General features: G+C 34.9%; 2 protein-coding genes across 2 annotated transcripts; both read right to left on the bottom strand.

The window, feature by feature from the left end:
• Positions 1-1,384: 1,384 nt before the first annotated feature.
• On the bottom strand, positions 1,385-390,212 carry LOC150101461 (hypoxia-inducible factor 1-alpha-like). Its single transcript, XM_090400802.1, has 16 exons — positions 390,060-390,212; positions 321,152-321,345; positions 308,488-308,627; positions 292,174-292,362; positions 278,182-278,387; positions 255,778-255,884; positions 112,174-112,321; positions 102,669-102,859; positions 94,732-94,821; positions 83,172-83,395; positions 77,045-77,194; positions 64,478-64,614; positions 38,871-39,493; positions 18,056-18,159; positions 4,930-5,064; positions 1,385-4,804 (listed from the first exon to the last, which is right to left on the bottom strand). The coding sequence occupies exons 1-16, from the start codon at positions 390,107-390,109 to the stop codon at positions 4,571-4,573; spliced, it is 2,922 nt and encodes a 973-aa protein (XP_090256928.1). The 5' UTR covers positions 390,110-390,212; the 3' UTR covers positions 1,385-4,570.
• A 117,336-nt stretch (positions 390,213-507,548) lies between these two features.
• Positions 507,549-530,642, bottom strand: LOC150101462 (cytochrome P450 2J4-like). The gene is made up of 8 exons (XM_090400227.1): positions 530,272-530,642; positions 529,077-529,204; positions 524,310-524,416; positions 522,625-522,926; positions 521,436-521,554; positions 516,772-517,027; positions 508,722-508,909; positions 507,549-507,903 (listed from the first exon to the last, which is right to left on the bottom strand). The coding sequence occupies exons 1-8, from the start codon at positions 530,475-530,477 to the stop codon at positions 507,722-507,724; spliced, it is 1,488 nt and encodes a 495-aa protein (XP_090256353.1). The 5' UTR covers positions 530,478-530,642; the 3' UTR covers positions 507,549-507,721.
• Between the last annotated feature and the right edge of the window lie 46,074 nt (positions 530,643-576,716).

The following is a 576,716-nucleotide window of genomic DNA, read 5'->3' on the forward strand; positions in this document are numbered from 1 at the left end:
GGGAGTAATACTTTTTTTTTTAAAAAAATTCAGAATTATATATTAATTAGTGGAGTTTGCAGTTCTAAAAAAACTGGAACTTTCTAATCAAGTCTGTCTGTTCTGACCCAAACTATTAATTTTACAAAACCACTGTGCAATGCCAATAATTTATTACCAGTTTATTAAGAAATACTTCTTGACACTGAAAATAAAGACAATGTGTATAATCTAAGTTAACTTTATGCAGTTTGGTTCACATATTTGAAACTACACTTATCTATAGTTCATTTGTATTCATTAAAGACACACTTATCTAAGAAAATATTATTTCAGTAAATATTACTGAAATATTATTTCAGTCGGGACCCAGTGGGAGGCCTACACTAGCAACATATCTATCATACCGAACCCTGAAATAATTTATACTCCTCAGATTCATTATGCATTCTGGCAATGTTTCACTCACCATCCACTCTTCATTTATCATACAACTATGCATAAACATTTTTTTTTCGCATTAATAAAAAAAAGGCAGTTTTGAAATTATTATAGCTAAAATAAAGACTAACCTACTATTATTACCACCACTTGACACCTCCAAAGACTCACCATGGGAGGGCACTATACTCTACATAACCTACTGCCAATACTACTTAACCCTCTATCACACTAGGCCACAATCCATCAATTAGATACAATGGCATCTACTAACAACTAATAGTGTTTTTTTTTTCTTAAATTGCATATGTGCTAGGGAAGATTTGCTTCTGTGCAAGATAAAAATACTTGAGATTACAGGAGAAAACCCTGCTACCTCCATATGAGAGATTGTCTAACTCACCTTCAATTGAAAAAGCCAATATATAGATTCCTCTCATCATGATGAGAATCAAAAACAGGTCTTTTGCAACTGAAGGGAGGGCACAATGTTTGGTTGTTCCACCAATTGTGTTATGGAGGCTAAAACATATCTTATTTATTTATTGTTATTTATTGATATCATACCTACCGAAATCAACAATCTGTCAAAATCAGAAGGCTAATCTTGTAATTTTTCTTTATTATAACTTTTTTTGGTGATAGTAGTTGTCATATCTTGTGATTATTGTCACCGTTTTCTGATTACTATTATTATGAATGCAATTGTTTGAATGACAACCTGCAAAAGCTATGCAACATGAACTAAACTTGGAATGCCTTCATAATATTAAAATATAATTATTAACAATTAATTCAATGATTACAGAACATTTTTTAAAACCAATGAAATTTATTTTTAAAATTTATTTTATTTATTTAAGTTTCTGTGAGATAATAAATTATCTCACAGAAACTTAACTGAGAAATGATAGCTCATAATATTTAAAATAATTCAAACTGAATTGAAGTGAGAATTGATTAGTCAGATGGCATGAGAATATCTTTATTTCTTACTAAAATAAGCTACTACATAATTACGATGCCATATGTAATGCTTCACTAACATGATAGTTCGGTAACTAAAATGAAAAATATGTAGAAGTAACTAAGCAGCTCTTGCTATGAAAATATAAATTTATTCTGCCTTTCGTTGCTAGATTTTTTTTTCCCCCTCTCCCAACTTATGCTTGCTGTGAATACTCTGTTTATACTGACCTTTGAATGTGTATCTGGAAACTCTGGTAAGATGAAGATTTCTAATAATCATTGCTCTGTTCACACTTAAAACCCAAATTATTTATAATTTTGGTTTGAAATTTTAATGATTTTGTTCATACTATTAATAACAAAAACAACAGTAACTTTGCTTCTATTATTGTAATTTCATAAAGAAATTTCCAAATAGTTGCATTAAATTCAAATGAAATAATAAAGAATAAATAGTATATTATTTTTTATAATGAACATAAAATTACTGCAATCACTATTCAAGTCACCAAAGTTTCTTAACAATATTTGTTCATAAATAGGCTTGGCAGAACATTTGCATAAAAAATGTATTTCATATTTTACAACAGACAATATATATCGAACAAGAGCTTTACATGAATATTCATTTAAAATAAATTTACAAAGGCTATAGTAGTAGTATTGGTAGTTAGCAAAATGTATTAAATGCTGAACGAATATGTGTGTACGTCTGTATGAACATAAAAACAGTATCAATATTTCTTTATAAAGCATACAAGATCATTAAAAGAAAATATAGTTTCATGTTATAAAAATTAACTTTGGCAAACATTTCACATGTTTATTAAAAATATAAAATTACTGAAAAATGCAAAAAATTTACAGCAAGGAATACATATGTATGCTGCCAGAATTATGCTGTAATTCTGTTTTTAAATATCTGCAATTTTTGAGAGGATCATCATTCATGTTTTTGCATTAATATACTGTACTCAAAATAGTACAAAAATGAGGTTAATTTCTAACTGAAGATGTTTCTGAGATATCTGTACAGATAAATGAGCAAAGGATTTATCTTTTTTTCATCCAATATTACGCTTAATCCATAAAATAAGTCTTGGTTGAAACAGTTTTATATGTTAAATGAGTTATGTAAAATAAATTAATCATTTGTTCATTCAGAGCATGTGGAGATATTCTAGAAACTTTTACTATGACGATGAAGCAGGGCCACAGAACATGCTGAATATTTTATAGACAGACTAAATGAAAGGCATTAGAATGTTTTAGCAGTGTTATATAAACACGATATTAGGATTTTTTTGTGTGTAAAGACTGGTATAGCATTCCTGTGATTAGCATTAGAATTTTAACTAATCAAGCAGGGAATATTGAAATTTCAGGATGAATTTCGAAATAAATGTGTTCGTATAAAACCGCAAATGAATTGACATGATTATGGAAAAGATTTCTGTAACATTATTGTTCATAATTGTTTCATATGGCTTGGGTAATGATAACAATAAAAGTACCTTTCATTTATAGCAAATACATAGCATTTATTCTAAAAAAATAACTTTACACATGTAATTCATAAAATAAAATGATTTCACATACCACAGTTAATTTTTTTAAACACTAATGATATAGTAATGTACAAAGTTTCAGAAATGGTAAAATATTCACAAGTACATTTATCTTTCGGTTAACTATAATAAATTGTGGAACATTTTCCAAGGCAGCAAAAATTAAACTTATCACACTAGCTTATACTTTAAGATAACAATGGATGATGAGTTCATGATGTCTTAAAAAATATAATAAAAATATAGGCAGTACACCACCTGAACAACACGATAGGTACTTTTGAGAAGACATTTTGTAGAGAAAGTTCTGAAATGCATTTAAACATCAACCAAGTTGAAAAGTTTTCTTCTGATATTACTATGAGATGCCAACTGCTACCACACAGAAATATATATATATATACATATTATATATATATAGTATGTGTGTGAAGCTTATATATTATGTACATTGACAAATATACACATTCACACCCCCCCCCACACACTCACCGAACAACAATGTTTAAAATCATTTCTATTTATCATTATTAGTTATTTTTATTTTTCCAGCACAAAAATAACTAGTTAAAGCTCTAAATATGTCTTAAAATACCGTTGACAAGGCATTATAAATGTAAATACTGATTGGCATAAATCAACTTAAGGATTTATGCTAACAGTTATCTTTGTATGATAAATAACATTTGTATATATATAAATTTAATAATATCTGTTTACATATATAAAGAACAAAACTTAGACTTCAATGTTATTCACAAGGCAGGCACTTCATCAGTTCAAAGTTTACCTGAAAGGACTGAGAAAACTGTCAACATAATAATTAAAATTTAAATTAAAATTTTTGGTAAAAATATGATAAAAAAGAAGTTATTTCCAAGCAAAATGCAAATTTCTGCATGCCACCACTTAAAATTTAATATCACTTTATGAATAAGTGAGCACCAATGGAAGAGGGCAGGTTCATATAGTTTCTGGTAATGTTAAAAATAATAGTGTAAGAGATAAGATAGAAATTTGGTTATTTAGTGAAATACATTAATCAAGACAGTTATCAAATGAATTATTCTTAATGAGGGTGTAGCATTCACTTCTGTAATTTATATCTGTATATGTATGTATGCATAAGTGTGTAAAAAGTTTTATTATTTTTTTTTAACCATCCTTTCTAGAATATTATACTACTGTATACTAATGAATACAATTACTATACATTGAAGCTGTGATCAACTTCCAAACAACAATCCTTTCTTAACCACTAGTCAGATCCCTATTTAACTATCTAAAATAACAAATGAATTGAATGTATTTCTAATTTTTCTTGAAAGCTAAGTGAGAAACAGAACAAAAATAATGTTAATGCTGAAAAAAATGTACAAGTCATGGTCTGCCAGGAACCTTAAGAATCTGCTGCCAAATCCTTTGTTTCTTAATAAAAGTAAACAAAATATTTTAAAAAAAATGCTCAAGTTCTATATCTTTAGATGAATGTTCATGAGATGGATTTTCAAATAGGCAGTAACCAGCACACACATATAGTTCTATTTTTCTGTACAAGTATTGGCATTGTATGCTGACGTGCATTTGTGCACAAAACTTTGTGACCTTGCATTTTAAACAATAGTTGGCACATCTCTTACTGTCTGGTCCAGAACTGTAAGTAGGTCCTCTCCTTGTAACAAGTGAGATGGCTGAATGGGAACATTGACTTCTGTATCATGCTGCGTGATGTCAGGTAAAGAAGGGATCATGTCACAGTTAGGATCAAGCAATGCTACTAGCTGGGAAGTTATTTCACCAGTAACTTCTTTGAGATTAACTGTAACACCACTAGATGACACACTATTCTGCAAAAATGAAATTACAGGTAATGCAATGGAAAGTCATATTATAATATATTAATCTTATTCAATTAGCAAGATCTGAATAGATGTTGAATATGATAAAAGAATAAAATTTTGTAAAGAAATTATGAATTATGCTGCGTGATGTCAGGTAAAGAAGGGATCATGTCACAGTTAGGATCAAGCAATGCTACTAGCTGGGAAGTTATTTCACCAGTAACTTCTTTGAGATTAACTGTAACACCACTAGATGACACACTATTCTGCAAAAATGAAATTACAGGTAATGCAATGGAAAGTCATATTATAATATATTAATCTTATTCAATTAGCAAGATCTGAATAGATGTTGAATATGATAAAAGAATAAAATTTTGTAAAGAAATTATGAAAGAAGCTAATTTTATGTTTGTTTATTGCTAAAACAATAAATAAACAAATCTGGTGGGATGTTGACATAAGATTAGAAAAGTGAACAATGGTGACAAGAAAATGTTTAGACAAACTAGTTAAGCAAATAATAAGAATAATTATTATGAGTGATTTTGTCTCCTCTTTGTTGCACTTGAAGACTGGAATGGCCGAGTTAGCAGATGACCAAAATTTAATTTGACAATAGTAATGAAGGCATGACAGCAAACTATGTGACATGGTCCAGGCACACTCCGAGAAAAAACAGAGATGTGGCCAGTCACCATGGAAGAGACAGGAACCTAACCAAGTAATCTTCCGTAGTAAACCATGAAACAGAGAACTATGTCGGATTTAAGCAATAGAGACAAGGTTGGACCCTCTGCAACTTTTGTCTCTAGGAAAAATTACAGGGAAGAAGAGAAAGAAACTTGGGAACATGATGGACACAATGAAAATAGCATATGAAAAATATACTTTAAACCCTCCAGGGAGGGTATCTCCTGATCCTTCATGTCTGAAAAAAAAGAATCTTCTCTTAAGGCTTGCAACTTGGAATGTAAGGACCTTATACGAAGCTGGGAAGTTAGATAACTTATACAAGAACTTGAAGCAATGAAAATTGACATTGCTGGTATCAGTGAAGTCAAATGGACTAATAGTGGAAAAATAAACAGAAAGAGCCATTCAATTATATACTCATGTGGAGACAGTCATAGGAATGGAGTAGCATTTGTACTCAAAAATAAGATTGCCCAATCCTTACTTGGATTTTGGCCCATAAGTGACAGGATAATTGCATTAAAAATTGCAGCTCAACTTTTTAATATTTTTATTGTCTAAATATATGCACCTACTTCTGATTACCCCAGATGAATATGTAGAATATTTCTATGAAGACATTCAAAATGCACTAAACAATGCTAAATCAGATGACTATCCTCTTCATACATGGGAAACCAGGGCCTGGGACATAGAAATCCAAGAGGAGAAAGATTAATACAATTCTGTGAAGAAGACAATATGGTAATAGCAAATAGTTTATTTAGCCACCCTCCCAGAGACAGCTGTAGGAACCAGATTGACTATATAATGATTAAAAAAAGATTCCAGAATAACATCTTACAAACCAAAACATACCGAGGGCTGATATTGGATCAGACCACAACTCTGTGGTCATTAAAGCAGCAATAAAATTAAAGAAAACAATGAAACCTATAAACTCAGAAAATATGATCTTGGCTCCCTTAAAAATCAAGAAATACAAGATAAATTTTTGAAGGAACTGGCACAATCCACTCCTGTTAATGTTTCTGATTCCACCAAATATCCTTATCCTAAAGATGAGATTGAGGATAGATGGCAGAAATTTAAAGAGGGCATAAAAAAGGCAGTAAAACAAACAATTCCCAAATTTGAGAAGATGAGTAAACCCTGGAGGAAAGAAAGAAACACAAAAATCGTCCTGAATACAAGAACTTGAACAAGGAGATCAGGAAAGAATATAGGATTGCAAAAGAACTATGGCTCAACAACAAATGCAAGGAAATTGAACTTCTGTACAAAAAGCACAAAACCAGAGAACCTCTTGAAAAAGGTAGAGAGCTAACTAGCAAATCTTGCAAAAGAGTAGGCTCTCATTGCATTGAAGATACCAGTGGAAATATCCTAATGGAGAAAGACAAAATAAGGGATAGATGGCTAGAGTATTCAAAGGAACTCTACAATCATGATAGAACAGATAAGCCAATGCAAGATTTGGAGGGACCCTACTATTCTTACTTTGGAAGTAACAAATGCCATTAGGAAACTGAAACCAGGAAAATCTCCAGGAATGGATGGAATTATGGCAGAATATCTAGACTTTAGATGATAAGGCTATAAGATCACTGACTGACATATGTAACAAAATATACAAAACTGGACACCTGCCAAAATATTTTAAGCACTCGACATTCCTACCAATACCTAAAAAATCGAAGACAATCAAATGTAAAGAGTACAGAACAAATCAGTCAGACAGCAAACGTTATGTTATATATCATCCTAGAAAGAAATAAACATAAAATCAAAATGGAAATTAATGAAACACAACCTGGATTTCAGGAAAATAAAGGAACTAGAGGACTCTTCAACATTAGAACTATTATAGAAAGATATCTGAAGAAGCAGAAAGAAGTCTACTTATGTTTTATTGACCACACAAAGGCCTTTGACAATATACAACATGAACAACTAATCAAATGCATCAGAAATTTAGGAGTAAATGGTAAATATACCAGATTACTAATAAATCTATATTGGGAGCTAACTACCTCAATAAAAATATCAAGAGAAATCTTGGAGGAATTCCCAGTAAAGAAGGGTGTCAGACAAAGCTGTGTTCTTTCTCCTATATTGTTTAACCTCTATACTGAAAATATCTTCCAGCAATTAGAAGAATTTAAAGGAGTCGGCATATGAGGAAGGAATATAAACAACTTAAGATATACAGATGATACAGTACTGCTAGCTGAAAATAAAAAAAAAAGATCTTCAAAACCTACTAGAAGAGACGCTGAAGCTAAGTGAAAAAATGGACTTAATTTCAACTTCAAAAAAACCAAAACCATGCTGGAACAAGAGAAAAAGGGAAAATACCCAATATAAATATCAAGATCAGAGGAAATACTTTAGATCAAGTAGAGAGTTATATATATTTGGGTCAACTAATTACAGAGAATGGAAAGTGTGATAAGGAAATATTAAGAAGAATAGCAATTGCTAAATCAACCTTCATTAGCATGAAAAACATTCTGACCTCAAGGGAAATTCACACAAAAACAAGAATTAGGCTGTCCAAATGCTATGTATGGTCAACATTGCTATATGGAGCAGAAAACTGGACAATATCAAAATATTGTGAAAATAAACTAAAAACCTTTGAGATGTTGATCCTCGGAAGAATTCTTAGAGTCCCATGCACTGTCAAAAAAACTAATTTAGAAATATTACAGATGATTGGAGAAGATAGGAATCTGTTGAAAACCATTAAAAAAAAGGAAAACCACCTACCTTGGTCACATACTAAGGCATGAATCCCTACAAAAAACACTTCTAGAAGGAATGATACAAGAAAAATGAAAAAGAGGAAGACAAAGAACAGATTGGATGGGAAATATTAAGGAATGGAGCTTTTTGTGCTATGAAGAATGCAAAAGAGAAGCACAAACCATACATAGTGGAAGCTCATGGTAGTCAACCTCCGAAGGAGATGACATCTGACAAGACAAGATTCTGTAGTAGACTGGAATGAAGAGATAGCATCTTAAAACAAGGGCAATGAATTTATGTTGCTGAAGGAACAACTACCTTTGGCAGTATGTAACTGAGAACAGAAAAGGATTGGGACACCAATTTGATCAATAATCAAACTGATTATTATCAGATTGATTATAGCTATTTTGATGGTACATGAATGCCAGAAGTATTAGAAATAAAGGAGAGGAGTTTTTAGAACTGATCAGTTCAACTTGCCAAATGAATTCAATAATCTTTTGGCCATTAGGAGCCTGGAAAAATTACTTATTGGTATGAAACCTAATGCAGAGAGTCAGGGAAACTAGATCATCAAGGGAGGAATGGGAAAAATGTGTGTGAAAGTTCAGCTATAGTATGCAAACATGATAAAGATATGAATGGCTTTGAACATGGTTATGTATCTGGTGAATGGGTGGAAAAATATGCTTTGGATCTTTTGAGTATGTCTGGGAAGGGAAATGAGAAAGTTCTACAACAAGGTCAAATAGATTGCATATCTAATGATAAGAATAGGCTAGGTGGCAATTTGTTATGCCTATACACAAATGCCAAAAGCATCAGAAACAAAGAGATTGAGTTTGTTGCTTTATTGAAACTTGGCTATCAAAATCAGATATGTTGATTGGGATCGAGTGTAATGGGTATACTATTTTTAGGAATGACAGAAGAGATAAGAGAGGGAGGAGTACTATAATGATATCAGATGACTTAAGTCCGGTTGGTAAAAACACAAGAAAACAATGTACCATGCAATGATGAGTTTCAGACTATCTGGTGTGAAATAGAGGCTAACAAAATGAAATATATGGTAGGGTGTTGCTACAGATCTAGCAACTCAGTTGCGTGGAATGAAGAAATGCATCACCAATTTAGCCTTATGGATTACTTTGATTTTTGATACACTGATTGGGTAGAAGAGACATTTCATGATAAGAATGAAGAGGAATTTATTGAATTGTTATGAGGCTTAGCATGATAATTATTATGATTATAATTTCTAAATCACTTAGGGAATTGAACAACGTAGATTCGAATATAAATTAAAATTATACTTTAATAAATATTTCCGATATTTCGGCAACGTCACGTTGCCATTTTCAAAAGGAACTTACAAAAAGGCAAGTGCATGCTAGAGGGCACCATCAGGACTTCTAGGAGAATGATAGCTTCATTCTCAGTTACTGTGTTGTAGTGCCTGCGTGCACGTGCCTTTTTGTAAGTTCCTTTTGAAAATTTCCGAAATATCGGAAATATTTATTAAAGTATAATTTTAATTTATATTCGAATCTACACTGTTCAATTCCCTAGGTGATTTAGAAATGCATAACCAACGTATAAGCCTGTCTACGAGAATATGATTATAATTATATATATATTATAATTATATTATATAATTAGCATGTTCCCATTAAAACAGGTTACATGCTGAACTACAAAGCTGGAAATTATGGTTAACTTAGAAGAATACTATCTTTGGTTCCCATGGTATCAGTTATTGAATTGGATAAATGTCAGCAATGGGAATCTTTGAAAAAATGTTTAAATGAGGTGGTATCTGAATGTATCGTTAGGGTTTGAAGAATAAATAAGTTGGGAAAGAAATAGATGTGCAACCTTAATAAGCAACAGATCCACAAGAAGAAGATGATGTGAAAAGAATATCATGAGAATAAGAGTGAGAGGAATTATGAAATATATAAAGTTCGGGCCAGAAGAGTACTAAGTATCATGCAGAAGCTAAATCGTAGTATGAAAAGAAATTGGCTATGCAAGCTAAAAGGCAATCCAAAACAATTTTATCATTATGCTGCAAGCAAAAGAAAGAATGAATGTTGAAGAATAACTTTATTGAATGTAGATGATACTGTGTTGTCAGAAGTTAATGAGATTATTCTCATTAACTTCTGACAACACAGTATGTAACATGGTGCCCAGTGCTACTGCTACATTGGGTGAAGAGTTAAAAGCACATGAAAATGAGTTTGAAGAGCTGTTACATAACCTGGATGAGAATTTGTCAATAGGGACAGATGGAATATCAGCACATTTGTTAGAGGAATGTTCAGCTGAATTGGCTAGGCCATTCACATATTTCTATAACTTGAGTCTCAGCTGAAGAATGATACCACAGGAATGCATGACAGTTCCACTGTAAAAGGGTGGTGCAAAAACTGATGTGTCTAACTACTGACCTATCAGTATTTTTGGTGTGGTAGTGAAGATTTTAGAAGCTGATAAGAATTCGCATACAGAAATGGGTAGACAAACAAGCTATACTCTGCAAGGAGCAGCATGATTTACTAAAGGAAGGTCATGTTTTAGCAGTTAGATCATGGGAATGGATATGCTATGATAATGTTGGATTTTGCTAAGGCATTTGATAGGATACCACACAAAAGACTGTTACACAAACTAGAGAACATAGGATTGGAATATAAACTCTTGACTTAGATCAGTGGATGACTGACAGACAGATATCAAAAAGTGATATATGGTAGGTGTGAATCTGCCAGATTTAAGGTGCTCAGGGGTGTACTTCAATGTTCAGTTTTAGGGCCATTCTTGTTCAATCTATACAATAATGACATTGGGAAGGGTTTAAGAGGATATGTGCAATTGTTTGCTGAAGATGCAAAGATAGGCAGTGCAATCAAGGATGCTACTGATATCCAGCACTCATAAATTGTTTTGAAAGGGCTGGAAATTTGGGCAATGAAAATGGCTGTCTTTATGCTTACTATTAGTAAGCATAAAGTTATGCACTTTGGCATGATGAGATTTCCAGTGGCATATTATATTAGAGGCATTATGCTACAAGAAACTGATGAGGCTAGGGAACTTGGTGTAATGGTGAATAGGAATATGAAGTTCAAAGGGTCACATAGCAAAAGTTGCAAATACAACTCAGAGGATGATTGCAATGCTGAAGTGAACCTTGACATGTAAGGATAAGGAAGTCATTTGTCTCTTTATAAGATTCTGATAAGACCACACCTGGATTACTGTGCATGGATTTGGTTGCATGGGTTCCAAGGAGATAAAGAAGCTGTGGAAATGGTGCAAAATACAGTTACAAAGATTATGTCCGGATTATGGGATTTAGATTATGAGGACAGAATGTGAGTGTGTGGATTACAGACTCTGGTTAACAGTTGAAAGAGGGGGTGATATGATAGAGGTCTATAAACTTTGGAATGGGTATTATAGGATAGTGTCTGATGAAATTTTTTGTTATATGAAGGTGGAGAGAGAACATGGGGGATCCACAGAAGTTAAGTTTGTTCACTGTCAAGAAAGGGGTAAGAGCTAGGTTTTTCACTCCTAGAGCAGTGAGTGAATGGAATAGTTCGCCTTTAGGGGTAGTGATTGCATCTAGTGTGAATGAATTTAAGAGAAGGTATGACAGATGGTTTGGATGATTTATAGCCTCCATTGATGAGTACTTGACTCTATGGAGGTCTCCGATGATGATGACGATAATAACAATTATGAGCATTAGAGAGACCTGGTTGACAGAAAAAAAATTATTCAGCTACATTGATAGACTGGAAGGGGCATTATATTTTCAAGGAGGATAAGAGGAATAGAACAGGACATGAGGAAGGGTCTTGCTGATGATAGGTGAAGAACTTCAACCAATGAAAATAGAAATTAAATATGATTTTAGGTCTGAGAGAGATAGCGTCAAATGAACTATCTGGTACAAGATAAAGACCAACAGGACAAAATATATTGTTCACTGCTGCTATAAAGAGTAAAGGGACCACGAGATACTATGAGAAAAATATATAAGTTGAGTTACTGCCCACCTGTGCTTTACATAATCACAAGACAGTCCAGACAGAATGCACGGAATAAAAACTTAGCAGAAATAATCAATTCTGTTTCAAGAGCAATGATTCATTCAAACACTGCTATTAACGAAGATTTAGCTGCAGCAATGTCTGAATATTCAGCAGATTAGGAGATAAAATAGGATTGGTTTAAAATGAATAAATGTCAAGAATTGAATTAAATCTGTTGGAATCACGAGTCAAGCTACTAGGATCATGAGGTCCATGTTTATGTTTGTTAACTGCATATGCTAATTGCTAGCCTACATTTTTTTATGGAAGCCAAAAATCCCTACTGCCACCTCTGCATGAGACCAGGTAAATGAGAAGACTGGCTTATGTGTTGGCAGTACATGTTAGTTTATTTCAATGGTATTGATTCACAACACAGAATGATAAGAAAATAATTAATATTTATTAACTTATTAGCTGATATTTTTCTTATTATATCCAGAGCTTATGTGTTGGCAGTACATGTTAGTTTATTTTAACAGTATTAATTCATAACACATTTCACTGGTATCATATACAGCGAACTGGATATAATACCAGTGAAATATCAGCTAACAAGTTAATAAATATTAATTATTTTCTTATCATTCCGTGTTGTGAATCAATGCTGTTAAAATAAACTAACATGAACCAGGTAATTCACCTTATGATGAAAGCTCTGGTAAATGTTTTTCACATGCTAAAAAGGATTCAAACCTGGATCTTTCTAGTTAATGCAAAAATGCAATCACATCCTCACAACAAAATGGTGAGATGTTCTTATTTATGTGGTCATGGAAGAAAGATCACAGAAGGATGATATGGGTTGTTAGAAATGTTATAGGCAGCCAATGCAGAGGATAAAGTACAGTGGGTGTCTTTATGTGAAAAATGCCTAATGTGAAACCACTTATCATGGCATCCATCATATTACATTTTACTTTTGGAACACAGTTGAAAAAAATTGCAGTCAAACCTGCTTGACCACGATTGAAGAGCTTTTCCTAGGTTATTCACCATATTCAATTTCAACAAAGTGATCTGGGAAATGAAATTAAGTCTTAACTCCAAGTTTTTTTATTTATTTTATGTACATATTCTTTTAGAATCTTCATCCTGTATCATTACAATAGCAGCATTTGGATAAATTTATTGGGGGGGGGGAGTCCCCATTACTCGCTGATCTCTGAATTCTCTTACTGCATTCTCTTACCTCTTTTCTTTTCTTTTGATCCTAATCAATTAATTATAGTAGATGAACCCTATTTAATAAACAATACTTACAGTATTTCATGCTGGTGAGTAATTTTATTCAAAGCCTGAGTGTGCATGGAATAGTGGAGGAGACTAAAGTAAGTGAGAAGAAGGTATGTGAGGAATTAAGTAAATGTGATGTAAAAAATTCCAGTTAAAATTAAGTGATTTGAAACAAATTAAATCTAATTGCTAATGAATGAACAACAGCACTGTGTTAAATTAATAAAAAAATTAATTAATTAAAAACAGGGGTAGGCACACTATTGTTGCAATTTATAAGGATGAGACTTTCCCGAATCTTGGTAATAAAGAGGCAATCATTCTAATTTAACTTTGGGCAATGTAAAAGTGCTTCAACACTATCCTTAAATAACTGTGCAAACTTAAACTCGCACCAATGTAAAAAGAAAGTATTGGATCATAGAATATCATGGTCGGTGTCCACTCCATGTTGAGCAAGGCTAGATTTTTCAGATTTATTGTTGATATAACATAAATGTTCTTGTAGTCTTTTTCAACAGAACATCCTGTTTGTCCAAAGTACAAGCAGAGGCACTCAGAATGAATTTGGTAAATGCCAGAGAGGGAGGGAAGGGCTGTTTATCTTTCATGGATTGTAACCAAGAGGAGATTCTGTTGATAGAGAAAAATGTAGAAACTAAATTATATCTTTTCAGGATCTTAGCAATCATCTCAGAAATGCCTGCAATGTATGGGATGGGGACTCGAAGTACAGGCTCGGGGTTCTTGGTGACAGACATGAAGTGAAGCCATTTTGTAGTAAGATACATTGGATGGTGCTAATTTTTGTTGGAGAGCTTGAGAATTGAAGCAGATAATGCACTCTGTTGAGCAAAGATTTGAAGATGCTCTATTTTGTTGAGATAGATGATGTGTGGAATCTTGTTGAATGTAGTGGCATGTGAAGGTAGGTTTACAGTGAACAGCAGTAGCAAGTATTCCAGAAGGGGTATGGGAAAGGAGGATGTCCAGGATGGCTAATTTTCCATCTTTTTCTTTTTTCATAGTGAAGTTGATGCATGGGTTAAAGCTGTTGATTTTGGTAAGTAGAGATTCTTCTGAATCTGGCCAGATGGCAAGGTTGGGACTGTATTGAAGAGAATAGGGATTCCTCAAGATGCTATAAGTAGAAATTGGCAAGTACAAGTGACTTCCCAGAGCAGTTCCTTCAATATGTTTGTAGAACTGGTTTCTGCAGATGAAATAGTCTGACATAGACAAAGTTGAACAGTTCAACTATGTCTGGAAGGAACTCCTCAGATAAAGAGTGTCAGTCAAAGGTGCAAACTATTTCCAAATTTCAGAAATCATATGCCTTGCCATCTCACATATATATGGTGCAGTACTAACTTATAAGTTTTGTATGAGATATTATAACCTGCCACCTATTTAGCCAGCCTGGTTGGCCAAGTGGTTAGCGTATCCACTCTCCAACCAAAAGGCTGAGGGTTCGAATCCCATTGTGGATGTTTGCGACTGTCTATGGAAATACAAGTGGTGGTATGGGCGGCAGATGGCACTGGTGTAGTTGCGGTTAGTTGTAGCGCAGGTGCCCTACCTTGATGAGTCTTTAGACTTGTTGGAGGTTCTATGTAATAATAATAATGTTTTAAGCAAGAACACTAGCAATAGAAATTCGAACTCCTAATTGTGACTCATTTTATTAATTATCAGGCAGCAAGACTCCACCCCCCAGTCTATGTGCTTTTAAGTCATTTTTTTTGGAACATAATTACAAAGAGGAAGGTATTTTGGTGAAAGCTGAGAAAGAGGTAATATACATGTGTACATCCTCACATTATTATACATTCCCTCCCTCACTTCAAATCGATACACTATTATAGTGCTTTAAAATCATTGTTTTTATATTTACTATATATCCCTTTGGTAATATACTGTATTGCCACTTCTATTTGCAAGTTTTACAGAACTTCCAGAAACAACCTGGAAGTTCTGTAAAACCTTGATTCTCCTTGATATCCTGACTAATCTCCTCGGCACATTTATCTGATAGGCTCCTGAAGTCTCAAACATATCCCCCCCCCCTTAGAGGTCTATAAATCAATTCACATGCTCTACAGTTCTATGAAAGTAGCACATAAAAATCCAATGATGAAGAACTGTATATCACCTTGGAAAATACACTGACAGTCTCAAAACATGTCTTATCACTCTTGAGAAGACTTTTGCTAGTGAAAATAATTTGACAGAAAGAACGCTCAAAGTGATTTGAAACAAGCACCTAGATAATGACAGACCTACAAATGAAAACACTAATACATTTTGTAACCTTACTGCAACTACAATTCACAACTCAACAGGAGCAGAAAACAAAAAAATATAATGCCATTATCATATTAACTTTCCAGAAGTGGATGTGACACTAGGGAAAACGTCAGGAAGCTCAAAAAATTATGCAACTTTAACTGTAGAAAAATTATCAGGTGCCACCATTCTCGACTCCTATGTGCACACACAGAGACAGAATAAACTTCTTGCATGGGTAAGAGACTTGTGATATGCAGTGAACAGATCCAAATTAATAATGGCTACAAATAGTAAATTCAAAGGTGCTCCATCCTCATCATGTATATAAGCCTGTCTCACTTTCACCCAGTGGGAACAAGGTTGATGATTACATTGATAACTAGAGGAAAAATGTCAAAACAGTGATAAAGCATGGATTATGGACTAGAAAAAAAGGAATGCCAGTGTAAAAATCAGTTGATACCAATAGCCACTGTGAAAATCAAAACTCAAACACTGCACAGGAAATGTGCTCAGTCCATGTGGTCAACAGCAAACCTCAAAGAGCCTTTGAAATCACTTCACAAATATATGCTGTCTCAGCTCCAACCTCAATAATACATAATGTTCATTTATATCTCTAGTCTGAAAAACTTCACCTGCTTTTCCTAACAAACTCAAACTGAAACTTCCTCAAGCACTACTCATCTCAACTTTCTTAATTACACTGATTCATTTTGACTCAAAGGTGGAATCTGTATATGTTCACTATGATATACCATGCCAAAGAGTATCCAACTTAGATTTTCTAATTCTGATCTCCTCTGGCTGAAAATCTCTCTACCCATTCTTTCAAGTTCATCCAGTTTCTATAATGCCACCTACCATTCCAAACCTTTTGATTTCCAAAATTTCATTAAATGTTGATATTCCTTACTCTAATTTTCCTAATAGCAAGGTCATTTTCCTCATGGATTTTAATATTCACAACACTAACTGGCTTTCCTTTTCCAGCTGCATGGATCAGGAAGGCAGAGATGCCAAGACATTTTCTATCACTAATGAACTTACAAAAATTGTTCATATACCTAATCAAATACCAGATAACCAACCACTCTCCAAATACCCTGGACCTCTTCCTTACTAGTGACCCTTTTAAGTACACTGTGAATGCTTTTTTGTCCTCCAGGTAATTCAGACCCATAACATAGTGCTGATTTCTTCGAACATAGAGTAACATGCATAACACACCCACATGTAGTTATGGTATTATAAAAATGCCAAGTGGGACAATCTTCACAAATTCCACACCTCATTCCCTTGGATGGGATACTATTTCTTCCAACCTGAACAAAGCTGTCGTAGCGCAATTGGAAGAACAATGGAACATTGCGCCCTTTGATTGGAAAAGACCTGGGGGTTTGATTCTTGTTGTGACGAGGGGAATCTTTATATGGGCTTTTTCAGTTGAAGGTGAGTTAGCTGATCTCATACAGTGGTAGCAGGTTTTTTTTCTCCTGGAAACTCAGGTTTTTCATTCCGCGTACAGACAAATCGGTCTTCAGAACACATGTAATTTACATGTGTTCTGAAGACAAAAAATACTATTGTTGGTGGTGATGATGGGTGATAGATGGCACTGATGGGTAGTAGTATTGTAGGTGGAGAATTAAGTAGTAGTGGAGAGGATGAGATTTATCTAGCGAAGTAGAGTAGTGTGCCCTCCCACGATGAGTCCTTGGACTCCCTGGAGGTGTCACGTAGTAATAATAGTAATATGTACTGAACACGTAACTGCAATAATCCTCACTGGTGTAGAGATATTTATTCCCTGTTCCACTCTAAACCCCCCCCACAACTAAACCTTGGTTCTCCAAAAGATGTGTCTGTATGGTCTGGAGAATCCCTAAAAGTTTAGGCAGAACCCTAGGATTCCATGAAACACATTTTAAGAAACACTGGTGTATGAGAGGAAGTAACTTGTGATACAGGGTATAAAATAGTATTCTGTAATTTAGGGATAGTCACTGAATAATTTTCAGTACAAATCAAGTTTTTTCAATTCATACAGGTTTAGACTAACTGGTATAGAATAGATACTATTTCTCCTACAAAATTCAATTGAATGTATTTAATGAAGTCTGGTAACTTAAAAAAAAAAGTTATGCATATACATATATATACATAAACTTACTTTTGTATCATATTTATTGCTTAAGCAGTGGTATCCATTGCTTGCATCTTCTCCATTGATTAGTAAATTTAGCAGAACACTGTCTTTCAAAGGAGCCTGGGCACCTAACAAAAACATCAAAATTTAGTATTGTGAGTGACATTTAAGTGTTTTCAGTGTATAGGGTCAATAATTAAATTATATGGAAGTGTTATCTTATGATTTCTTTTAAAGTAATACTTCCATTTACAATTAACTATAGTAAACTCTTGATTACCAGTTTGCTACTTATCTGACTTGCAGATTAACTGTATACTGTAACTCATAGTCCTTCCTCAGTCCCAAACTAATACTTCATCCATGTAATCACCTATAGTACAGTAGTAACCACTACAGTACAGTAGTAACATTTTTGCAACAGTGGTCAAGTATAAATGATTTTGAGTAGCATAACTCTACTAATCACTTAGTAAGAAGAGTCACGGGAACAGAAAAGTTATTAAAGTTAATCTGAACAGTAAATAGGATGACAAGTTTCTAAAAAAAAATGAATAGTGCATTGATTATGATTTGTAGAAATAGGAGTTACTTGATCAAAACAGAAATCCATTTTAGGACAAATCAAACATTCTTTACCAAAAATTTAAGTTTTTTCAGATTAGCAAATTCACTATTTTTAACCACTGTTTTCTACCTACATAGCTGTTTTTGGAATAGAGAACTATCTGAAGAAAATGGATATTTTTAGATTATCTGTGATTTTGGATTATTTGCAGCATTCTTATCATCATCAATATGGATAACTAAGAATCTAATGTACTATATTTTTTAAAATATGAAAACTGTTTTCAATTACCTTCATCTGTTGGGTGTGCAAAAGAGAAAGGAAAAGATTATAAAAGCCTCAAATCTTGGTTAGTATGCATCTCAAAAAGATAGGCAGGAAGAGACCCCTATTTTATTTTTTCAGGTTGAGGTCTATAAACGTAATTTTTTGTTATTGATAAACTTTTTTTTTATATATATATATAGGTATACAACTCAGATTATGGTTTGTAGTGTGCACAGCTGATTTGGTTCAATTTGCTGACTCACTGTAAAATACCTTCTCAATACTGGAAGCTGTCTACAGAACTGTTAAACTACAGAAACTCATGTATTCAAAAGAGACAACTATCCAAAAAAAGTCTTAATGGGGAAAAAATCTTTTTCCCATGCCATTTGAGTCTGCTGATGGCATTCAGGCTCTTCTAGTCCATATGATGAACTGTTTAAAAGGTAGCAAGAATCCGATGTAACTTTTATTGTCGCACCTGATCAATGCCTGTCTGGTGTGCAGAACATATATAGCCTGTTTAGCCAAGGTTTAGAAATTTAAAAGAACAGGAAATTGTAAAAATCTCTGTATATTCAAATTAAGAGAGCCTTGGCTAAACTTGAGCAGATAAGCATTTTTTTTGTGAGGGATGTGCATTGATATGCAGATTGTATTACATTAAAATTTTACTGTTATATGACCCATGGATTATGGTTATTGCTCCTAATAAAGTGTTTACTGTCATGTTTATTGTTAAGTTAGATATTGGATTTAATGCAGTTCTAATTTCTTTGTAATGTTAATTTCCTTGCAGCATTTTTTTTTTTTTAAATGCTTCTGTAGCTTCGAATTTTTGAGGATCACTACTCAGAGTAGATAGTGTCTTGGTGAGAGTGGGAATTGATGGTGTCACAAATATGTATTGCTGTTTCAGTAGACAAAATTAGGTGACCAACTAGGAGATGGTTTATGGTTTATTAAACTATTCAGGAAGGAAGGGTTTCTTTCATCTTTTCTGTGGGGGAGGGGGGGAGGGGCACACATGTTGGTGTTTATAGTGAGTTAACTATGAAATGTGATCATACTCGAGGCTGTGGGACCCAATCACAATAATGTCATCACTATATCAATGCAAAACCTTTGGTTCAAATGCAAGAAATTAGCATTCTGTTCAGAGATTGCAATGTTGATGGGTAGAGAAGGCAATAATAGAAAATCTTCATGTTGGAGGTTTAATGGAATATTTACAGCACTAGGAAGGGATTAAAACTGATTTTAATGCTTCCAATATTTCGTCTCAGTCACTGTGACATATTCAGTGATTACAAATAACTTGTAACATATACTCAAATACAACACAATACTAAGTTAAACACGTGGGTGACTCTAAAGTCTTATCTAGGTGGTGCACCCTCTATGGGCATTTATAGGTGGTCTAGGATGTAAAGTGGGATCTCTGATAATTAATATTTCCCAAATTTTGGGAACTTTTATGCAACCATATTTATTTAAATTCAGTTGATTTCTGAGTGCTGCCACATATTCTAAAAACAGTCTTTCTTTTTTGAATTTACTATGGAGTATAGTGGTATTTTTCCAGGAGATCCTATAGGTTGTATCCAAAACATGGTCTGCAAGGCCAAATTGACCACAGTCATGATAACAGATATATGATTTGTCTTCTTCTAAACGGATAATTGTTGATCTACCTATCTGTCCGAAATAAGACAGCTTGCAGGAACAGGGTACTTAATACATCCTCTGTCCAAAAAGAAACCGAACTTTTGATAGAAAATAAAACACAGGCCAATTATATTCAAATCATTTATTTCAATCAATATACTCTCCCTCAGCTTCGATACAGTGTTAGGCAGGTAGTTAATTCATTAAATGAGTTTTATATATTAGTTTTTGGGATACTGTTGAGGATCGTGGTCACTGCCACTTGAACGTTTTCAATAGTGTCGTATCACTTTCCTTTCATCGGCAAATGAAGTCAAGGAGAAAGAAGTCACAGGGTGCTAAATCAGGTGAATATGGTAAGTGATCCAACACACAAACTTGGTTTTTGCTCAAAAACTGTCTCACAATATTCGAACGATGAAATGGTGCATTATCGTGCAAAAGTGACCAGCTGCCTGCATCACAATATTCATGCCGTACATGATGAATTCTTGCTATCAATCACTTCAAAACTTTGAGATTAAACTCACCATTGACCGTTTGGCCAGGCAGAACGAATTCTTTGTGGATAATACTCTTGGAATCTTAGAAACAAATCAGCATTGTCTTTACTTTTGACTTCTCCAAGCGACTTTTTTTCGGATACCCCTCTTCTGGTGGTCTCCACTCAGCACTCTGGCACTTTGTTTCGGGCTCATACTCAAAACACCACATTTTGTAACGATCGTTTCAAGGAAGTTTGAGTCCTTACAAGCGGTTTTAATGGGGTCCTTGCAGTGTTCAATTCGATACTATTTTGGTCGTCGGTGAACTTGTGGGGAACAAATTGCAAATTCAATTTATGAAGGTCAAAATGTTGTGCACAGTTGATTTTGGAATCCCCAATTCATCTTCATCAATCTCACGGACGATTTCCAGTTTTCTTTGATGAAATCATACACTTTTTTGATGTTAACTTTGCTCAGTCCAGTTTTTGGACGACCCGGCTTTTTTGTCGTCCTCAAGTGTCTCACAACCACTTTGAAATCGCTTAAACCACTTGTAAACTTAAAGTATGGGATAAGCATTCATCACTGTATGCTTTTTGAAGCATTTGATGCATTCCGATAAAACTTTTACCAAGTTTAACACAAAAGTCAATCACAGCTCTGTTTGAAACTCATTTTCCGACCGTTTGTCAAAACACACTGTCACTCTTGGTACTATAACTCGGCTTCTAATGAAACAAATGTCATAAACAGTTGACACAACACTAATGATGGTTGTTGCTGCTTTCGACAACAAAAAGATACAAGTGGCACCACTAGTTTCTTCTATTTTTGAAAAGTTCGGTTTCTTTTTGGACAGAGAGTGTATACTCCAGGCACTGAGAGAGGAGGAAAGATTAAAAGTACAGAGTGTGAGCAATATCACTTTCTAGAGATGAACAAATGGTGATTTTTACATATTATCGTTGGTAGCACCCTATAGTCATGTTCAGTAAGTTTGGTGAATCATCCACTGCAGGTAGCACTTGCAGTTGACTCCCTGCACATCCATCTCAGTATGATATCACTGATTATTGACTTGGTATGGCCAATTTGCTGAACAGATAGACCTGTAACATGACATCCTATCACAACGTCTCTTTAAAACTCCATCAGTTCCCTTCTCGCAGCCATTTCACCCAGATGCAGTTGCATTGATCTGGGAGCACCACACTCCTCCAATTTATACTGGCTACAAACACGTGACTCATCACATGGTATGATGCATTTTGCCCATAAGCAGTGTATATGTATCCCCCCCACACACACATATACTCACTCACTCTCCATTTATGGTTATTTCTCCTGTAATAAAGCATTTACTGTCATGTTTATTGTTAAGTTAGATATTGGATTTAACATGGTTCTAATTTCTTTGTTATATACATCACTTCTGAAAGTTAATTTTGAAGAGCAAACAAAATGAGAGCTGTGCTATATGCTGTATCTACTCCAAAAATCAGAAAAATATGCTCAGTTTGGGTATGTTTAATTATTTGGTTTATATTAAACTGAGGTTTCACTATAACATGGTAGTTGTTTCTGTAATTTTTTTAAAAATGAATTCTGATCACCATAATCATGAAGGATATTATTATTATGGTGTCTCCATGGAGTCAGAAGCCTCATCATGGGAGACTCTAAATTGACACATTATTCACACAATACCAATCATACTTCTTAAACACATTCATAGATGAAGCACTCACAACCACCTTTGGCAATGCATTCCACACATTTACACCCTCCATGCAAAAAATCTAGTCCCAACACTCTTGTTAACCACACTCTTACACAATTTCCAGGAATGACCCGTCGTTCTCTCTCTCTTCGTGGGCTGTAACAGAAAAAAGTCATCAGTATCAATCCTATATTTTTATAGGATTGATACTGATGACTTTTATATATGTTACATTTAATAACATATGCTTCTATCATATCTCTTCTCTTATGCCTATTAGCTAGTTTTTGGAGCCCACAGACCTTCAATCTCTCCTATCTAAGATGCATGGAAAACATTTACTCTATTCAACTTATGTCATAACAAAGTAGAACAGAATATTTCAAGTGAAATTCATAACAACAGAACTCATGCATTATGTGATGTTAAAGGTGAGAAGCTAGGTTTGCAATACCATTAGAGACCAACAGGAATTAAACAGAGAATGACAGTTAAACAGTAACTTTGAGTATTATTATTATTATTATTAAGAGAGACCTCCAGTGAATCAGGAACTCACAGAGAGAGGCGATACTATTTACACCAGCTATCATACCTGTTCTTAAATTCATTCACGCTACTTGCACATACAAAATCCAACAGCAATCCATTCCAATCATGCACTACTCTATGAAAGAAAATTCTAGCCATAACCACCTTCTTGACAGCATTCATTTTAAACTTCCATGGATGCTCTCACATCCTTTCCCCACCCTCCATAAAATGAAAAATTCCATCTACTGAAATTCTGTATAGCACTTTCAGAAGTTTGTAAGTCTCAATCATATCACCCCTCTTTCTCTTGTTTGCTAGTGTCTGCAGTTTACAAATTCTCAATCTGTCTTCATAATTTGTATTCCACAATTCTGATATCATTTTTGACACTCTCCTTTGCACACTTTCTCTCCACTGTATCAAAGTCTCCATGGAAACCAGGAGACCAGACTTGCACACAATAGTCCAAGTGAGGTCTCATCAAGGCCTTGTAAAGAGGCAAAATGACATCCTTATCTTTACATGTGAACGTTTGTTTCAGCATTGCAATTATTTTTTGAGTTGTATTTGCAATCTTTGCTACAAGGCCTCCTCCTTGTCTGTGAGGAGTGAAATTTTTTTTTAGTTAAGTAAAAAAATCAAAGAGGAGTTTTGGTTTAATTGTCAGTTTTATGTATATGTAAGGTCAATTCTATTTCATGTTTTATACCGGTTTTTTGAATGATTACTTATAATATCTATTGGGGAATGCAGGTAATAAAAAATGCCTTACTTCTCATCATTCATGTTCTTTATCACTGATTTTGTCTTAATGGAATATGACCAATGAAAGGTAAGATACACACACACATCATTTAATCTTCAGAGAGTTTTTCACTAATACCATGAAGTAACTAGATAATCACTACAGGCAACCTAAAATAGATATGCAGCAGACAGCAGTAATTAGCTTATTTCTAACTCACTATGTAATATGTAAAATCTGACCATTAATAATGTATATTAAAACTTGGAAAGAAGTATTAATTTTCTCAAAATATTTTCAGAGCCAATCAAAATTCAGAAATGCACTAATGTAGTTATGTGTGCATGCTTAAGGATTTTATTTCATTAAAACTTTTTTATGATACTGAATGTTTTCCAATGTTTGCTTGTAATGGCAGAGAAGAAATCATTTGCTTTTTTTTTTTCCATAACAGCAATTCAAGACATTTTATACGTTAGAAGCAAAACATAGTGAAAAATGGTATTATTAATTAAAAATCTAATAATAAATGGCCTTGTATCATGCATGAATTGCTTCTTTACAGAATGATATACAAATACCCTAATACATAAGTAGTTAGCACATTTGCTTCAACACTGGTAGTTATACAAGGTTAAAATTAACCATAACATTAACAAAAGCTTATAAATTGGCCATACCCAGGAATAAACACGTTATTGTGATATATCATATTAGGCAACTGTGGTAGAGCACACCTAGCCTATCTTCTGATAAGTGAGATAGTTGCCTGATGTGAGCCAGCACAAAATTTTTCCAGCCCTGGCTACTGAGTATGTCACACCAGTTATTAGACTTATAGTACACTGAGGTATCAGTCTTCCGAGATATGCACATGCAATTTTTATATGTAATAATAATATTATATACAATGTTGATTTAAATGATCTGTTATTATTAGCATATAACTGGTCTACTAAATAAGGTAAATACTAGTCTGTTATTTATCAACATTTGGTTGAAAATAATATAAAAAAGAGCTGTTCAAACATCATTGAATATATTGTATTGTAGCTTTATTTATTAAATTGTTTAAATACACGTATTTGTTTTGTTTTATAGTGTGTTTTATTATCCCTAAATTTTTATTGCATATCATCTATACATAAAAATAAAGGGTTAAATTTATTTTAATACAGCAATCCCTCGATTAATGTGCCCCCGATTAGTGCATCATTTTTTTTCTATGTCCAAATTCGATTAGTGTGCCTATATACATCTTAAAATAAATGTTACAGATTTAAAAAATTTTTCTCTCTGTAAATTTTCATGGCTAACTATTTTAAAAAACCACTCACTGGGATGAAATAATTTAGTTACCAATTTAAAACATTTCACAAAGTGAATTTTAATGGCATACTACACTATTTCCATGTACGCTGTGTTCCAAATTTACCAACAAAATGTAATTCATCTGCTAATTACAGAGCCTTTTGATGATCATATCTCATCCCTCCTTTGCAACTGTTTTCCTTAATGTTTTCATGATGAAAGGCTAGGAAAAAGTAGCCTTTCATCATGAGTAAAAGAATCAGTGAGCAAAAAAAGTGAAAGTGTGAAAATGATTCGAAAAGTCATCTCATTGGAAGAAAAAGTTGGAATAATAAAGAAAAATGAACAAGGCGAGTTCAGAGCAAAGATAGAACAAGAACACAAAAATGGGTGAATCAACTATAAAGAGCAATTTTAAGCAAAGCTGCTGAATACAAAGAGAAAGGTATTTCTCTTTGTATTCAGGTTCATCATGCATGCAGACCACTCGAAATCAAAGTATTATAAGATTGAATTAGAGAAACTTCTTTCTACACAGATTGAAGATTGTAACCAAAAATGGATCCCGCTAAACACAGACTTTATTGAATCAAAAGCATTGAGTCCTTTTTGCAACCTTGAAAGAAAGAGCTATCAATGATGGAAAAGAAGAAGAATTCCACACTAGTGCTGGGTGGTTTGAGCATTTCAAAAAAGAGAAATGGCCTACATAATGTTTGAATCACAGGCGAAGCTGCAAGTGCAGATAACGAGGAGGTGGCCACAAATTATCCAGAGATTTTGAAGAAAATGGAAGAAGGGAAGGGGGGGGGGACTATTGTGATTAACAAATATTTAATGTCAATGAAACCAGCCTTTTAGTACATGATGCTCATTTACACATTACTTTCAGAGAACCAACCTACCATGTAAATCAAGAATTAAGTGTATGTTATTCATTAGCTTAAAACTGAATTTTTGGATGTCTCATGGTCATAATCATTACATGTTATAAATCTCTGTATCCTGTTTACAATTATGATGACCATAAAAATTAACAAAATTCTGCATACAATCAAACTTTTGTAAGAGCAAATAGTCTAGATATATTAGTGGGGTTATGCTACAAGAAACTGAAGACGCAAGAGATCTTGGCGTATTGGTGGATAAGAATTTAAAGTTCAAAGGTCACATAGCAAAAGTTGCAAATACAACTCAGAGGGGATAATTGCTATGTTGAAGCGAACCAAGATAAGGATAAGGAAGTAATTTTGCCTCTTTATAAGGCTTTGATAAGACCACACCTAGATTACTGTGTGCAAATTTGATCTACCAGGTTCCATGTATGGATATATAAACAGACTGAATAAGAGTTCTAATTCTGCTATGAGCATGGCTGTTTGTGAATATCTTGAGGTCACTAAATGAATTTCAACCATTGAGTGTGAGACCACCCTGTTCAAAAATTTCTGTGAGTTCATGGTATAAAGAAGCTGTGGAAAGGGTGGAAAGAAAAGTTACAAAGATTATATCCGAATTATGGGATTTAGATTATGAGGACAGATTGCAAGTATGTGGATTGCAGAGTCTGTTAACAGGAGAAAGAGGGATGATATGATAGAGGACTATAAACTTTTGAATGGGTGTTACAGCATTTCAAATGATAAAATGTTTCATTATATGGAAGGCAGGGAGAGAACACGGGGGGGGGGGGGGGGGGCATCCATGGAAGTTAAGGTTGTTCTCAGTGAAGAAAGGGGTAAGAGCTAGGTTTTTCTCTCCAGGAGAGCAGTGAGTGAGTGGAATAATCTGCCCTTAGGTAGTAGTGAGTGCATCTAGTGTAAATGAATTTAAGGGAAGGTATGATAACTGAGTGTTGGGTAATTTACAGTCTCTCTCTCTCGATGAGGCCTTGACTCCCTGGAGGTCTCAGATGATGATGATAATAATAATAATAAAATACTAGGTGAAATGGATAACATATCTGTTATCCAACAGACTGAATAAGAGTTCTAATTCTGCTATGAGCATGGCTGTTTGTGAATATCTTGAGGTCACTAAATGAATTTCAACCATTGAGTGTGAGATCACCCTGTTCAAAAATTTCTGTGATTTCAAAATCATAGAAACTGGATTACCTAACACTTCATCAACCCATAGTATGGTATGATGCAAAAAAAAAAAAAAAAAAACAGTACTGAACTTCAACTCCCATTTACTCCATAATATATATTGTAGTTATTCAGCACTTTTCTTTTCTTTTTTTTTTTTTTTGGTGACATACTGTATTATCTGTGATAGATTTACAGCAATTTGGGGGTGACATATTAAAAAAAAAAAAAAGAAGAAAAGAAAAGGCTTAGGTTATGAAAAATCCTATCCTTAAGCAACAACAATCATGTAAGCAATATTACATGACTGTTGTAGATATGACAGTTTGAAAAAATTATCACCAAGAAGAAAATAAAAAACTATGCAAAATGAAAGATAGTGTTACATGTCCTACCTTAAAAAATCCAGTCACAATAATCATTACCTCAAAATAAATTTAGCAAAGAAAACAAAAATTAAGCTTTGACAAACAAAGAGCTAAGTTTTATAGTAGGAGCATCCCCCATTTACCAACCTGGCTTAAGATTAATGGATTTATTAAGAAAACAATTAACTGAATTAGAGTAACAAATCAGACATACCTGGATAATCTAAAGATGATGTTTAGTGCAGAATTTAAAATTAAACTGAAAAATAATGTGACAACAGAAAACAATCGAAGGTGAAACCAAATACATGAGCAAAGATATTAAAAAAGATAAAAGAAAAAAATAAAAGAAATTAAGGCAATGAATTCAGAAATTTTGAATTTAAAAAAAAAAATGATCTAAAAAAACTAAAACCTGTAGTAGCCAGCAGCATAAAGTTTTGCCATCAAATAAAGACAGAAAAAACTACTTAAAGAAGATGAAAAGATATTAGTTGGCTGGAGTAAGGCTGGTTCAAGAGTAACAGGAGAGGATGGGGAGGAATCTTTTCATGAGGGCAAGATTAGGAAGGGACTATGCATGTTTAGAGCACGCTGATTGGTTCTCATTGCTAGAGATTCTGAGCAGCATTTTCATTTTCTTGCAAATCAATAATTGAGGACCTTCGGCTCAAAGGGTTTGCTTTAATCATATGACAGGTAATCTTATTTCTGATGGAATTTTTGTTGATAAGAGCTTTCTGCTTTTGTTTGTGTTTTCTTCATGATAAGATGTAAATAGTCTGGTAAAGGTATATTGCAATCTCAGAAAAGTTCAATTAAATGTAATTTTTAAAAAAAATGGTGGATCTAACGTAAAGGTATGGCATCCAGACTGAATTAAATTTGTAAACAATGCTATGCTAATAGTAACAGATTGCTTGATTTTTTGTGGTCTTATGTTTTAGTAACTTCTGGACACATACCAGCCACTGAATTAGAAAAAACCTTTATGCAGATGTAAATAAACATCACTTACACAGCGTATATGCAAAATACTTGGTCGTGAGCCACCACATGTTCAGGCAACTATTTAAGAATGCTGTTGATCAGTAATCATCAACAGTGTTGATCACAATGGGAAAAACAAAGGATCTTTCAGAGTTCGATAAAGAGCTTATTGTGAGTGCCTGTCTGGCTGGAGTCACAATTTTGAAAACAGCAGAGCTGACTGGTTTCTCCAAAGGTGAGATATCCTGGGTATGATATCCTTTTCAGTGGAAAAATAATCTACATTGACTGTCTGTAACTGTGGTCCTAAGACAGTCTGTCAGGAATGAGATTGCCATCATCCTGTGTGCAGCAATTGACCAAAGCATTTAATAAAGGCTGTTCCCGATAGATATCTCACTGAACTACGTGCAAGGAATTGATGAGGATCAGTGTTGGAAGTCGCATGCCTTTACGAAAACCATTGATTTCTGCAAAGAAAGGAGAGTTCGTCTACAGTGGTGTCTGGAACACCGTGGATGAACACTGGTCCGACAAATCGTGGTATACCTTATTCTGTACTGATGGTAGGCAGAAAGTTTGGTGGGAGTCCCCATGAAGCAGCAAACCCAGCTTGCTTTGTAAACATCTAGAGGTGCCATCATGTTCTGTTGGTATAGAACACGTCCATGATACTGCTGGAAAATAAGGTGTCCTCCAAGGAACATATCAACAATGTTGGCAATCAGGTCCATCTTGCAGCATTGACTTTTTATCCAGCAGGGGACAATTGTTTCATGGACAACAATGCTACTGTCACACAAGAATTATTCAGCAGTAGTTCAGCAAGCATGACAGCAACTTCCACTCTCTTCCTCGACCACCACAAAACCTGGATCTGAACCCATCGAGATTGTATGATTACTAACTATTATAATAATGGAATTAACTCACGTAAATTATTCTTTATTCGTAGAATTTTCACCTGACTATCACAGGCATCATCAGTACAGGTACAAGGCTAATTAAAACAATAACTGTTATATTCACAAAGCGCCACCTAAGTAGCTAAGGTTAAATTTCCTAAATTTATTTAATTATTATTATTATTTTTTTTTAAATTATTTAAATTTAATTATTTAGTTATTTAATTATTAAGCTGACAAAAGGAAGGCTGTAGTCATCCAAGACAGAAAAGAATACGAGAGAAAAATATCGCTGTTACTCCGCAACTATTCGACTTATAGGCCTCTCACTTCAGATCCTACCGGTAGTCAAATAAAAAAGCTTAATGCCCTTATAGAAAAAAATATTGATATGGGATGAAGATAAAAAGAAAACACTAAAGACCTCCTTCGGGCGCCCACCGAGATTATATGGTCTTCCAAAAGTACACAAGCCAGGAATTCCATTAAGACTGGTTGTAGACTGTATAGGTTGTCCCACTTACAAAATATCTGTCAAATTTACTCAATTCTTCAACTAGAAGAACTGCTACATATATAAAATATTCTGCGGACTTCAGAAATAAAATTTCCAATCTGCATCTAGACGATTCGGAGATTATGATTAGTCTAGATGTTGTTTTGCTATTTACAAATGTTCCATTGGTGGACAGCATAGAATTACCACACCAAGAATTTCCTCCAGACATTGTCAAATTATTTGAATTTGTAATAAAGTCTGGTTATTTTTCCTTCAAAAACTAGTTATACCAACAAATCGAAGGGACAGCAATTGGTAATCCAATATCTCCTGCTATTGCCAACTACTTTATGGAGCATTTCGAACAGCGTATCTTTGACAACATTACACCCAGACCTAACATTTGGTTCAGATATGTGGACAACATTTTTGCCATATGGAAGGGCACCTCAGAAGAACTACAAGTTTCTTCAAAAATTAATGCACTTCATCCAAGGATCCAGTTCACCCTAGAAGTAGAAGTAAATAAGCAGTTAGCCTTTCTAGACCTCTTGATTCTTCACCAACCAGATGGTTATCTACAATTATAATTCACACTCTATAGGAAAGAGACTCATACAGGCCAGTACATCCCAGCCAAAAGGCATGTACTATAAAAACACTAGTTCATAGAGCCAACTCCTTTTATTCTTCAGAAGAACTTTTACAAAATGAATTACAGTATATTAATTCCTCCTTCATATTAAATGGCTATAAGAAGTCCTTCATAAAAAGAGCTTTAAGTAGTTGTGCTCTAGCATCTCTTCAAGTACAGAAGAACCTACACGTATACCTATCCCCTATGTACACGGGGTTAGTGAATGCATAGCTAAGGTGCTAAAACCACTAAATATCTGTGTGGCTTTTCGACCCATCAGAAAAATCTCCACATTCCTAATGTCTCCAAAGGACAAGCTCCCACATCTCAGCTATCCAGGTGTCTACCAGATTCCCTGCTCATGTGGATTATCATATTTCGGACAAACAGGAAGATCTGCTCAGGTCTGATTAGAAGAACACCAGTCGTACATCCAGTACCTTGAACCCAAACAGTCTGGAATTGCAGAACATGCCATCAACACCAGACATAGAGTTAAGTGGAACAAGACAAAAGTCGGTTCCTAATGGAACGGCTATACAAAGAAACATGTGAAACATTACTTCACTCCCCTAACCTAAACAGATCCGATGGTCTACGTCTTTCCCCCTTGTGGGAGATAGTACTTTATAAAGCAGCAAATCTTTCCTAACATATAATTGTATACACATATATATATATTTATAAAAATTAAAAAAAAATAATAAATACTTCAATTATTATAATTAATTATTATTTAATAATTAAATAACTAAATAATTAAATTTAAATAATTAAAAAAAATAAAAAATAAATAATAATAATAATAATTAAATAAATTTAGGAAATTTAACCTTAGCTACTTAGGTGGCGCTTTGTGAATATAACAGTTATTGCTTAATTAGCCTTGTACCTGTACTGATGATGCCTGTGATACTCAGGTGAAAATTCTATGAATAAAGAATAATTTACGTGAGTCAATTCCATTATTATAATAGTTAGTAATATGTCTACTCACGGTATTTCCTTACTGAAATCGAGATTGTATGGGACATGTCAGAGAAACAGATCCAGAAGCAAAATCCTCTTCTGTCAAATCTGAGTCAGTTAAAGGACTGTGTGGTGAAACTCCTGATATACTGTAGACATAGATACAATCCAACATGATATGGAATCTATGCAAAATTGCATATGTGCTGTAATTCAGGCTAAAGGAGGTATTAAATAAAAGTTTCTAGTTCAGTAGCAAGTATGTGTAGTTTATTATTGGTAGAATTTTTTAACTTGAATATTCAAAGATGTTATGAATATATGGGTATAAGTTTTTGACTTTCTATTTTGGGATGAGGGCACACAATTTTGTACCAAATGAATAGAACAGCACATTCTATTAGTTCTTGGAAGATATTGCTAAAAACATACCTTTCAGATCCTTTTATATAATAAGGATAACAAGAAGAAAATACAAGTAACTTCTGTTTGTGGCATGCATATTAATATGATCACCTGATCCAGTTAGGGACAAATGTAAATGCTAAGCCATGTGAGCTACAAAAAATTGTGGAAATCTGGGAATGGGTGATAGTGAAATGAATTGAAATTTGAGGAAAGGATGGTTATGGAACTACAATATTTGGTATACTACAATACTGCTTATTTTCTTCATATTTGACTGAGAATTGTAATCTATGGCTAAAGGTATTCAATGAATGAAATAGTTTTTGGATGATATTCTTCTTACCAATACATGAAATATTAGACATATCTTACTATAGTAAGAGATACCAATGAGGAAGGGATATAGAAATTGTGATGCCATGTCAGGAAAAAGTTTTGCGAGTTGATATATGTCATTAAGTCCTACTGCCTAAATGTCTACACGGTTAGTGGCTGTGCGCTCCACAACCATATGACTGGGGAAGGAGTGTCCCAGGTTCGATTCTCGTCAAAGATGTGAGGAATTTGAGGATCTTCCTCAGCCATAGCCAAGTTAGCCGGTCTTCGGCGCAGGCAGTAGGGTTTTTTCCGCCAGTTTATCTGGCATTTTTCATCCTGCAAGCAGGCAAACCGGCCCTACAGTCATAAATACTTACCACAAGTAAGTATTTATGACTACATAAATCTACAGTCATAAATACTTACCCCCCATGATGGGGGGGGGGGGCTCAACTCGTCCCAATAGGGACGGGGGAGATAAAGAGAGGAAAACTCCATACCAATAAATAAATAAACTGCCTAATTATTTATTTCCTCAACCTTCTATTCACTTACCACAAGTCCCTCCTTCACCTCTGCACTCAAACGCTGCATGATGTTATACTAAATTTATGAGGATGAAATACTTTAATGAACTGTTCATTAAATACCTCAACTAACCCTCCACAGAGTTAGCAGCCAACCCTACCATTTTCATTAATCAATATCTTCCCATAATTCACTATTTCTTCTACTGGCCATATATTGAAAGAACCCTCTGAGATTTTTCTTAGCCTGATTAGCTAGCTAACTTCTGCTTATAGTATACTTTTCATTCTCATCAAGTCACTTTCTTAGACTATTCTTAAGCAGTAAGTAATCATTGCTTCTCACTTTACACTGCCTCTATAATGTTGTCTTCTTCCAGATTATATGTTTGATCACTCGATTCATCCATACTGGACTAACCATACTTAACTGCCAGACATTTGCCACATTCAAGCATTGCTGTTGTTAAATCTTGACCAGTGCCCAAGCAGCACCTTAATCTCCTTTTCCCACCTCATTTCTCAGTTCCACACTACTGTTCCAAGTAGTCTCCTAATCTTTCTTTCCATAATTACCAAGTATTGTAGTTCCATAACTATCCTTTTCTCAAATTTCAATTCATTTCACTATCACCCATTCCCAGATTTCCACAATTTTTTGTAGCTCACATGGCTTAGCACATTGACAGCAGATGTTATAACTAAGAAACTGGGTTTATTTGGCCATCAAAAACAATAAACATACAATCACTATAGGGAACTTGTGACATCTTCAGGGTAAATAAACATTAGAATGATGAATGTAAAAAAAAAAAAAAAAAAAAAAAAGCTGAAAGAAACTGTTGTAGTATAAACAATCAAACCACACAAGGAGACAGTGACATGAGGCACACCTTGTGTTTAGTACTGTTTGAAGATGATTAGTTGAAAATTTCATGTCAGGTATTCAAAGCAATCTAATTAATGATTTCTAGGATTCATCACTCAGGATGAGTCCTTGGTTTTTATTAAGTGGACCATATAAATAACTGATGGTGTTGGATTCTTTAACCCAATGATAAAAAAAGTCATTGTCCAGATATGTATTATGTCAGTATTATGATATTTAATAGAAAAATGGTAGCCAAACCTGATGTCTCTTCTTTCTTATTTCAGAATTTCTGCAACTCTGACCACAGTAAGAACTTGCAGAAGTTTTAAAATAAGCAAGGAATATCACTTGAGATGTTTCTTAAGACCATTGCTTAGGGACCATCTTAAGCAATGCTCCTTTCTTATGTAGCTTATGAAAGAGAAGAAAAATTAGGTCTGGCTTACTAGTCTTTTATCTCATGATATGTGTTAAAAGACTGGTAAGCCAGACCTAATTTTTCTTCTCTTGACCGAAACAAAGGTTCTACGTCATATCTGGAAGATAAATTTTCTTCCTCATTGGATTAAAGAACCCAGCACCATCATTTATTCACATGACTGACTCAATGAAAACAAAGGACTCATCCTAAGTGATATCTGGAAATCATTAATTAGACTGCTTCAATTTTTTAGCTAATCATCTCAAACAATGCTGGAAAACAGATGATATGTGCCATACTTCACAGTCTTTTGTTGCATTTCAATTGCTCATACTACAATGTTTCTTTCAGCTTTTTATGTTAATTTTAATTTTTCACTTGTCAATATTATATTTATTTACCTTGAACCCATCAGTTTTTTTTTTTTTTAATGACCAAATAGACTCAATTTCATATACTAATGTGACTTAGCGAAAATGTACAATTGCACTTGCCAACACTAAATTAGCATCTCTCTTTTTTTTTTTTTTTCCTGGTAAACAGTGATAGTTTCTAATTCATAAAAAAGTCAGCTTGTGCTATTAGAGAATACAGAGACAAATGTAAGAAAGCTAAACACTATAAAATTAGCTAAACAAAAGTCATGGGAAGACTTTGGTAAGAACATAGAAAATAAATATCAGGAAGGTGACAAAATATTCTGGAGGCTGTTGAAAAAGTTCAGAAAGGGAAGAAAGAGTGCTGTAAAAGGAATTAAGAGATGATAAAGGTGACATGAAAACAGGATAAAAAGATATCCTTGATATGTGGAGTAATTACTTCAAAAATTGCTAAATGAAACACATAGCAATTCCTGATTGCATGCCTGTTGAGTAAAAAACACTCAACAGGCATGCAATCAGGAATACATATCCATACTTGAAGTAGAAAAGACATCAAATGCCTGAAATGTGGAAAGGCAGCAAGAGTAGATGATATTCAACCAGAAATGCTCATGTATGGAGGTACAAAAGTCTTGCAATGGCTGCACTGCATAATTCAAAAGGCCTGGACAGAGAGATTAATTCCAAATGATTGGAGTAGAGCTCTCATAGTACCCATATACAAAAAGGGAAATAAAACTGAATTACACAGGTATTTCCCTACTGAGTGTTCCTGGTAAGATTTATGCAAATATACTTGAGAAATGGTTGAGAAGGATTGTGGAAGGGGAGCTTGGTGAAGAACAAGCTGGATTCAGGCCAAATAGAGGCTGTCAGGATTAAATTTTCATTTTATGCCAAATAGTTTAGAAATCATGGAAATATAACAAAAATCTGTATTTAAGTTTTGTAGACCTGCAAAAGGCATATGACAAGGTGCCAAGAGGAAAGCTATTCAAAACTAAGTAATATGGTGTCAATGGGGCATATACTCAGTCTTTATTTGAGTTATGTCAGCAGTTAGAATTGAAGGAAGTACAGGAAGATGATTTGATATTCAATCTGGTGTCAAACATTATCCCCTCTGTTATTCATTATCTATATAGATCACATTATGAAGGAAAGCAGTATTAAATCTGATATCAAAATTGGAGATGTTAATCACTCTTTACTTTATGCAGATGATGTTATACTTTTAAATAAATCCTGTACATCTGCAAGATTCCCTGCCTAAATTGAATAACTGTTGCAATAGATATGGTATGAAGGTCAGCAATAACAAGACAAAGGCAATGAAAATAGGCAGAAGCATTGAAAATATCAACTGCATCGTAAATGGAGAACCTACAGAACAAGTAAAACATTTCAGCTACTTAGGCACAATTTTTAGTGAAGATGGTAAATTAAATATGAAGACAGACAACAGAATCAAAAAAAGGGTAGGAAGTCAACTGAATAAATTTATATAGAATCAGAGAGAAAGTAGTCAAAACACTAAATCAGCTGTATACAAGATGGTGTTCAAACCAATTTTAACATGGATCTGAGAGATGGATTAGAAATAAGACACTTGACCAAAGACCACAGATATGACAATTCTGAGAAAGATTAGGGGCATGAACAGATAGCATCAATGGCAATATCATATTAAAAATGAGGATATTAGGAAAGAACTTAACACTGTTAGTGCCAGGAATGTGTTAGCAGAGCTAATCTCAGGTGGTTCGGTCACTTAAATAGAATGGAAGAGCAAAGATTAGCAAAACAAGTGTTCTCTGCCTGGTTTGCAGGAAAAGACCCAGAGGAAGACTGAGACATAGGTGGATTGATACAGTAAAAAGTGCCTTAGAAGACAGAAAATATAAGATCTGATAATGTTGGAGTCTTGACAAGTAACAGATTAATTTGGAGGAAAATTGTTGATAAGTTAGTTAGTAACGATGTAAGTTCTTCATGTTTCACTATCATAATATCCTGTACACCCCTTGAGGGTACATGTCAGGAATTTGATGATGATTATGATGATGAAAAAAAAAAAAAAAAAAAAAAAGAAGGAAATAAAGGTGACTGTGATAACTATAGGGGAATTAGTATGCTAAATGCAGGGTACAAAAGAGAAGTTAAACACTATTGAAGAGGACAAACTACTAGAACAAAATGGATTCCAAAAAAAGCCAATCTTGAATATTCTACAAGGGTGGTCTGAAAAGTTTTTGGCCTAACAATGAAAAAACGAATTTAAAATTTCAAAACTGTTTTCATTTTTCAACATAATCTCCCTTAAGACTAATACATTTATTCCAGCGATGCTAAAGCACCATTATCCCGTCCATGTAGTGGTTCTCAGTAAGATCTGCAAAATACCCCTCTACAGCTGCAATTACCCCTTGATTCGAAGAAATAGGTGACCAGCGAGGAAGACTTTTAGTTTTGGGAAGAATAGAAGTCAGAGGGAGCCAAATCTAGGGAATAAAGTGGATGTTTCAACATTTCACAGTGCAGATCCCTTAATTTTCCCATTGCCAAAACTTTTTTTGTGGGCATGTGCATTGTCCTGATGAAAGATGATTTTCTTCTGCAAACCGGGTGAATTTTTTCATCTAGTCAAATATCTATTTTTTTTTTAAAAAAATATATATATATATGTTAAAAATACCAAGCTACTGGTTAATATAATGATGTAAGTTTTGGTGTAAGCATCTCAAAACACCGATGCCATGACCTTTCCTGCTGATGGAACAGATACCTTATTGCGTACTTTGTCTTCTTTGGTGCTGAACAACCAGCTTCTGTTCACTGCTTTGACTACTGTTTGGATTCTGGTGCGTAATGGTGAATCCAAGTCTCATTCATAGTAATAAATCAATGCACAAAATCAGTTTCATTCTTGTTAAAATGCTCCAAGCACTGTTCAGAAATTTTCATGTGAGTGTGTTTTTGATATGCTGTGAGCAAAGCGGATCACATCTTGTGCAAAGCTCTTTCATTTGCAATTCTTCATGCAAAATATATCCTACACATTCTTTTGAAATGCCTAGAGTCTCAGCAATTTCACGCACTTTGACTCACCGGTCATCCAATACCATATTGTGCACTTGATCAATGATTTCTGGTGTTGTTACACTTTTTGGACGTCCTTCACGTGGATCATCTTAAAGGCTGGTACGGCTTCGTTTAAACTCAGCAGCCCAATTTTTAATAGTTAAAAATGAAGGAAAAGAGTGCCCATAAACTTTTATGAACTTCGAATGAATTTCTTTTGCCATTAACCTTCTTTTACAAAGAATTTTATAACCACATGATACTCAATTTTATCCATTTTAAGGGATACAGACAACACTTTGGCTTGCGACAGCTGTATAAAACAAACTGCTTGATAGAATGACTTGCAATTTCACATGGATGCTTATGACAGATGTACCAACTTAGAAAGAAAAAAATCTTGCAGACAGTATTGCCATCTGTGAGTTGAGGCCGAGAACTTTTCAGACCACCCTAGTAAATTTATTAATTGAAGAGAAGAGAATTTCAAAAACAAACACAGATGGCCCTTAATTATGAAAAAAGCCTCTGATAAAATTAATAGAGAAAAAAATCGTTTAAAACATTAACCAATTTAAATATACCAAACCAGCTCCTATAGTCTATTAAAGAAATACATGCAGGAAATAAAATAGCAATCAAATCAATTCAGAACTAAAGTGCAGACTCCAATTTGAACTTAACTGTAGTTTTTTTTGATAGCTCTGTTGTTGTTAGTGTGTAATGTTTCTGTCGGTCTTTTTTGTATATATCTTTGTACACCTGATGAAGTTGGCTTACCAACGAAACTAGTTGTGTCTGTATTAAACTTTTATTCTTAATTATCTTGGTGGTTTAAGTCATTAAAATTACTGAACATATATATATATATATATATATATATATATATATATAACAATTCTTCCCTAAAAATAACAACTAACACTACTAATGATTATCTGAAATTTTTTCTGAAGTTAACTCTTTATATGCAGATATAAATGAAGCACTGCTTAATGCATTTTATTTTAATTAGTCACATACCTTCATTAGTAAAAATTAATGAAAATAAAAGCAATTTTAGATACTTACTTAAACAAACCAACCCATTATCAACTTTCAATCGTTTTGGGCTGTCTGTGTGCCCAGGATGACCTGAACTACTACGCTTTGGAGGTGGCTCTGGTGGTGATGGAAATGGCTGCTTCTGTTCAATGGATGTTTTTGGGAGTTCTAATACAGGCAACTCTATTTCCAATAGAGTTTCAGTTTTTGATGTCCCTGAATGATGATTAAATTGTTGCACATGAGGAGGAGGAGGATCTGAAGCAACTGATATAGTTGGCAACGGTATACCTCTCCTCCCATTGCTCATCGGTTTATTACAGGAAGGAGAAAGTTTAGTAGATGAATTTTTACATGGTTTACCATCCATAATAATAAAATGACCACCACTATCCAGTCCTTGTCTCACAGAAAATGTTTTTACTCTTTCACTTCTACTACCTCCTCCACCACCACCCCCTCCACTGCCACCCCCTCCATCAATTGGTATAAGAGAGTCTTGCCACTTCTTTTGTTTTGTATGATCTGGTTCCCTAGTAATTTTATCTGTCTTTCCTGTATGATTCTTCTTAACACCAGACTGGAGAAGCGCAGCTAGGCTGGACTTAACAGGAGAAGACTTCCGACAAGATTTCTGTTCTGTTGATGAACTATAAAAGAATAATAAGAAATTTGAAATCATTACAGTTTTCAATTAATTACAAGCAATTCATTATACTAAATGAGAATAAATAAAAAGAGAATTAAAGTGAAATTAAAAAAATACCTAAAAAGGAGACAAGTCTGACATTAAGCAGTATGAAAGCCTTTCTAAATAATTCTTTATCAAGAAATAAGAATTACCCAAAGACAAAAATGTTTTTTTGATATGCCTCTATGACAGCAATACAGTTAACATTAAAAATTCATTCATCATTGCAGGCCACCTGTGAGAAAGCTGAAGTAAGCAAAACAGCTGTTTTACTGACTCCAACTTTTCTGCATGAATGCCTTTATAATATCCCTATTACACTAACTAAAATTTGTTCAGAAGCAGCAGGTAGACAAAGGACATGCTACTATAATATAAGACAAAAACACTTGAGGAAACTCAGCCTTTTATATGAAATCATTTCCAGAGTCCTTACACAATCTTAAACTAACTGAACAAATATTCAAATGAAGTCCAAACCTGGAATGAAGAAGCAACAAAAATTCACATTCATTATGCTAGAATTTCTGGACTACATGGGCTTTTATAAATAATCCTATATCCAAGCTGTCAAACATCTATCTAATAGCACTTCTTGCCCTTTACAGGTTACTATTCCTCTTGCATAAAACTTTCACAGATTTCAAAAAAAATCTCTGGTACTGTTTTACTACTGATTCTACTGACATATATAAGAATTATTAGAGGAAAATTTCACTCCTGATATTGTAAAACTATTTGATTTTGCTTATAAAGCCAGTTTTTTTTTTTCTGGCATAAAAAAAATAACTTTTAATAGTAATAATAATAGTAATACAGGTTCTCCTCTCTCCTATGCTAGCTAACAATCATGTGAAGAAATCAGAGCAACACTATGTTACGTTGATGACATTTCTGAGGTCTGGAACTCCTCGTCAGTGTTTTCCTTCAAAGAATTAACTATCCGCCCAAGAATCAAACTAACTCAAAAGTGGAAGCCTACAATAACCTTTTCTTACATATCCTTATCCTAAGATAGCTAGATGGTAGCTTCTAATATTTTGTCCACTTCCTATTATCATCTTTCTCAAAAGTCCAGCACTATAAAACCTATAATTCATCAGTTTTCTTTCAAGTGATTGAACAAAGTGGAACGTACTTTAAATAGAGAGTTGCATGCAACTCTGAATACAATTCTGAGTTGTATGCTGAACAACCAACTACTGGCAGTCTAGTTTAGTAAGTCTAATGTTAGATCCCATTCTGAAAATTGTTTAATGAAGAATGTAATATCAATGTGATACTAAAAAATTATAAACAAACTTGTTTATAATACTAAAGGTGATAGTGTTTAATAACGATGCAAGACTAAGCTGTTGTAATCTAGTCATTTTCAGTCTTCCATGAGTAAGTGTGGTTAACAATAATCTATGGTGATCTCTCAATTATCTGATCTTTAAATGGGTTTAGTGTGTCAAATGACTTCCAGTAAGAGCACCATGTAATTCAGTTATCCATACTTATAGTTATCTGACTTGCAAACTGCTCCCCCATTGTGGTTGTATAATTGAGAGATGACTGTATTATTATAATTTTTATATTTTACTTTATTTAGTTTATTTACTTAACTTTATATTTAGTTGGTGCTAAGAGATACTTATCATGTAAATATAACTGGAGATCAATCCACAGAACAGACATCTGCAGCATGCATGTCAAAAAAATTGGTATGCACAGACAGTAAGTAATGAGAATATGAAGCGCCTGTGGCAAGTGTCTAACTTGCGCCTCCCTAATCCCAAAATGACAAAAATTTAGAAAAATTTAAACGTAACAAGTTAAATTTTACTAAATGCAATATGTTAATCAAAATGAGTTGTAGTATGTTGCAGAATTTGTGTGTTTAAAGCGATGTATTGCCAAAATTTAAAAATACAATATAAAATAGTGGATTTTTATATCTATTTATTTATTTTTATTTTTTACATTTTGCATCCAAACCTAGTTGCGCCTGTGGCGGGCGCCTCTTTTGGCATGCCCTCGTTACGGCACCGTGCACAGATGGAATGGCCACATGATTTAAACATGCGGCAACAAGGAATAAGTCTGGAATTGAAGATCAGAATCACAACAATTGGCTAGCTAGCTAGTTGATTTTTTCATACATAATAAAAAAAATTGGTCCCTAAGGTTTTGTTCTTTATAATAGTAGATAAACAGTTTTAAGTGATAATTCTTTAGAGAAATGCAGCTGTGGAAGGCAGAAGTTAGCCATCAACTTCATAAATGTTTATTATATTGACTACTTTACTAATTATTTAAACAATGCTCATAAATATCAGAGTAAGTGACCACAGTCAATAATAATTCTACCAGACCTACAAACCAAATGTGTCACAAAAAGAATACTGAGATCTTTGAAAGGAGTCAGTTTGTCTTTCCCTCATCCTCCCATCTTGGTTATATGTAATCTGGGTCAACAGATATTAGTATAAGAATTATCACTAACAGATGACAATTACATTGAAACAATGTTTTAGTATATTTAACATCTATATTTATCACCATCGATTTCCTGATATATATATATACACTCAAGGGATGTACAGGGTATCATGAGAGAGTACTACCTGATTAAGTTTAATTTATTACTAATCTCCTGTCAACATTATTTCTCCAAATTAGTCAGTCAGTCACTTGTCAGCGACCAATATAGTCAGTCAATTCTTAGAACTTGCATTTTTCTGGGAAAAAAAAAACTTTACCTCTGGTTGGAGATACGGGGTAGCTCCATTATCTACTAATCTCTGCTAAATTTGTATTGTCAAATCTTATATTTCTGTCTTCCATGAGACTTCTGAGTGAATCAATCCACCTAGATCTTGGTCTTCCTCTGGGTCCTTTCCCTGAAATCTTGGTATTATACACCAGTTTGGCTAGCCTTTCCTTTCTCAATCTGATTAAGCGATTCTACTAAGGAGGGGGGGGGGTCTGTAAAGTTCTGGTAAACACCTAGAACAAAAATGATATTAAGCAGATGATATAACTATCAGTTGGAAGGTTGTTATTATTATTATTATTATCCCAAGACCTCATGGAGTCACGGGGTAGGTCCTTTTATCACACACATCTCATCATACTGTGTCTTAAACACACTCAAACTCCTTGCAGACACCATGCTCTCAGGCAAGGCATTCCAATCATTCACAACTCTGCACAAAAAAAAAAAAACTTACCTCTCACTCCCCTACTCACACCCTCTTTATACAGTTACCAGGGATGACCTCTGGTTCTCCCCTGATTTCCCACTATTCTCTGTAGAACATCTCCACCATTGATCTTATAACAACCCCCTTACCAACTTGTAGGTCTCTATCATATCTCCCCTCTTCCTCCTCTCCATCAGACTCTGCAAATTGCATCTTCTCAATCTTTCCTCATACTCAACATTCCAGAGGTCAGAAACTACCTTAGTCAGTCACCTTTGGACCCTTTCCAACACCTCTTCATCCTTCTGAAAACCCGGTGACCAAATCTGGGCACAATAGTCCATGTGTAGCCTAATCAAAGCCTTATACAACAGAACAAGAATCTCCCTACTTCTACATGTCAGTGTCCTCCGCATCATTCCCAGAAACCTTTGTGTTGTCTTCACAATTTTGGCGATGTGTCTCCTAAATTTTAGATTCTTATCCACTATCACCCCCAGATCTCTTATTTCCTCTACCTCCAACAATAGATTCTCACCAAGCATAAATTTTGCATCCCATCTTTGTTTTCCAAATTTTAAAACCTTACATTTTGCAACATTGAACTCACATCCCCATATCCGTGCCCAATCACTCAATTTATTCAAGTCTTCTTGAAAGGCCACAACATCTTCACTACTCTTTATGGTTCGTTGCATCATCATGATGTTTACTTTTGCATCATCTGCAAATAACTGAATATCTCCATCCAAATCTTCGCCAATATCATCAATATACAAGTTAAATAGTAATGGTCCTAAAACAGACCCCCAAGGCACTCCACTAGTGACTTTCCTTTTCCTGGATATAGCACCTCCATACACAACTTGTTGATACCTATCAGATAGCCAGTCTCCAATCCAATGCACTAATCTAATATTCATCCCTATCTGTTCTAGTTTGACTATCAACTTATCATGAGGTACTCTATCAAAAGCTTTTGCGAAAACCACGTATATTACTGTGTATCCTTCTCCTCTGTCCAAGGAAGCAGTCGCTTTATTGTAATAAGTAAGTAGATTACTAAAGTATGACCTCCCTTTAGAAAATCCATGCTGTCCATCAAAGATTATACCATTGTTGTCAACCCAACTCTGGATCCTAGTTCTCACAAGCTTCTCCAACAACTTAACCACAACACCTGACACACAGATAGGCCTATAGTTTGATGCTTGAGTTCGATCACCTCCTTTATGAAGTGGCACAATCTTGCCCTCCTTCCACTCTGCAGGAACTTGACCAAGTGCAAGACTCGTATCAAAAAAAATATGTCAAGGCAGGTGTCAACTCTCTGGCACATTCCTTCAGAATACGTGGTAATATATTATCAAGTCCCACAGCCTTATTTACATCTAGTTTACTCAACTCCCCAAACATCTCTTGCTCACTTACAGTCAGTCTCTCCTCCCCATCATCAACTGCTCTCAATCTCTCCATGAAGTCACATTCACAAGATTGAAAGATCTTTATGAACTGTTCATTAAGTATCTCCACCACACATTCTGCAACAGCTGTCTTTATACCATTTTCTCCAATCAATGTCATCCTTCCATAATCATTCTTTGCTGGCTACATATCGAAAGAACTCCTTAAAATTCTTTTTGGCTTCATTAGCTAATTGCTATTCATACCTCTCTTTAGCTACCCTCACCAACCAAGTCACCCGCCTTGCCTGGTCTTTGTAATCCTCATGGAATTGGTTATTTCCATTTCTCTTATGCTGCCTCCACAATGCTCTTTTTCTCTGTATCACATGCTTAATCTCTTTATTCATCCATCTCACACCTACCTTATTTAACCTTCTCCCCCTTGGAATACATTTAGACATTGCATCTACTAGATAGTTTTTGAAAATCCCCTAAGCTGCATTGATCTCCTTTCCAGCTAATTCCTCATTCCATGCTACACCCGCAAGCTCTTCATAATCACTCTCCTTGTAGTTCCAGATATACCCTTTTCTCACAGGGGTCCTTGCACTGCTGGCAACCACCCAGGTAATCACCTCATGGTCACTCTAACCAATTAGTGGATGATATGACACCTCATTTATAATTACATCCTCTGATGAGATGACCAAATCCAAGACCCTTAATCCTCGTGTGCCCACTGTTACATACTGTCTGAGGTAGTTATCCCTCAAAAAACTCAAGAAACTCATTATTTAAATTAAGGGGATATTAAATTAAGGGGATATTTAAATGTTTTTGTTGCCGAAATGAAGCTTATTAGCTCTTTATATTTAAGAAAGTCAAGAAACTCATTTTCTTTACTTCCAGTTGCTATCTCATCATTCCAGTCTATATTGCCATAATTAAAATCACCCATAACGATCACCCTTTTCTATTTGCTTGGCTAATTTGACTATACATTTCACTATCACCACCATCCACATTACCAGGTCTATAACAATATCCCACCAAGTATATGATTCTATTCACCTCTATCTCACACCATACTGCCTCAAAACCACTGGCCCTATTTCTCTCTTGCAACTCTACTTTGTATGGACATAACTCTTTCTGTATCATCGATAGCACTCCCCCTCCCTTTTTATCCCTTCTATCCTCATGAAACACATCGTACCCTTCCATCTCTATTCCTGTCAGGATGTCATCCTCATCTAACCATGTCTCATTTATTCCGACAATCTTTGGGTGAACAGACGCAATTAGTGCAACCATTTTATCTGCCTTGTTTCTTATACTTCTAACATTGGTATAAAAACACAACAGCTCATTTCTGGATCTACAGCTAGTTCCACTGATACCATTCACTCGATGTGATCTCTCCATGCTCGACTGGGGCCATTTCCCTTTCTGCTTCTTCATTTTAAAACCCTTTTCAATTCCAATTGTTTCTTCTTGATCCCTGGTCATCCCATTCCTTTCCTGCCTACACATGCTCTCCCCTCCTCTTGGAGCATCCACCTTTCTCACGCTGTGTACCCCTGTCCACCCTGAGCCTCCCCGTTTCCCCGTTTGCACACCCATTCTCTCATTTTCTATACTCATACCACTCACTTCTCCATTCATATCCACTTCTTCAGTCTCTCCTGTCTTACTCTTCTGCTCTTCCACATCACTCCCCTATCAATCTAATTCATTCCCTCTATTCACTTCTCTACCTTCCAGCAGCAGTAGTCTCTCCAAGCAACTCACACCACAACCACTCAAATGCAGTGCATCACTCCCATACAGCTCACCGCGTCCCTCAAACTCATTCCACACATTAACAAACTGTACTCCCATCTCCTCACACATTTCAGCCAGCATATCATTCATAATCCTTGCTCTCCGCCTCATTTCACCACAGTCATGCCTAGGCAACACACTGACTACCCTTCCTGTCACACTATTCTCTTTTATCCTTCCAAGCAGCCTCATGATATACATTCTGACATGCTCTTTGTTCTCTCTCAAATCATTTGTATCAATTAATACTATTAACTCTTTTGCTCGCTCCCGACTCATATCCAATGCCTCAATCACTCTACTCATTTTACTGCCTATAAAACATACCTTGTGCATTCTATCCTCTAGCACACCTTTAATAATGGAGTCGCCATACAACGCCACTCGCTCATCTTTCGTTAACTCTTTCATGCCATTATGATTTATTTTAATAGTTTTGACCTGAATTCTCTTCATTTCATTCCGCATCCATTTCATTTCTTGCCTCATCCAATCCAATTCAACTTCCGAATCTCGCGACACATTCTCTCTATTATTAATCTTTCTAACTTTCTAACTCTCAACCCCCTCTTGTCACTTTCACTCTCATTCATCCTTTGTTTCCATACTTTCGGTCCAATATACGTCCAACTTTCGCTATCATTCTTCTCACTTTCTCTCTCATTTATCTTTCTTTGTTTCCGTACTACTTTCGGTCTAACGTGTGTCCAACTTTCGCTATCATTCATTCTTTCGATATTTTTCACTTTCGATTTCTGCGTCACGCCATTTCTAGTTTCATTCGTTCTCTCAATTTTGTTTCCTTCCACCACTCTTGCCTCACTTTCGTCTCTTTTAACATCTGTTATGGTTTTCAAATTTCTCTTTTTATCTTTTACTGATTTTTTAACATTTTTTCACCTCTCTTTCTCATCATCCTTCTCTTTCAAACGTCACTCGTGTTCCCCACGACATTCTCGTTACTAATACTTTCTGTCATCAATTTCATATTTGCATTCAGTTCCTCGTTCAGGTCACACTTCGCACACACCCTTCTTCCATCTGCGCTAAACATCCACAAATCATTTATGTAATCGAAGGAATACATATAACAGACCTCACACTTAATGAAACGACTGAAATCTAAATTAAAATCATGGAATGACAATGCCGCCGCCATTTTTTTCCCTGCAGGTTACTAGGTCTAATCATAACGATTTCATAATTAAGTTTACGAATAATACCGGTAGCACACAACGTTTACAGCCACTCTTACTCAATCAGGAGCTCTTCTTGGACACTTCCACAGCACTTGGCTCACTAACGCCACTTCATCTGATTATATCAGATGACGCATGGGCTTAAAAAGTTTTAAGATATGTTCTTTCTTGTGGTTATATCAGTTACATCATTTTTGTTCTAGGTGTTTACCATAAATTAAAGATGCCAAGAAATTATATTCTTGGTTTCATCCTTTATCCAAGTGTAAGCAAACAAAGTTTGTGCATGAAGTCACTTCATGACAGGGCAACTCATATACGGAGGCTAATGACTTCACATCACTTGCCTTAGTATTCCATAATGCAACACATATCCTTATGGACATACATAATACTATGATTAATGGGAAGGGTCACTATCCAGACCTGTTTCAACCTTTACTGAGGTATGTTTTAGTACAGGAATACCTCTCCAAAAAACTCGTGCGATCCCTCAGATTACCCAACAATGAGTAACCCAAAGGACCATTTAACTCAGTGACAGGCCCACCCTGCCACCAAGAAGAACCCTCAAGTGGTGGCTCTGCTCTATGGCAGGCCAACTCCCCCACTCAGCAGAGCTGCTCATATATCAGTGAAAGCAACCACTTCAGCACAAAAGCACATCAGTGGGAACCAGATCCAGAAGTGAAACCGAGTTGAAGTAATGCGAAAGCGATATTTCCATATACAAGTAGCCAAAAGGTTTCGCACCTTATTACTAAAATAATCTGGATTAGAGAAGATGTTGAAAGTTTTTCCACTTGGTTATACTATAAATTAAAGATGCCAAGAAATATCAAAACTTACCAGTTCCCCCCCCCCCTCCCCTTGTACCTCAGATTAGCTATGCTCATAGATTCTTGAATGCTAACAATATTCAAGTTCGTTTCTAATATTTTCAATTTTAATATGATTCGATTCTGCCATTGATAACATCTGTTCATTCTCCTAAATTTTTTTCAACTATTATATTTGTGGTCTCCAATCTTTGATCAAGTGTTTTATTTCTAACCCAGCTCTCAGATTCACAAGTTAAAACTGGTTTGAACACTTGTACATACTTTAGTATTTTGACTGTATCTTTAACATATAATAAACCCAAGGTAAAAAACTTGCTGCATCTTTCCCTTATCCAGAGATTTTTATTAATAAGATCAAGCACCTTTTGTCTACTTGTATATGATATATATATATATATATATATATATATATATATATATATATATATATATATATATATACATGACTTCTGAATTACTTCAATCTTGGTATCTCTCCCGGGTCTGGCTCCCACTAATGAGACCTCAATAAAGGTCGAAACCGGTCTGGGTAGTGGTCCCTTCCCATTATGCATTGCATTATACACGTCTGAAAGGGGGGGGGGGGTTGCATTATGGAATGCATACTAAGGCAAGTGATATGAAGTCATTAGCTTATATATACAAGTAGCTCAGACGTGAATATATTTCACCTGCAAAACATTGTTTTGCTTCCTTGGGAAAAGGATTAAAACCAAGTATAAAATTTCCTGGTATCTTTAATGTATAAATTTATTCCGTTGACTACCTACAATACCAACTTTGCTAATTTTGTTTTCTATTTCCATGCCATCTTTACTAAAAATTGTGTCTAAATAGTCAATTGTTTTAGTTGTTCCATACGTTCTTTATTCAAGATGCAGCTAAAGTTTTCAATGTTTATGTTTATTTTCATAGTCCTTGTCTTGTTATTGCTAATTTTCATGCCAAATTAGTTACACCAGTTATCACAGATAAATAAGGAATGTTACAGACTTGTACTGGAATCATTTAAGAGTATTTGCATAAAGCAGAACTGAGATTAACATCTTCAGTTTAGACATCAGGTGTAGTACTACTTTCCTTCATAATACAATCCATATAGTTGAACAAACAGAGTGTGCACCCTTGTCTCACAACTGATTTTACATCAAGCCATTTATTCTGTACCCTCCTTCACTTCAGCTGCTGACTTACAACTTAAATATAGACAGACTACATATTGCTCTCTACAATGTCCCATTTATACCATATAACTAACATTTTGAACAGTTTTTTTCTTGGCAACTTGCCATATGCCTTCTCAAGATCCACAAACATAGATCCTTATTATACACCCATGATTTCTATAAGTTTTGTCTTAAAGTGGAAATTCAGTCCAACAATCTCTATTTAATCTGAACCAAGCTTGTTCTTCTTCAAATTTCTCTTCCAAACTTTTTCCTAGCTTCTTCTATTCAAGCATGTTTGCATATATCTCACCTGGAACACTCAGTAATGAACTTCTTGTAATTCTTATGTTTCTGTATTTCCCATTTTATAGATGAGTACTATGAAGACTCTACTTTAATCACCTTTTGGACTAGGCCTTCTGAGTTATGTAGTGCAGCCAATGTAAAACTTTTTTATTCCCTTCATATTTGAGAACTTTTATCTACTATAACCTCCACATTTCAGGGTATTTGATGTGTTTTTTTCAACCGGAAGTATAGCTATGTACTCCTGCTGCATTTCTATCAGATATTTTCTACCACCATTTTCTCATATCCTGTTCATTAAAGTTTTTCAAAGAAATTATTCCAGGCATCTAGAATATCTTCAGTTTTCATGTCACCTTTGTCATCTCTAATTCCTTTTACAGTACTCCTTCCTCCATTTCTAACCTTTTTCAATAACCTAAGAATATTTTGTCACTTTTCTGAAATTTATCTTCTTATTCTTACCAATTTTTTGCAAGACTTTTGTTTAGCTATTGTTAAGCACTGCATTGCTTTCTTGCATTTTTCTCTGTATTCCTTTACTGCACAAGCTGACTTAATTGCTAGGAACTTTTGATACACTTTATTCTTTTCAATAACTACCTCCAACTTCACCACAGTAGTCCAATTCTTCTATCCCTGTGGACAATTCGCTACATGCCTCCCTGGCTGAATCAATGTTTTCTTCAGAGTCTGCCACTGACTCTCTAGGATTTGATTCTTGTTTACACACTGTTTCAGTTTTATCTTGGGTAATATTTGTATGTTTGCATCCACAATTCATCTCTTAAGGCCAATTCTTTTAAAAACTTTCATATATATTTCTCTCTTTAATAAGAAATTCAATTTGACCATGCTCAAAGCATAATGGCTGCTGATCAGAGATAGCTGCAAAAAGTTTTTCCATTATAGAAAGTTTCTTCACTTGGTTACAAAATAAATTATATTTGACAAGAAAATATATTACCCAGTGTAAGAAAAACAAAGCCTACTTACATTGAATAAAAGGATTAAACAAGAATATAATTACCTGTCAAATATAATTTACTTTGTAACCAAGTGAAGAAACTCTCTATAACTATCTCTGATTCAAAGTATTTTAATAACACCTTTTTACTACTTGTACATGGAAAAAATATTATTCCTGCATTAATTCAACATTGTATCATAATCTTCCTGGAAGTAGAAACATTCTGCTCAGTGATAGGATCTTGCTTCTCAAAAACTGGAGCTGCCACAGAGTGTCCTATTCTGTGCAATTCAGGTCGGGAGCGATGAGTTAAATATCATTTCCGGTTACTGAGTTAGATTTAAAGATCTTTTAGATCACTCAGTTTTTAGAGAAGAATGCCTGCACTTGAACAGTTTTTCAATAAAAATTTGAAACTGGTCTGGGTAGTAGCCCTTCTTATACTGTTTTTGTATTACAGGATACTGAAGCAATTGACATAAAGTCAACAGCCTCTATATACAAGTAGTCTTGTCATGAAGATACTTCCCATGTAAATTTCGTTTGCTTACATTAGTAAAAGGATTAAACAAGAATATAATTTGTATTCAAATATAATTTACTTTGTAGCCAAGTAAAAACACTTCCTACAGATATCGCTGATCCAGAGTATTTTAATAAGGTGATACACCTTTTTACTACTTATATATTGAAAATATATGACTTCTGCATTAATTCAATACTGGTATGTTTCTGGCTCCTACTGATGATGTTTATTAATGCTCATCACTAGGTTTGCTTGCCTCCTGGGAAGTAGAGAGGCTCTACTCGATGGCTTGTTTTTGCCTGGTGGAGGAAACTCAGCAGTGGTGGAACCACTGCTGAGTTTCCTGTCCTGGAGTGATTCAGGTCTGGATTAATGAGTTTAGTAGTGATCCTTTTTCAGGGTCACTCAACGAGATTTATAGTGATCTTGTATTCACTAGTGATTCAGTGTTTTTGGAGAGGTATCCCAGCACTTAAACATAACTCAATAAAGGTCTAGGGATAGAACTTTACCACGTGCCCTGGGATTTTATTCTTCCCAATCTAGTAATACTGTTTAATTCTTTTCTCTCTAAAGGCCACATGCTAAGTGAATTTGTAGCAAGCCATATGCTCATTACAGAACCTAATACAGATAATACCATAATCAACAGCTGAAGGCCTCTTTCTCTATCTAATATTATCAATAACAAGCTCAAAGTAGGAATGAGATACATAATTAGAAGTACACATGTATATGGAGGTCCAGGCCAACGAGTTGAATTTAATCTGTTTCTGCTAAGCAATCAACTCCACCTACTTAATATGAAAAAGCAGCCAATGGCAGTGCTATTCAATGCTTGACAGATGATCTCAGTCAAGCATTGAATATTGTCCAACATCCCTTTCTGTTCCCCATCCTCCAGCAAACTAGTTGGCAAAAGACTGCTATCTGTTATTAAAAGAGCCTATGCCAATTCAATTATCCACCTCCTAGTTAATGGGTTCCTATCAGATCCAGTCAAAATTCAAAAAGGAGTCAAGCAAAGTTTCCCTTTTAGAATTGCTCTTTGCATTGGGTCTTCAACTTGTCTTGCAAGAGGTCAACAATATGCATCCTGTGTGAGGGATAACAGTTCCCTCAACTACGAAGTAAAATAAGATATTTCATATGCCAATGTAGGAGGTACTATGAACGATAATATTTTCATATACATCTTTTTTGATATTTTGGAAAAATTCAGTAAAATCAGTGGATTAACTGCTAATGCTGACAAGACAAAATTAAAAGTTTTTGGAAAGTGGGATCTCAGAAGTATTCCCTCTGGAGTAACCCCTAAAAGAGAACCTCTCACTATACTTCTAATTCCAGTCTACACTTACTAATATTACCAGTTCAAGAACTTTTTACTACTTATATATTTTCAATATATGGCTTCTGCATTAATTCAACTTTGGTATCTACAAACTACAAAAATTTACAAAAACACTGAAATCTTAGAGGAATGAAAAATCGGACCACTTTCCTTTTCTTCAAAAATCATAGTACTTAAAAACTATACTCTTCCCTGCTCAGTTGTATATAATACATATTACAGACTTTACAGAAGTTGAAGAAAAGTAATCATATAGTAAACCTGTGCAACCTGGATAAGAATTGATTAATAGGGACAGATGGAATATCAGCCCATCTGCTAAAGGAATGTTCAGCTGAATTGGCCAGGCCTTTTGCATGTTTATATAATTTGAGTCTCAGCTCAGGAATGATACCACAGTAATGGAAGGAACGTATGATAGTTCCATTGTATAAGGATGGTACAAAAACTGATGCGTCTAACTGTTGGCCTATCAGTATCTCTGGTGTGGTACTGAAGATTATAGAGAAGCTGGTAAGAACTTGCATACAGAAATGGGCAGACAAACAAGTTATACTCTGCAAGCAGCAGCATGGTTTACTAAAGGAAAGTCAGCTTTAGATTTTTTTTGCTCATATTTTGTAACAATGTTACGGCCAAGTTGGAAATGAAGGGAATGGATACACTATGATAATGTTGGATTTTTCTAAGGCATTTCATAGGCTATATATATATATCACACGAAAGGCTGTTGCATAAACTGGAGAATATGAGATTGGAATATAAACTCTTGATTTGGATGATGGGATGGTTGACAAACAGGTATCAAAAAGTGGTATACAGTGGGTGTGAATCTGCCAGATTTAAGGTGATCAGGGATTGAACCCTGATGAATCTCAGGGTTCAGTCCTTGGGCCATTATTGTTCAATCTATACATTAATGACATCAGGCAGGATCTAACATCAGTTATGCAATTGTTTGCAGATGATGTGAAGATAGACAGAGCAATAAGGGATGCTACTGATATCCAGCACTTACAAATTGTTTTCAATGGGCTGGAAATTTGGGCAACGAAAATGGCTATCAGTTTAATGTTAGTAAGTGTAAAGTTATGCACTTTGGCATGATGAGATTTCCAGGCATATTATATTAGAGACATTATGCTACAAGAAAGTGATGAGGCTAGAGATCTTGGCATAATGATGGATAAGAATTTGAAGTTCAAAGGTCACATAGCAAAAGTTGCAAATACAACTCAGAGGATAAGTGCAATGTTGAAGTGAACCTTAACATGTAAGGATAAGGGGGTCTTCTTGCCTCTTTATAAGGCTTTGATAAAACCACACCTGAATTATTGTGTGCAGATTTGGTTTCCTGGATTCCAAGGGGTTAAAGAAGCTGTGGAAAGGGTGCAAAGAATAGTTACAAAGATTATATTTGGATTATGGGATTTAGTCAAGGTCTTGGACATGGACAGCAGATACAGAAAAACGCCAGTTTATCTGGGGTTTTTCATCCCGCAAGCAGGCAAACCGGACCCATGAACACACAGGCTACGGTCATAAAAAATACGGCAAGGAAGGCAACGGGAAACCATCACTATCTCCGTAGTAATCAGCTGCAACCCTCTCAAAGAGAGGAAGCCACAGGATCAGATCAGATGGGATTTAGATTATGAGGACAGATTGCAAGTATGTATTGGTTAACAAGAGAAAGAGGGGTGATATAATACAGGTTTACAAATGTTTGAATGAGTGTTATAGGATATCATCTGATGAAATTTTTCATTATATGGAAGGTGGGGAGAGAGCACAGGAGCATCCATGGAAATCAAGTTTGTTCACAGTCAAGAAAGGGGTAAGAGCTAGGTTTTTCTCTCACAGAGCAGTGAGTGAGTAGAATAGTTTGCATTTAGTGGTAGTGAGTGCATTTAGTCTGAATGAATTTAAGGAAAGGTATGACAGCTAATTTGGGTGATTTATAGCCTCTCTTGATAAGTTCTTGACTCCCTGAAGGTCTCAGATAATAATAACAGTAATATTTTTTTTGCTCCAGCCGATACGAAGAAGTTAAAAAAGAATTTCTTCAATTATCAAAGAAGCATGGAGGCTTTGGGCTTCTAGTGTCAAAATTCTGCTATTTAAGCAATACAGCTTCAAAAAATCCATAAAATGTTGCAGACTAATCACACACATGCAGACTTTCTCTGTTACTACCTGGGTTTTTATCTCCCACTATTTGGAGTAAATGATTATAAAGGTCCAAAAGTTGAGACTGTTCCTGAATATTGACAGCATTGTGTTTAACTCTAAAATTGCTGAATGCCAATGCCATTCAGTGAACATTATGGCATTGCATTCTTTCCATTAATAAAAGCAAAACTTGATACAAAGAAATCTTTAACTTATTTTGCCACAAACTTCCACAATTCGGTACTGACAATAATACTTTGTTTCATAACTTACTGAAGTTCCAAGGATATCCTAACAGGAGGGATCTTGTTGGGAGAATTGCATATGGTCACCTTCCAGTAAATGCCATCAAATGGAGGTGCTTTAACATCAGAGATCCAATCTGTGCCATCTGTTACTGACTGGAAAAAATAGAACATGCATTTTGCATGTTCTGTTGTTTCCTTATCAAAAGATGCATTCATATTAGTGTTCATGTACTCACAGAGGATCTTGATGCACAAGATGCTCAAGTACTGCAAAATTTGTCAGTTAAATAGTGCTATAATCAACAAGCTGCGAGAAGTGGTTTTTATATGTGAGAAAGAAAGCAGGTGAAATCATGCATGTGTTCCTTAAGGCTGTTGACAGGAAAATCTGGAGAGAGAGAGAGACCGACCACCACAACACACAGTGAACAAAGAAAACTGGCAATCCAATTAAAACGGCGGAAATCAGACCATAAGATAGCAATTTGTTGAGAATCCTGCAATATCAAATACCCTCAAATGCACTAAAAATGTCAAGTGCAATTGCATAAGTTTCTCCAAATCATTCCACAGCATGTATCCAAAAGTGGGCGAAGTAGGAGAGATCTGATTGATGCAGACTGGCAAAATCCATACTGGTGGTTAGTGGTTGATTGACAGCTTTCCAGGTTGTGAAAAAACTGACTATTGATGATCTTCTCCATTACTTTTGTCCAAACACTGAGGTTAGAGAAATAGGCATACTCTTGGGGGGGGGGGGGTTATATGTGGGTTTACTGCTGTGCTGAAGAGTAGATGCCAGCTGTGTATAATGTGTACAGATGATAAAGAACAGGTGTTAGTTCAGGAGCACACTCTTATGCACACTTAGTGGGGTACCATCATGACAAGAAGCCACTTTGGTATCTCGGTTTATCAGATTCTTCTGATGACTTTTTTGGCAGAATGCCACAGGAAGCATGTAATGTTCTGAGTACAGTTGGAGGATTTACCTTGGTCATCCATGTAAGTTGGATGAGAAAAATAATGCCAGAAAGCTTTATCATTCTGTGATGTTGAAGTAATATTCTGGTTGAGAGACAGGAGTAAAAATGGAAGAAACTGCATCCAGCTACTTTTGGAAGGATTAGAAGGCACAATTACCATCAGACAGAGAGTTTTCTATATTTAACTTTTTCAGACTTAGCGCTGTAAATGGCTTTTTTTTTCCTTTTTCCTTTTTTTTTTTTTTTTTTTGACTGTTGTGTATGAAGCTGTAGTTTTTGTTTCCAGCCATTTATGATATACTGCTGTTTTTCTGGACCACCCTGGTACACTTCTCAGAAAAATTACGGCAGAATACTGAGTGAAAATTCTGTACAGCTGACTGGGAATAAAGACCTTATTCAAACACAGATAATTCCTGTCACAGTCACACAAGTATTAGGATCAGGAGAATGAAAACAATAACCTGACCATCGGAAAGCAAGTATAAATCTTCAAGATTTTCTTGCTCAGTGTTGTAGTGCAAAAAGGATATGAGGGTGTGAATAGCTGAAAGGAGGATATTCTACTAGAGATGAAACTTGTATGAGATTTTGTTCTGGATTACCAAAAAGAGCAGTCACTAAAGAGCATATATAGTGTTAGGTGAGTGGAGTGGAGTGTTCAGTATTCTGGTTGGTAGATGTGCAATTCACTTTAGGTTGCTTACAGCAAATATAACTCAGCATCTTTTACAGCATGGTTAATGGAACTGGAAAGGGGAAGCTAAATGGAGTTGTGAATGTTAAAAAGTCACTAATTTAGATGACTTTACTATTATAGTAGTTGGATTACAAGCAATCAAGCTTCAGTGATAAGAATTATCACTATTTCCAAAGCATCTCCACAAGAACTCAGTGTGCAAGAGAGCCTGCAAGAAGGGAACTAACGAAGTTTGAAAAAAAGGCGATGTGATATGATGCTATGTTGCAGGCCTATCTACTCGAGAATTTGTTGGCAAATTGGGCCACCCTAGGTCAATAATCAATGATACCATACTGAGATGGAAGTGCAAGGAGTCAACTGCAAGTGCTACCCGTAGAGGATGACTCACCCCGCTCACTGAACGTGACTGCAGGGCACTATGAAGGATAATATGTAAAAAACTATTCGTCAGCTAACATGTTGAATGCAGTGTTCCACGCATCGAACTGGAACATGAATCTGACCAAAAACATTCAGAACCGAGGCTCACACCATGGGTTTCCATGGTAAGACTGCAATATGCAAATGCCACATTACCTGAACTAACATGCAGTGTCATCTTCAGTGGTGCAAAGGGAAGTGGAAGCTTGGAAAGCAGTGTTATGGATGACAAATCATGCTACACCCTTTACCAAGCAGATGGATAAGTTTGAGTGTGGTGGATGCCTGGTGAATGCTTTTTTTACCAGAGTGTGATGGCATGGTCCTGTTTTTCTGGTTTGGCCTGGGACCTTTGTGGTGCCATGAACATTGAACTCTGAGAGGTATCTGAATATTCTGAACAATGCAATGCTTCCCACTTTGTGATATTTCTACAAAACTAACCATTGTCTCTTCAGCAAGACAATGCACCATGTCATAAGGCTGTAATTGCGTGGTACGTGAACATGAACGTCACCACATTTGACTTGCCTCCATAGAGCTCTGATCTCAACCCTACTGAACATCTGTGGGATGAACTAGAGCATCGAGCGAGGTCAAGAGACATCTGCCCCACAATAGTCTAGGACGTCATTACGTGGGTACAAGAAGAATGGTCCAACATTCCCATTGATCACTGTCGTACACTTGTGGAGAGTGTGCCCTATAGGATAGCTGCAGTCAAAAGGAGGTCCTACATCTCATTAAGGGAATGTTTCAAGATGACAGCTTCACTTGGCCTACCTGTTTAACAAGAGATTTGCAATAGCACAAGTGCAAAAGAAGTGGAAGGAAGGTAAAATTGTTCCACTTTTCAAAGGTGGTGATAAAGCTAAGGCTGCAAATTATAGACCAATATATATATATATATATATATATATATATATATATATATATATATATATATATATATATATCTGAAATTGTAGTTCAGGTACCAGAGAGATAGGATACAAAAATGGATTGATAACAGTAGTATTTTTTTGTTATGGCAATCTATCAAAAGATTTTGATAGATTGCCATAACACAAGGTAGTAACTAAACTGAAGCAGTTAGTTTTGGATGAGAGATTAGCGAGTTGGAAAGGCAACTGGAGGTGAAGATGTATTCCAGAAGAGGAAAGTCACTAGTGGTGTGCCACGGGGGGGGGGGGGGGGATCTCTTTTGGGACCATTGTTATTTACAATATTTTTTGCCTTATAAGATGCACTCTTGTATAGGATGCATCACATTTTTCATGTTGAATTTTTGGAAAAAAAAATCTTCGTAGTATAAGATTTGCAAATATTAATTTTTTTTATTTTACATTTTAATATAGTATCTGTTTATTAGATAAAAACAATCCTTAAAAAATCAAGTCAAATAAAAAAAAATCAATTAAAAAATCTAACATATAATATATATATATAATATAAAAATTACTTTTATAAATTTCATTAATCTTTTCAAATCTCTATTTATCTTCACTCTCAAAATTTTCTAAACTTGATTCTTCATTAGAAACAGTGATAACTGTTTCTAATGAAGTCAAGAGAATTACTAATGCTAGACTTTTGAAAAAATTTTATAATTACGGGTTTCACTTCATTCCATGAACTCTTTACCCATTTGCACACCTGCAAAATTATTGCCTTTTTTCCTCCTACCTGTAGATGTTTCCTCAGAATTTGGAGATTGCATTCAAATGATCCGTTTTTCCCCTCATAATTTAAATGGTTTCTTGACATATCTAAGGTTGAAGCAATGGAGGTTAGTCCTGCTGGGATTACAGCTATTTTTGTGTTCATTTTGCGAAGTTCATTCTTAACAGGCTCATTTTTATGGGATCTAAACTGATCCCATACTGCCAGAATGTCCGGACCATACCTTTATCCATAACTTCATCCCTTCCTCATCCAACCATCCTTTTGGATGAATATGAATGTAAAACTTTCCAAAGGAGTTTTCTTTGGGCATTCTTTTTCTTTTAAAAATTAAAAAGATGGCAATTTTGTTCCATCTGCACATCATGACAAAACAGCAGTCTAGTGGGTTTTTTATGCCAGAAGTATTAAACAATAAATTTTTACTTTTGCAGTCAACAGTCTTGTTTGAGGGCACATCAAAAGTCAGATGCACTTCATCCATATTAGCTATCTGTGAAAGTTCAAAATTGTCTTGTTTCTAGTATTTATGATGAATATGTGAAACTCATTTTTATTTTCAAATTCATCTGGAATTTTTTGATATTTTCGTTTTTGCAAGCATGCATAAATCATTTCTCTTCATAAATTTTAACCACCATGATGGCGATCCTGTAAAATTGATGATATTTCTTTCTGTTGCGAATAACTTTTCTCGTTGAATAATCATTTTTGTAGATACGCAGCAACCTGATCTTTTTTGATCCATTATCTTCTTCTTCTTCTTCCTAACATGGAATTTAGGCCATGTGGCCTGTTCCGGTCTCATGCCATCTCTTTCTTGGTCTTCCGATTCTTCTTTTTCCACTTATTTTGTATCTGTATAATATTTTTGGTAGTCTGCTGTTGTCCATTCGATTTAAATGTTCTAGCCATTTTTGTTTATACTATCTTATGTAGTAATTAATTGGTTTTATTTTCAGGGATTGTAAGATTTCTTCATTTATTTTGTGGTCCCACTTGGTATATCCAGCTGTTTTTCTGAGGAACTTCATTTCTGCTGTTTGAATTCGTTTTTCATCTTTCCTTTTCATGGTCCATGTTTCGCTTCCGTATAGTAGAGTTGGTTTTGACAAGACATTACATAGTCTGATTCTAGTGTGTTTTTGTACCAGGGATAGCTTAAATATATTATTTATTATGCCATTTACTTTGACAAAGTTTGATATTTTAGTGTCTATGTCTTTTTCTTCTTCGTATGATAGATCACATCCCAAGTATCTGAAAGTGTTTACTTGTTCTAGTATTTTATTATCTATCACTATTTTACTTCTTATTGGGTTTTCTCCTTTGAATGCCATTATTTTTGTTTTTTCTTTGGATATTGTCATATTATATTGCTCTGAGATATCATTTAATGATTTTAATGATCTTTGTAGGTCATCTTCTGATGTAGCTAATACTATTTGATCATCTACAAATAGTAGTGTATCTATCTTCATTTGCAGGGTCATTTGTATACCAAATGGGTTATGCTGTTTCCAGATATTTCTTAATATTTCATTTATACATATATTGAAAAGCAGAGGTGAGAGGGTACATCCTTATCATACTCCTCTTGATATATCTTTCCATTCTGAGGTGTGTTCTAATTTAACTGCTATTTTATTTCCTGTATATATTTCTTGAATAGATTGCAAAAGTTGGTTTGGTATGTTTAAATTGGTTAATATTTTAAACAATTTTTGTCTACTAATTTTGTCAAAGGCTTTTTCATAATCTATAAAGGCCATGTGTGTTTCTTTTTGAAATTCTCTTCTCTTTTCTATTAATAATTTTAAAGTAAAAACTGGATCTATGCAGGATCGGCCTTTTCAGAAACCATTTTGTTCTTCTAGTAATTTGTCTTCTACAATGCTGCTTAGTTTCTCTTTTAATATTCCTGCATATATTTTATATCCTGTATTCAGCAGGCTAATTCCCCTATAATTATTGCAATTGTCTTTATTTCCATTTTTTATAGATTGGGATAACCAGTGCTTTTTTCCAAGAGTTAGGGGTTTTTCCAGACATCCAAACCATATTAAAAAATTTCATAAATCTTTCATTAAATTTTTCACCTGCATTTTTGTATAGTTCTATATTTATATTGTCTTCTTCTGGCGTTTTCCTATTTTTCATCTTCTTTATTATATTTTTCAGTTCTAACATTGTGATATTTTGTATTAGGTCATTCTTTGTCTTATAAAATTTTAATTCATTGTTCTCATCTGTCCAGAGATTTTGGAAATAGGTCACCCATTTTTCTAAATCTATTGTTTGTATTTTTATCTTTTCTTTTATTTCTTTATTCGTATATTTTATTACTTTATAGGTTTTGGGTTGTGGCTTAAATAAATCCTTTTCTAGTTCTGTTACGAAATTGTTCCATATTTCCATGTTACGAAATTGTTCCATGTTTTTTCCTTACTTCTCGTTTTGCAATTGCACTATTTCTTTTATACTCTATTTCTGCTTCTATTGTTTTGGAATTTAGCCATTTCTGGTAACTGTCCTTTTTGGTTTTTATTATATTTTCTATTTCTTTGTTCCAGTCTTGTAGTCCTCTTTTTCTAATCCATTTGTGCTTTATTCCTAAGATTTCTGTTGCTGCTTTTGTGAGAATTTGTTTCAAATTTTCCCATTCATCTTCTATGTCACTTGATTCATGTGTGGTTTCTGTTTTTAAGTTTGTGCATTTTTGATATTGTAGTCTAACTTGAGGATCCTGTAATGAAGAAATTTTGTAGCTTGGCTGGTAAGAATTGTCAATTCTATGTGTTTTTAGCCATTTTGGTTAAAAATGATCCATTAACCAAGTTTTTAATTCATTTTCAATTTCTGGCCATTTTGTTTTCTGCAGAGATCGCGTTTTTTAGAATTTGCTTCTATTAATTGCTGCTCTTGTTTCATCCAAGTTCGTAGGCAGAGGCCCAAAGTGCCACCCTGGTGCCCTATTACCATTCTTTTTTGTGTACTCAACCATACTGCAATCATAGAGAATTCATGGATTATAAAAAAAAATTAAATATAATAATGTATTGATTGCTACTTTAAATGCATGACCATTAATAATTGTGCAACTATTCAAACTGATCAACTCAACAAGTAATGATGCATCATAACTGTGCATACATAAAAAACATATCAGTGTGCAAGACGCACCAGTTTATAAGACTTGTTCAGCTTATAGGATGCATCCTAATTTTCAGATAAATTGCAGGTACAAAAAAAATTCATCTTATAAGACAAAAAATACATTAATTTGTATATTAATGATATCAGGATAGGTTTAACCAGTGATATACAACTGTTTGCAGATGATGCAAAACTGAGGAGGGTGATGAGGAATCAAGCAGATGTTGTGGCCTTACATGATTTGAATAAATTATATGAGTGGGCAATAGTACAGAGTACTTTGCAACGTTGCAAAGTGTAAGGTTGTGAAATTTGGTAGTCAACAATGGGATGCAAAGTATACACTTGATGGAGAAATTCTGGAGAAGGTTGAAGAGTTTACCACTACCACCTTCCAGTGATGGTGGTGGTAAACAAGGATGTGAAGTTCAAAGGTCACACTGCATAAGTTGTGCAGTCTTCACATCAGATAATGGCAATGATGTGGAGGATCTTAATGTGCAGGAATAAAGAAGTTCTGGTTCCACTGTATAAGGCTTTGAGCAGGCCTTGTATGAGTTATTCCCACAGATTTGGTCACTTGGTTTTCATGGTGATGAAGATATATCGGAAAGGGTCCAGAGAAGACTAAGTTGGTAACTGATCTTTGGGATATAGGATATGAAGACAGACCGAGAGAATGGAGTTTGCAAAGAATTGAGGAGGGGGTAGAAAAAAGGCTATTCCTTCCTAGAAGTTGTATAAGGAAGATATGAGCAGGGGTGGGCTCTTTGCATGTAATGTGGTTATGTGTGGAATGAGAATGTGTTTAAATTATGGTTTGATGGGCTGTGTATCTGTCTTCTGTGATGAGTCTTTAGACTCCATGGAGGTCTGATGTCAATAATAATAATAAGCTATAGATGGAGACCCGCTAGTTTTTTCTGTTTTTTTTTCTCTCACAAAATCATCTCCACTGAACTAACTTCATCACCTGATCTCAGTTAAATTCTGCTGAACAAAATGCAGTTGACTCTCACTATAATAAACATAAAGGGACTACAGGAATAATTTGTTATGATGGACAGTTTGCTACAAAAAAATTTTTTAGCAGAGCACTATGGGGAGTTTGGTTAGGCCTTTTTAATAGTTTGTTTATGGGGTGAGTTTGCTATAGTGAGAGTGCAGTTGACTGTAAATAATAATAAAACTTCCAAAATATATGAAGAAAAAAGATATCTAAATGTATCTGTTAATATATTACATAAAATAGTTATCAAAAATCAAGCGTTTTAAAGGAACATGGACTAGACATAGTTCTAAACATTTACATGGCTAACACACATAAGAAAAATATAGAATTTATAAAAATTCTCCAATATATTTCATTTGCCATAACACGGACATCAAGAAGCAGAGAAGATTGCCCACTATATTCAAAACATGAATCATAAGATATGAATCACAGCATGTGCTTACTAACTCCATGTGTCAGTCACAGTTGAGTTGATAAAATGCACTATTAGAATTCAATGGACCACAACTACAATTCAATAACATAATCAGCATTGTTACAAAACACACACACACACACACATATATATATATATATATAATGAACAGTTATGAACCTTAAAGGAACATCTGAATAAATAGCAAGGATTCTTCACAAGTACAATCTATACACTCTTTTCAACCCAACTAAGCTGTCTTCTTTTCTACCATCTACTAAAGGCAGATTATCTCCTCTCACCTTCGTCTATTAAGTGTCCAGTTTATGTCATCTTTGTTACTTTGGATAGATAGACCTCTGCTAATCCAAGAACATTAGGACAGCACTATATTTTTAGAATCCAACAAGTCTGGCCATGCATCCAATGCTGATACCAGAAAGAGTTTTTTGGGACTAGACCAAGATTTTTTCATTCTAACAGATTCAAATTTTATTGTCTTTTTTCTTAAAACTTGTGAAAAACCACAAAATTGTCCAAACCTTAACTGCTTTGATTGCATGCCTATTTCAAAGTTTTAGGAAGTAACTGCTATTAACTGCCAAATATATATATATATATATAGATTAGTTATACAGGTCTGATGTCATCTGTAAGATGAGAGATTGGTATTAGCTGCTAGCTTGGTTGCATCATGTGTCTGTCATGACCTACAAATTGAATGGCATCTCTCAGATGATGCATGCATATTTCTCTGTAACATGTAGACCACTGAGAGATGATGATGTTTCTTTTAAGGTGACACTAACAAAGTCAGGCAATTTTTAAATTAAATATTTCTATTTCTGGTTTATTGGTGAATTATTCAAGAGAGAATGATTTTACATCTGATATAAAAGAAAATGTTAAAAAACGTATACAAAGACGTTTTTACTTCTGTGATGGTGAAACAGTGGCTGAGCTGATGGGAATACAAAGTGCATAGCAACCTGAACTAAACCACCATTCTCCATTGTCATTCCAGAGATTGCAATCCAGCGGTAGGACATGACATGCCATTGGTCATAGACATGCAATCTAAGATTGTTTTAGGATATCATCCCTACAATGCCAAATGAGCACAAAGGATTAGGTAGTTGCAGAAGCTATTCCATTGGTTCCTTTTAATTCTGATAGTGCAATCCTGTCAACTCAGCTGTGACTGAGACATGAGTTATGCATCACATGGCAAATGCTTACTAATCATACAATTCATGTTTTGAGTATAGTTACTGATCTTTTTCCCCTGATGATATTCATGTTACACTGGATGAAATATATTGGGTATTTTTAACCAATTTTTAAGAGAGAGAAAAACTTACCTGCTGTTAAACAGTCGCAATGATTTGCTCTGTGACTGCTGAGGTCCCCACATAACATTATTTGGTGGACTAAGAAGAGGGAAATCATCAGCATTTGACATTGAAATATATGGAGCTTTCATCTCAAAATCTTCATCCTTACCACAACATTAAGAAAGATCAAATGTTAAGAAAGATATCGCAATATTAAGAAAGATTAAACAATAATCAAAATGCTGTTAAGAAAACATCCTTTTAAGGAGCTATCAGGAGATATTCTTTAGTTCAAATTTGTTTACATAATATTATGCACTTTTTTTTCAAATGAGAAAGGGAGTTTAATGGATGACAATATAAAGTAATGCCAAAATAAAGAAGTCATTCTTTATTTCTCATGAGGCTTTGATAACATCACATCTGGAGACTACTGGACTGAGATATGGTTACCTGAATTCTGTGATATGACAATGAAAAGGTTCACAGACGAGTAACCAGAATATCTAGCCTGTGTGTCATGATAGGTAGGAAGTGTCCATCTGGAAGCTGAGTACACTCTAGGTACAGTGTATAGCAAGCAAGTGGAATAAGTTATGTGAGTTACAAGAGGTTCATCAATGAATGTGTGCAAGAAAATATGATGGGAAGATTTCCTTGAGAAGTTCTTTGACTTGCTAGAGGTGCTTGTATACTAATGGATGAGTGAAGATCAGAGGAATAAGAATCAAATGGTGGTAACAATACAAAGAATGAAAAAAATACTGAAATTTTCTTTAGAGACAAAATTCACATTAAAGAAATAGTTATACTATAATATAGAATTCAGCCAATACAGAAATCACCAAGTATCTACCTTTCTAAAAAGTTGGTTGGGGTGTTCAAAACTAAACAATCCGCAAAATGCATTTTCGTGGATTGCTTGTATATTTAACATGTTCTGAAGATTAATTCTGTCTGCTGAATGGGAAAACAACCATGATTTTGCATTAAAATATCTGAAATGCTTGGATCCAAATGAAAATATCCAAAAAAAAAAAAAAAAAGGATCCTTTTCCCAAGGAAGCAAAACAAAGTTTTGCATGTAAAATATATTCATGCCTGAGCTACTTATATATATCCCATAATGCAAAGCATTATGGGACACATACTAAGGCAATTGATATGAGGTCATTAGCCTCTATACACAAGTAGCTCAGAGGTGAATATATTTCATGTGCAAAACTTTTTGTTTTGCTTCCTTGGGAAAAGGATTAAAACCAAGTATAAAATTTCTTGCTATCTTTGACTGTTTATGTTATCAGTAAGGCTTCTGGTCAACAGCAGGCTATTAGTAGTTATTCAGAGAGTCGAAAGTTATATGCAGATTTTTTTGACTGCATTGGGAGGGGGGGGGGTCAGTGCCCCTAACCCCCTGTGTTCAAGGGTCAACTATATAGGAAAAATGAAACAGCTATAAATACAGGTTATAATCAGACCTTTATAACAAAAGAAGAATAGGAACTTTATTATAACATATGTTGATAGCGGCCACCTCCTGCATGAATGAAAACACACTCTTTTTACCTGTTTTGATGCCACCTTGTGAAGCACCTGCACACTCATGTTTTCACTCACTGTTGAAATGTAGATTTTTAGTTCATCCAGGGAGCCTGCTGCAGCACTGCTGTGGGGTCCCAGCTGCAAATATCCAATTTCCTGAAAACGCTGCAGTAATCTCATTATTGTCAACTTCTGAGGGACTGATATACCTGGATATTTCTTGCAAAATTCCTCGGCTACACATACATAAGAATGATTAATTAAATAATTTTCCAAAATGAAAACTCACTGCGGCTGGGAATGATATTTCACTTCCACAATGAACAAAGTTACACTGAGAACAACCTGTATGTGTCACAGTGAACTTGGCATCTCTGATAGCTTGTAATAATATGATGGTGACATCTAGTAGCATAAGGAATGATTGTAACGATTTGGAAACAATGGTACAAATTCAGACTTTTGGTTGCATGACTTTATGATCACCCTATAGATGATATACATTATTATTATTATTTTGTGACTCCTCCAAGGAGTCCAAAGACTCATTGAGGGAGGCACCTACTCTTCAACTCTGTTTCCCCTACATAATCCACCAACTACACTGAACCACCACTATCATTATCTACATCAACGGCATCTACCATCCACCACCATAGCATTTTTTGTCTGTAAACTGCATGTGTTCTGAAGGCCAATTTGTTTGCATGCAGGATGAAAAACCCGAGTTTCCAGGAGAATAAATCCTACTACAAAAGTTGAAAAAAAAAAAAAAAAAAAAAAGAAGAATCATCACAATGAACAGAATTTTACAACTTTTACATATGAAATTGACTGATGAATGTGATGTTGATGTATGAGGGATAATAAAAAAACCAAAACTTACAAAGTTTTGGTTATTAAAATCTAGCATGACTCCTGCTGAGATATTGCATACCATATTTACAGGATACATTGCTGGATGCTTCTGTAGCTCTCAGGATATGCTTTACTTTCTCAATATCAGTTGCCAGTGAAGAACAAAGCTTCTCAAAACTAAAATTTATTAAAAAGTTAAATAGTTTTTATTATTAAAAACTATTTAAGGTCTGCAAATGTCAAGAAAGACTATCAAATCTAATAAGCACATCTATACAAAATAGATATTTGGAGATAGAGTGATTGAGTTCCTAATTATTGCAATTAAAAAGTCAAATTTTCATTATTTTATATTCAATAATTTGCATAATATATACAGAATGACTATATCTGTTAATTTTTATTACTGAGAAATATAATAACTTAAAAGTTTACTTGAGAAAGGTATGTTTTTTCTAATTTAAACAAATGTGCCATATGGGCTAGCAGTGGTCCTAGGTACATCAATATAAATGGTGGTGCCACCTGCCAGCCACTAGATGATATGTAGTCCAGCTAAGTATTATGCTAGTATAATGCATGGAGTTGAACATGTCAGTAAGGAGTCAGGAGACTTCCCAGTCACTTGGCATAATGCTGCTGTCATATACTCTGCAAGGTTGTGCCTGGAGGAGAGGGGATTTCCAAAAAAGTGGTATGTGGGAGCACTGTTGAAGCCACATTATGGCAAGGAGACTAGTCACTCTCCATATGAATGTTATATCCAAGAGTCTCTCATAGCACTGCATGTCCCTCCTTCACCCTTCTGCCCCTAGCTCTAAATCAAAAATAAAATAAACTGTGATAGGACACTGCAGTTGAAATAAATTTCCCTCAAAAATTAATCTCAACAAAATGACAAAACCAAGCACAATATACAAACCAAGTCAAAATTCCTTCAAAAATACACTTTCACTTCCACTGTCCCAATAGCATAAATGCCAACATAAATGATGTATGTTATCACTTACAGATATCCAGGACTAAACCTCCTATTCTTGACAGAAATCCAACTACAGCTATAACAACTATAATCTACCATTAATGTCCAAATTACACACTTCATGTTTGCAATTTAGATACTGAAGGTGGACTGTAGTTGTTGCCACCCTTATGGCAAAAGAAATCATTACTTCATGATTCCTTCTACCATAAAGGTGGCACCTTTGTGGCAAAAGAAGAGCTCTGACAAAACATGCCAAAGACTGCCTAATTTAGAATCCTCTGCTTTTGACCTCTTCTAGTTTAAACTTTCCTTGTCCCATTCAGTAACATTTACCTCCCCCTTTATACATACATACATATATATATATATATATATATATATTTTTTTTTTTTTTTAAATAAATATTTAATGACTTTAAACCGAAATAAAATATTAAGTTTTAATGAAAATGATACAACTAGTTTCAGCTTTTTACAGCCTTCATCGCGTATCCACTAAAGGTAGAATACAATAATAAAAATTGAAGTTACAAAAAACTAAGAATTACAGGCAAAAAATTCAATACATAATTGACACAGAAAACGTTGTATTTTTCAAGTTGTTCTATCTAAAGCGCTATTGTTTGTTGCATGTGTGCTTGCAAGTTCTCGTGAAAGCCAGTATTGAACAACTGCAGCATGGCTATCAGGAATGTTGTAACTCAAATTGCTGTAAAAATGTTCAGGATTAAGGAGGATTTCCCTTTCAAACTCATCACTGCAGCGAAAAATGTTTTCGGATTTATCCCAGCAAACTGAGTGACTCTGAAGATCAACATGAGGATTGTTTGAGAAAAGAACATGACTGGATAGCACAGATGCATGTGATCTTTTATAGGAGATGTCTCTCTTATGTGCCTCTATACGTAGTTCAATAGATATGTTAGTCTGTCCAAAATAAGGAATATTACAATTCCACCATAACTTGTATACACCTGGATATTTCAGGTTGTGATGAATAGGCTTCGGATGGCTTACAAGAGAACAGACTTTAGGGAGTATAGTGAAAAACGTCCTGATGTTGTATTTTTTAAGGACTTTACCCAATTTATTGGAGACTGAACAATTGTAAGGGATTGAGATGCTACCTTTAAAATTAGTAGTTTCCGTAGTACACTGCCTAGGAGGATCCAGAAGAACTTAATCATTTTTTCAGAATATCCATTTTGTTTAAAGATAAGAGAACGGTGATTAATTTCTTTTTGCAGCTCATCTGGTTCCTTTAAAAGAGAGCATGCTCTGTGTCCTAAGGTAGAAATAGTTCTGAGCTTTTGTGGTGGAAAGTGATGAGATTGACAGTGCAGATGTCTGTTAGTATGAGTGGGTTTTCTGTATATAGAGATTTTAAATCTATCAGAGCATCGTGTAAGAATTACATCCTGGAATGGAAGGCAGTTATTTCGTTCTAGTTTGGCAGTGAATTTTATATTAGAATGCTGGTTGTTAAGATGATGAAGAAAATCCATGAGAGATGTGTGTCCGTGACTCCATATAATGAAAATGTCATCAACATAACATCTCCAAAGTTTCAGCTTAAGTGAGAAGGACGATATGGCTTTCGTTTCAAAATCTTCCGGGAAAATGTTTGCTAGAACCGAGGATAAAGGGTTGCCCATTGCTAGGCCTGGTTTTGTTTGTAAATGGAGTCCCTATATCTGAAGTAGCCAGATTGAATACAATGCTTTAATAAAGCAAATATCTTTTTAGACAATTTGTCCTTTAGTAATGTTAATACCTCCTCAGTAGGGACATTAGTAAATAATGAGATAATGTCAAAACTTGCTATGATATCATTTTCGCTGATTGAAATATTTTTGATATGAGAAACGAAGTCTGTGGTGTTTTTGATGAACGATGAAGATTTATTGGAGAAACACTTGAGGTATTCTGCAAGATGTTTCGAAAGCTTATAAGTAAGACCATCGATTCCTTCCACAATTGGGCAAAGAGGAGTGTTTTCCTTGTGGATCTTCAGAACTCCATAAATACGTGGTATAAGAGGGTGTAGAGAGTGTAAAGAAAGACGAATATTGTGAGGAAGTTCAATTTAGTCTTTAACAGACTGTTTGTGCAGTTTTGTAGTTCCCTTGTTGGATCATCCTGAAGAATTGAATATGTAATGTTGTCTTCAAGCAATTGAAGCATTTTATTGTGGTAATCTTCCAAGTTGAGGACAACTGTGGCATTGCCTTTATCTGCAGGTAAAATAATGATGTTTTTGTTCTTTTTAAGATTCTTTATGGCCTGTCTTTTGGCAGGAGAAAGATTATCTCTTGGAGGTTTAGCATCATTAATAATGAAGATGGATTCAATACGGAGAAGTTTTGCCAAATGATTAGGAATAAGTGAACTGGCTTTTTCTATTTTAGTAAGTAGAGATTCTTTTGGAATAAACTTAGGTGAGGGAATGAAATTTAGACCATTGCTTAGAATATCTTTTTCTACAACTGTTAAAACATGTTCAAATGTTCAGGATTAAATCCTTAATCCTGAACATTTGAACAGCAATTTGAATTGCACCATCCCTGATAGCCATGTTGCAGTTGTTCAATACTGACGTTTCACGAGAACTTGCAAGCACGCATGCAACAAACAATAGCGCATTAGATAGAACAACTTGAAAAATACAACGTTTTCTGTGTCAATTATGTATTGCATTTTTTGCCTGTAATTCTCAGTTTTTTTGTAACTTCAATTTTTATTATTGTGTTCTACCCTCAGCGGATACCTGATGAAGGCTGTAAAAGGCTGAAACTACTTGTATCATTTTCATTAAAACTTAATATTATATCTTGGTTTAAAGTCATTAAATATTTATTTTTTAAAATGTACCATAACAATCGAGTAGAAGTTCAGGAATATATATATATATATTCCTGAAAAAAATGCTGGCTAATATAGGAGAGAGGGGGCTTCCCATAGCTAATCCTTTGACCTGTTTATATAGTTTACCTTCGAATTCAAAATAGCCAGAGTTTGCACAGTGAGATAGTAGAGAGAACATTTTATTTGAAATTTTGTTCTTTAAAATATGGAGAACTTCTTGTGTCAGAATGTTGGTAAAGAGTGCTACCACGTCAAAACTCACCAAGATGTCAGAAGATTTGAGTTTAAAGTCCTTGATTTTAGAGACAAAATCTGTTGAGTTTTTAATATAAGAAGAAGATTTTCCTGCATAAGCTTTTAACGATGACATGAGATATTTAGATAATCTGTAGGTGGGTGAGTCTATGCTGTCTACTATAGGTCTCAGTGGATAGTTTTCTTTATGTACTTTAGGGAGACCATAAAGCCTTGGAATCAGTGGGCGTAAAGAATGGATGGAAAGCCGTATATTTCGTGGAATTTCTGTGGTCTTTTGTAGGATATTATTGGTTCTATTATGTATTTCTCTTGTTGGATTCCTTTCAATTTCCGAATAACTATCTGACTCTAACAATGTTAAGATTTTTTCTCGGTAGTCTGTTTTATCTAGAACTACAGTTGCATTCCCCTTATCAGCTTTTAAGATGACGATATCCTTGTTAATCCGTAGATTTTTAATTGCAAGTCTCTCATCAGGAGATATATTATCAGAAGGAGGTTTTGTGTTGTTGATTGCAAGAATTGCTTCTATGCGAAGTAAACTCACGTCTGCGGTAGGAAGTAGCGAAGCTGCTTTCTCCATCTTAGTTAAAAGTAGTGCTTTAGGAATGCATTTTGGTGCCAACACAAAATTTAGACCTTTTTCGAGAATTTTCTCCTCATCGGGACTTAGCACGTAAGACGATTTGTTAATCACCAAATTTTTAAGTCTATTATGACAATTATTTAGAGTAGACCTTTCTTGTCTTGACTTCAGTAAGTTGAACTTTCTGATTAGCTTGTGTTTATTTAAGTTTTGATATCGTAATGTGTGGTGTGTACTTAATTCTTTAATGTAATTCCAAGAATCAAGGTCTAAGTAGGCTGCTAATTGGTTTTCTAATGATGTTTTTTCTGTGAAAAGCAAAGATATATTGCGTTTTGTATCGCAAATCCTCTCCGTTAAAAGATCTACTTTAGCTTTAATGTAAATTCGGTGCGCTCTTTCTGTAGTAATGATTTCTTTAAATTGTAGGAACTTTGGAATAATTGAGGAAAACTTACATCTCTTCAAGAAGATAAGTCTGTTGATATTAATTCCGATGCTGCTGAGTGTCTTCTGATATGCTTTCGTAAGTGCACAATTACCCTCGTCAGAAGGGAAATGATGACTATTATTATTAACTCGGGGTTGGGATATGTTCATTTTTAATATAAACTGACTATAAACCCGAGAATTATAACAAATTGAGATTTATTTGCAAACACAACATGTTTCGTCGAGATTGACTTCATCAGGCATTAAGAACATAGAAAGATATTAAAAGACACTGAAACAAACATTGAGACACTCTAAAGCTATACAATTATAAAGTTATGATATTCGACTGTAAATTACAGTTATTATGAACTTGTGCTATAGTCCATGTTAAAGTTCTATTGTTGTACATGTGCATGTGTGGAACCATGCAATCTCCAGTATCTGATAGTAGAGCTGAAAGAGTCAGGCAAATTATAGCTGAGATTATTGTTCATATCAAGCGGGTCCGAGGTAATTTCTTTTGACTCTACAATGCGGCGTTCTACCTCATCGTGGCAAATGTGTAGGTTTGAAGTAGTTGTCCAATTTACTTCATGTTGGTGGCTTTCGTTGTTCGTGTTTATTGAAAACAGGACATGGCCTGATAAGCAGTAGCTCTGGTTCTCTTGTAAGCAATGTCTCTCTGGTGTTCCTCGAGACGTAGGAGGATAGATTTCTCCATTTGGCTATAGTAAGGTTTTCCACACTCACATGCGACTTTGTATACAACTGGAAATTGTAGAAGGTTGTGAGATTGTTTATAATTGCTGAAACTTGATCTTATTTTTGGAAGAGTCGAGAAGCACTCAGGTCAACGTAGCAACGTAGAGTTGTCTCTACGTTGCTACGTTGACGGTGGGATAATTGTTTGTTGATACTTTTTAAAGAGTAGCCATTGCTTTTAAAGGTCCATTTAAGATGTTGTAGTTCTTTTTTTTTTAGTTCTTTAATTCATTTAAGATGTTGTAGTTCTTCTTCATCTGACAGTACAGATCTTGCAGATTCGCAAGAGTTGATATAATATCAGCACACTATCCAGAAAACTGAGTAGAATCTTAAAGAAATTCAACATACAAATGTGCTTCTCGACTCTTCCAAAAATAAGATCAAGTTTCAGCAATTATAAACAATCTCACAACCTTCTACAATTTCCAGGTGTATACAAAGTGACATGTGAGTGCAGAAAACCTTACTATGGCCAAACGGAGAAATCTATCCTCCTACGTCTCGAGGAACACCAGAGAGACATTGCTTACAAGAGAACCAGGGCTACTGCCCTATCAGGCCATGTCCTGTTTTCAATAAACACGAACAACAAAAGCCACCAACATGAAGTAAATTGGACAACAACTTCAAACCTACACATTTGCCATGATGAGGTAGAACGCCGCATTGTAGAGTCAAAAGAAATCACCTTGGACCTGCTTCATATGAACAATAATCTCAGCTATAATTTGCTTGACTCTTTCAGCTCTACTATCAGATACTGGAGATCGCATGGTTCCACACACGCACAAGTGTACAACAATAGAACTTTAACACGGACTATAGCACAAGTTCATAATAACTGTAATTTACAGTCGAATATCATAACTTTATAATTGTATAGCTTTAGAGTGTCTCAATGTTTGTTTCAGTGTCTTTTAATATCTTTCTATGTTCTTAACGCCTGATGAAGTCAATCTTGACGAAACATGTTGCGTTTGCAAATAAATCTCAATTTGTTATAATTCTCGGGTTTATAGTCAGTTTATATTAAAAATGAATATATATATATATATATATATATATATTGTATATTTGATTAAAGCTTATAAAGCAGAACAGCGGAATAAGTCTGTTCATAGTAAGATGACCAGCAATTGCATCATAGCTGATAAACAAACACCCAGATATTGAAGTGGGCTATGTTGTGGTTTCGTGAATCTCAGTAGTGATCTCATCTTGATACTACTTTGATTTTATATTCCTTAAGTATTTTTTCTAGTTTTATGGATGCAGAGCTAATATATGGGAGCATTATGAATCCTCTATTTTCTTCTTCATTAGAAATTTCTCTGGTCCCATGTTGATTGAGTATATTATTGTTATTATTATTATGTGACACCTTCAGGGAGTCCAAAGACTCATTGAGGGAGAGCGTGCCAACAGCATCGAACGATTGATCCTCTTCCAGCTACTAGCCGCGCCCAAACTTACTTAACTTTTTGCGTGAGCCATTAGTAGCAGAGGCTCTACCAATCGACCAACCTTTGCTGGCTTGAGTAGTCTGGAGATGGTGTGCCATTTTGAAGGAAAGTATTTCTTAAACATTGAAGTTCCTTGGCTAGTTCATCTTGTCAGTGATGAGTTGGTGGGCTTTTGCTCCTAGTGTGGAAATGATACCCAATTTTTGAGGTCCATAATGATGGGATCAGGCATGTAGATATCTGTCAGTACGTGTAGGCTTTCAAAATATAGACAATTTTAATTTACCTGATTCCTTAGTTAGTAGAAAGCCCAGAAATGAGAGTGAACCATTAGATTCTAATTCATAGGTGAATTTTATGTTAGGGTGCTGATGATTCAGGTACTCGTGAAAAAGCAGAAGTGAAGGTAGTCAGTCCATGGTAGACCAGAGTCCTGTTTGTATGTTTGTATAAAAATACAGTTGTTGTATTTTTATATTTGAAGTATCCAGATGAAATACAGTGTTTGAGGAGTGCCCATAGTCTAGCTATGGGCAGTCTTCTTTTGCCAGTTTTAGCAAATCTTTATATGGAAACATTTGAAAACAAGGCCTTAGAAGAATACCATCATAAACCAAAATTATGGAAAAGGTACATCGATGATATATTCTTAGTCTGGAATCATTGACTGAGATAGAAGTTTATCAATGTTTTAACAACTGCAAGTTGTAATTGCTTGGGAATACTTCATGAGGAAAGCTGTTCTAGAGGACAGAAGCAGAGAGAATAAAAGAGGAGAAGCAGGTTTGGTGTTTGCAGTTGCACAGTAAAAGGATGCTAGGCAGTTGCTACTTCTCTTGTATTAACAGGTGCAAATGAAAGCGAAGAAATGATATTTGGCAATTCACTGGAGCAGTAACCATGGAAGTGCCTGTAGAATAGACACAGTATTGAAACACTGTCTATGAAATAGAGGTAGTGGTGAATATGTGAGAGGGGTCATCAATCGGCCTAACTGCTCATCTCTGGACAGCATCAAGGATTTTGAGGGAAGTTTTAAGTGCACCACCCCAAACATGCAAGCAGTATTCTAAGCATGGACACCCTTCCCCCGATGGTGTCTTTACCTTGTTATGGAGTTGGGGGGGGGGGGGTTTCCAATGATCTTGTGAGCTATACAGTTGTAGCATTGCTACAGCAGGGCCTCACAAGTCAGTGAGGCCACATGATGGATCAGACAAAGAGAGTCACCCTGGTCCTCCAGGTTGGGCGTTGAGCATGTGATCGACAACTCCATCTCATAAAAAATCAACTAGTCACAAAACATGTACCAAGTAATCTTCACTGGATGGACTTAAATGGATATTGACCCAGACCTTAGAATAAGGTTTACGAATAGGTTCATGGAATGTTAGGAGCTTGTTGGAGCATTTCAAGAAATCATACATGAATTAAATTGATATGAAATGGATATAGTAGCAATACAAGAGACATGACAGGGGAAGGAAATTGGAAGAAAGAGAACTTTGTACTACAACTCTGATAAACATGAATCTGAAACAGGTTTCATCATTAGGAAAAAATTGTGACCATCTCTGATCGAATTTGAAGCCTTTAATGAAAGAATAAGCAAGCTAAGAGTACAAGCAAAATGGTTCAAGATAACCTTTATTAGCACATACACACCTACAGAAGAGTCAATAAAAGATAAATTCTATGAAAAACTGAAATTAATCCTTGATAAAATTTACTGGCAGGATATAATAAATTTATTAGCTAATTTCAATGCAAAAATTGGGAAAGAAGAAATTTATAAAAAAAAATTATTGGAAACTAAAGCCTTCATGAAGAGACAAATATTGATGGATCAATTAATTTGGCCATATCCAGAAATTTAATAATATGCAGCATTATGTTTATGATGAAGAATATACACAAACAAACAAACATGGAAATCTCCTGATGGTCATACATTTAATCAAATGACTGTATCATAAGTAAAAGACATAGAAATAGATTAATGCTCCACATTTATTCCTCATATATCTGAGGGGAAATTATTCTAATAAAGCTGTGAGTATTATTAGCAGAAATATGAATCCACTGGATGAATCCCAAAAATTATATTTTTATATCTTCATTTAATTATCATAGCATAACAACTGCACGAAAAAAAAAAAAAAAATAAAGAAAAAAAAGCAGCACACTTCATATGGTTCCATCAAAAAATCTTTTGTTTCTGTTAATTCAAATCTCAAACCTCTGCCATTTGAATTAGAGTATCAGAGTTTTCTTAAAATGTTTAATTAATCACACACAAAAAGTTGCAAAATCTACAGCACATCAAGTAACAAAACCATCTTTAATTACAAGTTATATTTTATATAATTTTTCACTGATCCAGCATGGATCAATGACATCCACTCCCAGATTCAGATCTTGCCTTTACTAGCTACCTCTTAGTTATTATATTGAAACTTACTTAGTTTCAATATAATAAAACAAAACAGAAGTGTTTGTCACATAAAAGAACAGAAGTTTTTCTTGCATAATCCCCTTTACTGCTGCTGCTGCTGCTGATAATATCCAGACAAGATATGATATTTCTTCTAACATGAAGTTTTACATTCAGTCATTCCCAGCAAAAACACATTCCTAGCTATCCACAGCATCCATCTTCTGCTCTTGGCCTCCTAAGCAACTACACTAAGTGCATAGCTAATAAATTTTTAAGTAAAAAGAATTAAGACAACTTTTAGGATTTACTCTCACAACTGAGAAGTTTTAGAAACAGAAGACAAAAATGAGAAAATAAAAAAATTTTTAAAAAATAAATTAAAAAAATAAAATAAACTTTACCTCTAGATCTAAGTCTGTATGTTCACTTGATAATGATGTATTAAGTTTCAAATCTAAACTTGCAAACTGATCAATGGGACTCTCTAAACTTGGTAGTTCTGGACTACTTGATTTGACACTATGAATATCTGGTGTACTTCGATTCGTGCTCTAGAGGATGAAAAATTAATTTTATGTGCTAGAAAATCTAAAAGTTATATATTTTCTTAAATTTAATTAAACTATTATTTCCTGCTTATATTTTAAAATAAAGACAAGTAGAAGAGAAAAAAGAAAAAAAAAACTTCTTTATTTCAACAGAGCTTTTCATAGTCAACTCTCCCTTACAGCAAATATATGAGTATCAAAGAAAGTTTTTTATATATTTTTTTTAAATGATGGAGGAAAGTTTGCTACAGAGTGAGTCATTCAGCTGTAACATTCTTTACATTATGCACAACATCCAAAACAAATTCCAACTACATTTTGAAAATTCCCTATCAATCTCTAAAATAATAGCTTTATAGCATGGTTTGGTTGCTTTTAGATGTTGTGCATTATGATACTTAACAGGTTATGTTTCATTAACACAAACTTCACATCATTTTAATTAACAAGCAATTTATTCATTTTAAGTCAACGTCATGAACTTTCTTTTTATTCTGCTCTATCAGATTTAGTGACATTCCCAGAACAATGACATTATAGAGCAATATCTCTTAAGAACACTAAAATAATATATAGGAATGAAAAAAAAAAAAAATTGGTATATAAATATATGAAATTGCTTCAGTATTTGTAAACAGTTTTTAGAAAAGTGACCCCTTTAGAAGAGAACAATATGTCCTTCCAAATTTGTGGATATGGCTTTTAGAAGTGCTAAAATTGGTGCCACCAATCACCAATTTACATAATCAACTAAACAGGCTCAGATGTTGAATGGCATTCATCCATCATCATAAAACAGTTTTCAATGTTTCTCCTACAAATATGAAGATCATATTGGCTGTTCTGTTTGCAGAAATATAAAGAAAGCCTAACCAAAAAAAGTAACTGATAAGCTAATTTGGTATTATGGTTAATTTCTCTCATTCTGTATAAATTTACTTCTGCCATCCCTCATACCAGCTTTATTTTATTTTCTATTCTTATATTTGATTTACCATATTCAATAAAAATTTTGCCTAAATAACTGACATATTTTACTTGTACTATAGGTTCTCCACAGAAGATGCAAATAATGTCTTCCATGTGCTTCCTTATTTTCAGATTTTCTCTTTTTATTGCTCATTTTCATACCAAATTTGTGAAAAAAGTCTTTCAATTTAGAGTCCTATAGACTTGTACTAGCTTTAGGAGTATAACACCTGGATATAGTAAAAAGATAAGTTGAATAACCCTTTCTTTTGTAATATTGAGCAACAAAGATGATGAATAAAGAAAATGTACACCATATATATATATATATATGAAAGGTGCTAAATAGTTGTGATAATCACCATGAAAGAATTGAGGTAGAATCATACATATTCCCCACAAAGTGTTATACACTTGTTACAATGCTGCTGCATCATCTGCAATCCTCTGAGAAAAAAGTCTTTCCGTTGTTGCACAAGCCAGTCCTTCAGATATGACTTCATCTGTGGTAAATTTTGTTCCTTTCAAGTATTTCTTTAAATGGGTGAATAGGAAATAGTCAGATGGTGCCAGGTCTGGCAAAAAGGTTGGTGTGGCAAACATTTAAAGTCAAAGTTGTGTATTGTCTATTGGATTTCATGAGCAGGTGGGATGTCCTGCAAAAGCAACATGCCTCTGGTGAGTTCCCACGACGTTTTTCCTTCAGTACCTTCTTCAATTCCTTCAGAGCTGTTGAATAAACTGCTGCTGCAACAGTTTCACCTTTTTTGAGGCACTTGGTAAGAACCATCCACATCCCAAAAGACAATGGCAAGAACCTTCCTGCTGACTTTTGGGTTTGGAACTTCTTTGGCTGTGGAGAACCTTTGTCTCCACTCCACTGACTACTGTTTGGTCTCTGGGTCACAGTGATGAAGGGATGTTTCACAATCACAAACAGTCACAATATGAGCCAAAAAATTTGCACCTGATTTTTCAAAATGACCCAAAATCCCCTGAGATGACAGCACACGTTCTCTCTTTTGGTCAGCATTCAAACATTTGGGGACCCACTTCGCTGAGAGCTTCTGCATGTTCTGATGTTGGTGGATAATGACCCTAACACATTCCCTGGATATCACCAGAGTCTTTGCAATGTTTTTTGTGGCTGGTATTCATCTAACATCAAGGATCAAGGTATGCACTGCATCAATGTTTTCAGTTGTGATCTCTGTAGGTATTCCTGACTCAGGGGCATCTGTTGTCTCAGGATGTCCAGTTTTAAACTTGGCCACCCAAGTTTAAAACTGGCATATCTCGCAATTGCTGGATATGCTGGGGCACAGTCACCTAAAGTCTCAGTTGCAAACTTTTCTTGCAACATGAAAAACTTGATGACAGCCCCAGACCTCTGTCTTCAAAACCTCTGAGATCTTATATATCCAAAAAGAAAATACTTACACACTCTGTCAAAATAAAAAAAACTGAACTTTTCGAAAATAGAGGAAACTAGTGGCACCACCTGTTGTATCTTTTTGTTGTCGAAAGCAGTAACCTTCATTAGTGTTGTGTCAACTGTTTATGACATTCGTTTCATTAGAAGCCGAGTTATAGTGGCAAGAGTGACAGTGTGTTTTGACGAACGGTCAGAAAATGAGTTTCAAACAGAGAGCTGTGATTGACTTTTGTGTTAAACTTGGTATAAGTTTTTCCGAAATGCATCAAATGCTTCAAAAAGCATACGGTGATGAATGCTTATCCCATACTCAAGTTTACAAGTGGTTTAAGCAATTTCAAAGTGGTCGTGACACGCTTGAGGATGATAAAAAGCCGGGCCGTCCAAAAACTGAACTGAGAAGTTAACATCCAAAAAGTGCATGATTTCATCAAAGAAAAACCTGAAATCATCCGTGAGATTGATTGAAGATGAATTGGGGATTCCAAAATCAACTGTGCACAACATTTTGACTGAAAGTTTGGGCCTTCATAAATTCAATTCGTGATTTGTTCCCCACAAGTTGACCGACAACCAAAAAAAGTATCCAATTGACTACTACAAGGACCTCATTAAAACCGTCATAAGGACTCAAACTTCCTTGAAACGATCGTTACTGGTGACAAAACGTGGGTGTTTTGAGTATGAGCCTGAAACAAAGCGCCAGAGTGCTGAGTGGAGACCACCAGAAGAGGGGCATCCTAAAAAAAAGTCTCTTGGAGAAGTCAAAAGTAAAGGCAATGCTGATTTGTTTCTACGATTCCAAGAGCATTATCCACAAAGAATTCGTTCTGCCTGGCCAAACGGTCAATGGTGAGTTTTACCTCGAAGTTTTGAAGCAACTGATAGCAAGAATTCATAGCGTATGGCATGAATATTGTGATGCAGGCAGCTGGTCACTTTTGCACGATAACGTACCATCTCATCATTCGAACATTGTGAGACAGTTTTTGAGCAAAAACCAAATTTGTGTGTTGGATCGCTTGCCATATTCACCTGATTTAGCACCCTGTGACTTCTTTCTCTTCCCCTAACTTCATTTGCTGATGAAAGGAAAGTGATACGACACCATTGAAAATGTTCAAGTGGCAGTAACCATGACCCGCAACAGTATCCCAAAAACTGTTATAAAAAACTTATTTAACGAATTAACTGACCATGCCATCGAAGCTGAGGGAGAGTATATTGATTGAAATAAATTATTTGAATAATTATAATTGGCCTGTGTTTTATTTTCTATTGAAAGTTCGGTTTCTTTTTAGACAGAGGGTGTATAACCCTCTGTCCAGGCTTGCCAGCCTGGCTGGCCAAGTGGTTAGCGTGTCCGCTCTCCAGTCAAGAGGCTGCAGGTTCGAATCCCACCGTGGGCATGGATGTTTGTGATTGTCTGTGGAAAAAATAGTGGTGGCGGTCGACAGTAGATGGCGTTGGTGTAGTTGCAGTCAATTGGTGGATTGTGTGTGGTGGAAGCAGAGTTGTAGATTAGATGCCCTCCCTCAACGAGTCTTTGGAGTCACTGGAGGTGACAAATAATAATAATAATAATAACAGGGTTCCATTCCAATAATTCCTGTCATAAGTCGAACAGCTCATAAATTTGAAATCACTACATGAACCACAATGGTATGTTAGCACAATTAACAAGCCTGAATCCTAAAACATGTAGGTCTTATTTTGTTATATGCTTTAACCAATTTTACTTTTATAATGAAATAATACAATGTACAAATTATAACAAAATTACTCTATAATATACTGAAATAAATAAAGAAACAGTGTACTCTTCTGTGTGTCAGATCTAAGCTCATTTTCAGGGCTGAGGTGACAGCAGGAGTGGACCTCTTTAAGAATATGTACATTACACTCACCCCAGTTTGCACAGTTTCCCTTTTCTTTTTTGCACAAGTTTCTCTGCAGCTTGCATCATTCTGCCTGCTTTGCTAAATCCCTCCATGTTGGGGATCCATTTCCTCAAACAACCAAATTGCCTTATTAACATGGGCAATGTCTCTGCACATTTTTTGATAATAAACTTTTTTAGGAGTCTCAGCTTCTTCTTGTTCTCTTCTCCCCCCCCCCCATTCTAGTACAACTTCATATGTTTCTAACTCTATATGATCTTCAATTGAGAGCAAAATACTTCTTAAATAATATGGGTCACATGAGTGAGGTAACAGTGAACATATTAATGGGATGGCCATTGTAAGCCATCCCATTAATATGTTCGAGAGTAGTTGTAAATCACATACATCATAAGTCAAAGACTGACAGTATAGAGTATATTTAAGTTGGAAGTCAAAAGTTAGATCTGAAGGATGTACATCAGTCCATTTTATTGTAAATCCTTCAAATCAAACTGCTGACTTACAACTTAGATATAGTCTATATACTGTGCTCTATAATGTCCGAATTTATCATTTATTAAGGCAGATAAATGATAAGAGAAATCTGTTCTAAAATTCTGCTATATTACTAATTTTTTATTATTATTCAATGGATTGTAGTTTTAAAATTTTATATGATATATGAGGATACAAAGAAACTTAGCATAAGGATCTGTCTGTATTACACACACACACACACACACACACACACACACACACACACACACACACACACACACACACACACACACACACAAAGTATGTTGTTATGAACAATAAAGCAACAATAATATTTTATATGTTTTACTGAATCATTTCTTCTTCATGCAAGAAATGTTGATTCAAGTATGTTTTTCATGGTAGATTTCATACACTACAATGCCTGTCAGCTATTTTATTGTAGAACTGTTGTTTAATTTTGCCGGGGTACTTTGTTGGTCAATGCATTCCAGGAGAGGTACAAGTACAATCACGTGGATAATGTAGATCTCTCAAAATGAATCTTCAGATCACAGTGTTCCTGCATCAATCACAATTTTTATCCCCCCCCCAATGGCTTTAATGTTTGATTTGAGTAATTTTTAACCTTCCTTTCTCCATCAGTGTCAATAAGATTTGCTATCCTTTTAAATAGACAACTTCAGTGCATCCCACTGTCGCATGAGTGTTTGTTAGTCTTCAGGTTTTAGACATCCAAGAAATACATGGCTGATCATCAGGTAAGTATATATAAAACATTTGGATCCACTTCTCTTGTATTATTCAGACATATCAGAAACCAAATGACATATAAACTTAAAAAAAAAACAATAAAGGAATAATTGTCAGTGAAAATGTCACCAACTCAAAACAGCAATAATAATTGAGCCATATTTTCAGATGTAATCTTATATGATTGCAAAAAATGTGGCACTTGGCACATCAAAGCAACAAGATAAAATTGTTATAACTGCAAAAATATTCCCTTAATTACACTACATGATTATGAATTTAAAACACTCATCCAAAATGAGTACTATCTATTCATAATAGACAGTACTCATTCGAGACATTTACTGTAATTATATATTATGGCTTATAATGGCTAGAGAAAAAATGTTTGAACATTTATGAACTCAGTATTATTATGCATATTTTGACTTATTTAACTCACTGAAATACATACTGCTGGCTGAGAGGAATCAGGTGTTCCACAGTGGCTTGGGGATGACAATGAGTCATCCCTATAACTTAGAAACGGATCATTATTAAGAGGACTGCTTACACCACTACTGGAACTATCTCCTGCACAGCATGGATCATCATTTAAGAATTCATAATTTGGTGTAAGTTTAGTAGATGAAAATGCTTCCTCAAACAACAAATCATCAAACATATCTAAAGAAGGAAGGTGAAAATTTTAACTTGACTACAACAGAAACAGCAATTAATCTTGAAAGGTTCAACAAAACTTATAATACAAACAAATAATCAAATATTATTATATAAATACATTCAAAATAAATAGGTGGCAGTACATGTATAAAAAATACCCATCAATTAAGCTGAATACAGAGTAATTTCATTAGTTCTCATTTAGTTAGTATCCAAAACTGTTAAAGTATAAAAAATTATACATATATATATTTTTTTCATTAAATTTCATTTCATCATTCAAAATCAATATAGATACTATGTTGTCATCATGAATTTTAGAACTTCATTACTATACCTGGCATTATTAAAAAAAAACGAAGTAGCACATATTAGTTCTTAAAAACTTCTCTTCCCATGTCAGAATATGTCCTAATAAATCATCTGATTTTTAATTTCTGATAATGAATGAAAATGAACTATTTATTTATAAATTAAGACCACTTCAGTAATTCCCCCCCACACAAAAAAAAAGCATCTGCAAAAATCATTTTTGATTCATATGCATCTAACACTGTTGATCACATATAATTGGTGGACTTCACTTTGCATGCAGATTATTATCATTAACATATCTCCATTACAGAGGAATTTCTCTACTAAGTGTTCCAAGTAAGATTTATGCAAACATACTAGAGAAAAATTGTCGAAGAGAAACTGGGAGAAGAACAAGATGAAATCAGGCCAAAATAGAGATGTTCAAGATCAGATTTTCACCATACAAATAATTCAGAAATTATGAAGATATAACAAGGATCTGTACTTAAGTTTTCTATATCTGCAAAAGGCATGCAACAATGTCCAGAGAATGGCTTTTCAAACATTACAATTATATGCAGTGAATGGAACATTATACACAGCAATATACCATTATATATTTAAATTGTAAGTCGGCAGTCAGAACTGAAGGAAATACATGAAGATGGTTTGATGTAAAATCAAGAGTAAGACAAGAATGCACATTATCTTCACTCTTATTCATCATTTATATAGATTACATTATAAAAGAAAGTGGCATTAGGTCTGATATTAGAATTGGAGATGTCAAACAGCTCTTTGTTTATGCAGATGATGTTGTACTCCTAAACATATTGAGTGCAAATCTTCAGGATTCTCTAATTAAATTGCATAACAGCTGTAAAAAATTTGGCATGATAATCAGCAATAAAAAGACCAAAACTATGCAAATATGCAGAAACAAATCAACTGCATTCTGAATGGAGAGCCTAGAGAACAAGTAAAATTTTTTTTTGTGGATTAGTATTGTGAATTTCTCTAAGAAAGAAATATTAAAATATGAAAGGGGCTGGACGTGTAGTGATATATAGTTTTGTATATATGTATCTTGGTAATTATTTAAATATGAAAAAAATGACAAAGAAATATGATTGTTATGGAAAATAATTATATAGATTTTATATATATATTCCGTTGTTGAATTAATAACATATGCAATAAAGACATTGCATTTGGAACTTGTTTACATGACCAGTCAATATGATTCGTTGGGAGACATCCTCCTTGAAGTTCTCTACCTCCGCCATTTCTAAGTGGTGTTGTGTGGATACAAAGGTCATTGATTAGAACATTGATTAGATAAAGTATTAAAGTTGCATCTTGTAAAATCTTGCATAGAAGGATTTTGTACAACAATTCCTTATACGCCGATTTTACTAGAAAACGAAAATCCATACAAAATACTTGTGGTTAATTAGCAATTTTTTTTATGTTTATGTAGTATGGAAATAAGTTAGAGTAAACTGTTAAATATTGTGACCACCAAATTTCTGTAAAGAACAATGAAAGTTAAGTGTAAAATTAATTGTGATAAAGGAAAGTTCCAGACAAAGAAATATCCCAGGCGGATTAAGATATGACCTAAATCAATCACTATCACGAAAGTCAAGTATGCACGGGGTTTCCCCACCTTAAAGCAACAGCGAAAAAAGGTGGCAGGTGCAGATCCACGAAGTACCCAAGGGAATTAAATCATAGCAGGACCCAAGGTCAAATGAGCAAGATAAGAGGGGGATACAAAGTCGTCACAGGGGTTGGACAGAGAGTGTTTTGGCATTTGTCATCAGAGGTGGTTCGTAGTCATCAGCCGTGGTAGAAGTGAGTCATCTTCAGGCAGAAGCCCATGTAGAAGGGGAGGCCGTATCGATGTTCATGGCAAAATAAGTTCGTCTTCGTTCTGTTCTGGCTCCAGGTTCGGGAAAGTTATGCCAATTCAAGGTCGGATTGGTGTCACAATCTCAGAAATAAGAAGTGACTGCATCAATCACAGAAAAAGGTACCTGTGTGCATAGCCAAGATTGGAAAATAACAGAGGAAAGTGATTTCAAGGATCCATTAATGTGGACTAGATGACTAGATACAAAGTAAGGTTTAATATATTGTTTTTACCAGAGACAGAATTTGTGAAGGTGATTTCTCTAAAGTTTTAATATGTTAATGATACTTGAGGACTGAAGGCATTTAGCTAATCATTGAATTTACTTGTTCAGATGTGTGAGATAGAATAGCATAAATTAAAGGTGAAATTTAATATGCTTAGCATTGTTTATTAGTTAAGCCTGCTCTTTATTTAGCATGCGAAAAATTGCTCTGTGTGCAACTAAGTGATAGCTAAAGTAGTACCATAGTCACGTCGTGTAAGAAAGAGTTGTTAATTCAAGAGAATTGTTTATAATTCATAACATAATTGCTGAAGAAGTATAGAGCCTGAAATAATTGTGTGTTTAATTTTAATCCTTTTGTATATTCAATTAGCATGAATAAATTGTTTTGTTTGTCCAATAATTTGCCTGATTCCTGCATACCAATGCACTGCTCATAAAAATCGAATCTGTGCGACTTTGAGTACTGAGTAGCCATGACTGAAAATTAGTAATTTCGTGTTGCTAGATTTAGTAATAAGTAAGAGAGGAAAATTCCCTGCTTTGCTGAGTGTTTTTCTTTGGAAGGATATTCAATACTCCTATCTACGAATTTTGATGGGGCAGTCAAAAAAAATAAATAAATTTTCAGAATTCAAGTTAGAAAAACGCTAGTAGTTCAGGCAAAGAGATTGGCTCCAGTCAGAGGCAATTTCTTAGTTCTGAAGTTTTGTGCATGTGAAGAATCATAATTATGGCCTTGAGACAAAGGGGGGGGGGGGAGTTAAAAATAAGAGACTAATTTAAGCAACGTATTTAGAGCGCGGCGTTACGACAAGAATTTAATAAGCATAATTGAACAAGAAATGGATAAATATTGAATAGACATTTAGAATCAAGAATAAATAAAAACTGAGTAAAACAACCATAAAAATCATAATTTTTACAATCTGAACAGAAATTGCATCTTTAGAAGCAATTATATTCGATGCTTGCAATTTATATAAAGCTGGACATAGGAGTGGATTATTCTGTAAGAGACAATTACCAGTGTGTTATATATTTAAGCACAGTGAATAGGCAGCTGAATTCATGATTTGCATATTGTTTAAAGACAAATCTTTAAGTGTTGTTCATGCCAAGAAGAGATGTATATGCAACTGTGATGTTACTCTAATTGAAAGTATAGACATTCTTTCTTTGGTTATTTAATAGTGTGATAGTACATCTGAATCTAGGAGAATATTCTTTTGTCATATTAGACAAACAAGAATAAGGTGATATGTTTGTGTTCATGGTTCTTAAGGAAATTTTATCATTGACTTCAGATGTTTTGGAAGGTTTTGAATGTTTTGAAATAAATAACAGAATAAGTAAAGCTGATATTGTGAAGAGCCAGTTGAAGAACTCCATATGGAGTATGAGAAATTAACCAAAATATTGAATTAGCAGTATACAATATGGTGCCCAAACCAATTTTATTGTAAGATCCAGGAGCTGTCCATGCCTGGATCTATAGTGTTAGCTGTTAGCCTAGTGGCTGTGGGCTTTGCAACCATATGCCTGGGGAAGGAGTGTCCTAGGTTCGATTCCCGTCGGTGACGCGAGGAGCTCAAGGAGCTTCCTCGGTCATAACCAAGTTAGCTGGTCTTGGGCATGGACAGTAGGGTTTTTCTCCCCAGTTTATCTGGAGTTTTTCGTCCCGCAAAGCAGGCAAACTGGCCTTGAGAACTCAACACCACTACGGACATAGGATACATCAGGGCATACAGCTGACCAACTTATCCTGTGAACGGTTCAGGCCCGATGATTAATAAACCTTTGACATCACAAGGTAAAAGGAAGATGAGATGAGATCCAGGAGCTGTATTTTTTAATGTGACTCCTGAGCACAAAAAAGCAGTAATGTTTATGATAATGTTTCTAATTAGGATGAGGAAACCAAGAAGAAACTCATGTGTTACTATAGGCATCCTTCTTGTTTATGTGGACTGCTAAAAGTCCACAAAACAAATATTCCATTATGTCTTGTGGTAGACTGCATTGGTTCTCCATGTTACAAAATTGCAAAAAAACACTTTTCCAAATTGCTTTTGGTATTCAGAGGAAAGTCCTGTTCATTTATCAAAAATAGTTCTCTTTCAAAGAAAAGATATCAGAGCTTTGTCTTGGCCCAAGCAATATCCTTTTAATCCTAAATATTGTGTCCTTATTCACAAATGTCCATTTAGATGACACACCTAACTTCCTCAAGCAAGATTTTCTGATAGATATTGTCAGCCTATTTGACTATCATTCATCCTAGCTACTTCACATGCCAAAATAAACTTTACCGACAAATTGAGAGCACATCAATGGATAGTCCCCTTTCTCCCACACTAGCTAACTACTTCATGGAAGGATCTGAATGTATACTGAATAGCATCCTTCTTAAGCAATCCTTATTGTACTGATGTGTTGATGTTTTCAAGGTTTAGCACAGGTCATCCTGTAAAGACCTACTAGAGTTCATCAACAAGATAAACACCTTTCACTATCATATCCAATTCACTCCTGAGTTAGAAGAGAACAAATTATATTGCCTTTTTAGATCTCCTATTACTTTGTCAACAAGTTTAGCCTTCACTTCTCAGTATTCCAAAAGAAAACACATACTGGACTTTACATTCATGCTCTTTCACACCATCATAATTATCAAAAATCTGGCACCATTAAGACTTTAGTACATCAAGCACACTCTCTTTGCTCCACTGAATTGCTGCTTTCCAAAGAAATAAATCACATCAAGTCCACATTAACTAATGGCTTTACAGAATCAAATGTTAACAAGATAATTAATAATTATAGTTTCCAAATCATCTGCCTCTCCTCAAAATAGAAATAAAGAGGCAGTCTGTCAGGTCACCATTCCCTATGCTAAAGGCATAGCCAAGCTGTATAGATCTGTTGGCCTACAAATGTCCCTCCATCCTATCAACCAGATATCTACTTTTCTATGCTCAGCTAAAGATAAACTTCTGCCTTTCACCCATCCTTGTGTATCGAATTCCTTGCCAGTGTGGATTATTGTATTTTGGCCAAACAGGAAGATCTGCAGCCATGCATTGTGATGAATTGGCATAGACTAAGTTCAATGAGCCAGAGTAATCAGGACTTGTGGAGCATGCTATGCTATAATCACCAGACACAGAGTTCTTTGGAAGAAAATTAAAGTTCTCTATAAGAGTAGTAATCGCTTAGAACATTTATACAAAGAGAGTTGTGAGACCTTGCTACATTGACCGAATCTAAATAGAAATGGACCATTTTATGAAAAACAGTTCTTCACAAATTCCAGAATTAACTTAAATTTAATTATTTTTATTTATTATTAAGTAATATATATTATATTTTAATATAATATATATTACGAGAGTTGTAGAGCATCATGGTCTAAATATAATTAGAAGACCATGATGCTCTACATCAGTGATGGCGAACCTATGACACGCGTCTCAGCACTGACACACTTGAGGGTTTCAGGTGACACATCTTGGATGTTGAAAGATATTGGTATTCTGATGAAAAACTGCGATAAATCGTGTAAGATCGCTCTCAGCTAAGACAAAGGTAGGTTTTAGTTCATTGAAAGAATTATATTTTATAGTTAGCCTATTTCTATTTTATTTTGTGGTTAGCTTATTTCTATTTTATTTTGTAACTAGCCTATAAACAATGAGCATTTTAAGTTTATGTTTTCTTTCTTAATCATTATAATTTCTGCATAGTCATATGATATTATAAAAACATATAAAAATTATTATCAATATTATACAATACAAACTTATAAATAGGTGCTTTATATATTATAAACTTAAAGTTTTCATTTGACTTCCGTGTGAAATTTGTTCATGCATGCATTCCAAGTCTCTCAACTGAGTAATACAAGTTCTAAACATATTTAAAACCACTTTAACAGAAAATATAATTTGCATTAAATATTGAATTTATCTGAGTAAATAATGAAAACATTTTTATAGTTGCAATAAATTCAGTAAATTTTGTTAAATAATGCAAATAGTAACACCTTACGATGACATCACAACAAAACCAACTAAATAGCTGCTATTTAGTAGCATGATAGAGAGTAAAACGTAACAAGATTGCTACGAACGTACTGGTAATAAATCTGACAACCCTACTGAAAGAAGAAGTAGTGGTAGTCTTGCATGGTCTGCCACTTAAGTAATTTGAGTTGCTGGTGTATAATTCATTTCCAGTAATTGTTAGTTCTTATTAATTATTACTGCTTAATTACTGCTGTATATAATTGTGCTATTTTTTAATTTGTGAACCCTTTTACAATAGCAGCTAGCACTAATAAAAAACTAAAATTATCACAGAAAGGAAGTGAAGGAAAAGAAGAAAGCATATCAAAAGATCCGGAAATAAGTCAGCTTGTGCTTTTAGAGAATACAGAGAAAAATGTAAGAAAGCTAAACACTGTGTAAAACTGGCTAAACACAAAAGTCATGGGTGGACTTTGGCAAGAACACAGAAAATAAATATCAAGAAAGTGGTAAGATATTCTGGAGGTTGATGAAGAAGCTTAGAACTGGAGGAAAGAGTACTGTAAAAGGATTTAGAGATGATAAAGGTGAAATGAAAATGGGAGAAAAAGATATCCTTGAAGTATGGAGTAATTACTTCGAAAAATTGCTAAACGAAACAAGCAGTGATAGCACAGTGGTAAAAAGCATACAAAAGCATACAGTCAGGAATACATATCGATACTTGAAGTAGAAAAAGCCATTAAAGGCTTGAAATGTGGAAAGGCAGCAGGAGTAGATGATATTCGACTAGAAATGCTGAAGTATGGTGGGATAAAAGTCTTACAGCGGCTGCACTGCATAGTTCAGAAGGCCTGGACAGAGGGGCGAATTCCTGATGATTGGAGTAGGGCTCTAATAGTACCCATATATATATATATAAAAAGAGAAATAAAACTGAATGTGAAAATTACAGAGGTATTTCCCTACTGAGTGTTCCTGGAAAGATTTATGCCAGTATACTTGAGAAACGGTTGAGAAGAATTGTGGAAGAAAAGTTGGTGAAGAACAAGCTGAATTGGGGCCAAATAGAGGCTGTCAGGATCAGATTTTCACTTTACGACAAATAGTTGAGAAAGCATGGTAATATAACAAAGATCTGTCTTTAAATTTTGTCAATCTGGAAAAGGCATATGACAAGGTGCCAAGAGAGAAGCTATTCAGTACGCTACAGTTATATGGTGTCAGTGGGGCATTATATCACACAATACTTAATTTTTTTTTTGAGTTGTAAGTCAGCAGTTAGAAGTGAAGGAAGTACAGGAAGATGGTTTAATGTTAAATGTGGTGTGAGACAAGGATGTACATTATCTCCTCTGTTATTCAAAGGTGGAGCAAGCTTACATCACTCCTATCTCAGTATCCACCTTTGCAAGGAGTTGCCTGGTGTTGTACCACCTTACCCCAGTCCTGAAGATACTTTCAGGTGCAAACTTTGTTTGCTCACACTTGTATAAAAGATTAAAATAAATTTATTATAGTCTAACCAAGTGAAAAATAAACTTTCAACATCTTTCTCTAAATCCAGAGTAATTTAATAAAAAAAAGGTGGCACAACTTTTGGCAACTTCTATAGGTAGAGATGACCTTGCTATTGCTTCTGCCTGGTATCTCCACATATGGGCCTGGCTCCCACTGAAGAGACCACAATAAAGGTCGAAACTAGTCTGGATAGTGGCCCTTCCCTTAATGCATAACGTCATACATATCCGCAAGGAGATGTGTTTTGCATTATGGGAGATACTGAGATAGGAGTGATGTAAGCTTGCTCCACCTTTGCCAGGAGTTGCCTGGTGTTGTACCACCTTACCCCCAGTCCTGAAGATACTTTCAGGTGCAAACTTTGTTTGCTCACACTTGGATAAAGGATTAAACTAAATTTATTATAGTCTAACCAAGTGAAAAATAAACTTTTAACAAATACTGTTTTCTCATCTGTGGTTATATCCTCCCTCCCCTAAATATCTAGAGTACTTTTCCTACAGAAGAGAACAATTAGATCAATCAATGATTCAAGAAATTCATTCTGCCCTCTACAAAGATTCAGTTCTTGCCGCATGCAATTGCTACAGTTACTTTAATCACTGTGGAATATGTATGAGTAATTTTTATCTTCCTATCTTCTCTTCAGAAGATAGGAAGATATAAACTTCAGATTCAGACTTGCAGAAGAAATCTTCAATATTATCTGTTCATTAAGTTTTCCTTCATCTCTCCCCAAAAGGATCTTTTAGGGAACAGATACCAAAATTATTTACCCTTATCTGCTCACCAGAATATCCTCTCCATCTCATAGAGCATCCTGAGATATACAGCATTCCTTGCACCTGCAAAAACTATCTCACTTTCGACAAACAGGAAGACAGTCAAAATCCATCTGGAGGAACATAGAAACTATCTCCATTAACTGCACTACAACCGTTCTCAACTAGCAGACCATTCCACGAGATGAATCGCCAGAACAAACATCCCTTTCACGCATAAGCAGATATAAATCCAATTCTAGAATCAGCATTACTACATTTGCCAAATTAACAAAATCACATACTCATGGAAAGGCTTATGTGTTCGCCATACATGCTAATTTATTTTTAACAGTACTGATGAGAACTCGGGCTGATAAGAAAATAATTACTATTTATGAACGTACTTGCTGATATTTTGCTGGTATTATATTCAGCATCTTCAGAGCACAAAAACAGTTTGTCAAAGTATGCAAAACAACAAAGACTAAAGTCTTAATTAAGCACCATTTTTGTTGATTAAAAAAAAAAAAAGAGAGAGAAAGAGAAAGCAGGTATTAATTTGGTCTTAAGGTGACTGTCTCCCAAATTTTTGGTAAATTTATACAGCCATACTTGTTGAGGTTTGGAGTATGTTTCAAGGCTTCTGTTGATTCCAAAAACAATCCCTCTGACTTAAATGACTTCTGTGTTGCACTTTTGTTGGTTTTTTTTTCAATTGATCCTGTGTGCAGGGATATCTAAGGAATGGTCTGCTAGACCTAACTTGCCCTAACAACAGTGCCGGATGTATTTTTTATGTCACTGAGGCAGATGTCCATAGTAGCCAATTTCCACAAAGAACACTTGGAAACATCAGCTATCAATACAGCCACTCTCAAATCGGTACTTTGGATACACTATGTTGATGAAGTGTTTGCTATTTGGCCACATGGTCTAGACACACTGGATACATTCTTAGTGCATTGAAATAGCCAACATCCCAAAATCTACTTTACATTGGAAGTGGAAGCTAATGACTGTCTGCCCGTCTAGGATACACTAATTACACATTTTCCAGATGATTCCTTATTTTTTTTTTTAGTTTATAGAAAACCCATGCATACAGGAAGATATCTGCACAAACAGTCACACCATCACCCATCTCAACAGTATGGTATCCTAAAAGCACCAATCCACAAAGCTAGAGATATTTGTTCCAATGGCTATAATCCCCATAGGATAGAAAAAATACTAAATGCTCCCCAGAAATCCCCTCAACTGTCTACCACAGAAGAATACAGCAAAACTGCCACCATCCCATACATTCAAGGCACATCTGAAAAGATATCTAGAATGCTTAATAAGCATCAGCTAGGCACTGTATTTAAACCTTATATCAAATTAGCAACTCTCACCTGTTCACCCAAGGACAGAATCTTTATCACATCCAGGAGACTATGAAGCGTCCTTGTTCATGCGATCGAGCTTACTATGAACAGACAGGACTGTGGACATCTGCCTCAGTGACATAAAAAATACATCCGGCACTGTTGTTAGGACAAGTTGGGTCTAGCAGACTATTCCTTAGATACCCCTGCACGCAGGATCAATTGGAAAAAAAACAAAAGTGATACACAGAAGTCATTATATCAGAGGGTTTTTTTAAGGCTTCTGTTATTTTTGGAATCAACAGAAGCCTTGAAACATACTTCAAACCTCAATAAGTATGGCTGTATAAATTTACCAAAAATTTGGGAGACAGTCATCTTAAGACCAAATTAATACGTGCTTTCTCTCTGTTTTTTTCAACATAGATAGCGCTTAATTAGGACTTTAGTCTTTGTGTTGTCCGTTGCAAATGTTTAAACTAGTCCCATTGTTATACCAGATTGTTGTTGTTTCACATACTGTGACAAATTGATTTTGTGCTCTGAAGATGCTGGATATAATAAAACGCAATATCAGCAAATATGTTAATAAATAATAATTATTTCTTATCAGTCTGTGTTCTCATCAATATCATTTAAAATAAATTAACAAAATCACACACTATCACTTTACAAAAATCTGGGATCCCATCATCTTGAGACTCCATCACTGCACCTAAAGAAGGCACCAATTAGGACTGTAGGAACTAGTCTTTCACACTCAGTCTGTGTTTGCCTTCTTGCTAGTGTACCTGAAAGCTTAGTGCATTGATTTGTGCCCATGAAGATGAGTTTGGATATCAAAGTGAAATAATGACATAATAATTTATTATCTAAAGAAATTTAGGTAGTAATTATTATTGCTAGATGTGTTTTCTCCACTAAACCTTAACATGAAAGATAAACATCTAAGCATCCATGCCAAAATAATAAAAAATAATATTTTTAGAATTACCACATTTCAAAAAAGAAAAAATTAATAAATAAATACTGCCCTGCTCAAACTTCTGAATAAGCCTTCACTAATCAAAAATAATATCACATAAATGTAAGAAAGCTCACTGGAGAATGCACAGCTATGACATGAAACATCCAAACAAATTTGTGCTAAGTTTGTTTTATGAAATTTGTTATTGTAAAAATCACATTATCATCTTCAAAAAGAAAGAAAACACTTCTAACCTGGAGATAATGTAGAGACATCTAAAGGTATACAAACATCTCCAGCTTGTGGTGCCAGATGGGTTAAGTCTTCTGGTTCATCTTTAAGAACTGCAAAAGCACAAAAGGCAAATTGAGAAAGACATTTTTAAAAAGGCATAAATAATTACATAGGCGCTTCAATGATTATTAATGATAGTCCTATAATTTTGTACTGGGAGTGGGGGGGTAACTTCCCAGTGGTACAATCTTGTTCAATATAGTACAATGCATAACAATCTTGTTTTAAACCTCAGTTAACATTTAAAGAACTGACCAAAGTGACATACATGTATGATTAAAACTTATTTCATACATTAAAAACTTTTAATTTTACACAAATAAATCTGATAATAGGACATTAAAGAAATTAACATAATGGTAGATGCTAAGCTCACAACTGGATCTGGCAATACATTTCACTCATTCATAGCTCCACAAACAAAAAGTTTAGTGCTAAGTACACTCTTGCATAATTTTCGGAGGTGGCCTCTTGTTGTCTACCTTTCTGTCATGTATAGTGAAAAATTTCATCTGCATCAATCCTAATAAAACCTCTTTAATAACTTCTATATTTCACAGCTTCAATCTATCCTCATAGGGAGTATTCCATAAACTTAGCAGTCATTGCACTTGTTTCTGGATCTTCTCCATTTCCTCATTGCCAAGAAATCTAGCTGTAATCTGTGCACAGTAATCAAACTGTGGTCACATCGAAGCCTTATTAAAAGGGATAGTAACCTCCCTATTTCTATTTGTCAATGTGTTCAACACATCTTTTCAGCTGTTTTCCCCACTTTTGCAACATGCCTTCTTAACATCAACTACCTATCCACAATCACTCCAGAAACCTCTAGCTTCATTAATTTTCAAGTCCAGTTGGGTCAATATATGTATCTTATCTTTTCATCTTACACCGCATAACCTTACCATTTGCCACATGAAATGGGTGACCATTATCCTGTGTTGACACTGTCAACTATTTGCATTATCTTGCAAGATCTCTATATTTCTATTAACTACTAATCCCACTCAGTTTTGCATCATCGGCAAACAACTGGATATTTCTGCTATCATACCCTGTATCATTCATGTGCAAATTAAATAGCAACAACCACAATAGAGTCCTGTAGAATACTGCTGGTCGCCTGCATTCTCCTAGATTCAATGTCTCTGCAGGTAGTCTAACTTTAAAGATAGGTTGCATTCCAGAGAAAACCTACTCATGTATTTACTCAAATATAACTTGCCCTCACATATATCTCGAACCCCTGATTTAATTTATGAAAAAAAGAAATTAAAAAATTTCGCGTATACCTCGAATATTTCTTAAAACTTTAAGAAATAGATAGTGAATGTTGTTATGGCAGTTGCAGATATTTTGGAATTCGGTTGAAGAGAATCGGCATATCAACTCAACAATTGTAGGCTTGCGTTTGTCATCGAGTCGCAAGATCTTTTGTTAATACCGCACCAATTACGTGAACGTCTTCACAGCTATGCTATCTCTACGGCCTCCCACTACTGTCCACTTCATGCTCAGCTTTCACTTCTTATTAGTCGTTTGCTAATTTGAATGTTTGGTGACAATGCTAATTATCACTAAAGATTCGAATATCGCATGAAGGTGAGCAGCCAAATGCATAAACAACATTGATAATTAAAATTTAAATACATTCATTTTATAAATAATGTGCCCAATTATAAATTATAATGAATATTGAGGATTTTATTATAAATGTCAATTTAGTTTTTCCTGAAAAACTTTAGTTTCTGAAAATCCTCGCATATATCTTGCACCATGATTTTTTTTAACTTTAATTTTTTGGGAAAAAAAGTGCAAATTATATTATAGTAAATGCGGTAAGTTGGACCAGCTTCTCTGAAATTGATAGTATTTGAATTTGACAGAAGTTTAATACATAAGTTAAAAATCTTTATAATGTACTGTTAAGCGCTTAAAAAAAAAAAAAAAGGAAATTTAAAATAAATTGTACATGTCATAAATAAACTGTCATAAATAAATTAAGAAAATTATACATTTAAAACAATTTTAAAACATTTATAATAATGGATTTCAATGATTCAGATTGTTTAAAATGTTCTGTAATGTAATCTCATCCTTAATGATTGTATTCACAATGCAATGTAACCAGTTTAAAGTTATGTAAAAGGCTTGATCCTCTTCATAATTCTTAATGCTATTCAATTTCATCTTGAGATCAATCTTATTACATTTACGAGTGGACACACCACTCATATCACTTGGTCTTTTCTTCTTCAATCCATTCATCCATCCTTTATAACAGGTAGAATCCCCAGATTATGGGACATAATGAATTAATACTATTAATGTTAAACAGAATGAGGGAGAAAAGATTAGCAAAACAAGTGTTCTCTGCCAGGTTGGCAGGAAAAAGATCCAGAGGAAGTCCACTAATATCTTGGTCTTTAATACAGTAAAAAGTGCCTTAAAAGATTGAAATATAAGATCTGACAATGTTGGAGTCTTGAGAGGTAATAGATATATGGATTGATTAACTTTCTCTCTACAATTCAGAAAATTGTAGAGAGAAAGTTAATAATGATGTAAATTTTTCATGTAGTACTATCATATCATGTACATCCCTTGAGGATAAATGTCAGGAATTTGATGATAATGAATTAATGCAGCCAGTACATCACTCTTCTGCTACATACTGTAAAGGAAAGTTTTTTGGCTGTAGAACTGCATGTTTGTGAGACTGGCTTACTCACCATTCCATTGAAAAGAACTGATACAGGTGTCTCTCATCATAGACAAAATTCAAACCAGGATCTTTCTAATCAAAGGGCTCATCTACCTTAACTGAACTATGGAAGCTCACTTGGTCTTTTATGTCAATATTTAACTCTGTAAATCACAGTATAACAGAAAATATATAAGGATACCATAGCTATCTGTTCAGCGGAGAACCAGCTGGTTAAACAACACATTGCCAACATGTTACCTCTATAACATGCATTTTCAATGAAGTTTTGCTTAGATTGTCTATAAGCCTTGACAACTGTGAAGATTTACTAGAAGCTTTCCTGATGTCATCTCTAACTCTCCATCAGCGTAAGTTGGATCTACAGAAGTTGAGAGTCGCAATGTTACATACTATCCTCTTTGATGTCTCTCCTGCGCACTGCTTCATATTCATCCTTACTTGTTTCATACAAAGTACATAATGTTTCCTCAGTACAACTCATCCGTCGCTTTATTATAAAAAGTGAATAAATTATTAAGGTTAAGGTATTTGCCAATACCTTAATCACTGCTTCTGAGATACCAATTCAGTTCATAATTTGCTGTTCTGGAGCATTCTCTAAGTAATGGTACTATTGTAGTGGCATGAAAACACTATCCCTGCTTAATTTTTTTTTTTTTTTTAATTTGTAACATGTTTCTTTTATCTATATTTGCTTGAACATATTATACTGCTTTATATGTTAAAATTATACATATAAGATGCTATTTGGAATGTAATTTTTTTTAATGAATGCGTTTCATTGATTACCATGCAAACATTAAATGGGTTATCAGCTTGCATTTTAAGAGAATGTACAGGGGAACTGGCAATGCCTTTGACTCGGCTGTTTAAGTATAAGCTCTGGCAAAGTCCCAAGAGAGTGGAAGGAGGACAAAATAATTCCTTTGCATAAAGGAGAATTTATGGTAACAAATTATAGTCTAATCAGTATCTCAGGAGTGGTGGTGAAAGTACCAGAAAACTTGGTCAAAAAGAGAATCAGGAATGGGTGGATAAGAATATGATACTCTAAGAAGGGTGGCATAGCTTTGTGAAGGTTGGTCATGCCTTAGTAATTTACTAATTTTTATAATAAAGTGACAGCTATACAATGACAATGCTGGATTTTGCAAAGGCATTTGACAGGATACCACATGGAACTCTGTTACACAGTCTAGAACAATGAGAATGAATATGAAAATTGTGATATAAATATAAAGTTGGCTGATGGACAGATAAAAAAAGTAATATATGGAGGAGCAGAATCCAACAGAAAGCACATGACTAGTGGTATGGCATAAGGCTCTGTGCTTGGACCACTCCTGTTTAATTTGTACATAAATGATATAGGAAATAATTTGAAGGGAGATATTCAGTTGTTTGTTGATGATGTGATGCTGAAAGTTTTTCCACTTAGTTATACTATAAATTAAAGATGCCAAGAAATTATATTCTTGATTGAATCCTTTATCCAAGGGTAAGCAAAACAAAGTTTGCACATGAAGTGACTTCATGTCACTTACCTTAGTATCCCATAATGCAAAGCACATATCCTTACGGACATGTATAATGCTATGCATTATACATGCATCGAAACTATTATTGCTATGCAACCTTTGTTTGCTTACACTTGGATAAATGATTAAACCAAGAATATAATTTCTTGGCATCTTTAACTTATAATATAACCAAGTGGGAAAAACTTTCAACATTTATGTCTAATGTAGAGTATTTACAAAGTGTGACACCTTTTGGCTACTTGTATATGGCTTTTTGCATTACTTCAACCTTGGTATCACTTCTCGGTCTGGCTCCCACTGATGAGACCTCAATAAAGGTTGAAACTGGCCTGGGTAGTGACCCTCACCATAATGCATAGCATTATACATGTCTGCAAGGATATGTATTTTGCATTATGGGATACTAAAGCAAGTGATGTCAAGTCATTAGCTTCTATGTATGAAGTTGTCCAGTTGTGAAGTTATTTCATGTGCAAACTTTGTTTGCTTACACTTGGATAAACTAAGAATATAATTTCTTGACATCATTAATTTATTTGATGATGCAAAGTTGGAAAGGTTAATAGTCAAAGTGACATAGAGAGCTAGCAGATGATTTAAATAGGCTGACAGTATGAGCAAACCATAAAGGATGTCAATTCAATTCAAAAAAGTGTAAAGTTATGCATTTTGGGATAAAAAGATCAAGCTGTGTACCACACTGAGGGAACTGTACTCCAGTAAAGTGATGAAGCCAGAGATGTGGAGGCAATTATAAATACAGGTGTCCCTTGCTTAACGCGGTTTTGCTTAACACGGGATTTGATTAACGCAGCAAAAATAATTGCGGCAATCCCTTGATATACGCGGCAAGAGTTTTGATTAACATGCCTTTAATCCTGCGGAGCTCGCAGCTGATCTGCCAGATCAGCTGCGAGCTGATCAGCTGCCAGATCAGCTCGCAGCTGATCTGGCAGATACATGCAAAATGTTTAAAATAAAGTATGTATATTATTTCTGGGAAAACTCCCATGGAACTTTCCCAATGTGTTCAGATGACGACCACGAATAGTCGAAACGGTCCACGCCCCGTCAACCACCTTTCCCCTCCCCCTCCCTATTTTAAAAAAATTAACCCTTTCACTTTTTCCCCACCCTATATAAAAGTATATGTTTCTATTTGTTACGAAAAAACCCCGGGTTTTTCTAACTTATTCTACCAAACAGCCTACCCCCCCCCCACACACACACTCTGCAGTTTTCGACATCGCAGACTGAGGAAAAGCCACAACACCCAGAAAAAGGTATGTGCAATTTTCTATTCCTTAGGCTACATATACTTTTTAGTACATCTACACTCATAATGCCCTAAGAATCCATGAGTAAATAGCCAATGACATTTAAACAGGGGTACTCCTAAACTGAAGCAGGCAAAATAGGCTGTAATCATAATAGTTTAAAATAAATATTCTTACACAATTCAGTGTATAGCTTGGAGGTCATGAGTAGCTGTTCACAGTGATATTCTGCACTGTTTTTTGCTGTCAGTTTGGTTTAGCACATTTTATGTAAAGGTTTGTGATATTTGACAGTAAATTGTATCTGAGAGATACCGCGACCTCCGATGTCAGCATAGTATGTTTTTTTCTTTTTTTTTTTTTATTCTTTGTTCAATAATTTCTAGATTGTAACTGAAAATAAATAAACCATCATGTATTACTGAAATAGAGAACCAAAGCCTTATTTATCATACATGTCCTCTAGGAGGATGTGCTTTACATTATGGAAAATACTAAGGAAAGTGATCTGGAGCTTACTCCACCTTTACTATGAGTTGCCCATAAGGTTGTTTATGCTTGCATCTGCCGAAACTTTTACTTTCTATATATTCGACACGTAACTCTTGTAGTTTCTATATTCGGCTATGAAATAATGTTGGATTCAATATCCACTTAATTTGTACCTTCATGTATTATATTTGAAGTGTTTTTTCTACATGTTTTATTGCTTGTTTGCCGAGGTCTGGAGAGTCATTTTGCTTGTTATTGTAGAATTTATGCTGATAAAAAAAAACTAAAACTGTTAAAACGACTCTTGATAACTTCTTTTGATAAAAAATTGCAGTAAATAATGTAGGTACAAGTATTTATTAAACATTTACTTTGCATTCATTTTTTATCTTTCCTAAAAGAGTACCATATAAAACGAATTATTAATACAGTAATCGATCAGGGACAAATTGTAATTTTTACCATTGATTATTAGATTTGATCAACACAATAACATCGAGGGATTAATTAACTGCGTTAATCGAGGGATACCTATAGTAGAGTTGATGGTTAGAGGACCTACTGCTAAAAAGTGACCAGGGTAGTACTTGATTATTGAAGAACACATAAACAAGCAGACATAAGAGGATTATCATTCCTCTTTATAAAGCCATGATATGACCACATCTGGATTACTCTGCTCAGTTGTGGTCACCTGGGTTTCTTGAGGATGAGGAAGTGGTGGAGAGGATCCAGAGGCAAGTGACCAAGATGGTGAGTCATCTATAGAATATTCCATGTGAGGACAAACCGAGGTTTTGTCAGTTGCAGAAGTTGTTTGATAAGTGAAAAAGAAAGGATATGATGGAAACATTTAAGTTACTTAAAGGATTTTATAAGATTAAGATTAATACAGAGTAAATGTTTCAGAACTTGACTAGAGAGGACAGGACAAGAGCTCATCCTTGGAAATTGGATGCATTTAGCAAGGGTGCAAGGTTTAGATTTTTTTTTTTGCCTGAAGAATGAATAGAATGGGTTGGCAGTCAATTGTGAGTGCTCTGTCTGTTAATAGGTTCAAGGAGGGGTACAACAGACATTGTGTGGATAGTTTGAGTCTCCCACAATAAGTCTTAGGACTCCATGGAGGGAGGTAATAATAATAATAAAATATAAAAAATGTGATATTCCATACACCAGAAATATAGGCTACAATTTCTGGCATAACTTGAAAGAAAGTTATAATTAATTAATGAAGAAAAAAAACAATCAAAAAGGCTTTAGCTTTTCAGAAAACCATATTAAAAGGTAGAATAAATATCCATTATTATTTTACTGTTTGCCACTGAAACTATAAAGTTCTCAAAGTGACTGAGAATTTCTGAAAACCCCAATTATTGGCATGAAATCTGCTTAGTTACCTTTTATTAATAGTTTAAGGATTTCCATTCAATAACCTACTAGAAACAGACAAACTATCTTTTCCTTAGGAACAGCCAAGGAAATAAAGTGCTAATTGATGGTAAGGTTATGAATAATAGCATGCAGGGATGTTAATTTATAACTTGCACTAATAAGTTCATATTGTATGATTACTAACTCTGTTATTAGATAAATGAATTCTTTCCTTTTTAGAAAAAATTAATTATGTATTCATTTATTAAAATGTTTTGTTATGATCAAGTGTTTCAGAGTTTTGATTCTTAAAGAATTTAAGACAGTGCTCCACGCTATAATATATGTTGCTTTTTCATTTAAAAATGTGATTACAGTTTCAATATAATTATATATCTGATCAGTGAACATAGAGACTGGACAAAATATCAAAAATAATCACAAGATTTATTTTCATTCTAATGCATGATGAATAAAGTTACCTGTAGTCATTAGCCCACTGTCATCATCAGCAAACATGAGGAAGCCCTTACTCATGTCTGAAGTGCGAGGTGCAAATATCTTGTTAGTACTTGGCAAAGGTTGTGGAGGCTGGTATGATACAGTCGATGGCACTGATACTTCTTTTTTTACCTGGTCTTCAGAAATAATCTCATTTTCATTTTCAGTATCACTAGAATATAAAATACCGTACTAAAATTAACTAGAATACAACGCATAATTTCTGTTGCCACATTTCAGTAAAATGATGCCTACATATTTGTGTTTGTTTACTTGAACACCAAGATTATCTAAATGGCAGGTTAGAGAATAGAGATAATTTAAAAAACTAAAGCATTACCATAAAGCAATGAAATTATAACATTAGAAATAATAAGTTAATTAAATGAAAAAGGGGGGAAAATTAAACAATTGTTTGGTAAACTTTATGTGAATACAACAAAGACAATAACAACATTGAATTATTTCAATCTTGATAATCTCTTTCTGGCAGTTTAATTCCAAAATTTCAGGGATATGCTAATCAATCTACTTCGTTTTTCCTTGGCATATTCCCCTGCATTTTTTTTTTTTTTTTTTTTCAAATTCCATTTTGTCTTCTCCTTTGCATATCGTTACTTTTGGTTGACATTTCTAACCCCTCCCTCTACTTTTTCTGTGCAGCTTCAATGATTGGAGCATCCATCAAAATTCAGTTATAAGTGAAGATCATTATATTCATGTAGGTTAATAACTCATGATGATATAATCATTTTAGAATTATTTTTAAGCATTTTTGAAACAGACCATTATCATGGCTTATTGTTTTTATCTTTTTATATATTTTTTAAATCTTTTAATTTTTATATTGTTATTGTCTTCTGATTTAAACAACTGCAGTGAACACATGACAAAAACTTTGTATGACAGAAATATCCATTCCACATTATCTCAATCTAAGTCTTGGTTCCAAAAAAGTATACCACATCCAGCTATTCAAAAGAAGAAACAAGCAAATCACAAATAGCTTTCAAAATCTCCTTTCTTCTTTTCTTATTGTTGCTGAAGTGCAGAATGGGCAAAAGCAAATTATCAATACATCCAAACCTGATTTGGAAAAATACAAATTAAGTACACAGGTTTCTGGTTCTTTGCCATAATTATTTGGTGCAATTTTTATCCAAACCTACTTTCATCTTTCTCATGTCAGAGATGATTCTATTACATTGCAACCTGACAAATGAAAGAAATAAAAAAACATAGCTTCTTACTTTTCCTTGACTTACTGCATTAATAAATGTCCTACAATTCTGAATAAAACACCAAATGTCCACGTTCTTGATTTTCTCAATCAAATGAATTCTTTACCTGTACTCTAAAGGATACTATGACAGCACTACATAATTAAATTTTTACTAATTTCATGCCAATAATTTTATTCCAAATTAGTCTTATCTGCCACTAATACTGTCATATCACACACATACATTTGTCTTCTAAGAAATTTCGAACTGGATCATTCCAAAAAAAAAAAAAATTCTTTGTCTTCCTCTGGGCCTTTTTCCTGCCATCAAACAAACATATCTGGCTAACCTACACTCACTCTCTCCTATTCTGTTTGACAATACCACCATAGAGTAGCTCTGCTTACACATTCCTGAATGCAAACAATATCAAGTTCCTACTTAATATATTCATTTTTATTATGACACTGCCATTTATCTGTTCACTCCCCTAATCTTTCTCAGAAATTTCATATCTGTGATCTCTATTCTTTGATTAACTCTTTTATTGCTAACTCACCTCTCAGATCCAGGGTTCAAAGTGGTGTGAACACTGCCATGTATATGGCTAGTTTATACAATAATTTTTCCCATGGTATTCTGCAAAATGTTTCCAAAAAGTCTAGCAATATCATAATTGATTGAATATATATTGACCAGCTAGCTGGTCAACATATATACATCCTCTTATTTCATTCCATCTATGTCTATTCTTTGGAACAGCCTTCCTCACACTGTTTTATACAAGGAATATTACCTTTGAACGTTCAAAATACACATAAACAGATTTTTTTTTTTTCTCCTTAACCACTCATTCATATGCAGCACAGTTATCTGTGTTGCGGGTAGGATGATTTATATTGTATTTACTCGAATATAACTCTCACTTTTTTTCCCACAAAATTGAAGTTAACCTTCCTACCGGCTAGGACGTCTATAGACGTCCAACTAAATCTGGATAAGATTCAGCCCACCTGTTCAAAGAACCTGGATAAGAAGTGCAATTTGACTGTCATGTCCATTAGAAGGTGTGATAAACCCTCACGCTGAAGAGAAAGGTTAATCGGATTATCTCCCGTTCGTAGCTGCCTCTCAGTTGCCTATAACAAGAAACGGACTTTCTTGTTCCATGCTGGTGAACTGGATTTTAGTTATATATGATAGATTAAAAATAGAGAAATTATTTATATTTTTGTTTTCTCTTTTTATTCTACAATACAATTTTAATTTCTGGACAAAATAAAGGTCTTGCATAATTTCTTCACTTAACCAATTTAATTTTTTATTTTTTTTGCGCTAATTTTTTTCTAATCGCTACTAGACAAAAGATTTTTCTTTGTTCTCGAAGAAATTAATTCACGATAATTATTTGGAATATTCTTTTAAAAAAAGAAAAGAAAACCGGCTGCCGACGTTCCAAGTTATATTAATATTTATTTTTGTACAAAACCATCGAAATCGAATAATACTTAACAGATTTCCTTTAGGACACGCTTGAGCAACTTTGCTTTATAGAGAATAACATGAAATTCTTTAATCATATTAATAAATTCCCCCCCCCCCCCCCACCCCCCCCCCCCCCCACCCCCCCCCCCCCCCACCCCCCCCCCCCCCCACCCCCCCCCCCCCCCACCCCCCCCCCCCCCCACCCCCCCCCCCCCCCACCCCCCCCCCCCCCCACCCCCCCCCCCCCCCACCCCCCCCCCCCCCCACCCCCCCCCCCCCCCACCCCCCCCCCCCCCCACCCCCCCCCCCCCCCACCCCCCCCCCCCCCCACCCCCCCCCCCCCCCACCCCCCCCCCCCCCCACCCCCCCCCCCCCCCACCCCCCCCCCCCCCCACCCCCCCCCCCCCCCACCCCCCCCCCCCCCCACCCCCCCCCCCCCCCACCCCCCCCCCCCCCCACCCCCCCCCCCCCCCACCCCCCCCCCCCCCCACCCCCCCCCCCCCCCACCCCCCCCCCCCCCCACCCCCCCCCCCCCCCACCCCCCCCCCCCCCCACCCCCCCCCCCCCCCACCCCCCCCCCCCCCCACCCCCCCCCCCCCCCACCCATGCAAGACCTCCTAGATTTTATGGCCTTCCAAAAATCCATAAGATTGACTATCCTCTTCGTCCAATAGTAGATTGCATTGATTCTCCTACTTACCGTATAGCCAAATATCTAGCTAAATTACTGAAATCTTACATTGGCAACTCTAGTTCTTTTTTAAAAAACTCCTCAGATTTCTTAGAAAAATTAAAAGATGTCTCATTACAACCTACAGATCTTATGGTTAGTTTTGATATAGAATCTTTATACACCAATGTACCTCTTAGGGAAACTTTAAAACTACTTGCTGACATCTTTCCTCAAGATATTATAAAACTATTCGATTTCGTTATACATTCTGGTTATTTCATATGTCAAAACAAATTTTATAGCCAAGTAGAAGGAACAGCCATGGGAAGTCCTCTTTCTCCAGCTTTAGCCAACTTTTATTTGGAACATTTAGAAAAAGTCCTCTTCACATCTAGTTTCCCTCTACCATCTTTTTGGGTAAGATATATAGATGACATATTTGCTATTTGGCCTCACAGTAAAAACACTTTATCTTCCTTTTTAAACAGTATTAATTCCTTACATCATCGCATAAAGTTTACTATGGAATTAGAAGAAAACAACCAGTTATCTTTTTTAGACGTTCTCCTCATCCGATCATCTTCAAATATTCTTACAACTACAGTATACAGGAAACCAACATTCACAGGTCGTTATATTCTGAAAGAATCAGCCCATCATCCATGTCATAAAACAGGAATTATAAAATGTCTCATCAAAAGAGCCAAAACTAATTGTTCTACTTTTGATTATCTACAGAAAGAACTTTCTACTATCCAGCAACACATGAAACTCAATGGCTTTTCTGAAAAAAGTATTCAACGTCTTCTTACATCTTATAATCCTCCACAAAACAACAAAGATTCAATACGTCGAGTACCTATTCCTTATATCTCCGGTATTTCAGAACCTATCGCAAGAATTTTGAAGAAATATGATTTAACAGCTACGTATTCTCCTATTAACAAATTGTCTTCTCATTTTCCTTCTCCTAAAGACAAACGCTCAACTTTATCTCTTCCTGGAGTTTATCAAATTCCTTGCAACTGTGATCTCTCTTACTTTGGACAGACTGGACGTTCTCTTGAAAAAAGAATCCAAGAACATCAATCATCCATTCTTCACAATAAACCTGAAAAGTCTGGTTTGGCTCAACACGGGATTGAAACTGACCACAGCATCCTTTGGTCCAAAACGCGCCTCTTACATAGATCCCGTTATAGGTTCGAACGTTTGTTCAAGGAAAGCGTGGAGGCCTTGCTCCATCATCCCAACCTGAATCGTAATGACTGCATATCTAGATCAAAAATCTGGGAAAGCCTAATCAAGATTACTCATTAATTTTTTTTTTTTTTAATAGCAAATTCAATCATGTTTCTACTTCAAAATATTTCGTTTCATATTTAGTGATATAACATCACGCGGCATGTTCTAATTTCAACGATCTATTGTTAGTATTCTAGCTTGTATATTTTTTAAACTGTTCTTGTAATACCACCGACGATGGTCTGCTATTTCCAGACCGAAATATTTGGTTAAATAAATATCTTTCTTGTGATTACGTGATTATATCATTCAGGAACAGTTTTTACAAATAGAATACAAACAATGATAACGTAAAACGAGCTGCGTGATGTTACATTGCTAAGCATTAAAGAGAGGTATTCATCAGTGATGAATAAATTATAGGTATTAATTGTTATATGAAATTGTGAATTTATAACTATAATTTATTCATCACTCTGATGAATATCTCTCTTTAATGCTTAGCAATGTAACATCACACGGCTCGTTCTACTTTATTCCACCTTGTAAAAACTGTTCCTATCAAGCCATTGAGGATAGTCTGTTAGTTTCAGACTGAAATATTTGGCAAACATTAAAATATTCTTGTGTTAATGTGTTTATAATTCTTAGTACCTAGTATATTGCAAAATCTCTATGCAGATATGCCATGGGATATCAGTTCACATATTATGAGAACATAAAAAAAATTGGCATTGACTCTGACTAGGCTGTTTAAAGTTTATTTTTCACTTGGTTAGAGTATAATAAATTTAGTTTAATCCTTTATCCAAGTGTGAGCAAACAAAGTTTGCGCCTGAAGTATCTTTGCCACTGAAGAGACCTCAATAAAGGTCGAAACTAGTCTGGGTAGTGGCCCTTCCCTTAATGCATAACATTAGACATATCCGCAAGGAGATGTGTTTTGCATTATAGGAGATACCGAGACAGGAGTGTTGGTAGCTTTCTCCACCTTTGCAACGAGTTGCCCTGGTGCTGTATCACCTTACCCCAGTCCTGAAGATACTTCAGGCGCAAACTTTGTTTGCTCACACTTGGATAAAGGATTAAACTAAATTTATTATAGGCTGTTTAACTAAGTCCTGGCTATGGTGAAGTCCCAAGAAAATGGAAAGAGAGCATTTGTCTTGAAGCCTCTTTTAGGCAACAGAACTGAGGAAGCAAATTACAAACCTATCAGTACCTTGGGGTTGCTAGTAAAGGTATTGGAGAAGATAGTCAAAGACAAAATTCAGGAATGGGCAATAAGAATATGATATTATATAGGAGACAGCATGACTGTTCTGTGAAGGGTGGCTGCTGCTTTACTAATCTGCTCACTTTTCATAACAGAGTGACAGTGGAATTGGATAAAAGGAATGGCTGCATGATGATATCACTGAATTTTTCAAAGGTATTCAACAAAATACCACAAGGAAATCAGTTACATGAAGTTGAGCAAATGGGCATCTATATGAATCTGGTGATATGAATAAGAGAGTAGCTAATGAATGATACCAAAATGTAGCCTATAAGGAGCAGAATGCAGAGGACACATGACTAGTGTTGTGCTGCAGGGCACTGTGCTTGAACTACTGCTATTAATTTCTACATCAATGTTATAGGAAATGATTTGAATGGAAATATATAGTGTTGTTTGATGATGATGATTTAAAACTGGATAGTGTAACAGTTAAGGCAATGCATAGTCTGCAAAATAATTTAAATAGGCTGACACTATGGACTAAAGATAACAGGTAGCTGTTTAATGCGAAAAATTAAGGTTATGCATTTTGGAATGAAAAAATTACTACATTGACAGAACTGTACTCCAGAAAATTGATGAATCTAAGATGTGGAAATGTTGATGAATAGAGAATTGAAGTTCAGAAGGCATACTGCAAAAAGCAGTCCAAGGCAGTTCATTAGATTACACTGTTATGGAAGAACACCTTAACATACAGAGATGAGAAAGTTATCATCACCCTTTTAAAACTTTGATATGGCCATATCTGGAATTCTGTGCCCAAGTCTCTGGTTATCTGGTTTCTTGGGGAACAGAGGAAGTGGCAGAGAAGATCCAGAGGCAAGTAGTTAACCTGCCAGACTGATTGACAGAGTGATTAGCATATCCACTCTTCAACCAACAGGTAGTGGAAGATGTTGAAAATATATATATATTTTTTATTACAACAGGTAAGGGGTTTGAATACAGTCATGGGCATGGATGTTTGTGATTATAGTAGACAAATTTCATCATTCTAATGTGAGGCCACAATCTGCTTACTGAAGCCTGAAATGGCTTGAAAAAGTTTCATGTTTGGTCTCTAGGTCAGGGTTTTCATATTATGCAAAAAATAACAATACAAAATATATACAAAATGATTTAAAAAAACAAAGAACATCCCTAGCACACCTACGTTACTGATGTACTATAGTTTTACAACCTTTCATGGGCAGGAGTGGTTTGCAGAATATTTTGTCCATCCTGATAGGACAGACAGAATATGTGGGTTGCAGAGATTGGGTGATAGACAGAAATGAGAGGAGAGAAATGTTTAAGTTACTAAAAAGGGTTTATGTGGATTGATACAGAGGAAATTTTTTAGCATTTGCCTGGGGGATGGGGAGAACAAAAGGTCCTTCCTTGAAATTGAATAGGAGTGTGGTTAGTAAAGGCCTAGATTTGTGGTAAGTAGCCAGATTTTTCACCTAGAGAATGGAATGGATTTCCAGAGAGTGCTATGAGCGCTTTGTCTATGCAGTTATGTATTTGAAAAAAAATCAAAAGGGGAAAAATGCTCATTTAATAGACAGATTCGATATTGCTAAATTACAAAATGTTGAAAGTCTGTAAGGAATTTAAAATAAAATTAAAAGAAAATATAGATAGTAGTAATTTTGATGGAGAAGATGATATTAGGAATGATACAAAGGCTAGGTGGGAAAAAAAAAAGTCCTGAATGATAAACAGCAGATATGTTTTTGGATATGTTGAAAGAAATCACAATGGTTATCAATAGAAACTTGGAGACTAACTGATGAAAAAAAAAAAAAGCTAAAATTATGTGCAGGAAATTCCCTCCAAGAAGAAAAATAAACTTAAAAATATATTTTAAATAAAAAAAGTTAAAAGTGCCAGGAAAGATAAATAGCAATGGTTTGAAAAACTGGCTTCAAGGGCATAACAAAAAAGAATATCCCAGTGAATAATATAAATGAAAAAATTCCGATGTCAACAGAAGAACAACTAGAAAGGTAAAGACAACACTTCAGTCAAATCTTCAATAAACACCAATGATAGAATTCAAAACAAAATTTTAAAAAATGAATTAAAAATTGATGCCAATTTGCTGACAAAATCAATGTGTTCAAGGAGAACATGATAAGCATTGTGGATATAGTGTGGAATTCTCACAATGAATCCATGAATTGCATGGAGGTTCCATAATAATAATAAAATCCTTTTCTCAATATCGTGAAATTCCATGTTTAATAAAAGTTGTATTTTCCATAGATGAACTCTTGATAAGTGCATAGCACATAAATTGTACAAGAAAAGATCCTAAAAAGGTTGTCTTTGGCATCAGTAAAACTATGGGGAAAAAAAAAAATACAAACATCCAAATATTGTTTTATAGTCAAGCAGCAAAACAACATCTGCCTTTGAAACTCTTTGAAGTTTTAGAGCAACAGAGCTTATGAAAATACAACCTCTGGACAGCCCTGGTACTGTTTCTCTCTTCTTCCTCTCATGACTAAGCCAGGTGACCTGTTTCAATCTTGGCGCAGCATTTCATCAGTCTGCCGGTCGATCATATGTCATTCATTCTAAATGCTCTTTCCACTTGGTTCTGAATTTTTCTATTGTTTCCATTACTGTGTTTGGTTACGTTATTTCAGTATGTCTTCATCTTCTTTTTATCTTGTGTAACTTGCTGTTTTTCTTGTTATTTTATTTCTATTTCAGTGATTTTTTTTCTTATCTCTTCCCTCATTGTCCATGCTTCACCACCATATAATAATGCTGGGTTTGATAAAATATTATACATTCATGGTCTGCTTTTTTTGTGACTACTACTACTATTCTATTTATTATTCCATGTACTTTTGGAGAATTTGTTAATTTTGTTAGAAATGTCTAAATTTTGATAACTTAATAAACCCAAATAATTAAAATTGCTGTGCTGACTTAATTATTTTATTGTTTATTATTATTTTAGTTTGGTAGGCATTTTCCTGTCGAATGCCATAGTTTCATTTTTTTTTCCTTGAGAGATTGACATACTATATTTTTTTTATTATTAACCTGGTATTGCACAACTTGAAAAATGACAAACCTGAGAGCCCATTAAATATAAACATTATTTTACTACATGGTTATAACACAATATGGGATATTTATTATTCTTTAATAATTCTGTGAGTCCCAATCAGATTCCAGGCCATTAAAATTTTAATAAAAAGACTAATAAAAAGTAAACATACATGGTAAGCACATAGGTTATCTTTTAAAATAGTGTAATACCAAAGCAAATCAAATTGCACACCAAAACGTGTCTTTTTATAGGTTCTTGATAACTTTCAAAACCAAGAAGCAAAACAATAATGGATATTTATTATTCCTTCTTTTAACAGTTTTGTGATGCCAAAGAAGCTAAGTCCGGTTTTTTCTATTCTTACGTATAATACCTACTTTTTTGGCAACATTATACTTGCCACAATTTACTTTAATGTTATATGGCTGATTGCATTTGTTCTGGCCTACTTCTTATATGATCAACTAATACTGAAGATAATAAAATGAAAAAAGTTAGCCATTCCAAATAAAAGGTAACTCACCTTAATACATAATTGACACAAACCACATGTTGTGGCTTTGATGAATTATTATCAAATATTAAAGTGGCCTGAGTTAGTACCCACACATATCCTCCATGTTTGGCTAAGAAGCGATAATATCCTGTTTCACACTGACCTTTTGAAAACACTAGAAAAATAAAATATATTAAAAGAAAAATTTAATACTTTTTAAAAAAATTCATGTATCAAAATTCATATACAGGTAACATTCCAGTGGGATATTAAAACTATATAAAAACTAAAACTATATAGTTCAGCAACGATCCAACAATAGTTCTGAAAGCTTGCCCCCCACACACACCAGGTGTATGATCAGTGTTTTTTTTTTTTTTAAATATTTCATTTCAACTGTATTTTCCAATGACTTATCTTTCACACATTTTTACTTGGCTTGTAGTGGTGTTATTATAAGACAAGCAAATTACTAAGCCCAGTAAGAGATAAATTTGCAGTTTATAAATAAGAGCGTTTTTGTGAAATGATACTTTTTCCATCTCAAATTATGCAACTGCCTAAGTGATCTCAAAAATAATTTTAGTTCTGGCAACATGCATTCTAATAGTATGCACACATGCATACTATTAGAATGCATGTGTGCTTAACATATGCACACATGCATTCTAATAGTAGAACTTCATGTGCTGATCTAAAGTAACAACTAAACACAACTTGGAGGATTTTTATTAGTTAATGTCTAAACTATATTTCTGAAAAATCTGTCAAATTTAAATCCAGTAGCTGACTACATCACTGGATGTCAAAAAATCACAAAATTTGTCTCTCATCATGAGTCATTACTACAGTATACTAAATTACCTTTCAGAGTGGGAAGGGGGGGTTAGATACTTGCAGATTACTGTGTGAATATTAGATACTTACAGATATATTAGATGATCTAATATATCTGTCCTTTTTTCCAGAGATATATCCAAGTGTACTTTTTTCCAGAAGGTTCCCTGGCTGTTCATGAACAATATAGTTCAAAAAGTATATTAACATTACAGTTATTTTCATATCTGGTGGCTATGGGAATCAAGCAAGGACTTTTGTTAATAGACCTTAACTGTTTAAACATGCCTAATGGATCGTGATAAACTTGGATATTGTACTATTGTAGAAAGTTTATTGCTATATAGCAATAGAAAGTTTATTTCTTGCTATATAGCAATAGAAAGTTTATTGCTATATAGCAAGTAAAAAGAAGTTTAATTAGATGTGGAAGAATAAGTTTAATGAATGTAGATGTTAAGATAGAGCAACCAAAGAAAGAGTTGAACTATTATTATTATTATTATGTGACACCTCCAGGGAGTCCAAAGACTCATTGAGGGAGAGTTGCCAACAGCATCGAACGACTGATCCCTTCCAACTACTAACCATGCTCAAACTTGCTTAACTTTTTGCTAAGCCATTAGTAGTAGAGGCTCTACAAATCGACCAACTATTGAGTGATCATTATGAGCAAATCTGACACTGAAAGTAATAATGCCAGAAGCACATGTGAGCAAGAGGTAATATTTCCAAATTTTGAGGCTAACACAACAGTAGGATTTGATGAGATTTCAGTGCATGTGTCAAGATAATGTTAGAGAAAATTTGGCAGCTAATTTGACTTGGTTGTTTAACAAATCTGCACAGGGTCCCAAATAAGTAGAAAGTATTGTGCCAAGACAGATGCAATATTATAGTCCAATAATATAGCTATGGTAGATTAAGGGCTTTGAAAAATGATAAGGATCTGAATGCACAAATGGATAGATAGGAAACATACTTCACACACAGACCGGAAGGCTTTAAGTGATTTTAACAATCTTTACAAGTAAGCAATCACAATCTAAAGCATCTTGACAGAATAACACATGAAGGACTATTGTATGAACTGAAGCAGTTCAGCTGGAAATGGAAAATAAGCTAAAAGACAGAGAAACAACAGCTATCAGAAATGTATAAAGGGATAGAATCTAAAAGATTGATTGACCAGTGGGATGCCAATCTTCCTATAATCAAGTGAGAAGTGACATTCTGAAGATAGCAGATCCAAGAGTGCACATTTATACAAAAGAATACCCTGTTATCTTACTTTATAGCAAAGTGTTGTTTAAAAAATGGTGGGGATAAAAAATGGAGCATATTTTCCTGCATCACAATAAGCTACCCCCCCCCTCCCCAAATCAACTTTTCTTTTACATATGACTTCTCAACATGTATGAAGCAGTTCTTTTATGGGATAGGAAATCACTTTTTCCGCTTCCTGTTTCTGGGAAACCTTTGTATTTAATATCTCATTTTTATCTTCATACTTTACCATGTTATTTATTTACTTATTGACTATCAGCTGTCTAAGTTAATATATACATGTTTATTTAACATTATCTGTGAGTTGAAGTCTGAGAGCTATGCACTGGGAAATGGCACTAATTCCCATATAAATTAAGATTTGATAGAATTAGCTAATCAGTGATGAAATTTTGATTTCTTAAAGTCAAACAAGAAGTGAGGGGAAAAAAAGATTGCATAATTCACAAACTTATTTTTAAAGCTTTTCAACTAACTTCTGAATTTCAGTACAATAATTTATTATATATTAGTATCAAATGACAAAATGATAGGTTTAAACTAGAATTAATCGATGACCAGCTATCAGTTATGATCTTAAAATATTTTTACTCTGGCATTTCATATTATTATACTATGCTTAGGGTTACCATATTCTAAAATGCCAAAATGCTGACACCCCATCGCCTGACCAACTCGTTCTGGACACAAACATCTAACACAAAAATAAATACACATGTTTGAAATCTTTACCTTTGTAAGAATTTCATTAATTAGATGTGATGAGTATGTTTATTAGAACACACAAAAATATGAGATTTTAAGTGTCATCATAAGTCTTATGAAACAAGAGGAAGCTTACATGAAAAAGAATTAGACTTATCACACTACATACATTACTTTGAAGTCCATGCATATTTTTCACTAGACCTAATTTTCTTTAGCAGTTCTTTGTTTCAACACAAATAGTCGAACATATTTTTACATGTAAAATGTCTGTAATTAAATTTAACTATAGCAAGTCCTTTCACAGATTCTATGGTAAGTCTATTTCTTTCCTTGGTACACTGAGCTTGTATTAATGAAAAGAGCCTTTCAACACTGGCATTGTGACCTGGAATTGCAAACAGAAACTGAGTCATCTTTACAATTTCATTGTACTGTTCTTCACTCTTGCAGAATTCAATGTAGTCACACCATTTTTTTCTGACTTGACACTTGTTTTCCATCATATGAAGCAACAAATCTCTTCAAGTTGGAAAACTGGTCAAAACATTTGCCATCATCAACTTGCACACCTCGCTCCATCAAGAAGTGTATACATTCTTCTACACTTTCCCAGCAGAGTTCTTTAAGACCTAGCCACTTAAAACAGGAAAATTCATTAAACTGATGCATCCACATGTTCAAAATAGTCTAAACACCCTACATAGTGTTTCCACATTACACCAAAACTTTTTTACCCCAGATTTGATATTTTCAGACAGATATTTTCACTATCAAAATGCAGACATGTCCGCATAAATGCTAGAAATGTCCACACATATGCTAGAAATTCAAATCAAAGTAAATATAGGAAGACTTGATCATAATTTCCTACTTTTATATTTCTACGTTCGCAAGCATGGTAATTAAGAGGATGAGATAAACATCAGCCTTATTTCGCTACAGAGCAGTCAGCAATTATTAATCTCTTTAAGGAAAGGATTCAAGTGGGATAGCAGCAACTAGTAAAATAAAACTTTAAAACAGCATCTGCTGCTAACAAACTTTGTAGACAGTATTTTATGGATACCTTATTATTTATACAAAATGAATATTTAAAAAATTTATCACAAATTTCAGTACTCTCCTCAATGGTATCTCCACCTTGTTTTGGTAAGGAGTCTGCATGTAATTATCAGTAGTCACTCTAACCAAACAGATAAAAAGTTGAGTAAGAGGTGACCCTCTTCTTGTAAAAATAAAGTATCAGAAGCATCCGAAGGAAAATACAGGAAAGACCAGAAATAACATTAAGGTTTAATAACTTGAAATTGCAGATATACTAAATGTTGCTGCTCAAAACATTAGGGATGACAAAAACATAATACCACACAAAAACACAGATTTGCAACGAGGAGATCTTGCCTTAATAATTTTGATATTCTCAGATTCTAAAATGGATGGACAGGAATATGATAGTCTGGTGGTGGTGGTGTGTGTGTGTGGGGGGGGGGGGGTTACCAACTTTATAAAGGGTAAGATTTTTTTCTTAAGTAATTTGATCAAAACTGACTTCCATGGAGTCACAACACTCATCATGAGAGGTCAACACTAGCCTATCATACCACCTCCTTAAAATCATCCACAGTTTGCATGTTCGCCAGCATCTCGGGTAAAGAATTCCATGCTCCTACCACTCTCCATGCAAAAAACTTTCTTACCCTTTTAGTCAAAATCTCTTTTTGCAACTTCCATGAATAGCCCCTTGTCCTTGATCCTTTCCCTCATTCTGCCATATGAAAAATCTCCTCAGTGTTAATACAATAATAATCCTTCAACAGATTAAATGCCCAGATCTTTCCCTCCCTTTGCCTTCTATTCACCAAACTCTGCAGCACACTTTTATCTCTTGTGGTCAATGTCATGCTCAACATTGACCCAATTCTCTGAAATGTCTTCACCACCTTTGCAACATGCCTCGGAACTTCAAATCTCTATCCACAATCATCCCAAGATCCCTTGCTTCCTCCACTTCTTCCAGCATAACTACACCAAGTGAGTATGAAGCATCCCATCTGTGGATCCCAAATTTTAAAACCTTACATTTAGTTGCATTAAACTGATATCCCTTTCATTTTCCCACCCTTTCAGCTTATTCAAATCCTCTTGAAGAGCCAAAACATTATAGAGCAAAGTTTCCAAATTAACTTTTACCCCTTCCACAATACCAATAATAATGTAGCACAGGTTTGCAAACCTTTTGTGGGTAGGATTCATATAAAAAATAAAAAAAATATGTTACTAAGAGATTTATTTTTATGGAATAGATCATCATCATCATCAAATTCCTGGCATATGCCCTCAGGGGGTATTATTATTATTATTATTATTATTCCTGATACCTCCAAGGAGTCCGAAGACTCATCGTGGGAGGACATCTACAACTGTCTCTGCACCTAACCTCTACTACGAATCATCTCTATCAACGCCATCTGCCGCCCACCTCCAACACCACCACAACTAGTAATTTTTTTTGTCTGTAAATTGCGATTGTCTGTATATAGGATATTATGATAGTACTACATGAAAAGTTACATTGTTACAAACTTTCTATCAACAATTTTCCTCCAAATAAGCCTGTTATCTAACAACATTACAATATTATAAGATCTTATATTTCTGTCTCCTAAGGCACTTTTTTACTGTATCAATCCACCTACATCTTGGTCTTCCTCTGGATCTTTTTCCTGCCATCTTGACAAAGAATACTTGTTTAGATAATCTTTCCTCTCCTTTCTGTTAATTGGCCATATAACATGTGAGATTAGCTCTACTAACACATTCCTGAATGCTGACATTATCAAGATCTTTCCTAATAGCCTCATTTTTTAATATGATACTGCCACTGATGCCATCTGTTCAGTCAGCTAATCTTTCTCAGGAATCTCATATCTGTCGTCTCCAGTCTTTGATTAAGAGTTTCATTTCTAATCCAGTTTTCAGATCCATAAGTTAAAATTTGAACACTGTCTTGTATACAGTTAGTTTAGTGTTTAGATTAATCTCTCTCTTATTCCATATAAATTTATTCAGTTGACTTCCTACCATACCAGCTTTGCTAATTCTGTTGTCTATTTCCAAATTTAATTTGCCATCTTTACTAAAAATTGTGCCTAAATAGCTGAAATGTTTCATTTTTTCTATAGGTTTTCCATTCAGGATGCAGTTGATGTTTTCAATGTTTCTGCCTCTTTTCAGTCTTTATCAGTTTAATGCATAATGTGATGGATATATGGATCACATGATGAAGATGATAAATAACAGTGGAGATCATGTACACTCTTGTTGCACACTTGACTTAACATCAAACCATCTTCCTGACCTCCTTCAATTATAACTGCTTATTACAACTCAAATGGAGACTCCATATTGCTTGATATAATGTCCCATTTATATCAATATATATATATATATATATATAAAACTGGAGTGTTTTGACAGCTTTCCTCTTGGCACCTTATATGCCTTTTCCAGATCTGCAGAACTTAAAAAATAGATCCTTGTTATATTCCCATGATTTCTCAACTATTTGTCTTAAAGTGAAAATCTGATCCTGACAACTTCTGTATGGCCTGAACCCACTTTGTTCTTCTCCAAGCCTCTCGCCTCTCTTCCACAATTTTTCTTAGTTGTTTCTCAAGAATACTTGCATAAATCTTACCAGGAACATTCAGTAGGAAAACTCCCCTGTAATTCTCACATTCAGCTTTATTCGCTTTTTTATAGATGCTATGAGCACTCTACTCCAGTCATCTGGAATTTGACCCTCTGATCTCTGGCCTTCAGAATTATGCAGTGTAGCCACTGTAAAACTTTTATACCTCCATATTTTAGCATTTCTGCTCAAATATCATCTACTCCAGCTGCCTTTCCACATTTTTGGTTTGTGATAGTTTTTTTTCTACTTCAAGTGCAGATATACATTCCAGATGGTATTCCTATTGAATGTCTTCTACTACCATGCTGTCACTGCTGGTTTCATTTAGCAATCTTTCAAAGTAATTACTCCATACAACAAGAATATCTTTATCTTCAATTTTCATGTCCTCTTTATCATCTCTAATTCATTTTACAAGCACTCATTCCTTCATTTCTGAGCTTTTTTGAATAGCTCAGAAATATTTTACCACCTTTCTGATATTTATTTTCTGTGTTCTTACCAAAGTCTGCCCATGACTTTTGTTTACCTAATTTTACATAATGCTTTACTCATGAGTCAACACTGTATTATTAAACTACATGAATGTGTTTCTTTTGTGAATCAATACTGTTTAATTATATTATTGTACATATACAATATACAATTATTGTATAATTTAATTAATATAAATGGTAATATGAAAGTGTTCATTTTGACATATTCTCCAACCTGTTGTAAATTTCATTATAATAGGCTTCACTGTATTATGTCGGTTTCATCAAATTGCTGCCTCGGCCTGTTTGGCCAAATGATACCAACTTGCAGATGAAAGAAATTAGATACCCCAAGTACTCAAGTGGTGGAATCACATCCTTAGTTGCAGTAAAAATACTGGCTATTTTGTGTGAATGGATGGGTCATTTGAATTTTTTAAGCCCTTTGTTAGTTTTCCTGATGCAACTTTGGTAAATGGTATTTTAGTTTCTTTTCAATGGTCATTAGGAAGAATGGTATTAGGACATCTGAGACACAATGGAAGCTTTTTGTCCCCTTTCTTACTTCTATAGTGAAATAGATACAGAAAACTTTTATAGTGAATGGCATTAATCACCATATCCAAAGAGATGGATTTTTGATTTTAAAGGGAAGGATTTAGGGAACGAATGGTTAAAACATTCCAGTGCACTCACTGAACTCTTGTACTGCAGAATAGCATTATCAACACGTAATACGATAAATAAAAATTTTGTTCTGATGATGGAATTTCTTTGGAAGGGAGATTAGTAAACTGGCGATGGACTTAACATGAAATATGTGCTATGCATGATGTTTCAAATCTGATTCATGAAGTCCAACATACCTTTAATATACACTGCTTGGAAAGAAGTCAACCAACACCATAGTGTGAGGAACAAAAAGCCATGCCACCCACCTTAATAAGATGTAGGACCTCCTTCTGTCACAATGACTGCAGCAATCCTACAGGGAATACTTTCAACAAGCATATATGATAGTGATCAATGGGAATTTTGGACTATTCTTTCTTCCTGTAGGCATATAATGAAGTCCTGGACTGTTGTGGGGGGTGGACATCTCTTGACCTCACCTGATGCTCCAGCTCATCCCACAGATGTTCCACAGGGTTGAAATCAGGGCTCTGTAGAGGCCAGTCAAGTGTGGTGAACACGTAGTTACAGCAGCAGTCTTATGACACAATGTATTGTCTTGCTGAAAGAGACAATGGTAAGTTCCATAGAAACACAGCAAAATAAGAAGCATTGCATTGCATGCATTTTCTAGAATGTTCAGATACCTCTCAGAGTTCAATGTTCATGGCACCACAGAGGTCTGAGGCCAAACCAATAAAAACAGAGCCATACCATCACAATGCCGCCTCCGAATTTCATAGTTGGGGTTACACATTCAGGTAAGATATGTTCACCAGACATCCACCACCCACACCCATCCATCTGCTCAGTAGAGGGTGTAGTGTGATTCATCACTCCATAACACAGATTTCCAAGCTTTCACTGCACACACACTCTTTGCACCATTGAAGACACACTGCATGTTGGTTTGGGTGATTTTCAGCTTGCATATTGCAGCCCTACCATGGGTTTCCATGAATGAATGTTGTGAGCCTTGGTTCTGAATCTTTTTGCATGGATTCGTGTTCCAGTCAATGCCAGGAACTCCAGATTCAATGTGTCGGCTGACAAATGGTGGGTTTTACATATTATCCTTCATAGCATCCTATGGTGACATTCGGTGTGTGTGTGCGTGCGGTTCACCACCCACATGTATATTCATGGAAATTTCTGCTGATACTCCAGCCATGGGAATCAAACATTTGATATAAACCAAAAAGTTAGCACTATCCAATTGCTCTTCAGAAACAACTCTGAGAAGATGAAAGATGGATGAATCATCTGGTCTGGGAATAATACAAAACATGAAGCAGTGGTTGGATTTCTTCTCAGTAAAAGTGGAGAAGAAGCAATATTAGGATACAAACTAATAAATGAAAATTGATAATGACAACATTTGCAGTAAGACCATTTAACATTAGTGACCCAGGTCTATTCACATGTTCAGAATGCAATAATGAAGAAATAGTTATTATATAGCAACTTTGGTATTGATTCCAAACAATCTTGGAATTGCTTGGAATCAATACAACATGTATCTAATGTCTCTTGTGTCTCACAAGGGATATTCAAGATAATTCAAGAAAAAAGAGCATTCAGAGCATCTTCCAAAGGAGAGATTTCTATAAAAATGCAAAACAATATAGAGCAAAATGCAGCAAAGTGTAGAACACAGTTAAAAGAAGTTAGAGGAACAGCATGAGGATATCAATAAATAATGAGTATAGAAAAAGAGAAGCATACAAGAATAAGATGATCAGAAACATCAAGAAATGGAGCCAAAACAGAGAATCCAAAAGATAAAATAGTGAAAGCTTGATAAACATAGAAGAAATAAGAGAGCAATTGGACAAGATCTGAGCAGTATCTTGTCCAATTGTGACAAGATCTGAGCAGTACCGAGGTCCAAAAAGTGGTTAACTGATGAACTGAAAGAAATATCACCACAAAACACAAAGGGAGAGACGTGCATTGAGGGACACAGTTATAAGGAGTAAACCATCTGAAGAAAAATAAAAGCCCTGATATCACTGAAGAGATGCTAAACCATGATGTCAAAGTTGGTGATACACTAGTTATATAACATTGCTTGGGATGGAGGGAAAAGACGAAAGGAACAGACAAGAAAATTCTAATAGCCATTCACAAAACAAGAAACAGAAGGACTGCAAAAACTACAGAACAATCGCCCAATGAATCATGTGGGAAAGTACTTATGATGATATTAACAGAAAGAATGCAGAAACTAATGAAAGAAAATCTAGAAGAGATTAATGGGGAAAGCTCTAAATGAAAATATAAATATTCAGACTTTCAGAAGGCATACATACATCATAGATTAGAAAGTGGCAAGGGCTATTATTCAAATTTTATGGAGTGGAGAGGAAGTTGATATAACTATTGACCTTTAGGATAGGTAGTCCCCTAACGAGGGGGTTCACGATGAATTTTTTTAATGTAGCTGGTTCATCACTTCTTGCTGAATCCCCTAAGGGCAATATTCATGGCTGTAATCCATGTGCATTCTCTGGGTTGGTTTGCCTGTTCTGGGGGATGAAAAACTCGAGTTTCCAGGTAAAAAATCCCCTACCTCCGTATGAGACTGGCTAACTCATCTTTCATCGAAAGAGACCAGATAAAGGTTCCCCATGTCACTGACAGGAATTGAACCCAAGTCTTTCTGAACAAAGGGCTTCCATATCAACTGAGTTACGGAGGCTCAAGATATATCTGTTACAGAATATCAGTGATAATGCAAAAAATGTTGTGAAGAAATTGTGGAGAAACAGAAAGATGGTTCTGGACAAAGAGAAGCATGAAACAAGAATCTAGAGCATCTTTATCATGTTTTTGAAAAGAACAATGGAAGTCATAATGGAAAACATCAGGAAAATTTCAGTTCAAGGAACCAGAATTGATAATTTAAGATTTGCAGACCATTCCAAACCCATATTTTTCAGTTTATGCAACAGCCTTTCATGTGGTATCCTATCAAAATGCCTTATCAAAATACACTATATCATAGTGTATCCATTCCCTTCATCCAAATCAGTAACATTATTATAATATATCTGCTTCATTTTATAATTGTAACACTATAATTGCATATATATGAGTCCTTGGACTCCTCAGAGGTGTCACGTAATAATAATAATTGAATAATAGCCTGATAAATTTTAGCCGAGGTCTATATTCAGATGATGGAGTCCAGTATAATTTCTGTGGGTTCTAATATCTTTCTTTCAATCTCATAACAATGGTGAAAATCTCTAATATATCCCACTTCAGTGTTTTGTAGACTGGTTATCATTTGGATTCACAGAAAAAAAAAAAAAAAAAGACTAGATATTGGCTCTTCCAAATGCAATGTCTCTGGCATGTTGTATATGCTGTTTCATGAATTTTTCTATCTATCTGAAGTGTGGGACATTGCAATCATACCAAAAGCAGTAAACACTCAAGCACTTGAGGCTGCTGTGTTTTGTGGTTTCATTGGATGAATCAGAATTATACATTAAAAGTGTAAATGTAGTTCTTTAAAATCATGCAGCTGAGAACTTTAGCCAACTTAGTTATAATGGAGCCAATGTACAGGAGAGAGAGAGAGAGAGAGAGAGAGAGTACATCAAACCACAAAGCAGGTTTGAAGTATTTTTATGTCGCCAAAAATGCAGACATTATTTACTACTTAGTGACCATGGCGAAAGGAACTTCTATAAAACATTTAGAATTAGTTTAAGTTAGAAAGCATTTTTCTAACTTAAACTAATTTTTTTAGTTTAAGTTAGAAAAATTTTCTAACTTAAACTAAAAAAAGTTTTAGTTTAAATTAGAAAATTTCAGTCGTCTTTCATTCGCATTGACTATTGTCAGTTTCATACGTTGTTTGTGGATAGAATAAATCTGAAATGATTCTGTTATCATAGACTATCATTCTTCTGGAAAGTGGCAGCAAGAAAATTGAATACTTTGGTTAATTCTTCATCACTGAGATGATATAGCTCAGACTCCCAATGTTGATATGATTCCAAACTGTTGAGGTCTACAATGATGAGATTAGACAAATATTTGTTGGTGTAGGCTGTTACTTTTAACCTGTCTGAAGACTGAGAGTATCTGACATCAAGAAAGGAGTGCAAACCATTCATCTCTGATCTGCTGTAAACGTGATACACACCAATCCACTATAAATCTCATGTTTCACTTAACATGTTATATGCTGAGATTACCTACATTTTTATGTGAATCATTCATGAAAAGTTATAAACCTATCTTATGTTAGTACCATGGGCAAGGTAAGGGATAGATAAACCGGTAGATCTGTTGTAGAGATCAAATATGGAAGCTGTTTTTTTTCAAGCCAATAAGCAGGTTAATGGTTTCACATGGGGAGGGGGGGGATGAAATTCATCTTAAACCTAAACATATTCACTAATGTCTATGGCTGAAGTGGGAAAAAAATCAATGGTCTAGTGATTGGGAAGTTTAAGTACTATCCAAGCCAGCAAGACCAGATACTGCACTTTTCAGCCAAAAAGCTCTTATAAGAGCTTTTCAGCTGAAAAATAAGTTGTTCACATCGTGGATAGGATTCACTCCTAGTTTTTCAAACCAAAGAGCATTTTCAACACAGAGTGAGCTATATATATACAGGGTGTTCGGGATAAATTTGACAGTTTCGTAAGGAAAAAGAAAATCTTCTTTGTATCTATTAAATTTAATGAATTGACAAAAAACATTACAGGCAGAGTTAATTACAATACTATCAACAAGATTTACTCAAAATAACCACCATTAGCATCGATCACAGCTTCAATTCTGCTTCGGAACCTCGAACAAGCTGATGCTACAGTCTCCCTGGGAAGGGCCGCAAAAACTGTTTTAATTTTATCCATTAACTGGGCTTTTGTATTACTGGAAGTGCGATTAGTGTCTTTTTCAACTGCGCCCCTTACAAAATAATCCATGGGGTTAAGGTCTGGGGAGTTTGGAGGCCAAACATTTGGACTGGTGAAGTCGTAGAAATTTTCAGACAACCATTTTTGACTTTTCCCAGAGGTGTGGCAAGGGGCCGAATCCTGCTGCCATACATACGGCCTACCATTGGCTACCCTTGTTATCCAGGGCTTGACTACAGTTAGCAACTCCACGAACAAAGCCCGAATTCCAATGCCAGGGTTCTTCAACACCTGTTCCTGCAGATTTGCGAGGAATTCTGCTGTACGAACGCAATCAGATCGTCTGCTAGGGATCTTTCTTCTTGCTACATCCTCGTAGTCACCATTGCAAGTCTCTAGTTCATGCCTGATTGTTTTTACTGTATTCAGGGAGCATTGGGCAGCAGTCGTAATATCCTTATTTTGATGGCGGGCACGAATCATCATGATACAAGTTATTCTCTTCCATGATTCAGGTGGGTTCCAGCTATCCATCCTTTCTGACATCTTGTATATGAATGAAGAAGGGTCCAAACTTTTAAATGAAGAGAAGTGTGTGTTAATACATGTAACTTACGGAAAAATATAATTAATTATAAATATGTCAAATTTATCCCGAACACCCTGTATATATATATATATATATATATATATGCATATTTTAACTATAACACTTATTATAACGGTATTCTTTTTGAATATAGAATAAGATGGGCAGCTATTTGATTATACTGCATTTTATTGCAGTCCAAAATAGTCATTTTGGGCTGCAATAAAATGGCAGGAGACAACAAGGAAGGTAGAATTGCTAAGGTACTGCAGTACTTTTGGGCTTTCCCTCACTTTTCCTTCATTTAGAATTATATTACTATATTCAAAAACAAAAACAAAAAAAATCAGTTGATATTTACCTCTGAAAAAATTATTAAGTGACTGTCTAGTGAGTGTAATGAACTGTAGAATCAAAAAATTCATTTGTAGATCAGACACTTTCAGCAATGAACTGTTTCATGCATTCAACAGTTCATATAGTTTACTTTATACAGAAGATTGTTTCTATAAAGTTCCAAACAAAAATTCTTTCCCAACACTAATTGCTGATTACAGTTTAAAAATGACCAGTCATACTTTCAGATTTTTATTACTAAAATACATAATTAGTACAAATATTTTATTAATAAAAATATGAAAGTGTGGTTGACATCTTTAAACTATAGTCAGCAATAAATGTTGGAAAAGAATTACGTACAGTTTATTGTTAAGATTTTGTCTTTTAATCTGCTTTTCTTATAAAAAGCATACAATTGTACTGATCTATGTTTATGACAAATAAAACATGGTACCAGCATTGAAGCCTTTGGTAAAACTCAGGAACTGCGGCATTAACCTCTTGATGCCCTGCACTCAAGACCAATTACAAAAAACATCAAACCACAAAGCAGGTTTGAAGTATTTTTATGTCGCCCAAAAAACGGACATTATTTACTACTCAGTGACCTTGGGGAAAGGAGCATCTATAAAACATTTAGAATTAGTTTAAGTTAGAAAGCATGAAATTAGCTTCCGTACTATTTTCCAGTCCCATTTTTCTCCTAAATACCTCTCCATAATTCATGTCTTATTTTTAACGGCATTAACAACACCAAACAAACTATTTTATAAAAAGATCATAAAAACATCTTGGTGTTGTTAATACCGTTAAAAATAAGTTATGAATAAACGTCGACACCTAAGCTTATCTGTTAGATTGGTGCCTCTCCGTATTCCACTAAAAAATACGGAAACTAATTTCATGCTTTCTAATTGTATTTTTTTTTTTTTTAAAATATTCCCACGTTAGATAAAATCTTGCAGAGGCTCATTTCCCGGGATTAGCGTGTAGTTCTCAAAGGACTGTTTACCTGCTCACAGAATTTGATTCTTCAATGATTATTACTTATATGAATCACAGCTGCATAGGTACAATTTTATCTGATTTTTATTTTGTATTAAAGTTTATTTAAGAGGCATTAATGCCTTTTATAAAGCTGTTAATGTGAAACTATAAACGTTTAATTGGACTTTAATACAGATTACACTATTATGACATAAGGGAACTATTTGATACAATGTGATTATATATATATAAAATCACACACATACAAGGAATTATTTTAATAGCATGCACCCGGTCATTTAATTTTTATTTTATTTATTTACTTTTTTTTTTTTTTTTTGAATGACGATCTTACCGGAAATTCCAGATGGTGAAAAACAATCCGTGTAGGTCACTTCCGTTTATTCCATTGATCTAGTTACGCGAAAACACTGCACATGTCTTCCACAACGAAGTCACTGACTTGATCAACTTTACACGACTGTTTGAATACGGAAACAGAAATTTAAAAAAATAAAAAAATGAAAAAAACGGTTAGCCGGGAATTCCTTCCCCCTTTGGTTGCGGTGGAGGAAAGGCAAAGTGCGAACGGAATGGTCTTTTCGACTGTCGTTATCCGAGATAGGTCAAGGATAGCAAGGGAGCCTGAGATAAGGAAGAAGTTAAAGGTCTAAGGCAAAACGCCAAGCGCATCGCGACAGCAGCGCGACTGTTATTACATCATTCGAGAGAGCTCCAATAAGACCATGGTTTCTTATTCTTGCAGTGCCACACAACCATTTGCGATAAGTTTCTTTACATGTGCACATATACAGCGCATAAAAGTAATTAGAATAAGGTGGGTAGAAACAGTACGGTATCCTAGTGGTGCTGAATAAACGTGCCAATTCAAGTCCACATACCGAAAGGAGCAGCTGGTACGGAGCAGCAACACGACACATGAGACAGAATTAGATTCTTCTTCAGTGCATACTATTTCTATACGGGTCAAAGCCCGAAGTGTGACACGTGCTGTAGATCAGTTGAAGCTTCATTCACTACTGATGCATTTGAAATAGCAAAATTGGAAAGACCGACAGATTTGGAAATGCCACTTAAGACGTATCAGACCAATCCATTCTTCAAAGAACTAAATGCATTTTTCGTGCATTTCATTATTCTTAGGCGCACACAATTACAATATCCTGTCAGAAAGTTGCTTACCAATTAGCAGAATAAGATGCAGGCACAAAGCCATTTTCACTGTATTTACAACGGAGATTGTATATAAGGTAACAGAAGTAACTTTAAATAGCGCACACATACTGGCCGAATGAGCTTGGTTTATTTTCAGATTTGTATTGCTAAAGGGATATATTAACTGTTAAGTAATTGATTACAGAAATACGACTGGCCATCAACTCATAATAAACCGTCCTCCTTTCTGGGAGGAGGAACTAACGCTGTCTTTAATTCCGACTCATTAATCCATGTCTTGTCAGCTACACTTAAAGGGAAACGGAAAACATGCTAGATAAAAGTGGAACATATAGCACAATGAAAAGTTATGCGACAGGGTAATTCAAAAAAAAAAAAAAAAGAGTATTTTCTGTTCGGGGCCTCACACGACAAATTATCTTCTCATCCAAACAGTTTGCTTGAGGTATCCTCACAACTAGACTTATTTGTATATGGAAACAAACAAGCAAACTTTGCACACGTTCGAATAAAGAATTAAAACTAGATTACTCCTTGTCTATTATAATGTACTTTGTAACAAAGTAAAAAAAAAAAAATTATTAAACTTATTCTCAGATTATTAAATTTAATAAGTTATCATTCACTCCCTACACTTCCCGATGTAAGCAGAAAGAAAACGTAGTTAGTGAAAGGGAAGTAGGCATTCTTAACGTGTTTTTGTGCATTATAAGCTTTTCAAATGAGAACTTATGGAAAAGTCGAAATATAATAAGTCATCCACTATGCATGACAACTAATATGCAATGTAACAGAAGAGGAGGGGGAGTGAAAATAGGCTACGCAATCAAAATAGCCTTGTAATTGCTAGTCTGATTTCACAAAAGGCTTTCTACGTAATTATAGGAAGAGTTTTCTTCAATGATGGCCCTGTGCCTAAGCCCTGCATAACCAAATATCTTGGAAATGCCAAGTACAAGAGCTTAAGTTTCTCTGAAATTATGCGCGCTTGTTAGGAGACAAGTGACAAACACAAACGTCTCCTAGTGGATCACGAATGAGACAGAGATGAAAATAATTATAGGTGGCCGTTGATAAAATGATGGTAGATTTCAATGTTTTTTCAAGAGGCCGTAATAGCAACAGGTCAATACGACGGTAAATAAGTATCTTTATCTAAAGATGTTCACTACTTTCTTAAGCACGGATTTTGAGTACAAACCCCTGAAAGAAGATTTTGAGATGGATTAAGAACCAGAGGCTTCACATATGTTAATACTCATTTTGTATGATGAGAGTATTAACGCAAATACTCTCAAGCAGCAATATTAAAAATTTTTTTTTATGTTTGCTTTATTATTTTAACGCATGGAAACATGTTGAAATAGTAAAATAAAGAAAGTAAACCACAAAATATCGAATGCAGATGGCAGGACTCAATTACTTGATTTGATTATATATCAAAAAGTAACCAATGATCCTTCCTATGAGCAGGGATATCTCGTACTGCGTACGAGACTATTTCCACTGTTTCATCATCACAGTCTTTTGTGAAAATTGCCTATGACGAATTCAAGAAAGAAGGGGGGGGGGGCTGACGACAACCAAAGTTTGATTATCATTATTATTATTATTTTAACACAGTTTCAATTTCTAAAATAAACTGCGAATAATGTACCATTGAGAAGTACGTCTACATTTTCATCTTTATGCCAGGTGTCAGTGTTAAGACGTTGGATTTGATTGGCCACTGAAAGCAAAAACCACATCAGCATTTAAACACGATCTGCATGCAAAGGAAGGGGAAAAACACGTCATTTCGTTCTGAGATCAATTCTTTTCAATGGTTGGAGGAACTTTATCTGAAAATAGAGACTTTTTCAATTGAGGGTGAGTTAGACGGTCTCATACCACGGATGAGGGGTAGTGTTCTTTTCAAGAACACTGTACAAGTGACCTGATCTTTGTAATGGTAGCTTAAGAAGGCAATCTGAATTTAAGTTGATAATAAAAATGATGGCCGGATTTAGAGGACACCCAAGACAACCTGAATTTGGAGCTGCGTGAGGACGATACATGAACTGGATATCCCCCCCCCCTTCCCAGTAAATTTCCTATCAATCAGTCCACCTCTGAATTCTCATTAGGTTCTAGCATATTATGTTTACCACGTTATTCCACAAGACATCATCCGATACAATGTTTCAATATATGGAAATTCCAATAGTTGACATCTTCATAAGAGAAGAATGGAATCAGAGAATACGAAAAAGGAAATTGATTTCATTGGTATTATGAGAGCAACAAAGGCTATAAGACCAGTAAACGTATTGTCTGTCAATTCTTTCCACAAGAGGTTGGCAACCTCTAGCCAGTTAGCATGTTTTACGGAAGGAAAAGTTACAATTGACAGAGCAAATAAAGCTTACCACCTCCAATTCCGCGAGCCCTTAATAAAGGTTCCTTATTCCAGAAGGAATTCGAAATCGTATCTTTTCTGGAGAGGAGTGCTGTTCGTATATCAGACAATAATACGATGGTTTCATGTCTCCTACAAAATGAAGAAATCCATACATTTACTAGGTTAAAGGAATTATGCATGCTGTGATTTAATTTCAAGTCAGTTTCCGGATTTCGCTATGTGACAATTGTTCAGATAAGAAACGCAATTCCTCTGGGACAGCGGAGTTTGTCATCTTTCGACAACTTGGAATTTTTGCATCCACAAACATGAAAACTAAGTACATTATCGACAGTACAAATTTCTACATACGTTAAAAGGGAGATACCTGTTTCGTATAGCGGAGTAGTGCAACTATATTGAACAAAATAAGAATAATAATAAACTATTTGGTGTCATCAAATGGTTTCAGTTTCTCTTATCTGGTGACATTAAGATCATCAACTATAGTTTTATTCTTTACAATAAATAAATAAATATGTCTATCATCTATAATATATGTTAACTACTATTAGCAACTATTTATTTATTTATTCCGTGCGCTTTAAATTGTAAAGACTGGGAATTCTAAACTGGAGCATATGAGTGTGTGGTAAATTTTTCTGAAACCAATTATGCGTTGTCTCGCTAAATAATACGCACGATTCCTGAAAATCCATACGAGGGAGAGCATTAAAGAGCTAGGCTGCCTCTCTCTACAATTAAATTTATGACTTATATGCAGCACACATTTCCAATGTAGGATTACTTACAACTGTTATGCCAGCAAAGCAGCCAAATGTTTGAACCGTTCTGCTTTAATTGGAATAACCTTGAGAAGTCCTCGATATTTTACAAGCGAAGTATCAAGGACTTCGTCCAACCGGACTGACGGGACACTTCTGAAGAGAAGAGTTTCGCGAGAGAAAGGGACATAAAAATGTGCGACAAGTATATAGAAATAGTCGATATTAAAGATCCATCATTATGTTTTATAATGATCATGCATGGCATGTTTTAGTATACTACCTACACAGTAGGCTTCAGGAAGTCCTACTACATAAAAAATTATCGTTCATATTTTAATAACGGCCTTTTTCAAATACGATAATGACAATGAATTTTGCGTTAGTTGCCTAACCATATCGAAAGTCGAAACCGTCTTTCGAGCTCATAATTTTTATCGCTGATATTTATTGTAAACATAGTTGATTAAAAAAATAATAAAGACGCTTTTCTTTTCTTCTGCATATTTGTAAGTGCATGATAAAATGACGAAAAATGTAATAGAAATATTCCCTTTTCCTAAAAAACTGGAAGAAAAGTATGGGTGGAGGATTCTATTTTCATTAAAGATTCTGAAACTAACAACTACACTAATGATTTGCATTGAAGTCTAATATTCTGAAGGCTATAGAGAAAAATACTATTTTATCAACAACTACCAAGGACAAGTGATGAGTGAGAGTGACTGCTTCATGCTTGAAATACTCTTGTGCTTTATGGGTACATTGATGAAACGTCCATTTTTTTATATTTTTTTATAATATTTACATTAAGCGATAAAGCGCTACATTTTCTGGATGCTTTCCAAATGCGACGACGTTTAGAGAAGTTTCCCCCTACAACTTACAGCTGCTGGCATTATAAATTACTGAAGAAATGCTTCAAAGAGGATGGATATTTTTACTTAAGTAACAGGTTGTTCGTGAATCTTAATTCGTTTTAAGAAAAGAAAGAAAAAAAAAAGCTAAGCAAAAACTGCACGCTTGCCCACTTGTATCTCATGAATGTTTGTTTTCCTTATTTTTAAATCATTCTCGCAATGAACAAAACTTTCTCCAGACACCTAACTCCAAATCACTCAAATACACCGATCAAGAATGTACAAGCTATTTTGTCTACCCAATTAACTCCAGATATCCAAGATAATATTATTTCTCCTACACAACCTTGGCAGGATAAAGTTTGATATTTACAAACTTTACTCTCTTACACTTCTTTTTTTTTTTTTGGCTTCTTCCACTAACTTCTTAATATCCTTTCACAATCAGCCATTAATCAATAATCAGAATGATTAATCAATTAATTTCTCATTATTATAATTAGGTAATCATAATTGGAATAATTACTCATCATAATAATTAAATTCCTGATATGTAACATCAAGTAGTGTACAGGATATTATGATAACACTACACGAAAAAGTAACATAATTACTGACTTCCTATAGACAATTTTGTTCCGAATTAATCTGTTATCCGTCAAGACTCCAACATTATCAGATCTTATATTTCTCTCTTCTAAGGTACTTTTTACTGTATCAATCCAGCTATTACTCTCCCATTCTGTTTTAGTGGCCATGCCATCTGAGATTAGCTCTGCTAACACATTCTTGAATGCTAACAATGGCAAGTTCTTTCCTAATACTGTATTCTCATTTTTAAAACGATATTGCCATTGAACCCATCTGTTCACTCCATTAATTTTTCTCAGAACTTTCATATCTGTGGTCTCCAGTCTTTGATCAGGTGTTTTATTTCTAACCCAGCTCTCAGATCTATAAGCTAAAACTGGTTTGAACACTGTGTTGTATACAACTAATTTAGTGTTTTGACTAATTTATTTCTTATTCCATATCAATTTATTCAGCTGACTTCCTACTACACCAGCTTCACTAATTCTATTATCTATTTCCATATTTAATTTACTATCTTCACTAAAACTTGCAGCTAAATAGCTGAAATGTTTTACTTGTTCTACGGGTTCCCCATTCAGGATACATGTTTTCAACGTTTTTGCCTATTTCATTGTCTGTCTTTTTATTGCTGATTTTCATACCAAATTAAATACAACAGTTATTTAATTTCGTCAGGGAGTCTTGCAGACTTGTACTGTATTTATTCAGACATATAAATTCATCTGCATAAAGTAAACAGCTAAGATTAACATCGGCAATTTTGATATCAGATTCAATACAGAGGGGATAATGTACATCCCAGATTAGATATCAAACCATCTCCCTGTACCTCCTTCAATTCTAACTGCTGACTCACAGCTTAAATAGAAATTATGTATGTTGGAAGTTTATTTTCCACTTGGTTAGAGTATAATAAATTTAGTTTAATCCTTTATCCAAGTGTAGGCAAACAAAGTTTGCGCCTGAAGTATCTTCAGGATTGAGGAAACTCGTAGTAAAGGTGGACCAAGCTCTCATCACTCCTTGTCTCAGTAGCTCCTATAATGCAAAGCACATCTCCTTGCGGTGTATAATGCTATGCATTAAGGGAAGGGCCACTACCCAGACCGGTTTGGCCTTTTATTGAGATCTCGTCAGTGGGAGCCAGACCCAGAAGTGGTGATACTAAGGCAGAAGCAACGGAGAGGCCATATTTACCTATACGTGTTGCCAAAAGGTGTACCACCTTATTAAATTACTCTGGATTCAGAAAGGTTGCCCAAAGCCAAAATACTGCATTATAATCAAATACATTTACTCTTCAAATGAAGGTCAGTTTAGCCAGTCCCCCCTTTTTTCTCCATTTCAATCGTTTTTCATCCAGCAAAATAGGCAGAGCAGCCCCTGGAATTACATCCACTAAATTCAAATCCACCCGCCTTTAAGAATGGCTAGCGCCGGCTGTATTAAAATACCTGTAAACTTGGTTGAGGAGGGGCGACAGAATACTGTTATTCATTATTTAATTATACACTGCGCTTTATAACTGAAGTCGTTACAAATAAGTGGTAACTATTTCTAAAAAAGGAGTTAAAGAAAAATTAAATATCGATGTAAATCGTCGCTGATTTTGTTAAACTCGATAAACTTTTACTAGCGTTCTCTTTTCCTTTCAACGTGCACACTCACCTTCAATATATCGTTTATATGTATTATAATATAACTTTCGTATAGTGTTAGTTCTGAACAGTTTCCTAACCTATCTAGAAATGCAGTTGTCATAATCAATCCTAGAATACTGGCATCAACTGTAAAGCTAGAGCTAAAATTCATATAAGTGCATGGAGTACTTTACACACGCATATGAATGTAGTGCCTACGCATTAAGTATAAGTCCTTCACAAGTCATTTAGTATTTTTTTTCCCTATCTTTAAACACTGTACTTAGAATATCACATAATTCTTTTGCTAATTTTTTCTGCTCCATCTTGTATCTTATTACAGTTGATTTTCAATTTAAGTCCCTTAAGGTTTGGTCAATATCTTTTTTTGTTATTTACAGTTACTGTACATTATCTTCTTCATAAGCATCATTATCTTTGGTAATATTATATTTATTCTTTTTTATATACATTTTAAAAATAGCATTTCCATTCATACAATCCAATATTTACTAAATGAAAAAAGAAAAAAAAAAAAAACAAATGAGAAGAGAACGAGCTCTTCTCATTTAATAAATTTATTACGCACAAGTATTCATATTTATTAGATAAATTTAAATTGTATAAAATCAGAAAAAAACTACTGCTTTACTATTTTATGTTATACACAAAGTAACAGTTGCGGCTATTTCCAGAGAAATGCGCAAAAAGAGATTGCAATATTTAATTAAAATTATTAAAGAAACTAAGATCATAATTTCTGAGGTTGGATATCCCTGGCTAATTTATGTAGATTAACTAAATGTAAAAATATGTAAAGAGCATTTGTGGTCTGCAAGCAGGAAGCATTCACGTTTTCTGATACGCAACCAAAATGCTTCATTTGGTTGATTTGGTTTAATTTCGTTCAGTTGTCTAAGCAACTAAGGTTATGCGTACTAGTATACTGTCTATTAACTGCGTGTGTTCGTTAGTCGGTTCAGCTAGTCCGTGAGATGGAAAACCCTTCCATTTCCGTGTGTGTGTGTGTGATATCAGTTTACTCGTCTTCAGTTAAAAGGCGAGTATAAATCTTCTTTATGTTCAGACAGGGTTCGAATTCAGGTCTTTCCTAACAAAGGGCTAATCTTGCGGAGCCCTTACAAGTATGCTATGGAGCTAAGAACGCGTGATCTAAGAAGAGTTCCCAAATATCTAGATCGTTTCCTCCACAGTAAGTGTTTCAGGATATCAACACCCTGTCTAGTGTAACGTGCTACACTAGAAAGTTTTTTTTTCCTTCATAGTCAGAAGTTTAAACTGAAACAATAAGATGATACCTATCATTCTTACTAACAACATATATTTTGTTGCATTTCTAAGAAGTATTGCGAGTTATCAATTTTTCTAGGAATCTGGTTATTTCATCATGGGATTCCTACACATGCGACTGCCAATACCGATCCTCTTCAATTCCATGCATAGTTCAGTGAGAAATGGATCGGGAAAGGCCTTCATTAAATGCTTCGATCAATTGCTGTACATTCTATTCTATTTTTCTGTACAGGCCTTCTCAGACAACGGCAATCGCGTTCCTGACAGACTGGCTTAGCAGCATAGTTCGCCTCTTAGACAAGCATTGTGTTTTATTTTTCCCCTGATTAAACACCCGGAATATCTCACCTTTTGAGAAACTAGTCAGTTGTGCTGTTTTCAAAATCGTGGCTCCAGCCGGACGGGCACCCACAATAAGCCCTTTATCGAACTCCGAAAGATGCTTTGTTTTCCCATTGTGATCAACATGACTGACGATTACCGGCCAACAGCATTCTTAAATATTTGCTTAGAACAGCGCTTCCCAAACTGTGGCCGCTGCCCCCTTGGGGGCCTTGAAATAATGAAAACAAATTTAAAATGTTTTAAGAGTAAGTGTGTCATGTCAAATGTGTATGTAAGATGCTAAAAATGTAATATTTGCATTTGATTTTTGCGATATTCGCTGTGTATGTTTTGTATTGAAAATAAATATAATAGATGCCTGTATTACGATTTTTTTTTCGATGGGGAGCGTGAAATATTTTAATTTTTCCAAGGGGGGGGGGGGCTTTACATCTAAGTTTGGGAAGCACTGGCCTAGAACACGTGGCGATGCACGTAATTATTTTGCACATACGCTGCGTAAGTGACGTTTACGCACACCTGCATAAAGGTTTCTAATTCAATGGCCGGTATGTGTACGGCTTCATTCACGCATTTTTCTTCAGTGTTTATAACCTTACCTTATTTAAAAGGGTTATTTTTTTTTAGTCAAGAGTAAAGTTCACTTCTAATTTCACAGTTGGTTAGAAATAAGTTTTCCATTTTGCGGCTAAACTCCTGCGTTTTTAAGTCCTGAATCAAGGCAAAGTTGCGATTTGTTGCACTATCGCAAAACACTAGGGTTTTCGAAACCCTATTCTAACATTTTAGGGTTGTGTAAAGTTGTCGCTCGATGAATAACTTCATCCATATATTTATTTGTTCTAATAATAAAATCTCATATTTTAGATGCATAACTAAATATCGAAGAATATTGTGTTACAGGCTCATTTCCACTTCTTAAAATTATTAACAATGTGACATGTTTATCTTCTTTCCACTTTCTAAATTTCACTGGTATAAATATTCTCTAAGTTGGTACTGCTGGAAACAAGTTAGCTTTTATATAAATCAGTTTAAAAAACTAGATGAGCTAAGATTTTTTTCAAAGTATTAAGTAAATCTTCTTCTAATACATATACAGTGTTTTACTGATATCTTTAGATAGTCTATTATCAAATGCAACTTTTCTTTATGCAAAGCAAAATGAATTAAATGTTTTCAATCTCTGCATAGTTTTACGGTACTAAACTATGTGAAATACCATGAGGTACATGAAAATTAACTATCTAAAGTTTCAGCATTACTCTGGCATCATAAGAGAGTCTAAGTTTGCACATTAAACTAGTATGGTTGAGGTTTATTTATGAAGCACTACAAAAATATACAGCAGCCATTGTGGGGATATGGGCACAGCTCTATTTTTGCTTCACACCATCATCCAACAGTGCAGTCTGAGCGAATTTTCACCGCCAAAATCATGCACTAATACAATATGAAATGAGTAGAACTAGCAGGATACAAAACGAAAACAGGTTATAAAATGCAAAACGACTCTCATAAAAAATAATAAAAAGAAAACTGTGAGGAACGCTTCTTAATAGCTATAACTAACCTAATACTACTTTAAGCTATAAACAAACAACGGGGGGGGGAATCATAAATCCTTAAATGTTGTCAATAATTAACAACGGATCTTCCAATATTCCATTACAAAGGCAATAAACATTCTGTAATACGATGGAGAAAAAAATAATTCTTGCATAGCTTATACTATGTGTATAGTATTTCATCATTACTGGAGTTTTTTTTTTTTTAAATAATGCTAGCCAATAAATTAATATTTTCTAACATATTAGATGAATCTAATAATGCACTTCAAGGTATTGATCCAATCCAAAGAATTCAATGACGTAAGCTTTTTTTATATAACAGATAATGTTCATGCTTTTGATAGGTTTAAAATATATTATCATGAATTAGCCAGTAATAATATTAAAATTTTAAACTATTGTCATATTTAATTGACCTTTTTGTAGCTGCTGTGATTTTCAAGGTATGTAGCGGTAGATTGAAGTGAATCAAGCTATGGTTTACACGTGCCTTAAACTCTTACCTAAGAATAATGCAACACAAACTCAGTATAGCTAGTTGAATAAAGCTGAATTCCAGAAAAGCCACGAAGCAAATGAAAGATGTTGTTTGCCAAGTGCACGCATTTAACAATGAGACCTGCCAATTCAATTCAAGAAAGACCTTATTGTCGGTACCTAACAAGAGTAATGAAGAAAAAAAAAACATTGGAAAGTAAAAACTACTACAGCAAGAATGCAAAAAACTATAAGATGAGACACCCGCACCTAAGCGTAACTGTGGCAGAACAAGACATTACGTAAAAGAGAGCACAGGAAATTTAAGACAACTCAGAGGTATCGGCTTTGTCCTCTATAAGTAGTATCATTTTTTCTTATCTACCCTATATATATAAAATGATAAGTCTTTTTATGTCACGTTTTGAAACTCAGGGGGCTATCCTGAATGTCGAGTTTTCAAAATTCGAGTCATCAGAATTCAAGGAGAACCGGTCTACCAGTCCGGAACTCGGGGGGGGGGGGAGAGTGCCGGGGGGATACGCCCCCCCAAGTATATATAAAGATATAGACAGATAGATCCATACACAAAAGGTCACAAGACCTGCAGCACATTAGTGCTGTGTGATGAGAAGAATAAAGGAGGAATCTGTTCACATTTTGTTTGAACAGCTGAAGGTTATTCTTTGAGAAAGGCAGAGTTGGGGGGGGGGGGCTGTTCCAAAGAACAGAACAGGTGGAATGAAAGAGGAGCCAGCAGCCAGTGAGTTTCAAGATGGACTGTAAAAGAGTGTTGGTTAGCAGTGGTTCTTGTTTTAATGATTTTGGAGGTAAGTTGAAGAATGATAGCCAATTCAGCAGAGCACTGTCCATTAAAGTATCTGTAAAAAAGGCACAAGGCAGAAACTGAATGTCTGTAAGAGAGAGATTGAAGTAGATATGTGAGAGATGGATCATTAATTAGCCGGGTCACCATCTTCTGGATAGAATCGAGCAATCGTAGTGAGGATTTTGGTGCACTACTTCAAATATGGGAGCAATATTCAATGGATGGGCAGATTTGGGATTTGTACAGAGTTAACACCTATGAAGTAGTGTATTGTGCGAAAAGATACACCAAGTGTTTTCGCGACTGAAGAAGCTATAGTTGAAATGTGTTTGTGCCAGAAAGATCGGAGTTGTAGATCAATCCAAGAAGGGAAATCTAATTGTGTTTGGATATCTCAGTATTATTGACGGTAAGGAGGATCAAGCTCTTTCTTGCAAGAGATCAGACAGGATTGAGTTTTGGTGGCACTGACTAAGCTTTCGACTCAGGCTGATATCAACCTATACTCATTAGAACCGAGAGCAGGCGAATACGAATCCCCTAATTCAGTCAACATTGAAGACCTTGAGAAAGGTCGGAAACACATGAATGAAATGAAACGTAAAATGTTACGACTCTATGACCGTTTCCGAAAGGAGGAAAAAAAAATCCTCGAAGTCGACATTTTTCTAGGAACCGCAACTACTATAAGTTAGACGAATTCAGTAGAGAGAAGGGATTTATTGGGGAGACAACCACATGACGAAACGGACACTTCGTGTCTCACCTCCGCTGTGCAAGAAGTGGAATAACGGTGAGAATAGTTCGTTCCAAGACATGATTCCGTATTTTAACATTCAGTATATTACGTGTATTTTAACATTTCGAATTACGTAAATCCACCAATATTATATTCTTGGATATACGTAAAGGCGATGACTACTATCAAGACAACATTCATCAGTTATTTGAAGAACAAGAGGAAAAATTACCGAACCTAACTGATGTTTAAACATTTTGCTAAATGCACTTAATAAAATTATCGGCAGTATGTTAATTACTTATATTAGCCATTCTCAGTCCCTACATTTTGCTAACAATACAAATATTATTAAAATACATCGGCTTACATACTAATCATCTATACATCAATATATATGTTATTTCCATATCTCTTGCCCATAATACTCAGATAAATTTTAAAAATGAATTAATTTATGTGCATTCACAACTTTCTGTTGAAGGCTTTTCCATATATATTCCCCAATCTTAACCGTAAAAAACTTCGTGGTATCAGTTGTTGAAAGGATATCAGCGGGAAGGATATCAGCAGTGCATGGAAAGCTTTGAAAAGATGCTTAAATGGTGCGATATCAAAATATGTCCCTAGAGTTCAAAAAAAAAAAAAGAATGAGAGTGAAATAGATGTGCAGTTTCATTAAACAAGGAATCCACAACAAGAAGAAGATAATATGTAAGGAATATCTTGAGAATAAGATGAGTAGTTATGAAATATATATATATATATATATATAGTTCTGGCCAGAAATGTTACAAGTATTGTACGGCACTAAGTTGGAGTATGAAAAGAAATTGGCTGCACACGTTAAAGGCAATTCAACAGAATTTTATCGTTGTTATGTTGCTAGTAAAAGAAAGAACGAATATGGAAGAATAACTTCATTGAATGCAGATGGTACTCTTGTGTCAGAAGCTGACGAGATTGTTCAATTAATGAATACTCCCTTTCAGCAATCGGGACTGGTGGGGTATCAGCACGAGTGTTAAAAGATTGTTCAGCTGAACTAGCTAGGCCCATGACATGTTTATATAATTTGAGTCTTAGCTCGGGAATAGAAAGAATGTATGATAATCCCATTGCACAAGGGTGGTACAATGAATTTGGACTGATGTATCAAACTATCAGTATCTCTGGAATAACTGTAAAGATTTTAGTGAACTTGGTAAAAACCCGAATACAGACAAGCAAGATATACTTTGCAAGGCACACAGCATGGGTTTACCAAAGGTAGGTCATGTCTGACCAATCTGCTTATATTTTATAATAACGTTAGGGCTGAGTTGGCAAAGGGATGCAATATCATAATGCATCCATTTCCTTTAATGGATGCATTATGATATATTGCATTCATTTGTTGGACTTTGCTATGGCATTTGATAGGATGCCACATGAAAAGCTGTTACATAAACTAGAGAATATGGGATTGGAATATAAACGATTAGATGAAAGTGAAATGGATGTGCAATTTCATTAAAAAAGGAATCCCACAAGAAGAAGATAATGTGTAAGGAATATCGTGAGAATAAGATGAGTAGTTATGAAATATATATAAGGTTAAATGGGTAACTGACAGACAGGTATCAGAAAGTGGTATATGGGAGATATAAATCTGCCAAATTTAAGGTTTACAAGGATCAATCCATGGACCATTGTTGTTTAATCTATACATTAATGATGGAAATGGGCTGAAAGGAAATCTTCAGTTGTTTTCTGGTGATGCATAGATAGAGCAATCAGATATGCTACTTAATATACAACATTTGCAGGGTGATTTAAATAGACTGGAAGTGTGGGTAAACGACAATGGCTATAAATCGATGTTAGTAAGTGTAAAGCTACGAACCTGAATAATTGCGGGATAATTGCGATGTTGAAACGAATTGACGTGTCATGAGAAGGAAGTCATTTTGTCTCTTTACAAAACCTTGATACGACCACACCTGGATTATTGCGCGCAGATTTGGTCTCCTGGGTTACAAAGGGATAAAGAAGCTGTGGAAAGGCTGCAAAGAATACTTACAATGTCGGGATTATGGAATGTAGATTACGAGAACAGATAGAGAGTATATAGCCTGCAGGGTAGACAGAAGAAAGAAGGGGGGGGGATATGATAGAAGTCTATAAACTTTGGAGAGTACGTTATAGGATATCGGTTGTTAAAATTTTTCATTATATGGAAGGCGGAGAGAGAGGCCAAAGGTGTATCCCTGGGAGTTAAGGTTGTGTGCAGATTTTTCTCTCATAGAACCATTTACTGAGGGCTCTATGAGAGAAAAATCTGGCTCATGAGAGCTGGTGATGTATGGTCTCCCTCGATGAGTTCTTGTTTCTCTGGAGGTCTAATAACAATTCAGTTAAACTAGCCAATTTCTTAGCTATTTTTAGTGAATTTTTGCGGAATATTTTCGATTCCCTTGACATCCATTAAAAACATGGATGTCGAAAGCTGAGCGCAATCCTATACCAGTCTGACTATCATTTCTTTTCTTTTTTTTTTTAAATGCGACACCCACCCATAAAAGGTTGTAATCATAAAGTGCCTCAGTATAGTGGGGGAAGAGGCCTAAGGGTTTTTTCTATTCTTATTATTTTACTTTTTGCATAATATCCGGAAACCGTGCTTTAAACACTAAACATGGAACTTTTTCAAGCCACTTCAGGCCTGCAAAATAAGCGGAATGGTAATCTCACATAAGGGCGATGAAATTCATCTCCTACCCTAAAACTAACATCCGTGCCCAAAGTGGAATTCGAACTCGATTCCTGTTGGTCGGAAAGAGTTAACTACTTGGTAACCCAGCAGGCAAACTTATATACACTATCATAACATTTTTTTCCATTTCACATATGAAACTTCTTTTAATTAAGCAAAATTATTCCAACCATGCTACTACTCGCGTCTGGCAAATATCAATTCAACTTAAATACAGCGTCAACTCAACATACTCAATTTCCTCTATTCAGTAAAGTCTTTCCTATGTTTTTTCATTCAATTAGTGTCTACATAAAACCACCTTATTATCAAATTGTATATATTTACGTTTCTCCACATTAAATTTTAATCCCCGCTTCCTGTTATAAATAAACATGACTTACATATTTCTAAGAACGATGTTCTTATATAACTTCTGAGCAAAATTAAATCATATGTCGATTTTTAACGACTAGTAAAATAGGAAGCATTTCCGCTGTCTTCAACAGTTGGAAAAGAAAAGCAGGGTAAGCAAATCTAAATTTGTCTCAGCCTAATTCATACTAGGCCAATAAACACACATTTCTAGTTTTCTCTTTCCGCACAAACGATGTTCATTTAGCCCAAACAGGTGAAAAAAGAAAACAGATGATGTAAACGTTCTTAATTTTGAATCAGATAATTCATACTCCGTGCCAACAGATATCGTACTGGTGTTTCTAGAGAACTCTGCGTTTTTCACGCATTTCTTACGTAATACAAGAGCTTTCCGCGGTTCTGAGGGTACACGGAAGAAGCAGGCTATTGGCTTCAAAGGTCACTGCACGCCAGTGCAACTTCCGCAACATAAAGAGTGAGTAAAAAGATAATAGAATTTGATTCTCTCAATGTAATTCTCGGTATAACTCATACACTTTTGGATATATGAGTTATACCGAGAGAGTCACTTGGTATATGGGCAGAATTCTGTGGTCTTCGTAACTTTACAAAGCCATCAGAATGGAAGATCCTTGGTTCACCTTGGTAAAGATGTTTTTTTTTTTTTAAATAACTAAAATAACTAATGTTTAAACACCTTTAATTCACAATAAAAAAAATTAAATTGAACAATTGTGGAAACAGAAAAAAAAATCGAACTTCTGGAATGTCAAATGAGGAAATCAGAAACACGAGACAAATCTCCTTGTACATTAACGAACGTGATTTAAAACTTGTTTAAATATTATCATTATCAATTGCACATGCTGTTAATCCAAAATCACTGCCAATATGAAGCTGCATACACTTAGGAATTAAGCTGTGAATATCAATCCAACACTGAAAATCGTGATGTTCAATCCATGCCAATTCTTTCGAAGTGTGGTTATCCTCTCCATCCTAAAACCTGCCTACTGCTCAAACTACAGTCGACACCTGATTCCTCGCCAATACTGCTGATCAACTTCTATCCTTTCACGCTGTCAATATTCTCATATCCAGATCGCACCATGTCACCCAGTGATCAGGCAGACTTCCCGGCATGAAGTCCTGTACAGATGACAAATTCAAATCGCCGCTCACAGTACCAACAGCAGCTCATTCTTCAAATAACATTAGAAAAAAAAAATCTTCAATATGTGGAAGCACAAAAGCCAGCGATCGCTAATATGGCCCCGCACTACTGATCTCCGCGGAAACCTTACTCACCTTTAGACACGAGTCATGCAAAGGTATAGAGAAATTTGTTGTTCTCTGGGCACGTGTAGGGCATCTGACTGGGTCTTCTGACAAGGCACCTTGCTTACATGTCATCACAAGGTCTGCTACTGGAAACTGTTTACAAATGGATCGCTACTTTCCTCTCTGGTCGTTCATTAGGTGACACGGATACTCTCTTCTGATTTTCTCAAAAATGGAAAAACCTGAAGCTGCTTCTGTACTTTCATCCACGCTCTTCCTTTTTACAGCAATTACCTTCCGTCACTCTTCTCAGCGGGTTTCGACGAAGCTCTTTAGTTGAAAAGAGCTAGTGTTTAAATCCCGTCTAGGAAGCGAACTTGTTAGAACTATATAGTAAGTTAGCCGGCGCATACTGAGATGGAAAGGGTTTTTCTTCCATCCTGGAAAATATAATTTTTTCATCCTGCAACCAGGCAAACCGGCCAGGAGAACACATGCAACTTACACAATATTTACGCCTTATACATCAGGTATAAATAAGGCCTTATCCTAAAATTAAGTACCAAAGCCAATCTGGGCAGGTCGTGGGCATTATGGGCCACAAATACCGCGGATTATTATTATATTTACCTTCTCTGACAAACCTCAAATCTTATTTACTGAAGCCCTTATCCTGATAAGGACAATACACTTCATTCCTCTTTTTTATTTGACAAACTTTGCAGTAGCCAGATTACTCACTCTTTGATCTACTTACTATTCTTTAGTGGAGAGAGAACACCCTTGTGAACATCAACGTTACCAAACATAGTCCAGTCATATTTCTAGTAAGAAAGATCTCGCTCCCTCAAGCCTCACAAAAACTCACATGTACAGTCTTCTCAGCTTCCAAAAACTTTTGGTATTCTTTATTGATTCAAGACACTACTTCTCACATCCTAACACTATATAAATCCCAAATTTCAGAACAATTCTCACAAATTGGGGGTGGAGCATCAAAAATCTTAGCTCCACTAAAATGCTTGATGCTATCTACAAGAGTAAATCTGCTTAACAGATGACATTCTCTCTCTCATACACACATTCCAATCAACTTCTCAAAGAAGTTTTGTTTCTGCTTTATGTTTTTTCTACAAGTTTTTTCATGAGCACTGCGTCACTGAATTAGCCACTAATGAAAATTAGGAGCAGCTTTTGGTCGATATCCATACATAGTAGAATTTCGGACTTATCCCACGAACTTTACATGCTCTTTCAGATTCTACTTGTCACTGTTCTTTGGTACAATCTTCCTTCACAGTTTCTCCACCCAGGGATTACAATACTCAGCATATCAAGAACCTATGACATATCAGTGCCGTATGTGTAAGGAAAGTTAAGAGGAAAATACGAATTGGTTGATGTGTTGCTTGAACAGCTGAAGCTTTTAGTCCTTGGGGTGGGCAGAAACAATGTAAAGGAGGCTGTTTTAAAGAACATGACCGATGAATGAAAGAGGAGCAAAAGAAGTTAGTTCTGGAGGTTTGAAAAGGACAGTAAATGGATGTCGACTACTAGTTGCTGGTGATTTTCTTAGAAGAAAGTGAAGGGGTGATAACTAGCTTAGTAGAACAATACCCTGAATGCAAGACACATGAGAAACTTCAAGAGAGGGGGGGGGATGTGTGTGTGTGCGCGCGCAGATGAGAGATCAGAAGCTAGATTATTCTCTTCTGGATAGCACCTAGTATATAAAAGCATTATAGCAATTATAACGTATTTTGACTTCATGAAGGTAGCAAGCAATGATTAATAAAGAACTCGGTAAAGTTGATGTCGATAATAATATGGTAGTGGGGAGCGATAAGTAGCGACTGATACGATACGCGGTAGCAAAGTATTGTTATTGAGGATCCAAAGATCTTAAAGGCTCAACTTCTACATTGTTTAATATCTGCGACAATCAAAGAGGAGATGTTTGCATACGCCCCGAAAGAGATTCTTTACTGATTATTCCATCGTGTGTTTTTATTTGTCGTAAAATAACAGGAAATTACCCTTTTCTTTTTTTTTATTAAGTACGGTATATATTTTCTCGCTCACGTATTCCACATTTGTTAAGAAATCTTCCACTTTCAATTAATAATCTGATAAGACACTGACATTAAATGTTTACACGCATGTATGACCAGACAGGCAAGTGTGGCAAGATAACGGTGAGAATTTGTTTTGAGAAGCAACATGTTTACACACTTATGCAAGAATGAGACATGTACTCATAAGTGAAAAAGATAGCAGTTTGTCTATGAATTGAATTTTGATGCGAAGTTTAGATTAAAACTTGAAACTAACATGAGACGATTTCTCTCTCTGGAAATGTCCCTTAATCACACTCACAACCAACGACATTCAATCAATTACATATATTTCATAAACATGTGTAATTCGCTTTTCATTTGTTTATCGTGGTCTACCCAATCAGATAGTCTATTTGCCCGCTGTTGTTATGATTGACTATACGAGAGAAACATAAATATCTTTTGATCGTATAGCTATAGGCTATGAAATTCCCGTTCACATCTGTTCAGGTAACCGCTAGGCATATCACACATATAACTACTTATGTGTTCGTTAAAATGGCAAATTATCTTTCTGAGTAGCGTTCTCTTTCATCCACCGAGTGTGCAAACATACAAAATATAACATACTTCGGCCTTTTCTTGGATTCTCGGCTAGAAAAATGAATCCTTCTTTAGGAATATAAAATATGATGATGAAACCATAGCAAGTGTAAATGTTCTAGAGAGCATGCAAGGTGGTTTTAAAAAAGCAATTCTTGAGAAAATAATGTATTTTCTCGTTTCATTCCATCTCCTAAGTGGAGTAATACTATTTAAACTGTACAGATGTTCGTCCCAAATGAAATGTATACGGTTTATTCGTTTCAGATGTTAAGTATTTTAATAAGAAACGCTTCCATGCAACCATGTGAAAAAGTGGTTATTTTCGTATAGAATTTTAATTTATGCAAAACACATCGCTCGATCTTAATTCTTTGTCATACGGCGTTGGACACAGATTCACTTCTCGACAGCCAGCACTCCAGAATCTCTCTCTCTCATCAGAAAAAAAAAGAAGAAAAAATCTAATGGTGCACTTTTTCTCAGTTAACAGAAAATCTACTCACACAGGTATATAGGGTCATAAACTTTCTTATCACTCCCTCAACAATATGGTAATACCGAGAAAATTAAGATTACGTTTTCCTGCATCTCATCTTCCTCTCAGATACAGATTGCAGTAAAGCCATTGGTATTCCCTAATATTCCGAGCACTTCAGAAAAAAATTGCTAGAACTTCAAAGAAAAATAATCTCTTTACTACTTTCAAGTCCTATTTGAAGCTAGCTGCCAATTTATCCACTTCTCTAAAAGATCCATTCCCTACCCTCTCAGTTTATACAAGGTTCCCTGTTCTGACAACCTGTCCTATTATGCTCAACTTGGAAAACTGAGAACATCCTTCTTGAAGAACATAAGACTATTTGTAGATGCAATTATGGTCAGTCTGGTCTAGCTAAGCATGTCTTGGAAACTGTACAAAAGCAAATGGAAAAGACTAATATGCTTCATTGTAGAATGGAAACACGACTTTTTTTTTTTTTTTGAATTAGCAGCAGATTAAAAAAAAAAAAAAAAAAAAAAACGAAACCAAATCTAAATAAATGTTGTTCTAAAACTTCATAAGATTTGGGAAGCACTAATTCTTAGAAGACCTCCACCCACAGCCAAGATTGCCTACTAGAGCCCGCAGAGGTGTGGGATGAGGAGAATGCTCTTAAGAAATCAGGTTTCCAGTCTAACATGTTCCACTTATTTTTTGTGTTGTTTGTGCTGTTCGTTACTGTTCTCATATTGTATCCCCGATGATGTATCTGTGATAGAGACAAAATAAAGAATTAAACACGGGTTTAATTCTTTGTTTCACTCCATTAAATGGCAACATGCGATTCACAGGTAGAGCGCAAGTGTTTAGTATAATTTATTTTAGACAAAGCTTGTGTGCGCGCGCGGGCAAATTTCTCTTGAGCAGGTAATAGGGCTGCGAGGCCACTAGTCTGCGCCAAAGTCCAACTTTTTTGTTTTCATTCTTATGCAAATGATGATTCGCATTAATGTTCAATAAAGAGTGAGCTTCAGCTAATGTGACCATTTGCGGAATGCTTAATTCATTTACTGAGCAATATAACACAGACACTCTCTCTCTTCCTCGAATCTCTATCGTAATCGCTATATTTAACGAATAATGGATGCGTGGTCTGCTGCATATAATTTTGCTAGTCTGCAATGTAGTTTAGTCTGAGAAACACTGCTTTACAACAGGATGTTTGATATATTACCTTCTGTTTTACATCGCAGTACACCGTTCGCAAAGTTGATTTTTATCACGTGACTCGCCTTGCTCAAGATTGTCTAATCATGTGTGTGTGATACGTACCACTGATTTATCCATCTACAGTCATTAATATGTTTATCTGCTGAGAACGAGATGTTCCAATACATTTAAAAAGTTAATGTACGTTAGTTCAAGTTTCTGTCATTCCCAGGATCACAGACTAGTTGATAGCAAGCGAAATGGACTTACAAAGAAAATGCTCGTTATTTTTGTTCGGGTTACATTTTAAACAAGAGGATACTTCTAAATAAGACTCCAGTGGTGACTTTTCTAAATGTGTAATAATAATATTCCATTTGTATGAATAAATACCAGCTTCAAATTGGATAAAATTTGACAATGTGCAACACAAATTTTGATCGTAAGTAATCTGGTATGAGCAGAATTGCATTTATTGCTATTCTATGTTACGTGACATCTCATCAGTCATTTCATGGCACTAAAATTGAAAAGTGATTTTCTAAATGTGTCCCGGAAGTGATGCATTTGAAGAAACTGTTTTTCTGAATATTGTACTAAAGTGCGCCCGAAGCACTTGGGCTTTTGTAATAATGTGTGTCCTTGGACTACTTTAAAGGAGTGAGAGATAGTTTCAAGAAGTTTTATCTGGAGATTTTAACAAAAGTTATCTTCAACTGTGCGTAGTATTGAAATCGATACGAAGCTTTATTGAGAAATGATACGTAAAGCAAAACAGTGATCTGCTGTGACGATATTTAACCATGCACGTGGAATACAGCTACACAAAAGGGTAGTCGCTAAATAAATAAAAATGTGTATGTGAGTACGTGTTATTGTGAATCACCAGCATAAATGCATGTAGGCAGAAGTTACAGAACACATCATATCAAAGATATAGGATTTGTAAGCCATTTTACAGAGATGCCACACTAATTTTACAGTAAAAAAAAAAAAAAAAAACACGAGGGGAAAGGCTATACATACATACCAAAAATTAGCACATAAAATGCGTTGCAATATATATATACATATCAGCCATTTTGCGAAAGAGTACATTTTATTTTTCAAATAACAATCCTACCTTCAAAAGCTACTGACCTTTACATCACAAAACCGGAGGAATTTACGAATTTTGCTCTGGAGACCAAACATTTTTAAGCCATTTCACGCCTCTCTAATAAGCAGACTGGTGGTCTCGCACTGGGCGATGAAATCGTCCAATATCCAAAAGCATTTGGAAACATCCATGCCACAATGGAATTTCCAAATGCTTTTGGATATTGGACGATTTGTAAACCTTTCGTGGGCGGGATCACATTAAAAAGGTTTACAAACAATAGCAGTATTACTGGTTTAATGGGATGGGACATACCTTCCAATATGGGCATCAAAACTATTGTAATCATACGTTAAATAACATAACCTCATGAAATAACTGCACCTATGCTACATATCGAAAGGGTGATACATGGAAGGAATTGTGTGTGTGTGTGGGGGGGGGGGAGATACTGGTACCAGACGGCCAAATTTTTGTGAAGAGATTGTGCAATTAATATGGAAGTTGAAATCAAATTTGTAAGCACTGCAGACTAAGCCCGAATGTGTTTGGATTTATTTATTATGTAGTACTTCCAAATATATGATTGGAAGCACTATAGGTCAAATCCAAATATTTACCATACTGAATTTTATTGTTTTTCTCCTTACAAAAAAGACCACGGTAACGACTTCCGTAGCGCAGTCAGAAGGGCTATTACATGCGTTGTTTAGTTGGGGAAAAGACCCGGGTTCCTCTCATCAGGACATGGGAAGTAATAATTGATAACAAAAATTATGATGTATTATCATTATGCTCGACCATGAGAAGAAGCGAAGTAATCGACGATGCTCACCGTAATTTCGATGTACTACTCAAAGAATTCAATACAAACCTTCAATGTGATTGATATTTTAAATTTCAATTTTCCAAAAGATAAGAAATTACCAAAATTTTGCAGAAGGATCCAGAAAAATCCAAAACAAAAGAAATTTTCCAAACAAATATTGCTTATTCTGAATCACAATCACTAATAATTTCCAGCCTGGTCATGCCACAGGGTCCTGGAATGAAATTTTTGCACGAGTCAACTGTTTAAGATAAAACTTTCATATATGTTCCAAATAAAAGGTTGATTTACGTATACTAAAATCTTTCATTAATTGAGTGATTTACCGGAGGAGAGGCTAGGTCATCAACAACTTCAAATTCAGGAATTGCAACAAAGCGTTCTGAGGATGGTTCATTCGATGCATAACATGTGGAAAGACGAGGCTCATCTTCAGAAGATGAAAGAGAAGGATAACAGAAAGAGTAAGCTTCTTTAAAAATTCATATATTACGTTCAAACAGTCTACATAGTTTCCCCCTTTCTTTTCTACATAAATTTCTCTGAAACAAGCATCTGCAGCTTGCATCATTCTGTCTACTTCATCAAATCTTTCTGTGTTGGGATTCATTCCTTCAAACAACTGAACTGTCTTATTAACATAGGCAAATATGTCTCTGGCAATTTTTCAATAAACTTTGATGACTCTGCTCCCTATTCTTGTTCTGTTTTTTTCCTTCCCTCCCTTCTGAAACTTTCTGTGATAAGGTCTTCACTTGAGTTTCTATGCCAAACCCTGACTCTTCAGCTAGCAGCACAGTCTTATCGCCAATCTCTGTAAGGTTCTGTTTTCGAATCCTGATTATATGAACATATATTCAGCAGTTCCTTCCAAACATTATTCACACATTCTGTAATCACCTCATTCCATGCTGCATCTACGTTGTACAACGCATATATTATATATATTATATTCATATTATATTATATGAATATATAATATAATATGAATATTATATTATACAACATATTATATTCCTTCTGAAAGACTCTGAGGGTTTCATATCCTCGACAGCAGCAATAGCCTGAGCAAAAAAAATATTTTTTAAATAATATGCCCTGAAGACAGTAATAACACCGTGGTACATTGGTTGTAGCAGTGAGGTGGTATTTGAAAAATTACGAGTGGTCGTAAGCCGAGGAGTGACTGTATATAAAGATATAGATTTTCATAATGTTGCAATAGCATTATAAAAAATAATTAAGAAAATATCATGTCATTTAGTGAGGCTATCGTTGTGATCGGACGTATTCCTTTAGACTCTGCCTAGTTGAATTTTACATAAGGGTTTTCGGGAAGCTCACATTGCACTGGAACTAACACAGTTCGAGACTCACCATCTCCCCTCTGTGTGAAATATGCAGCGGTCTGATGGCCGGCAGGCCCCACCCGCAATGAGGACCAGTGGTGGATGAATGGTATTTTAGGGAGGTAGGTCTCTGCACTGTGTCCAAGTAAGTTCCCAAAACTCCTTTTCTCCTTGTTTAGGATAGTCACCTATAATAAACTAACTTTTTGCTGGTAGACTTACTCTAAGCTGTCTACGGGATTAGCTAGTGGACTCTCAAAGTCTACAGGATCACTTACAAACTACGCGGCAAACCCGAGCAACCACTGTTTTCTCTTTGGCCAAGTTATGGACTCTCTATATGATGAGCTCGACTTCAAGCAGCTATTGGCAATCTGAAGATTGCCAATAGCTCTAGGAAGCCTGCTGCAAAGGAAATGACCAAGAAAGGTAGCAATCCACCAAATAGAAGAGGTTGAAACAGAGGACTGTCAATCCCCTGACCCTCTCCCCAGCACTTCTCAAGATAACACCACAGAGATTATGTCGCCGGTTAACGACCAGCCCCTAGTGGACTCAGATAACTCTACAGACTATCAGGTTTTCAGCAGAAAAAAGCGCAAGAAGGGGTCGCCAGCTGCAGATCCTGAAATAATACCTCAACCCTTGGAAAGAACAACTCCAATGGACTTAACAGCACAATCTGATGAAAGAATAGAGACCGATTCCAGGGCACAACCCAAAGAGAGGATTCCACCAGTAATTCTAAGAACAAAAGAAAAATGGTCTTTAATTACAGAGACGATGAAGAACGCAAACATCAAATTTACATGAGCCAAGAGTACAGATGAAGGAATCCGGATTCAACCAGAAGGAACTTCGGACTACCGCCAGCTCACCAGACTTATGGATGAACTGAAAGTCCCATATCACACATTTCAGCTTAAAAGTGAAAAAAAAAATCTAAAGGTGGTCATCAGAGGTCTGGCTGAGACCATACCAGCTGAAGAAATAGCTACTGACCTCAGATCACAAGGCCTGGAGCCGATTAAGATATCGCGCATGTACCGAGCAGACAAGCGCCCCATGCCTCTGGTCTTGGTCGAGATCAGTAAAGACCACAGAGAAATTTACGACCTTAAAATAGTCTTCAGCTTAGTCATCAAGACCGAACCTCTCAGAAGAAAAGGCTTCAGCTGGTCAATGCCATCGCTGCCAAAAGTATTGGCATGCACAAAAACTGTGTAAAGCGGATTACAAGTGCGATGACAACCATCCCTCGCATACTTGCGTCAAACCACGAATCACGCTCGCTAAATGTGCGAAGTGTGGCGGCCCACACCCAGCCAAATACAAGGGATGTTCACTCCACGCATCCAACCTGCAGAAGGCTAGAGAGGCACTACCCCTACCCAATCAGAAGCGAACTACACCAGAAATCAGAACGCGGGATGTTACTCCCGAGAAATCATACGCATCTGCGGTCTCTACTAGTAACAAACTGGCATCTTGCAACAAAACCTCCGCAGCAATCCTAGCTACTACTCTAGGAGAGATGTTAACGGCCTTTAGCAAAAACAAATCCCAATTAGGCCGACACCAATAAATTCCTCAAAAACACACGTCATCTTCTCCATGATTAATGGATAACACGGTCACCATAGCTAACTCAATACATATTGCTTATTGGAATGCTAACGGGCTAAACAACAACCTCCTAGAACTAAAAGAATTTGCTGAAAGATATAAGATAGGCATCCTTTTAGTCAACGAGATGCATATTTGGCCTTGCGACAACCCCAAAATAAGGTACTACACACTACTTAGGACAGAATAAACTCAATGCCAGAGGGGACGGAACGGCGATATTTGTTAAAAAGAAAGCATAAAATACAATGAGATCAAGAAAAGAACAACTACAAACCTGGAAGAAACTGGAATTGAAATGCATACCAACAACACAGGTAGTCTAAAACTATATTCAGTCTACAACCCTCCAGGCAAACCACTCCTAGCCTCAGACCTCTCCCAGCTCCTTGACAAAAACGAAGCAACAATAGTGGCGGGAGGACTAAACGCAAAACATCCTGCATGGAACAGTAGAAATACCAATAATAATGGGAAGAGCCTACACAAATTCGCTATGACAAGAAACATCACCATAGCAGGTCCCGTTGAACCAACACACTACGAACCGCTGGGCAAACCTGATGTGCTGGATATAGCCATTTTCAGGAACACCCCACACCAATTCCAGTTACAGACTATTAATGATCTTAGCTCCGACCACAATCCAGTTCTGCTTAGCCTAGGTGGAGAAGCAGAAACCATCTCCAGACAATCCTACACAAATCTCAAGAAGCTCAACGCAACTCTCTGCAACATCACAGGCCATGTCCCAACCATCTCCTCACCCAAAGAAGTAGACAGCGATCAGTAAACCGGAAAGCACAATCCAAACTGGACTAGCAACAGCCTCCACCGTTACCGCTCCAGCTCAAACTAACCTGCTCCCAGAAGAGATTCTAAAGCTTATCCGCAATAAAAACGGGATTAGACGTCGATACCATGCAACACTATCACCCCCAGGATAAACAAGAGCTTAACAGGGCAACAAACCTAGTCCGATATGCAATCAAAGACCATAAGAATCAACTAGGGGAGAGGAAACTAAGCTCCTTAAACACTGTAGATAACTCATTATGGAAAATGACTAAAGCCCTTCGCAGCGATCACCCCAACATACAACCAATCCATGGAGAAAGCGATATAGTCTACCGAGATGATGAAAAAGCAGAAGCTTTTGCAGATACCCTGGAGATGCAATTTCAACCAAACTACACTCATGCGGAATTGCGCTTCATTGAAAAAATACACAGGCAAGTACGCTATGCACTTCATCATACCACCAGCCGTGACAACACAAGCTATACAACACCAAATCATCAAGAACCTCAATAACAGAAAAGCACCAGGTCCTGATCAGATTCAAACAAAATTATAAAAGCACTCCCTCACAAAACAATAATGCATCTAGTGGCTATCATCAATGCGATGCTAAGACTCAACTACTTCCCCACTCGCTGGAAGCAAGCAGATATAATCCTCATTCACAAACCGGGGAAAGCACCTCAGTTCCCCCAGAATTACAGACCTATCAGCCTCTTGTCGAGCCTTGGGAAAATAGCTGAAAAAGAAATACTAAAACGCCTACAAAACGAAACGGACAATCTAGACCTAATCCCAAAAGAACAATTTAGTTTTCGAACTGGTCACTGCACAACTCAACAAATCCACAGACTTATAGAATACATAACATCGGATTAAATTGGAAACAACATACATGTGCAATCTTCCTGGATGTGGCGAAAGCCTTCGATAAAGTGTGGCACAAAGGCCTCATCCGCAAACTAATAACTGCAAAATACTAACTAAACCTCATCCAAATCATAGACTCTTACCTGAAAATTTCAAGTCAAACTCCGTGGGCTCAGATCCACTACAAGAAATATCACAGCAGGTGTCCCGCAAGGCTCCCTATTATCGCCGCTACTCTTCAACATTTTTATCTCAGACGTCCCAAGCACAGCATCAACCACCATGGCTTTCTATGCAGATGACATGGCGATACTGACCAGATCGCTCAGACCATACCTAGCCACACGACTACAAAACGCAGCAACGAATCTTGAAAAATGGTTTCGGAAATGGCGAGTTGATGTCAATGCAGAAAAAAACACGGCCATACTATTTACAAGGAAGAAAGCAGACCATCATGGAGCAGTCACGATGTCCAGTACTAATATCCCCATGGCAAAAAGAAGTAAAATACCTGGGAATCAAACTAGATAACCATCTCAGCTTCAACTCCCACATCTCTCATGCCTGCAACAAAGCAAACTCAGCAATAGCTCAACTCTATCCTCTACTCAACCGTAGAAGCAAAGTCAGTCCAGAAAACAAATTACGAATATACAAAGCAATCATCAGACCTTACTAACTTATGGTTCGCCAGCGTGGAGCCACACCTTCCCTAGCAACATCAAAAGATTAAAAATAATCCAAACCAAATGCCCCCGAATGATCTTCGATGCCCCGTGGTTTATAAGGAACACTATTCTCCACCAAGACGGAAACCTGCCAGACATACCTACGTTTCTCCTCCAGATAGTAACCAAGTACTTTGTTCAGGCATCACTCCATCCCAACCTACTCATTCGTGAGTTATCAGATTACGATGAAAAAGGCAGATGGAAACAAACGCCCAAGGGCGGCCCTGATCACAGATTGAAATATTTCTACACAGCCCTAATTAGCGCGAGCCAGGTGCTCAAAACTTTCTTTCTTTAAACAATTAAAAAAATACCGATTACGGGATAAAAATCCAAGAGGTTGAAATCCGTCCAGCCATAGAAGTTAGAAATGTTGCAATAGCCTGTTATATTCCTAAAATAAAGAACATGATTTGCCACTTTTATAAATTTAAAAGTCAGAGGAGTAAAAACGAAGAACGTAATAGCAAAAATAATATGCTAATGTTAATACTGTGAAAAGAGGTATCCGTTTATTTGTATGATGAACCATAGAGGAATTCGAATTGCAAACATTCCTTATTACACATACAATTTGTAGTCTGACATCTTTGCTTACATACACATTTCACAAAATCCTGACCTGTATCAGTTAACTGCGCTGTGGATAGCAAAGAGACTTTCTGGCGGCACTTCTTCAATGAAAATAAGTTTTTCGTCACAAACACCAAATTGTGACCTAGTGTATAATCTCTCATCATTTCATTATTAGTGCCCAGTTTATAAAAAGCATTCTCAGGTTTTTCAAGTATAATAGCTAACACTGAATGAGCCACCTTTTCCACGGTCTTCTTCGGGAACTTTAACACAGTACAGCAGAACCGATACGAATGTTTGAATAATCTAGCGTCGGAAGTCATTTTGTTTGTTTTCCTCTTGTAAACTTAACCGCTCTTTGGTCTATTCTCGTTTTTAAATAGGTTTTCCTTTTACTCCAAGAAACACACAACCTCTGTGAGGCAAATCCATTGGGCTCATTATTTACATGTGAACCATAGGCAATTTGCACTCAATACAAATATATGCGAGTGTGCAATCGTTAATACATCTATAAATTTCATTTGGTTGTAACTTTTATTAGTCTCCCCTACATTTTAATGTACATTTATATCTGCCGTAGCATTTTAAAGTTTTCTTCTTGGTATTCTTTATCGAAAATATATTATTAGTAAATGCTTTCCAAAAATTTTGTTTAAATCTTCGCCTTTTGTACTCCTAAATATATCTTTAGGTAACACTGAAGTAGACAAACCCACATTTAGTGCACAGCCAAATATTGCTTCATAGGGAATCCTTTTAGTATAAACGAGTAGTTGGTGTGATCTTTTTTTCATAAACTGGACGAATGATAGTGCCTTATTCTATTTACTTGTTATTATCCTACATCCATGTTGTCAATACATTTTATATCCTGAGTTGGTGTCGCATTAAACTGATTTTGCACTGAGCCTTGGTTCCTCATGCATAGTTTTTAAACACGGCCACATATCCTGAAAAATTTCTATCATTTAATTCTCAAATTCAATCAGAGTTATGTGTATGTAAGCAAAGATTATCGAGACTACAAAATGTTTGTGTGAAAGGAAACGTTTTCAAATCGAGTTTCATTATACTTCATGTGCAGATAAATAAACAAACAAATGCCTCTTTTCACAATACAGATAACCCTCGTATAACGCGGTACTTATACAACGCGGTCTACAATTTCTAGTAACCCTTTATTTTTTTATTTTCATATTTTTCACCGCGGGACTTAAAAATCAAATTTTATCTTCGTTAAATTTGTGTCTGCTCGTATCGCGTAGTTATAAGTATCGAATTTAGTTTTATTGTATCACTGAATAAGGTACTGTACAGAGGGCTTTTGCAGTCTGTGTCATTCTCAACAAATAGTGCAATTAGAGACAGATGGAATAAAAACGGCGCTAACTAATAAATCGCATGTCCCCCCCCCCCCTTCTCACAGAAACTACTAAAAACTACTGTCCAATTTTTCAATTATGAAATAAGTGTTTTTTTATTGCATTTGAAATTCTCGCTGTCATTATGACAGATCACAAAGGCTAACTTAAAATAAAAGCCTACCAAGAATTGAAACATGCCATATAATGAATATGTGAGTTCGCCTGCCACCTCAAACGCAAACAAGAAGCCATAAAATTCAACCAAGGGTTGAAACGTTTGTGTGAGTTGAGCCAGTCAGTAATGAGAAGTTCCATCGGAACGATAAATGACACCTTGTTGTGAATGTGTTAAAACTAATAGTGAATGTTGTTATGACAGTTTCAGATGTTATGGAATTCGATTGAAGAGAATTAGCATTTCAACTCAACACTTGTCGGTTGCTTTTGTCTTTGGGTCGCGCGATCTTTTGTTAATACCGCACCAAAACGTCTTTATAGCTGCTGTCTTGTGAAAAACAAAATTCGGCCTGTACGTATTGTAACAATTAAAAAAAAAAAAAACTTGAATAATTTATAAGCGTATAAAAGGATATCATCTGTAAATCGTTGACATGCCACCTCTGGCACGAGTGCCATAGGTTCGCCCAGTAGCGCACTCAGGATTTAATCTTGGAGGGGGCCGAGCACTCATGATTTAATCCGGGGGGGGGGGGGCGAGTTGAGTATACGATTTGAGAATGCACACTACATTGTATACGACCTATGACTGAGCATCTGCAGTGATTGCCAATACATGATACCCGTGATCTCCTCTGGCCCGACTCGGGTAAACTAGCGCTCCGTCCGCAAGAGCACTGCTTCGTTTGCCTTGCGTTCAGAGTGGCCTGGATTCCCGTGAGCTATAGAGTATTCCCACTTTATGTGACCGCTAATTCATAAGTAGTATAGAAATATAAGACACAACATAAATAAAAAAAAAAAAAACGAATTTTAATTAGGAAAAGATTTTTGGAAAAATTTGTAGTGTTTTTTTCCTTTTTCTTTTTTTTCGGGGGGAGGTCCCCTTGGCCCCCTCCCTGGGTGCACCACTGGGTTCGCCATCTAGGGTTTACTGTATAAAGTGTTTATTGTTGAAAATTGTCTTCCTTTTCTGCCAGGAAAACGCATTTAAAATCATGTGTTATTCTCAAGCAGAGCAGTTTATTTTCTGGTGAGTTACTGCTTTTTTTTTTTTTTTTTTAATGTAAACGTTTATTTTTTTATTGTAATGGCCACTAAAACTGCAACGAAAGGGAAAAAACCAACATTGAAGAGGAAAGTTATTTCTCTCGAAGAAAAAATTAAAATCTTGGATCGGTTGAAAATTGAAGAAAAACTAGGAGTTGTTACAAGGACTCTGAATTTAAATGAATCAACAATCAAACAAAATGAACATAAAATCAGAGAAAGTGTTATTGCTGGGTCAACAGTAAGTGTAAAGTGCGTTGCTCGTGTTCGCGATATTCTAATAGAAAAAAATGGAGAAATTTCTAATGATTTGGATAAGAAGATTGCACTCAAAAGAAAATTCCTTTGGATGGACACCTTATTAAGCAAAAAAGCTCTCAAAGTTTATAAACATTTAAAAGAACTTGATCAAGATTCTTCAGAAGAAATCTCTCAGCATGGATTTTCTGCCAGTAAGGGTTGGTTTGAAAACTTTAAAAAGCGGTTTTCTTTGTATAATCTTAAAATCCAGGGAGAATCGACATCAGCAGACGTTGAAGCTGCCCGGAAATATCCAGCAGAACTTTTAAAAATCATTAAAGAAGGTGGTTACGGTGCAGACCAGGTGTTGGTGTTCAATGCGAATGAATCTGGGTTATATTGGAAAAAAATGCCGAAACGCACCAATATTTCGAAAAATGAAAGATCAGCTCCTGGATTCAAAGTTTCCAAAGATAGAATTACTCTGTTTTGTAGTAATGCATCAGGTGATTACATGACAGAACCAATGTTTATTAATCGATCCGCAAATCCTCGTGCGATGAAAGGGCTCGACAAGTCAACCCTACCTGTTTATTGGCGGGCCAACAAAAAGGCATGGGTTACAGCTAGCATGTTTGAAAATTGGTTTTTCAAGTGTTTTGTACCCAATGTAGAAAGTTACACAAAGAAAAAGAATATGGGCTTCAAAATTCTACTAATTTTAGATAACGCACCAGGCCACCCAACAAATTTAAACCATCCGAATATTAAAATAACTTTTTTTGCAGCCTAATACTACTTCACTTATTCAACCAATCGACCAAGGAATAATATCAACATTTCAGTCATATTATATTCGGCGAACATTTCAATTAATGTTGGAAAAAATGGAATCTAATCCAAACATGACACTGCCTCAAGCGTGGAAAAAGTTTTCAATATAGAATTGTGTAAAATTTATTTCTCTGTCCATTAGGGAATTACAACCGTCTACGCTGAATGCTTGCTGGAAAAAAATATGGCCTGAAGCCGTAATGGAACAAAATTTCGTACCTCCAGTGAATGCCGAGCTACGTCGTATAATAAACGTCGCACACATTTTTGGTGGAGAGGGCTTTTTGCGATATGGTTGAAAATGAAATTAGTGAATTAATTGATGGAGAAACAGATTTAAATGAGGAACTGGTACAATTAATAGATGGCGTCGAACCCAATGGCACTGCCGAAGATTCTGATTGTGATGAATCCGTTAAAGAATTCAGTTTAAAGAAATTAGCAGAAGGATTGGACTTGGCAAGAAAGTCAGGAAGTTATTTTACGGATAATGATCCCTCATGGAGCGCTCAGGAAAATCACGAGACAATTGGATATTTGTTTAGCGCCATATTATGAACTTAATAAAAAATTGCAACATAGTGGAAAGCAAAGTCTTATTACTGACTTCTTGATGACTAAACCAGCCGAAGTATGCAATGAGAATTATACAAATGGTGTCCAAGAGATTTCAAGTGGTGACGATCTCCGGCCACTTAAAGAACATCTACGAAATGTTATTTCTGAAGACAATGATGACGATTAAAATATGCGCTTTATTTTATTGTGTCTAAAACATTTTTGCATTATGTGCAATGAAATTTATGTACAATTTGTAATTTTTATAATTTTATACTACGTATTTGTTTGTCATAGTTTATGTTTTCTTAACTTACATGAATTACCTGAATTAAATAAAAATATTGTTTTTGTTGGATATGTCATTGTTGTTTATATAATTAAAAGAAAAAAAAACGATTTCGGAACCTAACCCTACTTTTTCTGTGATCTATGTCTCGTATAACGCGATTTATATAGCACGGCATTTCTATGGAACCTAACATCCGCGTTATACGAGGATTACCTGTTATCATTTTATCATTACGATCTTTTTGTATTCAATTTATGAAAGTGAAAAAAAAATCACGTTCTATATGTAGAAACATAACGGAATATTGCAACATTGTTGATAATCAACTTTTATATATATAAGTACTTTAACTACAACTATTTAGTTATTCTATAGAATACCTAGGTATTTCAAAAATTGCCTATGTAAGGTATGAAATACCATTCTTATTTTATATGTTAACTAAAATGACCAGTTATTCTAGAGAATTTAATTATATACTTTCACGGTAACACACGAACACAAACTTCTAAAATTCACTATCAGAAGAAGCTGTACCTTTAGTCCAGTGTGTGTGTGTGTGTGTGTGTGTGTGTGTGTGTGTATATATATATAAATGAAACTCAAGTAATAAAAATAAAAAAAGTAACATTTTAACTGGGTCCGATTAGACAGAACAACAGGATGTAGTGTGTTTCGATACTGAAAAAAAACATGTCAACAGCTTTTGCCGAATTGATGCTCTGCTACAAGTAAGTGAATTTACAAAATGTCCACAGGAATATGGGGAAGAACAAAAAAAATTCTTAAAAAAACGAAACGTAAAATGAATTTTTTATATATTTCCCTACCCCTTGTTATACACGGCCACCTCTTTCAGCAGGAGAAAGGAGTTCTGTAGCTCACTCGGTAACGACTCCCTTTGGCTGAAAGACCTTGGTTCGAATACCGTCAAGGGAATGAACCTTTATATAAGGACTTTCCAAGTGAAGATAAGTTAGCTGATCTAATACGGAGGTGAAAGAGTTCTTCCTTGAAATCTGATTTTTAATGTGCAAAAGGCGAACCAATCAGATGAACGCGCGATTAATAGATAATACCCTGGCTTCACCCTAAGTTATTTCTGCTACCAACTACCTAACAAATATTTGGTAGACAGAAATAATACAATCATTCGCATTGTCCATTTCCACAACAGAGGTACAAGCCATGAAGTCCAGAACTCGTTAGTACAAACAATCCAACTTATGGGGCTGATAATGATTAAACAGAAGTATTGTCCAGCTATCTCGTGATATCTCCCCGAGTTGCAGCAGAATTAGTTGGCCATATTTTTGTATCCGATTTCGTGTTCATGGATTAAGCCAACAATCCTATGGGGAGTTCGACTTATCTTATTTTTACTTTTCCCTCCTCTCTATTCAAAGCCGCTATTAACGTATCATTAGCATCACAATTATGTCTAAAGAACTGCTTTCTTTATAAAAGTTTCAAGTACATCAGATATTCCTGCAAAACGTACAACTATTCTTTACATTTTTTTCTTTCTTTTTTTTTTTTTTTTTTCAAATTCCAAGTAAGACACAGCTACGCGTTAAAATTCATGACGATAGTCAATATTCATAGTTTATCCAGTACTCTTGATATTATCAATATTTCATTTGAAATATTATCAATATTTCATTTGAAAACGCTTTCAAGACAGCAATGTCGTTATTTCAAGTAGATGAGTATTTTCTATGTTTAGTTTTTTTTTTCTCCCCTCTTTTTATTAACTGAAAAATCCTCTCTATAATTAGAAAATTAAATATTTCAATATTACACCATGATATTTAGCTGGTTTATGACTCATTTAATTTTTTTAAAGTATGCTATGTATTTTAAATTGGCATTAGTTAAGAATTCCACCTGATGACCCAAATTAATTCTCCTTTCCTAGAGCATAAATGATATCTAGAACTACAATCATCACCAGCAGATGTATCCGGTTCTTATGAATATAAGCATGTTAGAAAGAGAAACTTCCCGTTCATGGTGAACTGTGATTGGTAAACCTGAAGACTGCAAGCCTCCAAAGCACGGCGTAAATTCCTTTTAACCAGTAAATTTATGCAATCAACCTCAAATGAATAACCAACATTTTTAAAGAAGTCGGTGGTTTGGACAATTCAAAGAACGTTTATCACTATCCGAGTGATCTACAAGCGTAGTTAAAGAGTTAAACTACTGAGACTGTTTTAATGCTATAGTAAATTCCAGTTAAGTACAATACCTCAATTTTAGGGCAGATTCATTTAATTAGTTCAACAGTATTTTCGAGGAATATCTGCAAATCAACAAACATGCAATAGTAACTGATACATTCAGTAAGGCCAGTGTTCGAGCTCTTATACAATCCATTTATTAAACAATAAATCAGCTCAGTACAAAACAACGGGAGGAGGAACACTGCAAAAAATCGTTTATACGAGATCCTGTAAATATAATAACATGAACTGTTATAGAAGGAGATTGGATATAACTGGTAACTTGTGGGGTGACTGCTCAACCGTCATCGCTATCAAGGTCTGGATTGGATGTTGACTGCGACAATACACATGACCTGGCTAACTGCCAAATATTTTGTGCAGAGCCAGGAGACAAGCATCCTTACAAGAGTAATGTAATTTTCTTTCGGAAAATGATACGACGTGTTGGCAACAGATGAGTATTCCAGTTTTTATAAGACCGACTTTTATTTTTCAAAACTAATAAAAACTAATACAGAATCAAAATAACAATGACCAAAGCAACGATAGCATTACACGATCATCGTTCATGAACATCATTAAGTCTGCACTCTTTAAAATGAACATTAAGAAATTTCTTATAGCATTTTATAAAACAGTACGCTATACAAACTGGAATATTTAAATACTATTACGATATACTATTTCAAAGTTACACAGTAACGATGAATTAAACTATACATGTCGAATTAAAAAAAAGCATTTAGGGATATTTTATAAGGTAACTGGACATGAAAATTTAATTAACAACTGTAGTCTATGTAGTCAATGCAAAGGATGAATTCTATTTAAAGAAATGAAACCTCGAATGCCTCTCCCCTTTCCAAAAATGTATGACAGAAAATGAAAAACTAGAACGAAGAAGATAGGTAAAAAAACGTGTGCATAGATACAAGGATACAACAAAATGTAACTCCTTCGCAATATCTAAAGCACTTAAAATAATAAACATACAACAAATAGAAAATCATACATGATCAAGTATTCATTTCTACAATCAGTATGTCTGACTAACACTTCAATTATGAAAAAGGGTAACTGGGATTTCTAAATTTGAGCAGCTGCAAGGGCCTGGAAAAAATACCTACATATCCAGAGCTGCGTTTAGTAAATAGGTCAACTTAGCTCTTAGAATGTCTACAGAATATGGACATTCCGAAAACAGTTGTTTTACTGAAGCGTAACAGTATCTTGTAGCATTTTTTTTACCTGGAGAATGAATGGTATTACTGTCATGTACTACATGCCCTATGAAAATAGATTTATCTAATAAAAGAATACATAATTCAATTTACACAGCATTCCAAGTTTTAAGTTCAACATATTAAGGTGCTACTTGGTAAAATTCTCATTCAAATATATTTTGGTCCCATTTTCTAGATATGCTCCTTGGATTCATAAAATATTGTAGAACCGTGAGGACATAGACAGCACTGGAGTTTAGAAGATATGGACTACTGAAGATGCCATTGAACTGCCAGAGATTGTAGTCCTTAGATAGCACTATATGATGAAGGCTGTTCCAGATATAATTATATAAACGCAAACATTATATAATGATATCATATATATAAAAAACGAGAAAATTTTATAGTAGATTAATAAATGAGTAAATCGCTACCAGGACAGATAGCTAGCAAATATTTTATCATTCTGCAAGATTCCGTTTTCTGACAAATTATGTATTTCTCAGGAATTTTACTTTATGTAAGAATTCTAACTTATTTGAGAGTAATGTGAATAACTATTCAGAGGAATTTCTAGATAAAATATTTGAGTTTAAGTTTAAACCCACAGCAAATGTAGCAGTTTGTGGTGTGGATAAAATGTACAATTTAAAATCTTATATGCGTTCAAGGATCGGTTTGTGGTCAAATATTATATTACAATCTCTCTCTTTCTGGTGCTTTCACTAAAATATGAAGCGACAAGTCGCCAAATTTCGACATATAGTTTCTGCCTTCATGTGGTCAGTAAGAAATTTTATAATAACTAAATTTAAAACATGTAAATTCTAAGTTTTCTAGAGGATGAATTTATTATTATTATTACGGGCAACTCCAAGGAGTCCTCAGACTCATTGAGGAAGGCCCTAAACATCATATCAAGAACTATTCAGCATTTGTGCAGTATCTATCATACTTTGCTTTGAACTCATTCAGTCATGGCACTCACAATAGAATCTGGCAGCTTATTCCACTCATTCACCACTCTCCAAGTAAAAAACCTAGTTCTAAACCCTTGCTAACTACACTCTTGGTCAGTTTTCATGGATGGCCCTTAGTTCTCCCACCACTAGGCCTGTTGGTGGTGGGAGAATTTCCTCTGAATTAATCTTGTAAAAACCCCTCAATAATTTGAAGTCTCAATTATATCACCCTTTTCCGCCTATCAACCAATTTCTGTAATCCACAGAGATCTTCAACCTGTTCTCGTAAGGTTCATTCCATAGACCAGCTACCATCTTGGTCACTCATCACTGGATCCTCTCTACCTCCTCCCTATCAAGAAGAAACCCTGGTGACCAGATCTAGGTACAGTAGTCAAAATGTGGTCTTATCAAGGCTCGATAAAAAGGAACAATAACCTGCTTGTCTCTTCTCGTCAAAGTATTCTTCAGTAACCAAGTGATCTGATGAGCTGATTTAGCCTCTTTTGCTATGTGTCCCCTAAACTTCAACTACTTATCCACCAACACTCCCAAATCTCTGGCTTCGTCAATTTCCTGGAGTATAGTTCCACCAATGTGCATACTGCTGATAATCTTTTCACCCCAAAATGCATAACCTTAGACTTTGCCACATTAAACTGACATCCATTCTCCTTAGCACAATCAGCCAATCTATCCAAATCCTCCTGCAAAATTTTCACATCATTTGAATTCAACTATTGCTCTACCCAACTTTACATCATAGGCAAATAAATTAACAGTTCCTCTCAGATCCTTTCCTATATCATTAATGAACAAATTAAATAGCAGTAGTCCAAGACCAGAAACCTGCGGCACACCACTAGTCACAGGCCTTCTTTTGGACTCTACTCCTGAATAAACTACTCTCTGATATCTCTCCATCAACCACCCTCCTATCCATCTCACCAACCCTATATCCATCCCCATATGCTGCAGTTTACTGATTAAAACAAGGAATTTTCTACCCCCCCCCATCAGATTTCTTTATTATAGTTATACCAAAATATAGGCTTGATTATAAAAGTGTTATAAATGAACATAAACAGCCAAAATTAAGTACTTGGTATTATATTTATTAAGAATATCAAAAAAAAGTTAAAAATACAAATTTAAAAACTGATTATAAGAATTTCGTTTCTATTGGTAAGGATCCTCTCTCTAACTCTGCTGAATTTCTTTTTCAAGACACTAACAACAATCCTTCCATCGCACTAAAATTCCATTTTCCTTGGTAACGCGGCTCAATTACTATCTTGGTGATGGAACCGTTCAATATTATTTTCCTTACATTCCCAACAAATACTACAAATCACCTTAAATATCCAATGGCACTCTCTGTATTTTATTACTTTCATCAATTTAAACATATTTTCACAGGTCTCCTTCATATTTATCTCATAGCAGATTTTTATTTATTTATTTTTATTTTTTTTACGATCATGCAACAAAACTTTCTAGCTTATTTTGAAAGAGTCTCCACAAATAAGCACCAATTTTTCGGCTAAACAAACGCAAGTGATGTTGGCTGCTTAAACACTTGTAAATGAACCAAACACACGGAAGAAAACTAGTTTTTACATGTGTTCACATTTCTGTTTACCGCCATCAACGGCAGTAACAAATTCCACTGTTTGTTTCAAAATACATATGCTTAGGATTTTGTTTCTATTTTTAAAAACAAGTTTTCGTTCCTGGAGCTAACAGCTTCGATGGCTGAAGATAATATCTAAGAATTCAAGACTGTTGCTTGGATAAATTTAAATCTCGAATAAGATCATTTACGTCTGTTACTTCGGATGTGGTTTTCCAACTACATAAAATGCTTTCATCTGATATTATTTCCTATTCACATTAGAGAATGATGATTCGTTACTGCGCATCTTGAAGCAGTGCTAGCAGACTGGATACGAAAGATTTTTAACAGACTATTCGGAATGTATTAATTAAATAGAAATTATATCTATCTATATATATACACACGTTATTATCATTAACATTACAATTAGAGATGTGCAATACCAATAGTTGATTCATGTTGGTCCGCAATTCAACCCAAAGTAATGAAAATGTGCAAGCCCTACGCAAGTGATGTTGGCTGCTTAAACACTTGTAAATGAACCAAACACACGCGTGAAAACTGACGCTTGTTATGACCTTTTTTCTTGACTACTAGTATTAATAAATTAAAGACTTAATTCTGTATGTTAGTCAAGGCCTAATCTTACCAGATATATGGAAAACTCTAATCAGATCATTTAACCAAAAAGAAATGAACTTTCATGAAAATTACATTAAATATCTCAACAAATAAAACGTTGCGCTTGCGACACGCGTATTATATCATTGTATCACGCACAGTGATAATTTTATATAATTTTCAGAATTGTCGATTAGTTTCCTAGTTTTTGTTACTTTCTATTGCTTACCGGTGCATTCCTTTGAAAATGCTGACAGATATCAGTCAGTGAAACGTTGGATACTAAACTAATATTTACTTGACTAACATACAGAATTAAATCTTTAATTTATTGACACTTGTTAGTTTTTACTTGTGTTCACACTTCTGTTTCAAGTGAGTTACAGTATTCCTTGATATAAGACAGAGTCAGATGTATTCAGATTATGCCTAAAAATTGATTTTCAAACTATTGCTACATGTCTTGATTACAAGAGGATAACTAAGTGAAAATGTACAATTTTATTACTAATTCACGATAACATATTTTAATGACTGATGTAAAATTTCAGATAACAGACTTGAAATCAGCACCACTAAGTATATTTATAATCACCTAAATTATTTGACTAGCGAAACGGAGCCTACCTTTATTCATACCGGGGGGGGGGGATATCAAGATGACAAATTGAAGATTTTGAATTCTATTAAGAGTTTCAACAAAACATTGGCTTCATAGAGAACGGCTCATCGTGTTAGCAGCCAAGGCCAAAGAAATATTGAGCAGAGAAGAAATCTCCGGTCAATATTTTCTTTGAAGACTGGTGTGTGTGTGTGTGTGTGTGCGGAGGGGGAATGAGAGATGTTTAGTTTAATATCCAAAAGATATAAATATTAGAGAGGGAATATCTTTTCTTTTAGCATGTCTAAAACTACGACACTGCAGAATGTATGTACAAAATTTAATAACTTACAGACTTGTAAATGTTTAAACAAATCCAAAAACTAAAGATTTGTTTTTCTTAGCCAGATATGCGATGCCGAGCTTCTTCAGTACCCGTAACACAAGGATAAGACTTAAATGTCATGATGTCATGAAGCAAATGCTGCGCTGGTATCATTTTGTACTCATGTGTCTGCATGAATCCCAATAATCGATTGATAATGTACCGATACAGCGAACTGTGCCTGTTTATAAAACCATCAGATTTTTTAAATGCTTATATGCCTAAGAGTTTCATAAAAATAATGCTAATATATCAGAGCTGTAATTGTGGTGGTTTACAATATAGTTACGAAATAATAAAATAAAATAAAACAATTATCAAACATGTATTCAAAAATATTTAGCTATGCGTTACGTTTGAAACTGTGTGTGTGTGATCTCATCCACGAAAGGTTGTAAAAAATGTTACACGGTGAGCAGCATTTATTTCAGTATAATTATTGAGACTATAACCGTGGTAGGAATAATTACTTTAATTTCTCGACGTTTCGACCTTCATATGAAGGTCATCATCTGAAATATGCGTCCTGTTTCACCTATATAGGGCAAATTAAATTTAAGAAGGTCTGTGAAATTCCTATCAACACATCTTAACAATAATGGTGGTCTAAAAATCCCAAGAATATGGATGCCACATAATCTTTTGGTCTAAGATTTAATTATAATTAGGACTGTAAATAGATATACACACACTATATAAGACAAGCTATATTGCATTTCAAACAGTATGCTAAAGTGACAATGATTTGATCAACCATTATTCTGCTGGCCTCTGATCTCTAGTGAAAGAAAAAATACATCAAAGAATTACAACATCCTCAGAGAACATATTCATATAGGTAGTTTTAATACAGCAAAAATGGTGGTCTCATTCATAATTAACGAGTGTTGTTATATTAGAGTTAAGATCTTATATTAATTAAAAGAAACACACGTATTAACTACAGTGAAAATTATTTAATTGTAAATATTTCATCCTAAGTATCTTAGGACATCATCAGTACAGTAGTTTAAAACAATAATAGGAATAACATACAGTTAGGGCGCATGATTACAATAGAATCTCATTAAACGTGTTACAGAAAAAAAAAATTAATTATTTAACGCAATTTTGTATAACAATTTCCCATACTTTAGGAATAGTAAGAACGTCGTTGCGGTTTAAGTTTGGTCTGTATAGTAGGGCTTCAGAACTTTCTTTGTATAAACGTTCATGTTTATATAAAGATCAATGTAAAAGTTTAGACTTTTCCCAATGGATCCTATGGTTTGGATTTTCAATTCCGTGTTGAGAGAGGCCAGATTTCTGCAGTTTAAAAAGACGAATGTGGTCTTGATGTTCCGAGATGCGTTTCTGAACAGACCTACCTGTCTGTCCAAAGTAAGACAATTTGCATGAGCATGGAATTTCATAAACGCCAGGCAACATCAAAGGTGGGAATTTGTCCTTTGTAAGTAGTGGCAAAATTGTATTTCTTCATAATTTTAGAAAGACGTTCGGATATGCCTTTGACGTAAGGTATGGGAATCCTATGGATTTCTTCCTGTCTGGTTTGATGTGTGGAGAAGTGACTGATGATTTTTTTGAGTTGTTTTCGGGTTATATTCCATTTAGGATGGCTGTATTTTTGATTACTTCTAATTCCTGATTTAAAGATCCTTCAGAGGAGCAGAATTTGTGTGCTCTGGAAACTAGTGATTTAATAATGCCAGATTTCTAAGATGGATGATGAGCAGAAGAATTGTGAATGTAGCGACCTGAGAATGTAGGCTTGCCAAAGACAGACGTGGCGATGGAACCGTCTTCTTTTCTTTGGATGTGTAAATCCAAAAAGGAGATACCCTGTGGAGATTCTTTTTCTAACGTAAAGTTCATGCGATGATGAAGAAGGTTAATTTTATCGAGAAACAGTTGTAATTCATGTTCGGGATGATTCCAGACTGCAAATACGTCGTCGACATATCTTAACCATATAACATATCTTAACATCCAAAGAATAGAATTTTGCCACTACTTACAAACCTATCAACCAAATTTACAACTTGTTACCTTCTCCTAAGGACAAACGCTCACCTTTAATGTTGCCTGGCGTTTATGAAATTCCATGCTCATGCAAATTGTCTTACTTTGGACAGACAGGTAGGTCTGTTCAGAAACGCATCTCGGAACAATCACATTTGTCTTTTTAAACCGCAGAAATCTGGCCTCTCTCAACACGGAATTGAAAATCCAAACCATAGGATCCATTGGGAAAAGTCTAAACTTTTACATTGATCTTTATATAAACATGAACGTTTATACAAAGTTCTGAAGCCCTACTACACAGACCAAACTTAAACCGCAACGACGTTCTTACTATTCCTAAAGTATGGGAAATTGTCATACAAAATTGTGTTAAATAATTAATTTTTTTTTTTTTTTACTTCTCTAACAAAACACGTTACGCACGTTTAATGAGATTCTATTGTAATCATGCGCCCTAACTGTATGTTATTCCTATTACTGTTTTAAACTACTGTACTGATGATGTCCTAAGATACTTAGGATGAAATATTTACAATTAATTAATTTTCACTGTGGTTAATACGTGTTTCTTTTAATTATGATCGCACCACAGGTTTCGTTATTTAAAAAAGATCCTATATTATTTACAGTCCTAATTATAATTAACTCTTAGACCAAAAGATTATGTGGCATCCATATTCTTGGGATTTTTAGACCTCCATTATTGTTAAGATTAGGGTGTTTGATAGGCATTTCACAGGCCTTCTTAAATTTACTCATAGTCTAAGAGATAACACCAAGTTAAGAGTTTACATCACACCACGTTTGGGTGTGATGTAAACAACAGGTGCCTTTCCAGTCAATTCTGTGTAGAATATTCAAGGCATGATCAGAAAGGCCGGCTTCACCATAGTTGTTAAATTTAATGTGCCGTTTATGTTCCTTTTTTTTTTTTTTTCTAATAGGAATTGTGCGTCCTGTTTCACCTATATAGAGCAAATTACAGGTGCAATGAATATGACATACTCCAGGGTGGTCAGCGGAGGAAGTGGATCCTTAGATGAGTTGAATAAGTTCTTTAATTTTTACAGGAGGTTTAAAGGTGACATTAAGGTTGTATTTCTTTAGTTTTCTGTTTATTTTGTCTGATATCCTTTAATGTATGGAATGGCTAGTTTTATTGTAATTTAGTTTATTTTTAAGTGGAGTCTTGTGAAGAATTTTGTTGATAGTAGTTTCGCTGTAGCCATTTTTCAAAAGGTATTGCTGAAAACATTTAATTCATGTTTAAGTGCTTGTGTATTGGAGCAAATCTTCAAAGTCCTGTTTTTTAGTATCAATAACACCTAGTTTTTGTGTTGGCAAGAGTTTATATGCATATATTGGCCAGTATGTGTAGGCTTACGGTCAACAGTGAAGTCTGCCGGAAGGAAGACTTGTGACAAGTTTATCTAGAAAAGGAAGTGTATTCTGACTTTCAATTTCAATTTCAAGTGTATGAAATTCTTATCAACCACCCTAATCTTAATACTAATCGTTGTCTATAAATCCCAAGAATATGGATGGCATATATTCTTCCCACATAACCTTTTCGTCTAAAAGTTAATTATAAATAGGACTGTAAGTAATCTACGATCTTAACTCTAATATAACAACACTCATATTAAATTATGGATTAGGCAACCATTTTTGCTGTATTAAAACTACCTATATGAATTTGTTCTCAGATGTTATAAATGCAATACAGCTTTGATGTATTTTTTTTTTTCACTAGAGATCAAACAAGTAGAATAATGGTTGATCAAATCATTGTCACTTTAGCATACTGCTTGAAATGTAATATAGCTTGTCTTTGTATGAAGATTAATATGAAGGTCGAAACGTCGGGAAATTAAAGTAATTATTCCTAGCACGGTTGTGGGCTCCATCATTTTGCTGAAATGAATTAGTAGTGTCGATGCGCCAAAAGGTTAGGTTATCAGAAAACCGGCCTCCAATAAAGCAGGTTAGTGGTCTAATACATGGTGATGAAATTCATCTACCATCTAAATGCATTCGCAAACATCCATATCTACAATAGGATTCGACCCACAACCTGCTGGTTATAGAGTGGATCTGCTATTAAAATCAGACAGCTGTGTCAGCATTATTAGATCATAAATGACACACTAAGATGGTGCTACTTGCGATTCTTGCTTAGCTTGCCTTGTTTTAGCGTAAATTTATTCTAATCAGAAATAAGAAATAGCAGTGATTTTTGGAATTCAATGTACAATATGGCTTCACAATTCACTGTTATTAATCAGCTATACAACAAATATCAATAAATTTTACCTTGAAAGAGGAAGAATGTCTAAACTCAATACCATTTATATGCTGCAACAGTTTAGATAACCATAATAGTTAATGACTGCATCATTTTCAAACAAGATGTTACTAAATTCCACCAGCATTCGCCATACAATGAATGCAACCTTAGTGAAAGAATTTTAATTACTGGTTTGGACCAATTAGAATAAATCAAACAAATTAGTGCATGATTACAGACCATTAGCCACAACTTCTGAACTTACTCTTTCAATTTCGTAGGGGAAAACACAGATATTTCCTCCCTCCCTCCCCTCATTATCCAGAATAACAAGCTGATGTTTTTACATTTACTAACGGGAAATATTTGTCAGTAATTAATCATCTTCGTTCAATACTATGACGACTTTATAAAGTTTATAACGTCATCATAGCATCGACAAGAAAACATACATCTGTTTCTCATTATTAATCAATGTGAAGTTTAAGGACTAGCTAGCGTCTTGTAATCATCTGGCCAAGTAGATCTGGATGTTCGAAGAGAACAGACGCGCAGCAACCATTGAAACCCTCTAGCCATCACGTGACTTCTTGGTGAAGTGTCTTTTCAATGTTTTCATCGAAGTCATGTTAATCGACCAATTAGTATCTCAGGAGTGGTGACGGTGAAACTTTTGAAAAAGTTGGTTAGGCTTCGCATTCAGAAATCGGTTGACATAGAATCTCTATGTTGCAATGAACAACATGGGTTTACTAAGGGAAGGTCATGTTTTAACAACTTGTTCACATTCTATAATGTTACAATTAAGTTAGAAAAGTGGAATGGATACATTTTGAATTTTGCTAAGGCTTTTGACAGAATACAGCATGGAAGACTGTTGCATAAATTGAAGAATATGGGTTTGGATTATAAAATATTAGCGTGGATAAGAGGATGTCAGACTGACAGATATCAAAAAGTGGTATATGGGGGATGTGAGTCTGCATGATTTAAGGTAACCAGTGTTGTACCACAAGGATCAGTGCTTGGTGCAATAGTATTCAATCTGTACATTAATGATACTGAGAAGGATTTGATAGGCGACATACAGCTATTTCCTGATGATGCAGAGATCGGCAGGATAATCAGGAATGCGACTGATATGCAGCACTTGCAGAATGATTTGGATAAGCTGGAATTGTGGGCATGGGAAAATGGATGTCAGTTCAACGTCAGTAAATGTAGTCATGCAGTTTGGCGTGATTGGATATCCAATGCCGTATTATATTGGTGGGATTATGCTAGAAGAAACTGCTCGGACTAGGGATTTTGGAGTGTTCGTAGATAGGAAGTTGGAAGTTCTGGGAGCTTGTAGCAAACATTACAAATACAACTCTAAAGATAATCGCAATGCTGAAACGAACTTTCACATGTAAAGATAACGATGTCATTTTGCTTCTTTACAAGGTCTTGATAAGACCTCACTTAGATTATTGTGAGTAGGTCTGGTATCCGTTGTGATTCTGATACAGTGAAGAAAGTGTACAAAGCAGAGTGTTAAAAATGATATCTGGATTGTGGAATACTAATTACGAAGGCAGGATTGAGAATTTGTAGACTACAGACACTAGCAAACAGGAGAAAGAGGGGTGATATGATTGAGACTTTCAATTTCTGAAACGGCATATAGGATTTCAGTTGATGGAATTTTTCATTTTATGGAGGGTGGGAAAAGGACAAGAGAGCATCCTTGGAAGTTAAGAATGAATGCCTCCGAGAAGGGGTGATATCTAATTTTTTCTCTTAGAGTGGTGCGTGATTGGAATGGAATGCCATTGGATGTTGTGTATGAAAGCAGCTTGAATGAATTCAAGAACAAATATGATAGCTGGTGCGTGTAGTATGTGGCCTCCTTCGATGAGTGCCTGACTCCATGAAGGTCTCTTTATATAGTAATAATTTGTTTAGTACAATTTACTTTGTAAGCAAGGAAGAAAACTTCCTTCAGCTTTCTCTAATCCAGAATATTTTAATAATATAGTTATGCATATCTTGCTAAGTTGCATATGGAAAATACGACTTCTGCATTGATTTATCCCTCAGTAACTGCAGGTCTAGCTCCCGCTGGTGAGACCTTAATAAATGTCGAAATCAGTCCAGATTTTTCCATGGCATTAACAGAAACATAAATGTCGTACACCACCACTTGCAGCGACATCTAGTGTCCACCTCCAATGTCCAAACTGCAGACTTCACGATTCTTTTCGCCACATGGGTGGCATCTTTCTTTGTGGAATCTGACATCGCCTGTGAGAGAGAATGAGTTATTTAGAATCCCCAACTTCAGATCTTCTCTGGCTCAAGGTTTCCTTTCCCCATTTAGTAACATCCATTTGGTGCATTAATCGGTCTCAAAACACTAATAACCAGTAAGACTTCTTCGCATTCCTTTCCATGAAACTCACCCTTTCTGCAATCCAGCTATCTGAATAGGGAGATGATCTTCCTGGGCCTCCTCAACGTCCACAATTCTAACAACACTGACCAAGCTGTACGAGAAGCAGAAGTCTTTGCTATAAGTAATGACCTAACACAAATAGTAAATTCCTAACACTCATATTCTTGAAAACCCGCTTCACTTTTCCAAACACTTTGGATCTCTTTTTGACTAATTTTCCTTCGAAATACACCGTACAGATCACAATCTTGTACAAGTCTTCTCACAACAGGCCCTTCCCACAATCTTCGGACCTCGCAAACTCTGGCATTACAAAGGAGCAAATTGGGATGACCTCTGGATTTTCTACTCCTCCTTTCCTGACTTGTGTCTGCTCATCTGACCCTAACACCTGCTGCAAACGAATCATTATTCTCACAGGCATGAAAACTTCGTTCCCCATTCAATGCATAATCCTCATCTGCTCTTCAAATCCGAGTTCAACTGAAAGTGTATCAAAGCAGTTAAATGAAAAAATTTAACTTAGCGCATGTGGCTCGAATCAAGAACTCCAGCTTCATACCCTATACCAAAGCACACAACATATGCAAATCAGTCATCAGCGGATCCAAATCTGATTTCATAAAGGCCAACAAAAAATTGCTACCTATCCAAATGGAAGATGTGCTTTTTAGTCCTTTGAACGCAACTTCTGCTCTACTACATATCTACTTCTCTCATCTCGTCACCACTGTTACTTCATTCATGAATAAAGCTGACCTCCAGGAATAACTCTGTTCCTCGAACTCCTGCATAAACGATCAAGGGACATCATCTCTTATAATACAGGAATCGAAGCACCGTATGCCTCTTGAAGTTTTGTTCTCAAACATTGTGCTCCAAAATTAATACCTGTCCTGTATTATTTCTACAATCTATTACATATATCTGGTATTTATTCCAATTCATGGAAGCAATCGCATATCAATCTTGTTCCAAATAAGAGCGACAGAAGTTTACCGTCAAGCTACCAACCAATTGCGATCACCTCAAGTCTTCTCCAAAATAATGAAGAAAATCATCAACAGCCAACTCCTCCACCATTTAATCAGCAACCCTAGTACGGATTCCACCATTCAAGATCCACAGCTGACCTCGTAGCTTATATCACCCACCAATGGACACGTGCTCACAGGTACGGAAAAATGTGCTGTTGCTCTCGACATTTCCAAAATTTTTGACCGTGCGTGGCATCGTGGCCTGCTTCAAGTTGCCATTTGTTGGTTTCCCTGCCATCTGCTATAATTGGATAACAAGCTTTCTCTCTGGTCGTTCACTGTTTGTCATGGTAGATGGCCTCTTCGAACTTCAACCATCAATGCTCTGTCCTATCACCTATTTTCTTTCTCATGTTCATAAATTACCCACTCACAATCACCACCAATTCTATCCACAGCTTTGCAAACGATAGTACTCTCCCCTACAATGCCCGAGCTGCAAGATCATCTACAACCAGTGCTTTAAACATTGATCTACATGTTATCCTTCGATTATCCTGCCTTTTCTCTCGCAAAAGAGGTCTCAGCTCATATACCCTTACCCTCAGTAATACATATAAATCACAGACAATATCAGATCTCTCTGCTTGGACTAACATTTACCTCTAGTTCCCCCTTGACAAACACATCACATCAATAGCCTCCTCAGAATCAAAAATATAGGCATTCTCTTTCGTTCAATAAGCTACTACATACAACCATCTCTCAACTATATACAAATCTCAAATATGTGTGTGGGATGCAGATAAGGACTAAGAAAGACGAAATCTATTGACATTTTTCTTAGGATACTGTGGTTGAAAACGAATTGAGGAGGGCTATTCCAGAGGACAGAGGAGAAGCGGGTCTACAGTCGTACTGAGAAAGGACTTTGCTGCTCTTGTCAAAACAACAGAAAACGAAGGAATGACACCTCTGTTCACTGGAGCAGTGAAATAACCTACAGAGACACAGTTGAAATAGAACGTCTGTGAGGAAAGGGTCATCTATGAGTTGAACTGCCCTCCTCTGTACAAGCACCAGAATTCTTAAGGATCTTTTAGATGCACCAGCCCAAATATGTGAACAAAACGAGTTACATCAAGACTAAACATATTTTCTTTTCGAGAGCGCAGTTTTAAAACAATAATTCTGCAGACCTATCAATAGACATATTATATAAAACCTAACAGTAGCGCTTTAGGAGACTTCCGGCTAGAAAGCGATTAACCGTACTGCCACGATTCTTCCTCGAGAGAGTTCGAGTAGTGATGTGATGGTGAAATGCTGAGGGCGATTATGATTTGCAAAAATGATGGGTGAAATTAACGTATATCGTGGCAACTGCCCATAACTTTTACTCAAGCCTGCCTCCCCCCCACTAGGATGATTCTATTACATTGATATCCACAGAAAAAGCCAATCTTCTGGCTTCTTACTTCTCTTCAATTCTTCCGATGATGTTATATACAATATTTCCCCTACCATTCAAAATTCATAACAGTCAATAGTCAATGCACGTTAATATTTGTCGCCGAAGAAATTCGTTCTTGTCCATTCTAGATACCAAAATTTATCATGTTTCTATTGTAAATGTTTGTGTTCCATAGGATACTGGAGGATAAATTAAACCACCAAACAAGCCTTCGATTATTATCATTTCAATTCTTTCTCAGGCAGAAATTCGTAAATGTCAACTCTTACACTACCCGGTAATCTCGGAATTAATAAACACTCGTTTGGATGGATCCCACTACTTGAACCACTGACCTTTGAACAAATGCGATGGATATGTCTGAACAAATTGAAGTGGATGCTCTTGATATATCTAAGGTATTTGATCAGATTTGGCAGCCTACTGAGTAAGCATATTAATCACTTTCTCTCTGGTCACACATTCTTTGTCTCGGATGAATTTTTATCAAACTTCGCAAACTAATGCTGAAGTATTACAGGGCTCTATTCCTTCAGTATATCGACAACCTTCTGTACCTGACATCAAATTCAATCCACACTTTGATGAGAGTAACACTGCACTCCTTCTTATCTGATAACCCTTACATCACACAAATCAACAAATCCATGATATATATATATATATCTACGAATCCTGAGTTTTGATATTCAAACCATTCTTTAGTGGAGGTTGAATACGAATATCTTCTTAACTTCGATGTTTACAAAACTATTTTTGTCTTGTCTATTGGGAAAAAAAAAACATTTTCTTCCGCTGTTACTTTAGACAATGCCCAAATCTCTAAATGATTCTTGGGATGACTATTACGCCAATCTGTAAACATATCACAAGTATCTCCGCATCAAGAAATTAGGTTCGCCCTATCGCTCCAGTGTTTCTTGGCTCCAGAACTATTATTCAATAAAAATTATACACTACCAACTATTTATTACTGGTCTTAACATTGTGGAGATGCTTCCCCTCCCCAAAAAAAAAGCTTCCTAAAATCCTTGATTTGATCAACAATTCACACGGAAGAATTCCGTTTGATGCTTATCTCCAGACATTTCCATGGTAACTGTTCATTATAATCCCATCAATAATTTCGTGCAGGCTCTTCAAAATCCGTTAAAACACGACTATTCAATGATTTTACACAGTTTAACTGCAAACTAACAGAACAATTTATTTTCGCTCTCTCTAAAGAGTAAAATGTGCATATCTTCAAGTGCAATATTAACAAAGGATCTTTCTCAACTTTATTTTCGGCTAATCCAAGTTGCTAATACTTTAGCATCTTGGATTAGCTGAACAATTTGCCGGCCTGGTTGGCGGAGTGGATGGTACACCCGCTCTTCAACCAACAGGTCGTGGGAATGAGTGTTTGTAAAAGCCTATTCTGGATAAAGTTGTAAAGCTCCTTGAGTTTATAAAGGCTTACCTGTCTTATTAATAATATATATATATATATATATATATATATATATATATATATATATATATATATATATATATATCACGTATGGGATTACCAAAAAGTAAGAAATTAAAAAAAAATCAAAACAACTATATTCGCTGCTTGCATTTGTTATTTCCATTAACCCATTCTCCTACATAGATCTTAACTACATGAGGTCAAGTATCTAAAAAGTAATCCGATAGGTTCTAATTAAATAGCATAAGATGCATATGATGGATAAGATGCATTTTGACCATGCTACTTTGTAAACGAAAACGCATAAATAACTGATAATGGATAGTTTCTTTTTAGAAACTGCGACATTATATATAAACTTTATATAAAATGGTAGATGGATATATGGATCAAAATCTCGAGTTCCTCTTTTAGTCTATATTCTCTAGACCAAAGTTCATCAATCATTTAAGAGAACTGGACTGTTTGAAATTATGGTCGTAGCCAAGACAGGTCAGTGATTCTTAGGTCAGTGTATCATGTCTGTTAACTGTGTTCGTCTGTTCAGTTTTCCAATTCTGCAAAAAGAAAATTTTGAGTTTCCAGGAGGAAAAGCTTTCCAACTGCGTATGAGACTGGCAAACTCATATAAAGGTTCTTCGTATCCTAGACGAGATTTAAAGTCGGCTGTTTCCTACCAAAGGACACCATTGTTACCGACAGGACAGTTGAAGAAGCAAACCCTTTAATGGATCGAAAGGGAATACTACGAACCGACAATAGCTATGCAGTGCTCTTTATTAGCATATTCTATAAAAAAAATAAATAAAAAAAGCAATGAGTTGATCCTAATATGCGCAATTTTTGCATGCCATCGATTTATAATTTTCACTTTCAGACTACTGCATTTAACATATCCTGGCATATCTACCGTGTTGACTTGATCCGTTTCTAATTATTTGAACCCGGTTTATCGAAAAATATAAATGAAACATAACAGCGGTCATGAACGCCAGTCTTCAAGCTACATTACATTAAAAAAATACAAGCAGCTCTTTTTACCTTAGGTCATAACTTATAACTGGATTCTGAACATTATCGCTTGCGATCGTTATAGTTAATTAGTTCATTTGATTTGCAGAAGGGAGAAATAGAATGTTCTATTCATGGAAAACAATCTATTTGGTTATGCTTAGCATGCATCATATATACTTAAGTAGAAAGAAAGAGCAGGTGCTTCTGGCATCCAAAAGAAAATACATTAGCGGAAATTAACTCTTTTTTTTTTTAAACAGATTTTTTTCAGAATCAATATAATATCTGAATTATTAGTGTCCCTGACAATGCACATATCTCCAAACCAGAAAACCGTTCTTTCTGTGTGTGTTAAACGAGAAGAGGCCAGAGTAACATAATATGGAAGGAAAACAAATGCAATAAGTAGTTGCATTTGTTTTCCTTGCTTTCTCTTTCGGTGCTTGTATACCTGTACATATATGCAACGTGAGTGAGTGATTTTCATTGCCCACTGACTGCCATTCGGCTTATGAGCGCCTGAAATGACTGGAAAAGCGGAAATGTTTGGTCTACCCAACCTAATTCACGGGATTCAACTGCTATCGGTTTCCAGTCTTTCATGGGTAAAATTATCATAAAGAAACATAACGGACTTCATTTTTCAGAAGTAAACATAACAAGTAAGGTCGGCAGAATATATATATATATATTTTTAATATATTTTGAATTTTTTGAAAAATATGTTAATATATTTTTAAAAATTTTAATATATATAGATTCATAATTGAATATAAAGATTTAATGCTATTATTTATGCATTACATTAAAGTTTTATGAACTGTAAACATTGTTTTTATTTTATTCATTGCTTCTGGATAGTCATTTTTATTTTTAAAATAAAATGCATTTTCTTCCATGTTTATTAACGCGCAAAATTATCACTTCCTTACCGCGCACACAACAAATAAATGATTATTATTACATAACCAGATAGCAAGCTTAATTTACGAAGCACCGAAGTAAGCAGTCGGCACTGTTCAAGCAGACCCTCTTGATCTATCATTTTCTCTCACCATAAGCAATTTAATGGATTTTCACCAGGACTTCTGTATGATCAACTAATTCAATTCTGAAATAACTATTTCATGAGAGCAGATATTTATGGTGTTCTTTTCATTAGGAAGGCGCACCATCGCACTACAATATGACGGATCCAGTTTCACAGTCGGATTTTTGTTATGCGTCTTGTTGAACAAAGACACTATGTTCAGTTAACACAGAGAAAGCTGTGAACCATATAGTTAGTGTTGCATGGAAGATCTCTCTCTCAATTTCTTGGCCCACTAGATAATTCTAATACTGGATCACTTTCGTCTTAGCATAAAATCCGTTCCTATTAACTTCGGAGGATTGGTTTATCGACACGCAAACGACAATTTGCTTATGAGTCTTACAGTAAAACTGAAAACTTCTCGATACCGCTTCATAAATTAGAATTATTAAACAAGACATGATCCGAATTAATTCGAAACAAAAGAGGAACGGAAGATTGACAGTTGTTTTGGATACCTGAGATCAAAAACTGTCCCAAAAAAAAAAAAAAAAAAATCCATCTTCTGGGCGAAAATATTAAGAATTGTAAAACAATTCATAAATCTGGCTATTGGGCATGCTTCCACTAAATAAAACTTAAGAACAGATTTTATTTTAAAAAAAATAAAATCTTGTTTATGTTTTGAAGAAAGAAGATTTGTAATTGCATTCAAACAGGAACTATACAATTCTAATGAATCAAATAGTATACATGTATGCAAAGTGTTAAGTGAAATTCTAAAGAAATAGAAATGTTAATGTCTGATTCAATATATCAGTCGGTGTTAGTATGAGGTTTCGTTTTATTTTTAAAATGAAAATCGATGGATCCAGCCGATTGCAATCAACTTAATTCATAAAATGAATGACCTAGCTGCTTGGCCATTTTGAGATATTAGAATCTCTCCTTCTTACTCCTCGTCCGCAATTGGATATTTGGGTATGTGCTTCATACTCGTTTTCTCGTGCCTGGGGCAGGCACTAAACGCAATAGTCTTCGGCAGTAGAAGCACGAACTATTATTATTATTATTATTTTACAATCCAGAAACAATACTCAAGAGACCAAACCTTCCTTCTTCCCCCCACAGCAGTTTATACCTTCACATAAGCTGGATGATAGTCTCAACATCGGGCGATGAAATTCATCTGTCACCTAAAAACATTCAAAAACACCTTTGCCTGAAGAAGAATGCGAACTCACCGCCTATTGATTGGGGATCGGAAGCGCTATCCATTCAACCAATCATGAGCGGCAAAGAAATCGCTGGTCAACAGCACCCAGTATTCCCAGGTTGTCCCTCAACGAAATACTGACCGGGCCCAGGGTTGCATAACTTCAGTGATCAGGCGGAATCAGAATGTGTTAACCCTGCAAGATTTCTCCTGATATCATTTACATACGGTCACAAATTTGTATTTGTAACGAAGAGTGAGCATGATTTAACAGACAAATGTTCAGATCCTAATGATGTAAGTCAGGCTTTTGTAATGATAAGCAGTGCAAAAATGTAAATCCACAGTTACACTATCAGGATCGCCTAAGAAAAACCGTAATTAATATCAGTAAGAATTTTTATCAAGATCTAGGTTCATTTACAAATGATACAATTGTTCGTTTTTGCTAGAATTTAAAAAATTAATTCGAGGTGTCAGATGAAAGTTTATTCAATTACATTACCTTCGGAGACCGGTCTGTCTGCTTTTCAGGAAGAGAGGGGAAAAAAAAACGGGAGTCTTTCTCTGCGAAATTCGCTGACTAAGCTTAAATAGCTTGAAAACATTTCTTGTATCTTTGACAGGTTTCGTAACCAAGTCTTTCTTCCGAGTATGCCATGGAAGAAAGTTCCTCCCAATTAAAAAAAGAAAAAGAAAAAAAAAAGATATATATATATATATATATATATATGAATGCTAACATAAGTTATTTTTTAAATGAGGAGATGGAAATCATTTCCCCCCACTAATTGTTTATTTAATGGACTGTCTCTACAGAAATGGGCTGTAAACGTCTAGTCTGTTCAAAGATATCTCAATGCAAAGAAAACTGATCATACACAGCTCGAATGAACAAAACAATGACAAAAAATTACAATATGCTAGTATTATACCAACTATTACAGTAGGGGAAATTAAAGAAAAGAACCCTATACAATAACAGATACCACATATTCAAATATCTATAAATATTCTGCAAGAGTGAAAAGGATATCATCATATACATGTATTGTTTCAGAGATTTTGCACACAGAAACTCAACTACGGCCATTAATCCGATTGACGTACTCATTGTTAAAGATATGCGATAGAATGCTGCATTTAATGGCAAGATGGTTTGTAAAAAACAACAAAAACTGGAAAAAAAACATTAAAAATGAATGTCCCATGAAGGGATAAAATTGCATTCAACCTAACACAACAGGATGTGGCACCAAAAAATTCACAACACCCAGGCAGTAGTCCTTCAGGGGCAACAAGCAATTTTATCTAATTAGATACGGCAACTGGCAGTTAAATCAACTTATTTAGTTCTAAGTGCGATCCTAAGGGAGAAGAAAGGCTGAATAGTCAACGAAAGGCAATGATAGCTACACTTGATGAATACTGTGTGGATAAAATACCCTTAACATTTTCTGCGGTCAATTCATATCTGTGATTTTCAGAATATTTTGGGGAAGGGTCAATACTACATGCTAATTTATGAAACATTATAGAATTTTAAAGAAGTAAAGTAGCATCTCAAGTCCTTTAAATCAGCATTACTATTGTGTTATGCGAGAAATGAGCGTAATCATAACTGAATCAGTAATTCTGGTTATTACGCATATCCTAATACAATCGTATTATGCACATAATTTTAATGGAAAACACTAAAGAAATACGCAAGAGAAGCCGAGCCGATTACCGGTTGTTATCGTTAAGTATATCCACAGCGGCCTTTCGGCTATCTGTACTCCGCATAGCTGTTTGGTGGCTTAGTATTGCTCACTACTCTCATCCTCACTGGGATTTCCGTAATTAATAATATATTACGGATCCAATTATAACACTCAGTTTAACTGTTAAAATTAAAGGGAAAAGTTCCTTAAATGCGTACCAAGGACTCACCGTTGTGTAGGTGGGAGTCTGCAACAGCTCTAAGTGAACGTCGATGCGGCACTTCTCCATGGTGCCTTTAGGCACATTACCCAAGAATGACGTGGGCGCGATCGATATGTAGTGGTCTCACGGCCCGCTTGTCGTCCGTTACATTACGAGAATAATCAGTAGCCCAACAAGTCAAATGCGTCAAAGTACGAGAAAGCATGTAAACTTACTATGACACAAACTATTGTTTCTCACTATTTTTTTCCCCATTCTCGGCATAGAACTTAAATTTTATTCTCAGTATTTTTGGCATCATCAAAAGCATACAACAGATAAGGCTGTCTCGCTGCGTTCCTGTACTGCAGGCCTGTACCGCTTATCGACTTAGTAACATGTAGCTCAACGGGGAAGTTGAGAAGTAGAGATAATCCCAAGTTCCAGAGGTTCAAACTGAGAAGATAACTTCATTTATAGGCACTGTGACAACACACCCAGGAAGCAGTTACCGTTGCCTCTTCTTATTTTGCTACTTCAGCATTATTCGGATCAACAGTTTGTGAATTATATTATTACTTTCTGCAATAAATTAGTGGTCCCAAAAAGACAGGAAATACACGCAAGAAATGAAAAGTTCCAGAAAATTGAAAATGTGATGTTAAAAAAGGTGGTTACTCGTAATATTTATAACCTGTGCATAAAATTATCAAAAATAATCAAGTTTTTAAACCTGTTTATACTTTATGGTGAATGCAATCTTAATTCTCATTCAAAACAAACAAAACTACAGTTATACATTATTTAAAGTGCAATTCTCTCTCTCTCTCTCTCTCTCTCTTCAGAAGCCGAGTACCACACATGGATGGATTTGAAAATCCCATTTTAATAATTTTTAACTCACAAACAGAGAGGCTTAAACGAAAGATCAATGTGATCTCACATAATAAAACAGCCTAATCGACGTAAACTTGATTCATTAGTATCGAGTCCATATTCTTCACTATCAATGTGGAATTTTGTTTTATGCAGTCGGCAGAAACTTGACTATATTCAAAACAGTTGAACTGAAGAGATATGTAGTGAAGGATACCATCTGTTTGGTTTGGGCTTGACTTAATGAGTAAATTTAATTACACTCAATAAGTAGTGAAGTGCAATACAGGAATGCAAGCAAAAACACTGCTAGGTTAGTATTGAAAAATATGAATCAACTCTTAAAAGGAGAGAAAGTACCAATGTGTAATATGCAATTTTTAAATAGCAATTTGCACTTAAATATTTACAGTCCAGTTATGTTAGCTGCTGCAATAAAAGACCCAACCCAATTACATTTCAGAGCATAAAATAATAACTGAAATAAAGCCTCTGCTGTTACATAAATAGCCGGCCTGGTTGGGTGAGTGGTTAGCGTATCAACTCTCCAGCCAAAAGGCTGCAGGTTCGAATCCCGCTGTGGGCATGGATGGTTGTGATTGTCTGAGAAAATACTAGTGGTGGTGAGCGGTAGATGGCGTTGGTGTAGATGATGGTCGTTGTAGTTGGTGGAGACAGAGAGCTGTAGAGTAGGTACCCTCCCTCGATGAGTCTTTGGACTCCCTAGAGGTGTTACATAATAAATACAATAGTTTTTCGAAATTTAAAGATAATTGCTACTGCAGCAGAGGTGCACTACCGATAAACTTAACTGTTCTACAGTACACATGATGCCTTCCATAAGAAGGGTAGAATATGTGCTTTTGTCACATCTGATATTCCATGCCAAAGATTATCAAGACCTGGAATATCCTTTATGCGATCGGCTTTGGCTCAAGATTTCCTTGCCACATTTTGTTTTTTATTCACTGACTTAACCTTCTCCTAATTCTAATTACTATACTGGTCTTTTTAATTATCTACTTCTGAAAACTGATTGTGACCTTCTTTCGAAGCTGCCATATTATGGTCTCCCTCCTACCCTTTGTGAATAGATTGCCAGCTTCTTCTATTCTGGTCGATCCTTCATTCCAACTTCCTCTGTTCTTTGAAACAATCCTCCCCACAACTCTTCAAGAAGAACATTCTTTTTTCTCTCTCTCATCCCTTGCCCACATATGGCATTCATGTTTTAAGTCCTCAGACCTCTCGCGTGTATGGATGATATTAAAAAATCTCTACAATCACACAATATTAAAAAATGTTTAACACGTCAGAAATGCGAACAAAACATGCCAATGGAAAAAAAAAAAAAAAAAACTTGTGATTCGTTCATTTTGAGCGAACCGAGTACGATCGGCCTCGAAGTAATAGCTGATGAGGATGAAGCTGTTTCATGCCTTCATTTTATAATATTGTAAGTGTAACTTTTTAGAGAAGTCTCCTCCTCTACCTTGAATATTAAGAACTTTAATAAATTTAGTTTAAAGGATTAAATTACATTTATCATAGTCTAACCAAGTGGGGGAAAAAAAAACTTCCAATATTAAGAACTTTGTTGCTCGCTATCACAGCAACTTACACATTAACTGTACATAACTGATTCAAATTTAAACGAAATGCTCGTGAACAGTTTATAATACTGTTCACGAGCTACTAATACCCCCGCCCACACATATGCTTTCAAACACTATCGTTCACAGTCTGCTTAATTTAATATTTAAACATATGTGATACAAAATGATATTGATATACACTAAAAAATGATGTTCTGAATATCAAATATTATTTTAAAATAACACTTAATTTTTTAACGAAAAATTTGAGAGCATAACAGTCCCTGCTATAGCATGTCGCAGTGAAGTCAAGAGAACAAATCGACATTTGCCCTTGGGACCTTAAAAAGTGGGATTGAATCCTATCTAAATTGAAAAGCATACTGGGGAGAGAGAATAGCCATATAATACAATTAACAGACATAATATATCTTAGTTTCTTCGGTTATAATTCTAACCAATATTTTCCCCTCTAGCCTAACAAAAATTTCAGTAGGACTACGTCGGGAAAAAAAAGGGGGTAAAAGTACATTGCAAACCTTTCACTTCCAGATATGAATTTGTGAGATTAACATTCTTATGATGCTTACTGCTCGTACAGATGCCAATAACAACTTACCGTATAATCCGGCGTCCAAGTCGATATTGGAATTTTTTGAGTTTTTATAGTATACTCGTCGTATAAGTCGACTCGAAAAATTTCTTTAAAAATAAAAATTATGACAGCTTATGATAAATTATGATAAAAAATAATACCAATATGGCAGTGATTCCAAGTGGGTTAACTTCACTAGTGCAATCGTTGGATGTTTGTATAAACAAGCCATTTAAAGACAGTTTACGAAAAAAGTGAAATGCGTGGATGCAAGGAGAAAAAAGTTACACAAAAGGAGGACAAATGCGACATGCGTCTTTGGTAACTATGTGTGAATGGGTAGCGAAAGCATGGGATGAAATAAAACCAGATACAGTAATGAAATATTTTAAAAAATGTGCTATATCTAACAAATTAGATGGCTCTGAAGATGATTTTGTTTACAATGATGACGAAATTGATGCTAAATCTGATGGAGAAAACGAATACAATTTATATGAGGATATATCGGAAGAAATTACAGAACCAGAGTACAATGAAGTTTTCATACATTCAGACAGTGAAAATTAAATTTTAATTATGTAGTTACCTACCTATTTTCTTTTGTAAATAAATAATTATATAACATGTAAATAATTTTTTCTGTAAATAAATTTGATATAAGTTGAAATATTTTTACTTATTTACCCTTTTTGTATATTGCTAATAAATTTAACAGAGTATGATACGTACTAGTTTTTTCTTGGAAAGCAATAAATTTTTGACCCGGAGTATAAGTCGATCTAAAAAATTTAGTACTTTTTTTTTCAATGCTAAAAAGTCGACTTATACGCCGGAATATACGGTATTTCTGGGCCTCGGTAGCTCAGTTGGTAACGACGACGCCCTTTGGAAAGACTGGGTTCGAATCCCAACTAGAAAGAAAACTTTCATAAGGACTTTTCAAACTGAAGGTAAAGTGACCAGTCTCATAAAAAGGTAGTACAGTTTCTACTCCTGATGACATACAAACCAGAGAAACCAAATTACTTGGCAGCGGCAGGACAATGAGCCTAATGTATTAAGGGGAAGATGAAAAATGTTAAAGGAATACATACTATACGCCTTTCGGCAAAATTGTTCAGATATTTTTCTTTTAAGATTGGAAATATCAATACGATAGCAAATTTTGTGAAATATTTAATGAAAAGTTACCGTATTTGAAGTAACAAATATGAGGCTGCCAACTCGATTTCGGGCATGAAGGTACTTTTTCCTAAAAAATTATTTCATTCATTCATCCCCCCCCTCCCCGCTGCATAAACTAGTGCAAAGTCCAACAAAACTAACTATGTATTAGAATTTCGTTTTGCACTTTAGATAATTATTCTAATTTTAAACTATTGAGCAAAGTAGCGGTCTAATTAAATTCAGAAAGTCTTCATCATAAATTATGTGTAGTGTATAAAATGGAAAATAAAGGCTTGTGGTAACATAATAACTAGAGACACTTTATAACTGCATAAATACTGATTGAACGCTTCTCCCGTATAAAAATAGTAACTAAAATGAATAACAACGCAATAAATTGCGTGACAGACACGAACAAGCTTGTGCGGAAGCAACAAAAGATCAGCATCTCTCAGTGACGAACAAACTTCTGATCCGGAACTAATGGATTCTGAAAGGGAAGATAACACGAAGTCCTCATCTACTCGTCTCGGTTTTGTAAAAATAAAAAAATAAAGTAATGCGATTATTAACAATATAAGCAATCACAAAGTAAAATCTTCCACTTTTAGCAGAATGAAACCCAAAGACCGCTGGCAGAGTAAAATGTCTTCGCTTATTAAGTAGTAAATGCAAATTTAAATAGCTTACTTATATGTCATTCGTTGAAATTTTGATATAGTTCAATGAAGTTAAACGGAATTACGAATAAAAACGTTAATTTTTTTTTTAATCGTAAGATACTGATAACATGGTCTGCATTTGGCCTAAAATTATAACGATGATTCTGAAACATTTTAAGACTAAATAACAACTGTAAACAATAAATTTGAGGCGATTCTCCTTGAAGTCACCACTGCAACAATTAACTAACGTGCATCGACTTCGCTGCCATCGGACATATCAACTAGTCCCAGAAAAGGTGTTTCATAGAATGACATATAAAGACTATCAGAGAACGGCTTAACTAACTTGTAAACTTCGTGTTCCTCAAAACCAGACTACTGAAATATGGGTTCATGAGATGAAGCAAAAATATGTGGTGAAGCATACATCATCTAGCATTATACAACATCGGACATGATGTTAAGGCCATTAAAAGGGGGTATATTTTGTGAAAATCGGCTGGTCTGTTTCCTGCTTGGGAAGATTTCCAAGGAGAAAAGAATCATGAGAAGATACTCCTACAACATGGCATATTTAAGATGGGAGTGATACATTGTGGCAGAATTATAAGCATTACCTAAATCGAACAACCAAACTAGCTATGGGTGTGATTCCAAAGGTCTTTTCGACTGTTCGAAAATGCAAATATGGTTATTCATGAAATATATTATTGGTCGTTCACATAAATTTCGCGTTGAAGATTTTGGTTCAAGAGATGCACCATTTAAATACTTTCGTGAACTAAAGCACGCGCGTACACGCACATACACACACTGCTGGACTCATTGGAGGGGGGGGGGGGGTCGGTATAAAGACAAAACTATTACTTCTGCACTTCTCTACTCGTGTCGTATACCTTTTCGTAAGCTTCTTCGGGGGAGTTTGCTAGATATCAGTACAACGACAAGACACCTTTATTATATCAATGGTACAACGGAATCCACGGTTGAAAAGGAATTATCAAACGTGAATGAGGTACTGCTAAAGAACACCGCACAAAAGGTAATCTTTCATTATATCGAACATGTAACAGAAAAAAATTCTAGAATACTTTGGAACAGGGCATAAAAGTAGCTTTCATTTCATTATTGCAAAATCACAATTTTTACATCCTCCTAAACCTCCATTCGTCCCTTAAAAAATTCAAGGATGTTTATAAAATCAGCTATTCATGCTAAATATAACATATGGGGGGGAGGACAATTTTTTGATACCCATTTTAGGCCCCCTTCGCCTTGGGCCCTGTGCACCCGCCTAGTTATGGCACTGCTCACACCATTATGCATTTTACATCTGATAGCCAAAGCACATAATGAATATGGTAATAATTGTACTCAAATTTTTTTACAACTGCTTCATGACACTATTTATCACACATAACATAGGTAAATGATTTAGATACGTAAGTTCATTCTTAATGTTTAATAATTTAAAATAATATGTCAAATAATGTAATACATAATAAATCTAATTCTTAATTAATCATAACTAAGCGTAATGAAGTTCGAATTAAATTTACCTTTTGCTTGCTTACCTGCTGAAGGTTTTTGCAAGGAAGCGTAATTGATTGAGAAATTAAGCATGGTCCATAAAACTTAATGTCATGTCATATGCAAATATATCATGGGCTTTGAGCTTTTAAAAAAAAAATAAAACACTACTGAATTATTCTTATTCCACTGAGTTTAACGTAACTCATTTATTAAGAGAAATTACAGCATATCTGCAGCACTTTCTACCATCTGGTTCGATTTCATTCCCTCGTCTTACTAAAACTATAAGATCTTCCAAGAAAGATGTCATGAGTTCGATTCTAGTCGCCAACTAGAGGAACTTGTCTAGACCTTTTTTTCAGCCAGCTTCCGAGTTAATTGATTATGGCACAAGCAAGCAGTGCCACCCTCCTCTTCACGAAAACTCGAGGCTTTATCCCTGCAACTCAAATCTACCCAAGAGGTCTATATTTTAGACAATAATAATGTAATGTTTTCATGGAACAACGAAATTGCAGCAGTTTATTCCCTGTTCTTCTCCCTGGATACCTATGAATTCGATGATAGCCTTGGGTCACCTATCAGACTGCTAAGGGTGGAAGTTAGCTGTACATGATCTTCAAAACGTTATGGGTGAACGGTCGCACTCAACTCTTTGGGGGATAAAATATATTAAGAGGATTTGCTGTTTTTTAATTTAGGATGTTAACCTAATACAAGGTTTCTATTTTGTAACTTGTAATGACCATTTGTCACATGCATTACGAATACCTCCATAATTAGATGATTAATACATCAATGACAGTGACCTTTTCAAAGTAATGTCTATGTGACTTCAAACATTACTTTACCCTTTAAGGTAAAAAGTAATAAGTCCAATTCCATTTGTCACTTCTGGCTTACTGGACTGAAAATGGCTGTGCACAGGAAGAAATTCTATTTAATTCCATAACTGATAACATATTAATGCGTTCTTTTAAGCAAATTTGATATTAATTTAGTCAGGCTCCATAATATATTATGCTACGCAAATACAACAGCTTATTTTCTGCATGAAAGAAACTTTGCAGTTTTTAAATTGTGATGCAGGTGGATGTTGAAATCCTCTGGGATACTCACTGCATAAAAATTTTCTATTACTATAACAAAGTTAGGTTCCAAAGGGAAGGTAAGAAAACACGCCAAAGATGACTAATCAATCAATACTGAGTTTGCCAAAACTTAATCGGATATACTTTTTTTTTTTTAACAGGAAGAATGCAACACTTGCGGTTTCAAATAATTTTCGTTACTATTTTTACATACCTGTTTCATTCTTGTAAAAAGAGAAAACTGTTGATATGTTAGAAAGAAAAATTAGATTCCTCCATATTTGGAAAATATGATGAGAAAATAGTAAATATCGGCAACCTCTTTCTTAACTAACAAATAATTATCCCGCCGAGTGCAATATTCTAGCAGAATTTATTATCTGAGCGGAGAGGTGATCATCTGCCAACTTCCCGTTCCATGCTGTGAACTCTGCTCCTATACTTTAGTAATGAACCTACCGTGTTCTTATGCCACACCCTTGTGTGGCACACTAGGAGTCAAGTCACGCACCATCACACACTGTGATGGAGTAACTATACTTGTTGCGTAAAAGACCCACTGACTAGTATTCTTTTACGCAGCACTTTTGTTGATAGTACAAATGACATAAAATAATCGAATAAGGGAGTCGAAAAGGTAATGTAAGAGAACAGCAGCAACAACAAAAGTGCACACACATACACACCTTCTTGCATTAACTCTCAAGATAACCATTACATGCACAGTACGAATTTAAAAAAAATCAAACTATATACTAGAATAAAAGATATATTAGTTTTGTTTAGATTGGAAAAGAGAATACACAATGCAATCCGGAATTAAACGATTCTCGCATGTTATGGAAGTGAAATAATTAACTATTTTATTTTTCTGAATAAATAAAACTGCCGAATCTAAATTAACAAACTTATATAATTATACTGGAGTAGAACATCTGTTTGTAGAAAATGTCCGCGAAGGGAAACTGTTACAAAAAATGAAATGTTATGCGTTTGTACGCGTGAGCTTTCAAAATGTAAACAGGAATGTAGAAGAGCAACATTTTTGTTGCATTCCATGCTTTAATTTTATTCAACTTCTGGTAATAAATTCATTTGTAGAAATGAACATTTTAATGACATTTGGCTTCATTAAATTTCGTTATGAAGTCGTTTCGTTAATTTCAAAAATAACTAGTTATTACATCTCTCCTGCTTAACGAAAGAGATGCGAAAGTTAATTATTAATGAAATTCTCCTTTACTTCGGTCCTTTCCAAAGTAAAGGAGAATTTCATTAATAATTGAAATTCTCCTTTAGTTGGAATTGAAATATGGAATTAAGCGAAATTTAATAACACAGGACAGTATTAAGAAAGAGAAGAGAATGGGTACAGAAAAGGATATCCCCAGAATAAATGAGCACCACGTTATACAGGAAGAAGAGTTACAGTATGTACTCTACAATTACTGTATTTGAATAGTTATAGGAAATGCTGAAGCATATGTAGGCACTAATTTTCAAGGATTAAAATCAAAATCACCAGAGAAAAGACATCACTCGGTTTCAATAATAAGGTTTATAACGGTATATATAGATGTGCAGGGTAACGTTCAGATAGTGGGTACTGGAGATCCCTGGGGCTTAGATTTACAGGAGCAGAAGATGAATATGTAGGCAACGTGACAATCTCTTATCGTTAACATAACCTTGTAAGACAAAATATTCGATCTCAGACTGATTACATGACTTTAACTCTTTGTCGTTAACTGTGAAAATCCTAAAAACGAGAGATATAAGATGGGAAGAGTTTGTTGGGACATGTAATGCGAGGAGTGTACGTCAATACAGATAAAAAAAAATTTTTTATTTTTATTTATCTGAATTCCTTTCATGTTCAAATGATTTAATAAAGCAGCTAAAAAGAACCCATCACCAAATTACCAAATTAACTTGCCTGACAAGTCTGACTTCTACCACATATGGGAAAATCTGATGTGGCCAACGGGGAAAGGGGGATATCAAAATCCTGTGCTTGAAACATGTGCATATTATTTTATTACACCTCCATGAATCAGCAGGAACCATTGCGGACAGTCACATCATTTGCGATCTACTTACATCCAGTGGTGAGTTATAAGGGGCTCGCGGGAGCCCTTTGTTAAATTTTTCTCAAATTTGAGAGTCCCTTGTTCTATTTGTTTAATAATCTTGTAGAACTAGAAAATACCACCGCAGAATGTATACATGCTACTATAATTGCTACTTTAAATTCATATGAATTTTCTGATAACTATTAAAAATCATCTCATTGCATTTTGTTCTGATGGAGTGTAATGTTAGGAAACAAATCAGGTGTTGCAATCAAACTTCTACAAAAATTTCCCAACATTGTGATTTAGCATTGTGTAGCTCATCGTTCACACTTAGCATTAGACGATTCGATAAAAAAAATTAAAGAAATAAATCATTTAGAAATATTTTTTAATTTAGGATGTTAACCTAATACAAGGTTTCTATTTTGTAACTTGTAATGACTATTTATGGATAAATTATATGCGTTTTATCATCAATCACCAAAAAAATCAACGAGAATTAAATACGATTGCAAAAGACCTTGGCATCGAAATTTTAAAGATCGGCCGTGTGTTTGGACCACGATGGGCAGTTTGCAGTTTAAAAACGGCCCTTGCTGTGTGGAGAAATTACCCAGCTTTATGCAAACATTTTGCATCGAACGATAAATATAAAGGCTTTTTAAACCGACTTCTCAATTTGGAATTTTTAAAAGATCTAGAATTAATGCTTGATATCCTAAAGGAATTATCATATCCGTGAGAAGCTCTACAAAGTCGAAATATAAGTATTTATAAGGGCTGAGTTAGCCCCTCTTTTTTTTTTTTTTTTGCTCGACAATGCGAGCCCTTTGTAAAAATTTCCATAGCTCACCACTGCTTACATCTATCCCTTCATCGCCTTCCCAAACGTTTTGGGTGTATTCTCCAATTTCGGGGAAGAAAAATCCTACGACGGGGGTGGGGGGGGGGGGGGGGCTTGTAAAGATTTTGCCCGTTACGACTTTCAACCCTGATTGTTTTCTAACCAAAGAAAACAACGTCCTTCTGATTGCACTATTGAGACAAATGCAGAGAGAAAAACTTTCAGTACTTTAATGACTTCTTTTGGAAATTATGGAAAACCAAATTTAAATGTAAAGTGATGATTGGGCATGTTGTCCCTTTTTAAAGTTTTAATATTTTTCTCACCTCACTCGTTTACGTATTCAGAGAGTCTACTTATATCATCATTCTACAGATCATGCAATTTTCAGAGAATGTTAATTTGATGCGCATTTATCTCTTAATTCAAATCGAATCTAAATATGATAAAGTAACACACATCAGTAATCAAATACACAATCAGTTGTCAGTATATGATTTTACCAAAATTTGGGAAAAATTAATAATAATGGGAAAGTGACGTTCGCAGTCGTGCCTCATCGGTTCCTTCAGAAGAGTTTAGTGTCGTAAATCCTAGAATGAAAAAGTGAGCTTCACTAATGCCTGCATTCTCAACTTTGCTGTATATTGGTAACTTCGCCGGAAGTACGAAAAGTAACCACACACAACGAAATAGTACAACTAGAATTAGCTAAAATGACTGCGATCATACGAGGAAAGAGAAGACTTAATATGTACTAAGAATTCATAAGCCGCAAGTGGTATTTCTGGCTCTTACCCGATCGATAAAATCATTAGGTCTAAATTAACCTTTTCGGAAGCGAAAGGAAACGCGAAATAGATGAGTGTGTGTATTCTCTCCAAGGTCTGTTTAAACTCAATTCACTTAATAGCAGGCTACTTCAGTATGGAACTTAACAAGAAATCAGTCACAATATTTTAACAGATATTTGGGTATTAAAAAATAACCAACCTATAATAAGAAATTCAATATGAGTAACCGTATATGGAGTGACATCCATATACCGTGCAACTCCAAACTCCTGCCGAACTAACTTCTCATCTGTCTTTATTCCATATATCTGTCTTTTGAGATAGTGTTCCCCATAATGTTTTCCCCAACAAATCAAGAAGCACATTAATATATTCCTTTCCTCTGATCATTTGTCTCCACACACACACACAGAGCACTGTTAGACATCTCGCATATGGGGTTGATAAAAAAAGCTGATTTGCCCTCAAGACGATATAACTTGCGAGATAAAGGCTTCGATTAATCCCTGACACCTGATTTAGGAAATTAAAAACTTATATTGTACATCTTCATTTTATTTTTTTTAAATAAATTAATATTTAAATGTATCGAAAAAACTACATTACTCCACTTGAGAGTCAATAGTTATCACGTTAACTAGCAAAAAGTCAATGACACAGCCACTCTCCGGCTGTCGTGTAGGTCCAAATCGAGTGTGTTCCGCTTTAGTATGTTAAAGTCAACTATACCTCTACTGAAAATAAAGTGGTGTAACAGTGGCTTTTTAATCAAGTCAAAAACTAGGCATGCTTTAATAAAACAAATGATTTTTATTCGGCGCATTCACGAAATTATTCCAGCATATACTGAATGCTAGAAGGGTATCATGGATCCAAAAATATCCCAAATCTTGAACAACGTTATAAAAAATCGAATCTATGAAACAGTAACACAAAAGAGGACGAGGTCGGAAAAAAAAAAAAGAAAAACAGTGCCGATGATGTGTCAAAAGCAACAGACCCCTTGCTAGTACTACGTAAATAGTTAAACTTCTATTTCACCTTAAGAAGAAAGAAACATTCTATCAGATCAAATATAAGGTATGTTAATATTCATAAATAATGTTGTTGTTGTTTTTAACTAAAACGCTCTATTAAAAACAACTAAGGTTAAAATGGATCATTTTGTATTATACTAAAATTCAGCAAAGTTGCCTGGTTAAATGACAGCTCAAAAGGTTCGCGGAGAACACCATTTAAAATAACCTCCTTTATTATTGGAATACACAATTCGAATAAAAGATTACTAAAATTTAAGAAATTAAATTTCAATAAATTAACAACGGCTTCAATGAAATCCGATTCTTGGATACTTTGGTTTCGCAAATAATTGCGAAGGAAAGACGGACACCAACGTTTTCGTTTAAGAAATTCTGTAATCAAACGCAAAGCTTGTTTTAAAATAATAATGATACACACAAATGACTAAGTACAATATGGATTATTATTGGAATTACAGGGAAGCAAGTGAATGTCAAGAAAACTCGGTCGGCTAATTTTTATTGTGGAACGGTACATAGCAATCGTTTCACTTAGCCGAAAGTTTCTAGGGGATTTGGCTTCAAGATTATAGAAAATTCATGTTAATCAAGTGCTAACGGCATCTCTAAAAGCACATGTTGCTGGATACCAATGTTGTCAGATCGACTGGCTGTAAATCTGTCATTTTTTTTTTTTTAATTTAAAAAAGGAAAATAATATTCATAATTAAAATTATGAATATTATTTTCCTCAATATTAAAGTGAATGCAAATGCATGAGAGCTTACTTTATAATTAACTGATTTTGATGCTACTGAAAGTGGAGTGAGTGCGCCGAAGTGTTTTGGTGTTTCGAACACTCCCCCCCCCTCCCCCCCAGAAAAACAGTATCATTTGATAAAGTATCAAAACCATATGCTCCTAAAGTACTAGATGATTCTAGAAAGTTTTTTTTTCACTTGGTGAAGATACGTCACGCGCAAAATTTGTTTTATCTTAGAATATCTGATGACACAACTGAAATTAAATTAAAATTAATTAAAGAATATTCTTAAGCAAAAACTGCCAAGAGAAAATACAAACTTGAAAATTCTGTATATATGTAATACGTTTACTTTTCAGCAATTTACAATATTATTTAAGTATTTTATATTTGGGAGCTAATGTTGATACTGAAGATGGAACTGACAGGGACATAATGCAAAGATTGCTTTCAGAAAGTTAATATATGGAAATCATCAAAATATTATAACAAAACCAAGATAAAGATCTTCAGTAGCAGTGCTTAAGGCCGTATGGATCAGAGACATGGAAATTGACACACAATGAATTAAATAGCTTTCAAACAAAATATTGGCATAAAATATAAAAAAATATTTTGGCACCAAAGTATAACAAAAGATGAATTACTGAATGAGCGAAAAAATATCATGGAAATGAAAAAATAAAATAAAATAATAAAAGAACACGGCATTTAACAAATACCACCACGTAATGAAGTGACAAACCACTTTTCAAGTGTATATTCCACAGAATGTAAAGATGACATTTCTCTGTTCGCACTCACTAAGGATGGATAAATTCGAATTTTATGGCACAGTAACAAAGCCACGAAAGAGCAGTCGAAGTCAGCAGTGCGGAACTCTCAAAATACGAAAGATATTTTTCATTGCAGGAAACTTCTATTCAGCTTGTCTAAGAACACTACGCTAAGACGCTTTTGTGATCTGTAATCGATACACAAGAAATGTCATGCTGACATTTTTTTTTTTTTGAGAGAGGGTGAGCTTTAATGATATTTATTACAATATAGAGAAATGCTGAAGTCAATCTGCTAATAAAATACAATGAAAAAAAAATAGAACTAGTAAGGATTTAAAAAAATATATATTTTACAAATGTTTTGCAATCTAGCCGAACACCGACATAAAAATGCGATGTTTTCAGCTATTTAAATACAATTAAAAACTAGTCAAAATTCGTTTTATTAAGAAAAGTGCTTCTACTTTTAATTTATTCGGATAATAAACAGTAAGAAGAAAGATACCGTGAAGTCGAAATGCTATTTTGTACTCAAAGTTCATACCAAGACAAGTGGTCAGTTGCTTTGAGCTCAATTCTATCTTACCGATTAATAATTTTGTAACGTTTTTACAAAAATAAATAAATAAATAAATAAAGTCAAATTAATAATACTTCAAAGAAAAAAAAAGATTATTTCAGGAAACTGTGACTAAACGATACTCAACAGCAAACACTAATATTTTCAAATTTGCTGATATTTATATAACTTTTCATTTAAGGACTTACACCAACAAAGCCTCGTTCTCTAGACAACTCACAATAAAAGTAGTTGTATCCCGAATTCTCAGAAAAAAAAAACTAATTTTATTATAATTAAAATATTATCGACCTTCCACCAGAGGAAGACATAATTCGCACCGTTTGCCACTCACATCACAAATTCCTTCTTGTTCTACCTATCCATCGATCGAGGATTATCAAGTCCCCTGAATCGGGATCACGATGAATTAATGCAGCCGGAACGTCACTCCTATGCTGCATCTAGTAAGAGTAAGTATTTTTTGGCTGTAGACTTGTTTTTTTCAGAGGATCGGTTTGCCTGTTCTGAGAGACGAAAAACCAGAGTTTCCGAAGAGGGGAAAAAAAAAAACCTCTTTCTCTCTCCGTATGAGACTTACTAACTCACTATTGGAAAAAACCTGATAATAGTTCCTCACGTCACAGACGAGAATCGAACACTGGTCTTCTCACAACCACAGGAATCGTTTATACCAAATGAGCTACGGAGGTTCCAACAATAAATTCCTACTATGGCGTAATACGCGTAGCACTAATACCGAATGTGATAATCGGAGCAGCCCGAGACAAAGTGCTGAAAACTAGCCAAACCAATTTTCACGTAACACGAAATTCCACCTCATACAGGTCAGTTTAGATATATTCAAAGCATGGCTTACTTTCTCCCAGCTTTGTATTTTTTTTATATACCGTATGCAGTATTAACTCTCCGGTTCTTAAAAGTAAATACATTTTCCGATAAATGAAATATGCTCCCGACAAGTTGCTTAAGACCATTCCACATATTTTCCACTGATTCGGGTCTAGCCAGGTACAATTTTCGGATTTAAATATTTTACAATAGGTATTTGGAGGCTGTTACTTGAACACTAGAAGGAGTAGCCAACAGAGTGTGGATGCAGAGTTGAAGTTCTGAGAAGGGCGAACAAAGATTAACATAACCTCAAAATGATCAAAAATATTTTTTCAGTAGATATTTCGTTAAATTATGAGAGGACTTACAGTTTTTGAATATAGCTGGAAAATTGCACTAGAAACATTTCATTTTGTCCTTTACGAGAATACTAAAGTTTCATAACTAACTTTAGAAATCAATGGGAAAAATATGTACTACCGGAACTAATAAAATGCATTCAGTTTTATTAAATACAATATAAACATTACTCCTACTTTTACAGCAAATCTCAGGTTAAGACACACACAATAGCGGCAGTTCTTAACAATGGCGGAAAAATAAAATTACGCCACCTAAGCCACTTCATGAGTTTGACTTCTTGTGATTTAAAAGGAAGAAAAGAAAAAAAAAACAGTTTGTGAAATTAAAATATTTCAATTTCCTTTGTAGAATTTTAATTTAAATTTACCGAAAAATGTTATCTTAAAAATTAACTAAAATTTGAAAGCCGAATTCAAAAATTTGTAAATATTACAAATCAAATCTTCTGTAATCAAACTCATTTATTATAACACTCGGTGGTATATTATTATTATTGCATGACACTCACTTCATGTTGTCCCACATATTCAAATAATGAGAGCTAACTGAGCAACTGGAAAATTTTGATATACACTGCTTGAAAAGAAGTCAACGTATTCCCCTCCCTGGGTAATGTGCATCGTGCAATGTAATGAGTCACGTGTTTGTAGCGGGTATAAATTGGAAGAATACAATGGTCTCATCAGTGCAACTGTGTCTGTGAAATCGCTGCGAGAAGGGCACTGACAGAGTTTGAAAGAGGCGTTGTGATAGGATGCCATGGTGCAGGTCTACCTGTACGGCAAAATTTTGATAAATTTAGGCCATCCCAGGTCAACAATCAGTAATAACATGCTGAGAAAGCATAGAGAGTAAACTGCAAGTGTTAATTGCAGTGGATGACCCACCACAAGTGACCACAGGGTGCTACAAAGGATAATATATAAAAACCGGCATTCGTCGACCGAAACATTGATGTTGAGTTCCGGGCATCGACTGGAACACGAATCTACAAAAAACATTCAGAACCGAGGCTTCGTCTTCAGTGGTCAAAGAGCGTGTACAGTGAGACGTGGAAGCTTGGAAAGCTGGGTTATGGAGCGACGAATCACGCTATATTCTCTACCGAGCAGATGGACGGATGTAGGTGTGGCGGATGCCCAGTGAAGATACGCAATTATTTATGATAATGGAAATAAGTTTCATCCGTATTTTATCCTCAAGTAAGAAGCTAACTATAAAGTGAAGTATCTTCAAAACTAGCTATTTCATAATGAAAATGTCTGACTTCACACTTGGTATCCAATAATGCGGATCACATCCTTGGATATTCATGCTACTCTATATGTTGTGATGCGAGTCACACCGGTGGAAAGTTAGGCATGGGGAAATAGTTAACTCGATGATGTCAGGCGCCATGTTTCTTATTATACAAGTAGCAAAATTTATATATATTTATTATGCTGGATATTTCGGGTTGATGGCAACAAGTTTGCTCTATAAGACTCGTTTTCTTTATATCATGTACATGTAGTTCACGTTTTCATTATTAAATCTTGTTTTCTGTTCTAGTTGTTTAATTTGAAACCCATACTAAAGATGTCCTTGACATTAAGGCGAAAATTATATGTTAATAAAATATTACGTAAGTAAAAAATCGATATTAAGTTTAATTGATTATGCATGAGCATAATACACCAGCCTCAGACTGAATTGCTTCGGCCGTAAATACAAAACGACCAAACAATACTTTATCATGACTTCTCCCATCCATTAACTCTAGCATCTCAATCTTCTTGGGCTTCCCACTGCCCAATAAATTTCGAATCGTTCAGGATATGCATTAAAAACATTATTTCCAAAAGCGCGTATCACTGTACATGAGATGATTTTGGTAGCGTGTAAACATATTTTATTTTGATAGATATTTTAATGTGTATTATTAACGGGTGGATAATTAACGATGTCGTATACGAATGATACAGAAAGCTAATACGGATTCTAATACATATTCCAAATTTCCACTAAGAATGGTTGCGTTGTGGCTTGATGTTGCTTAGTTTAAGCGATATCGAGCCACATCCGTTTATTATTCCATTCATCTCAATGAGGCAATTACTTTCAGGTATGCATTTTTGGAATTTGATCATATTTATTATTTATTTTATATATTTTCTTAATTTCCTAACATCATTTCATTTCATTATTCATGTTTCAGTTTAAAAGAAAAATATTAAATAGTTGATACAACTGGACTATTAAATAATGGCACAACAGGTGGTACGTGAATATAGCAGAAAATCGTGAAGGTGGTACTCAAATAAATGAAGTCTGGGAAACACTGTATTAATGTATGCATATTGTGTGTGATCGATGCGTACACAATGGACGGATTTACACGTTCCGAGAGATTTGTCGAAATGTGTAAAACAGCCAGCAGGTAATCGAATTTTTTACCCATGAAAATGTGACTGCTACGGAAATTAACCACCAATTACAAAGTTTTTATGGTGAAACAACTGTAGATGGGGGGGGGGGGGGGGCTTGTGTGGTTAGGAAAGAAGCTGCAGCAGCAGCAATGGCATATTCGACAATTAATGACTGATGATGAAAGTAGGCAGTCACAAACAACGCGGTGATTTCCTTAAGCAGAAAGCCAAAGAGTTAATCAGAGAAGTAGGCGAATGAGTCAAATCACCAGATCAGATTGGGCAAGAATAAAAGTGTGCGCACGCTGAGACTAGCGAAATGAACCGGATAAGAATGGAAATATGTTGCCAAGTGCCTCAATGAAAAGAAAGGGAAGGCAATACTTTCAGAAAAATAGCGAATGGGAACAAAAAGTTAGGTACATTATGATTCCGAAGTGAAAACTTATTCTATGGACTATCGCCACTCTACCTCAACAATGGCCAAAAAGGTTCAAAACTCTATTTTCTGCTGGAAACTATATGTCCACTGGCTTTTGGGACGGCAAAGGCATCAGTTGAAACGTCAAATTAATCGTGTTCGTCAAGTTGCAAAATCCTACGAGTGCGTTCACTTCAACGGCTACCGAATAGATAGGATTTCAGGACGGAGAAGATCCTCTCCTTCAAGAACTTGGCTCAGTGGGACTACTGGTTATTTCCTAAACTGAAGACATATCTGAAGGGTGTCATTTTTTTTTTTTTAATGACAAACAGATCAAAACAAAGGAGTCAGAAAATTATTCCAAAAAACAACTCGTTTTATTATGATGGCTTTTAAAAAAGTGTTATCCGATAGAGAAAAAGCATTGAACGAGATGAAGACTACAGTTGAAAAATAGCGTATGAAATAAAATTGAAACTGCAGACTGTTTTTAAAAATTTCACTAACTTTTTTTTGAGTAGATAGCTATCATACAACAGGCGTTACTTAAATGTTCTCTCGTACTACAGCCAAGTGGAATAACTTCCTACATGTACATTCGACTTTTCAAACTTCAATCGAAAATGTTTCGGACATTTTTGAGCGAAAAAAGAAAATGCTTTACTCTGCCACTGAACTTGAGGCAAGTGTTTTTGAGTTGAAAAATTCTTTACTATATTTTATATTTCGTGAAAGATGGAGTGTACATTTATCTTGCATGTAATATACGCGTTTTCAGCATCTAAATTTAAACTTTTTTTTTTTTTTCAAGCCAAACTGACTAATAATAAGTTGTAACACAAAATAATCACTTCAGGAACAAATGACCGTAACTAAGCTCAGAACTTGCGTGCTTTATCATGAAGATCTTTTCACGAACCAAAATAATCAGGAGTTATGTTACATAATCAGAGAAGCATAAAAGTGCAGCAAGAGAGGGCTCCATTGCTTTTTGATGATACTTGCCTTGGAAAGGTCTATAAAAGCTGCATTGCGACAATTCAAAACAATTAAGTTTCTCAGCACTGCATGCAATGGAGAAAGAATTCCGCAATACAGTGATAATAAGCCATCTATGATGGCAGCCAAAACTACCCACAGTTGCTAAATCATAGAAAAAGAACAATCGGTCAAATGATAACAGAAAATCATGACATTCATGAAAGATATAACGCTAAGAGTCTTCAAAACTACGGCTCGAGAGGAAGGGAAAGAAATAATTCCAAATATGACCAAGTGTGCTTAAAAAATTTAAAAAAATAATAATAAATAAAAAATCTGTATTTTCAACATAAATTTAAGAGAATCGAGATTCAGACACTGATCTACTTAGATTGTGCAGTTTATTACATTACGTTTTTTTACAAATGTAGGAATGGTTCTACCCTTAATTTACTGGGATGACCAAATGGATAACATCTGCGATTCAATTGATAGGTTGTAGCTTTTAATTTCACTCTGGCATGGATATTCCGAATATCTTTAGCCGGGACGATTTTCATTATCCAGTATGACACTGTCTCTGCATACTGGAAGCTTGAAATGTACTTTATCAGGAGTGAGATTATCATTATAAAATAAATAAATACAGGTACTCAACTCGATCTCTGAGAATTCCGAAAACTGTCCGTCCAGCAGAAATATCATGTTTCCTAGAGAAGAAACGCCTCGAGAACAGGTTTGCAGGTAATATACAAAGCAATAGTTTTAATCATAAGATTAGTTAGAGTTTGGGACATCCGTATTTGGTTTCCAGTAATCTTTATATTCAACGGCACATCACATTAAGATTATGCAACAATTTCCATTAGTCTCAATATGTTTCATCTGAGATATATGAATACATCCAAGCTTTCAACACACACAAAGCATAATGCACTATTTAAAATTAAATTTTAAATAGAGTGCTATTTAAAAGAACATTGCCAGCTAAAGCCTATTTAACTGCCTTTTATGAGTATTAATATACATTCTTCGATTCTACAGTCACATGATATTTCAAACTTCCCTTTTTTTTTCTTTTCTTTTTTTTTACCGAGAGGGGTTGTCGGGTTGGGTTATTCCGAAGCAACTAAGGCTCAAAGAGGCTAGTATTTTATCTGTTAATCGTGTATGTTCTGGCCGATTTGCCTATTCTGAAGGATGAAAATTTTGGATTTCTGGAGGAAGAACCGTATACATTCGTATCTGATTGGCTAACTTATCTTCAAATGAAAATCAGTGTCGGTGGTAGGAACTTGTGATATTTGCAGCAATGTAGGCTGACGATTATAAAAAGACATTAGCAGAAGGGGGGGGGGGGGTATCATTCATTTCTAACTCAAGATCAATGCTGCAAATATTAAGTATTCCTATCTACCATTATTCCAAATTGTATTGGAACCTAAAAATATTCCAAATAAGGGTCGTAATGAATATATGGATTTTTCTGGTTAAATGTTCCTTAAGTAAATAGATATATCGAAACAATTTGCATTACAGTGGGTTCATTTTTAAATTACCCTATGTGCTTAATGTTAAACTTAAGCTGAATAAGACTTCCCTAATATGAATACAATTTCTCTCTTTACGCTTAAATATTAAAGAAATAACTATTCTATAAATAAAAGTAATTCTTCATTTTGGTTATGTTGAGAGGTTCATATATAACCTCCCCAGTTATTACTGGCTCACAGGCTATTCTTCCCTCTCTAATCAAGCTTGCCTCCACTTACCCCCCTCTCCTAGGACCCACCATATTCTGAAATCCCATGGTAGCGATATGCAATTTAATTCATTCACGATTCAGAAATCCCGATTCCAACAGCAAATCATTATTAACTGCAACGAACCCAGTGCATCAATGCAGTTATTAGTCGTTCCGCTTTCATTATACTTTTACTCAATAATTCTAATGTGTAATCTTTATCAGAAATTGAGAATTAGAAGTGGTTATCAAGAATTGAGTTCCATGATGCAGCCACTCTATCGTTTCTAGGGTTTATGGGCCACAATTATTTATTCAATGTAAAATTATAGACTAAGCAGGCTTCACTTCCTCAGGATCATAGTAACATAGGCTGAGTATTTTATTGAAGCTCATTGCTTTCATTATACTAACGCTGCAATGAGCTAGTCATGTGATGACTAGAGGCAAAATACGCGTGTCCAGTTTTTTAGTTCTTCAAAAACAGAACCAATCACCTACACAGAGTGAGTTTTTAATATCAAGTTTTTTCATAATAATGTATGGTCATTTTCGATAGAATACGCGTTTGTTTCATATGTAAAAAACTGCTATACTGTGATATGGGAAAATTATCATAGATAACAAATTAAGCTTCGTCCAGTTCAATGGTCAAGACTGATATTTGACAACGAGAGCAGTAATACTATCTTTTTCGTGCGGGAATATTGTTGCCCTCCATGTACTATTCCAGCAAGTCATGGGTGATGCGAGGTATAACAAAACTGTCATTACTGATAGAAATTAATAATGTTATCCCATCTTTAGCCATAAAACCTGTTTCAACACATCCTTAAAAACTGATTAATTTTTGAAGGAAACTCAGTATTATCGTGTTCCGCTTCTCATTCAAACCATTAACAAGTACCATTAACGAAGAGTAACCATCTTGCAGGTGTCCTATTATTCGTTCATTTTATAAATGTTTCTATCAGCCAGTCTAGACTGCTTGCAGCAATGTTATTCCCTTCAAATCACTTGTTTACTGCTTTGGATCATGCGCCGTTATGCGGACAAAAAGCATTCCGCGGGCACATCCTCCATCAAACTGGAAGAGCATGCAGCACGACTCGTCCCTCCCCAAAGCTGGTTTCAATAACTCCCCAGTCCGTGTGCCTTGCTTCAACCCATGTACCAATCGAAGATTTGTATTTGTTGTTAATGGCTTCCATGGACTGCAGCTGTTCGAAGAAAAGAGGTGCCCTTGCACCTCTCTACATACAGTGAAATCACATGGAAAAGATTGTGGCTGTTTCATCTTGCTGTCAAGATGAAACAGCCACAACCTGCTGTTTCATCTTGACAGCAAGACGAAACAGCAGGCCTTCAAGGAGTGGCGGTACTTGTTAGTCAGCATTTTAGGAGTATTTGGTCTCGGTATCTCTTGTGGGCTTTCACTTCGCCAACTGACTTGGGAATGGTTCGTTGATGAGCAATAGCAAGTACAGGCATTTCTATCTAATTGACTTACGACTATCATACCGCCCCCCCCCCATTCCGTACATCTCTGAAATGATTACTTCCCCCTGTACTCACTGTTTGGCACACAAGATCATGACTTTCATATGAAGGGTTCATTTCTTTCATTTTTCCTGGCACACACTCTCCATCGATGAGTCTTGGGACTCCCTGGAGATGTCACATAATAATAATAAAGTGTGTACAGTGTAGTCGCATTCATTCTCCGCTGAATCCATGAAATTATTCCTCCAAGGCTTCAGTATACGTCTAATATTATCTCTCAATCATCTGTGCATAATATGTGTGAAATACTGTGCATTTTTAGATCAACAACAATTGACTATAAATGCAAAGGGGAATCCCTCGTGGTTCCATGATGTGAAAATAACATCTCGAGACAGAAGTAAACAGTGATTCGTCCTGAATATACTCAAGTTGTATTCAGGACATGTAAGGTGTTCATTTTAAATGCAGCGTCCTCATCTCAAAGGTGGTCTCCATATGAACATGTGAGAAAAAATATGACATCACATTAAATGACGGCATTCCGGTAATTGACGAGCAGGCAATTAAGCATAGCAATTGTTTTTACTTTGTACGTCGGAGAACGGTTCAGTGCAAGGTTATAACCAAACCAAATTGGATATTACTATGAAGAAAGAATTTCGTTTCGTTATTTTCGAGAAGAGCTTCCAAACGAGATAAACAGCATACGAGACTTGACCTGTAGCCTTCCACAAAAGAACATGGATTATCGATCAATTGATTCGGGGAAAAACTAGTACTGTGAAACGTTATCAGTACGACTTAATGCAGTTAGGTCTACTTAATCGTGATGAGGATTTCTAGTTTCAACAGAACGAGGAACAGTCTCATACGGGTGACAGGAGTTTTCCCATACTGAAATTTGGCTTGTTAATCCCGCAAAACAGACTAAAGAAACACGCGGATTTTACAGACATAACACACAGTCTCACAGCCTTAGCTGCTACCGTAAATAATCCGAAACCAACCGACCAAATAAAACGTTGCCACAATCCAGCGAATCGCGAGAATGAATTTCTTCTAGGCTGAATAAATGATTTGAGATCTTTTCCTTCATTTCACCATTTCTAAGCTATATTTGACAAAATAGTCTAGCACCTATTCGATTCGTTTTTTCCGTCCAAGTCTTCCGTGACTCTAGATGGCTTTTATTGAAATCTGGTATTTGGGAATAAAACCAACTCATTCATCTTTTTGTTTCAAGTGCAGAGGCACAAACTATTAAAATTATATAATCATAACAAGTCCGTTATATGCGTGGATGAAATTTAATAAAAATTATATCCGGGCCATTTGTACTTTAATGGTCACCAATTATTTGATCTTTGTTAACAAATCTTATTCTCCGTTTCTCTAAGGAATAGTACGCTAAGTGTACCAACCGATATAGTGGCAGAGTGGATAACATTTAGGCTCTAAAACCAACAGGCTGCGTTCGAAACCCAGCGTGGATTCTGTTTAGCCCATACCACGCCCTATTCGTTGAAAGCCTAAAGTGGCTTTAAAAGTTCAGTGTTATCGCTTGGAACTTTATTCTAGAGATCAACTGCTAACTCTTAGTCCACACAGAACTAAATGTGATATAGGTTTACAACCTTTCGTAACTGGGATTGGAAAAAAATCCTGGTTTCATCTACAACCACCTAACTTAGACATCTTCAAGAATATCTACAAAACATGGACATTAGCATTTGATCTAGATAACTTCAAATAACAAAAAGAAAACAACATAGTTTGTCTTATTTCAAAACATTCATCTCTCAAATTTCACCTTCTTCAATATCTAGCTGTTCATTAGCTTTTCCTGGTATAAACATGTCTAAGGTTACCTCTAAGGTTACCTCTATTTTCCTTTCTAGGAAAATGAACGGAAACAAAGGCTAAGTGGGCAATTATTATATTATGTCTGTAAATTGTCGTTTGTCTGTTTTGAAAGATGAAAAATCCCGATATCTCTGTATGAGACCCAGCTAACTCATCTTCAGCAGAAAATACCTTATAAACGGTTCCTCACGTTCTAAACTGAATTTCGAATCTGTTTCCAACCTAGGAGCAATGTAGTGTTGTTCTCGCAACTGTGAGCGCCGATCAATTTAGCTAGTTATTTTCTTCCCCAGTTTTACTAACTCAATTATTCACAAACAGAGTAACTTTCTGCTGTATTGTACGCATTCCCAAAAACACCGATCAACAAAACCAACGTATCCATAGTCCCTCCATACCTATTAAAACAGGATCGGCACACCCAGCTTCTCCTCAGTACCTCTGTAAGCATACTTGAAAATAAGTATGCTTACAGAGGTACTGAGGTTGTAAGCTGCTATTCAAACTAGAGTACTAAAGAATGAGCCACTGACTACAAAAATATGATGCCTATTTTTCTTATAAACGAGAAGTGCTAAAAATAGACCGAATTTCCAGAGAGTTACCACATAACGGTTTCAAAAACAAAAATATAACAGCGTCCTGATATTTCTATTTTGAAGAACTGGCATACCTTGTTATAATTAATGATTAACAAGAGTATCAAACATTTCAAAAATCCAATCGGTTTGAAATAATATAGAGCAAAGTATCATTATATTTAAAAGAAATAATGTGCCAAGATGTCGAATACTAAAGCATACATATGACGCAAAATGCTTCCGCAGCTCGCGAAATAACTGCTTCGAACTCGGTCTTGAGGGCAATTACTCAGGGTGTAATACATACAACAAATCCCAGTTACACAAAAAACACAATAAGCAAGCCAACAGTCACTGAAACAAACTGAGCATTTCCGTTGTATCGTTATACTATTAAAATAAGTAGTGTTCTCTGGGTTGTAAAAAATTCATGTTATTCTCATTACTGGAATGATAATTATGAAAGTGATTATAGTGTAATAATTGGTTATGTTTATATTAATTATTTGCATACTTTTATATCGACAATCATATTTAAAGGCCAATAATTTATTATTTAAACGGAAAAAAGTGTTAGAGACCACTCCAAGATACAGAAATTATCAATTAAATGTCTCTGACACTAGAATGATGGTAACTTGAGGAGATCTTTATTGGATCGAGCACCACACTGTTACAACAGGAAACGTACACCAATTTTAAGGGTTTAGGCCTAGAGAGCATACTAATTACAGTAATAATTGCGGGGTTTAAACTGGGCTGTGAAGAGAGAGAGTAACAAAGATCCATTCCGAGGGCATGATCTCTGGCGGGAACCACGCTGACTAAGTTATTTGACACTAAAAGGAGGTACCTGTGAGGCGAAAAAAAAAAAAAAAAAAAAAAATACATACCGAGCTATGCATGCAGACCTAACCCCCGCAGCAAGCCAATTCTAAATATATCTTAACAATAGTTCCATTACTGCGCATGACAATTTTCTATGTGTGCTAAGTAGAATGACAAGCTAAAAACGAGAGCTCAGAGATTCACAGGAATGAAAAGACGGAAGACAACGGAACTTTAGGAAGATACTGACAAATTTTCAATTGGCTGCGAACAAAAAATTAGCACTGCATGCAACCGCTATTTCTAGCTGTAGGAGTGATTCCAAGAAAGATGGGGTTGGCAGAATGCAGGTGTTAAATGTGGCCTAGTCCTATTTTACCTCTTCTGCCACTGTGCACAGGTGATATGTATGGATGCTGACTGTCACTAGTTAAGGAAATGTGTGCGGAATTAATGGAAAAAAAGACCTCAGCGTCGAGGAGTTATTGTTAGCATCATTAGTGGCAATGCACTTAAACAGAAACGAGTAGAGTAGCATTATAAGTAGGGTACGAAGTAATTTTGAATTCTCTCGCGAGAAAAACAAGTATTCACGACAGAACTAGAATCATAATGATCCAATATGAAAAGGGAGGTGGGTGGGGGGGGATGATTTAGATTATGTTAAATATAACAGGGCGTTATGGCGGGGAACAGGAAAAGAGAAAACGAAGTTGTTGGCAAATGATAAAATTGATTAACATTTTATGGAATTGTGCAATAATTAGAACGCTTTGTCCGCCAAAAAAAAAGTGAACTCAAATACTTTGGAATTCTGGGGGGGGGGGGGACTTCAGAAGTATGAAATCAAGGCTACATACGAGAAATGATTTAAAAAAAAATAATAAATAAATACGGTAATTCAAATATCAATAGTTTTGCAGTCCACGAGTACTCTTTAGTCATAACAGATAATATTTTTTCTGGAATTAGAACGTTAAGTTATTTACGTTAAAAAAATCAATAATAGTAACAAAGTATTTTTCAAATAGTCTTTCCTTGTAATTATCTGTGAAAATTACAAGACCGTGCCTGGTCTCTAGCTAACGACTCCCTGATTGGGTTTACTATTGAATAAGATTACCAATAAATCAAAATCAGATTTCAGAAACGATATGAAATAAACATTTAGGTATCCCCGGAGTATACGTTAGCCTGTAACATATTCGCTTTCCTAAATTCAGGATAAATTGAGCATCACACTTCTTGCTGAACATTTTGCATCAATGACCACAGAATATCTTCCATGAAATCAGGAAGTCGTGAACAAGTCAGGAAATGATCAGAGACTATCACAAAAAGGTGCATTCCGTAATGTCCTTCTTGTGTAATCATCACAACAATGCAGGATAAATGCACCGAAAAACAGAGCGGTTTTCGGTGCATTTCACAAAAAGGGCAAGCATATAGTATCCTCAGATTCTGTCAGCGCGTGCATATTATTCCTCGGCTAAACTTGAACGGATTTTATTGAAATTCCCTAACTGGAATCCTTAAAAAGATTTGTGAGTATCGCAATTTTCATTTCAATCTATCCACTCGAAAGGGTAAAATACGGCAAATAAAGTTTCAGACAATGACTACCAAAGTCAATTTTGATTTATTGGCAATTTTTAGTAGTTTACAATAACAATTCCACATTAATTCAATGTCATTTAATCAAATTTGTTATCAATCAATAATAGATAACGGAATACTTATGTTGGACTTTTTTTTTTTTTTCATTCATAAAATTTTCGCCTTCCCTAATAACGAGGCGTCTCCAGTATGCAAGTGAAACAAAGGATTAAGCATACATGACAGAAGCATTAATTAATGCTTCATGAAATTTAGTAGAGCAGCACAGTCTAATTATAACTGAAGTTCTAATTATATGTACTAAAAATTCCTTCTTAAAAAATTAACTTAGAAGTTAAGTATTACCATAATAGGACTATGTGGTAATGCTCCATAGCTTTTCTTCCTATAAGGAAACAGCTCTGTGAAGAATTCATTGGACTTCTTTCAGATATCCCTATGCTTGTTGGAGATAGCATGTTATAATATAGTCAGCTCACGACACTTTTATGCCAATAGCGAAACATTCACAGAATTTACTGAATGAAATTATCGCTAAAACCATTAAATAGAGTAGCTGTTACATGTTTATTTCTTGTGGTAACGTATCCATACAAAGAAGGTAAGCCAGATGAATGAAAGTTCTTATCGTGCCTAATTGTTGCGCGGATGACAAGATTGAATCCTGAATATTCTTGAAAAAAACTGGCAAATCAAAAATATAACTGGCAGAAAGAAAAAAAAAAATAATAATAAATAAATAAAAAATGCAGAGGTTTAAGAAGGAGATACATTAGTTACTATTTCGAACGTGAATTGAATCCCTGGATGAAAAGCATTAAATTACGGTAATAAATTCTTGGAGCTCAGTTATAGCACCTTTACATTTTATGTGAAGAACACATTAACAAGTAGAAATAAGGAAGTTGTAATTCCTCTTCATAAGGCTTTGATACGCCCACATCTGGATTACTGTGCTGGTCCCCTGGGTTTCTTGGGAATGAGGAAGCGGTGGAGAGGATTCGAAGGTGAGTGACCAAGATGGTGAGTGGCCTTTGGAATGTTCCCTATGAGGATAGATTGAAGGTGTGTGGATTGCAGAAGTTGGTTGATAGGAGAAAAAGAGGGATATGATAGAAACATTTAAGTTGCTTAACATGTTCATTGCCAATCACGCGATGCGAGTTCTCACCAAACGGCCGATCACGCGTTATCGCGTTGACGTCGCTAACTAAATAAAAAAATAAAAAAAATTTGGCCACCACACGAAATTCCAATTTTCAGCTTGGCAATTAACGATACGCGTGATGCGAGTTCTCACCAAACGGCCGATCACGCGTTATCGCGTGGACGTCGCTAACTAAATAAAAAAATTAAAAAAATTTTGGCCACCACACGAAATTCCAATTTTCAGCTTGGCAATGAAAGTGTTAAAGGATTTTATAGGATAGATGCAAGGGAAATATTTAGTACTTAGCTAGAGAAACCAGAACAAGGGGTAATCCCTGGAAGCTGAATAAAAGGTGTGGTCAGTAGGAGTGTGAGGACTAGATTTTTTGCTTGGAGAGTGGTGAATGAGTGGAATGGGTTGCCAGAGTCAGTTGTGAGTACTTTGTTAATGGATTCGAGACAGATTGGGTCTCCCGCGATGAGTTTTCGGAGCCCATGGAGGTTCCGGTATAATAATAATATGTAAGTTTATTATTTTGTTTTTTTTTATAATGTATCATTAGTGATTGTCATGACAAATTGTGTCTTGGTTAAGAAACCAAACACATTTGATATTTCGAATCAACACTGAAATTTGCCCAGCTCCCTCAAAACGTAATTTTGTTATTAAATATGGTCTAGTCAACTAGACCATGTTTAATAACAAAATTACGTAAAACAATTATATGCCTGGACGTTTAGTTCGGAAAAAGATGCGTTTGGCAATGGCATTCTTAAAGTAACATCATACAGTAATAAATACTGCAGACAAATTTCTATCATAAAAATTTGCCATTAAAATTATACTATTATAGTGAAAAAAAGAAAACTATCATTTTAAATCATCATGATAATTAAAAATGAATATCCAAAGCACCACACCGACGTTAGGATTAACACCCTCTATTTATGTACAAAAGGGCATTATATGAGTTCGGTTGTCGATATTTCAATTCTTTTTTCACGACAATCATCACAAAATCTATGGCAAATTTACGCTATTCAAGAATCCTATCAAGCGATGATACTTCCGTAAAAATTCGACGGTGGACATGTATTCAAGGCATAATTTTGTTTTAAAAGACAATAAATGGTCCAACTGAAACGATTCGACACATGCTAATAAAGATCCTAAATACCATTCATTGAATTCCATCTAGCCAAAACCAAATATAATGCTAAATTTATAACATTCAGTTATAGATCACTATTCTCCCCACAATCCCATTAAGAATTATGGAGAAATTCATTAAGTCCAAAAGATTTTCGAAAGTAGTGCAAGCATTGCTTTTGACATCTCTCAATCATTTGATGAGGTCATGCACAAAGGCCGTTCTGGGCAACTAGTCTTTTCCCTTCATTTTGATAAATGCAAAGATTGGAGAAAGGGAGATCATATAGGATAAAGTAATTCTAAAAATCCTGAATCCTCTACGGATTTGCAACATGATGCGCTCATTTCAGAAAAATTCAATATTCAACCAAAAACAAAAACTCAAAAATTACCTATCATTTCCAAAATTCAAAAATTATAAACTCATAATAGGCCTGTGTAGCTCAGTGGAAATAACGTTTGCATCCTCTGCGTTAGGCCGTTCGAATATAAACTTAAGTTCAAATCTAGTCACCGACTGGTGGAACTACTTTATTTAAGCCTTTCTTCGAACGGTTTCCTAGTTAGTCGATCTCTCACAAGGGCAAGCGCGTTTTTTTATCCCGAAAACTCGGGTTTTTCTTCCCGTAAATTCAAGACAATAGATCGTAGAAACTACATTATTTCAATAATATATCCTGTTAGGATATGTTATTTCAAGTAACATATCCTGTTAGGGTTAGGTACCAAGAGATGGCAGCAGTTATTTTCCTGCCTCTCCATCAGTTACCGCTTATAATTAGTGATAGTAATGGGCCAGCTATCTCTGATTAGCTACCAGTGAAAACTGAACTGCCTACTGACGCTCCAAAACCCATGTAGGATTAAAAGGTATTGCCTACTCCCTGAAAGAGAATAAAAGGCATTAGCTGATTTTTGATAAACCTCCCTAATAAACTTAAAACTCATTTCTCACAAAACAAACTTTCCCACCCAATAGCCACCCATTTCTAATATTATTAGATCACCAAACAAGATATTTCTCTTTTCGGGACAGCAATTTGGACACCTCCCAACACAAACATACTACCTGGACTTTTTTAATCTAAAACCATAGCTTATACTAAACACTTGAGAATATCAAATAAATAATTATAGACAGAATGCAATTTTTCATTTCTTTGGACTTTATATGATCCAAAATCTATATTTTGTTTCCACATTTTTTGTTATTCCACTGGCCAAATTTGTATGGTGCAAAATTCAATTCACAGTGGATTCCAGTTGCATCATTCTGCATTGATGTTCCAAAACAACATGCCTAATTCAAATTCTGAGGAACTGCTCTCCATCAGAATGTTGATTGTCAGTGATTAAGCATTTGGACTCCCTCCCTAGCAAAAAGCTTATATTGCTGTCATCCCCCCCCCCCCACACACACCTGATCACTGTTGGATCTACCATGTTTTCTCCACAATGTGAGGCTTTATTATTATTATTATAACGGGCAACTCCGGGGAGTCATTAGACTCATCGTGGTAGGCCCTAAATCATATTCATCACAGCTATTCTACATTCATACAGTATCTATCATACCTTGCCTTAAACTCGTTCACTGTCACAGCATCCACCACAGACTCTGGGAGCGCATTCCACTCATTCACCACTCTACAAGTAAAGAACTCAGCTCTAACACCTTTACTAACCACACTTTTGCCCAGTTTCCATGGATGTCCCCTGGTCCTCCCACAACCAGCCCTGTTCTCAAAAATATCTTCTGAATTAATTTTATAGAAACCCTTCAGCAATTTGAATGTCTCAATCATGTCTCCCCTCCTCCGCCTATAAACCAATTTTTGCAACCCACAAATCCTCAACCTGTTCTCATAAGGTTCATTCCACATCTTGGTCACTCGTTTCTGGATCCTCTCCACCTCCTCCCCATCAAGAAGAAACCTAGGTGACCAAATCTGGGCACAGTAGTCGAGATGAGGTCTTATCAAGGCTCGATACAGAGGAACAATAACCTGCTTGTCTCTGCTTGTCAACGTATTCTTCAGCAACCAAGTGATTTGATGAGCAGATTTGGCCACTTTTGCAATGTGCCCCCTAAACTTCAACTCCTTATCCACCTAAATCTCGTGCCTCATCAATTTCCTGGAGTACAGTGCCACCAATGTAGTAATCTGCTGCTAATCTTTTCACCCTTGCATTTTGCCACATTAAATTGACATCCATTCACCTTAGCCCAGACCTCCAATCTATCCAAATCATCTTGCAAAATTTTGACGTCATCTGCATTCACTATTGCCCTACCCAACTTTGCATCATCCGCAAACAAATGAACTGTTCCTCTCAGATCCTTTCCTATATCATTAATGAACAAATTAAACAGCAATGGTCCAAGAACAGATCCTTGTGGCACACCACTAGTCACAGGTCGTCTTGTGGATTCTACTCTTGAATAAACCACTCTCTGATATCTCTCTGTCAACCACCCTCCTATCCATCTCATCAACCCTATATCCATCCCCATATGCTGCAATTTACTGATTAGAATTGCATGTGGTATCCTGTCAAAGGCCTTAGCAAGGTCCAGTAGAATCACTGTAAACCCATTACCCTTATCCAGTTCAGCCGTCTGTGTTATAATACGTGAGCAAGTTACTGAGGCATGACCTACCCTTCACAAAACCAAGCTGTCCCCGATACAGTATCCCATTTTCTTCTATCCAATCCTGTATTTTCCTCTTGACTATTTTCTCCAAGACCTGATAATGATTCCTGTTATGCTGATTGGCCGGTAATTTTCAGCAGCAGCCTCGGAACCACCTTTATGCAGCGGAACTATTTTCCCCTCTTTCCACCCCCTTGGGACTGACCCCGACCCGAGGCTCAAATTAAACAAAATGGTCAAGGGCACTGACAATTCTTTAGCCACATCACGTACGACATGAGCTGGTATACCATCCAATCCCACAGATGTATTAACATTGAGGTTCTGTAATAGACTAGTTACCTCTACTTCTTTCATCACAATTCCAGTATAAGCTGTTGGTTCTTCCATTCCTGCAATGTCACCACCTGGATGATATACTCTAGCAAAGTGCTCGCTCAGTAATTCCACTATATCGACTGATTCGGTTACCTCCCTACCCTCAGAATTTTTTAAGATCATTCTACCATGAACATTTTTCCTTTTACTTGCAACATATTGAAAAAACTGTTTGGGATTCTCTTCAGCCTGCATGGCCAATTTTCTTTCGTAATCCACTTTTGCTTTTCTTACCACCCTTGTTACCATCCTGGTCTGAGCTTTATACTGTTCCTGCGCCTGCTGGTCACCTTTCTCCTTAAATTCCCTCCACAATTGTTTCTTTTTTTGCAGCTCAAGCTTAATAGTGTTATTCATCCATTTAACCCCTACTTGATTTATTATTTGGACTCTTGGTATACAGTCAACCATTGCCTCCTGCAAACACTTCTTAACCACCTCCCATGCACTATCAACATCCAGCCCTTGCAGTTTTACATGCCATGGCACTGAACCAAGCACACACCTAAGCTTGTCATACTTACCAGCCTTGTAATTCCACATGTATCCTGTCTTAATTGTAAATTCTACTCCTTTAGGCACCTCCCAAGTCATGACCTTATGGTCACTCTCACCAATTGGTGGCAACATGGTCATGTTCGTTACAGCCACATTCTCCGTTGCAATTACTAGGTCAAGCACTCCCTGCCCCCTGGTATTTTCCACTACATGCTGCCGATGATACTGCCATATAGCAGGGTCACACATCATATCTAACTGCATTCAGATGGTACATTATGATTTTAATCAACTATAAAGCATGCTGTAAGTGGCATTTCTTGCTGTTAATGCTAAAATAATCCAAGTTTTTGTTTCTGATTAGAGGGATAGCTGTTATTGTTACTAGTTCTGCTACTGTAACTGCAGCAGAACTAGTAACAATGAAGGAAAAGGCATAGCAAATGTTTTGATACATAGAAGCAATGTCCTTTTCAAGTTAAAGGAATTTCAGCCCCACATTTCACAACTGTTTTCATGTTCAGATATTATTATTATTATTATTACTATTATTCGTGACACCTCCAAGGAGTCCGAAGACTCGCAGGAGGACACCTACTGTACAACTCTCCATCTCCACTACTACACAGAACCTCTACTACCAATCACCTACATTAACGCCATCTACTGCCCACAACCACCACCACAGCTAGTATTTTTTGTCTGTAAATTGTGTGTTCTGAAGGGCCGATTTGTCTGTATGCGGGATGAAAAACCAGAGTTTCCGGGAGAAAAAATCCTGCTACCTTCATATGAGATCGGCTAACTCACCTTCAATTGAAAAAGTCCATATAAAGATTCCTCCCATCACGACAAGAATCGAACTTAGGCCTTTTCTAATCGAAGGGCGCAATGTACTGTCAGATATGCTGCACTGATCAGCTTAGGATGAGTGATGCAAACACTGAATACCCACCTTATGCAAGAGGCATTTCCACATTCACCAACAAAATCAATCAGGGAGGCAGTAGTAAGTATTACACATGAATATAATCTATGTCCCTGTATAAACTTCTGTTTGTTCACAGAAGAATAGGAGACTCAACAGTTAACAGTTGTTGTCAACATGTTGAATCACATTGTGACAGTTCACTGGAGAAGATTGCATTTACAGAGACTCTGCCTGGCATATTTTCTGAAAACATTAACAAGCAGAATGTTTGCCCATATACAAGGGGGTAGGAGGTCTTTCCTCTTTATACAAAGAAATTAAACCATAATTAAACTGTCAATGAAACCACCATAAATCTCTTTAGAAATATATTGAAACTAAGAAATTTTTGCAAAAAGGAAAATGCTGAGCAAAGACTATTACATATAATAAAAACAGAGAATCATCAGTACATTAAGCTATTTAACATGATTACTTTCCTTTCCATGTGTATTTATTATTTTTTTTTTAATATTTTCCTCAGCATTATCCATTTCAAAGTGTTCCTTAGTTCTTGGCAAAATGATTAATTATTGTTCTTTCTTTTCACAAGACCAACAATCAGAAGGAGAAGCTATGACATGCTGAAATTGTTTCTCATATTACACACTCAGCAGATGATCAGCCTACAGTCATCTGAAAAAGGAATGAACTGGTGAATGAGCAGAAAATGACTTCTTTCTTTATCCCCATGACTATGTGAAATCTCAGCCCCACTGAAGTTTTTCTTGAGATTATGTTAAAACCTTAGTGTACTACAACCTGTCCAAAATTCAATAATTTGAAGGCAATGATTACAGAAGTTACATCCCATCTTGATGCTATTATCCTATACAAGACAAGTAAAAAGGGATTACCATTTAAATGTAATACTTGCACCTCTGGTTGCATGTAACGAGTATGACTAATGCATTCATAAGAAGACTGAGTTCTGCTGTTATGTGTCAATATAATCAAAGCAATGAAGAAGCCAACAAACAGTCTGCAAACAGTGCTACAAAAGAAGTTATCGAAGAAGTACAAGACAGTTTCCAGTGAATGAATGCATGAAGAATATAAATTGCTGGCCAGAAAAGTGATAAGCATGATTAAAAAAAGAAAAAATACAATATGAGAGCAGATTGGCCAGTCAGGTCAAAGCTAAGCTAATCCAAGGGAATTTTTTTCTGCTCTGCAGTAAGCAAGAGAAAAAATAATTATGGCAGGCTGATACTAGTGGATAGTTATGGTAACAGAGTAACCAAAGCCAATGATATAGTGGAATTATTTAATGAACACTTCATCAGTGTATATCATAGTGGTGTGAAGGATGCCATGCAACATGCAAAAGGGAGGCAGGCAAGGATTAGGAGAATTAAAGGCAAAAGAATCATCAAGTGTTGTTGTTTGGGTTAGATGTTAATAAGGCTGTGAGAATGGATAACATATCACCATCTAGTTTTAAAGAATGTGCAAAAGAGTTAGCCATGCCCTTGACCTGGTTATTTAATGAAAGTCTTGCAGTGGAGAAAGTTCCTAAGCAGTGGAAAGAATGCACAATAATGCCTCTCCACAAGGACGGTTTGAGAAAAGAATTTCCAATTATAGACCAGTTTGTATATCTGCAGTTGTGACAAAAGTGTTGGAAAAATTGGTTAGAAATAAAATATAGGATTGGGCTGATAGACATAAGATTCTCTATGAAGGGCAGGTCTTGTTTTAGCAATCTGCTTACATTTTATGTATCACAATGAATGTGATGGATAAGGGAGATTCACATACAGTGATTTTTTTGGAGGGGGAGGGCTCTGCAAAGACATTTGATTAGCACATGACAGACTGGTGTATAAAAGCTGCAGAAGATGGTATCAGATAGCAGATTAGTTAGATGGATTTAAAGATTGGCTTTCTGAAAGATACCAGCAAGTTGTGTATGATGGAGCAGTGTCTCAGAAAATGAAAGTGACCAGTGTGCCTCAGGGTTCTGTTCTTGAGCCCCTAGGGTTTAACTTAATTTGTTAATGATATTTCATGTGAACTGACTAGGAGATCAAATGTTTGCCAATGATGCAAAGTTAGGTAGAATTATCAGGAGTAGTATTGATATTAATTCTCTACAGGAAGATTCGAATAGACTTTTAGTTTGGAGAAATGAGTGAAATTGCAGTTTTAATATTAATAAATGCAAGGCTTTACACTTTGGGATACAGAAATATAAGGCAACAGAGCTGTAATTCAGGAAGTGGATGAGATTTAGGACCTTGGAGTGATGGTAGACCGTAGAGGCTGAAGTTCCAAGAGTACATCATACTGCTACTATGATAAAAAAGTACACTGACATGTAGGGATAACGTGCTGCTCAGATCTGGTCACCTAGTTTTCATTGTGACGTGGGGGAAAAAAAAAAAAAAAAAAAACACAAAATGAATAACCAAAATGATATCAGGATTCGGAGTGTTGGTTATAAAGAACATTTGAGGGAATGTGGATTATAGAGGTTAGTAGATAGGAGGAAAAGAGGAGATATGATTTAGACCTTCCAGTTAGTTAAGGCATTCTATTGAATTAATACAGAAGGAATTATAAAAAGAGTAGATGTTAAGATGGGAAATAATGTTGGAGGTTTAATGGATTTTTTGCAACACTCAGAAAGGATTAAAAAGAATTTAATACTTCCTATATTTCGTCCTAGTCACTAGGACATCTACAGGGATTACAAAAATAACTAATGTAACATAACACAAATATCATACAATACTAAGCCCAACCACGTGGGTGACACTAAAGTCCTATCTAGGTGGAACGCCCTCTAAGGGCGGTTGTAGGTGGCCTGGAATATAAAGTAGGACATCTGGTGATGAGCGTTTCCCAAATTTTCGGAAGCTTAATGCAACCGTATTTATTAAGATTTGGTTGATTTCTAAGAGATGCTGCTGCTTCTAAGAATAGTCTCTCTTTCTTGAATTTGCTGTGATGGAGCATGGTGGTTTTCTTCCATGATACTCTGTGGGTAGTGTCCAAGACATGGTCAGCCAAGCCTGAATGACCATAGTTGTGTTTACAGATGTAAGACTTGTGTTCCTCTAAGCGGATGGATGCTGATCTGCCTGTCTGTCCAAAGTACGCTAGCTTACAGGAACAGGGTACTTTGTAAACTCCAGGCAGAGAGAGGGGAGGGAGCTGATCTTTTGTAGAACGGATAAGGGTGGAAAATTTGCGGTGAGATTTATATACTGTGTGTAGGTTGTACTTTTTTAGAATCTTGGCTATTTTTTCGGATGTGCCACGGATGTAGGGTATGGTGATAGCATTTTTAAATTCTTGTTGACGAGAAGGACCGGGAATGGGAGAAGAACTAATTATTTTTTTGATACTGTGATCGCTGTAGCCATTGGAGAGGAAAGTGTTGTGTGTGTAGTTAAGCTCAGTAGTGAGGGCGGTTCCACTGGAACAAAGTGTCACCCATGGTTGGGCTTAGTATTGTATGATATTTGTGTTATGTTACATTAGTTATTTTTGTAATCCCCGTAGATGTCCTAGTGACTAGGACGAAATATAGGAAGTATTAAATTCTTTTTAATCCTTTCTGAGTGTTGTAAAAAATCCATTAAACCTCCAACATTATGTCTTCACAGCACTTAAGCCTCTATACACGAGTTAAGATGGGAAGAACGAGAGGCCATACCTGGAAGTTGTATAAAGATGTGGTGATGAATGTGAAGAGTAGATTTTTTATGTGGAGAGTTGTTAGTGAGTGGAATTCACAATACACTCCAGCATTGCTGGAGTGTATTGTGAATGCAGACAGTGTAGATAACTTCAAAGCCCATTATGATAGACATGTTGCTGGTTGAGTGGGCCTCCTACAATGAGCCTGTTCACTCCATAGAGGTTACCAAAATAATAAATGACTTTTGTAGTACTATATGTAATTGTCACTTTCTTCAATTTTTTTTTTTTTAACAGCAAATGTCATTCACTAACTAGGGTCTAAGATGAAGCAGTGATGCTAATTCTGTTAGCATTACTGCTGATGTAATAGAATAGGACATTAAACTAATGTCACCAAGGAGTCTATAAGGAAACAGATATACCCTGTGATCTGTGAAAAATGCAAACAAGAACAGCACAACAGATCAAAATCAACAGACAGTTAATTTCTTCCTTTTCACATTATAAAGCAAAGCCAAAACATTTGCGGAAACGGTCAGGCAATATTTCTCTATTAAAAAAAAATAAATGAATGCATAAATATAACAATAAGAAAGCTGCTATATTTGCTACACACAAGAACTCCATAACTAGTATAAGTTACTACTGTAGGTGTATATGTATGTATATTATTGAAATATAACTAGTGTATATAACTCTAATTATACTGAAATATAATGAATATTGTATATAAAATTATTAAAATTACAGATCACAAGGATATCAGATGCATATGCAGAAGACAGACATGGATATTCTCTATAGACACAAAATGCTTCTGAATTAGTGTACATCTCTATTAGTGTCAGCAAATATGTAAAAATCAATAACATACTTGACAGCAACTAAAAGTCCCATGATGTCCACTGGGTGTCTCAGTGAAATTAGTGATGGACAATCCTAGAGAAAAGAGTTAAGGACAGGTCTTAAACGATAGAAAACCGGGGTAATGACAGTTAGTGAAACAGGATATAAATTGGACAGTGTAAATTCAAAGTGGCAGATTAAGGGGTATAACTGTAACCTTAACAGAATTTAATGCTAGAAGTCTCATCTTCCCATACTTAGAGTAACTAATTTCAAGGTTTTACTTATTCCAAAATACAAGCACATGAATTCATCTTGTAAAATAATAATAATTCCTCCGGTACATTTGTACCATCTCTTCCTATCATAATATGTGTAAGCCTTTTTTCTCTATCTACTGTTAATACTAACATAGCTTTTTTTTTAATGCCTACAAGTGAAGGATCCCATAAAAATTTAAGTTGTGCTAAAAAATAAAGTTGGTTTTCTCAAAATAGAGAAACTATGTTCCATATTCATCCTGCTTTCTCACCGTATCTATACTATGTCTCTGATATGTTTGCCACTAAGGGGAAAACTGATATTCACTATTAACTTGCAAATGATACCACAGTGAGTTTATAACAAATAAAATAATATATTTAAGTTTAACAATATTATCAGATGACATCTAATGTTTCTGTAGTTTAGCAAATGTTCACTGAACTTCCAGTATAGAGATCACAAGTCATCAGACTTACATCATTAGGGACATGTTTTTTTGTAATTAAAAAAAAACAAAAAAACTAGAAGGAATAAGTCACATGAAAGATTTTTTGCTAACTAGTACATATAACAGAGTGAAAAAAAATTGAATTCAACAATATGAGTGCAATAGGAAAAACTAGTTATTACTGCCCATGTTCTGCAGCATAATGCATATCATACCCCAGATCTGTGGCTGTTAAATTTTTTAATAAATACAGACCAAACCTAGTGTAGAATTAAGCCTAGTTTTGGTATCCTGTGTAGTGGTAACAGCATTTCTGAGGTTTCTTAAAATGTTCTTATATAAGTTATGATAAACATACAGCATTTCCGTTGCCAAAATGCTTAGTGGCCTATGTTTGTTGTGTGAAAGGCTAATTTGATCTATGTTTCCTTTTCTTTTCAACATCCTTTACATGTACCAACATGCAGATCTCTCCAAATCCCATCTGACCTCAATAACAAATACTGCAAGAGCAATGAATTTTAGATACTCCGAGTTTCTTTATAGATTGGACAAGGAAATTTCAGTGGGCACAAGAACCTAGAAATCTTGCAGACAGAAGCCACTTTAGTGTCATAATTATGTAATTATGACACTAAAGTGGCTTACCCTCAAGAATTGACCATGCAATCACCTTACCCTCAAGAATTGACAAAATCACTCTGATTTTGTCAATTCTTGAGGGTAAGGTGATTGCATACTTGAAATCTTACGTGTTACAAGGAACTGTCTAAGCATGTCTAAAATTGTGTTAATCATCTTCAGTTTGTACCCAATGAGAGAGAGAGAACATTTAAGGGAACAAATTCTTCATTTCTTTTTTTTGTTGTTGTACTAGAGATGTTTTTATCATGCCTATCTTTTGTAATGGATGGTGGTGCTGAGCAGCATGTAGGAATCTTCCATCTGTAGAAGAAACAAGACTGCAAGGACTACCCACTGCTATGCCCTCACACAAGATTTTCCGGCAGATATTGTCAACCTATTTGACTTTGTCATTTATTCTGGCTACTTCACATGTCAAAACATACTTTACCAACAAACTGAGAGTACAGCAATGAGTTTGCCATGAAGAAGTTTGGTTTGTTCTCACACTAGCAAACCAGACGACTTCATGGAAAGATTTGAAAGTATACTGAATAGCATCCTTTCTGAGCCATCCTTATAGTGAAGGTATGTTAATGATGACTTTGCAGTTTGCCATGGGTCTCATGCAGACCTACAAGAGCTTGTCAGTAAGATTAACAACATTCACCATCATATTCAGTTCACTCTTGAGTTAGAAGAGAACAATCTGATTGCCTTTTTAGATCACCTATTATGTCATCAACCACATAGTAGCCTTCACTTCATTTCTCTTTTCACTTTTTAACCCATAAAATCATTATATATATTAAGTTATACAGTACTTATAAAAAATACAAATAAAAGAATTCCTTTCATATTATGAATGATTTCTGCCTAGTATGTTAATATAAATGCTGCTCTTTTGTGCCAACTTTGTAGGTATAGCATTTAGCAGCAGTTAGTCATGCTGTGTGGGTTGAAGCTTTAAGTCTACACTTAAAGCTTCAACCCACACAGAATGCAAACAAAAAAAAACTTTAAATCAAAATATCCATATTGTTATGTATTTCATGCCCTAAAGCAGCGCTTCCCAAACTGGGGGCCGTAGGTTTTGTTGAGGGGGACCGTGAAATAATGAAAACAAATTTAAAATGTTTTAAGACTAAGTAGATTTTTTTTTATTTTAAAAGAAACGTATTTAACTTTTATTATTTATTATTTCTTTTTTGTTATTTTTTATATTTTAATGCAAAAATTCACACATTGGTGTTGGTTCACAAACTTTGCTTCCTGTGTATTTCGGCGCTTAATGAATATTAGTAAATATTGTTTATTCATACGTTTCATTTCAAAGCAGTGGTTAATTGTATTTACTTCGAATGCTCTCCAGGGAAGCTCCAAATCTGCCTGTCCCTTTCATCATGCGTTCGTAATCAGGGTCTGTTGATGTTGACTTTATATACATATCAAACCTCGTTTTATATTATCACTGTCATCCAAGCTAGTTTTCTGTTACCAATAAAAGTTTCGCATATACTTCACACATGAAAAAAAGCTTAAACAAGTTCATGTGGGGAGATAGTAACTCCCTTGCAGTGGTAAACAACACGCCCTCCCTAATAGTCACTATGCTGCAGAGGCAATAAAAACAAGTACTTTTATTATGCCAGTGAATAAGGTATGAGGAGCTGTGTAATATATTTCTCAACAAATAGTGCAATTAGAGACAACTGGGATAAAAACACACTAATTAATGAATCACATGTTCCCTCATACAGAAACTATGCTGTATAGACTGAAACAAAACCATATGTTGCATGGGCAAACACGGTATATAACTAAAAACTATTGTTATTAATTAGATGTGTGTGAGTTCGATTTCCCAAGGCAGCAATAAAATTCAACCGAATGTGTTAAAATTCGTAAAAGTGTTAAAACTAAGTAATATATATATATAATGAATGTTATGGCAGTTTCACATATGGAATTCGGTTGAAGAGGGTTAGCATTTCAACTCAATTGTCAGCTATGCTTTTATCTTTCGGTTGCGCGATCTTTTGTTAATACCGCACCAATCATATGCACGTTTTAATAACCTGCCTTTGCTGTCTGTTTCGAGTTAGGCTTAATTACCTTAAAGGGAGAAAAGTCACAAAAGAGAAAAATGTTCCTGGTCTGGGGGATTCCCTTATTCAGGTAATATTCACTAATTTCATATTATCAGTCCGTGGTGTGCCAGTATCGGTAAGTGGTGATATTATTTGATCTATTCTACGTTAAAAAATGTAACCCTGAGATGGATAAGTGGCTGATAAAAAATATAAAAAAATCCTGCGAACAATCAGAAGAAGCAGAAACAGACTCAAAAAAAAAAAAAAAAGGACAGTATTTCATATTTTACCAGAACAGCTCGCATCGTCTTCAGAACCAAACGGTAAGAGGCAAAAAATGTAATATATGCATTTGATTTTTGCAATATTCGCTGTGTATGTTTTGTATTGAATATAAATACAATAAATATTATAATAATATATGTCTCTATTACGATTTTTTTTCGAGGGGGGCTGTGAAATATTTTAATTTTTGCAAAGGGGGCCCTGACATCCAGAACTTTGGGAAGCACTGCCCTAAAGAATTCACAGTAACTCTACACTTGTTTCCTCATAAACTGACCAACAGTTCCTTCGGAGCAAGTTTACAGTATCTCATGACAAACTTCAAATATTGTTCTCCACAAATTGCATTCATTCATTTCATAACAAGATATTATAATCAACAGACCTCCATGGAGTCAAGAGACTCGCTGTAGAAGGTCCCACTCTCACATGCTGAGCTCATCATACTTGACTTAAATGCATTCACTGTCTTTGCACTCATCACATTCAGGCAACATGAGGAAACAAGTGTAGAGTTACTGTTATCCATCATGCAAAAAATCCACTCCTCATCCCCTTGCTCACACCTGCCTTATATAACTTTCAGAGATGGCTTCTAGTTCTCTCCATGTCTCCAGATATTCTATGAAACATCTAATCCATATTAATCTGGTTATTACCCCTTACCAACTTTACATCAAATCATCCTTCTACACTGACACATCCATAATCAGTTGTGTTGTCCTCGCAATTTTAGCAAAATGTCCACAAAATTTCAATTCCCTATCCACCATTATCCCCCTCCACCCCAGATCTTTCATCTCCTCCAAAATATCCCCAACAATCCTATACTCTGTATCCCATCTTGCTTCCCAAATTTTAAACTCTGCTACATTAAACTGACATCCCAACACACACACACACACACACACACACACACACACACACACAGCCATTCAAGACAGTCTAATTAGTTCCTCTTGCAGAGCTACATCTGCTCTACTTCTCAAAGTTGAGGGGATAATTCTTCCCAACTTTGCATCATCTGCAAACAGCTGAATGCCACCATTTATCCCTTTCCAATGTCATTCCTAGTCTTGCCATAAATACCGTTACAACTTCAGCATACACTAGTGATGCCTGCAGAATTGCACAAGCCTAGTTCCATTTGCATGTTTATCAGTAAAGAGAGAGAGAGAGTTATCTAGCTTTATGGGTTAACATGCAGTGGGGAGATTATGAGCCACAATAGCACCTCACAAGGTTGGAATGCAGCCACCTATTATTTTCAGCATGCTAAGAACACTCAAGATCAGTAGGACGTTTGTGAATTGGACTAATAACCATTATAAGAATACTGAAGATGTATCTGGCTGCCAAAGAACAGGTTAACAATGCTATGTTAGGGCACAACAGCTTGTGAGAGCTGTGAAGGCACACGTCTACCATAATCCTGTGAGAATGCAGAAAGTGATGTTGTAAGAGATGAATATTTTGCAGAGAATGATGGCACATGTACTAACTGATGACCTGGGGATGAGAGCCTATTGAGTTCTACTGGATACTTCCTAACACAACAACTTATGTGGCAGAGAGTGATAAAATCAAAGGCACATCTCCGTCAATAGGCAAACAACAGACACAGAGATATCCTTTTCCAGATGAGAAGATTTTCAGCATTGAAGAGTTGTTTAACCACCAAAATGATTGGGTAGTAGGATCACATAGCATATCCAGATGGTCACGTAGCATGTGCCATAGCACCCAAGATTCAGAGCGATCATTATCCTGTATCAGTGATGGTTTGGAGGGGAGTATCCAAATTGGATTTCAGGAAAGGGGTCAAAACCTCTACTAAAGTGTATCAAGACACACGTGCTGGGGCCTGTGGTGTGGCCCCTGAACAACATCTTGTTTCATGGTAAGCAGTTGACCTTCTAACAAGACTCAGCCTCTGGACACATGGCAATGACTACAAACAGCAGTTGGAGATGTTCCTGACCAGATATCACCATTGGCCATCTGGAAGCTGAATCCATTGGACTTAAAATTGTTGTCAGAGCTTGAGAGAGAACTCTGCAAGAAATGACACCCAACATCGCCAGTCTGAAGGTGGATTTGGAGTGAACAGTGGTGGAATTTCCATTGGATGCTGTGCATGCTATCATCAATATGTGACATCACAGATTTTGGGCATGAATGAAGACAAAGGGGGGGGGGGGAGGAACATTCGAATATTGAGTGCTGCTATATACATGTTATACAAGTGGTTTGTATGTGATGAAAGATGTAAATGATTTACTGATAGATTAAAGGTTTATGAGCTGTTCAAGTTGTAACAGTATTTATGGCTAGACTATGCACATACAAATTAAACAACAATGGCCACAAAACAGACTGCCAGGGCACACCACTACTGACTTTCCTCTTCTGGAATATCACTCCCACATGCACAACCTGCTGATACTTATGACACAACCACTCTTCAATCGAATGCACTAATCTACTATCAAACTCTATCTGTTCCAATTAAACTACTAGTTTGTCGTGTGTCATATTAATAGTACTAGTATCATAATTATGCTTGTGTTTAGTTTTAATCAGGAATGTCTTCTATTTCAGTATGTCTGAAATGGATTCAGAAACAAAAGTCATTCAGATAAACTAAATAAAGTGATTAACAATAAAAACAAGTACTATATAAATCCCAAATCTGCCTAACCTTAGAATACTATTCTCACATTTGAGAGGGATGCATTAAAATCTTCCTGTCCCCCCCCCCCCATCTCTCTCTCTCTCTGAGACTCCTTCCAATCACTTTCTCATATATGTTCAATTTCAGCATAATCTTTTCTGCAGATATTTTTCATGAGTGCTACTCCAAACTGCTTGCCACCATTCTCTCACTTTCCTCTAAACAAGTAAAAATACAAGCTGCTGCCTATCAACATCCATACACAGTTTAGCTTCAAACACATCAAACCTACTTTTCCTTCCTCCTCTTTTTATTTCATCTATCTATTCTTGGTGAAAATAATAGGGAAAGGCTGTTCAAATGTAACAAGACTTCCAGCTGTTCAAGATGACACTATTGTGTTATAGGTCTGCAACTGTTCATGCATAGGGTTGATATAAAAATGATAAAATATAAAATAATTCATGAATGTCGGTAACAAATATGCAGGCATTTATAAAATTATGGTACAATGTATGTCAAAGAATAACATTTTCTCATCTGTTAATTAGTTTATAAAATTATGCATATCAGGATAATTGGAATAATAATTAATATGTAAAAGAATTAATACTCAAAAAAGAATATTTTAGGCTAGTTTACTGGACAAATTTGGGTGTGTGGGGGGGGGGAAGCTTCACACAATGCTGTATTTCCAAGTATAATAACTGTCCCTAATAATTAAATTTCGCTCATTTCATAAGGAGAAGAGACGGAGACTTGCATCAATTGTTAAATTCCTGATATATATATATATCCACAAGGTATGTATAGGATACAATGATAGTACACCATGAAAAGTGTACATTACTAACTCCCTATTGACAATTTTCTGTCAAATCAGTCTCTTATCTACCAGAACACCAACATTGTCAGATCTTATATATTTTGGTCTTCAAAGGCACTTTAACTGCACCCGATCTTGGTCTTGATCAATCTACCAATCTTGGTCTTTTTCTGAAGTTTTTTTTTTTTTTTTTGCTAAAATCAAAAAATTGGTCTGCTGGCCTTCTCTCTCTCATTCTGTTTATGTACCCCCATATCATCCAAGATTAGCTTTGCTTACATTTTCTTGCACACCAATGTCAAACTCCTTCCTACTGTCTTCATTTTTTTAACACGATTCTTCCACTGATGTCATTTGTCCATCCTGTTTTTGCTTAGAATTTTTGTATCTGTGGTTTCCAGTCTTTGATCAACTCTGATTTCTAAACCTGTTTACAGAAATGCATAAGTTAAAATTGGCTTAAACACTATCTTGTATACAGCTACTTTAGTATTTTGACTAATTTCTCTCTTATTCCATATAAAGTGATTACGTTTACTCTCTACCATACCAAACTTTCCTTACTCTGTTGTCTATTTCTGTACTTAATTTGTCATCTTCACTAAAAATTCTGCATAAAATTACAAAAGTATGTCACTTGTTCTATGGGATTTGCATGCCTCAGGAAATTAGTCAAGAGGATTTGGGTGTTTTTGTAAGACCTTTCAATAGAAAAAAAATCACAGTGAGCAATGTCACAAGAAGTGAACATCACCGAATCTTATTCCGAATGTGCTTTTCAAATTAAAATTTGAAAGAATAGGGGTGCTTAAGGGTCAAAGCTGTATAACTGAGAGGAGACCTCCACATATCCTTTAAAGGAATGCAGAGAACTGACCAGGGCTTCTGACCTAATGTCCAATCCTCACCTTCTCGTGGTGCACCCTCTTGGGTACCTACTTGAATACTGAACGAACAAGGATGGGCTGGAAATTTGGGATTTAGCCAACCAAATTGTATTCTTAATGGTTAAACCAATATAAAAAATGATGGTACAACATGACAAAATTTCATGCCGGCTGGGGCGTCGCCCGGTTAAACAAGGCCCCCATTGTTTTCGCCAGGGAACCAGGGCGAACAGTGAAAAGTCAGCTACTGGAACAAATCTGAAAACAAACCCCAACTCAACATCACCAGAGTTAAAGATCGGTGCTATCAACATAAGAAGCCTGAATGGCAAAGAAATGGAGCTAACTGAGGAACTAGATAAGTACCAGATCGACATAATAGGGGTGAGCGAAACAAAAAAGACAAAAACTTGTGAGGTCTTTCTGAGCAATAAATACAAAATGCTATATTCAGGCAATGACAATTAAGGAAAAGAAGGAGTAGCCAGAGTATTCAACACAAAATACGAGGCTAATCTTCTTGAATGGCATTCAGTCTCAAGTAGAGTAAGGGTGGGCAAATATGAGAATGGGAAATTGGACAATGAGACTTATTTGTGCCTATGGTCCCACACAAGGTTCTACTAAGGTAGAAGTGGAGGAATTTTTTGGAGGCTTTAGAAAAAGCAACTGACACAATGAAAAAGGAAAAGTTGGTCCTTGTTGGAGATCTAAATAGCAGAGTAGGAAATGATTGTCAGACATACAAAAATATTTTGGGAAAATTTGGAGAAAAGAGCAAAGCTAATAATAATGGCAAATATCTGTTGGATTTCTGCTCAGGACATGGACTGGTTATTACTAACACCATGTTCCAACATAAAAATGTGCACATATTCACATGGAGAGAAGAGGCAAGGAATAAGAAAAGTCTCATTGACTATGTTATTGTTGATAGTGATGTTTTCTCCCTGGTGCAGGACACCAGAGTGTACAGAGGATTTGAAATTGGAAGTGATCACTATTTAGTCTTGAGCAGGATAAAATTGAATTTCATAGTGAAAAGAATAACATGTAAGAAAGTTTTAAAGCGAATAAAAGTTGAGCAGCTCTCAGATGTGAACTGCAGACTAAAATACACAAAGATTATTGAAGAAAAAATGAAAGAGTTTGAGGACAGGAATCACACCTTGGAGAATCAGTGGCAAACTCTGAAGAAAACATTGATTGATTCTTCCAGAGAGGCATGTGGTGAGGTTGTCTGCAAGGATAAAAAAAATCAGAACTCTCTGGTGGACACAGGAAGTTAAAGAGGCAGTGAAGGAAAAGAAGAAAGCATATCAAAAGTTCCTGTCAAATAAGTCGGCTTGTGCTCTTAGAGAATACAGAGACAAATGCAAGAATGCTAAATGCTGTGTAAAACTAGCTAAACAAAAGTCATGGGAGGACTTTGGCAAGAACATAGAAAATAAATATCAAGAAGGTGGTAAGATCTTAGGAATGGAGGAAAGAGTGCTGTAAAAGGAGTTATCTTAGGAATGGAGGAAAGAGTGCTTTAAAAGGAGTTAGAGATGATAAAGGTGAAATGAAATTGGGAGAAAAAGATATCCTTGAAGTATGGAGTAATTACTTTGAAAGGCTGTTAAATGAAACAAGTAGTGATGACAGCACAGTGGTAAAAAACACTGACCAGGCATGCAGTCAGGATATACATATCCATATTTGAAGTAGAAAAAGCCATCAAAGGCTTGAAATATGGAAAGGTAGCAGGAGTAGATGATATTCAACCAGAAATGCTGAAGTATGGTGGTATAAGAGTTTTACAGTGGCTGCACTGCATAGTTCATAAAACCTGGACAGAGGGACGAATTCCCGATGATTGGAGAACAGCTCTCATAGTACCCATATATAAAAAGGGAAATAAAACTGAATGTGAGAATTACAGAGGTATTTCCCTACTGAGTGTTCCTGGCAAAATCTATGCAAATATACTTAAGAAATGGTTGAGAAGAATTGTGGAAGAAAAGCTTGGTGAAGAACAAGCTGAATTCAGGCCAAATAGAGGCTGTCAGGATCAGATCTTCACTTTACGACAAATAGTCGAGAAAGCATGGGAATATAACAAAGATCTATTTAAGTTTTGTCGATTTGGAAAAGGCATATGACAAGGTGCCAAGAGAGAAGCTATTCAATACTCTACAGTTATATGGTGTCAATGGGGAATTATATCAAGCAATACTTAGTCTTTATTTGAGTTGTAAGTCAGCAGTTAGAATTGAAGGAAGTACAGGAAGATGGTTTCATGTTAAATCTGGTGTGAGACAAGGATGTACATTATCCCCTCTGTTATTCATTATCTATATGGATCACATTATGAAGGAAAGTCGTATTAAACATGATATCAAAATTGGAGATGTTAATGCCAGCTCTTTGCTTTATGCAGATGATGTTATTCTTCTAAATAAATCCACTACAAGTCTGCAAGATTCTCTGACTAAATTGAATAGCTGTTGTAATAGATATGGTATGAAAGTCAGAAATAAAAAGACAAAGACAATGAAAATAGGCAGAATCATTGAAAATGTCAACTGTGTTGTGAATGGAGAACCTGTGGAACAAGTAAAATATTTCGGCTACTTAGGCATGATTTTTAGTGAAGATGGTAAATTAAATATGGAAATAGACAACAGAATCAGCAAAGCTGGTATGGTGAGAAGTCAATTGAATAAATTCATATGGAATAAGAGAGAAATTAGTCGGAACACTAAATTAGCTGTATACAAGACAGTGTTCAAACCAGTTGTAACTTACGGATCTGAGAGCTGTGTCAGAAGTAAAACACTTGACCGAAGACTAGAGACCACAGATATTAGAGTCCTGAGAAAGATTATAATTGTGAACAGATGGCATGAATGGCAATATCATATTAAAAACGAGGATATTAGGAAAGAACTTGATATTGTCAGCATCCAGGAATGCGTCAGCAGAGCTAATCTCAAGTGGTATGGTCACTTAAACAGAATGGGTGAAGAAAGATTAGCAAAACAAGTGTTCTCTGCCAGGTTGGCAGCAAAACGACCCAGAGGAAGACTAAGATATAGGTGGATTGATACGGTACAAAGTGCCTTAGACAATTGAAATATAAGATCTGATAATGTTGGAGTCTTGACAAGTAACAGACTGATTTGGAGGAAAATTGTAGATAGGAAGTTAGTAATGATGTAATTTTATTCATGTAGTACTATCATATGCTGTACACTCCTTGAGGGTACATGGCAAGAATTTGATGATGATGAAGAATAGTGAAATTCACAGAAGTTATCTTTTATCACTGTTTTACCACTCAGCTTGAAAATTGCCTATGAGTGATACAAAATTATATTTTCAAGGGTGGGTGGAGAAAAAAAATAAAAACTGATAATGAATTATGAGTGTGTACAGGGTAAATGAAAACTCATTTCTTCTCAAGTTTATTACAGGTTTGTGAAATGACAGATTTCACTTCATTCTCCCTATGATGTGAAAACAATACTGTTTGCTGCTAGCATGAAGAGAAAAAAAAAACCTGAGTTACCATTAATTCATTTAGTGTAAAAAAATTTTTTTTAAAAATTCAGAATCAACATATGATTTACTTTTTCTCTTCCTTGCAAACTACGTTCACTGAGTTGTAAATGAAAACAAACATGAAGCAGAAAGACAACACTAGGAACTAGCTATTAACTAAAATTTCTTATTTGTTATTGAAACAAATGACATAAGATTTATGTGATTAAGCAAATACAACAGCATTTGTTGTATTTATGATTATCAGATTAGATGCAAATATGACAGCAAATTATGCAGTTTTTAAAGTTAAAAAAATTCCCAAAAAATGTTTTGAGCTGATCATGAAGCTGCTTAAAGGTCAAGGCCAAATGTACGAAGACCTCCACATCTCCTTTAAGGAATATGAAAATTATCAAAATATGTTATGAGCTGATCATGGAGCTGCTTAAGAGTCAAAGCCAAATGTAAGAAGACCTCCAACATCTCCTTTAAGGAATATAAAAAACTGACTGGGGTTTCTAACCTTATGTCCAATCCTCACCTTCACATGGAACTACTGGATATTGAACAAAAAAAGGACGTACTGTTGTTTGGAACTTAGCTGACCAAATTGTACTCTCTTATTGGCTTAAACCAGAAATATGTGTGATGGTAAAACATAAGATTTCAGCTGATCACACAGAGTTAACTTAGATATAAAAACATTTGTTTTATATGACTATAATAGCAAAACATCACATTTAATATAAAAAAATGTAAATGAGTTATGTAACTTGGAATATTTTACATAAAATTGGATTAGCAATATGATTAATGCAAAGCATTTTTTTTAAAATATAAATATTATCTTTCTGAAATAAAATTAAACCACATCAAGTTGAAAAGTGAAGAGATGTAATCATCACTTTTAAATAGCCACAACAAATAAAAACATAAATGAATAAATAAACTACAAAAAAGTAGTTTATTTCACCTCTAGTGAGAAACAGAGTTAAGTGCATTTGATCAGATGATACTGGTATCTAGATGACTGCACTTTCCCCAATATCTGATGTTGGTATTTTATGGATTACTGTACCTGCTTTGGAAAATTGACATTTCTTACTAAGGATCACCAAAATAGTATTTTCTCTTTTAAAAGAATACTGAAAAATTATACATATATTTTAGCTCCTACCACTTATTTCTGAAGGAGCTATATTTTCTTCTGCAAATTAATATTACAAAAAAGCAATCCTGAATTTAATGTTTTTGAATAAACTTCAAATAACTGAATTCTAAATATTTTCCTGAAAATATTTACAATCTTATATGTCAATTTACACTACATTTCAATTATTATGAACAGCGTTACCTAAATTGTATGGATGTTTCCACCATTCTGATTACTTTGTTCTCTATTTTGCTGTTTATTTACAAAACTGAAAAATAAATATATTCAATATCCCACCATCTTGCTGAGATTCAAGAGACAGCAACTAATTAAGTATTACATATGTTTCTTATGTCTGCACCAAATAAATTTGATATACAGAATTGGATATTAAATAAATTCACAAAAGATCACAGGCTCTTCTAGGAATACTTGAATGGTTCAATTCAGATAGTCAGGTATGTTATATTTAATTAGAATGAAATTGAGAAAGGGCAAGAGCATGACATTACATGAAGGGATAGAATAAAACATTGAATCAAGCAAATAAATGACCCAGTTTAAGAGAGAGAGCTCTGGACTTCACTTACATTTATCAGTACTGCATAGTCACAGTTAAATTACATCCTGTCATCGAGGAGCAAGCATGATATGTTTTAAAAAGGTCATGTAGCAGATTGTACATTTATGTTGATGACTTGCCATTATGGTTATCCAATGACTAAGCAACTTGCAACAAACTGAAGATTAATTCTGGTGTGAATATAAAAGTAATACAACACTGCTGTACACACCTTTCTTCAACAATACAAATTTATGATATCTGCATAGTGTTCTCAATAACAGTTAAATTATGCTGTGCAACTTAAGTATTAATTTTAATAATTTTTAAGGGTTTAAGGATTTTAATAATTTTCTTTATGCTTGAAGTACAAAAATTTTCCCAACACTATCTCTTCCAGAAATATATTGTTAGCCATACAATGTAAAAATTATGTAGATTGCCATCTTTTATCTAGCTTCCTATTAACCAAACTGTTTCTCAGTTCTCTGATTATTGAGCTTGGTTCTGTGTTAATCACCAGAGGTAAGCAATTATTGTGATATTTTGTTCAGTATTTGTAACTATTCAAAAAAATTATAATTGCATGTATGTTTATTAACATTATCCATTCAAATTTTCTTACAGGAGGACTACCCATATATTCAAAATTAAAATCCTATAATGTTAAAACTGATGGCATAAATGAGGATTAACAATGCCAAAAAGGTATCCACCATATTCTGACAATTGAAATAGAAACAAAATAATTATCATATCAGTGCTGCCTTTTGCTCAGTGCTTATAACAACTTGTTGCAGATGAGTAATATTTTAAACTGTTAAAATAAAACTTGTTAACCATTCATTTTAAATAAACTACATGCAGGACTTTCATTTCACAATATTTCAAAATAAACATTTCCGGATAATAAATGCAACATTTTTCTATTTAAAAAAAATAATAATAATAAAATAAAATAAATAAATAATACTTTACCACTGCATTGTCAGTGAACCTACAAAACATGTAACAATTAGCTATTTAGGTACAATATTTAGTGAAGATAGCAAACTAGATATGGAAATGGACTAAATAAGAAACTAAGTAAGACTTGTATGGTGGAGAACTAGTTGAATCAATCTGTTTGAAACAAGAAAGAAAGAAATTAGCCAAAATACTAAGTTAGCAGTATACAAGAGTGTTCGAACTAATCTTAACATAAAGATCTTGGAATTGAATTAGAAATAAAACATCTTAACAAAGACTGGAGACTACAGATATGTGAATTCCAAAGAAAATCAGGAAAGTAAAACAAATTTTGGCTGGCCTGGTAGGCTAACTGGTTAAAATGTCAAATTCAAGAGTGTCGATTTGAATCCTGCTATAGTTTTGGATGTTTACATGTGACTTTAGGTGTGAGGTGAATTTCACTTCCCAGTGCAAGGCCATCACTCCACTTATTTATATTGTCCAAAAACTCTGCCAGAAGCAGAGTTTTTGGACAATATAAAAAAGAAATCAAATTAAATAATAATAATAATAAAAATCCTTGCCCTACTGATAGTACTACTATTGTACTGTAGGTTAACACCCCATCTTAGGTCAGAGTCCCATAAAAGAAAAGCAGCAATAAAGAACCAGATTATTAAAATGAGGATATTAAAAAACAACTTGGCAGTAGTAATCTAAAACTGCATGGTCACTTCAACAGAATGGAGGGTGAAAGATTAAAACAAAACAAAACTGGAGCAAAATGGCATGAAAAGATACCCAGAAGGTGAATACAAATGGATTGATGCAGCTGGAAGTGATTTAGAAGTTCATGAGAGTTGATCAAATCAGATATCTGACAAAACACTGAAAAATAAATTAAAACAATTTTCTGAGTACATGAAAGTAATTTACATGATTCTAAGATTCTAATGCATTATGAGGTGCTGAATCCAACCTATAAACTTTGAATCAAAAATTCCACCACAAAAGAATGCTTTTTTAAAGATATGGATGCTTTTCACAAATTTATAGAATATTTTTATCATGAATTAGTAATATACTAGTATTAAAGTTTTAGATTTTATTTATAAATGCCATTCTATTGTGGCTCAAGGCATGTAGCAGTGGTTGGAAAATTAAAGGAAGTATAGCATGGCATGTTTGAATACATCTTACATCAAGATGTGTTGTAACAAACAAACTCCGTCCACATTTTCATTTACACTCTGAATATCTCTAATTTATATCACATTTAAAAGTTGTCTAAAATAAATGTAGATCATTTTTCTTATATCTCCGTTTCATTTACAATTGCTAAACAGTCCAAACACCACTTATGCTTACCATATGAGCAATATAAAATCATTTTAAGATGCTATTAAAAAGTTTCTGGGAAACAACAAAATTGGAAATGAAAACTATAAAGAATTATTTGATCAACTTATAAGTAAAATACCACTTATGAAGGCAATGATGTTACTTAAAATTCATTTCCTTAATTCTCATCCAGACTTTTTTCATGAAAACTTGAGTGCAGTGAGTGATAAACAAGATTAATAGTTCCACCAAGACATGGACATTGAATGATATAAGAGAAATGAAATAATAATATAAGAGATCTACTGTTGGTATCCTATTATATTAGTACTTATATGCACTTTTAAATTAGCATATTTAATCTTTTTTTTTATTTTCTTACTTATTGTAATATAATGAAATGTGAAATTTAATATTAATTTTTTTATTTTTCTAAGTAAAAATATAATCAGTAACAGTCATCACTGAATATTTAGCCAAACTATTTTTTGGTACACTTCTAATAAAGAACTCTAATGTGCTGGGTAAACAACTTCCAAATTCAATGCCTGTTTTAGATTAGTTACAACCAGTGTAATAGTAGCCCAAGACATAACAAATAAGTCAAATTTGTAAACAAATTGCTAAATAAGAAGGCAGTAACAAAATATGTTAGAGTTTCATAATATTGGGGACACACTTTGAGGGCATATACCAGAAAATGATAATGTTATCACTTGACATATACATTCTGATAACTTTTTTAATGGTGCAATAACACTAAATTAAAGAGTTGTCAAAACATATTAAGAATTGCTGGCAGACCAAGTTTAGTTCTAGATACATGTGGAGCAATATTATTTCCAACTCAGCAGCTATCTGCAATTTGAACTTCTCTTTTAATACCAGCATAGTTACTGCACATCACAATGTTAAACACACATTCAAACAATTAAAAATAACACCAAACTTTCACATGAAAGAAAGGATGTCTTCAATATAATCAAAACTGTTTCACACTGTGAACACATTGCCACAGTCACCATTAATGACAGTCCAAAAGTTTAACAAACACCCTAAAATAATTATTAAAATCTTGTTAATTTCTATTTGTTTTAAAAAAATGTATTTTATTTTTAGTCTTAAATGTTTATACAAAATATAAACATAAGGAAGATATTTAACTAAAAAACTTATCTTGTTTTTCATTCAGGAAAAAAACAGATTACTGGAAATCCCAATTCACATTAGAATATTGCACTACCTTAAACTGATTGTTTCTGCATTTGCCCCACATGCAATTGCACTTCACACATTCACCACTCTCCAAGCACAAAAAACTTCCAGGGATGGCCTCTTATCCTGCTCCATTCTACAAATAACCCACACGGTATCAATCTGATTCAATTCATCTACAATTTACATATTTATCATATCTTTTTTCCTCCTCTTCACAAGTCTATATATGGTATTCTCATGATCTTCTCATAACCAACATTCTAGAGACCCAATATTATCTTAGATACTCTTTTCTGGACTGTTTCCAAAATTTGATTTCCTTGAAAACTAGGTGGGTGAATCTGTGCATAGCAATCAAAATACACCTGATTAAGGTTCTGTATAGAGTAATAAGTTCATCATCTCTATGTTCCACTTATCATTTCCATAATCCATTGTGTATTTGTAATTCTTGCACTGCAACTTAAGTTCTAATCTCTTAGACATCTTTTGATATATTGCACCTCCATAGGACACCCTTCAATTGGAAAAGATCTTTGAGTGATTACTGTTGTGACAAGAAGAAAACATGGGAGTGTTCAACTGAAGGTAAATTAGCTAATTTTACATAGAAGTAGTAGGGCTTTTCTCCCCAAAACTGGAATTTTTCATTCTTCATTGAGTCAAACTGACCAGAGAACATATGTAATTTACAGACAAAAAAATACTATTAATGGATGGTAAGTGGCACTGTGTGTAAATGGGTGATTAAATAGTGCAGACACTGAATTGGTGGAGTGGAGTGCACCCCTGCAATGAGTCTTTGGAATTGTCACATAATAAACTTCCATCCTTGCCATCCAAACTACAAAACTTTATTGCAGGGGTGCACTCCACTCCACACAATAGTATTAATACTCGGAGAGCGAGCCACCTCAGCTTGCCTCCTCATAGCTTTCTCTAACTATTCATCATCTGTAAACTGTAAATCTCCAACTGAACCTTTCCCAATGTCATCAACACATTATTTAAACAGCATCCTAAAACATAACTTTATGGTGTTTATAGTAGATGAGTAGTGTAATACTTTATACTACTCACCTTTCTCTTCCAAAACACTAAAAGAGAAACACTGATAGATGCCAGCAGATTGTATCCATACATAACTTTCTAGTAACTATCAGGTAGCCAAGCCAATGTTTCCTGTCCAACTTGCTAATTTCTTATCCAAACTTCAATTTAAATACTTGCCTGTCACATAGCATGTCAAAAGACACTGTGTATGCATCCTCCTCATCTATCCAACATCATCACAGCAAGATGTTACTAAAGCATGACCACTTTTGACAATGCTACAATGACCCCTATAGGGAATCACATTTCTGTCACACCAATCCTGAAACTTATCAAATGCTTTAACCACTATTCCCGATACACAAACAAGCTCATAATTTGAATCTTCAATTATAGCTCCCCCCCCCCTTGTGCAATGGTACTATTTTACACTCTTTCTACTGATTTGGGATTTCCCTGTCATACATTTTTCATTAAATAAACAAGTCAAGAGTACTATTAATCTTTTGGAACACTCACTAAATGTAATTAAGTAAATGTAATTATTCTCAATAAATAACATGACTATCCTCTGTACTGATTACCTGGCTACCTTTTCTGCTAGTCAATATCATCCACCTAAAATCAGTCTTTCTTCTGAAACAACTCCTAATCTCCATTCATCCACTTTATATCCACATTATTAATCCTTCTAGCCCTTAGTATACATTTAGACATTGCCAATAAATATTTCTTGACTAATGCCAAACATAATACTGATTTTTCCCCTTAATTACCCATTCCATATTACTGTCCCAAGCTATCTTCTGAGCTTTTCATAATCACCTATCCTTTAAGCATTGCATCCATCCTTTTTCTCACTGAAGCTCTCAGTGAGAAAAACTTTTCACTAACAAGAGACAAAACTTTTACCTCATTTACAATAAAATTATCTGATATAATTAAATCCAAAACTTGAATTCTGAGCCACTGTCTAAGATAGCTATCCCTCAGAAGTTCAGATTCATATCCTTTGACTCCAGATGCTATCTCCTCTTTCTGATCTATATTTCTTTAAATAAAAATCACCCAATAATAACATTTCACTGTTATCATCCTCCACATTCCAGGCATATAACAATATTCTACTAAATAACTCATCTTGTTTCACACAGATTATATAGCCTCAAAACTACTGCTCACATTCGACTATATCCTATTATATATAATCATAGCTATCATACAGTATATATCTGTGTAATAATTCAACTATATCTTTTGCAGTGATTATCTAATTATCATTAGATAACTAGATAATCACTGCAATGGGGGTATGATGTTGGCTAGCTACGTATCATATATTGAAGGAACTCCCTTGAGATTTTTTAGGCTGCTTGGTCTTTTTACCTCTAATCTGAGCAGGCATAATTCCTTTGCAGTCTTCAAGAATACCCCCCTCCCATCCTTTCCTATTCTCACAGAAAATACCCTTTCACCTCTAATCCCATCAATTATACTGTTCTTGCACAACAATGTTTCACTTATACCAACAACATTCAGACCATACTGAATTGCAACATGCATTATTAACATTTCGATTGGTGTTTGTAGACAAGGAACAGATCTGCAGAAGTACAGTTCTTTGAATAAGAAGCAGCACATCTTAAGAACAGAAAAGGCTAATTTTCAGGATGCTAAATCAGATACAGCATGGTTGTTTATGTTAGGTTAATGTTATTCCAAGGAAGAAAATTTCTTCTTGACTAGAGAACTGGTGGTATATTTGAAAGAAAGAACATGTGGGATGGATTATTTTTCTGTGGAATGCAGTAAGACTGGAATTTGGAGAGAGTGGATTCAATTATATTCTCCCAAATGAAAAACATAAATAAAGTGTTTTTAATTTAATTTAATTTAAATTAATTTAATCAAGTTCTTGATATTCTTTACATCTTGCCTATATGCACAATGCAGGATTTCTGAAAAACAATGAAGTGCTAATTGTGTGATTCGTAATCAGTAAAAAAATACAGTGACATAAAACATGAAGAAAGAGAACAGAAATCAAAAGCATGAGGTATTCTTTTGATTTCTACAGAAGAAAGGCAAAATGCAGAGGAAGACCATAAGATAGGTAGCCTGCTCAGGAAACTTTTGCACCAAACATGATCAAATTATTTGAGGAAACTGAGTTTCTTCACACTTCTCCAGATTGTTCATCCAGAATTGGATGACAATGTAATTTAGTATTCTAAATAAGAATTACATTTCTGGCATTCACAATGACCAGTTACAGATTAAAGAATGCTTTTTTTTTTTTTTTCATTGGCACTGCTTTAGATTTTGTTAAATCTATTTTTTTAACTTGAATCCCACCCACAAAGGCTTAGGAACCAATCACACAATTAGCACTGCGGGCAGACTAAGGAACAGATAATCTAAGAACCTTGCTCTGAAGACCAACATAGTATTTTTTTTAAAGCCACTTCAAACCTCCAATAAGCAAATAAAGGTGACATGGGCTCCCAATGGACCATGAAAATCAGCTGCCATCTAACGATCTTCATAAACACCCACAACATGCTACAGTGGGATTAGGATCCACAGCCTATAAACTGGACGCTGTCATGTTTGTTTGAGGACTGTTGCCAATTATTGGAGTGTGTATAACTGATATTTGAGTTATCAAATGAAGTGCTTAAGTGTCAAAGCTGCATGATTGGGAGGAGGCCTCCATGTAGCCTTTTAAGGAATGAGGAGAACTGACTGGGGCTTCTGACAATGTCCAATCCTCACATCATGCTGCACCCTGTTACATATCTACTTGGATACTGATGAGTATGGGCTGGAAATTTTGGGATTTAGCTAACCAAATTGTATTCTTACTGGCTTAAACTAATGTAAAACGATGGCACATCATGAAAGAATGTCATGCTAGCTAGGGTGTTGCTCAGTTAAACAACCCCCCCCCCTTTTTTTTTTTGTCAGGGCAAACAGCACAACATAAGAAGCATCAATGGAAAAGAAATGGAACAGAACTGGATAAGTACCAGACCAACATAACAGGCATGACTGAAACAAAGAAGATAAAACAGGTGAGATAAATAACAAGTACAAAATGTTATATTCAGGCAATAACAATCAGAAAAAAGGAGTAGCTTTAGTATCAACATTAAATATGAAGATCATCTTGTTGAATGGCTGGCAATATCAAGTATAGTGATGTGAGCAAATATCAGAATAAGGAACTAGAATGGGACTTATTTGTGCCTGTGGTACCAGAAGGAATAAGTGGAGGAATTTTTTGAGGCATTAGAGAAGGCAACTGACAATGAAAAAGGAAAAGATGGTCCTTATTGGTGTGAGATCTAAACAGAAGAGTAGGAAATGATTACCAGACATAGAAATGTTTTGGGAAAACTTGAAGAAAAGAGCAAAGCTAATAAATAATGACTTTTGTTTAGCTCGTTTTACAGAGTGCTTCATTTTCTTACATTTTTATTTGTGTGCTGTAAGAGCACAAGCTGATTTACTTGCCAGGAACTTTTGATGTGGTAAATATCTGGTAAGTACCTGTTGTATTTCTGTTCAGGACATGGACTAGTTAATGCTAACACTACATTTCAACATAGAAATGTGCACAAATTCACATGTAAAAAAGATGCAAAAAATAAGAAACTCTCATTGATTGGAGCAATTGGAGCAAGATAAACCAAATTTTATATTGAAAAAAAAGAGTATGCAAGAAAGTTTTACACTGAATCAAAGTTGAGTAGCTTTCAGAGTTGAACTACACAGTAAAATACACAAACATCATTAAAAATAAATAAAATAAAAGACTTTGAAAACAACAATTAAACATTGGAGACTCAGCAGCAAACACTGAAAAAAATATTGATTCAGCCAGAGCAGCATCTGGTGAGGTTGTCAGTATGGATAGAAAAAAATCAGAACTCCATGGTGGACTCAAGAAGTTAAAGAAGCAGTCAAGGAAAAGAAGAAAACATATCAAAAGTTCTTGGCAAGTAAGTCAGCTTGTGCTCTTACAGCATACAGATAAAAATGTAAGAAAGTGAAGCACTGTGCAAAACTAGCTAAACAAAAGTCATAAGAAGACTTTGGTAAAAACATAGAAAATAAATATCAGGACACTAACAAACTATTCTGGAGGCTATTGAAAAAAAGAGTACTGTAAAAGAAATCAGTAATAATAAAGGTAACATGAAATCTGAAGATAAAGATATCTGGAGTAATTATAAATGAAAGGTGAAAAATAATATTCTTGGTTTAATCCTTTATCCAAGTGTAAGCAAACAATGTTTGCTTGTGAAGTACCTTCACAACTAGGTTGCTTGTACACAGATGCTAATGACTTCACATCAATTGCCTTATTATCCCATAATGCAAAGCACATACTCTTTCAAATATGCATAATGCTATGCATTATGGGAAAGGCTACTACCCAGACTGGTTTCAACATTTATCGAGGTTGCATCAGTGGGAGCCAGTCTCAGAAGAGATACTAAGGTTGAAGTAATGTAGACATCATATATTTTCCACATACAAGTAATCAAAATGTGTCACACTTTATTAAACTACTCTGTATTAGTGGTATGCGTAGTGGTCCCTTTGCATAATGCATAGCATTTTATACATCTGAAATGGTATAATGCTTACTCTTGGATAAAGCATTAAACCAAAAATATAATTTCTTGGCATCTATAATTTAAAGTAGGACCAAGTGAAAACCTTTCAACATGTATCTACAGAGTATTTTAATAAGGTGTGACACCTTCTGACTACTTGCATATGGGAAATACCGGTGTATGACTTCTACATTACTTCAATTTTGGTATCTCTTCTAGGTCTGGCTCCCACTGATGAGACCTCAATAAAGGTGGTAGGTTTTTGACTGTTGCTGGGTGGAACCACTAGGCTTCCTATCCTGGAGTCATTCAAGGTCATGAGTGATGAGTTTAGTAGTGATCCTTTAGGGTCACTTAGTGAGATTTAGAGTGATCTTGTCGATCACTCAGAGTTTTTGGAGAGGTATCCCAACACTTTTAACATACCTCCATAAAGATTGAAACCTGTCTGGGTAGAGGCCCTTCCCATAATGCATATACACATCTAAAAGGCTAGGTGCTTTGTATTATGGGATACCAAGGCAACTGATATGAAGTCATTAGCCTCTACATACAAGTAGCCGAGTTGTGAAGATACTTCACGTGCAAACATTGTTTACATTTGGATAAAGGATTAAACCAAGAATATAATTTCTTGGCATCTTTAATTTAAAGTGGAACCAAGTGAAAAAATTTTCCACATCTGGAGTAATTATTTTGAAAGAATGCTAAATGAAATAAGCAGTGTCAACACTATAGTAGAAAGCACACAACAGGAATACAAATCCATACTTGAAGAAGAAAAAGCCATCAAAAACCTGAAATGCAGAAAAGCAGCTGAATAGATGAAATTCAACCAGAAATGTTCAAATATAGAAGTATAAAAATTTTAAGTGACTGCACCGAATAATTCAGAAGGTCTGGTCAGAGAGTTGAATTCCAGATGATTAAGAATAGAGCTCTCAATAGTACTCATCTATATATATATATATATATATCAGATATAGATCAGAAGTTAGTAATGGTGTAACTGTTTCATGTAGTACTATCATAATATCCTCTACACCCCAAGAGTAGATATCAGAAGGAATCTGATGATGAGTTCTCAAATATCAATTATTCGCAGACACAACCTTAAATAGATTTCATCCCAGTGACATTGCATTCAGCAGATTATATCTTGCTTTTTTTTTTTTTTCTTTTTTTTTTTGCAAAAACAGGCATACCATTTGATCTAGTGCAATTATAACAAAATAACATTGATTTTATAATTTTTGCTACTGGTTTTGCATGTTCATCTCCTATGAACAAAAGATGGCTGAAGCAACATAATTCCAACTGGAAGACTACAAAACCAGTTTATTTTGTCTCTTAGTCATGCATATTCACAGTTGGTCTGCCAGTTTTTCAAGATGAAAACCAGTTTCTGGCAAAAAAAAAAAAAAATCCTACCATCTCAACATGAGATCTACTAATTCACTTTCATGTGAAAACCCTCATCTCTTCTATGCATGGTAACGGTACATTTCTAACCTGTCTTGCTTGTCAATCATGGGGGGAAAAAAATACAGATAATGATTTATTATTGTATGCTTCAAAAAAAAAAAAAAAAACATTTCAAGACCTTCGTGTGAACCAAAACAGATCCTTCGCATTAATATCTAAAGTCTAATTAATTTTACATGAAGAGTTAAATGACATGGCAGAAAATTTGGGGGCCTAATCTATATTCAAAACCAAGGGTATGCTAAGCACTGGAATAAGGTATGCCAGTGAAAGAGAACTGCTTTTATGAAGAAGTTGGCAGGTAAAGATCATAAAACAGGTTTAGATTCCTAAACTATTTATTACACATTTTTTAGCTACTTGGTGTTGCCACAGCAAAACTCTCACAACAGCAAACACCACAATCTTCTTCTTCTTTCACTACGCATTATTCCCGCTTCCTATGCAGGGTCCATGTATTAGATGCAACTACTTGTTAGTACCACTCCCAACCGACCTGTCGCCTAGTCTACCGGTGGGGGGGGGGTATATTTTTTGGCTGTAGAAAGTAAACATCACAATGAACTTGCTAAACAAAGCAAAAAAGCTCACTCAAAATCCCCATGAAATGAAATTATTACAAGGGAAATTTACTATAGTGAGCTTTCACCATAAATTATTCTTTTGAACTTTATGGCTTTACTATAGTGAGAACTAAGAAATGGATTTTTCCTTCATTCAACAATTTGATTTTAAATTATACAGAAAAGCAAGTAAACATAAGTAATTTATATTTACTACAAAACAAGTACAAATGATTTATCAAAGACCATGGCCACACTGAAAGAGACAGTAATATTGAAGTAGAGGATTTTTTTAAAGCATTAAAAATAGCAAATGGCAAGAGGAAAGTTCATTAAGTTCATTTCTAATAATGAGTTAATCCATTCCCTTGAGGAAATGGATTAACTCTTATTAGAAATGAACATTAGAGAAGAAAATGAATTTCTGAGTGATGGAAATGTGGAAAATTTGGACAGAAGTAGGGTTAATATTAATCATTAGTGATATCATGGGCAAACAGAGGCATGCATAAAATTTCCTTCGCATGGACAGGCTGTTGAGAGTGATATCTTTGAACTGGTCAATACTACAAGAATCTACAAGAGATCATAGGAAGTGATTATCTAGTTTTTGAACAGAATAAAAATAAGTAACACAGTGAAAAGATAAATGTGTATGAGAATCAAATTTGAAAGATTCTGATTGAAACTAGACTCATATGTAGAAAGCAACAGCCAAATGTCAAAATGAATGGCAAAATATGAAAACAATGACAGAGAGAAAATGCAACTATCTAAAACAAGAAAAATAAATAAATAAATAAATATTTAGCAAATCAAAAAATTAAAGGAGTCCATACAGTAAAAGTCAAGCTCTAGTGAACAAATTAACAAGTGATCTTAAATCGACCAACCTTTGCTGGCAAAGGTTGGTCGATTGGTAGAGCCTCTGCTACTAATAGCTCAGTTAAGTAAGTTTGAGCGCGGTTAGTAGTTGGAAGGAACACCAATCGTTCAATGCTGTTGGCACACTCTCCCCGATGAGTCTTTAGACTCCCTGGAGGTGTCAAATAATAATAATAATAATAATAAGAGAACATACTGCAGGAAAGGCAACTTACATGCAAAAAGATCTAAAGAAGGCATAAAAGAGTATTTGATTCAAATACAACAATGGGGATGGGATGTCAACACAGATGATGAAGGAATATGCAAGAGGAGTTGGAAAAGCTTCTGATCTGAGTCTCAACATATGTATGATTCCTAACAAGTAGAAAGGGCAAGATAATTTCAATATGCAATCAGCATCCTGCCAAATTTTCTACAAGCTGATCAGAAATCACACATTCAGGGGCAGGTGGACAGCACCAGGATCCTCTACAGAAGACCATGGGTTTGTTAATCGTAACACCTGCTTCAACATTCTGCTCATGGTCTAACTGAGTGACAGCACAATCAGCCAAGAGAAATGGATACACCACAATACTTCTGGATCTTGCCAAGGCATTTGACAGGATTCTACATGCAATGTTGTTACACAAATTCAGAGGAATGGGCATTCAGAATAAACTTGTAGCATAGATAGAGGAGTAACAGGTATTGGAAAGATGTATGGAAGAGCAGAGTCTAAAAAAAAATAAAGGTAACAGTAGTGTGCCAGGATTCCAAACTCATTTAACTTATATATTCATGATATCAGAAACAAACTATAAGAAGCTATCCAGTTATTTGCTGATGATGCTAAGCTGGGACATGTGATAAGGAACATGGCTAATATAGAATCACTGTGGGTTGACTCAAACACCAAATCTATTAACAAATATCAATGAATATTAGTTTATCATCCTCAAATTCCTGGTAAGTATCATCAAGGTCATGGGATACTCTAATAGTACTACATGAAAAGGTTACTGTATTACTAATTTCATACTTTTCCTCCAAAGTAATCTTATTTGCCGGGACTCCAGTAATTATTATAAAATTATTTTTATAGATGGCCACAAATTGCATTGAAAGGGAAAAAATGAATATTGAAAAGAAAATTCGTCTCGAAGAAAATTTCTCTCGAAGAAAAAAAATTAAAATCATGGATCGGTTGAAAAATGGAGAAAAATCAGTTGTTGTAAGGACTTTGAATTTAAATGAATCCGCAATTCAAACAATCAAACACAATGAACATAAAATTGGAGAAAGTTTATTGCTAGGTCAATGGCAAGTGCAAAGCTCGTTGCTCGAGTACACAATTTTCTAAGAGAAAAATGAAGAAATCTCTAATGATTTGGAAAGAAGATGCACTCAAAAGAAAATTCCTATGGATGGAAATCTCAAAAACTCTCAAAGTTTATAAACATTTATAATGCAGACCAGGTGTTCAATGCTGATGAATCCGGGTTATATTGGAAAAAAAATGCCAAAACGCACCTATATTTCGAAAAATGAAAGATCCGCTCCTGGATTCAAAGTTTCCAAAGACAGGATTACTCTACTGTTTTGTAGTAATGCATCAGGTGATTACATGCAAAACTAATGTTTATTAACCGATCCACAAATCCTTGTGATATGAAAGATTAAAATATGCACTTATTTTTATTTTGCCTAACACATTACGAGCAATGAAGCTTAATTACAATTTGTAATTTTTATAATTTTCCAACAACAAATATATTTTTGTTGGATAAGTCATTGTTGTTTATATAATTTTTTTTTTAAAAAACAGATTTCAGTACATAACCCTACTTTTTGTATGTGATCCGAGTCTCGCATAATGCGATTTATGTAACGCGGCATTACTATGAAACCTAACACCCGCATTATACGAGAGTTACCTGTATACACATACATACATACACATGCATATAATACACACAACCTCAAGGAGTGTACCAGATACCGACAGTACTAAACAATTAAGTCTACATTATTACTATCAACAATCTCTGTTCAAAACAGTATTACTTGTCAGTACTTCAATGTTGTTATATCTAATATTTTAGTCTTCTAGGGCAGATCCTTTGCCTTAGACCGATCACAGAAAAATATAAAGAATTCAGACTCCCTCTGGTAATGTGTTTCTCAGACTACTCTAAAGCTTTTGACTGTATTGAGCATGTGAAACTGTGGGAAGTAATGAAAAGAATGGGTTTTCCTCAACACACTATTAAGTTGATAGCCAACTCGTATAAGGAGCAACAAGCCATGGTAAGACAGGTATTGGATTGATTAACTGGTTTCAAGTTGGAAAAGGAGTTAGGCAAGGATGTTTACTTTCCCCTCACTTGTTTAGTATATATGCATCATGCGTGAAGCATTGGATGAGCTCAGGACAGGAATTAGGATAGGAGGTAGATTGATCAGTAATCTGAGGTATGCTGATAATACAGTACTCCTTTGTAATGACATGGAAGAACTAGGACTAATTCTTGACAAAGTTAACAAGATCAGTAATAACAGAGGACTTCAACTCAATCCTAGCAAGACAAAGATTATGGTTCTCAAAGGAAATACAAACAGAGAAGCTCTTGAGAAACAAGTGTACCTTAATGGAGAAAGAATTGAGGAAGTCAGCAAGTTTGAGTACCTGGGATCCATTATTAATGTGAAGAATTGCTGTTTAGAAGACATCAGAAAAAGGTTAGGAATGGCTAAAACAACAGTCAGAGACCTGTGTAAAATCTGGAAGGATGGATCTATCTTCATGGGAACAAAGTTGAGGATTTTGGATGCAGTTGTTTTTCCAACAGCGACTTATGGATGTGAGACTGGAACCTAAAGATTTCAGATAAAAAATGGATATCTGCTTTTGAGATGTGGTGTTACAGAAGGCTGACATATTACAGAAGGATATCATATACTGAAAGGCGTACAAATGAATGGGTGTTAGAAAAGATCAGTAGAACTTTAAGGCTCCTCAAGGATGTTGACAGAAGAAAGTTAAAATATTTTGGACACACAGAAAGGATGGAAGGGGGACCTTTCAGAACGGTAATAGAAGGTAAAGTTCCTGGAAAAAGAGACAGAGGTAGACCATCAATGAGATGGATGGATGGATGGATGGCGTGTGTGGAGTGACCGATCTTCAGAGAGTTGAGGCCGCCAGAAAAGCAAACAACAGGACTACATGGCGAGGTGTGGTGTGGCACATCACCGAGCATCGGAGTGACCATATGGCATCTGTAGATGCCATATGGTCACTCCGATGTGAACATAGTAGTAGGGCACTTCTGACTGAATCAAACCACCTAGATCTTGGTCTACTTCAGTATTTTTTATGACATCACTTTTCATCGAACACCTGTTTTGCTAACCTTTCCTTACCCACAGTAACCATACAACCTAAGATTAGCTCTTCTTACATATTCTTGAATTCTAATAAAGTTCCTGCCTACTATCTTCATTTTTAATATGATTCTGCCACTGATGCCATCTGTTCACTCCCCCTAATTTCTCCCCTTAATTTTTCTCAACTCTCTCATGGCTGTGGTCTTCAAGTGTTATTTCAGACCCAACTCTCAGATTCATAACTTAAAACTGATTTGAACGTGGTCTTGCATAGTGCTAGTTTAATGTTTTGGGTAATTCTCTCTTATTCAATATAAATTTATTCAAGTGGCTCCCCACCATACTGGCTTTGCTTATTCTGTAGTCTATTTCCATATTTAATTTGCCATTTTAACTATGCCTAAATAGCTGAGGTATTTTACTTGCTCTATAGGTTCTTCATTGAAAATATAGTTGTTGTTTTCTATGTTCCTGCCTATTTTTGTAGCATTTTTTTATTACTGTTTTCATGAAATTTGTTACAGCTGCTATTCAATTCAATTAGAGAATCCTGGAAACTTCAACTGGATGTACTGGGGATGAACTCAGCTCCTTCTTTGCCAGTTTCTCTACTACTAGAGAAACTGGCGAAACTGTCATTGCTTGTTTCATTTAACAGTCTTTCAAAGTAATCACTCAAGGCATATATAATATCCTTATCTTCAGTTTTCCTGTCACCTTTATCATCTTTGATTCTTTTTGCAATATTCTTTCCTCTATTCTAAGCTTTTCAATGACCTCCAGGCAAAATATTTTGCCTCCTTCCTGACATGCATTGTCCATGTTCTTACCCAAGTCTTCCCATGACTTTTGTTTAGCTACTTTTACACATAGCTTAGTGCTTTTACATTCTGAATTTCTGAATTCTTATTTGTTAGAAATTGAACATTCAGTATGCTTTCTTCTTTTTTCACCAAGTTCTTATTTTTCTATCTTTGCAGCGAACTTCACACCATGATTCCCTAGATGAATCAATTAATGCTTCCTTTAAAGTTTGTCACTGAGACTCCAAGATTCAGTTCTTGCTTTCAAACTGTTTCTTTTTTTTTCTTGAATAATATTTGCATATTTGAGTCTAAAGTTCACTAAATTTCAGATCAACTTTAGTTCTTTCTTACACATTGTTCTTTTCAATGTATAATTCCTTTTCTCCTACTTAAAACTAAGTAACTTACTGCTTCCAATTTCAAATCCTCTCTATAATCTTGTATCCTGAACCATCATGAAGATATCAACAATCAGCCAAGTGGTTAGCATATTCACTCTCCAGCCAAAAGGCTGCAGGTTTGAATCCCACCGTGGGCATGGATGTTTGTGATTGTCTGTGAAAATACTAGTGGTGGTGGGCAGCAGATGGTGCTGGTGTAGATGATGATGGTAGTTGCGGTTCGCTGTAGTTGGTGAATTGAGTGGCAGAGACAGAGAGTTATAGAGTAGGTGCACTCCCTTGAGTCTTTAGCCTCCTTGGAGATGTCATGTAATAATAATAATAACAATAACATAATCAATTAGCCTTTTTTTATTTCTTGTTTCTTCTCTCCATATGAACTTCTGCACATCTCCATGATGGAACATGGTGTTAGTAATGACTAGTCCGTATTCTAAGCAGAAATCCAGCAGATACCTACCATTATTATTAGACTTGCCTTTTCTTTATATAACTGGTGGAATTCACTTCTTACTCTGCTAACACAACTGTTTTTTCTACACTTTCCTTTCTCATTCTGTTTAAGTCATATTACCACCTGATATTAGTGAGTTCCCACATTTCCGAATGCTAATAATGTCAAGATCCTACTAACATCTTCATTTTTAAAATGATTCTGCCATTCATACCCATCTATTCAATCCCCCTAATATATCACAAAACTCTCATATATCTGTGGTTTCAAATCTTTGTCAACTATTTCTAAGATCTCAAATCCATAAGTTTAAATTGGTTTGAACACTGTCTTGGTCAGAATGTGAGGCCAGATTCTTTTCATGGCAAGTGGTGACTGTGTGGCATGGGCAAATGTTAGATGCTGTAGTGACTAAACATCCCCATTCTCAAATAAGTCCTTGCCCTCTCATGGAGAGGCATGCATAATAAAGCACTTAGGTTTATCAGTCCATGTCTTTGAGGAAGTGGAGAGAGTAAATGTCCCCACATCCTGGGTCTTTTATTGGATTGTTTATAGATTTGCACATCTTATTATCACCGATAATTTCTCATAGAACTTTGCCAGCCTGATTAGCTGAGCAGATAATGTATCGCTCAGAAGAGAACACTAACTTGTAAGAAAAAAAAAGGAAGCTATTCTTACATTAGAAGGTTTTCAAAGGACCACATCTGAGCACTGTATGCAGATGTGGTTACCTGGATTTCAAAGATATGGGAGATATCTGAAAAGATTCAGATGCAGATGGCCAAAATATGTGGCCCATGGAGGTATACAATATTGAGAATATGTGGATGTCATTACACAATGACAATTCAAGTCTGATGTCTGTTTATTGGAGGCCTAAGGTGTCTTGAAAAAAAAATTATATATTTGGTCTCTACAGCAGGATTTCTGGATTATGTCAAAAATAAAAAAAAATTTAAAAATTAAAAAGTTACAGAAAAATCTTTTAACCAATCCATACTAATGTACTACAGGTTTACAAACTTGCATGAGATTTGTTTTTATGTACTAGCTTGTATATATATATATATATCTTAACAGATGTACTGATTATGTCTTCAGAAGATACTAAATTCTTAAAAGTAAGATATTAAAATATATAGTAAAAGTAAATTAATCTATAAAGTCACATAGAAGATAACAGATATTAGACTAGCAATTTCAACTTTTATATTTCTTTTTCCTTCTCTTCTCATCTGTCCCTTAGGATGGGTAGTCCCACCCTAATGAGGGATTTATGACAAATTAATGCAGCTGGCTCGTCACTCCTCTGCTGCATTCCACTAAGGGCAAGTATTAATGACTGTAGATCCATGTGTGTTCATGGGGTAGTTTACCTGTTCTGAGGGACGAAAAACTCGAGTTTCTGGTTGGGGGGGGGGGGGGAACCCTCTATTTCTGTATGAGACCAGCTAACTCACTTTTAGTCGAAAGAGCCCAAAGAACTTCGTCTATACTGACCGAGCTACGGAGGCTCACTTTTATATTTAATCAGTGAAATTCGTATGTTCTCATTATACTATACTGTAAATATGAAGGTTAATCAGAAGACTGAACTTTGAGCAATCACAAGGAAAGTTTTGTACATTTTAGAAAAAAACGTATATGAACGTGCAAATAGAAAAGTTTCCTAAAGCCTAAAACTGTACAGTATAAATGAAAAATAATACACAAGGCAATATATAATTGAAGTTACAGATGAACAATTACAACTGAAAGATGTACAAAAGATATCTCGCATTAAATCATATAGAAAGTTACACTATTCCTGATGTTATTCATAATCTAGATAGAAGATTAAGGAATGTGTAAGTAAAATAATATGAGGTTATATGGCCACTGAAATAGAATGAAAGCTGAAAGGTTTGCAAAATGAGAGGGGGGGGTACTCAGAAGACTATACCCTAGACTGTAGTCAGAACTGCTTTAGAAGAACTAGTGACTACCAAATTTGGGATCTAATAAGATTCATATGGAAGAAAATTATTGATGACTAGCTTTTGGTGTATACAGAGCAGGAAAATATCAGTTTTCTTTTCTTTTCACCCTCCACAAATCTAAAGAATATTGGTAATTGGACTTAAACACAGAATGTGCAGGAGTCTGTGCCATCTGTCTTACCACTCTGTTTCTAAAAACAGAATCTATGACTGCCTTGGAAACATGGCATCACTTCCAACTACAATCTTTTTTCCATACAGAGATTGCAGTTGGATGTCAAAAAGAAAAAAATTGTAACTGTATTGCTACTGAGATATCCTATACACCTCTTGAGGATACAGGTCAGGAAATAATGATATTAGTTTTAAAATCAATTACATTACAATTTTTGCCCTCTGATTCCTGTATTCCCATGAAATTATAATTTTTTATCCTGGATTTCTACCAAATGTGATTTTCCTTATTGTTTTCTAGAAGATAGACTAAATAAAATTTCAAGACTTACAAATTTTCATATTCTTTTCCAGAAATGACGTATCCTGAGCATGGTAAAATTTGTATACTGATTGTCCTAAAAGTTCTTCAACACTGTATCCAAGAAATTTTCCAATTCTAAAAAGAACAAAAGAAAATTACATATAGCTGTAAATTACAGGTATTTTGGAAAGGGGGGAGGGGGGAGAGAGAGAGAGAGAGAGAGAGAGCAAAACATTATTCCATAGAACAGATTTTAAATTCACTTTTCTGCTGGGATCATAGTTTACTTTTTTTTTCCATGTTATAACAAATGTTTGGTAATTGAATAGGACTAAATACTTCTCATGTTATGATAACCAATTTCAATCATTAAGCATACTTCAACAGATTAATGATTTTTAAAGTTCAATTTACAAACTGAATTTCATTATTCTGAAAACTTCAATTAAATCTTAGACCAAATCCAAATAGACAAAACAACCTCTTACAGTTGTTACCAAATATAAATAAATAAAATACAATGAAGAAATAATTTGCTAAACTGATCCACAATGCCAAGTACTTGTATTATTAGGAAGAAGCCTTAACCTAAAAATTTTGAAACTGATGCAGACCACATTCTTGTATGGACATCAGCCCAATATGCCAAATATCTCACATTGGGTTCCTGGCCATCATTAGATCCTATTAAGCAATAACATGAAAGCTGCAAAATTCTACAGGATTACCTAAGTAATTAGCTAGTACCATAAGTGAAGATGCAGCCTAATTCTCCTCTTCACAATGTGGCAATTAAGTACTTAGTTATGTTACAAAATGTAAGTTGAATCTTATGTAATTAGCAGTTTTAACCAGCCCACCTATTATGAAATGCTTCATCAAGCAAACTGCAATACCATATAGGAGAATCAGATATTAATTTTAGTAAAATTAAGTTACAAAGCACACAGCTGACAAAAGCCACAAATGTGAAATAAAACAGAAACCTTCAAGAGGGAAAAAAAAAAAAAAAAATATATATATATATATATATATAAAATCCTAAGAATAAGAACTTGAGCATCAAATTCCAGGTATGTATACCCTTAAAAGGATAGTTTACAACATTACTAATTTCCTATACACTATTTTACAATTTTCCTCCAAATTAGTCTTACGTGATAGGACACTAATGCTGTCAGATTTAAGATATTTTGATCTTCTAATGCATCTGAACCATGTCCATACCATCCTAGCATCAAAAACCTGTTTTGCTAATCCCTCTCCCATTTTATTTATTGTGATCATACCACCTAAGATTAACTTTGATCACATATTATTGAATACTTCCTAATATCTTCATTTTTAATATGAATCTGCTATTAATGCCATCAGTTCACTACCCTATTTTTTATCATATGTCTCATCTATGGTCTTGAGTCTTTGTTCAAGTCTTTATTTCTAACCCAGCATTCCAATCCAAAAATAAAACTGGTTTGAACACGACTTGTATACAGCAAGAGCTGGTTTTGACTAATTTTGACTTGCTAGTTTTGACTCTTTTATTCCACAAATCTATTCAGTTGACTCACTACCAACACACCAATTTCACTAATTTAATTTATTTCAATATTTAATATGCAATCTTCATTAAAAATTGTGCCTAAACAGCTGATATGTTTTACTTGTTCTATAGATTCTTCATTCAGGATGCAGTTGATGTTTTCAATGTTTCAACCTATTCTCAGAGGCGGTCTTTTTTATTTCTGATTTTCATACCTACTTTATTACAGCAGTTATTTAAATTTAGTTAAGAAATCCTGAAGACGTAGGATTTATTTAAGAAAGTCTAATTATCATTTATTTAAGTGTATAACATCATAAAGTAGCGAAGTTAATTATCCCTGATTCTGATGTCATATTAACTGTCGATAAGAAGTCAGTAATGATTTTCTGACTGGATGCTCACTTCAAATGATGGTGAATGGCTCCTTGTTTTAACTATACAACTAATGCTAGGGTCTCCCAAGGCTCTGTTCTTTTCCTCTTTCTTCTATAAATAAATGATCTACTCTAGCTAATCCAGAACAGTTTCGTTAATGACAGCACACTACACTCCTCCTTTTCATGTTGGAGGCTTAATGGAATATTATCAGCAGTGAGAAAGGATTAAAACTAATGTTAATGCTTCCAATATTTCATCTGTCACAGAGATCTTCAGGGATTACAAATAACTTTTTGTAACAACACACATTAAATACAATACAATGATAAGTAAAACAAGTGAGTGAAACTAAATGAAGTGAAATGCCATCACCATACCTTACATCCGTGGCACATCAGAAAAAATAGCCAGGTCGTCAAAAAAGTACAATCTCCATACAGCATTTAAGCCCCACCGTAAACTTACTACCCTTATCCATTCCACCAAAGATCAGCTCCCTCCTCTCTCAGTACCTGGAGTATATAGAGTACCTTGTTCCTGTAAGCTGGCTTCCTTCGGACAGACAGGCAGATCAGCAACCATCTGGTTAGAAGAACACAAGTCATACATCTACAATCATGATTATGGTCAATCTGGCCTTGCAGGTCATTTTTGGATACAACCCACAGGATCTCCTGGAAAAAAAACACCATGCTCCACCATAGTAAATTCAAAAAAGAAAGACTGTTTTTTGAATCTACATCTGCACTCAGGAATCAACCTAATTTAAACAAATATGGTTGCATAAAACTTCCCAAAATTTGGGAAACATTAATTATCAGAGATCCCTCTTTACATACTAGGCCACTTGCAAACACGCATAGAGGGCGCACCATGTAGATGGGACTTTAGTTTTACTCACATGTTTTACTTATCATTGTATTGTATTTGTGTGTGTCGTTACAAAAAGTTATTTGTAATCCCTGAAGATGTCTCTGTGACTCAGAGGAAATATTGGCAGCATTAAAATCAGTTTTAATCCTTTCTCAGTGCTGATAATATTCCATTAAAACTTCAACATGAATTCTTCCCAGCACTCATCATCATCAAATTACTACCATGTACCCTCAAGGGGTGTACAGGATATGATAGTACTACATGAAAAAAATTACATCATTACTAACTTCCTATCTACAATTTTCCTCCAAATCAGTCTGTTACTTGTCAAGACTCCAACATTATCAGATCTTATATTTCTATCGTCTAAGGCACTTTGTACCGTATCAATCCACCTATATCTTGGTCTTCCTCTGGGTCGTTTTCCTGCCAACCTGGCAGAGAACACTTGTTTTGCTAATCTTTCTTCGCCCATTCTGTTTAAGTGACCACCACCTGAGATTAGCTCTGCTAACCCATTCCTGGATGCTGACAATGTCAAGTTCTTACCTAATATCCCCATTTTTTAATACGATATTGCCATTGATGCCATCTGTTCACACCTATAATCTTTCTCAGGACTCTCATATCTCCGGTCTCTAGTCTTTGGTCAAGTGTTTTACTTCTGACCCAGCTCTCAGATCCATAAGTTAAAACTGGTTTGAACACTGTCTTGTATACAGCTAATTTAGTGTTCGAACTAATTTCTCTCTTATTCCATATGAATTTATTCAATTGACTTCCTACCATACCAGCTTTGCTGATTCTGTTGTCTATTTCTATATTTAATTTACCATCTTCAGTGAAAATTGTGCCCAAGTAGCTGAAATGTTTTACTTGTTCCACAGGTTCTCCATTCACAACACAGTTGACATTTTCAATGATTCTGCCTATTTTCATTGTCTTTGTCTTTTTATTGCTGACCTTCATACCATATCTATTACAACAGCTATTCAATTTAGTCAGGGAATCTTTAAAACTTGTAGCGGATTTATTTAGAAGTATAACATCATCGGCAGAAAGCAAAGAGCTGACATTAACATCTCCAATTTTGATATCATGTTTAATACCACTTTCCTTCGTAATGTAATCCATATAAATAATGAATAACAGAGGGGATAATGTACATCCTTGTCTCACACCAGATTTAACATGAAACCATCTTCCTGTACTTCCTTCAATTCTAACTGCTGACTTACAACTCAAATAAAGACTAAGTATTGCTTGATATAATGCCCCACTGACACCATATAACTGTAGCGTATTGAATAGCTTCTCTCTTGGCACCTTGTCATATGCCTTTTCCAAATCGACAAAACTTAAATACAGATCTCTGTTATATTCCCATGCATTCTCGACTATTTGTCATAAAGTGAAGATCTGATCCTGACAGCCTCTATTTGGCCTGAATCCAGCTTGTTCTTCAGCAAGGCTTTTCTTCCACAATTCTTCTCAACCGTTTCTCAAGTATACTTGCATAGATCTTGCCAGGAACACTCAGTAGGGAAATACCTCTCTAATTCTCACATTCAGTTTTATTTCCCTTTTAATATATGGGTACTATGAGAGCTCTCCGATCATCGGGAATTCGTCCCTCTGTCCAGGCATTATGAACTATGCAGTGCAGCCACTGTAAGACTCTTATACCACCATACTTCAGCATTTCTGGTCGAATATCATCTACTCCTACTGCCTTTCCACATTTCAAGCCTTTGATGGCTTTTTCTACTTCAAGTATGGATATGTACTCCTGACTGCATGCCAGGTCAGTGTTTTTTTACTAATGTGCTGTCATCACTGCTTGTTTCATTTACCAGCCTTTCAAAGTAATTACTCCATACTTCAAGGATATCTTTTTCTCCCGTTTTCATTTCACCTTTATCATCTCTAACTCCTTTTACAGCACTCTTTCCTCCATTCCTAAGATTCTTCAACAACCTCCAAAATATCTTACCACCTTCTTGATATTTATTTTCTATGTTCTTGCCAAAGTCCTCCCATGACTTTTGTTTAGCTAGTTTTACACAGCATTTAGCATTCTTGCATTTGTCTCTGTATTCTCTAAGAGCACAAGCTGACTTATTTGACAGGAACTTTTGATATGCTTTCTTCTTTTCCTTCACTGCTCTCTTTAACTTCCTGTGTCCACCAGGGAGTTCTGATTTTTTTTATCCTTGCAACCTCACTACATGCCTCTCTGGCAGAATCAATCAATGTTTTCTTCAGAGTTTGCCACTGAATCTCCAAGGTTTGATTCCTGTCCTCAAACTCTTTCATTTTTTCTTCAATAATCTTTGTGTATTTTAGTCCATAGGGCCATAGGCACAAATAAATGTCATTGTGCAGTACCCTATTCTCATATTTGCCCACCTTACTCTACTTGAGACTGACTGCCATTCAAGAAGATTAGCCTCGTATTTTGTGTTGAATACTATTGCTACTCCTTCTTTTCCTTGATTTTCATTGCCTGAATATAACATTTTGTATTTATTGCTCAGAAAGATCTCACTAGTTTTTGTCTTTTTTGTTTCAGTCACCCCTATTATGTCGATCTGGTACTTATCTAGTTCCTCAGCTAGCTCCATTTCTTTGCCATTCAGGCTTCTTATGTTGATAGTACCGATCTTTAACTCTGGTGATGTTGAGTTGGGGTGTGCTTTCAGATTTGTTCCAGTAGCTGACTTTTCACTGTTCGTCCTGGTTCCCTGGCAAAAACAACGGGGGCCTTGTTGAACCGGGCGATGCCCCAGCCGGCATGAAATTTTGTCATGTCATACCATCATTTTTTTATTTTGGTTTAACCAATAAGAATACAATTTGGGTGACTAAATCCCAAATTGCCAGCCCATCCTCGTTCGTTCAGTATTCAAGTAGGTACCCAACAGGGTGCACCACAAGAAGGTGAGGATTGGACATTAGGTCAGAAGCCCTGCACTTAAGCCTCAAAACAGGACTCCTCATTTTCATTTGCTAAACCTTACAAACCACAAAATACCACAACCTGAAAAACTTTAACCTTTACTACATTAAATTCTTATCTTCAAAACATTCAATGAGGTTTGGATAAATTTGTTGACTTCAATGCTAACTAAGTCACTGTTCATCAAAATTGGCATCAGCAATTTTCCCCACCCTCTATCAAATGCATCCAATTGTGATGCAGCAGTAGGGCACACATCTGCTGCATCCAATTGTGCATCAGATGTTACATCTAGCTGTAGGATGTAATGTCTACATTAGATCCTGCACTATTGATTGACCAATCTCTCGATGTATTCTCCATAAAAAACATATCCTGTACACCTCCTGAGGGTATATCTGTATTTGGTGATGATGCTTCTGGCTGAATTAATGTTTCCTTCAGAGTCACCAACATTTGGATTTTGTTTTCAAACTTAATTTTTTTCTTGAATAATATTTAAGTCTACAGTTCGCTTCTGAAAACTGTCCTATTGATTCTTTTTTTAGAAGAAATGCAGAGAACCAACTGGGTTTCTGACCTAATGTCCAATCCTCATATTCACATTCACAAATGTCCCATTAGTAAGCTTCCATTGGGTACTGAATGAACGAGGATGGGGTAGCAATTTGGGACTTAGCCGATCAAACTGTACTCTCTATTGGCATAAACAACAAATAATGTGATGGTGTAACATGATGAGATTTTATGCTGGCTGGAACATCACATGGTTAAACAATATTCCAGCTATTTAGTCAGGGAACCAGGGTGAGCAGTGAAAAGTCAGCTACTGGAACAGACTCAAGCTCAACATCTAGAAGACGAAGAACAAACCCAATGTCAGAAGAAATGAAGATAGCAACGATCAACATAAGAAGTATTAATGGAAAGGAAATTGAGCTCACACTTATAGAATGTCATATTCAGGTAATAATGATCAAGGAAATTAAGGATTAGCAATAGCATTCAACATCAAACATAAAGATAAACTTCTTGAATTGAAGGCGGTCTCAAGTAGAGTTAAGTGGGCAAACTTCAAAATTGGGAAAATGGCCAATGAAACTTATTTGTGCCTATGGTCCAACAGAAGATTCTAAAGAAGAAGTGGAGGAATTAAATTTTTTGAGTCACTAGAGTAGGCAGCTGACATAAAAAAAAATGGAAAGTGATCCTTGTTGGTGATACTTATATCTATATTTATCTGAACAGCAGAGTAGAAAGTGAATTCTGCCAGGCTTTGGGAAAATTCATAGAAAAGGGCAAGGAAGTATATATGGTAAGTATCTACTGGATTTCTGCTCATGATATAGACTAGTCATCACTAACTCTATGTTTCAAAATAAAGATGTGTGCAAGTTTACATGGAGAGAAGATACAACACATAAGATAAAACTCATTAAGTGTGTTATTGTTGTTCAGGAGCTTTTAATCCAGCTGAACCTTGACCATCAAGGTTCAGCTGGATGTTTTTTTGAACCTTGGAGTTTATTTGAACTCCAAGTGGTGAAGTTGTCTGTGGTGAAGTTGTCTGCAAATGCCATGGTGGATATAAGTAGTTAAAGAAGCAGTCCTAAAAAATATAAAAAAATTAAAAAAAAATTTAAAAAAAAAAGCAGTGGAGAAAAGCCAAAAGTAACTAGCAAATAAGTTGGCTATGTGTGAAAGTTAAACAAAAGTCATGGGAAGACTTCAGTAAGAATACAGAAGATAAATATCAAAAAGGTGGCAAAATGTTCCAAAGGCTATTGAAAAAGCTTAGAAATGGAGGAAAGATTACTATAAAAGATATCAAAAATGATAAAAGTGACATGAAAACTGAAGATAGGGATATCCGAGATGTCTGGAAGACTTAAATGAAACATGCAGTGACAGAATTGTAGAAGAAAATTTTCAATAGAAATGGAAATAGTAGTATATATATATATATATATATATATATATATATATATATCAATACTTGAGCTAGAAAAAGTAATCAAAAACTTGAAATGTAGAATGGCAGCTGGGGTAGATGATATTCGATTGGATGATTGGAGTAGAGCTCTCATAGTTCCCATTTATAAAAAAAGGGAATAGAGCTGAATGTAAGAATTACAAAGGAATTTCTCTACTAAATGTTCTAGGCAGGATTTAGACACACATACTTGAGAGGAGAATGAGGGGGAAATTGTGAAAGAAAACTGGAAAAAGAACAAGCTGGATGAGAACAAACAGGGGTTGTTAGGATCATCACTTTATGACAAACAGAGAAATAAATAATGGGAAAATGACTAGGATCTCAACTTAGGTTTTGTATATCTGGAAAAGTCTATGACAAGGTGCCCATGGAAAACTTCTCAAAACATTACAGTTATATGGAATAAATGGAGCATTATACACGACAATATATAGGCTATATTTAAGTTATAAGGCAGCTAGAATTGAAGGGAATATACAGGCAGATGGTTTGATATAAAATCAGGTGTAAGACAAGGATGCACATTATCTCCACTCTTATTCATCGATCCATATGGATCACAATATGAAAGAAATGTGGTGTTAAACCTGATATCATAATCAGTGATATCACACTTAGGTCTTTGCTTTACAGAATATACTTCTAAACATATTCAGCAAGTTTCAAGAATTCTCTAAAATGAATAATAGATATAACAAATTTGGCATGAAAATCAGCAATAAAAAAACTATGAAAATAGACAAGAAAACAGAAAATTTCAACTGCATTCTGAATGGAGCCTACAGAACAAGAAATAAAATATTTCAGCTATTTAGTTTTTAGTGAGGATGGCAATTTAAATCTAGAAATAGACAACATAATAAGCAAAGATACGGAATAAGAGAGAAATGAGTCAAAACACTAAACGAGCGATCATTCCTATACAAAACCATGTTTTAAGTTATGGATCTGAGAATCAGGTTAGAACTAAACTACTTGATCAAACATTAGAGAGATCACAGATATGAGAGTTCTTAGAAAAATTCAGCACTTGAACAAATGTGGCAGAATCATATTGAAAAATGATGACATTAGTAAGGAATTTAAATATTGTTTGCATTCAAGAATTTGTAAGCCAGGCTAATCTAAGGTAGTATCACTTAAATAGAATAGCAGTGGAAAGGTTAGTGAAACAGGTGTTTGATGCTGAGATGGCAGGAAAAGATCCGTAAGAAAACCAAGGTCTGGGTGGATTGATTCAGTCAGAAGTGTCTTAGAAGAAAAAAATGTTAGATACAACAATATTGGAATGCTGGCAAGTAACAGACTAACTTGGGAGAAATTTGTTGATAGAAGATTGATTATTGGAAAAAAATTATTCACAGGAGATTATTAATAATGTAAACTTAATCATGTAGTGCTGTCAAAGTAGCCTGAACACCCTTGAGGGTACATATCAGGAAACTGATGAATGATGATATATTAAATTTCATCCTAGTGAATAGTGATCACTTCCTATTTCAAATCCCCTGTATATACTTTGTGTCCTAAACCAACATGAAGATGTAGCTATCAACAATAACATAGTTAACAAGCCTTTTATTTCTTGTGTCTTCTTTTCACATGAATCCATGTACATATTTATTATAGAACGTGGTGCTAACAATAACTAGTCCATGTTTTGAAAAGAAATCCACCAGGTACTTACATTCTTATTAGCTTTACTCTTTTTTCCAAATTTTCTCAAAACATTTCTATATGTCTGATATTCAGCTCTGCAGTTTAGATCACAACAAGAATCCTCTTTTCCTTTATGTGAGCTGCCATATCTTCCTCAGCAAAACCTTCTGTGGGACCATAGGACAAATAAATGTCCTATGGTCCCACATGATGATATTTGTTTGCATCAGCTTACTTGATACTGCCTCCCATTCAAGAACATTATCTTTGTGTTTAATTTTCAAGTACCATAAGTTATTATTACTCCTTCCTTTCTCTGATTTGTTGCTGGGTTATAACATCTTGGTACAGGTAACCATCGTATAATGCAAATGTTAGGTTCTATAGAAATGTTCCATTATATAAACTGTGTCATGCAATACTCAGATCACATAGAAAAAGTAAGGTTTTGTTCCGAAATCATATTTTCTTTTAATTATATAAACAACAATGATATATCCAACAAAAAATATTTTTTTAAATGAAATATTTTTTATAAAATTATAAAAATTACAAATTATACATTAACTTCATTGCACATAATGCATAAATGTTTTAGGCAAAATAAAATAAAGTGCATATTTTAACTGTCATCACTGTCTTCAAAACTAACATTTCGCAGATGTTCTTTATTTATGAGTGGCTGGACGTAATCATCATCATCACTTGAAATCTCTTGGACATCATTTGTATAATTCTCATTGCATACTTCGGCTGGTTTAGTTATCAAGAAGTCAGTAATAAGACCTTGCTTACCACTATGCTGCAATTTTTTATTACGTTCATAATATGGAGCTAAACAAATATCCAACTGTCTCGTAAATTTTCCGGAGTGCTCCACTGAGAGATCATTATCCATAAAATAACTTCCTAACTTTCTTGCCAAGTCCAATCCTTCTGCTAATTTCTTTAAACTGAATTCTTTATCAGATTCATCACAATCAGAATCTTCGGCAGAACTTTCCTCCTCATTTAAATCTGTTCCTCCTCATTTAAATCTGTTTCCTAATCAATTAATTCACTAATTTCGTTTTCAACCATATTGTGGCTATTATTATAAAAATAATTTTTTTACATAAAAAAACATTACATATTGTATTTAACTCACCAGAAAAGGAAGTGCTCAGCTTGAGATTAACACACTTATGATTTTTAATGCGCTTTCCTGGCAGAAAACAAAGACAATTTTCAACAAAAAAAACTTTTTATACGATAAACAATTGATGTACATGTGTGCTAAAGGATATTTCTCCTAATATAAATTCGCTACTTATAACTACATATGTGATATGGGCAGATGCAAATTTAACGAAGATAAAATTTGATTTTTAAGTCATACATAATTATTAATTGACTTAAAGAATTCACAATGTACAATAGAATATAAATTAAATTAAACTTTAATGTATATTTCCAATATTTCGGCACTGTCACGTTGCCATTTTCAAGGAACTTACAATAAAGATACGTGCATGCAGGCACTACATACAGTAAATGAGGATGAAGCAGGAAGCTATCGTTTCCCCTAAGAGTCCTGATGGGCCGCCTAGCGGGCTATGTATGCCATGATTCTGCCATTGATGCCATTTGTTCAGGTGCTGAATTTTTCTAAGAACTCTCAAATCTGTGATCTCTAATCTATGTAGGTATTCTTGGCTGTTGGCCAAGAATACCTACATAGCCCGCTAGGGGGCACCATCAGGACTTTTAGAAGAAACGATAGCTTCCTGCTTCGTCCTCATTTACTGTATGTAGTGCCTGCATGCATGTATCTTTATTGTAAGTTCCTTGAAACTGGCAACGTGACAGTGCCGAAATAGTGGAAATATACATATTAAAGTTTAATTTAATTTAATTTATATTCTATTGTACGTTGTGAATTCCTTAAGTCAATTAATAATTATGTATAACCAGTGTATAAGCCCTTCTATGAGAATTAAGTCGTGTAAAAAATATATGAAAAGATAAAGGGTTACTACAATTTGTAGACCGTGTTATATCGAAATCGTTGTATAAGTACATTTGTTGAACAAGGGTTACTACAATTTGTAGACCGCGTTATATTGAAACCATGTTGTATAAGTACAGCATACAAAGGTTACCTGTATTTGGACAAGCTCATGTTTTGTTTTCTTTGTTTCAATAGTATCAATTATGTTGACATGGTACTTCTCTAATTCTTCTACCAGTTTAACTTCATTTTTGCAGATACTTCTATGCTCATAGTGCCTATCTTGAATTCTTCTGATGCTAAATTAAAGCTTGTTCCTGTAACTGATTTTTTGCTGTTCACCTTACTTTCTTGATGAAAAATGTGTGTGTGTATGTGTGTTGGAGGGGGGGGGTAATAACTGGGCAACACTCCTGCTGACATGAATATAATTTAGTCAGCTGAATCCCAAATTGCTAGCCCATGTTCACTCATTCAATATCCAGCAGGTAGATACCTACTATTAAGGCGTACCAAGAGAAGGTAAGAATTGAAAATCAAGTCAAAGGTTCTTGTTGGTTTTCCACATTCCTTAAAAGGATATGTGAATGTACACTCTCAGTTATCTAGCTTTGAACCTTAAGCAGCCCATAAGAGTAAGAACCATTTCTTCTCAAATAAGAAGCACTGAATTTCTTTCCAGAACTGCTGCAATACATCTGGAAAAATTTTTTAATTTTCTTTACAATTTATGGTCTCAATTGAGATTTTTTTTAAATATCTAATTTTCTAGACAGTGCATCATTTCCATGAACACAGTTTACCATTTTAATAATTTGAAACCTCTTTCAAAACTATACATAATTTTAAGTGAATATTCAATTTCAGTAACTTTAATTGAAAACGATTTTTAGTAGTTTCATTAAAACTGTTTTTGCTTCTATTATAAATATTTATCACACATTTCTATGATCAATTAACACTACTTCAATAAAATAAAAGCAATACCATTCCTGACACACTAATGCAATTCAAATAATGACTAAACAGAATTAATGCATGCAGGAAAATATCATGCTTCATAATAAAATTGGTCTTGTTACAGACAACAATGCCCCTGTTCACAAATGTACCAATGACAGATACATTTATTCTCATGTAACATTTCATTTCTTCTGGCACAACATTAACCCTGAACCTAGAAATATGGGTTATTATCCTAACAAAAATTTACCAGTAAAGTTACCAATTAATGGGCACTGAATGGGCACCTTCCCTAGACAACCAATGAACTGAGTCTACATACAAAGTTCTCATCATCACCACCACTCTATAAAGAGACAGAACCAGATACCAGTACTACAACTTACTTAACACAACAGTTCTATTTTCTGCAAAGAGATGAACCGCAGCCCACAGCAACTGCTCTGAATAGTGATCTACAATGAGGAAAGAGTATCTTCTGCACCTTCAAAGCTTTGGAAACTGGTCCATTTGCAAGTGCACATGTGTGGCAACACTGTCAGAGATAATATTTATCAACTGTAACATAACTGTTAATTATACTTTACGAAGCGCTACATCCTTTGCTCATATCTACTTTCTTTGCTCTTTAGCTTCATCAGTAGGAAGTGGCTTTATCTGCCTGGTGGCCTTTTGTATACATCTTAACCACTGTGAAGTCATGAGCAACCAAAATGAATACCATATTATCTGAGATGGAGGCATGCAATAATCACCCTCACGGAACTCCATTATATTATTACCTTTTTCCCATGCAACTGCACATTCCAGTTTTCATAACATATACTCAACTACACTATGCCACATGCACACTTATTCAAGTATGATACTACCATATCTTTATAACGAGCATTGGCCAGATGCAATTATAAATGAAGCACTAAAACAATGATTCACCATTGAAATTATATCTGTTCCCTGCATGTATTTTTCAATCAGTTCAGTGGGATGAAAAGCCTAAGTTTCTGAAAGGAGAACGCTACTGTCTCCATATGAGATTAGCTAAATCATTTTCAGTTGAAAGGACATTATGAAAATACTTATACTCTCCAATGGGGGGTAGAATCCAGATTTGTCTTTCCAACAGAAAATCAATTTTGCAATATCGTTTTCAAGTACAAAGGTACTGCCTTTCACCTTTTGGTAAACTAGGTGTTCCACTCTGGATGAGAATAGTCATTGAATTGAATGTCATGTCAGTGTAAACATTAAGACTGAACATTTTAAATGTCATACATCAAAACCTCTAACCTCAAGTTGATGAATGGGATCTTTAAAGAGACTTGCAAAACTGTAGAATTAAAATAATTGCTTTTATATATATTGACTGCTGATTAAAGCTAAAACCAATCCATTAAAAGTTCTTTAGCACTAGATATTCTGCATAAACAGCCAAATAGCACTACACTTTCTGGGATAACTGGGCTAGAGTGTGTCTAGTTATTATATTTTCAGTTACTAAGGTCACAACATAGGCCACAGTAGTATGCTATGGCCTATGTGTGATCTTATCCAAATTGAAAAAATATGATAAAATTTTAAGAATTATAGAATTACATGTAGACATAGTAAAAATTAATTTATAACACAAATATCTCATCTTGTGTATTGTAAGACATCAGTGCGAGCAGAGACCAACAATAAAGAATTTGAATAAAAGAAACAGTAGAGCACATGCATTATGGTCTCATATTCAGTGATTGATTAAAAACTATTGGGATGAAAATAAAATTACATAAGTAATTTGAACAAAACAAAAAAAACTGAGATTTTATTTAATACAGTTCACAATGGCAATTTCCCATGCTTAATATATGGTATAGGAGTCCTATAGACTTCTTGTCTAGATTGCCGTATTGGAGAGTTGCTAAATATTTTCTGTGTTAGTCTTGGATTGTATCCATTTAAGTAGGGCTGTTTGACAGTTTCCAGTTCTTGTTTAAGAGATCTTTTATAGAAACAAATTTTGTGTACTCTAGATACTAGGGATTTTATGATGCCATCTTTTTGAGATGGATGATGGGTTAATGTTGTGTGTAGGTATAGCAACCTGCTAAAGTTGGTTTTCAATAGACAGAAGTTAAATGGATCTATACTGTTCCCTCAGGTGTAGATGTGTACAGCTAGAAAGGAAATTTCTTTTGATAAGTCTTTTTTTTTTTAACATGAATTAATGTCAGGATGCGAGGTGTTGATTTTATGTAAAAATGAATGGAGTTCTGGTTTTGTAAGATTCTAAACTGCAAAAACCTCATCTATAAATCACAGCCAAGCTGATGGTTTGGGGTGGGAAGAGAAGATTCTAGCCTAAGAGAGTCTAGCCACAGGATCCAATGGGAAAATGCCAAATTGTTTACAAAGAAAGTTCCGCAGTCCTATTTCATCGATCTAGCCTTAATCATAATGACTGCTTTACTATTTCTAAAGTGTGGAAAATTGTCATCCTTAACTGTATTAAATAAATTTGTATTCTGAAGTTGTTGTTATTTTTAACTCAAAGATCTAATTTGAATAAATATGTGACCATGTATACATATATACATCTGATTAAGTTTATAAAGGCAGAACACCAGAATAAGTTGATAACATTTATTTACTTAGTAATATGACGCTTCATCCCAATTGCATAGGATTTCCCCAGGTGTAAATATATAGAAACTAGTAGACAAAACAGTAAGGACTAACGAACGTGACAACTGTTACGCAGTTATACAAAAGAGACCGATTTATTTTTTAAAAATGATTTCTAATTGTTCCGAACATTCTGCATGTTTATGCATTCACGTGAAAGTGCTTGACTAATGAAGGCTAGGATGTATCAGACAAGTTAATAGTTGCTTGATATTTAGAAGTTTAGGATCCAATGCTATTTCCAAAGATTCCCATATTTTTCTTCATCAGAACGATTACACTGTTGTATCACAGATAGCAACAGTGTGATAGTTCTGATTTATCCCATAAAACTTGATGTCTCATTTGCAAAGCATCTCTCTCTCTCTCTCTCTCTCTATATATATATATATATATAGAGAGAGAGAGAGAGAGAGAGAGGAGGAGGGGGAATTCCAATGTAACACATGTGTGCTACTGTTTCTTTTATTCAAATTCTTTCTCTGCTCAGACTGATGATGTCTTATGATATGCAAGACAAAATATCTGTATAATAAATTAATTTTTTTATTGGTCCACATGTGATTCTATAATTATCAATACTCAACAGTTCTTGTTATGCAAGAAAAAAATTTAAGGAAATAATGTTCGAATAACTGATTTTCATATATACTTATATATGCATGCATAATATACTAATGTGCCAACTAAGTATGTGTATGAACACTTCTAAGGAAATGGCAGCGTTATTTCAGTCCTAAGCTTTCAGGTATCAGTAGGCAGCTAGTCTCAATTATCATACCACTGCAGTTTATGAGTGAGTGGATTTTGGGGAATTTTCACTAACTAGTATTTATTGGAACACGTTTATGTTTTCTACAGTAAATTTTGCTGAGTTGAAGGATTAAGAACTAGTTTCTTTCAGAGAAAAATTTCTGCTTACCTACATCAATGACTATAACTCTCTGAATCAATCGAAAGAAATCTAATCTGCAAAGTCTCAAGCTTAGAATTATGGGAGTCATCACCAGATTATAAAGGCAGCACTACTACAGTCATGTGTATACAAAATATTCATCTGAATTTTTTTAACTGATATTTCTGATTTAATCGATTTTTTTCACTGCTTATTTTATCAAATGTTTCTTCAGTCATCTTTGAAATATTTTGTTATAATTCTTCAAAACCAGTATATTTTTTCCATTTTTAATATTCTTGATTTTACTGAGCATTAAACTTTCAGTCCCTGACTGCAACCTATTGAATATACTTTAAATTTTATTAAATTATGAATGTTATATAGTCATTATTATGCAGTTCAACAACATCTATTTTAGTCGTAATTTAGAACAGCAGTGATATGTGCTAGTACACATAAAAATCAAATAATAAACAATTATACCAATTAATCAAATAAGTGCTGGACAGACTAGTCACACCACTAAGAATCTGCTTTCTTCGTGTCTCTTTTGAACAATGTAAACAAGTTCTTTCTGCTGTATTTTATTTAAAGTTGGCGACTTACTAAAAATTAAATTATGTTATAATGGTATCTGTCAAATGAAACTCTTTTTGGTGCATTATCATATATGATAACCTTGGCAAATGCAATCCTAAATGATGCTTTATCATCATTTAGGACAGATGACTACTTCATCATGTTCTGCTGAATCTACTCAAACTTACAGTATGTGTGTGTATATTCTTTTCCTACTCATAATCAGGTCGTCTTATAACTCTTATAAGAATATTAAATATCTTCCCTTAGACAACAAGCATTACCCCAAAGAGTTGCGATATCCTCAGTTACCTAGTCACCTATTCCTGTTTCAGTTATTTAAACTCTGAAGATTTCCAATATAAAGTTCAAGCAGTGTAGCAAAGAGACTTAGATAACAACTAGACATCATGCAATGAATTTATATACAGTTCAGTATGATGGTCGATTTAATACCACCATGCTGGCTTTAATATATCCACACATAAAAAAATATATGGTTGTGAAGTGTCCATTGAAATTGAAATAACATTTGGATACTATTAGGATTAATCTAGATCATCTATCTTCTTTTTGCATGATTTTCCACTTGCCAGCAGCTACCTGTTCTCAGACTCCACTCTTCAGAATTCCTCCAGTCCTAATCCCATAAGCGTCTTTTCCATTGCTTTCACAATGGTGTCTCTCCATGTAGCCCTTGGTCCTCATTTTCTCCTTCCAGGGGGGGTGATCAATTCATAATCCTTAACACGTTCGTTGCCACGCTCCTCAGGCATAGCCTGTTCCCATATGCCAAGCGCTTTTGCTTCTTCAAGGTCACTACAAGTAATCTCATAGCCGGCTTATCAGACAGAATTTTGTTTCATATGCCAACTATGAGTAATCTCACATCACCCCCACCTATATATTACATGCACTGATGACTGTGTTTATTGCATCTAGTCTCTAAAAACCTTCAGTTTCACCATGACCAGTAAAAGAAAACTTACTGATAAAGAATTAGAAGCTTACACTAATATGAGCGATGATGAATTTAATGAATTCATCATCATAAATGGAAGGATAAGAGGGAAGTTCTTTCCATTTCAAATATGCACAAATTTGAAATGGTTGAAGCGAAAAATCGGAATGGTAAAATTCAATTAAAACCAAATATCGTTAGGGTCTATGATTTGGGTATGTCAGGCATCAATCTTTCTGATCAAATGCTTTCTTACTATTCAGCCTTACGAAAGACAATTAGATGGCTAAAGAAATTGGCAATATGCAATTTTGATATATACATTCAAAATGCACATAAATTTTATAATATAATTACTGGAAACACAATGACCACGTTAAAATTTAGAGATCAATTTATCTCAGTTTTTGTTGGAATGGATGAGCTTAGGGCATCACAGAATATCAGCAGGATTCAGGATCTTCATTATTTGGAAATTTTACCACCTACAGGAAAAAAGAATCACCCAACAAAGCCATGCTGAGTATGTACACGAAACAAACAACGATGCGAAACACGTTATTATTGCCTGTTTGTCAGGAAAAACCACCATTGTGATTGGAAAATTGTTTTAAAGTGTATCATTCGTAATTTGAATAAATTGGTTTTTATTTTATTGATTTCATATTATTATTTTTATTAGTTTTAATTTGATTTACAAATTACAGGTTAACACGTGCTTCGCATAGAAGGCCGGTAATCGACATATGAATATATTCATAGTTGGCTTCTGAGGCACATATATAATATACTATATTTTAGCTGAAATTATTTGCCTTCTACCAAGCCCCCAGACATGCTCTCCACTTTAATCACAAGCTAAGGGTCCAAATTAAGGTACTTATACTAAGAATTAACTCGTGCTTGGCATAGGAGGTCAGTAATCGACATACGAGTATATTCGTAGTTGGCTTGTGAGGCTCATATACCAACTAAAAGTATACTCATAGTTGGCAGCGAACGTGTTAATGACCATTGTTCATCTCTCATTCTCTGGAAGTGTCCATATCATTTCAAATCAGGTGCCTCTATCCTCTCCATAACAGACTGTTCAACTTCCATCTCTGTTTAAAAATATACATTCCTCTGACAATCAATATGGCTGGCTCTCTTACTTCATCTTACTTAAATGCATTATTTCATGCATTTCCATAACTTCTACTTGTTTCATCTGGCTGTTAATGAGGGTTCTAACACTCACATCCATAGATCATTATACTCTCCATAATCATATGATATAGTATCTTCTTAGTTTTCCTTGGGACCTTATTGCTTCATGAAACACCATTCGTAGTTCTAATAGCTGTGCATGCCTATTCTGTCCAAAATGCTTTATTCATCAGGGATAACATGGATGTGAAGCATAAATTATCTGATATGTCAACCATATGACCATATGTGTAGTTCATGATCATACAGTTGATACATATCACATAATTTATGATTCATATCTATGTTATATATGTCATTTTTGGAATGAATAAATAAACAGAATATAAACGGGCACTTTGCTAAATACTCTTACACTTCCAAAAATAAAATATAATTGCATTTGTATTTTAAGAATGCAAAAGAAAGACTGCACTACAAATTGGAATGCTTTGAAAGTGATGAAGAAAGTGTTAGCAATGAGAAAGAAAATTACTGAATCGTAAAATGTTTCTATATGTACATAGATAAGTTCTGTGAGAAACAATAATGAAAATCATTTTAGATAAATAAAAAATATTAGAATCAAACAGGATCAATGAGAATCCACAAAAATCAAAAACAGTAAATTTATCAATTTATGAAATTATAAAATTCCTGTTATAAGTAAACAGGAAGCAGCATGAATGTGTAAATACATGCTTATCTATGCAGTAGCTCAATCCTGTCCTGAACTCAATTTTAGTGGTTGTTTGAATTTCTCATATTTCAACTTCTGTGTTAAGGTCAGATGTGTTAGAATGCATATAAAGCAGGTGAGTCCTGGGAATCAAGATTCTAATAGCCACTTTAGTATCTACAGCAGGACAAAGCACCAACAGAATGGAAAATATCAAGAACTATTATAATACTCCAAAAAAGAAAATAAGATATCAGTAACAAGAGGCTTATCTGCTTATTATCACATTTGTTATATCATCTTTTCAAGATTTGTACAAAACAAATCACTTTAAATGAAAAATAGTAAAAGAAAATAAGCTGGCTTTAAAAGGGGGATTCTTAACCCTGGATCATATTGAAACTATCACCTAATGAATCCTTGCCTTAAAGGCGCAAAGAGCAGACCATACATTCATCCATAAAATGGCATATACTCCAGGAAGCAATCACAATACATGTCACTCAACTAATTAAGATCAATTTGAATACAGAAGCATGTCTATACATCACTCACTTGTCTACGTCTCTCAATGTTTCTCTATCTTAATTCCTCCTAAAAAGGTGACTTAATACAGATAGCACATTACACATGCTTCTGTTTGTTGATGTTTCAATTTTCCAGAACATTTCAGAATTAGAATCTATGATTTTAAAAGAAATAAATTGTCATAAAATTGGATGGATGGTTGGTACCTTGAATCCTTCCTCCATTTTTTAAAAAAAAAAATTTATGATGACCCCACACATGAAAGGTCACAAGACCTATAACACAACAGTGCCATGTGCAAGCAAGTCATTAATGAGAAAAATGTAGCCTATTGATAAGTTTCTTAAAAAGCAGGAGGTTGTATTCAGTGGGAAAAACAGTACAAGGGAGATTGTTCCAAATAATAGAGATAGATGGAATGAAAGCAGCTGATGAGAATTTAGTTCAGTGTGTTTTGAGCTAGACAGTGTATGGATGCCAGTGGGTGCTCTAGTTTTTACATGATTGGAAGAAAGTGGAGGAACGATAGCAGCCAATTCAGAGGAACAATGCCTATAAAACTACCTACAGAAAAGGCACAACACTGAAACAGAGCACCTATGATAAAGTGACTGCTGGGAGTCTCTAAGAGAAGTGTCCTCTATTAAGCAGATTGCCCTCTCCTGAATGTCATCAAGAATTCTTAGGAAGGTCTTCGGTGTACTACCCCAAAGGTGGGAACAGTACTCCAAGGCTGATTGGATCTCAGACTTATAAAGTGTTAGGAGTTGAGAGGAAGATAAGTAATGTTTAGTGTAAAAGAACACAGGGTCTCTTTTTTTTTTTTTAAACATCTAATTTTACATTTAATTAACATCTGACAATATAACTTCCACTGTTATTGAATCTACAAGATACTTTTTATTTATACCTGAGTCAATAATTGTAGAGAAAAGTATGGAGAAATTCAGGCATTGTTCTTGATAGTTCTCAAGCATTTATTTTGGCTGATATAAGGACCTATTAAGAGTTCTCTCTTTCTCTCCATCTTCCTGAATGATTACAATATAGTGACACTGAATAAAACTATCCTCAATCTTGACAAATCTAAGTGACTCATAGCATTAGTTTACACTAACTAGCTTCCTTTAGTATACAAATGATCTCTTTTTCATCTTCAGTTTTGATGACTGCCGTAAAACTTTATGCCACTTTCTTATCTTACAAATGTATAAAAGAAAACTGATTGTTAGCAACTTAGTGCAAAAAACATAGCAGAGGTCTCTAGATTGTGTGCAGTCACTTCTTACTTAATTTTTCAGTTATTCAATGTTCATTTGGGAGTGGGGGATTGAGGGAAGAAACACTAAATGTGTAATAACTTTAAAAACTTTCATATCCTGCTTTCAAGATTTTGACAAAGCAAAGCAATTAAATGTTAGTAAGAAATAAAGTAATTTTAAAAACTATCGATAAATGGCATTGCTCTCAGATTAATGAATGATGTGTGATAATGTCTACTGTAAAAACTTTTTTTCTTTTTAATATGAATCTCTCATGAAAGATTATATGCTTATTACATGTTAAGTACCATGTGCTGAGGGCTTGATAATTCAGAAATCCTCTCTAAACCCAAAACATGGAACTCGTCAAATTCAATGCTAGACAATGAAATGCTTCTACCACCTAAAGGCATTTACTAACATCGATACCAACAGTGGGATTCAAATCACTGGCCTAGCAGCTGGAAAGTAGAAGTGCTATCTAATCATTCAACTAGACTGGAATAATGATTAATGGGAATTAAGAATGACGTTTAATTTACAAACTTTTATGCACAAAAGAGAATAAGTAATAAAATATATAATAAATTTAGTTTAATCCTTTGTCCAAGTGTAAGCAAACAAAGTTTGCTCCTGAAGTATCTTCAGGACTGAGGCAACTCAAGGTAAAGGTGGACCAAGCTCTCATCACTACTTGTCTTAGCATCTCCCATAATGTAAAGCACATCTCCTTGCAGACATGTATAATGCTATGCATTAAGGGAAGGGCCACTACCCAGACTGGTTTCGACCTTAATTGAGGTCTCTTCAGTGGAAGCCAGACCCAGAGGTGGTGATACTAAGGTGGAAGCAATGGAGAGGTCATATTTATGACCTTTTTGGGAAAAAAAAATTCCAACATTTAATAAAATATATGTTGAAAGTTTCTGGGTAGTGACCCTTCCCATAATGCATAGCATTATGCATGTCCATAAGGATATGTGCTTTGCATTATGGGATACTAAGGCAAATGACGTGAAGTCATTAACCCCTATATGCCCAGTCGTGAAGTCACTTCATGCACAGACTTTGTTTGCTTACACTAGGATAGATGATAAAACCAAGAATATCATTTCTTGGTATCTTTAATTTATAATAAAATATATATATATACTGAAGTTCTATCAATTTGATATTAAACTGATGCTGTCAATGAAACAAGAATTAAGCAGCTCTAGAAACAGAAATCCTGAGTGCCAAACAGATTAATAATATAGAATTTATATATTGAGAAACTTAAAAAAATGTCAAGCTACTATACCTCTCATCAACATCAGTGAATTTCATATCAAGACTATGTCTGCTTAAGAAAGTCCGTTTGTCTAATGGCACCTCAATATTTGATGGGTGTGGTATTGGTTCTCCAATAGTAATTAAACAACAATTAGAATTTGCTTCAGACTGACATTCTTTTTCAGAATTTTTTGACTGTGCTCCCTCTACCACATGACCTGTATAATGTATTACCTGAAAAATAATTAAACACAGCCTTTCAAGTAATTGCTAATGAAATGATAGCATATCTAAAAAAAAAAAAAAAAAATTGACCAAGGATTATATTATTGTTGGAGATGTCAGTATGCTATGATTAAGTTCTTTCAGAATTGAAAGACCAATAATTTCCAGGTGCCTACCTGTACATTCTACTTTAAATTTAGAAACAACCACATCAAATAAAAAAAAGTTGCCTTAGTTGATAGTTTCTGAGGTATTCAGTGGACCATTTTAAGAGCATAGAGAGAGTGGAAAGGAGGCAGAAGATGGGGGAGAGTAAGAATAATTTTGGAAGAGAAAAGACATAAGTATGGAAAAGTAATGAAAAAGTGAGATTGGAAAGGGTCCAGATGGATCCAGTAACATTAGACATGCTTTTTAACATGGTAATGCATCTTCAGCAGATGATATAGATGACAGTCTTCATCCCGCCACCATAAAAAAAAAGAAATTAAAATTTCATGTTCATGCACTTATTTTCCACCTTCCCTGCTGTCCTGTTACTCTTTAAATGTTCATAAATGACAAAACTTAAAACCTAACCAACCAAAGTACTTTTTTTTACTTAATATTCTACTTGGAAATTACTATTATATTTATATGTTATAGACTAAAATGATTAATATGAGCATTATTTATAATGACGACCGGCCATTATGAATAATGACAAATAAAATCAGGCGTTATAATAAATTTCACATTGACAGGTCAATATGAATACTGCTATCAACTGGTCAGGCAAAGTGATGAGAATGATACCCTTCTGGGAGTATTAGAAGATTCTTCAGATTTCTATTTGCTGGGAGACATGAAGGGAACTTTGCCCTTGTCACTCAAATTTTTACAAAATCAGCATATTTGACAATGATAGAAAAAGTAAAGTCAAAAAACCACAGTGAATTGGCCCCCATAACATATAAACATAACATACAGGTATTGTAATATGCATATGCCAATTTGATTAAAAATTACACTCACACTGAAGAAATATTGGGACCTCTCACGATGCCCATATCTCTCTTGGCCATGGTGGCAGAAGATAATTAAGTACGAAATATAAAATTATTATAAGAGAGATTATTGTAATTTAGGTTAGGAGTTTTTTTTTTTGAAAATCAAATTGCCCAAAGGGAATGTAGCTTTATTCATAATGTCTGGTCAAATTCTTAATGAAAAAAAGTGTAGTTTTCTTTGTTTTTTTTCCCAATCAAATTGCCCATTTTTGATTGAGCTTTTATTCATAATGTCTGGTCAATTTAATAAATTAATCAACATTTATCAGGCTGCATGACCGTTTTAGTCATTATTTATAATGGCCAGGCATTATGAATAATGTCCTATTATTCATTTGGCCCATAACATACAGGTATCCCTTGATATATGCAGTTAATTAATCCTCGATGGACACTGCATATATCAAACTGCATTATTCAATGTTAAGAATTAATGGGAATAATTATAATGAATCCAGCAAAATATAAAAATGTAAACATCTTTTATTTTTTAAGGTGACATGTATTTATATATTTTATTTATACATATTTGTCACATAACTTATCTAAATATTTATTTTTTTATGAAAGAACTTATCTAACATAAATTGAATAGTGGTAGCTTTTTTTTTCTCTCCTCCATGATTTTGCGATAACAATTGATTTGTTTATTTAAACCGTGACTAACGTTCATGCTTCTCTCTACATTTGGATCTATCTCTAGTATAAGTTATTTTGCCTTCTGTTTATAACTGTTTGTTTAATATCGTATTTTTCCAAAATTCCTCAATAGTGATTGGATTGTCTCCAGTTGTAGCTTGAATTGCCTGGGCGAAAGTTCTTCTAATATAGTAAGACTTGAATGCAGAAATGACTCCAAGTATCCAAAGTAATAAGTTTTTATTTATTACTCTTTTCGATGCCATGGTTACAAAGGGTAATGCTTTACATAATTTGAAAATTACGTGATATGTGGATAGGCCGTAAGCATACGCTGTAATATATACACATATACGTCTGTATGCACCATGCTCTGCTGATAAATTGAAGCACTGAGACTGAGGCCGAGAGTGAATTACTAACATTGGAGGATGACTTGTACCACGTGATCTGATCGGTTTCATTGACCAAGTCTTATGTTTTGCTTATTTTCAAACTTTTTGGCTACACTAATCAAATTTGATACCGCATATATCAAGTTTGTAGTCACAATAATTTTTTGTGCACTAATCAAAACCGCATATATCAAGGGATACCTGTATATGTATATGTGTGTGTGTGTGTGTGTATATATATATATATATATATATATATATATATATCAGATATCAAGTTATTTACTGTGTTTATATAGTAAAATTTGCATGATTTTTTTTATTATTTATTTATTTTTATTAGCCCCACATGAGAGGTCCCAAAGAGACTAATGACATGACAGTGCCACATGTGGGCAAGTGGTTAAAAAGAATAAAGAAATGTGGTGATATGCTTCTTGAAGACGCGAGACTTGTATCATTGGGAAAACAGTACAGGAAAAAATGTTCCAGAGAGCTGAGTGTGAGAAATAAAGGCAGCAATGAAAAGTTGATTTGGTGAGTTTGGAGTCTAACTGCATATTGGTGTTAACCAGAAGCTCATATCTGTACATTATTAGAGGTAAGCAGAAGAATGGTAGTGGTCAGTTCAGTGGAGTATCACCCATGGAAATATCTATAGAAAAGACATAACACAACAAAAGGGGATCTGTCAAAAAGCAACTGGATTAGTCAGGAAAGGGTTATTAATTAAATGACCTACTTGATTCTGAATGCAGTCAAGCATTCTAAGGGACGTCTTAGCCCCCCCCCCACCAAAAAACATAAATAAATAACTTTTTTGAGGCTGAAGAAGCTATGGAAATGATGTGCTTGTCCAGGATGAGTTAGATGTAAAAGTTGGAATTGGCAAGCTTTTGCCCTGGACATAAGATAGAACACTTGGATGGCATTAAAAATCACCCGTTGTTCTCACCTCCAATTGAGAATAGTAAGGAGATCAGTGTTCATTGGTTAAGAAAGAATTTGAAGCATGAATTAACGGGCACTACAAAGTTTAGAAAATGAGGAATGGAGAGTGAGTGCTCTCATCAGCAAAGCTATGAACAGGATCAGATAATAGATGGACAACAGGGTAATAGTTTGATGACTGACTTATCGTCCTGATTAAGAATAGGCTGCATAAAATGTTGTATAGACACCACATGAATATGAAAGCTTGAAGAGAAGACGATATATGATGAGTGCCATTTCTGGAGAACATGCTTTTAGTACAATTGGAGGAATACCACCAGGTTCTAAAGACTTATTAATACCAAGGCTACTGAGTATATTTCTAATATCCTGACAAAATTTCAGAGGGGCATACTGTGGATAGTTTGTGGAAAAAAGGAAAGAGATTTGCCTTGGCATCTATACAAGAATTGGAGGGGGGAAAAAAACTGATGCTAAGAGGTCTCTCATTGAGGAGACGTTACCATTCTACCATCAAGATGAGAGAGAGAGAGAGAGAGAGAGAGAGGTGGAAACACTGAGGACAGTAGTGGCCATGCACAGCCTTGGCAACAGACCAGAAGGCTTGATTACCATTTGGGCAGGAGATAAGCTTAGTGCATTTAGTCCTATGCAAAGCCTGCTTTGAATTTGCTGATTTTTTTGCATTGCAATGAGATGATGTGTAAGCCGAGTAAGAAACTTAAGTTTCTGATTTTGGCCATTGCCATATGCTTAATTTTTGGCTTGGACTTCTTTGTCACAATTGTTGGAGAACCAGGATTTAGATAAGAGTCAAGGGTTTTGAATGGAGTGGGAAATAAAAGCATTCATTCCAGCAAGATGAATCTGTTATTAAATCAGAGCAGATGCTAGGATAAGAGCAGAAGCAGTAATCAAATAAAAACAAGGTCTGATTATTGCTTCTTCTGCTCTTATTGAAGGTCATCCCAATTGACACCATTGTAGTACCCAAGGATCCAGGGCTGAGAATGATTTGGAGACGGAACAATGTGTAGAAAAGAAGACATTAATAAGTCTATGGTCACACTTGCCATGAGGAAAACTAACATCAGAGAGAGAGAAGGTCAAGAAAAGGTGCAAGGTTGGGAGAATGATGAGGATTATTTGGAATTCTGGTAGGTTGGTGAGCACTGTGTTAAATCATTACTGATAGCAAAATGTTTGGCTTCTTTTCCGACTTGATCTGTAGAATTGGAGAAGAGAAGCTGGTCTAAATTATGGATGTTGAAATCACCAAGAAAGATTATCTCACTGTTAGATTTAATTAGATTGTATACAATTGACATTCAGAAAATAGCCAAATATGTTGGTGAAGTCACAGTTAGGAGAATGGTAAAGGACAAATGAAGGCAAAAGTGAGAGAAGGAAATCTTCAACTAAAGGATCATATAAAGGGGATTCCCGTGTTGTTAGCCTGGTGGCTTTGCACTTCGCAACCATATGCCTGAGGATGGAGTATCCTAGGTTTGATTCCCGTCAACGACGTGAGGTGCTCAAGGCTCTTCCTCAACCATAGCCAAGTTAGCCGATCTTGGGCGTGGACAGCAGGGCTTTTTCCACCAGTTTATTTGGTGTTTTTCATCCCGCAAGCAGGCAAACTGGTCCGAGGATACACATTCCGAGGATTACAGTCAGGAATATTGACCCAGCCATAGGTCTGATTCGTCAGCCTATGCCGGTTCCGGAGCCCAGATAAAATTTGGGGGAACTAGATGGTACCGTGAACTCCCATAAAAAGGGGGAATGCTGTATCATCACACGGAATTTAATTTATTTAAGGGGATTCCAGGGTCTATTAACCTTTAGCATGGAATATCAAGCATGACAAATGCACAAGTTCCACTCTTCTTATGAAAGGCATTATGGAAGATGTAATGAGGAAAACTGAGGTGAGATGCTGCCATAGAGGATGCAAGTTATGGTTCAGTGATGAATAACATATGACATTTGAATGTGTGTAGATGGTGGTGCACATCACCGATATTCGAATCAAAACCTTGGAAGTAGAGAAGTTCAATATGGCAGTTTTTTTGTTGATATTTTTTTACTGCAGGGAGTTCTGAAATTTAGTTGGTTTTTTGGTATATTTCTGCTTTTTGCAATTTTTGGTGCATTTTTCTGATATTCTTAGAGAATTTTTGATGTTTTTTCAGAATTTTTTAACTGAAATTTTCCTGAAATTTTTATGCTGTCATGATTGTAAATAAAATAATGGGAAAATTTAAAAAAGAGCAGGGGAAATGCAGCAAACCGAAGGACTTAGTGGGGAAAGGATCACCACTCCCATACAGTAAGTGTATAGATTCCGATCCGAGCATGACCTTGGATGGTGTCTCCCGCATGTTGCTATATTCAGACTCCCTCCAGGCAAAGTAAGCAGTAGCAAGATTATTCACTAATTGATTGGGGACCCTACTGAAGAGTTACCAACAGGTTCAGTCCTATATACCATCTAACAGCCAGTCTGCAAAAGTCGCTTTAACTATGCTCTTGAATGGAGGTGGTAGTGGCCCCTAGTTATACCAATTGTTTCCAAATCATTATAACCATTCCGTACGCCACTAGATATCACCAGCATATTATTACAAACTATAGGAGATGCCAAGTTCACTGTGACATGTACGGGTTGTTCTCAGTGCAGCTTTATGCACCTGTGGTAGTGAAATGTCTTTTTTTTTTCCCCCAGCCGCAACAACTTTCTATTCTGGAAAGTTATTTTGCTAATCATTCTTACGCACGTGTTACTGAGGAATTTGTGAGAAATATCCAGCTACAGCAGTCCCTCAGAAGTCAATGATAATAAGATTAGTGCAGCATTGTTGAAGCGCCTGTGGAAAGTGTCTAACTTGCGACCCCCCCCCAACCCAAAAATGACAAAAATGTTATACGTTTTATGCCCCAAACCTAGTTGAGGGTGGGGGGGGGGGGGCACCTCTTTTGCCATGCTCTCATTACGGCACTGCCCATATCATATGCACTCAGTCCATGAACTGAAGGACCAAGGTAAAGGCAAACAAATAATCTTCTGCAGATAGTTACATTCATTCGTTGAAGAACGTGGTATAGAGATGCTTGACACAGTTTTCTTCAATGACAAGGCCTGGTTTCACCTCAGTGGGTATATAAATAGTCAAAACAATAGGTTTTAGTCATGTGAAAATCCACATACTTTTGATGAAAAATTTTTGCATTCTCAAAAAATTAGAGTCTAGTGTGCAATATCATGCTGTCGTATAGTGGGACCCATTTTCTTTGAAACGACAGTGAATAGTTCTATCTTCCAAGACATCATCACACAGTTCATGCACTTCTTGATGTCAGCAAATGTCATTGTTGGTTCCAGCAAGACAGTGCCACATGTTGAACAGTACCATACATTTTTTGCAAGAATTTTTCGGTGACTAGCTCTTCTTGAAAGAATTGTGGCCTCCAAGATTACCAGATTTTTTCCTGTGGGGGGGTATCTCAAAGGCGTTGTTTTTCAGAATAATCCTCATGCACTGGATGAACTAAAAATGAACATTTCAGCAGCGAATGAAAACATCAGTATGCAAGTGCTTTGGGAAGCTGGAACCAATAAAAAGAGGGTCGAGTTTTCAACATATGCTATAACGATGTTCCTATTCTTATTTTAAGGTCTGATTAAATCAGTATTTGTAGCTGTTTCATTTTTCATACACAAGTAATTAACTTTGAAACAGATGTGTTATTTCTGGGTACATGTAGGAATAAAGGGGGGGGGAGTCAGGACTGCGCCATGCGGTTGTGCCCCGCACAAGGGTGCTTGAAGATAAGGGGCGCCATTTCATCACGGGGAAATAATAAAAAATATATATATATAAATTTTCTTATTCTTGATATATCGTACTATATAAATCACACAATTACAAATTATAGTTAATGCAATAAAAATGAAATTGAAAATTAGTCAAATTATTATAAATTCTTAATAATCTAACAATATTTTTAACTTAATACATCACTAGCTTTGTTATAATTTGTTTGAAGTGAAACGTTATCAATATTACCGCAGATTTTATTTCTCAGAGTAAGCACCGACTCAGCGAAAATTGTATAAATATTCTCGATTGTTTATTATATTTTTATTATATTTTATATTTTTAGTAGCTATAACATAGCATAAAATAAAAGTAATTTTTGTTTATATATATATTCTGTTGTATTTATATATTAACGAAATAAACATTTTTGAAAATTTTTTACATACATACATCTTCAAGGCCCACCTTTCCTAATTGGGTTGTGGGGGCAACAGCTGCAAGAGGAACTTCCAATGGTCACGATCCTCTGCCACCAAGCTCAGGTGTTCTGGTGGGATTCCCAAACATGTCCACCCAAGGTTTTGGATATAATCTATCCAGCGAGTCCTTGGCCTTCCACGTGGCCTCCCACCCTCTGGCTTGGCAAAGAGGGCCTGCTGAGGGAGCCTCTCTCGTGGCATTCTGAGCATGTGGCCGTACCAACGTAACTGTGATCTCTCAACACGGAGAAGCAACGGTTAAATATTGAGAGTTTCCCGAATTGCAGAGCTTCTGACTCTGTAGAGTCTTGTCAGCCCCTCAACCCCTCGAATGAATCTCATTTCAGCCGCTTGGATTCGTGTCCGCATTCTTTCGGTCATTACCCAACTCTCATGGCCATAGGTGAGGATGAGGACATAGACTGTATTGAAGACAGCCAGCTTTGCCTTCTGGCTTAACTCCTGCTTCAATACTACCGAACAGCCAAGCTCCTGCAATATTGAGCTTGCTAAGCCAATTCGAGTATCTAGCTCTACGTTCCATTTTCTATCATTCATGAATATGGACCCAAGGTATTTAAACTTCTCCACCTGCCTCATTGGAACTCCACTTACATGTAGAGTGCACTGGGATGGTTGTCTTGAGACCACAAATGTTTCAGTTTTGGCCACACCGATCTTCATTCTGGCATCTGCACAAACAGCTACAAACCTATCCAGGATCTGCTGGAGGTCATCTGTGGAAGAGCTAAGCAGAACTAGGTCATCTGCAAAAAGCAGACGTCAAATGCTACATCTTCCAATTCTGACACACTCACTGCCTCGGCTGTGCCTATCAATCCAGTCCATAAATATTATGAAAAGGAGGGGTGACAGAACACACACCCTTGGCAGAGGCCAACGGAAATTGTGAAAGGTTCAGACTGTGTGTTGTTTACCCTGTACGAATGCCCAAAACTCTGGGCATTCATAAAGGGACTTGATTGCAGCTAATAGTTGGCCATCCACTCCCATACTCCTGTATGCTACTTGCCAAAGCTTATCCCGAGGAGCCCGGTCATATGCCTTCTCCAAGTCCACAAAACATGTGTAGACATTCTTGGCATATTCCCAAGATTTCTCAAAGACTTGCCTTAAAGTGAAGATTTGGTCAGTTGTGCTTCTACCAGGACGAAAGCCACATTGTTCTTCCTGGAACTTTGACTCAACTATGCTCCTGCACTGTCTTTCCAAGCACCTAGCATACACTTTCCCAGGCAGGCTGAGCAGAGAGATGCCAAGATAATTACTGCAATCCTTCTGATCTCCCTTCTTGAAGACTGGTATTATTGTGCCTGTCTGCCATTGTTTTGGTGCTCACCCAGATATCCAAGCAGCCTGACACACTCGAGTCAGCAAGGCTTTTATTAGCATTTTGGGCTGAATTTCATCATCGCCACCAACTTTGCCCGATTTTAGCAATTTTATTGCTAAATGGACCTCTTCTGCTGTGAGACTAGTCATTGCCCTGATCTGCACCTCTTGGATGTCCACAACTGCTGGGCCACCCGGGTTAAGGAGGCTCTCAAAGTATTCCCTCCATCTGTGGAGGAATCCTTCTCAGTTGTTAAAAGTGCACCATCAGAGGCCTTAATTGCCCTTGCTGTGCACGATTTCCTTCCTCGAAGGTGGCGGATGGTCTGCCAGAATACTTTGTTTGCATTTGCATAGGATGAGTCTAATCTTTCTCCAAAGGATTCCCAAGCCTTCTGCTTTGCTATCTTTACTGCCTCAGCAGCAGCTTTTCGTGCCTCAGCATACCGCAAAGGCATCTCAGGTGACCTGACCCTAAACCGTGTTAGGTAGGACTCCTTTTTTGCCCGGACAGTTTTTGAACTTCTTGGTTCCACCAAGGTGTCCTTTTCTAACTGCCCATTGCCACGCCGAGCCGCTTTCTGCCACAACATGAGAGTGCAGAGGCAGTGACAGCTGTTCTGAACAGCTTCCACGCTTTCTCGACATCTGCAGTATGCTTGGGAATCTCTTTGAACCTGGAGGAAATGTCATCTGCAAAATTCTTCCTCACAGCCTCATTTTCCAATGCCTCCCATTTCACGTGGCATAGCTGCTTAGGCCTACCAGCGTTGATGGTAGCATCTGGTTTCTGAAGCTGTAGAGTGCACACAACAAGGTGGTGGTCAGTTGACAGTTCTGCCCTTCTTCTCACACGAATGTCCAACACTAAGGAAAATAGGTGCACAGGCTTGCACCACAGCCAAATCATGGTTTTTCATCTGAAGCCTTAACACACATACCCATCCCCCTCCCCCAATGGGATGCACTCAGCAACACAGTCTGACAGCTTGGGGCTTGTGAGTATCCCCACACCCGCATGAGCAGATATTGTCGGGATCACACCAGAGTAGTAGCGCTTTCACCCTTTATCCAGGTTGACAGTTCCAGAGCCTCTCCTCTTGGTCAAAGAAAGCCCGACTAAGTCTAGCCGGTAGCACTTGGCTTCCTCGACCAGTTCCAACTCCTTCCTTGTCAGAGAGAAGATGTTCCAGTTGCCTAAAGCCATAGTCTGGCGCCATTCGTTGCCATTTCCATCCTTTTGCAGAACCATTTCTTTGCACTGCCCCTAAACACCTCCCCAAACGGGTAGCGAGCCCATTGATGGCGTTTCCTCTAGCAGAGTGCTAAAGAGTGGTGTCTAAGGGAGACTGTAACATATTTTTCGAACAGGTCCCTCTGCCTAAAATCCAAACACGTCCCTTGGTAACCTGCACGACGGACGATGCGGTATGAACATTTTTTGATGGCCTGATCATGTTACAGTGTTTGATAATGTCCTGTTAGCACAAGACGAAATAACACAGCAAAATAGGAAAGATTCCCCTTGAATACTCTAATAGCATTCGGGGGTAGGAGCAAGAAGAGAAGAAAGAAAGAAGCAAGGGAGGAACCAGTCTACAGATAATATCACAGATGTACATTACATGAAGTAAGGCATTGAAAATTTTTATTATTAAAAATTCCTTATTAATGAATTTTAGTGATTACAATGTTCTACTATTCTTAAATAAAATTTATTTTTATGTATGCATATAAACTGTTTTGTACTTTTATAACAAAGTAAGATTTTTCGCAAAAATTTTTCATGGAAACTTATTTTATGGGGGCGCTGAAAAAGTTTTGCACAAGGGCGCCTCCAACCCACTGCGTGGCACTGGTAGGGTTAGTAACTGGAAACCCTTATTCTACAAGCAAAACATGGCAAAGGTCACTAAATGCTGCCAATAAAGTAAGGTAATGGTGTTTTGCCAGGTGATAAAAGACATCTACCACCTAAAGGTCTAGTTGGCCTTTCTTCCAACTAGGGGAGGTAAGTTTTTAAGGGTGATATTTAGATGATGTTTCACATAAAGTGACACTGTATTACAAAACATGGGTATATAAACACCTATTATATACTCATGTTTTGTAATACAATATCACTTTATGTTTCATATTAAGTGGAAGGGGGGGGGGGGTCAGAACACAACAGGAAAATCAAAATGTGAACTTGAATTTTCCCCAACATCTGTGGAAAGCCATGCAAGAGAAAGCTTAATGGTTTTCTATGCATGTATCATTTGTGGGTACGTTAAAAATATCATTTCTAATTTCAAAAAAAAATCAATGTTAAAAGTTGGGGGGGGGGCCTTTGGGGAAGTTCTGATAAACACCTAGAACAAAAATGATATCAATGCAACTGATATAACCACAAGGAAGAACATACGAGGATATAAGAACATAAGTTACCTTCCTCACTCTGCAACTAGTACAAGCATGTTCTTTCTTGTGGTTATCAGTTGCTTTACCATCATTTTTGTTCTAGGTGTTTATCAGAACTTTCCTATCCCCCTCCCCCCTTTCATAGATCCAAAATGCCAAGCTGTGATAAAGCTTGTAATATTCAGATTTTGGTGAAAAAATGAACAATTACAAATATAAATCAAGTATAAAAGAAATTATGTACAGTAGTTCCCCCTTATCCATGGGAGATACGTTCATATCTCCCATGAACTCCCCCACATATACTTGAAACCGAGAATAGTGTTGGATCGTACTTCCTTGATTTTGATCCGCCATCTTGTTTCAACACTGTTCTTAAACAAGTAATAAGTTGCTGGTTGATTACTAATTTAAATATAGAGAAATTTATATTTTTAGACTGCGCCACTCTATATCTAGATTAATCTAATGAAATGTAGTGAAATCAAGCATCAACTAATTTTATAACAATATTATTTGTTATGTAGATCTAGTTTATCTCTTATTTTTAAACCTCCCGCTAGGTCTGATAATTTCATGAACGGTGCAGCAAAAGAGATTCAGGCAAACACAATTTTAAAATCATCAAAACAAAACATTTAATTCAGGGTTATATATTATATATATAAACTCAATTCTGAAAACAAGATAATATAAATGTCTTAACTTAACTGGTCACAACATCTTACAGATTCAGTCTATGGGCTTTCTGCTATTGGACTTATAGCTTTCACAATATTAAAATAACTTTTAATAGAGATCAATATCACAAAATCTCTTAGTAACAAATTTTATTATTATCACACAGTCAATAAAGTCTCAATACATTAATGGTTGCAACAACTGCCTCATGAGTATACACTTTCCCACTTCATACTCCGGCTGATTTCGGCAAAAAATGTTATAGTTAATGTGGGGAATAACAGGAGGAATTACACATATATCTCTGCACTGAAGTAACATAAAATTGGACAGTTCTTACCGGATAAATCCTTTGCTCATCAATTTCACTATGGGCACACTTTATAACTATATTTAGCACACTATGGCAACACTATTTAGAATAAATCTTCTCAATGATAACTGTACTATTAATGGTCACGCTTCACCTGTATAGACGTACTTGGATAAAGGAAAATGCTCATTCCTTCTTTAACACTATTCGACCAATTCAGCTCTCTGTTAAAGTTCCACGAAACTAATGGAACACGTAGTAATTCTTTAATCTCTAGAATTATTCTCAGTTGACTATTACTTTCCCGGTCCTCAAATAGTCCAATTATACCACTAAAGTTCTAGACACAGCAATCCTTTGCATTCACTTTGCTACCTCTAGTAATCTCCTCGTCTGTCAGTGCTATACTCTATGCTCTCGTGTCCCACAATGGTCAGTCCTGAAAAAGAGAAGAGCCCTGGTTTTCTCCGCTCTCAGTTTATATACCTCCCTTCCTTTTCCCGCCCAAAATTGTTTCTCACGTTCTCTTATGTCAATTCCTTCTCTGCAGTTGAATACCATATCTCGCGATCCATGCACGCGCTAGCCCGTCTCCATAGTAACAAACAAAATAAAATAAAATCAGAAATATTGCATAACATTATACCTTTACATACTGGTAGTGATAAATAAAAATGAAAATATTGTAACTCACATAAGGCATATTAAACTTATATATATACAATTCTTCATAATATTAAATTAGGAATAATCAAAATAAACAGAATAATATTTCAATACAAGATTCTATCAGTGTTAACACATATTTTAGATTAGTTAATAAATTTTAATAAATAAACTCAAGCCAATTACATGAATAATAATTTATAATCATGGGATTAATATCAAACAATTTTTACAAGTATAGCCTTTGGTATGGTGGATTAAGTTGGATTTGTAAGGAATATTAATAATTTAAATTTCTCCTTATTCAGAATCCAACAATAGTACCAAACCCTATATATATACTATGTTTTTTCCTATATATACCTAAGATAAAGTTTAATTTCTAAATTAGGCACAGTAAGAGGTTAACAACAATAACTACAATAAAAGTTATATGAATGCAATCTTAGCAACCTCAGCATATTTTTTTTTTACTATTTATTTATTTATTATTCTATGAAGTTGAGAATTTTCACCTTTTCCCTTAAAAAGAAGCACTTTACGGCTTCTCTTTGGCATATTCAAATTGCCAGCATCACTACTCCTGCATTTTATGGCCATTATTAAGTAAAATAAGGATTACTTGAACACTAGCAATGTGATATTGTGACAGTCAAACTGATAACTACTCAGAATGGCACATGATTTAAAACCTCTGAGATGCTGATTTCTGGAATTGTCCATTTAATATTTTCGGACAGCAAAAGTGACTAATGGACGGGTAGCATATACAGTACAATGTGGATATACTGGAAGGGAGTGATTCACGTCCCGGATGAGATGGTACAAGATTTCATCACATTACTCAGAACGGCACGCAATTCAAAACTTATAGATTGTTAATTTCTGGAATTTTCCATGTAACATTTTCAGGGGGATCTACGAGAAACACTTATGAAATTGAAAGGATCAGCTTTAAATGTATAGTATTTTTTCACTAACAGCATCATGTGAATATAACAGAATAGAAAATCATGGATTATTAAACAGATGCACATACCTTGAAGGCTGCAGATTTCAGATTTACATTACGTCCTTTACTGGTAAGAGTACATTTCATCCTAATAAAAAAAGACCTTGGAGATGGTAATTTAGCAGGCTGATTGCTTTTAAATAGAAGCATTTCTTCGATTTCCTCATGATCACAAGGATGACTATACTCAAATATGCTATGTCCCATTAGGTCAATCTGTAAAATATACACCAAAAACTACAAATTAGGTAACTGATGCTTGAATGTGGAATAAAAAAACCTATATAACCTATATATTTAATATAACCTATATATATATAATAAAACCTATATATAGGTTATATTAAATATATATATAACCTATATATATATATAAAAGGAAGTCAGATGAAAAGCTTTATGCATTATCACATTTCTAGAAGATCGCTGTTTATTTCTTAAAGACTTTAATCTGGCCAGGAAACTAAGTATGCATAATTTTATTGACTGGTTATCATCCTCATCTTTCAGAAAATAATCCACGTTCTAACAAATGTGGATTATTTTTCCCATATACTTTCTATTGTTCATCTTCTTGAACTATTTACACTCTTCCTGTTCTTTAATTAAACTTGCACAGACCCCTTTCCTCAACATTAATCTTTCAATTTCCTCTCTCTCTCTCTCTCTTTTTATCATGATCCAAAAATTATAGGTTTTTTGGTGAGTTTTGTTTCACCAACTAATTTCATATCACCTCTTCAACACCTATTCACTAAGCTCTGTAGATCACATTCCCTTGACCTGTCCTCATACTCAATATCCCAGTCTTAGTCACCTGCCTCTGCAAACTCTCTAATGTTTCCTTATTGTCCAAAATATTTAATTGATGAGATCTGTGCAAAGAAATTCAAATGTATCCTACTTAGTGCCTTATACAGTGGAACAATCACCTCCTTATTGATACCTATAGGGTTCTTTTGCTTTATGGTAGCAATTTTTGCTGCTGCTACTACAACATTTGCAATGCATCTCTGAACTTCATCACCAAATCCACCAAGACCTTTAGTACCTTTACTACTTCATCTCCAGGAAAAAGTTCCTCTAATATATATAATAAACTTAATTTTACATTTTCTGGTTAAAGTGCATAACTTGACACTTATCAGGACATTGTCCATCCTAATTTAGCATCATCAGCAAATAAATGAATATCTCCTCTCAAAATGGAGCTATATACACAATAAACAACAGCAGTCTCAGAACACCACCATACACAACTTGCTGACTCCTATCAGACAACCATCCCAGTAACCAGACCAGGCTACCAATCGGCTATCTACTTCCTTCTGCTCAATTTCAATAATGTGTTGTATAGTATTCTATCAAACACTTGAGTAAAATCTAGAAAACCTATAAGTGTCTCCTCTATCCAATACACTTATCACAATTGTAAAACATATGGAAGTTACTGAAGCAAGACCAAATCTTAACAAACCCATGCTACTCTCTTGAAAGATTCCAATTCTGATCAATCAAGGTTTGTATTCGCTCTAACCAACCACCACTACATGTGATACACACACACACACACACACACTGGCCTATAGTGGAACAACACTGACCTGGATTCTCCCTTGATCAATGGCACTATTTTTCTTTCTTTTTCCACTTTTCTGAAACTATTCCTGTTATCTTGACTTGGTTGCACTGAACAACTTGGTTGTTCAGTGCAACCAAGAGAATTGGGACAAAGAGAATTGGGAATATTCACCATTATTCCCAATTCTCCTCACCCCAAACATGAAATACACTGACAAAAACTCATTTTAACTTTCCGTGGATGTGCCATATTATGAAAATTAAAGTCAGTCTTCTATAATCCTCTTTTCTCTACTAATCTAAATGTAGGATTCTGTAGGACAGTGATGGCAAACCTATGACAGGCATGTCAGCACTGACATACTTGAGGGTTTCAGGTGACACATCTTGGATGTTGAAAAATATAGGTATTCTGATGAAAAATCTGCGATAAATGGTGTAAGATCGCTCTCAGTTAAGACAAAGGTAGGTTTCAGTTCATTGAAAGAATTATATTTTATAGTTAGCCTATTTCTATTTTATTTTGTAGTTAGCCTATTTCTATTTTATTTTGTAACTAGCCTATAAACAACGAGCGTTTTAAATTTATGTTTTCTTTCTTAATCATTATAATTTCTGCATAGTCATATTATATTATAAAAACTTAGAAAAATTATTATCAATATTATATGATACAAACTTATAAATACGTGCTTTATATATTATAAACTTAAAGTTTTCAATTGACTTCTGTGTGAAATTACCAGTACGAACATACCGGTAATAAATCTGGCAACCCTGCTGAAAGAAGTAGTGGCAGTCTTGCATGGTCTGCCACTTAAGTAATTTGAGTTGCTGGTGTATAATTCATTTCCAGAAATTGTTAGTTCTTATTAATTATTACTGCTTAATTACCGCTGTATATAATTGTGCTCTTTTTTAATTTGTGAACCCTTTTACAATGGCAGCTAGCACTAATAAAAAACTAAAATTATCACAGAAAGGAAGTGCAAGAAATTTCCAAGATGCCTGGACTGAACAATATGGTGTTATTGATAGAGGGGATAAAGTTATCTGTAAATTGTGTGGTGAGCTATCTGTGAGTAGAACTTGGAATGTAAGAAGACATTTTGAAACTAAGCACAAATGGCTCTTAGAAAAAACTTTTACAGAAGGCAAAGAATACATATCACAACATCTAAAACTGACAGAATCACAATCAGGGACTTTAATTAAATTTGTTTCAGAACCTTCAAATTTAGTAGCCGCAAGTTACAGTATTTCACATACTATTGTTGAACATGGCAGCAAAAGTTGTTTGATTGGTAGAGCCTCTGTTACTAATGGCTTGCAAAAACTTAAGTTTGAGCGCGGTTAGTAGTTAGAAGGGGTTCAATCGTTCGATGCTGTTGGCACATTCTCCCTCGATGAGTCTTTGGACTCTCTGGAGTTGTCACATAATAATAATAATGGGAAACCACTTAGTGATGGTGATTATATTAAAGAAGCTTTCGTAAAGTGTGCACCATTTTTATTTGAGGACTTTCATAATAAGAAAGCTATTGTGAAGCGCATGAAGGAGTTACCATTAAATAGGAGCACTATTAAAGACAGAGTTATATCAATGAATGCTAGTACAGAAAATCAAATACAACAAGACTTGAACTCATGCCATTGTTTTTCCATTTGTCTCGACAAAACTACAGATATTACTTCATCAGCTCGCTCGATTGGCTATTATTGCAAGGTATGTTCATGGTGATTCTATGCATGAGGAATTGATAAAGTTAGAAAATTTACCTGGAAACACGACAGGTACGTGACTGTGTTGTTAAAGTGTTCCGTGAGAAACAGATAGATTTATCGAAAATATTTTCAATTACAACTGATGGCGCACCTAATATGGTTGGCTGTAATGTCGGTTTTATCAAACAATTTACAGAATATGTTGGTCATCCCCTGGTTTGTTTCCATTGTATTATACATCAGGAGACACTGTGTGCAAAATCAGGCTTAAAGGATTTGGATGATATGATGAGAATTGTGACAAAGGTAACTAATTTTATTGCTGCCAGGGCTTTAAACAAACAAGAATTTAATTCACTTTTAAGTGAAGTTGAATCAGTGTACAATGGTCTATTAATGTACAATAATATTCGATGGTTGAGTCGTGGCCAAGTACTTGAACGGTTTGTTGAATGTTTAAATGAAATTAAATTATATTTAAATACGAAGGGCATGGAGCACGAATTTTCTCAGTTGAATGATTCTGCTTGGCTCAATAAGCTGATGTTTTTCACAGATTTGTCGTTGCACCTGAATAAACTTAATATACAATTTCAAAGTTTTGGAAAATCTGTCGATGTTATGTTTGGCACGATCAAGAGCTTTGAAAATAAACTCAAAATATTTCAACATGATATAGAAAGTAACAATTGTAAGTATTTCCCAAGAGTGAAAATTTTTTCAACGAAACCAGCCCCAAAAATCGTGAACAATATATCAATCTATCGAAGTTCTAAAGTCAATAATTGAGCAGTTGTCGTCTAGATTTCAGCAATTTCGAATGTTGGAACAAACAATCCAATTCATAAGGTATCTTGATGAAACAGAATTCATGGATCTTAAATTAGATGGCTTTGAGTGGTTTGCTTTAAAAGATCTAGAAATGCAACTAGCCGAATTCCAGTGTAATCCTATCTGGAAAAGAAAGTTTATCGCTCTTAGAAATTAATTAGAAGAACTTGAGCAGGAACGTCTGCATGATACCTCATGTAAAAATTCAGACTGTGAAATTCTAAACGTGTGGAATAGCCTTCCCGAAAACTTTCATGCTCTTAAAATCTATGCTAAAGCTCTTCTAAAAACTTTCCTCTTCTACAAACTCCTGTGAAACTCTATTTTCTGCCTTAAATAATATCAAATCAAAAGGGAGAAATAGATTGAGCAATGATTTGAGCACTGCCTACGTAGCATTAAAATGTACACACTATAGCCCTTCTATAAAGCAACTTTCTGCCAGTACTCGGCAACAGAAAAGTCATTAAATGTAATGTAAGTTTGTAATTTCGCTTTATTAAATTAATTGTATAATATGAATTCATTGATTTTATATCAATGTCCTATTAAATAAATAGCCTAATATGATATGTATAAGTCACCATCTATGATTATGTAGTTAAAGTTATAATACATGTATGCAAGTGGCACATCAACAACGTCAATATTTAAAAAAAAAAAAAGATGTTTGACACACCTGGGTAAAAAGGTTTGCCATCACCATTCTAGAATCTTGCTTTGTTGCTTCAACTAATCTCCTTTCATATGCCAATGTCTCCATCTAAGACTTCCAAGACAGCTTGTTGCCTTTCCAGTCTGTGCCCAGACTCCTCATGCTGCTGAGGTGTACCTTGTTCTTTATACTTCCACCTCTTTCTCAGCAGCTTCTGCATAATTCCATGATTCATCCATTACACATGCACTTTATTTATTCTCCTAACCTTAGGAATATAATCTCACATTGCCATAAATAAATGATCTTGAAACAAGTCCCATACAATACTGACTTCTCTTTCAATCCAACTGATCATGCCATAGGTCACAATTCTGTTTTGTTAGTTTATCGCAAACAACCATTTGCCTCTTTTGTTCACTAAAGTTTGCAACTGTCCAGCCACTTTCTACATTAAAGCTACATGATCACTCTTCCCAAACCAAATGTATGATGACTCTTATCACCACTGTATCATGGCCTACATGTTGTTTCAACCCATTTTCATCATTTCTGCCTGTCACCAATCTTCTGCCTCAACATTTTAGGATCATCTCTACATTTCCTGGCCAGTTGCAACATTTCACTAAAATATCCCAAATTCCTCACAATCAGGTTTAATGTAATGAACTAAGCATAAAAGAAATATTTAAGCACAGGTTTAATAGTTTCTATATTGGCCGTCACAGAAATCATCATGGATACGATGTTAAAATTGCAATAATACACACAAAAACACACAAAACAATAAAATAAAGAAATTAGATTAGAAGCCTAAAATCTTATGAGAGATGCTCTTTATGGATGCACAAAAACACACAAAACAATAAAATAAAGAAGTTAGATTAGAAGCCTAAAATCTTATGAGAGATGCTCTTTATGGATGCTGCTGGCCAACCTTGGCCATTTGGTAGGTAGCCTAAGAATTAATGTTTTCCAAATCTTGGGAACTTTAACCCAACCACATTTATTTAATAAATGCTATTGATTCTAAATATAAAAAAAAGTCTTTCATGTTTGTATTTGCTGCAATGAAATGTATTTTTTTATTTTTTTCCCATTTGAATCTGTGCAAGGTACCAACCAAAGCATGGTCAGCTAGATCTACTGATCATAGTTGTGGTGGCAGATGTATTTCTTGTGTTCCCCCAGTTTGACCATAATATAAGTTGCAAGAACTAGGAACCTTATACTCACTGGGAACACAAATGGAAGAAGGTAGATCCTTAGGAGAGGGAATAAAGACAACTAGCTTCAAATGAGATTTGAAGCAGCACAGAGGTTATATTTTTTTGAAGTTCTGGCTATTTTTCTGAGATGTTCTGGATATAGGGAATAGTAATAACGTTCCTGTATGTTGAGGAGATGGGAGGAACAAGTATTTTGTTAATCTTTTTGACATTGTGGCCACTGGATAAGATGATATGGCAAATAAAGGAGAGTTTAGTAGAAATGAAAGCCTGGTTATAATAGTGGATGGTTTATTAGTGGTGCAATCTTCGAGCTAATTATAATTGGAAAATTAATGTATTGTTCAGAGAACTGCACCACTTATAAGCCATTAGATTATGACCTCACCAATTCCAAGAGAAAAAAAAAAATGTTGCTACTAAAAATGTCATGTTTTGGCTTCCTGAAGTAGTTTAAACCCCCCCCCTCTCATAAATACTGCAGCATTGAGGCAAGGAATTTGAATGAATCAACTTAAGCTGCTTATTTGAACCAGTCAAGTTTTAAGAGTTACTTCAATGCTCATTAAAAATAGTTATAAAGCATATTCACTAATGACAGCATTAAAAACATCCAAAAATTATGTAGCAGAATGGCTTCATCTCAAGGAAAATTCAGTTTATCAACACATACAGCTTGTTCCTAAGAACTCTGACCCTATACACAGAGTACCAATCCTATAAACTACCAATCCTCTGAACCAGTTTCAAAGATCCTTAAAAATGCATGGTGCCTACTTTCTTTCCAGTCAATAAATTCTCTCCTCCAACATAATCTTCCACCAAAGGTAAACAGTCTCTTTTCCTCCCAGGTGTTTGCCAGGTTCCCTACAATTGTCATCTCTCATATTTTGGATAAATAGGACATTATGATGAGAAGTGTCTACAAGAGCATGAATCCTACATCTTTCTTTCTTTATCTACAAATGATGTTCTAACAGAAACTGTCAGGTCAGATATATCAAAGCCCTCCATTACTTATTATCCTCTGAAATTCTTTCATGAACACTGTTCCAGTTTAAATTTCTTTTTTCTAGATCTTCTCTTATCTAGTCTCTCCACCTTTTCCTTAGTCTTTATCTTGGTATCTATTCCTCAAACTTCATTTCATACATTCTTTTTAGTATTCTTTCTAAATTCATTCTTGCCATATATCCAAACCACTTTAAGAAAGAGCCCACAAGCATTTCTTCTACACTTTCTAGTCCCAAACTATTCCCAATATCCACATTTCTTATTCTATATTTCCTTGTTTTTGTCAACATTTTCATTCAAACTTTAATTCCATTGCTTATATTCTACTTATACCTCTTTTTTTTTGTTAGTCTCCACGTATTTACTGCATAAGTCAAGAGGCAAAAAGAAGCTCCTGTTAATCAAAAGCTTCAATGGGACCCCATTGTCCCAAAGTATTACTTACTGATATAAAAAGTTTGGCCCAGTGAAATCTGACATCCTCTATAAAAAATCCAAAATGTGATCTAGCACAGCATGAAATCAACTCAGACACAGAATCTTCTAGTTGAAACCACGACATTTACATAATGCTTTCATTTTGATAACACTATGGAGACTACTACCATGTTGAGAATAATAACTTTAACTTCCTGCCATTTCAACCTTCATATTAAAGTCATCATCTGCAGCATACACATACATATATACAGAGGAGCTACATTACAATTCAAACAGTATGTCAAAGTAACATTAATTTGGTCAACTTATTCTATCAGCCTGACCTCTAGTGAAGGAAAATAAAAACTATATCCTATTTTACATGGCCATAGAACAAATTCATACTAACCTTTATCCTCTTTTACATAGCCAGAGAACAAATTCATATTAACTGTTAATATAGCAACAGTTGTGGTCTAGTCAGTATAAAAGTAAGCATTGCAGATTGTTAATAATATATTAAGGCTAAGATCTGGAATACTACAGTCCTGACTATGATGACTTGTTAGAACAAAAGTTTATGTGGGTCGCATATGTGTCCTCCAAACCATATTCTTGAGATTCTTATACCATTATTATTGTCAAGATTAGAATGGTTGACTTATTTTATAAGCTTCTTTAAAATGTGCACTCATACCAGGTTTTGGTATGAATGTAATGAGCAGGTGCCTTTCCAGTCAATTTTGTATAAAGTATCTAGGTTATGTTCAGAAAGGCCAGATTTTCCATAATTAAATTTAATATGTTGTTTATGTTCCTTTTTCCAGATAGGAATCGTGTGTCCAGTTTCACCTATACAGGGCAAGTTACAGGTGCATTGAATATGGCACACTCCAGGGTAGGTAAGGGAAGAAGGAGAGCCTTGGAGGAGTTGAATAAGCTCTTTAATTTTGTAGAAGGTTTAAAGGTGTCATTAAGGTTGTATTTGTGCAGTATTATGTTTGTTTTATGTCTTCTTTTTTTTTTGTAGATAGTATTTTTGTTATAACTATTTTTTTAAAGGAAACTATGGCTGATAATTTTTAATTCATGCTTAAGTGCCTTTAGACACATTCCTCAATTGATGGAGGAAGGTGCAGTGCAGTAATGCACCTTCCTCACAAAACCACAAACAATTCCTATCTGGAAAAAAAGAACATTAAATGACGTATCAAATTTTATAACTATGGTAAATCTGGCTTTTCTGATCATGCCCAGGATACTCTACAAATTGATTGGCACGCTCCAGGGCAAGGCACATGTTCATTACATCATACCAAAACATGGTATGAGCACAAATTTAAAGAAGCCCATTTATTTATTTATTTATTCTTATGGCAAAAGAAATACAGAACAGCTACAGGTCAATGTCCAGTCTGGAAAGCCAATCCAAGGCCTCATCTCCTCACCTTGTGGATGTCCTGTAAGTCACCACCGTGAAATTGGCACCTTGGGCAGTCGTTCACAATATGAGTAATCGTCTGAGCCATGGGAGAACAATCACAATAAGGATGGTCTAACAGCCCCATTTATGTAGTAGGTAGCAACTACTACATAAATGGGGTTAGTTCTGATCCTGTTGATTGATGACCAAATCTTCCTAGGAAGAGCGAAACCAGGCTGCAGAGCACAGGGATCTTCTACCAGGAAGCCATTTGTTGACCAGTATTCTCTCCACATGTCAGGTGTTGATGGAGAGAGTTTGTACATGGACCAGAAAGGCTTTCTAGATTTTAGGCGAAGACTAGGTGGATTTATGAGAGTCTGGTGCAGGAGCAGGAGTGAGTTGCTCATTGCTTTATTAAATTCTTTAATCGAGGCTTGTCTTCTCCGTATGTTTGGTGGAGCAATGTTAGATAGCACAGGCAGCCAGGAGAGAGGGGTGCTTCTCACTGTCCCACTAATTGTGCGCATGGTAAGAGTTTAGCTGGGTGTCTATAATGTTAGTATGTGTATGCACTTCTTTCCCAGACAGGGGCACAATATTCTGCTGCAGAGAATGCAAAAGCTAGTGCAGACGACCTTAGGACTTCTGCACCACAACTCTAGGTTGTTGCAGCAAGCCTTGAAATGATATTGTTTCTTGTTTTAATTTTGTTGGACAGGTTTGTGATGTGCCTTTTATAGGTTAGGCTTTTGTCCAAGCTCACTCCAAGGTGTTTTGGGTGAGGCTCATGTTCTACCATTTTTCCACAAAAAGAAAGAGGTTGAGGTGTTGATTTGCCTCTGCATTGTTCAGGTGAAATACTGTGGACACGGTTTTTGTTGGATTTAGTTTAAAGTACTACTGCTTGAAGTACTCTTCCAGGATGTTCAGGTCTGTGTTCAAGATTGATTCCAGGTTGGCAAAGGAGGTAGATTGATGTAGGATCGCTAGGTCATCAGCATACATATACTTGCTTGAGCTGGCATGTGGTAAGTCGTACACGTAGATGTTAAAAAGTAAAGGGGATAACACAGAGCCCTGTGGGAGACCATTGTGAAGGAATCTGGGCCTGCTCATTTTTCTGCCAATATGGATCTGGATATTTCTGTTGGAGAGAATGGATTCAAAAAGCCGGAAAATTTTTTTGCACCTTATAATATTTCCTAACTTTAGGAGGAGGACCCTGATCCAGACTGTGTCATAAGCTAATGTTATGTCAATGAAAGTGCTCCAGATTTAAGTTTCTTCTGGAAACTTGCTTCAATCTGTGTTATCAGGGCCAGGATCTGGTCACAGCAACTTCTTCCTGGCCTGAAGCCAGCTTGTTCAATCGGGAGTGCTCTTTCGATGAGTGGTGATGAAATTCTTTTAAGGAGAATTCTTTCAAAGAGCTTAAAGGTGGAGCAAAGCAAGTGGATAGGTCATAGATTTTTCACATCATTTGGATCTTTCCTTTGTTTGGGCACGGCAATTATTTTGGCTTCCAGCTACAGATTTGGTAGTTTTCCAGTCATTATAATTTCTGAGAAAAGGGGAGCCAGCCATGTTTGGCCTTGTTGACCGAGATGTTTTAGAAACTCAGGGAGGATATATACACTCCTGCAGCCTTGCCATTCTTGGGGAGTTTTAGGGCTACCTGCACCTCTTCCGAAGATACTGGGTGTACAAGTTCAGGAAGCTCGGGAACAGTCTTCAGGATTTGTCTGATGGAAGATTGCACAGTAATTTTCCTGATAGAGCTGGGACGTATCTTGGAGGTTTCAATAAATTATTAACCATATTATCAGGAGTTATCTTTGTTGGTTTGTGTGTTGTTGGTTCTGCTCCACCTAATTTTCTCGGAATGACAGTTTTTCTGGCTAGATATGGTGAAATCGAGTTCATGGATGGTTGAGATCCATCTTTACTTTCTGTTTTTATCCAGCATTGCTATGAGCTCCTTAGCAACAGTTGAGTCTTCAGTCTCTTCATATTTGGCTAAAAGTTCCTCAGTTTCTCTACTACAGCATGGGATGTATTGTTTTCTGTAGCCTCTAGGAATAGATGCTTTGACTACAGTTTTGATTAGTTTAACAAATCTTGGATAGCAATTAGGGGTGGGTGGAATTGCTCTAATGGTTGGCTTGATTTGTTTCTTAAATGCATTCCAGTTGGACCTATGAAGATTCCATCTAGCGATTGGTGTCCCACAGAAGTCCATGAAATTCAATCAACCCTAATCTCAAGAATAATAATGATGTAAAAATCTCAAGAATATGGATGGCACATATTTGAGCCACATAACCTTTTCTTCTAACAGGTCATTATTATTAGAACTATAGTACACTAAGATCTTAGCCTTAATATATTATTAACAATCCGAAAAACTTATTTTAAATACTGATTAGGTCACCACTATTGCTGTATTAAAGGTTAATATGAATTTGTTCTCTGGTCATGTAAAACAGGATAAAGGTTAATCTAAATTTGTTCTCTGGACATGTAAAACAGGATAAAGATTAATCTGAATGTGTTCTCTGTCATGTAAAATAGGATATAGCTTGGATATAGAATTCCCCACCCTCACTAGAGATTAGACCAGGAGAATAACAGTTGACCAAATTAGTGTTACTTTAGCATGCTATTTGAATTATAATGCAGCTCTCACTATTTGCACTTTTGTTAATTGTGTTTCTGCACATGTGTAATTTTATTTGAGTATATAAGGCCTATTGCTGTTTCCTACCCAAGGTTGTGAAAGCTTCCATGCATGCATGCACTTCATTTTCTACCTCTAAATGCTATGCTCAGTAGCTGAGTATCCATTTTGTATCCATTACTGCCTTACTGATCTATGTGGTATTATCTTTATCTGTAAATAACTTCTGTGCCTTTGATCAAGATGTCTGGCAAGAGAAAAAAAGGAAAGTAAGAGTGAAAAGAAGAATGTGAATAAAGACTAACTGAAACTGAAGAAATCTCATTCTTCAGAGGTGAAGTTTGAAGTTCTGAATCAGTTTGACAGGGGTGAATGTAACATTGGCATTTAAAGGACTGAGTAATTCTACAGTGGAAACCATTCAAGATAATGCTGATATAATTTATAAGAGTACTTAATCATCGAAGAATCTCAGCATGACCAGAATAATGAAATCTCAATCTAATACAATTGAGAAAATGAAAAGGATGCTGGCTATATGGATTGAGTATAATAACTAACAGAATATGCCTTTGTCTGGAGCAGTCATATGAGAGAAGGTGAAAATTTTGTATGAAGATATGATGAAAGATGAAAAGCAACTGACACCTTAATTTATGTGTTTTAACCACCTACAGGAGTCGCTATGTGTTCCAAAATCTCAACATGTAGCTGCAGTTCATGCTGTCAATGAAGAATTTCATAATCTCTTCAAAGCAAAGATAACTGAAGGAGATTACTGACCGAGAAGTTACAATCAGAAGTTGAAAAACTGCAAGTTTCCACTGAGATTCTTGAAGAAAAAAAATAGCCTTCAATCTCTTTATAAGCCTTTAAATTCAACATACCAGCTAAAGATGTGATTGAGATGTTGTTACAATGTATTAATCCTGAAAATATAGTACTATTTTAATAGTTATGTATTCATAATAAATCTTAATGGTACAACTAACACCAAAAAGAAAAATATATATTTATTAAACTCACAAACATTTCTCTGCAGCATCATCAGAGTACAATGAAACTATGACAGGGACACAGCACTAAACCAAGTAATTGTAGAAACAACTAAAATTATTCAGAGAAGTCTGGCTATTAGGTCTTAAAATTATCATCTCCCATATCTCTGATAAATTAATGCAACCATACTGTTGAGATTAGGAGAGTGCTTCATAGCTGATGCTAAGAACAGCTTCTCAGACCTGTAACAACTTCTATGTAATAAAGATGTTTTTTACCATCTGATCCTTGTAAAGGAGTATCCAGAGCATGGTCTGCCAATTCCGACTTGCCACATGGATGATCTCAGATGTAATTTTTATATTTTTCAAGGTGTATGTTAAATGATACACCACTCTGTCCAAAGTAGACTAGCTTGCAGGGACAAGGAAGTTCAAGAGGATGTAGTCAATCTTTAGGGGAACTGACTTTCATTCAACTGGCTATTTTATAGCCAGTTGAATGAAAGGTTTGAAAGTGGTGTGGAGATTCATAACCGTGTCACTGGTGTATCTAAAAAGAAGAGTCTATTGTTACTGAACTTTAGCTATTTTTTCTGATGTACCCTCAACATAAGGAATGGGAATGGTTTTGCTGTAATCCTGTGTGTTGAGTGTAGGAGAGATGGGAGGTGCATATAATGTTTTATCTATTTTATATGGGCTGTATCTACTGGCTAAAAAAGGTATTGTCCTTAATTGTCCCTAAGCTCAGTTTCAAGGGCTGTGTCATTTGAACAAATAGCCTTGGCTCAGTGAGTAAGAGTTTTTCAGGATGCCATACTGTTGGAAAGGGTGTGATTATTTGTGTAAATACTTATCAGTATGAGTGGGTTTTCTGTAGATAGAGAAAGATAATGAGCCATTAGGAAGAGTCATGTCACTGGTGTATCTAAAAAGAAAGTCTATTGTTACTTTCTTTTTCTATGGTGAAGTTTATTTTAGGATGTTGGCTGTTAAGATGCAGCAAAAATGTATCTACTTTGGACAGACTGGTAGCTCAGTTAACATATGCCTTGAAGAACATAAAAATTGCACCCAAAATTATCTGTATCGCAAGTTGGGATTGGCAGACCATGCTTTGGATACTGCTTCACACAGGATCAGATGGAGAAAAACATCTTTATTATATAGAAGTTGTTACAAGTCTAAGAGTCTAATCTTAGAATCAGCATCAGCTATGAAGCACTCTCCCAAACTCAACAAGCATGGCTGCATTAATTTACCAAAGATCTGGGATACTATCATTTTAACACCTAATAGCCAGACTTCTCCAAATTAATTTTGTAGTTATCTAACCTAGAGAGGGCACCACACAAAGACAGTAGGTATCAGTTACAATTTAAATTGTTTCTTCAATTACTTGGTTTAATGCTGTGTGCCTGCCACAGTTTCATTGAGCTCTGATGATGCCGTGTAGAAATAGTGTGTTTAAGAAATGTATTTTTTTCCTCTTAGTGTTAGTTATGCTGTTAAGCTTTATTATGAATAATGAACAACACCTAAGCCTTTCTGTACAAATTAATAGTTTTGTTTTATACATACTGAATATTTTATTTACTGCTCTTATGCCTTAATACATATAAAAAATAGGTGCATTTTCGTTTAAATTAATCTTGAAAAGAGTGGAATCTCACTTGTTTGGGAATGTAATCTCTATTATCCCATGTTATAAGTCTCCCATTTTATGTGTTTTTGATTTATATATATATATACAGGGTGTTCGGGATAAATTTGACATATTTATAATTAATTATATTTTTCCGTAAGTTACATGTATTAACACACACTTCTCTTCATTTAAAAGTTTGGACCCTTCTTCATTCATATACAAGATGTCAGAAAGGATGGATAGCTGGAACCCACCTGAATCATGGAAGAGAATAACTTGTATCATGATGATTCGTGCCCGCCATCAAAATAAGGATATTATGACTGCTGCCCAATGCTCCCTGAATACAGTAAAAACAATCAGGCATGAACTAGAGACTTGCAATGGTGACTACGAGGATGTAGCAAGAAGAAAGATCCCTAGCAGACGATCTGATTGCGTTCGTACAGCAGAATTCCTCGCAAATCTGCAGGAACAGGCGTTGAAGAACCCTGGCATTGGAATTCGGGCTTTGTTCGTGGAGTTGCTAACTGTAGTCAAGCCCTGGATAACAAGGGTAGCCAATGGTAGGCCGTATGTATGGCAGCAGGATTCGGCCCCTTGCCACACCTCTGGGAAAAGTCAAAAATGGTTGTCTGAAAATTTCTACGACTTCACCAGTCCAAATGTTTGGCCTCCAAACTCCCCAGACCTTAACCCCATGGATTATTTTGTATGGGGCGCAGTTGAAAAAGACACCAATCGCACTTCCAGTAATACAAAAGCCCAGTTAATGGATAAAATTAAAACAGTTTTTGCGGCCCTTCCCAGGGAGACTGTAGCATCAGCTTGTTCGAGGTTCCGAAGCAGAATTGAAGCTGTGATCGATGCTAATGGTGGTTATTTTGAGTAAATCTTGTTGATAGTATTGTAATTAACTCTGCCTGTAATGTTTTTTTGTCAATTCATTAAATTTAATAGATACAAAGAAGATTTTCTTTTTCCTTACGAAACTGTCAAATTTATCCCGAACACCCTGTATATATATACAGCGATACTAGAGAACACAACCCCACGAGATTTATCTCGCTCTGTGTGTGTGTGTGTGTGTACATGTGCTCCAGACAAATTATCTTAACATGAAGGTCAAAATGTCAGGAAATTAAAGTTATTCTTAATACAATAGTAGCGGTAATAATTTTATCAAAATGAATATTGATCACCATGTAACATTAAAAGAAAGGACTACATGGATACTGTTTTAAATTTGAGTGCTTATTCAAGAGAGAGTGCCAAAGCACTTCTACATCACTCCCTAACTGGAACTAAAAAAAGGCTGTTGTTTCTTTACCAAAAATCTGGGAAGTCTGATACTCATTAATTTTTAAATAATAACTTTTTTATTATTATTATTATTAATTGTATACATGTATCAGCCTTAATATCTACTGTACTATAACGCTCTGGTGCGCGCACGCACACATCTTTGAAAATCCATTATTATCCTATCTTTTTTTTTGAACTGTCAGACACACTGAAGATTTAAGTTACAGATTGAAATATTTGGTTATATACAATAGTAATAAATCTTGTGTATATGTGTTCATATATTAATTTTAGAAGAAAAATTAATATATGCCAACCTGGTTGGCCGAGTGGTTAGAATATCCTCTCTCCAGCCAGAAGTGTAGATGATGATGATAGTTGCAGTTCATTGTAGTTGGTTGGTGGATTGAGTGGTGAAGACAGAGTAGGTGTCCTCCCTCGATGAGTCCCTTGGACTCCTGGAGGTCTCATGTAATGACAATAATAATATATTGTTTCTATCTATATCACAAATGTCTCTAAAAGTCAGGTTTATATGAAAATCAGAAACCTGGTGTGTGACAGGACAAATCATTAAGAATGGCTTAAGTCATTAGGGGAAGATCAAAATAATATCTATAAAGTATTACTTTAAAACAGTATGTGTAAATCAATATTTAAAATGTATACTGTAAATAAAACTTTTGATTTTTTGATTCCAGTAGATAAAGATAAAATACTGACTCCACATATCTACATTTTAGTTTTCTAAAAACTGCAAATATATTCAATATAGATTAAGTAACAATACATGAACAATGCCACCAAAGGATTATAAAAATATACTTACTTGACTCAAACCTAAATATCTGTGCACATTTTCTGATATGTAAACCATATCACCTTCCTTTGATAAGACTAGTAAGAAGCCTTCTAGTGTTTTCAGATATGTAGAGTCAAATGAACTGGAAACCAAGCTTTGTATCTCAGCTGTTACAAAAATAATGTGCAAATATAAATGAATTAAACTGAAGTTTCTAGGAAGAAGGAACATATATATTGAAATTTTATATATATTTTTAAAAAAGAAAGTTTACAACTGTATAACCTCTATGAAAATCTCAACCACTTTAATTTTTAATGACTATTTCAAAAGAGTTTTTCTAGTGAACTTAACTAGCAACATTTTATTCTTACTAATCTGATAAAGAAAATTTCTAGTTCAAAGTTCCAGTTCCAATAAAAATAATAGTTTAGTAAAAGATATACTTAAAAAAAACTTTATGTTTAATTTATTTAAGTTAAGGGATATTACATTCCATATTGTTTCATAGCTGAATAAGAAACTCAAAGAGTTTCATGCCGAATACCTATCCAGCTATTTGCTTACGCTTGGACTCGCCGAACTTTATATATTTACTATATTCGGCATGGAACTCTTTGAGTTTCTTATTCAGCTATGAAATAATATGGGATGTAATATCCCTTAACTTAAATAAGTTTATATGTCGCCGAATTGAAGTCTTTGGCTCTTCATATAATTAATAATTTATTAGAACACCTTCTTGGCAATTCTCATAGTAGGGTATATGTTAGTTCTGTTTGCTACAAACTTGGTATTTCTAGGTCTATCTACTCACTGATGAGACCTCAATAAAGGTTGAAACTGGTCTGGGTAGTGACCTTCTCTCACTCATAATGTAGAACAGTAATACAGCTCCTAGGAGCTGGGTTTCACATTATGGGGAAATATCAAGAATAGTGATTGGGGCTTGCTCCACCCTTACCATGAGTTGCCTCAGTGTTGCACTCCCTAAAGGGTCAGTTGTAACACTATCCAGGTATTTGCTTACGCTTGGACTCGCCGAACTTTATATATTTACTATATTCGGCATGAAACTCTTTGAGTTTCTTATTCAGCTATGAAACAATATGGGATGTAATATCCCTTAACTTAAATAAGTTTATATGTCGCCGAATTGAAGCCTTTGGCTCTTCATATAATTAATAATTTATGTTTAATGTTTATTATTATCAACATATGTTTCAATTAAAACACAGATCCATCTCTCTTTCAAATAGATAATGTATCATGTTATACCACAGATTCTATTGTAACATGGTTTCAAAAAAATATGGAAAAATTTGACTGGCCTACAGAGTTCCAGAGTTACAGAGTTCCAGACTCAATCCAACGGAAATACTTTTTGGGATAAACTGGAACAATAAGTGTGGGTAAGATTGTTACATTCAATGTTATATATGGAGCTGAGTATGGTAAAAGAATGGTTCAAAATACTTGACTCATAATCATAATCTAGTTGAGAGTATGCCTAGAGTTGAAAGTGATCAGGGTAAAAGAAGATTCCACATTACTAAGATATGTGCAATTTCAATCTCTTTGAAATATACTACTGTCCCTTTTCTTATTTCAACGTGTATGACCTAACTGATCAGCAGTGATTAAAGAGTATTAGATCAAAAAAAAAAAAAAAGTATAAGATACAGAATGTACAAAATGGTCTATCCTCAGCAAATGAAGATTAACACATCTGTTAAATCATTTGCAATGTCACAGATATAGCCAATGGAGAGAAAACTGTGCGTGACAATGAACTGCATAAACTGTTCCAGTTTACAACAATAATAGTAGATATTTTTGTAAAACTGAATATTATGAAATTATCTATAAAGATGATGCAAAATAATTGGATAAAACTATAGTGCAATGAAGTAGCATCTCTTTATCCCTGTTTACATACTGCCTATCAAATATAATATTTGGATGCTGTGGGTTTGGAAGGTGACAATACATTATTGGGATGTATAACACAATTTTAGTGAACAGCAATGAATTAAAGGTATCAGCATCACCAAAGAAAGAAATTCTGCACCAACTTACAAATTCCTGTTTATTTTCTTTTTTCTTGAATAATCTTTCAAATTCAGATTTGAAAAACATCTAAAAATAGCTATCTGTAGATGAAAGAAACAAGACTACAAAATAATAACTAAGAAGAATTCTAGTTTAGCATTCAAGGAAAATTATAAGGAAAATCAAATAAACAGAACAGTGCCGTAACGAGGGCATGGCAAAAGGGGCACCTGCCATGGGCGCAACTAAGTTTGGGGCGCAAAACATAAAAAATAAAAATAAATAAATAGATATAAAAGTCCGCTATTTTATATTGTATTTTTAAATTTTGGCAATACACTGCTTTAGACACACAAATTCTGCAACACACTGCAACTCATTTTGATGGGGTTAATAGTAAGTATTTAACATATTGCATTTAGTAAAATTTAACTTGTTACATTTTAACAAGTTAAATTTTAACTTGTTAACAATAATTTAACTTGTTACATTTAAATTTTTCAAAATTTTTGGGTTAGGAAGCGCAAGTTAGACACTTGCCACAGTCGCATCATACCCTCATTACTGTACTGAAACAGAATATCAGTTATTCTAAAAGTGTTGTGTTGAAAGGAAAGCTACATGAAGAAACAAGATGAGAAGTCTGTTTATGAACAGGAATGTCAAGTAGACATTAGGAAATTAACTGAACAAATCATTTATGTGAAGAATTATTTAATAAGGTAGAATTTGTATTCATGTTTCACAGGCATCCTCAGTATGAAAAAGTGCACTGGGAAAAGTATATGAGCATATAACAGAATGAATTTTCTGTTAAATTGTCACTGTCGAATTAGAATACAATATCAAACAAATCAGGAAGGCAACAGGACTTAGTACTGAAGTCCTGTTGCTGAACTACTTAATCATTTGATATCGCATTGCAATTTTCTTTTGTGGGTATGCATTTGTGTTTCAATCATTCGATGCTGAGGTTTCCTGTGAAACATGGGTTGAAAGTACCATGTTGTTAAGTAATTTTTTTTTTTTCATATTAAGTTATGTGTCAATTTCCTAACATGAGAAGTCCTTGCTGCTGGACAAAATGTGCTGAAGGATTGTACAAGAAATATTTTCAAATTGAATGCAAAAAAGACAGTGATCAACTTGTTTAAAAAGACACAAAATCTTTATATGCTAAATTCAAATTTCTGATTAAAATAATTTTTCATAAAGCAAGCAACTTAAAAAAAAAAAGCTAATATATATATTTGTATACACATAAAAGGGAGACAAACAGGAAAATGAAAGAGAAGAGAATTTATTTACTCAATGCCCTGGAAAACCAGCAATGAGTAATTCATGACTAGCAAGATACAGATAAAGCAGTTTTAACTTACTCTAGGTATTTTATAAATTAATTGAAACATTTATTCACTCTTATAATGTTGTTAATTGTATAGAAATAAATTCATGTAATAGTCATCAAGTTTTGCTTATTTCCTTTTAACTATGGCAAAACACTCATTTTCAAAGAGTTTTGTGAACACAAGTTGCTTTTACATCCAGAAATCATACTGATGGTAGTTTGGATGGTTGTAATGGACAGTTGTTGTTCAGGTTACAGTTATGAGAAATAACAGGCTTGATTTAGATAACATAAATGATATGCACTACCATTTACAGGTGTACCTGTTGGTGAAGAGGATGTGAAATTTTTTTTAGCTGCATTGGTTTTCATGAATTGTCTGGTACTCTTATAATGATGGTAATGATAATTTGGAAACTAAAAACCAAACAGAACTTTTTCAAACCACCTGAGGCCTCCGATAAGTAAGATGACAGTCTCATATAAGTAGTGAAATCTGAATCTATATAGAGCATAGATGGCTATCCATTCAGCCTTTATGAATACATTTGTCAAAAAATAAGATTACCTTATTGGCACTTGTGCGAATGATATTCTGACATACATGTGTATGTCAGAATATCTTTCATATATGATCAAAATCAACTTGAGTACATGCTTTTTCAAATAATTGCCACGAATGTTTAAGCATTTGTTTCACAATGGAAAATTTATATTTTATGCTAAAATAAATGTTCACTAATGTATTTATTTAAACATAAAAGAAATCCATATAAATATATCTTTAACTAGGAAATGACAGTATATATACTGAACATCACATATGCTACTTCAATGGCTCCAAGAGATGAAATCAGTGGAGGATTAGAACAATGACAAAGAGCCCATTTTCAGAGTTTTGTGAACACCATGAATTGCTCTTATATCCAGAGAATTCAAGCTTTCCTGTGATTCAGTCATGAAAACAATACTGTGCATACTAGACAGTAACACTATAACCACTTTAGTAATGTCACTCAGTTTGGGGCATGTCTTTTCTAATTAGACCTGAGTAATAAACATTGTCAACACGTGGTGAACACGAATAAACATCTCATCTTAAGAATTTCCTGCTATGAACAAGGACAGGTGAGGAAAGATTAACAAAACAAGTGTTCTCTGCCAGGTTGGCAGGAAAATGACCCAGAGGAAGACCAAGATATAGGTGGATTGATACGGTACAAAGTGCCTTAGACGATAGAAATATAAGATCTGATAATATTAAATGATATTTTTTCTTGACCACAGAAGCTATGTAAAATTGACTATTTGGGAAATATTGATCAAGTAGCTGAGAAAAAACTATTTTAATACCAACTAGTTTCACCAACTTAAGGTGTTGGCATCTTCAGGGTACAGGACTGATGATAGGAACTAAAGCTAACAAAACATGTTACAGACTAGACATTAACAGAATTCTAATTATAAATTACAAAACAACACTGAACGTGTGCAATATACATGTGGCACATACACGATTTCACTTGTTGTTTAGGAACGTTTTATAGTTGATACTAAAGTTCATTTCTTGTGTGTTTAAAGATCTAATTAGGGTCTTCCAGATCTCGGATAAGATTAAACCTTGGTTCCTATTAAGATTTTCTACAGAATGGGTGACTGTTGTGGAGTTTACAATATCCCATGCTCGTGCGGTTTAAGTTACATCGGCCAAACTTCAAGAAGCCTTGAGATAAGACAAAGAGAGAACATATCGGATATGCTAAAAACAACAGACAAGATATATCGGGCTTATCTTCCCATTTCTCCAGAACCAACCATGTCATTGAGTGGGATAAAAGCTGTATCCCTTACATAGAAGAGGATTACCACTCTCGTATTTTTAAAGAAGCCACAACAGTCACCCATTCTGTAGAAAATCTTAATAGGAACCAAGGTTTAATCTTATCCGAGATCTGGAAGACCCTAATTAGATCTTTAAACACACAAGAAATGAACTTTAGTACCAACTATAAAACGTTCCTAAACAACATGTGAAATCATGTGTGCACCAACACGTTCAGTGTTGTTTTGTAATTTATAATTAGAATTCTGTTAATGTCTAGTCTGTAACATGTTTTGTTAGCTTTAGTTCCTATCCTCAGTCCTGTACCCTGAGGATGCTAACAGCTTAAGTTGGTGAAACTAGTTGGTATTAACACATTCGCTGCCAACTACGAGTATACTCGTAGTGGGTAAACCTGTTTCACAAGCCAGCTACGAGTATACTCGTAGGACGCTTACCGCCGGGAACGAGATTATTGTAGTGACCTTGAAGAAGTGAAAATGCTTGGCTTGTGGGGCTAGCTTCAAAACTGTGTATTCCCATAGAACGTATATGCTCTGTACAAGCCAACTACGAGTATACTCGTAGGACGTTTACCTCTGGTAACGAGATTATCGTACTGACCTTGAAGAAGGAAAACTGCTCGGCGTAGGGGAACAGATCATGCCAAAGTAGCGTGGCAGCGAACGTGTTAAAATATTTTTTTCTCAGATACTTGATCAACATTTTCCAAATAGTCAATTTTACATAAGATCTGATAATGTTGGAGTCTTAACAAGTAAACTGATTTGGAGGAAAATTGTAGATAGGAAGTTAGTAATGATGTAAATTTTTCATGTAGTACTATCATATCCTGTACACCCCTTGAGGGCACATGGCAGGAATTTGAAGATGATGATGAACAAGGACAGTGCACCAAATTCAAACCTGTGTCTCTGACATGATGTTTATTTTGTACACTTACTCACTGTTGAATTTCTACCAGAACTGATAAGTTCTGGTAGAAATTCAAGGATAAGATATAGTTGCAGTTGCTAAAAGAAGTATAAACATCTACAATCTATCTGGAGGGAGATGATTAAGAAAAGGGCCAAGGTGAATGATGAAGATTATCTTGTATTTATGTTCAGCTTCCCCTTCCAGCTTGTTCTTTGAAGTTAGAGAAAGGGGAGCTAGTTTGAATTATGAACAGTGAAGTCTCGGAAAGATAATCTTACATTTTTAATCAGATTATATGAAATTGACTTTTAGAGATAAAAACTCAGAGGTTAACAAAGTCATCTGAATTAGGAGAGCCACAAAGTGAGGCCAAAAAATATGGAGCCAAAGCAAAGCATATTAGGTAAGATTCAAGGTTTAGTAACCTTTGGTGCAGAATGTCAAACCTGACAAAAAGTAAAAATTCTGAACTTATGGAAGGCATGCATGATATAGCTAAGACACTGTGAAAAGGAATTGGTATTTGAGAGAGAAGTAAGGCAAGAAGATCTTATATAACCCGAACTGTTTTCTGCTACATCAGAAGACTTTACGAATGTCTAATGAAAAAACTATGGAATTAACTTAAATAAAAAAAACCTCAATCACATTTTGCAGATGACATTGTTCTTTTAGCAAAAAATAAAGACACTCAGGAAATGATAAAAGAGATTGACAGAAAAATCAGAAAAAAAGAATTCAAGATTAACCTAACTAAAACAAAACTGATGACAGATTCAAATCAAATCTAACTAAAATTATCAGATAATCTTATTAAAATTGTGGAGGGCTATATTTACCTCCATTGTTTAGTTTTAAGGAAAAAAAAACAAGATAAATAAGTAGAAGAATCACATAAAAGAAACAAAGTATTTTAGCTGTACAAAGATTATATGTTAGGAAAATTGTCAGTATGCTTAAAAAGAAAGCTATTCAAATACCGGGGTGATCTGAAAAGTTCTTGGCTTAACATTAACAAAACAAATTTATAATTTCAAAATTATTTTTAAATGTCAACATAATCTTCCTTAAAACTAATACATTTATTACAGCAATGCTCTAGTGCCATTATCCTGTCCCTGTAGTGGTTCTCAGTAAGATCTGCAAAATACCCCTCTACAGCTGCAATCACCTCTTGATTCAAAAGAAAAACACTGACCAGTGAGGAAGAGTTTTAGTTTTGGGAAGAGACAGAAGTCAGAGTGAGCCAAATCTAGGGAATAGGGTGGATGTTCCAACAATTCATAATTCTGATCCCTTAATTTTCCCATTGCCAAAACACCTTTATGGGAAGGTGCATTGTCCTGATGAAAGATGATTTTTTTCTTTTTCAAACCAAGTCTTTTCTCACAAATTTTTGTTGTCTAGTCTGGTTAAAAGATCGAAATAATATTCCCCAGTTATTATTTTATCCTTTTCAAGATAATTAATAAACAAAGTGCCTTTAGCATCTCAAAACACTGATGCCATGACCTTGTCTTCTTTGGCGCTGAAACAACTAGCTTCTGTCCACTGTTCTGACTGATGTTTGGATTCTGGTGTCTAATGGTGAATGAATCCAGTCTCATCCATAGTAATAAATCAATGCACAAAATCAGTTTTATTCTTGTTAAAATGCTCCAAGCACCGTTTAGAGATTTTCATGTGAGTGTGTTTTTGATCTGCTGTGAGCAAGCACAGCACCCAGCTTGGACAAAGCTTTTTCATTTGCAATTCTTCATGCAAAATATATCCTACATATTCTTTTGAAATGCCTATAGTCTCAGCAATTTCATGCACTTTGACTTTCCGGTCATCCAATACCATATCGTGCACTTGCTCAATGATTTCTGGTGTTGTTACACTTTTACGACATCCTTTATGTGGATCATCTTCAAGGCTGGTACGGCCACGTTTAAACTCGGCAGCCCATTTCTTAGTTGTTGAAAACGAAGGAAAAGAGTGCCCATAAAATTTTATGAACTTCGAATGAATTTGAAATTAACTGGTGTTAAACCTTCTTTTAGAAAGAATTTTATAACCACACGATACTCAATTTTATCCATTTCAAGGGATACAGACAACACTTTGGCTTCAGACAGCTGTATAAAACAAACTACTTGATAGAATGACTTGCAATTTCACATGGATGCTTATGACAAATGTACCAACTTAGAAAAAAAAAAATCTTGCCAATAGTGTTGCCATCTATGGTCGAGGCTGAGAACTTTTCAGATCACCCTCATATGTGCATTATTCCAGCGTTTACTTATGGAAATAAGACATAGGCAACAACTAAAAAAACAGAAGACTTGCATGGAGAAATGAATGTTGTACGTAACAAAAGGACAGAATAAGAAATACTGGAATCAGGGAACTGACTGGAGTAATATATGATAAAATATTGTAAAGAATATAAATGGAGATGAGCTGGCCATATTAGTAGATTGCCAGGTGAAAGGCAGACAAAATTAAGCACTGAGTGATAATAAGACAAGGAAAGGCCACCAAAGAACAAGGCAGAAGAATGATCTACAAAAGTTTGATATCAGATGGTGGCTAAAGAGAGACAGAACTGGAAACTTAAGGGAGGAGCCCTACATCAAAAAGTGGATGGAAAGAGGCTAAAGAAGAAGCTAGGCGAGATTAAGTGAATTTTAATTGTAGAGTATGCCAAGTGAAGTTCGGTAAGAATAGCAGATCAAGTTTTGAAGCATAAGTGGTGGTGTGGTGCACTTAATATTTATAATGAACCTGGATGTTGGCAAAATGGATGTAGAAGTGCTTTCTTTGTATGGAATTTTGTTGAATTCATTTTCCTGGATCTTTGTATGTGTTTTGCAATTTTTTATTGCATTTTTGATAATTTTTGTTGGTGTTTGAGAGAATTATTGAATTGAATTACTTTTTGTGCCATTAAAAGATAATTATTTTTTGTTTATCTTTGAATGCAAGATAACAAAACAATTAATCATGTTATTTTTCACGGCTGAAGCAATGATGCAACACTTACCGAGAGCAGAGGCAAGCAGTGGGGTGCTATACTCATCCCTAAAGGAATTATCTGACAGAGTAAACAGCAGCAGGATTATTTGCAGGCTAGTCAGGAGGCCTTCTGAATTATTAGCTTCAAGTTCTGTCCTATGTGCTATCTATTGGTCAGAAATCACTTTACTGTTATACTCTGAAATGGAAATACTGGCTCCCTCCTTTACCCGTTACAGTATGAGGCATAAAGTCATCTTCTGCATAGCAGAAATGGAAAGAAACGGAAGTGTGTTCTAGATACACTTGTCACACGTCTTCCTTCTGGCAGTCTTTCCTTCACTGTTTACCAGAAAGCAACACATACTGCCTAATATATACACAAAAACTCCTACCACCACTCAAAACAAAAACTAGGGGTCATTAATACACTTAAAAACAGGGTTTTGAAGATTTGCTGCAATGAACAAGCACTTAAAGATGAATTAAAAGTTATCAGCAATATCTTCCTAAAAAATTGTAACAGCCAAAATAGTATCGAGTATTAAGACCTCACTTGAAAACAAAAATAAACAAGACTATAATAAAACTGTAACCATTCCATACATTAAAGGGATATCAGACAAAATAAACAGAATACTACAATGGAATTTTGTTGAATTCTTTTTCCTGGATCTTTGTATGTGTTTTGCAATTTTTTATTGCATTTTTAATAATTTTTGTAATTTTTGCTGGTGTTTGAGGGAATTATTGAACCACAAAACACATATCACCTTAAAGCTACCTTTCAACCTCCTGCAAAATTAAAGAACTTACTCAACACACCCAAGAATCCACTCCCCACCAATGGCCCACCCTGGGGTATACCATATTCATTGCACTTGTAATTTACCCTATATAGGAGAAACAGGATGCACAATTCCTTTAAAAGAAAAAGGAATATAAACGACACATTAAATATAATAACTATGGTCAAGCTGGTCTTTCTGATAATGTCCTGAACACTTTACTTAGAATTGACTGAAAAAGCACCTATTGTTTACATCACACCAAAACATGGTATGAACGTAAATTTAAGGAGGCCTGTAAGATTCTTATCAATCACCCTAATCTTAACAATAATGATGGTCTAAAAATCCCAAACATAGAAAGCACATATTCTATCCACTTAACCTTTCTCCCTAAGAGTTAATTTTAAATAGAACCATAGGTAATCCAGGATCCTAAATCTAATATAACAATGGTCATGTTAAATTAGGACATCATTGTCCACACGGTTAGCTTAGTGGTTATGTGCTTCGCAACCATATGCCTGGGGAAGGAGTGTCCTAGGTTCGATTCCCGTCGACGACGTGAGGAGCTTAAGGATCTTCCTCAGCCATAGCCAAGTTAGCCGGTCTTGGGTGTGGACAGCAGGTTTTTTTCCACCAATTTTTCTGGGGTTTTTCATCCAGCAAGCAGGCAAACCGGTCTCGTGAACACACACGGATAACAGTCGAGAATACTGACCCAGCCATAGATCTGATATTCGTCAGCTATGCTGGTTCCAGAGTCCCCTAAAATTTTAGGGGACTTAGATGGTGCCGTCCCTCACTGCAAAAGGGGACTCACGGATGCGCATCATCACACGGAAAGGAAGGAAGGACATCATTTTCACTGTAACAAAACTATTTTTATGAAAGAATGTTTCTCTGATGCTGTCTTAAATAGAATATAGCTTTGATGTAGTTAATTTATTTTATTTTATTTCATTTATTTATTGTAATTTTATTTTATTTTCACTATAGGTGAGGCTAGTAGAATAACCGATATATATATATGTGTGTGTGTGTGTGTGTGTGTGTGTGCGCGCGCGCGCTTTAAATGATGACCTTAATATAAAGGTCAAAACATCAGGAAATTAAAGTAATTATTTATAACACTGTTGTAGAGTCCATAATTTGTGTAAAATGAATATTGATCACCGTGTAACACTAAAGGAAAGGATTAGCTCATTTATGCTATTAATGTAATATAGGTAACCAATCTTCTATGGAGGTGGGATTATCAAAAAAATAAACATTTCATTAAAAATTAATTCATTCAAAGATTGTTTTTTGATATATAAAAAAATAAATAAATAAAAATTTAAAAAAAAGACAGAAAGATGAACAAAGATAAATCAGCAATTTAGGAATATACTATGAAGAAATTATGAAATAAGTATATCATGACAATTATCCATGTATTCTCAACCAGTTTATGTCCTCTCTCCTAAAGGAGAAGTGAGCCATGACATCTGAACAAAGCAGGCTGCTCACTTTCCGTCATAAAAGATCTTATAAATGTTCCTTGTGTCCTAGATAGATTTTACATCCATCTAGGGCACAAGAAATATTTATAAGAGCTAAAACTGAAGTGTTTCAAACCAGTGCATGTTATTGTCAATGTTTTGCATGCAAGAGACAATACAAAAATCAAAGAATTCAAAGTTATACTATGAATGAATGCGGGGTGGCTAGTTGTTATTCATGCTTTAACAAGTTTTACAGATGGAAGAATCATAAAAGCTACTTCAGTTAAAATATATGGAGTAGAAAGTGATTGTTTGAATGCCAGCTTGATAGCTAATCAAAAACTGTAAAAGTGTTTTATCTTCATCCACAGACACAGAACATATCTGAAAAATAAAGAGCATTCACCTGATAAAAAAATTAGAGAACTTGCTAGCTATTCCCATGAGTTATTTCCATCAGGAAAGAATAAGTTCTAACATAAGGAAAATGTGTTCTTGCTACAAAAATATAAAGAGAATGAGAAATATTTCTTAGGTTGGTTCCGATGTCTTTTTTTTTTTCTTTTTACTGCAAAAATTAAGTGGATTAGCTGTAACTTTTTTTAAAGCTTTCAAGTTATCAAACACTAAAAACAATGAGCAATGACATCCAACTGTGAAGCACTACTGCAATTAATATTATTCATATTTAATTTCTAGCAATATTTCATGATTATTTTTTTTGTTATTTAAAAAAAAACACTTAAAAGGCCACAAAATATCATGAATAATAAAAGAAAAATAGCAAGATATATTTCACATTCAGCACAGATATTTCTGACTTCTCCCTCACAATAGAGAAATCATAAAATGTTTACATTCTTAAACAACTTTTTTTTTCTTATTTCAGAGGCAAAGTTCTTGTCCTTGTGATTTTCTTCACAAGGACAAGAACTTTGTCCTTTAAATGTTTCAAATGAAACTACTGGTTCAGTAGTGAAAATTCAATACCAAAAAGAGGAACGTACATATTTCAAGTGCCAATGTAGTTTGCTTAAAATAAACAGAATCAGAGAGTGATAATCATTTACAGCTGTTTCAAATATACATATTTATCAACCAATCCAGCATGGTGATTATAGACATTTTATATATTATACAGTAAAATACATTTTACATGCATGAGCACCCACAGTTTATCACTGGATGTAGACAACTGAAACATTAAATATTAATGGACAGATAGTTCTCATTCATAAAATTTTATACTTACAACTAAATGGATCTAGCAACTGACAAATTTTTAAATAACCAATAGTTAATCTCATGACAGATGCTTTGTCTAACTGTGAAGTCACACTAGTAGGAAGGGGTAACTGATTAGCTAACTGGAAAAATATTTCAGTTTCTTTACCACGACGGCACCTTGCTGCATCACGAGATTTTTCTTTTCTCTTTTCTGAATTACTGGAAAAGAACATCAAAATATCTTTAAAAGAACTTTTGAAAAATTAAGTACAAAAAAGAAAAATAATAAAATGCTATTTATTAGCTTTTATACACCATTGGTTATAGATGCATTTAAATCCCTGGACTAACATGGACAGACTATCAAAAAAAAAATAATAATAATAATTTTTTTTTCTTTTCACCATCTACTCATAAAATTTACAAATTAGTTTTATTTCTTTAAAATTATGTATTGCCTATGTTTTCATGTGAATGTTATGCAATAACGAATTTAAAGAAAATAAACTTGAAAATTAATTTTTAATAAGTACACCTGCCATCACAATGATTTGCAGAGTAAGGGTTTTGATATTTGTGATCAAGATGCCCTTATATTCTTTTTGGGGATTGCTGCAATTATGAGAAGGACACTGACCTGTAGAGATAAAAGGGTTATCATTCCATTGTATAAGTCTCTGATCAGACCACACTTAGACTATTATTCTCAGAATTGGTCCCCAGGATTTGAAGGGGATAAATTAACTGTGGAAAGGGTACAAAGCCTGATGACAAAGATGGTTTCAGGACTGTACAATTTTGGTTATGAGGATCGGCTGAGAGAATATGGACTGCAGAGTTTGGTGGATAGAAGAAGGAGAGGTGACATGATTGAAACTTTTAAACCGTTGAGAGGTGGTTACAGGGTTGACACTGGGGAGTTCTTTCGCTTGGTTGAATAGTGGGAACAGTGATGACAAGAGGCCATCCCTGGAAGTTACGAAAGGAAACTGTGAGCAAGAGGGTGAGGAGTGGTTTCTTTGCATGGAGGGTGGTTGAACCGTGGAATGCATTGCCTGATGGAGTGGTGAGAGCGAGAATGGTCAATGAGTTTAAGGAGTGGTATGATAGACTTTGTGTTTCTTAAGGGGGACCTCCCCTCGATGAGTCTTGACAAACTTTATGTTCTTAGGAAGGACCTCCCATGATGAGTCTTTTGACTCCATGGAGGCCTGAATAATAATAATAATAATAAAAAAAATACTTTTCCATAGAATAAAGACAACTTTAATTTTTGGATTCTCTATTAAAATTTAGCAAAAAAATAAATAAATACATACAGCAAAAATGTGTTTTCGAAAACTTTTCATTTTTCAAAACACTCTATTAAAAAAAATTACCAAAAAACAAACTTGGTGATTAAAAAAAAAACTAAGTGGAGTTGACAACAAAAGTTACAGATATCTCAATGATACTGTTGAGTGAATTATGTAACAAATGCAATGAAATATTCATGGTATCCCTTGCTATCATTGTCTAGCTCAATGTCCTGTCCACAATTCAAAGACTACATTCTGTAAGTGTAGAAACCATGAGTGTCAATATTTTCAGTTAAAGCAATAATGGAAACAGTGATGGAAGATGTCTAAATAGAAATGCAATGAGATTGACAAGACAGGGAAATTAGAGTTATCAGAATGGAAGATGGCAGGAATGGCAATTTAGATGATGAGAGATTGTAAATTACTGAAGAATAATGGTATGCCAAGGACCTAGAATTTAGAAGACACAGCAATGCAGAGAATAATGGCATGTAAGAATGTATTCTAATATGTGAAATTTTCATAAAAATAATCATAGTTTTTTATATAAAAAAATCTATTATATGTAAATTTTTAAACATATAAAATGAAGTTTTAAATTTTACTAGTTAATGATGTGTGACCTTGAATATATGTCAATCTAGGCTCAGTGAGTTGTGATATTAAGTAAAGATTAATTTAGTGTATCCCATGCTGAATATTAGCAGGCAACTATCTTTTCCTTTGTTATTACACATCATCCATTATGAAAACACTAACTACCACCACATTCGAGATTACGTGTTTGATTTGTTATCTTTCAAAAAATATACACAGATAATATGTTACTTGAGCTAATGGTTAAAGGAACTGATAGCCTAATTATTACTTACTGTCTCAACCAAGAAACAAACAGTGGCATTCAAGGTGTTGGCAAATCATCTCCTCCAACTGTGAATTTTCTTCATAGATATATTTCCATATTTTATTTATGAAGAAAAAGATAAAATTAAGAACAATACACTTGGCAGCAAATGTAACATTGGTCAGTTTTGATGCATCTGCTTCAACATTACATATCATTATCTGCATCATTATTTTTACATAATATATTAGAAATATATTACAAATAGACAACATAATATTTTATTTTAGATGTTTGCATAGACCTGTGGAAATGGAGTTTGCTTTCAAATTTCTAAGCAACCAGAAGAAAGATTATTTTAAGTTCAATTCTAATTGCCAATTAGAGGAACTTTTTTTAAGCAAAAAAGCTTAGCCAGTTCCCAAGTTGGTTGAATTTTGATATAATCAAATTGGTTTTCTTTTTCTATCAGAAACTCTGGTTTTAAATCTGTAACATGAGAAAAACCGACTGCAGAACTCACACCTTTTCAAACAATAATATATAGTGTTAGGGACCATGAGATAGCTACAGTTATCTGCTGTGCTCTTCTTCCCAGATGCCTTTAGATCATTAATAGTTTTTGGCTGGCTCTGTAATGGCTATGGACAGAGTAACTCACCACTGATCTGAAAAAGTATATCATGACAATTATCCATGCATTCTCAACCAGTTCAACCAGTCAACCAGTTATAGGGAGTAGGCAAGGTTGGTTAAAACAACCTTGCCTACTCCCTATAGGGAATAAACAGTAATAGCGAATTTATTTATTTTTATTTAATTTAGAGTCTGTTTTCAGATATTTAGCAAACAGTTAGAGAAACTGATGTCCTAATTCTTTTAACTTTTCTTAAAACTTGTCACCAGTATTTCAATTATGGACACTACCCAATTTTTAAATTTCTGCCAGGCATTATGAACCTCTTTGTCCAGATTCTACAATGTGCATGGCAAAATAGCTTTCACAAAAAGAAATAATAAAAAAAAAAAAAACTCCATTTAATCACCACGATCCACCCTTCCTCTGCCCAAAAAATAAAGATCCTTAGATTCTGCTTTTGACATCCAAGGCTTGTTTCAGATATGTTGGCATTCATAATTTAAACAGTAAAAACAATGGAGATAGTTACAATCAAAAAATTTAACTCTTAATAACCTGAAATTACACTGTTAAACAATTATAAGAAACTGCTAACATAATGCATATTAATTTAGTCAGTAATTTTCAGCATTAGGCTCAATTGACAAAAGATTTCTTCTACTATAGCTGAACTGCTTCTATTATCAAGACCACTGGAAATTATTATATCTCATCATGATAAACGAATGGCATCACAATACAGGAACACTATTATAAAATTATGATTTTTTTTTTTTTAACATTTGTTGATCACTTCAATCATCCACATAGTGTAGCCAAACAGCAGATTTATGTGGGGTAGAGTTTAAGGGTTTTTCTTCAAAGGAGTGAGGTCATATTTTCTGAGGATTTTTTTTTTCTTAGCCAAATCCACTATTTGGCTACACTATGTGGATGATGTGTTCACCATTTAGCCACATGGCTGGATACAATCCACAGTTTCAACACACTTAAACAATCAACACCCCAGGATCCAGTTTACCTTGGAAAAGGAAAAACAACAACAATCTCCCTTACCTAGACATTCTGATTATACGTCAGCCTGATGGATCTCTGGCTTTCTCTATTTACAGAAAACCTACATATATACGTAGATACATTCACCAGCAGTCAGCCCACCACCCTTCCCAACAATATGTGATTATAAAATGATTTAAATAGGCTGGCAAAATGGGCAAAAGGTAATGGATGCCAGTTCAATGTGGAAAAGTGTAAAGCAGGGGTTCCCAACCTTTTTGTTTCCTAGAGCACATTCTAAAATACCGATAGGGTGATGGGCAACATCTATTTTTTCAAGCAAATTTTTTGAATTCGTTTGTTAAATGAATACATACAAAGTTTACATTATAATTAAATGTTTTATAACTTAAAAGTTTACATTATATAAAAATTTAAATATATCTAATAATAATAATATATATGTAAATTAGTGTGATCTTTGGCATTGCATTTCATTGGCCAGTGCTTCAAAATTAGGAGAATATGATGATATTCCAGTTCTTAAACTGGAATGAACGACTTCGAATGCACGTCTACTTTACATTGTATGTGTTTAATACTCGTCATGTGTCATTAACGCATGCGTCGTATAGCATGCCATGAATTATTGCATGATTATTTCAAACTATACGGCACACGGTTGAACAGTGGCGGGCACATGCAAATTGGTCGATGGGCACCATGGTGCCCGCGGGCATAGGGTTGTGAACCCCTGGTGTAAAGTTATGCATTTTGGGATTAATAATGCATAACCAGCTATGTACTAAATTGATGGAACAGTACTCCAAGAGATTGCTGAGGCTAGGGACTTGGGGGTGTTGGTGGAATAGGGAGATGAAGTTCAGAGGACAGATTGCTAAAGTGTCCAAGATTGCACATAGGATAACTTGGTTATTGAAGAACACACTAACATGCAGAGATAAAGAGGTTATTATTCTCCTTTATAAGGAGTTGATACTTCCACATTTGGATTACTGTGCTCAAGTCTGGTTACCTGGATTCCTTGGAGATGAAGAGGTTGCAAAGAGGGTTCAGAGGAGAGTGACTAAGTTGCTGAATGATGTAAAAAATGCTCCCTACATTGATAGATTGAGAGCTTGTGGATTGCAGAGGTTGGGTGATAGGCGGAGAAGAGGGGATATGATAGAAACATTTAAATTACTAAAAGGTTTTTATAAGATTGATGCAGGGGAAATATTTCAGCTGTGTGATAGTGATGAAAGAACAAGAGGTCATCCCTGGAAATTAAGGAAAAGTGTGGTTAATAAGGGTGTGAGAACAAGGTTTTTTGCCTGGAGGGTGATGAATGAGTGGAATGCATTGCCTGACTCAGTTGCGAGTTCTTTATCTGTAAATGAATTCAAGAAGAGATATGATAGATATTGTTTTGATAGTTTGGGTCTCCCATGATGAGCCTACTGACTGACTCATGGAGATACCCGTAATAATAATCCCTATCACCATTCCATATATCTGGGGTACATCTGAAAAAACTAACAAAAATCCTAAGAAAATATGACCTCACAACTAGTTACAAACAACATAAGAAATTAGCATCTCTTATCTGCTCTATCAAAGACCAGCCACTTCCTCTTGACCTACCTGGAGTATACCAGGTCCCCTGCAGTTGCAAACTATCCTATTATGGCCAAACAGGCAGGACAGCCAATATCAGGATATCTGAACACAAGGACTACATCTAGTTCCACCAATGCAGCCACTTAGGACTTGCTGACCATGCATTGGACATCCACCACAGAATACACTGGAAGAAGGCCACTTTATTGCACTGCAGCAAGTACAAGTACAAAAGATTATTCCTTGAATCAGCCTCAGCTCTGAAAAACTTCTCAAATCTCAACAAAGTTGGGTGCATGAGACCATCCCAAATTTAGGAAGCATTCTAAGATCAGCCCAACAGCCAAGACTATCCAATTTAGCCTGCTAGGGGGCACCTTTTAAAACTCTAGGACTGACTTTAGTTGCCTTTCTTCAGCCTCGTTTGCTTAGTGAGTGCCTGTATGCACAAATTGCTTTGTGATTCCTGAAGATTACAATAATTGCCAAAATGTAGGTAGTTTTTAATTAAAGTTTTTATAATTAATAATTTAGTTTGCATTGTCATTTCCTAAAAATTAGAAGTAAGCATGTTAGTAGTGCATAGAATATAGATAAAGGCTATTAAATTGTAGACCTAGGGTAAGGAGGGCTAATTGGGTAGGAGTTAGATAGATCAGTAATATCATTAAGCATGAGCTGCAGAAGAAGAAAATGCTGTGGAGGGTATATAAAGAGAAAGGTGATAACCAAATTCATGAACAGTACAAGGCTCAGGCAAGAAAGGTGACCAGCATGGCAAGGAAGGCAAAATCAGATTATGAGAAGAATCTAGCCAAGCAGGCAATAGGAAATCCCAAAGAATTCTTTCGTTATGTGACAAGTAAGAGGAAGAATGACCATGGAAGATTAACTTTAATGCATGATGATGGTCACGATGAGACTGAAGTGGATAAAATAATTGCGTTACTGAGTGACCACTTTGCAAGGGTATATCATCGTAGTGAGCTACTGCTTTAACCACGCTACTGGCCAAGATGTCTATAGATATCAAGGTTATCGTGGATGCGAAGTGTATATTAAAATTGTAATACCACTGATATTACATTGAAATATATGATGGATACTAAGCTTATGAGGATGCGTATTTGATCCATAATGGCTGGTAAGGTGGTTAACCTATGTGACAGACACTGATGTGGGAACAGAGGTGGATGAATTGGAGGTATTGCAGAATCTCAGTGTAAATACAGCTGTAGGATTAGACGGGATATCTGATAGGGTTTTGCGAGAATGTGCAAGGGAACTGGCAATGCCTTTGACTAAGCTCTTTAAGTCTCGGCTCTGGTATCAAGCACTCCCTTGGAACCCTAGGAAGTTCCAAGGGAATGGAAAGAGGGCAAAATAATTCCCTTGCATAAGGGAGGTTCTAAGACTGCAGTAGCAAATTATAGACCAATCAGTATCTCAGGCATGGTGCTAAAAGTACTCAAAAATTGGTAAAAAAGAGAATTCAAGAATGGGTAGATAAAAATATGATACGTATGAGGATCAACATGACTTTATGAAGGGTCAGTCATACCTTAGTAATTTACTAACTTTTTATAATAGAGTAACAGCTGAGATGGATAAAGAAAATGGCTATATGATGATTTTAAAAAGGCATTTGACAGAATACCACATGGAATTCTGTTATGCAAATTAGAACAAATGGGGATGGATATGACACTGGTTAAGTGGATAAGAGGGTGGTTGCTGGACAGATATCAAAAAGTGATATACAAAGGTGCAGAATCGAGGCAAAAACAAGTGACTAGTGGTGTGAGAAAGATTCAGTGCTGGGACCATTGCTGTTCAGTTGTTTGCTGATGATGCAAAATTAGGTAGAGTAACAGTCAATCAAGGCACTGTGGAGAGTTTGCAGGATGATTTAAATAGGCTGTCAATATGGGCAAAAGTTAATGGGTGTCAGTTTAATGTCAAGAAATGTAAAATTATGTATTTTGGAATAAACAGATTACAAGTCGTATATCACATTGATGGCACTGTACTCCAGGAAACAGATGAAGCTAGAGATTTAGGGGTAGTGGTAGACAGAGAGTTAAAGTTTAGAGGACATATTGCTAAGGTTGCTAAGGTAGCCCATAAGATTACTTGGCTCATGAAGAACACATTAACAAGTAGAGATAAGTTGTAATTCCTCTTTATAAGGCCTTGATACACTCACATCTGAATTACTGTGCTCAAGTTCAGCACCCCTGGGTTTTTTTTTTTTTTTTTTTAGGGGTGAGGAAGCAGCGGAGAGGATTCAGAGGCAAGTGACCAAGATGGTGAGTGGCCTGTGGAATGTTTCCTATGAGGATAGATTGAAGGTGTGTGGATTGCAGAAGTTGGTTGATAGGAGAAAAAGAATGGATATAATAGAAATATTTGAGTTAATTAAAGGGTTTTATTAGGATAGGACAGAACTAGGGATCATCCTTGGAAGTTGAATAAAGATGTGGTTAGTAGGGGTGCGAGGACTAAATTTTTTTGCTTGGAGAGTTGTGAATGAGTGGAATGGGTTGCCAAAGTCAGTTGCGAGTGCTTTGTCTGTTAATAGGTTCAAGGAGGAGTATGATAGACTGTATGGATAGATTGGATCTACCGTGATGAGCTTTCGGACTCCACGGAGGTGCCCATATAATAATAATATGGTGGGGTGCTGTTACAGACATAGCGGACAACAAAATGCATTACCAAATGAACTTTATGTGTGCTAAATGAATAATCAGAGTGAACAACTGATTATCCCAGCACTGACTGAATCTCATGAGAAGAATGAAACAATTTATTGAGCTGTTGTGAGACTTCTTCAAGCAGCATGTGACAGAAGGAACTTGACGCCAAAGAATGTTAAGATACAATTATAGTGTTGAAGAGGGTTCACCCGTGTGGGGACACCTGTAACCCCCATCAGGCACGTCCCCTGGTGGTGGATCGGGGAATGCTCATCATAGTTTACTATGAAGGGCAGGAGGGAAATAAAATACCTCCCGCAAACCAACAGGATAGCACTTCCCTCATAGGCCGGTCTGGGGGCCTCGAAGGTGGCAGGTGCCAGACTCAGGTGCTGAAGGCTAATTCCCTGCACACCTTAAAATTTCACCCATTAAAAGAAATAACAAAGAGATAGCCGAACTGCCTAAATGGCTAACGACAAAGCGAAGAAAAAGGTACATGAGATACGGAACATGGAACATTAAAAGTCTATATGGAAAAGAAAACGAATTAATAGATGAATTTAAAAAATCAAGATTGGATCTGCTAGCAGTCACAGAAACAAAAACGAAAGCCAGAAAATAGGAAAACTAAACATAGGCAGACTCACGAAAGATTTGGCAAAAGGAAATTAAAGAAAAATTGGAAAAGAAGGGAATTAACTGGAAAGAAGCAAAACAACAAACCCTGGACAGGATGGCATGGAAATCTCTTTGGCAAAATCTCAACGTTTAAAAGCATAAGAGATCATAGACAAAGAAGAAGAGGGTTCAGTTAAAGACATGACTATTCTGCCTCTAGCTGGCAAAAGTGATGATGCTGTACTGACCGGAAAGTGGCTAAGTATATGAAGGTTCCATTCAGAGAAGGTTACCTACTGAACTACAAAGCATGAAATTATGACTGAGGAGTATACTAGGGTCTGTCCCATAGTACAAGTTGCCAGATGGAAAGAATATTGACAGCACATGGGATATGTTTAGAAAATACTTACATGTGCAATATCAGAATATGTGCTAGAGTTTAAAGAATAAATAGTTTAGGAATGAAATGGATGTACAATCTTATTAAAAAATGATGTGGAAGGAATACTGTGAGCATAAGAATGTCAATTATGAAAATAAGGTGCAGATTAGAAGAATTAAGTATTACACTTAAGACAACCAAAAGAATTCCATGTGAAAGAATACTGAAGCAGGTAACAGATGCAGAAGAGTTTTTCAATTCAATTCAATTGCACATGCCAGGTTGTACATGCCCATTATGGCATGTACAACCTGGCATGTGCAGTACTGAGCTCAATGCTATCTCTTCACTGAATGAAGAAACTCAGGTGTGTGAGGAGGAGATACTAGAGCTCTTGCACAAAATGAATAAGAATTCAGCAACTAATGAGATATCATGGATGCTAAAAGAGTGTTCAGCTGAACTGACTGTTCCTTTGAACAGGCTAAATAATCTCGAGTCTCAGAACAGAATATTCCACAGCAGCAAAAAGGATGTATAATAATCCTACAGCACAAGGGTGGTGTAAAGACTAATGTGGCCAACTACTGACCTATCAATAAGAGAGGTGGTGAAAATTTTGAAAAAGTGGGTAAGTGATTGTTTACAGAAATGGGTTGATAGAGAATTTATAACGAACAGCATGGGTAGATGGGAAGGTCATATCTGAGCAACTTGTTCAGATTTTATCACAATGGTACTGTTAAGCGAGACAAGGAGAATGGATATGCCATGTTACTTTTGGATCTTGCTAAGGCTTTTGACAGGACAGAGCATGGAAGACTGTTGCATACATTGAAGATATGGGATTTCATTAAACTATTAGCACCTGGATAAGAGGATTGCTTACTGACATATAAAAAAAAGTGGCATGTGGGTGATGCAAGTCTGTAAAATTTAAGGTGACTAGTGATGTACCACCAGGATCAATCCTTGGTCTCCTTTTATTAAAGTCATTACATTCATTATTATTACGTGACACCTCCAGGGAGTACAAAGACTCATCGAGGGAGGGCACCTACTCTACAGCTGTCTCTACCACTCAATCCACCAAATACAACAAACCGAGCTACACCAATGCCATCTGCTGCACACCACCACCACCACCACTAGTATTTTCACAGACAATTACAAATGTAATTGTCTGTGAAAATACTAGTGCAAGTCCTGCTCGAACCGGCAGCCTTTTAGCTGGAGAGAGAGGATACGCTAGCCACTTGGCCAACCAGGTCAGCACATTCATGATATTGAGAAGGATTTGACAGGTGACACAGCTGTTTGAAGATGATGCAAAGATAAGCATGTAATCAGGGATGAAACAGAAATGCAGCACTTGAAGATTTGAACAAGCTGAAATTGTGGACATGTGAAAATGGCTGTCAATTCAACGTTAGTAAATGTAAAATTATGCACTTTGGTGTAATGAGATATTCAATGGAGTAATATTATATTGGCAGGTTTATGCTAGAAGAAACTGATGGCTAAGGATCTTGGTAGATAGGAAGTTCATGGGCCATATAGCAAAGATTGCAAATAACTCGAAGGATAATTGCAATGCTGAAAGAAAGATACATACAAGGAGTCATTTTGCCTCTTTACAAGGTTTGATATGATCTCAAGCTGGACTTTTGTGCACACATCTAGTCCCCTAGTTTCGGAGGTGATACAAATACAGTGGGGATTGGGGAGAGAGAGAGAGAGAGAGAAGTATTAAAGAATATTTAAGAATGTGGAATGAGAATTTGTGGACTACAGACAGTAACAAATAGGAAAAAGAGGTAATATGATAGAGATCTACAAACTTCTGAAAGGATCATATAGTAACAAGTAGATGGAATTTTTTTTAAATTTATGGAGAGTAGGGAAGAGTATGAGGGCATCCGTGGAAGTTGAGAATGAATGTAGTCATTACAAAAGGGAAGGGAAATAGAGTTTCTCAAAAAGAGTGGTGCATAACTGGAGTGATTGCCTTTGGAGGTAGTGTGAATAAATAAGAATATGTATGACAGCTGGTATGGTTTATATAGGGCCTCCCTCATAAGTCCCTGACTCCATGGAGGTCTATAGTCATAACAGTAATAAACAAAATATCAATGCTATTATTACATTCCTATTTGGTTATAATCTTGTGCTGCAGTGCAGTAATTTTTAATGTCTGATTTCAAAACTGATCCTGAGTAAAATTCCCGAGTCATAAGACAGGTCGACGAATTTTGCACAAAACACCCCCATTATAATTCCATTTTTTTTTACTGGAATGCTATTATTTTAGACACATAATTCTACTGCACTGTAGACACATAATTCTATCACTACACATGGTCCACATGTGTTAAAATTAAATCTTAACACGTTTGATACACGTTAAAAGTTTTAAAGATATACACATGCATTATATGTTTAAACCATACTGATGATGCAGCCTTAAATTTTTATTCAACTATACTTATCAACAACCAGTATGAATCAAATGCACTGCACATTCAAGCAACAAACACGCACTTTACTGTTACTTTTGTGCTTACCAGGGGCGAATGCTGGTCTTGAAATTCACGATTGTTCTTGTTATCATTCAGGGAATGGGAGGTGTGATTGAAGTCTGATTAGCGGAATAATGAATTACTGACCATTTAAAACTATGTACAGGTAACCTCGTATAACGCGGATGTTAGGTTCAGCAGAAATGCCACGTTATATAAATCGCGTTATGCGAGTCTCAGATCACATAGAAAAAGTAGGGTTATGTTCCGAAATCTTATTTTTTTTTTTTAATTATATAAACAACAATGACATATCCAACAAAAATATATTTTTATTTAATTCAGGTAGTTCATGTAAGTTAACAAAACATATAAACTATGAAAGAAATACATAGTATAAAAATTACAAATTGCACTTAAACTTCATTGCACATAATGCATAAATGTTTTAGGCAAAATAAAATAGTGCATATTTTAATCTTTCATAGCATGAGGATTTGAGGATTGGTTAATAAACACTGGTTTTGTCATGTAATCATCTGATGCATTACTACAAAACAGTAGAGTAATTCTATCTTTGGAAACTTTCAATCCAGGAGCTGATCTTTCATTTTTTGAAATATAGGTGCGTTTTTGCACTTTTTTCCAATATAACCCAGATTCATCCGCACTGAACACCTGGTCTGCACTATAAATGTTTATAAACTTTGAGAGTTTTTTGTTTAATAAGATTTCCATCCATAGGAATTTTCTTTTGAGGTGCAAAAGAAATCATTAGAGATTTCTCCATTTTTCCATTAGAATATCACCTACACGAGCAAAGCGCTTTGCACTTATCGTTGACCCAGCAATAAACACTTTCTCGAATTTTATGTTCATTTTGTTTGATTGTTCGAATTGTTGATTCATTTAAATTCAAAGTCCCTGCAAAAACTCCTGGTTTTTCTCCATTTTTCAACCGATCCAAGATTTTGAATATTTTTCTTTGAGAGAAATTAATTTTGTTTTCAATGTTGGTTTTTCCCTTTCATTGCAGTTTGTGGCCATTACTATAAAAATAATTTTTTACACAAAAAAGCAAGCATTACATATTGTATGTAACTCACTAGAAAATAAAGTGCTCAGCTTGAGATGAACACAGTTATGATTTTTAATGAACTTTCCTGGCAGAAACGAGGACAATTTTCAACAATAAACATTTTATACAGTAAACAATTGAGGTACATGAGTGCTAAAGGGTATTTCCCCTAATATAAATTCGCTACTTATAATTACATGTGGGATGCAGGCAGACACAAATTTAATGGAGATAAAATTTGATTTTTAAGTCGCGCAGTGAAAAACATGAAAGATAAAGGGTTACTACAATTCGTAGACCGTGTTTTTATCGGAACTACGTTCAACAAGGGTTACTAGAATTTTAGACCGTGTTATATCGAAACCGCATTGCAGAGGGTTACCTGTATTAACGAGGGTTACCTGTATTTAGAAATTTATGTACATTTAATCATACAAATACAACATTTATTTTACAAATGATATTCTATCTTTTTCAATTTACCTACTTGAATACAAATTCTACCCTACAGTTCTTTATGAACTGGTCAATAACATCATCATAAAAAGTTGGTTATAACTTAATTTTCCCAAGCAACACTTGTAAAGGCTGGCTGGCTGAAGCTCACTGGCTAGAGCTACTTTGACTGTGTATGACCCGTGTTTAAGCAACAGTGTGAGATGACATGGAGGGAGCAGAAATGGCTATGCACACGCATGAAATCACAGCTGAAGCGAGGACCTGGATGCTCCCATAACTGAGCAAGCCAAGGTAGTTGATTAGCGTCAGCCTTCAATACACAACGCAAGGATCAAATATTGCCGCGCAAGCTTAAAACGTCTTCTGTCTACCAAAATAAAAGCCTAAATGGAATGCTTATAAATGCATGCATTTATTAACAAATAAATATTACTTCTTTCTCATTGCTGAGATTTCTATGATTGCTGAGCTTGCGCAGCAATCATAGCAAGCATGGAGAATTCGCCACTGGTGCTTTTTTTCCTTTTAACACAGAAATACCTACTTTTTATTTATTTTTTTATTTATTTATTTATTTATTTTTTTTTTACAGAGGACTTGCTTGCAAATGACTACAGAAGAACTGCGCAGAACCAGAATGAAGATTTAAGTGTATGAATTCATGCAGTGGATTAAGTATTTTGTTGGTATGATAATGTGAGAACAAAATATATGGTAAATACTGATAAGCTTCACTGTGTAGATGAAAATTAATATTAAATATAGACAAATTGACTCTCTAAACTGCTGCTATTTATGATTATGCTAAAGCAACTTTTTTATTTTTTTCTGTCACTTATTACTTCTGCAGTTAGTCTGTTTTGCAAGGGAGGGAGAGAGAGGAAAAAGCTAACCCAAACTGCAAGGGATACCCATCATTTTCATAAGAGACCAGCTACCTATCGAACTAGTTTTGAACTGAATTGAACTATTGGAGGTAGTAGTTTAGTAAGTAAAAAGCAAATAATTATTGGGGGATGAGGATTAGAAACATAGCAAAAGGAGAAAGAGCAGTGTGGATGCTAATGACTTTGCAGAATATCAGATAAGGAAGGTATCAGCACATTTTATGAAAATGTACAAAAGAATTAGCAATATCCTTAATTTTCATTGTTTAGTTTAAGTTTTAAAACTGGGAAACTATCAAAGGAATGGAAAGAAAACAAAATTATATGATTGTACTATATTTTGGTGATGCTAAAATAAATCTACAGAATCACAGGGACAGTATTTCTGGAGTGATGGTACTGGTGGTAAAAGTCTTGGAAAAGTTGGTTAGAGCTGAAATTCAGGAACAGGTGAAAAGCAATACATAACGAATAGTAGAATAAGAGAAATTGATACACCAAATACTGCTGGATTTAAGAAAAAATATTTCATAGAATACTGTACAAAAGAGTTTTTACATAAACTGGAACAGATGGAAGGTGAAAATGTTAAAGCTAGTATCATGCATGGATAGGAGAGTATGCAGAGCTAACTGCTAGATATCTGAAATTTTGCAGTGTATGCAAGAACAGAGTATAAGACAATAAGGCAAAGTGATCATTTGTACCACAGGACCTTGAACCACTACTACTCATTTTGTTAATAATACTAGAAACACATTGGAAGCAGAAAAGATGCTTTTGCTGATGTTATGTTAGACAGTGTGATAAATAATTTTTTATACAAATTTAATATTAATTTGTGTTACAATTCTATTTAAAATGTATAAATAATTTTTGAACATATTAATTTTGTGATTTAAACCACAGCTAAAATAATATAAGTATAAATATAATGTTATATTTAAGTTAAGTTTGTCTTTTGAAATTACACATATCTAATGTAAAGTTCATAAGTGTTATGATTTTTTTTTCCTTTTGTGCTAACTACTATGTAATTCTGCAAGAGCAGGTTGAATTTATATACATACAGTTGTTAAAGATTCATAAAAGTTAGAAATGATTGGTAATGTTATGTGAAGTCAGTATGTAGTACTGTAAACTTTGATAGTATTTCACAATTACTGCTCATTAATACAGTGGTTCAAAAGAGCCAAATAGCTAGTAAATGTAAAAAAAAAAAAAGAAAAAAAAAGAAATCTCTATGGAGTCAATGATGATGATTTATAGTTTTAAAGGTGCAAGGACATCAACGGTCATACTGCACCATATCAAAGGTTATAGCAGTACACAAAGTAAGACAATCACAAACATCCATGCCCGCAGCAGGATTTGAACCCACCAGGGCCGGTTTTATCATTAGGCGAACCTAGGCAATCACCTAAGGGCACTAAGACTTCCAGGCACCAGATTTTGCTACATAGTTTGGGCAAAAATTACAACCTTCAAAAAAAAATTAGTAAAACCTTGATTAATAATAAAAAAAAAAGCGTCCTGGTTCTCGCTGATGATCCTACATTATTTTCGCCTTTCTCTATTTCTTCCACTCCCCTGATCTTTGTATACTTAACCCGAAGTTTAGAGATTTTTCCTCCTTCTGGCATCTGTCCCAAGATGAGCAGGGAAGTTATGGGATATCCCTCAAACTAACAATCAAAATTTAGGTGCCCCTATACATTGTCTCTATAATATAGACAATGTATAGGGGCACATAAATTTTCTTTGCCTAGGGGCATCAGATACTCTCGGACCCACCCTGGAACCCCCAAGTGTTCGTTGGAGAGCAGGCACACTAACCATTCAGCCAACTAGGCTGCCCACAGATTCAGTCTCATCATGCAAGGTCTCACTCAGTAAGCAACATATGCAAGAACCTTAAACTCATTTGCACTCCTAGCATTCAACACATTCTGGCAATATATTCTACTCACACATCACTCTTCATGTAAAAGAAAATTACTACTCATTCCCCTGTTCACATGGTTACACAACTTTCAGAGATGGCCCACTTGTTCTCTCCTTTTCATCTTCTATTCTATGCATATTCCTTTCTGTAAAATCCCTTTGTCTGCTTAAACCTTTTTATCATATTGTTTTTTTTTTTAAATACCCATCTACCAAACTGTCGTTTACATTTCCTTATCCTCTCCTATAATCAACATTTTAAAATCATCGTATTGCCTTTAGTCACTCGTCTCTGGATCTTCTCCAAAGATTCCACTTCACAACAGTAACCAGGATAAATGAGCATAAAAGTCCATGTGTGATCTGATCAACATCTTATAAAGACAACTGCCTTCTAACTGTACTTGTCAGTGCACTCATTGTAACAGCAGCAATACAATGTAACTTAAAAACGTACAACATACCCTATGAATCTTAGGCAACTATGAACCATTACTCCCAAGTTCTTGAATTTCCCTTGCCTCCTGAAGAACTGTTCCTTCAATACAGTCCAATATCTTTGAAGAGCTATACTTTACACTTACTAACATTACAACTGCAATCACTCATTCATCATCATTAGTGTTCTGTCTCTTGACAGGTCCAATGGTATATCTCAGCAGATTCTCTTCCTCTAATTTCCCCTGTCTCTTGCTTCCTCCTTCATCTCGTGATATCCTCATGTACCCATTATATCATCAAGCATCATTATAGGTCTCCTTCCTCTTGGTCGCCCTTCAATTTTCCCTTCTATGATTCTTTTCAGTAGGCTGTAAATACGTGTTCTATCCAGTTATGCTTTCTTTTTCTTATGGTCTTTAGTAAATTCCTTTCTTCTTCAACTCTTTTTAATACTTCTTCATTGGTAATTTTTTTCAGTCCACTTTATTTTCTCCATTCTCCATAACCACATTTCAAATGCCTCCAACATTTTAGCTTCTTTCTTCCCAATTGTTCATGTTTCTGACCCATATACGGTCAGAAACTCCAAACATACTCCAAATATAACACTTAATAAGCCTTTTCTTTAAATTTTTATTCATTTTATTAATAAACAAATTTTTCTTGCTATAAAATGCACATTTTCCTTTGTTAATTCTTTCTTTTTTTTTCCATGTCACATTTTCCATTTTCTTGTATTGTAATAAATGTTAAAAGTTTTAGAGATATACACATACATTATATGTTTAAACTTCATTAAGCCAAGCTAAAAGTTATTTAAATCTTCTTGAAAGAAAAGATTTAAACTTTTATTAAGGAGTGATCTGCATCACTCCTTATAACTCTCTCCAATTTGGCATCATCATCAACTCAAGAACAAAACCCTGCAAAATTACTATGGTTATTAATTTTTTCTCTTTTATTTCAAGATGTTCCCCCCCCCCTCCCCTTTTTTTTAATATGTTTCATGCATACATTGAGGTTGTGAATAAATTAATTGACTCACCTACTATGGGTATATTATTTCTTTGTATTTCTTAAATTTTAAGTCTGGAAACCCTACTCTGGAGAAACTTTATAGTTTGTAGAAACTATAAAAGTTTCTTAAAAAAAAAAAATGTAAGTAGACGAACAGACACGATAAAAATAATTATTTCATTATTTGGGGGGGGGGGGGACAAATAAGCTCAGAGGCATCTTGTATAGCATATTAAATATCTCAATTATCTCAGCTGATTAATATGCCTGCCAGAATGGCACAAAAATTTGCTTCATTGTTTAGTTCCTTGAAAAATATTAGGCCAATCAAGTGAGTATGTCACTTTTACTTCATTACAGAAAAAATGTGCAATTTTGCAAGATTCCAGCATGTTTACACTATATTTAAATCTTGAGTTTTTCCTGCAATGTCTAATCACTCTCCAAATTACATGATGTTCAGATACATGCACTTCATCTGCAATGCTGTATCAGAAGTCAATTTTCGTAGACATCAGAAGTTTTTCAAGGATGTCACAGACCGAGCTTCACTGTGTGTGTGTGTGTGTGTGTGTGTGTGTGTGTGTGTGTGTGTGTGTGTGTGTGTGTGTGTGTGTGTGTGTGTGTGTGTGTGTGTGTGTGTGTGTGTGCACACACACAACTGTGATAAAACCACATGATATCACAATCAATGCTTGTTGCTAATAATGGAAATTATTAACAAACACCAGGAACTTCGAAATTGTGTGTAATCCACTCCCCACATGAGGCTGTAATACTATAGGCTGTAAACCTGCAGTACATCAGTTCTGTGTTGGACAAAAGCAGCTATGTACCATTATTTACAATGATTCTAATTCCATATAAATAAACCAGCAACAATAATGTGACAAAAATATTTTGGATATCTAATGTAGTCCAAAGACCTGTTGGAAAACTTTGTTTGTTTTCTTTGTTTGTTGATAAGTGGCAAGCTGAAGTAATGAGAAGGTGGAGAAATCTAGTTAACTGTCATTATACAATAACTTTTTTTTTCTTGATATCAAGAAAAATTTGAGGTTTTACTATATTTACTTTTTGTGTGGCAAAGTTTAAGCAAGTTGTGCACAGTAAAATAAAACTTTTGAAAAACTATGAGAACCAACAGTAAAAAAAAAAAAAAAAAAAAAACACTGCCAACCAGGCTTATCGATTGTACTCCTGATTAAGAACTTGGTAAATAAACATTATCCATGATACTTTAATATTAAAATTATTACTTGAGCAAGTGCATATAAACCTGTCAGACATTATTCAAGTTTTCAGTAGCAACCCTTTATCACTTTTTATTTAGGTCATGCACTCCTTTCACCTAGACTGGTTTCATTTCATCAGAAGCTAGTCATATATTTTAAAAATAATATAACACGTAAAGAAAACAGGTATATGAAACTAATCATTTTGTCTCAAAAAAGTGTTTCCAGAAACAGACTTAATACTACTTGGATTTACTTAGAGCAGAGATGCCAGTACGTTTCCCTGGTATATGCTGTTCTGCAAGAATCAAGTTAGTCAAATGATAGCATTTTTCTTTGTTTGTTTATTTTTATTGACTTATAAACAACTGTTTCATGAATATTTTTTGAAATATGAATTTCTATATCGGATAACAAAGAAATGGCTGCTATTTATGTCCGCTGAAATAAACGACTATTTTGATATCTCACCGATCACTAAACTTTCAGATGCAAACACTTCACAAGACTGCCACCTGCTTTTTTTAACTGAAGAAAAATTCAAGTTTCCTCCACCCCAGTCATTATCCAGTCATAAAGTTAGACTAATAATATAAGATTGAAGAAAGCAGATGTGACCATCGAAAACATGGTTCGGAACAGGCCACTGACTAAATCTCTGAAAGGGATTTAGGCTTAATGGCCTGCTGTTTTGGTCATTCCACTTTTCCTTGGTTGTCCACCTGGTGGCCCGTACATAAGCACTGCGACACTGCAGCACCCCCAAGCAAAATATGAAAATTTAAAATTTTGTTTGTGTTTATAAATAATAACACTGTTTACAACATTATATAAATGTAATACAACATGTTAAAGGTTACAGCTTATGTTTCGACAGTGATTGAACAGTTAATAATTGGAATTGTTCGATTAATGCTTTAGATTACGAAACAAATACACTGTGATCTAATGTAGTGTCGATATTATCACGTTCGACCAATCGCAGTCAGACTCACTGATATTCGTTTGCGCTTGCGATTGCACATTACAAGCCATTCCGACACTGCTCACTTGGGCAGTGTATCGTATGCTTGCACATTATTTTTGTGAAATATGAAACTTTTATTATTGGTGTTTGTTTGTGACGAGGGTGAAATATTTTTAATAAAGCAATTTTTTAATATGTAAATTTATTTATTAATAAATTGGTTACTGATTAAGAAAAAAAGAATTTTTTTTTATTTTGTATATGCAGCATCCCCACTTAAAATTTTCACTGGCTGCCACTGTTGTCCACTGACCCCTATGTCCTCCAAATGGGTGGTAGCAAAATATCTTTGTGGGTAGCCTTAAACTGCTCATCCTTACAATATGATCAATTCACTTCTTTCTGTATTCGTATATTTCGTCCAATACTTAGTCTATTTTAGTTTTTTACTTTTTTTTTCAGGAAGTATAGCAAGTTTTTTTTGTAGGAAAATCTTTTTATGGTTCATATTTCACTTTTATACAAGTGGATAAGATCTTGCCAGAACTTCTACACTCATTCTTGCAGGGCAGTCACCAGATTAAATCACACCCTGAGGTAAACAATTAAATATCGCCCCTGATGGATTATAAGACAAAAATATAAGAAAATCTCCAAATGCTATTTTGTTTTTACAAGAGAAACATTAATGCAAAACGATTACATAATATTATGTATTATTATGTAATTTAATACATAATATTATTATGTATTAAATTACAAACACATAATAATATTACGTGTTTGCTCTACGGGGATATCGGGGATATCGCACTGTTTATAAGCTCTTCTAAATTTAAATTATAAGCTATGTCCGCCTCTATCGATATAGTTGTTAGACCAACCAATCTTTCTTGGGTCATTGCTGTTCGCAAATAATTTTTGCGATTTTAAGTAATGAGTTTAAGCTTGGAAAAACTTCTTTCTGCACTTGCTATGTAGTGCAGCGACGGCGCCGACCGCAATATGGCTGAACGAGCGCCTTTATTAAGCTGCGCCGTGAGGCAGGCTGCCTCTATGCTACACTCTGCCGACGGTACTGCGTTCTTGTATGCTTCTGAACTTGGTTTGAAAATACTACTAAAACTACTATTAATGTCAGTCTCTTTTGTATATGATATTGAAATCCGAGGTATCTGAAACAGTTAAATTGTTCTAAAATTTTATTTTCAAGCATGATGTTACTTCTGACTAGAGACAATCCTTTAAAAGCCATGATTTTATTTTGTCTGTTGATATTTGCATTCCAAATTTTGTTAGCAACTGTTTAAGGAAAATACTGATCTCTGGAATTCATCTCCACTTCTTGCTCTGATTATTTGGTCATTACAGAGTATTAAGTATCCAGTAAAAAACTAGTTTTATTTTCTTCCATTTCTTTATTATTTCATCTATACAGATATTAAATAAGAGTGGTGACATTGGGCGAGAGGAAAGATCCTGCAAGTCTCCATATGAAACTGGCTAATTCGCTTTCAGATAAGAACGTATAAGAGCAATTCGCGATCTGGACGCGATTCGAATACTGACAGCTGCGGAGGCTACAAATATTGCATGGTGATGAATGTGTAGAAAACGTAAGGAGGCGCAGTTATAAATGCAAGACATCGATTCACAATTCGAAACCACTGTTGAATAAGTTACCCACAAACCCAATGAAACCCAATAAAGTCTTCGACGCAGGTGTTAATAAGCGAAGCCTACGAGCACGATATGCAAACTAGACTACAGTTTACAATTCGCCATATTCTTTTAGGCAACAAACAGTTCGTAATTCTACACTTTTCAACATAACCGAGTCCGCTTACACCATTGTATCGAACGTCAAAAAAGCGACAGGCAAGCTGGTGTAAGTACCAGTATCCTGGATAAAGTTTGACACACAAAAATTCTTCCAATTTATAATGCGACACTGAAACAACTCGTCGTAGAAGTTCATCAAAAGTTGAATCTTAGTTGTCTTTGAAGTCTCCAGATGTTGTACTTTCTAGTAACGATCTTATTGTGACATATTCTAAGTTATTGTTATATAATGAACAAATAAAAATCGTTAAACTTTGAATTTAGCGGGAAAATAAGTCAAATGAGTATTTATAGTTTATCAGCCTTGAGTTTTAGCAAAACAGAAGCGTCCAAAGAGAACATTTCACTGAATGAACTTGTGTTGCACAAAGGGAATGCAGAGAACGTTACAGATCTCTCCAAGCTACTATAAATCTGCTTTTTACAGGATCAAGCTCCATTCTCCTACTTTCAATGAAAACTTTAGCCATGCTTACTATATTTTATGAAAAATATTTTTACGCTATCGATGAGCATAACAAATCTGGGGAGTCCTTGAAGACCCTGTTTCTCTCGTCTTCAAGGTTACAGAGAACCCCATACACACACATCCCCCCTTTGTAACGACTCTCTCGGGCATTATGTTACTTCTGAATAGCGATTTTGTGTAGACCCGTTAGTAGGACGCTACTAACGGGTCTACACAAGACAGTTATCCAAGACAGTTCTGCAAAGCTCAAGTCTAATACCCAGAACCGTTAGATCAGAAAACTGTCCTCTAGTCACTGAGGGACAAAAAAAAGGGGGGGAGTTTCCACGCGGAATATTTTTAAGAGTTAAAAAATACCTTTTAACTTTTAAATTAAGGGGATATTAAATCCCACATTATTTTAAAACCGAATAAGAAACTCAAAGATTGGAATCAGAGTTTCATGCCGAATATAGTCAACTGTAAAAGTATCGGCGATTACTAGCGTGAGCTAATGCAAGTAGTCCTAATACGTAGTACAATCTCGGGCAACTCGCAGCAAAGGCGGTAAAGTTCTGATCGCTATTCTTGGTATTTTCCATAATGTAAAAACACATTTCTTAGGAAATGTATGCTGTTATTACATTATGGTGGGAGGTCACTACCCAGACCGGTTTCAGCCTTTTTTGAGGCTTCATCAGTGAGTAGCTAGACCAAATAGATACCAAAGGGTATAGCGAAAAGAACTTATATACTCTGCTATACGAGTTGTCAAAAAGGTGCAGCCATTAAGTTACTTAAATATAAAGAGCCAATAGGCTTCGCCGAAATGAATCCTATTGGCTCTTTATATTTAAGTACCTTTTAACTGTTATTTGTAGACCGAAGATTTGTGCATTTACTCCCCACCGCAATTTTTGCGACCTGATAGGAGCCCAATATTAGCGTCATTATTGAATGTTTTCAACAATGTATTTTAAACTCTGAATTCGGCATATACAGTCTTGACTGTTTCAGAATCATATCTTCCCTTCAATACCAACTTGTTATTTGGAAAAACAATAAAGTAGCAAAAGCGGCGACATTTGTGCAAAAACAACAGCCGAATGTAGATCAAGTATTCCTGCCCGAATAGCCGAGGGGACAAGCATTTCGTGGTGAAAAATTAATCTGGAATGTGCGAATTCTCCCGTGAGATCCACATTCAACCTTTCCGTAGTGCAACTAATGCTGGTTCACAATAGCAGCCTTGGGAGTGAATTCGTATTGCATAATTCTATGGATGCAAGAAGCAAACGGCTTCATATACTTCAAAAATTCACTTCATCTGAACTTGGAAAAACCAGTCGAAGGTTTCAATTTAGGTCACTGTTTTGTTGTTGTTCGAAGATTAATCTATTAATCAATTTTTAACAGTTCGGAACAGAACTTGATGTACACATACCCGATGTTCTTTTCAGTCTGCCATTTTATGATGAAGTACAACTCACGAAAGGCACGGCACAGCGATAATACTTTTAAAAGCATAAGCTACAACTAAAATTTATGGACGCCCGAGCAGATTCTACGCTTAAGCATTGCTAGCTTATACTCTAGCAATTCGTCTATAAGTTTTCTTTTCACGTCTCGTACTCTGTGCTTTAATGTATTTGTTGACTTTTTTTAGTCGAAATCAATGAATTTGTGCAGTCCAGAAATGACAAGGCAATACTGCACTATTATATAAAGATCAGAACCTTGGAGAGAAAATGGGTAGCTACCGAAGCGAAGATAATTTCTGAGAAGGACAACAGCGTGTAGACCAAGCTGTTTCTCAATCTCTACGAATATCTATAATGTAAAGCAACGTTTCAAAGCTATAAACAGCATAACAGACGAGCAATCAACTGCAAACGAGCAATGCCGTGTGACGAATTTATGCATAGGGTAAGCAATAAACGAACGTTTTATTGCCAATTAATAAACACACATTTTGAAGGAAGTTACAGGTACCAGGACGCACACATTCAGGTCATTGACTGAGGATGTGTGTAGACTCCGTTTTAAATATGATCCGCAAAAGAACAAAATTGTATTTTATTCCACCAAGAGAGTAGAAGGTTTTTTTTTTTTTTTTTTAAGTTTAGATACTCAAATATTTTGAAATCTTAATGGACTAAATAAATAACAGAAAGAATCTTACCTATTTCCTTATATGTAATTTTAAAATACCGTCGTATTTTACATATTAACATTAGTACATATTAACAGTATTCACTTTTCCTTATTTTAAAAATAGTCGTCATCCTTCATGAAAGGATTTATTTTGTAAACTTTTTTTCATTTATGATCAAATTTATAAGTAAAAAAAAAGTAACATTTTTAAGGTTTCTTATCAAAAGCAAATGAAGTCTGCGTGAAGATGATTTCTCTCAGAGCAAGTATCAATTAGTTCTGAAAGAGTCTCGGAGAGAAATCCTCCGTGCCCCTTTTTATTTCATTAAATATATATGGATAAATAATTGTAATTGTGAAAAGGAAAATGTAGCTAATCGTTATATGCCTTTTTAGATCTAGATTCTATTCAGACTATTAACAGTTTTTTTATTATTATTATTATTACCTTCCTCTCTCTTCTCTCTCGGTAACTCAGGTTTTTTCTTCCCACTGCTAACGAGTGAATAAGATTAACATGTGTGTCAAAACTGAAATGTCAATTCAACGACCGGGAGAAGGAAATAGAAGAATGCTAATATATATACAATTAATTGTCTCTAATCAAATTGCATTACCCAAAAGACTAGCTGATTAACTGAACTCTTAAATTTTTTCAATGAAAATTGCAAAAATATTTTACTCTACTCTTCTACTATTATTATTATTAAACCTCTATGGAGTCAAACCCCACTGTTACATAGACAAAGTTTAGCATACCATGCCTTAAATATGTTCACTGTCTCCACGCTCACCATACTCTCGGGCAGTGCATTCCAATCACTCACTCTCCATGCAGAAAACCTGCTACTCATCCCTTGCTCACACTCTCCTTATACAGCTTCCAGGGATGACCTCTTGTTCTCTTCCTATCTTCACCCATTCTATACAAAACCTTCCTTAACAGCTTATATGTCTCGATCACATCCCCTCTCCTTCTATCCGCCAATTTTTGCAAATTACATTTTCTCAATCTGTCTTCATACTCAACATTGCAGAGACCAGAAAACACCTTAGTCAATACATCTTCATCGTTTTGGAAATTAGGTGATCAAATCTGTGCATAGTAATCCATATTTTTATTATTATTTCAACTTTTGAGGCCTCCATGGAATCGTGATTCGTGAGGACCAATCCATGGTAACCATAATAATCTGACACGTTTAAACCATGAAATAAATTAAAAATGACAAAGCAGATACAGAAGAGTACAACAAATTATGGACACCTGATAATATGCTAGTGAGATAACATGTTATCTAAGTAGATATAATCCGGCTTACTACTAATGTAATTTACATATACAGAAGGAAAAGTAGATCAGCTTTCATACATGCATGTGTATTTGGAATATGGCACGGAAAAGCATGTTAAACATTACAGCAATTTTAAACTACTCTATTCTCCCTCAAAATTGTATGTCTCATTTGCAGGCCAAGTGAATGGTGCTTCCACTCTCCAACAAACACGTCAGTGATGTCTTTAAAGAGTGGTAGATAAATTTCATTATCCGTTATGAGATAATCATCTGATTACTAAACGCTTGAAGTGACTTAAGAGTACAAAAAAGTTCAAAAAATCTGGAAATAAGTGAAATATTATTCTACAGGTGAATATTCGTTACAATAATTACTTCGAAATGAACACAACGGAAAGGAACTTTTGTCATGAAATCTACAAAAGAGCCTCTCTCGCTCAACAGGTCTCGACAGTGATCTTTGATTGAAAGTACTTCGCCTCGAATTCGGTCTCGGATGCGAAGAACCTTTATAGCGGCTTTTCAACTGAAAGTGAGTTAGCCAATCCCATACAGATGTGCCTATAGAATACAAGTTTTAACTGACAACTTATAACAATTAAGTTTTATAAAGTCAAGTTACTTGGCCTAACACATAAATGAGGAATCTACGATTACAATGAATAAAGATTATCTTTGAAAATAAGGTGGCCATAAACCATTCTTAATGAACGTTCACTGAAATTTCTTTTGAATTTTAGTAAAATGATGCTCCCAGTAAACACTAATTCAGCGGATATTATACAATACCAAAGTTCATTTTGTGTGCATGTATATTTTATATCATTGTCACACACGACGAGCTACAAAGTTTACAGCAAATAAATACTGTGGGGGGAGGGGGGCTTCCATCTGGTTAGAGTGAATCCAAGCATCTATTCATCGTAGTTCTCGTTCATTTGGATGTTGCAAAGTGGGCATTGTATAGTGCCTTGGATAGGTAAACAAAATCGGCACTAAGTTCCTCCGACTGTTCTAAGTAAATTTGTTTGTTTAGCAAGAGTTATACAGCACTCTCATTTTCGTGGGTTCTACTTTTTTTGAGTAAAAAAGATACTAAATACTCATTTAGAATTCTTAGATTCAGTTAGAATTATCGCCAAAGCAACTAAGGATGAGGCCAATATATTGTCTGTAAATTGCATGTTTTCATTTAGAAGAATTACAACATACAGCAGATTCTAATCGACGCTAGGGTTGCAAAACGCTGGAGCAGCTACACTGCATGCGCCTTCTGAAAGCCATACTTTCAAAATACGGTTGCCGATATCCACCAAATCAAAATCCCCTCTCCTCATTGCCTATTTTAAGAGTGCAGTTTACGATATTATCAATCCGAAAATGTGTACTACATGAAAACTTAATTTGTGAGATTCTGATGAACTGCACTCAGGACTACAATCAAAAGCTTGACAATGCTACACTACCGTAGCATCGGCAGTGACAATGTCCTTTTGCTTAAAAGACCCGAGTTCGATTCCATTCAGGGAATGAGAGAGATCATTTATATAAGGTCTTTTCCACTAAATGTCACAAACGGAGGTAGAAAGCTTGCTGTCAAAATATGACATAATCCATTCGCGTATTAGTTGCTTCGGCGTAATCTCGAAGTAATCTAGCTATAAACAACGTATTCAAAAAGAAGTCATTTAAAAAGGATTATTTTTTCAAGTCATAAACTTATATCAACTCATTTTCTAGTTATACAAGTATAATATTTATAAAACTAATAGCTGCCAAATATTTAGGGTAAATTCTAATTTCTTAATTAGATATATTCATTTCATGAATACATCTACCACATCGGAGTAATATCAAATGAACTTATTGCCATCGACTATTACTATCTTGGTTATATTTTAAAGCAAAAGTAGTAGGCTACGAGCAGTAATATTTCATCCGATTACTTAATTACAACTTTCCTTTAACTTACTGCACTGCACTAATACCGCAAAAGCAAAGAAATCACAGTGTAGTCAAAAATATGTAGGGGAAGAAGAAATGCGTTTTGTTCCTTTCTCACACACACCCTTCCTTTCCCCCCACATTTCTCCGTCAGAATAACAGCTTAAGTTTGGGTACAGCAGCTTATTTAATATATCGTGCGGTTCGAAGCTTGATGCGTATCAACAGTTTCTAAATAATATTTAACAACTGAACTATCAAATTAAATAAATAATTCCATTTAGAGAAATACAGCAGTATATTTATTAAAGCGGCGTTTAGATCATCTTGCCTCTGAATGACACAGAAATCTCATAGTTCAAGGAAATGGTAAATACTGCGCTGACAGAGATAAGGCACTGGGCACTCTGCCAGGGGAGAAGCAGGTAGTCTGAAAGGGCATCTTGTTAGTCATGTCTTGTTACAGTTACTTTTCTAGAAACGAGATATTGTCAGTGTTCGATACTAGTTCTGCAGAAATTGGTATTATATAACAACTAATTTAAAAATGACATTGAGCAGAACAAGAAAAATGTGTTTTTATTAAAATTTTATTCTAAGTACAATAGCTTCCCCCCCTTTTTTTTTCTCCAATTTTAGCTTAATAACATTAAACCATTTTCTTCACCCACACACTTTACTGTCAAATTTAAGGACCTATATCATATTTTAAAAAGGTGACTTGTCTAAAGAAAATCCTTCTAAATCTGCTTTCTCTTTAAATATATTAACAACTATTTAATTTATTAAAAAATTAAGCAATATTTATTCGGAAAGCATCAATTATCAAAAAATGTATCATTATTATTATTTTTTTTGACAATTTAACAATTGTAATATTAGTTCTTACCCCAAACGATATTTTTCTTAAACCAAACAAACTTGTTCTGGTCCCTACGAAAATTTCGCCGTTTAAATTTAGATCATTCATAAATGATGCATGGCCGTATCTGAAAAAGCATGTTCCACTATCTCCCAGTTTAATACAATAAGAACAGAAATACAATTGTAAAAGTAATTGGTGTATAAAATGAATACGTGAGAGTATGCTATTTTGTCGTTCTTTCAGGAAATATTCGTGGAGTTCATGGGAGTCCTACTCAACCAGTGACATTCGTCATGCTAAACCTTATTTAAACCACATTCTGGGCATGCCACTCTTCGTCTTAAAACCCCTTCACTCCCATATTAATCACTACCTCGCGCAATTTCTTTGTTCTACCATTTCAAAAATCTCTCCAATGTCCATGCAGTAAATACCTCTTAAGAGCTAAAACTCACCCCCCTTCTATCCACCAAACTCTGCAGATGATCCCCTTTCAATTTATTCTGGTCGTCACCGTTCAGCCCTGAAATCATTGTGCCATCCGCCTCTGTATCCTCTCCACTTTCATCCTCCTTCAAATCCTGGGTGACTAGATTTGAGCACAGCAATAAAGATTTAGTCCGATCATATCCACATCTTTACTGATAAAATGGAACTATTACCACACTATTTTTACTGATCGATGTCCTCGGTATTGTAGTAATTTTTGAGCTGCCTTTACTGCTTCTACAAAACGTCTCTTGAATTTCAAAATTTTATCCATCACTTCCAGATTCAGTCTAGTTTCATAAATAATGCGTCTTACTATCTGTGAATCCATTCAAAACTTGACCTTTGGCGATTTTAAAATGACATCCCCATTCACTTGCCCACTTCTCCAGCTTATTGAGAACTTCCTGAAGAGCCACTAAAGAAGCGATATACATAATCCTCCCTCACTGCAAATCATCTACAAACCACATCTCACTGCAGCCTATTGTGGCAATACCATCCACATAAATTTAGGGTGAAAGTAATAAAGTAATGAGTTAGCTTTCCTTCATAACTCTCCCCATGCAAAATTCTCTGATATCTGCGAAATTTTGTGATTTGCCGGCCTTGTTGGCCGAGTGGTTAGCATACCTCGCTCTCCAACCCACAAGTTGCGAGTTTGGATGTTTGTATGTCTTTAGGTGAAAGATGAATTTCATCTCCCTGTGTGAAACCATCGCCCCGCTTATTGGAGGCCCTGAAGTGGCTTGGAAAAGTTCCATGTTTGGTCTCTAGAGAAGGATTCCCGGACTATGCAATAAAATTAATTTAAAAAAATACATAAAGCTGATTTAAAAATGAATAAAAAATCCTTAGCCCACCCACGGTACAAATGTAACCTAGGTTTGCAATTAACCTTTCGTAAGTGGAAACCAGATAAAAAAAAAAAAAATTATAAAAAAATCTATCCGACAATAAACTGCCAAGTCACTCCGCTAATGTGATATCCAAACCATTACGTTTCAACTTAAATATCAACATGTAATGTGGAAATCTGCCAAAATGTTTTTCCAAAAAATTTACAGTATATGATTTTTCCTCAAGCACTCATCACAAAAGGGCCAACCAGAGTATCTCCCTCCTTCCTTCTCTCCCTCCTCCCTCTCACTCACTCACACAAATAAACGTCAACAGCGTGATGCCCCACTATCCTTTGCAATAACAACTCCTCAGAAGTTTTCCCGGTTGCAAGATTTATCAAACAGATCAGTCAATGGCGCAATTTCCAACCTGGCACTTTTTTTTTTAAATAAATACCTTTAAAGTAACCTTTTTTCCTTTTTTTTTTTTTTAATGGCACAGTGTACGTATATTAATTTGAATAAAACTATGCTAAAGTAAAAACCCCGTGTCTTCTATACGAACCCTATCGAAATGGGTTAAAAAAAAAATGCTGCATCCAACCCATTACTCAAATAGAGCACTACTCATGCACAATTGAATCTAATCTGGCCCGCGTCTTAAAGTATAGGAAAACCATGTTCAATTTACACTCACCGTACTAAAAATAAATAAAAATAAATAAATAAAAAAGTCGAATCTTCACGATTAACTTTTCATATTCTTTACCGTCTCTTGAAATAAAGTAATTCACGTGTGCAGAATAAGTTTCAGACTTTAGAATAACTACAATACTGTCCATCAACTCAAAGTGAGAACAAAACGAAAATCAACTACATGGTACCCCCTTTATTCAAATTAAGTGGATATTGAATCCAACATTATTTGTTGGATTCCTCCTTTATGGCCATAAAAACATGTTCCTAAAAAGACCAATAACTAAACATCTCTCACAAGAATTAATCTAACAAAGGCATAAAAATGTAGAGCTTTAACAAATATACAGAAACCAAATACTCCACACTGCATATATTGCAATATAAAATTGGCTACATACAGTTTTAGGACCACAAAGTAAATAATCAAAACGGTCTTAAAAGAAGACCATTTTGATTATTTACTTTGGTCCCTTCCGTACTGTGCCATCGAGACATAATGGTAACTCTGAAACTCTACGCGTTGCTTTTTATACTAATATATATATATATATATATATATATATATATATATATATATAGCTCAGTTATTCCGGAATGAGTCCTTTGTCCTAATAACAAAACTGAAAACAATTTTATATACATAAAAAAGTCGTCGTGCTTATTCCACCCTCAACTCTGAAAAATACTAGAGTAACACCTGCTAAGCTACTCTCAATTATTTAAGTTTCAAGTTTCCTTATATATGAACCGTACCTATGAAAGATTGTAAAGTTATGTGCATTTAAGTACCGTAAGTGGGGAGGGGGGCTAAGACTGACCTGCTCTAGAGACCAAATAGCTACTTTTACATGGCACTTCAGGCCTCCAATAAAGTCCTACTTTATTCTTTTAGGTTTCGATACGCAATCTATTAGTGCCATCACCAAATATTACTTTTCATCTGCCCACTTACTTATTCTGTACAAATCCGGCCAACTTTGGAATACTGCTCTCATATTTTGGAGTGCACATAAAAATCTCTAAAAATTCTTGATGCTGTTCTGAAGAACAGTTGAGTTGATTAACGACTCCTTCCTTTTCTCTCTCAATGACTCCTCAGTCAATGTCTCAAAGACGGTAAGTTTCTGCACTGTCTCTTTTACAGATTTTCATGGGCGTTGTACAGCAGAATTGGCATCGATTATATTATGCCCCTCATTTCTGATAAATTTACAACAGCCCAAAAATTGAACCTGCTAACTCACCGAACCAGCATCTCAGTCATCTTTCATTTCATCTACGTCAGTTCTGCAGACCCACTTTCCCACGAAGTATTTCCCCAAGACCTTCGGCTCTTTAAGAGGAATATCAACCGATTACTTTGCTCCTCACACACGGCATTTATTTGCCTAAAGCCTTGCAGCCTCTCATGTAGGAGTGATATTTTAAAAAAATAAAAAATAAATAAAAAACTGAACTTAATATAGGTCAAAGCTACATCAACAAAAGCTTTATGAGAAAACAGCCGTTTAAACACATTGAATTAACGATTTCATTGCAGACAAAACATTTGTTTCCATTTTAAATGGCTTCCTTTGATTACTGGGTAAGTGCCATAATAATAGAGACAACCTTGGTTCTCCAAGGTTGAGGTTTTTCATAATGTGGTTACCTTACTAAATAAAATCTCTAACTTAGAGCTTCAAATGGAAAATTCATCGGACAGAATAATAGCTTCCAACTGGGAAAGAATAAATGTAACGTATTAGAACATTCTAAAAAAAAATAAATAAATAAATAAAAGGGATTAGAATTAGTAAAACAACTAAAACAAAAACATGAATACAGTGATAAAGGGGAAAAAAAGGCGAAAAGGTACAAAAGATATGTACAAAACAATTATTACATAGTAGAGCACATATTAAAAAAATCAAATTTTAATTATAGTAAATGGAAAGATGAAATACAAAAACACACTTTTACGAATGATGGAGGCTAAACTGAAAGCAAACATAAGCCATCTAAATATTGTAGAAGTCTATGCCCTGAAGAAGAAAAGATTCTGAACAATTTTATGAAGAACTACAAATAAATAAATGTAATAAAATGCTATATATGGATAGGCGATTTAAATGTTATAGAACAAAATAAACCAACCGTAATGTAATAGAGTATATATAAATGGAGGGGGGGTTGTATTTTAGCATTTTTAATAATTTAAGACAAATACTTTTAAAAATATATATAACCCAATAGTTCCTATAATGCTACAGGAACAAGAACTATTAGTGATTATATCATTACTAAAAAACCAGCTCGACGTATTATTTGTATAAGACTGGTTTTGGTTACCTTACGAAATAAAAATATCTAGCTCGGAACTTCAAATGAACTAGTAACATTACTGGCTTAACGGGTGAAGCAAAAGCTTTTCATATTCCCGGCTATCTTAACAGAGACTGTGAGTTGAAAGAGTTTATGAGCTATATTGCTCGCCCTGATTGGGCTAGGAGATTAATCCTCAGTGAGGGGGTTTAGGATGGCTTTAGGTCTTTTGTGCTTAGAATAGTCCGTTGCATCATAGTCAGCGGCCAGTTTGATCAGTCTGTTAGGATGCACACTTGCCTTTGAAAAGAATTTGGTTGCTATAGTCCGCATGAAGGTGTAAATATAGGGGACCTCCGTGTCGCGGTGCAGTTGGACAGTTCGGATGAACCATGGAGCGCCCAGGATCATTCTAAGACACTTGTTCTGAATGCGTTGTAATTTAATGATATTTGAGTTTGAAGTATGGCTCCAGGCCGGTGAGGCATAAGTGAGTATTGGACGAACCATCAGTTTGTATATGAGAAGTTTGATTCTGGTGCTCAGTTTGCTGCTTCTGTTTATTAGCGGATAGAGCTGGGCTATGGTTTTGGATGTGTTTGCACAGCGAGTCTTGATATGGGAGTTGAAAGTCAGTTTACTGTCCATTACTACACCAAGGTACTTGATCTCTGTTTTCCACTGAATTTTTGTGTTAAAGAGGAGAATATCTTCTTTGGGAAGCACTGATCTTCTAGAGAATAAGACGGCTACGCTCTTCTGAGGATTCACCTGGAGACGCCATTTGGCAAAATATTGCTCTATTTGCAGTAGGTTTTCTTGCAGTTTCTTGATGGCTAGGTGAGGCTTTATAAGGAGAATAGGATTGGTGCTAGTAAGGACCATTGTGGAACTCCAGCCAAGATGTGTTTCTGTGAGGACACCACTCCACTTAGTCTCACTTGCATGCGCCTATCGCAGAGGTACGTCTTTAAGAGTTGAATGATTCCGATTGGGATACCGGATGATATAAGCTTGTATAGTAAACCATAATGCCAAACCTTATCAAATGCACTGGCTAAGTCTAGGAAGACAGCTCCAGTGCATTGGCGCCAGTTAAAACCTGTGATGATATGTTCCACCAATCTGTGTATTTGTTGTGTGGTACTATGCAACTGTCTGAAACCAAACTGCTCCTCAGGCAGGATGTTTAACAGGAGTACAGAATCTTGAAGCCTAGTAAGAATTACCTTTTCAGCAATTTTTCCGAGATTAGAAATGAGACTGATTGGTCTGTAATTCTGTGGCAGAGTGGGATCCTTTCCAGGTTTATGAATTGGAATAACGTATGCCAATTTCCAGTAGGAAGGGAAATACTTGTAGTGAAGTATGGAGTTGATTATGTTTACCAAATGAACAATAGCTTTGCGAGGTAGAAGTTTTATAACTTTGTTGGAGATGCCGTCGGGTCCAGGAGCCTTTTTATTTTTGAATTTCTGAATAATAGCATATATTTCAGCAGGTGAGGTGGGTGTGATTTGAGTAGAATGTGTGGGAGCAGACTTGAGTGAATATCTGACATTACGGTGTATCTTGTACATATGACTAATGTCAAGGTGACTGTATGCAGGTTTGCATTGATTTTCAAGATGATTCGCTATTGCCTCAGCTTTATCAGCATCGGTGTGGATGAGACCTGAATCTGTTTGCAGAGGGGGAAGAGGTTTATTTTTGTTCTTGATCTTTCGGATAAGATTCCATACAGAGTGGCTGTCAGCGGAGATGGAGGTCAGTTTTTCTACTTCAAATGAAGAATTCACCTGCCCGAAATAACAGATTACGATCCAGAAAGAATAGAGGTGTTAAACGCTAGAACATTCTAAGAGTGGAACAAACGATCACTGTGCAGCCACTTTTAGAAAAGAAATATTAACAAATGTTCCGTCTCCTTATTTTTTTTAAATTAATTTTATGGTATAATAAATATTTTCAATCTTCTCAGAGTGTGCACATAGGAAGGGAGTATAGGCTCTTAATAACTGGAATAGTCGTGATTAATAATAAGCCTAAAAGACGTCAAAATGAATGAAAATACAAAAGGAAAATGAAGGGGGGGAACTAATAATGATAATTCACAAGGCAGTCTCTAAACTTAAAAAATAATAAAAACTTTGGAACAAAGATATAGAAAATGCTACATAATAGATTGTTCCTTCAAAAGCAAACAGAATAAATATACAAAAATAATATAGCTAAAACCTTATTCTAGTACAGTTCACCGAAATTCCTGGGACAGATTTATCAATGAAACAGAAATATCCTAGAAGATATTAAGAAAATTAAATAATGAAGAAAGAGATGCATCATAAATCAATGGATAGAACCCTTGTAAGAATTTATTGTATCTCAACTTGTTAACAAAAGTGAATAAATCACTTCGACTGGAACAACTAAAAGACGCAGTTCGAGGTATTTAAAAAGCAACTGGATTAAATGGTATAAATGCAGAATTATGGAAGTATGAAGGGAGAATATTTACATTAAAGATTCCTGAAATTAATAAATGGTGAAAGAAATATAAAGTACAACCAGGTTGTTTAGTTACCGTCAAATTTAAGAAAGGAATGAAGATCTAAAATTAAAGCGGAATAAGCTTGTTAAGCACACGTTTGTAAAATATGTAGCAAAATTCTGAGTAAGACTTAGAAATATTGCAAACGCTTTTATATAAATAACAATGTGGTTTTAGACTAAATCTTACGATATCTTACAATCATTTGTTCTAAAGCCTTGTTCTTCAACCTGTGGTCCGCGGAAATTTCCTGGCGGTCCGCCAAACATTTCCTCGTCTCTCAAGAAACAACGCTCCAGCCAGGTATATAAAATTTTCCAACCTTTAAGCAGCAGCAGCAGATGTCGCACTAGCTAAAAATTGTAATTTCATAACAGTGGATTTAATAAATAAAATACTATCTACATTGGTTTATGTTTTTGTCTTAGTCGTCAGCCGGTCCGCGAAATATTTCTCCTGTTTTCCCGGTCCGCAGGTGTAAAAAGGTTGAAGAACGCTGTTCTAAAGAGAGAGAGATTTGGACATATCAACAGGTTATAAGAAAGTTTTTGATATATGGGGAAAAAATATGGAGTATGGTGGAGGGAGGGAAAAAAATGTACTGGATAATCTTGTTAGGTACAAGTTACATAAAGTTTATATAAAAGATAAAAATGTCAAGTTGCAATTAGGTAATAAATTAACAGAGGAGATAGAATTAATTTTTTTATTCATTTGGGTTCTCCTCCGTTCTTTGGACTGCTTGAGCCCTTCTAGTGAGGGATTACGTATGTATTTTATGACTGTAGATCCATGTGTGTTTGCGGGCCGGTTTGCCTATTCTGAGGGACGAAAAACCCTTTACTTCCGTACGAGACCAGCTAACTCACCTTTAGTCGAAAGAGACCAGATAAAGGTTCAACACGTCATGGCGGGAATCGAACCCAGGTCTTTCCGATCAAAGGGCTTCGTCTATACCGACTGAACTACGGAGGTTCTTATAGAATTAATAATGTAGTAAGACGTGTGTAGTCTCCAGTTTGTATATCAAATTATCAAACTATTTTGTCCATCAGAACAGGTATCGAGTTAAAAGCCTGTTGTTAATACAATGCTATAATGCAGATTAGGTCATATTACAAGATAATGACTATCCTTTCAAAATCACTTCACGAATTAAATAAAATAAACCAACAATACAATCTAAAGATCTCAAACAAGAAAACAAATCATGGCTTTCAAGGCGAAGACCAATATAAGGTACTAAATAAATTGTCATTAGTACAATAGTACTAATGACAATTTATTTCATGTATATCTTTGTTTTTTAGAAAAACAAAGATATACATGAGAAATAATTTTCACAAAAATAATGAGCCTAGTTCAAATTTCATACGGTCACTCCCACGGTATTATAATGGTCAGTGCGATAAAAAATAAAAATAGAAAAAGTAAAATAGAAGCAGCAGAAATTAGATTTTTTGGAATTAAAGGATGTGCTAAATTTGATCATATAAAATGAATACGAGAATTAGACATATGAAGTGAAAACAGCTATGCTGTAAATAATCAATTACACCGTTTGCAGACAATCTGTGAACAGAAACAAAAAAGGGAACAAAATTTTATAGCATCGTGGCAATACCAATAATAGTATACGGTTCAGAAAGGTGGACAGAGGAAGGGAAAATGTAAACAGAATAAAAGTAGCGGATGGCTCAGCAAAAAAGTTAAGCAAGTTTGAGCGCGGTTAGTAATTGGAAGGGAATCAATCGTTCGATGCTGTTGGCACACGCTCCCTCGATAAGTCGTTGGACACCCTGGAGGTGTCACATAATAATAATAATAATAAGATAAGGAAATTTCTGATTATAGCAACAATTCGAGTATCCGTAACTTAAGTGAAGCTGCGCCTTTCATACTCTGGGACCACAGGTCACAGATTTGCGGTGTGCACTGATAAAATATAATATGACGTAAAATGTGATGTGTTTCGTTTGCTTCCTGATGCTCGGGTTTCCTCTCATTGGTGTTTTGGTATGGTGTGACTTTGCATGCTACATTTCCTCTAAAACTCATGACAGTTTAGTTTTTCATTTTCTTCAGAATTTCAATTAATTCATCTAATTCATTTCTAATTCGTAACCGTTATTTGTTAGTAGTGCTAAAATCGTTATAGTTAATCCATTATAATTAATTAATCTATTTTCTTTTTTTACTTATATCTATATTACTTCATTCTTTACTTTTTGGCTTAGGTATTTCAGATGACTGTCCTGTTTCTATTTCTTCTACATAATTATTCCAGGTCTCTCTCTTTATGTGTAAGTTTCAAATTTCCCTTTTAGCTATGGCATGCTTTTATTCATAATTTATTTTCAATTGTATCAAAAAGAGAAAAACGAAGCGTACAGAAAATGAGCAATTCAATTATGCTCAATTCAATTTCTCATGTTCCTTTTCCTGAGCCATTTTTTTTCTCTTTTTTTCTCCATTCTATTTCAGTATTTTCATTTACCTGTTTCTTTAATTTTCTTTGGTAAAGTTTCCGAATATTTTCTTCCTGTTTTTATTTTATTTTAAATACACTTTCTCATGTTTTTTTTTTGTTGTTGTTGTCTTCATCCATATTGTAGGTATTAACATGTTTCCAATAACTTCGTAATGATCTGTATCTAAATTTAAGCTTTAAACTCTGCATCTGTTATTAGCTTTGCTATTTATTTTCTATAACCTAATCAATTATAAATTTAAGACCTTTCTTCCCAAGTGAATTTGTATACTTTTTTTATGCCTTATAAAAGGAATTTGCTATTTTAAAATTATTGAATAGACCAAAGTCAATCTTTGACTTTGGTCTATTCAATAATAACCCATTCTTATTTTGATGTGGTTCCCCATTATTGCTGTCTTTTAATAGTTTGTCATTTTTTATTTGCATTCATTATTTGTTGAAGTTGTTTATAAAATTCCTCCTATTTTTCTTCAAGGATAATAAATGCTAAATACTGTTTCCCCTTTGCATTTTTAATTTGTTTTTGTTATTTAGTTCTTTAATCTCTTTCCCTCCCGTTTCGGTCATGGAAGCTATTTTATATCATATTACTTTAGCATTTTCTCCAATTCTTCATCTTTATGTGTTATTCCTCTACCGTTCTTTGTTAAAATACGGTTTGTATCTTTTTGTTGTTGTTTTCGTATCCTTTTATGGCCCAGGGTTCGTATCCAATTTGTCCATTCATCCAGTTCCTACTCGTGTGAGATTTACAAGTAATATACGAGTCCTTCAGCATTTCCTCTGTTTTAAAACAGAAATTCAACGATATGGTATCTCTTATTCTCTGCTTAATGGTCTTTAAAAAAGGCCATTTTTCAAGCCTATATATTACTCCTTCAGAAACAAAAACAGTCACACCGTACCATAAAGGCCACAGTTCGCAAAATATCGCATTTTACCACTGCACGCAGCAAGTTTAACCTCACCTAGTTTAACAGTATGAAAGTGGGGTTTCACTAAGTTATGGAATGAATAAGGCCTCATCTACTCCCTATAATGGAATAAAAGACGTTAGCTGATTATTATTTATGGATGCTGGCTGCTGAAATTTCTTAGTGCAGGTAAGGATGTACAAAAATGGACAGACTGCAAAATTACGAAATAAGGAATAAACTACAAATGTGCAATTATAAATAAAAGAACTGAGAGAACATGTGCAATGAAAGGAAGACTACCAAAGGAATTAAATATAAACCTCAATGGAAAACAAATATATATTCCGAATCAGGCTAGAATACGACGATTCGAAGGCTTGGGATTCTGCATTTACAGAAAAAGAACTATATTTTAACTTATTATATATTATTATTAAAAGAACTTATTAATTACTGCATACATCTTTTGTCCATAATAGTAATGTGATATAAACTGATGAAATATTATGAAGATTATAAATCATTATATGTGCATAAAAATAAGATTACAATTACATATCCAGATAAAACAGGGTGTAATGCGGACCTGATGAGAGAACCACGAATAAGGAAAATGGGTTCGCAAAATAAGGAATAAATCGAACGATGTTTGCTACCTTGGAATCAGCGGATACGAGGTATACCTCGACCACATTGCTTAAACCTTCATCAATAAAAATATTTTTTCCGAACTCAAAAGCCATAAATTTTCAATTATGAGGAAATCCCACGCTCAAAAAAAAAAAAAAAAAAAAAAAAAAAAGGGCTTGAATTTTAGTTGACTTAACAGGCCATATCAATAAGCCAGTCACATACATCCAACTCCCACATAACGAATACAATATGAAAACCTGAATCAATGACTTAGATGAATTATAATATTACTCCGTGGAGATACCCTTAATAATAATATTTCAGTAAAACTATTAACTTCAATAATTCAAACTTATAATTCGCACTACTAACTATTAACACAAGACACTCGCTGTTCTTTTCCTATCAACTTAATTCAAACCATGGATACTTCTCAGAGCAATTAAATGTCGTTACACAATTTTATTCAAAAATCGTGGTGATCATTATAATCAGTTTTCTCTTTTTACCAACTCACGCGCATTACAAATACCAGAACATCAGCGTTACAGCTATTTATTATTATTATTATTATTTTTAGTTGATCATTTCGGCACCCCTCCCTTCATGCTTGCTTTGTAGTCTTGTTGGAATACATTACCACGTCCTTTATCGTAATGATCATCATAATCAGCTTTCTCTTCTTACCAACCCACGCGCATTACAAATACCGGAACATCAGCGTTTCAACTATTTTTTTTTTTTTTTAGTTGATAATTTTGGCATTCCTCCCTTCGTGCTTTGTGTTCTTGTTAGAATACATTACGAAGTCCTTTATCTCGTAGGAATGCGAGAGATATTTCCAAGCGATTAAAATACGATTCTTTTCTATAACAATTACTTTGCATAATGGTTTAGTTTGATAATTTTATGTATTAAAATAACAGTCTGGAATATATATATTTTTTTTTATCGCTCCACACACAAGCGGTTACAGAAAACCTATAATAATTGTCATATGTGGGTATGGGTTACACAAGAAGGAATATATAATTATGGACAAAACTAAGCGGTTATATACGAACATTAACATAGATAATGGAAATAAAGAAATTCGAATCCAAATTCAGCACACATGACTGAATATGTATATGTTGTATAAAAGCGAAAAAAAATCACTGACAAGCAATTATAACATGCATGAGCACTGCTGGATATTTTAGCTACTGATGCATGAAATTAAACACTGACAACAAAAATCAGAAGAAATGCGATTTAAAAAAAAAAGTTTTAAACACTGAAACAATTTTCAGTGGAGTCAAATCAAAAATGAATCACAAAATTGTGTATACATGTCAATTTTACTGCATTTACAAAATAACTAAATGCAAAAGCTTTCATACTATTTAAGAAATAGTATGAAGGCTTTTGGTTTCAGGCAAACCAAGAAAAAATTCCTAATTTCATCACAATGTCACTACCGAGTTTAAACGTACGGAAATAGCTATTATCGGTTACTCCAATTAACTAGTAAGACTATAAAAATTCATTTTTGATGATCAGTGTAAGCTGGGGCAACCACTAAAGTAATCTTGTGAACCTAATGGGTAGCGACCTGCGCTTAAAACGCCACTCAGGACACTTTCTGTGGTCTAGTAAGTCAGTGTCAAGACGAATGTAAACTTATCTCGACCAAAAAAGAGGCTCAAAACCAGAGGCGTTGCTGGCGGGGGGGGGGGGCACTTTGAACCGTTTTGAACTTTTGTAGTCAATTCTAAAATATAGTCTCGAGAACTAATTTCCAAATATTGTAATACCACTGCTAATTTTCCTCACAAATTGCTGTAAGTGTTGCTTGTTGTGAGAGGAGTTTTTCTAAATAAAATTGATTAAGAATTACTTATATTACTATGAAATAGACTTCGCCAATGTCATCGACAATTTTGCTAACAGAAAAGCAAGAAAAATACATTTTAGAATGTTGAAATTAAAGTTTTACTTCAAAAATAAACATAGTGTTTTAATTTATTTCCCTATACGTCGTTTTGATTTTTGTAGTATTTTAGGTGTGTATTGAGAGGGGCGGCAAAAGTTCTAGCTACGCCACTGCTCAAAACACGCTACTGGGTAGATGAACCAAAACATTATGTCCGTAACTGGTCTATTTTCTGCCAAATGAGTAGTATGGCGCCGGAAACAGGATGGGTGGTCATAATTTTTGGCTCATGAATGTAGTATGAAGACTTCAACATTTATGGACCTATTTTAGAAATAATACCATAGTTACAATATTGGAGTAAATTACGCCAAACAAATAGAGAACACACCAATGCCGACAAAATCGATAGTTCGAAGCACTTAAGATAGCATAAAATTACAACAAAATCTCGAAAATATCAAACCAAATTTTGCTATTTGACTTGAGGCTAATGATCCTTCTTTGGCAATATGGATCTTTGATAACTCATCAGTTCCTGAAGCATTTGCTTTCTTAGCTAAGAGAAATTATTCCTAACTGAGGGTGAATTATGAGTTCATTTTAAAACAGCACCAGTAGATGGAAATGAATTGCACGCTTCCTTAATAATATTCCAGCATAGCGACATCATTTATTACCTGGGCCTATTTTTAGACATGTTTAAAATTAGTAGACAATAACATTATTTTATTCACCCGGATTATTCCTCGGCTCAGAGGATGAATTTTATTGAAATTCTGAATTTATCGAGTTTTGCAAAAAAAAAAAAAAAACTGTCGAGAAGCCTCAATTTTTGTTTTAATCTGACCTCTTACAGAAACAAAACGTTTCAAAGTTATATAAAGCATGACGCCAATCCGATTTGAATAGAATTTTACATAAGTTGATGTTTAAGAAGGTTTTGATTTTAATTGGACTACTTTACGGCATGCAAAATATATTAAGAGTGAGTGTTTACAATATGCCTAAAAGCAGAAACTGCACTAGATAGATTCAGGTGTTGTAATAATGTTGTACGCGTTGAGAACCTTTTTTTGCTGTTGTTGTTAAAAGCTTGAGCTAAGAAACAAAGACGCCGAAAAACAAGAAAATAATCAGAGCTTCGAGTCATTTGTTGATAATTATAAGAATATACAAAAGATATGTATATATTCTCGGTATGTAAATTGGCGTCACTCAGTTTCCCCGTGTAAGAAACTAATACGTTCTCTCCTTTCCAACTTCTGCTATGTAACTGATCAAAATATATTAAGAAACCAATTATTAGTGGTAATAGCATCACGTTCATCAAAGTTACAGACACGGAGTCGTGAGATGTGTCGCAGGAAGGGCAACGATTCCCCTACCCCCTAATTTTGGGGCAAAGTGTCACAAAAATACTAATTCATCATCATCATTCTTGTCAAGGAGTTAGGCCTAGAGTGGCCTGTTCAGGCCTCAGAAGTCATCGCTGAATCTCTTAAGAGGACGTGCTGGTTTTCCTAGTTTACAAAAATTTCCTAGAAGGTAATTTTTGTAATTTAAGGCTTGTTTTGTCTTGTATAATCTTTCTGTTTCCATTCTTTCAACGTGTTCCGTCCATTTATTTTTATATTTTTTTTATTTTTTTCTATTACTGATTCCTGGTTTAATTCTTTCATAATTTCTTTTGTAATCGAATAGAGTATACTTTGCAGTTTTTCTCATGAACTTCATTTCAGTGTTATTAATCTTTGTCTTTTTGTTTTATTGTCCAGATTTCACTTCCATACAATAAGACTGGTAGGGCTAATGCATTGTATACTTTTAATCTGGTTTGTTTTTGAACTAGGTTAGGTTTAAATATAGTTAATTACACCTGTTATTTTTAAATATTTTGCAATTTTTAGGTTTATATCTTTTTCATATGTAATCATACATCCTAGGTAATTAAATGAATTCACCTGTTCTAAAATCTTGTTTCTATTACTATTTTAGTTCTTATTAGATCTTGTCCTTTAAAGGCCATCGTTTTTGATTTTTCTGTTGATATTATCATTCCATAATCTTTGGCTATCTCATTTATATTTAAAATAGCTATCTGTAAGTTATCTTCAGAATTTGTAATTATTATTTGTCATCATCAAAAAGGAGAGTGTTTAAGTTCACATTAGGAGAAAGTTTAATACCTTGAATAAAAATACTATTATTCTAAACTCGTAATACATACTCTAAACTTGTAAGAATAATGTTATGAAATTTCAATCAACTCTAAAAATGCAATTTTACATTTCAATATGATTAGAAATATAAACATACGTTGTTTCATCTAAAACAGTTTAATAAAAAACAAAAAGGGGCAAAAAATATATAGTAACTCGTATTTTTTCGTAGTGGGGAGGGGGGGGGGAGCGAAGTTCGTATACCCTATGGAACGCGCCAGCAGTAGTTGCTGTCATGCAGGTATTCTGAAAGTTTGGTTTAGAGCAGGAGTCTCCAAACTACGGTCCGCGGATTAGATGCGGCCGCGATATGATTTTATCCAGCCCACCAATTGGACTAATTTTTCAATAAGAATCCTCAAAAAAAACACGGGGTGTTGATTGATTTCAATTGCATTAATTAAAATTGTGATCAAAATATATTCCCGAATAGCAAAAAGTAACCGTAATCCAAGTTACGGTCTTTCTGACTGTAAAAGGTCGGTTAAAATGGACTAACGAAGAAAAAAAAAAATTTAAAGAATTCAAAACGAAATAAAAAAGTTACATCCGAATAAACTTTTTTATCAACAAAAAAAAAATGTATGTCGCACGAAATAAGAACACTTAAAAAAGTCTGTAAAAACACGGTTAAAATGAGCTAACGAGCAAAAAAAACAAAATAAAAATAAAATTTCCCGATCTGTATTCATTGACAAAAAACTCGAAGTTATACGAAATTAAAAAAAAGTTACATGTAAATTGTCGGTGTATATTAGGTTGAAAAACTAACGACTAGCAAAAATTTAAACAAATTGTTTCCCGAACGGAAAAAATTAATTCGGCTATTTAAAAAAAAAAGTATCAGTTCGTGCGTAGAAATTGTCGTGATAAGATTTTTTTTTTTTTTTTGGTAATTTTTACAAATTTTTTTTTAAATAAAAAAAATAAAATCAAAAAAAATTTTTCCCTTCTTTTTTGGATATTTCGGGTAAGTTATTAACCAAAATATACAAATTATTACATCGCACCACTTGCAGTGGTGCGATGTAATAATTCAATAAAACTCATATCTAGTTCTAGAGTTTTTTTTATTACTACGGCCCGCTGAACAGTGCTGAAGTACCCAATGTGGCCCTCACTGCGAAAAGTTTGGAGACCACTGGCTTAGAGCAACAGTCAATTTTTTAACCCAACATATTTGACCGAAAACAACGCGCATTTCTCTCTTTCCCTCCGGACACCCAAGGGATATAGTCTAGTCCTTTTTTAAATAACGAAACTTGTGGTGAGATCATAATTAAAAGAAATACACGTATTAACCACAGTGAAAATTATTTAATTGTAAATATTTCATCCTAAGTATCTTAGGACATTATCGGTACAGTAGTTTAAAACAATAATAGGAATAACATACAGTTAGGGCGCATGATTACAATAGAATCTCATTAAACGTGCGTAACGTGTTACAGAAGTAAAAAAAATAAAAATAATAAAAAAAAACTAATAATAAACTAATAATAATTATTTTACACAATTATGTATGACAATTTCCCATACTTTAGGAATAGTAAGAACGTCGTTGAGGTTTAAATTTGGTCTATGTAGTAGGGCTTCAGAACTTTCTTTATATAAACGTTCATGTTTATATAAAGATCTATGTAAAAGTTTAGACTTTTCCCAATGGATCCTATGGTTTGCATTTTCAATTCCGTGTTGAGAGAAGCCAGATTTCTTTCGCAAGCCTACATTATTCTCAGGTCGCTACATTCACAATTCTTCCGCTCATCATCCATTTCAGAAATCTGGCATTATTAAATCATTAGTTTCCAGAGCACACAAATTCTGCTCCTTTGAAGAATCTCTAAACCAAGAATTAGAAGTAATCAAAAATACAGCCATCCTAAATGGATATAATCCTAAAACAACTCAAAAAATCATCAGTCACTTTTCCACACATCAAACCAGACAAGAAGTCCATAGGATTCCCATACTTTACGTCAAAGGCATCTCCGAAAGTCTTTCTAAATTTATGAAGAAAAACAATTTTGCCACTACTTACAAACCTATCAACCAAATTTACAACTTGTTACCTTCTCCTAAGGACAAACGCTCACCTTTGATGTTGCCTGGCGTTTATGAAATTCCATGCAAATTGTCTTACTTTGGACAGACAGGTAGGTCTGTTCAGAAACGCATCTCGGAACAATCACATTTGTCTTTTTAAACCGCAGAAATCTGGCCTCTCTCAACACGGAATTGAAAATCCAAGCCATTGAGAAAAGTCTAAACTTTTACATAGATCTTTATATAAACATGAACGTTTATATAAAGAAAGTTCTGAAACCCTACTACACAGACCAAATTTAAACCGCAACGACGTTCTTACTGTTCCTAAAATATGGGAAATTATCATACAAAATTGTGTAAAATAATTATTATTAGTTTTTTTTTTTTTTACTTCTGTAACACGTTACGCACGTTTAATGAGATTCTATTGTAATCATGCGCCCAAACTGTATGTTATTCCTATTATTGTTTAAACTACTATACTGATGATGTCCTAAGATACTTAGGATGAAATATTTACAAGTAAATAATTTTCACTGTGGTTAATACGTGTGTTTCTTTTATTTATAGTCTAGTCCATAAAGTAATAATTGGAAATTTTAAACTGTCACATATTATAATATAAGCTCTACTGTCGCCAACGGACTCAAAAACAGTGACCCATCTTATCTTAAATAACGTTACGTAATATCAGTGAAGATACCAGTTTAAAAGACACTGAGTCGTTTTTCGGAGTTAATACTGAGGACATGAGTCCTGCAAAAGAGGCAAGTCGACAATGCTGCTAATTAATTTGTCTCGTTCGCAGTTTTGTTCGGCAACAGCGTTTGGATAGGGTTGTAAGAACGTATACGAATATGTAATTCCACTCCTTTTTATCCGTTATTTGATATGCATCCGGGCAAAAAGTCTGTAATGCCAATGGGAGTGTCCTCCCCCCCCCCCGCCCCGCCAGTCAACAACCATTGGTTCCGACCGTGTCGAGCGATGAAATTCTGCAGTGTCTTGATATATGTAATACGAGAGCTACTCAAACGACTGTCATGCCACACTGGTTTGTATATGTTAGAATCAACTTTTTGAAAATGTTGATGTGACGTATCAGGTCTCCTTGCAGTAAATCTTGACAAGAAAAATCTAATTTTTCTTTTGGTATCTGATAATTAAAAAAAAAAAAAATGCAAGCTGGAAGTCCCCAATAAGTTGGAAGTAAAGGAGAAGCACGACTAAATCCTAAGGTGCATGAATTCGTGATTTATAGTCAAAAACTTCCTAAGACATGAAACTGGCTCGACTGTTAATCTCATTCTTAACAAATCATGTAAAAATCTTCTAACTTGTGTTCTGGTACAGTGAACAAAAATGATTATCAGACACCACAGTGAAAGCGGACACGAATACTGATAGGTGCATTTTTGCGAGGCATCAAATTAAAATTGAGACAATTAACGGAATTTTTTTTTTAAAAAGACTCAATTTATTTTTTGATGGGGGGGGGGTATCAAAGTTTAACGTTCACTCTAGCTACACCACCCGCTGCTATATATAAAACAATCAATTTAGTGGTCCTCTGCAGGAGGTGGGGGAGGTAGCTTGAATGCTATTTACAAAATATCAGATAAATGTGATTATTAGGCGTCTAAGCAAGTTCGTGCTTGTCTATCAAAGCCTACTTCGATAGATGTTTAATGAAATTTGCTGTTTGACGTCAATATTTACGAAGTCACACATGTAACTTGACAGATTTTGATGAAATTGGTAGGAAACGGTGCACACCTCACGTTTATTAACTGCTTGGCAATAGGATAATTCGCATAACTAATTTCTTCCGACTGACGGATTTCGCACTTTTTTTTTAAGTGTAGTGGAGGTGTCACGTAATAAAAACGAATGTAAATAAGGTCATTCCAAGTGATTCCATTCCATCAGGGGACTGAAACTGCACAATTTTCGATTTGGATAAAAGCGAGTTATTTTTCACACTACCTTTAAATAAATGAATTTGTTATTTTAAATTATGGCGTCCATTTTTATTCAGCGGATCCACAGAATTTCACAATTTCGGAGGATTTTAAAAATAATTACAGCTAATTTCAAATTGTCCTATCACAAAATTTTACCGCCATTTTAATGCTCAAGGTGTGTGTACTTTTTGATTTCCATTTTCAGACAAACCAATTTTTTTTTAAGATGACAGTCACCGGCTTTCGATGTTATAACCCCCCCCCTTTTTTTTTTTTACTTTACCGGGTCCCAGATTGAGTCTACAAGTGATGTGTGTGTGTGTGTGTGTGTGTGTGTGTGTTGAATTTATACCCTTAGTGAAATAAAACCCAAAATCGCCATGATTGAAGAGTCTTTCTTCTATGGGATAAAGCCTCAAAATTTGCAATAAATAAAATCTGTTGATTGTGAATCCATTTGTACCCCCCCCCCAAAAAAATAAATATATAGGGGCCCAGATAAAAATTTGAAATTTTTATTTGATACTTTTGAGAGGGGACTATAAAGCAAAATTGGTCCCATTTTGTTATTCTCATCTCTTCAGCCATATGGATGGGATGTCATTCTCATCCCATGAGTTCGAAAATGAAGAAAATTATTCTCATCTTTCAGGGTATTTATAAGTACATCCACTTATCAAGACGTAACATGTTGGGAGTTTTGCAGCATTATCACCAGCAAAGATGTAAAAGTATAATAAACTAAAATAATACAAAATTTTACCTTTATATCAGCAACTTAGCCATGCAAACAATGTAATATTACTAGAGTTTGGAAATAACTAGTACGTACAATGAAGTGTGAATTGCTTATAAAATTGTTAGAAACAAGACGAACGTATATGATGATGAATTTATTAACAAATCTAAACACACCACGAAATTAGAAAGATTTTTTCCTTCTTTTTTGTAATTGCTGATATGGAACATATTAGTGGTGATCACGAAACTCTTCCTGAACCTCATTTTCATCAAGGTTACTGACACGGAGTCGTGAGATGTGTCGCAGGAAGGGTGTCTTTTTTTTTTTATTATTATTATTATTTTAAGGCAGAGTCGCGAGACTGTAAAAATAAAACTGGTAAGTGACGCCAAAAGCACCAAGTGCTTCGCAAATTTATAAAAAATAAATAAATAAAATTAAGAAACCAAAGGATCATTAAAAAGGATTTGTTTAATAGATGTTTATATTCAAAAATATTTTTCATATTGCTTTGGAAGTCAAATTTTCACTTAAAAATTGTGCATATTTCACTACAGCCTTTACATCAACAAACATACTGTAACTGCAATAAGCGTTGCAAGGAATTGAGGAGTTGCAATCCTTTGCAACTCCTCATTTCAGATGGAGGAAACTAAATTCTCTATACTCAGGTGAGTCTAAGATTTTGTATCTTTCATGACTAACAATTTTATTTATATTTGAATAACCAACAGTGGTAAGCTGTGTGCTTACCACTAGCTAAAGATTACCGTGTCTCACTGCATTGACAATTACAGGCATAAACAATAATAAAATAAAACGCAATTAGATGTTAGTAGTAAGTTCGATTGATGTATTTAAAAATAATCATATAGACCTATGTAAAATTAGATTTCGATTCTGCAACTGTCTGTCACTAAGCTAACAAGTCTCCACCTTCCACAGATCACCCGAGCAATTACTCTATTCGTTCGTCAATCCCTCCCTCCTCTCCTTGCTACGGCTAGTTCTTACTATACTTAGGACGTCAAAATAGTAATTTCCGGATCTGAAATACGTTTTACGCCCGGTAATTTCCAAGGTGCAATCTTTAGTGACATCTCAATATTAATTCTCTACTTCTTAAAGTTGCAATACTACGGTTATATGGTTATACCATAATGACTTTTTGCTGCGTGACAGACACATCCCAGCAGAGTTTTAAAATCTTCTAGCTTGTTGCACCATGTTTTACATAATTATATTATATACAAAACATTATATATTTTACATTATATACAAAAACCATGTTTTTGTATAAATCAAGTATAGGAATTTATATATACAAGTATTTCTTGTATATAAATCTATCTTGTGTTACTACATGACATCGATGGAAGTTACTCCATTCCACACAACCCAAGAATATTAACACCCTTTGATCAAAAAATCGAGATAAAGTGGAAGAATTCATTATAACTAATTAATAATGAAATCACTTAGGCTAATTTAAATATTTTTATTTGTAGAATTTTCGGCTATGTTTCATAGCCATTTTCAATATGATTATAAGAAAAGCAATCGAAGAAAAGAGGAACATCAATTCAATTGAAAGCGAGTGATATTATATGCACAATCGGCTGCAGGAGAATAGCTCCATCTGCATTAATAGATATCCAAAAATAATTACAATAATAAATTAAAATATTTTCTATATTTAAAAAATATGCTTAAACTATTTTATTAACTAATTTATTTTATTCTAATTATTTTTGGATATCTACTAATGCAGATGAAGTTATTCTCCTGCAGCCAGGAGCGCGCCAAGGGTATTTATTTGCCGCCCGGGTGCAAACTTTTATCGGTCACCCCTTAAAGAAATAACTAAAAGAATTTGCATGTAGCATTTACTACAATAAATAAAATATCAATGTTGTCGCCCGGGTGAGGTGCACCGTCGGGTTGGCGCGGCCCTGCCTGCAGCCGACAGTGACTTAAATTCAACTGAAAGCAAGTGATATATGTTCAATTTTCTGCGATTATTTTTCCTATCATCGTATTGAAAATGGCTATGAAACATATCAAAGAAAAGAGGAACATCAATTCAATTGAAAGCGCATGATATTATATGCACTGTAGGCTGCAGAAGAAAAGCTCCATCTGCATTAATTGACAATTGACATTTATGACTTTAGGGGTGAAGCAAGATGCTTTTCATATTCCCCGCTATCTGTTGTGGTTACAATGAGGGTAAAATTTATGAGAAATTTGCTCGCCCTGAATGGGCATGGAGATTATGCATCGCCATAGATAGGAGGTTAATATAGCTTTTAGTCTTCTATGTTTGAATATGTCCGTTGCCTCGTATGCTGCAGCTTGCTGAACCAAATCGTTGGGGTGTATGGACGTCTTTAAGAACTTAGATGATAAGGATTGTAGGAAAGAGAAAATATAGGGAATATTTGTACTCTATGAAGTCGATTGTTTCTAACATACCATGGGGCGTTCAGAATCATTCTCAAGCACTTGTTCTGCACTCGTTGTATTTTGATAATGTTAGTATTAGAGGTGTGGCTCCAGGCTGGAGAGGCATAGGTGATTATAGAACGAATCGTCATCTGGTATAGCTGCAATTTGATTCTGTTGCTGAGCTTGCCATTTCTATTAATTAGCGGATAGATCTGTGCGATGGCTTCAGATGCCTTTGCGCACGAAAACTTTATGTGTTGGCTGAAAGATAGTTTTCTGTCGAGAATTACACCCAGGTATTTTGTTTCTGTCTGCCAGGGAATTTTAGTATTGAATAGTAACACATCTCTTGCAGGAGATATTGGCCTTTTCAAGAAAAGAATGGCTGAGCTTTTTTGGGGGTTGACTTCCAATTTCTATTTGGAGAACCAACCCTTCAGCTTTAGAAGGTTTTCTTGAAGCTTTCTGGTAATGAAATGGGGTCGGAGAGATCTGGTTAGTATTGCTGTTATCGTCCGCATACAGGGCCAAAATGGAAGACGGATTGTGCGGGATGTCCGACATGTATACAGAAAACAGCAATGGAGCCAGTAGGGATAACCATATCTTTGCTGGAGTGCCCTGTGGCACTCCAGCAAAGATATGGCGCTGGGATGAGGTAGAACTGTTGATTTTGACTTGTATTGATCTGTTCTGAAGATATGAATGGATTAGATGAACCATTTTTAGTGAAGTACCGGCTGAGATAAGTTTGTGTAGGAGTCCAAAATGCCAGATTTTGTCAAATGCTTTGGATAGGTCTAGGAAAACAGTTCCTGTGCACTGGCGCCGGTTATAGCTGGTGGTGATGTATTCCACAATTCTGTGGATTTGCTAGGTAGTGCTATGGTGTTGCCGAAAACCAAACTCTTCAGGGAGGATGTTTAAGTCATTTACTGAGGTTTGGAGTCGTGAGAGGATGACCTTCTCTGCAACTTTACCCAGATTGGAGATGAGACTGATTGGACGATAATTTTGCGGTAGGTGTGGGTCCTTGCCTGGTTTATGTACACGGATTACATCAGCCAGTTTCCAGGTGGAAGGAAAATAGTGAAGTCTTAAGATTGCGTTAATTATAATGGTCAGGTGCACTACAGCTTTTCGAGGTAACAGCTTGATCACCCTATTCGAAATGCCGTCTGGTCCAGGAGCTTTATTGTTCTTTAGTTTTTTAATAATATCATAATTCAACAGATGATGTGGGTCAGCACTGGTATCTGGAAGTTTTAATATGTCTGACCTGTCTGTGGATTTTGTATACGTGATTAAAATCTAAGTTGTTATATGAAGGTTTGCACTACACCTCTAGATTCTTTACTATGGCCTCTGCCTTATCTACATCTGTGTGAACTAGGCCCTGGTTAGAGATTAATGGGGGATCTGTTTTTATTTTTGATTTATTTTTATTTTTTATTGTTTCTGAGTAACCCCCAGATAGAGTGATCAATAGGAGAGATAGAGGCTAACTTTTCATCCTAAAGTCGGTTTCTATGAGTTTGAAGTGCATCTCTCATGGCACCGTTCAATCTATTAAGAACTGTTTTGTCCTGAGGAGCGCGAGTGTTACGAAATCTCTTCCTAGCTCTGTTCTTCTCTCTGATTAGGTCCATAATATCCCCGGGCAAACGACCAGGCTTGGGAACAGGTTTGTGGAAAGTTGCAACCGTTATAGCGGACTTAATCTGTTGGATGAGGCTAGTCACTGCAGATTCCACATCTTCTTCTGTGCCTATGTGAGGGACAGGTCCAATTTGATCCCTAAGTGCTTTAGACAATCTGTCCTACGATATGCATGAGTGAAACGGAGGAGAGAGGTATTCTTGTTCTCCCAGTTGTAGTAGAATTGGGTTGTGATCCGATGACAGCTCGTTTAATGATTTAAGGCTGTACTGAAGTTGAATGTCTTGCAGGATAGCTATATCCAGGATGTCAGTAGTACCAAACGTACTGACATGAGTTGGTTCGGTAGGTCCATCCACAACAGCATAGTTTGATCCTATGTAGTTGGAAAGGATGCAGCCATTCTTGTTGGTGGTTCTACTATTCCAGGCAGAGTGCTTGGAGTTTAAATCCCCAGCAATAATGATGGGTACTCTAACTCCTAAAATGGCATTTAGATCAGTGTGCAGTATAGTTTTTAAGGGTGGATTGTAAGCTGAATAGATTTTCAACCTGCCGGCAGAGCTGGTGAAAATTTCCACGCCTGTAATTTCAAGATTAGTGGTTGGTGGGTTGTTCACAGAATGGTGCTTAATATAATTTTTAATGAAGATGGCAGTGCCGCCATCTCTGTATTGGATCTGTCATTTCTGTACATGAGATAACCCCGAATTTTGGGACTGTCAGAGGGTCTAAGGTGTGTTTCACTGATTAGAATAATATCAGGTTGGTATCTGTAAGTGAAATCTTGTAGCTCCAGAATTTTGTTCCTTAAGCCGTTTGCATTCCATGCAATGATCTGAAGAGAGGCAGGAATGAGTTTGTTTTTATTCATTTATGATTGCTGTAAGGATGGCCTGTGTTTCCCGTAGGGATCTTTTAGTGGCGGTTGCTGAAGTTAGACAGGCTGAAATCTTGTAGCATGTTAGCTAGAGAGGCTGTAATAACTGCTGTCAGATTAGTAGGTGCTATTGGCTGATTTTGTTCTGATATTGGTTTGTTAGTACAGGCCACGTCAGCATAACTTCTTGTTTGCCTTTGGCTTCCACTGTCTTTGTAGGTCACCGACTGTTGCTGCCGAGTCTCAGGTTGAGGAGCAGGGGTCTCAGGTGATCTTTTACTAGAGGAAGAGGGCGGTTTAGCTGTCTCCATCCCTCTGTTTTTTGGGTGCTGAGTACATCTCTTGTAGTTTGCTGGATGAGGGCCACCACAGTTGGCACATTTAGCCGAGATGGTTTTTGGCTTGGTGCAGGTGTTAGTGGGGTGGTTCTTTGCACATTTCAGGCATTTGTACTCTGCCTTGCAGAGTTTTTGAGCATGGCCAAATTTCTGCCATCTATGGCATTGACCAGTAGATGCCCTTTTATGGAGTGGCTCTGGGGTGATCCGGAGTCCACAAACCGATGATAAATCATAGATGTTCTTATAGGCTTTGTGGATCTCAACCAAGACCAGAGGCATAGGGGATTTGTCCGCTCTAGTCATTCTGCTGATCTTAATAAGTGGTAGGTCCTGGTGGTGGTCTAGCCTCAATTTCATCTATAGTTATATCCTCCATGACACCCCACAGTACTACCTTCAGATTTTTCTCCGAACTAAGAGAAAAGGTATGGTATTGAATGTTGCTAGAGTCTAACACTTTGGTCAGTTTCCTGTAATCAGTCAGAGTAGCCGGCTGAATTTTTATACCATCATCAGTGTTCTTGGCTGAGAGATACTGTATCTGTGAGTTTATCACGGAACTGGAACTGGAACTGGGAGTATCCTTTCCATACCAAAATCTATGGGAGGTTCTGTGTCAGTGGTTTTGCGCACACACGTATCTCTTCAAAGTCTGGGGGAGACTGCAACTGAGTAATGAGCTCCTCATTTGCATCGTCCAAGTTATCTTCTGTGACTGCAGAGGGTGAGAATGAGTCAAAAAGCTTAACTTTTCCCGGCCAACTATCACTCAGAAGTTTTCCTAATCTGAGGAATTCATTATAAATCTCCTCGAAAATGGTCTCGTTCAGAGGTTTTGCCATAGCAAATCCCTTAGACACAATTTGGTGTTTTCCAGCAGTACGATATATAGTTTAGTATGCCCTGTGACTAGAGGCTTAGAAGATGGTTTCCGATGGAACTAAAAATTGAAATTAAAGTAAAATAAGCCATGAGATGTAATTCAAAATTTGGGGCTACTCGGCTCAAAATTTAATTAACATAATTTAAGTAAGAAGAGTTTTACCGGCATCTAATAGCTGCATTCAATTAATGAAGGAGTTGTGTGTGAAATGGATGAAAGGAGGGGTGTGGTGGTTAATGAGACATCTTTAGATTGTAAAATGTTTCTTTTTTCTTTCTTTTCCCATTGCTAAATCATTAAGCTGTTCCGATAAAGTTCTTTGTTATCCATAACATAAAATGATTTGTTGCCATTTGCTTTGTGGACATTATAGACCGGCTTGTGGATAATTATTCATTTGTAGATTCTTAGGCCGCTATAATTCGATACTAAATGAAAGATTTGAGACAGGATGGCTTCTTGCCTGTTTCGGAATGAATGCTTTTAACACTGATATACTATTCCATAGTATTACACAGCAAAGGGTCAAAGAAATTCTTCGGAGATGAGCGCACGTACACTCTTTCAAAGAAACATTATCCATTTGTGGTGTTCGGTTTGATTTATGAAGGAAAGATGCAACAAAAACAATGCAGCTCCTTTTCTGCTTCGATATTCTGCCTTATCGGATAAATGTCAGGCTAAGAATGTAAAAAAGCAGTGCTCTCATTATACCGAAACCCTCTCCAACTTACACATCGATTCGTAAAAAAAAAAAAAAATAATAACTTACGTCACATGATAAATGATAGGTAAGTGCGGTTTCGTCTCACACCACTAGTACCAAATGAAGTGATTCTTGTACTATATTATAAACATAAATTGCACCTCAGTACAGAAAAGGAAGTGGATTCCGGAATAGGGATATATTAAAAATAAAATGCTTCGATTTTAAAATTAAAATAATTTTCAAATTTTAAATCTTGAAACTGATCGTGGCCCTGGCAGCACACACAACCTTATGCACTGCAATTAATAAGCCAGTATAATAACTAAATGGGTTGAGTATCAAGTTTATTCAGCACACTTACCATCCATTACTTCAGAAATGGCATCATCCATCCCAGACTTATATAAAGCAAGCGGACAACGAAGTACTAGGTAGGCCAACAACACAATTTAAGCATAGCATAACAAATTGCTAGGCAGGATTTCGAAAAGGCAAAGGAACAAGAGATCAGATGCCCAATGTGAGATGGATAATAGAAAAAGCACAGCAGTGGTGTAGCAGGGGGGGGGGGACTTTTCACTTGAGAATTTTATTTTTCGAAGATTCTTTTATTTATGTTAACTTAGTAATTTTTATTACTTAATTAATAATTAGTTTTTAACAACTATACTTACAACTAAAATGAACATAAATATGGTGTTTACGTCGTTTAGTAGTATTTTTGGTGTGTATTGAGAGGGGTGGCAAAAGCTCTAGTTACGCCACTGGAGCACAGGAATAACAAAAGAATGCCTATACCTTGACTTTTGACTCTGTAGATCATGTAAAACCGTGAAATGCGTTAAGAAAAATGGCAGTACCAGAGTATTTCATTATCCTTCTGAGGAATCTTTATTATGAACAAGAAGCTACTGTCCGAACAGATCTTGGAGAAACTGAGTATTTCACAATAAATAAAGGGGTGCGACAAGGATGTATTTTATCTCCGTATCTGCTTAACTTGTACAGCGAATACATTTTAAAAATGGCAGGGCTGAAGGAGTCTTCAGCTGGAATTAAAATTGTTGGAAGAAATATTAATAATTTGAGGTATGCAGATGAAACCACCTTGCTAGCAGAATGCAAAGAAAATTTGGAGGAACTTATTATGAAAGTTAAAAAAGAAAAGCTAAATATGGTCTTAAACTTAACCTCAAAAAGACAAAAGTTATGGCAACATGTGAACTTAATAATTTTGAAGTAGATGGAAAGAAAATGGAAGCAGTTAACAATTTTGTTCTCCTAGGATCCCGAATTGATAAAGATGGGTATTGTACTGAAGAAGTTAAAAAGATTATTACTCGGAAAGAAAGCAATGACAAATTTAAGATCTTATATTATAGCACAGAAATCATAAAGATGTACAACTTGGCAATCTTATAATTATTATTATTATTATTAGACACCTCCAGGGAGTCCAAAGACTCATCGAGGGAGAGTGTGCCAACAGCATCGAACGATTGGTCCCCTTCCAACTACTAACCGTGCTCAAACATACTTAACTGAGCCATTAGTAGCAGAGGCTCTACGAATCGACCAATGGCTAATGGCAGGCATCTAAATGAGATTAGCTGCGTAAACGTTGTTTATTATTTTAACTGTATAATAGAACACAGAAACTAAGTAAATAATTAATTTATTAACTTGATGCTGATATTTCGCTGGTATTATAACCAGCATCTTCAGAGCACAAAAACACTGTTTGTCACAATACGCGAGACTAAAACAACATGGTGTACTTAAACAAAATTGTAGCAGCAACACAAAGACTAAAGTCCTGATTTTGGCGCCCTCTACCTGAAAAAAAAAAAAAAAAAAACTATCATATATTACTAGAGTCCTAGAAAAGTGCTAGTTTTTTCTTAATATGACTGTCTCCCAGATCTTCGGCAAGTTAATACAGCCATATTTGTTGAGATTTGGAGTGTGTTTTAGGGCTTCTGTCGCCTCTAAGAACAATCTCTCTGATTTATACGGGTTTCTGTGTAGTACTTTTGTGTTTTTTTTTTAGCTGCGTAAACATTGCTCCACATGAAACTAATAGATGAACTGCCATCTAAGCTACTAATTTTATCAGAAATCCCATTGGAATGGTAATGAAATCAGAATTTAGGATTATTCACAATTTGTCATAAACAAAATTGTGAACTGGATATGGAAAATTCACTGATACAGAAGGAAAATGGTAGGCAAAAGATTATAACTGAATACCTGTTGAATACACAGAACTAGTTATGTGTGATGATAAAGATCCATCCACCATCTGTAATGTAAAATCAGAGAGAAATCTGTCAACCCAGTTACAAAAGTCAGTAAACAGAACATACTATGGAAGTTTAATAGGCCTTTGTGCCAAAAACAAATCAAGCACATTACAGACATAAATAGCAACTGACTGAGATTCTCCAAACTTTTCTGTGACATTTGTTGAAGGTGACAAATGAGAAGATCCAAAATTCATACTGACGATCAATTTAGTTTAAAGATTTCCAGGCAGTCAAAATCCCAAGTTTTTCAGTGCCTGGAAATCCAGAGGTGGCAATGTTTTATCTCTTGGAAACTTAGGTTTTTCATCTTACAAAATACACAAACCTAGAAAAACACATGCAATTAACAAATACAATGCACTTTACCTCATAGCCTTAGCTGCTCTGGCCATAATTCCAGAACAATAGTTTTTTTCCCTTATTTTAGAAGGAAGAAAAGTGAGAGATATCAGACATTAACTTAATGATGATAAAGATTTGCCTTCTCAGGAATTGGTTGAATATGACCTAATTTCCAACCTACAGATGAATACCAGTGGGACAGGAGAAAAGGGAGCTAGTTCCATAACAAGATCTTCAGCACAATTGAAGGAGTGCCATAAGGAGAAAGAGGATATTTTGGAGTATTCAATCTGGACAAGATTCTTCTGATGAAAAACCAAAGAAAGGCCAGCACTAAATAATGCAGGATGATAAGACAACATTAACAAGATCATTAATTTAAGAATATGATGAAAAGAAAGAGGCCAAGAATTGATTTTTCTGTGAGTAACAATGCAATAGAACATCCATAGAGGTGGAAGCAAAATTGGGACAAGTGTTACAGCTAATAATCTTGGCAAGCAACCAGAAAGTAACTGCAATTTGAACCCGATGCAAATATCCTACTTTTAGCTGTACTAAAATCCAGAGTCATGAGGAATTTTGGCGCCTATGGCCAGGAAAGAAAATTGCGCCATTCTTAAAAAAAAAAAAAAACTTTAAAAATCTCAATTTTTGTGCCTATGGGTGAGGCCACATTGGCCATAGCCTCACTATGCCTCTGTTAAAATCAGATTTTGATGTCCTGATAAATTTGTGTTCAACCATTTCGAGTTTTACATATAAACAGAAAAGGAAAGTGGAGATTTCGATGTAACATCTGATTCATCTCTAGTTTAGTAACTCTACAAAGTTTAGTAACCTTAGGATACTTCTTGGAGAATAAAATTTGGATAAGGGATGAAAATTTAAAGTGGAATGGATGTTTCCATACCAATATGAATGATTTCAGTGATACATATTCAGTGTCAATGTTTGGATCGGAACACTAAAAACAATCCAATTACAGCACAGAAATCATAAAGGTGTACAACTTGGCAGGGACATGCCAGTAGTGTCCGGTGCCTGTGTGCAAAACTTTAGTTGCCACCCATATACCCATTAGCATGCCAATAGTGTCCGGCACCTGTGTGTAAAACTTTAGTTGGCTCCCCTATTCCCCCTCCAATAAAAAAATCACTTTAAAAAAACGTTTTTTTAAAGTATTTCCTCCTCTTTGGTGCCTGTGTGTGTCGCACACATTGCACATATGGCTGGCACACCCCTGCAACTTGGCAATCTTATAATGGTAGACATCTAAATGAGATTAGCTGCATAAGCATTGCTCCACATGAAACTAATACTAAACTGCCATCTGAGCTACCTACGAGACAGACAATGTCTTCAATATATTAGAAGAATCAGTGGCGAGAAAGACATCAAGTGTTTGAAGAATGATTAGTTATCTGGTATTCTGGTTAGCATATAAACATTTGTGTAAGACTGCTGGTGATAACAGCCCCCTCAGCATCTCTACCTGCTTGATTAGTGAAGCTGATTGATTGATTTGTGGCTTTTTGGTGCAGGAACAGCAAAAATCATATTGCACCAGAACACATGTTACAGCAGTCCATAGGATGTTGATAGATAAATATTATAAGGAGATAAATTAGTGAATATAAAATATATGTAAAAAGTAAGAAGATAAATGAGTAAATAAAATGTAGGTACCAAGTTTAGTATCTATAATGTAATATCTATATATAAAACAAATATATAATCCAATGTCTTTGAATAAATTAATGTTTTGTAAAAATTTAAAAACGTCATGCAATTGGAGTCTGATAAACATCTCATATTGCAGGAGGGACAGTAAATTGTGAAATCAACATAAAGGTAGTTGTCTACTGCAGGAGCAAGCTGTTCAGTAACTGAGTTCATTTTAATAGCGAAGAGGATCACATTTAAGACAGAGCCTTGAGGAAACTCCCCCCCCCCTCTTCTTGATGATATGGCCGAGATAGCATGCTCCCTCAGACTTTGAACACACTGCTGGATAGAAAGTTATTAATAAAAACAAGAAGGTGTCCCCTCAGACCAAGATTAAATAGGTCTTTTAATATGCCACAACTCCAGGCTATGTCATAGGACTTTTTCATGTCAAAGAACACTGAAACCACATGTTCTTGTTTTTGGAAAGCATCCCTTATACATGTTTCTAATTGAACCAAATGGTCCAAAGTTGATCGGTGTCTACAAACATCACATTCTGTGTTGGAAAGAATGTTTGTTGCTTTCCAAGTACCAGAGAATCCTTACAATTACCACCATTTTTTTTCCAAGACTTCACAAAGACAGCTAGAACAATGGGATGATCATTGTTGGCCTGGACTGGATCTTTGTCTGGATTTATGCCAGATTCTGGAAACTCTTCCTCGTTTGGGATCAGCAACAATACATTCATTATAATCCAAGGTAGACAAAAGGAGTGTTATTCTGTATCTACCTTTTATCTTCCAGATTTTAACCTATACAATTTTTGTTAGTGCAACTGAAAAAAAGAAAACTAGGTGGAGCCAAAAATTACGATCTCTAGGGAAGATGCCTTCACTATTAGGAGAATGGGAATGGAGAAAAATCAACATTTAAAGAAAGGAAATCAAAAAGTTAAATCCTTCTGATTAAGGATTAGACACAAATATGAATAAAATGTGTTAAAGGGATCTTAAATCAAAGAAGATAAAAAAAAAGGGGGGGAGAGAATATTCCAACTTGTGTTCATTCTGACATGGGATATCAGAGTAAACATGCACATGACTTTTGAGATGTAAAGAGTCAAAAAATGTAACTAAGAAAACCGAGAGATAATAGCAATTAGAAGCTGAAAATTTAGGGCATTATCTGAATATCACAGTTCATGTAGCATCTACTTTGGAAATATTAATAACTGATTATCAAGCTTAAGTGTTATGGAGCAAACCCTTAAGCCCTCAAACTTAGTTCAAATTACTAAAAGAAAATACTGATAAATCATAACTTTAACATTCTGATTTTATTCCGATTCTTTTCTCTGCCATCATTATTTAAATTGTTGGCTGAATTCAAACACTCTTCTTCTTCTTCTTCTTGGGTGGTCAATCAGAAGATTGGTTAGCGGTAGCAATACATCATATCCTGTGCTTTCCTTTTTATTTCTTCATAGCTTTTAGTTCATTTTTTTTTCTCTCTTTTTTTTTTTAGTTGAATGGTGAATCCTTAACTAGTAAAAATATTTCTTCTACTGCAAAATACTTTTTTTTTTGGCCAAGCTTATTTTCTTTTATACCTGACTGGCTTCTTCCATCTTCTCTGATGAGACTCCCAAGGTATTTAAAGGAAGTTTCCTGTTGTATTGGGTTATTTATTTCCAAATTGATTTTTATGAGATTCGCTTTACTTGTGATTAGTAGCTTAGTTATCTTAAAATTAATTTTTAGGCTGTAGAGTGTAAACCTTTCTTCCATCTTTGTCAGGGTAGATTTCAGTTTGTTATCCTTATCAGTGATATCATACCAAGTTAATTTGAATTCTGTTTATCTTATTTCCTGCTTCTAGAAGTTCTGTTAATTTGATTGCTTCTATAATGTAGAGATTAAACAGTTATCAAAGAAAGAGAACACCCTTATCTTACATCTTTAAGTATCCTTGCTGTTTTAGTTTTGCTATTGGTTGTTTCTATTTGGGCTTCTTGGTGCTTGTAGAGATTAAATATAAACCTCTTATCTCATATTCATTCCTTCTATCTTTCAGTCAACCTTTACTGTTTTTAAGATTTGAAACATTTGGTTTCAGTCAAGACTATCTCCAGGTAAAGAAAAACTATCACAGTATTTTTATTCTTCTCAAATCTTCTTTCAATAATTGTTCTCCCTTGCTGTTTCCTGAACCCAAATTGATCATTGCTGATATATTCTTCAGTCATATTTGTTAATCTTTTTTTGTATACCATTTAATAATATTTTTGAAGCATGTGATATTAACCTTATTGTTTGATGTTTTCAAAACTTGTCTGCATTATTTAATTTAGGAATTGCAGAGAATGATGTAAAGTTCTTTGGGAATGATTCCAGTTTCATATATATATATCCCTTATTATCTTGAATAGGTATGACATATTTCCTGAATATGTTATTAATTCTTAGGGAATGTTATGGACACCTGGTGCCTTCTAACAACCAGGGTGTGGATAACATTTCAAGGCACCAATTCAAATTCATCTTTTAATATGGTCCCCCCCCCACCATCATTTGTTTTTCATGATATGTATCAAATAAGCCAATAGAGTGATAGAATTCCATAAAATGATTAGTGATGCTAGGGGCATTGTTAGGGTGTATGTTGCCCCTACATTATATATATAACTGGTGTTTTTATGGTTAAGATACAAAGTTTTTAGGGGTTTTTTTGTCACTCTCCAAACTTGTGCTCTAAGGCATTGCCTTACTTGCTCAGTAGGTTATTGCTATGCCCTGAGTGATGTTGTATTGTTGTTTGGAGAACACTTCCTTTGTGCGAGAACCATTCCATTCCAAGAAAGAGAACAATAAATAAAAATAAAACAAAAAATAAAAACAAAATTTTTTTGGAAAACAATTTGTTACATTAATTTTCATTACTAGAATGGCTCTTACATTACGCATATTCTGTGCTTTTTATTTACTACTATTTAGCCTAAACAAAAATCAAAAGAGCAAAGAAAAACAAATTGCATGTGAAAAATGGCACACCTCCCAGATTCACTACACAAATATATGTAAGTGAAAAAAAATACATATATAATATACAAATATCAGCATAAATATATTACAATGTGCAGGTAATCTGTCATCTTCAGATGTAGATAGAAAGAAGAGAGTTATAGCAAGGGAGCTATGCTCTTCTTATAAGCAACTTCAATTCGATGATGTTTTGGTTGGCTGAAGAATGAGACAATATTTTCTTTAACTGCCAAATTGATAAGATTATGCAAGATCAGTGGGAGTTTATTTTAATAAGACAACTTGTTCCAGGGGTTGAAATGATTTTGAACCAAAATAAAAAATATTCCTCTCGAAACAATTTCAAAGGAAATTTTTTTTCCCCTTCTAATCACACAAATTAATAATCCAGGATAGAATTTTTTTTTTTATCTATCCAGAGTGGATCAACTTGTTCCCTGAAGATATACTCCTGGGTTGAAGCAAAAAAATTTCACTCCCAGAAAATAATGCTCCATCTGAAATACACACATTTATTTAAATTTATTTACTGACTATTCAGAATTAATTTAAGAATTATGATAGTAAAAAGAATATGATTCAAAAATAGTATTTATTTATTGTTACTATTAACAAGGAAAAAGAATACTGATAGTTTAAATTTATTGATATACAAAATAGAAATAAAAGTTTTATTTGTAGAGAAAATAATAGAAGCTGTGTGTGTGTTTTGGACAGAGCATTATTTTCTCAGTGAAATTTTTTGCTCTGAAAAAACCAGAATGATTTGCCAGAGCTAAAAAAGATATTTGCTCCTCTGGATTAAATTCTTTGAATTTAATCCAGAGGATTTGTCTGAGGATCAAAAAGGAATTTGTTCTTTGGATATTTATTTCAACCATTGATTTGTTCTATGTATTGAGGTTACACTTAGACAATTTTATTTCAGAAATTATTATAATTGCATTCTCAGCTATGGTGATACTGTTTTGCATGCAATGCTTATTTTTCTATTGTTGGATTCCCATTATTAGTATCTTTTTGTTGTTATTCTGAAAAAGGTAATAAATCAGTGCTTTTCGGTGTGAACTGCATAGTAAGATTAGTTGAGTATACTGTCATTAAGAAATAGTTTAAACATTTTCTTGGTTTATACTATAACAGACCAGACATATTTGTATATTTTTTGTATTGAGAGGATAACAGGAAATGTAATTGATTTCCATTATTTGTAGGTTTATTGTAAACTTGGGTACTAATATATGACCAAAGTTATTGAACTGATCTTGTAATTTCAGAACAGCATGTAAAAAGTATTTTACCTTGGGTATAATAAATGTTAAAGATACCAAGCTATTTTAAACCTGGTTTTACTCCATTTCCCAAGTAAGCAAACAGACAAGTAAGTCAAAGTTTGCGCCTGCGAGTATTGCAAGTCTAGGTGATCCCACATGTAGTGCAAGACCAAGGCAACTCGTGGTAAAGGATGGATAGGCTCTGATCACTATTCTTAATATTTACCCTTAATGCAAAGAATTAAGGGTAAATTAATTTACCCTTAATTTACTTATTAATTTATCCCTCCCACAAAAAGACCAGAAGTAGATGGAATGAAAGAGGAAAAAGTGAAGTTAGTTCGGCAAGTTCCAATATAGGCAGAAAGAGGATATTGATTAGCAGTGGCTCGATTGATTAGCAGATTGCTCGATTCTATCCAGAAAAGGGCAATCCAGTTCGTTAATGATCCCTCTATCACAGACGTTCAGTTTTTGCCTTGTGCCTCTTATACAGATACTTTCATGGACAGTGCTCTGCTCTAGTAGAAGAGTAATAGTGGCTAATAGAGCAGAGCACTGTCCACGAAAGTATCTGTATAAGAGGCACAAGGCAAAAACTGAACATCTGTGACAGAGGGATCATTAACTAACTGGACTGCCCTTTTCTGTATAGAATCAAGTAATCTTAGAGAGAGAGAGGATTTTGGTGCATCACCCCAAACATGGGAGCAATATTCCATGATTGAGCAGATTTGAGATTTGTATACAGTTAACAGCTGTGAAGTAGTGTCTTGTGTGAAAAAGTATACCAAGTTTTTTGGCAGCTGTAGAAGCAATATTTGAAATGATTTTGTGTCAGGAAAGACTGGAGGGGCTGGTCAGTCCAAGAAGGGAAATCTCATTGTGCTTGGATATCTGGGTATTGTTGAAGGTAATGAGGAGGGATGCAAGCTCTTTCTTGCAATAGATCTGACAGGACTGAGTTCTGGTAGCATTGAAGTCTACAAGATTGTCCTTGCCCCAGTGAGATATAGCTAAGAAGATCAGAGTTCAGGTCACTGGTCACAGTAGATCTTGAGGATTCTAATACTTCAGCACTACTATGGTGAAAGCTAGAAGCTCAGCAGTAGATCATGAGTAGCAGAATCTGTACTGCTAATCACTGATTAGCCTGTAGGTCTCTAGGTAGTTCAAGAGCTGGTTAAAGTGGAAAAAAAAACTTCAAAGCTTTATGATCAGAACTTTCTCTTTAAACTATAATAAATGCATCTGAAAAGCTCTACATGTTCTATTTATGAGTAAATTTCCTTCTTGTGTTTGCAATTTTTATCAATAGCATAAACAAGTATTATTTACTAATACACAGTTCCTTTGGGTTTTTTTTCATAATAAGGCAACACTGCTTTTTTTATATCGTAAGAAGAGTATGTATGTGAAGTACTTTTTTGAAGGCTAAGAAAAAAAAATCTCAAATGAATACTAAAGAAGCTGATTAGAGTATCCACACAAGCAAAAAATGCTTGCACAGCAGGGTCCAATATTTTTTTGTGAACAATGATCGCTATGATCAAAAACTTTCAAATGTGATATCACAGAGGTATAGATGCATGCTTGCATGTGACAAGCAATGTATGGACAAACAACTGACTGCAGTAAAATATTTAACTGATTTAAATGCAATGGAAACTTGAAAATCCTTTTTTGCAAGTTTTTCAGATGACAGATTAGAAGCTTGGCTGAAAATGGAGTTGTGTAATTATTCTGGATTCTTCAATGAATATAAAAAAGCCTTTATGTCCATAACTGCTCCTTAACCTGAAATTCTGACACCTTATTCTATAGTATTAAACAAAAAAACTTGATTGCAGATGAAATAAAAGCAATAAATGGAGAATTTGGAGGGCCAAATTATATGATTAAGCTTTATAGTAGTAGTTATGACTTAGACAAAATGGGATACTGTATGGGGGGGGGGGGAGAAATGGTTTTGTGAAGGGTAGGTCATGCCTCAGCAACTTGTTCACATTTTATAATACAGAGACAGCTGAGCTGGATAAAGGTTATGGGTTTACAGTGATACTGCTGGAATTTGCAAAAGCCTTTGACAGGATACCACATGGAATTCTAATCAATAATAAACTGTAGCACATGGAGATGAATATATGATTGGTGAGGTAGATAAGAGGGTGATTGATGGAGAGATATCAGAGAGTTTATTCGAGAGTGGAGTCTAGAAGACTTGTGACCAGTAGCATGCCACATGGCTCTGTTCTTGGGCTGCTACTGTTTAATTTGTACATTAATGATATAGGAAAGGATCTGAGAGGAACTGCTGTTCAGTTGTTTGCTTATGATGCAAAACTGGGTAGAGAAATAGTTAGATGATGTTAAAAATTTTGCAGAATGATTTGGAGAGACTGTCTGTCTGGGCAAAGGAGAGTGAATATTATTTTAATATGTCAAAGTGTAAGATTATGCATTTTGGATTGAAAAGATTACCAGGTGTATATCATATTGATGATACTGTACTCCATGAAATTGATGAAGCCAGAAATTTTGGGAGTGTTGGTGGATAGGGAGTTGATGTTTAGAGGACACATAGCAAAAGTGGCTAAAGCAACTCATCGGATTACTTAATTATTGAAAAATACCTTGACGAGCAGAAACAAGAAGGTTACTGTTCCTCTTTATTGAGCCTTGATAAGACCCCATCTTGACTAATGTGCACAGATCTGGTCACCTGGGTTTCTTGGCAAATGAGGAAGAGGTGGAGAGGATCCAGAGGCAAGTGACCAAAATGGTAGCAGGTGTACAAGTTACAGAAATTGTTTGACAAGCAGAAAAGAGGTGATATGATTGTCGGTGGAGGAACTAGGGAGTCCATTCTTGGAAACTGAGCAAGAATGTAGTTAGCAAGGGAGTTGGAACTAGATTTTTTTTGCTTGGAAAGCGGTGAATAGGTTGCAGAGTCTGTTGCGGATGTGACTGTGAATGAGTTCAAAGCAAAGCATGATAGATACTGCACAAATGTTGGATAGTGCTTGGCATGATGTTTAGGGCAACCCTCAATGAGTCTGACTCAGGAGTAGCCCATAATAATAATAATATTGACTATTCCCCCCCCCCTTTAATGTTCTGCGTATACCACCTCACCATTCTATGGGTTGATCTCAGTAATTGGATTTTGAACTCCAACCAAAATCGTAAATATATCTTTAGCGGTTCATTTTAATTTTTTTTTAAAAAGTGAAATAAGCTCCAATATGTCTGACACAAAAGAAACAAGATGACAGCTGTTTACTGCAGTCATGCGCTTTGTTTTGACATGCATGCATAGTGAACACAGAAAATATGTAGAACTTGAAAGTAAAAAAAGAAAAGTACATAATTCAAAAATTGGAAATCAGGTTTTAAAAACTTTTCAGTAATAATATTAATATTATTATTAACAGTAATAATAATATTCTGCATATGACATCATTGTTCTAAAGGGAATAACAATTTAGATAGAGATTAATGAATACAAAATATCCTTGTAAGTTCAGTTGAAATGGTTCCTTAAAAGGAACCTAACAAAAAAGCAGAGAGAGAGTGAGAGAGAGCAAAAAAATATATACTCTACTAAAACGTATTCACAGATATCCACTTTCTCTACCACTAGTTGAAAACCACTCTTGCAGACCTTTCTACCTAATGCCTATAAACAGAGGTCTCCAGGAGGTTTGGGAGCAAGTAAAGAATTAGTGTAGTAGCTAGGTTTCTTCCTCAACTGATTGAGGATTAAACTGTAGCAGGCTACTGTGTGAAAGCTTACTAATTTCCTTCTAGGAGGCCAATAATTGCGTGAATAAATTAAAATTTCATATGTTCTCATGATAATGTTTTTTAATTTTAAGACATTTTCAATTTTGTTTTTAAGCATTTAACATAGGCCATTCAAAAAAAAAAAACTATGGAAAGCTACTTCATCACTGCAAAATCCGCCATCCCTGGTATGCAAAAGAGTATAAATATGTAAACATATTTCTGAAAATGTTCATAAGTACTGATCAGTGCTTTAGTTTTTCACGGCTTTAATTCTTTCTCTAAAATGGGGTTAAAAAACAGCAGAAAATCCATGGATAAGAAATCATGCTAACAATGCAATGTAGTCCAAATTTTCTCTTAACTGTTCTGTTTGAAAACAATATTTTATGAATGTATTGAGAAGTGAAAGTTAGTAACAATGATATTTATATAATTCAGTATGTATACACTATGCTGTATTTAAAAAGGAACACCGGAATAATATTTTATTTAGTTTTTTTTTTCTCTCCTCAGATGATTATATACTAGACAGGATGATGCATAACAACCGTTAATAGATGCAAATATCGCTAGCTAAGCCAAGAATTGTAGCTATCTAAATAACAAATGGAGTAATAAATCTGATTAGAAAAGTGACAAAATGCCTATTTAGCTATAGACGTTGATTACAGGAGTATCCACAAGCCCGTGAACGTTACTTCCTCAGGAAATATGCTGCACATTCCCTAAGTCAATAAATGTTTCCAATTTTTAAAAGATTGTCAATATAGTTAATCAAATCCGATTCTCGGATATTCTTATGTGAATCTAAAGAAATACATATGAAAAGAAAGGCGAAAAAAATATGTGTATTGATTGGAAACTCAATTTGGCATCAACTAAAATACCTGATCTGTGAGTAGCTGTAAGGTATTATGCGGAAATTCACTGAGATGGGAAAATAATATTATGCAGTTATAATATAAACCAAAAATCCACCTGTAGTACAGATGGATTAAAATTTCTGTACTGTATTCAAAATGACGCAATTATGCCGACAACGAATAACAATCAACGTAATTCCGCTTTAAAAACATGTTAAAAAAAATAGATGGATCACTATTTTAAACAGGAAAATCCGACTAACATCAATGAATGGCACAAAAATATAAATCTCTTCCATGAAAGTAGGGATTCTGCCGTTTTGTTACTTGAAACGAGATTAAAGAAACATATGTTGCTCCGAATAGCAACAGCGAAAAACTGGTGGTGGTGGTGTGTCACACAATCATCCAATCCAAAGGTCTGCTTTGTGCAGATCAAAAACACACCTTCATATTCATATACGTAATAATATGCTACATTCTTAGCTATTAATGTATCGTTTTTACATATTCCTGGCGTGCGATATCACTAACTTGTAATTTCGAATCATCTGTATAACTAGGTGGTGGGTACAAAATACCCACCACCTAGTTAGACTGGTGTCACTAACCTAACAGGTCTTTGCTTACCTCACGCTACGTGGATCCCAAAAACGATAAATACGGAATTAATCTAAGCCTAACTGTCCTGCAAACTTACCGTCTCTTTTCTTTAACCACTGGAATAAGTGCAACTTTGGCAGCGCACATTGTTTCCTTACTAAACACAACACACACCAAAATAGCAGAATATCCGAATAAGAATACTAGAACCCAAGTCTAAGCTTCCGTATCACTTTATTTTCTAGTAACAACAATTTTTCCTATGACGGTATAGGAGAGTTGATAACTCCTCCTCTTTTCTTTCATTACAAATTTGACGTCACCATCTTCAGCGAAGCGCCATCTCCACAATAATATAGAAACTAATTTGTATTTGTTTTCCGAACTAGCTTTATTATTATTTTTCTGACAAGAGAAGACGAAGTTGTGGTCTCTCAATTAAATCAATTATGTCTTTCAAGGATATCAATCTTCAGTGAGAATTGCTGTATACGTTTTTTTTTTCTTTAGCTTCTATGAGAGCACATAACACTAATATTTAACTAACTGAATTTTATCACGAAAAATACTTATAATAAAACGCTTAGTTTTTATCTTCCTTTTCTGTATGTGTGTTCAAATTTATTTCTGCATAAGGAATTCTTTGTCAACAAATTCATGGTTAGCAGCAATGTGGATAATGTCGTGTCCCGTACAAAAATCTTAAGGCAAACTAACTCTCCCATAATCGAGGAGTATTTCAAGAAAACTTGGTCAATTTTCCCTGAATCCTTCAATTGTAAAATTCTGATCATTCATGTAAAAATCATTTCTGATTAAAATGTATCCAAAATAACAGTCTGAATATATATATATATATATATATATATATATATTCAGCAGTGAGCTGGATTCAGTTCTCAGAGCAAAATTAAAAATTATTATTTTTTTATTTTTTTTATTTTTTGAAATGGCTGTCATATTTAAAATTTTAAGAACTTGCACATTAGCTTACACATTTTAAGAATATGTAAATCATTCACTTGTCAATTTTCCCCCCTTCATGAACCGATTCTTTAAGTCCGACAAGAAACTTCCACACGGCCAACTAGCCAGTTAGGTATAGCCTCCTAATAAAAAACAAGAAAATGATCGGAGACATTAAAAGTTATGGTTTGTCATTATTACAGCTGTCTGTCACACACTTTTATATTAATTTAATTTATTTATTTATTGTTATCATTTTTATCTTGGTACTGAGGACGGTCCAATATAAGCCAAAATACGTCTGAGTAGACAAATTTTAAATCAGATTCAAAAACAGTACCAAATTTCATGTCATCATTCAGAGGGAAGTTACTGTCAATTACGAATTATTTTGCCAAATTTTTTTAATAAAAATTGTCTGATGAAATAAAGACTGAATTAATTTCCTAAATCCCAAATTTTATAAATGCTATTTAGTCAGAATGAAGTTATTGTTTTATATAATACGAAACATTTTGCCAAAATAATCACTGCAGACATAATGGTCAGACAAACGGAAAATGAAATACCATGACAGATTTCTAAGCATTCTAAATACAATTTCAATAAAATATTTTCAGCCAGAGGGAAGAGATGAAATTAATATTAGGAGTTAACATCATCAGTGGTTCTAACAGTCACTTAAGCGCCCACGAACCTTCCGATGACCCCTGGATTTCGCATCCATAATTCGAGGATAAAGTGGTTAAGTATCCTTTTGTCTGTAAATTATGTGTTGTTCAACTGGCCGGTTTGTCTGGTTGAGGGACGAAAAAACCGAGTGTCCGGGAGGGTAAAACCTTTCCGCCTCCAGTTGAAAACCCTGATAAAGTTTCCGCGCGTCCTATACGGGATTCGAATCCTGGTCTTCGTTTATACTGACTGAGCTGTAGAGGCTCTACAATATTAGGAGTGCTTACACAGTTTGCGAAACACGCCTGAGAAATTAAAAAAATAATAATAAAAAAATAATAATAATCTTTCAGTATTTAAGTTGTAATTATGATTTTTACCAAAATGATTTTTTTTTTTTTATAATACCGAATATACTCATACTGCTATTAGTGAGCATATAATCTCCTCCATACACATGTCCGATTCATTTCTGCTCAAGTGCTCTGAAGTACAATCCAAGTCTGTTGTGTGGTCCAGCAATGAGTGTAACAGAAATAAACAATATTGATCAAACTATTGATACTTTCTCGAAATATAACGTCATCGGAGGATAGGAAATTAGCATCAGAACTCCAGTAAGTGCAGAGTCAGCTCGTCACTTACTTTTTCCATATTGGTTTACACTTATAAATTAACTGACAAATGGATTTTTTTTAATATTTTTAATTAACTATTATCACATAATATAGTATAAAATTTAGCAAGAGAAACTGCTATATGTCCTTTTTTTTTTATTTATATATAATTTATGCCATTCTTTATATAGTAGACTACATTTTAGTAGACTACTTTTTAGACTACATTTTGTTGAATAATGCATTTAAAAAAGCAACCAGTAGTTTTTTCTTCTTTTTCATTGTTACAGAATAACTGATTATTAATAATCAAAAATTAAATTTATTATTTCGAAAATTATTAATTACAATTATTAAATATATTAATTATTTATATTAATATAGATAATTAATATATTATTATACTATATTAATAATCAAAAATTATTAATTCACAACGAACATTGAAAAAATGATTTCAAGGTACATTTTGAAAAATGCGTAGAAACCAGTAATATTTAATTTAATTTAATATTACTGGTTATTATTTATTAATTTAATAATACAGCAAAATTGTGTCTACAGCGTATTGTAAATCAAATACAGCTGTATTTCTATGGTTTTAATAGAGCCTCCGGTTCGAACCCCGTTGATGACGCGAGAACCTTTATCAGGGCTTTTCAATCATTTCCAATCAAAGATGAGTTTGCCGGTCTCATGCGATAATGGTTTTTCTCCCTTAGGGAACTCTGGTTTTTCTTTCCTCACAACAGTAAACCGTCCCCGTGAACACACATCTACAGACACAGAATACCTATTGAACAAGGAAGGCAACCGGAAACCATCTTATTCCATAATAATAATTCCCTGGTAATGTTGCAGTGCTATCCTACACCAACCAACCACTGGGTTCAAGGAAAACACACAAATGGTTTCAGTAGAATAATAGCAGCGAACTGCAAATTAATGTATGTGAATTATCTGATTCAAATTCATAAAATACATTATTAAAAAAAATAATAATAAGCGATCGAGATGATAGAACGATATTAAATCATTATCATGTTCCAATAACATAAAATCAAAACCGTTTAAATAGTGATTCATAAGTGAAGTAAACGCAGTTCTAATTGGGCGCATGGTTAGCGTATCGGCTCTAACTAAAGCTGTGGGTTCAAATCCCGTCGTATGCATCGATGTTTCTGTGATTGCCTTCAGGTGATAGACGAATTTCCTCGCCCGGTGTGGGTCCACCTCCCCGCTTATTGGAAATCTAACGTGGCCTGAAAAGTTCTTTTTACGTTTGGTCTTCTAGAGCAGAGTATCCCGATTATATATATAAATGAAAATAATAATAATTAAATCTAATAAATAGAAAAACTCCTTAGCCTATTCGCACAGTGCTAAGACTTACAACCATTCGTGAACGGGAGTCGCAGAAAAAAATGTTTCGAAATCAACTTAATCACGACCAATAAATTATTATTACATAACTTCCATAGTGTCATTGAGGAAGCGTTCGAGGTTCTCAGGATTATGGTTTAAAAATACTTTCTAAATATGTAATTTCCGTGCTTAGTCCCGTTTACTGTAAGGTTTCCACTGCGATGATTTAAAAAATAAATAAAAAATAAACCGAAACTTTGGGAACCTACAGTAAATTAGAACCATGAGTGTGCTAACGTTTTTTTAGATTATTTTTATGTTATTTTATACATAATCTGAAACCCTGCTCAATAAACCAATCATGGAATTTTTTTCGAGCAACTTCCAATAAGCATACCCATTCTGCTCATTGGAAGCCTGACATGGCTCCAATAAGCAGAATGCATCTGTTTGGACAGATCTCCCACTTAAAAGACAATCCAAACATTCATGTCCACCGCGAATTCGAAGTTGCAGCCTGTTCGTTGGAAAGCGAATACACTAAACTACTCGGCCAACCAAGTTGGCAAAACTGTAGACTCCTTTCCTAATAAGGGGCAAAATAAATAAATATTCTTTCAGAATTAGCTTTATAATCTGATGTGTCTGTCTTCAACTTCTAACGAAAAAGGAAGTGATTTTCTATTCAAATATTAAAAAATAAATAAATAAAAGTAACCTTTGCCGGCGTGGTTCGTAGAGCAAATAGCATCTCCGCTCTCCGACAAAGAAGTTGAATTCCACTGCAGTCCGTCTACACAATAGATTTCATTCAAATTTGCAATATTTATGAATTTTGTCGATCCGTCTCTGTTTTGGTTTAAATCTAAGACAGATTTAATTAAAGTTGGTATTTTCTATACGTATCTCAAAATCCACATGAGGTTGCAAAACAACACATCAGTCCGTGGGAGCACAATTTGCCGAGTAATCGCCATTACTGGTAATTAGGAAATTGTAAAGGGTCCCTGATCAAATGCGATGCTATCAAATCAAAACAGACAATATCCTGCTCTCTAAAATACTTCACTTCATCTCTTTTGAACACTGATAATACTCATCTCTCTCTCTGGGAATGGCTTACGTAAACCTTTTCACCTCTAGCATAAGTATCCATAACTTCCTTACTCTCCAAACTTTGTGCCTTTTTCTGCTGAAGAACTTCTCATAGTACAAATACTAACTCTATAAAAATCCCAAGTCTGCCCTACTTTACAGTACTGTTCTCACATCTGGGGTGGTGCACCTAACAAGTAAGGACTGTAATATCTACCCTATATATATAAAATGATAAGCCATTTTATGTCCCGTTTTTTTGTCAAGTTATTTGAAACGTTTGAAACTCAAAGGCTACCCTGAGTGTCGAGTCTTCAAAATTCGAGTCATCAGAATCCAAGGAGAACCGGCCTATCAGTCCGGAACACGGGGAATTAGGCGCTGTAGGCGCAGCCCCTAGTAAGAAAAATAAATAAATAAATGTCTAAAAATTCTTGATCCTATCTGGAGGAGAGCAATCCAATTAGCTGATAACCTTTCTCCCAGGCTCATCCAATCACTTTCACACAGACGTTTCGGATCTATAATTTATTATTTTTTAAAATTTACTTGCATCTTATATTCATTTTCCCTCTAAGCCTATTAATAAATGCAAACAACTTTGGTTAACACTATTCATAGTCCAACCCCCACCGATCGAAGTTCCTCTTCCATTCTATCCATGTCCTCTCTGGAACAGCTATCCGCATACGGTATTCTTCTAACACTGCAACTTCCAGCTGTTAAACATATCAATAGGTTTCTTATCTCTTTTTATCCTACCTACACACGAAGCGAGTGTACAATTAGGATTTCTGAAATCTTTCATGTGTGGAGCTGGAAAGAAAAGAAGAAAAAAAAAAAAAAAGACAGAGCCTTCGGGCTACATTGAAACCCAGCCCATGGGTAGGATTCCAGTCAAAAAAGTAATTTTATAGCTCGAACTGAATTGCGCCTTTACTAATTATATACTGAGCTATTTTTCTTACAAAGAGCATACTCTGCTTTTTCTGTCGTATTGATATGACCACGCGTTGCACGTCATCGCCTCATGGAATATGGATGCGTTCACTGAGCATTCCCTAAATGTCAGTACACTAGATCGACAAAGAAATTGCAAAATGTTTGATATCCGCTAGACTATCACTTATGTGTAAAATTGGTCTTATTATTAATGTGAGGATATTTTTAAAATATATTTCGATTTGTAACGTACTTATATATTCAATATTACACTATTACTAATCCCGAAGTGCAAAAAATTGTAGACAATTTTTTGAGAAGTTTGAAAGCATAAAAATGTTTTATGCTTTCAAACTTACAAAGCACGACGAACGGTCGATGAACAGTAAAATCAAACGTGGAGTTTTTAAGAGATCAACAATCTTCGCTCTTCGACCCCTTGAAGAAGCATTTGTAAGCAACCCATAAAGAGAAACAACAGTGGGCTAGTTAGTGGGCTTCCATCGTCTAGCTATCCAAGCGATAGCTAGACGATGGAAATTTCCATCCTTGCAACAAGTGAGCGAAACTTCGGCGCAGTTTTGTTAAAAGGGGCAGGGAGGGGTAAATAATGAGTACATTCAGTTCTATTTCTGCAAAGTTTTCATTAAAATTTTAAGTGAAAAAATTAAAGGAGCGATTCATTCGCAAAAAGGAACTAATCGCTTCAGTAATTTTTACTAAAGAGATTACTCATTATTCATTATCTTCAGTAAAAATTACTGATATTACCTTTTACTAAAGATCCGAAATACAAAAGGACATTGTAAGATTATTATTAATGCTACTCCATTAAACTACACGTGCTTCCAAACTGTAAACATTCCATGTGTGTGTGTTCAAAAAATTAATACATTAATTGCGCTTAATGTGATTTTGATCGCATGCGAGGTTTTACATTCAAGTTCCTTGAAATAATAAGAAAAAATAATGCTATAAAATAATGCTACTCTGAAACTCTACTTTTTTATATGGTTTGGATCGTTTTTTCTTTATTGTAAGTGACGTTCCACTAAGAATAATAACTCGAAAAAAAAAAGTTTAGTTTTTTTTTTTTTTCGTTCATTAGTATGTAAATTAGTATGAAACTAATTTACAAGTACACAGAAATCTAAACTATGAAAAAATTCATATTTTCATATGCCGAGCCTGCTACATACACGCGCGTTTTCATTACTTACCCATGCACATATTTGCAAATACTGATTTCAGCTATCATATTATTAAAGCAAACTAATTATTCAAACATATTTACATCTTAAATACCAGTACAGTCCTCATCGAATCAGGGTATCTCGACAGGGAAAAATTAATTCCGTCTTCTTTCGTTTCGTTATCAACTATGGTTCTGCATTTCGCCTTTTCCATCAGTTCAACTTCTGGAAAATAAAGTCTTTAGATGATATAACCAGTCGGTACCATACGTACAATTCATAACCTTCATAAATATAAACTTAAAATTAAACGAATAATTAAAGTTTGAATTTATATAAATTACTGGGCGCAAACTAAATCACAATACAGTATCAATCCACTAAAATTCACGCACAATATTTGCTATTCACTCTGCTTCCAAACAGTCCGCTTATTTCCTACAGCGTTTTTAATCTAGCAATATTAATGACGGAATTCTGTTGCCATCACAATACAGTCATAAACTGGAACCAAAGAACAAGTGGTAAAAGCAACTAATCATCTGATTGGTGCAATGCTGTTAGTGTATGAACTTAAAAAAATAAAAATAAAAATAAAAATAAAAAATTAAAAAAAAGTCAACACAACAAGGAGAGGGGCGGTGGGGTAAATTACATCGGCATCATGTCCGACTACGATACTAGTTAACATTACATTCGGTCAATCGGCCTCGGTATTCCGAAGTTTAGGCCGAACGCGGTTATAACAGCTATCTTCTACACAAGCAAACTTTGGCTAGAAAACATCGGGTAGATTCGGACTAAAAATTTCGGCCCGGAAGTTTCAGAATATTTTTCATGCCAGTAACAAAAGGTAACAAAAATGTATTACTGGTGTAGATGCAGATTTGCGACTCAACAGGGATGAAGAGATCTACAAAGATATCCAACGTGCACGAATCCGTATAAAGATAATGGTAGAGCTGCTTTAGAAGCACTTATGGATTATAGCTAGACTTTTTTTTTTTTTCTGGTTCCATATTTATAGAGATTCATTAATAGAAACATGTTCAAATGGAAACAGTAGCAAAACAGAAGTTTCACACCAGTAGGATAGACAGAGCCCACGGTTTCAACATGAGCACCAGTCCATATCTTGTGCTCATTTTTCATGAGCCTTCTTATTTTAATGTATGGGGCTTCGTTCTTAATAATGTTTCATTAATTACCTTTATTAAATGTGAATTGTTTTTAATCAAGTAGAAATTTGTTCTCTGTAAGTGCACCTTATGATCCATGAAAAATAAGAGGAAATTTATGCAATATAAAACTGATAGTTTTTATTTTGTTCCCTTTTTAATGTTCTTTAAGTCGAGGAGATAAGATTTTAGTTACACAGGTGGATTATCGCTTTTTTTTTATGGCGAATGTATGTTTATGGATGCCAACTGTCTTAAGAGATATCAATGATGAATATGATTAAGGAGAACGAGAGTACAGTAGTTTTCCATCAACTACGAACAGAGCTAGATTCTCATTTAGGTCGCTTTTATCACTATGATTAATCAGATACTCTGCGGACATTGGCACTTCTGAACAAATAAACACTCGAGGATTTCGGAAACTTATAAGCAGAATTTTCTAAAATTAGTTAAAAATACAGGGCATCAAGAAAAGAGGATGGTTTGCACTCCGACCTATGAGAATCAATTAAAAAATTGCAACAAGATTTTACAAAAAAAAAAAAATATATATATATATATATATATATTAAACAAACAACATAAATATCTGTTAAGTTTTTTGATGGCCTTTTTCTCTATTGGGCAGCAGCGAGGGGGGGGGGAGCAAGAATTCATTGGCAATCCAAGTCCTCGTTTAGAGCGAAGTACTCTTATCTTTTGGTAGACGGATAATGTGTCTGAAAAAATTTTAGTTACAAGTAGATCTCCACGCGGGCGTCTACAGCGTACCGAAATCGCAATAAAGGTTATTCCACGACTCACTTAAGCCATTTCCTTCACATGCGTTTGGTACACGAGGTCCATGGAATGAAATCTGATGACTTAGGCGATGGGATCCACCTCACTAAATCTATCTCTGGAAATTGCTCATCCGAAAGGCTTGTTGGTACAATATGGTGGATTTCGAAGGGATATATCCGAAGGATTACATGATTTGCAGCATGTATACGTATTTTACTCCCCGAAGTCACAGTAACTGAAAATACTCTCATATAAAAAAATGGTATAAAAAATGCCATATTGTCCCCTTCATCTGCAGGTCAATTCTACTGATTTCAACCACGTTGTAATTTGGAATTACGACCGAAGCGTTATAAGATTAGTTGCTTCGGTCGTAATCCCAAATTACGCCGCTGGTGTATTACATCCTATAACGCCAGTGTATGAAAATATAACGCCGTGTATGAAAATTTCCAGTTTCTGAGAGGAAAACCCTCCACCCTCGTATGAGACCAGCTAACTCACCTTCAGCTGAAAAGTCCACGTAAAAGCCCTTCGCATTCTAGGTAGATTTAGAACCCAGGTCATTCCAGCCAAAGTTAGCGTTGATTCCAGAGAAGCTATCGAGGCTTCTCGCAATCAATTATTCTTTGACTGGTTTCCCTATCTCTCTCTTGTGGAATAAAAGACAGGGAGGCAGCAGCAGATCAGCTGCAATATAGAAACTTCTGACTGATGTTATTGCTTTAAATACTGAGAATGTGCCTCTAGATTCTAGTGGAACAAAAACAGTACAAATGATTAAAAATAATGAAGACATCCAAGTAGCCAATTCTGAATTGCAGCCAAGCTGAGTATTTGGATCAATTTTGGGATTATTATTTTTTTTTTTTTTCAGAGGACATGGTGTCATCTGAAAAAAAAAAAAAAAAAATGTCTGTGCCGGTTCATGATACAATATTAGTAAAGGGTGATATAATCATTATCAAACTGACTGAAAGATAGATTAATATCAATGTCCTAGTATTTATCAAAGAAATTTTTAATAAGGAAGCGAATGGAAAATCACATACTGTAAGCTATGAGTTTTTATGAGCTATGTCGCTCTAAAAGCCTCTGGATGGTCGTCCCTTGAGAATTTAAGTCCAAGCTATTTCCCCCCACCCCCACCCCCGCGCGCGCTGCGGAATTTCGCGATATGGTAGTTACCCCTCACCACTGCAATAAACAGCAGTGCAGTGTCTTAAAAATGTCGCAAGAATCCTGACAAGAAGTAGATAAATTCTTAAGCGCAATCACTATCTTGAAATGGAATAACATAGAATTAAAGCTTATTTGGATACAGAGATTGCGTGTCCAAATAATTGCACACACACTCTTTTTTTTATGAAATATTTTTCTATATTTTTTGATGTGTGAGAATAACACATAGATGGGAGAAAGAATAAATGCATTTCTATATACTTTTGTTATAATGTAAATAATTTAAATTAAAAAAAAACCTATGCTACATCAAAAAAGAAAACCGAAGTAATTATTCTCCGAATGTTTCCCAACTGAAGATGATGCTTCGAACCAAGTTACGTCTTTGTTCCACGAATTTGACTCAGCAGATAATTCGTACACCCACTGCTTTGTACAATTCCTTAGAACAAGCCTTCGAATTGTTCTGTAAAAACGCCCTCATGTCTGGAATTTCTCTAATTATCCTTGTGGGAACCTACATATCATTTAAATATTTTTAATATCGTGTAGTAATGAGAAGTTAATTATCAATGTTATCATTTTTATTTACTTTCAATTACTTTTGCTTAGCCGTTTGTTTCAATTGAAGTTTCACTGGAAAATGTTAATGAGTTATTAACTTTAATATCGGTTATTTTGGTGGTTTACAAGCGTCGAAATCGCCTAACTCAAAGGAACTATATTTTACATTATTTTGTGTGTGTTATTGTAAGCTTATTACATTGTTTAATGGATTAAGAGATTTCTGTTATGCATAATAGGTAAAGATTACAATCAGTTTGGCATTTACTATTTGATGGAATCGCCAACATTCTTGTGGGTGGGGGTCAAAAATTTCGAACCAGAACTCCGACTGCTACGGAAGCGCTCTAATAGATAATATCTTGTATTCTAGATAATAAAACATCTTGAAGGCGCAAGTCTATTTGGTATTTTAGCAGCTTAGTGGGAAATGAAGCAGGTAATACAATGAAATTCAAATGATGCATGTTTAGATTTCAGGTTCATTACGTATCGTTGATTTGCAATAACACTGAGGAAGCAAGATGTCTTTTTGTCGAGGGGGGGGGTGTTTAGCAATGCATAGTCGCATAACAAAAATAGTTATGATGTACGGTTTAGAATCCTGCCAACTTTCGTACATGAAAAACTTATTCTCCTGTAGCAAGGAATAGCACTGATGGATACACCAAAGTTTGCCTACATTATAGAAAGATGGTTGATGATTTATGCCAACTGATCTGTCTGTCATCGTGTAACCTTACGTGCCAGACAAGCTTTGGAAATGTTCAAGAACACTTCTCCCAGCACTGTCCTCATACTGATTTCGGTGATAATTAGAAGATTGTGGTACGAAAAATATGCCATGTAAGGGACTCAATAACTTGATGGAATAGGCCCTGTGGAAAACCTCGAATATACACTAATACAAGGTGGATACTGATAGTGTGGAAACTAACATTGAATCTGCAGAGCATTTTCTTTGTCTGGCCCTATCATACATATATATTCCGGGATAAATATGCTCGAAGTAAGAAACAACTTATTTTCCAAGAACACGAAGAGGTGTATATCATACCGTTACTGGCAAGTTCCGTTTTATTTTATTTTTTGAAATCCCCACTCTCAAGAAAGGTTGTAAACTTATCATACGTATATTAAGTATCGTAGATAGAAGAGGTTAAACAATTTATCTTCTGCTTTAGAGGCCAAAGAAGGTATTTTAAAAGTCCTTTCATGTCTCCAATAAACAAAGCGATCTCTTACAATGAGCAACAAGAAATTGTCTGTCACGGAAATTTAACTTGGGGCTATTTTATTTTATTAACAATCCCGTTTATTTATTTTATTTTATTAATTTGTTAACAAATTTATTTTATTAACAAATGGGATAAGTGAAGACAGAAATTCACTTGTAATAAAGCAGTCAACATATACTAAACTTTAAATACTATTTCGTAATATTTCCTTCACCTTCTAACGCGGCTTCACCTCAAACCGGTTGACAAATGTGATTCTTAGACCATTGTACTCGGGACGCGCACTGTCGAAGACGGCTGATACTTCGAGGCAAATTACAGTGTGGTGGGTTATTTCTAACCGCCGAGAAGGAAGTGAGGAGGGGAGCGTTGTCTACATAACATCGTGAAGGAAAAGTAGACCCTTCGTTTAGCAGGACATACTGCCTGAAGTAATAAAATAAGGAGACTCAACAGTTCAACCCAGTAACCCAAACCTGTTTGTGGTGACTCAGGTTAATGGTACCACCTTAATTTTGGTAACAGACAAATAAGTAAATAGTGTTATGCCACTTATGTTGCTATTTGTGGAAGAATAGAGAAAAATTATTGCGTTTTTAAAAGACAGTATTTCCGAACGTAGGATATTTTAGATTTATTTTAACATTATAAACTTCGTTTTGTTATTTCTAAATTTTATTTCATATTAAACTATATTTAAAATTACTGACAGACGTTATGGGAGGGAGGAGGGCATACCCTCATGCTACAATCTGCCTGACAGTGATAACCTCTCAAGCAAGGATGGGAGATTTGTTTTAAAGTGTGGCTTTAATTTACATCTGTCGGAAAGCAAACTGTTCAGAATTCTGTCAGAAAACAATTTACATCTTCCAGAGAAAAAAATCTTCTGTTGAGAAACATATCAGTGAAATATCAAATATTAATATCAACAAGCTTAGTTGGTCTCCTGCAAAACAGCATGTTTATTATCGGACGCCTCCATGGATTGCCTACTCATCAGAGGAAGCCGTTCCACAGTGTGTGTGTCCGTTCTACCTGCTATTCCGTTTCTCGCCAGTTAACTGTATGTTTTCTACGGCCATTTTTTTTGTGTTGCGGAAGCAAAACAGAAAAATGGCCGTAGAAATTTTCTTCGACGGAAAAAAACAACAACAATACTACATCTATGTCAGACCGACCTCTTCCAATTGAAGAAGTCTTCATAAAGATTCTTCACGTCATGGCGATAATCAAACTAAAGTCTTTCCAACCAAAGTTCATGTCGTACTTCCAGCATTAACTAGCTCAAAAAACGTATAATACACAAGTCGTGATCAGAGAGCCTAAACAAGGTGCTGCCATCTTCAGTGAAACGAGGATGACCTTGTTAACTTCAATCTACCAAAACACAGTCCTATTTCTCGCAGGAAAGATCTCACGCCACTTTCCCTTGCTTCTAATGACACATCCCCTAACAAGATCAGATTTCTCTTCGTGGGCAGATTTACTTCTATAATAGATATTTTCTCTTAAAACAAATTATTTGTCACCTGTAAAACTGCGAACAAATTTCAAATCCACTGGGTGGATAACAGTGTTATCCTGAAAATCAATTTTTGATTAACCGATAATCTTCCCCCTCTTTCGCATACTGATCCAATCATTCTCTCAGATTTGTTTTTGACTTATGTCTCTATAGGTTAGTATTTGTTGGGTAATTCTGCTGCTGAACTGGCGCCCATTTATCACTTTCTTCCACGACTGTAAAGAACACGAGCAGCTGCTGATTAACATCCATTTAACATGCCAGCTTCAAACCCATCGAACCAAGTTCTCTTTTACTACCGCTGTTGTTTGGAACAGCCTCCAGCTGTTAAAGACATTAACAGCTTCCTTTTTCACTTTAACCTTTCGTCCACAGGTGACGCTGATGCGCTATACATTTTGCAACTTTTCATGTGTGGGGTTGATATATATATATATATATATATATATATATATAATAACAACAAATATATTTATATATAATAAATAAATAATTTAATTAATATTAAATTATTTTATTAAATTAATTATCAATAAATTTATTAATTATATATATATATTATAAATTAAATTAATATATACACACACACTGCCGGGGCCGGCAGTAGGAATTTTGTCGCTCCATTCCCCTAAAAAAAATTCTTTTAATGACGTCTTAAAAGCCATGATGTTAAGTTAGGCTTCAACATGTCTGATCATAAATTCTAAATAGTAGCATTAGCTAATAAAAATTCATAAGTTAATGAAAAATGATCATAAATTGTATTATTTTACGGAAAGAGAGAGAGAACTAACTATTTAAAGTGGAATTTTGTTCTGAAAATGTGTATCTGAATGGTTAATTCACGCGAAGACGAGAATTAACCATGTACTCGTCAAACGAAGAATTATTCGTCAAACGCAGAGTAAATGCAATTTTGCCGCCCCAAAAAACGTGTCGCACCGTCCAAATGCACGTATTGCACCGTCGGTAGAGCTGGCCCTACACACAGTTCCGTAGCTCAGTCACGTCCTCAATATAAGGGTGCTATAAATCAGCACCCTTATACTGAGGGACTATCTTGAGCCAACTCTGAAAAGAAGCTTTTAATTTCTTTTCGAGTAATTTGGAAGTTTTATAAAAATTAAAAACAATCCGAAAATAGTTCCGTACACTGTTTAATTTTAGTGCAACAATGCGCAGGTTATAACCTCGTAGTTCAGTAGGTTCTTCCCATCCATCCAGGATATGAAGAACCCTTATCAGGACTTTTCAATAAAGGTGAGTTAGTTGGTCTGATACAGATATTATTCGCAATTGATAGTAATAATATATCATGCAGAAATTAACTGCTCTATCAGCAGTTATTAGGCTTCAAAGATGCCAAGTTACTTATTAGACTCATGACAATGAGTCTAACACGCAAGGGGAAAATTGGGAGTGCACATGTTCTGAAATGAATTTAGCAGTTTTTGGAAATGAATTTCGATACTTTTTATAATATTCATAACATTATGAATATATTTTCATAATATTTAAGTACCGGATACTCATTCGCCATTTCAGGGAAGAAATTAAAAGTTCTATCTCCACAGAAAAGGACCTACAAAATAGTGTTTCGATAGCCGGATTTGATATTTTAATCATTACTATGCAACGCTTCAATTATTATTATTATTGCAGATGCAATTTCAGTTGCGTTAACCTGCCAAGATACAGATGCCATTATTAAAATGAAGTAAAGTGATGTCACTATTTTTCGGTACTCTGAGACGAACTCTCATGGACCCTTGGGAAACTTAGCATAGATCTCTTTACAGTTTTGAAGCGTCCATGAATGTTTCCCTTTGGGCTTGCTAAGTGAATTATTCCCTGCATCTGTAGGGCTCTGCAACATGGTAATTATGATACCATGAGGTAACTTATTCTCTAATTTTCGATGGCTACTATGTTATCTAACGTACAAAGTCCTTCACTTGTAAATATAAGAAAAAAAATGAAACGGGTACTTAATTGTTGAGTTTCAAGAATATCTATTAATTAGTGCCTTCTGATACATGAAAGGAAATCATGTATTCAAGAAAGGCTAAAAGGTAACAACAAAACATTGCTGCCATCAAGAATCCGTTTATTTTAGTCATAAGCAATGAACTTATATTCATCTATTATTCATAGTTGTACATTCTGTTGCTAAATAAGCCAAGATAACGAGCATACATGCAGAAGTAGTCTGCACACTTTTCAATTAAAAAAGATATATATGTATGAGGGGGGGGGGACTGGAAAGTTCTGATAAACACCTAGAACAAAAATGATATTAAATCAACTGATATAACCACAAGAAAGTGCATAACAAGGATATAAGAATACAAGAACATAAATTACCTTCATAACTCTGCTACTGGTATGTTCTTTTTTGTGGTTATATCGGTTGCTTTAATATCATTCTGTTCTAGGTGGTTATCAGAACTTTCCAGACACCCCATCGTAAGGTCCATCTTTTGTATATAACTTTGAACAAAGGATGGACTAAAGAAACATTTAAATAGAAGATTGCATTTTCTTAAAAACACGCAAATAATTCGATGGCAAAACGAGAATAGCCCAATTCTCACTGGCTGATGAAAATTCTACCCGCTTTCGAGGAACTTATTCTTATTCTGTTGATAAATTATTAACGTAGTGGTTATTGATGATATTATTGATGAATCCTTTTTTCCTCTATTAAAATAGAGGAAAAAAAAGGATTCATTCTTAGTCTCAACACTGTTTTGAGACTTTGCTGACCTTCTGTGACAAAGAACAATTGAGCTTCCTTACCAAGCCCATGTTACTGTTTAAAATAAGGAATGTTTTTGTAAATACAAATAACCTAACCTTGAAATTTTCCATATAAATTCAATAACTATATGTAGTATGTATCCTTGCCATATTCTGAAATCATAATGTAAATCAATAACGGAATTTGTTCATATATCGTTTTTCGATTTTTGGAACAATTTAAAGAAATCAAAAACTCAAAATTTTTCTAAGAAAATATTTTGAATTCTTTGTAATGTAACATTCTTTTAGGTATACCCTCCTCCCTCAAACTGTAGTATCATTTCACACTGAAATTATAACGAAGTGATATCATCACAGAAATGAATCAAGATTAATAGTTTCCCTTATACTTGCGAATGATTTCTGGCATTCAATATATCATTTACACTCCAACGACCAAACGATTGAACTCGCCAGCATTTAAGATTTCGCTTTTAGTAAGAAATATTACCTATAAACTGAAATAAAGTGTGTATTATTTGTCTTATTTTAACAAGAACAACTGTTTCAACTTTTAATTCAAAAATTGCCCTTTGCGTTGTGTAGGTGTAGTTCAAAATGGCTAGCATAGCATTCTTGGCTATGCTAGCCACTCCTCGGCTCTGACCGTTGCGAAGATCACGTGACAGTTGGCTAGTTTCATATGGAGATGAGAGTTTTCGGTATTTGGGAATCTCGAGAATATTCGAGCAAACACATTTTGCTTCAATGGTAGTGTTTGCAAAGGCACAAAAGGAAAGAAAATAAATAAACGTCGAAAATATATCTCCGCTCTGTATGGAAACTAAATATAATTATCGGATTCGATTTCAGTTTTAATCGAATAATTTTTATTGGCAAAACGATTCCCAGTTATATTAATAATTATGCAATCAACGAAACTGGATATTTAAGATTTCAATTAGTCTGTCTTTGTAGCCCAGTCGATAACCACATGTTCTTTTGGATCTAGTAAGACCGGCCAGAAGATGTATGCAATTCACAGACAGACGCGTATGTAGACAGAATAAACAGTTCGCTCTATGATAGCATTGATTAGATTTCCACGAAGCAAAGTTACTCATCAGTGACAAGCTATTAAACCTAACAAGTTAAAGGAAAGATAAGTTTAATGTGTCGAACACGTTTAGTTTTGCTTTCGACTGGACCATTTAGTATAAAAATCACGCTAAAGTAGAATTCTTACAATGTATAATTTTTCGACATGTTTGTCCTCTTTGTTCCCCCTACAAATGGCCCAAATTAAAATAAAAATTATGATGCATCTTTTTAATACAAATCCATCCGTCTAGAAACATTTGCGTACAGAAGACAAATGAATCATCTACCATTTACCGAGATGTATTGAAAAATTGCTCAGTGTGTTTGTATAATATTTTATAAATACGATATAACTTTTGACAAATTATTCGGGTTTTTGCAAAAGTATCACTACTGGGTAATAATTAAAATTTTACTGTGGACTAAGTAATAGTTACTGTATGTAAAAACAAAAGAACCTACCAGCGCAATTTGCAATGAAACTTGAAATGATAATTCGTTGCTTGCCTGCTGAATAATGTGAATTTTCTTTTAATGTGGTTTCTGCTCACGAAACATTTATAGACCAAACGTGGAACTTTTTAAAACCACTTCAGACCTCCAATAATTTTAAGAAATTAAACCACTTTTTATGAACCCACTGCAATCTAAATGCTTTTTTTTTTCTTTCAAGATTTGTTCAATACTTTGATTGCGGTTATGTCTACACCTAATTTATTGCTCGTCTTACACTTACGCGCGTATTTGTTTCAGAATATACACAAAGGTTCTGTTTGAAATAAGTTCAACAATCTGGTTCATATGATTGATTTCGAAAACAGTAAGGCCAATTTTCTCTTGCGATTTATATTTTGTCAACAAACATAAGTATGATGACAAAGTAATCTGTATTGGCAATAAAATAATGCCGGTTTTCCCTCCCCTTCTGAAAACGTGATTTTTTAACGAACTGTTGCATATCTAGTTTTAGTAAGAAAGTGATCATTTCTGAATTGCTTTACTTTAGATCTAAGTGTTTTGCATGAAAATTCATTTTAAAATAATAAATGTGTATTTTGTAATACTAAGAGACAGTGAACAAAACAGATTAACTCGCTCGAGTCTGAGAGTCGCACCTTTTTTAAATAAATGTTTGGGGGGGGGGGAATCTGATATATCACGCCGATTAAATGGGTTTTATATATATATATATATATATATATATATATATATTAAAATAGGTTTTGAAAAGTAAATCAGATTCAATTTGCCATGCAATCAATAAAATAGAGTGAATTAATTCAAAATCCAAAGTAACTATATTAAACTGTAAAAAATATATGCAAACATGAAAAATGTGTTATAAGCACATTGGCGATGCAAGATTTATACATCATCATTGCGCTCATGTTTATAGGAAAAATGACACGCTACTAATTGGCAACTGGAAGAAGGAAAAACGATTCCCAAAAACACCTTAAGGTGAGCTTCTTCCGTCTCGATGGCAATGACCTCTTAGATGTAGACTTTGAAACTAAATTCTCATGTTCGGGCAACCTGGTCCAACAAACACTGGATCTTAACTGATGGGGTGTCAGGAATCTGACAAAAGAGATGGTATCTCACAACGCACTTGGCTTCGGAATAAACATGTGAATACGAAACTCGAACTAAAGATATAAGCGGCAGGTCATAAGTCGAACAAAAAATAGCACTGATTTTTTTATGCTAGGTGGCAACATGGGAGCATTGACACAGTAGCATTAAATCTCGGTAATAAGTAACTACAGCAAACAAGCCAAAGATAAATATGACTTTTGCCATATTTATTTTGGCCATTGTGGGTGAAAGTGTAAGCGCTTGAGTAATTTTTAACCAATAAATAAATATTGACACTGATACTGTGCTATTTTGTGCCAGTTATGGATTTTTGTTATTGCTGTTCGATATCTGATTGCGAAATGAAAATACGAAGTTTGACGTCAGGTAGACAATTTAGTTAATGCAATATAACCCAAGTGTTATTTAACACAGTTCGTCTGGAAATATCAGGGCATTATAATTTGATTCATCCCCTGGAAAATTTATAATAATTATGCTGATTTTTGTTTCCTGCTTTTTTTTTTTTTTTAACTAGGTGTTGACGAAGCATCTAAGAAATACCGAAAAAAAAAAAGATAGAAAAATAAGATAAAGTAATTTAATAATCCTTTACGGACAATGGTTGTATTAATAACCTTTTCTTTTTCCTTTCTTTGTTACTGAAGAAAAATCCAGCCTATCTCATTAATCGGCTTAGCTGACATATGGAAAAAGTTCCAACTGTAGGATAATACTGTATGGTTACTAACACTTCCAGCGAAGTACAGTAACAACTTTCAGGAATGACCGGTCTTATAATTTATAACTTGGACTAACACAAAAGAGCTTACGTATGTAAGAAATCGGATTGCAAACTGTGGCATATTCTCGCCACAGTCCAGACCCGGCGCTATCACACTTCCGGTATTCCCTAAACTGGAGACACTTCTCAAGGAGTATCCATTTTGAAATGACGAATAGGCGAAGAAGAAGAAAAAGTTAGAAACTGGTACCGAAAACAATTTGAAGAGTTATCTATGACAATTTTGTGGAACTAGTTATGAGCGATGGAGAAAATGTATTGAAAGGACGGAGATTATATTGCGATATGGTGGGTGAAAATACAGTACAGACTTTACACTATCGTCCCCCCTTTGTCGCCTACGGCGCCCAATCGCCCCGAGTTCCGGATTGGTAGGCCGGTTCTCCTTGAATTCTGATGACTCGAATTTTGAAGATTCGACACTCAGGGTAGTCCGTGAGTTTCTAAAAACGTTTCAAATTACTTGACAAAAAACGTGACACAAAAACGTTACAAAAAAGCTTATCATTTTATATTATAGAGTAGATAACGCCCTTTATTAGCGAACCTTTTCTTTTTAAATTAATCAAGAGAGTTTCAAACTCACTGTTTCGGAGATGGTTGTTTTCTGTAAATTACAACATGCCAACGTCGAACTCGCCATCTTAAAGTTTAACCACCACTTACAACGATACGAATACAGTAACAGAGTCAAATGACCTCGCGCTAGTCGACAATCACAAGTACGAATTCCATCACACCTGTTCCAATTTAGATGATCATATTACGAATCTCAAGTAATGCTAAGGAAAAAAAGTACAGAAAAACTCAGGTGGTTGTTGTTTCTGCTATCTAAGAAGCATTCAATCATGTATGGCTCGTAAACGCTTTTAGAGCGAGTTCTCATTCAAACTATTTCCCGATTAATTTCTTCTTGCATTTGGCAAGTGGGAAAAGACTTTTCTCCTTGTTCACCTCTCGTCGCATGCGGGAGTTATCTTTTTAATCCTTTAACCTCCGTATCAATGCCGAAGGTATTTCAGGTCTCTTCCTTCCTGCTATTGTCTTGTATATATGAAATCTCATTCAGAAACATTTTGATGAACAATAAAGCTACACTGTTCTTCAGAAAAATGTAACTTAACAGACTTCACCCCTTCCAAAACTTAATCCTTCTTTTTCTTTTTTTTTTCCTCGAGAAAAAATTCACTCCATCCGATCTCACTTCTGATAACAAATGGAATCAAACAAGAACATAAATTTCCTCCTGCTGTCATAAACATATCTATAATTGCCTCAGCATCCAAAACACCGAGCTCCCTCTTTTGTTCTACAAACTGTCTCTCACCTGCACAATCTCAGGCACTTTGCTAAGGAATTTTTTTTTTTTTTTTTTTTTTTTTTTTAGAATTTGCCCAAAACATTATGCAAATCCCTGAATTCTTTAACTGTTCAACAGAAGCAATGCAGTTTATTACCTATCCTTCTTACTTAACAGGATCAGTTTCTCCTATCAGATGCTTACAGTTGTGGTCGATGTCCAGGTAAATAAAATAAAACCAGTGTCGGACGCACCTTTTCTTTTAATAAATTTGTGTGTTTTTTTTTAATTAAAATTTAACATCGCAGCTCTATGGACTAAACATTTTATAAATGTCAGCACATTTTTAAATTAAAATTTCGAAGGTTTTTTTTATTATTTGTTTACCCCTGGAATCGGGAATGAATAAAATATTGTATTTAATAATTGGTCTACATAGAAGTTTTAATATAAATTCAGTCAACATTTCTTAAAATCACTTCAGTTCTGAGGATAAGGACTTTTAGCCTATCCAGTTATGATACTTATATTATAATTTATTTTTTCATTCTGAAAGCACAGACGTCGAAATTTCAATTTGCACGACCCAAATTCCCCAAATAATATCTATATAAAAAAAACACGCGGAAGTCAGCTCTTCTGTTCAATTTTATGTCTAAAATTTAATTGTGGGAGGGGTGCGCACCAGTACATTGCCTAGTTCTTGCCTTTGATCGCACCGTTTCCTTTATGCAAATTAAGAAGAGCAGACGCCTTTCACTAATTAGCAAGCGATTAATACTTTAGAAAGAAAAAAAAAAGGGCTACAAACCGTTTCTTATGCTGAATTTATAACCTCCTTTCTGAGAAAGTAACTAAACAAAGAACTCGTTCACTAAATGTCGGCGTTAAAGAGCAGACATATTTGTAACCAAAAGAAAAAAGAGAAATGCAATACACTTCATGAAGGCGGTGGTCTAAACAAAAGCAGTCTAGTTAAGTGCACCCTAGGATTGTCAGGAAATTTTCCAGACATTGATGGAACTAGCACTTCGAACAAGTCTCATTGAGTTCTAGAATACTTCCAAATTGTCTTTTCAGAATTGAATTTCGCTTCATACTCATTTTATTGGATTCACCATTTAATAAATACTATAGATCATTCGTGAAGAAACACAATCTTGAAGTTTAGTACAAGTATGCGTCAATAGTATTTGAAGACCTACGAGATCACGTCGTGTATTCATTTATTTTTAAGAAATTACTCTGAACATCAGCCAGTCTCAGTTGAGTTATGAAGAATTACAAGTTAAAACGAGGATAAGCGACAAGTGGTCCTTGTCATAATTTATAGCACTTACGTTATCTGACAAATGTACAAGTTCTATCTTTATGGCACAGTCTAGTTAGAAAATTTGAGGTAGACAGTTAACTGAGGTTCAGTCTGCTAGAAATAACAGCTAACGTTTAGACGTCTGTAAGTAGTGGTATTGTATATCGTGTATGTTACAGTTGAGACCAGGAATGCTGGTGAATGAATTTTTATTATTATTATTATTATTTTATATATAATAAATTGCTGTTAAAGTTTAGTTGTGATTTTTTTTTTGTACTGTTTACTGAAGGAAACTATTATCCGCGGTGTTACTATGTTTTTTTTTACTTGCATGGCGAAGTGTTAGGATAGAATAAAAAAAAACAAGGAGTAGTGTAGAGCACAGTCAAAGTTTGGGGAGTTGAAGGCCATCGATTCCACTGAAAGCGCATCCTCCAATCTCCTATTTTAATGCTTCGCCTCGAAAGCAGCACCCTACATACTGTTCTAATCCTGTATAGGACGCGAAGAACCTTTATCAGGGATTTTCATCTTAAGATGAGTTAACCGGTCTCATACGGAGGTGGAGGATTTTCTCTTCAGGAAACTCTGATTATTTTCTTCCCACGGATCAGGCAAACCGGCCAGAACACACACAATTTACACGATGATACACGAGCCTCAGCCTTAGTTGCTTCAGCCAAAATCCAAAACAACCACCCTGCCCTACATACCACACGATTTGACAAAGCAAGTGGCATTGTATTCATTAATTGGCCGAGAGATCTTCTGATGCTTTATCAAGTTCAGTCGAGCATACGATTAGTGGCTGGGTGTGGGAACCTCTTCACTGCTGTACACTCAAATGGGAGATGATTAGCAAGTCGACTTCACGACATGTAAAAAGAGGGGGGGGGTAAGAGAAGCCCCTCTTGCAAAGCTCTGAAGACTAAACATGACAAAAGTTACTCTAGGCCTCCAAATATGCTGGGTCGTGTTTCAACGGGCAGTAATCAACCTAGTATTGAATTGAAAGTTTTAAATTTAGCTCGATAAACTGGTTTTGCTAGTTAAGATTGACAATATTTAACCTGGAACTGGATTCGACAGCATAACAAAGCATTAACAAAGGAAAAACTAGCTGTAATTCAAAAGCAACTACGTGGCTGAGCTCCGGTCTTTCTTTTTAGTACATTTTCAACAATTCAAATTACGAAAAACAGCCAATATGGGGGGGGGGGGCACTTTAACGTGCCAGCAACCACCTATTTTCTCATTATTTAGCTATTTTTTCTTCATGAGATTTTTATTTCTCGGAAGCACTGCTCATAGTAATCTCACTAAAAATCATTCTATCTGTCAATCACCTTTACGTTATTATAAATAGTTCACTACTCCGTGGACTTCGTGTCGTCTTCCGTGACCATACTTATCACATGCGTGTACACTATTTTATTTGAAATCACTCTGTATTGTTATCAGTGCCCTTTGTTCCTTAGATAACTCGTCTTATGCAGGCGTCGTCATGCAGCTGTCCGTTAAATAGTATAAATCTTATAATTATCCTTTGAAGAAAAGACTGCAGGTGAAAGAGCACAGAAGACGAAGTGTGCATTTTTATATACTCGGAATTCAAGAGCAACGAAAAGTTTTTCGTTTATTATGCTTAGAAAATGTGGATTGTTTTTTCATGGCATAGATTGTCATAAAATATTAATGGCTGTGTGCGAAATGTTATTTATTCAAAAAATCTAATTGGTAACTGGAAATTAATCGCCTAACTCATCTATTTTCATTAATTTAATACAGTGTCAGAAAAGCTTCGCGAAAATGAAGTTTTTCAAAAAAAGCCAGATAACATCCCCATTTAACGTATACAATCACTAGCTTAATTGTCAGTGTGATCGCTAGGCAATATCAGTTTATCAATACACAGAATTTAAATCTGCAAGGTATATTTATTAATTAAAATGTTAATTTTTCTTTCAAAGTTTAAAATTTATTTTTTATTTTTATCTTTTTTTTTATGTGAATCTTACCCACGAAAGATTAAATCTATATGCATTTGTAGTGTGGATGGGAACCTTTCAAGACGTTCACAAACATTCATATCTGCAGGGAATTCGAACCATAACTTGTTGAAAAGCAGACTGTAATCTCGGCCAATCAAATCGCCATGTATATTAACTAGTTTGAGCAGCCTATGGCCACTGTGGTTCTGTTATTCTCTAAAACAAAATTTAATAAGCATGTAATTAATCAAATAATTAAAAATGGTTAAAACCCACGTATTGATAAATGCAATTAACTGTATAAACTGCCCACTCGCATTTAATAGATTCGAAAAGTTTTCCTCATTATATGAAATACTTCGTAATTATGGGTTATTCAATAGCTTTAAATAGTCCCCGAGGCTACTTCGCGATTATCCATTTGACTATAACAATTTTCAAACACTGAAATGCCGCGACAAAAACTCATGTTGAAACATTTAATGCAGTTTCGAAATATAAATCGATATAATATAAATATAAAACCATGTTCCAACATAAAAATGTGCACAAATTCACATGGAGAGAAAAGGCAACGAATAAGAAAAGTTTCATTGACTATGTTATTGTTGATAGTGATGTTTTCTCACTAGTGCAGGACACTAGAGTGTACAGAGGATTTGAAATTGGAAGTGATCACCATTTAGTCTTGGGCAGAAAAATCAGAACTCCATAGTGGACACAGGAAGTTAAAGAGCCAGTGAAGGAAAAGAAGAAAGCATATCAAAAGTTCCTGGCAAATAAGTCAGCTTTTGCTCTTAGAGAATACAGAGACAAATGTAAGAAAGCTAAACACTGTGTAAAACTAGATAAACAAAAAAAAAAAGTTATGGGAAGACTTTGGTAAGAACATAGAAAATAAATACCAAGAAGGTGGCAAAATATTCTGGAGGTTGTTGAAAAAAGCTCAGAAATAGAGGAAAGAGTGATGTAAAAGGAATTAAAGACGATAAAGGTGACATGAAAACTGGAGAAAAAGATATCCTTGATGTATGGAGTAATTACTTTGAAAAATTGCTAAATGAAATGAGCAGTGATGACAGTAGTAAAAAAAAACACTCAACAGGCATGCAATCAGGAATACAAATCTATACTTGAAGTAGAAAAAGCCATCAAAAGCCTGGAATGTGGAAAGGCAACCGGAGTAGATGATATTCGACCAAAAATGCTCAAGTATTGAGGTATAAAAGTTTTAAGGGACGAATTTCAGATGATTGGAGAAGAGCTCTCATAGTACCCATATGCAAAAGGGGAAATAAAACTGAATGTGAAAATTACAAAAGTATTTCCCTGCGGAGTGTTCCTGGTAAGATTTATTCACGTATACTTGAGAAACGATTGATAAGGATTGTGGAAGGGAAGCTTGGTGAAGAACAAGCTGGATTCAGGCCAAATAGAGGCTCTTAGGAGTAGAGTTTCACTTTAACACAAATAGTTGAGAAATCATGGGAATATAACAAAATTTAAGTTTTCTTTCAAAACTAAATCTACACAACTTAAATAATCTGTATTTAAGTTTTATAGATCTGGAAAAGGCATATGACAAGGTGCCAAGAGAAAATCTATTCAAAACGCTACAGTTGTATAATGACAGTGGGACATTATATCAAGCAATACTTAGTCTTTATTTGAGTTGTAAGTCAGCAGTTAGAATTGAAGGAAGTGCAGAAAGATGGTTTAATGTTAAATCTGGTGTCCAACAAGGATGTGCATTATTCCCCCTGTTATTCATTATCTATATGGATCACATTATGAAGAAAAGTGGTATTAAACATGATATCTCTTTGCTTTATGTTCTACTTCTAAATAAATCCGCTACAAGTCTGCAAGATTCCCTGATTAATTGAATAACTGTTGTAATAGATATGGTATGAAGGTCAGCAATAACAAGACAAAGACAATGAAAATAGGCAGAAGCAAAATATCAACTGCATTATGAATGGAAAACCTATAGAACAAGTAAAACATTTCAGCTGCTTAGGTACGATTTTTAGTGAAGATGGTAAACTAAATATGCAAATAGACAACAGTATCAATAAAGCTTGTCTGGTAGGAAGTCAGCTGAATACATTTATATGGAATAAGGGAGAAATTAGTCAAAACTAAATTAGCTGTATACAAGACAGTGTTCAAACCAATTTTAACTGGATCTGAGAGTTGGGTTAAAAGTAAAACATTTGACCAAAGACTAGAGACCGCAGATATGAGAGTCCTGGGAAAGATTAGAGACGTGAGCAGATGGCATCAATGGTAATATCATATTAAAAGCGAGGATATTAGGAAAGAACTTGGCATTATTAGCATCCAGGAATGTGTTAGCAGAGCTAATCTCAGGTGGTATGGTCACTTAAACAGAATGGGCGAGGAAAGATTAGCAAAATAAGTATTCTCTGCCAGGTTGACAGGAAAAAGACCCAGAGGAAGACCAAGATATAGATGGATTGATACAATAAAAAGTGCCTTAGAAGATAGAAATATAAGCTCTGATAATGCTGGAGTCTTGACAGGTAAGACATTGATTTGGAGGAAAATTGTAGATAGAAAGTTAGTGGTGATGACGTATTTTTCACGTAGTACTATCATAATATCCTGTACACCTCTTGAGGCTACATGTCAGGAATTTGATAATGATGATGAAATATTTCGAAATAACGTCATTATATTCTGGAAATTTTTTAAGGTACATTTTCATTCCCTGAATTCTTTGTATCAGAGTATCAAAATGCTTAATTATATAATCAACCAATAACATAACTTTCTGATAAAATAAGCTTAGTTGTATTTTAATAAAAGTCGTCTGGAATTATAAATTATTCTCTTAAACATTACCATTCATTTTGGAAATCCTGCTTGCAGGACTGATTGTTTCAAAACAAGACGAAGCTGCATTTATTTTTTTATGTCATAATGACATATAACTCCTCTATAATTAAATTATTACAAATAACCTATGACAAAATATCATTTTTTGTCGCTCCCACTCACAAAATATTATTTGCAAACCTATAGTACATTTTGTACGATGGGCGGGATAAGCAGGGTTTTTTATATCAATTATAAATATATATTTTGTATTTTTGATTTATTTTTTACATAGTCCGGAAACCTTTCTCTAGAGACCAAACGTGGAACTTTTTTCAACCAACTTCATGCCTCCAATAAGCGGGACAGTGGTCTCGCACCAAGCAATGATATTCAACTTGGTATTCAATGGCGGGATTCAAGTCCACAGCCTGTTGTTTGGGGAGCAAATGCGCTAACCACTCGGCCAACCAGGCTGGTAGTAAAAGTTATTTGAAGTACTGCTAAAATCACGTCTAACATTTAGCAGTTTTAAGGCTTCTTTTGTGATGTTATTAAAATACATTTATAACACTCTGTCCCCAACTCTTACAAGCATGAAATTTTAACAAAATAAAGTGATATAATTTAGGTTCAACTAATGTTGTACCTAACCTTTATTTTCTCAATGATCACAGTACGAGTTTGTCCTCTTCAATTACAGAAATACATTTGGTTGCGCGCTATCCGCTTTATCAGTGATATTTTCAGGTGGTTTAAAGTTGTGTTTGATTGTTCTTAGAATAAATGAACGTTTGCATTTAAATTTCCTTAAATTAATTTCAAACCACTTCATTTTGTTCTTTTAAAACGACAATTGACTTCCTTTGAACCATCATTAATATATTCCCTGTCAGTTTTTTGAACATTATCAATCTCTCTTCTTTTCCAATGCCTCTCTTTTATACGAGATATTTTATTTGTCTAGTATGTCCCCCAAGAATTTTTATTTTGATAATTCCGGTCTTGAAAAGTTAGAGACCTATAGCACATATTGTACCGTCAGTGAGCTAAGGATTGACTAATGATGGAATCCTGATGTTGAGAATAAAACACATTAGAGATGAGGCCTCCAATGGGCAAGGATTTAGTTTCACATCTTGTGAAACTCATCTACCACTTAAACAGCCATTATCCACAGGATTCGAATCCATCGCCTGGGTGTAAAAAGGCTCATTTGATCAAATATGTATCTATTTATTACTTTCATTCAGAAAAATGATTGTCCCGGGTTTGGAGATGTTGGCGAGTTTACTACCTTTAGAAAAATGGAAGGATCTAACTTATTGTAGAAGCAGCTAAAACGCTATGAAGCCATTCCTCTTCCGAACGATATGATAATAATACGTTAATTGCTACTTTGAATTATAACACAAAATAACAGAAGCATCAACTTGAAACAGCTGATGAAATACTTGAAATATATTGTTCCAGTTCTAAAATTTAGCTGTGGTTTACAAAACATTAATTATGCACAATTGATATCTGACTTAAATGGGGATACAGTCGTAAAAAGTGCAAGTGAATTGGTACTAAACTGTAACAGTGTTTTATGTCCGAAATGCAACAATGCCAAGAAAATTTCCGGGGAAAAAAAAAAAAAAGTGAACAGGAATACGATGATCTGGTTGAAGGAATTTAAAACTATAATACAATCCGTTTCTTTAAAATGTTTTATTATTATTATTATTATTATTTTATTTTATGTAAAAAGAAATAAGCATCAAATTATCAACAATAAAAAGATGCTATGGAAATCAACACGTATTGTATCAACGTGTACGCGCGATCGCGCGCAAAGATCTGAATCGATCTCAACTATAAGGTAAATTTTCGCCGAAAATGATAAATTCTGTATGGAAATATGTAACAGAATAAATAAAGCTTATAATGAGAGCCTGTTGAATAAATTTATATACGTAAGAGAATCCAAAACATTAAACCAGCAGTGTTCACACGAATTTTAACTTATTGGATATGAAAGCCGCTGGATTAGAGTAAAAACAATCGAATACAGTACTACACACCACTGATAATGACAGCTGTGAGAAAAATTACAGAGTGAACAGATGGCATCAATGGCATAATTGTGTAAAAAAAAAAAAAAAAAAAGATTTAGAGAAGAATTCTGACATCATTAGCTTTCAATAACGTGTGAGTAAATGTGAGGAAGCATGGTCACTTAATCAGAATAGAAGAGTCAAGGGTAACTAAAAAGCTAAATGTCAGGAAAAGTGCCCAGAGGAATACCAAGGTCTGGACGGATTGTGCAGTTGGTAGGATCTGACAGCATTGGAAACCTGACGAATTAATTTAAAAGAAGTATTAGGAAGCTAGTAATAATATAAACTTAATTATGAAGCACATGTCACGAATTTGTGATGACAAATATAATTTTTATGTAATTATGTACGCAAAATTAATTCATAACATTTACAGTGCGCTAGCATAGAGTTTCGTGCACTACAAGTTACACACCTGTTAAACACTGGGTGTCGCTACTATATGAACTGAATAAAATATTTTAGATTTACGTACAAAATATCTCGTGGCATAACGAATATTCATAAACGAATTTCTTTATACTCGCACATATCTTCCTAGTTTTAAACTAATCCACAAATATATATGATCTGATTTGCAACTAGGCTAACGAAGAGCTGGTATATTACGTCTGCTTATTATGTTCTGATGTAACAGTTGTTTTATTTTCGATATGCCCATCCTATTTTGGCAAAATAGTACAATTTCTTGTAATTTATTGCACTAGTACTTCTTTTCCGTGATAGCGCATCACGTATTAAACAAATTCTTACGACCTTCAATGACGTAGGTTTCTTTCTGTTTTTGTTTCTGCCAAGTGATGAGCAGGCGCAGACTTGCTGTAATATGTATTTCTTGTAGTATATTCTGATCACGAGAGCTCTATTGCAACTGCGGAAATGAGTCAACTCTATACGAGAGCTTCATTTTATTTAATGTAGTGGTCTTATCTACAGTTTAAATGTCATATTTTAAAGAGATTGTCTGATGTATAAAGGGTTAAATTCCGACGATTAGATACAAAGCAACTTTGCAGCTGATAATTTTCGTCGTAAAAATTTCACTTACAAATTATGTAATTTTGAAGTGTAGACATTAATTTACAAATTAAATTTTCCGATGTCTCTTTTGGTGTAGAATGAGTTTATGAAATCGTTTGACATCAGCAACATTTCAAATATTTACTATTTAGCGATTACAAAAATTGATTACTTCATAATAAGCAAGGTGTGTGGTTTTGAAATCTGGGAAGATTAGTCCCATTCTCAGTCATTTTTTTAATGTCTCCTATCCAAAAAATAGGGGTTGTTAACCTATATATTAATATCAGTTCGGCAGGATTGAGCTAAATGTTTCTTCATCATTTTTATTATTTTATTTTTTACATAGTCGGGAAAATCCCAGTGTAGAGATCAAATATATTTTACAAACTACATCAAACCTCAAAACTGGACGACGAAATTCATCCTCCACCTAAAGATGATCACAAACATCCATGTCGGAATTTGAAGCCGTAATCTGTTGCTTGGAGAGCAGCTATAACCATTCAGTCAACCAAGCCGGCAACGTATTGCCGGCTTGGTTGACTGAATAGTTATAGCTGCTTTGTGCTATTGACGAGATTTGTGCTATTTGTTGTCTAATTTCATTAAAAATATCATTTTATTATTCCCCCCTCCCCATTTTTTCTTTACTGTATACTGTCTAGTGATCAAGCCCGGCGCGAGGCAGGGGCGGAATGGGCGAATGACGCAGGCGGAAAAATAAAACGGATGAAAACTTACAGAGTTTATGTTACAATTATACCGGAGGCAGAAAAAATTTTTTTAAAAAAAATTAAATTGGATATATCATATATTTAAAACATATTAAATTTATATATACATATTTATAAAGATAATTATATTTTATTCTAATTATATAAGCTCCAAATATTTATTTTTATTTTGATAATCCCGGACAGAAACATTTACATCCAATTTTATTGAGAAAAGACTAGCAGAACGAGAAGTTATTCGAGCTCAGCAAGAAAATCAATTGCGGAAATTTTTGAAATTATCAGAAACAAGAGTCAGTGAAAGCGATGTTCCTGTGGAGCCCCCCCGCTGACAATGGGTCTGAAAATTCGAATTTGTGTTTAGATGATAATCAGGCTCTTGATAAACATCCAATAGCTTCGACTTCAAATACAAACACCTCAACACTAAATTACGAGCTTTTCGACGATCCAGCTTTATGGCCAAACTTGTCCAATTCAATAATTCATATACAGTGGTATCTCGCTAATCCGAACCCTCCGGTAATCCGAACTGCGGTATGAAAGAAAAAAAAAGTTTTATTTATTACGTATTATAATTTTGTGTACTATTATTTTTATTTAATAATAATAATAATTATTATTATTATTATTATTATTATTATTGTTATTTGTTCCGGGAAACTCCAAGGAGTCGACAGACTCATCGAGGGAGGCCCTAACATCATGTCTGGAACAACTATTCAACATTTACACAGTATCTATCATATCTTGCCTTGAACTCATTCACGGTCGTAGCACCCACAACAGACTCTGGAAGCTTATTCCACTCATTCACCACTCTCCAAGTAAAAAACCTAGCTCTAACACCCTTGTCAACCACGCTCTTGCCGAGCTTCCATGCATGGCCCCTAGTCCTCCCACCACCAGTCATATTTTCAAAAATATCTTCTGGATCAATCTTATAAAAACCCTTCAGTAATTTGAATGTCTTAATCATATCACCTCTCTTTCGCCTATCGTCCAATTTCTGCAACCCACAAATCCTCAACCTATTCTCATAAAGTTCATTCCACAGACCTGCTATCATCTTGGTCACTCGTCTCTGGACCCTCTCCACTTCCTCCCCATCATGAAGAAACTCTGGTGCCCATAACTGGGCACAGAAGTCCAGATGGGGTCTTATCAAGGCTCGATACAGAGGAACAACAACTTGCTTCTCTCTGCATGTTAAAGTATTTTTCATAAGCCAAATGATTTGGTGAGCTGTTTTAGTTACTTTTGCAATGTTCCCCCTAAATTTTAACTCCCTATCCACCAGTACTCCCAAATCCCTGGCCTCATCAATCTCCTGGAGTACGGTTCCACCGATGCGATATGCTGCTGCTATTCTTTTCACCCCAAAGTGCATAACCTTACACTTTGCCACATTAAACTGACATCCATTTTTCCTAGCCCAGTCCTCCAAACTATCCAAATCATCATGTAAAATTTTGACATCCTGTGCACTCACAATTGCTCTACCCAACTTTGCATCATCAGCAAACAAGTGAACACTTCCTCTCAAATCCTTTCCAATATCATTGATGAACAAACTGAAAAGCAGTGGTCCAAGAACGGAGCCCTGCGGCACTCCACTAGTCACAAAACGTCTTTTTGACTCCACTCCTGAATAAACCTCTCTCTGGTATCTCTCCTTCAACCACCCTCCTATCCATCTTACCAACCCTATATCTATCCCCATCTGCTCCAGTTTCCTGATAAGGGTTCCATGTGGTATCCTGTCAAAGGCCTTGGCAAGGTCCAGTAGTATCACTGTAAACCCATTACCCCTATCCAGTTCAGCCGTCACTGTGTTATAAAACGTGAGCAAGTTACTGAGGCATGATCTACCCTTCACAAAACCATGCTGTCCCCCATACAATATCCCATTTTCATCTATCCAATCCTGTATTCTTTTCTTGACTAATTTCTCTAAGACCTTGACAATGATTCCTGATATGCTAATCGGTCGGTAATTTACAACAGCAGTCTTGGAACCACCTTTATGCAGTGGAACTATTTTCCCTTCCTTCCACCCGCTCGGGACTGACCCAGCCCTGAGACTCAAATTAAACAAAATGGTCAAGGGTACTGACAATTCTTTAGCTGCTTCTCGTACTACACGAGCTGGTATACCATCCAATCCCACAGATGTATTGACATTGAGGTTATGCAATAGACTACTCACCTCCACTTCATTCACCACAATTCCCGTATAATCTACTGGTTTATTCGTTTCTGCAATGTCACCACCTGGATGATATATTCTTGCAAAGTGCTCACTCAGTAACTCAGCTATCTCAACTGATTCAGTTACCTCCCTACCATCGGCATTCTTTAAAATCATTCTGCCATGTACATTTTTCCTTTTACTTGCTACATATCTAAAAAACTGTTTAGGATTCTCTTTAGTCTGCATGGCCAATGTTCTTTCGTAATCCTTTTTTGCTTTTCTTACCACACTCGTCACCCTTCTGGCCTGCGCTTTATACCATTCATGTGCCTGCCGGTCACCTTTCTCCTTAAATTCCCTCCATAGTTGTTTCTTTTTTTGCAGCTCAAGCTTAATGGTGTTATTCATTCATTTAACCCCTACTTGATTTATTATTCGGACTCTAGGTATACAGTCAGCCATTGCTTCATGCAAGCACTTCTTAACTACCTCCCATGCACTATCAACTTCTAGTCCTTGCAGTTGTACATGCCATGGCACTGAGCCAATCTAACTCCTAAGCTTGTCATACTTTCCAGCCCGATAATTCCACATGTACCCTGTCTTAATTGAAAATTCTACATCTTTAGCCACCTTCCAAGTCAAGACCCTATGATCACTCTCACCGATTGGTGGCAATGTGGTCATATTTGTTACAGCCAAATCCTCAGATGTAATTACTAGGTCAAGCACTCTCTGACCCCTAGTATTTTCCATTACATGCTGTCGCAGATAGTTATCCCTTAATAACCGCATAAAATCCAATTCCTTCCTCCCGTGTGTCCTCTCCTCACTCCAATCAATGCGACCATAGTTGAAATCTCCCATAATAATCACCCTCCTTCCACTCATTTCTTCTATTTGCTTGTGCATATTGTCACCACCATCTTTTCCATCACCTGGTCTATAGCAGCACCCAATTGTATATTTAGTTCTGCTAGCCACAATCTCACACCAAATGGCCTCAAATGTGCTCTTTTCTCTATCCTGCAATTCAACTTCTATTCTCCTTGGCTGTAGCTCATCAGCTATCATCAACAATACTCCTCCCCCCATTTTATTCTCTCTGTCATTCCTGAACACACTATACCCATCACATTCAATCCCACTAGTATCATCTACAGTCAGCCATGTTTCACTAATACCAATAACCTGTGGTCTGGAAGTGCCAACCATGGCCAAAAACTCTTCCTTCTTGTTCCTAATACTCCTAGTATTAGTGTACATGAATTTAAGACCCCCATTAGCCCCAACCCTACCTTAATGCCTTATATTAACTATCCCACTCTGGTTTGTTGTCCTTATTTGCTCTAGCATATTATATTCATTCTTACATTCAACTGCCTCCCTAAGGACTGTATATCTACTCTCCCCCCCCTTAACAAATCTAGTTTCCCTGAATTTGCACATCCACTACATTCAGCAACATTTTCTCAAGTCTTCTTACACCATAACCGTTCAAATGCAAGCCATCCATCTTATATAGATCCTTTCGCCCATCAAACTCACTCCACACGTCCACAAATTCCACACCACTCGTCATACATAACCCACGCATAAAGTCATTCGCAATTATGGCCCTCCTTTTAAACATTTCACTGTCATACCGTGGCAAAAGACTAATCATTCTAACTCTCTCACTCTTTTCTTTTGCTACCTCAAACAATTCATTCAGGTCTTCTATCATTTCCATTTTATCTCCTTTCAAATCATTCGTACCTGCCACAACAATCATTTCTTTCACCCTTTCCTTTTGCTCTCTAATAGACTCAGTTACATCCTTTATGGTCGCACCAGGTTGGTACGATTTTGTCAAATCCTCTACTAACACACCTCGTACTAACGAGTCTCCATACAGCACTCTATCCTTCATTTTGTTCATGTTCACATTCATACGACTATTTTTCCTGTCATACCTTTTATTATTGGTTGGTTCATTCAGTCGACTTTTGTTCATGCACTCTAGCTGCTGTTTTGCCCTTTCTATCGCACCATTCAACAACGCGATCTCATTCAATGCATCTATCTCATCTTTTTTATTCTCTGAGAAACCATTAATACTATCATTCACACTTTCTACATTCACACTCTCATAATTCTCATGTACAACCTTGCCGTTTCTTGTCATATCGCTATTTTCTTCATTCTGAAGTTTGACAAAAATATCACACTCACGATCCGAAATACACTTCAATTCCTCATTCTCCCTACATTTTCTACACACATTCAATCTTTTATTATCATCTATCCACACTCCGACCGCACCCCGTAAAGCGTACATTTCACAGCTAGTACACTGACTCATTTCTTTTATACTATTGTTCTTTGATAACGATGGCGAACCATCATTACTGGCCGCCATTTTCCTTCGTACGGGTGCCATAATTATTGCAACGTGTTTTATCAAATAATAAGTTATACACACCAAAAACACACAAACAGACGCACTAAAATACGCAAGGCAAACAAAACTACACAATATTAACTAATTTTATCAACGATAACTGAAAATAATACTTATCTTATCAGGAGCTTGCACGAACACTACACATTTTAAACACTACAAATATTAAAAATTATTTTTATTTTAACTATTATTTATTTTATTATTATTACAGTACAGTATTTTTTTCATACTGTCGATTGTACGGTTATACTGTATGCCTATTTTGATTTATTGTGTGTTCACGTTTGCTTTTTTATACTGTACACAAACGTAAATTTCACAAACAGATGTTACGGAATGGATTACAGGTAGAACCGAAAGCGAATTTGAAATCAAATCAGACGCTGAAATTATAAATATGACGTTACAGAATGAATTAGAAGAAGATAATGACGATAAAGAACTGGAAGAAAAAAAAAAAGTAAAACATGAAGAGGCAGTTGACAGTTTTAATATATGTATAGAATGGGCTAAGCAGAATGATACGCCATTCCACAAAATTTTATTGCTAATGCAGCTCCGAGAAGAAGCAATCGAAAAAAGTTTAGCTTCCAAGAAGCAAAAGAAAATCAGTGATTTTTTAAAGCAAATTAAGTTATGTACAGAATTATACAATTTTATTAAATCAGATTCCTCAAGAATACAGGTACATACAAACTAAATTTTTTATTAAAATAAATTTGTGTACTGTATTATTTTTTAAGTTTTACATTACAGTACAGCAGCTTTTTTTTTTCTATCAGTTACTTCATTTATTGCAGAATTAAATTTATGTACTATTAGAATCTGATTATTTTTGTATTAAATGGTAGTTATTGTTGTCTCTTGGGGGAATATTCTCTAATCCGAACGAGCATGGTTTTTATTAGTTCGGATTAGCGAGATACCACTGTATTCGTAAAACGAGGTCCTCCTGCTGAATCAAAAGAGACTTTTTTCCCCACGCGATGAACATAATAGAAGTTTTCATGTATCGTATTATAATAGGGTTTTAAGTAACGGAGAAACCATTGAAAGATCTTGGTTAATTTACTCAAGTTCAAAAAATGTAGCATTTTGTTTTTGCTGCAAATTATTTTCTAAAATTCGAACTATGAACTGAATTTCGGAAGGAAATAACGATTGGAAACATATGTCCCAAGTTCTTCAGCGCCACGAAAAATCTCAAGAACATTTTAATAATTTTGAAAAATGGATTGATTTGGAAAAGCGTTTAAAAAATGAAACTACAATTGACCAACATCAGCTAAAATTACTCAAAAAATAACAAGACCACTGGATAGATGCATGTTTTAAAACGCATAATATCGGTAATTAAATTTCTTGCAAAAGAAAACATAGCGTTCAGAGGAAGTTCAGACTCTATATACAAATAATAATGAAAATCTTTTGAAACTGACTGAATTATTCGAATTTGACAGCGTATTACAAAAACACGTAGAACGCATAAAAAACAATGAAATTCACATTCATTATTTAGGGAAATGTATAGAAAACGAAATCATTAATATATTGAGTAATGAAATAAAAAAATTGTATCTAAAATAATGAATGCTAAGTATTTTTCAATAATTGCTGATTGCACCACTGATATTTCGCGGCAGGAGCAAAGATATGTAAGATATGTTTCTATAAAATAAAAAAAAATGAAGAACCCAAGATATTATACAAACAGAGGACAGATTTCTAGATGTTATTAAAATTACAACAGGAAATGGTATGGCTGAGTAATTTTAAAATTATTAGAAGAAAAAAACTTAAATATTCAAAATATCCGTGGTCAGGGATATGACAACGGGTCAAATATGAAGGGGAAGAATGCAGGGGTACAAGCACTTTTAAGGAACAAAAATCCTAGAGCATTTTTTGTTCCGTGTTGTACGCATTCCTTGAACTTGGTATTGAGCGATGCAGCAAGCTACAATGTAGAGACGGTTTTACTTTTTGGCATTATTCAGTCAATCTATAATTTCTTTTCTTCATCGAGTCATCGATGGGAAGTTCTCTTAAACCACATCCAAAATTTTACTTTAAAACCTTTATGCACGACGAGATGGGAAAGCAATAAGAAATCAAGTAAAAGAAATACATGAAGCTTTAATTTTCATCACAGAAGATGGCAGCTTAATTGGGCAAAATTAAGCGAAAATAATTTTTTGAAAGTTAAGCACCAACCCCATAACTTTGCTGTAAATATTGGGTTAAATGCTGATTTCCCAACTAACTACAGCACACGAACAACACATGTAAAAACTAAATTTGATTATGTATGTCCTGACGAATCAATTACTAATTTTGAGTGACATTTTCAAATTAATTTTTTAATGTAATTCTTGATTCAGCAATAACATCAATTACTGAGAGATTTGAACAGCTAAATAAATATGAATCCATTTTTGGGTTTATCTTTCACATTGGTAACTTAAAATTTGATAATGATACAGTATAAAAAGCTTCTTTCGACTTAGAAATCGTTCTGTCTGATGGTGATCAAAAAGATATTTCAGCAATAGATTTATTAGATAAATTAAAAACATCGTCTCAGAGGATATCAAATAATTATTCTCCCAAAGAAGTATTAAATTATATTTGTGCAAATAACTGCATAAGTCTTTTTCCTAATGTATACACATCACTACGAATTCTTTTAACAATCCCAACTACAGTTGCAAGTGCAGAGCGCAGTTTTTCTAAATTGAGACTTATTAAAAATTATTTGAGGTCCACAATGTCCCAAGAGAGATTAGATGGCTTAGCCACTTTATCTATCGAAAGCGACATAGCCGAGACATTAGATCTGGAAGAAGTAGTAAAGTCTTTTGCCGAAATAAGGCAAGAAAGGTTTCTTTTGTTTAAATAATTAAAATTGTTAATTCTTAATTTGGATTTTTTCATATTTGTTTTGTCATATTTAATATGATTTATGTAAATTTATAAATTGTGTTAAAATTATGTACTCGTTATATAATAAACGCAAAAATATTCTATTTATTTATTATTATTATTTATTTATTCACTATATATACATAATTTTTATATGTACATATACGATTTCGACCGAAGGGCGGAAAAAAAAAATCTTGCTCACACTCAAAAATTTGCTCGGGCAGGCGCTGCTAGTGATCACTGAGGCCAATGAATCGTTTATTATTATTAATGTATGGTTTTTATCATTTTGCATTGGTTAATTTCTGTGTGGAATCGCCTTTAAACCATGATGCATTCTTGGGGGGGGGGGGATTTGAGAAAGTAAAAAATGCGAAAAGGGAGATATTTAGAATGCTATGTCACAAAGCAATAATTTTATTTTAAAGAAAATCTTTGATTTTTTACATTAGTAATGTGGAATTTTAATGTATTTACCGATTAAAATATTAAATGATTTTATTTATTTTGCTGATTTATATCATTAAAAAATTAATAAAATATAGAGTCAAAAGGCCTCAGATTTGGCACCAGTAAGATATTCAAGTGGAACATATTATGGATCTAGTCATATTTTATAGCCAAACTATGGGAGGGGGAAGAATATCTCCCCGGCTTCTACCTCCTCCCCCGAGTTCCGGGCTGGTAGGCCGGTTCTTTATGAACTTCACTTTAATTATTCAAAATCACGAAATGAAAATAAAATATTTACTATATAATCAGTCATGACATGCGCGTTATGCCAATTCCAGTAATGAATACTAACACGTACTGTTCTATGGTCGGCAATGAGTTTGATTGTTGTAATCCTGAAACGATAAAATTACTGTCTCATGAAAGCAAACACATTGTTGGACGTTTCAAAACAATGAAGAAGTGACATAAAAACGTGACAAATTTCGTTTCAAATTTCGGCTTATCTTTAAGCCTTCGGTTTATCGGCTTAAGAAATTGTTGTTTCATGAAGGCAAACACATTGTTGGACGTTTCAAAACAATGAAAACGTGACATTAAAACGCTTCAAATTTCGGCTTATCTTTTTATATCTAAACTTTTACATAGATCTTTAAATAAACGTTTATGTTTATATAAAGAAAGTTCTGAAGCCCTACTTCACAGATCAAATTTAAACCGCAACGACGTTCTTACTATTCCTAAAGTATGGGAAATTGTCATACAGAATTGTGTAAAATAATATATATATTTTTTAACTTCTGTAAAACGTTACGCACGTTTAATAAGATTCTATTGTAATCTTATTATTGTTTATAAACTACTGTACTGATGATGTCCTAAGATACTTAGGATGAAATATTTACAATTAAATAATTTTAATACGTGTGTTTCTTTTAGTTACGAACTCACCACAGGTTTCGTTATTTAAAAAAAAAAAATCTTTATATATATATATAATGGATATAGAAAATAAACTTTTCCATATTTGACATAGTTTGCACTACTTAAAACACGATATGCGGGCTCCTGGCAGAGCCCGCATACAGTCTTTTATCGGCGCTTTTATTAGGTTTCACTGGCTTGACAGCTGTTTAGAACTAGTGATTCTCATCAGAGATCAGGCAGAAACCTAAAGTCTCTCCATACCATTGCAATTCTATATCAGAAAGTTAAAATTATAGGCGAACTCCTTAAGTCAGAGCTCGTGTCTTAAGCAGTGTAATCCAAGGCAACTCCGATGCCTTTAGTAAGGTGGCGGTGTCACAGTTATTTCTTTCTATATGTTTGGGGTCTGTCACACCACACCTTACTAACGTCGGATTAAGCTCTGGTAAATTTTTGAGTTGTTTCTATATTTGGCAATAAAATATAGCTGAAGGAAAATATATTATCGCCAAATAGAATTTGCAGAATACGATAGGCAAAATAGGCTATATTTTATAGCCAAATATAAATCTATATTTCAGCCATTTAACCAAATAGATCCACAATATTTGATTTTAATATAAAAAAATTTAAATGTTTATAGCTAATTATCAGTATGACACACTGACAACTGAATAATGCAAAAGGCATATTTTTTATGTAAATAACTGAAAATATTAAAAGCAATTAAATATATCTGGAAATGTTAAAAGGAAAGTATGTATTTTCATAATTTTTAACTTTTCTTTTAATTAGTGACGTGAAACAGCATGGGAAGTCTGAAGCTCTAGCAGAGGGGCGCACATGCAACACTCAAGAATGATTAACTGCTCAAGGTTGTTTAAGATGAAAAGTAATAGTAGAGATGAAATTCATGAAAATAGTTTGGATTGCAGCGTAGTTTCCGTTGAAACTGTTTATGAATGTTAGAACAGCAAAACATTTCTTAAAAATAATACTTTACACATGGAAATAGAGCGATCGTTCAAATGCTGCATATGTATACTGTAGGTATTTCCTTCCCCAGTTAAACTGAGAAGAGGTAAGGCACTAAACTACATAAATACATACCACTTATCTCGTTACAGAGCACGTTTCATCACGAACATAATGGATGTCTTTGTGCCGATGTAAATTTTTGAAGTAGTCCATCTAAAGACGGACATTGATATATACCGAAGAAAATTTCCGGTCGAATTCAAATACTGCATTCTAAAGTGACAAATGGTTCACAAGTAGACATACGTCAAACCACTTACGTCTATAGACTGTCGTCATTAAAGGTCACTGAGTCGATTGGAAGACCAAAAATTCGTATTTCTGTACTGTGTGAAGCTAAATATGAGTGATTCGTGTCGCCATTTACAAAATGGATGAATAGTTTACTTTGATGATGTTGAAAGAAGAGTAAAATTATGGCTTCCGAGATACTGACCTTAAATTACGCTTCGCTGAATTACTTGTATACGTTTTGTTTTTCGTAATAATAAAAAAAAATATTTAAAATTTCTTAAAAATTGATTTTAATATAAAAAAATTAAAATAATGTTTATAACTAATTATCAGTATGACACACTGACAACGAATAATGCAGGAAGCCTATTTTTTTATGTAAGTCATTAAAATTATTAAAAACAATTAAATATATCTGGAGCTATAAAATCATAAAAAAATGACTCAAGAAACAAAGGATAATCTACAATTAGAAGGCCCCCCCCCCTCCACAAAAGAATGGACCATTCACTACACCCAGCTTCTAAACAATAATATTCAAATTGGAATACAAGTAATAAGTCAAGAAACAAATGAAGAACCAATACAGTTAAATGATCTAAAGAAAATATTGGAAAAACTAAAAAATAGAAAAGCTACAAGAGAAGATGGAATAAATTCATAACTATACAAATACAGCTCTAAACCATTTCAATTACGATTAATTAAATTTCTGAACAGAATATGGGGAGAAAGAAACATCCCACAAGAATGGAAGACAGCAATAGACATAAACATATTCAAAAGAGGAAACAGAAAGGATTGCGGAAACTACAGAGGAATATCCTTGTTAAATACTGCTATAAAATATATCTAGATATAATTAAAAGTAAATTAACACCATGGGCCGAGGAAATTATTGGAGAAGAAACAATGTGGCTTTAGGAAAGGAAGATCTTGCACAGATCCCACATTTACACTCAAATTATAGAAAAAATAATAGAATTTAACTTGCCAACATATATATGGCCTTCCTAGATTATGAGAAAGCATATGATCAAACCAAGAGAGCAAAATTAATCAATATACTGTATGAATTGAAAGCTTCACCTCAAACCACAAAAGCAGTAGCAAATATAATGGAAAAAAGCTATATTAAAATTAATAATGAAACAACCGAAAAAATTAAAACCAATAGAGGTTCATTCAAGGAAGTAGATTATCACCAACACTCTTCAATATATATATGTGGAAAAAATTTCAAGAAAATGAAGGAAAAACAAAATCATAGGAATTAAAATAGGAAATAAAGAATTAACCACCCAACTGTAAGCTGATGATCAAGTTATTTTTGCTGAAAATGAAGACCAATTACAGAAAAATCTACACTTATTGAACAAAACAATAGAACAGTGTGACATAAAGACTCAATAAATAAAACGAAATCAATAGCATTTCAATGTAAAGAAATTAAAAGATGCAAACTAGTCATCCACAACAAAGTAATAGAACAAGCGAATTTAAATATCGAGGAAATTACATAAGTCCCAATGGAGAAATCGCCATTGCATATAAAAAGCAAAAATTCCTAACAGTCACTGCAACTTTGAACAGACACTTAAATAAACAGATGTTTAGAACAACCCAAATGAAACTATATAAAATAATAGCCAAACCAGTTCTGAAATATGGCAGTGAAACATGGACTTGGGGAGACGAGATAAAAGACAAGTGGAAGCTGCAGAAATGAAGTTCCTGAGACTGCTCGCAGGCTATAGAAGAATAGACAAGATAAGAAACGAAGAAACACATATTGCTTGGAAATATAAACCAAAGGGATATCAATTGTTCTCAAACAATTGCCTAATACGGGAAGCCAAGAAGAAGATAAAAAAAAAAATCATTGGGATTTAAAATGATACCGACTGAAACAGAAAATTCCACAAGATGAGTAAGAAATCCACAATTTTTGTACATGTCCAGACAAAAAAAAATTTAATGGAAATGTCCCATCACTTTATAAGAAATGGCAAAGGCTATTTACTTTTAACAAAGAGACTGATCTTCCAAGGCAGGTGGAAACAAGAGTGAATTTTACCATTTTTTTCTGGCAGTGATTTGGATTACTCTTCTAAACGGTATTTATCGGATTTATACGTAGTTTTCTACAGCAGTGTTGTGCTTAATCTACAAGATACTAAAAATTTATGTGATCTCGGAAGATCAATGGGGAAACTCAAGCATCCTCGACAAAATTAATAAAAACTGTACCAAGGAAAAATATGGAGAAAAAAAAAGAAAAGAAAAATTCCTGAAGATGAGTACTCATCCCATTCACCAGCAATGGATAAGAGGCTAAAGAAGAAGAATATGGACCAACTCCCTGTGTAATTTCTGTTTAAAAAATCCATATACATACTACTGGCAGTAGACGTTTATATGATCGATGATCTTACCATCGTGAAATATTCTCACCTCTTTAAGATCAATACCAAAAACGCAATCATACTTTGGTGGAGCAGATGGAAAGACTGAATTGACATGTCAGAATATTGATCTAATGGCAGGAAAATATTTCGGCAACCACTAGAAAATAATGTACGCCCACAGTTCATAGAACCGGGGCTGGCAATGTGCGAAGAATAATCAATTCATGCTGAAGGGGAGAAAGAAATAAAGGATGTACGATTCGGTCACCAACACGCGAAATCACGTGATTTATACGTAAATTTTCACTTTTGTACAAGCAAAATAGTTATCACTTTAAGAACTAGAATTTTCATAAAAGAAAAGCTAATTTTCCGACGTATAATAATAAACACTCATCCCACGAAACTCATTGATTACCCTAATATCAGAATGGATTCTCCTTCTTCTGACATGTGCAGAAGTGTCGAAGGGTCTCTTTCGTCTGTGGGCGTATAGTACACCACTTTCATCAAATAACTGGAATATACCACTCCCACAGCTCAAGAAAATTTAAAAAAATGGGCTGCAATCTGAATATCCCCTTCCCTCAAAGGCAAGATTATAATCGTTCAAATAACATATACTGTTTATATACTGTTAGTTCAGTATATTATGCGGATTCATACTTTCTTCTTTGTCCAGTCTCCAGATGGATTAGAACATAATAAATCTGTTCTCCCGTATCGAATTTTCTTTGCCTCTTGAAATAAAGCAAAAATCAAGTTCGACTCTTACTAACAGGATAAGTCTTCGTTAATGAGTAGAACACGAAAGAACATACACGAACATGACGAAGGACACACTCGCCTCTCCGTGATACACCTGGTCACAGAACTTAGCATAATCCTTCCTCCTATCCTTAATATGGTTCAGCAATCCACATCAACAGATATTCAGATTGGCTTTTCCGAAAAGGGCTTTCGGTTATTCATATAAGGTGCTCACATTCTGATTTTTCTTCAAACTGGAGAGAGAGAGAGGAAACTCACAAAATCTCCAACGAAACTCCATTACATTACCTCGGATATCTTTTCAGTAACATGCAAAGCCGTAATGATATGCAATTTGATTTCACACAAAATAGTACGTTCATTTATTTTATTTATTATTTTTTTGAGTGATTTTTAATAATTCCTTTTTTTTTTTGGTCAGAATACGGTGAAAATCATGTGGATATCATTTACATGAAAAAAAAAAAAAGTACTGAATAAACTACAACGGTACTTGTATGTTATGGGATAAACGACTTTATTAACAATAATTATATCTTTACACACGGTGATATGTACCTTCACAACATCACTGAAATCTTGGTCGAATAAAGCATTCACGATGGTAGACTACGAGCTCGAAATGAGCACCTTGTCTTTCAAGACAGGTTTCTCTGTCATCTTAGAGAACGAGAGTTGGGACATCTGCTGGACATGTCGTGTAATTTTATCCCTTAGTTCATCAAAGTTTGAAGGCGGGTCATGGTGGAATACCCATTTCTTCACATATCCCAAATGAAGGCATCAAGCGATGTGTGATCAGGAGAACGTGAAGGGTACGGGAATTCTGTGAACCTTGAAATGAGCCTTCCGGGGAAGTGTTCTGATAAATAGGCTCTAGAACCACGTAGATCACACGTGGTGTGTGACAGGCTGCTCCGTCCTGTTGGAATACCTGTGCACGAAATGGAATGCCTTTTGCACGGCACATCCTATGCAAAATCCTGGGTGAAAGGACCCAACGCATTCTCGATGTAGTGTTCGCTATTCAAGGTCAGGGTTACACCACCCTCTAGGCAATGATGACACGAATGCTTAGGTACGCTTACGGAAACGACGAACAAACTGGTCACAAACATGTCGTAGGCTCGGGCTCTTTGCTCTACGAAGTACGTATGAGCAAAAATAATTTTCAAAAATAAACGTATTTTCTTCTAATATCAACACTATTGCTACAGGTAAATGCAATGGCGTAGAATCTACACGTGCTCTTTTATTAACATGCATGCAGTCGAACGGCTTATCTCAGTGCGTGTACTGAAGGGGATGTCGAAATTCAGTACTTTTTTTTTTTTTTTTTTTTTTTTTTTGCGCCATGCCGTATATATACGGCGTAGATCATTTAATAGATCTATTTTTTTTTCTGTGATTATGGTTATTATTGTAAGAGAAGAGAAAAAAAACTCGATTTCAGAGATATTGCCATCTGAAATCGGATGAATCACATTCGGTTGTTTCCAACTGAAGGATACACTTCACCGTTGTTCTTCATACGAAGCGCTACAGACAAGATTTTGATGGGCTTTTATGTATACAGAATTTTTTTTTTTTTTTTTTTTTTGCATTCGTTCTATAAAGCCAAGTTTTTTTTATATATTGATTCGTGGGCATTAAAATCTCTTACTTCAAATTTAATAAAACATTTTTAGAAAATATTATATAATGGAGAATATCATAATATGATATATTATTATACTGTGTTTGTAAAAGTTTCAAAATTCACTGGATTTGTATTCTCCATTATCGACACGTTTGCAGCATGCAACACTGAGAATGTTTCATCAGCATTTGAGGATCCAAAGCAAGCAGTTACACAACAACAGTTCCTAGTTTATGCCTTCAACTGATGTGCAACAATTCATATTATATGATGATTAAGTTTGTATTAACTTCTAATTGGCAATTTTCTTCCAATTAATTTTATTTTTCAGAACCCCAATATTGTCAGATCTTATATGTCACAATTACGTAGAGGTCCACCTTGAATTTGGTCGTCCTCTGAATCAAGCATCTTGACCACCCATTCTGTTAAGGGTGACCATGTCACTTCAATTAGGTCCGCTCGAACGCCCTCCAAATGCTATCAATTTTCTTTCTGATATAATTTTTTCGTATGATTTTGCCACTAATGTCATATTTTCACTCTTTTATTTATTTATTTTGGAACGAATTCATATCTACGGCCTCTCAATCTGATCCACTCTCAGGTCCATAGGTTAAAATTGATTTGGAAACACTCATACCACTGATTTAATATTTTTGTCTAATCTTTCTCCTATTCCATATAAATTTATCTAGTTGACCACTCAATATAACAACTTTATTTATTCTATATTTCCACATTTAACTTGCTATCTTTCCTAGTGATTGTGCCTAAATAACTGAAGTTTATTTTTCCTGGCAGGTTCTCCATTGAGAATGTAGCTGATGTTTCCCAGTTAGTGTTATTTTCACAGTACGTCTTTTAAATTTTATATTAAATTTGAAGGCTAGTGGGTCAAGTAGTTAATGTATCCGCTCTCTCACCCGCGCTGTGAATTTCCTCCGTGGGGATCGGATCGTCTTTAGGTGGCCATCTTAATAGCTAATGATAACAAGATTGATAACCTAATATGCTCAGAAGATTTAGATTTAGCATCAAACATTTCATTTTTCAAATAATTTTTTTAACCTTATGTAATATTTTAAAGTCAATTTTTTGTTTCACAAAAAGACAAAAAAAAAAAAAAAAATCGGAATCAAGAATTGTGATTTACGTAATCACAAATTTTCTACTGATTTTAGGATGACTTAAATTCGTGAATCAGTTGCAAAGATGACACACTACATGCGCCCTTAACTTGGAAAAACCGGGTTTCAAATATTGTCAATGACAAACGTATTTTTTATAAAGATCGACTGAAAGTAAGTCGGAATGCGTTGTACAGATGTAGGGTTTACTCCTGCAAACAGGCAAAACGTACATTGACACGCATTTACCGGCATAATACATTCTGGTCTTAGGAGATAATGGAATGGAAAGTCAATGGCAGTGAGGCGCCTAACCAGAAGACACATCCCATCCTAGGATGGAAATGATGAAGTGTTTAATGCTACTTTTCTTCAGAATGTAGTCCATGCATATGACGAATAGAAGTGAATCCCTTAACACCATTTTATCAATATATATCATTGTCTAATTCTAACAGCCGACTTAGGTATGACTATATATTGCTCTGGAATCCACAACATACAAGCGTAGCATTTTGCAGAGTTTTCTTCTTGGTACGTAATCGTACTTTTTTTTTTTTCAGGTTTGCAAAACTTAAACACAAAGCATTATTATATTTCCACCTATGATTTTTAACTATTTGTCCTAAAATGGAAATCTGATCCTGATTTCGCCTTGAACCGCTTGTTGCTGTCCAAGTTTCTTTTCACATGATTTTTCTTAGCCTCTTCCCAAGTATACTTGAATAAATTTTGCCTAAAACATCACTAAGGAAATTCCCCTATAATTCTCGCATTCAATTTTATCTTTCTTCTTATAGATAGGCACGACGATTAGCTCTGTTGCAGTCATATGACATAATAAATTATGCATTGCAGCCACTGTAATACTTTCATTGCTTAGCTCCATATTTGAGCATTTCAGTCTAATATCTTCTTATATAAGTTGAAGAGGCATTTTTCTGGAATTTTTCCATCCCTATTTTACATCAGTTCGAATCCGACTGGTCCAAAGAGATATTTTTAATACCTTAAAATTCAATTACACTATCATGTCCAACTTGTGTGTCAGCTACTGGACACTTATGAAGAAGCACTTCTATTTAATAGTCACTTCTTTTGTATTCTGTTCTTAATCATCGTAAGTCAGTTGCATGCTAATGATGCAATAGGGTTGACACGATGATTTCGCATATTTTGCCCAGTTTAGCACAGAGGAAAGTGATTCCAATGATAACATTTATCGAACGTGACAATGCTGTCTGGACGACTGATATAACTGAAATTAGCACTGGTGAACAAGGAAATAATCATCATATTGTTAAAATTTCAGGTTCTAAAACCGTTCAAAATTTTATCATAGTGGTGAAACGCATATGGTCTGATGTTTTTGATTTCAGCATCATGCTATAAATTAAAAATATATATATGCACATAGCAAGTTTATCAAAAAATAAAGGCGCTTTGTTAGTCCTGAGTCATGGCAATGGGTTATAAAACTGAAATATGCCATTTCAACATTATTTTAAACTTAAATTTCATCATATTAGTATAATGATGTACTATGTCAAGCGTTATGGTACTAGCGAAGTTTGTATGATGCTAGTATCAGGGATCTATTTTCTTTAGAGTCATGATGGGCGTGTATAATAATAAAATGGTTTGGAAGCGTCAGTTTCGTATAATTTCAAACAAATAATAAGCCGTCATAATCTATTATTAAAATAAAATTGATCTTAAATGTGATTGCATTAATAATTATTAATGCAATCACATTTAAGATTAATTCTAATATATTTAAGATCCAATGTCAAGATTTTTAAATTCAAGCGGTTAAAAAAAATCAAGAAGTAATTTAGTTCTGATTCATTTTATAATAATAATTATTATTAAACTGTTATTTTAATTAAAAGTTTAAATGTAGACAAGAAATTTCCAATTCAAATCTCTCTCTCTTAAAGCGAATGCAAGGGCATCCCTATTCAACTAGGCACTTCTAAAAGGTCATCGAATGAAATGATATCCATTTTTTTTCCATTGCTAATCCCATTTATTCTGCAATATGATCTCGACCTTGGTTTGTTACTTAAATTTCCTCCTTCCACATGTCTTACCTATAATAATGAATATGGAGTGCAGCGGAGAAACAGTCTAGATGTTCAAACGTGAAAAGAAATACTGTTTCTTACATTTGCTGTCAGGATACGACTGCAGTGGACAAAAAGCCTAAGGTCATATGTGTCAAGTGTAAGGAGGAAATCCCGGTTATAGAATGTGTGACAGTAGCACATTTACCTGTTAGTTGAAGCTCTTCTTTAACTGACAACGTACTGTTTGATTGACGAGAATATGTTCAAGAAAAAAAAAAAAGAAGTGTTTGTCGCAGTGTTAGCATATCGCCTTCAGGAAATTGATAAATTATTTAATGAGCTTATTCGTTTTTAATGTTACTCTGAAGTAGGGCGAGTGCTGAAAGTCTTTTTGTTAGTATGAGGAAGTCGTCAAATAGATATGAATGTAGATGTCCACACTGCCAATCAGAGAAAGGCATTTGCAAAGTTTTATAACAGAAAAAAAGACAGTTATCTAATAAATTTATTTATTTTCTTATCAGCTAGTTCTCCTTACTGATGATTGTCTATAATATCGTTGCATAAGAAAAAGATTTAAACTTATATTATAATTCAACCTCATTAATGAAACACTTTTTGAAGCTATCCAAAGGATGTTTCTGATCAAACGAATCAATTTGCTTTCCTTGGGAGGATTCTTTTCATTTTTGTCTGATAAGACACTAAATCCATGTAAAAAATTCTACTATCTATCAGAGAGAGAGCTCCTCAAGACAAATCATTGTCTAGAATATATGAAAACAGATCAATACAATGAATTTACTCAAATGAATTTTTAAAGCAGACTTTTCGTTGTAAAAAAAAATCCACATAATATATTTGAAATAAACCAAAGTCATTTTTACAGCCTGTCTTTCTTTCAGGGACCTGTAAAGAAATAATGCAGCTGCTTGTAAGCATATCAATGCACTAAAATAGAAAAAACACTCATACCGCGACAACTTTTGGCAGGGAGCCAGATATTTATTTTCTCACGCAAGGGGGAATAGGTTTTTTTTACCACCAAAAGTGTCGAGATTCGCTTAACAGAGAATTTTGAGTAAACATAAATGAAACAATTAGCCAAAAGTAATTCGCCAGACAAACTTCAGAACGGCAAACAGATTTCGATTTCCAGGAATAAATGGATGCGCATTAGAATGATTATATATGGTAATAGACCTTTTTCTACCATGATAAACATATTAAGAACAGAATATATATATATATATATATATATATATATATATATATATATAGTATAACATATTAAGAACAGAATATATATATATATAGTATAACATATTAAGAATAGAATATATATATATATATATATATTTTTTTTTTAAACGCATAAAACAGCAGAAACAAAACAAGAAATAATTTCAAAATCCAATATATTGCATATAAATTCATATTTTTCGATATAAAAAAAAACTAAATAAATAGAAAATTTTCGGAATCACAAATAATAATGCTGGTCTATTATTATTTGTATAGACATACTTGTTAATTGCCTGTTATCGAGGCACATGCAATTGTTCTATACTGCTAAATTGAGTAATTTAATATTATCCATAGATGTCGCTTGCAAAAAGTTTGAAGTGGAAAAGTTCGCCATGAAAACATTTCGCCATGAAACGTTTACAGAACAAAAAAAAAAAAAAGTCGTCCACTGAGATTCTAGTAGTAATATGGAATCAACGTAACAGCTCAAATCTCTGAGACTACGTTTATTAAGTTATTTAAATAAACAGTCTCCAATACGTCCAGCTTCTAATTTCTTATTAACATGAAATATCTACACAAGTATTTCATCTTCGGTAATGCCTATTCGCAAATTTGCTATAAACGATTTTAAGGGGACTCAAAACATTAATTTGGGGCAAAAATTAAATTAGCATTAAGTTTTGTTTCAAACTACGATTATGCCAATATCCTTATATCAAAGTAGTTCCTTCTGTGAGGCGGATGTGACGTAATACCGCCACGATAACAATAGGTTCCTTTACGTACAGCGTGATAATGATGTTTTGTCGTCAAGAACGCTCTGCTAACGTCATGACAGTCCACCTTACGTCATGAATGTTCTTTAGAAACAAAATACAAAAGAAAGAAACGATAATTTAGTAATAAATCACAAAACCATGTGAAATAAATGATTAATGAATTTAGAGATATTCCAACTTATTTCATAAATGTAAAATACTGAAAATTAGCAAAAACATTTAAACAACAAAAGGATGATGCTGTGTAAGCTTATTTCTTTGCAACGAAAAAAAATGACTTGCAATAAATTTTTAAAAAGAATGCGTAGAGGAGTATAATGTTTCTAATCGTTCAATACAAGTTGCAGCCTTTTCCACTTCGTGTATAAGGAAGCTGTAAAAATTCGATCAGATCTGATTGCATGTCATTCTGCTTTTAATTTGATACGACATAAAACTACAATGGTTTATGTAAGTAAATTGGCTCCTTAAGATTGAGGTGTACGTGATTTCAACCATCGGTCAACTGAGTAGAACGTCACCCTATCACCAGCCTTGTACTCTAATAACAGTGATTGAATGATTACATTTGTCTTTTGCTTCTAATAAATCCAGCATTGCTATTCTACAGTGACACCTCTCATGACGATTTTCTTTTGCAATCATCGAAAGGTCAGAACAGTAAAGCAGTTCTGGAGTGTCCGTATGGTTGTATTTAAATGTCATAGGGTAGTCATGAATTCCTGAAGTCTTACGTTATAAAGATTCGGATTTACCGACAGCTGCGTACATAAGTTACAAATGATGATTTGGGAAAGATAATTTTTAAATAAAGTTCTTGGACCAGTCTGGCTACTGTTATGACGTTTTTCGGGGCGATCCCCTGCGCATTAAAAATAATGATAGTTAACGAAATTCAACTTAGAAAATTCATAAAAATTAGTTTTTAATAAAAATAAAATTAGTAAAAAATTTGTCCAGTTATTCAATATAGTTCTAAATATACTGGAAAACTTTCATACTCAACATGTTAAAAGTTAAATAATCTATCACTGTGATTATTTAACTTTTCACACAGCCACCTGAAGAAAACAAAATCAAGTTACTAAAAATCGTTTCTAAAAGAATATACTGTATAATACACATTCTGTCATAAAACTGAACAACCATAAAAGAATAAATTACAAAGGAATTAAAACTGAACTGCAAAATAAAATTAAAGATTAAAATGCATGGTAAATTTACAAACCAGAAAGGAATAAATGATGTGGTGACTGATACATACAGTATATGGGATACCTGGTTCTTGTTTTGCTAACTGAAAGTTTTCTTGAAACATAACTGAGGCAGTACATTGATACGTATAAAGTGAAATGAAACCTCCAAGAAAAAATGAATGAATAAAATAAAAAAGTATTTTATTTATTTATTTATTTTAAAAAGTTTTATTTTTATTTTATTCATTTACTTTTTCTTGCAGATTTCATTTTGGAGATTCCTCCCACCATAGTGTGAAGAATAAACAGCCATGGCGCCCACCTTAATAAGATGTAGGACTGCAGCAATTCTACGGAGCATACTTTTCACAAGCGTACGATAGCGATCAATGGGAATTTTGGACCATTCTTCCTGTAAGCTTGTACTAAGGTCTTGGACTGTTGTGGGTCGGACGTCCCCTGATCTCATCCGATGCTCTAGTTCAGCGCTTCCTAAACTGTAGGTCGTGACCCCCTTGAGGGCAGTTAGTTTTGTTGAGGGGACCGTGAAATAATGAAAACAAATTTAAAATGCTTTAAGACTAAGTCAAATGTTTTAAGACCATATCAAACGTGTATGTAAAATGCTAAAAATGTAATATTTGCATTTTATTTTATTCATTTACTTTTTCTTGCAGATTTCATTTTGGAGATTCCTCACACTATGGTGGTTTTGCAATATTCGCTGTGTTTTGTATTGAATATAAAAACAATCTTCTTTCACTACGCGTTATTCCCGCTTCCTATGCAGGATCCGCGTGTTACTTAGATGCGACTTGTTAGTCGCCACTCCCAACCGACCTGTCGTCTAGTCTGCTGCTGGGGAGGGGGGGGGTATATTTTTGGCTGTAGAAGCGTATGCTCACGGACCGGTTTGCCTGCTTACGGGATGAAAAACCCTACTGCCCAAGACCGGCTAACTTGGCTATGCCTGAGGAAGATCTTCAATTTCCTCACGTCTTCGACGGGAATCGAACCTGGGACACTCCTTCCCCATGAATATAAAAACAATAAATATTATAATAATATATGTCTGTATTACGATTTTTTCCCGATGGGGACAGTGAAATATTTTAATATTTCCAAAGGGGCCTTTACACCCATAAGTTTGGGAAGCACTGCTCCAGTTCATTTCACAGATGTTCAATAGGGTTAAGATCAGGTCGCTGTGGAGGCCAGTCAAGTGTAGTGACATTCATGTCCACAAACCACAGTAGCAGCCTTATGACACGGTACGCTGTCTTGCTGATAGAGACAGTGGTCACTTCTGCAGAAACGCCACAGAGTAGGAAGCATTGCATTGTCTGGAATGTTAAGATACCTCTCTGAGTTCAATATTCGTGGCACCACAAACAGAAGTCCGAGGAAAAATAGGATCATATCACACTGCCACCTTCGAATTTCATAGTTGGGGTTACGCACTCTAGTAAGAGACTTTCACCAAGCATCCGCCACACCCGTCCCGATAGAGGGTGTAGCGTGATTCGGCGCTCCATAACACAACTTTTCAAGCTTCCATTCCCACTGTATATGCTCTTTCCACCACTGAAGACGATGCTGCATGTAGATTCTGTAATGTGGGGCTTGCATTACAGTAAACTTATGTTGTGAACCTCGGTGTTAAATGTTTTTGTGCAGATTCGTGTTCTAGTCGATGCCCGGACCTCCACATTCAACGTGTCGGCCGATGAATGGCAGTTTACATATTATCCTTCGTAGCACCTTACAGTCACGTTTGGTGAGTCGTCTACTGTGAGTAGTACTTGCAATTGAGTCCCTGCACTTCCATCTCAGCATGGTATCACTGATTGTTGACCTGGGATGGTCCAATTTGTCTAATAGATAGGCCTGCATTGTGCATCCTATCAGAAATGCCTCTTTCAAACATCGTCAGTGCCCTTCTCGCAGCCATTTTAACCAGACACAGTTTTATTGACTTGGGAGCATCATATTTCTCCAGTTTATACCGGCTACAAACAAGTGAGTCGTTACATTGCACGATGCACCTTGGCCATGGAGTGCCTGTTAACTTCTTTCAAGGAGCGTATGAACTCCTAACAATTGACGGTGAGTTAGCCGATCTCATGCGGTGGTACAGGATTTCTTCTCTCCTGAAGTAAGATTTCATCCAGCATACAGGCAAATCGGCAAAGAGAACACACACACACACGCACTTTTGAGACAAATAGTGTGGGCGGTAGATGGCGTGGTATGTAGTTGGAGTATTAAGCAGGGGAGACGATGAGATGTGTATAGTGGCGTTAGAGTGTTCTCCCACGATGACTCCATGAAGTATCACGTAACAGTAGTAAAAATAGTCATATTTTACAGTTAAGAATAACTTTAAATGTAAATACGACACTTTTTTTTTGTTTGTTTTCATTTACGTTTAGTTAAATGTACTCGTACTTACATTTTCTTCTCGGTGCCTATAAAACATGTTTGTTCTTGAACTAGCAGACAAGTACCGCCAGGCTAAAAACTATCCCTGTGTTTTTATGGAGGACTTCAAATCACCTACTCGTAGTAATTCAAAATACGACAACTGGATAATACAATGAAATCCCTAAAATTCTTCTAGGAAATAAGTGAATTTCATCGCCTGTGAAACCACACTTTGCTTGTCAGAAGTCCGAAGTGGCTTGAAAATAAGTTGGTTTCAAGAACAGTGTTTCCGGATTATCTTTAACCAATCCAGGGTACTAATGTATTAGGTTTACAATTTTTCGCAGGTAGGATTTTATAAATTCTGCGGGTTCATTCCCGATTTCACAATGAAGTTGTGAAAGGAACGAAATTTTGTGTTTTGATGTTTACATCAGGGGACGGATAATATCCGGATGTTACTCCTATTTAATTCGATAGTTGGTGAGCCATAATACAGACTAATATTTTTCATAAGACTAATATTTTAATAAAGAGGTTAATAAAAAAAAAATGTTTTCCATTTCGTGTGCCAATTCATTCTTGCTTTATATAACCATCCTGATTGTTTCTATTTATTTCCAACTTCAGGCACTGCGGTCCTACTGTATGCGCCGTGAGTGACCTAAGTGCTCTGCAGTTGAATGATGTTTATTCCCTCTCATTATAAAAATAAATATCTATATTTTTATGTAAATTAATTTAAGCTTCATGTAAAAATTTGTGAAAAAAATTTAATTGGTCTTGTCACGTGCTAAAATCAGTACTTTTTTTTTTTTTTTTTTTTTTTTTGAAGCATTAAATCCGAAGTTTGGATTCAGTTAACGGGTTTCTGGGCGGAGCTCAGATCTTTGTGCCGTGTGTTATAAAGTTTGACATTTCGTGATTAATGCATGTTTGCAGTTTACGGTGAAACCATTAGACATATTCATCAATTTAGTACCTTCCACAACACCTATTTCCTTTCTGTTGCCACTACGTATATTTTACGACTGTTTTTAATTCTATCTATTAAACTATATGTACACCATAACATCAGATCAAATTATGTAAAATTACTACTATAAATTATTTAATTTATATGATAACATAGAAAACCATTTTTCATGGCATTCCGTAAAACCTTCATATCCCGTTGTTCCTCAACCCGAAAACATGGTTATGCGTTCTTTTGTATAATTTAAAAGAAATATGTATTCAAATGTAGACTTTGATAACATCAAGCAGTTAACTGCGAAATGAACCAATGAAACGCTTTTCAAGGTATTTCTATTCATGTGATGTCTGGCGAGTAGAACAGTTGGGGAACTTTGCAATCTTATTTAATGTGCAAAGGTAGGAAAATGACAAGGCAGGTGATACCAATGAAATGAAGTATAAACAGAAAAGAAAATGAAATTTTCAAAAACTAAATGTTATCTGTAATAAATTTAATTTAATCCTTTATCCAAGTGTGAGCAAACAAAGTTTGCGCCTGAAAATATCTTCAGGACTGAGGTAAGGTAGTACATCCCTTGGCAACTCTAGCAAAGGTGGACCAAGCTACCATCACTCCTATCCCAGTATTCTCCCATAATGCAAAACACATCTCCTTGCAAATATGTATAATGTTATGCATTAAGGCATTAAAATGCATTAAGGGATTAAAATTAAATTTTGAAGAGACCTCAATAAAGGTCGAAACTAGTCTGGGTAGTGGCCAATCCCTTAATGCATAACATTATACATATCTGCAAAGAGATGTGTTTTGCATTATGGGAGAATACTGGGATAGGAGTGATGGTAGCTTGGTCCACCTTTGCTACGAGTTTCCCGGTGTTGTACCACCTTACCCGAGTAAGGTAATACAACACCTACCTTACCCCAGTAAAGTAGTACAACACCATATTCGGTCGTGAAGATATTTTCAGGCGCAAACTTTGTTTGCTCACACTTGGATAAAGGATTAAACTAAATTTATTATAGTCTAACCAAGTGAAAAATAAACTTTCAATAAATGTTATCTGATTAATTAATATTTTTGATTAGTTTTATTTAAAAATATAGACTTTTATAAGTACAAATTATAAAATGGTGGCAATGAGATAAAAAAAATAATTTAATTAATAACATTGGCAGCTTTAATTCTGGTGAACTGCCAATAGATTTCAAGTAGTTTGGTTTCAGACAGATACTAAATCGCACCAATATATGTCGGTAGGTGATGCAATAATTCATGGAAGATTTTGAAAATACCGAATTGCGAAAGTTCTAGTGATGATGAAAAGTGGCGTAAGCACAAGCATTATCAGTATATGGACGAACATTCCATCGTCCTTTGACGAAGGGATGTAGGCGACACTGCCTGGCCACGGAGTTCAATACTCTCATTTTCGTATAAAAGCTTCATGCATTCAATCACAGTTCGAAATTATTTGGAGTAATAACTTATGTAATGATTTATTATTTGGATTAATAAATCGCAAGTGTAGCACAATACTACAGTTATTTTCAGTAGTGATGATATCTGGCACGTACAATATTCTACTGCATCCCACATTCTCAAATGAATTGAGATCTGAAAAACCGACCATAAAATAAATAAAAAAAAAAAAAGATAATTTCGCAATCTAGTTCTTCAAAACAGGTGTGAAGCAATAGATGACGCATGTTATTACCTTGAAAGTAAGCATCGTGTTCAAGATATTAATCGAACACTGCGATTTTTAACTATTATTTAAATCCAAGGCAGTAAGTACAGTATTCTGTGACCTCTTCAAACTGAGATAACAGTAAAGACCATCTGTACCATGCCATATTAACTAATACTCCAAATTATTCCACCTCTAGTAGTATCTACAGTAATCATGTAACATGGAGGAGGCATCTTTTCATGCGAACTGTCTTCACACAAGTCATTTATGTGCAAGCAAAGAAGAAAAAAAAAAAGATGTCTAAAATACATCACAATTTACATAAGCCGACTCTTGAATCAACAGTTTGTAAATGGATGGTTTATGAATAACGACACCACTGCTGAATCTCATATTTCATGGTTTACTACGCATGGTTCTAAATAGTAAGTCTGAAAGCTCAACGATTAAAGCATAAAGTTCTCTTTAAAAGCATTTGCGATCCCCTGTCACTGATTATATCATTTCAGTCACAATTAAACCTTAACTCCTAGAGAAATGAGCGCTCTCTCTTTCTTAATTAATATGTGTACCCCATTCAAGACGTCAGCAATCCCATACTTGAACACAACAATGCAGAAACTGCGCATAATACGCCTAATGATACCAGTGATTAAGCTATCATTCCAGTTTTTCTAATTTATAGAAAAAACGACTATTTGGAAATGTTTTTTTTTTTTTTTTTTTTTTTTTTTTTTTTTTGCTTGTGTAAAACTTCCTGATACTGTCAGGTGTTATATAGATAGATAGCGTTTTAGTTCTTCTGGTCAAACAGTGTATTAACACTTCAATCCAATCTCTAACGAAATATATATATTTTATCACCTGTTCCTTTGCTTAATCCATGTAATTAGACCAGGATGAGCAAAGTCATACCAGGAGAAACACGAAAGTAATGCCTCTTTTCCTCAGAAAATTATTTAACAATAGCTTTTATTTGAATTAATCATCCATCTTTCGCGAACGTTGTCATTTTTCAACAAAGCCTCAATTCTCAATGATTTTGCTATCACTGAGTGAGACGCTATATGCCGATCCTGTGAAAGACTTAACGTCGAAGTCCTTCACGTACAGCTTGTTTCAAGCTCCTCATAGGCGTAAAATGAATTCTCGGAATGCTTCCTTCAGGACAGCCAAACAGTAGTAGTCAGAGGGCGCAAGATCCAGGCTATAGGAAATATTAGTCAAGCCAAATGTTGCATGGAACTCCCTTGTGTAGAAACTAGTGTGAGGTCGGACGTTATCATGAAGAAAAGCCAAATTTGTTTCTGGTGGGCCCAACTTTACGGTTCGGTTTTTTTTTTTTTTTTTTTTTTTTTTTTCCTGCAGCGACCCAGCGCATTCCATTTTTTAATGATCGCGGGCACCTCTCTCCAAGAAGTCTATAAGACTGTCTGTAACTTCGGTTTCTCCGAAATGTCTGACCCAGCGTCTAACTGTAGTAACGTCAACAGTATCGTCTCCATATATATTTTTAAAAATGATATGAATTTCCTTATTACATCTTCCGCAAGAAATTCAATCACCACTCTACTTTGTACGCGCATCAATAACATCCACCATTTTGAACTACTCGTGCTACGCTCATGTGGCGCTGCAAATGATCACATGAGGTGTGAATAATCGAAAGATAAAAATGGAACACACTGTTCTCCTACATACCGTCCTTTGTAACACAAGTATTCATAAAAATCATATATTTTCTGAGATTAACGTACAAATGTTTATGACATGAAGAGTCGACCAGTGACTATCTTCAGTTGTTTGACATGACATTCTTTTATTTATTTATTTTATTTTATTTTATTTTTTTGGTTTTAAAGTCGGATGAAAAGCTGGATTCATACAGATGCAAGAGGGGAATCAATTATTTGTTTTCCCACATAAAGAAATATATGTTACAAAAAATCGAATAATTAATCATCTTTCATGGAATCTACGGCTCGCCAGAGATAGTATTACGTACTCACTCCAGTTAATCTAAATGGTAGGTCGATACGAGGGGGGGGGATGATAATGAGCCCAAATAGACGTTGAATGAAGCATACGATCCAGACACTGGTGGAAATATTATGGAGACTACCGCCCATCAATGTTTGGGCTAGACCAAGGGTCGGCAACCTGCGGCTCTTTGAATGAATAATTGCGGCTCTTTTCGTTATTAAACAATATATTTTTGAATAATGCAAAATTAATGTTATTAGCCGATCTGGTTGGCCGAGTGGTTAGCGTATCCGCTCTCCAGCCAAAAGGTTGCGGGTTCGAATCCCGCCGTGGGTATGGATGTTTGTGATTGTCTGTGAAAATACTAGGTCGGCGGCAGATGGCGCTGGTAGATGATTAAGGTAGTTGCGATTGGTGGATTGGTAAAGACGGAGAATTGTGAAGTAGGTGCCCTCCCTCGATGAGTCTTTAGACTCCGTGGAAGTGTTAAGTAATAATAATAATTTATTAAATTAGAAACTAAAAACCCAAAATTTAGTATTTGCAGTAAATTAAGGACATTTTACATTAAATCAAGGATATTTTACAATTGAAAGTAGTACATGCGATGCTGAAAAATTTAATACTTTCATGTTTAAACTCTGAAATCATACGCGATAATCCTTTACATTTTACAAAAATCATACTTTATGGTGGATATGACTTCCCATTTAAACGCACTAAATAAGAAACTACAGGGAGAGGGAAATACAGCAATTTTGCTTTTAGAAGTGATTTTGTTTGAACAAAAATTATATTTGTTTGCGATAGACTTAGAGAAATACGTAAGTTCGTATTTACGAACATTGCACAGACTAATAAATCCTGACTCCTAATTCATTTCTACGAACGCTAACCCTCGCACTTACGAACATTTTACGTTGCTTGAAGTTCATCGATATTTTACGATATAAAAAAAAAAAAAAAAATCGACTCATTTCAATATAAATTAAACTGGACATTAATTATGCGATCTGAAAACAGCGAATCGCTTGCTTCATCTATATTGGTCATGTACTAACAGTTATCATGTAGACTCATAAATAAATTAAGGTAATTTTATTTCAGAAATGAATTTAAAATTAACAGTATATATTTTGAAAAGAATAAATTCCAGTTAAGAACATTTAACTTTAAACACATTCAAAACGTATTATAAGCTGGGGTTCACTTATTTGGAAACTGAACCTCCGTAAATCAGTCGGTAGAGACGACATCCTTTGGTTCGAATCCCATCTAAAATATGAGGAATCTTTACGAGGGATTCTCAACTGAAAATCTGGTTCGTTCATTGATCACAAACAGCGGTGGTAAGCTCCTGTTGTAGGATGAAACATTCCCACAACCTCATTTAATGAGATGAAAGATAAAAGGCAGCTTAACTTTGGATTCATGTTCATTTTCTTCATCTGTTTAGAGAGAACTGAATAACAATTTTTGTGATATTTTCTATGAAATCATTCGCATCGTACAGATTCATTCAAGTCGATATCATTATGCGTACATCTCAACTGGTCTTCTTGATGGCTTTGAGCTTGCATGTTTGGCTGCCATTTCGCTAATAGAAAGAGGAAAAAAAAAACGCATTCAACAGTTATCGGGTAACTCCATTTCAATGGTTTGTTACAGAGCTGGGAGTAATGAACTCATCACTGAGGGACCGTGTTAATGGAAAGAGAAAAATAGAAACGAATAAAAAAACAAAAACAGGAGAGAAAAAAGATGCTGATTAAACAGCCAATGAAGCAACCAATGAGGGCGCGCCAAAAACCGCACTTGGTGGGGTGACTAAAATATCTGTTACGGTTGCGTGCCAACTGTTCATTTTTTCTTTTTTTCCCTCTCTTTAAGTGTTTCATTCTTTTTTCACGTAATTTTATTTATGTTTGCTGTTTAGAATTAAAAATGCACAATTACTAATTTAATATCTAAGGAACAAATAAATGAACCATTGTCTAATCTATCGATTTTCATTTATAATTAAAATATTTTCATATAAGATTTTTTTTTTTTTTTTTTTTTTTTGTATTAAAACATTCCTACGGTGTTTACACCGAAAATTTTGAATTTTTGTCCTTCAGCTTAGGTGGAGTCGTCTTGTACGGGTTTCGTAATGACCATAATGACTTTATAACTTTAGGGCATATGAGCCTTAAGTGTAAACGAAAGAACGGAGATAAAGAATTTTACAAACAGATTGTTTTTTTTTTTCCCTTCTGATAAGGAGTGTCAGCTATGCCATCAATTATATAGTAGAACAAACGACTTCGAGAAGAATTATACGTTTGTTGCCTCAATTCTCAGAATCGAAAGACTCACTACACAACTGACAGCGCCCTCTCTGAGACAGCACTTTATTATCGTTCGACGCAGCACTGCAACAATTGACTACTAAGAAGGGAGAAGGGGGTCATTTGAGTAACGAAGTTATTTTTTTACATCTGAAGATTTTCCTTTCATGTTATAAAACGCATTTGACACAAGTAACACATCGTTTTCTCATACTTAGCTAACGTGATGTTAATTAAATTATTTATTTTTGTTTCACAGAGTAAGAACAGATGAATTAGTTTCATTGCGTAGAACGAAAATATTTTACTTCGTACATGAGATTTTTTTTTATTATTCTTAATTATGTTTATCTTTCGTATAATAGTTATTGTTGTTATTCTAATTTATTATTATATACTTCTTCTTCGATGAGCCTTCATGGCAATAAACTTCCCTCACCACTCTCCAGGTAATAAAAAAAAACCTTCTATTTTATTCACTTCAGCACAACGTCGGGATGCTTTTGTCCTTTTCCCTAAGTTCTGTCATTACAAGTGTTATATAATCCCTTTCGTCTTCTATCTACCAAACTATGGATTACATGCTGGCAATCCTCACCGACATTCTACAGTCCCGAAATCATTTCTATCAGCCTTTTCACTCTCTGCAAAGTCGCTTCATCCAGATCCTGATGTGAACACAACAGTCAAGATGAGATGTGATCAGGGTCTTGTACAATGAGACTACTATCATTTTATTTCTACTAATCAACGACCTTCTCAAACATTGCAACAGCACTGCATTGACGTTCCTGAAATTTTTATCCACATCCTACTTCCTACAATAGTTCCACAAATAGAGCATGTAACTAATCTCCCATCTGTGGATCCCAAAGTTCAAAACTTTGGGATCCACAAAAGTTCAAAACAATTCTCTGCCTATCTTTCCAGCTTATGATTTTTGAAACGCTACTACATCAGCATCGCAGTTAATACTCCCTAGCTTCACATCACCCGCAAACACTTGAATATCTCCCTGTATTCCATGAGAATGTCATTAACATGTTTGAACAGTAATGGCCCCAGTACGAAGTATTGTGGAAAACTACTGGTATCGTTCCCTCCCTTCCCCATACATAACCCTTTAACATCTATCAAACAGCCAGTTCCAAATATCAAATGCTTTTACAAAATCCAGAAATATCAAAGTACAGTATGCATCATTAGTCGCTCTATTAGCTTTATAAAAAGCGACCAGATTACTAAAACAAAAGCGCGTCTTATCAAATAGATAACAGATATTATTCTCGCCTGCCCAAGACTGCATATGAGATTTCACCAGTTTTTCCAATATGTTAACGACCAAAGAAATACAAACTGGTCCACGCTTTGATGCATCCATTCTCCTACTTAATATTGCAATGGTACTATTTTTTCCTCTTGCGACTTCCATGGGGACTTTTCCTGTTGCAAATATTTATTAAGCCACTGGGTGACTGTTAATTCCTTAACACGATTTCTTCAAAAACAAACGTTGCGAAATCAATCTAATCCAGTCGCATGGTCTTGCTGACATCGAAAGTACTTAGTATTCTAAATGCAGCTACTTCACTCCCTTCTAATCCATCGACCTTTCTCAGGAATACAATATCATAATAAACGGTCCATTAAACAGCTCACTATGCCATCCGCATTGGTCACTCGGCCACTTGTTGCTTCTAGCATGGTTATACGTCGTCATTCTTCGTGATGGCCACCAGAATTGCGTGGGATTATCTTTGGACTGCAGTGCCCATTGCCGCTCATAGTGTAAATTTTTTCTTCTTTTCCATATTAGTCATCCTCCTGGAATGGTCGTGATATTCCTGATGCAACTGTTCTTCACTTCTCACTTTATACTTCTATAACTTCGTTTTTATCAACAATTCCTGCTTGATTTCCATGGTCTTCACTTCGAATTTCTTCATTCTTCTCATCTTTGGTATGCAATTCTCCAGTACTGTTAACAAATATTCCTTAATCAGATCTCATGACTTGTTTACCTTGAAATTCCTCCGTTTGTGGGAGCTACTACAAGCCAACTTTCTAAGATTATCATAATCGCCTGCCTTGTAATTCCACAAGGTAGGTGATTTCTTTCCCTTCAAGATTTTCTCATGCTTATGAAACCCAAGATTAACACTAGGAGATCACTCTCACCAACTAAGAGGCAAGAAAGGCACAGTCAAATCCTAGCACGCAATGAACAAACACGCAACCCCTGATCCTAGCGTTCCCTCATATGCTGTTTAATATATGTCATTCAAAAATTCCAAAAATTGAATCCCTTTATTACTTTTCTATCCAGTTACCGTAATTTAAATCTCCCATTATGATCAGGCGCTCTCCATTTAACCAAGCAAATTTGTTTAATCGCTTCTTGCTCATCACATCCTACATTACCTGGCCTACAAAAATGTCCCACTGAATATCTCATACAATCCCACATTCATCTCGCACCATACTCACGAAGTTGTCAATACCATTTCTCCCTCTGGTTCTCTATCCTCAATGGGCACAACTCGTCAGCTATCCTAAGTAACAGCTCACTACTCCGTTTCTCCCTCCATGCTGCCCAAAACAAAATCCTTCAACTCTTCTTCTGTCAGCCATGTTTCAAATACCAATAATTCCTTTAGACAGATTGCCTATCAACCCAACTATCTATCTTTATATCTGATAATCCTATCATTTATACAGAGAAAAAGCTGTATGACAACTTTTTCTCATACGTGCCAGCTGTATCACTATTCCCAGTGGCCACGATTATTATCCTTACTAGCGTCCACTCTTTCAAGATGTCTCACCTTTAAACCACTTTCTCCATCCCTACACGCGGTGTCCGACATTTTCAGATATAGGAATGAATCTGATCCTTAATGAAAATGGCATGGTGGAACAGATAATCGTCTGTTTTCTTATTTCTAGTTTTAGATGTATTACTTTCACGAGGAAAGATGTGATCGCAGATTAAACAATAATAATAAAAAACGTTGTTAGCTGATGCTCGTACATAACTCTTGTGTACGAGTGTTTATACAATTGCATACAATTTTGTGATTATGCTTGGGTACATTTCTCAATAAATTCTCGCTAGCTTGACATGAAAGCAACTTTACCATGTAAGAATTTCAAGTGACAGGCGATGAGTACGTTTTAATGGGAGAGCAAAGAATCGTCTTTTGTCTCATTTCATGCGTGAATTTCAACTGTGATTCACATTGCACAAATTTCGCTCTACCATACAAAATAAATGTATAATTTGCTGCACTCTGATGCGTTTTTTATTTCAGGACGGCCAGCAGCATACCGAATCTGGTTCAAAAACGCTTCCATCGTTAGAGATTGAAGATGCATCATTCCTTTATACAGGAGCACGTGCCAATGAATATCACTTGATACGATAACTCTGGGTTCACAAAATGACAAACCTTTAAATGTTGTGTGTCAGAGACAGGGACAGTAAGAGGGAAACATTGGAACAATATACGTCAGCGCAGTGTTGCTGCCTGTCAAAGAAATAATTTTAAAACATTAAGAATCATCCTTAATTCGTATATTCTGAAATGTTCAGAACACTACAGTATCTCAAATACAGCAAATGGCGTGATTTCGACTTATAGCAACCACTTCATCATTCTGTGCTGACCTTGATTCCAGAGTTCGGTTGTTTTGATTTACGGCCAAAGCAACTAAGACTGAGGTTAGTGTATTGTCTATAACTGCGTGTGTTCTTATAACAGGATGTTTTACGGGGTGAAAAACTCCAATTTTAGGAAAAGAAAACCCTTAAACTGCAGTATATCTTTACTTTAAAGAACGTTGGATTCAGTGATCTTACATTAAGCAAATTTCAACGTTTTATGCGAAGAGGAATTTATAACTCCTAACCGAAGTTGATGGTATATTTTATTTGCTTGAGACTGCGGTATAGACGTTCATAACACTAGAATACGAAATTCAAGAAATCTTAGTAAGCTAACAGGGAATCGGCTTGTGCAAAATCAAATTTCTATTCCCCCCTAACAGATCAAATTTTCACTCTTAAAAAGGCAAGAAAGTGAGACGACTCAGATAAATGAGAGAAGAAGTGGGGAATGAAGGGGGGGGGGGATAAGTAAACTTCCCAGAAACGTGTGGACAGGCATTTGTTATTAAGACGCATTCTCGTGGGATGCTTGGTTCTTGTTAGATCGACTTCTGAGAACGAAAGATTAGAACTCTGTCATTATTTTAAGCTAACATTTGATTGAAACAACAGACCTATTGTAGTCTGTACAAGTCTCAGACTTTTGGACCATCCGGAGTATATAAGTTCTCACTGTGCAAAATTAACTTAATACTTTAAAATAAAAAGATAAGAATTGCGTAAGAACAGAAGGAACTTATCAAGGTACTCTTGTAAGCAGAATAAACAAATAGTCGTCCATTTCCGATTAAACTAATGATTAGAAAATTGCACTCCCCCCCCACACACACACCCAAAGAGAAATTCTATCGTTCAGCGCTCAGCCTCGACTAATAACAAACGTTCAGAATAAAACTTCATGGGTATTCTCTGCGAAAAATGGCATGCTGTAATATGAAACCTTCCGGCTTGCTCCCCTTCCGTCGAGTGACAAGACCGCACTTCTATTCATGTACGTAGAACTATGCTCCCCCCTTCTTCCTTCAGTTGCTCGGCATTCCTTCCTTTTCCGCTGTTTGATTTCCGTTGATTTTTGATATTTTCAAAAGACAATTTGTTTCGTAGCAACTTTCAAGTGAATTTGAGTAATAAAATTTTCGGGGTAAATGCTGTACAAGATTCATCTATTGAAATAGATTTTCTTACAACGAATTGAGACTAGTACTGCTAGTCCCACTCATGTATAAAATATATTTGCTTTGAGTAGGATGTTAAAGAACTCAGATAACATCTGAGAAAAATAACTGTTGAGTTTCTGTATTTATTAATTAGAAAAACACAAGTCCATGGAAGGAGAATTCACAACGTTCTTTGATTTGCATTTCTACGAGGTCTTTATGAAAAAAAAAAAATACTGAACGTAAACAAAAGCTATTTAAATTGTCAGAAACAAAACAGAAGTGAATATTAATTGCAATTAATGCAAATTGTCTTGCACTTAAGAAATAAAAGAACAAGTCAGAGTGCAATTATTGCGAAACCTTGTAATATTATTTATACTTTTCTCTCCTGATCCTGAAATTAATGTTAAGGTGTTAACTGTGTGTGTATGCTGAGCTGTCGAAATATTTCATCGGAGAAACCCCCTCTCCCTTCTTCCCCGAAAGGCTGCTGACCCTTAGCTAGCTTAGGGTGAACATTGTCTGAAATCTCGTTACAGGGCAAGTTCTGGTTTTGAAATCTCGCAACTGAACCTTATAATGGAATTCCGGTTAATATGACATCAGATGATAAATCACACGTGGCGCCAGTGATATCAGGAAAGCTAAGATTTATTTTTTTTTTTTATTTGTGTGTGTTTACTCCCATCCAAGAAAGATTGTAAATCTATAATGCACTGGTGCAATGGGAGCATATTTTATTACTTTAATTATTTTTTTTAATATTTGTAAACTACAATGTTAAAAGAACTTCACTCGTTTTATAACTAAACTGTCATGTAAAACTTGATCTAATTCATATTTTTTTTATACACTGTGAGACATTAGAATATATAATCAAACTTTATTTACATCAACCTATGGGTCAGAATACAATTTAATAATTAAATACACTTAACTATTTACAAAATTAAGATAAATCATATTTATAATGACATTTTTAAAAAACGAATAATATATGATACACCCAAGTCACCAAAAGCACTGAATATGGCCTTGATTATCCTCGAAACATAAGAGAAATTATCAAAAATACTTTATCACCTTAACGCAGTGGACTCAATGGCTTGTTATCCAATTAACTCAGTATCGTATAAACGCATTTAATGGAATGACAGGACGATTAATCTCATCTCCACAGTCTGTTAATTAAATATATTCTCTAGCTAGTTTGCTTCTTTTGTTGGATGCAAAATCTTAGTTTAAGGACGAAACATCCGCCTGCCACTTCCATATGAGAACAGCTAAGCAGTTCTCGTATGGAAGTGGCAGGTGGATGAAAAATTAAAAAATCTCCTTGTACACTGGATCCGAACAGGTCTTCCAATAGAAACGTATTTCGCTACTGATGACTTAAAAATATTCAGAACGGTTTTAAAAACTTAAGTTTCATTGTCTCATAGAATTTCAAATTGTAATCCTCCTGATTACACACATTGACTGTTCTATTGTTCAGTTTTTCTACAATAAGCCTGTTTGAAAATAGCTGGGAATTGCAGGACAATCGATTTGTGTAGCAGGATGCAACTCACGGAATTGCATTACAAATAGTGATTGCTATTCCGAAGTTCCATTTCGTAGTCGGGAATAAGTCCGATTCAGAATTCGGTTTTGAGGAAAAAGTTTTGACAATGCGTAGAAGAACGTGACCAACATTGCCAAACATTTGACCGATTATATTGGCTTTTTTCAGGCTTCAAATGCTTCAGATTAACTCAACATTGAGTAGCTGACTTTTTTGAAACATTTTTTTAGGTGGCGTTGGTTGGTAGCTATGGCTAAAAAGTTAACATAATCTCCGCTTCTATATGGTTAGCAGTTTTTGATAATATTTCCTGTTTTTTGCAAAAGTTCTAAAATACACGCTGTTTTAATAAACAGAGGCTATAATGGCGTACCGATACCCTAAATTATACCTGAGTGTGCTTCTAGGGTGAAGAACTTATCACCAACCACCGCAAAAATAATAAAACTCCGATGAAGGCCCCTCAAACGTTAATAAACAGTAACCCCAGACCAAAATATAGCCTCAAAATAAATCTAAGAGTTTTAACGCTTTTTTTTTTTTTTGTCCCAGTTGGATTCCCTGTTGAAAATATCTCTCAATGAAAACTATCGATAAACTGTTTTCGTTGAGAGATTTGAAGTTAATATCAAAAAATAAATAAATAATAAAGTATACGATCGTTCTCATTGATGTTTCTATCTCCAAAAATTCCATGTGAAATAGAACTTTTACGTATAAACCAGTGCCTTTCATATATATATATATATATATATATATATATATATATATATATATATACACACACACACATATACACACTGGCATATGCAATAATGGAAGTTAAGGCCTGGAAAAATATTTTGGTACATTAATTATATTAAAATGACCGCGACCAAAACAAAGCGATCCAGTTTGAAATGAGCAAGGGAGGGGATAGATCTTTATTCATATGAAGAATCATTTATTCGTTACAAAAAATATCAGCCATCTAGTTTTTCAATGTTCTTAGGCTGTACTATAGGACGATATCATTCGCCTTTAAATCTCAGGTTTTTTCGTTTTTGTATTATATATAAACCGTCAAAATTTGTTATCTGTAATATCAGATAAAGAATGCCATCTTTTCCTTTAAATATTTTTTTTCTAGAATTTGCATAACTTATGTTTATATCAGAAGTTTCCCTCTCAGAGGTTAGAGATTTCCAAATTTTGAATCAAATAATCTATTTGAATAATATCCAGAAGAAATTTATTATAATACTAGCTAAGAAACAATCTTCATCATACAAGGTTTAAGATCGGATGCCTGTGTGACCAACCTCCTACAGAGAAAATAGATGTTACCTTCTTTCTCTTAACCTTGATTTGCGTCTAATGTGTGTGTGTGTGGGGGGGGGGGGGATCGTACATAGGGAGAAAACAAATACTTCTAAAACTCAGACAAAAGGTTCCACGAGTCTAACACATAAACAGCCAAACAGGAAATATTCGGAAAAATAGCCATGAAAGCAGGGACACGTGTACATAAAACCGTCTCATTAGCGACAACGAGACAATTGTCTCATTTGCGAACCAGCAAGCAATTCATTTTTATCACCTGACGAAATAGGATTTAATTTTAATTCACACATGAATTATTCTAACAATAACTGGAAGGCAGTGCGAGAAAGATGACAGCAAACGATTTGCAACATGTTGCATTTTGGGTTCAGTTTTTTGTATTAGTTTTTAACTGAAGCTACCTGATGTTTGGATAGAGAAACTTGTACATTATGTATCTTGTATATTACTGGATTATTTTGTCGCTGTTTAAAACTTCGTTTTGTTGTAAATGATCTCTGAATAGTATCAGAATGATTAATACACGAGAATAACTAAATTATTTAATACAATGGCAAGTCTCTTCAAACAAGAAGACTCACCCCCCCCCTTCTTTTTTGTGATGTACAATGCAACATTCGTAATGATCTGTATGCATTACATTATGTACTTTCAGATAATGCTAATGGTAACTGCATATTGCAACAGTTTTAGATAAGATAACGTTGCATTTGTAGCTATAGCAAGAAAACCACTTATTTACAAAATGATTGTGGACTATTTATTTATATTTCTGACTATCATAAACTGTATAAAAAACCGCAATGGATTTAAGATACCAAAACAGTTATTTTTGTTATTGTTTATATACAGAATCCACACAACCAATGACTAGAGAGGAGAATAACTATCATAAGATCCCCATAAGAATCAAGTAAGGAGAAGATTGGTAAATTGAGAACCGAAACACAATTCAATCTCCACTAGACTGACATTACAGTAAACCAGTTCCATTCAAACTCCAATAAGGAAATGCATAAACATGCAATTATCAAAGCATACATACGAGGGTGGTCTGAAATGTTCTCGGCATCGACCCTATATGGCAACACAATCGGCACGATTCTCCCCCCCCCCCCGCCCTAAGTTGGTACATCTGTCAGAAATATTCATGTGAATTTGCAAGTCATTCTATCAAGCAGTTTGTTTTATACGGCTATCTGAAGCAAAATTGTTGTCTGTATCCCTTGAAATGGATAAAATTGAGTATCGTGTAGTTATAAAATTCTTTGTAAAAGAAGGTCTATCGCCAAAAGAAATTCATTCGAAGTTCATAAAGGTTTATGGGCACTCTTCTCCTTCGTTTTCGACAATTAAGAAATGGGCTACCGAGTTTAAACGGTCGTACCAGCCTTGAAGATGATCCACGTGAAGAACGTCCAAAAAGTGTAACAAGACCAGAAATCATTGATATCAAGTGCACGATATGGTATTGGATGACCGGCGAGTCCAAGTGCGTGAAATTGCTGAGACTATACGCATTTCAAAAAAAAAAAAACGTGTAGGATATATTTTGCATGAGATGGGGTGCCGCGCTTGCTCACAGCAGATCAAAAACGCACTCGCATGAAAATCTCTGAACAGTGCTTGGAACGATTTAACAAGAATAAAACTGATTTTGTGCGTCGATTTATTACTATGGATGAGACTTGGATTCACCATACACACTAGAATCCAAACAGCAGTCAAAACAGTGGACAGAAGCCGGTTGTTCAGCGCCAAAGCAGCCAAAGTCGGTTCCATCAGTATTAAAGGTCATGGCATCGGTGTTTTGGCATGCTAAAAGCATTTTGTTAATTATATTGAAAAGAGTAAAACAATAACCAGGAGATATTATTCCGATCTTTTAACCAGACTAAGACGAAAAAATTCGTGACAAAAGACAAAAAAAAAAAAAATCATCTTTCATCAGGACAAGGCACCTGCCCACAAAGGTGTTTTTGGCAATGGGAAAATTAAGGGATCTGCACTATGAATTGTTGGAATATTCACCCTAGATTTGGCTTCCTCTGACGTCTATCTCTTCCTAAAACTCTTCCTCGCTGGTCAGCGTTTTTCTTCGAATCAAGAGGTGATTGCAACTGCAGAAGGGTATTTTGCAGATCTTACTGAGAACCACTACAGGGACAGAATAATGACGCCGGAGCATCGCTGGAAAATGTATTAGTCTTAAGGGAGATTATGTTGAAAAATAAAAATAATTTCGAAATTATAAATTCGTTTTTTTTTTTAATTTTTAGGCCGAGAACTTTTCAGACCACCCTCGTATCACGATAAAACGGATTAATTTCGCTAATCTTAAATCTGATACGACTTCCCCTGGGTTCTCATTAAGTTCGCATGAATCGTTGACACCCAAGTCTGAAGATTCCGCTGAGTAGGGCTGTGAGCTGCCAGGTGATTTTGCATTTTACCAGCTTTCACTAAATTTACTCCATGACTAAACAGGAGATTTTCATTTCTTTGAAAGCGCCTCCTTGACTATCTCTGGAAGGTAGTCTGTGGATAACGAATATAACTTTCGGTAATGCCTTCTAACTAAAAATATTACTCATTTATCACGACAGAAGGAATCGGAAAGATTTGCCTTTTGGAATCTCTGCCCGATTCCGCTCCAATTTTGGAATATCTTTCTTGCTATGCAAGCCCTCTACTGAATGAAGTAGCATGCAAAAAGATTATTCTAAACAAGAAATTTTATTCTTGTTTTAATCTTTTTCCGAGCGAATAAGCAATAGTTTGCGCGTTATCTTCACGACTAGGCGACTTGTACAGAGGCTGTTGACTGCAAATTAATATCGTCTAAGTATTCCATAATGCAAAGCACACTTCCTTTCGGACATGTATATTGTTATGAATTATGGGAAGGATCACAACCCAGATCGGTTTCGACCTTAACCGAGTTCTTCTCAGTGGGAGCCAGACCGGAAGAGATACCAAAAAAAAAAAAAAAAAAAATGCATACGTCGTATTTTTCATATTAGCATATTTCTGGACTATTTTGCACCATATTCCTAAAATACTCTGCATCACAAATAGCTGGGAAAAGTTTTTTATTTTTTTAGTACAAATAGCCACATCATGAAAATACTTCAGACACAAACTTTGTTTGCTTATGCTTGCTAAAAGATTAGAACAATAATACAATTTCTTTTCTAGTATAATTTACTTTCTCGAAGTGAGGATGGTGGTGTTACGATTTTTCGTTCCCCCTGCAGAAATAAGTTTTAAGCTAAAGATGAGCCAATGCAGTTTTCGTAGGGTCCTTGCATTTTGATTAGATTAAGCTCCAGAGCCTAATTACATAGTTTAGTGGCATGTAGTACGTCAGGAATGTCCAATCTTAGGTAATCCGAGGGCCGCATCCAGAATAATAAATACAGTATATATATTAAATTACTTGGAGAGTCCTACTATTAGTTAGGTTTAGCAAGCACTTCGAAAATTTCCTAAGAAAACGTCATGGTGCTTATAAAGGTTTTTATTGAAACAGTAGACAAGAAACAATAATTGTTTATTTCATTTTAGCGAGAGCTCTGCCTGTTCATTTCCGGCTAGTTTGTTAGGTAGGAGGACACCCTTCGATCTGTGTATGAGACCGACTAACTTACCATTAGTTTAAAAAAATCTCAAAGGTTCCTCGTATGCTAAAGGAGATTTAAACTAAGTACTTAGTATCAGAGGCGTTCATTTTTCTTTGAGGGGTATGGGAAAGAAATTTTTTGCGTCTGCTCATTTACTCTGTCGTGATATTTTAACGTCTGTTGGCTGTGCCATGCACCCACGGATACCAAAAATAAAGGCAGAGAATGAAGACCGAATCCTTGACTGTCCAGAATTCTGAATCCTTGATTTCCATCAAGAATAAACATCATAATGTCAGATTATCTCCAGCTGTGTGTTTGTGTCTAGCTTTCACAAAATGGGACACACACAACTCGAAGTGACTAACAATTTCCATCAAGGATGACGATTCAGAGTTCTGGATGCTAGCCTAGCAATAAGCTGTGCTTTTTCAATAAAAATGCACAAGCTATCCACTCATGTTTTTTTTTTTTTTTTAATATTTCGCTAAAACAAGAGAAATAAAACTGTTTTAAGTTAAAATAACGGGTTATAAATTTAATTCGACAAAATTATACATATATTACTAACGGTTGCTATTATATCGCGCGTGAAGTTTTCAGGTGTGATTCCCCACCTTTCCCCCATTGTACTCGAAACTAACAATAAGAAACACTGGACTAAGCATTGCATAAATTGCATACTTTAAGACGTGGACCGGATTAGAGAGAGAGAAAGAAAGAAAAGAACTTCTTTCTGCTATAGCTTCAGTACCAGAGCACTCTTTAATAAATCTACTCTTTAATAAATCTACTGATAATTAAGCCTCTTGTAAGAACTGAGAACATCGAAGAATGGGATACGCTCTATTTCTCAAGATGTCCTGCAGCTATAGTGGCGGAACCAAGCAAGTGGTCTACGACATGTCGCCATGTAAAAAGTTGACAGAACAGGTTTTGTTCTTTAAGGAATACAGAGCATTTCCATTTGGAGAAATTCTAGACATTTCAAATGTCTATGCATATTTGCTTTTTATTAGCCCCATAAATAAATATTACTTCGCATCTACATATACGGGAAATAATCAAGATATAAGCTTTAATGGTGTAATAATTGTAAAAATGATTTATGGAATGAACTCCATTCTCAGAACTGCTGTGTTGCTTTTTTTTAAACCGATTAAAGTTTTCCCTGAGGACTTAAGAAGGAATTAGCTGCCCTATATATTTTTTTATCCTCTAAACACAAGTCTACAGCTACAACTTGTCCTAATCCTTTCCAAAGGAGATAACGCGAACTACTTGCAAATAAAGTACTAGAAGCCAAAGATACAGTTTTAACTGTGGGCAAAGAACTACTCAAGTTTTTGTATTTTGATCCTTCTTAACGAGGTTCTAGCTGTCGAGAAAAGTCAAGGTTCTTTTTGTTAGGGTCTTTTGATGTCAGTTTTCCCTGGAAATTTATTATATACTGAATATTAAAAAAAAAAAAGAATTAAATAAAATTTAAGCATAATCATATAAATAAATTTTTTAAACAAAAAAAAGCCAATATTTTTAAATGCTCTAACAGAGAAACTTTTAGTAATTTAAATATCTACTACCTAACAATTTTTTTCTCTAATCTTTACAAAAACTTTAGAAAAAGAACAAAAAGAAATGCGCGCGCGCGCACACACCCACCCACACAAAGTGTTCGGCGTCAGTCCTTTCTTCCCACTGGCAGAAAGATTCATGCCCACCCCGCTGTCGTTCTAGTGCAGGTCAGTCTGGCTTTCTGGCTGAAAGTGTCACCATTAACAAGATATACATTAAGATAAGGGAAATACATATCTTAATTTGATCTATATAATAACAGATGTCTCTTTATAAAATAATCTGAATGATTACAAGTCTGCATTCGTTCAGCAGTTTTTACTGCTGAACGAAATGCAGTTTTTGAAATATGAAATGCAGTTTTTGCTACATTTCATATAGTCTGCAATAAGACTATATGAAATGAAAGATTTTGTAGTAAAATGTCTTTTTTTCATTATTATTATTTTTTCATTATTAATAAGAGTGGAAGTTTGCTTCCACTCTTATTAATAATCATTTATTACCTTACTTTTAAGATTGATTACTAGTGATGGAGTCTGAGATAAATAAAATTATCTCAAGGAAAAAATAACCATTCCAATAAATGCAATGTTACTGGATCTAACCTGATGAGCCACACTGCTTTACACAGGTCGGTCATCAAAACCAACCTATACCACATTATCTTGGAAGAGTAATGGGTAAAACAATCCGGGAATACAGTTCTACAAGACCAAACATATGCTCTTTCAAACCAATTTACCTCCAATGAGCAATCAAAGAGAAAAATGACATTCATCGGAATCCACAGAGGGGGACAAAACGGGGCACCTCTCCTCCCCATCCCCGGATATACTTGTGGAAAAAAAACCAAAATTAAATAAAAATTTATTGATGTAATTATTTTTCTCCAAGCTTTTCCTCCTACCCCCCCCCCCCTGAAAAATTTTCTGCAGACGCCCATGATGATATTCATCTATTTCTGCAATTCTTTATCATAGTGAACAGGTTCCAAACTTTTTTCAAATGATATTCTCTTGCGACGTTATCTTAAAGTTCTGCTCTTCCCGGTTAAAGAGGCCAGAGTTCGAATTCCAATGCCCTTTTATAAAGATAAAAATCAATGTGAGTCAGCCAGTCTGTAATGACAGCGAGATTTTTCCTACCAGAAACTCGTCGTCCTCCAAGGAAAACTGATTCCAAAGACATGCAATTAAGGAACACGAAATAATAAACTTCTCGACCACAATTCCAACTAAACTCAATCTAATCCTCTAATTAAAGACGGCGTCTTTAATTAGAGGATTATATTTTATAATTAAAAAGTTTAGTTCACAATCCAATTGATAGATTAAGAAGAAAAAATGTTATTAAATGTATAGACTACTTCTCATGATGGTAGAGCTAATAAAGCTGTGTAGGCTTTAAAAATATAAGATTTCTACTAAGCACATCTCAATTTATCATTTTTAAAACCGATAGGTTCGCCTATTTTCAATCCTTACAAGAAAGTTATATTTTAGTTTTTGTTAGATCTTATGGTATTCATCATCACGAACCATGGGCTCACTGCCCATTGATGTCTGATGCCTGTTTCACTATCTTCTTCCACCTTTCTTTGTCCAGTGCACAGTGTCGCAGTTTTTGTACACCCATTCCACACCAGTCTTTTATTTATATCGTCTATCTATTCTATGTATGTCTACCTCTTCTGTTTAAACCATCCAAAATACCAAACATAAATGTCTTTATCTTCCGGTCCGCACTCATTCTACAGATGTGTCCAAATAATTACAGCTTCCGTTTTATAATTTTCTGGATTAGATTTTGTTTTGGTTGTATCTTCTGATAGAGCTCTTCATTGGTGATTTTCTGTACCCATCCTATTCTTAGAATCTTCCTGTAACAAGTTCTTTCAAATGCCAAAATTCTTTTGCTTGATTCCTTATTTATTACCCACGTTTCAGATCCGTACAGTACACCGCTGAAGATGCATGTTTCCAGTACTCTTAGTTTTGTTTGCAGACTGATCACTTTACTTTTCCAGATGTTATCCATGAAGTCATATGTCAGTTTACTTCCCAAATATGTGAATTGTTCTACATTTTCTATATCAGTTCCATCCACTTGTATCTGTTGTTTCATGTTCTTCTCACCAAATACCATTGTCTTTGTTTTTTCCAAGTTCACAACAAGTCCAAATCTCTTCCCTTCCTCATTTAACAGTTTCAGTGGGTTTTTTTTTTTTTTTTGTAGTTCTCTTTCGTCTTCTTCAATAATAACAATGTCATCTTCAAATCTCAGATTGTTAATTCTCATTCCGTGTACAGATATTCCTTTGGCATCTTCCTTCAATTTGTCCATTGCTCTTTCTAAATGTGCGATGAAAATGCTTGGTGATATTGGGTCTCCCTGTCTAGTACCTCTGCTTGTTTTAAACCATTTCCCCAAATCATCACCTATTCTAACTGCTGCAACGGCATTCTGATAAACATCTTTTAATAAAGCTATTAGTTTTTTTATCAATTCCATAGGATTCCAGAACTGCTAATGTCACTTTCTGGTCAATACTGTCAAATGCTTGAAAATCAACAAAGCAAGTATATATGTTTTTGTTTTTTCTCCTAGCTTTCTCTGCTATTAACTTCATTATTAGTTAATATCTGTTGAATTGTAGTTCTATCCTTCCTAAATACTGCTTGCTCGTCTGCAAGGTATGCTTCCAATTGTTTTCTCAATCTTTCTGTCAATATGATTATCATCACTTTACCAAGGTGACTTATCAAGGCAATTATTCTATAATTTTTTTAAATTTTTTATGGTATTAGCTATTGTTATATGAAGGACTATCTACGCTGAATCGTTCCTCCTCACCAAACCTGTAAAATTGTAAATATAAATTATTTTTCTTGTCTTCTTTTCGATGTGTTTGTTCCTAGTTTTTCTTGTCACTCCGAAAAACTTGTCCATCACTGTCTAATTGCAACACAAAACAATACAAAATTACCCTTCAAAGAGTGCTGAATAAAAACAATTATGACACATACAATGATGCACAATTAATTCTCTTAACATAGCAAGTTGATGAAGAGCAAAATACATTACAAGTTAAACCTCGTCCTTAAAAATCTCTAGCCATAAAGAGTTAAAAGCGATAGCGCAAATATACTGTCTAGGGGAAGTTTGTACGAAACAGAGTTAACGCTAACTACAAGCAAGTTATTTGACAGTTTCAATTAAAATAATAATAATAAAATAAATAACTGGAAACAAGTGATTCACACCGTTGTACAGTTCTCTATGACGTGTAATACTGGGCTGAAACTAGTTTCATTTTCTAAGGGAAAAAAACTCTCCTCTCAACATTTAAGAACGTTCAGTAAGATGGATATTCCCAAGCGATGTTCTTTCCCCACGGGATACAGATCGAGTTCATGAGCCTTCAGAAAAATGCATTAGACCATAGTTGGATGTTTTTTTTATTTATTTTATTTATTTTAATTTTTTTGTAGAAATGACGATACGTTCCAGGAAGAGCTCACTATATCTCTAGCCTCTACACATTAACTAGCAGGCTTCCGTACCTCAGTCGGTACCGATGATGAAAAGACCTAGAGTTCGAATCCTATCTACAACGCGAACCTGTATAAAGGCTATTCAACTAAGTGTAAGTTAATAGGTCTCATGCGGTGGTGGCGGGGAGTTTTCCTCACTAACCCACGAGCTCTTCATCCCGCAACATCAGAAATCGACTAGAAGATCACATGCAATTAACAGACAAACACGCTGGTCTCATAGCTTTAGTTTCTTTGACTGTAATTCCAAATATAAGCAACAAACGAGGGTGGTCTGAAAAGTTCTCGGCCTAACAATGAAAATACGAATTTATAATTTCAAAATTATTTTTATTTTTCAACATAATCTCCCTTAAGACTAATACATTTATTCCAGCAATGCTCCAGCGCCAATATCCGTCCCTGTAGTGGTTCTCAGTAAGATCTGCAAAATACCCCTCTACAGCTGCAATCACCTCTTGATTCGAAAAACGTGATTAGCGAGGATGAGTTCTAGTTTTGGGAAGAGATAGAATCAGAGGGAGCCAAATCTGGGGGGAATAGGGTGGATGTTCCAACAATCCACCCTATTCCTTATTCATAGTGCAGAGCCATCAATTTTCCCATTGTCAAAACAAATTTGTGGGCAGGTGCCTTGTCCTGATGAAAAATGATTTTTTTCTTCTGCAAACTGGTTCGTTTTTCACAATTTTTTTCGTCTAGTCTGGTTAAAAGATCCGAATAATATTCCCCGGTTATTATTTTACCCTTTTCAAGATAATTAATAAACAAAATTCATTTAGCATCCCAAAACGCCGATGTCATGACCTTTCCTGCTGATGGAACCGACTTTGTCTTCTTTGGTGCTGAACAACCGGCTTCTGTCCACTGTTTTGACTGCTGTTGGATTCTGGAAATCCACGTCTCATCCACAGTAATAAATCGAGGCACAAAATCAGTTTTATTCTTGTTAAATGCTCCATTTCATGCGTTTTTGATCTGCTGTGAGCAAGCGCGGCACCCAACTTGCGCAAAGCTTTTTCATTTGCAATTCTTCATGCAAAATATATCCTACACGTTTTTTTTGTTGTTGTTGAACTTCCAATGAATTTCTTTTGGCGTTAAATCTTCTTTTACAAAGAATTTTATAACCGCACGATACTCAATTTTATCTATTTCAGGGGATCCAGACAACACTTTTGCTTCAGACAGCTGTATAAAACAAAGTATTTCAGAGAATGACTTGCAATTTCACATGGATGCTTATGACAGTAGTAGCAACTTAGAAAAAAAAATCTTGCCTATTTTGTGTTGCCATCTATGGTCGAGGCCGAGAACTTTTCAGATCACCCTCGTATTTGGTGGAACAGAAGCGGAAGACAACTGAAAATAGCCTGTCACCCAAGAAAATAAACAAAATACATTGAAATTAACTGAAAAAAAATTAATGCCAATTAAATTTTTGTATATATACTAATGAACGTTACTGGTGAAAAACTGAAATAAATTATATCAATAAAATAAATAAAATAAGATTAGCAATTTAAGTAATTCTCAATCACCCTGATAATATCTCAAGTGGCAACTCCCATAACTAAAATCTGAATCCGCCAGTGATCCGTCAAAAATGAATTACTATGCTGATGTGTATCGTCACGAACAATAATCTGCTTCCCTCCCTGATTAGCGAGTGTTGACATTCAACGGAAGAAATTTGTTATTCTGACCCGAATGTGTAATGAAATAAATAATTATTTTCCATGTTGAATGTCGACACGGAAGCAAACTTACTGTATTTAAAGGATAATATATATATATATATTGAAAACGATCATCTATGCATGTTGTGTGCTGAAAGATGCTTGGACTTCCTCAAAAGGTCAAGTCATCGCTGTAGTATTACAAAATAGGTCCATCACACTTATTTTTTTCTTCCCCTTCCTCAAAGTTAATCCTTGTAAATGATGATCGATGACGTCTCATGGCTGGGATACCCCCCCCCCCCCCATATGAAAGCCGATTTTATCTAGTTACAGGAGTGCATGTCTCCGCTCTTCAAACAATAGGCTGGAGATTCAAAATTCCACTGTGGCATGTTTGTGTAAGTATTTAGTTAGTGGACGATTGTTAATGCCAGGTGTAGGATCATCACCCTTGCTTATCGGAAGGCCTGAAACGGCTTGGATAAGCGCTTGTTATTCAACGCGGGGTTTCTGTATTATCTAAATACTCTACTTTCCAAGACATTAAAATATATGATAAGTCTACAACCTTTCTTGGATGAAAATAATAAGATATTTTACATGTTTAATTTGCTCACGGTAACCTTTTCTTGTGGTCAAAGCCTAGTTCAATCGAAGAAGGCAATGGTTCTTTTTTCAACAATGCGAATCATATGCATACGTGCCTTGAATCAGTTTAAGACACTCAATATCTTAAACGTTTTTTTTAAAAAATAAAACTGGAGAATCACTGTGATAGAATGCTGAATTTTTATATGCAGCTTCTTAACAGAAAAAGCTTTCTTTACAGCGTTAGGATTTGCAACAATATTATGGTTGTGGATAAGATCGCAATCCTGGGCCCCGAAGCCTTCGATAGTGTGGACACAAATAGATAATGATGCTAGTCAGTTAATAGTAACTTGATGGTGATTAAATTCTACTTAAGTCGTATAAAGTTTCATCATTAAATACGTTTCTAGGAATGAGCAACTGAACCAGTCGGACGGAAATGATGCTGTTCTTCGCAACGTCCTCAGACATGTGGCTCTTACAACAGCTGCTGAACAAGCTTCACCACTATTCTCGGAAATCGGCATCGAGTCTATTTATCACGTACTCATATTAATACGGAGATTACTTTAACAAGATTAAGAAATGGCAAAACAAAGTATTCTGAATAATGAACTGTGCTTGTATGCTAGTTTTTTTTTATACGCCGAGAAAGATTTTCAGCGCATTTATACCGACATCGTCTTTTCTGGGTCTCTATTAGGAATTTTCAGACAATTTTGCAATTATTGGGTCGTGAGAGATTGCTCCATTGGGTCGGCGCTAACTGTGTGAACTTACAGCTATTTATTTGCCGGCTTTGTCTCGTTTAGATGAAAATGGGGTCATAATTCCAGTGAAAAATGTTTCTTATTCTGGGTCACAAAGAAAACAAAAACGCGAGAAACACTGCTCAGCATAAAGCGCTTGCGAGGATTAGGATTAAAATCTCATGAGTTCTTGTATTAAATATATCTTAAAACGTATAAATACATATGAATAAGTATTAAAGTTAAAACTACTAAAAAACTTTCTTTATTGAAATTTAAGATAAATTAAATTTGTGAAATTTTCATCTTAAACCACGATATTTTAAGGTTATGTAACTTATTCTTCGCCCACCCCCCTCCCACTCCAATTCCTACCATCAGAACAGCATAACAAGAAAAGAAAAATTACGAAAAACTTTTAAACCATCAGATATTTAACTTTACGAAGCAAATTATTTAGCCAATAAGATTTTCAAGAAACAACGAAAAGTATTACCTTATCTGAAAAAAAAAAAAAAAAAAAAACCATCTGTCTTAACATTTCATCAAAAAATCAGCCATCCTTCCAGAAGTGTATCGATTCTCACTCTTCTCAGACTACAATGCAGAATGGATTTGTGATTGGTCATTTACAAGAACACTGGAAAAGTCAAAACATGTTGCCTTCGGAATGTATTTAAAATTAATGAAGTTTTGCCGCGTGTAGTTAAAAAATTTCGCATATTTCATGCAGAAATCTATTGATGTAATGTAAATACAACAAATCCGACTTCCGACTATTTTTTATTATACAAACAATCATAACAAAATGAGGAGTACACTTAAAAAAAAAAAAAAAGGAAAGTTTTGTTTACATACTAAGAGCCCTCCCCCCCCTTCTGTTTAACACAGGTCTTACTTGCAATTCTAAGTAACTGAAATCCAGTTTCTGTTAGTTTATACATTTTATATCTTTTTAACTAATACAATTTTAATTTCAATTATCAATGAACCCTGAATGTAATTTTGTAACTATTTCCTATGACTGATTGTGAAACAAAAATATTTATAAGTTATATTATGACGAATGCGCGTTAACTAGAGTATCCTGTTATCGCTTTTACGAAACAAGGCAAACGGTGTAATTAAAGTCCCTGTTCCCCCCCCCCCCCCCCCGCGCCGCTGAAAAGTACTATCATGGGTCCTCTTAAGAGCTTGATAATTTTAGTAGGCCTCCTAAATTCTCGGGCCTCTGGCATTGCGAGATTTCGCCATATGATAGTCACGCCCCTGAAAGCAAATATGGTGTAATCGTTCGCGATTGGAAATATCGAGATCCTCTCAAGCAAATATGCCTCTCTTCCCGCCTGGATCCCCTGCATTTTTAAAATGAAGTTTGTTTATTGTTTTTTTTTTGTCGAACTAAAAAAATATTGCCCTTACATCTAAAGAACCAACTTTTTGAAATCTTTCTACTCTGAGTTTCACACTATTTCAGCAAGCAAACAACGAATAGAAATACGAAATTATTTAATCTAAATAATAAAATAAAACAATAAATAAAAACAAAATAATTCTATGGTTAGCAAGTCCTATTTTAATATCACTACAAAAGTTACTGGGAAAAAAAATTGGGTGAGAATATTTACTACGTATCTCTTCAAGGACAACAACAACAAAAAAAAAAATCAATGAAAGTTGCCAATTAATGAATAATAGGTGATTACATACGCTTATTTTTGCTATCAAAAGAATTTTACAAGGTCACATTTGAAATGCAATTGGACACGACAGGTCGTATCTTAACACATCTTCATTTAAGCATCTATTTTAAAGGTAAAATATTTTACTTTGATGAGAAAAATCAGTTGCATTGTATATCGTAGCGCCACGATGTGGTGCTCAAAAAGAAGTGGATTCTAAGTCGCATAAAAACACAATCATTCTCACCAACCTATAATTTTCTTGAAATTATAGAGCTATAATTATGGTGCGCCTGCGTACAAATGTCGAGGGAAATTCCTTTGATTTCTGTTCTTATGCAACTAGTCTGGATTAGCAAGCGACAAACAGTTAACAGTACAAGGAAAGCCAATTCACAGTAAAAATTGTTCGCTAGAAGATAAGGAAAATTCGAAGATAAACCATTGCGTAATTAAGAAAACAGTAGCGACATCTAGATACTGAGTGACATTGCTGTGACTTGTTTGCAAACAACACTTGTTATCGTTTCTCTAACGTAAATTTAATGCTAATTAGGAAACACCCATCATGTTTAAGCGAGTATTGGCTCAAAAAAAAAAAAAAAAAGTCACGAGTCACGAATAAAATCTTAATATTTTAATAAAAATTATTTATTAATAGAAACTGTTTTATATTTAAATATTATACTGCATATTTAATTATACACAAATAAGTATTAACAATTCTTTTAATGAAAGTCTGGATGTTTTTCATAATTGTCAATTATATTAATAAAATATATTTAATATTAAAATAATTTATATTTAAAATAATACACTTTTAAAAGTAATTTAATAACACAGTTCAAAGACTAAATAATATAGTTCTAACACCTTTGAACCGAGTTCTCAAATTGTGTGGATTATGCCAGCAAGTACAAAATGATTTTGTTTGCAGTTCGACATTCGTTCGGAAATATCCAAAACAAAGTTGAAAATGGGCGTTTGTGAAAGGAAATAATACACATGTACTTGCTGTTCAAATATTTTGCACAACCTCTACATTTCACGGTAGAAAGAATATAATTCACGTTTGATGATTAAAAATGTCAACCTGTTTTTGGATAGTTTCACAATTCCATTTTTAAATCTACTTATTTTTGTTATAATTTATGGCTTCTAACAATTTCAATGATTGGACTAAAATGTAAAAACACGTTGTAAAAGCAAGAGAAAAAAAAAGTATTTCACACTCCTTACGGAGTGCACGGTTACAAAGTAACAACAGTACTTAAGCTGATTTCCATTTATTTGCCAAATGTTTTACTTTCATATAAAAAAAATCGATCTCATTAAAATAAAAAAAACTCACGTAAAAAAGTGAGCTAGGTCCTGGAGAAGCAGGAAGTTGGCAATTTTGAAGCGGCTACTTGATTGGCATTGCTTTTTTATTCTTGAAAATGGAAATTCCAACCACAAACAGCAATAAAGAAGTTAGATTAGGCTAAAACGGCATCGACTACTTCCTATTGGGAATAAAAGGCGTTAGCGGATTTATTTAATGCCAGGAAAGCAACTACCTCCAACAGCTTACCTTCCTGCTTCTTCAGTACACAGCTCACTCCTTCGCCTCTTTTTTTTTTTTTTTTTTTTTTTTTTTAATGCGATGAGAAATTACCAGACTGCTTTCCCATAAATTGTAATCCCTCTACCAATACAAATATCATTTATCGAAGTAATTTTCCCCTGACAAATGTGTATTTGCAAGTGTCATAAAAGGAAACTAAGTACTGTTGTTACTTTGTAACTGTTATGTAACATTTTTTGTCTAGCACCATCTTAATATCTTGTACATGTCAGAAATTTGATGATGACTGTTGTTACTGCGTTTAAATTTTGTCCCAAGAAACGTCGAATAACAGCTGCTTCCTATGCGTTATATATAACACTATGTTGGCACGATTTTACTCATTATACAGTAACAATGTATATTTTGTACGCTTATTTTCCAGATTCCATGCAAAGTTAAAACTAGAGACAAGTGTTCGTATTGTGCAATTACATTATGGACACAAACTGACTGCTAGCACACGCGGAGAGAATATTAACATGATAGCTACTTCTGAAGAGTAGGGGGCAGTGTTTGTAAGCTGGGGAAAATGTAGCCAGGAAAAACCCTTCGTAGATTGCAGGTATCTTGGCGTTGCAAGTGATTAATCACAACGTGGAGTTTTTTTGTTTTTTTTTAAGGAGAATAGTGTTTGGTAAGCCACGGCTCAGTTTCCAGGAATTCAGACGCAATACAAGCGTCAGATGATGACAGAGACGAGACTGCCGGATTAAGGATCGCAAAAGTCGTGAGCAAGGGAGGGGAGAGAGAGACCACTATTTAAATAAACAGACGCATATGTGAAGTCTGTAAATCTCAACATAAGCACAGCCAAATGAGCAATGCCAATTTAACTACTGAATTTGTTGACACGTTGGCGATATTTCATCTAGGTTTTCAATATGACAAAACGAATCTTTATTATAGAAAACTATAACAAAACGTCCACTGAATGTGAATTTTTTAATGGGTAAACTGTCATAATTACCTTATTTTTATTATCTGCTATAATAAAATGCATAATTATCTAAAGAATTCTGATTGAATATAAAACTTTCCAAAATTTTTGGAAAGCCTTTCTGTATCATTAAAATACGAGCACATATTTTACTGAGATATATAAAACAATTAAAAAACTTACCGAAGCCGACATTAGAGTAACTCTATAATGGTTAAATAATTCTCTAGTTTCCTTGGAGCAAATAAACTATAAATAAAATAAAAATGGGGAAATTAGACACTGCAAATTTCTTTCTGTTCGCAAATTAAAGGAGCCACCTGCTCACTTTGGGAAATAAGACGTTAGAGGGTTTTTAATTTTATTTATTTATTGTTATTATTATTTATTTATTTTGTAAATTATCGTTATTAGTCAAAAGGACAAATAGGAAGCGCACCTAAACTGATTCTAAATGAACTCTGGTCATTTTATGATAAGATGAGTGAAGTTGCTTTAAGGTAACTAGAAACCAGAAATCCGATATTTTAAGTGAGGTAAAAATAAATAAATAAAATAAGAAGAAAGGAAATCTTTAGCTCACTTCAATTATTAAGACAATTAAAATTATGAATTGATTCTTTCTTCTTTTTTTTTCCCAAGAGAGATTTATGAATAAAAAATTAAGAGAATTATGTTAATTTTAACTCAATGAATGTTTTAAAACTCCATCCACTCTTTGTCCCGCCCAATGACAAAAGTTTAACATCACGTCTCGTAGAAAATGTTTCCACCAATATAATCTGCACCCGCTACAGAGCCACCCTTTTTACTCATTTCTTCTGGGAAGTTATCAGACAACCTCATAAATATTCACCATTTTCTGCACCTAGAAAACAAGCTTGGATTACTATAACATAATCCCTCACTGTTTCTTCTGCAGTTGTTTATGAATGACTTACAACGAATAGTATTTTGCTTAATATAAATACGTTTATAAATATAAACGTATTTAATAATCATAATATAAATACCTTGTTAAAATGAGAGTCAATTGCTCAAAAAGCAGGCTGTATTTTAGAAACTGTTACTTGATTGACATTCTTTTTAATAATTATTATGTTGCTGCTGTTATAATATTGTTTGAATTTCGGAGGAGAATTTGAATTCTCGATACGTAAAACAAGCGACTGTCATTACTTTCCTCAAGCTTCTCTCTGATATACATGAACACGATTTTTTATTTATTTTATTTATTTTTTTTTTTCACTGCTCATATTGCAACTCCCCCCCCCCCCCAATATTTTCTAATAACGCGAACGTCTGCACTATCCTCGGATCTGGCTCGCCTGATCTTTTAGTGAATATACTGATTGTTTATATATCTAAAAAAAAACAACTCTTGATGATATAATTTGGTATACTATCCCCTTTGTAATACGAACGAAAGAAGTATTGTATTACTTCATTTGTGTTGAAGTTACTGATATATATATATATATATATATATTACATATCTATCCATAATTCTTTCCATTCAGCATTACTCACAAAATTTTTCGTGGCTATCTATCGTCGATGAGTCGACATTCAACCAAACAAACAAGCAAGATATCTTTATGTCGATCGCTTAAAGTGCTACCCACGTACATATCTATTTAGTATGATGCAAATAAATATTAGTAATAATAACGCAAGTTTATTATTAAACAATCAAGTTGCGCAATTTATCAAGTGAAATGAATACGAACAATGTTTCATAATCGGTTTTGACTAGCCCACCTAAGCCACAGAATATTGTTTACGGCCCATTTAAGCCACTATAAATTTTCCATGCCTACATAAAATAATTTACCTTAAATTGCATTATGTAATTACTTTAATTTCCCTACATTAACTACAGCAATCTTTGAACTTACCTCATTGAAGAAATAGTAACGAAATTTATAAATGCAGCAAAAATAAGGAACTAGGCAAATTTGGGTTCTCAAGTCCACTCTTAAAACCTCAGAATTCATCCTTATATTCCCTCATAGTCCACAGAAACTTCTATTATCACACACGTCGAATACAGCATAAAGGCAAAAAGCGATCAAAATTTAAATAATTGACTGCATCGAGTCCATTCACTACTTCAAAATCATTCGTGTAATTTAATAAAGTCAATATTAGACTTAATGAAAGTGAGAAAACTTGGTATGCTATCAACACGCGTTATTTATTATTACATTTTAAAATATTAGATTTATTATTATTCGTTATTAAAAATACTACAGCATGACTTGCAGTTCTCTGTCATAAATAAACGCGTATTATTTAGCTTTATGCGCCACCTGCCCGATCGGCATAAAAAGTTTAAGAATTAGAAAATCAAAAAGATAAACACAATTTTTTTTTTTTTTTTTTTTAAAAAAACATATGCAAGTGTTAGCGAAGAACTGTATTTCATAGATCAATTATGAAAAGTAGAAACTTTTCAAACAAGTTTCGAAAGGGCCAGATACAATCGAAATTGTATTTATTGCGTGTATTAATAACGTGATTGAACCTAGAGCTACTGGCTTATCTACTATAGTTTATCATCACTTTTCGTTTCTGTTGGACACAAAATAGAGGCAAAGTGACAAATTAGCAGAGATCACAATTTTTACTAAATTTCATCAAATTCAAGTGAAAGAAGGCGGAATTTTTTTTTGTATCAGTAGAAATCCATTTTGCTTGCCCTAATTTCAATGAAAGCTGGTCCAGGTAATGCTAGCAACTTTTCTTAACTGAATAACGGTGGAACAAAATTATTATTGTTGTTGTTAACGGGTATCTCCACGGAGTCATTGTAGGAAGCCCACAGCACAGTTCGCAATATACCTATAATACCACTCACAATCCAATCAGAATTTCACCACAGGAGGCAGAAGCTAACCAGTATTCACACAGTACCTATCATACCTCTCCTTAAACTGCTTCAGTGACGAAGAACTAACAATCGCAGGCAATCCATTCCACTGATTCACCACCCTGGTAGCAAAAAAATCTAGACATCATATTCTTTCTAACTAAAGGTTTATTCAACTTTTAATGATGTCCTCTTGTTCTGTCCCCCACTTGTCATAAAGTGAATAATTTCTTCCACTTCCATTCTTTAAAACCCTTTCAGTAACCCAAATGTTTCTATTATGTCATCTCTCTTCCTTCTATCTGCCAATTTTTGTAATACAAAAATCTTCAATCTCTCTTTATGAGGAACATTCCACACGCCCGAAACATCTAAGCCACCCGCCTCTGAATCCTCTTAACCATCTCCGCATCACCAAGAAACCCAGGCAACCGAATCTGAGCACAACAGTTCGGATGGGGTCATATCAGACTTATAAAGAGGGATAAATTTAATATATGCTGCGCATTTTGATAAATGCATTAAAAATATTTCACTTGGCTTTATAGCTTAAAATGATTAACTTAAACAAGATTAATAAGTATTTCTAGGTAAAAACTTTTCAATAGTTGAAAACTCCTCATCTAGAAAAATTCCTTTGCTTTTAAACCAAAAAATAAAAGAAATTTTGAAATATGACCATTTTTGAAATATTATTCTTGGCTGACTTTCTCTCTCATTGCTGCTTCAATTCGGCAATCAAAGACTTGCATATACTGGAGAATGGCATGCTTATTCTGACGAAACAAAATCTTCAACATGATCATGAAGAATCTCAAGATAGGACAGGGGTTCTTTCGAGGATGTATATTCTTCAGGTGGAGAAACTCTTAGGATAAGCTTAGCATGACAAATTCAACCAAGATCTAAGTCTAATATATATATATATATATATATATATATATATATATATATATATATATTTTTTTTTTTTTTTTTTTTTAATACACAAACGTGTTTTCCTTGAATTTTTGAAAAAGGCGAGAAATTTTTATTCAGCGAAACCTATAATTATTTAATTAAAAAAAAACTTTGATAAAGGACCAGATAACAAAATTCTAGCTAATTTACTTTGTTAAAAATTAAAGTACTGGAGGAAAATGTTTTGAACATGCTAGATTTTAAACAATACAATGATCAGTCATTTTTGACAGGCCAACGTTTTCAACGGGTTCGGTTATTCTGTAAATAGAAAAACATTTCTAAAAACACAACACAACTAGTATTATTGTTAAAAACGCTTCCCTAATATTATACCTTCCTTACAGTCATGAAACAATATTATTAAGAGCTTTAACGACTAACTTGGTATTGAATTTACACAAAAGAATTGGGTTGTTTTGAATGACGATCAATTAAGGAAACTAGTATATGTCCGTCTGTCAAATCCGTGTGTTCTTCTGGTCAGTTTGCATGTTTTGCAGGATAAAAAAAAAAAACCTTGCCACTCTTGCATGAGACCATCTTCAGTGGAAAAGCTCTTAGGAAAGATACCTGAAGTCCTAACGGGATTCGAACTATCTAGGACGCATTTCGAAATTTGGAGGCAAGAAACCTTTCAAGGACACATTCTAATACGTATATTAAGTAGCTCAATAGCAAAGCAACTCATGGTGATGGCCATCATGAGCTCCATACGAAATCAGAAAATTTCGACAATTCTTAACAAGTTTAACAGTGGAAATTGGTCAGCCTACTTATTAAAAATACTTTATCCTTATCGTGAATGATTATTATATGTTTTCTGCGTTATGACAGATACTTTACTTCCTAAAGTAAAGTATCCGTTTTTTTAGTGTAAATGCCTTTTTAGTAAAAACATTTGTTTGCTATTTTCATTATTGTTATTATTTAATTATCCGAAATGCGTATCTGGAAGGGGGCGAGGAAATGGGTTCTTGAACAGCTAGACAAATATCACGAACTTTGTATTAAATAATCTCCAGGTAACATGAACCCAAAGGTAATTTCGCCGAACTATTAACATATCCATGTTGAATAACAATGCATTTGAAAAACATCCAAAATTTGCTCGTAAATATTTTACTGTCCCGTACTGATCTTCATATTAGATTGGATTAGATTCATATTCTAGAACATGGGTCAAACATATCGCCACCGGCTCAATTTTATAAAAAACAATTCATTTTTTTTATTATTAATTTTTAATTACTGTATACTTATATAGGTTTTATAGTTTTATACTTATAGAGGTCTTAATATACTGTATACTTACAGAGGTTTTAAAACAGTTTATCTTTAACCCTTAACTATTAAGGGTTAAAGATAAACTGTTTAAGGATTAACCTTTTGAGAAGGAGAGAACTCTAACAAAGCTGAAGTGTACTTGTTAGTGATAGCGTACTGCTTTCGATAAAAATAATTTTAGTTTTACAAATTGTTTTATGTAAAAATTTTATATCTACCTAACCTCATTATGTCAAAGTAAAGAAAATGTGATACTAATTGTAGAATACTGGGTTAAAAAAATAAAAAAAAATGACAGATTTATAATTTTTGTCGAATTGGATGGTAAATCGATTTGCTAGATTTGCAATAAACAAATTTCTGTTGCTAAAGAGTACAATGTGCAACGTCATGAAAAGAAATTTAAAGATTATAGTGGAAAGATTCGCGAAGAAAAAAAAACTGTTAAAGTATGTATTCAATTAGAGAATCAGCAGTCAGTTTTAAAAAACACATAAAAAGAGTGATGCTACAGTTAGAGCTAGCTACGTAATTGCAAACGAAATAGCCGTTTCATCCAAGTCCTTTTCAGAAGTGAATTTGTTAAAAAAAAAAAAAAATGCACTTCAGAGACAGTCTGTCCTGAAAAACGGCAATTATTTTCAGGTGTATCATCGTCAAGAAATACTATTGCAGAACATATTATGGATATCTCTGAAAACTTAAACTTGCAACTTAAGAATAAAGCTCATCAGCATTAAGATTAAAGCTTTTCTTGTATTTTCCATTGATAAAAGCACTGACATTACTGATGTGGAGCGCTTTGTATTCTTATTCGAGGTGTTGATAGAGATATGTATATCATGGAAGAATCTGTGAAGCTTGTACCTTTGAAAGGCCAAACAACAGGGGTAGATATATTTCAATCTTTGGTTATCGCTTTAGATAAAGTAAACAGACTAAAAAGAGATGGAGAGTTTGACCACAGATGGAGCTCCGCAAATGGTAAGCAGTAATTTAGCGGTTCAGGTTAAAATCAAAATTGTAGGCTATAAATAAAGATAAGCATCTCTAGAGCGTGCATTGCATTTATACATCGCGAAGTTCTATGCTGCAAGGATCTCAAAATGGACCATGTCATTGATGTCGCGATAAAAACACTTAATTTTATACGTGTGCGTGGCTTAAATCACCGACAATTGGATAACTTCTTTAGTGAAAATCGATATTCCACATGGACATGTGGAATATCGCAGTAATGTTCGTTGGCTAAGAAAGGGTATTGTACTGAAACACTTCTATGAATTGTTTGGTGAAATAAAAGTTTACATGGAAATGAAAGAAAAAAAAGTGCCTCAATTAGAAGATACAGAATGGATTCAAGATTTAGCTTTTATGGTCGACACTTACTTGTTATTTAAATTATAACTTTCTTCATGCATTGAAACATTTGAGATCAATGCTTGAGCTTAGGGCTGATCAAATATTGAAAGGGAATTTACTTCACTTTGCTGCCTTGAAATCACTCGAATATTCTCCCAATTATGAAGAATATCCTTCGAAAAGTACAGCTATGTAATTTCTGATCTGCCAGCAAAGGTTGGTCGATTGGTAGAGTCTCCGCTACAAATGGCTCACGCAAAAAGTTAAATCTGAACGCGGTTAGTAGTTGGAAGGGGAAATCGTTCGATGCTGCTGCCACTCTGCTGAGGACTGTCCATTCTCACAGGGCTAAATTCGGCCTGTAAACTGACGTACGTCAAACCTCTGTGTCCTTCAGGGCACGTGGGGATATGACATGACAATTTCTGATCTAAGAAGAGACATTCAAAAAAAAAGGTCTTAGATTTACATGAAATGAAGCAAAAATTCTCCAATTTTCCTGGATTCATTTTCTGTTGACATAGACATTCTGCCTGAATAACACCAACTTCAAGTGATACATATGAAGTGTGATTTAGCTCTTCAGGATAAGTTTTCAAAAGTAGACATAAAAACATTTTATCAGTATTTGGGTGATAAATATCCTTAATTCAAACTATTTTCCAAAATAATGTCTATTTTCGGAAGCTGATACGTTTGCGAGCAGTTATTCTCTCGAATCACACAAACAAATCAAAATATCATTCAAGAATAACCGATGACCATTTAAACGCGATAACGAAAGTCTCAACAACCAAGTCCTTCTCTCCAAACTTTGATATTATGGTAGAAAAGAAGTGAAGTCAAGTTTCACAAGGCTGCAGCAAAAATTAAGGCAAAAACTTTTATTTCATTTCTTTTTGACTACAGAAAAATATCGAAAAAACTTTTTTTTTTTTTTTTTTTTTTTTTTTTGTCCTAGTGGCGCTTGCATCCTCTGCATTAGGCCACTGGAAAAGAGAATTCAGTAGAAGTCTAGTCGCCGACTGGAGGAACTTTTTCTTCGCCTTTCTTCGCCCTGTTCCCGAGTTAGTCTATCTCTGGCATGGGCAAGCTGGTTTTTTTCCTCCCGGAAACTCGGATTTTTCGTCCTAAACTAAAGAAAATCGACCGTAGAACCCACATTATTTCAGAGAGTAACATATCCTGTTAGGCAGCACTTGACTGCCTGTCTCTTCATCGGTGGCCGCTTATAATTAGTGATAGTCAAGGGACAACTATCTATGATTGGCTACTGGTGGAGATTGAACTGCGCACTCAGTCTCCAAAAGCTAGATAGGGTTAAAAGGCCTCGCCTACTCCCTATAAGTGAATAAAAGACGTTTTTAGCTTATTATTATTTGTCCTTATCCGGCCCGCGAGAACTAGTTTATGCTTCAATCCAGCCTGCAAAGCCAAACGAGTTTGACACCCCTGGTCTAGAAGGTTATTCCCCCCCCCCCCCCCACACACACACAAAAGTGCAAAATAGATGTCTATCGAAAATGTTGAAAAATTCCATAGTAAAACTAAAATAGATCTGTTTCGTGAAATTATATCATCAAATTAGCTTGACGTATGATATTTGTAGGCATATCAAAAAACTTTGTCAAATACGGTGACAATGATTTATTATTTTTTTCAAAGGCGGAAAATGATTCCCAATATCACGAAATTAGTTACATTTCCTTATAATGGTAGAAAAAAATCAATTACTTGCATGAAAGCTTTAAAGATAGGTATAATTGGTGGGGTTAAAACTTGCTAAGGAAAGGACAAATTTTTAATATCCGCTGAAAAAGGGATGTGGATAAAGTTGAAGTCTACTGAATTTTAATTCTTAAGTGTGATAAATATCCTTCAATTCATTTAAATGCTTGAATATATCTTAGTTTAAGAGCAAGAGCCATTTATTTATAAAGACTCTTCAGGCACTCATGGATATCGTGCGTGTGTGATGTTCATTTTATTTATATACTTGTAAGCATTTGTATTACACTTATTAAAAAAAAAAAAGGAACTAATACAGATGCCTTGTTCAAATAACATGTCAAACATGTCAACAACGACAGATCTGAGCAGACAAAATGTCTTTCTTATTCATTTTGCTGCTAATAATCTACAGGTCCTCCAGCATTTCTCGCATTTGACTTATGGTTATAATGACCCTGAGAAGCAAAGAAACCGATTTGTTTAAAGGGAAATAGTTCAACACAGTAGTAGCATCAAACTGATATCTGATACGAATGTTAAAAAAAAAACAAAAAAAAAACTAAACTAATTACATGAATACGGCACCATCGTTTGCCACTGTTCCAGCACAAGTATCTTGTATTACATCCTTAAATATATATATTGCAATGATCGTATCACCCATCCGGACCTTGTAAGAAACTGAAAAAAGAACACAGAGAAGCAGTCAGTGCTAACTCTGGAATCCTAAGTCTTGATATCCATTTAATGAATCACATAAGCGAGCTTTAGAGGGGGGGATTGACTGGAAAATAAAATAAACAGCGATTCAACGCCACATAAATCCTTCCAGTGTTTTAAAAGCGTTGACAATGTGCATCTAAACTACAATATATTTTCATGTCCACCATACTCTATGGCAACAAATCTACAAAAGTGGAATTTTCAATTGTACAACTTTAAGAAGCAGGGGGGCGTAGAGAAACAGATACACGATTAACGCAATAAAAATGAGAAACCAAATCTTTATTATATTTAGACTTCACCTCCCCCAAAAAACTTTATTCTAATTATATTTAATTATCAATCCTTCCCCTTCTTAAATTGCCTAGTTCATCTGACATTTCTTAGCGCGCGTGCAAGTATACTGACTGGAAAACACGAAGATGTAAATGAAAACTAAGTCCATTAAACTTGGTTGGAACAGGAAATGTTTTAGACAGAATTAGTTCATTCCATGAGTTTATGATGCTTCTTGAACATCCCAATTTGTAGGACACGCAAACACATACGATGGACTGATAAATCAGCCATCTTCGGTCTGACAAGTAAATAATTTTTAAGATAATCATGCTTGTTACCAAGATGTATACAGTTCAGCTAAATATCAAGAAATAAATCTGAAAGCAGGACCGATGTTTCTGAATCGGCCTCTTTTTAAATTAAAATTAGCTTTTGAAACTACAATTCAAACTGGAGCAACCATCCCAATGCCATTCAAATACACGCTACTAAGCGAAGAAAAAAAAATTACAACGAAATTAATTTAAATAGTAATTTTATGTACGACAAAAAGTCAAGTCAATCTGATTCTTCTTAGGAAATGTAAAATATTTGAAAAGAATTTCATTTCGTGTTTTACTGTAACAACAATCTCTCCAATTCGGAGAATTTGATCTGAGAAGATGCGCACGTTGGTAGAATGCGGAAGTCATGTATTTCAAGCGTTTAATTAGTGCGTTCTTTAATGCCCCTACCGTTGCTAGGGCCTGGACAATGTTCAAAAGGGCAACGAATAGTTTTACAATTAAGAGCAGGAGGAGGAAGTAAAATGTTTATGTGGTGCGTTCCAAGTTCGTTTGTCTTCTTTCTCAGTGTTTGGTCCCTTCTCATATAATTTACGAGCCCGTGCACACAGCGCACATGTTAACTATGTTTGCTCTGTCCTGAAGTTCATCTGAACTCTTTGTGACCTTTGTAAGCAATGCATTAGTAGACTGTCGGTCCACACGTAGATTCTGTTGAATTGCAGATAGAAGTCCAAAGTACCGCACATCTGTTTTACTCTGAACGTTGTCCTCGATAGGCTTTTCTAGAAGTGAAGGTCGCCTAAGCAGTTTTGCAGGCAGAAAAATCACACTTATTTCCAGCAAACTAGTGTATAAATAACGGGTTTAATCATTAGAACACCGTTTGGAATTGAGGACAAAACTGATAATTCTGCACAAATGAGTTTACTTATACCCGCGTAATATTTTTAAACCTCGTTAAAACCACCCTTTTCAATAATTCCTGAAAAGAAACATTCGCAACTCGGAGCTAATTACAAAATTACACCGTAACAGGAATAAACGCCAAGTGTTTTTTTTTTTTATTTTACCCCCCGATATACGTGTAACTTGCATTTTTTTTAATGTAAATCCCATGCATAGATCTATACCACCATGAATGGATAAGGTAGATTAATTTATCATAGGAAAAATACACAGACACTAAAATATCAAACATTGTCAAAATAAATGGAATAGCAAATAATATATTTAAGCCATCCCTAGTACAAAAACACTAGAATTAGACTATATGTCTTATCAAAACCAACTCTACTATACGGAAGCGAAACATGGACCATAAAAGGGGTAAATGAAAAACGAATTCAAACAGCAGAAATGAAATTTCTCAAAAAAAAAAGCAGCTGGATATACCAAGTGGGTGGGATCCAGTGACGGCTCGTAAGAATTTGTAGTAGTGGGGTTGTAGCAATAAAAGTAAAAAAAAAAAAGAAAAAAGATCAATATGGATTGAAAAAATTTATATCATTAATAAAACTAATTTAACAATATTTAAACAGAATTTCTATTTTCGTTCATTTCTACAAAGATAAAAATTAAACGCTAGAATTAAATAGAAAAAAAAAGAAAACCGTACAATATTTAATATTTACCTACGACAACGACGTTAATTTGTGTTGTTTGTGCTCGTGTAGTAGCAATGCATCTTGGGCTGCAATGCTACCAGCCCAACTAGATAGCGATTTTGTGCAGACTGCACTGAATGTAGCTTCAGCACACTCACTACGCAGCACACTGACTATTGCAAAATACAACTACTGCTACACAACGAATTATAGAAAATACTATCGAGGGGTATCGTATTACAAACAAGAAAATAACGGTTTTTAGATAAATATATAAAAATTTAATAACGGTGATAATAAAACAGGAAATTTCATTTTATACTGGAGGGGGGGGGCTGCAGCTTTATGCACGAGCCGCCACTGGGACCATAAAACAAATGAAGAAATTGTACAATCTCTAAATATAGATCCAATTAATTACTACATAAGACAGTATAAACAAAAATAGGTAGAACATTTAAATCGAATGGACAACAGCAGACTACTGAAAATAGTATACAGATTATTCAAATTAAGTGGATATTGTATCCAACATTATTTCTTAGCCGAATAGAGAAACGACAAGAGTTTCGTGCCGAATAGAGAAACTATAAAAGTTTCGGCGGATCCAAGCGTAAGCAAACCTTTCAGGACAGGGGAACTCGTGGCGAAGGTGGAGTAAGTTCTGATCCTTAGTATTCTCCATTAAAGAACACAAAAATGGGTGAATCAACTGCTGAATACAAAGAGAAAGGTAAGGCTGCTTCAAGTTCATCATGCATGCACTCGAAATCAAAGTATTATAATGATTGAATTAGAGAGACGTCTTTTTAAATGGTCGAAGATTGTAACCAAAAACGGATCCCGCTAAATCGAATCGAAATAAATCGAAAGTATTGTCTCTTTGTAACCTGGAAAGAAAAGGCTATCAATGATGGAAAAGAAGAATTCCACGTTAGTGCTTGGTGATTTGAGCGTTTCAAAAAGAGAAATAGTCTACATAATGTTCTAATCACAGGCGAAGCTGCAAGTGCAGATAAGGAGATATCCAGAGATTTTGAAGAAAATTATGTAAGAAGAGGACTATTGTGATCAACAAATATTTAATGTTGATGAAACCGACCTTTTTTTTTTTTTTTTTGAAAGCGAATGCCTTCCAAGTCTTTTCTAGCCAAATCAGAGAAATCTCAGCCTGGTTATAAAGTCGCAAAGTCGAATGAAATTACTGCTAGCAATATGCGAGCCGTTTGGAAGCACATTCTTCCACATTGTGCAAATGATTTTAGAGGCTTTTCAAATGAATCTAAGTTAATTAAATCTCATTCTGAGAAGTTGAGTGATTCCGACCTGCTAAATTTAGATGCAAAGCGGGAAGATCCTGAAGAATATGAAGAACATTTAATCACTGACAAGCCCAAAGAGGTTTCACAGAAACAATTTGAAAATAGTTTTTATTTGAAAAATCGATATTTTTAAGCAGCAATGCTTAGAAACTGACCCTGGTGAAGAGAGAACCAGTAAAATTTGCAGAAGAGGCAATAGGACCATACCGTCAGTTGTATGAAAAAATGAAACAGAATGTCCCCCAAACTACTTTAGCACAATTCTTTGTTAAGAATCAGAATAATAAATTTATATTCTGAATATGTTTTATTGTCTTTCATTTTCATGGTTTCCTTTAACTAGGTCTTGAGACATACCCTAATTCTTTTATAAAAAAAAAAATTAAGGGTCAAAAAAGAAATCTGAGGAACGAATTATACATTTTCCCATAGGTTATTATATTCGATTATTGAGCCTGTTTTAAAGAACGCATTAAGCGCATTAATTGAGGGATTGCTATATAATTTTATAAGTGAGTTAAGGATTTTTTCCCCCTTAATTTATTTAAATACCCCTGAAACCCTGCTCGAGAAACCCAACATGCAACTTTTCCCATTCACTTCAGATCTGTACTAAGAGACAATTACATATATCTAAGTCCACAGTATGATTCACACTCGCAGCCTGTTGATTGGAGTTCAGATAAGCTAACAAAGTTGCTGAATTTTAATTCTTTGTCCACCCATAAATGTGCTATAACAGTAGCGCACTCAGGATTTAATCTTGGGGGGGGAGGGCAAGTTGAGTAGACGATTTGAGAATACACACTACGCATCGCATACGACCTATGACTGAGCATCTGCAATGATCGCTAATTCCTAAGTAGGATAGAAGATCCGACACAACATAAATAAAAAAAAAAAAGAGATTTTAATTAGGAAAAGATTTTTGGAAAATTATCTGGTGTTGTTTTCCTTTTTCTTTGAGGGGGAAGAAGGTCCCCCACCTCTGGGTGTGCCACTGTGCTATAACGGGAATACAATCTGTCGTGGGTAGGAACCAACATTAGAAATACTGAATTGAGTGTTCAATGCTTTCGTTTCGAAACTGCATGATATCATGAACATTTCGACCAATTTATACATTAAACTACATTTTGGCGAACTCTATAGCGAACATTTTTTTTTTTTATTATTATTATTAAATATCGAGCTCTAACTGCGTTGTTCGTAACAATTCAACCTGCTATACAAAACTACTATCATAAAAACACGATATAATGCGCTATACTGAAGTTGTTACAAGAAGTGACAGTGAAATTCTTGTTATCAGTTGCAGCAAATGTGATTTGACTAAAGCTACTTTCTACTGGATTTTGTTTCTGTCTGGTGTGGATAGGCTTCATATACGATGCACCAATCAAGTCCTGTACCTCTTGAATCACTGGACTTTAGTCTCGAGTAGAAAACTGAAATATTTGTTAGCGACTTTGCGTTCAAGAACACCAAGTGAAAATAAGGACTTTAGATGCTCTCGGACCACTAAAGGATCCAAATTCTGATATTTGTTGCCGAGAAAGTATTTATCTCGAATTGGATAGCAACCGCTCCGCGAAGAAGGCAAATATTTTCCTGCGCGATCACTTCGACTTTTCCAAATAGAGGGAACTGCACGTGCAACAGAAACCCGACATCCTCTCTCTATCTGTTTAGCTTAGGGGGCAGCACAGGAACAGAAAACAGTCCTTGACAATTTTCACACGTGCGAAGTCTGTCCCCATGGGACGCCCAATAATTCATTGCACACTATTCAGGAAGTAAAATGGTTGGCTGTTGTGTTTACAGTTCAATCCGCGTGTCATTTATGGGCTTCTGCTGATTACCTATTGAGTTGGATACTGGGGGGGGGGGGGTTAAGGACCGAAGTCACTTTCTTCGCTTGGGGTGGGAGGGGAGAACTCCCCGACCAAAACCAGAAATACTGAAATGTTGTTTACCATGTTTGATGTCGATATCGTTTCAGTTTTGGACAGCCGCTATTTTAAGATATTAATTCTGGAGAATGTGTATTTTCATCTTTTACAGTGTAGTTGGTGATTACTGAATGCTTCTTTTTCTCAATGAATATGTGACATTTTTGTGAAAAAAAAATTAATGTAATTCTCTGTAAACAGGAGATTTTTGAATAGTCGTTATTGATATGTTTTGTGTTACAAGTATATGAAAATATATACACACACAAAAAAAAAAAAACATCGCTTCTTCCTATTGACTTGTATAAAGCCTGTGGAGTTTGTATTGCGTAGCTTGTAGTATTCACGATTATGAATTCAATACTGGCAAAAAACCATGTAAAAAAGTAAGATAATTAAATCAGTTACTAGTTTCGTACAACAATGTTGTGTACTTCTTCAGACTGATGCAGTAAAACACAAAAAGGTATTTAACATGGATCTAAATAACAAACTTTTTTTTTTTTTTAATTCAACACAACATGTTGAATGCAGGAAAGGGATATGAGCGTGGGTCATTGTTACGGGATATAACACATTCCATCACCAACACGTATGAGATGCCCAAAGATCATTTAATATCAGGCCTTGGTTTTTATTAGACTGGGTCGGACATCGTATCATCTCACTAACATAAACTCTATAAATTTGCGTACATAAGCATTAAATTTTACGGATGGTATTTTTGTGATTTGTTAATTGACTTGATAATTTTCGTTTGTGGGGAAAGGCTAACTGGAATTTATGCGCTCGTGTTTTCTCCTCATATCTGACATTTCTTTTTTTGACGGATTCCAACGTAACAAATACCGCAGTTGCAATAGATTTTATAAACTGCCGATCTCTTCATTGGTATAAGTGGTTGTTTAGACCAGTGCTTCCCAAACTTCTGGATGTCAGGGCCCCCTTTGCAAAAATTAAAATATTTCACGGACCCCTCGAAAAAAAATCGTAATAGAGAGATATATTATTATAATATTTATTGTATTTATATTCAATACAAAACATACACAGCGAATATTGCAAAAATCAAATGCATATATTACATTTTTTGCCTCTTACCGCTTTTTTCTGAAGACGATGCGGGCTGTTCTGGTAAAATATGAAATACTGTCTTTGAGTCTGTTTCTGCTTCTTCTGATTGTTCGCGGGATTTTTTTTTTTATTTTTTAATCAGCCACTTATCCATCTCAGGGTTAAAATTTTTAACGTAAAATAGATCAAATAATATCATCACTTACCGATACTGGCACACCACAGACTGATAACATGAAATTAGTGAATATTACCCGAATAAGGGAATCCCCCAGACCAGGAACAGTTTTCTCTTTTGTGACTTTTCTCCCTTTACGGTAATTAAACCTAACGCGAAACAGACAGCAAAGGCTGGTTATTAAAACGTGCATATGATTGGTGCGGTATTAACAAAAGATCGCGCAACCGAAAGATAAAAGCATAGCTGACAATTGAGTTGAAATGCTAACTCTCTTCAACCGAATTCCATATGTGAAACTGCCATAACATTCATTATATATATATATATATATATATATATATATATATATATATATATATTACTTAGTTTTAACACTTTTACGAATTTTAACAAATCGAACTCACACACATGTAATTAATAACAATAGTTTTTTTGTTTTTTTTAAGTTAGATACTGTGTTTGCCCATGCAACATATAGTTTTGTTTCAGTCTATACAGCATAGTTTCTGTATGAGGGGACATGCGATTCATTAATTAGTGTGTTTTTATCCCAGGTGTCTCTAATTGCACTATTTGTTGAGAAATATATTACATAGACTGCTCATACCTTATTCACTGGCATAATAAAAGTACTTGTTCTATTGCCTCTGCAGTATAGTGGCTGTTAGGGAGGGTTGTTTAAGCCTTTTTTTCATGTGTGAAGTATATGCGAAACTTTTATTGGTAACAGAAAACTAGCTCGGATGACAGTGATAATATAAAACGAGTTTTGATATGTATATAAAGTCAATATCAACAGTCTCCCTGATCACGAACGCGTGATGAAAGGGACAGGAAGATTTGGAGCTTCCCTGGAGAGCATTCGAAGGAAATACAATTAACGGCTGCTTTGAAATGAAACATATGAATAAGCAATATTTACTAATATTCATTAAGAGCCGAAATACGCAGGAAGCAAAGTTTGTGAACCAACAGCAATGTGTGAATTTTTCCATTAAAATATAAAAAATAACAAAAAAAGAAATAATAAATAATAAAAGTTAAATACGTTTCTTTTAAAATAAAAAAAAAATCCACTTAGTCTTAAAACATTTTAAATTTGTTTTCATTATTTCACGGTCCCCCTCAACAAAACCTATGGCCCCCAGTTTGGGAAGCGCTAGTTTAGGCGATCTTAACATCGTGGAGATCTTTGGTAGAAGTTTAAAAGCAACTTTAGACAACTTTTGCTATTTTGTCTGTAACGTTCTTGCTATAGGAATAATAATAATAATAAAAACACGCCTTTGTAGTCGTCTGCTTGTTTTCTTGGAATCAGGGTTGGTTTATTCAATACGTTGTTAATAGTTCTGATGTTATATATATATATATATATATATATATATATATATATATTTTTTTTTTTTTTTTTTTTTTTTTTTGAAAAATGTCTTTAATGTAAGCTATTTCCTTGTTTCTTTTATTATCATCATCATCATCATTTGATAAAGTAATGGCTCTATCTTTTAATGTTTCGATACCCTGCATATGTGTCAGGTGGTGGTGAGAACTAGCATCAAGATACGACCTGTATTAAACTTTTTTTTTCTTCTGAATACTTCAAGTGTAAGATTATTATGATCTTCAACGGAGATGAGAGCATCCACAGAGGAAATGAATGCATCTTTTTCTACCTCCGTTGTAATCCGGATTTTTTTAAATGTTTTTAATTTGTTTAAACCATTAAGGAAGTCAGCGAAGTTTCGAAGAGATTCTTCTCAGCCTGGCCAAAGGATGAAAATTTCAACATATTTCACCCATAATCTTGGTTGGTTTGGTACGGTATTTGTCAATAGATGATTCAAGCCTTTCCATGTATAAGTATGCTAGTCGTGGAGAAATTGCTTCCCCCATTCCTAGGCCTTCGGATTGATCAACACAACGGTCTTAAAATTTGAAGAAAGTGTTTGAAAAGTTTAACAGTATTAGGTGGGGAAAGTGTCTTCTAAAATTGAGATTGCTACTTCTTGGGACATTGGTGTATATGCTTTTTACATCCAAAGTAGTCATGATGTCTGTTGTACGAAATTGGTAACTGATTTATTAAATTATCTCTTTCTTTTTTTAGGTGTTTTTTCTATCCATTTCATAATGTTATATAAAGTCAACTAGGGGACACAGGGCTGGATTAAATATCAATCCTGATTTTCCAACATTTTTATTTTTGTCGGAAGTTAATAGTTTTTAAAAAATCTTTAACTGAACTAATACTTGACTTTTAATGCACTTTTTCTCACTAGTAAACGTACTGCTGCTTTTAGCTGGAAGTCTCCTTTGACCCGGATAGCTTCAGCAATATCTTCTCGCAATTCCACATTATTAAACACTAAATTCAGAACACTACTCGTATAAAAGAGAAATCAGCTTTACACTTAGAGATAATATTTAAGAAACACACGAAGTCAATGACCTCTCTTCATCGAAACTATTTTTTCTATATTTTTAGCAACAGTACACAATTTTTAAACGAAAAAAGAATGTCATGGCTTTTTTTTTTTTTACTATTTCGCTAAACAAATAAGAAGCTTATACTAGGTCACAGCAATCTTCCGCTGAGAAAGAGACGAGTCTCAACTACAGTTCCCGTTTCGTATAACAAAAACCAAGAATTTCTATTGACAGGACTCCCCTTTCCAACGCTCTGCTGCTCAGGGACAAGTGTCTCGGTGTCCTGTTCCCCTAGCACTCAATGTTATGTTTACGTCTATTCACCACTGTCACCAACGAATATCGCCATTGGCACCACTCACTGCTGCTATTCATTCTTATCTATTTTTTTTTTATGGTAATGGACACCATATTAAGTTGGGACACTACAGATACCCAGAACACCACTTTACAAAAAAAAAAAAAGGGGGGCATTTTAGTAAATTTAGTATTGGATGGCAGATAAAAGAAAACCTTATTTAAAAGAAGGTGGTACCTTTATTTATGCTAAAGACGTTAAGAAATTTGTTATGTTAATTTATATTTATTTATGATGATGTTATTTATGATGCTGAAGACGTTATTCATGAAATATGTTAATTTATATTTATTTATGAAAGATGTTAATTTCACATTTATTTTAAGTCAGTAAAAGCTGATTTTATCTTACTAACGAGGTTGCTACAAAACAAAATACTTCAAGACAAACAATTATATTCTCAAAGGCTAAATAATAATAAAATGCAACTCCCCCATCCCATTTTTGCTATCGACAGCTGCAGAAACTATCACATTTATAGAAGAAAAGGACCAAGAGTATTTAATTTCCATAAGTTAAAAAAATTCGATAATATAAATACAAAAATACTTCGATGCTTCTCCCGAAAATTCTTGGAACACATTTTTCGTAAGGATATCGCCGTTTACTATTTATTTATCCAGTCCGATATCTGATTACGCATAAATAAAAATCTATGATATTATTTATATTTACGGACAATCGCGAATCAAATTCTCCTCCATCCTTTTTACTATGCATGTTTATTTACTAGTGGTCACCAAACAGTGAGTGATTTATCAGTTTCTGTGACCTCCTTTACCACAACTTGAAGTCTCTTGTCGTCGGCATCCCTTGATGCTAAGCGCAATCAGAAAGTGTCTGGAAAGCATCCGTTCTAAGGCATTTCTGCTGCTATAGTAACAAGAGAATAACAAGGTCGACGTCGAAGTTCTTAGAGTCCTTGAACTGCCATTAGCGATTACGTCATGTGTGACGGTATCGCAGTAGAAAGAGTGCGCTGTGCTAATGGGGGTATTGATGAAAACAAATGGATCATTATGTATTGGTCAAGTTTTCAATTCATACATCTCGAGGACCAAATTTCTTATACAAAATCAAATGTTACAAGATCTGAATATTTCACATTTCAAAATCGTTCAAACGAAAATTATTGTTAGTGTAATGCAGCTTATGTTGAAATATTTAGGAACGATTTTTTTTTTTTTATGATAACATATTTGCATTTAATACATGCGTCACAGCAGCGCTCAACTGTGATTAAAACAAGTTAACTGATACTTTTAAAATGGATTTTGGTAGTAGTATTCTTGTGCTGCCATCTACCAACAGCATACGATAACAGGTTTATCTCTAAAGTCCGTTGGTTGGAATTTTTGTTATTTATTTTTCTTTTCGTTCAAGGAAAAGAGATCATATCAGTGCGGATTAATCCATACGTTAGTTTCAAGGGTAGATGATTTAACTATTAGGGGGAAGAGAGAAGTAGTGATTTTTTTAAAGGATTTTAAATGTCATTTCAAATTCTTTTCCAATATCATTTTTTACTATGCATATTTATTTACTAGTGGTCACCAAGCAGAGAATGATTTTAATATTTGTTACTACTAAACCAAGGCATCAGTAACAATACTAAAGCAAAAGTCGGTTTCTAGACCTCAGATCTGTACGGACTCTTTGTACTAATTCTTATAACACAGCATTTAACGGTGACTTAGGCTCTGACGTCATGAAGTAATTGAGTGATGCATGTAAGTTGTCTGTAACGTGATTGAAATTTTAATTTCGTTCTCCAACTGATGCACCATCAAAGAATGAAAGCAGTGGCTCGCCTTCAAATTAGACTAATGTTTAGTTAATAACATTTCAAAATTTTGTATTGTAAGCAAAACATAAATAAACAGACTGTTTCTTGTTATCTGAATGATAATTCACAATATTTTTGTACTGATTTGTTGGAGAATAAAGATTCCTATTCCTTCCCTCTCGAATCCACTGCTGTGTCCACGTGGAAGTATGTTTAACTACCTTCAATATCCAAAATATTCAAAAGGAAATTATGAGTTACCGAGTATTAGTGAAGGCTGCGTAAGATGGCGCTGGTTACAGTTGCTGGTTTTTTAATATTTGAGATAAATCGACATCGCTATATCAGAAAACTGAAAAACTGCATTTTCAATAATCCATATTAAGAAATTTGTTGAACTTCACAGAAAATATTTCTTGACCGCTGCAAATGGAAAGCAAATAGCTATAAAGCCAGTAATTATATCTATTAATTGTTCTATGTTAATATTATCTTGTTAGTTCATTACCTAACAAGATAAATTCCCATTAAAAAATTTTGCGTCGAATGCAAATTTATGGATTAGTTGTGTCATATGCATTCGTTCTGTAAGTTAATTGCTATCAAGAGCAAACTCGCCGCCTTTGTATTACGATAATTTTTATTGTTTTTTTTCCCTTCCCTTTCAAATGCAATTATTCTTATCATTACACTATATAAATTAAATTATTATTGTAGAGAAAACTGATATTTAACCATCTCCAAAATGTATATATATATATATATATCACATTACGATATATACAAATTTTAAAAACGTTACCAGCCAAATTATTTTTAAATTCTTAACATTTTAAAAGCGAATTTCGGGTTTTAAAATTACCTTAAGAACTGCCTCCATTCATATCATATTTATTTTGGAAACAAAACTGGCATAGAAATCTATTTTAATAAGCTACCTTTACTATAAGATCTTGTATATTATGATTTATATTCCCTCGCCAGGAATAATAATACTTTGTTGTCAGAATATAAAACTTTTTCGTACGAGGAGTCTTTGTATTTGCCTAAGGCAAAAAACACACACCTGCTCTGCATGTAGGACACACTCAAAGCTGTCCCATACTGTTGACGTTCTTTTATGGTATCCGAGTTGAATGCAACTTTATTTTTAATATGCGATGAAGTAACATAATTAGCGAAGAACTGGTTCACTGGTCATGTCATTTATGTGCATTTGGTACAGCTGCATAATAAATACGTATTGAAATGCATTTATAGGTCATATGTATCAATATTACTAACATACGAAACTCAAGTAGGACAACGTCGGATGGGAGGATGAAGTCGGTGTTTTTCAGCAACAATAGTCTCCAATATATAATTTTATAGCATGTTCTACAGCAGTCTTACTACATCTGTTTCATGTCAAACAGGGAAACAGTATCATTACAAGGAGAACCAAATGATAAATATAGGTGACATCAACTGCTACACAGCCCCTCCCACTGTGGTAGTAATGCTGGTATGAAACAGTTTAGCGGACGGATACATGTGTATGTATTAAAAACGTAAGGTTGAGAAATATGTTTTCATTTAAAAGCATATATTTAAAGAAAAATATAATTTAGGATAATACTTATCCTTCCTTAAAATAATATTTCACTGAATATCAAATATTAGCATTTAAGGAAGAAAAGTATTATTACCTTTTATTTCTAGTATTCAAATACACTTAATCCATGCCATACAAGGGCATTTTTAATGTATTAAAATTTCAGGAATAAAACTGCAGAAAAATAGCTGGCCGTATACTAAAACCAAAATTTCTAAACGGCATGCTGTTTAAGATTCTACCATATTAGAAAGTTGTGACATTCATCTTCGGCAGAAAGCCCAGAGTTCGAATTCTGTCTAGGATGCGCGAAACTCTGAAGGGATTTTCAAACGAAGGCCAATTATCCGGTCGTACACGAAGATGGCAGGGTTTTCCTCCCACAAAATCGTTGACCCATTGACCTCACAGTCGTTTCGACCGACCATAACTCCCGAACTCTTATGAAGTCATTAATGAGAGGCCAAAATACGACCTCTTCTGAGATCGTGATTTATGCAGCTAAATATCAAGGAAAAACTTCAATGAATGCTGTGTCTTACTCTAATGACATAATAAATAATATACTGAGTTGACTTATGCTAAGAATAGTAGATCATTTAACCACATATTTTCGGTCAGGTTTCTTGACTATTATCAATGATTTTATTTATTCGTGTTGGGATCCCCCGTTCCTCGATTGCCCCTTAGGACTGGTTGAGCCCTCCTAATGAGGGATTAAGTACTATATCCTATGACTGTAATCCTGTGTATTCACGGGGTCGGTTTGCCTGCTTGTGGGGGAGGGGGAGGGAACCCTGCTGTCAACGCCCAAGACTGTCTAACTTGGCTATGGCTGAGAAAGTTCCTTAAGCTCCTCACGTCGTCGACGGGAATCGAACCTAGAACACTCCTTCCCCAGGCAATTACTCGGACATTATCAATGATTAGAAACAGTTAAAGTAAAACAGAATAACAAATCAAAAGCCTTTGATTATTAATCTATTTTTCTTCAGCAGGTTCACGAATTAGTTGATCTTTGAAGCAGGCAAGTAAAGTTCCCGCTACTGGAAACTCGAGCTTTTGGAAAACCCTAGCAGCTTTTTTTTTTCTTTTCAAAAATCGAATTGTGGGCTTTTTGGAAACATACATACCTATTAGGATTTAGGACAAGAGGGTAGGCACTTGTCCGCCGTAATCTCCCCTCTGACAGCCTCGATTCACTGACAGCTTAAATTCACTATCAGTGATGGCTGAAGGATAGAACAAGTTGCCCACGATTTTCAAAACGTTTGCGAGATCAAGGAACAAAAAAAGCGTTAGAGGATTTCTCCCCCCTCCCGAAAACACATTTTTGATAATTGCCAAGAAACTTGACTGAATATTTTGCGTTCATGAAGCGATATATTATTCTAACAGCTAAATCATGTTTCAGTTCTAGATATTAATACCAATTAAATGCGTCCGATAAAAAACACAATATGAACCTTGGCTGGGGGAATGATTTGAAGATGCGGTTATTACACCTACGGCAGTCTCATACGAAAGATAAAAAGGAAATGTGGGGGAGGAATTGCACGGCTTGAATAGAGGGACATAAAAATAGCCAACTCGCATTTCGGCTGTGGTGTCTAAGACGCCCCCCCCCCGTCAGAAGTACAAGCATTAAAAACTCAGATAAAAATAAGGACATTAATAAGAACACACTCTCCCTCTCTCTCTCTCTCTCTATATATATATATATATACACACACACACACACAGTCCAAAAAGATCCGAACTTTTCGAAAATAGAAGAAACTAGTGGCGCCACCTGTTGTATCTTTTTGTTGTCGAAAGCGGCAACTTCATTAATGTTGTGTCAACTGTTTATGACATTTGTTTCATTAGAAGCCTAGTTATAGTGCCAAGAATGTTTTTGACGAACGGTGGGTCGTCACGATATTCATGCCGTACGTGACGAATTCTCGCTATCAATCGCTTCAAAACTTCGAGATAAAACTCACCAGTGACCATTTGGCCAGACGGAACGAATTCTTTGTGGATAATGCTCTTGGAATCGTTCAAACAAATCAACATTGTCTTTACTTTTGACTTCTCCAAGCGACTCTTTTTCGGATGCCCCTCTTCTGGTGGTCTCCACTCCGGCACTCAGCACTCCGGCGCTTTGTTTCGGGCTCATACTCGAAACACCAGTCACCAGTAACGATCGTTTCAAGGAAGTTTGAGTCCTTACGAGCGGTTTTAATGAGGTCCTTACAGTGTTCAATTCGATACATTTTTCGGTCGTCGATCAACTTGTGGGGAACAAATCGCGAATTCAATTTACGACGGCCCAAACTCTCGGTCAAAATGTTGTGCACAGTTGATTTTGAAATCCCCAATTCATCTTCAATCAATCTCACGGACGATTTCGTGTTTTTTTTTTTTTTTTTTTGATGAAATCGCGCACTTATTTGGATATTAAGTTCGGTCACTCCAGTTTTTGGACGTCCCGGCTTTTCGTCGTCCTCAAGCGTCTCACTACCACTTTGAAATCGCTTAAACCACTCGTAACCTTGAGTACGGAATAAGCATTCATCACCAACAATTCAGAACCAGTTTATTTTCGGCAATGGAAGGCTTCACTAAGACATTTTACTTTAAAGCAAACGGACTCCAAATCATTTCATTGTACATTAAACGTAAGCAATCACAATCCGTGCTGCCTCAAAACATGTTACTTAATTTTATATATATATATTTTTTGTTTGTTTGTTTTTTTACTGTGTTTCTGTTAATGCCATTACTTTGAACGTATCGACACATCCTAAGTAATGGCTAGCAACTTCTTTGAATTATGAGATTCAGGGAGGGATTATTTCAGATTGGATGTACCGTATTAGGTTCCCAAGTTGAAAAAGAATCTATCTTCGCCCGTACTTACTCCGAAACTGTTTCTTCTTGATGCCAACTTGTGGTTGACATTCGTATATAGGCCATACGTTCTTGAATGTTCAACAAGAGGTAGGCAACCTTTTACTAACCCCAGACTTTGCAAGGGGAAAAAAAAAAAAAAAAAAAAAAAAAAAAACCAGAAGAATACAAATCCATTTCACAATAAGTTTATGTTGTCATTGCTACATGTAGAAAGCAGTATCAATTTGTTTATATTAATATGTAGGATTTTAATTAAAAAAAAAAAAAGATTAACACTAAAAACTAAACAAGTTCTTACAGGTTGCGTTCTAACGATGGTTCCGAATGTTTTTATATATTATTTTATTTATTATTTATGTGTGGATTAGCTCGATAGTCCATCTGACTCCAATTTGGTGTATCGCACAACTTCAATTGTCGATTAGAATGTGATAGGCCCGCAAGCGCACTAAATTCGGTTTAATGTGCAGGGCTTTTAGTTTTCGAAAAATTTAATTTGAAACACCAACACCTGTTTGAAAATTCCGTACAGTCTATTAGCACTGTTTTTATTGAAGTCAAACACGATCGCATACTGTGTCTTCATTTGTGTGTGTATAAATACATACATATCACACACACACACACACACACCACGCTACATTATTATTAATACGGGCAATTCCAAGGAGTCCTTACTCAGCGAGGGAGGCCCTAATATCAAGAACAACTATTCGGCATTTGCACAGTATCTATCATACTTTGCTTTGAACTCATTTACTGTGATGGCACCCACAATAAACTGTGGCAGCTTATTCCACTCATTCACCACTCTCCAAGTAAAAAAACCTAGTTCTAACACCTTGCTAACTACACTATTGCTCAGTTTCCATGGATAGCTCCTAGTTCTCCCACCACCAGACCTGTTCTGAAAAATTTGTAAAAATCCCTGAGTAATTTGAATGTCTCAATCATATCACCCCGTTTCCGCCTATCAACCAATTTCTGTAATCCACAGAGATCTTCAACCTGTTCTCGTAAGGTTCATTCTATAGACCAGCTATCATCTTGGTCACTCGCCTCTTGATCTTCTCTATCTCCTCCCCATCACCAAGAAACCCTGGTGTCCAGATCTGGGCACAGTAGTCAAGATGAGGGTCTTATCAAGGCTCGATAAAGAGGAACAATAACCTGCTTGTCTCTGCTCGTCAAAGTATTCTTCAGTAAACGAAGTGATCTGATGAGCTGGATTTAGCCACTTCTGCTATGTGTCCCCTAAACTTACACTCCCTAATCTCTGGCTTCGTCAATTTTCTGGAGTACAGTTCCACCAATGTGGTATACTGCTGTTAATCTTTTCACCCCAAAATGCATAACTTTACACTTTGCTAAATTAAATTGACATCCATTCTCCTTAGCCCAGTCTGCCAATTTATATAAATCATCCTGCAAAATTTTGACATCATGTGTGTTCACTATTGCTCTACCCAACTTTGCATCATCAGCAAATAAATGGGCAGTTCCTCTCAGATCCTTTCCTATATCATTAATGAACAAATAAAATAGCAGTGGTCGAAGAACAGAATCCTGCGGCACACCACTAATCACAGGCCTTCTTTTGGACTCTACTCCTATATCCATCCCCATAGTTTACTGATTAGAATACCCCTGCAGTTTACTGATTAGAATTCCATCACTGTATTATAAACCGTGAGGAAGTTACTGAGGCATGATCTACCCTTCACAAAACCATGCTGCTCACCCATACAGTATCCTATTTCCATTAGAATGTGATATTTTTTCGTATCAATTTCATTATTGCTAGAGTGTTTACATTATATCAACGCATTCTAAAGCTATACCCGTGTGTAAAACCTGAGATTCATTCAGATTGGACTACCTACTGCTTCTTTGTTTACCTCTTTATTTTATTTTCACAAAAGTATTTCTTTCGTTTAACAAAGAAACATTGAAAGTTTGTGTTGATTCATTTTTATTCTCTTATAAACACATTTAAAAGATTTAAATACTTCGTTTTAGCTTTAGTATACACACACACACACACACTCTCTCTATATATATCCGTGTGTGTGTGTGTGTGTGTGTATATATATACACACACACACACACACACACACACACACACCACAACGCGTGTAGCTAAAATGAAGTACTAAAATGTTTGAAATGTTTTTAAAACATATATCAAAGTCAATTTACTTTCGTACCCATCGTCTCACCACCTACTGTTTTTAACATTATGCCGTATTAAAATCCAGTTACCAAGTTTACTGCCATGACCTTTATCCACTTACTGTCACAGTTATTGCAGGTTTCACCACCTCCTTTCAAATTAGTGAACCATACGTCATGATTCACACCGGGAAGTAGACAAGCTGGTACGCCCGTCAATTAGCATACCATTCAAGCTTGCCGCCGTTCGTACTAAAATTACGGTTTACCCTATTTTTCTTTGGCTTGTTAATTTGAGTGGCTTCACTAAATAAACTGTAATTTATTCAACTTAACGCAGTAAATATACTGATAAATCTTTCAACCGCTTTAATTTTTTAAGAGTGTGTTAACTTTCTTATTCTAAAAATAACGTATTTCAATTGAAATTTATCAACAAACACTCTCAAAGAATATTCATAGATAACGAAAGCCATAACTGCTTTGTATTTGTAAATATTATGAGGGAAGAGTTTCTCTGAAATTCCAAACATTAAAATAATTCGTAAATTACTGAATGCAGACATAATTCGATTAATTACGTATATTATTATTGAAATTCTGATAGTATAATATTCTTCGTAATTATTCAAGTTACAAAAACGGAAGTTAAACTGAACATAAGAAATGCACATTAGTCCTATTCTTCACTGAATATTTTTAGTAAATACACAAAACAAAACTCACCTGTAAACTTTAAAATAAACACTTATAATGCACACGCTATTCTACTACAAAAACCTTTGTCCACAGAAAAATTAGCATAACGAATCAGTCCACAAGTGGCGCTAGGTGTACTACGTTTTTATTAAAGAACGATATCTGAATATCGCACTGAAAATCAAAATAAATTGCATCAGATTTCTGAACATTATTTTTGTGATAATATTTTCCGAAGTAATTCAACCAATATTTTTGGCTGTGCATCAGGTTTTCTCTGTTAAATTTTGTTATAAGTAAACAAACCGATTTTGAGACGAACGACTTCGACACATTTCAATATTCTGGTACTACGTAACACGTCCTTAAATACGTAAATAGAAGTCAATTACACATTCTCCAACTCATAAACAGTCATGGAAAAAGCTGAATAGATATCCATACGCTGAGCAAAACTAACACTGAAAACTGTGTATATTCAGCGTCTAATAAATGAATCCCCTGATAGAATTATAACCATGAGTTCAAATACAAAGAAAACTAGCTTGGAAAAATAGTGCGATTGCCGTGAAGATGATAAACAGTCGATTAGATGGCCTCAAAGCTGCGTGAGACTAGCAACATCATTTGTAGCGTTAGGGAGGACGAAACAACCAAGTTGTCTACAATTTACTTCCAAACACCGCAGTTCTGACACGGCAGAAAGAATATTAAAAACAGAACCTAAGTATTAATACGCATAAAATGATGAGATGATAGACCTTCCCTGACTGATTTTGTCATATCATTAATAAAGAGATGTTTCAATATAAATGGTCCAAATTGCCAAAATTTCGAAAATGGATGAGTGAGTAGCGTATCCTCTCTCCCAACAAACAGGATGTGGTTTGAATCCCGCAGTGGGCAGGGATGTTTGTGACTGTCTTTAAGTGGGAGATAAATTTCTTGTCCTGGTGTGAGAAATTAATTTTGGTGGCTCATAAACCTTTTGAAAAAAAATCCTTTGATTTTTTTTTTTTTTTTTTTAGACCTCATGATATGCAAGCGGTCTCGCTACATTTTTTTTTTTTTTCCCCTTAAGTGATTTACTAGCTTTAAGAGAACCAATAATCCTTTCGGTCAACTCACCACAAGTGATGTCTTTTATTCATACAGTTATTAGTCTTCTGTTATGCACAACCGCGCATGGGCAACATATCCCATTGTACATGTTGCAGGAAATCCAGGAACCAGATCACTCCATTCTTCCATATTTTTTTCCCTTCTCCCTCTATGGACGGACACCTAACACAGCATCTCCGCAACTTACAGTTGCTGAATGCAAAAGTAACCAGTTGAAGTAAATGATTTCACAATCAACTTCACGATCAACCAAGAAATAGTAATGTGTACATTTTAATTATTTTCAATTTGTAATTTTTCTTGCTCATCTGCTAAATCTTGCAGTATGCAACTCTCTGGAAAGACAGTCTACCAGTCTTGCTATTGACAACGCCCAGATCACTGGATAAGATTATTATTATTATTACGCGACACCTTCAAGAAGTCAAAGGACTCATCGCGGGAGGGCGCTCCACTTCATTCGTCACAGATCTCACCATCTCCGCTACCCTTAATTTTCCTACTGCGACACTACCCATCAACGCCATTTACCGTCCATAACCATCACCACAAACAGTTTTTTTTTTTTTTTGGTCTGTAAATTGCGTGTTTTCATGACTTATTTGTCTGTACGCGGGATGAAAAAACCCGAGTTTCCGGAAAAAACAACCCTGCTATAGTTCGCCCACCATTTCTAGATCCCTTGTTGGCTTTGTGCCAAGAATAGTCGATTCATGCTGAAGGGGAGAAAGAAATGAAGGATGTACGAATTGGTCGCCAACATGCGAAATCACGTGCTTTCTTGTCTGTCGCTGTACTAGTACTAGCTTGATTTTTGTTGTTCTCTTTTTGCATTATTTTTTTATTATTAATTTGTATGATGGATCCAGTACAGTCAACAAGTTCTGTTGTTAAACGTTTCAGTAGCTCTTGCAAAGGAATATTGAATAATGTGCTGACATTCTGCGAAAAAGAATCGTCAGAAGGCCGTCTTCTTGTTCCCCTTTCTCAAGTCATAAAACGTGCAAGTGCAATTGCGGGCGTATCGGGGGCGACTGTTAAAAGAATTCGTAGGGAATCAAAAGGTGAAGGTAAGCCAAAATTTAAATCTCCTAAAAAAAAAAAAAAAAAAAAGCGCCAGAGAAAGAAAACCATCGAAACCGTAGCTTTGAATGATTTCGATGTAGACGTTATAAGAAGAGCTATTCACGAATTTTACGTATTCGAGAAAAGAGTGCCAACTGTTCCGAAATTGATTCCTGTGCTTAAAGAAAAAATTAATTTTCCTTGGAAAAGAGAAACTTTAAGGAAAATACTTCATGAAATCGGATTTTGTTTTAAAAAGTCCCAGAATAAAAGGAAACTTATCATGGAGCGAAGTGACATTGTTTTATGTAGAACGCAGTATTTGCACGTATTAACACTCTACGTACATTTTTCCAACTGTTATACAAGCAAAATAGTTACACTTTAAAAACAACAATGTTCGTAAAAGAAAAGCTAAATTTTCCGACCTGTAATAATAAACAAACTCAGTTTGTTTATTATTACATCCCACAAGACAGACTGATTACCCTATTATCGGAATGGATTCTCCTTTTTCTGACATGCGCAGTAGTTTCGAGGGACCTCAAATCGGTGGGCGAACTATACCTCCGTAGCCGATTTCATACCTCCGAATGAGTTCGGTTAACTCACCTTCAATTGAAAAAGTCGTAAGAAAAACATGAGATTCCTCTTCTTTGAATAATTAAAACCTCCAGTCTTTGTTGGCATAAACGAATCACAGATATTAGCTACTCAGCATCCAAAAAAATTGGTTTGGTTGGATTTATGATTTGTATAAAGTTATATATTTGTATGAACAACACGCGCAACAGCGATTCATTTCTTTAGTTCGAACTCCAAACTCAGAACAAACTTTTCATCCTGTTCAAATCCAATTTTAATAGTCTCTTCTTTCTCTTCATTCTGTACTAATGTACTGCGTATGTACTATACACAGTTTTCTCTAGAATTTTTCTCGAAATGTTTATATCTATGGCAGTTTGCTCGAGCACTGAATGGGTACAAATACCAATTTGGGTCATGCGGCAAATGTAATTTCGACATCTGTTGTTAGCATAGATGTTAAATATAGTGCCTTATATTGACAGAATGGAATGCATTCAGGAAAATAACGGCCAAATTCATCGTAGCTTACTCTATTTGCGTTATTTATTGGAATAGAGAGGTCACCGAGCTATCTGAAAGGATGGCTTTTAGACTTGATTTCACAGCACTGGAAACTATTTGTTTCAAATATTGGTTTTCATATTAGGGCTATTTTACAGGAAGTCTACTCGAAATGTTGTTTAACCTACTCTGGTGCTATGATTAGGAGGCAATATTTGTTCTACAGAACGAGTATAAGGAATGGATAGAGCGAGAGAGTTGGTTCAGTGTTTTTAGTCAGCTTTTTTAAAATTTTCTTAAATATTTTAGCAGAAAACAAATCCTAGAGGAATAATACATTTATAAGAATTATAAAATTATTTATAATTCAATTACATTTTTAAATGAAAAAAAAAGTTTTAATTTTTTTTGAAAAATATTTTATTGTTCAAAAGAAAGAATAGAAAAATAATTTTTCATTTGGTAGTTTCTTCTTAAGAAGTACATGGAATAACCTGTCTTGAGTCTTGAGGAAATGGATGCCTTTTGTGTCAGCGATGAAATTTGAACAGAGTTTTTTTTTTTTTTTAAATCAAGTGAAGTCTCAATCAGGATAAAATTAACCTAAATATGATATGGAGGTGTCTAAACAGAAGACATTTAAGGGTCCTTGAAATAATGGCTTTATTACAAAATGCTGTTATTCTAGATCAGTTAAAATATACAACGTATAATGAGTAAAAATGAAAAAATTAAATATCAAAGATAGCAAATCTTAGTAAGTAAAATAGAAAATATTAATGATTGCAGCATTAATTTTAGTTAAATATAATATTTATTGTCACTTAATTTTGATAACGTGGTGGCTGCAAATTGTAGCAAACCGACAAACATTAAGGAGAAAGATGCTATTGAGTTTAGTTTTTTTTAGTTTTAAAAACTCATTAGTTTTTAACATTCATATAATTAATATAATTATCTTTGATTTTTCACTTCAAGTTTGTTTTTTTAAAAAAATGCAATTTGCATCATAATAAAAATTATATATTTTTTTGTTACTTAACTGAAAAATTGCACTTGTTCCAATTTTTTTAAAAAAATGCTCTCTCTCTCTCTCTTTAAAAAAAAAAAAAAGAAATTGGAAACAATCATCCCTCATCTCTCCATCGCCATCACTAATTCGATGATCAATTCATAATTTGAAAATGTCCTTCACTGCAAATAGTTTTATGTTTAACACACACAAAAGAACGCATTTTTGTGACTGTGATGATGCGAAACTACTGATGTTCATAAAGAATAGTCCTTTATCCCAAGTAATGGTGACAAATACTTTACTCGTTTCGTTTAATTATAAAAATCTGTTGTTCCAAACTTTACAGTGAATTCAGTAGTAAAAATTACTTGTAAACCAAGAGTTCAATATAGAATTCAGATGAAGTTATGTCTAATGAACTCGCTGGGAAGTTAAAAAAAAACCCAGCACATTATTATTGTCTAGGAATTAATCGAACTTTATAATCTTTGGGTTGTAGCGTCAGGCCGAGTTCCGTATCTTCCAGGTTAGGTTTCTCGCCTTTCGCCGGAAGAATTTCATATTTTTGTAGAATCGCTGTAAAATACAGGAAGACTTCTTGGGTAGCAAGGAAATCGCCAGGACAGTTTCGCTTTCCTAGGAATTGAATAAGAGTTAAAATTTAGAGGAGGCAGAAAACTTTAAATTATCAGAAATATAAACCATATTATAAGAAATATTCTTACACCACCTATGAAGGAATGATTGACAATTAAAGTATATTATCTATAAAATTTGAAGTGCATCTATAAACACTTTGATTCTGACTGATGCTAAAGTGGATTCATACGGAATATTTTCTTGTATAAAAATGCTCTTTTATATTTGCATTCCTTTAAAATAAACTGAACACTCTAATTTCTTCTGGATAATTATATAATCACTAGAAAAATCTTCACAAACAATCGAACTATTTGCATTTCAAGCTTAAATTCAATAATTCGAACCACGTGGTCGGAACTCTCCGCTAAATTTCATTCATCTCATTAAACATGTTTTTTTTTTGTTTTTTTTTTTTTGAAATTTAAATTTTATAATTTTTGTTTCTGCTGTATTCATATTGGATTCACGTAACAAAATTGTTTTTAATCATTCAGAAATCATTTCACCTGCTTGCAATTTATTAGAACGAAAATGCTAAAAATATTTTTAGCATTTTAGTTCGAGAAGGAGTAGTCAGTATTACTAAACTTTTAAAAGGGGTACGCGAGTACTAAACCTCTGGGAAACACCGCTCTATAACATTCATTATTACTATTAATATGTTATGTATTGAATATCTAGATATAACAGTACAGAATTTTTCCTTTCAAAGTAAGCAGACTAATTTTTTTTTTTAAATATATATATATCTAAAGTTTGAAAATTGTTGTTCTATAAGTCCAAAATGCTAATAAAAATTTACAAATACATACCGAGAGAAAAAGGCATGTACTGAGGAGGCTTCTTCACTTTTTTCCCTTCCTCATCTAGAAAACGTTTAGGATCGAATTCCATAGGGTTGTTCCACGTAGCAGGATCATGATGGATGCTCCAGATATTGATGATGACTGTAGTGTTTTTAGGAATCTTGTATTTACCCAATGTAGAGTCTACGAATGTACTAACAAAATAAAGAATAATATTTACTATTGATCAAAATATACAAACTAAAATGCTGTTAGTTCGTTAGTAGTTTTTCATTTATATACATTCATAATTTGGAGGAAGTTTTCCTCTCTAGTGAAGCGAAGCATCTCAATTTCATTTATTCTTTTTTTCGTGTATTTGCGGTGATCTAATTATAATTTCTCTATAGCAGTGTTTCTCAAACTTCAGATAATATCCGTAACTCCCTTCTTATATGTTCATTATTACCAAGTATCCCCTTATCAAAATAAAAATAATAAATAAATAAATAAAAATAAAAAAGGTATATTTCATTGTAAATGTCTATTTTATTTGAATTTAGATGTACATTTAAACACACAAAAAAGATTTATTTTTAACAACAAAATTTATAAAGATACTATAAATTTTTACTTAACTGAAATAATTTATCATCAATGAGAAGTGTGAAATTGCTTATGTTGGGATAAAGTTTCTGCAAAATTTGGCTCTATAGTTGTTAATTTCAATCTCAGATGCGGTTCGACATCTATAATCCGGTTCCTCTTCTTCGTCTTAATATCTACAAGGGCCGAAAATCCAACATCGCACAGATATGAACTTGGAAATAGAAAAATGAACCTTAGATCTTTATCTGTTAATTCAGGAAATGCATTCTTTTGTAGCCAAAATGACGATAACGTATTCTCGTTGTATTTATTTTTTAGGAAACCATCAGAAGCTAGTTCTGAACTTTGTTGTTCTTCTAGTGGCGACAGACCCTTTGGCATAGATTTGTTGATATTGAAAGGATATGTTATCCATTCAATAATTAAGATTATTTAATACAGTAAATATATCTGCCAGGTATGCTAATTGACTGCCATTTCCAATTATGTAAAATTTTTTTTTTTTTTCAATTCAAAATTTTCATCAAGAAAAACTTGTAGTTCATTGTTCAAATAAACGAGTAAGGACTTTTCCACGAGAAAGCCAATGGTGCTTACAGAAAGCTGTAAGCTTTCAGCTACTTGTATCTGCTCTCTTTTGTGCGTTTTATAAATCCAGTCTTTAACCAATGATCCATACTTAAAAATTCAAAAGCTAAAGAAAATTATAATATTTATTATAAGCATTATAACTTCCGTACAAACCTATCAATTGTTATTTTAACTAACAACAAATTTTAAATATGATCAAATAATGAAGCACATTGATTAATATCTGCTTAACTGTCTTAATTACATCTACTAATGATTCATATAATTACTTTTTTTATCAGTCGCTATCGCGTTGTTTCAGGCTCGTCATGTACGTTCATATACGAAGCTGAACGAAGATTCACGAGTGGTCGCCCGCGAATTTGCAAACTAATAAAGCAGTTATAACAGTTTTAGCAGTTATAGCAGTTCAAATAAAGCAGTTATCACAATTTTAGTAGGAGAATTCATACATAATATATAATTTATTGGGAAATATATAAAATATTTCCTTTTTTCTTAATAATGATTCCATGATGCATAGTCTAAAATTGCCACGTACCCCTCTGAAGCCCTTTCACATACCCCCGGGGACAAGCGTATCACACTTTTAGAAGCACTGCTCTATAGGATCATAATTGTGATTCTTTGTACTGATGATTTCAAACACAATAATGATGGGAACCATTGGCGGCTCGTACATAGGCACCGCGAACTGCAGCACTGACAATTTTTCTCGATATATAAATATATTAATTAATTAATTTATATTTACTTCAAATGTTTAATTTTATCATCAACAATCCTATACAGTTCTCTTATTTTGTATAAAAAATAATAAAAATCCATCTTGTAGGACGCTAGCAGCACTGTGTTTACCACAGTGTCATATTGCTACGCACACAAGCATATGCACGTCATAGTGAGATGCGAGCTATTAGCGTAATGCGGCACTGTCCGTCGCGTAGTTCCACTGTTGTTTATGTGCAGTTTGCGCCAGTAGTAGCGTTCGTAGTGCTTATCGTATTTACTCCGTCTCTTTAAATATTTGGACATTACAATTAAAGACTGGATTGTAACCGCTACTGGATGGTACCAAAGAAAATGTAATAGGTTTTTTTTTTTTTTCTATCTCAAATGTTGGCATGTCCTGAATAAACTTATTATCTGTATATTATCTGTACTGGTGTTATGGATAAGAGATTGGCTTATGGAGAGATACCAGAAAGTAGTGTATTGAAGAGCAGAGTCCAGGATGAGGCAGGTGACCTGGGCTCGTTGCTTGGGCTGTTATTAATTTGTACATAAATGATATAGGAAATGACTTGAAGGGAAATGTTCAGTTGTTTGCTGACGATGCAAAGTTGGGAAGCGCAATAAGAAATCAAGTCGATGTTGAGAGTTTGCAGGATGATTTAAATGAGCTGGCAAAATATGGACAAAGGGTAATGGATGTCAGTTCAATCTGGAAAAGTGTAACGTTTTGCATTTTGGGGTTAAAAGATTTCCAGCTGTGTACCACATTGATGGAACGGTATTCCAAGAGATTGACGAGGCTAGGGACTCGGGGGTATTAGTGGATAGGGAATTGAAGTTCAGAGGACACATTCCTAAGGTGTCCAAGATTGCGTATAGGATCACTTGGTTATTGAAGAACACACTAACATCCAGAGATAAAGAGGTTATTATTCCTCTTTATAAGGAGTTGATACTTCCACATTTGGATTACTGTGCTCAAGTCTGGTCGACTGGATTCCTTGGAGATGAGGAATTGGTGGAGAGGCCTCAGAGGAGAGTGACTAAGTTGGTGAATGGTGTAAAAAATGCTCCCTATACATTGATAGAGTGAGAGTTTGTGGATTACAGAGGTTGGGTGATAGGCGAAGAAGAGGAGATATGATAGAAACTTTTAAATTACTTAAAGGTTTTTATAGGATTCATGCAGGGGAAATGTTTCAGCTGTGTGATAGTGATGGAAGAACAAGAGGTCATCCCTGGAAATTAAGGAAAAGTGTGGTTAACAAGGGTGGGAGAACTAAATTTTTTGTTTGGAGAGTGGTGAATGAATGGAATGCATTGCCTGACTCAGTTATGAGTGCTTCGTCTGTAAATGGGTTCAAGAAGAGGTATGATAGATATTGTTTTGATAGCTTGGGTCTCCTGCGATGAGTCTTCTGACTCCATGGAGATATCCATATAATAATAATAATAATAATAATTTTATTATTAACTTTTAACGCTATCTAGCTTTTGGAGACTTTTGGAGACTGAGTAGCAGTTCCATCACCATTGGTAGCCAATTAGAGATAGCGGGCCCAAGACTATCACTTATTATAAACAGCAACAGATGAAGAGACTGGCAAACAAGTGCTGCCATGTCTTGGTACGTAACCCTAACAGGATATGTTATTGACTGAAATAGTATGGGTTCCCGCGACAGAGATCGACTAACTAGGGAAATGAAATAACAATAAAAAACGAAAGCATGAAGGGCAGTTTTACAAAACAAAAAAAAAAAAAGAAAAAAAAAGAAAAGATTTTTATGTTGAAATATGCTGATAACTTATCAGGAAAAAAAAACAAATCTATTTATTTTGAATTTCCATCAGACTTTTTTTATTTTAAATTGTTTCAGACAGTTGGATTCTTAGTATTTTTTTGCTACTGAGTGTTAATTTAAATACTATTAGAAAGTTAATGTTAAGTTGATTACTTCCAAGCGGCAGTCTATTTATGGAACCTAGTTCTGGCTACAGATATTCAGCTTTCCTCTAGTGCATACAGCCATTTTCATTCTTCTGACGATGAAGAATTATTATTACTGAGAATCCATCCACGAGAGGTTAGTCAACCTATAGTATGTTAGTATCATGGATGGGCGATAAGGATCTTATTCACATTTGATTTGAAAAGCTGTGCATCGTGTTCCTTGGGAAACACATGTGGTGAAAGACTATACCAGAGGGGAAGCAGTGGAAGGGAAAAACGAAGAAAGAGGAGAAATTTGCTGTGTGGGTTTGGAGTTGAGCTTTAAGAGGGTATTAGTCAGCGGCTGCACACGTTTGGATGGACTTGTAAGAGAGTGGGAAAATTATTGATGCCAATTCTGATGAACAGCGGCCATAGAAGTATGTATAGAAGATGCAGGCCAAGGAGATTGAATGCCTGTTCGAAAGTGGGTGGAGTGTATTTAGTGAGAGATGGGCCATCAATCAATCTAATTGCTCTTGTGTGTATAGAACCCACCATCTCAGATATGTGAGAAGTATTCAATTGGTAGCAGGATCCGAAAGATGAATCTCATGTTGAATAGAGAATTGAGTATTATGAAGGGTAAGATTAGAACTAGAGGGTTCTATTTTGTGGATAACGCAGTAGCGTTGAAGTCGACAATGTTATCCAAACTCCATTAATGACTGTGTCGAAGATCGGAATTGAAAGTAGTAGAGGTTACAGTTCTGGATGTGGTGATTTCTGCTTTTGCAGGATTTATCAAACGAAAAGGAGAAGTGTAATAACCTGTCATAAGCAAAACTGTGCACTGGATTGACAGATTGGAGTAGATTATTATGCATAGAAGGAAGAGAGAGAGAGAGAGAGAGCGAGAGGGAGAGAGAGAACAGCCTTGTGGGACCCCAGCATTAGTTGTATAGACAGAAGACAAGGAGCCATCGACCATCACTCAAAGTGAGCATCTTGTGAGAAAGATGGCTACTTAATTGCAGAAGTCAGAGAGAAGACCGAATGATGGGAGTTTTCTTAAGAGACCTTTGTGCCAAACTCGGTCATATGGGTCTTAACTAAGCCTCTAAGTGAATAGATTATTTTCCTGGAAACCAATGAGTAGAACGTTGTCAGAGCATGTGATGGCTGCATCAAGTTTGAACGAGAGCTTCATTCTTTCTATACTACTATAATAATCTTGTGGTCTATAGAAAGACGTATACCATGGCAAGTCTTGTAACTTTATGAAGGTGCAAACGGTGGTCCGCAGGCAGACTTAAATTAATTAAAAAAAAATATATTTTTTAATTATCCAAACAAATTAAAATTGAATAAGTAAGTAAAAATTATTGAAATCAAATGGATACTTAAAAAAACCAACAAATGGTGTTAGAATGTTCAAAGGCGGAAGCAATAAAACTATATTGTTCAGTTCACCGCTCTTTTATTATTTGTCATTCTGCCTCTAAATTTGTAGCAGCATAATGACAATAATAAAAGAGGGGATGAAGTGAACAATAATATAGTTTTATTGTTTCCGCCTTCCCTTGCTGTTTTGTCAGATTTGAAGTGAACATATGTTATCCACATTTCAACCAATTGCTTGTTGTGTATTGATTTTTATTATTGAAGGTTTCCCACTTCAACAAAGGCTCAGTATATCTTGAGAAGTGTTAAGTGATAGTTGGACAAAGTGTGTCCTGAGTTAACCCCAGTATTATATATTTATATATTTTTCGGCAACGATTTTTAATAATGGAAAAGTGGCTTAGAACTAGGACTTTGAAAAGAAAAGGCAAATGAAACAGGTGATGCTAACCCTAATTGTGATACAAGTGTTGTAACGGCAAGTAAATCTGATACTATTAAAGAAGAAGAAACAAGCAGTTCGAAGAAATAATACAGTAGGAAATATAACAGTTCATATTTGGAATCGGGTTTACTTGTTCGATTCCTATTTCAAATGACCCTGTCGGTCGCAGAATTAATGATATGGCAGGTGACGTAGAATCTCAGTTAATCGAAAGAGTTAAGATGAGAGCCCTTATTATGCGTTATAAATAGACGAGACTACTGATGTTACAAATGATGCGCAGTTAATATGCTACGTAAGATATGCGCATGATAACAACTTTCATGATGATATTCTGTTTTGTAGAACTTTGTCATCCTGAACAACTGGAGAAGAAATATTTCATACTCTCAATAATTACATAATACACAAAGGGATCCAGTGGGGAAAATGTATAGGCTTCTGTTCGGATGGAGCTCGCGCCCTTACAGGCAGGAGTGGGGTTGTTTCTATGGTCAAGGATGTAGCTCCGGATATGAATTGGGTACATTGTTTTATACATAGGGAAGCGTTATCCTCCAAAGGAATGCCACCAGAATTTAAAACTGTGCTATATAACGCTGTAAAGCTAGTTAATTTTATTAAAGTTCGACCGTTAAATAACAGGTTATTTTCAGTACTCTGCGATCAAATGGGCAGTGAATATATACAACTTTTGCTTCATTCTGAAATTCGCTGGCTTTCAGGAGCAAAGTACTAACAAGGTTATTTTAATCAAGGCACGAAGTTTTATTATTTGTAAATGAACGTAATTCTGATTTTGCATCACTCCTTGTTAACGAAGCATGGTTCTCAACGTTATCCTATCTTTCAGACATTTTTTCGAAATTAAATGAACTAAATCTCTCCCTTCAGGGAAATTCTGTTCTTGATGCTTACGACGAAATAAAGGAATTCGAGAAAAAACTGCTGTTATGGATTAGTTATGTAAAAGACAGACAATTTGCACCTTTTCCAACATTGGAATCCTTTTTAGTGAAAAATGATATTTTTGTTGATTCTGAGTTTCGGGAAAGGGTTTGTGAACACATCAAAAATCTGAAACGGAATTTTAAAACATTTTCCGAATAACTTTTATAAGAAATTTCTGTGAGTTCGCAATCCATTTCAGGCTTGCAGTCACGAGAACGACCTTTTGTTATCGAAAAAATAGCAGTTAATTGAGCTTTCAAGTGAGAGTGCACTTAAAATGCAATTCAGTGATCTTTGTTTGGCTTGAATTTGGATCTCGCCTTCAGTGAGAAATGAATTTCCCGAATTTCTGAAGAAGCATTGAAAATCGTCAGCAGTTCTCTACAACCTATCTTTGTGAGAAAGGATTTTCATCGCTCCTTCAAATAAAAACAAAATACAGAAATCATCTTCGTGTGCGTGCCGATCTTCGACTGAATTTGACCAATATTGAGCCAGATATCCAGCAACTCTGCAAGGGCCGAGAAGCTCAACCATCTCATTAAAAGTAAGTAGTAACATAATTAGATCATATTATTTATTTGTTTAATAAAAATTAAAACTTTGTTCAGCGATGATACACTTTTAATCGTTTACTTCCAATTTAATTATGTTTCCACATGTATTCAAAACATGCTTTTAGATTTATTATGTTATAAATGGTACTGTTTTTCCGAAATGTTGGTAATTCCTACTTAGGTTTTTAAAAAAATTACGAAAAGTCAAAACGACGTATAGGGAAATAAATTAAAAACACTATTTAAGTTAAGGGATATTATATCCCATATTGTTTCATAGCAGAATGAAAGATTGGCTATGAAATTCGAAAATAAGTTCATGAAGCCTTTGGCTCTTCATATAATTAGTAAAAACACTATGTTTATTTTTAAATTAAAACTTTAATTCCAACATTCTAAAATGTTATTTTTCTTGCTTTTCTGCTCGCAAATCGTCGATGACATTGTCGAAGTCTATTTCATCACCCAGTTGCTGTTTTATAGACAGTAAGGCAAGATTTCTTAAACGCCAAAAAAGCCTCTGTAACTTAGTGGTCCGTAGAATTCTTTTCAGCATTTTACTTGGCCTTAGAAAGGTTGAGAAACGCTGTAATGTAACATATCATTTCGTGTCTAAAGCTGCGTCACCTTCACAAGCGTGAAATAAAGGAATCCAAATACAATAATTAATTTAATTATATAAACTAATCCATAAACTTTCTAGACACCAGTCTGTAATGCTAAAAACTATATCAACAATTCTAGATAAGTCCCGAATTAAATTAGTTCAAATTACTGTTTAAATTGCAACTACGTTAGCTGTTTTACTTTCACTATGCTATAAGTGTAATTATCAATATTACTAAGAACTTACTATCTCAATCCGCTCAACGGTGCAATTGTTTTCCACCTCTGCATCTCCATAAGATAGGATTCGGTTAAAGGCATGAGAATATGGTCATTCCAGCATATTCTCCTTTCCCTGCCTGTAACGTCGTCAATTTCTTTGTGCAGACTCTTTTGGACATCAGGAAATGCCATCATGCCTAGGATTGCCCAGTCCATCGATACGCGTGTTGTTTCTCCACCGGCGATGAAAAATGCTTGAACATTTCCATTTAGCATATAATCTGAAAAAATAGTTCATAGAAAATTACAGACCTTGAAACAATATCCATTCGGTCTGTTCATATCAAAGAATTGTGTGAGATCGGGTACAGAAACTCCTAGTAGAGTTTGGATAATCAGTATTTTATATCGAGGATATTCACTCAGACGATTTAAGATGTGATTTTGAGGGTCTATTTTTTATAGTAGTCGAAAGAATACACATTTGTTGGAGGTACATTGATTATACTAGACGCTGATTTAGATATATTATCCAAATGCACTAGCATATAAAACAAAACAAGAGAAGATCAACGTAGAAGTACTAAATAAATTAAATATAGCAATTTACAACTTTTAATGCTTTGAGTGATATTGTTGTCAATGCCATCTGTTTGCACTGCGAATTAGTTTCATATTTTTGTTTTGATTGCTACGAAGTGCAGGCAGTTTTTATTTCCTGACATTAATAAAGATTCATAGCTATCATTTCACTTCATATTTCCGATTATGGTTACTTTCATTTTCCTTGTTAGCATACAAGGAAAGTTCTACTTCAAGTAAACACACGTTAGTAGTGATTTTGAATGCAAAGAAGGGGAATGGATGAAGGTCAGCAGAGAAGGAAGTTTAACGACAATAATAAACTGAAAAAAATAGCAAAAAAAAAAAAAAAGCATGCCGCGTCACATGATGGCATTTGTTAAATGTTTTTCCTTTTTTTTTTTTTTTTTTTTTTTTTTTTTTGACGAGCTAAATTTTAATCTAAGCAGTTTCTAAAGAGACTGCTTAGAAGTATAAATACAACTACAGACCATCTTTGATTAGGGTTTCACATGCAAAAAGAAGGGCGTAACTTCGAACAGCTAAGTTGCCGAAAGTCGTTAACAAAAATGAAGCTAATGTTAGAAACAAAGGAGAGGCCAATATATTGTACAGTATTCCGAAAGTTGCATCTAAGATCTTTTTGAGAAGTTTGAGTAAATAAGGCATCTCATAAATATTTAAGGACGGGGAAAAGGCAGCCAAAGATGAGATATTTATGCACCATTGGTGTGTTATTATTATTAGTATTGTTTACTTCCTTTATTTATTTATTTATTTATTTGCTTAGAAAACGATAATATATTTTTAAGCATTAAAAGGATGTTATAGTATATATAGTGAGTATAGTAATGGGTATAATAGTTAACAAACTAGCGATGTTATCAGATAATAGTATACTAATACTAATAAATAAAAATCCCCGATAGCTTGACAACACTGAATCTTAATTGAAAGGGTTTCATAAGAGCAAAGTAACAATTGGTCTTGGATTTACTGTTTATTATTTCTTTTTTTTTTTTTTTTTTTTTTTTTTTTTTGACTCTGTGTGTATGCGAAGAAGTCATTCGAATTTCAAATGAATGGCCAAAAAGTAATGCATTGCTAAAAAAAAAAATAAAAATAAATAAATGAAAGAAAGAAAAAAGAAAAAAAAAGAGCAAGAATGAACATAGAAAAAGTCTCTAAGACTAATGTTGTGTTTAGAAAAAAAGCATGAGTACGAAAGAACCGAAAAATTCAAACGTAAAGACTGTAATTTAATTACTAAAAAAATGCTCGATAGATAGGAAGACGTGATCGTTGAAAATTAATATAGGATTTTTGAAAGAAAAGTGAAAATAGATGACGAACTACAAGAATGATGCTACAACTCCTCAACCCTGCCATCTAGCGGCAAAAGACCAAACTCTTTTGAACGAGTTTGTCTAGCGGCAAAAGACCAAACTCTTTTGAACGAGTTTGTCTTTTGCCGCTCCTTCCTGCATTGCTACGTCTACCATAAGTGAAAATCACTTTCCATTTTTTGTCTGAGAGTTTTCTAAATGCTACAAACAACAATTACGAGAAAGTGATGTATTAATTGGTTATAATCACAAAGAAAATAGCAAAAATAGGCTTTTTTTTTTGTAATTCATTTCTTTGTTTCTCATGCTTCCATTCCAAATGCTATTAAGCCGTGCAAATACAATAAGTATCGTATTTGCTAACACACGTGTTATACTTTAGAATGTAACCACGCCAAGAAAAACAGAGAAAAAGAAAAATAATATATAACAAGCACTATTGCGAATAAAAATCGAATATAACAAAATATGATATTTAAATTTTCTCAATGTCTCTTTTCAATTATGTGTGTTTCAAAAATTCGAAAATTATCAAGAACTTCATTCATGGTTAATAATAAATACTTTTCAAATGTGCTACGAACACAAGTCGTAAAACTTCGCATAACTTGAGTAGTTTTAACTTAGCGTTCTTAGCTACTTTCTATTATTTATTTATTATTTTTATTTTATTTTTTTTGTGGGCAAGGCTTCATGTTTTAATTAATAGCCAGGTCAGAGACCTTGCTAATTCGTCTGCTGTCTCTAATTTGGAACCTCTCTAAATTGAGTAACAACAGCTGGTTTCCAATCTGGTTTGTATAGCGCAAGTGATGGTAAAAAATGCGTCATCTACTTAATGCCATCTGTAGTTAATAAAACCTGCTATCCACAGAAGACGGCAGAGAGGAACTGAGCAGTTAATTTTAATAAAGAGTTCATCGACACAAATCACGCTGCATATTTACAGCAGTGACGCTCAAATAAATCAAATAAATCCAAAAAGTTTGCAAAATGCTTTTGATTGTTCATAAAAGAAATTATGTAACCAATGACACAAAAGTATGTATATATAAAGACAACAGCGAATATTAAATACTCCACTTACAGATTTTTTTTTTTTTTTTTTTTTTTTTTTTTTTGAGCAGGTGCATATACTGTATAAGCCTGACTGCCAGGTGGTTATGGTCATCTCTCATGAACCTACATTTGGTTCAATTCCTACTGTGGTACATCGATAATGGTTTAATTTAGGTGGTAGATCATTTTTGACATCACCGAAAATAATTCGCAAATGTCTTTATCTGATACTGTTATTACAACTTGAAGTGGCTCAAAATTATTGTTTGTAGCAAGTGTATCTGTTGCGGAGATTTAGAATATTTTTGTGGCTGGGATTAACACATTCATGAACTCGCGCACGCACATGCACGCGTATTTCAAAATACGAGCATGTAAGTATGTAGGTATGTTTAATCATTAATTCATTGAGAATAATGATTCTGAATGAGTACAGTCCTATCGCTGTGAAAAAAAAAAAAAAAAAAACACTAAAATTTGAAACTGATAGTATTTATACTATTTTAGTTCATTTTTAACATTATTTATTCGGAAAAGGATTACGTTCTTTCTGGTATTTTCCGTATACATTGCAGCCTGGTTGGTGGAGTGAAGAACGTTTCCAGTTTGCAACCTGTTAGCTCCAGTCTCACGCCCAGATATTTGTTTATGCTTTTAGCTGACTGATGATTTTCACTGATTGGTGTGGAACCAACCTTGCTTTCGGTTGCCTTAACACTTTCATTGCCAAGCTGAAAATTGGAATTTCGTGTGGTGGGCAAATTTTTTTTTATATGTTTGTTTAGTTAGCGATGTCCACGCGATAACGCGTGATCGGCCGTTTGGTGAGAACTCGCATCGCGTGATATCGTTCATTGCCAAGCTGAAAATTGGAATTTCGTGTGGTGGCCAAATTTTTTTTATTTTTTTATTTAGTTAACGACGTCTACGCGATAACGCGTTATCGGCCGTTTGGTGAGAACTCGCATCGCGCGATATCGCGTGATTGGCAATGAACGTGTTAATCACGAAAAAAGTCATATGCCATATCCAGTGCACAGTTTATCTCACCCTGAGTTTCACCTAATATATTAGTAGTGAAATATATTAATATGTATATATTAGTGATATACTGTACATATACTAATATATTACTACTAATATACATAATTCATGCCACAGCGGGATTCGAATCCAATTTGTAGATTGGGAAGTGCTATCTTTGGGTAGCGCTTCCTAATCTGCATAGGTCAAGTAGATGCTATCTTCTTGACATTTGCGTGCGGTTCTTTTGTATCCGCCAATCATTTTAGATTTCATACATTACTTTTTCATCTCTGTTCAGTTTGTAGTTGCCCTTTTACATGAATTAAACAGCAGTAATCTGATTACATTCCTTGAGCTCTTTAGAGCGCACGTTATACGATACCTATACGTTAGTTATACGATGGTAACAAAATAAGACTTTCACATTGACTTGCCGATTGCGTTAAGGTCCGCACTTTTTCTCTCTTTGTCCAACGAATTGGAAAATTAGTGGGAATGAACCCACCTGTTATTGACGGAATAATATAAGTAAGAAGCCTGATGAAAAAATTGACGAAAAAATTGAGGAAAGCAGTTGTGAATATTTAACAAAAGCATTTTGGAGAAGCGCTCATCTAAACTCGAAATATTTAAGATAATACTTAAGACCACATCTGATATATAAAGAGTCGGCTACCTGTGAATGTGGTGTCCGGATCCACTTCTCTCCTTTTCTTCATTTCACTCAAATATTCACAAACGTAGTCAGTGGTCTGTCGATTCTCGAGCTTTGTTTTTTTATTTTCAATTTCGCTTCTAAAAAATAAGAAATGTTACTAGGTTTTAATATGAGATAGATATTAACATAAATATAGGACCATTTATGACATTAAATATTTTATTTCGAATAAAAATAGGATTTCAAAGAGCCAGTGGCGCATCCAGAAGGGGAACCAAGGGGCTCTGACCCCCAAAGAAAAAGGAAAAAAAAAAATAGAAAAATTTTTCAAAAATCTTTTTCTAATTAAATTTTTTTTTGTTGTGTCGTGTCTTATTAGCGATCATTGCAGATGCTCAGTCATAGGTCGCATGCGATGCGTAGTATGTATTCTAAATCGTCTACTCAACTCTTTCCCCCCCCCCCCCCCAAAAAAAAGATTAAATCCTGGGAGCGCTACTTGCAAAGAGCTATGTTAGACAGCGAGTCATGTATCCAGCTGCTGCCATTTTCAAAACATAAAGTGCGATGGCAGATGTGCCGTTCAGGTTAATGACACAACATTCTGGTAATAAGGGAAGAAAATACCACATAATTCAGCATAAGTACAACGTAAATCAAGTGTGTAGCGTAACACTGACCTAGTTATAACTTCACATCACTTCTTTGGAAGCAGTCTTCTTATATTACTCTCATCCACTAAAGATTGTAAACCGCATTAATACCATGGGTGAATTAAGGATTTCGTTTATGAATTTTTATATATTTTACATTATTTATTTATTTTTTAATCAGGAAACCATCCTCTAGAGACCTACTTCAGGTCAAGCCACTTCATGTCTCCAGTAAGTAGGCTTGCAATAAGTTTACTAGCAATTATTTAAAAATAAAAAAGTAACGTGAAATGCAACAGTAATCACTGAAGTCTAAATTTATTCTTATATTTTTAAATATTAATTTAATTTAATTTATTTTATATTGTAAATTGCATATAACGCATAACTATATTAGAGAAAAACACCACACAAGCACTGGATATAACCCTACAAGAGCAACAGCATATACTAATATATAATATAGACATATTGTATTATAATATACTATAAACAGGTATGCATACTATTTGAATTCCGTAAAGATTCATGTTATTTATTTCAAAGTATCTCACCTGATCAAGTCATTCAGTATCTCAAGCTTGTTAATTAGATCATAAATGTGCCCAGTTTTCATCCATTTTAGGATTTTCAGCAAAATTGGGATGAATGTAATGTAACTGGTTTGTTCAAATAACTTTCCCGCTGTAGTTAAACTGTCATCAAGGAATTTCCGTTTTGGATCATCATAGTCTAATCCTTTTCCAAACAGTAAGGTCCACATATTGTTAGAGATACTGGGTGTGATAATTGGCTTTAATACAAAAGGTTCTCCATTATGCTTGTCAACAGCATTCAAAAATAAGGCGATTTCTTCCTAAAATAAAATAGTAAACAAAGTGAAGTCGTTGAATCCAGTTTTTGTCTGTTTACAAGTGAGGTCCAAATGAAAAATATTACTAGAAATTCGCGCAAAAGTATTGTTTCAAAGTTTAACCTATGTAAAAAAAAATTGAATATTTATATAATTAAAATAATGCACATTTTAAGAACTTGACAATTTTAAAACCTTTCTGAAGAATACATTTTTTTGCTACATCTTTATACAATACACCCTCAACAATGAGAAGTTTTTAAATTAAAGATACCAAGAAATTATATACTTGGTTTAATCCTTTATCCAAGTATAAGCTGGCAAAGGTTGGTCGATTGGTAGAGCCTCTGCTACTAATGGCTCAGTTAAGTAAGTTTGAGCACGGTTAGTAGTTGGAAGGGGACCAATCGTTCGATGCTGTTGGCACACTCTCCCTCGATGAGTCTTTGGACTCCCCGGAGGTGTCAAATAATAATAATAATAATAAGTATTTTCAGGACTGGGACAACTCGTGGCAAAGGTGGTATGACTTCAAATCACGTGCCTTAGTATCCCATAATGCAAAGCACATCTGCTTGCGGACATGTATAATGCTATGCATTATAGAGGAAGCCTCACTACGCAGACTGGTTTCTACCTTTATTGAGGTGTCGTCAACTTTTGGCAACTCGTATGTGAAAATATGACTTCTGCATTACTTCAACCTTCATGTCACCTCTGGGTCTGGCTCCCACTGATGAGACCTCAATAAAGGTCGAAACAGGTCTGGGTAGTGACCCTTCCCATAATACATAGCATTATACATGTCCGCAAGGAGATGTGCTTTGCATTATGGGATACTAAGGCACGTGATCTGAAGTCATACCACCTTTGCCACGAGTTGCCCCAGTCCTGAAAATACTGCAGGCGCAAACTTTGTTTGCTTACACTTGGATAAAGGATTAAACCAAGAATATAATTTCTTGGTATCTTTAATTTGTAGTATAATCAAGTGAAAAACTTTCAACAATGATAAGTTTTTGATCTAGTATTGTAATGCACTGATCTTTTGAAGTTTGATTTAAAATCAGTTTGCTATTTCTCCTTTCAATTTGTACTAAAATTTCATTCACCTCAAAATAGGTATAACGTTTTATACCTATAGAAAACATATACTGTACTGTACAACATGCTGTTTGTATCTGTGACTTATATGATTTTTAATGTTAACTTGCAAGAGCAAGATACCAGAATATATATACTATTAGAAAGATATTACATATTTCAAATATCTTAAACAGGATAAAAAAAAAAAAAAAACTTTCTCCTTTTTTTTTTCTCCACACACACACACACATGCACTCTTAGATTTTAAATTCATGTTTAGATAATAAAGCAAGTGCTTACATGCATATTATCTTCCATTCGCTGAGTGCCCATTCCAATATTTTTCAGTGTATAATTCGAATACTTCCTCTGTTCTTTCCATTGATGACCATTAACAAAGGATATACCTAACGTTTAACAAATAATAAAAAGATGACAATAGTTAAAAACGAGCTACATGTAAAAAAATCTTTTAAAAACCAAACTTGAAAGAATGGCAGATGAAAAATAAAACACAGCATTCTAAATCGATAACCATTTATATAAAATAAATGATCTTATAGTCCTGGACTTAAGACGGAGTTCAGTTCCAGTGATTATAAGTCGAACAGGTCGTAAACATATATCTAAATATATGATTTCAGACTAGTGATTTCAACTGAAGTTGAAAATAAGAAAACCGACTGGAGAATATACGTGACATGGATTACCTATCAATAATATTAAACAAATAACTCTTGCTGTCTATTTTAAGGAAGCTATTATGACGATAACTTTTTTTCATATTAGGGGATATCCGCTTCTTATTCATGACATGTATAACGCTGCTAATATTTCTTAAAAACTGAATTATTGTCCAGATCGACTCTAGGGTATCCAATATCACGAAACGTTCGCCTCTGGTCCTGTTCTGTGTGACTAGTGTTGCCAAATGAAAATGACTAAAAACAGCTAAATCTTAAAAAAAAAAAAAAAAGCTAAAAAGGAGTTAAAAATAAAAATTTGAAGATAAAATTTAAAAAGCAGTAGCTGATACTTTTAAGTTACTTACTTTATTCAAGTTGAAGTGACACTTGCATATAAGTGACTAAATACATCTTCCATGTGGTCTTCTGGGCTTAATTCACCCACGTTTTCACTTAGATTTTCAGCTTTATTATATGTGGCCATCGTTCCAATATTACTCAGTGTAGATGCTGGTAAATTATATTCTGTACAGCACTTGTTGTTACGCCTGAGGCTATACTTGACTGACAAAATAGCTGTCAGCATTGACAATTCCATCTTGTTTCTTAATTTAGTTTTAACTACATTCATGGAACTAAAAATTCGTTCAATTTCCACATTAGAATTTGACAGCATTAATAAATTTATTGCACACTGAGCAATTTCTTTAAATGGATTCATTCCACATGCATCTTTATGTTCTCGTACTTCAGTTCAGAATAGCTCAGTGTTTTCTATATTTGTCCATTAATTTAAGTGGATAGTATTGTACTGGTATTCAGCAGCAGCAACGCCTTTTTCTGTTTTCAGCATTATTTCTAAGACGGGAGTAACAGGTTTTTTAATATGTTTTAGGGTATTGTCAACAGAAAAAGAAGACACCATTCGTAAAATATTCAAGTTTTCAGGCAACCTTTGCTTAAGCTGTTTGAAGAGACCAAGAAAAGACTGTCTTGCTCTGCTTCTAAGATTTCGCTCATCATTTTGCATTATTTTCTTTTGTATCATCAACTCTGAAATTTTTCGTTCAAATCTGTAACCAAGATTTGGAGCGGGATCCAAATAGTCATCAATCTCTGACTCTAGAGGGTCGACTGTGGATGATGGTAGCACTAACATATTAGCAATAGAGCGAATGAAACGATAAAGGTCTTCAAATAATCTCATCTTATTCGCACTGTTAGATTCGAAAATTTTGTTAACTTGCTAAACTTGAACTAGAACAGGATGCAAAAATAAAAGGTACAACAGATTCCTTTGATCTTTGTACATCTCCCACAAAATTTGAGCTTTGTAACATTTCTCAATCACACTCACGACTTCGAAGTGAGTTTTTAATTTCAACCACTGGGTGAGAATTCTGTCTACTGCAGGTTCAATGGAGAGCCACCTTGTTGCACAACAGCAAATAAAAATTCTAATTTTCTTGGGAGAGATTCTGCACAAGTGTGAGACATTGCCAGTTGTAATGAATACACATCTAATTAAAATTAAGGAGGGAATATATGCCTTCGGTAGTTCATAACGCCATTATTGACACCAAACATAACACTGACGTTGTCTGTACCAATTGCAAATGAGATTTTTAATGTCCAGTTTCTTGGTCAAGAGCTCTTTTTTCAGTGCAGCCACTAGAGCCACAATACCACACTTTTCTAGAACCACCATGCTCAAAATGTATGCATAATTTTGTTGAATTTCTTGCTATAATAAATGGCCATTCCTAAAATCTTATTCACTGTGATATCATTCGATTCGTCTATTAGCAAGCTGAAATTTTCATCTCCAATGTCCACAATTAGATCTTCTTCAAAATGCTCACTTAGAATATTCTTTACAATTGCAGAGCACTTAGTTCGATGCATTTTTACCTTTGGCATAATTTGACTGTCTGGGATAATATTTTTTCAAAGATCTACTAGATGATTGCAACTATTGAATGATGAGTGACAACAAAGAAATAATGCTAAACTATCTTCAAAGTTCGCGGTCACATCAGACTTTTTCACAAGCATGTTTGTAATAGGAACAGCCTTATATGGAACTGCAGCAAGATGTTTCTTAGTTTAACGCTTCACACATGAAAGCTTACAAGCAAAAATTTAGGAGGGAGTAGTTGCAAAATAGGAATATTTGGTAAGCACTCCCTCCTAAATTTTCGCTTGTAAGTTTTATTTTTCTCTTTGTCATTTTTGAAGAAGGGTATGCGACTCTTTACTGCAATGAATTGCGATCAGTCTTTTGAAAACTTCCCACTCGCTATCATAACTACCAACCAGAACATTGTGCAAAGATTAACTTGTAGCGGTGCTATCAACTTTAAGGTGACAAAATGGTAGGCTGTTTGGGCCACGTGACCGACTGAAATCATCATGAATTTGAAACGTGTACGATGCTCGCACCAAACGTACAATACAATTCCTTATCAAATGCGAATATTTGGAAAACTTTCGAAACAATTTCTTTAACAGTAAGTTATAAAAACAACTAAAAAGAGCTGAAACTAGCTCTGAAGGAGCTAGATTAAAATTTTTGGAGCTAGGGAAGAAAAAAAAGAGCTAGGTCTACTCCAAAAGAGCTAAATTGGCAACACTGTGTATGACTGGTTTTTAGGAAACAAAACTCATTAACCCAAAATAATGATAAAATCACTATAAAAGGAATAAGGTTATACCAACAAAAACATTTATTTATTACTTAAATATAAAGAGCCAATAGGCTTCATTTCGGCGATATAAACATTATTTAAATCAGATCAGAACTTTACCACCTTTGCTGCGAGTTGCCTGAGTTTGTACTACGTACTAGGACTACTTGCATTAGCTCACGCTAGTAATCGCCGATACTTTTATAGTTTATTATACTATATTCGGCACGAAACTCTCTGATTCCAATCTTTGAGTTTCTTATTCGGTTTAAAAACAATGTGGGATTTAATATCCCCTTAATTTAAATAATGTTTATATCGCCGAAATGAAGCCTATTGGCTCTTTATATTTAAGTAACTTAATAGGGCACCTTTTTGACAACTCGTATAGCAGAGTATATAAGTTCTTTTCGCTATACCCTTTGGTATTAATTTGGTCTAGCTACTCACGGATGAAGCCTCAAAAAAGGCTGAAACCGGGAGATGCTAATATGAGCTCGTTCTTTTAAGGTTTTTGTCTTAAGGGAGCAATTTGAGGGGAAAGCAATTCTCCGGGGAAAGTGTTCTCCGGCACGGCCCGGTGAGGGGGCTTTGTCGGTGAATGCTTTTCTTCGGAATATGAGTGGTTCTGCTCGGTAGTGGTGGTGGTGGGTGGAAGGCCATCACTGCGTGGAGCCAACGCTGAGATGGACGGTCTTTCGCCCACAATTCAGTGGCCTAGGGATCGTCCGAATTTTTAGAGACGGCTTTACTTATTCATAAGGCTGAACCCGGTGAGATGCTAATATGAGTTCGCTCTCTTAAGGTTTTTGCCTTAAGGGAGCAATTTGAGTCTCCGGGGAAAGTGTTTTCCGGCACGGCCCGATGATGGGCTTTGTCGGTGAATACTTTTCTCCGGAATATGAGCGGTTCTGCTCGGTGGTAGTGGTGGTGGTGGTGGGTGGAAGGCCATCACTGAGTGGAGCCAACGCTGAGATGGACGGTCTTTCGCCCACAATTCAGTGGCCTAGGGATCGTCCGAATTTTTAGAGACGGCTTTACTTATTCATAAGGCTGAACCCGGTGAGATGCTAATATGAGTTCGCTCTCTTAAGGTTTTTGCCTTAAGGGAGCAATTTGAGTCTCCGGGGAAAGTGTTTTCCGGCACGGCCCGATGATGGGCTTTGTCGGTGAATACTTTTCTCCGGAATATGAGCGGTTCTGCTCGGTGGTAGTGGTGGTGGTGGTGGGTGGAAGGCCATCACTGAGTGGAGCCAACGCTGAGATGGACGTCTTTCGCCCACTATTGAGTGGCCTAGGGATCGTCCGAGTTTTTAGACGGTTTTACTTATTCATAAGGCTGAAACCGGTCTGGGTAGTGACCTCCCACCATTATGTAATAATAGCATACATTTCCTAGGAAATGTGTTTTTACATTATGGAAAATACGAAGAATAGCGATCAGAACTTTACCACCCTTGCTGCGAGTTGGCGGAGTTTGTACTACATAGTAGGACTACTTGCATTAGCTCACGCTAGTAATCGCCGATACTTTTATAGTTTATTATACTTTATTCGGCATGAAACTCTCTGATTCCAATCTTGGAGTTTCTTATTCGGTTTTAAAAACAATGTGGGATTTAATATCCCCTTAATTTAAATTTATTTATTAATTTTCTTCAGTTGAATAAGCTGAGAAATTCTGTGATATTTACCAACAGCGTCTGGTATGAGACCGAATACCGAATGGGGTGGTTTATCGAGGAATGCTGTCTTATTAAGAGCTTCTTTTGCTACTGGAAAACTGTTTAGCACAACCACATACTTCTGTCCTAAGTAAAGTCTGAAATTAAATGTAATATATGATAAAATGAAAGATGCACACAATTAAACAAGTATAATGAAGTAAAACTAAATTTTCAAATGAGAAAAATTAGTTTAAAATGTTAAAAAAATTTTCTCGAATAGTTTTAATGATTTAGAAGCAGCCTGCTACAAGACTTGTTATGGAAATCGTTGAAAAAAAAAAAATCAGCTAACACCTTTTATTCCTTTATAATGAGTGGGCGGGCCGCTTTAGCCCTAATTGTTTGGAGACTGAGTGACACCTGCGAATTAGAATTGGAGACATTTTCCTCCATCACCTGAGACTAAATAAAACAAACCATATTAAATTGAGTGTACCACGATCTTATATTTTTGTGCACTAACAAAGACTTTTTTTATGCAACAGTAACCAGCCTAGTGTACAAAGGAGGGGTTCAATTTTTCCTTTTCTTTTATTTATTATTAAAAAAAAAAAAAAAAAAAACTCAAACAGCTTTATTAAAAGAGCAACCCGTAATGTTGTTCTATATAACAGAGGTTGTATCTCAAAATTCAAGTCAATAACGTACATAATGCGCAGAAAGCTATCCTGGAGAAATCGGCAATTGCAAATTAAATCACTGCGAAATGCTGAAAGTTTAAATCATACTTTGATTAAAATAAGATTGATATTTTATTTGATAAAATCGCGCACTTTACACAGTTTGCGAAATCATTAATCTTCATCCCTTTGAAATGAAATTCAAAAGAATGACGATACTTTTTTTATAATTATTCCTAATAGTTTATTATAACTGATTTAATTAACAGCAAAGGAATCTGGTTTTGCAAAACAAGCATATTTTAATACGGTTTGTAATTGAGTCTGCAGTAGTGCCATCTGATGGATGGATACAGACAGGAGAGAAACGCCTTTAGCTTAACTTGTATACGTATTTATCAACTCGTCTGACTTACATATTAACAAAATTGTAAAGGCTTGTAAGAATAAATATACGGTTTGCTAATTAATCTGTCTAACTTCAACGAAATTTAAACGAAAGATCAGCAGATTTATTTTCAGATTCAAAGAAAACAACTTACCCAAATATGTCTCCATATTTTTTCGAGAGATTGCAAAAGTCCAGATATGGATGATTGCTAAGAAAGGGGAAATATCCCACAACGGGAATACTCCAAGGTCCAGGAGGATATTTTTGTCGCTTGACCACTAAACGATAAGTAGAATATACGAGACATAATGACAGAGCAATAATCCACCATAGCACAGGCAAACTGTCTAGCTTCATTGGAGATACCGGAACTTCTCAAAATATCTATAAATTCAGTTGACGATGTAGGATGTAGTATATTTTATAAACAAGCGTTTAATATGCAATGAGGCTGCGCAAGCGTCACTATAAGCGTGGTGGGAAGCCAGTACTTGCTTACGCAAGTACAGTATTTTTTCGTGCATTCGACCTTTGCCATTTACATCGGGCGATAGGACGTTCGCTTGGTGATGGATGCGAAACTAACTGATTGCACTTTGAACAATTTTTAGACATTGCGGTTTATTCGCAGTTGGTTATTTGTGATAAATCGAAATAAATATAATAATTACAAATTTTAAAAGCTTCATAACATTTTTATGGTGTCGTGCAAAATATAATCATGACGAAGGCATTAAAGAAAAATGATATGATGCGAAATGTATGGAACTATACACAGAATATTAAAAAAAAAAAGAGTTTTAAATTCTGTGAAATAATCACATGTTCATATTACTGCATGGAAGCAGGAAGGAAGATTTAGAAATTTCCCGAATTAAGTGAAGGAAGGAAAACAGACAAAATTAGAAACGTGTTTATAAGGAAATAGCTAAGCATGTTTTCTCCAAATGACAGCAGTGAATGGCCAGTGAAAGAATAATCAATATTTCCACTATGGGGGGGGGGGGGATGAAGAGGAAGATGGAAGAAATAATGAAGTTGGAACAGACTGGTCTTTGAAATGTGAAGAGACGACGAACTACTCAGTTTATCTTATAAAAAAAAAAAAAAATGTTTCGATCGGATATTAACAGGCAAACAGAAATAGGGATTACAATATTTCCGCATTTCCATTTTTCCGTAATAAAGGGGATCTACTACATGTGTGATATTAATGTACATGATGAGTATTATACAACCTTTACAGGATTCAATAAAAAGTGTATGATTATTGTTCTGTTGTTCTTAAAGGTGCTCCGCTCCAAATGAATTCCAGGAAGACTTGATTTACAGCTATGAGGTACATCACGTCTGTCATCGTTTTTTTTTTTTTTTAATTTATACATTTTTTTAATTTTATTTATTTGCAGGTTTGCATAAAAAACCGAAGTGCTGGAATAAAAAAAAAACTTTCACTTGTGTACTATAGTTTATATCTCACCTTCACACGCAAAAATCTCTTTATAAAGATTGCTCGCGTCCTAGGCAAATGCGACAACGCCTTCAAATTGGTGTTCAAGGGGAAAAAAAGAAAGAAAGAAAACGAAACAGTGATGAAAGAAAGAGTGGTTAAAAACGAACATATTTAATCATGTGAATTTGTTGAAGGAGCTAGGCACATAAGCGAATCGGAGAAGATTGAAAATGAGACTAAAGCAATTAATTGCATGTATTCTGAAGACGATTTGCTTGTGTGGTGGATGAAAAACTTAGTTTCAGCGAAGGGAAAGAAAATCTCGTCACCGCTATGTGAGCCCGACTAATGCATCTTCAAGGGAATATGAGTTAGTTCTATTTCTCCTATCCTAGACCGGATTCGAACCCAGGTCTTTCAAATAAAAGGCCAAACAAATATGAAGTTCTTGCGACTATGATACGCAAGTACTATTATGCCATTTATTTATTTTGGTGCATGGGTATTTCAACTTATAATGAATAAATGACTGCTTCTGTAATAATATCAATAAAAAAAATCTTGTCATGAGGAACACCATTTTCGATTCCTTTAGTTAGCTAAGGATGGTATTTATGAGACAGCGCGTTAAAAATCAATTGAAGTCTATTTGTGCAATGTAATTTCAATACCTTCAACATTTTCTCATTTTCACTCTCCAAGTTTTCAATGCTCTCGGTAGATTGCAGTTATTATTGCGCGAACTCGAAATTGCGTAATTGATATCCCAAGAGTCACTTAAATAAACAACATTCCCATAAAATTTTGTACTGTCTGAATACAGCCGATTCATGTTACCCTTGAGAACTTCGCAAGTTCAGTTCAATCGCTGTAACCAAAAAAACATTGTTTTTTAAAATTGTAATATAAATGGAGTCTTCTTTTCTCTTCCAACTTGAGTTTTGGAATAGAAAAAAAAACGTTGCCGTGCATAACATATACAGAGGAATAAGACAGTTCACAAGACAGTGATGTAATTTATGGCAAAATCCTCTCGTAGACTTTGACATGATCAAAATGAGATTCCCAAATGATCAGCACACTCGCAGAAAGTTACCAGTCTGCCTTCATGGACAAGTTCATTGATCCATCCTAATTTGTTTTGTTTTGTTTGTTGATATCACGATTTCACTTTTGAACATGAAAAAAAAAAAAAAAAAAACTGAAATGTTTGACCTACAATGTTGAAATAAACGGGGAATGATACAGATTTTCTTTGATTTTCTTTGCTTTTATTATGGAAACATATCTACTGGTTTTTTTTTGGTTTTTTTTCCGTGATATGCGGTTTTTCCAAAGAGATACTTTTTTTTTTTTTTTTTTCTGAAAAGCTGACAATTTTTCAGTGGATGTTAAAATATTTTCATTTTTCTTTGGATACTTGTATTAAGGCTATTTAAGTAATTAAAAATATCGGCTAAACATGCCATTTTACCACACCAAATATCATTTTGAAGACATTTTACAAAAGCATCTGTACTTTCATTTTGAAAAAAAGGCCAATAATTCATTCTTGAGTTCTAAAATTCGGAATAGCACTTTATCCCTGAATAACCATCTTATTTCAATGTGCAAAAGCAAAGATTCATACTGGGCTTTCATAGATATGCAAAGTTTTTTAAGAAGGCGTGCTTTTAAAGGTCTTGACTTGATGTAATTTACCATATTTACAACTTGGTCTACTACAGGTTTTAATATTGCCGGTAATGTTTTTGAAAGTAAGGATTCTCTGTGCAAAAAACAGTGCATAGATATAATATTTGGATTTGTTTTCTTTGCAAGAGTAACAAATCCTACCATTGACCTATAAACGATATTGTATTGGTTTAGAAGTCAACGCGCATAGCAGTCTTCAGTTGTTAGGATCAGAGTAATCAATCAGAATTGTGGCATCTTTCATCGGCGGAACACTTGTAACCAGTTCGCGGAACACCAGCGTTCCGGGGAACACCGGTTAAGAACCACTGACGTAGAATATGTTCGGTAATTTTTTATCACGTCACTTCTGCAACCAACACCCCACTAATCTAAGGTTATCCCAATATCGCCGTTAACTTCATTTTGCACGTTTAAAATATTTGTGCTTTTACAGTAATCGTTCAATGTTTAATAGAAGCAAGTCAAATAGAAGAAAAGTAGTTATTAAATCGGTCAAAAACCGAAGGAAAGTAATATGTGTGTGAGTGCGTAATTATGGCATGTTCAAGTCTATTGTTTTCTTCATGTAAGAAAGCAATTTTATGTTGTCTTATTATTTTTTTAAATCTTCATCATTAATGAAGACGAATTTTACAGTGCAAGATTATCTTCTGAAAGTTGGCGATTTTTCTAGATAATGCAATAAATAAATAAATAACGCCTGTGTAGCTCAGTGGAAATGGTGTTCACGCGTTCGATCTAGTCGCCGACTAGAGGAATTTTTTCTAAGCCTTTTTTCGACCGGTGAATTCCCGAGTTAGTCGAGCTCTGGCATGAGCAAGCGGGGTTTTTCTCCGGAAACTCGGGTTTGTCTTCCCGTACACTGGAGAAAATAGAACGTAGAACCCACACTATTTTCAGACATTAAAAATATTGTGTTACGGTTAAGGACCACGTGATGGTGGCACTTGTTAGCCGTCTCTTCACTGCCTGCCGCTTAAATAGTGATGCCATTGAGCCACCTATCTCTGATTGGCTACCAGTGGAGATTGAACTGCCCATTCAGTCTCCAAAATTGAGATAGGGCTAAAACTGCCTCGCTTACTTCCTAAACGGGAATAAAAAGGCGTTAGGTGATTATTTTTTTAATATAAAAAACATTTGGAAAGAGGGTCAATTTCTTGGCATACTGCCTATTAGCTGCAATGTGAGGCAGCGTTCTAATCATAAACAAGGGTCTAATCAGAAGCCAGAAAATGCAGAAGTCGTGAATGTTAGAAAGAATTTGTCATTGCTATTACTATATTGCGAATATTGACAAGTGCATTTTTGTGTGTTGTGCAAATAAAGAATATAATTATTTTCTCCAAGAAATGGTGACAAATAGTTTACTCCTTTCGTTTATTTATTTATTTTTATAAACGCCCGTTATAAAGTTTACAATGAATTCAGTAGTAAAGCTTTTCACCTTCTGCGTCATAATTATCACATGCAGTTTTGGCCATGATTGTTCAGCAATATTCTTCGAAATACTAGAAGGCTCGCCTAGAAAGAAAAAAAAATAAGAGCACTAAGCAACAAACCAGTTTCATTCATTAGTAGGCTGAAACTGGTTTTGCACCATCGAGGATATTAGGCAGTATCACTGTTCCTTTATTGAGTTCATTTATTAGAAATTCAATCCCATGTTTAAAAATTTTACCCTTCTACAATCAGCAAAGCAGGAAGAGTTATATAATTTAGATGATGAAAAGAATGTCATTTTAAAGAGGTCTAATGACAGTCAAGATGAAAAAATCAAAGCATATTTAAATATCCTGTAGAACTATTGAGATTTGAAAAACCAACTGGTTCTATCTAAAGGAGAGCAACAGGAGCAGCAATAGTCACATTTTTTTTTTGGAAAGGGGGGGGGGATCACCACCTGGCATACTAGAGACTATTAGAACAGAAGAGTCAGTCCCACTCCCAATTTGCTTCTTCGGTCAGGCAGCCACTAAAGATGATATCACTATTCCACCTCCACCTAACACACACCAGCAGAAGAGGTCCAAGAAGCCAGTAAAATGTCGTCCTGTTATTCTCCCGAAGATTGCGTGAGAAAAAAGAAATTGGTGTAGAAAAAAGTGATAAGTGAAAACTCTATGTAGCTCTTCATTTTGCGAATGTTCTGATAAATCTTTCTGCAAAGGTGTTTTCATCTCGCGCATGGTGGTGTGGGAATGCAAATAATATGTATATTGAATTAATTTACGAACCTTCTTGACAAACTCCAGTTTACTCCTGATCTGTTTATGTAATATAGTACTTCTTTAAAACCGACTTGATAAACAACCGCGTCTACTGATTGCTTTTTACAGAGGTTGAACCCAGTAGTGAAAAACAACTAATGCAAACGAGAAGGAACTACTGTTCCGTCATTCTAATTATTTGCAGTTTTGGGCCATGACATATTCAGTCAATATTCGCACAGAAAAGTATGCAGAAGTGCTCGGGACTTTGATTTGGTTGCTTTTAAATTTTTTTGGCGTGGGTTTAAAAAAAAATAACTGAGCTGTGCTAAGCTAACCACTGTTTCATGGTTTAATGTAGTAATTTTAGGCTGTAAAGCTGGTTGATACTGCCAAAACCATCTGCTGTATTAGGCAGTAATAATAATCTGTCTAACTTTGCCATCATTAACAGTAAGATTCATTTATTGCAGGTAAAATTAAACCACCATGTTTAAAGCGCAGTTGATTGTCTTTACCCTATTACTGTTCAAAGCATGCTAGTGTGTTGTGAAATATGTACTCTCACATGTGATGCAGTATCGAAGAATGTCATTTTACCAATCGGACATGCGTCTATAGTCAGTCTATAGATTGTGTCTGATTATAGTTTTAATTCTTATACGATACAGTATTTTTTATGTTAATAATCCTTTTTGATTTTTTTTCAATTTTGAAAAACTTTCTTCATTCTATTCTACAAGGATTTATACATTCAGGAGCAGCAATATTGTGGGACTATTTTTTTTTTGGGGGGGGGGGGGGAATCAGTCCCACAATAGTCCCTAGAATGACAATACCAGATAGAGTCATTTCATTCTCATCATTTGCTTCTTCAGGAACGGAAGCGATGATATCACTATTCCACCTCCACCTAACACACACCAGCAGAAGAGGTCCAAGAACCAGTACCAATGTCGTCCTGTTATTCTCCCGAAGATTGCGTGAGAAAAAAGAAATTGGTGTAGAAAAAAGTGATAAGTGAAAACTCTTGTAGCTCTTCATTTTCAATGTTCTGATAAATCTTTCTGCAAAGGTGTTTTCATCTCGCGCATGGTGGTGTGGGAATGAATAATATGTATATTGAATAATTTACGAACCTTCTTGTTGCAAAACTCCATTCCTTGATCTGTTTATGTAATATAGTACTTCTTTAAAACCGACTTGAAAACAACCGCGTCTACTGATTGCTTTTTCAGAGGTTGAACCCACATAAAGAGTGAAAAACAACTAATGCAAACGAGAAGGAACTACGTTCCGTCATTCTTTTTTGCTTGGGATGACATATTCGTCAAATCGCACAGAAAAGTATGCAGAAGTGTCGGGACTTTGATTTGGTTGCTTTTAAATTTTTTTGGCGTGGGTTTATCTCACATAACTGAGCTGTGCTGCTAACCACTGTTTCATGGTTTAATGTAGTAATTTTATGTTTCTGTAAAGCTTTGATACTGCCAAAACCATCTGCTGTATTAGGATAATAATAATCTTCTAACTTTGCCATCATTAACAGTAAGATTTTTCTCTTTGCAGGTAAAATTAAACCACCATCGCTAAAGCGCAGTTGATTGTCTTTATATTACTGTTCCTCATGCTAGTGTGTTGTGAAATATGTACTCTCACATGTGATGCAGTATCGAAAACAACCAATCGGACATGCGTCTATAGTCAGTCTATAATTGTGTCTGATTATAGTTTTAATTCTTATACGATACAGTATTTTTTATGTTAATAATTTTTTGATTTTTTTTCAATTTTACTTTCTTCATTCTATTCTACAAATTTATACATTCAGGGACTATTGTGGGACTATTTTTGAATAGTCCCACAATAGTCCCTGAATGAAATACCAATAAGTATTTCATTCTCATCATTTTTCCAGGAACGGAAGCGATGAGAATGATGAGGTCGATTGTCACTCAACTCGAAAACTGAAGTCTCGATTTGTCACTGGTTATCATCGTCATACACCTGTTCCTGATGGCATTTAACATTTCTTTAAGAAAGAAAATGTCGTCAGGATAAACCATCTTAAGCATGAGAGGAAAAACATAATTTCTCGTCTCTTCTCTTTTGTATTTTTTTTTAAAATATCGAAATAGTTTAAAATACATTCATTCTAAATGAAAGAAAGCCTTTCTTTCTTAAATTTTTAATATACTGGTGACTGTTTATTTACATTTTTGTAGATCGGGCCTTTATGTTGGCGATTTCGGTGCAAATATGTTAATATGTTTGTTGCTTAAGTGGAATTATAACTCAAGTTTTTCTCGTTGAATGTCAGTTGTATTCATTCCATAGCAAGTTTGAGTAACGAATTTGAGTATGCGATATATGCAAAATAATAATTATTATTATTATAATCATAACCATGATACTTACAGGACCGTATGGCTCACGATTTGCCAGATTGTGTTTTGTAACCATAAATTTAGGATAACGTGATTAGCCTCAGGCGTAAATATTTATTTTTGTGTGAAAATGACATGTATTCTTCTGTCCAGTTTGTCTAGTTGAGGGATGAAAAACACCCCACGTGAGACAGGCTAATTCACCTTCCATTGAGATTATATGTAGAAGCTAGATACCAAAGAGTGGTTTACGGAGGAGCTGAGTCCATGAGAAGGCAAGTGACTAGTGGTGTACCTCAAGGCTCAGTGCTTGGTAGTCTATTGTTTAAATTGTACATCAGTGATATTGGGAATACTTTGAAAGGAAATATCTACTTGTTTGCTAATGATACAAAATTAGGAAGAGCGATAGTCAATTCAGATTATGTAGATATCTTGCAAGATGACTTAAATAGGCTGACGGTATGGACTAAGGCAGTGTTTCTCAACGTGGGGCGTACACCCCACAGGGGGGAAATTTGAATATTTGGGGGGGGTCAATTTTAAAATGTACGTGTACATATTTATACATATTTATGTTATACTTTTTCAGAACTTGGCTGAATATTATGCTAGAGGGGGAGCATCAAAATCTTTGAGATGTTGCGGTGGGGTATCAAGATCTTTGAGAAGTTGAGGAGGTGGGGCATGATAAAAGGGGATTTTACTGAACGGTTATCTTGTCGGAAATACAGTATTCATCATGAATTAGTGCACCTGATTGTCAACGATGTTCAGGTAGGCACCGTTTAGCACTTGTTCTGGTATGAAGAGTCCTAAAAAACGCCAGGAAAGCATTTCAAAGAACATCTTTCAGACTACGTCTGGGAGTGACGTGATGTTTACTGTTCGCCACAACATTCTCTGTATACCTCGGCACTGTAGACAAATGTCCATCCTAGTAAGTCAATGGGTAGCAAGATACTCTTAGCTCGTCTGACTCCGACTATTATCCATACACAGGTCACGACTGTTTTTCCGTACTTCAACTTACTGCACCCGGAGGCAATCTGTGGGCACATTTTTACAGCCAGTGCTTGCCATATCTCATGGGTAGATAGCGTGTTATTAATGGTTTTGATGTAGCACTGGGATGTCTAATATTTTTCCCCTGTGCGTGTGTGTGTGGTTACTGCATCGGAAAATGTACATAGGTGAAAAGCACTTCTAAATAAGGCATATCAACATAATAGTATAATTTTGATATAATTTATATATAGTTATAATTAATAGTATTCTTTTCCCTAATATGAACCCACTTTTCATTTGTGTCGGTGGAGGGGGGGGGTAGATCATGAATTGTGTTGCACCTTAAAATTCAGGCATGCTAAAGGCATGTGTTCTCTTGATGAGACATTTTTGCTCAGAATATTTAATTTTTGAAATTGATTATTTTATTTTTTCATAAGTAAATCACAGTTTATATATATAGTTCAGTTTCGTTATTACTTCTCATAAAAAATAAATGGAATTAAAAAAAAAAGACACAAAGCGAATGGGAAGTTAAGAATATTAATTTGTTTCGAAATTATGTAGACTGCCAGGAAAAATATCTATTATTTGCTCACAGATGGCAGCACAATCACATAATATGCTAAACCTTAGAATTTCATAATATTTTTAGAAAATTTAAGCTGTTTCTTATACCACTTGCAAACATGTATATTTGAGTCAGTTTAGTTTAATTCAAATTGCCTGGTAAAGAAAAAAGTAAGCTGTTGCGATCAGAAAAGAATGGAAACATGCATTTTTAATAAGACACTCCCCCCCCCCTTTTAAAAGAAAACTCATCAAAATAGCACAGTCTTTCGTTTTTGAAATAAAGATGCAAAATGCGCCTTTTCATGATCTTGGTAGAACTGTTCAAAGATATACGTGACGTCTCGTGAATTTTGTAACGTGAAGAAAAGAAAGAATACTGGCCAGTTAGAGAAATTCATCGTTACCCGATGCAATTTAACAAGAAGAAAGTGCAAATAATTGAATTATTTATCACGATTTTATGGAGGGGAGAGTCAATATTGGAAATTTAATGATAAAATAGTTTCTGAAATTGTCAAATGAAGAATCTACATCACTTCGTCATCAACATTATATGATGTGGCACTAATAATTATCATATATTCATAAATCATTTCAGCATTTTGCATATAATGTATAATATCGTTTCGTAATTGTTATTCTCGTGTAACTCGTAATATTATCTTATTTCAGCAATCAATATGCGTGTAAAGTTTCTGCCTGACTGAAGAGAATCAATACCGGTTAATTCTTGTACATCAATTGTTATTTTTCTCAAACAAATCGTGTAACGCCTTATAGAGAGTAGGCGAGGGCATTTTAGCCGTATCTATCTTTTGGAGACTGAAGGGCGGTTCAATCTCCACCAGTAACAAATGGACATAGATGGCCCAAGACTATAATTATACTAGCACCACTGAAGCGATACTGCTGACAAGTACGGCCATCTCGCGTCTCTAATCCTAAAACTGTTTTTACTGTCTGAAAATAGTGTGGATTTTACATTCGATTTTCTTGAGTTTAAGGACGAAAAACCCGGAAGAAAAAAACCGGTTTTTTTTTTAGTAGTGAAATGTTCAATAATTGTTCAGATATGTTGAACCACAGTTCTGAATAGTTGAGTGTAAATTGAAAATAATTTAAGAGAAACGACATCCACTTTTTTTATTTTTTATTAACACGAAGTTAGTAAGATACTTCCTCCCCCTTTTAAAAGAAAATTCATCGATAAAAATAGCACAGTTTTTCGTTTTTCAAATAAAGATTCAAAAGGCGCCTTTTCATTATCTTTTCAATTACGTCAGTTATCGTTGACGGATGAGCCTGACTCCAGTATAGAGAATGACTATGTACAAAGCCGGTATCGTGACAAACAAAATCGTTACTCCAAAATAATATACAATTTTCAAATAAGTTATGAAAACATATCCAAGATTTGCTGAATTCTGGAAAAAAGAAAAAAAATAAATGAAAGATTGTAAGTAATAACTTCAAATTATAAAATGATTTTAGATTTTTTTTTTTTTTTTAAGTATCATTTCCTCTTCCCATTTAAGCGGATATTAATAAATAGCTTTTAATGAAAAAGATGCGAAATTTCGAATTTCAAAGGTATGAAATTCGAAAAATAAATAAGAGAAAATTATTATGACATATAAATGCAATAATAATGAAATAAATTTAATAAGACACAAAAGCAAAAGTATTGAAATTACTTCTTTGAGGTAGTCAAAACATTTAGCAGTCAATTCCAACGACAGAAGTAACACAGGATAAAGAAGTATTGTCAGGAAGACCAGGGTTGCCAAAATCTGCATAAGAAAAATAAATATTAGTGGGTATAATTTGGTTTATCTAAATACTCATTAAACAGTAGACATTATACTTAGCAAAATACTTACTGAAAAGAAATAAACACTCCTGTACAAACGCGTCATTGCATTAGGCATCTACGAGAGAGGGAGAAAAAAAATCGCTAGATTAGTATGAACTTTTCAAAATTAATATATATATATATATATATATACTTGAATACTATGAATATACAATGTACCATGTATTTACATATTACATATTTTTCCCGCAAGAATTAGGCGAGGGCATATTTCCCTCTCTCTCTTTCTATAAATACATTTCTGTATTATGATCCAGATATAAACACCGACTAAACATGGTACATCTTTTATGCTATCCCAGCAACGAAAGGTTGAAATTTTTCAATATACGTTTGTGGTATTTCATTCCTGTTATTGAGTATGGGAATTTTAGTTTAGAGTCAAGAGATAACAGCAACATTTAGACATGGTCTGAATAATTAATTACAGGCTGTCATTTCTGTCTCCTCAAACACACTGTTTTTCTCATATACATAACTCATGCAAATAATTTGATTTGTCAAAAAATTTAATATCTTACAGTTCATTACTTTTTCTAATTCAATGTGAACATTATTATATAATGTTGGTAAGTTGCTAAGACCTTCCCTTAGTCATCCCTTGTTGTTCATTGCAAAGTTGAGATTTACTGTCAACCCATTTCTGAATGCACGCACTAATCAATTTTTCCAAAATCTTCACCACCACCCCTCAGATACTAACTGGTCGATAGTTGGATACATCGGTCTTTGTACCATATAATAAGAGGATGGTTGACTGACAAATATCAAAAAGGGGTATACGGGGGATCTGAGTCTGCAAGGTTTATGGTAACCAGTGGTGTAACAAAGATCAGTGCTTGGTCCACTGTTATTCAATTTGTACATTAATGATATTGGGAAGGATTTGACAAGGGACATACAGCTATTTGCTGATGATGCAAAGATAGGTGAGGATAATCAGGAATGCTGCTGATATGCAGTCTTTGCAGAATGATTTGAACAGGCTGGAATTGTGGGCATGTGAAAATGGGTGTCAGTTCAATGTCAATAAATGTAAAGTAATTCACTTCGGCATGATTAGATATCCAATGCCGTATTATATTGGTGGGATTAGGCTAGAAGAAACTGATGAAGCTAGGGATCTTGGAGTGTTAATAGATAGTAAGTTGAAGTTTAGAGGTCATGTGGCAAAGATTGCAAATACAACCAAAAGATAACTGCAATGCTGAAACGAACTTTCAGCATTGCAGTTATTCTGTTTACAAGGCCTTGATAAGACCTCACTTGGACTATTGTGCGCAGGCTTGGTCTCCTGGTTTCCGTTGTGATTCTGATATATTGGAAAGAGTACATCATATTACATATTATATGAATGAACATATATGTATATAATGAAAATGCATTACATACATTTTTATAAACTTTATGCATATCGTAACCTGGATGAGCTGTTGCTCTTAGGTTACACATATGATTGTGAAAATTTTGTACTATTATAGGAAGCTTACAATACAATAAAAAGAACGATTGGGAAGTACAAAGGAGAGTGTTCAAAATGATATCAGGATTGTGGAATACTGATTATGAAGACAGATTGAGAATTTGTAGGCTGCAGACACTAGCAAACAGAAGAAAGAGGGGTAATATGATTAAGACTGACAAACTTCTGAAAGGATCATACAAGATTTCAATTGATGGAATTATATGGAGGATGAGGAAAGAACGAGAGGGCATCCTTGGAAGCTGAGAATGAATGGCCCTAAGGCGTGAGATCTAGATTTTTTTCTCATAGGGTGGTGCATCATTGAAATGGATTGCCGTTGTTTGTTGTGAATGCAAGCAGTGTAAATGAATTCAAGAATAAGTGTGATAACTGGTGTGTGTAGGATGTGGCCTCCCTCGATGAGTCTCTGACTCCCTGGAGGGCTCTCTTAATAATAATAATAATTTTTTTTTTTTAACATTTTATTATGTCTCAGTATAAGTTACATACAGTAATAATATTTACAGTATTTACAATAAGGATTATACAGAATTTATTTATTTATTTATTTATTTTTTATTTTTTTGTCTCAGATGAATTGCATACATAGTTGCTGTAGTAATTATATGTGTATAATATTTATAACGCATTACAAGTGTGTATAACAGATACTTGCAAGTTAATAATTTTCTTCCTCGAAGCTTATCTGAGGAAGATAATAGATGACAGAGAGTGGTGGTTTCATGGTTGTGTTCCTATAGTGGTCACAAGCCAGGTGTTGATTTTACTGTTTGTTGGTACGTGCTTGAAAGACTTCGACTGCTATTACAGTTTAACTTTTTTTTTTTTTTTTTGTGCAAATAGGGTTGGATTTAGACATGGTGTGTTTGTTTCTTTGTGTTCTTGTAGTGATAATTTTTGAGAGGGAGGGTTGTCATAGGTTTGTGTGTGTGTGTGTATGTGTGGTGGGGGAGAGAGAAACAAGAATTGCTCTAATTTTCATTCTCGCTATAATATTTATATAGTGCCTGTTTCAGCTCTCTGTATGTTCCTAGGTTTCTGTTGTCGAACGGCAGTTTGTTTATCATGTCAGGTACGTAGAAGTTTCGGGTGGCTTTGCCGTGATGATTGTGGTACTTATATGTTATGTAGTTTGTTGACTGTGGTCTTGTTATTAGATATGTTGTTCTGGTTACTCTGTATATTGGGCTGTAGTAGTGTTTTAACATGACTGTGTAGTGGCGTAAGTGTTTCACCTTAAATAATTTGTGTTTTGTCCATGCTTTCTGCATAAGAGTGGGTTGTTCCCAGAATATCAGTTTTATCATTTTATCTTGCAACCATTGTAGCCTGTTAAGTCTGTAGTCTGTGCAGAATGCATATGATGTGATTGCATATCTTAAAATGTTTTCACATAATGCTTTATAGATTAGTATTTTTATGTGGGTTGGGGCAATGTCTTTTAGTCTGTATAGTTTGCTTGCTATTATCCTAAGCTTGGTATGTAGGTAATTTGTATGGCTATTCCAACTTTGATCTGCATCAAAGTGAAGTCCAAGGTAGCGTGTTGTTTTCACCTGTGTGATGGTTGTGATTTTAGGTTCTGCACTTTGTGTATAGGAGGATGAATGTTTGATAGTGAGATATTTAGTTTCTATGGGCAGGGTTTGGGGGTTTTTGAATATCATTAGCTTTGTTTTTCCAGGGTTTATGTATATGCCGTTTTCGGTTAACCAGTTAGTGATTTGATTGATGTCGTGTTGCATATTTTTGTAAGCGATTTCTGCAGTGTTGTGAATGGATACTATGGCAGTGTCGTCTGCATACTGGAAGATTTTACTTTTTAGGGGGAGTTGGCTTATGTCGTGTGTGTATATGTTAAATAGAATGGGAGATAGGACAGCTCCTTGCGGTACTCCACAGGTTACATGTACCTCTTTGCTGTGTGCTGATCCTATACGTGTGATGTGCTTTCTGTTTTTCGTGTATGCTTTAAACCACTGGAGTAGACGACCTCCAATTCCGATATGGGTAAGTTTCGTTAACAAGGTTTTATGTGTTAGTGTGTCAAATGCTTTTGTTAGGTCAATGAATACCACTAATGTTATTCTGTTTTTATCCAATGCAGCGTTTGTTAGATCTGTGAAGTCTTCCAGGAGTGTTGCTGTTCCTTTATTTTTTTGAATATTGTGTTTTGGGTATGATTTGAAATTTTTCAACGTATGTGGAGAGTTTCTGATGTACAATGCGCTCCATGATTTGGTTGATTACAGGCAGCGTGGCGATAGGTCTGTAATTACTTATTATGTTTCTTTTTCCCTGTTTGTGTATGGGTATGATTAATGCAGTCTTCAGTGTTTCAGGTATGTGTCCCGTTTCGAAGATTTTATTTAACAGTGTTTGTATAACTGGAAGTAGGTCGGTTGAGTGTTTCTTGATGTCTTTTGGTCTGATTCCGTCTATCCCCGGTCCTTTGTTAGGATTAATTTGTTGAATTGCCAGTGATAGTTCTTCTTTTGTTACTGTGGGGAACCACATCGACTGGGTTGCTCGTGGACCTAGTGGAGAATGTTCGTATGTGTGAGGAAAGGTTGTTTCTTGTATCTTTTGGACAGAGTTCACGAAGTGCTGATTAAAGTTGTTTGCCAACTGTTTGAGGGATTTGGGGTCGCAGGCAAAGCTGTGTTTTATTGTTTCTGTTGCAGTGGTTCTGTGTATATTGTCCAGCATTTCATTAATCAGGTGCCAGGTTTCCTTTATGTCGTTCTGTGCTGTTGTTAATTTGTTGGTGTAATAGTTTCTTTTTGCCGTTCGAATCTGGGTTGTTAGGAGATTCCGTTTTCTTTTGTATTCAGCTTTTAAAGCGATATTGTTCGGTGACTTCTTAAGTTGTTTCCACAGGGCATCTTTTCTTTGTATGTCTGTTAGTATGTTGTCTGTTATCCATGGATTTTGTTTCGTTTGGGGGCGTATTTTTATTTTTGTTAATGCTTTGTTGTATATTTTGTTAAATGCAAGTTTAAGATTATTATACACAGCTTCAGCAGAGTCTGCTAAATAATAATAATAATAATAATAATAATAATAATAATAATAATAATAATAAACTTAAGAAAATCGACCGTAGAACCCACATTATTTCAGACATTAAATACGAGTGTTAGGGTCAGGGACCACGAGATGGCGGCACTTGTTGAACGTCTCTCTTCACTGGGTGTCGCTCAATTAGTGATGGCCTTCGGCCAGCTATCTCTGATTGAGTATCAGCGGAGAATGAACTGCCCACTCAGTCTCGAAAAGTTAGATAGGGCTAAACAGCCTCGCCTACTCCCTATATACGGGAATAAAACGGCGTTAGCTGATTATAATCTGTAAAGCTGATTAGATAATAATAATAATAATAATAATAATAATAATAATAATAATAATAATAATTATTATTATTATTATTATTATTATTATTATTATTATTATTATTATATCAGAACCTATTCTACCAAACAAGGAAAGTAAAAACAGAAAAAAATACCAGTTTATGTGGATAAGAGACAGTAAAATATTCCTTAAAAAGACACAAGACAAAACCATTCCAAATAAAATCCGTAGAAGACCTCAACAGGCTGTCACATTAAAAGGAATATTGACGACTCGTAAAGAAGGGAACAGAGACCAACTTACATGAATGCAGACCATCAAGCAGATGTAATCACCCGGGAACATGATAATTGCCACATTCTGAAATCGATAACAGAATGGAAACAAGTGACTATCCCCAAAAAAGGACTATATTCTCCACATCAACATCAGAAGTATTCAAAAATACTGGATACTGGCTGATCCTGCAAGCTTATCTGAAGGAAGATATAGACAACGTAGACATTCTAATATCGACTGAAGTATCAATGACAAACGATGAGGCAACCATCTACCAAATGAATGCCACACCTCCAACAGCACAAACACTGCAGACAAACTAAACGAGGCGGAGGTATAATAATATTTACCAGATAAACTAGAAGTAACAGAAATAAACTATAAATTAGAATACGCAGAACACATATGCATCGAAATCAAAAACATCAAACAAGAAAACTCCTTGATATTAAACGCAATATACAGACCACCCAACATTTCTAGATGAATTAAACAGATGGCTTTCAGCCACGGAAGAAGGCACTTCAGAATACTTGATAATAATAGGAGACATGAACATAAAAATTAGGAACATAAATAACAACACAGAATAATACCTAGACCTCTTATCAACATATAACATAACCCCCGCCACACACACACACACACACACACACATACACACGCACAAAAACCTATATCCAACCCTACTTGCAAAAAAAAAAAAAAAGTTAAACTATATAATAGCAGTTATAGAATATAACCAGTATACCGGCATAGAAACATAACCACGAAACCACCGCCATCTAATATCCTCCTCAGATAAGCTCTGCAAAACTTCGAGGGAGAAATCAGAAATGACTCCCAAAGAAACAAGAAACAATTATTAATACACACTTCCAACAACACAAACACTGCAGACAAACAAAACGAGGCGGTGGTATAATAATATTTACCAAACATAAACTAGAAGTAACAGAAATAAACTATAAATTAGAATACGCAGAAAACATATGCATCGAAATTAAAAACATCAAACAAGAAAACTCCCTGATATTAAACGCAATATACAGACCACCCAACTTAAGCACCACAAAATTCCTAGAAGAACTAAACAGATGGCTTTCAGCCACGAAAGTAGGCACCTCAAAATACTTGATAATAATAGGAGACATTAATATAAACATTAGGAACATAAATAACAACGCAGAACAATACCTAGACCTATTATCGGCATATAACATAACCCCATCCATACAGTCGTATACACGAGAAGAGATAGTCGGAAACACAACAACCTCAACCTGCATTGATCATATAAATATAAGGGCCCCTCCAAACAGCCACACAGCAGCCGTCATAACATGCAAACTAGCAGACCATTATTTCACAGCATTGCAGTTACACACTGAACCAGAACCCATAAAAATCACTGAGACTACAAAACAGTATCATAGCATTGTAAACGAAGCAATAGTGAACGATGAAATCAGAAAAACAGACTGGATGCAGATAGCATCTTCAGACTCTGCTGAAGCTGTATATAGTAATCTTAAACTTGCATTTAACAAAATATACAACAAAGCATTAACAAAAATAAAAATACGCCCCCAAACGAAACAAAATCCATGGATAACAGACAACATACTAACAGACATACAAAGAAAAGATGCCCTATGGAAACAACTTAAGAAGTCACCGAAAAATATCGCTTTAAAAGCTGAATACAAAAGAAAACGGAATCTACTAATAACCCAGATTCGAACGGCAAAAAGAAACTATTACAGCAACAAATTAACAACAGCACAGAACGACATAAAGGAAACCTGGCACCTGATTAATGAAATGCTGGACAATAAACACAGAACCACTGCCACAGAAACAATAAAACAGCTTTGCCTGCGACCCCAAATCCCTCAAATAGTTGGCAAACAACTTTAATCAGCACTTCGTGAACTCTGTCCAAAAGCTACAAGAAACAACCTTTCCTCACACATACGAACATTCTCCACTAGGTCCACGAGCAACCCAGTCGATGTGGTTCCCCACAGTAACAAAAGAAGAACTATCACTGGCAATTCAACAAATTAATCCTAACAAAGGACCGCGGATAGACGGAATCAGACCAAAAGACATCAAGAAACACTCAACCGACCTACTTCCAGTTATACAAAAACTGTTAAATAAAATCTTCGAAACGGGACACATACCTGAAACACTGAAGACTGCATTAATCACACCCATACACAAACAGGGAAAAAGAAACATAATAAGTAATTACAGACCTATCGCCACGCTGCCTGTAATCAACCAAATCATGGAGCGCATTGTACATCAGAAACTCTCCACATACGTTGAAAAATTTCAAATCATACCCAAAACACAATATGGCTTTCAAAAAAATAAAGGAACAGCAACACTCCTGGAAGACTTCACAGATCTAACAAACGCTGCATTGGATAAAAACAGAATAACATTAGTGGTATTCATTGACCTAACAAAAGCATTTGACACACTAACACATAAAACCTTGTTAACGAAACTTACCCATATCGGAATTGGAGGTCGTCTACTCCAGTGGTTTAAAGCATACACGAAAAACAGAAAGCACATCACACGTATAGGATCAGCACACAGCAAAGAGGTACATGTAACCTGTGGAGTACCGCAAGGAGCTGTCCTATCTCCCATTCTATTTAACATATACACACACGACATAAGCCAACTCCCCCTAAAAAGTAAAATCTTCCAGTATGCAGACGACACTGCCATAGTATCCATTCACAACACTGCAGAAATCGCTTACAAAAATATGCAACACGACATCAATCAAATCACTAACTGGTTAACCGAAAACGGCATATACATAAACCCTGGAAAAACAAAGCTAATGATATTCAAAAACCCCCAAACCCTGCCCATAGAAACTAAATATCTCACTATCAAACATTCATCCTCCTATACACAAAGTGCAGAACCTAAAATCACAACCATCACACAGGTGAAAACAACACGCTACCTTGGACTTCACTTTGATGCAGATCAAAGTTGGAATAGCCATACAAATTACCTACATACCAAGCTTAGGATAATAGCAAGCAAACTATACAGACTAAAAGACATTGCCCCAACCCACATAAAAATACTAATCTATAAAGCATTATGTGAAAACATTTTAAGATATGCAATCACATCAAACGCATTCTGCGCAGACTACAGACTTAACAGGCTACAATGGTTGCAAGATAAAATGATAAAACTGATATTCTGGGAACAACCCACTCTTATGCAGGAAGCATGGACAAAACACAAAATATCTAAGGTGAAACAATTACGCCACTACACAGTCATGTTAAAACACTACTACAGCCCAATATACAGAGTAACCAGAACAACATATCAAATAACAAGACCACAGTCAACAAACTACATAACATATAAGTACCACAATCACCACGGCAAAGCCACCCGAAACTTCTACGTACCTGACATGATAAACAAACTGCCGTTCGACAACAGAAACCTAGGAACATACAGAGAGCTGAAACAGGCACTATATAAATATTATAGCGAGAATGAAAATTAGAGCAATTCCTGTTTCTCTCTCCCCCACCACACATACACACACACAAACCTACGACAACCCTCCCTCTCAAAAAACTACCACTACAAGAACACAAAGAAACAAACACACCATGTCTAAAACCAACCCTATTTTCACAAAAAAAAAAAAAGTTAAACTGTAATAGCAGTGGAAGTCTTTCAAGCACGTACCAACAAACAGTAAAATCAACACCTGGCTTGTGACCACTATAAGAACACAACCATGAAACCACCACCCTCTGTCATCTATTATCTTCCTCAGATAAGCTCTGCTAAGCTTCGAGGAAGAAAATTACTAACTTGCAAGTATCTGTTATACACACTTGTAATGCGTTATAAATATTATATACATATAATTACTACAGCAACTATGTATGCAATTCATCTGAGACATAAAAAAAAAAAAAAAAAAAATTCTGTATAATCCTTATTGTAAATACTGTAAATATTATTATTGTATGTAACTTATACAGAGACATAATAAAATGTAAAAAAAAAAAAATATATTATTATTATTATTGAATTGTGTGTATGCTGCATTACTGCATTGTATCGTGAATTGTGTGCACATTGGTGCCAATCCATATTTAGCTAGTTTAAAAAAATGTATGAATGTACATTTTTTTAAAATGTACATTCATGCATTTTGTACTCTGCATTAAATGTACTCTGCATTTTGTATATCGAATTTCCGTACTGTACAGAAAAGATAATATGTTTTTCATTGTGTGTGTGCAGATACTCTGTGTGATAGTAAACTTTATCATTTTCATTGTAAAAACAAAAACAAATAAGTCGTTTATAAAAAAAAAAAAAAAAAAAAAAAAAAAAAAAAATTATTATTATTATTATTATTATTATTATTATTATATTCTACATTCAAAAATTATGTATAAACCTTATTGTAAATATTATTAATATTATTATTGTATGTAATTTATACTGAGACATAATAAAATGTTTCAAAAAAAAAAATTATTCACAATTGTAATGTATTATAATTATTACTGTATCTATGTATGTAATTTATCTGAGACATAATAAAATGTTTAAACGTGAAAAAAAATTATTATTATTATTATTATTAATTGTGTATATGTAAATAGGATGTATCAAAATAAGCTATGATATTGATACGGGAAAAAATGTACATTTAGATTAAAAAAAAAAAAATCACTGTACCCTACATTTTGTACTGAACGCAATTGTAACAGTATGCTTTATTGTATATATGTAAATACCCTGTATGATGATAAACAAAATGTTATTACAGTTAAAAAATTATTGATATTAAACATATTTATATATTATTCATATGAATGATCATATTATGTATGTCATATTTTGTTGTCAAACTTTGAGAAAAAAAAACCTTTAAAATTTCAATACACAGTGTTACAGTTTACATTGCAATGTTAACTTTAACAACAGTAAACGTAAATTATAGTGGTATGAGGAAGAGATAACATTTTGAAAGATATCTTGTTTGATTCGAGTTATAAACAGCTCATTTTTTGTGTTTTGTCCTATAAAATGCTTTTGTTTGAAGCCTTAACTTCAAACTTTTTTTTTCTTTTCTCGATTTAGATTCTTTTTATATCACATTCAGACGAGTTGTCTAAAACAGGATCTGATCCTGTACTGATTTTTAAATTTCACTTCAGCAACTTTTGAAATTTGTATTTTGTGGCTGGTGTGTGTTTTTCTGGAAGGAAAAACACACCCCAGCTTGTCTTTATAGCTTGTCTGTTTTGTGGGGTGTGCTAAACCGTTCGCTGGTTTTATTGCTTCATTTGTTTATTTTTTAAACTACATTCAGGCACTAATATCAACGCTTTTAAACTGTTATTTTACATCCTCTTGTTTTTACAAAAACAAATAATTCGGTTAGGAGAAAGATGGATATTACTTGGAGCTTGAGTGATTTTAAAAAAGTGTTATGTTTGGTCTTTAGAGCACGGCTTCGTATAAAAAAAAAAATAAATAAAATAAAATAGAAACAAGATAAATAAAAAAATAATAAAAGCATTGATAAAAATTTCCTTACTCTGGCCAAGATGATAATAGATAATAAACTTACAACCTTTCGTGGGTGACACACACACACACACACACAGAGAGAGAGAGAGAGAGAGAGAGAGAGAGAGATCACTACCGTGAATCGTTAATAGTATACAAACAATTAAGTTTTATAATAAATTTCTTTCTTAATCATCCTCCCCCTCCTCTCTCTCTATGATAATAAAGTTTTGTCATTCTCAAAAATAAATAAATAAAAATCGTGTATATCTGTGTATGCAACACGTAAAGGCAAACATCTCATCCAAAGATGTAGGGTGTAATATCGGATTTAAAGAATTCTAAGAAAAAGATAAATAACAGTTACGCACCTGTCTTAAATATACAATCAAATGTAGCGAGTTACTAACCTAATTTATTATGTCACATATTATCTACGGTAATCTTCTCCTTCTTTCTTCCTTTTTTCTTTTCATTTTAATTAAAATTGTGTGAAAATTCTCACATGAGAAATCCAATTATCTCGTTCATCGCGGAGTCATAACTCCAGTAGGTATTTGTATAATAATAATCATACTACTAATAATGTGAAAGCTATGCAGAAATACGAGTTAGTAACCTATGAATAATCAAGAGTATTAAATATGAAATAAGTTTGAAAATTTAATAAATATTAAGCAACCTTATTTTCAAATCAATAGTATTTACGCAATATCAACTCGGGTATGTTTATCCGCTTTTTTTTTTATTTCTTATTCGTTGTAGCAAAGAACTATACAGATTTTTGTTCTCTGTACATAAATTACTGATAGCAAACCACAGAAATTTAAAAACAAAAGAAATGCCGAAAATTACTATGCAGATAAGCGATGTTCCTTCTAACGGTTGCGAAAGCTTTCAAATTTCAGAACATAATAAATTCTAATTTATACTTATATATTTATCTACAAGTACAATACAATATAAATTTCTGTAATGATTATCTCACCTTAAAAAGATAATTCAAAATACAGGCTCGCCTAACAATTACAGAACATTAGCAAAAGCTAATGGGAAAAAATTTAACTTTACCAGCGGTTTGTGTGCACTTAACGACCACAATTTTGATCTCTAAGTCGTAAAGCAATGCGACACCTAGAGTTATTAATTTAAAATATTTCAAAAAATATATTTATTTAAATATTACTTCGTTACATATATTAAAATGAATTAAACATTATTAATAACATCAATTCATTGATTTAATTTCCATCAAATTGTCCTACTTAAAATAGAAACAGTAGAATGAACACCTTAAAATAAAAATATTGTAATAATATTAGTTGTGAATAATTCGAGTGCGATTAAGGCAATGTTCATTAGCATTATTTCACAGGAACATTACTTGTTCCTCTTTATTTCCACTGTTTTCAAAAAAGAGTGTATACACATTTTTGTTCTCTGCACACAAATTGCTGTTTGCACCCTTTTACCCTCCGCTTCTGATAACAGTCACGATTGGTGATAGTACTGCATTGCAAATGCAACTTAGCTGTTTCATAATAACGTTAGTAGCTGTCACGTTTACGAAAACGGCATTTTATGGGAATATGGAAAATTATAAAATTCATTTTGTTAAAATAATTAAATTGAAATCGAGTGATATTGCAGAGATATATTTGCGCGATTTACGCTGAAGATGTGGTTCATAGTAAAAATGATAATAATAGCTATTCTTTTTATAACCGAAACTTACAGATGGTATCGTTATAACATTGAATTCGTAATATATTCTTAACACATGAGTACACTGAAGTGAAGCATGTAAAATACGTGCAAAATACGGCATCGTGTCTTATAAAGCGAAGGTAAATATATCTTCGCTTTATAGGTAAATCTCTTATTGCCATCACATCCAATCAACAGTTCGCGGGTTCAATCCGCCATGGGCATGGATGATTGTCTTTTGGTGGAAGATGAATTTCATTGGCCAGTGTGAGACCACTGCCCTGGTTATTGGAGGCCTGAAGTGACTTGAATACCAATGCAAAAAATTATAAAAATTAATAAAAAATAGAATAAAGAGATTCTTAACCCATTCACGGTACTAATATACCATAGGCTTATAACCTTTCGCGAATGGGAACCACTTAAAAAATTCAGCTCATTCGTCCTCGGTAAAACTATTTATATTAGAAAACCATTTGTGTGTGTGTGTGTGTGTGTGTGTGTGTGTGTGTGTGTGTGTGTTAGCCTTCTTCAGTTTGAAAGAGGGCAAGTTATTAGTTATTTGTTGTATTCAATATCTGTTCTCGTTTGCTAGTTCCAAAATCAAAATATTTGTCTTTTCATGTTTCTTGATTTTTGTATACATAATACCTGTAAGTAAATCTGTGTTATTTATTACATACATATGTATATTTCTATACCTCTACCTCAGAGTGTAGAGGTATACAAACTTTTGTACATCCGCGATCTCTAGCTACCATCCTTGCACGTCTCATTGATATTCTCATTTCTTTACATTCTCTTTTTTATGAAGCTTGCAGGATTTGCTATGGCTTCCTTTTCTTTTTCTGTTGTTCTTTTTTGTTGTTGTTGAGTTTGTTTGAGGTATCACGTCAAGCAAGCTCAAGTATTTGAACAGAAAACACAACGGTTAGGTTTCTGTTCATGCACTTAATTGTTCACATAACGGAACTGACGTAATCTCAGATTATGTTTCACAATAAACTGAGATAGTTTATTGTGAAACATAATTTAAACATAATCCCTCAAAATCCAGTAGGTCTCATAACCTTAGTTTCTTCGATAGTAAATCCAAATTAAATCATTCAACTACACTAGTCAGTGATTCGTGATGAAATTACAGATGTCTTTAAAAAAGCCTTTTCTCAATACATTTTCAATTTAATTAGGATAGAAAAGTATTTACCTCAACAGTTTCATAAAATAAAATAAAATAAAGCGATATCAAAAGCAATAGAAAAAGATTGTTGATTATTCAAGTAGTTTAAAGAGTCTTGCTTTGTTTCGTAATGGAACTTTTCAGTCTGCAGAATCAACAGTGCACATTGAGTTTTTTAATAATAAAATAATAATTTTGAGCTTTTAAGGCTCTACAAGATTGAATGTTGTAGTGAGGGCACTACAACATTCTGAGGCTTAGGATGTTGCAGCTTCCTCTTAGATCCTTCAAATGCTTCAAATTCTCTCCCTCTGCTCTCAATAATTGAATTCTGATTTGGTATGTATGGATGGATGCAGTGAGTAATGTTGGTGTTTAGAGGAGAAACACACTTTTGGAGACTGTAATTAACTAATTAAATTTATTTAGCTATTAAAGTGACTTACGCATAGTATGAGACATCAAAATTGCTGGAAAAACACTGGAGTAAGGAATTTACCAATAATAAGTTTAATAAGGTATATTTACGGAAGAAACTTCACCTTATAATATTTTGTTTAACTTATGTTCTTTTTTTATTTAACTTATATTTTTTTCTTCAGTAATAACGATTGCCAATAAATTCGGTGAAAATTCTTTCTTCTGTAAACTTCCACATACTGAAGCTCTTTTCTTAAATTGATAACATGCGCAAATTCTTTTTTTTTTCCTTATCAGTATTCTTCAAGTGTAATAAGAATGAACATAACCCGAAGCTAATCACAGCCCAATCGATATCAACTTTCTACTTCTAAGCAAGAATGTTCTTCGTCAACGTCAAACTTCGAAATGCTACATACTTTGTTGGGTGCAGTTTTTTCCCCCTTCATCATTCTATTCATTAGTTTGAAATTCCAGATTTATTGAAGGATGTTTTTATTTATTAAATACTTCTGATCATTTTATGATATTTTGCGTTCGTTAATATTTCATCAACATTAAAATACTCATTGCTTTACGTTTTCATATATTTAACTAAACATTTCAGAACATAGCCTCCCCTCCCCTTCCCCCACACAAATATGAAAGCAATGATATATTTGGTAATCAGAACAATGTGATTATTTAAAAACATTCCTACTCATATAATTTTAATTTGCAACATAAATCAGCTAATTGCTTTCATTGAATTGTGAATATAGTGAAACTGCAAGTTTTTTTTTTAATGTAAATGAAAGTGGAAATATTCTGCCAGTCAATAATTTTACTGTTCTTTTTTTTAAGTGACTATCGCAGTCCATTTTTCTTTAAGCATTATACCTTAGATTGAGAAGTAGGTTTTCATAAACATTATTACTGGATAGGACAACGAGATTATGTCTATCTCTGTTGTCAGTTATGTCTGTTTTTGAATAATTAAAAAGAAAAAAATAGGTTCACCTCTACAAGAGATCCCGCTTTCAGTATAAAAGCCTGTATAAATGCTTTCTGCGTTCTTGAAGGAAGAACGTCTTCTAACCAGAATGTCTGTTGGGTATGTCGAGTATCATTACTTGAAGAATTCTATCATAGGGATTTCTAACCACAACGTGTCTTTTTTTTTTTTTATGTCGAATTTGGTATGTTTATGTTTGGTATGTCTGTTCTTCTTACCTGTATAATAATGCAATTGGAGGGCGCAGCGATTGTACGTGACGTCAACGGGAAGTTTCAGTTTAACATAAAACTGTCGCTAGACAAAATCCGTTAACTGGTTAACGAGTTCCTTGATAACGAGTGAAATTTATCAAGGCATTCTTGATTCACTTTCTGATTCAATTAATTATTGGACACAAATGAAATTCAAAAAATCCTTCGTGATTTGCTGTAATATCAACCACAACATTAATAATCTCACCAGGTTTGTACGTTCTTACAACTGTTCCCTTCATTTGGCCGAGGTTCGGAAAGACTCCAAGCATCCCCACAGATACCACATTTTCCACCATTCATATCCCATTGAACCTGGAAGTAAAAATATAGTTTACAGTTAGAAAATTACATAGATTTTATATTTAGAAGATTAACCAATTGATTAAACAAGCTACTGTTTGAAATGATGACGATGATGATGATGAAAAGAATAGCTTCTCCATTTGAATATATTTCTTTTATTGGCACAAAATGCGATTCTTTATCTAAGGTAACTATAAAGTTAATGATCCGGAAAGAGCCCCCAAAAATTACTTTATTTTCTGGTGAATTTATCTTCGAAAGTTAGTGGTGAAAGAGCTCTATCTATTCCCCTTTGAGGAATAAACAGGAGTTTATTTTATTTTATTATTTTTTTATTTTTTCAGAAATACAATCAGATATATTCGGACAATTTTCTGTTAAAACAATGAAAATCTGTAAAATTATCATTAAAAGTTTTCAGGCGAAAACTTTACCTTTTGTCGACATCAGATCCCGTTGACTCTAAATAATTGATTGTTTCTGATTTGATCACCAATCAAGGAAACGCAAAATGCACACATATTAGAAATTTCATCCACAATTGTCTGACCGTTGGACAGATCACTTCCCTAAGCATTCGATGGATTTCGGTAATATATATATATATATATATATATATATATATATATATTAGGAGACAAAATTTCATGCATGCAGATTCTTTGCTCCTTAAAATCCGGCATTTCAGTCGGAGAAATGCCTCTCATCTTGCTGGCTGTTGGCATAACTGATTCACAAAGGGCACTGCTCGCCCCTTATAGCGGCAGAAGGTCGTACTGCAACCGATTCCCGAGTGCTACTCAAATTTCCGAACTTTTGGGTATCACCTCGTATAACTAGTTCATTTAGACAAATCAGATTTGAGATACGTTAACAAGACCGATGGTTCCATATTTCTAAATAGGTCCCTGTAAACTTGGTTGATATATGGTTAATAAAATACAGCCAAAATTTATAGTCGAAAATTGGTAACTATCAACGGGCACTATGACTGATGTGCATATTGTGGCAGTTGCACAAATATCATTTTATATGCAACTCCCTCAATTGCCTGATTGTATATTTTACTTATTGCGATGTATCCGATACTATAAATTTTAATTTATATTTATATAAATCTTAATGCATACATTTAATGTATAAACCTCTTAATATGTAAATCTTAATTAGCAGATAACATGAAAGAATAGGTAATTTTTAAAAGTTTCTCTCTTTCTTTCTTTCTCTTGTAGACCCTCCGTAGCTCAGTGGTTATCAACGATGCCTTTCTTTGGAAAGATCTGGTTTCGAATCCTATCTGCGACACGAAGATCATAATATCCAGCGCATTTCAGTTGAATGTGAATTAACTGGAAAGTGGGATTTTTCATCGCAAAAAGGAGTCAAAACAAGCAAATTCTCTGTCTAAATATTTTCAAAATCCAAATACTTTTCACTCCATCGAATATGACTCATTCTTTTTCACATTCATCCTTATTAATCATCGAGGGAGTGCGTAATTTCGGCTATCTTTAAACAAAACACAACAAAAAAAAACTTTTTTTTTTTTTAGGATATGAAGCATTTGCTCCCTTCATTCACACTACCAGGCGGACGAAGAATTAGCAGCAACTAATATGTAGGAAAGAGGGAAATGATTCGATGTATTTCTCGAATGGATTCTAGGTGGTTTTTTTTCTTTCTTTTATGAACGATTTTACTCCTAAATCCATAGAAAACAAAGAAACTTACACTGTATCCTCCGCAATTGAGAGCGTTGTCATCGTAATTGACAGGATTGTCAAAACCAAATCTCCACATGCTAGAACGTGACGGTGGTTCAACGAGGCCTCCGTGTCAATGAAGATATGAAGATTCGACTATAAGTATCGCTAGAAAAATTCTTGTGACACATTTTCTAGAGAGGAGCAAGATATTCAAGGGAGGAGCAAGATGCGAAAAGAATATCGTAAGCGAAAGTGTATATACCGTATATTGCGTATATTGATAGTATTTAGCTGTGAACGAAGGCTGCGCCTTTGTAAAATTATGCTGTTTATTGCTATTATTTGTTTTGCCTTTTCTCTATACTTTATATACCGTTATTCTGTGCGTGCTTTTTCTTTCTTATCCTTTCTCACTTATTCTACTGCGTACCATGATTATCCACCTTCCGTATTTACTAGTCCGATGCCTATGAATACTGGAAATTTATTTGACAAACTGCGCCACCAATATATCATTTAGTTGTCATTAGACTAAAGAAAACTTTCCGTCCGCGCGGTTAGCCTAATGGCTTTGCGCTTCACAACCATATGCCTGGGGAAGGAGTGCCCCAAGTTCAATTCCAGTCGAAGACGTGAGGAACTTTCAGGATCTTCCTCAGGCATAGCCAAGTTAGCTGGTCTTGGGCACGGGCAGTAGGGTTTTTCCCGCCAGTTTATCTGGTGTTTTTCATCCTGCAACTAGGCAAACCAGCCGTGTGAACACACGCTCCTACAGTCAAGAATATCCCCCCCCCCCCCCAGTGGCAGAACAGGCGACTGGTCAGTTGGGAGTGGTACAAGAAGTCGCATCTAAGTAACACGCGGACCCTGCATAGGAAGCGGGAATAACGCGTAGTGAAAGAGGAAGAAGCGTGAATAAAATTTCCGGTAGATTTCCCTCTCTCTCACGAGCGAAGTTTCTTTTATCAATGTTTACTTTAGCAGTCTGGTTAAGTAACTGAACTGCGCTTTTATTGCCTTAAATTAATTCCAGCTCACAAGTCCGATTTATTTAAGAACAGTGCAGTTGTAATATAAAAGACCAGGCAGCACTCTTTTAACAAATAATTAAAACACATTTATTTACAAATTATACATGAATCAAGATAGGGAGATTGCTTTCTCTACTCATCTAAAAAAATCTTTAGCATAAAATTAGAACCCTTTAACTTTAACATTAAATAATTTATTTAACTCCGAAACTTATTTACTCTCTGCTTACAAATTCAACTTATTAAACTTCTAGTTTACTCGCAAAGAGGTTAGCTAACTCTATATAAGTTACCTTTACAAATTTGATATCAACTTCCAACATGCAATCGATTCTCTTAATGACACTTCTTACTGCTATTAACCAAATTCTTAAAAGTCTTTTTAAAACATACTACAAGAGGAATTATACAAAAGTATGGAACTTACGGAGGCTCAGTATCGCACATTCAGTCAGAAGCCTTGCACAAAAAATTCTAAGGCAATCCTTTCATCTCAGATCTTGAGCTTCCTCGGGAATGCTTCAGCAACATCTCATCGGGAAAATAGCGGGCTGTGGACTGCGACCTGCGGTACTCACACAGCTCTGGCAAAGGTTGTTATCCCACGGCAAAAAGAAAAACTTCAGAGCGAAGCTGCTTAGAGTAATTTACATCGCCTTTTCTCCTCTGCTTTGGCTCGCCGAAAATGCCTGGATGACTGAAATCTCTAGCTCGAACTTCCAGCGCCAAGAAACTGAAACTGCCGCCAACTCTTAACTGGAACCCCCCCCCCCCCTCTCTCTGGCATCTGGAAGCCCTCTCTCTGACCGGTAAGTACTCGCTCTCTGGCCTGGAAGCTCCTCTTTCTGGTGACAACTGGAACCGGGAAGCCCCCTCTTCTGGCAACTGCTGGAACCAGGAAGCTCCTTATGCTTGGCTCAGTCTCGTTTTATTCTGCCATCTCAGGATTTTGCACTAAGGGTTGTAAACCCCTAAGAATGATTTGGAATAATTCCCTTTCATGACTCTTTCATCTTCTTTTAAGTTTAACCCACTCTTTTGTTCTCCTCCGAGCAAACTCTTGATCGTATTTTGCTGGGTGCGGAAACTTGTCTAAAACTAGCGGACCTCTTTGATACTTTGCTTGTCCTTTCGGGCCGCGGAAACTTCTCTAAACCCAATGGCACTCTTAGATACTAAGAGTGCCACTGGGCACTCTTAGTATCTAATAGTGCCCTGTCTCTCAGTATCCTGTCTCTTACACATAATTATATACAAACGAAGTTCCGATGGCAAAGCATTGTCTTTGTTTTCGACGTTAAAACAGTAAATACATTCACTTCCCACAGAGTTAACTACTTTAATATTTTGCAAATATACATAGAAACAAACAAGTTATTTACAGTTCTAATGGGACTTGACCTATGTAAAGATCGATGTAAAGCGCTTTGATATTTTAAGCTACATCGAGTTTTTACAAACGCCCACCCTTTCATGAAAAAGTTTAAGCCACGAAAAAATTTTTCATGGCTTAAAAGTACTTCTGAACTATGGAAACCTGCTTGTTCATCTGTAAGTCTACTTTCTATTTTTTTTCCGATTCTTGACAATAATATTTTTAACAGGATTTTGCTTTGATGGCTAATAAGGCTTATTGTTCTGTAGTTGCTACATTTATTGCTGTTTTCTTTTATAGGAATAGGTACAAGTTGTAACACCATCAATTCACGGTGATTTTCCTATTTTTGAGGAGCTAACTGCTGCAATGACTTCTTTTAATATCGGGTAATCTCCTTCCTCCGAACCTCTTGGCAAACTTTCGTCCAAAATATCATCAGTCAGTTGGAGGTCCTTTTGAAAGAGCTTGGTTGCATTTTCATTTATCAACTATTTTCTGGTTATCCGTGATAAGCCTTCCATCTTCATCTTCTATACTCCAATTAATTGAAGTAAAATAATTGTTGATTTCAAATTAGTGCTGTCTTAAATAATTTAATAAAAAAATAAGAACAATTTATTTATTTATAATATTAATTGAGCTCACTGTTACCTCTTCACCAGATGAAGAAACGCAGGTATGTGAGGCGGAGGTTTTAGAGCTTGCACAAACTGAATAAGAATTCAGCAATAGGGACTGATGGAATATCAGCACGTGTGCTTAAAGAGTGTTCAGCTGAACTGGCCATTCCTTTGACCAGGATGTTTAATGAGTCTCAGAACAGGGAAGATTCCGCAGGAATGGAAGGAACATATGGTAATTCCATTGCACAAGGGTGGTGCAAAGACCATTGTATAAAACTACTGACCAATTAGTATCTCAGGAGTGGTTGTGGTGAATATTTTGGAAAAAAATGGTCAGGGCCTGCATTCAGAAATGGGTTGACAGTGAATCTCTACTTTGCAATGAGCAACATGGGTTTATTAAGGGGTCATGTATTAGCAACTTGATCACATTCTATAACAATGCTATCATTGAACTAGACAAGAAGAATGGATACACCATGATACTTTTGGATTTTGATAAGGCTTTTGACAGAATACAGCATGGCAGACTGCTGTATAAATTGGAGAAAATGGGTTTGGATTATACCATATTAGCATGGATAAGTGGATGACTGACTGACAGATATCAAAAAGTAGTATAAGGTCTAAGATATCAAAAAGTGGTAAAAAGCTGCAAGTTTAAGGTAGCAAGTGGTGTACCACAAAGATCAGTGCTTGGTCCACTGTTATTCAATCTGTACATTAATGATAATGGGAAGGATTTGACAAGCGCATACAGTTATTTGCTGATGATGCAAAGACTGCATATCGGCAGCATTCCTGATTAGAATAGGCTGGAATTGTGGGTATGGGAAAATGAGTGTCAGTTCAATGTCAGTAAATGTAAAGTCATTCACTTCGGCATGATTAGATATCCAATGTCATATAATATTGGTGAGATAAGGCTAGAAGAAACTGATGAGGCTAGGGATTTTGGAATGTTAATAGATAGGAAGTTGAAGTTTAGGGGCCATGTGGAAAAGATTGCAAATACAACTCAAAATATAATTGCAATGCTGAAACGAACTTTCACATGTAAAGTTAAGGATGTTATTTTGCCTCTTTACAAGGCCTTGATAAGACCTCACTTGGAGTATTCTGTGCAGGTCTGATCTCCTGGTTTCCATTGTGATTCTGATATATTGGAGAGAGTACAAAGGAGAGTGTGTTAAAAATGATATCAGGATTGTGGAACACTGATTATGAAGACAGATTGAGAATTTGTAGACTGCAGACACTAGCAAACAGGAGAAAGAGGGATGATATGATTGAGACTTACAAACTACTGAAAGGGTCATACAGGATTTCAATTGATGGAATTTTTCAATTTATGGAGGGTTGGGAAAGGACGAGAGGGCATCCTTGGAAGCTGAGAATGAAGGCCGCCAAGAAGGGTGTGAGGACTAGATTTTTCTCTCAGAGGGTGGTGGGTGATTGGATTGGATTGCCATTTACTGTTGTGAGTGCAAGCAGTGTGAATGAATTCAAGAATAAGTATGATAGCTGGTGTGTAGTATGTGGCCTCCCTCGATGAGTCTTTGACTACAGGGAGGTCTTTCTTAATAATAATAATTTAAATAAATTTTCTTGTCAGTACGCAGCACATTTACTTGTGTGTGCGTGTGTGTGCGCGTGCGTGCGTGCGTGCGTGCGTGCGTTCGTACTAGAGAGAGAGAGAGAGAGAGAGAGAGAGAAACTGGTGTTCTAATTTGAAATACTGAGCTTACTTAAAAAAGTCACACATTACTAGTAATGTGTGGCTTTTTCGAATAAGAATAAAACTCTGAATAATTATAACTATTCAGCCTTTTATTTAAGATCTGGATAAAAAAACCTAATATATGATATATGATAAACGAAATCTAGGTAACAAATCGAGCTTCTCTAGCTCAGTCGGTATAGACGAAGCCCTTTGGTCGGGAAGACCTGGGCTCTATTCCCGTCAGTGAGGTGAGGAACCTTTACCTGGTCTGTTTCGACGAAAGGTGAGTTAGCCGTTCTCATACGGAGGTAGGTGAATTTTTTCACCCGGAAATTCGGGTTTTTCGTCCCTCAAAAGAGGCAAACTGTCCCCGTGAACACGCATGGATTACAGTCAGGAATACATCCCAGCCATATGCAGGTCCAGTCTCGACAGAGCCAGGATAAAATTGGAGGAGGGGTAGGGAAAGCAATGGTTAACCACCGTATAAAAATTCTCACCAGGAACACTTTGTGGGCAATGTCTACAAAGTCACTTAGGGTTGGAAACGACTGAAGGGATAAACAACCACACGTAACAAATCATTTATACAAATCAGTAGATATAAACATTAACAATAAAGTTAATTTTATTTACGGTTGTGTCGTATGTGGAACTTTGTCCATGTGTGTGTGTGGATGAAGAAGGCTAAACTAAGTATCGATATGAACCTTTCATATTGGTCTTATCTGTTTGTCTCCAAACATGTTTCATTACATTAACTACATTTTTATTTCAACAGCGATGGAGGAAATCACCTTTACTAAAACTTTCCGAATCAAGAAGAGAAGAGGAAGGGGGTTGATAATGGAATCTATGGTCAAGTCTAATCATCAATTCTTATTTGGTATCTTTCGATATTTTTATTATTCATAATGATCAGGTTTCTTCTTCTGTATTTTGTATAATTAATTTTCTTAAAAAATATTTTTAAAAAAGTGGTCGACGTACACAAGAAATAGCGGTGTTGAGTTTATTTGATAACTGACGCAGTTCCACAGAGCGGCATAAAAGTACATAAATAACAGATAAGAGATGCTTGCAGGATACCTAAAATTCTCTCTAGTCCCATAAACCAGGATTACTTCGTGGACTGATCCGGGAGCATAGCTCGATTGAACTGGATTCGATTCCCGTCAGTGACATGAGGAACCTTTATCTGGCCTCTTTCGACTAAAGGTGAGTTAGCCGGTCTCCTACGGGGGGAGGGTTTCACAAGGAAACTTGGGTTTCTCGTCCCCCAGAACAGGAAAACCGGCCCCGGGAAAACATGGATTATAGTCATGAATACGCCCCAGCCATATGTTGGTCCCGAGCTCGGATAAAATTGAGGGGGGGGGGGGACAATGGTGAAGTACCCAGTAAAAATCTCACCAGGGATACTTTGTGGGCAAGCCTTCAATGTCACCTACAGTCGGAAACGACTGAAAGGGAAAATCAGATCAGCTACAAACACCTATCGCACTTCACAATACAACCCACCGTCTACACTCTACACCAGGGGTCGGCTAACTTTTTAGACCCTCGACCCCTTCATGGAATCCTTGATCCCTCATCGAAGCCCATCATGTTAAATAAATGAATAAATGTTATCAATTTAAAAATAATAATTCCTTTATCCTTTTACTTTATTATTGCTTCTCGATAAGAAACATTTAAAGAAAATATTTCAAGAAATTTATATAAAAAACATTAAAAATTTAACCCCCTTTTGACCCCTAGACATTTACTGACCCTTGGATAGCCACATTGATCGCCAGGGGTCGGTATCGACCACTTTGCCAACCCAGGGCCATCGCCAGATTAGATCGCGCCCTAAGATAAACAATTAAATATCGCCCCTGATGGATTATAAGACAAAAATTTAAGAAAATCTCCAATTGCTATTTTGTTTTTATTACAAGAGAAACATTAATGCAAAACGATTACATATTAATATTAATTAAATGTTTGCTCTACGGGGATATCGCACACTAAAACTGTTTTTTTAATCTATTTACTTTAATTTCACATTACAGTTTCATGCTCTAAAATCGTATGTATAACACCAACAGAAACAGATTATCCGGGTTAATGTATGAGTTCATATGCAGGTGACTGATCACATAGCAGAAAGATACATCCATTTCAACTTTGCCTGCCTACCTTACTAACGTATTTTCATGGTATTTTAAATTAAAAAAAAAAAACAACAGCAAGCAATCTTACGCAATCTTTCGAATGACCGAAATAATCAGTCATTCGAACTGGTTAAGGCAGAATAAAAAATGGGTAAAATAATTAAAAGACAGATCGGGAAAAATACGAAGTGCTATGTATAAGTATATTATATTATATTTTATATTTTTATTTAATGTATTTTTAAAATATTTATATATATATTTTATACTTTCAGATACCCTAAAAGAATGCCGCTGTCAAAAGAAGAGCGTTTTTCAATACGTTCTTGAAATTAAAATAAAATTGAAATAAAAATATTTTGTAATGAATAGTTTGTAAATAAAGGTACATTTAGCTACAATTTCCCATTTTCCCTATGTATACCGACTTTTGGGACACCCTGTATATTTGAACCCCAGTCATATCTATTCGAATGGCTTACAAGCAAGACGTAGGGGGTTCACTGTAAAAGTGCATACAGTATATACAGCATGCAGTTGGCGAAATCTCTCCTAGGGAAGAAATCGAGAAAAGAAAAAACAGCTGCCATCTATCGGCTAAAACGTGAGCTAAAATTTAATTATTTCTCTCCTAGGGAGGAAATTATCGAGAGAATGCCATCATAAAAAACTACCCAACTAAATGAATAACATCAATAAAGGTCAGCTCTGCATTCAGTGGTGGCTCATGGCAAAAAAAAAAAAAAAATCAGCTAACACCTTTTATTCCCTTATTGGGAGTAGGCGAGGCCTTTATACCCTATCTAGCTTTTGGAGACTGAATGGGCAGTTCAATCTCTAAAATATCAAAAGTATGGTAAAATTTTTTTAAAAAAATTAAACATGAAGAAAAATATTGTTTATTATCGATAAAATTATACAGTTTGGTATAATTCAAAATTATTTAAAAATAAAATCCATTCTTCTTGTTTTGTTTCGAGCGAAAAGGTCAATAACTTTTTCCTTGATGTTTGTGTGACTGTTGAAGATTTTTTTTCTCCGTTGAAATCATCGCAAGTGCATTTAATCTATCTTGATTCATAGTGCTCCTCAGAAATGTTTTTATTCTCTTTAATGTTGAAAAACAGCGTTCAGGCTCTGATGTAGTCATAGGAATTGTCAAGAGAATTTTTATCAATACAGTAATTTCACTAAGAACACCTCTAAATTATTTTCTATTATAAGTTTTTACAAGTCAATTAATTTACAATAATTATGCGTGTCGGGTCTACTGTAGAATACTCTACGAACACTCTACTACTGGCGTAAACTGCATATAAACAACAGTGGAACTGCGCGAAGGAACAGTGCGCATTACGCTAATAGCTCGCATCTCATTATGACGAGCATATGCTTGCGCGTGTAGCAATATGACACTGTGATAAACACAGTGTTGCTAGCCTCCTTCGCTCTACTAAGTGCTACAAGATGGATTTTTGTTATTTTTTATACAAAATAAGAGAATTCTATAGGATTGTTGATGATAAAATTAAATATTACAAGCAAATATAAACAAATTAATAAATATATTTATATATCGAGAAAAAGTGGGGGTGCTACAGTTCCGTAGTGCCTATGCACGAGCCGCCCCTGTCTGGATTACAAACATATAAACAGCTCACGAGACATACAAGAAACCGAGACTCCTGGAGGTTGTTGGGGAAACACGGAAGACTCAACCCGTCCTCGACGGAAGAGGACAGTAAGTAAGGGAGGAAATCGAAGAAAGAAACAACCCCCATCTATCGGCAAAAACGTGAGCTAAAATTTAATTATATGCATTAAAAAACGGAAAATAAATGAATAAATAATTAAGTTCAAAAATAAATAAGTAAATGTTAATATTTAACATTTAAGTTTTTAGTAAAATATAGAGACATTTTTGCTTATTTTATTCCGGATTATCTATTCTTTGGTCATTTCAAGATGATTCCAAAGAAAATTTTGAATCATATATAGTTTTATTTATTTATTGACCAAAGATTTTTATTCATTTTTAAATAAAAATTATTTGTTTTATTACTTAATTACTATTTTGTTATTTTTATTAAAATTCAAATAAATAATTTTTATTTGAATTGAAAAATACACAGGATCTATTCTGCTCGCCACGTTCTGTGCGCCTAAACAAAGCAGTATAACAAAACAAATAGTGTGTATGTATATGTGCGTAATTACAGAAGTAAAAAATAACAGTTTTATTATTTTTTTTTTATTCCTCGACAAAATTGATTTATATTGACAGCCTTGTATTTATGGAGCATTTTCTTTTAATGTTCGTTTCAACTGCTTTTTATACCCTCATCAGTTTCTACAAATTATTATCGTAATAAATTATTTAAGTTAAGGGATATTACATCCCATATTGTTTCATAGCGGAATAAGAAACTCAGAGTTTCATGCCGAATATAGAAACTATATATAAAGTTCGGCGAGTCCAAGCGTAAGCAAATACCTGGACAGTGCAATACATAGTCCCTCTGGTAGTGCAACACTAAGGTAACTCATAGCAAGGGTGGAGCAAGCTCCGATCACTGTTTTTGGAAAATAAAACAGAAAAATAATAATGTGAAACCCAGCTCCTAGGAGCTGTATTACTGTTCTACATTATGAGGAGAGGTCACTACCCAGACTGGTTTCAACCTTTATTGAGGTCTCATCAGTGAGTAGGTAGACCTAATTAATACCAAGTTTGTAGCGAACAGAACTTACATACCCTACTGTAAGAATTGCCAAGATGGTGTCCTAATAAATTACTAATTATATGAAGAGCCAAAGCTTCAATTTCTCGTGAAATTCAATTCTACGTGAAAATAATTTCACGTCGCCGAATTGAAGCCTTTGGCTCTTCATATAATTAGTAATTATCGTAATAAATATTTTATTTGTCTATCGTGTATTCATATTAAGAAATTATTAAGATATAAATATAAAATTAATGCATAAAATTATGCATGACTTGTTTCGAATAATATGATAATTGTAAAACACCATTATGAAAAAGTATCTTTAAGAAATTCTGATTGTAAAATGGTAAAAGAACCTGAAGGAATAATTGAATTACTTAGTGGTTATTTTGCGAAGGCTTGCAATCAGTAAGTAAGTAAATCAGGCTTGATATGAGTTTTAAGGTAAACAAATTGAAGCTGCTTGGGATGTTGCAAAATCTCAATATGAAATCCACGATGGAATTAGAGGATATCGTAAGGCTAATTCCTCTGCTTGACTATGCAAGGAAATTGACCTTTCACAGTCACATTTGACCATGCTGTTTATTTCTCTCGACCCAACTAGAGTTCCAGGAGAGTTAAACGAGATTAAGATAGTCATTACTTAAAAGTGGTGGATCCAGAACAGGGGTTGAAAATTAGATTGCCACTATCTCAGGATTAAGGTTTTGGAAAGGTTGATTAAAGACAGTATTCAAGAAATGGGTGGATAAGAATGTGATACTTGACAGAGGCTAACGTGGTTTTGTTAAGGGGAGGTCTTGTCATTGCAATTGACTCTGTTTCTGTAAAAGTCAAGTAATATTTTTCACTTACTGTAGATTTTTCGTAGTCTTTATAAACTACAGGGACGTTAAAACCCAATAATAGTATTTTCAGGAACGTTTTCTTGGTTACTGCCGACTGAATGCTATTTTTAATGTTAGTTTTTATTTGTGTAATAAATAAATACCATATAGGTTTTATTTATGCTTTATTATACTTTATGATTTTGATTTAATAGTAAAATTTCCTAAACTAATCATCTTCAATGCTACTAAAGCACAATCCCGTCTTTTTACCCTGGGAGAAAAGAAGAAAAAAAACAAACAGAATTTAGCAGTTTGGCTGATCGGTGATATTTCTCTGTGATTCACTCCAATTGCTGTTTTGCAGATTATCTATGCTAGCCGTATCTAAAAGTACTTCCAATGACGCTGCTTCACTTGGAACTAGTTAGTCGATCTCTGGCACGAGCAAAAGCCACCATGAGATGGCGGTACTTGTTTGCTTCGCTTCACCGGATATTGCTTAAAATTAGTGATCATCTGGGGATAACAGACAAACCAGCATTATAAACAAGTTAAAATTGAAGACACAGCGTAAACATCTAAACAACAAAAAAGCTCCAGGTCCAGATGGAATTACAAACAGAATCATCAAACTACTTCCTCGAAAGGCTATTGTGTACCTGGTTAACATAACCAATGCAATACTGAAGATACAACACTTCCCAACTGCATGGAAAACAGCCGACATCATACCAATAAAAAAGCCAGGAAACAATCCACAACTCCCGCAAAGCTACCGTCCAATAAGCCTGCTTTCCAACCTAGGAAATATTGCTGAAAAAATCATCCTCTCAAGACTACAGGAAAAATCAGACCAATTAGGAATAATTCCAAACGAACAATTTGCTTCCGCCATGTACACAGCACAGTGCAACAAATACACCGACTAGTGGAGCATATCACTCAAAGATACAACTGTAACCTTCACACAGCTGCAGTCTTTCTGGATATTGCCAAGGCCTTTGACAAGGTATGGCATCAAGGATTACTCTACAAACTCATTCAGGCCAACATTCCAACAAACCTTACCTGTCTAATAAAATTATACCTCACTGACAGATTCATGCAGATAAAAATAAATGGCACCATCTCAACTAGCCGCCAAATCTTGGCAGGAGTACCACAGGGATCCCTGTTGGCTCCTTTACTTTTCACAATCTATGTGGCTGACATTCCACAGAACCTGAGGACTACCATCACAGCCCTATATGCTGATGACACAGCCATAATGACAAGATCTCTCTGCCACACCTGGCGATCAGTCGTCTCCAGGACACCATCACAAAGCTAGAGAAATGGTTCTCGGACTGGAGGATACAAGTAAACCCCATCAAACCTCAGCTATACTATTCATCAGACGCAAAGCCTTCATCCAAGATGACATTCAACTCCTCGGAAAAAAGATACCATGGCAGAAAGAAGCCAAATACCTTAGAGTACAGCTAGACAAAAAGCTAAATTTCAACAGCCACATCAAGCTCATAGGCACAAAGACATCCAGAACCATAGCCCAACTATATCCCCTGATCAACCGCAACAGCAAATTGGATACACGCAACAAGCTATTACTATATCAGATAGTAATACAAGCAGTAATCACATATGCATCCCCAACATGGAGTTGCACATCCAAATCTAACATCCTGAAACTACAGAGGATACAAAACAAATGCCCGGAACCCCAGACATCCATTCTCTCCTTCATGATCATGCGGAAAAGTTCTTCAGCAAGGCACACTCTCATCCCAACCCACTAATCAGACAAGCTATGTATGTGAACATGACTATCACATACATAAAAGACCCAAGGCAATCCTGCTCTCAGCAGAACAGAGTTAACTCTCCATGGTTTAAAAAGTGCAAGCATGAGGCTCACAACCCCCCCCCCCCATCAAGCTTCTCGACACAGACAAAGGGGAAAACAAAAAGCATTTTATGCTTCACCCAGCAAGCCAGTAACGTTGTTGTGAGGTGCCTGTGCAGTATCGCACTCAGGATTTAATCTTGGGTGGGGAGCCGAGTTGAGTAGACGATTTGAGAATACACACTACGCATCGCATACGACCTATGACCGAGCATCTTCAATGATCGCTAATTCATAAGTAGTATAGAAATAGAAGACATGACACAATATAAATAAAAAAACGAATTTTAATTAGGAAAAGATTTTTGGAAATTTTTCTAGTTTTTTTTCCCTTTTTCTTTTTTTTTTGGGGGGGGGAACCTGTCCCCCTGTGGGTGCACCACTGTGCTTGTGTAACCCTACAGAAATGGCATTTGCTTTTCACAGGATCATCTCCAGAAGAAAGACAGAAGTTTGATTCTAGCCACCCACTACAGGAAATGTTTCTAGACTTTTACCTTTCAGTTAATTTCAGCTAGTTTCCAAATAAATTGGGACACTTTGGTAGGTACCACAACACAAGAAAATAAACCTTAGCATGAGATTATTGATAACCATGGTCCAGGCTATTAGTGATGATTAAGGATTAATATCTTCATAATAGGGTTAAAAACGTCCTCACTTGCTCCCTTTAGGTAATAAAAATCGTTAGAATATTTTTAAATGAAAATTTAGATCACTAAAAATATATCTGAAGTTATAATGCATTATTATTATTATTATTATTTTAATTTATTTAATTAAATTTTATTTTAAAGGACTTGTTGAATAGGAATATAATTCTCTATAATGGACAACATGGTTTCATGAAGGGGGAAGGCCTTGCCTTAGTAATTTGCTTACTTTTTTTATACAAAGTGATAATAGAGTTGGATAAGAGAAATGGCTACTCAGGGATATTGCTAGACTTTGAGAAGACATTTGATAGGATTCCACATAGAACTCTGTTGAATAAATGGGTGCAACTGGCAATGGATATGAATCTGGTGATTTGGATTAGAGGATGGCTGATGAACAGATATCAAAGAGTAGTTTTTGGAGGAGTTGTACAGAAAGCAGGGTTCAGTACTTGGTCCAAGAGGCATAGCTGGGGTGGGACAGAGGGACTGGTCCACTCCTTGGAGCACTTTTTTGGCGTTTAAGAAATCTTGTCTATAAAACAGCAACTGAGTAATGAAATAGACTTCGACAATGTCATCGACGATTTTGTGAACAGAAAAGCAAGAAAAATAACATTTTAGAATGTTAGAATTAAAGTTTTACTTCACAAATAAACATAGTGTTTTTAATTTATTTCCCTATACGTTATTTTGACTTTTTGTAGTATTTTTGGTGTGTATTGAGTGTGCGTGTGTGTGGAGGGGGAAATCAGGGACCACCCCAGGCAGCAAAAGCTCTAGCCACACCACTGCTTGGTCCTCTGTTGTTAATGATGCCAAACTGTGAAGAGTGATAGTAAATGAAGGTGATGTAAAAGCCTGCAAGAAGATTGACTTCAGTATGGGTAAAAGTAAATGGCTGCCAGTTTAATATGGCCAAGTATAAGGTGATGCACTTGGGAGAAGAGATCACAAGCTGTGTACTATATTTATGGAACTGAACTGCATGAAACTCATGAGTCCAGGGACTTGGGGGTGATTGTGGATAGGGAGTTGAAGTTTAGAGGGCATATTGCAAAAGGTAATCAAAGCAGCACATCAGATTACATAGTTGTTGAAAAATACACTAACAAACGGGGATAATAAATTTTTGTTTTCCTATATAAGACTTTAATAAAGCCACAGTGGGACTGCTACACATAGATCTGGATACTCAAATTTCATGGGATAAAAAAGTAATGGGGGAGGATCCAGAGCAAGCGACAAAGATTGTGGCAAGTCTATGGAATGTTCCCTATGAAAATAGACTGAAGATCTGTGGCATTCAAAAAACTAGCTAATGCATGAAAAAGAGGAGATATGATAGTAGCATATAAGTTAATAAAGGGGTTTTATAGGATTGACACTAAAGAATTTTTTTCAGTACATGGCAGTAAGGGAGAGAGCTAGGGATGACTCATGGAAATTGTGTAAGAGTGTTATTAGCAAGAGTGTTAGGACTAGATTTTTCACTTAGAAGGTGGTGAATGGTTTGTCAGAGGTGGTTGTGAGTGCTTCATCAATGAATGAGTTTAAAGAAAGATATGATAGGTATTGTGTGAATAATGGATATCTTGCAATGAGTTTTCTGACTCAGTTAAGATACATCTGTAATAATAATGTATCTAAATGTATCTGGGACATGGAGAATAGCATAGCACAGTCTGATTGAAGGTTTGAGTTTAGTTGTATCGAGGGTTTATTTTCTGAGTATCCTATATAGAAACTGGCTATAGGTGGAGAAGGAAGTTTGGGAAACTAATTCTGTGAATGACCTGTGTATTCTATCTCTAGCACTTTTAAGGACTTCACTTTTTTTCCCATTACTTTGATTTGCTTCACTGTATATTTGATTGTAGTACTTTTTTAATTTTGAAAAAAAAATTAAATACTACTACTATATTAAAAATAATAACTTTAATATCCTGTCGTTTAGACATTTCATATTATTATTAGAGCAAATGGATATGGATCCGAAGCTGGGTGATTTAGATAATAGGGTGGCTGGAGGAGAGATATCAAAGAGTGGTTTATGGAGGAGCTAAGTCCAGGAGAAGGCAGGTGACTAGTGGTGTACCTCAGGGCTCAGTGCTTGGTCCTCTATTGTTTTATTTGTACATTAATGATATTGAAAATAATTTGAAAGGAAATATCCACTTGTTTGCTGATGACGCAAAGTTAGGAAGAGCTATAGTCAATTCAGATGATAGATATCTTGCAAGATGACGTAAATTGGCTGACAGTATGGGCTAAAGTAAATGGCTGTCAGTTTAATGTGGCTAAGTGTAAGGTAATGCATTTCGGGAGGATGAGATCGTGTGCTGTTTATTATATTAATGGAACTGAACTGCAAGAAGTTGACTAGGCAAGGGACTTAGAAGTTATTCTGGACAGAGAAATTAAGTTTAAAGGGCATATTGCAAAGGTTGGCAAAACATCACATCACATCAAATTACATGGTTGTTGAAGAACACACTGATAAACAGGGATAAGGAAGTTATTGTTCCACTTTATAAGGCATCAATAAGATCACATTTGGACTACTGTGCACAGATCTGGTCACCTGGATTTCTTGGTGATGAAGAAATGGTGGAGAGGATTCAGAGGTGAGTTACAAATATTGTTGTAGGTCTGTGCGATTTTCCCTACGAGGATAGATTGAAGATCTGTGGGCTCCAAAAACTAGCTGATAGACATAGGAGAGGAGATATGATAGAGGCATATTAAAGGGATTTTATAGGATTGATATTGATGACTTTTTTAAGACCATTGCAGGAAAGGAGAGAACGAGGGGCCATCCCAGATTGTGTAAGAGTGTGATTAACAAGGGTGTTAGGACTAGATTTTTTGCTTGGAGGGTTGTGAATGGGTGGAATGCATTGCCAGAGATGGTTGTGAATGCTTTGTCTATGAATGAATATGAGGAGAAGTATGATAAGTATTGTGTGAATAATGGTTAGTGTCTCAATGTAGGGTCTCCTGGGATGAGTCTTTTAACTCCATGGAGACACTGTTATAATAATAATAATAATATTATTATTATTATTACAAGACACCTTCAGGCAGTGTTGTAGCTAAAGCTTTTGCACCCCCCCAGGCTGTCCCTGATTGTGCTGCCCCTCTCAACACACACCAAAAATATTACAAGAAGTCAAATTGACGTATATTAAAAACACTATGTTTATTTTCGAAGTAAAACTTTAATTCCAACATTCTAAAATGTTATTTTTCTTGCTTTTCTGTTAGCAAAATTGTCGATGACACTGGCGAAGTCTATTTCATCACTCAGTTGCTGTTTTATAGACAGTATGGCAAGATTTTGTAAACATCAAAAAAGTGCTGCCAGGGGGGACTCCCCCCCACCCCAGCTACACTACTGCCTTCAGGGAATCCAAAGACTCACTGAGGAAGGGCACCTACTCTACTGCTCTCTGTCTTCACCAGATGAACTGCAATTACCATCATCATCTACACCAATGCCATCTACTGTCCACCACCATCACTAGTATTTCCGCAGGCAATCACAAACATCCATGCCCATGGCGAGATTTGAACCTGCAGCCTTTTGGCTGGAGAGTGGATACACTAACCACTCGGACAGCCAGGCTGGCAAGGTATTCTGGAGTACATGCATACGTGCACACACAGACTAGGTAAATTACAATTGAAACAAATGTAACATTCAGATTTTATATATTTATTATATATTTTTATAAATATTATATATATACAGGGTGTTCGGGATAAATTTGACAGTTTCGTAAGGAAAAAGAAAATCTTCTTTGTATCTATTAAATTTAATGAATTGACAAAAAAACATTACAGGCAGAGTTAATTACAATACTATCAACAAGATTTACTCAAAATAACCACCATTAGCATCGATCACAGCTTCAATTCTGCTTCGGAACCTCGAACAAGCTGATGCTACAGTCTCCCTGGGAAGGGCCGCAAAAACTGTTTTAATTTTATCCATTAACTGGGCTTTTGTATTACTGGAAGTGCGATTGGTGTCTTTTTCAAGTGCGCCCCATACAAAATAATCCATGGGGTTAAGGTCTGGGGAGTTTGGAGGCCAAACATTTGGACTGGTGAAGTCGTAGAAATTTTCAGACAACCATTTTTGACTTTTCCCAGAGGTGTGGCAAGGGGCCGAATCCTGCTGCCATACATACGGCCTACCATTGGCTACCCTTGTTATCCAGGGCTTGACTACAGTTAGCAACTCCACGAACAAAGCCCGAATTCCAATGCCAGGGTTCTTCAACACCTGTTCCTGCAGATTTGCGAGGAATTCTGCTGTACGAACGCAATCAGATCGTCTGCTAGGGATCTTTCTTCTTGCTACATCCTCGTAGTCACCATTGCAAGTCTGTAGTTCATGCCTGATTGTTTTTACTGTATTCAGGGAGCATTGGGCAGCAGTCGTAATATCCTTATTTTGATGGCGGGCACGAATCATCATGATACAAGTTATTCTCTTCCATGATTCAGGTGGGTTCCAGCTATCCATCCTTTCTGACATCTTGTATATGAATGAAGAAGGGTCCAAACTTTTAAATGAAGAGAAGTGTGTGTTAATACATGTAACTTACGGAAAAATATAATTAATTATAAATATGTCAAATTTATCCCGAACACCCTGTGTATATATATATATATATATATATATATATATAATATCCTATTTTACATGGTCAGAGTGCAAATTCATATTAACTTTTAATATAGTAAGTGGCTTAATCCATGTTTAAATTAAATGTTATGGTTTGTTAATGAGGCTAAGAACTTGAAGTACTACAGTCCTAATTATAATGAACTTTTAGAAGAAAAGGTTATGTGTGTTGCATATGTACCATCCATAGTCATGAAATTTTAGACCATCATTATTATAGATTATTACTCATACCAGGTTTTGGTGTGACTTAATGAATAGGCACCTATTCATTAAGTCAATTCTCAACATAAGTCAATATTCCAGTCAATTCTGTGTATCTTTTGGTAAATTTTATTGATTACTGCAAAATGTTAGTACATTTTAAAAATTTATCACT

This window comes from Typopeltis vanoorti, chromosome 11 (assembly GCF_054136105.1).
Source record: "Typopeltis vanoorti isolate ZY-2024b chromosome 11, IOZ_Tvanoo_1.0, whole genome shotgun sequence".
Classification (NCBI taxonomy): Eukaryota; Metazoa; Arthropoda; class Arachnida; order Uropygi; family Thelyphonidae; genus Typopeltis; species Typopeltis vanoorti.

Coding starts and splice junctions, on each gene's coding strand:
- LOC150101462 (XM_090400227.1), bottom strand. CDS start 530,477: ATGAAGCTAGACAGTTTGCCTGTGCTATGGTGGATTATTGCTCTGTCA. Junction 529,205..530,271: donor AAATATGGAGACATATTTGG/GTAAGTTGTTTT, acceptor ATTTAATTTCAG/ACTTTACTTAGGACAGAAGT. Junction 521,555..522,624: donor ATACTGAATGACTTGATCAG/GTGAGATACTTT, acceptor CTTATTTTTTAG/AAGCGAAATTGAAAATAAAA.
- LOC150101461 (XM_090400802.1), bottom strand. CDS start 390,109: ATGTGCGCTGCCAAAGTTGCACTTATTCCAGTGGTTAAAGAAAAGAGA. Junction 102,860..112,173: donor TGTGTCAATTATGTATTAAG/GTGAGTTACCTT, acceptor TTTATATTCTAG/TGATACTGAAAATGAAAATG. Junction 64,615..77,044: donor ATACAGACTTAGATCTAGAG/GTAAAGTTTATT, acceptor TGTTGTGGTAAG/GATGAAGATTTTGAGATGAA.